Source organism: Carcharodon carcharias, chromosome 15 (genome assembly GCF_017639515.1).
Source record: "Carcharodon carcharias isolate sCarCar2 chromosome 15, sCarCar2.pri, whole genome shotgun sequence".
NCBI classification, from domain to species: domain Eukaryota; kingdom Metazoa; phylum Chordata; class Chondrichthyes; order Lamniformes; family Lamnidae; genus Carcharodon; species Carcharodon carcharias.
Window position 1 is genome coordinate 47,780,047 of NC_054481.1, and position 507,877 is coordinate 48,287,923.

Here is a 507,877-nt window from a genome sequence, read left to right on the forward strand (position 1 = left end):
TTAAATTGAAACACACGAGAAAAAAGGGATTTTTCGTAATTTCTTTTAACAATTGATACAAATAAAATATATCCAATTTCAATTAGAAAAAACTAATTTACACTCCTATGACATAAACAGAAGTCTGTACCTATTTATATCTCGCCGATAGGAGGTTTATCTATACATTAGCCTTTTGAAGTTTAAATAAAGACTACAGGTTTGTGCATTTTACTTCGCATCACCTACTTACCGGGCAATAAAGAGAGGTCAGCAACACTTCCAAGTTTCGTTGGTTTAACAATTATTTACTTGATTCCATTCACTTGTTTAACCCACAAGGACAGAAGCATTGCTGAGCTCAGCCTAAAACCTCACGGTGCAGCATCTCACCACTTCACGACCAATCTAGACATAGGCCGCCAAGGGGAAGACAATTTGAAGTCTCCTCCACCACGCCCGCAGCTCCTAAAACAAAATCCCTTCGTGGCTCCAAAAGGTATATCTCAAGTTTGGAAGCTTCCAGAAGGGTTGCAGATTAAAAAGGCAGCACCCTCCCCTCCCCCACATCTGGAGGGTGCAGCTGCCAATGGAAACAGCCACGTTTCATCCGGTCACTTTTACAAGCCCGGCCGAGTGAGTTTTGGAGCCCACCCCCCAGCCTATGTTAGGCCGACCAATGTGGAGCTTCACCCCGCTCGGTTTAACCACACGAGCCGCCATCAGCAGCTGCCAGTTTATTGGTAGCGCGCCACTAAAGATGCTGAGGCCTTCGCTCCATCTGCCCGAGTGGAGGAAAAAAGCAATACAAGAGCACGGACACTGACCTTTCCCTAATCCCTGTGACTCCGCGCCTCCTTCCCCAAGCCGCCATCTTTACCAGCATCCAGGGAAGGAATTTTTCTCGCTCCCTCCCCCTCCTGCTGCCAGGCGGCCAGGCGCGCGGCCTGCTAGGATTTGTAGTTTCCTTGTTGTGGGAGTCGCTGAGTCCGCGCAAACAGAAAGACTGCAACACCCATAATGCATCGTGCAGATCGGACCTCCAGGCGGCGGGACAGCACCAAACATCCAATCAGAGGCAAGGACACCGCTACGGGTCGCTATTTGTACGTCTTTTGGGGATGGTGTCGCGGTTGAGCTGGACCCTATGTCCGTGCACCAATATCTAGGAGGTGCTTACTCTGGAATTTGATGGAGATAGTGGGTTTTCTATTAGTTGCCTTTGATTTGTTAATGTAGTTGTGCCAATGAACACCGTTGAAAGACTGGGTGAGAATCTGTTTAGGGCCACGATCGAGGGCCATATTGATAGATGCATAAATGAATGATATTATGCTATTTGGGTATTGCTTCCTCTGTCATTAGAACCATAGCAATGTCACCTCATATCAAAGATTGCACCAAGTGAAGGATGGACTCAAACGTGTAATAAATATATTGTGAAGTTTTACTTGTTTTTACTTTACAGAAACACAGAATTGTTACAGTGCAGAAGGAGTGCACCAGCTCTCCAAATGAGCAATTTACTTAATGCCATTCCCCTACCTTCTCCCCATAACCCTGCACATTCTTCTTCTTCAAATAACAAGTCTAATTCCCGTCTGAATGCCTCGGTTGAACCTTCCTCCACTACACTCTCAGGTATTCCAAACCTGAAGCACTCACTGTGCAAAAAAGGTTTTCCTCATCATGTTGGCTTCTTTTGCCAATTACTTTAAATCAATGTTCTCCCATTCTCAACCCTTTCATGAGCGGGAATAGTTTCTCCTTATCTACTTTTCAGTTGGTTGTAATGTCACTTCTGAATCAGAAGGTTGTGTTTAACTCCTAAACCATGGTTTTTAATTGATATATCCACGAAGAGGGTTTCACATTCTCATTCTTCAGCTGATGTTAAACCAAGGTGCAACCTCTGGCTGTTTGAGGATTTAGGTGGATGATAAACAGCCCAAAGGTAGTATTCTAACCTTCATCAACCAATACTGGCAACAACATTGTTGTTGTTGCTGATGTTAAACAGCTACTTGGTTTGTCCAGCATCAATTATTGCATTTCAGAAGTAATTAATCATGTGAAATGCTTTGAGATATTTTAATATGATGTACTACCTAACTGCCAAGTATTATTTCTCAGATGTAGAGTTGGGTGGAAGCCACGGCATAGCAGATTTAATAGAACAAGTGAAGGTCGTTTGACCTATATTTTCTAACATTGCCTTTCAACCCAAAGATTAGGACTTTAAAGAATACCTTTTGTAAACATTATAAACACAGGTATACTGGTGACAGGGTTCATAGTTTTATTATTAATCATGTCAGTTGGCAATTCTTTGGTATACTCTTTACCCTAAAGGGTATGCTGAACAAAAATACGTATGAAATAGGAGCAGAAGTAGGCCAATTGGTCCCTCGAGCCTGTTCTCCCATTCAATAAGATCATGGCTGATCTGTTTATATTTCTAATTCCACATGCCCATCTATTCCTGATAATTGATTCCCTTGTCTAACGAGAATCTATCTACCTCCGCCTTAAAGATATTCAATGACCTCGCCTCCACCGCCTTCTTAGGCAGAGTTCCAAAGTCGCACAACCCTCAGAGAAAAAAATTCTCATTTCTGTCCTAAAAGGGCACCTTTTAAATACAATTTGGTACTGTTGTTTGCTCAAAATATCAGTATAAAGAACATCATTTTCCATCTTACCTTATTTGTTAATAATTTGGGATGTTTGGTAGGGTTCTGGTGGGTAGGTAGGTGACTGCTAAGGTTCTGCAAATAGGACAAAATACTGCAGACGATTGAGTTTTGGGTGAGCTTCTCCCAGAACTTGAAGTGGATATCAAACCTCCTAAATGAGACTTCAGAGTGTCCTTGTAGCTCTCCTTGACCATCATAATAGTGGCACCAGATTAGCTTTCATAAGCGAATGTCAGACATTCTAGTCACATGACAGTTATGATTGTCTTGGAGGTGTGGATGCTTGGCCTGCCAGTTCAGGTAGCACCTCAGTGTCTGGTATTTTGTCATAGAATCTGATCTTCAGAAGTTTCTGAAGGTAGCTCAAGTGAAAGTGATTGAGTTTCTTGCCATGATGCTGGTACAGTCCAAGTCTTGCATGTGTAGAGCAGAATGGGCAGAGCTATTGCTCTGTAAACTCAGTTTAGTAGGCAGACATACTCTTAATTCCCATGCTGATATTCAAAGTTTTCCAAAGGCTATCCTTGCATGTGTCTCAATATGGACAGCTCAAGGAAGTTTGCTACCTAGATAAGTTTCACTGCTGATAGGTTTTGGTCATGGACTGAAATGTCAGGCTTGAGATGGTCTTTTTTGGAGCAGGCTGGTACATTACTTCAGCTTTTTTTCACGCTGATTGTAAGGCTGAAGTTGTCACATGCATTGGAGAACAAGTCCATAATACATTGCATGTCCAGCTCTGAACTGGCAGCTAGTTCCCACAGTCATTGGCAAACAGGAAATCACAAAGTATGTCCTTGGAGACCTTGATCATTGCCTGGAGGCATCTCATGCGTTATCTGATTTTGATGCCAGGATCATCATCGAAGTCATTGGAGAGCATGGTGGAGAAAAACATGAAGAAGAGGATTAGCACTAGCACATAGCCCTGTTTAACTCCAATAGTGACTAGGAATGGATCAGAAACCTCACCGTTCAGGACACGCACAAGCATGCAGTCTGTCAAACCACTGATGACTCTCAGGACAGCTGAATTTCTCCATTACATTCTAAAGGTCCTCACAGCTGACTGATTCAAAGGCCTTGGTCAAGTCAACAAAGGTGGTGTTATGGCCCATATTCCATTCTTGGCATTTCTCCTGCAGCAGTCTAACTGCAAACACCATACCAGTGGTTCCCTTGAACTTTTCTGAAACCGCACTCACTCCGGCAGCAGATTCTGGTCAAGATGTTGCACTAAGAGGTTCAGAAGGTTCTGATTAAATTTTGCCAATGACAGAGAAGAGTGAGATTCCTGTACGATTGTTGAAAGATCGGCGATTTCCTTTCTGCTTATAGGTGGACAATAGATTGCGGGATGGTTCCTTGCTCCCACATAGACTGAAAGAGTTCAGTGAGCTTCTTAATCAGGCATTGATCTCCAGCTTGTATATCTCAGCTGGTATGGCATCAGTTCCTGGAGCTTTGCCACTAGGCAAGTTTGATAACTTTTGTTATTTCTAACAGAGTGGGAGGGCCATCAAAAGAACAGTGGATGACAACGTGTTCATTGATGGGCGAAGGCCGAACGGGGACGTGATTAAAGTGCTTTGCCCATCTTTCTATAATTTGGGCTTTTTCTGTAAGCAGTGCTGACCTGTTGGCACCGAGGATTGGTTATGGACCTGTAGAGGGATTTCAGAGCATCGTAGAATTTCTTTCAGTCTTTGTTGCCTGTGTTTGACTGAAGTTCATCTGCTTTCTGATTCTGCCAAGTGTCTTGCATCTATCTAAGCTTGCATTGGACAGTCCTGTGAATGTTTTGGTAGGTATTGTGTTTGGATAATGATGACTTGTCATTGAGGTAAATTCTGCAGAGGCGATGCTTCTCCTCCAGTAGTTTCTGGATTACCTTATTGTTTCCATCAAATCATTCTTGATGCTTGAGAAGTAGGGCCAAGAGCCTTTGGAGAAGTGGTGCCATCAGCGGGAGTCCCCAAAGTCATACTCAGTGCAGTGTGTGTCCGTTTTCACTGTATACAGGTGACTCGAGTTTTTCTGAGATTTTCCTTCAGGACTGCCTGTTGGGCCTGGAGATATTGAGCTGCTTCTGGATCTTCATTCCCTGGGGTGTCTAGGGAGAATAGATCCTAATGTTTAACTGTGAAATGATACCATGGTGGTGAGTCCAACAATCATTGCCGCAGATGGCTCTCACACACACACACACTCTCTCCCTGTATCACTGCTTGGTGATGACAATTAGTTGCCATGCATAGAACAGGATGCATCCAAGGTTTCCTATTACGATGAGGGAGGCCAAAAACGTTGTTGTTGATTAAGAGCTCATGTTCAGCACACATCTTCAGCAAGAGACTATTGCTGTCATATCTGCCAGCTTCATTTTTTCCAATGACCGATTCCTATGCCTGGTCATCTGCACCAGCTTGTGTTGAAGTCACCAAAAATGATTAGTTTATCTGACTTTGGCAATCAAGGAGTGGCGGTTATCATAGAATTTATCCTTGACTTCATCAGGGTTGGGTAGGAATATACACTAATGAAAGTAGCTGCCTGTTGCTGCGCAGGAGAGTTTGAGCACCATCAGATTATCGTTAATACCCTTTTGAAGGCAAGTCAACTCACCGACGAGATGGTTTATGATGGCAAAGCCTACGCCAGTTTTGTGCTGTTCTTCTTTTCCAAAAGAATGTGTAACCTGCAGATTTCCTTGAGCTGACCCTCCTCAGGTAAACAGGTCTTGTTGAGGGAGGCGACCTGGATGTTGCACATAGTCAGCTCTCTACTGATGAGCAATTCTTCTTTCAGGTCAGCTGTGGCATTGTCCATGAGTGTGTGCACGTTCCATGCGCCAACTGGGTCTGGCATTACGTTTACTTTCTTTTTTGAGATTGACTTACGACCGCATCGATGGGATCCCTGTCAGATGCTGCCGCTGGCAAGGGAGGTGAATCAGACAATGTTTAGAGCACTTTTTCTAGCCTCTCCCTCATACTAGGAAGTTGAGCAGTGTTGTTTTGAAAAGGGCTGCTCAGTTGCTCAGGCTGCCAAGTTCCACTTCTGCTTCCTTCTAATGAAAAAACAACCCTATGGTCTGAGCTGCCTGTGTGCAGGTTCGCAGCTACAGCTCCCAATGAATCCACACCTGCTATGTCATTCATCCATCACCACAGGACTTGATAGATGACAAGTGATATGACTTGCACACGAATTGGATTTTAGTGAGGGAGAGTTGCACTTTGCCAGGCTCACCCTCTTATTCTGACCTATCTTGGTCCAGTGGTAAGATAAGTCAAGATGACTGGAAGTTGATCTGGATGCAGTAGGTGACCAGGATGTCTTCTATGTCTTGTCGAGTTCTAGACATTCCACAACATGGTGCTGACCTGCCTTCAAGACAGTTGGACCTTAGATTGATGTTACCCACCTAGTTCACCAGAATCATTCTTCACATGCCAGGATAGACAAATCCCTAGGTTGCTGGAGGTGGGTGACCTGACGGCTATCCTCACCTGGTTTGCCTGCCAGTTGAAAGGTTTTACTGGTCTGTGACCGCTGTCACACGTTCACAACTACATGGCGCCACAGGTGAGAGTTGGGTGAAGGTGAGGACCAATACAGGATGAGTCATTCCAAAGAGTGTGGTGAACCCACACCTGTGAAAGGTGCTATCCCTCCCTCAAACCCCCACTCTTACCTAGGAACTGGAAGCCATTCAGCCCCTCAGGAGTGCCAACTGCATGCAGATGCAGAAGAAAAAGTGGATAAGGATAAACAAAAGATTACAAGTGGCTCTCTAGCTGCCCTCTCAATTGGTATAGTAAAGAGTACAGTGAGTAAATTGGCTGGACAGTCAGAGGACAATTACATACAAACTGAGCACTGCAACACAAATGAGTTGCAAAAATGTTTTATTAAGGTACACAATGTTTAAATGATTACAAGTGGAAGGCACAACATTTTTCAAGACAATAGTTAAATGGACATACACTTTCAAACAGAAACAGAACATTACACAAATAATAACATAAGAGACAACAACACTGGCATTTCAAAACACCGGTTTTGTGCAAAATTAATAAAAGCAGGAAAGTGCAATTTGTAACATTCAAAAAAATATATATTTCCAGAAACTAGATAAGAATTTAAACATTATAGGTCATATGTCCTGATGGATGAACATTATTGCAATAACATACCAGCCTTGCAAACTGAAATTTTGTCAACAGTGTATTAAAGCAGGGTATTAATGTTTCAGGATCTAACATTTTCTATCTTTGCCTTAAAAAACAAAACAATATTTACAACATCTGAATTGTATTTCACACTCATTGGGATTCCAGCTATCAATGTAATTGCAGGTGTACTCCCTAAACTAAAAATAGTGGGATTAACCTTACTGGCTTTGAAACATCTTTGTGAATTGGATGATTCAGGGAGGCAGTGAGAGTGGAGGGCAGACACTGTGTACAGGGGTGAAATTATCAAAGCATTACCAAAGTGTGGAAGTGTTATTTGGTCACATTTAGGAGCTGTATAAATATATACTATTCAATTGGAGAGCTTTCTTCTAGCTTAATCAGGCTATTAATATTTGTTTTATGTAAATAGAGGGATTTCTTTCTCCCCTAAACAGATGAGTTTTGACTTGTCATAAAAATCCCATTTGACAAAGTGGCGAGCAAAGACATGACAGCTGGAATTTAGAAATTAATGAGAGAGGGCTGTAATCTATGGCTAGTAGTTGTGTTGGACAACTGACAAGAAGGTTCGTTAAGCTTTTGGGTGTGGGGCAAATGCAGCGCAGGTGGAGCGAGCAGCATTACCAAGTAGTGAAAAGAAATGGTGTAAAATGAGAAGAAGCCAGAGGGTTAGTTGTGTGACAGATAAGGATGGAAATAAAAAAAGCAAGCAGCTGGATCAAAAGGTCAATGTATTAAAATCCAAATATCCATTTTAGTGATAACCACATAGTAATTAATCACAAAATCAACAATCCATCTTTATATTTTATGTCCATCAGCAGGTTCTAATGAAAGGCCATCAAACAGAAACATTAACAGCTTCTCTCTCTCCACAGATGCTGCCCGACCTGCTGAGTATTTCCAGCTTTTATTTATTTACAGCACTAATTTTTAAAAAATATAAATTGAAGGAATTAAGGGGTTGGGGGTAAAAGAGCATCCTGTGACTCAGTTCGACACAACATAATTACAGTTTAAAATATAATACATAATTGATAATCTCCTCCAATTGGCACTTAGAAACAATTCAGAAAAACTAAAATAATCAGACTGTTAACTTCTATCCCTGGAAAAAGAAACCATATTAGAAGGTGATTCTTCATGCACACTGATTACCCACTTCATGGAGTTACAGAGGTGTTTATGCCTACATGTAAAGGGATTTCAATCACCTTTGACCAGCTACGTTTACTGGACACACAAGGCAAAATTCAAGGTACTTTCACACTTTGCCACCAATGAAAATATCATGCTTCTGCATGCAATTACTGTATGTGATGGCATGCAGACACATTGCCGAGCTAGCTGAGAAGGTGGAAACTTCTGCATGTTTAAGCCAAAAGTAACTTCCAAGGTAGATTGATGTTGGACCACTTCATACAATGAATCAAAAGTGATTTTAAGGAATTTTTTACAGATCCAGTACTGCCTCAATTTGGGCAGTGTGGGCATCACGTTGTACAGACTTAGGCACAGGGTATTACCACTTTTACATTGTCCAAAATTGTTCTTCTGACTGTCAGCAGACCAAAGGGGATTACCTTATTCCCAAGATTTGCTTGGACAAAAGATCTCCATAAGGGTATTTTTAAAAAAAAAAATCACAAAACTTTGGACTTTTTCTGAACCCCTCTGCCCTGGGCAAGAGCAATGCACTCAAAGACAGCTGCTTCTTTTCAAGCCCAGGTGTGAGCGTTTCCTGTTCTAGGAGGTACTGCTATGTTTCCCTGGCTGCTCCCGCAGGCATTGTCCAAGGAAAATGCAGCAGCAAACTCTCCTGGCACGGCTGCGTCAGTGCAATGGGCCTGCATACACCTAAATGGTCTCTGCTCCTTCTTCCTGAATTTTGTGCCTAGGGAAATGGGCATTTCTGGGGACAAGATGAGCCCCAATACACAATTCAATAAACAAACAATACGTCATATGAAAAAAGTACATTGTAATGATCAGCATTTGGTTTTATCTAACTAAAGTGATTATTGAAGTCAAAAATGAGCATTTTGCATGGTTGCTACATTCAGTTGCTCTGAATTTGGGGACAGGGCAAATCAAGGCAGTCAGTGCAAACAACTATATTCACAGTATATTTGAAAAAAAATAACATTTTTCCTTTTTCAATAAAATACATGGTACACATTTTCTGGCAGGAATTCATTGCATCTTTAAATGTGCTATTCAAAATTATGAATTAACAGTTGTGTATTTTCAGTATCGGGCTGTGCCAATCCATAATTTTGCTAACTTTGAGCTAAGTGCAGCTATCAGCTGTGTTACATCATGTTGGTTAAACATGTATTCAGTGTCTTGTTTAGCAAGATGTTAACTCGCTCAGTGAACAGATGCTTCACATTCACCCATTATACCAGCCATTCAGAGCAAATGGACAATTTACATTATTGCTGTTACCCATCATCTGGAACAGATGCAACATAAACTGGATACAGAACCATCGAATGGATTGGTTGGGCTTTTTAATTTTGATGTGTTTCAAATGAATTAATCAGCACCAAAAAGGCAGAAGTCCAATTAAATCTTGTGAATCTCAGATGGAGGTTTTGAGGGGGCTAGGTTACACTATTACATGATACAGCACAGGCTGCATGGGTCTGCTAGCTCAGATGTAACTTATCAATTCATGACGATTTTTAAAAACTTAATTGGTAAACCAAAATAATAAAAATGAAGAAATAGCACTTGGGGATCCAGCACCAACAGAAGGTTGGAAGGTTTATGAAAATGAAACAAACAAAAGAAGTGTAACTCCAGAACATAAAATAGATTCTCAAACAAAGTACGGTGCCTATTGTTGGCAAATTGTGGGGTTAAGTTTTTTTTAAATTTAATTCTGAAATTTTCATGCCCAATTGGGAGAATTACTAAAATGATACTACTGGCTCCAACATTCCTGGGTTAGAGAGAGATCCTGTTCCCGATTGCTATCCAATGACCCTTGCTGGTAGATGTGCTGAACCAAAGGCGTTCTGGACCAGGCTTGCTCATCATGCCTGCACTACTGAATAACCCATTAATTCTCTCAGAATATGCTCACATATGGCAGAGTTACTACAAGGGCAAAGTTCCAGAAAGCACCTATGGACCTAGCCAAGCACAAATGAGCACCTTCAGGACAGGATGAGGGACAGAGATCAAGTATGGGTTCCATTTCCTTCTTTAAACTACTATTCTAAAAACCACGTGCAAGATGATGTTGTACTATATAGGGTTGGAGTGCACTCCAAATTGCAGAGTGAAATTATAATCTATGAACAATGTTGTAGTTAGGAAAACTGTGGCGCCGTCTGGCCACTATCTTACATAAATTCCTCTAAACAATTACACATCTGCTGTAAATATCCCCCGACTCCTGGAACATTTCTCTCCAGTGAGCTTCTTTTCATGTTTAGAAACAAAGTCAAACCTTTGAAAAGTCAGGTGAATTCTCAACCAGGACTGCAACCAAATCAACTGCATCCTGAAATATAACTAGAAAGAGTGTGTTGAAATATGGATCAATGTAAAAGTGAATACATCTGAATTTTTTTTTTTTAAGAAAAAGGTTTTAGTGCAGAGGTGAGAAAGCAAGTTCAACTTTTATCGAACATTTTCATGTAAGGAAACATTGTGGGTAAAATACATTGAGATTTGAGTATTTTTGGGGTGGGTGAAGGAGAGAAAGGGAAAAGAGAGTGAAAGCATAATTCCATCAAATATTAGGCCAGCTGAAACTGAAGAGAAATTAACCAAGGATTGTTGTTTGCTGGAAAGTACGTGTGAAAATTACAGATGTGGGCCAGATCCGGTTGTGGTGCTGACCTCTCCTCCATGCTGAACATTGCCTAGGGATAAACACAAAGTTTTCTTTGGCAAGGGACTACCAGTGCCTGATATCCCATCAAGTCAGCCGATCAGAGGGGGGCTGGGATAAAGAAAGGAAATAAGGAAAACATTCTCCAGCTTTTCTACAGGAAAATATAGGAGATCCTAACCTGCACCAAAATTCACAAATGTCACCAGAGGGATTTGGCCATTTTTAAGTGTAGTCTTGGATCACTTTTGGTTTTTCTGTTTGTGCTAAACTCAAATGCAATGAGGAGACAGGTCTCCCAAAAAGAATGCTCAACGTTTAACTGCTGCAGATATCAAGTGACACTACCTCAATGCTGAGCAACAAAAATAAAATTATATTAATACAGTGTCCTTTACGAGCTCAGGATGTCTGTGTTCCATAGCCAATTTAGTTTTCTTTTGAAGTGTAGTCACTTGTAGAGAAACAATTAATTTTTGCACAAGGTCCTGCAAACACCAATGAACATATACTCTGTTTTAATGGTGCTGTTTGAAGGATAAATGTTGGCCATGATATCAATACGACCCTCCTCTTTGTTAGATGCTGCCATGAAAACTTTTATATCCAGCTGGGATGGCAGACATGATCGCATAATCATGTCATCCAAAGGACAGCACCTATGCCAGTAAAGCACTCCCTTAGAACTGATCTGAAGGGTAGCTTAGATTAAATGCTCATGTCTTTGGAGTGGGGTTTGAACCAGTGCGACCAAGTCAAGATTAAGAGATAGGTAAGAAGATAAGAAGCTGCTGCAGAAATCAAGCACTTGTCATTTTGAATGCATCATTTCTGAAAATGCGTGGGTGGGGTGAGGAGGTCTGCAAGTGGATTCCAAATGTAATCCTTCCCTTCCTCCTGTGGTTTCTCTCATCATCCAGTTTGAAAAATCCTATTTTGTTCTTGCAGTAAACTCAAATTGTGGAATGTCACAATTAATTAAAAAACCCAGCAATTGAGATGGTTCCTTGACAGATTGCAAGGTCATGGGTTCAATCCCTGGCATGTGCTAAGTTAATCAATCTTAGCTGGGCAGCAGTGACATGAGTACAGTTGGGATTGGCAGGGAGGCAGCCAACCAAGTTTCCTGCTCCCAATTACTATCCAGAGATTTCTACTGGAAAATACACATTGTATGTGAATAGGTTCAGACTTGCTATCATGTTCCCAACATTTGCCTGCCAATACTTATTACTTATGTTCATAAATGAAGAATGGTCATGAGGAGAGGCAAATGAAGGTCGTCAAGCAAGCCCAGAATGACCTGCCTGCCTTTAAGATAGAAAAAGAAATGAAGGTAGAGGGGAAAATAAAGTAAAAACCACAGAATGATTTTCTAAATGGTAGTCGATAAAAATCCTTTGATTGGGATTGCTCATATTTGAGTAGCCAAATGGTATGCAACAACCACCAGACAGCAAAACTGGTATTGTGAAAGTGAAAGGAGATTTTCTATAATTAACAGTATAATAAAAATACTTCCAAAGTTCACAATACACCTGATATTCCAATTAGCTTTCCCATGAACAGAATAAATAAAAATTGGTGCAATAACAATGTTCTATTGATGTTTGGTGCATTATGTTGTATTTAAACACTCAGCTGAAAGACTTCAGGGACAGGTGATAATTAATTACTCAAAGCTATTATTCTTTAAGACTCTGGGAAAGTGAAATGCAATAAGCAGTGAACTTGGTCATCATGGTTAGAAGTTACGGTGCTGGATTTCATTTCACAAAAGCTGAAACTCTTTTCAGGGATGATTTTTGTGCAAGTTTTCATAAAGTGCTAATATTATCTGAGCAACAAGCAAACAAAACAGAATGTGAAAATGCATGACTGGTAAGTAGTCATAATTTTGACATGATCTAAAAGTGCTCTTGAAACACAAAGAACAGATATCCAATTTATTTTTTTCTTTGCTGTTAGGCCTACACAAACAGAAACAAAAGGATTGCCTTACTCCAGGTTGTGGTGCCCAAGCCAGCTTACAGACCCTAATGATACATTAGACTTGGGATTCAGATTGGCCAGTTACACCACCAGCATTACCAGGGTTTACTTCTAGCTTTTTTTTTTCTGGAGTGCAAAATGAAGCAGCATTATTTTTGTTCCCTAATTTTCAGGACCAGCTTTTCTGCACACCATTCCCGACTAAGACGGCAAGCATATTAGTGCACAGCACTCAAGTACAACTGCTTGAAGGTATGGAAGAGCAGACCAGAATGATCCAGTCTAACTTACCCATTTATATCCCTGTATGGAAAAACCTGGCTTGCACTTAGCACTGTCCTCCAATGAACAGAAGAAACAAAGCGCTTCATGAACACTGAAACAGGTCACATCTTGAAATGACACACTATTCTTCCCCAATTAAAATGTTAACTGAAACCACTGACATCCACACAAATGGCTATTTTCCACTTTAAATCCAAATTTTCTGCAAATCTAAAGTAGCGTTTCACTTCCCATAGAAATCAGTCAAAGTGCTGATAGAGGCACAATGGGTATTGCAACACTCAAATCAAGTGATTGGGCAAACTTAGATTACCATGGAAGTGTGTTTATTTTCAGCCTTTCCAATCTACCCGTCATCCCCAGCAGTGGGCCACTAGTAAATAACCATTGGTGAACTAAACTTGGCTAGGTGTTGGCATCGCACATCCAGTATGAGATTTGCATCTATACTGACAGCATGCAGATTACATACAGGTTCAGGCACAATGTAAGCTACTGGAGACAAGATTAGTAGACTTGATCACATTTGTTGTTGACAGGTAACAATCAAAATCATGCATCATGAAAAAGCATCTACTGCCATAATATCTGAGGTATGTAACCTTACCATCATACCCCTATGTCAGACATGGAATCTACCATGTCCTATTAAAAAAGGCTAAATTTGTTTTCTGGACTATAACCATGAGTTACTTTCACATACCATATTTGAGGACAGCAGATGATCTGGTTATAGTGGTACTGCTACAACACAACCTGCCACCCAAACCTTAGCTATAACCTAGACACCCCACTTGCCAGTTTTAGAGCTGCTGATGTTCAGAGTTACAGCTAACATGACAATCAGGGAATTATTCCTGCCCCCCACCCACCTCAAATCTCCTAAATGCAAACTGATAGATACACTGGATAATTGTTCTGAAACTTTAGTCTTAGGGTGATAACTCAAGTCAAAACAGTCAAGGGGCCTCTGACGCAGTGTTATTCAGTTTCCGAGCTCCAGTGTTGTGCTTTCTCGTCATTACAGTTTAGAGACCCTGAGCTGGGTTTCAACTTGTCTGTTGACCATGTCACTCTGTAAATAAACCTCCAGGAACAAAGTCTCAAAACTGAAAGTTTTGTTTCACCCATGGTTCAGGAAACTGCAGCATTCCATTCCCCTCAATGTTTTACATCATCTGAGATTTTCTTCCCCAAGCCTATTACTTTTTAAAAGTGCAACTTAAGTGCACCGAGCTGAAGACACATGAATTTACCAGACCTGTAAATTCTTGATTCATCTCATCACTAAAACATTATCCAATAATCTGTAAATAAGAAATGCTCAACTTTCCTTTACCTGCCTTAGCCAGATTGATGCATTTTCACGGTGCAGGCAACAGTACAGCAATGTAGGAAAACCAACAGAAAAAAGTCATGCTTTTCTGTGAGCAAAGTACAAAATAAAATGTCAGCATTGAATGGAGAATGTTGCAGAACTAGATCTTAAACACACTGCTGGAGGTGTAGTTAAATCGCAGAACCGGATTTAAGCCCTTTGCAGGTTCTTGTAGGTAGTGCATCTTTATCAGCTCTGCAAAGTATTGCACAATTTTGCTATCGTCATTCATTAGGCCCAGGTGGTGCTTTAAAAAATTAACCCTTCGACAGGTGACTGATTCTTCAGTTTCTCTTTCATCAATAGGAAGGTGCAGGTGATGACAGAAAGTGTAGAGAAAAGCCTGGGAGCATAGTTGGGTCAGCATATTGTGGACATGCATGTAATATGTGCTGCCCCTCTTTATTTGAGTCCTGTGGTCTGCCAGTCTGGTGATCAGCAGTCCTTTATATTGCGGGCAACGGAGAGTTTTGTTGTCACAATCTAGAACACTGATGTAGCGACTGTACCGATTCAGCGAGTGCAATATACTGGTACCCAAGGGAGAAGCTATTCTAGAAAGGTCAAAGAAACAAAACATTTACCAATTCATTCACAATAGGATTCTCGTGTACAATGGGAATACATACTTAGTAGTAAAAATGCCCATTTCAAAACTTCCAGTGTGGCCTTTTCAAATTCAGTCTGAATAATAGAACACTTCCAGCTCCAAAATGTCAGTGGATAAGTGAACAATACATGTAAGATGTGGGCTTCAAATCAACAGTCCATTTCACTTTAAGGTTCTTGCATTGCAAAACCCCCGATAGTCATGCCTGCTGCTTGGAGTTCACTATCACAATTAGACCTGGGAAAGGATTCTTCACCCACCCCCACCCCCCCATCACTGGTTAGATTGTTTGACAGAAATGACCACACAGTACAGCTTCAGCTGGCGTTAGAAGCATTGTGACCATGAAGTACAGATGGACCAATTAAAGGACTTCAACAAGATATCCAAAAAGTGCAGCAGAGTTTTAAAAAATCTAAGCAGGATTTTATGGTGATCTAACGCTGTAACATTGACTATTTAATTCATTATATAACAATCTGCTTGGATTGCCTAGGATAGTTACTAGTAAAAGGGGACTTTATGTGTAGCTGTACATAAAAAGGGAAGACTGCGACTAGACTTTTCTCAGATATCAACTGTTTCAAGTATGAAAAGTGGAAGCTATTGATTCCCTCTAACCACACAAACATTTCCTGTTCATTTTACAGAGTTTCAGACACGAGGGAGCATCGCCAATCTCACATTCATATTTCCCTATCTGAACCCAACACATCATTTTTAAGGAACTTTTTAAATAGAAAAGCTGCTGCAATGCTGCTTTAAAGTGAAATGACTGTGGATTCTCAGGGGCAACTTTGTATGACATGTCTTGGGCAGGTACTGTATAATACAATGTACAGTAACAGACCAGAGTTGTGGAAGGTGGTCTATCATTATCCCTCAAATTCAGCTGAGTAACAAAGGAACATACTCAGAGCGCCACTCTTGGCTTCCACTCACCATGATAAGGCAGGTGACAGCAGTGACTTCCATTAAATTAAAATACATTTTCACACCATGTTGTAATGGCACCAGAATATGGCCAGTGTAAAGTCCCAAGTGATGCAAGACTACCAGCTGGAGTTGGTCTTGCTCTCAATGTCTGTATGATCCAAGACTGCATATAAACTGCCAAGTTCAACTATTGATCTTGTGTCAACACTCTTTCCAACCCTCACTGCAATGGGGAAACACCAGTAGGATAGCACCAAGTTGGTGAATCTCAACAACCTTGTTTAGTTGTCAATTTGTACTTGAAGATTAGCATAAAGTAATGGCATTTATGTAAAGAGTGTTCAGTTTATTAAGTCATCAGCTCAGCTTCTTTAGGTAATCAGGAGCAAAAGCTACAGATTGGAGAATAAAAAAGTTTCAGACTGTAATTTGAACAGTTCTAATAAGGAAACTATACAAAAATCTGAATGCATCATGGGGCATTGTTTCAAAAGTAATGAGACAAAGTTACACAGTGTGGCAGGGGCACAGAAACAATTGGGACCTACATGCTTACAGTAGATGTCTTGAGTTTGATCCTGCAATTGACTTTGGATGTACTATTTTTAAAAAAGTGCAAATTATTTGCTGCTAAGAAGGGTATAAATTCACCACAGCGTCTAACCTCATACAACACTAACATTCTTCTTGCTTAGAGTATTAGTCACTGAACAGTGTGAAATACTGCTATACAAAATCCAATGTAAAAGAGGCCGGTAGATGAGGCTCTAGAATTAGACAAGAGATTTTAAAATGATCAAGCATTATTACAAGTGAAAACAAACTTTAAAAAAATTCTCTCAAAAAAATTGCTGGTATTAAGGCACGTTTTACATGTGCGTTTTGGGTGGGTATTTATTGTCCTGCTTGGAGCAGACCTGTCAGACAATAGCTCCAAGTGGGTTTTAAAAAACAATCTCTACTAAACCTGGCTAAAATTTAATTAAGTTCATCTTACTAATGTCATAAATCAATCTTTGCAGAGGAATAAATGTATGTTGATAGAATTTTCAGACAACATCATACAAGGGACCATAAGTTTGAGAATATACCTTAGAGTGGATATTTTTAGGTTACTGAGGTGACAAGATTGTGCTCATACCAAGTGTATTTACAAGCGGTGGAGCAAAAAGGTTTTTCTTTTGCAAATAAGCCGACAGCTTAAGCAGAAACCAACCTTCAAGTCTGATAATAAATCAAAGTATTATGAATAGTCCCAATACACTCACTTTTGAAAGTAACCCACTATTTGATAAAGAGAGAACAAGCAAATTTTGCTAACATCTGGTAAAATAAAATATGGAAATGTTATCAGGAAGAGCTTTGAGAAATGTCTTCCTGGGATCCATATTACTGATAAAAGGCAATATCTACAAGGTGACTAGTTTGGCAATTCTCCTGAACTTACTATTTAATTGATTACAAGTTCACCAATTCTTGCCATTCTGAAATGCAGCGACAGTATTAAGCTTATCTATTGCTCTGATAGTCAGATTTGAATTGATTACTAAGAAAACTGGTCCTTAAACATAGCTATATTGTACCGATATTTAATACGCACCTCTGAAGTCCAATGAGTTTCCAGGTCTGTAAATGGTTGATGTGCAAAGGGAACGTTACCCATTGCTTTATTGAGTCTGAATCTCTGCCATAATTAGGGACAAATGTTGATAAAGCATTGATAAGCTTCTTAACTTTTCCTTCTTGTTCGCCTACTATTACCAATGTCCGGCCGGACAGCAATGAAAAAATTGCCTGTTGTGCAAAAGAATATTGCCTTATAAACCACAATGAATTCTTCCCAGACTGCTTCTTATGCTTTCCAGAGGCCCTTTTTACTGGACAGTTTGGTAAAGCTGGAGATGGAGTCCTGTCAGAACATAATGACGCACTAATATAACTCATGTTGTCCAAATATTCATCTACTGGAAGTTGAGCTGTTTCACCATTACCAGATACATCATTGTACATTTTCTCATAGGTAGATAATGCTTGATCACCAGCAACATATAATCCATTAACCTCATCTTGCTGTGGGAAATCACTGTGGAATATTTGGTCTATGGTTTTACTGCGTTGTGGTGGAACATTGACTACTCCATCATTGTATTCTTCAGTTACAAACGTAGGTACTGATTTAGTAAAATTTGGGCTCTCTTTCCCAATACAACAAGTGGAGTCTATAGGCTCAGATAAAACAGGCAGTGTTATGGTGTTATTTTCAAAATCTGCCTTGCTAAACTCATTACTGTGGTTTAGATTTGCATCGGGCTGCAAGAGACTGGGGCTCAGCTGCTTTTCTTCTTCATTGTTTAAAGTTGGTTCTTCTTCATGTATTGCACTTGGATAGGTGGCCTTAAAGTCTTCAGGTATCAAAGATTCAGTGGTACAGAGGACTTCAATGCTGTCCTCGCTATTTGTCCGCCTGGTGACTACAAATTTCCTCCTCACAATTTCTGGATGCTGGCACTGCAGATTTGCTTGGCTGTCAGATTTAGAAAATATTGGGGCTGGGCAGGATTTTTCTGTACCTAGTACTTCAATGCTTTCACCGCTACTGATACTTCCCTTTTCTTTCCCTTCCAGTTCAAGATGGTCTGAAGCTCCTGGAGGATTTTTACATGGGATAGAATCTGCCACAGTCCCATGGTAACTCTCTATGTTGACTTGCTGATCCAATTTAATAGGCACAGACTCCACACAAGACTTGTATGATTCAAAGCTTGTGGCCTCATTTAATAAACAGGGATGCTCCAAAACCTTAGGGCTGAGAATGTTGAAAACTGGAAGCACTTTGTCACAGCGTTGTTGTTTTTCAGTTTGTTCTTCATCAAAGAGTAATGGGTCTTCAAACAGAAAGGAAGTTAATTGCTGTTGCTGAAGCAGTTCTTTTTCAATTTGGCTTGTAATCAGATAGCATACATCACCTCTGAAGAATTTCTCTACCTGCCTAAGCTGTTCTAGAGTTTGATTAAAAAAGTAGTTATCACAAAGTTCTTCTAGGGTTTTCAACTTTTTTTCAAAACATTTTGCCGGCTTAGCCCTTGTGAACTTGGGTGTATAAGATCTTCTATCGGAAAAGCTATTTTTTTCACATATTTCGTCTGTATTTAGTTGTTCCAACCCGGTTTCGAATTGTTCTTTGCCATATTCCGGCTCATATGAGAAATAGTCCGCGTCTTTAGTTTTTTTGTGTGAATAAGTTCTTATCTGCATTAAAAGATCTTGATGTTCAATTATACACTTTTCCACATTGGCTAACTCGTTAGCTTTTTCAATTGCGACAGAAGAGTAGTATCCCTTATCGTTAGATCTTTTCTGGATTTCTGTTTCATTATGTAACACATTCCGAGTGTATTCAAGGTCCTGGAGTTTCTTTTCCAGTTCAGTGGCAAACGCTTTTCTATTTCCAGTTTTCAAACACTCGGAGGCTTTGGAAAAGTCATCCGATAGCTCCTGGAACTGCTGCATGATCTTGTTTTCATCGGCGGAGATATAAGCCACGCAGAATGGCCTGACGAAACCTCTCGCCTCCAAGTCGTAGAGAGTCAAGTGATGGACGTAGGCGAAAGCCCCTTCCTTGGAGTCCCCCAGCACCACCTTGGAGTCCTCCACAAAGTTGAGCTTGGGATAGTTGGTCCCAGGGGGGTGCCCCACAAAGGAGGCTTGATAATCCACAGACATGATCCTGAGAGAGAAATAGTTGAGATCAAAGTTACCGCGGGCATTGTCTGGGATGGTTAACAAAGGCTGAGGGCCTACCTGCTCGGAAAACTCGGATATCAGAATGAAATCCTTCTCGAATTTAGCTGTGGCCGTCTTGGACCAGGGGTTTTCGGATTGGAATTGGAAAGGGGGCACCGAGTCATCGCTATACTGCTCCCCGTAGTCATCTTCGTGAGTGAGAGCCACAACATCAGGAGCAGTGATCATTTTTCCACCTTCCCAAACCGAACATGTAAATCACAAAGAAAGAATGTCCCCCTTAGCAACGGCTGCGCCTCCTCACAAGCCACCATTTTGTTTCCATCTGACCTGGTGCTTCACCGGAAGTTAGCGTCATGCACCCTTTTTCATCAAACAATCCTTTTCTAAAAAATAATATCCCTTGCGTATGAATTGTTTCAAATAAGCCATTTAAAAGCTGCGGTAGATATTAAAGTTCGATTATTTAATATTTTTTAAAGATGTGGCGTACAGCATTCCGGGAGTTGTAGTACTCCAGTCGCCGTTTAGCCTAAGGGTCAATGAAGATGAGAACTACAACACCCAGAGTGCATCAGGACCGCGAACGGACACCGATAGAGTGTTTACTCAGTGCTATGCTGGCAGAACCCGAGTTACAAATTTTGGCATGAGTCACTGCACAGGGTTTTCTACTTCTAGGATTTTAATGCAACGTGATTTTTAAAAATGCAATAGCTCTTTTTATTATTTTCACAGTGCAATCTGCAAAATGAAGGGAGAATTTCCGTAGTTCGGAAATGTTGAGTAAAATTCCCCATTAATTTGCATCAATTTCCATCTGGAGGTATCAATTAATTGCTCTGATTTATAATTCACCCAACAATCATGTGCATTTATGTTGCACCTTTAACATGAAAAACCTACCAAAATGGTTCAAAGACAAACGTTGATGCTGATCCAAAGCACAAGATATTGAGAGGGATGGCCTAAAATTTGGTCAAAACGCTTTCCAAATTGATGAAAGGTATTATTACACGAACACAAAAGCAAAATACTGTGGATGCTGGCCAACATTTTATGTTTTTATTATAGAAGTGTAAGTTCTTTGCTTTTCTTTAAAAACAAAGTGCACAGTACATGGAGTAGAACGTCAGAAGAGTTGAGGGAGGAAATTTCCAAATTGGGCCATGGATAACTGATGGTATTGCTGTCAATGGTGGGCTGTAGTGAAAGAAGGGGAAGTATATACTTGCAGACAGAATTCAGGGAGAGAAGAGTTGAGGTGTAGTGCAGGAGGAGGTTGGAGAAGTAAGGAGGGATGAGGTTATGGACAGATTTATACTGTAGGATGAGAAAGATCAACTAGAGGTTTTTGGGACAAAAACAAACACAAAAATACCTGGAAAAACTCAGCAGATCTGACAGCATCTGCGGAGAGGAATACAGTTAACGTTTCGAGTCCGACTGACTCTTCATCAGAACTAAGGAAAAATAGAAAAGAGGTGAAATATAGGCTGGTTTAAGGGGGGGAGGGGTGGGACAGGTAGAGCTGGATAGAGGGCCAGTGATTAGTGGAGATTGCCAAAAGATGTCATAGACAAAAGGACAAAGAGGTGTTGACGGTGGTGATATTAGCTAAGAAATGTGCTAATGGTGACATTAAGGGTAGAAAGCAGGACGAGCAAGGTACAGATAGCCCTAGTGGGGTGGTGGTGGTGGTGGTGGTGGTGGGGGGGGGGGGATCGAAATAGGCTAAAAGGTAGAGATAGAACAATGGATGGAAATACATTTAAAAATAAAGGAAAAGAAAAATATATATAAATTATTGGAAAAAGGGGGATTGGAAAGGGGGTGGGGATGGAGGAGAGAGTTCATGATCTAAAGTTGTTGAGCTCAATATTCAGTCCAGAACGCTGTAAAGTGCATAGTCGGAAGATGAGGTGCTGTTCCTCCAGTTTGCGTTGAGCTTCACTGGAACATTGCAGCAGGCCAAGGACTGACATGTGGGCATGAGAGCAGAGTGGTGTGTTGAAATGGCAAGCAACAGGGAGGTCTGGGTCATGCTTGCGGACAGACCGAAGGTGTTCTGCAAAGCGGTCACGCAGTTTGCGTTTGGTCTCTCCAATGTAGAGGAAACCGCATTCGGAGCAGCGAATGCAGTAGACTAAATTGAGGGAAGTACAAGTGAAATGCTGCTTCACTTGAAAGGAGTGTTTGGGCCCTTTGACGGTGAGGAGGAGGGAAGTAAAGGGGCAGGTGTTGCACCTTCTGCGGTTGCATGGGAAGGTGCCATGGGAGGGGGTTGAGGTGTAGGGAGTGATGGAGGAGTGGACCAGGGTGTCCTGGAGGGAATGATTCCTGCGGAATGCCGCCGGGTGGTGAAGGGAAGATGTATTTGGTGGTGGTATCATGCTGGAGTTGGCAGAAATGGCGCAGGATGATCCTTTGAATGCGGAGGCTGGTGGGGTGATAAGTGAGGACAAGGGGAACTCTATCGTGGTTCTGGGAGGGAGAGGAAGGTATGAGGGCGGACACGCGGGAGATGGGCCGGACACGGTTGAGAGCCCTCAAGACATGTCAGAGGAACTGTTTTTGAAAGTGGCATCATCAGAACAGATGCGACGGAGGCGAAGGAACTGAGAGAATGGGATGGAGTCCTTACAGGAAGCGGGGTTGTGACAGGGCCCTCAACTGTGTCCAGCCCATCAACTGCGCATCCGCCCTCACACCTTCCTCTCCCTCCCAGAACCATGATAGGGTCCCCCTTGTCCTCACTATCACCCTACCAGCCTCCGCATTCAAGGGATCATCCTCCGCCATTTCCGCCAACTCCAGCATGATGCCACCACCAAACACATCTTCCCTTCACCCCCCCGGCGGCATTTCGCAGGGATCGTACCCTTTGGCACACCCTGGTCCACTCCTCCATCACCCCCTACACCTCAACCCCCTCTCATGCAACTGCAGAAGGTGCAACACCTGCCCCTTTACTTCCCTCCTCCTCACCGTCCAAACACTCCTTTCAAGTGAAGCAGCATTTCACTTGTGCTTCCCTCAATTTAGTTTATTGCATTTGCTGCTCCCAATGCGGTTTCCTCTTTACTGGAGAGACCAAACGCAGACTGGGTGACCACTTTGCGGAACGCCTTCGGTCTGTCCGCCAGCATGACCCAGACCTCCCTGTCGCTTGCCATTTCAACACACCAACCTGCTCTCATGCCCACATGTCAGTCCTTGGCCTGCTGCAATGTTCCAGTGAAGCTCAACGCAAACTGGAGGAACAGCACCTCATCTTCCGACTAGGCACTTCACAGTCTTCTGGACTGAATATTGAGTTCAACAACTTTGGATCATGAACTCTCTCCTCCATCCCCACCCTCTTTCCAATCACCCTTTTTCCAATAATTTATATATATTTTTCTTTTCCTTTATTTTTTAACGTATTTCCATCCAATGTTTTATCTCTACCTTTTAGCCTATTTCGATCCCATCTCCCGACCCCACCCACACTAGGGCTATCCGTACCTTGCTCGTCCTGCTTTCTACCCTTAATGTCACATTTAGCACATTTCTTAGCTCATATCACCACCGTCAACACCCCTTTGTCCTTTTGTCTATGACATCTTTTGGCAATCTCCACTAATCACTGGCCCTCTATCCAGCTCTACCTGTCCCACCCCCCTCCCTTAAACCAACTTATATTTCACCTCTTTTCTATTTTTCCCTAGTTCTGATGAAGAGTCATTCGGACTCGAAACGTTAACTGTGTTCCTCTCCGCAGATGCTGTCAGACCTGCTGAGTTTTTCCAGGTATTTTTGTTTTTGTTTTGGATTTCCAGCATCCGCAGTTTTTTGCTTTTATCTTAGAGGTTTTTGGGAACTGGGAGGCAATGCAGGTCAACAAAGGACAAAGGGTGATTGATCTATGGGACTAAGTGCAGAATATGATACAAGCAGTTGTTTTGGATGGGTTATCGTTTTACAGAGGATGGGAGGCTCACTGAGAGCATTAGAATAGTTGAACCTGGAGGTGACAAAAGCATAGTGGTAGATGGGCTAAGACGGAGAAGAACCAGTGGTCTTATGGCAGTTGAAGTAGATGAACTTCATGATGGCAAATATATGGGATTGTTATGAAGTGATATTAATGTCTAATATTATTGGAAATTGTTTTAAAATTGGAATTGTAATTGAATCTGTGCCTATTTGTGTGTTAATTTGATTAAAGCTAGCTATTCTGGGTGCTTTGATGCATAGTAATTTGAGATTTTAATTGGGTAAACAAAAAGAAAGTTGAAAATAATCTCCAGATTACTACCTGAGCCATGAGCTAATTGGCACAGGGTCAATAAGACGAAAGAGGTAAATGCGTGGCTCAAAGATTGTGTGGCAGAAGTGGGTTCCAATTCATGGGACATTGGCACCAGTACTGGGGAAAGAGGGAGCTACTCCGTTCGGACAGGCTCCACTTGAATCATGCTGCGACCAATGTCCTGGCGAATTGCATAACTAGGGTCGTAGATAGGGCTTTGAACTAAATAGTCGGGGGGAGGGTTCAGTTGCATGGACGTATAAAAAATCCAAGTTTTAGGAGAGGGTAAGAGTGCAGCTTAGTGATGAGCTGATTGCTATCAAAAAGTGAAAGGAAGGGGCATAGTGTGTGAACGCCATATTGCATCAAAGAATCATATAAGAGTAGGGAAAATTGACAATCGGGCAAACTTAAAGGCTTTGTATCTGAATGCACGTAGCATTTGGAATAAAACTAATGAGTTAACAGTGCAAATAGAGATAAATAGGTATGATTTGGTGGCGATTACTGAGACGTGGTTACAGGGAGAACAGGTTTGGGAATTCAATATCCAAGGGTACTCAGTGTTTCGGAAGGATAGGCAGGAAAGAAAAGGAGGTGGTGTAGCTTTGTTAGTATAGGATGAGATCAATGCTATAGTGTGGAATTATATAGGCACTGCAGAGCAAGACATGGAGTCAGTCTGGGTAGAAATAAGAAATAGACCATAAGACATAGGAGCAGAAATTAGGCCCATCAGCCCATCGAGTCTGCTCTGCCATTCAATCATGGCTGATAAGTTTCTCAACCCCATTCTCGCGCCTTCTCCCCGTAATCTTTGATCCCCTTACCAATCAAGAATCTATCTATCTTGGTCTTAAATACACTCAAAGAGCTGGCCTCCACAGCCTTCTTTGGCAATGAATTCCATAGATTCACCACTTTCTAGCTAAAGAAGTTTCTCATCTCTGTTCTAAAAGGTCTTCCCTTTACTCTGAGGCTGTGCCCTCAGGTCCTAGTCTCTCCTACTAATGGAAACATCTTCCCCACGTTCACTCTATCCAGGCTTTCAGTATTCTGTAAGTTTCAATCAGATCCCCCCTCATCCTTCTAAACTCCATCGAGTATAGACCCAGAGTCCTCAAACGTTCCTCATATGTTAAGCCTTTCATTCCTGGGATCATTCTCGTGACCCTCCTCTGGACCCTCTCCAGGGCCAGCACATCCTTCCTGAGGTACGGGGCCCAAAATTGCTTACAATATTCTAAATGTGGTCTGACCAGAGCTTTATAAAGCCTCAGCAGCACATCCCTGCTTTTATATTTTAGTCCTCTCGAAATAAATGCCAACATTGCATTTGCCTTCCTAAATACCGACTCAACCTGCAAGTTAACCTTAAGAGAATCCTGGACAAGGACTCCCAATTCCCTTTGCACTCCAGACTTCTGAATTCTTTCCCCATTTAGAAAATAGTCCATGCCTCTATTCTTCCTACCAAAGTGCATGAGCTCGCACTTCCCCATGTTGTATTCCATCTGCCACCTTTTTGCCCATTCTCCTAACCTGTCCAAATCCTTCTGCAGCATCCCCACCTCCTCAATACTACCTGTCCCTCCACCTATCTTTGTATCATCTGCAAACTTAGCGAGGATGCCCTCAGTTCCTTCATCTAGATCATTAATATCTAAAGTGAAAAGTTGTGGTCCCAACACTGACCCCTGCGGAACACCACTAGTCACCGGCCGCCATCCTGAGAAGGACCCCCTTATCCCCACTCTCTGCCTCCTGCCAGACAGCCAATCTTCTATCCAGGCTAATACCTTGCATCTAACACCATGGGCTCTTACTGAGCAGCCTTCTGTGCAGCACCTTGTCAAAGGCCTTCTGGAAGTCCAAGTAGATAACATCCATTGGCTCTCCTTTGTCCAACCTACTCGTTACCTCCTCAAAGAATTCTAACAGATTTGTCAGGCATGACCTCCCCTTGATGAAACCATGCTGACTTTGCCCGATTTTACCATGCACTACCAAGTATTCTGAAATCTCATCCTTAATAATGGACCCTAAAATCTTACCAACGACCAGGTCAGGCTAATCGGCCTGTAATTTCTCGTCTTTTGCCTCACTCCCTTCTTAAACAGGGGGGTTACGTTAGCGATTTTCCAGTCCTCTGGGACCCTCCCTGACTTCAGTGATTCCTGAAAGGTCACCAATAACGCCTCCACTATTCTCATCAGCTATCTCCTTCAGAACTCTGGGGTGTAATCCATCTGGTCCAGGTGATTTATCCACCTTCATACCTTTCAGTTTTCCTAGCACCTTCTCCTTGGTAATGGCCACCATACTCACCTCTGCCCCTGACTCTCTTGAACTTTGGGGACGTTACTTGTGTCTTCCACCGTGAAGACTGACGCAAAGTACCTATTCAGTTCCTCCGCCGTTTCTTTGTTCCCCACTACTACTTCTCCAGTGTCATTTTCCAGTGGCCCAATGTCCACTTTTGCCTTTCTCTTACCTTTTATATAACTAAAAAAAACTCTTGCAATGTTCTTTTATATTACTGGCTCGTTTGCCCTCATATTTAATCTTCTCCCTCCTTATTTCTTTTTTAGTTGTCCTCTGTTGGTCTTTGTAGGCTTCTCAATCCCCTGGTTTCCCACTGCTCTTTGCCGCATTGTATGCTTTCTCTTTAGCTTTTATGCTGTCCCTGACTTCCCTTGTCAGCCATGGTTGCTTCGTCCTCCCTTTAGTATGCTTTTTCCAAGGGATGAATTTTTGCTGTGTCTCCCAAATTACTCCCAGAAACTCCTGCCATTGCTGTTCCACTGTCTTTCCTGCTAGGCTCATCTCCCAGTCAATTCTGGCTAGCTCCTCCCTCATGCCTCTGTAGTTGCCTTTATTCAACTGTAATACCGTTACATCTGATTCCAGCTTTTTCCTCTCAAATTGCAGGGTAAATGCTATCATATTATGGTCACTTCCTCCTAAGGGTTCCTTCACCTTAAGCTCCTTAACAAATCTGCCTCATTACACATCACTAAATCTAGAATTGCCTGTGCCCTTAGTGGGCTCCACCACAAGCTGCTCCAAAAAGCCATCTCGTAGACATTCCACAAATTCCTTTTCTTGGGATTCACTACCAACCTGATTTTCCCAGTCTACCTGCATATTGAAATCCCCCATGATCACTGTAACCTTGCCTTTCTTACACACCTTTTCTATCTCCTGGTGTCTCTTGTGCCCCACATCCTGACTACTGTTCGGAGGCCTGTACATAACTCCCATTATGGTTTTTTTACCTTTGCGGTTCCTCAACTCTACCCACACAGATACTACATCATCTGACCCTACATCATTTCTTGCTATCGATTTAATTTGATTTCTTACTAACAAAGCAACCCCACCCCCACCGCCAACCTGCCTATCTTTTCGATAGGATGTATATCCTTGGATATTTAGCTCCCAGTCCTGATCCCCTTGCAGCCATGTCTCCGTAATGCCCACCACATCATACCTGCCAATTTCAATCTGCGCCACAAGCTCATTTACCTTATTTCGTATACTGCGTACATTCAGATACAACACCTTTAGTCCTGTATTTCCCATCCTCTTTCTCATTGTCATCCTTTTATCTGATGTGCTTGAAGTTAGATTCCTAGCCCTTTCCAAACAGTCTGTCCTATTTTGTGTTCAGGAGACTTTAATAGCCTCTCCTGGGCTCTCCTTTCTTTTCAGTTTTTTCATAATTTTCCATGAAGTTGAATCCACCCCCCACATGCTAACATGCTGCTTTGTTTCCCATTAGTCATATTTCTTGGAGTTTTACCCTTTCACTCCCCACCCCCCACTTTCTAGTTTAAAGTCCTGTTGACCACCCTATTTACCCGTTTCGCTAGAACATTGGTCCCAGATTGGTTCAGGTGGAGACCGTCCCAATGGTACAGATCCCTCCTGTTCCAATACTGATGCCAGTGCCGCACGAAATGGAACCCCTCTTTCACGCACCACTCCTTTAGCCACGTGTTTACTTCCCTTGTTTTCGCATCCCTATGCCAATTTGCACGTGGTCGGGTAGTAATCCGGAGATTATAACTCTTGACTTGTTCTTTAATTTAGTTCCTAATTCCTGATAATCCCCAAACAGGTCCTCTTTCCTTGTCTTACCTATGTTATTTGTCCCGACGTGGACCACAACAACTGGATCCCTCTCCAATATCCTTTCAATCCGGTCAGAGATGTCCCTCACCCTGGCACTGGGCAGGCAACATACCATGCGGGTCTCTCAATCCTGCTTACAAAGGAAGCTATCAATTCCCCTAATTATAGAATCCCCTACAACTACCACTTGTCTTTTTGCTCCCCCTCTTGAATGGCCTTCTGTGCCACGGTGCCGTGGTCAGCTGGCTCATCCTCCCTACAGCCCTCTTCCTCATCCACACAGGGAGCAAGTATCTTGTACCTGTTGGACAAGATCAAGAGCTGAGGCTCCTCTGTTCCTGAACACAGGATCCCTCTACCAGCCTCACTTGCAGTCACACCCTGCTGACCCTGATCACTGACCGGACTTGAGGTACTTAATCTACCGGGTGTGACTGCCTCCTGATACAAAGTGTCCAGGTAACTCTCCCCCTCCCGGATGTGCTGCAGCATCCAGAGCTCGGACTCCAGCTCATCAATTCTGAGCCGGAGTTCTTCCAGCAACCAACACTTGCTGCAGATGTGGTCAATGTGGCTCGTAATGGGATCTGTCAGCTCCCACATCATACAGCTACAGCACATCATCTGTCCAGCCATCTCTACTTAGATAATTAATTTATTAATTAGCTTTGCAGTGTTTTGTTTTCAAATTTGGTGCAGATTTCCTACCAACCAATCAGGCCACAGCTTTCCTGTGACATCACTTTTTCAGTTTTGGCTTCAGTTACTCTGTGCCCTGAGGTCACCGCTCTGGTGCTCCTCCCTCTGAGTCTGCTCCCTAGAGACAAGGCCGCAAATCCCCGAGTTAAGCTAGATTTATACACACCGCTCCGGTGCTCCTCCCTCCGAGTCTGCTCCCAGGATTATTCACCAATCAGCTGCTTTTTTTTTAAAATCCACTTTCAGAAGAGTGTCCCTCGCAGGTCAGGTGCACTCCTGAAGGCACTGCCTCTTCCTCTCTCTCTTTTCTTTTAGGTTTGAGGAGGAGGGAGGGATGGAAACACTACATTAGGTAATGTTTGGGGCTATTCCGTTCTTTGACAGTGGGTCCTCCTCGATTCCCTCCTGAGTCATGATGGCTGTGATGACTTCTCCCAGAATGCTTCAGTCACTTCTCAGCAGCGCCCTCTGTTGGATGCCCTTCCTCCTGTTGAGTGCAAGAGTTCTTCTCCTCAGTTCCCTCCTGAGTCTCGGTGGCTATGATGAGTTCTCCCAGAATGCTTCAGTCACTTCTCACCAGCACCCTCTGTTGGATGCCCTTCCTCCTGTTGAGTGCAAGAGTCCTTCTCCTCGGTTCTTTCCTGAGTTGCGGTGGCTGCGATGACTTCTCCCAAAATGCTTCAGTCACTTCTCACCAGTGCCCTCTGTTGGAAATAGCAAGGGAAAGAAGTCCCTGGTGGGAGTAATCTATAGGTCCCCAAACAGTAGTTTAGCAGTAGGGCACAGTATAAACCAGGAAATACTGGGAGCATATAAGAAAGGCATGGCAATAATCATGGGTGATTTTAATATGCATATAGACTGGACTAATCAAATTGGCAACGGTAGCCTTGAGGGAGAGTTCATAGAGTGTATTAGAGATTGTTTCTTGGAGCAATATGTTGTGGAACCAACGAGGTAGCAGGCTATTCTGGATTTGATTTTGTGTAATGAGATGGGATTAATTAATGATCTCATAGTAAAGGATCCTCTAGGGAAGAGTGATCATAGCATGATAGAATTTCAAGTTCAGTTTGAGAGTGAGAAACTTGAGTCCCATACTAGTGTTCTGGAGTTAAACAAAGGTAACTACATAGGTCTGAGGGCAGATTTGGCCCTAGTGGACTGGGCAGGAAGACAACAAGGTAGAACAGTTGATGAACTGTGGCAGATATTTAAGGATATATTCAATTCCTCTCAATTAAAATATATACCAAAGAGGAAGAAAGATGGTAAGGGGGGAAAAAACATCCATGGCTAAGCAAGGAAGTTAAAGATAACATAAAGGCAAAAACTAAGGCATTCCAAATTGCAAAGGTTGGTGGCAGGCTGAAAGATTGGGAAACTTTTAAATATCAACAAAGGGTTACTATAAAAATAATAAAAAGAGCAAAGGTAAATTATGAAAGAAAACTAGTGCAAAATGTAAAAACTGATAGCAAAAGCTTCTACAAATATATAAAAGGAAAGAGAGTAACTAAAGTGAATGTTAGTCCCTTGGAGGACAAGACTGGGGAGTTAATAGTGGGGAACGCAGTTGGAGGCTTGCAGGTGCCTTTTGATCTTACATTGCCTCTGCTTGCACACCTGAAAACTACTGAAGTTATACCTACCAGCCCCATTGAATTTTAATTCTCATTGTATCAACAACCTCTTTGAACTTAACTTTTTAACTATGAATACCAATTTTATGAGTAATATAAATTTTGGCTTGATAGCTGCTAGAAAGGTGTCAATTTTTACCCCACTTCTTGAATGCTCTATTCAAAAATGCAAATGCACACTATCTCTCTTACATATCAAAACTAGTACATGATCAAAGCACTCAGATTATCTGGCTTTAGTCCAATTAAGACATGCTCGCAGACTAAACCTCCATTTTAAACAAAAAAATATTTTTCAAAATATATACACTAATAGTTTCATGACACAGGGAATAGATGGAATAGCTGGAAATTCACAGGAAAAAATTTCTCAGAATAAAAAGGAAGGTACCGAGGGCGGGAGTGACATGTGAAAGTTGACGTGTTTTCATTTTAATAAAGTGGGGCATACGAAGTCAGTAGGAAAATCTGTTGGAATTATTGGGGTGCAGGATAGGTCTGGAAATAGAAGTACTGTGGGTTCTGAGGTTCAGGCACAGGAAAAAACAGTGGTTTGTGTACAGGTAAAACAGGAAGAATCAATGATGGGTAAAGAAGTGGGAATGTGTTCACAATTTACCAAAGAGAATTCTGAGGGGCAAGTTGCAGAAATGTTTCAAAACTTTGTGTGTGTAGGGAAAGTCTTTCCATGAGTGCAGGGTGGAGTAGGTAAAGATGTTAAAATTTTAAGAGACACAGGAACAAGTCAATCCTTAATGTTGTGGGATTGTGACATTTGTTGTTCAGAAGTAGTATTGCTGGAGCAGGTGATAATAAGTGGGGTTCATGGAGATGCTAAACCTGTCCCCTTGTGGAAGATAAATTTAAAGAGCAAATGGAAGACTGGTGAAGTTATTGTTGGAGTGGTGGAAAAATTGCCCATTGCAGGGACTTAGTTTATTCTGGGTAATGATCTAGCTGGATCACAAATGTGGGTGATGCCTGTGGTAGTTGAGCAGCCTGTAGAAGTGGTTTCAACAGAGGTGTTACAGAGACAGCATCCTGAATTGTTTCCAGATTGTGTGGTAACGAGATCACAGGCTCATAGATTGAAACAAGAAAAACAAGAAGGACAGGCAATTCAAAGGCAAGAAGAAGGTGTCGAAATCCAATTAGCTGGCACTGTGGTTGATAAAATTGTTCAGGAAGAAAGACTGCATTACAATTCAGCTGAAGTGTTTAACTCAAAGAGGTTAGTGGAGCAGCGGGTGTGTCATGTAAGTATGCTTTAAAAGTACTTTGACAGACAAAAGGAACAAAAAGAGGTATTAGTGATGGTGGATGATAAGGAAGAGGTAGAAGTGCAGGTCTCTGAAATTGATTTTCCTCTAATCAAATTGGATAATGAGTGGGTGCTTGAAAATTTAAATGAAATATTGACTTACATTCCAAATAAGTGCCAAAGTGATTTGGAAAAGCTATCACAGTCACACAAACCTATTTGTGGGAATAATTTGGGAAAGACAGATTTAGCTATACATGGTGTATCTGTACAGGTGGACTATTGAAAGGTGAATACGGTGACCAAAGCGGATTCATATCCTAAACCACAGTTGGAAGATTGCATCGAGAAAGTGGGGCACTCAAAATTTATCACAAGAATTGACTTACTAAAAGGATATTGGCAGGTACCATTGTTGGAAAGAGCAAAGGAGTTTTCAGCTTTTGTGATGCCAAGTGGACTATATCAGTTTAAAGTCATGCCATTTGGTATGAAGAATGTACCTACAACATTTCAAAGACTGACAAACAAGATAATTGCAGGTCTGAGCAATTGTGCTGTTTGTACTGATGATCTAATAGTTTTCAGTCAGACGTGGGAGGAGCATTTGCAGCATCTGGAAGAATTATTTTCTCGATTACACAAAGCTAATTTGGTGATGAACTTGGCTAAAAGTAAATTTGCAAAAGCGCAAGTTATGTATCTAGGCCATACCATTGGACATGGTAAGGTGGCTCTGAGAGATGCAAAAGTCAAGGCTAATGTGGATTTCCCAGTGCCTACAACAAAATGAGAAGTTTTGAGATTTCTGGGCATGAGTGGGTTTTTCTGGAAATTTGAACCAAATTTTAGCAGGTTGCTCCACTGACTGAACTATTAAAAAAGAACAAAATGTTTCAATGGACACTGGAGTGCCAGAAGTCATTTGACAGTTTGAAAACTGTATTAACTACAACACTAGTTTTGGCAGTACCCAATTATGCCAAGCAATTTAAGTTGGCCGTTGACGCGAGTAATATAGGCATTGGGGCTGTACTGGTACAAGAGGGTGACACTGGAACTGAAAAACTGATAGGGTATTTTTCACAGAAACTGAACGTACAACAGTGAAGATATTCTATGATCGAAAAAGAGACCTTAGGTTTGGTGTTAGCATTGCAACATTTTGAAATTTATGTTGCAAACAATTAATCAGAAACTATTGTTTATACAGAGCACAATCCTTTGAAGTTTTTGGACAAATTTCGAGACAAGTGCAAGACTTTTCAGGTGTAGTCTATTATTACAACCACTTAATCTACGGATTATACATGTTGTTTGTAGAGAAAATCTGTTCGCGGATGCCTTATCAAGAATTTGAAGCTTAAAGGGAAAATTGGACCTTTTAAAAAACATGGACACTGGATTGGAGTGATTTCTATTTATAGCAGGAACTTGCATATATATTATGTTAATGCATGCATCTGGTAGTGTAATAGTGTTATAAGTATAGGAGAGAGTGTGAAATGAGTTATTAAAAAATGAAACCGTCTTTTAAAATGATCATGGTTCATTTTTTGAGGGGGATGTCATGAAGAGTTATTAATGTGTATAATGTTACTGGAAATTATTTTCAAATTGGAATTGTAGTGGGGTCTGTGTCTATGTGTGTGTCTTAATTGAATTAAAGATAGCTAGTCTGGTGTTTTGATGTATAGTAGTTTGAGATGTTAATTGGGTAAACAGTAAGGAAGTTAAAAAGGTTAAGTGTACATTTACATTTGTTGAATAAAGCATTCAAGAGCAGGAGTAAAATCTTGCATTCAAGAGCAGGAGTAAAATCTTGCACCTTGCTGGGAGACGCCAAGCAATGTGTTTATATTACTAATAAAATTAGTGGGATGAAAATATTATTGTTAGAAGGTGTGATGCTAAAAGTCTAGGATACCATGGAAAATTTACATTCAAAGGAAGAGCTAGGTAAACCAGAAAGGAGTTTTGTGTGTGTAAGGCAGAGGCATTTAAGATCTAACCAGCCTGTAAGCCTACAGCGGTATTTGCAAAGGAACCAAATTGCAAGGAACCTCATTTTGAATTTGTAAGGTCAAATGTGCTTTGCCTGGCATCTGTTTAAAGTCCATGGGTTACTGTTGCCTTGGTAAAGATTTAGCTGGGAGTGATTAATTTGGGGATTTGTTTAAAAGTTGTTACTGTAGTAATTTGTAGACATGTGTATGTGTTTAATTTGTTGTTAAATTAATAAATGTTTAATTTAGTTTTATATAAAAAACCTCTTGAGGCTCAGTGGTCTTATTCCCGAATTGAGAGCTGCGTCTCAAACATACCAATTGAAAATATAGGTTATGACAGTTGTTCAAGTTTCCCTCTGGGATTTAAACAACTCAGCCTTTACCAACTGCTGTGTCATAACAGGGATCAACGAGGTTCTCCTGGTTACAAACAGTCTGATTCAACCTGAGATGATTGCTGGAAGGGTGGATCAGTGGGGAAAGTATGGAGTTTGTGATGGAGGCTGCAAATGGTCTCGTAATCAGAACAACTATCCTATAAAAGTGTCTGGGTTCACAAAATTCAAACATGATAAACATAGGACTAGGAAAAGGCAATCAGTCCCTCAAGCTTGTTCCACTATTTAATCAGATCATGGCTGCTCTGTGCCTCAACTTGTTTTACACATATTTGACCCCGATCCCATATAGGTGAAAATAGATTTGAATTGTTTGGGCTTCCTGGACTAGATCTGGAAATGGCTGATGGGTAAGGTGACCAAACGTCAAAGTTTTCTATGCACAGTCCCCAGATAGGGTACTGTGTCCCCGAGCAAACAATGTCCTCAGAAGAGCCCCTGGTTCACAAAACCTGTTCCTGAGTACCTTTACTTTTAATTTCATGAACTGGAATATATCTGATGCATGAGGTACAGCACGCAATATGTAGTATAAGTCATCTTCGATAAATGTCTAACTAATAATAAATGAGTTCGAAAGAAATGTCCAGAACGTTTCTCATACTCTTATTACTAGCTGGAACATAGATGGTACAGCATTTCTGCAGTTGTCATAGCTATGACACTGACTGAATGATGTACGATGTAGAACGCAAGCAAGATTTCAAAGTAGGAGTAAAGTGAAAATGGCGATATCACAAGAGCATAATTGCTGCTTTAACAACCCAATTCAAAAGGGTTTTCCATATTCACAATCAACCAGAAAAGAAATATCCCTATTAAGTTCCATAAGCCAGTCGGTAGTTTCCATTTTGAGCAGAGGGAGGAAATCTTAGCACATCATAACGTGAAGTTATTTTTACGGCATTTTCCAGTTCAACTTTCTGGGGGCTTACCATTGACCAGAAACTGAACTGGTTGAGCCATATAAATGCTGTGGCTGCAAGAGCAGATCAGAGGCTGGGAAATCTGCAGTGAGTAACTCACCTCCTGACTCCCGAAGCTTGTTGACTATCTCCAAAGCACAAATCAGGAGTACTCTCCATTTGCTTGGATGAGTGCAGCTCCAACAACACCCAAGAAGCTGAACACTATCCAGGACAAAGCAGTCTACTTGATTGCACCCCATTCACCACTTTAAACATTCACTCCCTCCACCACCGATGCACAAGGGCAGAAGATACATGGGAACACCACAATCTATAAGTTCCCCTTGAAGGCACACACCATCCTGACTTGGAACTGTAATTGCTGTTCCTTCACTGTCGGGTCAAAATCCTGGAACTCCCTCCCTAATAGCACTGAGGATGTATCTAAACCACATGGACTGCAGCAGTTCAAGAAGACAGCTCAACACCCCTTCTTGAGGGCAATAAATGCTGGCCTAGCCGGCGATGCCCAGAACCCATGAAAGAATCAATAAAAAGAGCTATGTTACTGATTTTATAGGCTGTACATACATGACATATGAAAAACTGATAGCGTTAATTATAAATGGCATTTGAATATGCTTCAATAGTGTGACAGTACATCTGCAGTAATTATATGCACATTTATTTTGCATTTGTAGTGTTAGATTTGCAACTGTTAAAATATAAGCTATTAAATATGCTATATTTTCTATTCTGGCTACTTGCTTCCCCCTGTTTGCCCCTGGAGTCAATTAAGAAAATATAGTCACCCTAGCCATCTTTTGCATCGCCTGGATTTGGATGCTGAACATTTCAGCCTACATTTGTCCCCCTGGATGGATTGAGCACAGGAAACTGCTGGGTTGAGATTTCCTGCCCTGATTCACCCCCACCACCAAGAGCAGGGTCGCTGCGCATGCGTGTCTCATCTGAATGGCGCACGCCAACCAAGCGCGATGCGCTGGGGCCTGTGACAGACCGTACCAATATCCAATAGAAATGTGAGAGGAGCAGAATAAGCCAATCATGTCGCGAAGGGAAGGCGGCTCGAGCTCTGGCTGTCAGGTTCGGTTGACCTGATTCACCACCCTACACCCCCCCCCCCACCCTCACGTGTGTTGAGAGTTTTCCACAGGAACAGTCTGGAGCTGTTAGTTGGAGAGCTGCACCCCAGGGAGTAAAAAAAACTCGCTGCTATATATTTGTGTGGAAAAACGTTTTACAATTGTATTGTACTTATTCTGCACCATGGCTAAAGGGAAGAGAAGTAGATCCGAGCCCCACAAGTTGAAACTCTCCCCAAAAGATGAACAGCTAACCTTTGGGAAACATGATGCACCCAAACCGAAAAGAAAGAGGAGCAGAGCCCAGGTGAGTAGTAGGAGGCCAGCTCCTAACCCTAACCAAGCAAACATGTGGACTCTCATTTTCAGTCACAGTAAATGTGGTTCCGCTTTTCATGAAACTCTGTTGCTCAGTATTAAAGGCAATATTTACAATGCAGTTCTTGGCATCTTAAAATGGATGTGGATTGGCTTTGGGGTGTGGGTGTCACACGTCAGAGGGATTTTACAATTTTGTGTTCATGCATACCCAACATTAGTTTTCATTACCACAGCAACGACCATATAGAAAGTCTCAATTACACTGAGGCTAATTTGTTAATGAATTAGCAGAATCACAAACTTGCTGAATCAGAAATGAATGGTAAATTTCAAACATAATGCTGTAACTATATTGTACAAGATAAACTACCACTATCAAATGTATATAATTATTGTTATCCATATAATTCTATTAGGCTAAGGTGAAATTCAATTTCTTTCCTTTTGGAGGGAGTATCTTATCTATTATATGATCTTAAAAGCTTTCCTTCACTTGCCCATTGTCAAATGTTGCTGAAAAAAACTGCTAGTACTTTGGAGCTGTTATTATTTTGGAATAGATGGTGTAAAGTTGTGATATGCTATAATCGGGTTTGCTCCTGCAGAATCTCAATCACTTTATTAACATGATTTGTACTTTTTAACTTACACCATTTAATTTCTCAGCAGAGTCCTTTTCACCAATTCAAAGGTTAGAAGCACATGATTCACAGTCCATCATTTCCAGTGCCTTTCTCAAAAAAAGAGATCATTCGCCTGATGGCACTCTGTGGCATTCACTTTGTGGATAAGGTTAAATGTTGGTTCATAGGAAGTATAGGTTTCCTACTGAAGCTACTTATGCTTTGAGCTTGAGGAACATGTTATTCAAGAGTCTGAAGTACAGTCACAGCATCTGTGGGATATTTTTCACATCTGTTGTCTGAAATATGGTGGCAATATACTCATGTGTTACTGCTGTGCACTCAGGTTTGGTGGTGCCATGGGCTTTTTACATTGCTGCATCAATGGTATAGACTATTTTCATATCTCATCTGAAAGGCTGCACCTCTGACAATGCAGGTCTCCCTCACTGAGTACCAGGGTAAGTTATGTGCTTAAGTACTTGAGTGAGATTTAATTTTACAACATTGTGATTCTCCACTGAGTTGGAATATTGGAGTCAATTTGATGCTGTGTGGTAGGCTCACTAATCCAATGCATGAGCCAGGCAAGGGTGCCACACTCTCGATGGTTGGCCGGGATTGACCACCATTGCTAATATCTAGAGAAGTATACAATACCATTCAATCTGGGTTGTGTTTGGCTCCAAATAACAATTTAATGGGTGTGGCGATTCTTGCTTGAGAAGCAGTGACCACTTACCAGAACATTCTAAGTTGGTAAACTACCTGGTTATGGTGACTTAAATTCCATCAGCAACCCTGTGCACACATAGGGATCTCCTAAGCTCTAACATTTGACAGCTTGAGCCAATGTTTTCTATGCTTGTGCAAGTAAGTAGGCTATCCTCTTTTAGGGAGAAATTGTGTGTTTCATATTGGACAAATGGCAACTTAATTTACATGGAACAAAAATTGCTGGAAAAACTCAGCAGGTCTGACAGCATCTGTGGAGAGAAAGAGTTAACGTTTCGAGTCCAGATGACTCTTCAGAACAAGAGAAGTAGAAATGTGGTGAAATATACACTGTAAAAGGTGGGGGCTGGGACAGATGAAGCTGGATAGAAGGCCAGTGATAGGTGGAGGCAAAGGAGAGATTGCAAAAGATGTCATAAACAAAAGGTCGAAGGGGTGTTGATGGTGGTGATACTGGCTAAAGGAGATGCTAATGGTGACATTAAGAGTAGAAAGCAGGATGAGCCAGTGACAGTTGGCCGTGGTGGGGGGAGGGGATGGTTTGGGAGCAAGGATCAAAATAGGCTAAAAGGTGGGGATAAAACAATGAATAGAAATAAATTTAAAAAATAATAATAGAAATAGGTGGGGAAAAAATGCATATATAAACTTTTAAAAATAAATATTTGAAAAAGAGGTTCAAAATGGGGTGAGGGTGGAGGAGAAAGTTCATGATCTGAAGTTGTTGAATTCAATGTTAAGTCCGGAAGGCTGTAAAGTGCCTAATCGGAAGATGAGGTGCTGTCCCTCCAGTTTGAGTTGAGCTTCACTGGAACATTGCAGCAGGCCAAGGATGGACATGTGGGCATGAGAGCAGGGTGGGGTGTTGAAATGGCAAGCGACAGGAAGGTCTGGGTCATGCTTGCGAACAGACCCAGACCTTCTTGTCACTTGTCATTTCAACACACCACCCTGCTCTCATGCCCACATGTCCATCCTTGGCCTGCTGCAATGTCCCAGTGAAGCTCAACGCAAACTGGAGGGCCAGCACCTCATCTTCCGATTCGGCACTTTACAGCCTTCTGGACTTAACATTGAGTTCAACAATTTCAGATCATGAACTCTCCCCTCGTTTTGACCCCCTTTTATTCAAATATTTATTTTTAAAATTTTTATATATATACATTTTTTCCCCACCTATTTCTATTATTATTTTAAAAATTTATTTCAATTCATTGTTTGATCCCCAACTTTTAGCCTATTTTGACCCTTGCTCCCACACCATCCCCTCCCCCCACCACACCCCCACCATGGCTATCTGTCACTGGCTCATCCTGCTTTCTACTCAATGTCACCATTAGCACCTCCTTTAGCCAGTATCACCACCATCAACACCCCTTCGACCTTTTGTTTATGACATCTTTTGCAAGCTCTCCTTTGCCTCCACCTATCACTGGCTTTCTATCCAGCTTCATCTGTCCCACCCCCCCTTATACAGTGCATATTTCACCGCATTTCTACTTCTTTTTAGTTCTGAAGAAGAGTCATCTGGACTCGAAACGTTAACTCTTTCTCTCCACAGATGCTGTCAGACCTGCTGAGTTTTTCCAGCAATTTTTGTTTTTGTTTCAGATTTCCAGCATCCATAGTATTTTGCTTTTATCTTAATTTACGTGAGCGTCTGTTTATTTTAAGATTCTAATGCGTGTTGGGTTTCCCCTGCATGTTGAACACTTGTTTAATGCACAAACTAAATATTCTGTGTTACAGTTGACGCTACCTCTTAATAATCTTGAATTTTGCAGTGAGCACAAATAAACTTCTATTTCAAGTCTATGTTTCTTATAAATTGGAAGTTTGACCTTATATGGGTTGGTAAGCCATTGAAGCGAATCTACCATTACACAGCCAGGATATACCCTAATGATCTGTAGCTCCCTCTGATAGACTGACAGATTGTGTAGCTCAGGATATAACTCCCAATTCGATCGTGTGAGAGAAATGTACACAGATACATAAATAAAAACAAAAAAACTGCGGATGCTGGAAATCCAAAACAAAAACAGAATTACCTGGAAAAACTCAGCAGGTCTGGCAGCATCGGCGGAGAAGAAAAGAGTTGACGTTTCGAGTCCTCATGACCCTTCGACAGAACTTGAGTTCGAGTCCAGGAAAGAGCTGAAATATAAGCTGGTTTAAGGTGTGTGTGTGGGGGGCGGAGAGATAGAGAGACAGAGAGGTGGAGGGGGTTGGTGTGGTTGTAGGGACAAACAAGCAGTGATAGAAGCAGATCATCAAAAGATGTCAATGACAATAGTACAATAGAACACATAGGTGTTAAAGTTAAAGTTGGTGATATTATCTAAACGAATGTGCTAATTAAGAATGGATGGTAGGGCACTCAAGGTATAGCTCTAGTGGGTTTTTTTTTATATAATGGAAATAGGTGGGAAAAGGAAAATCTTTATAATTTATTGGAAAAAAAAAGAAGGGGGAAACAGAAAGGGGGTGGGGATGGGGGAGGGAGCTCACGACCTAAAGTTGTTGAATTCAATATTCAGTCCGGAAGGCTGTAAAGTCCCTAGTCGGAAGATGAGGTGTTGTTCCTCCAGTTTGCGTTGGGCTTCACTGGAACAATGCAGCAAGCCAAGGACAGACATGTGGGCAAGAGAGCAGGGTGGAGTGTTCAAATGGCAAGCGACAGGGAGGTTTGGGTCATTCTTGCGGACAGACCGCAGGTGTTCTGCAAAGCGGTCGCCCAGTTTACGTTTGGTCTCTCCAATGTAGAGGAGACCACATGTTGAGCTAGCAAATGAAAATAACAGATACATTACATTCATTGAAGTTGTAGGCCCTTTAATAACATGTTACTCAAGCTGTAAGTAATAGACAAATTCATTAGGAAGTTTCCCATGAATTAATATAAAGATTTCTTTATACTTGAGTCCTTATTTCAGATGAAATGTGCCATATTCTCCCATTCACATGACAGTACCTGGCTGTATGGTTTCCAAGTGATCTGAAACCTCTAGGGCTGCCATATAGATCTAGTCAGCTGAGCAGCATACCCAACACTGAAGAACAAGAAAGACTATTCCTGAATTTAATGTTCGTTTGACCATCTATTCTCAACAATTGTGGAAGTTTTTAATCAATCAGCTTCCAGGTTAAGTGGTTAAACTGCTGGTCTTTCAGTGTTCTAAGGAATTTAGTCTAATGTGGTGATCATGTTGTCACACTGGTAACTCTGTGTATAATTTAACTTCAAATGCCAGAAATTCCAGTTGAAATGATTAAGTAACATAATAACACTAAAAACATGGCTGTTGTCCTTGAGTCTATCATTTACAAGAATCTTTGGGCCCTTCCAACATTTGACAGCTCGAAGAGGACTTGTGTTATAGTTTAATGCCTGACACTCCCAGCCTAAATTGTGGATTTGCTTTACAAAAGGACATAGGCACAAGTTGACAGAAATCAGTTTGAATTTGCTAATTTTGGCATAGTTGACATCTTGTACATCAAGATATAATACTAAAATTTTGATAGAATGGAGATCCTTTTTCCCACAGTAAACCAATCCAAGTGATTGGATCCAGGAAACTCTGGTGAATACAGTTCATGAATGATATATTTGCTCAAGGCACTGTTATTCCTAATGGCCCATACACTTTTCACTCAGATATAGTGATTTTTGCACGGAGATGAATGGATGTGGAGGTCTGAACCACTGAGCAGTGTTTTGGGAACAGTAGCGTAGTAGTTGTGTTACTGAACTAGTAATCCAGAGACATAAATTGAAATCCCACTGTGGCAGCTGAGGAGTTTAAATGCAGTTAATTAAATTAAAATGCTGGTATCAGTAATGGTGCCCCCATGTAACTACCAGATTTTTGTAAAAACCCATCTGATTCCCTGTCCCTTTTGGGTAGCAAATCTGCTGTCCTTATCTGATCTGGTCGATATATGGCTCCAGACCCATAGCAATGTGATTGGCTCTTAACTGCTTTCTGAAAGGGCCTAACTAGACACTCAGTTGTTAAGATGTCTCACCATCACTTTCTCAAGGGCAGTCAGAGATGAGCAATAAATCTTGGCCTTGCCATCAGCACGCACATCCCGTTAACAAATAAAATTTTAAAAATATAGAATGAGAGTTTTTTTGAGAAGAAATTCCAGCGATTTTCCCTCAAAAATCTCTCCGATTCTGTATTTATTTATTTGTTTACAGAATGTGTGTGGGCGAGGCCAGCATTTATTGCCCATAGAGAAGGTGGCGGTGAGGGGAAATTGCTGGAATAGGAAGAATATTAATGGATATGGGGAGCATGAGATTGAGAACAGATTATATGGCTTGTAGAGAGGATAACACAAGGGCAACCTTGATGTTCTTAATGCCGTATGGCCTTTTCTTTTGCAGCAGCACTCTATTCATGTGTAACACTTGTCATATTCACAAAAGGCGGGCTAACCAACACCGCCATTGGCAGACCTCTGGAGTAATTGAAAAAGTACATTTCAGTACCCTGGTTACTCTATGTTGCGATTTGTTCCACAGCATCTGATGAATGGGAGACCCACATGAGGCAGTAAATGTGAAAACTGTATATTCATCAGCGTGTATTGGCTGCTGAGGCAACTATAGAGCCAACTGCAATGGCACAGTTACCATGGTCATACCAACACTTTGCTTCTGCAGCAAACTATATACTCATCCATTTCATGGCAGTTTCACTGAATGTGGTACTTCAATGTTACAGGGAATTTAACACACAGGATTTTAAAACAAAAACTATAAGTTTCTCCTTTTTGTTTCTGTACACATTACCCTTTATTCTTTTTTTGTTTCGACACACATTTTCCTTTAATCCTGATTTCATTCCCTGGTGAATGTAATGAAGCCTTTCTTTCAGCTACTAACCAGTAGTAAATTTCCACTTGGATAAATAAAATGCTAAGTAGAGTATTGTGGGATTTCACATTGCTTATATGTCATTATGTAACTTATGTACAAGAGTGTAAGTTCTGAGTGCTAATGTTCTCTGAAGGCTATCAATGGAATTATATATTATCTTATTTTGTTTTTTAATGTTGTGAAAATTAAATTGGAGACCATGAGCAGCTTGCTTTATTTGGGGAACATCATAATCAGGACTGTGATGGGTGAAATTAGTCTTCTAAAACAGTTGTTGTAACCCCTTGGAGAGTTGCACAAACAGGGTCTGTTGGTCACTTTTGGCTGTACTAGAAGCTAATGAGTTGTCAATCACTTTTAGTTAATATATCTGTGTATTTCTGGCATCTAAACATAATTTCAAAAAAACATGTGGAAATATTGAACAACAGAGGTGTTTGACCATTGCTGGTGATTTTTGATGTGAGCCAATGTTGCTTGTAAAATAGTCAGTGGTGAGATAAGTTACTTGATGTTTTTATAGCTTCAAGTTAATTGGATGCCATTAATGTCTATAGAGCTCAAACTCGGGTTGTAAGGTGAACAGTGTAAATGTGTGAGGAATGGCTGGCTTAAAACATTGGTTTCTCTTGAGATTAAATTGTGTAGATTGCACAACAGTTCATATTGCACATGATCTGTTGGAAGGAGTACGTGTGATGAGTTGGCACCAATTCTTTTTTCATTCCATGCTGTGTTACAAAGTTGCTCGTTGTGGTTCTTCGGGTTGTCAGTAGATGGTGCTGAAAGAACAACTTCCAATAATTTGCCAGTTAATGTACATGAGTGTACAGAGTGAGTTACACATGTGTCCTTTGTTAGCAGATGCCTTAGTATAAAATTTGCACTTTTTGGGGGGATGGAAAGAAACTAATTTTTTTCCTACTGTACACCCTTTTTGGGTTGGCGGGGGTGAAGTGACTGCTCTTGACATCAAGGTAGTATTTAACTAAGTGTAGCATCGTGAAGCCCTAGCAAAATTGAAGCCGGTTGAAATCGGGGTGGGGGTGGAGGGATGAAATCTTCACTGGTTGGAGTCATACTGAGCACAAAGAAAGGTGGCTGTGATTGTTGGAGGCTAATCACCTCAGCCTCAAGACATCGTTGCAGGAGCATCTCGGTACATAAGAACTAAGAGCAGGAGTAGGCAATTCAGCCCTTGAGCCTGCCCCGCTGTTCAATACGATCGTGGCTGATCTCATTTCGGTCTCAACTCCAATTTCCCGCCCTCTGCCCATAAACTTCCAACCTGTCACTAATTAAAAACCTGTCTATCTCCTCCTTAAGTTTATTCAGCGTCCCGGCATCCACTGCACTCTGAGGTAGTGAATTCCACAGATTCACGACCCTTTGAGAAAAGTAATTCCTCCTCATCTCTGATTTAAATCTACCAGCCCTTAGCCTAAAACTATGGCCGCTCGTTCTAGAATGTCCCACAAGGGGAAACGTCTGCTCCACGTCTACTTTGTCTATCCCCTTTAGCATCTTATATACCTCAATTAGATCTCCTCTCATCCTTCTAAACTCTAGCGAGTATAGGCCTAAACTGCTTAATCTTCTCTCATTAGACAAGTCCCGCATCTCTGGAATCAATCTAGTGAACCTCCTTTGAACTGCCTCCAATGCAACTACATCCTTCCTCAAGTAAGGGGACCAAAACTGTGCACAATACTTCAGGTGTGGTCTCACCAATGCCTTGTACAGTTGCAACTACGTTTCCCTATTTTTATGCTCTAGTCATTTAGCAATAAATGCCAAAATTCCATTTGCCTTATTACTTGCTATACCTGTGTACTAGCTTTCAGCGATTCATGCACGAGGACACCCAGATCCCTCTGCACTGGAGCATTCTGAAGTTTCTCTCCATTTAAATAATAAGTTGCCTTTTTATTCTTCTGAAATATCTTCTGAACCATCTTAAGCTGCTTCAAGAGTGACCTTCCATTCATCATGAGTTCAGAAGTGGGGATGTTCTCTGATGATTGCACAATATTGTTCAGTGCCATTTGCAACTCCTCAGATACTGAAGAAGTCCCTGCCTGCATACTGCAAGATCTGGACAGCATAATAAGTGACACTGATAAGTGGCAAATAACATCACAAAACTGCCAGGTGATGACCATCTCCAACAAGAGGGGGTCTAACCATATCCCCATGACATTCAATGACATTACCATCACTGAATCCCCCATTATCAACGTCCTGGTGGTTACCATTGACCAGAGACTGAACTGGACTAGTCATACAAATACTGTGGCTGCAAAAGCAGGCCAGAAATTGGGAATTCTGCTGTGAATAACTCACTGCCTGACTCTCCAAAGCCTGCCCACAATCTACGAGGCACATGTCAGTGAGGGAGACTTCAGCCTGAGTGAGACAAAGACTGAGTGAGTATATTTGGGAATTTGGTTGAAAGTGGGAATTCAGTGATGGGGGAAAGAGCTGCTTTATGTAAGATTTACTGCAAGAAGTAGAATGTGCTGAATGGCGAGTTTGTTAAAGAGTGGGGAGGAGGTGCTTCTTTCTTCTACTCTTTTTCAGCCTCCATTTTTTGATTTCCACTTTGCAGCAGAAGGAGTAGGTAAACCAGTAATTGGTATTAGTAGTTTTATTAGTATTGTAAATACTGTATTGTTTTATCAGTATTGTAAAATTTACTAGCAGTGCCAAAACCTATTGGGAGGTTTATTAATTAATTATTAATTATAATTAATTAGCAACTATTAATTAATTAACACATATTGGAGATGGCAGGGCAGGTGATGTGCTGCAATTGCAGGACGTGGGAGCATCTGGATACTGGTGTGACCCAGGGCAAACACATCTGCAGTAAGTGTTTGCAGCTGCAGGAACTTCGACTCTGAGTTATTGAGCTGGAGGCCAAACTGCAGTCACTGTGGCATATCAGAGAGGGGGAAAGTTACCTGGGCACTTTATTCCAGGAGGCGGTCACACCCCTTAGGATAGTATCTTCTGATTTGGTCATTGGTCAGGGACAGGAGGGTGTGAGTGCAAGCGAGGCAGATAAGGGGACCCAGAAGGGAGGAGTCTTGGCCTTTGCAATTGTCCAACAGGTTTGAGGTTTTTTTAGGTAGTTTGGATGAGAGTGGGATAGATGAGCTCACTGTCCATGGCACCATGGTACAGGAGGCCATTCAAGCAGGGGGAGTTACAAGGAATGTAGTGGTAGTAGGGGACACTATAGTCAGAGGGATTGACACTGTTCTCTGCAACAAAGAGCGTCAGTCCAGATGGCTGTGTTGCCCGCCCGATGCCAGGGTTTGGGAAATCTGCTTGGGGCTGGAGAGGAACTTGCAGTGGGAGGGGAAGGAGCCAGTCATCGTGGGCCGTGTTGGTACCAATGGCTTAGGCAGGACAAAGATGGAGGCTCTCCGCACTTATTATGAGGACCTTGGCACCATATTAAGAAGCAGAACCTCAAAAGTCATAATCTCTGGCTTATTACCTGAGCCGTGTGCAAATTGGCATGGGATAAATCAGATCAGGGAGATGAATGAGAAATGGGCTTCAGTTCATGGGGCACTGGCACCAGTACTGGGGGAAGTGGGATCTTTACTGTTGGGACAGTCTACACCTGAACCGTGCTGGGACCGGTGTTCTTGCAAGCTGCATGATTAGGGAAGTAGAGAGAGTTTTAAATTAAGCAGTGGTGGGAAGGTGTGGTAAATCAAAGAGTAGAGACAAGGCAAAAGAAAAAGGTATTATTATGGGAAATGAAAAACAGACCATGACTGGAAGGGATTGAGAGAACAGATCTAACAGTAAATCCACAGATGATACTAGAAACTATAAAAAGAATAAAAGGATAAAACTAAAGTTTCTGTATCTGAATGTGCAAAGCATTTAAAACAAAACAGATGAACTGAGAGTGCACATAGAAATAAATAAGTATGATCTGATAGCCATTACAGAGACATGGTTGCAGGAGGACATGGATTGGGACCTGAATATCAAAGGGTATTGGACAATTAGGAAGGACAGGAAGGGAGGAAAAGATGGGGGGGTGGCTCAGTTAGTTAATGATGGTATTGGCACAATAGAGAGGGATGACCTAAGTTCAAGAAACCAGGAAACTGTTTGGGTAGAGATGAGAAATGATAAAGGCAAGAAGTCACTCGTGGAAGATATGTACAGGCCCTTTAAAGTGACCACATGGTAGGATGGCGCATAAAGAAAGAAATAATCGGAGCTTGTCAGAAAGGCACAACGATAATCATGGGAGATTTTAATCTACATATAGACTGGAAAAGTCAGATGGGCAAAGGTAGCCTCGATGAGGAGTTCATAGAATGTTTCCAGAATAGTTTCTCAGAACAGCATGTTCTGGAGCTAGCCAGAGAGCAGGCTATATGGAACCTGCAATTGTGCAACGAGATGGGATTAATTAACGATCCCATAGGGAAGGCGTCCCTAGGTAGCAGTGATCAAAGTATGATTGAATTTTACATTCAGTTTGAGGGAGAGAGGAGTGGGTCTGAGGCTATGCCTTTAAACTTAAATAAGGGCAATTATGAGGGCATGAAAGCAGAGTTGGCTAAAGAGAATTGGCAAATTAGGTTGAGGTCAATAGGGATGCAGTAGCAAACATTTAAGGGGATATTTCAGAATGCACAGAATAGATACATTCCAATGAGTAAGGAAAAGCCCAAGAGACAGACACACTTAAAGAAAAATTATATAACTCTGTAAAGATAGGCCAGAATATCAGACAGAATATAAGGAACAGCAAAGGATGACTAAAAGATTAATAAGGAGGAAAAAAATTAGAGTGAGAAAACTAGCTAGAAATATAAAAATGGATAGTAAGAGTTTCTCTAAATATTTGAAGAAGAAACTAGCTAACAAAGTGAGCGTTGGTCTAATAGAAAGTGAGTCTGGGGAATTGGTAATGGAAAACAAAGAGCTGGCAGATGAATTGTACAGATATTCACCATCTGTATCAGTCTTCACTACAGAGGATATAAGTAGTATCCCTGAAGCAGCTATAAATCAGGGAATGGAAGGGAGGGAGGAACTCAGGAAAATTACAATCATCAGAGAAGTGGTACTGAGTAAATTGTTGGAGCTGCAGGCTTACAAGTGCCCGGGTCACGATGGAATTCACCCTAGGGTCTTAAAAGAAGTGCTAAGTGAGATAGTTGATGTGTTGGTTTTAATTTTCCAAAACTACCTCGATTCAGAGAAGGTCCCATTAGATTGAAAGATAGTTTATGTAATTCTATTATTCAAAAAGGGAGAGGGACAGAAAGTGGGAAACTACAGGCCAGTTAGCTTAACATCTGTCATAGGGAAAATGTTAGAAGCTATTATTACAGAAGCTATAGCAGGGCACTTGGATAAGTTCAAAGTAATTATGTAGCGTCAACATGGTTTTGTGAAAGGGCAATCATGTTTGACTAACTTATTGGAGTTCTTTGAGGAAGGAACATGTGCTGTGGATGAAAGGGAACTGGTAGATGTACTGCACTTAGATATCCAAAAGGCATTTGATAAAGTGCCACATCAAAGATTATTGCAGAAAATAAAAGCTCATGGTATGGGGGTAACAAATTGGCATGGATAGAGCTGCCTAACAAGAAGTAGAAAGTAGGCATAAATTGGTCTTTTTCAGATTGGCGAGATGTACCGGGTGGTGTGCAACAGGGATCAGTGCTGGGACCTCAACTGTTTACAATTTATATAAATGACTTAGATGAAGGGATGGATGGGATGGTTGCCAAATTTGCTGATGACACAAAGTTAGGTAGGAAAGTAAGATATGAAGAGGACATAAGGGGGCTACAATAGGATATAACTAGGTTAAGTGAGTGGGTAAAGATCTGCCAAATGGAGTATAATGTGGGAAAATGTGAAATCGTCCATTTTGGCAGGAAGAATAAAAGAGAAGCATATTATCTAAATAGTGAGAGATTCTCTGTGAGAGCTCTGAGATTCAGAGGGATCTGGGTGTCTCAGTGCATGGATCGCAAAAGGCTAGTATGCAGGTACAGCAAGTAATTTGCAAAGCTAACAGAATGTTATAATTTATTGCAAAAGGAATTGAATACAAAAGTAGGGAGGTTATGCTTCAGTTATATAGAGCACTCATGAGACATAGAAACTAGGAGCAGGAGTAGGCAATTCAGCCCTTCGAGCCTGCTCCGCCATTCAATATGATCATGGCTGACCCTCTATCTCAATGCCATATTCCCGCTTTCTCTCCATACCCTTTGATACCCCTAACACAAAAATTTATCCATTTTTTTCTTGAATATACTCAGTGACCTGGCCTCCACAGCCTTCTGTGGTAGAGGATTCCACAAGTTGACCACCCTCTGACTGAAGAAAGTTTTCCTCATCTCAGTCCTAAGTGGCCTGCCCCGTGTCCTGAGACTGTGGCCCCTGGCTCTAGACTCCCCAACCAGGGCAAACATCCTTCCTGCATCCAGTCTGTCTAGCCCTGTTAGAATTTAAACGTTTCAATATTATTCTTCTAAACTCTAGTGAATACAGGCCCAGCCGATCCAATCTCTCCTCATACGACAGTCCTGCTATTCCCGGTATCAGCCTATTGAACCTTCGCTGCACTCCATCCATGGCAAGTATATCCTTTCTCAGGTAGGGAGACCAAAACTGCACACACTGCTCCAGGTGTGGTCTCACCAGGGCCCTGTATAACTGCAGGAGGAGATCCCTACTTCTGAACTCAAATCCTCTTGCAAGGAAGACCAAAATATCATGTGCCTTCCTAATTGCTTGCTGCACCTGCCTATTTACTTTCATCGACTGGTGTACAAGGACACCCAGATCCCTTTGTACATCCATATTTCCCAATATATCACCATTTAAATAATATTCTGCCCTTCTGTTTTTCACATAGAAGCATATAACTTCACATTTATGCACACTATACTGTATCTTCCATGTGTTTGCCCACACGCAACTTGTCTAAATCGCCTTGAAGCCTCTTTGTATCTTCCTCTCAACCGCGTCCAGTTTTGTATTCCCACCCACTGTTTCCGCTGTCAACCAATTCTCAATCCATGCCAGTATATTACCCCCAATCCCATGTGTTTTAATTTTGCCCACTAGCCTCTTTTATATGGGACCTTATCAAAAGCCTCCTTGAAATCCAAGTACACCACATCCACTGGTTCTCTCTTATTTATTCTACTAGTTACATCCTCAAAAAACTCCAGTAGATTAGTTAAGCATGATTTCCCTTTCATAAACCCATGCTGACTTTGTCTAATCCTGTTAATGCTTTCCAAGTGTTCTGTTACCACGTCTTTTATAATAGACGCTAGCATTTTCCCCACTACTGATGTTGGGCTAACTGGTCTGTAATTCTCTGTTTTTCTCTCCCTCCTTTTTTAAATAGTGGGGTTACATTTGCTACCTAATTTGTAGGAACTACTCCAGAGTCTACAGAATTTTGGAAAATGACCACCAATGCATCCAATATATCCAGGGCCACTTCCTTTAGTACCCTGGAATGTAGATTATCAGGCCCTGGGGATTTTTCAGCCTTTAACCCCATTAATTTCTCTAGCACCATTTTTTTTTTACTAATACTGATTTTCTTAAATTCCTCTCTCTCACTAGACCCTTGGTTCCCTAACATTTCAGGGAAATTATTTATGTCCTCTTTTGTGAAGACAGAACCAAAATATGTGTTCAATTCTTCTGCTATTTCTTTGTTCCCCATTATAATTTCACTGGTTTCTGACCGTAAGGGACCTATGTTTGTCTTAGTTAATCTTTTTCTCTTCACATATTAATAGAAGCTTTTACAGTCAGTTTTTATGTTCCTTGCAAATTTACTCTCATACTCCATTTTCCCCTTCTTGATCAATCTTTTTGCCCACTTTTGCTGAATTCTAAACTGCTCCCAATCCTTAGACTTGCTGCTTTTTCTGGCAATTTTATATCCTCCTCTTTGGATCGAATACTATCCCTAATTTCTTTTATAAGCCAGGGTTGAGCCACCTTTCCTGTTTTATTTTTGCGCCAGACAGGAATGAATAATTGTTGTATTCATGCATACGTTCCTTAAATATTAGTCATTGCCAATCCACTGTCAACCCTTTTAGTAAGGTTCCCCAATCCATCATTGCTGATTCGCACCTCATACCTGTGTAGTTCCCTTTTATTTAGATTCAGGACTCTAGCTTTGGATTCAATTTCTTCATTCTCCATCCTAATGAACAATTCTATCATTTTATGGTTGCTCTTCCCCAAGGCACCCCACACAACAAGATTGTTAATTAATCCTTTCACATTGCACAATACCCAGTCTAGGATAGCCTGCTCTCTAGTTGGTTTCTCAATGTATAGGTCCAAAAAAATCACTACGCACACACTCCAGGAAATCCTCCTCCACAGTATTATTGCTAGTTTGGTTTGTCCAATCTAAATGTAGCTTAAAGTCACTCATGACTACAATTGTACCCTTATTGCATGTGTCTCTAATTTCCTGCTCAATGCCTTCCCTTACATCTTCATTACTGTTTGGGAGCCTATAGACAACCCCCACCAATGTTTTCTGCCCCTTTGTGTTTTTTATCTCCACCCAAACAGTTTCCACATGATGATATTCCCAGCCAATATCCTTCCTCACTAATGCGTTGATTTCCTCCTTTACTAGCAATGCTTCCCTACCTCCTTTCCCTGTTTGTCTGTCCTTCCTAAATATTGCATACACCCGAATGTGTAGTTCCCATCCTTGGTCATCCTGCAGCCATGTAATTGCAACTATATCATAACCGTTTCTATATCTATTTGCACTGTTAATTCATCTATCTTATTGCGATTGCTCTGCACATTATAATACAATGCCTTTAGATTTGTCTTTTTAAGCTGGTTAGTGCAAAATAAAGCTAAGATGACTATGACCCCAATTGCTTCTGCCCTTGTTTTTTCCTGCCTTCTACTTTTGCTGCTTACTTTTCTGTCTTTCGTTTCTATCCTTGTTTCCCCCTCCTCTGTATCCCTACTCAGGTTCCCACCCCACTGCCATTCTAGTTTAAACCCTCCCCGACCGCACTAGCAAACATCCTACTGAGGTCCTTGGTCCCGGTCCTGCCCAGATACAACCTATCCTGTTTGTACTGGTCCCACCTTCTCCAGAAACGGCCTCGATGTCCCAGGAATTTGAATCCCTCCCTCCTACACCATTTCTTCAGCCACGTATTCATCTGATATATTCTGTTACTTCTACTCTCACTAGCACGTGGCACTGGTAGTAATAATGAGATCACTACCTTTGAGGTCCTATTTTTAAATTTACATCCTAAGTCCCTATATTCAGCTTGTAGGACCTCATCTGTTTTTTTACCTATGTCGTTGGTACCGATGTGTACCACTATCAGTGACTGTTCACCCTCTCCCTTCAGAATGCCCTGCAGCCTCTCTCAGGCATCCTTGACCCTGGCACCAGGGAGGCAACATACCATCCGAGAGTTTCTTTTGCTGCAGCAAAAACGCCTGCCCGTTCCCCTTACTATTGAATCCCCTATCACTATAGTCCTGCAGTTCTTCTTCCTCCATTCTTGTGCAGCAGAGCCACCCGTGGTGCCATGGACTTGGATCCTGCTACTTTCCCCTGAGAAGTCGTCTCCCCGAACAGTATTCAAAACGACATGTCTGTTAGAGTGGGAGATGGCCACAGGGGACTCCTGTACGACCTGCCTTCCTTTACTCTACCTGGTGGTCACCCATCCCCTTTCTGCCTGTTCAGTCTTTACCTGCGGTGTGACCACCTCACTGAATGTGCTGTCTACGATAGTCTCAGCATCTCGGATGCACCACAGTGAATCCACCCGTGCCCCAACTATGAAATGCGGTTAGCCAGTGGCTGCAGCTGGATACACTTCCTGCACACATGGTCACCAGGGACACTGGAAGTGCCTATGGGCTTCCCACATCATGCAGGAGGAGCATATCATGGGTGCAAGCTCTGCTGACGTGATTTGCCTATAGATTAAGCTCGTTAGTGCTCCCTTTAAAGAATATTAATTACGCCAGGGGCCTCATTCCACTCCAAATGCTCCCTCCTACAGTCCAAAGTCCTCACCTTATTTTGTTTAAGCCAATGGACTGCAGCAGTTTAATTAATAGAAAAAGTAGAAGCAGAATTGTGATGCCCTCGCGCAGTTTTCTGCCCTGAGTCTCCCTGGAACTCTCGCACTGTCCTCGCGCTGCTTTCAGCCCTGCCTCCAGCTCCCACTCTTTCTTTTTAAATCTCTGCTCGCGCTCTTTTTGAATCTCGCTATCTCAGCTCCCGCTCTTTTTGAATCTCCACACTGACTCTCCGCTCCCACTTTTTAAAAATCTTACCAAGGCCACAGCTCCTCTTACACTGCCTCCTGGTCTCGCTCTGGGGGACCACCAGCTGGACCATATCTGAGTACTGTGTACAGTATTGGTCACCTTACTTAAGAAAGGATGTAAATGCGTTGGAAGCAGTTCAGAGAGGTTTACCAGACTAATACTGGAATGGGCAGGTTGTCTTATGAGGAAAGGTTGGACAGGCTAGGTTTGTATCTGCTGGAGTTTAGAAGAGTAAGAGGCGACTTGATTGAAACATATACAATTCTGAGGGGTCTTGACAGGGTGGATGTGGAGAGGATGTTTCCTCTTGTGGAAGAATGTAGAACTCGGTCTCACTGTTTAAAAATAAGGGGTCGCCCGTTTAAAACTGAGATGAGGCGAAATATTTGCTCAAAGGGTCATGAGTCTTTGGAACTCCCTTCCTCAAAAGGCAGTGGAAGCACAGTCTTTGAATATTTTTAAGGTGGCGATGGATAGATCCTGGTTAAGCAAGGGGGTGATAGGTTTTTGGGGGTAGGCGGGATGCAGGTTTGAGGTTACTATCAGATCAGCCATAATATTATTAAATGGTGGAGCAGGCTCAATGGGCCAAATGGCCTACTGCTGCTCATTGTTTTTATGTTTGTAAGTCAGGAGTGTGATGTATGAGCCCAGCCCTAACAACACTCAAGACTCTCAACGCCACCCAAAACAATGCATCCTGCTTGATTATCACCTCATCCATCGCATTAAATCGTCACTTTCTTTGCTACATCTGGCAATTACAAGATGCAATGCAGCAACTTGCTAAGGCTTCTTCAACAGTACCTTACAAATCCATGACCTGAACTCTAGAAGAACAAGGGCAGCAAGTACATGGGAACGCTACCACCTGCAAGTTCCCCTCCAAGCTGTACACTGCCCTGACTTAGATCTATATTGCCATTGCTTCATTGTCGCTGATTCAAAATCCTGGAACTCCCTCTCTACTAGCACTGAGGGTGTAAGTACACCACATGGACTGCAGCAGTTCAAGAACATCACTCACTGGCGCCTTCATTGCTAGCCTAGCCAGCAATGTTCATATCCCATGAACTAAATACAAAGATTTTTTTTTAAAAAGATCCTTCGGTAATGCAAATATTCATCCGTAACATCACAGGATTTTAAGTTAATACTTTAAACTGTATGGAATGTGATGTCTTTATAGTTTTATGTTTTCTTTTGCATTTGACATGTGTAAACTTTCTGCACAGAAGTCGTATACAAACTTGAGTATTGATTGAAGTTTTGACCCTGTCCTTGAGAAACTGCAAGTGCTGTACTGTATTTCTCTCTCCCTCTCCCTCTTCTCCCTGCAGCTTCCCCCATCCCATGTTATGTGTTGTGAATTGAAATGGTCCAGTGTTGGGTGTAACTGTTTCGCAGAAGCACAGGGTTAAAACTTGTACGGTGCAATACACACACGTAAGCACTCACCCTTACTTTGAAGAAATTGATTTGTTTTATGGTGTTTGGTTTGTGAATGGAGCTTTTGAGAAATTGCTTGATTTTCCACAGGTCAGCTCGTGCACATTGGTAAATTTTGATACCTTTGTATTTGTAATTGATGTTTAGCAGCTCAACAGATAAATGGATATTAATTTAAGCAATTAGGACTTTTTGCATTTTGGAGAGGTATGCTATGAGGTAACACCATGTACAAGATTTTAAAATAAATCCATTAATGGAATTAAAACACAAAAGCTCTTGATGGAGTAAATATGAAAAAAGAAACTGTCCCCAGTGGCAGAAGGGGACCAGAGGGAAGTGGGAATAATTCATGCAAAGAGCTGCTACGGGCTGACTAGCTTCCTGTGCTGTGCGGTTGCATCATTCTGTGATCTTGGTAGCTAACTGGGCAAAACCTATCCATGATGGAGAATTAATACGGAAGTCCAGTTCTTATCAGAACTCTGTACAGAGTTACCTTAAAATGTTTATCTTGGCCATCTCCTGTTTTATATGTTGCTAGGAACCAGTGTGGAGGTGCGAAATAATGGTTGTATGCAGTTTGAATGACTCTTCAACCTGCAGAAGCAAATGTTTCATCATTGGACACTGAATTTAGTTTTTAAAAAATTCTTTGGAAATGTCTACATCCCTTCTATTTTATAACGAGGTCAGCTTCTACGATTTGCTACTAATTGTAAATATAAACGTACAGTACCTGTAAATATGATCAATTAACCAGAACAGGCAGTTTACAGCCTGAATGCCCTCTAATGGTTTTTATCAAATGATCTGCAGTGCGAAATCAGATAAAAGTTGTAGTAGTGGAAAAATGCATCTTATCAAAAGCGACTGATCTGTCCTGACAAGCCATCCTGCTTGTCATGAATGTTCGTAAATATGTATTTTATGTATGTATTTATAAAGTACCTAGATCAGATGATTATTTTGGAGATTGATAGTATTTGCACGGATGGCAGTAAACCATCCAGCCTTACGAGTCTGCCGGTAATCTGTTAGTCATTGTAGACCTTCTAGCTCTTAATCAAATTTTTTGCAAACAAAAACACACTGGTTCTCATTTTCCCTTCTCAGTTTCTTCAGTTCTGTCCTAAGGATGAATTTTAATGGAAGATAAAATATATTAGATGGAGAAGTAAGAAATGCATACTAATCCAGTATTGGGACACTCTGATAATCATTTGACACTGAGTAGAAACATGTCATTATAAACATGTAAGTCATTGTTGAAACCATATTTAGAGCGGTTTTATCACCAGGTTTATCAGCATTGGTACTGATGCTTGTACCATGAGACTGTCAACATCACAGTGATTGACCAGCAATCACTGTGACTTAATGTTCTGTTCTGCAGCTCAAAACATTGTCTCCAGATACAACCCACATTTGAAAGGATAACATCTGTAATTGTTCTGGTGTCAGTGGGCACAGGATGAAAATTTCACACACTCATTCTTAGCTCTCACTAAAATTCTAAAAAAAACTCAACACTTATACAGACATTCACGACCTCCTGAAACTTTCTCCAACAATGAAGTGCAGGTATTGTTGCATAAATTCTGGAGACAGAATTTAAAAATCATGTGCCATTTTGGATACTTTGCCTTCAAGGCGACATTGTTGGAGGGCCAGTTAGAACCGTAGATCCATGGAAAAGTTACAGTACAGAAAGAGGCCATTCAGCCTATTGCCAATCCTGGTGCCTGAGGTCGTAAGTCATGAAGAGAAGTGCAAAGTTGGACCTTTTGGTCAGTAGAAAGCATAGAAGAGGGAATTTGTGTTTGTGAAGTTTTGAGAAGCATGGAGAAAGTAGAACTAAAAACAATCCATCTGACAGCAGATGTAGAAGACAAAATTGAGGCTAGGGTTTTAACTGAGGCTCGAGTTTTAAAGAAGTTTTTCCCAGTCTAGTAGATAGGTACAATGGACTTCCAGCAGAAGTAGATTTTATGCTGCAGGCTTAATGTTTCTTAAAATACAAGTGTGAGACAAAAATCTGCTTAAATACAAGGTTAAACGCTATATGATTAATCAGTATAAATATGCAGTGGAATATGCAGTGGCTAACGTGCTGGAACAATGGAAAACCTTTACTACAAGATGAATTATGTAGGTTGAAAGGCTGCACTTATATTCTGGAATCTTCTTCAGTTACCTTTTGAGAAGGATATGGAGAAACTTGGAATAACCTTCTTTTGAGAGATTATTTTGATTTAGATTGGGTGAAATCCATAATTGGTCCGGACGTAAAATGATTCACGGTATTATAAGACAGCATAGAATTGTTACAGCGCAAAAGAAGGCCATTCAACTCATTGTGTCTGTGCTGGCCCACCTAAGGAGCAATTAATGCTCCCACTCCACCGCCTTCTGTCCACAGCCCCTGCGCGTTTCTCCTTTTCAGATATTTAGAAAATATAGAAAAATTTACAGCACAAAAGGAGGCCACTCTGCCCATCGTGTCTGTGCCAGCTGCGAAACGAGCCACTTGGCCTAATCCCATTTCCTAGCACTTGGTCCATGGCCCTGCAGGTAATGGGACTTCAGGTATATATCCAGACATCATCTAAATGAGCTTGAGGATTTCTGCCTCTACCACCCTTCCAGGTAGTGAGTTCCAGACCCCTACCACACTCTGGATGAAAAATGTTTTCCTCATCTCTCCTCTAATCCTTCTACTAATCAATCTAAATCTATGCCCCCTAGTCACTGACTTCTCTGCTAATGAAACAGTTCCTTCCCAATCACTCTATTTAGGCCCCTCACAATCTTGTACACCTCAATCAAATCTTCCTCAGCTTCCTCTGTTCCAAGGAAGACAATCCTAGCCTATCCAATCTTTCCTCATAGCTGTAGTTTTGGAGTCCTAGCAACATCCTCATTAAATTTCCTCTGTACCCTCTCTAGTGCAATTACATTCTTTCTATAATGAGGTGACCAGAACTGCACACAGTACTCAAGTTGTGGTCTAACTAATATTGTGTACAGCTCCTAAAGCAAGTCATATCCGACTGGGGTGAAGGAAAGATAGTTCAAAGAAAATCGAAGAAAGATCAATCCTTGGATTTCGTTGACCCATGTGTGGGAAAATATCCCACATAAAAATCATACATTACAGTGATGTGAGAACCCACAACCTGTATTACTAGGAGATGAATTATTAGGCTATTATTGCCAATGGTGGGTAAACCATCATCATCATCATCATCATCATGCAAAGAATAGGCTCAATGGATGAAATACTGCTGAGGTCGACAATTTTTTTTCTTACTTTTTCTTCCTTTCTTCGGTCAGTGACAGCATTCTTGCCTCTGTGGCTCTTCAAAGATTTGATCACATCATCAAGTCAGTGCAGTACTGAGGGAGTGCTGCACTGTCGGGGCCATTGTCTTACAGATGAGATGTCCAACTGAGACCCCATCTCAGGTGGACGTGAAAGATCCCATAGCACTATTCAAAAGAAAGTAGGGGAGTCCTCCTTGGTGTCCCAGGCAATATTTATCTCTGAATCAGCTTAATTAAAAACAGATGGATTGGCCATTATCTCATTGTTTGCTCTTTGTGGGACCTTGCTGTGCACAAAATTGGCTGCCCTGCTTCCTACACTACAACATAATCCGTTGGCTGTGAAGTGCTTTGGGGCATCTGGATCCAACTGGAGCAGATTGCCCTGTGGTACTTCATTCTTTGCCCATTAGTTGTGTGCGAGCCTTGAGGTGTAGGAACGTCCACAGCACTCTTAGCAGTTCGAAGATTTAGACCCAACAATAGTGAAGGAACAGCGATATAATTCCAAGTCAGGGGGACTTGCAGGTGGTAGTGTTCCCATGCGTTTGCTGCCCTTGTTCGTCAGAAAATGGGATTACTTTCCAGCCTACATGTACCTTTTTACTCTCTGTTCCTTCACTACAACTGAATTATTTCCCTAACTTTTATTCTTACAGGCTAGGAGTCATTCCTGATTAAAGGTAGTTAAGGTTACCAATTTCTTAAAGCTGTACTGGTCATTCTGACAGCTTACATAATTTTTTAAAAGTCATACCCTGATTGTGGATACAGAGATTTCAAAAGTCTATGCTGAAAAACATAGTGTTCCCTTTTCATTCTGTTGCAGTGAAGATTTCAATCTAAGCTGTGTGATAACATGGAGATGCAGTGATCCTAATGTATCACATGGTGCAACAAACAGGTTGCACGCTACCAGCTGCCCCCTTAATGGGCAGATGTGTGTGGCTGCAAGGCAATCTTAAAGAGGACTGCACAATGCAACAAATGGGCTGTGCAAGGCAAAGGAAAATTGGAGGGAGCATTGGTTCAAAATCACACTGCGAGGGATGTCTGAGAAATACACATCTACAATTCTCATTTCCCTTTACAACACCTAGGTCCTTTACAGATGATGTTACAGCTCCATGGAACATTATTCGTCTTCCAATTGCTTGCCTAGTACCATGGGTTAATCTGAATCAATATGTAGACTATATCAGCTACCTGGATTTATCCTTGGACCCCTACAATTTCTCATCTACGTCAGTCTCCACATGTACACTAACAATAGCCAACTCTACTCCACCACCACCTCTCCAAATTGCTATTACTATCTCTGATTTATCATGCTGCTTGTCCAACATCCATAAGAAGAGCAGGAAATTCCTGCAGCTAAATATTAGGAAGACAGATGCCATTGCCTTCTGTCCCCGACATCAACTCTGATCTCTAGCCACTGGCTCTTTCCCCCTTAATGACCACTGATGCTGAACTAGATTATTCACAACCTTGGTGTCCTATTTGATACTGAGGTGAAATTTTGTCCACATGTCTGCTTTCTCACCAAGATCGCTTACTTCCGCCCTCTGGAGCATCACCAGTCTCCATCCCTGCCTTAACTCACCTGCTGCTGAAACCTTCATCCGTGCCTTTGTTACGTCCCGATACGACTATTCTAATTCACTCTTGGCCCGCTTTCCACCCCCCCGTAACTCAATGGTATCTAAATCTCTACTGCCCGTAGCATAACTCACAGCAAGTTCCATTCACCCATCACCCCTGTGCCAACTGACCTAATTTGGCTCCTGGCCTATCAATGCTGCTATTTTAGAATCACTGTAAGCTGTTGTGCCACATTAAAGGTGCTACATAAATGCAGGAGAAACTTGCTTACCCAGAGAGTGGTTAGAATGTGGAACTACAAGGAGTATTTGATGTGAATAGTTTGGATGCATTTAATAGAAAGCTAAACACATGAGGGAGAAAGCAACAGAAGGTTATGTTGATAGGGTTAGGGGAAGAGTGGTTGGGGTAGGCTCATGTAGAGCATAAACATTGGCATGGGCCAGTTAGGCTGAATGGCATGTTTCTATGCTATATATTCTATGTAAAACTTGTTTCTTGATCAGCCTGGTACCATGTATCCACTACAGGATCTGTGACCCTTTAGTCATTTTTCCACAGAAAGGATTTCACCATTGGCTTCTAATGTCTATTCTAAGCAACAGCTGCCTAAAAGGTTTATATTTCAGTTCAGTCCTCTGTATAGTGGCAGGTCCAGTGGTGAGAATGCAAGAAGGAAGGTGTTTCGCACAGATCCCAACAAATGACCAACTTGTTAGCAATATCTGGGCTTTCGCAAAGATATCTAGTGTTGTCATACTAATACCTCTCCTATCTTTGGCCTCGACTACCCTTGAAGAAAGGCTGTTTTTTAAAAAAAAAAATCAGGATGCAAACACCCGAATGTTATTTAAGCCGGCGACAGACTACAGGGTGTGGTGAGGTTGGAGGGGGGACCCTCTGCCCTGGTTAAGAACAGTTCTTACTTTTACATTAAATAAAGGGTTCACCAAAATGGGCTAGTATACACGTGTTTATGTTCACAATGGAAAATAGGAACAGGAGTCCCTCCTGATCTGCCCTTGTGCCAATCAGGGCAGATCTGCATATCAACCCCACTTTTCCACCTTTGCTCCATATCCTTTGATATCTTTGCCTAACAAAAATCTTTCAGTCTTGAAAGCTTGTGTTGTCCTACCGTCATAGTCATTTCGATGAGGGTGTTCCAAGTTTCAGCTACCCTTTTTACTCCTGAATGGTCTGGTTTGTGAACAAAAATAACCCTGATTTTTACCTACTGTCTTTTACCAAACCGTATGGCTTGCCTACTTTGGAATAAATCAGTTTATAAATCAAATGGAATATTGCCCTACTGGGTGCTAACCTGCTCTACCGTTGGCGAGATTGAAGGAGCACGCTTGAGTAAGATCCAATCTGGAATACAAAGGGAATGTCAATGCTACACCCCCCAGAGCTGATGGTGCAGCACTTGTTGTAATGGACCAAAAAGGCAGCCTCACCCAAAATCTGCTCATAAATATTGTTCACAAGGCATTCACAATGCTCCTGGTGGAAACTGGCCAAGTTCTAGATCACCAGTTTGGATAAGACATTGAAAGGGCGAAGCGGGGTGGGAACTGTACATGTGTTATAGTTTTGTTAGTTTGTGTTATTATTTTATAATCCCTGCATAAGATTTCACCAGTTCTTCGAGGAAGGGAATTAGAATGTGTGTGGCATTCATGGTAATGTTATTATATTGTCTCAGTCTCCTTCAAATTGTCTCCAGGGCATTGCCATGATCCTCTAACATGACTAGTTTTAATAAAGCAAGTGGAAAAAGGCTGCACGAGAGGTCCCTCAGGAAATGTAAATCTTGGAGGGGCCAAGGGTCTGCATTTTGCTTTGGTGTTTGGAAAGATATGCGATGATCATTCACATTACAGCTGGTAGGTTTGACCTTCTGACTGGCAAATGTTTCTGAAACTCAGTGCAAGAATAAATAGAAAAAGGGAATGTATTTTTGTGGTGATGTGCATAACTTAGCAAAAATAAAGCATGGGAAGTTGTGTGTCTCACTGCACAATTAATTGTTGAAGTCGCTTCAATTTTACAGTTATCTTACTAACAACACGCAACATTTGGTCTCTATCTTTGGGAAATATTGTGAGAATACAGGCATGTAAATTATACCTCTGGTTTTACAGTGAGAAAGTTTTTATTAATTCTGGCCTCTTGTGCAACCCTAATTTTCTTTGTTACATCATTGGTGACTGTGCCTTTAGCTGGCTGGGCTCTTAAGTCTGAATATTTTTCCCTAAACCTCTCCTCCTCTCTGCCTCTTTCTCAACTTTGAGGTGCACTTTCAACCAAACTTTTGGCCACCTACCCTAATATCTATTTATGTGGCTTGGTGTCAGGTATCTGATAACACTCCTGTGAAGTGCCTTGGGATGTTTTGCTATGTTAAAGACAGTACAGTGAAATCGTGATGAGTCAGACTCAGTTGACACAAAATTCTGGTTATGTCGAAGTCTCAAATATTTCCGCTGGCAGAATAGCAAATTCCATAGAACGATGCCCATGATAAACCAAAATTCCGCACTGGTAACTCCGAATTAGCCAAACTTGTCTAAGCTTGTCATATGACTGCGCCAACCAATCAGAGCGGGGTTAGACCACGTAAGTGCGTGCAATCATGGAGCTCTGAGCAAACCATCATTTGACATCGAAATCTCCCTGAGAAAGGACATGCAAAGCCTGTGAGTATGGCTAAATCTGTGAGAAAGTTAAATGTGTTGTCAATGGGAGAGAAGGTGAAGGCATTTGAATCTGTTGTTTTTGACATAGACTGAGTTTGTAAGCATATCGAGTTGCACAGAGACGCATTCACGTGGGAAAGGGGCCTCCTTGGCTGTTACGAAGCTCCACTTAACGCAAATTTGGAGGTGGATGCCCTGGGATTCAACTCATCAAGATTTTACTATATAAATACAAGTTGTTGAGTTATTTTGTTTATTATATTTCTAACAAAAGTGCTTTTCATCAACAACCTGATGTAAAAATAGCAATTTAAATCCTAATCCTACAACCAGAAAGAAAAAAGTGATGCAACACAAAAGGAAAATATGAAGTAAGACTTCTCTGAATGCTCGATTGGTAAATACAGCCTGGGATATCCAAAAGGATAACGATGACAGAGTAGACAAATTATTAGTTATAAAACTATACAGGGTCTTACTTTGTTAAGATGCCTCATTGCTATGCAACCTTTGAAGCACAGCAATTGTTATGTATGCAGATGTGATAGCTGTGTTGAGTTAGTGATGCCCCAGAAACAGTTATAAGATTAGAATCTCTGCCTTTTTGATCAGTATAGTGGGACATTGGTAAGCACACCTGAACCACTAAATGAAGTTAATAGGACCTCATACGAAATAAGAGCAGAAGTAGGTCATTCGGCCCCTTGAAGCTGCTCTGCTATTCGATAAGAGCGTGGCTGATCTGTTTGTGTTTCAAATTCCACATTTCCACCTACACCCGATAACCTTTGATTCCCTTGCCTAACAAGAATCTATGTATCTCCACCTTAAAAAAAATATTCAATGACCCCGCCTCCATCACCTTCTCAGGCAGAGAGTTCCAAAGTCACTTCCTCTTAACTGCCTCCAATGCATTTACATCCTTCCTTAAATAAGGAGAACAAAACTGCGCACACAATTTGAGATGTGGTCTCACCAATGTCCTGCATAAATGAAGCATAACATCCTTACTTTTATGTTCAATCATCTACAGGGCAGGGCGGGAATGCAGAATTCAGATACAAAGCAGAGATAGGGAGATGAGTCTCAGAAGTGACCAGAGGCAGTGTTGAAAAGGGTTGGTTTTGAGCAGTCCCTTAATGGCGCGAAGAGGGGTTCTGGAAGGCAGCTCCAGTCCGCAGGGCTTTGCCACTGATAGTAGAGCAGAGGGGAGATGTAACAGATTGGAGATCTATCTATCTGATCCCCTTTTAAATATTTATTGATGCGATCTTCTAGATGTTAGCATTGCAACTAGTGTAATCTGGCTACAGTAATTGCATGATGGGCAAAGTTCTCTCAGCTATCTCAGTGAGGGAATGGCACCCTTTGCCTGATCTTGTAATGTCATTTCAGAGGAGGCTATCCTCTGGAGACAGTTTTGGGAGGCTGAGATAATGCAATGGCATTACTGTGAATGGAATATGTATTCTAATCCCCTGCCTGTAGGCACAGTACTTAAGTAAGGTTCTCACGAAACCTCAGTGATTCACGTGTCATAACAAAGAAATGGGAAGATGATGGTTTTTCTTATTGTACAATTAACCATGGAAATATAGATTACAGTTACCATTTTGTTAAAATTCAGTGATTCTCTATCTTTGGAGAGCATTCAGAATGTACACACAAGGGTAAATGATATGCTGGATTTTACAGTAAACTTCTATTGCCAAAGATAGTTCCACATATCACCTCAAGATTTAAATTTGTAATGGTTGTCTCCTCCAGTCACTTCTCCCCAATTTACAAAATTATTCTGTGAGATGCAAATCAAGACAGGTCAAGTGCCTCTCGAATCCATTACTGGTGTACCCAAATTGGTTACTGTGCCGACCAACCCACTGAGAGAGGGTGAAGGAGGTGGTCCGTTTTTATTAAAAATTTATTCTCTGGATGCGGGTATCGCAGGCAAGGTCAGAATTTATGGCCCATCTCCTAGTTACTCTGAGAAGGTAGGTCTTCTTGAACCGCTGGTAGAAGTTTGATACAATTTAGTGGCTGGAAGGTAGTGAGGAGTCAGCTTGTTGGTGTCTGACAGGTCACACTAAGGCCTGGCTGGATAGCAGGTTCCCTTCGCTGTGGGATGAGCTTGGTTTTCATGACAATCTGGCAGATTCCTGATCAATTAGTAAAATTCTCAAACTCACATTCTGCGGAGGGTTAATCTAGCTCTCTGGAATACTAGCCCAGTAACATCAACACCACACTACTGTGTTCTTAAATTCCTGATTTAGTTCATAGGACAGCCAGTTCCTGTGCCTCTGAGCACCTCTCGGTATCAGACTGTAGAACATTGAAGGAGTTTGCTCTGTATTATTTGCTCTGTGAGTTTGCTGCAGTTTGCTTTGTATCAGTGAAGCTCTGCTTCTCAGACTTCAGTTGAATGAGATAGGACTAGTGAAAATATATAACGACTTTAAATTCCTGAACTAACTTTTCCTTGCAGACGCATGTTCCAAGTTATGTGAATAATTAAAGTTTCAAGATGCTTGTTCTTTTGAAACTAGAAGTTGTTTTGAGAAGTCGTGTGCTCTTTTACTGTGATCTAGCAAAGTCTGATGTGTTTATTTGAAAAAGAGTCATATGGACTCGAAACGTTAACTCTGTTTCTCTCTGCACAGGTGCTGCCAGACTTGCTGAGTTTCTCCAGCATTTTTTGTTTTTATATCAGATTTCCAGCATCCGCAGTATTTCATTTTCATCTGTAGTGCTTTTTCTTCTGTTTGGCTTCAATTGTTTGTATGTATGCTGAAATATATTGGCTGTCTTAGTGGGAGAGTTGAGGGCATTTTTGTATTATTTCCAATGAATTTATCGAGAAGAGTAATTGGATCATTGTTCACCCAAGGCATTCTATGTTATTAACTGTTTTGCGCATAAGTGAGGCTTGGGTAAATGGCAGCTTTTTCTCTCTCGATGCAAGAAAGTGCACCAGAAAAAATGCCTGAATTGAACATGGGATGCGTTGCAAGCACAACATGTGCATCTTTAGTGTAGTGAAATTGTCAGTGCGCTTGACAGGAGTGATATTGGATTAAATTTGACTCTGAGCCACAGAAGGTGATATTAGGATAGCTGACCAAGAGGCTGGGTCAAAGAGTTAGGTTTTAAGGAGTGTAGTAAAGGAGGGGAGAGAACTGGAGAGACAGAGAGGTTTAGGCAGGGAATTCCAGAGTTTAAGGCCCAGACACCTGAAGGCAGTGGATGCAAGTAGCCAGAATTAGAGGAGTGCAAAGATCTGTGGTCCAGACTTGTAAGAGCAGTTGGTGTGAGCGGAGGCAAAGGACGAAAGACAGGGTGAGTCCAGGATAAGACTTTTAAAGTTGAGGCATTAATAGATATTGGAGTTGACCAGGCTAAGTGGGGATTATTGTAGCTATCTTGCAGGCAAAACAGCGTGAGCTCAAATCTTTGTGTGATACATGAGCTCACAACATTGTGACTCAGGTGAGGTGCTGCTAACCGAACCAAGCTGAACTTTACTAAATATTTGTTATGGAAAGCTTGTGGGAACGTGGAGAGTTGGACAGAGGTCAGGATGGTTGGATCCTGATATTTGTATTATTTGTATATACGGCATATTATTTTGGCTGTTCTAGGGACATGCTTGGGAGTTGTCTTTCAGTGGTCCTGTTTGGAAAATACAGGCCAACAAATGTGGTTTGCCTCTTAACAAATTTTATTTGGGACCCTGTCTTCCAACTAATGCAACATGGATAACATGAATTCCCCCGCACTTGGCAGCTTGAACTTGGGCCTGCAATGGTAATAATTATTTACTGTTGTGGTAGTTCTTCCCCCACACCATCGCGTGCCCGCCTCGCCGTAACCCCCCCCAGCCGACCCCGGCAACAATGCGTTTGTGGTTGTTTTCTTTACAAAGTGATTGATGGCTCTGGTTTGTTGATCTGCTGGTGGTGTTACGTGTGGACGGCGATAAGCATAATTGAATTTCACCTCCAAATAAACTGACAAATTACATAGCTGCCATCTTCAAATGAAAATTGTGAAAAGTAAATGGAGTGTTTAAAGGGCAGACACGTGTTGTAAAACAAGTTTAAAAAAGCAATTAAAACCAAAATGCATGATTGTTATAATTGCATAATTACAGTATGGTTGCAGTATAATTGTTTTAGCAGCCAGTCAGCTGACCATTGTCCAACTTCAGCTACAGTAACTAAGACAGAAATAATTTGCAAGTGTTGGGGCACAAATCCACTCTGTAATGCCTTGTTTGCAGGTTTGCTGTACACACAACTTTAGAAAGTTAGGTCACTTTCTGAAGGTTGAAAGAAGGAGGTTTTGTGGTTTTAGCCTCTTCTAGACACTTTTTCTTGGAGCAGAATATCAGCTGCTAAGGTCAAGCCCGCTCTTGGTTGCATCAAAGCATAACTTAATCTGGCAGAGAGCATGTCACATGGTGGAGAATAAGCCCGTATACTGCCGAGAAACCCACAATAAACAGCCTGCAATAGCTCTCTCTCACTGATGACCAGATAACAAAATGATGCAACTGCAAAAACACTAAGGAAGTATTAAAAATTTGAAATCCCTTGGGTATGTTTTAAGTCACAATGTCTGATAGATCACAACAGGGTTATGTAGAAGTTGTTGAAATGGATGGCACAGTATTGTATCTAACCCTGGGGGCACAACCTTCACTATGGGTCCCACTCTCTTGTGATCCCAATTTATACCCAGAGGGTGGAAATAATTGTTGAGGAGGGGGTAGCAGCTGTGGGTTGGAGACAATTATCGTAGCAGCCTTATGTTTTCAGAATATAGCCAAGAATGGATCAAGATAGGTCACTACTCATCAGTAGGTGATTTTTATGGCATCTGGCGATCTTGTTCCATCTATTTGAAGATTTGTTGCTGTTTAAAGGGCTTTGAGAACTTGCATTTTAATGTTCACTTTCATCTTAATATGTAAAATCAGGTTTTTCAGATTGGAGATTAGTGGGCCATCTTGTACATTGGTCAGTCCATTTGTATTTGCTCTTTCCCAACCCTTCACTGCCCACCCCCACTTCCCAATTCCCACCACCCCCCCCCCCCCCCCCCCCCCCCCGTGTTCCCAATTCCCTTTACGTATTTTTGGGCTCATGTTGGGGCACAAGTCACCCCTTTTTTGTATCACTCTAGGAGTTGTGTGTATATGAGTTAAGGTGATTTGTTTGTGTAGGATCAAGCCGAAGCTTCCCATCTGGTGTCCGTGCAGGAATACTTTCCTGTAAAGGCCACAGGATGGTAATTAGGAAGTGGGTATTTGGGCTGATTTTTCTCTCCATAGTTTAAGATTGCTGAGGCTAAATGCAGTTTCTGCGCTGCCAAACCAGCTAAGGTGAGCAAATTCATCACTGACCATGCAGCAATTGGGTTTGGGGCTTTCTTTTTGCCAGCATGGATTCAGTGGGCCGAATGGCCTCCCTCAGTGCAGTAAAAGACTCTGACACTTAAGGGCTGGATTTTCCCTTCGGACATGGGAAACAGACGTCAGGATTGTTTTTGGGTCCCAAACCCACCCTGATGGCTGTCGGGGGAACAGTGACTCATTTGGATTTTCACGGACTCACCCTGAGACAGGTTCCCTGTCCAATTAAGGGCAGTGGGTGGGCTCTCTCAGCTGGAGGGCCAATCAGATGTCTTAACAGCTTGAGAGGAGCAGTGGGCTGTAATGGCGGACAGGCAACAGTGGGGAGCTTCGACATGGAGGCACCCTCTCACAAACTTTTGAAATCTTTAATTTAAAAACTGGCTATTGCAGCCAGGCCAGCACTATAGAGATGGGGTGCAGGGAGGGGGAGGGGGTCCCTCCTCCAGAGGGGAGGTGGCTCTGCTTGCACCTTGGCTGAGAGGGAGGGCCCCTAGGCCTGCCTGTCATAGGCACCCTCGCCTGCAGCCAGGTACCTACTTCAAGGTGCCAAAACTGATGTTGTTTAATTGGACTTAACAAGGCTCTTTACAAGCCTAATTGGCTATCTGTGCTGTGGCGTGTATAGCCCCACTGGCCCTAAACCTGCCTTGGCACAAATTACTGCAGCAACTGGCATGCCAGATGGCACTGGTATTTCCAGGTCCAACCCGTATCTGTTGCCGCCCCTAGTGGGGCCTGAACATTCAACTCTATTTTGAGGTGTGTAAGATGATTAAAGGAGTTGATAGGATTGATAAAGAGAAACTATTCCACCATTGGAGGAGTTCAGAGCAAGGGGGCAGAACCTTAAAATTAGACTGAACCTGTCCAGGGCTGATGTCAGGAAACACTGGGCGGAATCGTCTCAGATTTGCACTAAGTGCGGTAGCGGGTGGGTAAAATGGCAGACCTGCCGCATTAATCATGCGATCCCGGGAAACTGGACGTTTCCATGGTAACCGGGCTCTCAGTTGCCCACCATGCCATCACCTCGCCGCTTCATTACGCTGGGCACCACATTTAAAGTGCAGCTCTGAGCACATCTCTGCTTCCAGACCAAGACTGCTGCACAGAAGACATGGCCCCAAAAATCAAGAAGACTGCAGCTCCAGGTTCAATGACATTTCCTCGAGTCCCTTTTGGACGCAGTGGAGGCCAGCTGTAATGTCCTCTACCCCTCCTCTGGCTGCAGGATGGGCAGCAACATCACCAATCGAGCTTGGGAGGTGGTGGCAGTCGTGGTCAGCGCCAACGCCCTGCAAAAGAGCACAGCCACCCAGTGCCGCAAAAGGATGAATGATCTCCTCCGTTCCACCAGGGTAAGTCACTCTCCTCATCACTTTCAACTCACACGCTCAAACCCATCACACATTCCAGAGGGCCCTCACTCACTGCCAGTTCAAGGGACATCACCATTCACTCTCTCTCACACAAACCTTCATTGTCCTCATCCCATCTGTGGGACCACACACCACCCAGGCATACTTATCATCTGGCCTGGCAGGCATCCTGCTTGTACTCTCTCCATTTCTATTCATGCATTCATGGACTTTGAAAACAGAGCCATCCAGCTGGCTGGTGAGGATCAGGACCTTTCCTGTGCTGATGGTGAGGTCGGCGGCGCTCTACCAAGTGAGGATCTAGCAGTACAACATCCATCAGACAACCTTGCTGTGAGTGAAGTGTCCTGTTTCACAGGCCATTGCCATGCACTAATTATCTCCCCTTGCTTTCGCAAGCACATCTGGGAAACAGCCAAGAGAGCCCACGACCCAGGGGCTCCAATAAAGCCCCGAGGGAAGTTTAGAAGATTAATCCGCTGAAACCGTCACAGCGCTCACCCAGGCTCTCCACCAGTGCAGAGATACAACTTCGATGGGACTTAGCTTTAGAGTAGCCTCAGAATCACAACCTGGTGAGCCCGTCACACTTTCTGATCCGCAGCAGGGACTTCCCAGGTGTCCAGCACTTGAAGGACTGCTGGAGGCCAGAAATTTGCTGAGTCCGAGTGAGATGATGAGCTCTGGACTCTGTGAAGTCACAGTTGCTGGTGTTGCAAAGGCAAACTCGGGAACGTCAGGAAGGGATGTCCACTGCGCTCCTCAGATTGCAAGGCATGTTGGAGGAGTCCATCTTCTTTCATTCTGAGGTGATAGCACTGGCTTGCCAACGCACCATTGTCAACACTGGTAGGGTGATGGCCGCCTTAGAGACCTTGGTCCAGAATGTCGCTCCTGCACTTTTGGGCGGGCTGAACTCCATCGCTGACACCATAGTTGGCCTCCACCGTGCATAGGTGAGACAGGCACAGGGCAGCCCGATCTCACTCCAGCTACCCCTTCTCCTCAAGCTGTCAGCCAAGGGCCCTCGGGCACCCATAAGGAGGAGGATTCACGGGTGCACATTCCAGGCCCATCCATCCAGGTGACTCCGAGTGTCCAACTCATCTGACTCCTCTCTTCCTGTGGCCTCAGCAGCTTGAGCTCCACAGGATGAAGGGGGCGCCACTGCCACATAGCAGGACCCCAAAGCAGGCCAGGAGAGGTCTTGCCCGCAGGGCATAGTAGTCAACAGGTTGCCTCCACCCCTCTGTGGATGTCTGGGGAGCACTAAGATGTAGCGGCAGGGTTAGGAAAGTTAAGGAGATGTAACTCTTTTGAGTACAAACACGTTTCCATCTGTTTTTTTCTTCAAATGAAGTTACATTGTTTCATAGTTTGCCATTGTGAGATTTGAACTCTTGATCTTGGGGTTACAAGCCCAGTACCATAACCACTTGGCTATTTAGGCCAAGCCTAAGTTAAGAAGATGTAACTCTTTCGAGTACAAACACGTTTCCATCTGTTTCAAATGAAGTTACATTGTTTCATAGTTTGCCATTGTGAGATTTGAACTCTTGATCTTGGGGTTACAAGCCCAGTACCATAACCACTTGGCTATTTAGGCCAAGCCTAAGTTAAGAAGATGTAACTCTTTCGAGTACAAACACGTTTCCATCTGTTCCTATTCAGATGAAGTTACATTGTTTGCCATTGTGAGATTTGAATTCTTGATCTTGGGGTTACAAGCCCAGTAACTCTTTCGAGTACAAACCCATTTCCATCTGTTTCAGATGAAGTTACATTGTTTCATAGTTTGCCATTGTGAGATTTGAACTCTTGATCTTGGGGTTACAAACCCAGTACCATAACCACTTGGCTATTTAGGCCAAGCTTAAAAGCACTAGGGATTGCTCAACGCTGGCTTAACAGACGATACTGTTTTCGTAACTCTTTCGAGCACAAACATGTTTCAGATCTTGTTCCATAGTTTGCCATAGTGAGATTTGAACTCTTGATAATCTTTTAAATGAAAACCAAATCAACAAAATTGGGATAAATCAGGCACAGCCCCTAATTCAGGTCAGCTGTAAAACCAAGAACAAAGTTTAAAGGAAACTTACAAACTTTAAATCAAAATGTAATTAAAGGGATCAACAAAACACCCCAGTCCCCGCGGTGCCCACCGAGCACGGAAGGCCTCGAGAGTGCCAGCAGACACCGCGTGCTCCTTCTCCAGGGACATCCGGCAGCGAACGTAGCCGCGGAAGAGGGACAAACAATCGGGCGGGACTCCCCCGTCGATCGCCCGCTGCCTGGACCTGTTAATGGCCAACTTGGCCGAGTAAACCTGTTTCCATCTGTTTCAGATGAAGTTACATTGTTTCATAGTTTGCCATTGTGAGATTTGAACTCTTGATCTTGGGGTTACAAACCCAGTACCATAACCACTTGGCTATTTAGGCCAAGCTCAAGCCTACTGCACCTGGTATTCCCAGGCAGTCTCCCATCCAAGTACTAACCAGGCCTGAGTCTGCTTAGCTTCCAAGATCAGACGAGATCGGGTGTTTTCACACTAGTATGGCCGTAGGTTAAATTGTTTTATAGTTTGCCATTGTGAGATTTGAACTCTTGATCTTGGGGTTACAAGCTCAGTACCATAACCACTTGGCTATTTAGGCCAAGCCTAAGTTAAGAAGATGTAATTGCATAGCCTGGGCACAGGTGTTAATCACTTGTACATATTGTTCACTGTTGTAAATAAACTCCCAAGAATGTCTCCCTGCCTGTGGCTCCTTGTTCTGATGAGCAGTGTTCATGTCGCTCAGATGTGAAACCTTTCTGCACAAGATAAATGCAGGTGCCTCAGGTTTCTGTGCTTTGTGCAGCCTTCAGACCAAAGTGATGGTCTGGCCTTACACTCCTTGGACATATTACTGATGCCTGCATCTCAGTGGTGCTCATCATTGCTGCCAGAATGTCGTGGGCAGGCATCGCAGTGTTCCGTCATTCTCTCTGTGTGCTCTCAGCGCCTTTTGAAGTGGGGCTGGCCCCCATCTCTTCAGCATCTGTGACCAGTGATGCTGTGCTTCTGAAGGGGTTAGGTGCTGAGGACGGATCAGATGCTTTAAAAGTGTCATAGCTACGTCTTCATGATATGATCCTGATCACAGAGCGCAAGCGAGCTGCCCTAGGCCATACAGGAGTCAAACATTCTCAGAGGTTATGTGAAGATTTATGGAGTGTTCTCACTGTATGTCATCATCATCCCCCATGTCATCATCATCCCCCTGCAATTGAGTGACTATTCAGGCCTCCACTCCGTCTGAATGACAGGAGCATTATCACTGGTGGTATGTGCGCTACCATAAGTCAGACTGGACTCAAACGTTCACACGTGCAATGTGAGGATCCATGACATCTACTCACTTCATGTCGTCATCACCCTCCACAAATCTAGCAACTTTGAGAGCCTCCCGTGTGCGCCAGCCTCATCTGGCCAGCATGAGGGCCTCACCCCCATCATCTTCACCTTCGTGGACTTCCTCACTCTCATCCCTGTTGATGTCCTCCTCATTAGAGGAGATGTCCAGCTCCTCCATCTCCTCCTCAGCCAACTCCTGTCCCTGTTGCTGCGCCAGGATATAAAGGGTGATGACGATGCGTGACACCTCTGTGTACTATATTGCAGTGCTCTACCACACCAATGCAGGCACTGGAACCTCATTTTCAGCATCCTGATAGTTTGCTCCACCAAGTTGTGCGTTGCAGCATGAGCTTAGTTATAACTTTGCTGTGCTGCAGTCTGAGGCCGCTGCACGGGTGACATCAATCACATCTTCTGTGGGTAGCCCTTGTCTCCTAGGAGCTCACCCTGCAGCCTCTGTGGACCCTAGAAGGTGTCAGGGATCTGCAACCGACTGAGAATCTGGGAGTCGTGGACAGTCTCTGGAAACCATGTGCAGACCTGTAAGATGCATTTGTGGTGGTCGCACACCAGCTGCACATTCAGCAAATGGAAGCACTTGCGGTTGACATAGTCGACCCCTTGTTGCGATGGAGATTTGAACGCCACGTGAGTGCAGTCGATGGCACCCTGCACTTGTGGGAAACCTGAGATGTGGGCAAATCCAATCGCCCTTGCATCCTGGCTCTCTTGGCGCCGGGTGAAATGCACGAAGTCGCATGCCTTTGCGAAGGTGGCATCCGTGACCTTGTGGATGCATTTGTGGGTGGAGGCTTGACAGAGGTCACCTGTGGAGTCCTGAACGGAGTCACTGGTGTAAAAATTGAGTGTCATGGTCACTTTCATGGCCACTGGCAGTGGATGCCCTCCATGTCCCCTTGGCACCAAATCCTGGAATAGCTGGCAGATAAGACCAACTAGTTCCATAGACATGCGTAGTCTTTGGTGACACTGGTTGTCGGCCATCTGCAGGAACGAAAGGCGGCGCCTATAGACCCTGGGTCTAGCTAGGCACCGACCAACAATGGCTCGCTGTGGCTCTTCAGCATGTGCGCCCCTTCTTCCAGAGGGTACAGATCCTCCCTCTGTGCAGCCATCGTCTCTGTCCTCTCTTCCCCATCGTCTCTGCTCTCTGTATGCCACAAGGCATATGGCTAGTTCATCAAGCTCCATGCTCCTGATGTATTTCTGCAGGATGAAAGAGAGAGATGCGTGGGTTAGCTTGGGTATACTACGAGCCCCTCTTGGTTAAGTCTGAAGGCCGCATAATGCATCCCACCTGGATGGCCAGAGTTTAGTGCGCTGCCCGGAACCCCAATCACCCCTGTCCCACTTCACCTGACCGATTGGCAGCAGCTTTGCCCATTTGATTGCATGGTGTGCCCTCAGCTCAGGGACAGACATTCTCCTAGGTCGCACTGCAAGCTTGAACCATGGGGAGACTGGTCCAAATTGGATGATGACATTGCAAGCGGCTGTGAGAGCCTCCACCAGTGACTGCTCCAAGGCCAACTTTAGCAAGGAGATTGTACAATGTGCCCAGTTGTCCAACTGTTCTGTGGTCCACTAAAATGCTCATTAGTTTGCAGTCTGTGCCCGAAGGGCGAAAAGCTCTGGAACAGTTGGTCGTGCTTTCATGCCTCTGTGTTGCTTGAGTGGGCAGATAAGCTAGAGGCCCGACTTCGCACATGTCAATGTGACTGCGTCTGAACTGTCTCAGCTGCAGAGGAATGGTAACTTTAGGCAAGATTTCCCTCATGCGTGGCTAACCACCACCACCAAACCACCACCACCAAACCACCCCCCCCCCCCCAACCCGCCCGTGCCCCCTCCACACACCACTACCTTCAGCTGCTGGTCAGTCCTTGCCCCTACCTCCAAGTCGCCTCAAACATGGGACAGCCCTTGTCCCCATGCCTCAACCTTGAAGTCTAGCAGGTGAGTGCAGCGCAACATTACTGTGTACTCACCTCCACGTTCCCCTCACAATGCAGCTTGCCAAGTGCACGCCTTATATATGTTGTTGTGAAATATGTCAGCATGGGTGGACGATCCAGTGTGAGGGGGATGATCCTGGCAGGCTGGCCTTATAATGACATGCAGATGTATTACAATGAGGTTCCTGACGTCTGACGGCAGGCCGCCTTTCCTGCCATTGACAGGCTGAGTGGACGATCGCAAACTGGTTTCATGATGTTGTGAAACCGATTTTTGGCCTCCTCGCCATATTGTCTGCTTACATCGCTGAGCACGTCCAATGCCAGCAGGCACAGACAATTACGCCCACTATCTCATACAAAGGGTACTGGAAATTGGAACAATATCACGGGACTGAATGGCCTACTCCTGATCCTATACCCCTAATAGCTCAAGTCATTGTGGAACCAATTTTTGTTAATTTCTAGAAGCATTATGTATCCAAACGTGGGTTAGTTGTTGGATGGTGTAGCTCATAATAATGGTCAATGCTATTTTGGGAAAATGTATCCTGGCTGAAAACCATTTGTATTTCACAGAATCATAGAATGGCACAAAGCAGAAGGAAACTATTCAGCCAACTGGGTCTTTGCTGGCTCTTTCAAAGAACATTCCAGTTAGTCCCATACCCCTGAAACCTTTTCCCCTTCAGATATTTATTCAATTCTCTTTTGAAAATTGCTATTCAATCTGTTTCCACCAGCCTGTCAGGCAGTGCATTACAATTCTTAACCATTTGTTGCTTGAACAATAAGGTTCTCTACATGTCACCTCTGGTTCTTTTGCCTGTCACCTTAAAAAAAATACTTCTATCTGAAAGACTGATGGGGAACCAGTCCAGATTTCATCAAATCATTGAGTGTTCCAGTACAAGGTCAGACAGTCCAGCCTACTAAATTTGTGCCAATATTTTCTTCCTGACACCTCAGCTAATTCCACAGTCATGCTTGCTCCTCGTTCTCTCTCTTTCTCAAGCAATTCCCTAAACTCCTTCTGGAAGAACTTGCAAGCAACAATAAGTTATGGCAGAGAATCCTGCATCTTCACCACCCTTTGTGGTTATATTGACCTTTTGATTGATTGCTTTCTGTGAATCAGTGGAAAGAATCTTATCGCTGCCCAAGTCTCACCCAAAAATGAGCTTAGTAAATACAATAAAAGGTCAAATGGATATTGGGCAGAGTGAAGATTGCTGAATATTCAGAAAACTGCTCAGACAATGGCATGTATAGTAGCATTATAATGTAAGCACTATTGCACACTTTTGGGCATGTAGGATTAATATTTTCTTTCAGATAAAGTGATTGACCTGCAGCTGAGCTTTTCAAAATTCACCCAGGTTTTAGTGGAATTTGCAATTTGTGTTCTGTTTGTCTTTTTACATGAATTAGGGTCAAACTAGCAGCAACTGTTTGGACAAGGAGGAATTAACTAATCTCTGGGATCTTAAACATGGGACTTCTTATGAGTACAACAGCAAACACTGCAACCACTATCAAATGACTCTGTGGTATGCAAACACAAAGCATCTTGAATTTTCCGAATCTGTGTTTGATTAACAAATGGCTTGAAAGAGGTCTGCAAACTGGGTTAGAACTGGATGATACTGCAAAGGCTATAGGCCCTGACAGCATTCCAACAATAGTACTGAAGACTTGTGCCCCAGAACTAGCTGCATCCCTAGCCAAGCTGTTGCAGTACAGCCACAACACTGGCATCTACCCGACAATGTGGAAAATAGCACAGGTATGTCCTGTCTACAAAAAGCAGGACAAATCCAACCTGGCCAATTACAACCCCATCAGTCTACTCTTGATCACCAGCGAAGTGATGGAAGGGGTTGTCGTCAGTGCTATCAAGAGGCACTTGCTCAGTAATAACCTGCTCACTGATGCTCAGTTTGGATTTTGCCAGGGCCACTCAGCACATGACTTCATTACAGCTTTGGTGCAGACATGGGTAAAAGAGCTGAATTCAAGAGGTGAGGTGAGAATGACTGCCCTTGACAGTGATGCACCATTTGACAGAGTGTGGCTTAAGGAGCCCTAGCAAAGCTGTAGTCAATGGGAAACAGGGTGAAAGCCCTCTGCTGGTTAGAGTCATCCATAGCACAAAGGAAGATGGTTGTGTTGATGGAGGTCAATCATCTCAGTCCCAAGACATTGCTGCAGGAGTTCCTCAGGGTAGTGTCCTGGGCACAGACATCTTCAGCTGTTTCATCAATGACCTTCTCTCCATCATAAGGTCAGAAGTGAGGATGTTTGCTGATGATTGCACAATGTTAAATAACATTCACGACTCCTCAGATACTGAAGCAGTCTGTGTCCATATGCAGCAGACCTGGGCAATACCCAGGCTTGGGCTGAATGAGTGGCACGTAACATTCGCACCACATAAGTGCCAAGCAATGACCATCTCCAACAAGAGAGAATCTAACCCTCTCTCCATGACATCCAATAACATTACCATTACTGACTCCCCCACTATCAACATCCTGGGGTTACCACTGACCAACTGGACTAGCCATATACATACTACAAGAACAGATCAGAAGCTGGGAATTCTGCAGAGTACACTCACCTCCTGACTCCCCAAAGCCTGTCCACCATCTACAAGGCACAAGTTAGGAGTGTGATGGAATACTCTCCACTTGCCTGGATGAGCGCAGCCCCAACAACACTCAAGATGCTTGACACCATCCAGGACAAAGCAGCCACTTGATTGGCACCCCATCACCGCTTAAACATTTGCTTCCTCCACTTCCTGCACAGTGGCAGCAACAGACCAAGGGTCCTTCGACAGCACCTTTCAAACCAGCGACCTCTACCACCTCAAAGAACAAGGGCAGCAGATGCTTGAGAACACCACCACCTCCAAGTTTCCCTTGAAGCCACACACCATCCTGTCTTGGAACTTTATTACCTTTGCTTCACTGTCATTGGGTCAAAACCCTGGAACTCCCTCCCTAATAGCACTGTGGGTGTTCCGACACCACATGGACTGCAGTCGTTCAAGAAGGCAGCTCACCACTACCTTCTCAATGGGCTGTTAAGGATGGGCAATACATGCTGGCCTAGCCAGCGATGCCCACATCCCATGAACTAAAAAAAAGAAACTGACCTAATGGATTGTAAAATGTGCCTGTGTCTGTCAAACCAAAAGGTGGATATTTCCCTTTTCATCGGTCAAATCTTCAGCGATATGAATGTGATTACTCCTTAGCCTCTGAACCCAGCAATACCCATTACATTCTACAGTGATTTTTTTTAACACCCCAGTGGAGCAGACGAGGTGGGAAAACTGAAGAGGGATGAACAGAATGGAAAATAAGGCTCAAAGGTAATTGGAGATGAGAGAATTTATAGGTTTGGTTCTGAGGGGAAAATCGAGAGTAAGAACAAATAAGAGCTTTTTTAAATAAAAACCTTTATTATCATTAATTGCAACCAAGGATGAAGCTGAAAGAAATACATTGTAGTCTTAGTTGACTCAAATACTCAGCATCATATGCATGGTAGCAATTAGCTTTTGTAAATAGAGGTGTGGAGTATAAAAGTGAAGAGATTATGTTGAAGCTTTAGAAATCACTGGTCAGGCTCAGCTGGAGCACTGTGGTACCAGCATTGAAGAAAGAGTGAGCTATTCCATTGGATGGGCTCCACTTAAATGGGCTGGGATGAATGTCCTGGTGAATTGTATTTCTAGGGCTGTGGATAGTTTTTAACAAGGGGGTTGGTGGGAGGGGTCTGATGAAGGGTGATGTAGAAATCTAAAAAGAAAAGTCCAGACAGCAGTGAATTGTATTGGGTAAAGACGAACAGAGTGGGACAGACAGTTTAACGGTAATAGTGCATCAACAAAGAATAGTAATGGATAAAAAAGTAAAATTAAGAACTCTTCTGAATGTGTGAAGCATTCGTGACAAGGCAGACCAACGAGCAGCACAAATAAAGGTAAATGGTTTAGATCTAATCACCATTGCAGATACATAATTGCAAGATGACCAAGATTGGAAATAAATATTCCAGGGTACACAACATTTTTAAAACGGGCAGAATGGAAAAGGAGGAGAAGTAGCCCTGATAGTAAAGGATGATGTAAAAATGTTAATGAGAAGGGATTTTGGCTCAGACGGTCAGAAAATAAAATCAGTATGGGTGGGCATTAGGAATAGCAAGGGTCAGAAAACACTGGTGGGAATGGTTTACTGGCCCCTAACAGCAGTTATACTATTGAACAGAGTATTAAGCAAGAAATCATTGAACTTGTAACAAAGACATTATAATTACCGTGGACAACTTTAATCTTTATATAGACTGGACAAATCAAATTGACAAAGGTGGTCTGGAAGATGAGTTTTTGGTTTTTTAGTTTCCTGGAATAATACATTGTAGAATCAACTAGGTATAGTATCATTCAATGAGACAGAGCTAATTAGTGATCTCATTGTAAAAGAGTGGAAAGCAGTGCTCATAATACAATTGAATTCATACTAAGTTTGAAAGCAACGTACTCCAGTTCAAAGCAAGAATTTTAAACTTAAACAAAGTCAATTACATTGGTATGAGGGGAGAGCTAGCTAAGGTTGATTGCGTAAATAGACAAATAGGTATGGGAGTAAGTAAACAGTGGGAAATATTTAAAGAAACAATACAGAAGGTTCAACAAAAATACATGAAAAAACAAAAACACACTCAGAAAGATCAATCCTTGACTTGCTAGGAAAGTTAAGGATAGCCTTAGATTAAAAAATAAGAGTGAGGAACTTAATGTAATTAATATCAGTAGACAAAAAGTATTGGAGAAACTTAAGGAACTAAAAGCTGACAAATTCCCAGGACCTGATGGCCTATATTCTAGGGTTCGAAAAGAGATAACTGCGGAGATAGTGGGTGCACTGCTTATGATTTTCCAAAATTCCATAGATTTTAGAATGGTACCAATGGATTGCAAGTTAGTAAATGTAACACCGGCATTCAGGCAAGGAAGGAATGAGAAAACAGGAAACTACAGATCACTTAGCCTGACATTGGTTGTCATGAAAATGCTGGAATCTATTATAAAGAAGAATTAACAATGCACTTATAAATCATTGTCTGATCAGACAAAGTCAACATGGTCTTACGAAGGAAAATCATATTTAACAAATTTACTTAGAGTTTTTTGAGGATGTAACTAGTAGAGTAAATAAATGGGAGAATGCAGATGTAGTTTACCTGGATTTCCAAAAGGCATTCAGTAAGGTGCCACACAAAAGGTTAATATAGGAGATAAGGGTTCATGGAGTTGGGGGGTAATATATTAGCATGGATAGAGAATTGGTTGATGGACAGGAGCAGAAAGTAGGAATAAACGGGGCATTTTCAAGTTGGCAGGCTGATATAGGCAGAGTGCCGCAGGGTTCGGTGCTTTGGCTTCAGCTAGTTCCAATCCATAAGAATGACTTAGATGAAGAGACCAAAAGTAATGTATCCAAGTTTGCTGATGATACAAAGCTAGTTGTACCTGTAAGCTGTGAGAAGGGCATAAAGAAGCTGCAAAGAGATACAGACTGATTAAATGAATGGGCACAAAGGTGGCAGAAGGAGCATAATGTGCGGAAGCGTGAGTTTGTTCACTTGGTGGTAGAAAAGCAGACTTTTTAAAAAGGTGTGAAACTTCTAAATGTTGATAGTCAGAGAGACTTAGGTGTACTTGTACAAGGAATGCAGGGAGTTAGTATACAGGTATAGCATGCAGAACAAAGTTGAGCAGTTAACTGTTCCATGCTGCTTTCTCCATGGCAACACCAACATCTCCACCAGAGTCCACTTGCCAACCGATCAGCACTTACTTCTCATGCAGTATAAATTATTGGTCCCCCGTTATGGTTGGGAAATTATTGTGAGTTATCCAGATGAGTGCAAGACAAAAGCTTTGATAACATGTCTTTTTTTTCAGCAATATTCAGGGTGTTCTTGTGTTGCAGGGGTAATGACCCCTTCATCAGGATTTCAGATTAAGACTGAAATATACTACTTTTCAGCACTGAGGAACCTGCATTTCTAGAGTTTCTTGTTTTATCTCTGAAGACCACTTTGAGTGTGCTGCTGCTTTTTAAGTAAGCCTCAGAGCTTGCTAGGGTGGTGTGGTGGGCGGGGCGGGGGAAGAAGGAGGGGAGAAAGTCATTTTACATTTTGCTATCCAGTTACACAAAGTGGATGTTTCCCACCAGGTTCAATGTTTAAAAGGGGCATAATGCCAAATGCCGGCCGACCATCATTCACCAACCACTTTAGCCAATGTAAAATATTACTGCTGCATTAAGTAGACATTGCTGAAGGATATTGAGGTACCATACTGCCACAGGTTTATCCATGTTGAGGGAATGGAGAACTCTAACATGATATGTTTAGATTCATGGGAATGGTTCAGAGAGTGAGTAAGTCAGTTATGAAGATAGATTGTTGATATTAGGACTGTTTTCCTATAAGAAAAGAAAGTTGAGGGGAGATCGGATAGAGGTATTCAAAATCACGAGGGGTCTGGACAGAGTAGTCAGGGAGAAAATGTTCCTACTTTTGAAAGGATTGGGAACCAGAGGACACAGATTTAAAATAATTGTCAAAAGAAGCAAAAGCAATGTTAGAAAAAAAACATTTTCATGCAGCAAGTGGTTAAGGCCTGGAATGAACTGCCTGAGAGTGTGGTGAAGACAAGTTCAGTTGGACTGTTATCTGAAAAGAAAGAATATGCAGGGTTACATGGAGAAGGGGGAAGAATGGCACTAAGCGAATTGCTCATTTGGAGAGCCATGGCAGACATGATGGACTGAATGGCCTCTTTCTATGCTGCAACAATTCTATGACAAAAATTTATGCCTTGTGAATGTCAAGTTCTAAGAAATTGTCATACCCTCATCAATGCTTTTCACGCGGGACAGTTTCACCAACCCAAAAGTCAAACATTTAACAAATTGCCTTGACAACATGTTGAAAGAACTTTGAGCATCAATTGAGACAGGAGATAGTAAAAAGAACCATGTGACATGATGGTAAAGAGAGAGCACACCAAATGTTGTTGAGTCAGTGAGTTAGCATTTGATTAAATTCTTTATCGAGGACATATTACATAAGTTGTGAGTAAAGTGAGTTTAAAAAAATAATGTGGAAGTATTGTTTTGTTTCGGGATTTTCTTCCAGTATACTTTAAGTATGCCTAACACTGATTGAAGATAGGAACAGGAGTAGGTTATACAGTCTCTTGAGTCTGTTCTGCCATCCAACTACATCATGACTGATTTGTACCTCAACTCCTTATACCTGCCTTTAATCCATATCCCTATATAACTTATGATGGTTTATTCTTTTATGAATTTAGTGACCCCTTGCCCTGTTGCCTCATGTGTTAGATAAATTTTAACTCAAAGCTCAAGATCAGCTTTTAGCGGAGTTCTTCAGGGGTCAGTATTGGGACCCTTGCTCTTAGTGATATATATTAATGACCTAGATTGTGGCGTGCAGGGCATGATTTCAAAATTTGCAGATGATGTGAAGGTTGGGAATGTTGTCAACTGTGATGGGATAGCCTTGAACTTCAAAAGGACATAGATATGTTGGTGGATTGGACAGAGAAGTGGGAGATGAAGTTCAATGCAGAGAAGTGTGAGGTGATTCATTTTGGCAGGAAAGGTATGGTGAGACAGTACAAAATAAAGGAAGAGCCTCTGAAGGAGATGTAGGAACAGAGGGACATTGCTGTATATGTACATACGTCATTGACGATGGCAGGGCATGTTGAAAGAGCAGTTAAAAAAGCATATAGTATCGTAGGCTTTATTAATAAGGGCATTGAGTACAAGCATAAGGAGGTCATGTTGAACTTGTATAAGTAAGAAGTTAGGCCTCATCTGGAGTACTGCATCCAGTTCTGGGCTCCATACCTGAGGAAGGGTGTGAAGGCATTGGAGAGAGTACAGAGGAGTTTCACAAGAATGATTCCCAGGATGAAGAACTGTAGCTATGAGGATAGATTGGAGAGGTTGGGACTGTATTCCTTGGAGAAAAGAAGACTGAGAGGAGACTTGATAGAGGCATTCAAGATCCTGAGGGGTATGGACAGGGTAAATAGTGAGAAACTGTCCCCACTCAAGAGAACATCAAGAACTAGATGGCACAGGTACATAATAATTGGCATAAGGAGTAAATGTGATGTGAGGAAAAATGTTTTTGCCCAGAGAGTGGCTGGAGATTGGAACAAACTTCCTGAAAGGGTGATGGAGGCAGGTTTGATCGAGGTATTCTAAAGAGAATCGGATTGCTACCTGAAAAAAGAGAATGTGCAAGGTTACGGGGATAAGGCAGGGGAATGGGACTAGGTGGGATGCTCTTTCAGAAAGTCAGTGCAGACTCGATGGGCCGAATGGCCTCCTTCTGCACTGGAAAGATTCTGTGATACTGTTGGTACCTGGAACTTGCGATGCTTTTTAATGAATAGGAAAGTCTATTTAACTTTTTTTTGCTGCCTGACAGGCTCCATAACCTGCACCAATGCAGCCCACAAAAGCAAAAAATCGTTCAGCCGATTTAATCCTTGAGTAAATTAGAATAGAAATAATTTTGTTTCTAGAATGACTTTATATTGTCTCATTTTAAATCTTTTAGAAATAGACTTGCAATCACTAATTCTTAGTTCATTTGTCGCTATTAGGTAATTTGGTGTCCAGTTTGATTACTTCAATAACTGTGAGGTCTCAATGGTTTTACATAGCAATGTGATTTTTGTCCTTTTGTGTTAAATCAGCTGTTTTTTGACGACTGACTGCAGGCCACAAAATATTTCACTGATCATGTATCCTGTGATAAACTCTTTCTTTTTTTAAAAATGAGAAAATACTTTGATCTCTACTTCTGGAATTAAACTTACAGTAATCTTTAAAATAGTTAATTTTAAACATCAGTCCACTTTTAACGTGTGTATAGTATATACACATGCACATGTGAAATAGTGTGCTACCCACATGGCTTCAATGGGTAGGACACTCACCTGTGAGCTAGAAGATTGTGATTTCAGGTCCCTCTCCAGAAATTTGAGCACAAGATCTATCCTAACACTTCAGTGCAGTACTGAGGGATGCACTGTTGAGGTGTTACTTTTTAGAGGAATCATTAAATTGAAGTCATTAAAGATCTTGTGGCACTATTTTGAAGAAGAGCAGGGGAGCCCTCCCTGGTGTCTGTGCCAATATTTATCCCTCAGCCAGTCACCAAAAGCAGATTTTCTGGTCATTTTCTAATTTCTCTTTGTGGAAGCTTGTTATATGCAAACTTGCGTGCTCCGTTTCCTACATTACAACAGTGGCTACACTTCAAATGTACCTCGATGGTTGTAAAGTGTGTTGGGATGTCCTGAGGTCATGAAAGACACTATTATAAGTGCAAGTCTCTTCTATTTTAACATGTAGTTTCAGACCATTTACCCAACCTCTGGATTGAATCATTGTGCTCGATGCTACAAAACAGACTCTGCTGACAAGATTCATTTTAAGAATTAAAACAAAAAACTGCGGATGCTGGAAATCCAAAACAACAACAGAATTACCTGGAAAAACTCAGCAGGTCTGGCAGCATCGGCGGAGAAGAAAAGAGTTGACGTTTCGAGTCCTCATGACCCTTCGGCAGAACTGGCAGTTCTGCCGAAGGGTCATGAGGACTCGAAACGTCAACTCTTTTCTTCTCCGCCGATGCTGCCAGACCTGCTGAGTTTTTCCAGGTAATTCTGTTGTTGTTTTTTTATTTTAAGAAGCCTGCTGCACGAGGAGAAACTATGTGTAATTTACTAAAGATCGTTTTGTTTTTAAGATTGTGCTTTTCTTATTGAACACAGATGCTTCAGGTGGTTGGCCATGATTGTGAAGGAAATATCCAAGAAAATGTTTTTTTAACTGTTAACTTAAAGTGTTATCTTTGTTTTTCTTATGCAGTGCACCCCTCGCTTTTGAAATGTTTACCTTTTTAGGTACAGCAACCTGTGTATTGGGATGAATGCTTGTTCCATGTTCATTTTTGAGACAGTGTGATGATTAAAAATGACAAAGAATGATGTGAAAATTTTGGAAAAGAAGTTCAGAACTGTCTCCTCAGGTAACAACACAGAAGATAAATTAACTTTGCCCCAATTTTAACCTAACCCAGTAAGCATGGGGCACCTTGAGGTTGGAGGTTTGGTTCACATCTCATTTCTCTTCCCAATTTTCAGCCCAATTGGAGTCAGTCAAGTATAACAGTAGATGGGGTGTGAATTGGGTGTCTGACCCAAAAGTGTCCTGTTCACACTGGAAGTGTTAAGTGAAAATTGAGGCTGTCATGACTTCTGTTTAACAGTATGCTCACTGAAGCTGGGAATTTTTTCTTAATACATTAAAGATAAAACTGAGAGTGGCCTGGCTGGCCATCTGTGAACCTTTAGCCTAGTTTCTCGTAAGCATGAATTCGCAGCCCGAAAGCTGAGAATCATTGGGATCAAAGTGGAAATTCTGATGAGATATCAGAGTTGCTGTCGTAAGTGATGGCCCATTGTTGTAGAAGTGTGTTTGTGGGAGGTTGCCTTGAACTAATCCCACATTACAGCTGGTGCATTTTGATGCTAATGCTGAACATAAATATATTCCATTCCTCAATAATCTTCAAAAAAATCCTTCAAAGGCTAAGACAGGAAAATATACTCCAAAATTGAAATTGGCACTTTTCACATACTTTTTTTCAACTATGTATTTTTGGTGAGCTCTTACAATCTGACTTTCTGTGAAACAGCTGACATCTCACCTATTCTGAACGGAAAGAATTCAGTGACCTGCTGGGTTGATAGAAACTTAAAATCAGAGGTCTCACAGATGTTTAACACATAGAGTTATAGAAATTCTGGTGTAAAAGTACTATTGTGCTAATACTAGCTCTGTATTGGAGCAATTTAATCTCAGTCCCTTTATTTCTTTTTCAAATGTGTAGTTATTATGATTAACTTTGATTCAATGTCCGCTCATCATACATTCCAAATTCTAGTAACTCGGTGAAAACAATTTTAAATCTCCCCTTCAACCGTTTTAATTCTCATCCTAAATTTATGACCCCTCACTATTGAAGTTGCAGCATCATACGGCGAGATTTCAGTCAGGGAACGCAGCTATTTCATTCCGAAATGAAACTTTAAACTCTTGTCCTCCAATGTTACTCTCAGGATTTTTGCTTTAATTTGAAGTTGGGTTTTCTGTGTGGCAGGTACAGTGGTTGAGAGGATTCTGAAAAGAAACTTTCTGTAACTTCATGGGTTTAGCAACTAGCCTTGTTTACTACAGAATGGCAAGAGACCTACTTATTCCGAAGAGGAACGTCAATAGCACTCGAGTGTATTGAAAACTCTTTGAAAATGGATTATTTGTGTAATTAAGATTGCAGACTTCCCAGGGTGAGGCTTTGCAGCTGGAAAAACATTTATTCTTGCCTGCTCTTCTTTTCCCAGGCAGGAATCTTCCATGTCCCACAGTTGGGTACGTACTGTATTGATGTGCATATAAGCTGCTGTTTGTTTGCTTTTGAATAAAATGCTGACACTAAATTCGGGGTGCAGCCTATAAACGGGTGGTTCTGAGAGGCTTTCTAACTGGCATTGGCACTTGGACAACGTGACTGAACAAGGTCCTTAGTGTAAATATTAAAACAAGTGTCTGGATGTGTTTACTGGGTACATGTAGTAGCATTTCTGGGAAGAAAGGAGAAGTTACAACAGTGACTCTTGAGCGACAAGTTTCAATCAGAACTTTATAACAAATGAAAGCAGTTGGTCTGCAACCCCTGGGCTATCCATGTTGACTTGTCCACCTGTAGTACTGTACACACTAAATTTAAACTGTATACAGGGCCCTGAACTAGGGTCTACCCTCAGAATGTCTTGCTTGTCCTCTGCACAGATGCTGCCTGATCTGCTGGGTTTTTCCAGTATTTGTTTTTGTTTCAGATTTATGGCGTATGCAGTATTACTATACAATGCAACAGGGTGTGTTTGCACACATAGTCTGACTCAAACTGAAATGATTAATTGGTTGGCACTGTAATTTAAAAAAAAATAGAATTACTAGTGAAATTCTGTTGGATCATAATATGAAGATTGGATAAGAATGTCTTGCATTTCATTACCACAGGACATCCTGGAGCATTTTATCACCAGTGAAGCAGTTTTGAAGTGTAGCATTGCTGTAATGTGGGAATTGCACATTGCTGCCCTATTGGTTGGCATGTCTTCAGCTTCCTAGGCCTAGGTTCTGGAATTCCCTCCCTAAGCCCATCTGCCGCTAATTCTATCCCCTCTTGTAAGACATTCTTTAAAACTTACTGCTTTGACCAAGCTTTTGGTCATTTATTCTTATATCTCCTTTCATGGCTCAGTGTCAGATTTTGTCCGATTAACCCTGTTGCGAAGTTCCTTAGAACATCTTACTCCATTTATTGGAGCTAATCAAAACCAAATTATTGTTGCTGGACTTAAAATTGGTAGCCTGGAAAACTCAGCAACAGTTTTACTGTTGTCTGTTTATTGTGTCTGGCTCCACAAAACCATGCTGCTTTAGGGATGTAGCTCAAAAATTGCATGACTTTGTTATTTGCATTGACATTGACATAAGTCAGCTAAGCTTCCAAGTTGTCTCTTTCAGCTTCATCTTAGCTGGAATTAATTCTGAGGAAAGCTTCTTTATTTATTTTTCTTTGTTCTAACCCTTGGATTTCTGCAGTGGCCAAACCTATAAATTCTCTCAGATCTAGATACCAGTTTATTTACTTTAATCCTTATTTCCTGTTCTGCTCATCCCTTTTCCATTTCCCACCTCTTCAGTGATGCCAGCCTGTTTTTTAAAAAGAAATCCCAATGCAGAATGCAATGAATGTTACTGGATTTGGAGGCCGGGGGCTAATTGGGCTCTTGGCAGCAAAGATTTGACTCAAAAGAATATAAGAAATAGGAGCAGGACAGGCCTTCAGCCCTTCAAACCCACTCAGCCATTCATTGAGATCATGCCTGATCTCCTCCTTCATCACTATCTTCCTGCATTATCCCTGTATCCCTTATGTTTTTAATATGTAGAAATCTATTGATCTCAATCTTGAACACACTCAACGATTGAGCCTCCTCAGCCCTCTGGGGCAGAGAATTCTAAAGATTCACCACCATGAAAAGAGAAACATCCACCTTTTTGCTTAACCAGATGCAGTAGATGCCATTAGGCCAATTTTATGCCAACGCCAACCCAGTCTGCACATTTTTTGCAAGCCATTTCTTCATCAAACACAGATTAGGGCGATTTTAATAGAAATTATAGTATTGGAGTTGTGTTCACAGTGGAGCTTATAACTGACCCAGTTATAGGTTAGTGAGAGATATTACATTTTTATTTGAAAAATAAGAATGATACAGGTAACTAAAGCCGTAACAAAAATATCAGGCACATGGACTTATTGCTAGAGAGATAGAGTTGAAAATTAGGCAAGTTATTCTAAACTTGCTTTGAACTTTGGACCATGCTTTGAGTGCTATGTACAGTTCTGGTTGCCATATTATGAAGTGGATATAAAGGCACTGGAGAAGATAAAAAGAAGATTTACAAAGGATTACAAAGAACGGTCAGATTATACCTATTAGGGAAGAGTGAAAAGGCTGGGTTGAGGTGTGACCTTACAGAGATCTTTAAAGTTATGAAAAGTTTTGATAGAATCAGTAAGAGAGACTGTTTCCCTATTGTGGGGAAAAGCAAAGTTAGAGGCCATCAATATAAAATAATCACCGAGAAATCAAACATGGAATTCAGAAGAAGCTTCTTTATCCAGAATGGTGGGAATGTGGAACTCCAAAGCATATGAGGGAGAAGTGAATAGAAGGTTATGCTCTTGAAGTTAGATGAGAAAGGATGGGAGGAGCATAAACACCAGCATAGACTGATTGGGTTGCATGACCTGTGCTGTACATTCTAATTATTTCACAACTGTTGAACATCTACCAGATCAACATCAAAATGGTAAAGCCTTCATTTAGGCATTTATTGTACTGTAATAGAGAGAAATAAGTGTAGAATTGGTGTGAGCACAAGGGTGGGATTTTACCAGCCCCCAGGTACGGTCTAGGAGGTAGGCGGCCAGTAAAATGCCAGAAATGTAACGGGAGGGCCCCTGGATGCAGGCCCGTCGCTGGGCCATTTTACCAGCAGTGGGAACGGCAGTGGCTCAGCCCCCACCAACCAGAAGCGGGTGACCAAGTTAGCCAATGAAAGGCCCAGTTGAAGGCCATTTCCCAGGCCACTATAATTTTGCCAGCAGCAGCAACCACCTTCGGAGACTGCCATAAATGTAGTCTCCCAGCAGCTTCTCAGCTTGGGGTAAGGCCATTGCATCTGGCCTCTCCATGGCCCAAGGAGAGAAACGTTTTTTTCTAACTCCCCTGTGAGGGTGCCTCAAAATGGATGGCTTCCTTTCATTCTCTTTGCAACCTCAGCAGCAGCCACCTCTCTTGATGGCGCTGCTGAGGTTGCCGGCCCTCTGGCTGGGCCGGGAGTGTGGGAAGCCAGCCAGCCTTAATTGGACAGTGGGCTCGGTGGCTGCTAATTAAGAGGCTGCTGCTGTGAAGATTGCCGCCACGGTCTTGTTTGCCTGCCTATGCTGGGCGGAGCACACATATTGTGTCGACGTTGGGACTTATCCCCTCCCGAGAAAGTCCCGGCCCAAGTCTGACTTTTCAGCTGATTTGAGGAACATTTCTGCCACCTGTCAGAATGGAGGCAATGAAAGAGATGACTCACTCCTGAAGCATCATAGTGAATGCACCAATTTGGATAGTTTCGCTGCACTTTATGGGAACACTGTAAATGATGCATGTGTTGTCAATAAGGAAGGAGTATTAATATAGAGTTATTTTACTACTCAGTGTCACTCTTTGCTAGCTTTGCTCTGACAGTAATTTAATATATTGCAATTACACTAATTTGCCGGTATACATTTAGAAGTAGTTGCTAGGCTATGTTCAAAAACAAGCAGGCTGATTTTCTTTTACTTCCTTCCTGTCTCTTACTTTTTCCTCTCTTCCTTGTAAGGAAGCACTTTGCTTCTTCAGAACTGCTTTGCCCTCGCCAAAGTGGGGTAATGGTGAGTGTGGGTCTGTGCTTCAAAGCTGGATGTTTCAGTAAATAATGGCATGCCCGTGTATCCTTATTAAAATCACTATATGCAACATATGATCAATAACAGCCATTTGCATTTATATAGTGCCTTTAACATTGTAAAACTTCCCAAGTCACTTCACATGAGCACTGGCCCAGAATTGCAGTGCCTTGGAAACCCCGATAAATGTGTTCAGCACTTGAGAGAAACATGTTGCTGTTATTGGCCCAGTGATATGAGTCCCCCTGTCTGGCTCTATTGAGCTGCTCTTTCTGACTTTGTTGTTGATGGAAGATTCATATCTGTGTCTAAAATGGAAATGTGCTCCCAGCCTGATTCATGCCAGTTAGACCTCAGACTTGGCAGCAGCTTTTATTTCCAAGCAGTTAATGAGATCAGCACAGTGTATTTAAATAGAGTACTCCATTTATGTTAGTGATAATTCACTTCCTCATTCAGAGCTCTGGTGCCTTCTTATTTACCATAAGGTCATTTAATCAAAGGCAAATAATTCTCTGGAATATCTTCTGGACTCCTGATTGAATTATTGAGTAATCATCTGTTTATTGAACACTTGGTTCTGATCTATATTGATGAACAGCTAGGGGCGAAAAAAAGCAGGACAATTTTTGAAACATGTGAAGGTAGCATAAAGAACAGAATTGCTACTTTTCTCTGCCTGTGTCCCAATCTCTTGTAAATACTTTGACCCAGAGGACAGATTTTTCAGTCATTCGGGGGCCAGCATTGAGTGATGACCTGCAGTGAGGAGCTCAGTGTTAAATTATAAGCATAGGAACTGGCAACCAAGCATAGCAAAGAGGTTATGCAAACACAGCAAGTCAGAGTTACCAACTATGGCATAAGGGATAGGGTTCAACAAAAAAAAAAGACTTGTAGTTATATAACACCTTTCATGACCTCAGAACATCCCAAAGTGCTTTCAATTATTTAATTACTTTTAAAGTAATAATAGTTGTAATGTAGGGAAACAGGACAACCGTTTTGCACATTGCAAGATCCCACAAAAAACAAGAAGATAATGACAAGATATTCTGTTTTAATAATATTGATTGAGGGATGAATATTGATCAGGACACCAGGGAGAAGTCCTCTGGTCCTCTTCGAAATAGTCCACCTGAGAGAGCAGAAGGCACCTTGGTTTAATGTTTCATCTGAAAGACAACAGCTCTTATTTGAGTGTCTTCTCTCACTTACTTATAACAAAGCACGTGAGGCAAGTCTGAAAGTGTGACAGCAACATCCAGTTGTTAACATATTGATGTTGTGCCTGGCTGTAGAGCTACACAATGTATTTCCTTTCACTTCATGAAATGTATCCAGTACAACTGATAACCTTATCATCCATGGTGGGTTTTTGAAGCATATAATAGCTAGAAAACAAATGGTGACAAAACCCAGAACCTCAGCCTCTGCACCATCGGTTCCTGTGCTAATTAAACATGGGAGAGAATGAGTTATCGCTGTTATCATTCTAACAAAAGAGGTGTTTTACCATCATGGCACATTTTTGTAAAAGGCAGCAAGGTACAATTGGCATGACTAAAAAATTTATATTATGTTCTTTAGAATTTATTTCTATCATTGTAGTACTTCATTACTCTCGGTGATAAATAATCTAAACACTGAATCTGCCATATGGCACAAGCGTGAAGCAAAATTTGGGTCAGCCAAAATGTATTTTATTTTCCTTCATATTGAATTCCATAAAGCTGGCTTCCAGGAGGGAAAAGAAAGTGGATATTTATGAAACTGCTAAATTATGACTCTGGCCAGCTTCTGGTGTATAACAGAGACAGAGAGAATGCGTGAACAAAAGAGAGAAAAAGGAAAAAAGAGAAATGACCTTATCCTATTCTGAAGATCTGGATAAGCATTTAAGAGAACAAGTTGCTGTTGTATTAGCAAATATGGGAGCTGGTTGCTGTTTGGGGGGGGGAATCTTGCTGTGTGCAAATAAGTGACCAGAAAGTCTGTCTTCACTGCTGTTGGCTAAGAGAACAGTATTGGTCTGAATACCATGGGAATAAAGCAACTCATTGCTCTTGTCCTCACCCGCAAATTGTGCCATGCAATGAGGGCAAATCTCATCAGAATGATGGTCAGCACAAAACAATCTGCAATTTGTCAACCTGTCCAATCCTGCTCATGGTATCCATAAAAATAGATGACTTGGTAGTTCCATCTTCCACAGGAATGTCATCAGGAAAATACTATGCTATCGGGTAGTTTATTTTGCGGTTGCGAGGGTAGCACTCTTGTCTCTGAGTCAAAAGGTTATGCATTCACTCCAGACTTGAGCACAACATCCAGGCTAACACTCCAGTGCAGCAGACTTGGGGCAGTGGGAGGGTGGGTGTTACTGTCAGAGGTGTCGTCTTTCAGATGAAACATTAAACCAAGGTGCCTTCTGCTCTCTCAGGTGGACTATTTCGAAGAGGACCAGAGGACTTCTCCCTGGTGTCCTGATCAATATTCATCCCTCAATCAATATTATTAAAACAGAATATCTTGTCATTATCTCTTGTGTTTTGTGGGATCTTGCAATGTGCAAAATGGTTGTCCTGTTTCCCTACATTACAACTATTATTACTTTAAAAGTAATTAAATAATCGAAAGCACTTTGGGTGTTCTGAGGTCATGAAAGGTGTTATATAACTACAAGTCTTTTTTTGCCAGCTTTCTATGTTTTAATGTAAAATATGCTGAAATTGAAGAAAATATCTATTTTACCATAATATTTCTTGAGGAAGTATAGAGGAAGAATCACCCAGCAGTTTAAAATGCCACATAGTTTGTACTGAGGCCACCAATATTGTAGACTATTTTGAGTCCATTTAACACGTTATTAGAATTCATAGCACAAATTCAGAGCATTCAGCCCAATTGGTCTAAGCCGGTGCTTTTGTTTCACATGAGCCTCCATTCAACTTCTTTTCATCTGATCAAAATGTTTAAGGTAATAGCAAAAGAACCAAAGTGACATGAGGAATAGATTGTTTTATGCACTGTGTTATTATGACCTGGAATGCACTGCCTGAAAGGGTGGTGGAAGCATTTTCAGTAATAACTTTCAAAAGGAAATTAAATAAATACCTGGAGTATGGGAAGAAAAACAGGACTGAGACACAATGGGCCGAATGGCTTCTATGCATCTATATGCTTGAAATCCTTTCTTCCCTCATTTATGGTGTGACCTATTGTGTACACTTTTTCAAAAATGATTTTTATCATGTTCCCTTTTGTCATAGTTTGGCTTTAAGTTACTGATATGACTTTACATAGTGACAAAAAAGTAGGGTTTGTTGATAATTCAGTTGCACATGTATGTTTTTTTAAAATGGTCATAATCACATTTGTCTCTTTTAAGAGGTCATCAGAAAACATGAATATTAAAAATGCACATTATTTTAAGTAAAAGATGGACAATATATGATATTTTTAAATTATCTTAGTTTAGTTATTTTTCTACTTTAATGGTGCACTTGCTTTTCTTGTATTAACCTGATTAAAATTATTTTATTCCTGTATTGTCATAAAATATATTTTTATTCTTGCGCTATGTCAAGTTTTCTGGTCAAACCTTTGTGTAAACTTTCATTATTGTAAAATGTTACCCCGGTCTTTCCCATTAAATTTGCTATGTCAACGGTCACAATGTAATAGGTTCTACCACCCAGTGGTTCTTTGGAGTGAATTTCTGAAGTAATTCTCCCAATTTCATTGTTACCTTGTAAATAAATAAATTCATACTTATTAGCAAACTGTGGCTAATGTTACAGGCAATTTACCAATTAGTTAAATTCAGAAAGAAGAAAAGCTCAAAATGAAAAGCTTCAGTCAATCCCATGTTTGTCCTTCCTGCACATGCTTCCACACAACACATTTATTCTTATTGTTTTAACTCTAAAACATAAATTGTGCTTTTTGACATTATTGGGATAAAGCAGACAAAGAACCATTTGTTTTTGCTCTTTTAACATCTCTTGGTGTTAATTGAGAAAATTTTAGTTGAGTTCTAGCTTGTGGAATTCTTGATTCTTAAAAATTTGTATATACCTTTGACCTATTTGGTTTGTTGAGAATGCTTGACGGTGCGATTAGGACCAGTACAGTGGCATATAAGTAAAAAGTACTATTTGTACCTAAAATGTAGTTTCACCCCCATCTTGAGGATAAATCATTCAAGATTTATTGTACAAGTTGTTTTGGAACAGCAGGAAATTATCTTGTGTGTTTTGTCATTTGAAGGGAGTAAGAATAGTGTTCTTCCAAACATCTGTCCTAAACTTGCCTTTCACCAACTTTGACATATGCCCCTTTTTTCCAATGGGTTCAGGCTGAGGAAAGGCAGTGCATGTTTTGTGCTTTATGAAAGTCTAAAAAATTGTAAATTGACGGCAGTGTGACTGGACTGTAATTTATTTCAGTATATTTGATAATATTAATGCAAACTCAGTTCATCAATGAACTGTTGTCATTTTTTAAAAAAAGTTGCAAAAATAGCTGTGTTGAAAATGAACTTGGAGCAATAATTTTATCTTCAATTTAAATAAAAAGATGTACACACATTTATGACGTGGATCAACATTAGTCGATTAGACTATCAATGGTATAGTAAACACAAAATACTCTAGATGCTGAAAAACTGAACTGAAAACAGAAAATGCTGGAAAAATTCAGCTGGTCTGGCAGCATCTGTGGAAAGAGAAACAAGAGTTAATGTTTCGAGTCAGTATGACTTCTTCAGAACGTTGTTACCTTTGTTTCTCTCTCCACAGATTATCAATGGTGCCTTTCATATTAGACCTCGGAAGTTATATGGTCTGCAATTTTCTGAAAACAGCACTTGTTAAAATGTCCTCAATGGACACTGAAGGGGGTGAGGATGACCCCAGCATGTTTGCCTCCTATTCCATTGCTTTTTCCAAAAGTAATCAGGATTCATGTAACCTTCTCAATCAGTGAGGCAAATGTTTACTTCCCAAGGAATTGGCAAACCTCTTTGTCCTGAGGTGGAGGAGCCTGTTGGTAGTCTTGTCTGCCACTGAAAACAACAACATTGCATCTTTTTGTTAAAATTATAAGAATTACAAAATCTGCAGATTTTTGATTGCCAGTTCTCTGGAAGGGGACGATTTCTTTCCTTGTTTTTCTAATCCCCAGTTCTCCCAAAACTCAGAGATAGGTATACTAAGATCATGTTGCGAGCTCTCGAGAGGCCTCTTGACTTCACAGCTTTTCATATACATTTCAGTGCAGAAGGTGGTTATTTGAATCATCCTGCCAGTACCCTCTGTTTACCAGGGCTATTGACTCTAATCCTATTTCCTTGCCGTTCGACATTTTTCTTGAAGCTTTTAACAAAGTGCCTCTTAAACGTTATCATCCCTTCAGTGGTCATTTGTAGGAATCCATTAAATAATTCTGTTAACCTTTTATATGAAAATATTTCCTTTAACTTTCCTTTAAGATTCTGGGACTAAGCCTAAATTTGTGTCCTCCCTTGTTACCGATCCACTGACCAGTGGCAATAATCTTTTAACTACAGTTAATCAGGCACCCTTTAGATCCATTGTTCCTCCACCAACTCAGTTATTGTTATAATTTTCAAATTTTATCATCAATACACCTCCTCATCTTTGCTATTGTATTAGTGAATCTATGTTTCACCCTTTTCATGACTATATTATTCTTTTGTATTTTTGGATCCAATTGTCTACCAATATATACCAATTATGGTATAATTAATATCTAGTGAAGATTCAGTACAACCCCTTGCTCTTGTATTCAATCTCTATTCAATGAAAACAAATGCATTCAGAATTCAATTTACCCATATATTTGATCAGGGGCAATCGACCTGATTCATGAACCCTGTTTCTCCACAGATGCTTTCAGAGTTGATAGGTATTTCATAAGAAATAGGAGCAGGAATAGGCCATTTGGCCCATTGAGCCTGCTTTGCCATTAAATACAATCATGGCTGATCTAACTGTAGCCTTAACTCCACTTTCCTGCCTTCCCCCCACCACTCTTGACCCCTTGTAGATCAAAAATCTGTCTAACTGAGCCTTGACCCTGCTTCCAGAGCTCTCTGGGGAAGAGAGTTCCAAAGATGAACAACCCATTGAGAAAAGAAATTCCTCCTGATCTCTGTCTCCAAGAAGTATAGGCCCAACCTGTTCAACCCTTCCTCATAAGACAACCCCTTCAATCTCAGGAATCAACCTAGTAAATCTTCTCAAAACTGCATGTGCTTATTTGAGACTGTACATTAGTAATTACTCATGGCTTAAAGCTCAAATATGTGTTAGTTGGGAAAAGGCTAAAGAGGCTTATTTTGCGCCTCTGTTCCTTGCAGTTTTCACCACTTGCTGTTCTCCCAGGTCAAGAATCTCACATCGGTAAGGAGAAGGGAGTTGGATTACCTGCTCCTCCAATCGTATTGTTCTCAATCTGACTGCCCTGAGGAGTTTTAAGTGCAATATTGTGACAACACTCACTTGGATCTTTTCCTCTATCCCTTCCTTGTAGAAAATGCACTTAATGCTTGTTCCTTTAAGACGCTACTTAACACGTACCTCTATAACCAACCATCTGGCTACCTGTCCTAATGTTTCCTTACTGACCCGGTGTCAAATTTAGTGTGATAATTATCTTGCGAAGAATCTTAATGTTTTACCATGTTAAAGTATTTGTTTATTAGTATTTGTAAGGTTTACTTGGCAAAGTTTATTAGCAGTAGCTAATAACTAAGGTTATTAATAAATAGAGGATCGGCAGGGCTGCTCTGACCTCTAGAGTGCACATCCTGTGCTAAGTGGGAACTCCAGGATGCTTCCCGTGTCCTGGATAACCATTTATGTAGGAAGTGTCATCAGTTGCAGCAGCTTGAACTTCAGGTTTAGAACTTTCTCTGAGGTTGGGAGCTTCATGGATAGCGCGTTTTTACATGTCACCCCACAGCTTAAGAGTATGCAGGGAGAGAGGGAATGGGTAACCACTTGACAGTCAAAAAGGAATAGGCAGGTACTTCAGGAGCCACCTGATGTGTTGCACTCTCCAACCATTATTCAAATCTGAATACTGAGGAGAGAGATGGTTCATCTGGGGAGTGCAGTCAGAACCAGGTCCATGGCACAGCTGTACAGGAAGGTACAAGAAAGACTGGAAGAATATTAGTGAAAGGTGATTCAATAGTTAAGGGAATGGGCTGCAGCTGTCAATCCAGGATAATGTCTTGCCTCCCTGGTGCCAGAGTCAAAGATGCAGCTGAATGGCAGAGCAACCTGGTGTTGGGCTGGGGGGTGGTGGTGGGAGCAGCAGTTGTGGTCCACATTGGTATGAACGACATGGACAGAAAGAGGGATGTGGTCCTGCATTCAGAATTTAGGGAGCTAGGTAGGAAGTTAGAAGCAGGACCTCAAAAGTGGTAATCTCTGAATTAATCCCATTACCACGCACAAGTGAATATAGAGATAGGAGGATGAATGCGTGGCTGGAGAGATGGTGCAGGATGGAGGGCTTTTGACTCTTGGGACATTGGGACTGGCTTTGGGGGTGGTGGGACCTGTACAGGCTGGACAGGTTGCATCTAAATAGAGCAAGTTCAGAGTTCCTTGCTGGACAGTTTGTTAGTTTAAACCTTACATAATAGCACTACCTTGTCAGTGGGAACCAGGAAGTTATATAAGCGAGGAATACTAAGGTGCACAGAACACTGCGAGAGATTGCTAGCACTAAAATAAGGAATAGTAAGTTAATAGTTGGGGTCAGAATAAGAGAGAAAGTAATAAAGTCTAAATCAGGGTGACTGCATGAATGTGAAAACACGGAGCATGGTAAATGAGATTGGAGAGTTATAGGTGCAGATTACCGTGTGGGAATATGATGTGTCTATAACAGAGACCTGGGGCCGGATTTCCTGGTCGGCATGAGGGGGGCGGGACCTGCACTCCGATGCGTAAAATGAAGCGGGATGACATTGGGTGGAACTCCCGACGTCACCCTGCGTCATTTCAATTTTCAGGTCAGCCAAGGGCGCAGCTGAATCAGCTGTGCGCCTGCTGACCTGTCAACAGCCAATTGAGGCCATTTAAAAAGTAATTGCAGTAGTTAAAGGACCTGCCCCTCCAACCTTAAGGTGGGTGGACAGGCCGTGAGCCCTGGCGGGCTTCAGAAAAAGCATGAAATCTTATCCACAGGCAAGATGAGGTTTCATGTAGGTTTTTAAAAATTTTATAAAAGTTTAACTAAAAGTGATGGATATGTCCCAACTCATGTGACAGGGGATATGTCAGGGAAATTTTATTTTTCTATTTTTAACATTTTTGAATTTGGCGCCGATCTCCCTGAGGCAGCACTTAGCCTCAGGGAGATGAGTGCGATCTTTTGTGTGCATGCACAAAAGAGCGCACTCTCGGCTGAGGGAATCCCCCCCCCCCGCCCGCACAGGGAGTGCATAGCACTTCCTGGTGGACGTCATGCTGGGCGGGCTTTAATTGGCCCGCCCACGTAAAATGGCAGCACGCCCCCGATTGGGGTGCTGATCGGAGGCACGCCTGCATGCGCCTGCTCCTGAACTCCACCCCCCCGTGACGAGTGGAAAATTCTGCCCCTGGTTGAATGAGATACAAGACTAGGTGTTAACTATTCTTGGATACCAGTGTACAGGAAAGATAGGAAAGAACGAAAAGAGGAAGGGGTGGTAATATTGATTAAGAAGAACATTGCAGTGCTGGAGAAAGAGGGTCACCCAGAGGGGCTCAAGACAGAATCTATTTGGCTAGAGCTCAGAAACAAAAAGATGTGCAGTTACATTGTTCATTGTAGTTTATAGGTCAACATCTAGTCGGAAGGATGTAGAGAAACGAATTTGCAAGGAAATTACAGAAAGGTATAGGCTAGTTATAATGAGGGACTTTAATTATCCAAATATACGCTGCGATAGTCGTAGTGTAAAGGGCAGAGAGAGGCAAGAGTTCCTCAAGTACAATCAGGAAAATTTTCTACAGCAGTATATTTCCAGTCCAACAAGGAAGGAGGCACTGCTAGAGCTGGTTCTTGGGAATGAGGTGGGCCAAGTGGATTAAGTGTCAGTAAAACATTTACGGGCATCGATCATTGTATCAGAACATTTAAGTTGACTATGGAAAAGGACAAAGAACAACCCAGAGTAAGAATAACTAACGGGAAAAACCAACTTCAGTGGGGTCAGAACAGATCTGGGCGGAATAAATTGGAGTCAAATAGTTAAGACACAATCAAGGTATATTCCCTCAAAAGGGAAAAAGGTAGGGCAAACATATCCAGAGCTCGCTGCATGACGAAAGGAGTAGAAATGAAGATAAAGAAGAAAAAGTATATTTATAATAGGTCAGATATAATAGAAAGTACAATGAGAACCAGGCTGAATTTAGAAGGTTCAGAGGGGAGTGTAAAAGCAAAGAGAGGATGAAAAGAGACTGGCAGCCAACATAAAATGGAATCCCAATGTTGTCTTTAAGTATATAAATTGTAAAAGGGTGGTCAAAGGAGGAGTAGGGTTGGTTAGGGACCGAAAAGGAGATTTACATTTGAGGGCAGAGGGCATAGCTGAGGTACCAAATGAATACTTTACATCTGCCTTTACCAAGGAAGAAGCTACTACCCAGTACACGGTGAAAGAGGAGGTAACTCAGACACTAGAAGCGTTTAAAATTGATGAGGTGGCATTGGATAGGCTGGCTGTGCTTAAAGTTGATAAGGCAGCGGGACTGCATGAGATACATCAAGCAGACTGAGGTAAGTGGGAATGGAAATCGTTGAGGCACTGGCCATAATTTTTCAATCTTCCTTAGACTCAGAGGTGGTGCCAGAAGACTGGAGAATTGCAAATGTCACACCCTAGTTCAAAAAAGGGTGTAAGATAAACCCAGCAACTACAGGCTAGCCAGTTTAACTTTGGTGTTGGGGAAACTTTTAGAAACAGTAATTCGGGACAAAATTAGTAGTCACATGGTTATGCGCATTAATTAAGGAAAGCAGGCTTGAATTTCTTAAGGGAAAGTCATGTTTAGCTAACTTGCTGGAGTGTTTTGATGAGGTAACAGAGGGGGTTGATGAGGGCAATGCTGTTGATATGGTGTGCATGGACTTCCAAAAGGCATTTTATACCATTCCACACAACAGACTTGTGAGCAAAGTTATACCTCAGAATAAAAGGGACAGTAGCAACTTGGATATGAAATTGACTAAGTGACAAGAAACGGAGGATTGTAGTTAATGAATGCTTTTCAGGCAGGTGGAAGATTTGTAGTGGAATTCCCCATGGGTCACTGTTGGGACCCTTGCTTTTCCTGATATATATTAATGACTTAGACCTTGGCATACAGAGCACAATTTCAAACATTTGCAGATGATATGAAACTTGGAAGCATTGTGAACTATGAGGAGGATAGTGTAGAACTTCAAAAGGACATAAACAAATGGAATGAGCATAAAATGGCAGATGAAGTTCAATGCAAAGAAATGTGAAGTGGTTCATTTTGGTAGGAAGAAAATTGAACTACAATATGAAACAAAGGGTACAATTTTAAAGGGTATGCAGGAGCAGAGGGTCCTGGGAGTTTGTGTACAAATCATAGAAAGTGGCAGGGCAGGTTGAGAGAGTGGATAATAAAGCACATAGTAGCCTAGGCTTTATTAATAGGGACATAGAGTACAAGAGCAAGGAGCTTATGTTCAACTTGTATAAGACATTAGTTCAGCCTCATCTGAAGTATTACGTCCAGTTCTGGGAAAGATGTGAAGGCATTAGAGATGGTGCAGAAAAGATTCACAAGAATGGCTCAAGTGATGAGGAACTTGAGTTTTTGAAGATACATCGGAGAAGTTAGGACTGTTTTCCTTGAAGAGAAGACTGAAAAGAGATTTGGTGGAGGTATTCAAAATATGTGAGGTCAGGACAGAGTAGATGGGGAGAAACTGTTCCTACTCATGAAAGGATCAAGAATGAGAGGACACATTTAAAGTAATTGGCAAAAGAAGTAAAAATGACATATATACAGCAAGTGATTAAGGTTTAGAATGCATTGCCCAAGAGTGTGGTTGAGGCAGGTTCATCAAGACATTCAAAAGGGAATTAGACTGTTTTCTGGAAAGGAAGGATGTGCAGGGTTACAGGGAGAAAGCAGGGAATGGTACAAGGTGAATTTGCTCATTCAGAGAGCCAGTGCAGACACGATGGGCTGAATCACCTCTTTCTGTGCTGTAACAATTCTGTGATGCAGCTTTGTATGTTTTAAGACTGCTGCCAAAACTACTTGAACACTGACGGAGACACGTGTAATTATCACGTTTTTCCTTTTCTAAATTAATCATCTGAAAATGTTGATATTCGTGTAATTTGAAAGGTTCAGTTGTTTTGCCACTTGAAAGCATTTTTATATTGTTAAGGAGAAATATGCAGGGGTCTAGGAAAAGAGCGAGGGAGTGGGTCTAATTTAATAATGGTAGGCCTAGTGGATGCCTTCTTTGCCGTGTCATTCTGTGTCACTGGAAGTTACAGTGATGCTTTTTTATGGCTTGCTCTGGCTGTACCTGTGTGTTGCATGTGTATTGTGCGTCACTCATGAATATCTCCAAACATTACACTTTGTAGGCTCACAAAATGTACTGTATCTGCACCTTAGAGAAAACTTGCTGTAAGCCGTAACATAAGGAAAAATTGTCATATTACAAGGATAAAGGATAGGTACCAATGATATTCTATTAATAACATAAGAAATAGGAGTTGGAGAAGACCATTTGGCCCTTTGTGCCATCCAATGAGATCAGGGGTGATCTTCTACCTCAATGCACTTCCTGCACTATTTCAACAGCATTAATCCCTTAGTACAGTGAAATCTATTGAGCTCTGTCTTGAATATATTTAATGACTGAGCATGCATAGCCTTCTGGGTGAAGAAATTTCTCACCTCAGTCCTAAGTGACTGATGCCTTATTCTGACATTATGACCCTGTGTCCTCAATTCCCAAGCTTGGAATTAAGAACACATTTTCTTTTATGATCTTGATATGATTACAAACTTTAAAAAAATATTTTGCAATGCAACCTGCATGGCATCCCCTTTTCATTATATTATCCCTTATGGTAATATTCTGCCTCCAGTTCCCTGTTCAAGCTGTAGTTCTCCCAGTTGCAGCAAGTTGTACATAGCCACAGCTGACAGCTTTAACTGCTCAATGGCTCACTTTCACCTATGCGTCAGAAAGTCATGGTTCAAGTTCCACTCCAGAGACTTGAGTACACAATCCAAAGGAGTGCTGCACTGTCAGAGGTTCAGTCTTTTGGTGGAGATACTAAACTGAATTGCCATCTGCCCTCTCAAGTGGACATTAAAGCCCCCATGGCACTATTTGAATAGAACAGGGGAGTTCTCTCCTGTGTTCTAATCAATATTTGTCCCTTATCCAACTTCACTAAAACCCATGAAAGCTAAAGCAAAAGCTGATGCTGGAAATCTGAAATAAAAACAAAAGAAGCTGGAAACACTCAAGTTAGGCTGCATCTGTTGATGGCGAAACAAAGTTAACATTTTAGGTCGATGACATTTCTTGTCTGTTTTTATTTCTCCAGAAGAAATGATTTGGTCATTTGACACATTGCTGTTTGTGGGAGCTTGCATGATGCAAATAGACTGCTGGGTTTCCTTCATTGTACCAGTGACAACTTCAAATCACTTGCTGTAGAAGCACAGAGGTTGTGAAAGGTGCCATATAAGTTTAATTCCTTTCCTTCTCTCTCTTTATATTTCTCTCCCTCCATGCTTTTTCTCTCTTGTGTTGTCTCCCACTTTCTCCCTTTTGGCCTTTTTTTCCTCTCTGTCTTTCTATCTCTCTTAATTACTCACTCTCTTCTCGAATTTTACAGCCAAACACGTTTTGAACAACCCAATTAGCTTTGACTCTACCCTGCCTGGGAGGTTACTCCAAAATTGAATATTTTCATTCTCCCTAGTATTTGCTATAAATGTTACTTTCAGTAATTTCCATCCATGAACTCCACAGGGCTATTTTGAAGTGATGTTATGTTGGTGTTGCTAGGACTATAGGTTGCTGTTAAACTGGAGCACCTTATCTTGATCACATTTATGTGACTGATGATGCAATGAATTTATCATCTGCACCCAGACATTTTTACTGCCTCCAGGGTTTTCTGTGCCAAGCTGTGATGCCTGGTCAGCACATTTTAAACTTTCAGAAAGCTAAACATACAGTCAAACTTACTTTGTATCTTGGTAATTAATCTGGAATGAACACATTTAAGTTAAAGTAGAATTGTTTTACAAACATTTAGAATTTAATAAAATTTTAGAGTCTTACACTCTTTTTATTTTCCTCCAATTTAGGAAAGGATTTATTTTGTGGACCTTTAATATCTTTATTAAATATAATTATGCTTTTAACTACAAGCCTCAAGTAGTCACATAAACAACTGCTAGTTGATAGTTCCCATATAAGTAAACAGCATGGTGACTGTGACTAATGTAGCAAGAGGTTCCTGCCATCTACATCCCAAACTTGTTTGGCCAACTTCCTCCTTTAGTAATTATTCTGGAGTTGTGCTTAGACAACTAACTTCGAAGTTGACGGCTCTGGAAACTTTGCTTTCACCTCACTGGCCAAATTACAAATCATAACCAAAGAAAGTCAAATGTGATTTGGGCCTCCTCTTAATTACTTGGCTTATAGTGATTTCATCAGCTACGCAAAAGATTCCTCTGCGGTTACAGGAATGTTCCAGTTCAAAGTGTTGTTACAAAGCCGGTAAACTGTGGATACACTTGCTTTCCTTTTCATGTACAGGCGGAGCTTGTCTCGGAATGTTTCCCCAAGAAAGCTGTAAATAATGGGATTCAGACAACTATTAGAAAAAGCAGCCAGGTTAACAATATGACGTGTAAGTGGATAATAGTGTCCCATTGATTCCTTGAGGGAAACTGATGAATCCTTTGTGCCTTGTAGGAGCTGAAGGCTGATGAAAACATTTTCAGGTAACCAACATATGAAGAAAACCAGAACAACCACAACAATCATGCGAAGGGCCTTCTGACGCCTTGGCCAAAGGCGGTTGTGTTTCTGGGCATTTGTGAGAATCCGTACAATCAGCGAGTAGCAGAGTCCAATGATGAAGAATGGCATGACAAACCCAAGAGTGACTTCCAACCATTGGATCTCTGTAACATCTGCAAAGCAAAAGTGAACTTCCCCTGTGTGGTGGGCCTGTACCACAGCAAAAGGCATCATTGCAGCCAGGATGGATGTCAACCAGATCAGGCCACAGCTCCATTTTGCATGCTGCAGAGTCCGGAGTGTGCCGGACTTCATTGATTGTGCCAGGGCAAGGTACCGGTCAAAGCTCATCCATGTGAGAAAGAAGATGCTGCTGTACATGTTGATCTGCAGGAAGAGAGACATGAAGGTGCACAGAATGGCTATGTCATAGTACTTGTCATTGAGGTTGAAGACCTCAATGAGGGAATCTGCTACAAGGATCAGATCAGCTACAGCAAGGTTTACAAAATAGAGATCCGGGATCGTCATTTTCTTATGATCATTCAAGTTTACAACCAGGATTAACCCATTCCCAATGAAGCCTATGGGAAATAGAAAAATTGTGTACAAGCAAGATAGAAAGAGGCTGATGTTATAAAAATGGCTGTCCCTTTGATTTTCAGTGATGTAGCCACAGCTAAAGGTTTCATTACAGTAGCTTGATTCATTCAGTTCACTTTCATTGGAAAATAATAATATTCGTGATACCAGGTGCACTTCCATCATGAAAGGCAGTGATGAATTTTGAAAGATTATGTATTGAATGATTTATAAATAGTGCTTTGGTGTTTTCAGTATTTACATTTGTCTGTATTGATGCATTCAATCAATTTGTCCTAATGTTATCAAAAGTGCATCTGCCATACTTTATAGTAGCGTGCTTTATATGCTATTTGGAGAATCCAGTGGGACACACACTTGGTCCCTGCAGTTGCATTATGGTTCTGGTCAATACATGTAGTTTTACTCATCTCCAGTTCAAAGTGCCTCTCCCTGACCTTCATTCAGATGTGCTTAATGGTTTGTTGATGTATGTTGTGGAAAATTGAGACATTGATATGGGAAAGCCCTGTGTGCCTGTTCGTGCAGTCTATCCTTTGGCCGCTGACCACAGTTCTTAATAGTCAAGACCAAGCATTTGGGCTGCCAAGTCAAAAAGTCAGGCCAGATACATGCATTTGTCTATAATGGTCAGGTTCCAACAGCAGGTATGGGTGTTTGGTTAAGCATTGCGTTGACTACCGTATCTCACTTATTTGGTGATCTCCTGGAAAGAGCTGAAACTTTTCCACTCTTGTGTTTATTGGCCGTCGGTTGAGAGCTGGCTAGAAAATCCAATTGGGACATAGAATCCAAGTGAGCATCCTGCAGTTAATGGAAAAGTGGGGGAGAAAAGTAAATATGAATCAACATATCTTGTACACACAATAGGACAATTCCTCATCTAAGTGAAATACTGTAATACGGAGTTGAAAACCTTTTTCCAATTAATTGAAGATGACGCATTCATCTAGACACTTGGTAAAAACATTCTGTCCAATTGTATTAGCAAACTGTACGAATGATGATGTACCTTTCTTAGTCCTGTACTTTCATGAGAAACAAAATTCAGACACTGTGATATGTATAACAAAGGAATTTCAAGCAAGTCTGAACTTAATACTGAAATACGCTGCTGTGTCTCCAACAAAACCCCATCCATATAACTCGTATTAGATGGGTATCACTTGGAACTTTTATGTAAAGAAAGAAAGTTAATCAATGTTTACTATAAATGTCAATTTGATAGACAGTAACTTTTTTCTGTTTAGCATTTAAGCTGTGGTGTAATCTCTGCATACACAATTTTAACACTAATGCTGTGTTTGTAAGCATCATTGCAGCACAATTATGTTTGTATCTGTCATTTGTGTTAGAGACTCCTCTTAGTTCTGAAGGAGAATATCAGTATAGAGCTGAAAATTAGCTTTTTGAAATTCGGAGTTTTAAGCTAATTACTATCCTGGGTACACTTGCGACACTGCTGCACGTGCTGAGTGCTGTTAGTGTGAAGGGAAAGAATATCATTAGCTTTCTGTCATCATGTCATGCTGCATTGCATTATTTTAGTGTTTTACATTGTGAAAAGTTTTCTCCACGATTTTCCATCTGTTCTATTCCATTAGAAGGAGCAGTTTTTTCTTTCAGACATCGCATGATAGAATTGTGAATTTTCCATAACAGTGTAATTTCTGGTAAATTTCCACAGTAACTTGTTATTCTTGATACAGCGCTATCAATATAGCACAAAGTTTTGACAATGTAACTGATGATGTGCTGCAGGTTTTAACTTAAAGAAGACAAATCATATCTTAACACATCTGAGCTTCCTGTCATAGGCAGTGGAATGTTTAACACTAACTCGAATAGGAAGTAAAAGTGCAGAGTATGTGGGATTGTCTTTTTTTTAACCAAAGTTATTGTACATGCGCATCGTAATTTTGCATCACTTGTAAAAGTGACATGAGGGCCATAGAGGAGTTGCTGCAGGATTTCATATGGCCTGCATCAACTGGAGAATTTGACAACAGTTCTGAGGGCAGGAGGGATTTCCTCAGGATTGCACAGATTGATCGTAATATCACTCTTAAGTTATTCACAACTTTTTATGAAAAAAATTACTGTTTAGTTGTTGGCTGCCCTTGTGCCAATCTAACTGAAAGCTGCAAGTTCTACAAAATTGTTTCTTTTGAGAAATTATTTTGGAGAAGTCTCATTTTTAAAATGTATCCGTGAGTTATAATTAGCAAAAAGTTCAACTTACACTGGTGAGCTTAAGGGGTTTATTTAAAAGATTTTTATTTCTGACTGCCATTAAATGATGTTTTTCTCAGCTTTCCTGCCAAAGTTATTGTTTTATCGCACATTTTTAAATCTTTAGTTATTTTTGGTGCAGGAGCGTTAATTTACCAACTTTATGAAGAGTCACCAAGTGGGTGTTTAGACATTCAATTCCATTACGTGAAATACTCTTGCATTTTTGAAAGTAATACAGTCATGATTTTATAACTGTTGCATTGGACCCCTCCCTACCCCTACAATCTCTTCTAGCCCTATAAACCTCCTGAGATCTCTGTGTTTCTCCAAATCTGGCCTTTTATGCATTCCCACCTTACAGCACCACCACTGGTAGCCACACTTTCAGTTATCTAAGCCTCAAACTCTGGAACTCCTTCTGTAGTCTCCTACCACTCTATTGACCTCTAGAACACTCTGTTAAACCTGTATCTATGCCCAAGCTTTTGGTCACCTGACTTAACGTCTCCTGTCTTTGACTCAAGAGTTTTTAAAATCGACTAAGGCTCCCATGAAGCACCTTGGGTCAGTTAACTATATTAAGGATGCTATATAGGTCAGGTTGTTGTGTTGAAAAGGTGAAAAATTACTGCTTTTCACAATGGTATGTTTTTAAGAATTTTCTTTGTCACTTTTTCAGTACCCAAAGTGCTTTCCAAACAATGATTTATTTTTGAAGTACAGTCACTGTGATGTAACCGACTGATGAAGGAAACCAGAACAGCTACAAAAATCAACCAAAGGGGCTTCTGACACCTGACCCAAAGGCCATTGCGTTTTTGTGTTTTCATGAATCCAGACAATCACTGATTTGCTATGCAACCTGAAAAAAAAGGTAAAAAAAATACAAGACTATAAGAACAGAGCAATGAACTAATTGAATATCGATTTCCAAGAGCCAGCACAGCTACAAAAGGTCAAATGACCTCCATTTGTGCTGTATCACTCCACGATCAAGATGATATTCAATTTATATTTGACTAAGTTTTAAGAGCTGTTCCCTTAGCTCCATTCCACTGCACTTTCAAATTTTTCATATTTATCCACTTCTCTTTTTAAATCTATTGTGGATCCTGCCACCAACATGGTTTCTAGTTTAATCCCAAGCATAGAAAAATTCTTCTGACCTCTCACTTTGTTCCTTTTGGTGATCTTAACTCGATGCACTCCAGTTGTTTAATCACTGATGAAAATTGTTTGATTTATCCTATCAAAGCTCTTCCTAATTTTGAAGACCCCATCAGATCTTAACCCTTTGCTCTACTGAAGCGAGTAGTGAGTTAGAGGAGTGATTCACACCTGTTGACTTGCACTCTGGCCAGGGGGATAAGCCATCATGAAAGCAGGAGTTAAAGGAAAAGAAAATGACCAAAAATGCACGAGGTAAATAGATGACTTTCTTTGGACAATGAGAAGAAGAAAATGGTTGTTTACATCACTGACAAAAGTCTTTGTTGAGCTCAGCAAATGAATCCTAGTCTGTATAAAATAAAAGTGACTTTATGAGGCTCGGGTCACATTTTCACCTGCATATTATTACCAGATGACATCACGAGTCCTGATCAGAATTGAGATAATTGGGTCATATTCCCTTTACTCGCCCGCCAATCATTGCTGTAAGCAACTGGGATTGATTTTTACAAACACTTTGTATTGTTATTATTCTCCACACACTGCATTTGCTGGAGGACTTATCATTTTGTATATGCCCTGCTGCCCTGCCAAGTTATTGGTAGGTACAGTTGTACAACACTGAGTACTTCCAATGAGGTCATTGGACCCAGCACCAAGAACAGGGATTGGTTTGATGAAAATTACAAGGAAATTAAAATTGGCTAGCAATAAAAAGATAAGCTCATCAGGCTCAGCCGGCCCAGTTAGCTAGCCAAGAGGAAAAAAGCAGCCTATTGTCAAGCATGCAGCACCCTTCAACACAAACTAAGGAATATCCAAAATGACTGGTGAATCACATGTGGGAATAACTCAACTGTACGCTGATACTGGTGACATAAGCTTCTATGAAACACTAAAAGCTGTCAATGGACCATCATATCAAATTCAAAACCCACTGAGTGGCACCAATGGCAAGACACTACACATCGACAAGGAGTCGGTCCTGGATTGCTAGTTGGAGCACCTTGAAACACCCTTCAGCACCAAGTGCACAGTGCATGATACTGCCATCAACTGCATCCAACAACAGCCAGTCAAAAAAGAACTAAATGAAAACCCAACTCAGGAGGAAACTGACTGCTGTATGAACATACATACGTATTAGGAGCAGGATAGGCCACTTGGCCCCTTGAACATGCTCCACCATTTAATAAGATCATAGCTGATCTGATTGTAACTTCAACTCCACATTCCCGCCTACCTCTGATAACCTTTCACCCCCTTGCTTATCAAGAATCTATCTAGCTTGGCCTTAATAATATTGAAAGACTCTGCTTCCACTGCCTTTTGAGGGAAAGAGTTCCAAAGACTCCTGACCCTCAGAGAAAAGAAACTCTCCTCACCTCTGTCTTAAATGACTGACCCCTTATTTTTAAAAAGTGACCTGTAGTTCCAGGTTCTCCCACAAGAGGAAACATCCTCTCCGCAATCACCCTGTCGAGACGCCCCAGGGCCTTAAGAATTTCAATCAAGTCGCTTCTTACTCTTCTAAACTCCAATGGATACAAGCCTAGCCTGTCCATCCTTTCCTCATAGTCTAGTAAACCTTCTCTGCACTGCTTCTAACGCATTAACTTCCTTCTTTAAATAAGGAGTCCAGTACTGTACACCAGGCTTGTCCAACCCTTTTGCTTTTGGGGGAGGACCACATTTTCAACTTTTTCTCCCACAAGAGGCCAATGAGCAAATTTTGGAAAGAGGTTTGACACAACTTTAAACTGAATTTTTATAAAAAGTTGATGTGTTAAGAAAATAAACAATTGCTGCGTAAAAATAAAGCAATGTCATAACAATAAATTGTTATTTATACATGCTCCCACTCCCATGCGTACCCCTGCCCCCACAAACACCAGTCAGCCTCTTCCCCCACCTGCCTTGGACCAGAAGCACTGCAGTGTCTTACTCACAGGACACACAGTCCATCTCTCCCCACTGGGGTCCCCACACTCTGCTGCCCTGATCCCTGGATCCCGGCACACTGCTCCCCGCTCTGTGGGTCCCGGCAATCTATTGCCCTGGGCCCTGAACTCTCCGTTGCTGCTGCTCACTGCTCCTCCAATCACAGATTTTTTTCTGTCCCACATTTGCTGCTGATAGGCTCACTAATGAATCACTGAATCACTACGGTGTAGAAGGTGGCCATTTGGTCCATCATGTCTGCACCGGCTCTCTGAGCATTTTAACTTAGTACCAATACTCTGCCTTTTCCCTGTAACCCTGCACATTGTTTCTATTTAGATAATCATCCAATGCTTTCTTGAATGCCTCAATTGAAACTGCCTCCACCACACCCCCAGGCAGTGCATTCCAAACCCTAACCATTGTTGTGTGAAAAGATTTTTCTCTCCTCACATTTTGCTTCTTTTGCAAGGCATTTTAAAACTTCTGTTTAAGAGCAGGAACAGTTTCTCCCTATCTAATCTGTCCAGGCCCCTCATTGTTTTGAAAACTTCTATCAAGTCTCCTCTCAGCCGCCTTCTTTCCAAGGAAAACAGTCCTAACTTCTCCAATCTATCCTCATAGCTGAAGTTTCTCATCCTTGGAACCATCCCCGTAAACCTTTTCTGCATTCATTCCAATGCGTTCACATCCTTTCTATAGTGTGGTGCCCAGAACTGTACACAATACTCCAGCTGAGGTCTAACCAGTATTTTATATAAGTTCATCATAACCTCCCTGCTCTTGTACTCCTATGTTCCTATTAATAAAGCCTAGAATACTGTCTGCAATCAGACCTGCAACATATAACAACATGTTTTTCTGAGATGGTACAACTCTTCAGGCTAAAAATTAGTTTAAAGAAAACTGAAGTCCTGTATCAGCTTGGAGCCCAAGAAGATTATAGACCACCAAGCATTGTTATTGAAGGAACTGAGCTGAATGCCATCCAACAACTTACCTATTTGAAGTGTGCCATCTCTTTTGATGCCACCACAGAGAAGGAAGTGGACTTTTGGCTTTCAGAAGCAAGGTCAGAAGTGGGGATGTTCACTGATGACAATATTCAGCACCATTCATGACTCCTTAGATACTGAAGTAGTCCATGTCCAAGTGCAGCAAATCTGGACAATATCCAGCCTTGAGCTGACAAGTGGCAAGTAACATTTGTGCCACACAAGCGTCAGGCAATGACCATCTCCAACAAGAGAGAATTCAACCATTGCCCCTTGATGTTCAGTGGCATTACCATCACTGAATCCCTCACGTTCAACATCCTGGGGAGGGTTACCATTGACCAGAAACTGAACTGGACTAGCCAAATAAATACTGTGGCTACAAGAGCAGGCCCAGAGGCTAGGAATCCTGCGATGAGTAACTCAAGTCCTGACTCCCCAAAGCCTGTCCATCATCTACAAGGCACAAGTCAGGAGTGTGATGGAATACTCCCCACTTTCCTGGATGAGTGCAGCTCCCACAGCACTCGAGAAGCTTGACACTATCCAGGACAAAGCAGCCCACTGGATTGGCACCACATCCACAAACATTTACTCCTTTCAGCACCGATACATAGTAGAAGCAGCGTGTACCATCTACAAGATACACTGCAGGAATTCACCAACACTTCTTAGACAGCATCTTCCAAACCCACGGCCACTAGCATCTAAAAGGACAAGAGCAGTAGCTAGAGGGGAATATCACCACCTAGAACTTCCCCCCCAAGTCACTCACCATCCTGACTTGGAAATATATTGCCGCTTCTTCACTGTTGCTGGGTCAAAATCCTGGAACTTCCTCCCTAACAGCACTCTGGGTGTACCTACAGCACATGGACTGCAGTGGTTCAAGAAGACAGCTCACCATCACCTTCTCGAGGGCAACTAGGGATAGGTAATAAATGTTGGCCCAATCAATGAAGCCCACATCCCATGAATGAATAAAAACCTAAAATCAGACTCTAATCTGTAACCTGAGGCCTGTGTGCGGAAGCTATTATGGTTCCAGGAAACCAGGAAAATGCTTCCACTTTTGTGAGATCTGGCAACTGCGCATCTTAAATATAGAATAGTCACCAATAAATCCAAAGGCAAATTCAGGAGAATCACCTTTACACAGCAAGAGGTAAGAAAGTTATATGGATCTTAATAGCCATAGTTTTGCTGGCAGATGCAGTGGCCAAATTCTGGTCAATGAGGGCAAGTTAGGGGAGGAAGGTTAATATACTGCATGAAAATTACCTAGTGTTAAAATGTCAAGCTTTACAGTATGATGGTAATTGTAGATGGGCTTAAAAGTGCGACATTGCGATACATTTTTCATCTGCTTTATCCATAAAGTAGTAATCTCTTTCATATCAGAAGACTGCTACCTACTTTACAATACTAAATTCAAATTAAGTAAAAAGAAAGACTTGCACTTTTATAGTGCTTTTCATGACAGTACAAAACTCTTTATAGTCAATTAAGTACTTTCCAAATGTAGTTACTGTTGTAATGTAGGAAATACAGCTGTCAATTTGCACACAGCAAGCTCCACAAACGTCAGTGACCAGATAATCTGTTTTTTGTTGGCTGAGAGATAAATATTGGCCAGGAAAATGGGAGTGCTTTTAAAATGGGACAGGTGTTGGGGCGGGGAGCAATATCATATCACTGTCCACTGTTATCAAACTTCTTTCCAAGTTCCACATTTGAATCAAGATACTCTGATGATTAGAAAATGAAATGGTAACGATAACTATGTATTTCTAGCTGATGTTTTGGTTTGATACGCTTGGTTGGCAGATCCCAATCACTTCAGATGATAGAGACACAAGATTGCGTTATGATTTACAACAGGATGCAACTGTCAATCAGAAGCAGGAGTCTTGGCCATTTCCTTTTAATCCCCTCTCCTCTTCAACCATAGGTGTCAGCCATGACTCAGTGGACAGCTCTGAATTAGAGGCTGTGGATTTAAGCCTTTCAGAGACTTCAGCATGTAATCTAGGCTGTCGTACCAGTGCAGTATTGATGAGAAAACTGCACTGTCTCGGAGGTGCCTCTTTCAGATGGGATGTTAAGCTGAGGCACCATCAGCCTTCTTGAGTGAGCATAAAAGATCTCATGGTACTACATGAAGGAGGGCAGGGGAGTTCTCCCAAGTATCCTGGACAATATTTATCCCCTGACCAACATCACCAAAAACTAAAAAACACATAACCTGGTCATTATCGTGTTGCTGTTTGTGAGAGCTTGCTGTGTATAAATTGACTGGCATGCTTCCTAAATTATAAAAGTACTTTATTGGCTGTAAAGTGCTTTGGGGTCTTCTGAGGCCATAAGTAAATACAAGCTCTTTCTTTCTGGAGCACTCTGGCCAATAGTAGCGCCATTGTCCTGGCTGAGTTTAAGGGTCAGAATCAGACCTGGAATTTTTAAATTCACTCATGGGATTTGTGCATCGCTGGCTAGGCCAGCATTTTTCGCCCACCCCTAATTGCCCTTGCGATGGTGGTGGTGAGCCGCTGCCTTGAACCGCTGCAGTCTATTTGGTGTAGTTATACCCACAGTGCTGTTTGGGAAGATCCTGGAACTCCCTCCCTGTGTATATAGTTACTGGGGAGCTATTCTGGTCCTCTGTAAACCTGATTTTTATCAAACACTTACTGCTGCGTAAACTGTCATACAGTACATCAAATCAATGTGTGCTTGGTCTGAAAATCATCAAATTGCTATTTTTAACAAATTGTTATGGTGCCTTCCTTTCCTGTTTGTAATCCCAGTCCAACATGTATTGTAATGATTTTTTTAAACACTTATAGTCTCTGGTGATTCTAATGCTTATATCAAATTGAAGCATGTCAGTACTGGAGAAATAAAACATTTTTCTTTTTACACTTTGAGTACCCAATCAGTATGGCGTACTCCTAGACCAGGCCTAATTAAATGATTTGATGTTGCATCAATAATGTATCTCAGTCTAGTCGTCTTGAGAGTACCATCTTGCTGTCAAAGGACATTTGTACTGTGGGCTCCAGTCCACAAGACGCTAGTTTGAGTTCTTTCCCAACTCTTTTCATTTTGTATTAAGTAGAAGAACACATTCATCCCATCAATTTAAGTCAATTTTGATACTGGGTCACAAAAGTTAAAAGGACAGGTGGTGCTCTACTCACATTTGCTATACTTTTCTCAAATTTTGATTCTCCGCAGTGACAACTGTTTCGGAAAGAGACTTCTTGTTTATTTAAGTGTCCTCTCGGCTTCTCCCACCCTGCAGCCCAGGGCCGCTGGAGTCAACTGCAGCCTCCTTACTGTCACTCTGGCCGAGAATTACTGAGTCAATGCATATCAGCAATGGTGCCACTGCCCCAGTATCACATCTGTTGCTGTGTGCACACGCACAAATTTTAATTGCTGGAAGTTGGATTGGAAACATATTTCATATAAGATTATAGATAAGATGGTCTGAATGTTGTGGGATGTTTTATTTCCTTAAGTACTACTTTGGTATAATTGGAGAAGTGCAGACTGTGTAACACAGCAAGTTTTTATAAAAATGTAAGTGTTTAATTAAAGAAAGGAACCTTGTTTATTTAATAAGGCTAGATAATTGTTAATCACATTAAGCATACCCAATCAGCAGCCTGGAATTGATGGTGTGGATTGAAAGATTTATATGCCCTTTCAAATCTTAACTATCTACAAATCAATGCAAAGGTGTGCTCCTGTGTAATAAAAGCTAAATACTGCGAATGCTGGAGATCTGAAATAAAAACAAGAAATGTTGAAAAACCTCAGCAGGTCTGGCAGCATCTGTGGAGAGCGAATCAGAGTTAATGTTTTAACTCCAATATGACTTCTTCGGTTGTGCTTCTGTGTATTGTGTGTTACACGTTAAGTAGCAGGATAAATGCCAAACATATAAGCATAGGTGTTTAATGAGACCTTTTCCCACACAGTTGCTATTTACTTTTCTGGAACTAGCATGAAAACTTATGAAATTAAAAAGTATAGAGTTGTGCTATATTTACAAAGTGACAGTGATTACACCTCAAAAGTAATTCATTTGTATGTGAGGTGCTTTGCGATGTGCAAGGTGCTTTTTAAAATACAACTTTTGTTCATTTTATTATTTCTTTGCTTTTCTTGAGCCTTTAGTGGCTTCTGTTGTGAATGGGATCTCTAGGGATCCCACCTCAATTGTTCCTAGAGAATAATTCTAATTTGCAAATGAGCTGCAGATTATCCCTTTTATTTAAAGGTACAATATAAGCATAAATTGTTACTGGGTTCCCTAAAGTTAGTGCCTCAGAGTACTGAAGCAACTTTAAAACGTAGCTAATGTGTCTTATCATTTACCTTTTTCAGAATCCACTGAAGTTTCACTTCAGCTTAAACAGATGATGTGGTCATTATCACGTTGCTGATTGTGGGACCTTGCTGTGAGCAATTTACCTGCTATGTTTCCTACATTACAATAGTGACTACTCTTCAAAAGTCCTTCATTGGCTATCAAGTGCTTTGAGGCATCTTGAGATGATGAAGAGTGCTGTATAAATGCAACTCATTCTTCTAACACCTTGTTTTTGATTGTGGGGTTGTGGAGGAGGTGGTATGGTGCAGGGGAAAATAAGTTGGAGACATATTGAATATCATATGCCAGTGGGAATCTGCCAGTTTGTTTTGCTTCCCTTTCAGAGGAACAGTGATATTATTGGGAAGAACCTACCTATGTTATTTCAAAACAAAAACAGAATTACCTGGAAAAACTCAGCAGGTCTGGCAGCATCGGCGAAGAAGAAAAGAGTTGATGTTTCCAGTCCTCATGACCCTTCGACAGGTCATGAGGAATCGAAACATCAACTCTTTTCTTCTCCGCCGATGCTGCCAGACCTGCTGAGTTTTTCCAGGTAATTCTGTTTTTGTTTTGGATTTCCAGCATCCGCAGTTTTTTGTTTTTATTTCTGTTATTTCAGCCACTTTACCCCTAGCCTCGAACTCCCTCCCTAAACCATAAAAATTACAGTTCTGGAAAATGCCCCTTTTGAGATTTTGACCAAGGTACCTTGTCACGCTTGTGGGGTGAGGGTGAAAGCATCATTGGCATGATCAGTGGCCCAGACAAGGTAGTTTGTATTCATAAACAAAGCTCAAGATCCAATTTGTGAAAGGGAGAATGCAACTCTCAAAAAGTCCTGTTCACCCTGTGCTCACTGACCCACATTGGCTTCCAGGCTGACAAAACCTCGAATTTAAAATTCTCATCCCTGTGTTCATATACCTCCACGGCCTCACCCCAAGCAATCTCTGTACCCTCCTCCAGCCGTACAACTATCCTGAGATCTCTGTTCTCCCCCAATTCTGACCACCCGCGCAACCCCAATTTTAAACTTTCCATCATTGGTGGCCATGCCCTCAGTTGCCTCGACCCTAAGTTCTGTAATTTCCTTGCTACCCCATCTCCCACTCCCTTTTAAGATGCTCCTGAAACCATATTTAACACAGCTTTTGGTCACCGATCCTATTACCTCCTTGTGTGCCTTGGTGTCAGATCTTGTCTGATAGTGCTCCTGTGAAGGGCCTTGGTATATTTTACTGTATCAAAGGTGTTATATAAATGTAAGCTGTTATAAATATATAAATGTAAGTACAAATATCTCTGCTCGTTAAGTACTGCGTTAAGAAGTGAATGGCTGTTACTGATATCGTATTTAGGAATTTTAAAACATTCAACAATGGGCCATTGTTTCCAGTTATATACTGGATGAGGAACGTTATTGGCTGAACGTGCATTCGGACACAGAAACAAAATCAGGAATATAAAGCTAGGCATTTTATAGTACAACCTACATTATGTTTGTGTGACATGGTGTATTTTTTTTTACAAAGTATTTTGTTCTGGCTTCTTGTTGACGATTTGGTTACAAGGTTTCAGCAGCATTTCAGACGGATGTTTATACCATTTATGAAGGATTCCGATTAAATAAATGTGTCGAATTCCAGTACCATAGTGTCATTTGGCTGGCCTCATCTAAACAATTTATTATAATTTTCCATGTAGATGAAACAGATTGCAAAGTACAAAACTGCTGCCGGAGTCCGTAGTTGCACCAAGTTCAATTCACCTCTCATCCTGTGCTCACTAGCCTATGTTGACTGCTGGTTAAGCAACGCCTCAATTTTAAAATTCTTATCCTTGTCTCGCCTGTCCCTGTCTCTATAACCTCCTCCAACCTATAACCCTCTGAGATATCTGCGCTGCTCTAATTCTGACCCCTGGAGAATCTCTGATTTTAATCACTCCACCTTTGATAGCTGTGCCTTCAGCTGCCAAGGCCCTAATCTCTGGAATTCTCTCTTCTCCTCTCTACCTCTCTCCCCTTCTTTTAAGATGCTCCTTAAAATCTATCTCTTGACCAAGCTTTTGGCCACCTGTCCTAACATCACCTCCTGTGACTCCATGTCAAAATTTGTTTGATGATTGCTCCTGTGAAGTGCCTTGAGATGTTTGGAGATGGTAGGAGCTCTGGAATTTCTTCCCGAATCCTCCCCGCCTCTCTCTTCTCCTTTAAGATGAAAATCTACCTGTTTGACAAAAGTTTTATACGTATGAAAATGTGAACTAGCAGCAGGAGTAGGCCACTCGGCCCTCTAGCCTGCTCTGCCATTCAATCAGATCATGGCTGATCTGACTGTAATCTCCCACCTACCCCTGGTAACCTTTTACCCTCCTGCTTATCAAGAATCTATCTACCTCTGGCTTGAAAACATTCAAAGATTCTGCTTCCACTGCCTTTTGAGGAAGGGAGTCCCAAAGACTCACCACTCCCTGAGGAAAAACATTTCTTTTGTCATTTCTGCCTTAAATGGGCAACCCCTAAATTTTAAACAGTGACCCCAAGTTCTAGATTCTCCCACAAGAGGAAACATCCTCTCCACATTGACTCTGTCAAAACCCCTCAGGGTCTTGTATGTTTCAATCAAGTTGCCTCTTCCTCTTCTAAACTTACAAGCCTGTCCAATCTTTCCTCATAAGATAACCTGCCCATTCCTTTTATTAATTTAGTAAACCTCTGAACTACTTCTAATGCATTTACATCCTTCTTTAAATAAGGAAACTAATACTTTACACGGTATTCCAGATGTGGTCTCACCATTGTCCTGTACAACTGAAGCATAACCTTCCCCTCGCAATAAATGATTACATTCTTTTAGCTTTCCTGATTATTTACTGTACCTGCATACTAGCCTTTTGCTTTTCATGCACTAGGACACCTAGATCCCTCTGAACCTCAGCTCTGCAGTTTCTCACCAATTATGCTTCTTTTTTTTATTCTTCTTGCCAAAATGGACAATTTCACATTTGCCCACATTATACTCCACCTCTCCTTATGTCTCCTTGTGTTATCGGTGTCATATTTTGTCTAATATTGGCCCTTCAAAGAATCTTCAGTCATGCTCGGTGAATGCAGCCTTTTACAACATTAAAGGGTCTGTATAAATTCAAATTGTCTTCTGATCATTTAGCTGGAAATATGTTGCCTAGTGTGGCCCTGAGCCATTTCGGCTTTGCAGGCTAATCTTTTTCTCTCCTTCTGTCTTGGAGGTGCTAAATTGTACTGGGAAACAGTCCTGTAGGAACCAGTCTAACTCTGGAACTTCACCCAATGGGCCATCGTTCACATATAAACCAAAATAGAGAGCCCCACCAACTCGCACTCACCGCTTACAATAGTCCAGAGTTTCTGAAGTGAATCATGCCCACCAAGACTGAGATTGGCTAATTTATTGGAATTGCACTGGGGACTATTCCTGGAATACAGGAGCAGGAGTAGGTCATTCAGCACCTCAAGCCTCTTACACTATCCAATTAGATCTTGGCTGATCTGTATCTTAACTTCATTTACCCACAGTGGCTGCTCAAAGAGACTTGGGGTCCAGGTACATGATCATTAAAATCAATTAAAATTCATTAAAATCATGAATAGATACAGAAAATAATTAAAAAGGCTAATGGAATGCTGGCCTTCATGTCTAGAATACAAGAACATAAGAAATAGGAGTCATACTTCAGCTATACAAAGCCCTGGTTAGACCACATCTGAAGTATGTGAGCAGTTTCGGCATCACACCTTAGGAAGAATATATTGGCCTTGGAGGGAGTCCAGAATGATACCTGGCCTCTAAACATTAAATTACAAGATATTATACAAACTAGGGATATATTCCCTGAAATTCAGTTGGTTAAGGAGTAATTTGATTGGAGTTTTCAAGATATTAAGTGGAACTGATAGAGTCGATAGAGGGAAACTGTTTCTGCTGATTGGATGCAGCCTAGGACTGAGGAGCATAGTCTAAAAATTAGAGCTAGACCTTGCAGGAGTTAGATTAGACTCAAAGGGCGGTGGAAGTTTGAAACTGTCTACTGTAAAAAAAAAGAAACTGATGCCGGAACATTTGTTAATTTAAAGTCTGGGATTGATTGATAGATTTTGGTTAACCAAAGATTAAAAGATGTGGACAAAGGTGAGTGTGTGGAGTTAGATCGCAGATCAGTCGTGATCTCATTGAATGGTAGAACGGGTTTCAGGGGCTGAATGGTCATCTACCCTTCTTATGTTCCTCTGAATCTGCATTGCACTCCCTTCCAGGCCAAAATATCCTACGTGAGATGCAGAGGCTGTTTGTATGGGGCAGTAGCACACCATGGGATGCTGATTGATCAGGAGACCCCCGCTTCCCTTCCTCCCACTCCCCTATGTTTTAACAAGAATTCAGAGGTCGGTGAGCATGTCTGAAGACTACAGAGAAAGCTGACTTACCAAGAGATACTAGATGCTGCCCCATCTTTAATCCTGCCCAGAGGGAATGCAGTGGATAGACAGGAATGTGGAGTTCAGGCCATGGTCAGATCAGCCATGATTTTATTGAATGGCAGAGCAGACTCGAGGAGCCATATGGCCTACTCTTGCTCCTAATTTTGTATGTTCGCTCAGCAGGTCAACCAGCACCTGTGGGGAGGGAAATAGATGAGGTTTCCGGTTGGTGACCTCAAAGTTCTGATGAAAAGCCATCAAGTTGAAACTTTAATTTTCTTTCTCTTTCCACAAATGCTGCTGGATTGGCCAAGATGCTTTATTCCAGCATTTTCTGCTTTTATTTGGGATTTCCAGCATCTGCAGCTTTTTGCTATTGTTCAGGTTCCCAGTTATTTTATAGGTATCGCTTAGTACATGTGATTTCCTGGATTGCTTTTAATTGCCTGAGGGAGGGGTGGGTGGGGGGTGGTGATGGGGGTGGTCAGAGTACCAGAGTTTTTTTTTTCCTTTTTGGCCTCGGATTTTTTTCTCCTTTTTGCCTGTAATTATGTGGGAAGTCTGGAGACGAGAGGGAGGGGTTGTGGTTGGGGGGGGTGGTGTCGTGATGCTCCAGCTGTCATAGTGTGGGACAAGCCTGATATACCAGCTGGTCTTTACCTGCCCATCAGTTTTGAATGTTTTGCCATTGTTCCTATTTCCTAGCATCCTAGCAACTGGCTGCAGAGTTCCTTTCTCAATAACCGTGAACTCAAACAATTGTTGAACATCACAAACATTAGTGCTTTTTTTTATGTGAATGGTCTCCCGTTGTGACAGCAAGGGGCCTCAGGTAGAAATTGAATCATTGCAGCTTTTGTCGCTATTTGTGAAGCCATCAAGCCTCCACAGTATTTTAAATGCTGGTGCAATGTCATCACAAGCATGGATCAATTCACTGACAAACCTCCGCACTGAATCATCACAATTTGTCCTGAGAAATCTAGAAGCAAATGAGATTGAATTGAAATAAATTGCTTAAGTGTGTAGCCTCCTCGCCAATACGTTTGTGCATAAATAGGAAGGCAATTTATTGAGCACTCGAATGGATTTCATCTGTTAGGTTTGTTTAACCAATAATCTACCCGTAAACGCAATGGCATTGGCAATGCAGTGTCTACAAAAATCGATATTCGATTTACAATTCAGATGCTGGATGTTAGAAATACAAGCTAGAAATAGAAGCTTTCTTAATTTGAGGTACCCCTACAGCAGGGGAAAAAACAGAAATGTCAATTTATGTTAATTTTTTTTATTGAAAGATGTTGTCACGGTGTTTGCAGAATCACAATCAGGTTTTCACTAGGAAACTATTCGGTGCTGTGAATAAATTCTTCTGGGACATTTTGACTCAATACCTTAAGTCGTCTCATTTGTCTCTGAGTGATTATGCCTCCTAATCTAGTTTTGTGCACAGGAAGTTTGGAGGCAATCTGATACAATAGATATATTTGTAATATACCTAAATATAGTCTGTAGTTCAGTCACAAGCCTATCCTATAACCAGAAAATTACCGTCTTTTTGGTGTTGTAATACTGTCCTGAATAAATTTCCAGAATAATGAATGTTTCTGTTACATTTTGTTATTAATTGTGCTTTGTGATGCTGGTAGATAAAAGGCAACCCTATTTACCAAAAATTGTCAAAATCTGTTTGAACATTTTTGTCATAGGTGCTTACTGGTTGCCAACTATGGTTGGACTTATTGCTGGAGATTTCATCACATGCTTCCACCCTCCAATTTCCTTGTCCAGTCAAACAAACTCTTTTTCCAATCTCCAATATTTCTATAACTAATAAATAAAGGTGTGCAAGAAAAACATTTTAATTGTCCTAATGATTTTCCTACTGGATTTTTCCTTGTAGCAGTACCCTGATATTAATTTTAATTTCTGGGGGCTCCAGGACAATTCTTGAGGTTGTTTGCAACCCTGTATTGATATTTGTTTGTCACATTATTTTTTTCATCTAATTTAGACAATAGTTCACTGAGTTTCTGATGAGGCTATAGATTGAAGGTATAGATTTCCCCTTTCTTGATGTAAGTTTGAATCTGCCACCAAGCCAAGGGGATTTCTAGGCATGCAGTGACTGGTTTCATCAGTGAGAGCAAGCAGCCAATCACAATGACATATCCTCACAAGCAGCAATCCAGGAAGTAAAATGAACTGAGTTTTTTTCACTTTTTTAAATTAAAATTTTATAGAGAGTGAAATAAATGATTGGGATGTACACATGACATTTCAGCTTCTACCGTGATCCTGAAAAACTTTTAAAAAAATTGAAAATGTGATTTTTATTATTTACTTATGATTTTCAGGGCCAGTGAGGCTGTTCAGAAGTAATTATGAACTTACTACACTATTACAAAAGGGAGGTCTTGTGGCGCAATGGGTAGCAGCCCTACCGCTGGGCTAGAAGCTCCGTGTTTGAATTCCACTTCAGGATTTGATGGCCAAAGAAGGTGCATTCCATAACATGGCCAAACAGGTTGATAACAGCCTGTAAATCCTTCCAATCCTCCTGATGGCAGGTGGCAAGAGTGGGAGAGTTTCCTGGTCAGCCATACTGTAGAAGGCAATGGCAAACCACTGCAGTACTTTGCCAGGTATCATCATGGACTAATCCAATGGAAGTCAGTGGTCGCCAATGCCCTCTTAGGTCATGGCACCTGGAGGAGCACACCGTTAAAAGCCAGGTTACACCTCATTTAGCAAGGTGTAACATTTTAAAAGGATTTTACTGCAAAGCTAATGGCATAAAAGGGCAATTTTTCATCAGTTCAGTGATTTATACTTGACTGCGGACAGGGGGACATCAACAGCGCACTCTAAGGGAAGCATAGATTCAATAACAGCAACTTATGGATTTCTGCATTTAATTGCACAGTTGCGGACTCCAGAAGTTGCTGTCAGTTTTAGTGCAGCAATTATGGTGAGCACTGATGGTCTTCGGCATCATTACTAACACAGAACCTGAGTATGATGTTACATTGGTCACATTTTCATAGGAACATAAGTAGTAGGAGCTTGGGTACATGTTCAGCCCTTTGAGCCAGCTGCGCCATTCAAGACTATCATGGTTAATCTTCTATCTCAAGTCTACCTTTCTGCACTATTCCCGCATTCCCTTAGTATCCAAAAATCAAGGTGTTTTTTTCAATATACTCAACGACTGAGTATCTGGAACTCTGAGGTAGAGAATTCCAAAGATTCACAACCCACTTTGAGTGAAGAAATTTCTCTTCATCTCAGACCCCTACATGTCTGATCCCTAGTTCTTGACTCCTAGCCTGGGCAACATCCTCCCAGAGGCTTTAACAAGTCTCTTAAGAATGTTATATGTTTCAGTGAGATCATCTCTCATTCTTCTAAATTCTAGGGAATATAGGCCAATTCTACTCAGTCTGTTCTCACAGGACAATCCCCTCATCTCAGGAACTAATCTAATTAAGCTTTGTTGCACTCCCTCTAAGGCAAGTATATGCTTTCTTAGGAGAGTCAATGAAAACAGTACCCCAGGTGTGGTCTCATCAAGGCCCTATACAATTGCATTAAGCTGCCTTCACTCTTATACTAAAATGCCTTTGGAATAAAGACTAACATAACATTTGCTTTTCTAATTGCTTGCTTGTATCTGCGTGTTGACTTTCATGATTCATATACAAGGACACCCAGGTCCCACTGAAGACCAGCATTTCCCATCCCTCACCATTTAAAAAAAAAAATCTGCTTAAAGTGGTTGACTTCACACTTCTCCCCATTAAATACCACCTGCCATGTTCTTACCCACTCACTTAACCTGTCTACATTCCTTTGCAGCCTGTTATTGCATACAGTCGTGGTGGTCTTGCCCAAGGAAGTATAATACTGCTATTAAGGGAGTGCAATGAAGGTTCACCAGACTGATTCCTGGGATGGTGAGGTTGTCATATGTGAAGTGATTGAGGAGACTGGACCTATATTTCCTAGAGTTTAGAACGATGAGAGGTGATCTCACTGAAACATGCAAAATTCTTCCCCCTGGCTGTGGGGGATCTAGAACCAGGGGACACAGTCTCAGAATAAGAGGCAGGCCATTTAGGACTGAGATGAAGAGAAATTTCATCACTCAGAGGGTGGTGAATCTTTGGAATTCTCTACCCCAGAGCTGTGGAGGCTCAGTTATTGCGTATATTCAAGGCAGAGATCCTTTAGATTTTTAGATAGTCAATACATCAAGGGATATGAGGATAGTGTGGGAAAATGATGTTGAGGCAGAAGCTCAGCCATGATCTCATTTATTGGCAGATCAGGCTTGAGGGGCCGAAGGGCCTTGTCCTCCTGTTTCCTATGTTCCTATATTTTTTACACCCTCCTCACACTGGCTTTCCCAGTTAACTTTGTAGCATCAGCAAACTTGGATGCATTATACTCAGCTCCTTCAACTAAATGATTGATAGAGATTGTAAATAGCTGCAGCTGGAGCTCTGATCCTTGTGGTGCCCCAGTAGTTACAGCCTGGTAACACAAAAATAATCTCGTTATTTTCAAATGAGTGTTCATATAATAGAAGGTTATGGATTCAAGTCCTACTCCCAGACCTGAATGCAAAAATCTAGACTGACTCTTTAGTGCACTACTGAGGAAATACTTCAGTGTTGGAGGAGCCATTTTTCAGATGAAACGTTAAACTGAGGTCTCGTGTGCTCTCAAGTGATTGTAAAAGAGTCCATGGGATCATTTTGAAAAGAGCAGCGGAGTTATCCCAGGTGTTTCACCTAATATTTATCCCTCAACAAAAACAGATTCACTGGCCATTATCACATTGCTGTTTGTGGGAGTTTGTGGTGCACAAATTGTGCAGTATTTCCTTCAACACTGACTATAAACACCGCCCTGATCCTGCCATTGGTTTCCCAACATGCCAATCCATGTAAAGCAACACCTGTCCACACCAACTGAAAAGCAAATAGATTGTTAGTTACACGACTGACTTGCTTTATGACTGTTTGCCAAAGTCTTTTACTTCCCATTTCCTATATTTTCATAACTAATAAACAACAGCATTCAAAGAAAATGAAACAAACACAATCTTTTTAATACGTTGCTTTGATTATCTCCCAGATTGTCTGTAGTAGTGTCCTGGAGGTTCATTAATTCCTCGGGAGTCCAAGATAATCCTGGAGGGTTAGCAACCCTTAAATAGGCAGTATATCCAATAATACTGAAGTCCTCAGACATACCTTAAATGCACACCGACAGTTTCATCCATTTAGTTTCCTTAACTCTTCCAGCCTGACACTTGCTCAGCTGTGAAGATGGATGTGTGGTCTGTTCTTAGCCATTGTCAATGCTTCCTACGTTACAGAGACTAGACTTCAAAGTGCTTTGGTATGTCCTGAGGTTGTGAAAGGTGTGATAGAAATACAAGTTCTTTCTTCCTATCGCTTGTCACTGGCAGATGTTGGGGACAACTCAAATTGACTCCCCTTTAGGATTCCCCCTTTCTTACAGCACCCCACCACCACCACCACCACCACCACCACACACACACACACACACACACACACACACACACACACACACACACACACCCCGCCAACCCCAACCATCCTCCATGTGCAAAAATGCTCCAATGTTGATGTGGCATCTGCCCAGTAGACCCGGTCGAAATCAGGAAGAAGCAGGCCTCAAAACGGTGCTGAACCCTATGCATGTAACTGAGCAGCAGTATGAGTGTTATAGTAATGCCAATGTTATTTTGAAAATAGTTAAGTTATATTTTGGTATTGAAATTCCCCTCAGCACACTCAACAGTTAATGTAGCCCAAGTGAAAGCAATTGCTTAATGTCTTAGATTAACCTTTCATGTCCAGTAGCCCCAAAATTAGAGTAAGTTTTTTGGCTGTAGTATTGTTGGATATGGGCTTTGAATAATTGAGAGACACGGTCATGCCATGCGTTTGTTTGGTGTTGAGCGAGGGGCTTAGGCTGGGTCTGGCCTTGTATGCTGCCTGTTTGCAAATGCGTTCTTTTATTTTGTAATTTACCTTTCATTTGTAATGACCAAAACACTTGGTAATGCTACCTACCCCTTGATTAATAAAAAGGAAAAGAACCCTTTATGGGTGGCATTCAGGTTCTTCGCTGCACCACCTCTAATTTAATGTCTGTGTAATCCATCCAAGGATGTGGAAGGATTAGAAAACATGAGCACTGCGCTTTCGGTAACTGAAAAAAATATCCTACGCTACAAACTGGGGTGCGGGGTTGGTGGGGGGGAGGGGGTGCGTGGAAATGAGGCGATGGAGTAAGGCAAAAGATCTACAAATTCCTGAGCAAAGCTCAATCAACGTTTTGACCTCGATTAACATTAGCTGGTGCACATTTATCCAAAGTACAATGCTAAAAGATGAACAATAAGTGCAGTACAAAACACTACTAATAGTGTTGTCTATTGTATCTTAGCACACATTCCATCAACATCAGTAAGTGAAATCATTGCAGAAATGGGGTACTGCACTAAGTCCCGATTGCAGAGCAGCCCAGCTTTTGCAATAGTACCTGTTGCTTCAGCCTCCAAATTGTAGTTATTCTCCCCAGGAAAGATCGACAATGAAACTGATGGAGCTGTTTCCTTTATCTCCTTTCCGAAGCACCAGCCTGTGTATTAATCTGAGCCCCTGAGATCTGTGCAGAGATCGGGTGTAACTGAAGATTTCTAGACCAAACTGAACGCCACCTGCTGTGCAACAACTGAGATCCAGCCAGCATCCAGGGTATTGGAAAGCAGCAAATCAAATAAGTCTTATGTTAAGTTAAGCACTCCTCCTGTATGGCAGGGGTTAGTTTATCCTGTTATGCTGTATCCTTAGCAACCGAAAGAGAGAGAAAAAAAAGATGCGTCTTTGAGCAGACTACACCAGCCTTTCTTCATGTCTTATCCAAATGTTTGCCTAGTTTCTGTGGACGGGACTAATTTGTTACTAAAACAGCCTGTGGAAAAAATCATGACATTAACTCCCATGTGTACACGATTGGCCCTGAGGACTGACGAGATGTAGTTGTATGTCTGAGGCTGTTAGAAGTAGCCAGTTGTGGCAAAACTTATAAGCAGATTGCCTATAAATAAATTTCCTCAAGCAAGTGATCTTATCAGGAGTCGTTCTACCAAGAGTCAAAATGTAGTCTAGAATTTGATAACTAGCTCCAGCTTTTCATTTTTCCTAACAATCGGGGGCAAACAGACAATATGGGAAATAGGGAGATTTTCCGAGCGCCCCCATGATTGGTTACATAGCATTGTGTTTTTGGTGCTCCTTTTCCCCGTTAAAATCTTGAATCCTTCACCCATTCACAAATGCCAGTCCACTCTTAAAAACTACTACAGCGGAGATGAATTGGTTGGGAGGGATACTGGGAGTATCCGTGTTGCAAAGAAGCAAGCATGATAAAAATGAGAACGAGTTGTACAAAAATTCTGAAGAGAACCTGCTGTGATGGTTTTAGGTTTGTACGGCGGGGGGGACAGCTAGAATATCTTTCCTAGACTTGCAGACAGACATAAATGGGATGAAAAGCAAAGGAAGCACTGAATAGACATTGTCAAGAGTGACTTGTTGCAGAAAGGGATACAGATGACTGAAATGCCCAGGCTAGTTTAGAACTGGCAGTAACGTGAATTTATTCAATCCCATTGTCAATGATAAAGTAACAGACAGGAATTTTGGTATAGTGATATTTTTTAAGCTCCTTACTTTGCTTTTTCTGTCGGAGGGGAATGGGTGGCAAGAGGGAGGGCAATACAGCAAGTTCTGGATTCTTGGCAGTGCCTTTGGAAGGGAGGGGCATAACGGAGAGTGCATGACACGGTGTTGGGAAAGACAGAGGTCAGTCACTAAGGTTTGACCCGTGTCTTGTGAAGAGGAAGGAAAATGTACTGGTGAGTTGCTTCTGCCTGTTCTTGTGCTTCTACTGGTGCCTCAGGTGGAGTGGAGACCTGGTTATTTCTAAGTGGATAGGAAGAAAACTTGGCTTTTATGTTTAGTTCATAAATCCCGGCATAGTTGGATCTGAGAGAGTTCCGCACCTCCAACTGGTTTTGCCCCCTCTCTAGGACCTTACTTTCCTTAGTTAAGGATGGTGGAGAAATTGACTCGATCAGTCACTGCCCGGGTTCTCCCAGCCAATAATTAATCTAGCACCCAGCACACAATATGCCTTTAGGTAACTAAATGGCTCAACAAAAATGACCCTAGGAGAGCAATGATGTTTAAAAATTTGGATTAAAAACAAAGCAATTTGAAGTTTAAATCATCTATAAAACTTCAACTTACAGTTGCATTGTAATTCTAATGTACTAATCTATTCCATCGTATTGTGTAACACTACCACCATGCTAAATGGGATAGATTTTGAACAGTATGATAAAAGAAGGGTCATACGGACTTGAAGCGTTAACTCTGTTTCTCTCTCTACAGATGCTGCTAGACCTGCTGAGTTTTTCCAGCACTTTCTGTTTTTGTTATAGATTTCGAACAGATCTAGCAACTCAAGACTGAGCAACCATGAGGTGCTGTGAGCCATCAGTAGCAGCAAAATTGTACTCAATCACAATCTGTAACCTCATGGCCCGATATACCCCGACCTCCATCATGACCACCAAGCTAGGGGATCAATCCTCTTTCAATGAAGAGTGCAGGAGGGCATGCCAGGGCATACCTAAAAATGAGGTATCAGCCTGGTGAAGCTACAACACAGAACTACTTGCATGTCAAACAACGTAAGCAGCAAGCAATAGACAGAGCTAAGGGATTCCACAACCAATTGATCAGATCTAAACTCTGCAATTCTGCCACATCCCTTCGTGAATGGAGGTGGACGATTAAACAACTCACTGGAGGAGGTGGCTACAAAAATATCCTCATTCTTAATGATGGGGTAGCCTGGCACATGAGTGTAAAAGATCAGGCTGAAGCTAAATGGATGATCCATCTCTACCTCCTCCAGAGGTCCCCAGCATCACAGATGTCAGTCTTCAGCCAATATCACTCCACGTGATATCAAGAAGCAGTTGAAGGAACTGGTACTGCAAAGGCTATGGGCTCAGACAATATTCCGGCAATAGTGCTGAAGACTTATGCTCTAGAGCTAGCTGTGCTGCTAGCCAAGCTGTTCCAGCACAGCTACAACACTGTAGTCTATCCGGCAATGTGGAAAATTGCCCAAGTATGTTATATACACAAAAAGCAGAACAAATCTAACCCAGCTAATTACCGTCCCATCAGTCTATTCTCAAACATCAGTAAAGTAACGAAAGGGGACAACAGCAGTGCTAACAAGTGGCACTTGTTTAGCAATAACCTGCTCACCGACACTCAATTTGGGTTCCGCCAGGGCTACTTGGCTCAAGACCTCATTACAGCCTTGGTTCAAACATGGACATAAGAGCTGAACTCCTGAGGTGAGGTGAGAGTGTCTGGCCTTGACATCAAGGCAGCATTTGACCGACTGTGTCATCAAGGAGCCCTAGCAAAACTGGAGTCAATGGAAATCAGGGAGGGGGAAACTCTCCTCTGGTTGGAGTCATACCTAGCACAAAGGAAGATGGTTGTGGTTGTTGGAGGTCAATCATCACAGTTCAGGACATCACTGCAGGAGTTCCACAGGGTAGTATCCTAGGCTCATTCATTTTCAACTGCTTCATCATTGACTTTCCTTCCATCATAAGGTCAGAAGAGGGGGTGTTGGCCGATGATTGCACAATGTTCAGCACCATTCGCGACTCCTCAGAAATGAAGCAGTCCATGTCCAAATGCAGCAAGTCCTGGACAATATCCAGGCTTAGGCAGACAGATGGCAAGTAACATTTGCACCACACAAGTGCCAGGCAATGACCATATCTAATGAAATGAGAGAGAATCTAACCATCACCCCTTGATATTCAATGGCATTACCATTGCTGAATCCCTCACTGTTAACATCCTGTGGGTTACCATTGACCAGAAACTGAACTGGACTAGCCATATAAATACAGTGGCTATAAGAGGTCAGAGGCTAGAAATCCTGTGGTGAGTAACTCAGCTCCTGACTCCCCAAAACCTGTTGTCCATCTACAAAGAACAAGTCAGGAGTGTGATGGAATGCTCTCCGCTTGCCTGGATGAGTGCAGCTCCATCAACACTCAAGAAGTTTGACACCATTCAAGATAAAGCAGCTGCTTGATTGGCACCCCATCCACAAACTTTCACCGCCTTCACCATTGTCGCAGAGTGGCAACACCAAGGCTCCTTAGACAGCACCTTCCAAACCCATGACCACTATCATCTAGAAAATCAAGGGCAGCAGGCACATAGGAACACCATCACCTGTAAGTTCCCCACCAAGCTGCTCACCATCTTGACTTGGAAATACATTGGCATTCCTTCACTGTCGCTGGGTCAAAATCGTGGAACTCCCCAACAGCACTGTGGGTGTACCTACACCACATGGACTTCAGCTGTTCAAGAAGGCGGCTCACCACCACCTTCTCAAGGGTAATTAAGAATGGGCAATAAATGCTGGCCTAGCCAGTGATGCCCACATTCCATGAATGATTAATAAAAAAAGACTTGCATTCATATAGCACCTTTCACAACCCAAGGATGTTCCAAAGTCTGAAGTGTAGTCACTGTTGTAATGTAAAGAACCATGGCAGCAAATTTGCAGGAAGATCCCACTGATTACATTGCAATAATGACCAGATAATCTCTGCTATTGATATTTGTTGTGGGATTAATAATGGTGAGGACAATGGTAAGAACAACCTTGCTCTTCGAATAATGCCATGAGGGCCGGAATCTTTCAGCCCCTCATGTCAGTGGGATCTTTCAGTCCTGCCGATGTGAATGGAGATTTCAATGGCTCACTGGCCTCTCCAGGGGGAAACCCACCGTGCGGATGCTGGTAAATTCTGGCTGAGATTTTTTACATCTACCTGAGGGGACTGATGGTTTAATGTGTCATTTGAAAGACCGCACCTGCGGCATTGCAGGACACCCTGAGTCCTGCACTGGAGTGTCAGCCTGGATTATGTGCTCAAGTCTCGGGCGTGGGACTTGAGCCCACAACTTTCCCCATCAGGGAAGAGTGCTACCCAGGCCCAGGGCTGACATTTAGGCTGCAGTATGATCTGGATTTTGATAGTGGCCTGTGATAGTGAAGTACCGAACTATTTTCTTGCTTTTTTCCCTTTGAGAAAGCATGTACTCTGCCTCTCACCTGTCTTACTCTTGTGACCCAGTGAAAAGGGTCCCCACATACAAAGCTTCCACTCTTCTGGGTTTGAGAAGTGCCAGGCTTGATGGTATATGAATGAGAATGGAAACTGCTGTGTGGGGAAGCTAAGAATCTAAGCTCTTTTGATATAAAAACAAAAAAATAAAAACAAAAAAACTGCGGATGCTGGAAATCCAAAACAAAAACAGAATTACCTGGAAAAACTCAGCAGGTCTGGCAGCATCGGCGGAGAAGAAAAGAGTTGACGTTTCGAGTCCTCATGACCCTTCGACAGAACTTGCGTTCGAGTCCAAGAAAGAGTTGAAATATAAGCTGGTTTAAGGTGTGTGTGTGGGGGGCGGAGAGATAGAGAGACAAAGAGGTGGAGGTGGGGGGCGGTGGGGGGGTGTGATTGTAGGGACAAACAAGCAGTGATAGAAGCAGATCATCAAAAGATGTCAACGACAATAGTACAATAGAACACATAGGTGTTAAAATTAAAGTTGGTGATATTATCTAAACGAATGTGCTAATTAAGAATGGATGGTAGGGCACTCAAGGTATAGCTCTAGTGGGTTTTTTTTTATATAATGGAAATAGGTGGGAAAAGGAAAATCTTTATAATTTATTGGAAAAAAAAGGGGAAGGGGGAAACAGAAAGGGGGTGGGGATGGGGGAGGGAGCTTATGACCTAAAGTTGTTGAATTCAATATTCAGTCCAGAAGGCTGTAAAGTCCCTAGTCGGAAGATGAGGTGTTGTTCCTCCAGTTTGCGTTGGGCTTCACTGGAACAATGCAGCAAGCCTTCACCAATGCCACCACCAAACACATCTTCCCTTCACCCCCCTTATCGGCATTCCATAGGGATCGCTCCCTCCGGGACACCCTGGTCCACTCCTCCATCACCCCCTACTCCTCAACCCCCTCCTATGGCACCACCCCATGTCCACGCAAAAAATGCAATACCTGCCCCTTCACTTCCTCTCTCCTCACTGTCCAAGGACCCAAACACTCCTTTCAAGTGAAGCAGCATTTCACTTGCATTTCCCCCAACTTAGTCTACTGCATCCGTTGCTCCCAATGTGGTCTCCTCTACATTGGAGAGACCAAACGTAAACTGGGCGACCGCTTTGCAGAACACCTGCGGTCTGTCCGCAAGAATGACCCAAACCTCCCTGTTGCTTGCCAGTTCAACACTCCACCCTGCTCTCTTGCCCACATGTCAGTCCTTGGCTTGCTGCATTGTTCCAGTGAAGCCCAACGCAAACTGGAGGAACAACACCTCATCTTCCGACTAGGGACTTTACAGCCTTCTGGACTGAATATTGAATTCAACAACTTTAGGTCGTAAGCTCCCTCCCCCATCCCCACCCCCTTTCTGTTTCCCCCTTCCCCTTTTTTTTCCAATAAATTATAAAGATTTTCCTTTTCCCACCTATTTCCATTATATAAAAAAAAAACCCACTAGAGCTATACCTTGAGTGCCCTACCATCCATTCTTAATTAGCACATTCGTTTGATAATATCACCAACTTTAATTTTAACACCTATGTGTCCTATTGTACTATTGTCGTTGACATCTTTTGATGATCTGCTTCTATCACTGCTTGTTTGTCCCTACAATCACACCCCCCCACCGCCCCCCCCTCCTCCTCTTTGTCTCTCTATCTCTCCGCCCCCCACACACACACCTTAAACCAGCTTATATTTCAACTCTTTCTTGGACTCGAACGCAAGTTCTGTCGAAGGGTCATGAGGACTCGAAACGTCAACTCTTTTCTTCTCCGCCGATGCTGCCAGACCTGCTGAATCTTTTGATATAACCTGATATAGAAAAATGTAACCACCTGCACTTCAGTGAACAAGGGTGTGGCATTTCCAGATTCAGTGCAGCTTCATTCAAATTGAACATTGTTCACAGGACAGAAGAAGGCTATTTGGCCGATTGGTCTATACCAGTGTTTATGTTCCACACGACGCCCCCCCCATTTCTCCCACCTTACTTCTTCCCATGTTATTAACATATCCTTCTGTTTCTTTCTTCCTATGTATTTATCTAGCTTCCTCTTAAATGCATCTATGTCATTCTCCTCGGAGCTTGAATGCATTCAATTCTAACATTTTAAACTATTGAGTAGGCTTGAAGCAGAAGTTATGAAGTAGTTTCTGATACAGATAACTGATCCAAGATTTTTACATACAAGTGAGAAAATATGTAAGCCCACATCCTGGTAGCTGTGTTCCCAAGGACAGAGTCTGGCAGCCAATGCACTGGTAATCATCACCCATTTATTACCCATATGGGCCCTGTAAACACTTCCATAGCCTCATTAATCAAGCTTTCATCTGGAGCCCTGAATTCAGCAATGCATTAAAGGCAATGCTCCTCAATTAAAAGGAAAAACGTGTGTGCGTAGCGGAGAGGAAAGGCATGTTTGTTAATAGGCAAGTTCAAAAAAGCAAATGGAATGTTGGCTCTTTATCACATGGATTTCAAAGGGAACAGTTGTTCTCTTCAGTTACTTCGGTTACTTCAGTTATATAGAGCCTTCATCAGGGCCCCTAGGAGTATTATGTTCCATACTGGACACCGCACCTCAGGAATAACACTATTGGCCTTGGAGGGGGTGTAGCACAGATTCACCAGAATGATACCGGAACTGAAAGGGTTAAATTAAAAGAACAGATTCCATAAACTTAGCTTGTATTCCCTTGAATATAGAAGGTTGAGGGGTGATCTGATCAAGTTGTTTCAAAAGTTAAATAAATTTGATAGGTTCAATACAGAGAAACCCCATCCTCTTTGATGGGGGAATTGAGAATGAGGGGACATAATATTAAAGTTAGACTTTTAGAAGGGCAAGCAGAAAGCACTTTCTTAAAGAAAGGGTTATAGAAATCGGGATCCTTCACCCCAAAAGGCTGTGGTTGCTGGGACAATTGAGTTTTAAAGAGTGAGATAATACATTTTTGTTAGGCCACGGTATCAAGCGATATGGAGCCAAGGCAGATGGAGTTAAGATACAGAAGAACCATGATCTAACTGAGTAGTGTAGCAGGCACGAGGTACTGAATGGTGTACTCCTATTCCTATCCTGAAGACATGAGAAGTGCCATATAATTGCACCTTGGTTTAGTATGTAAACACAAACAATTAGGAGAAATGGGATCTTTGTTTATTCTGTCATAAAATTCCAATTTGATATCTCATTTTCTAATCTTACCTTAGCTTCTTGCATTGGGTGACAGTGCAGAGCATATTGCATGTTAATGCTTTCTTTAACCTTGGAGGGATTTCTTTCCATATATTGATTTTAACAGAGCATTAAAGGCTACTGTTTGCATTTGTTCTGAATGTTAGTTGAAACTTGTCTCATTTGAAATCTCCGAGAATATATAAAGGAGATTTATTAAATCTACTTGACTCAAAGGCAATTTCTGGAGATGATAATACAAAAATTGAAGTAGTGTTTGGCAAGTTTTCAGAAGGCAGTGTGTAGACTATCAAGTATATAACAAATTACCAAGAATTATATACAATGTCCAGCAAAGGAACATGCCAGTCGGCCCATCTGGTCTATTCCAGTGTTTGTTCTCCATACGATCATCCTCCCACTCCTCTTCCCCCCCGCCATCCCCATCAACATATCCTCTTTCCTTTTCTCCCTTACGTGTTTATATGCTGTCCCTTAACTGCATCTGTGTTAATCATCTCTCCTACACCTTCTGGAAGCAATTCCTGTATTCTAACCAAAGTAAAGAAGTAGATCCTGAATTTTTTATTGGATTTATTAGTGACTACCATATATTTATGGTTCATATATATCATGGATTCATTGGTGACTATGTTTATGACTATTAATAACTATATTTAGTGACTTTATTTGATGTATATCTATGGATTTATTAGTGACTTTCATATATTTATTTTTTCCTGGTTTTGGTCTTAAGTGAAAACATCTTCTCTGCTGCTACCGTTTGGCCGTTCTTCTAGAGAGAGAACCCCAGACTGTCCAGCCTTTCCTAATAAGTATATCTTCTCAGTTTTGATATCATTCTTGTGAATCCACTTTTTGCCCCTTCACCAGTGCCGTTACATCCTATCCACAATAGAGACCAGAGCTGTGCACCGTATCCCAAGTGAGGTATATACAAAACAACACAGAAAATGAATGTACTGTAGACCAACTGGAGTCCAAAAGGGATGCGTTAACACTGCCTCGTTCTGCCCAGTCCAAATTTTGATAAGGCAATATTTGAGAAGACTCAATTTGTGAGATCCGGCACAGGACAAATAAAATTCCTTTCATTTCTTTTTAATCAAGCCATGGAGAGGTGTGAAAAATGGTATCTTATCACCCAAAACACTTGTTCTGTACCAACTTTATTTAATGTTGAGAGATAAAAGAAAAAAAGACTTCAAATACTGGAAGTCTGACAGAAAATGGTCGAAGGCTTTACACCCAAAAAGTTGATCTGTGTTCATTCTGTTTTCAGATGCTGTGCTTTTTTTTTTAGCAGTTTACTATGTTGCTGGTCATGAAAAAGAATATCATAAGCTTCTTGGGAGATATTACTCACTGTGTTCACTTTATCTACATATTCACTAATATAGGTTTAAATTGTGAGCCACAAGAGTAGGTAAAACAAGCCCTTTTGGTGTTAGTTATTTGCTTCCTTATCTCTTTTGTTGCCATGGTTGCAGTATTACCTGTGCCCTGATACCCTTATAAGTGGAATGTATTTGGATTAACCTTTGAGATAAACTCATAATTCAATCTTCTCCTCCATCCCCTTGCTTAGGCAAAAGCTGGATTTGCTTTGACAAAAATTAAATTTTTTTTGTAAATTTAATGTTGGTATTGACTCTTTTAATTTAGTCATGGCACATAAGGTGTTAACTACTGAACTACTTGAAAACATGTCCCAGCCTAACTTAATAATGTTTTGCTCACTATTCTGCTGTCTCCAGGCAGTTTGCTTGAGGGAGAAGTGAAGCCACACAATTCGAACACAAACATGCAATGTGATTTGTTTGATATGTATCTTATTGTCAGCTCCTTTTGCATTTAGTACAGTTATTTAAATTGATTAACGTTCCAGCAATGCATCTGGGCAGGTATGTAGTCAGCAGCAAAGCGATGGAACTCACCACTCTCCTCAAAGAGAGCCGTCCACAAAGACCTATTGTACTGTATGGCGTGGATCTCCCCTTCCCCAACTTTAATTTGAATCTGGTGCCAAGTCAGGGAGATCTCCAGGCATCCAGTAACAATGATGTCATCAAACAGGATAAGCGGCCAATTACACTGAAGCATTCTCACCAACAAGAAACAAGGAAATAAAATGCACTGATTATTCTTCACTATTCATAAATTTTACAGAGAGCATTGGGATGACATTGGGAAGCTAAAATATCATGAACTTACAAAGAAATTAAAAACTGAATTTTTATCATAATGGAAAAACTTGACATTCCACAAATATAAAATTAGTTTTCCATGGGCAAAGAGGATCTTCAGCAGTGGTTATGACTTAGTATACCTTTAAAACCCTATTACATCTTATTAATAAGAGAGAACCTTCTGGAGTTTTTTTAAACAGTGATATTACAGCATAAAAGGGGAATCAGTTCAGTGATTCCTAATTGATAGCAGTCTGTGGGGACTTCAACAGCGCACCCTGTGGAGGAGCAAGGAATTGCTGCCAGCAACTTCTGGATTTCCATGTTTAACTGCGAATGTGGGGACTCTAGAGGTTGTTGTCAGTTTTGCAGGGTAATGACAGATGACAGTTTCACCATCAACAAACTCTGGGCCAAAGGTTCCTCAATGATTTGAAAACAATGAAAGCATGAAATAGAACCAGTAGCTAAAAGCTTCAAATCTTTTTGGAACTTCTGAAAAAGGTTAGTCAAGTAGGTAACTTCTGTAGTTGATGAGAAAATGGAAATAGCTGGTTTATGAATAGTTAGCTTGGTACAGTATTGCATACTATTAATTGCTCAATATTAGGCAATTGACAAGTTTAACTCGTAAAAATATGTTACAATTTTGCCATTTTTACATTTTTTCAGTCACATTTCAATAAATTAAACTAGGATGTTGAGGCCTAAATAAACACTGTAATATATATCATTCTGTCACTTCCCGGAGACGAGAAGGATCCAAGTAAACACCTGGGATAGACTGATTTAAAGAAGAGTTTTCTAATTATTAGACAGGGTACAGTAATAAAGTTGCCTAGATATTGGGGCATGTGTAAAGAGGGTACAGAGAGTGAGGATTCACCTAAAAGAATAGACTAAGACACAGCAACCAAACTTATCTAAAATAATTTAAAAGGATTCAAATCCCTAACATGTTACTGACTATATTTGAAGTGATAGTCCTCTTGGCAACAATGAAGAAAAAAACAGTTAAGAGCAGTTTTTGATGAAAAGGAAGAGTTTAACTTGTTTCTAATGGAGAACTACATGGAATACAAAGTAGAGCACATTACAAACAATTAGTCTGCAGACCAGGGACATGATTCAGTAAGAAGGAATAGTAACGAGATGGGTGCGAAGCTAATATGTGTTTCTTTTTGGTTATACTAGTTGTGGGAGCACTTTTGGCCAGGACTTCAAGCAAACTTCATACTGCACTTTGGATAGTGCTCTAGATTCATTAACACCCACCAAACAGCTAGACTAGGCCATGCCTCAGTGCCTCATCCAAAGGTTGCACCCCTGGTATTACACAGCTCTTTCAGTACAGCTCTGGATTGTGGGCCTAGATTATGAACCAAATTCCTGGTGTAGTGTTTGAACTGCTGTCTGATCCAAAGGCAAAAACCAAGCAGGCACAAGTAGAAACGTGTCACTTTAGTCAAAAAGATGCATTTACTGTGATAGAGTGTCTGTATTTGAGAACATTTGGGTACTATTCATAAATGTAGGAATAATGCTTTGGGATGGAGTTCCGTAACTGGGATTTTATGTGCGACGCTTAAATTTTCCTTTAAATTAACCTACATAAATCAACCTGATTTATTAAAAACAAATTTATTTAAAAAATTGAGTCAAGCAGGACGGCATTGGTTAAAGCCATTAAACTCTTGAATCTCTGGAAAATATCAAGAATAGAATACAATTTGTTGTACGTGTAACTCCTTGATTACACTATTTAAGAAATAAGAGATTCTCAACTGTACTGTCTCAAATATAAGAACTGGAATAGACCATTTAGCCCCCTGAGCCTGTTCTACCATTCAGTTAGATCATGGCTGATCTGTGATCTATCTCCATATACCCACCTTTGCCTTAGTCATATCCCTTAGTCTTTGGCTAACAAAAAATCTGTCAGTATGAAATTTAAAATTAATAGTTGATCCACCATCAATTGCCATTTGTGGGAGAGCTTCAAATTTTTACCACCCTTTGTGTGTAAAAGTGTTTCATCACTTCACTCCTGAAGGATTTGGCTTTAACTTCTAGACTGTGCTCCCTGGCCCTAGACTCCCCAACCAGCAGAAGTAGTTTCTCTCTATTTACCCTATCTGTTAACCTTTAATATCTTGAAAACTTCAATCAAATCTCCCCCTTAACTTATCCTAAATTCCAGGGAATACAACCCCAGTTCACGTAATATCCTCATAATTTAACTCTTGGCATTCTGGTAAACCTACACTCCCTCCAAGGCCAATACATCCTTCCTAAGGTTTGTTGTCCAGAACTGTTCAAAGTACTCGAAGTAGGTCTAATCAGGGCTTTGTATAGTGGAAACATGACTTCCACCCTCTTGTATTTCAGTCCTCGAGATATAAAGACCAGCATTCCATTAGCGTGTTTGATTATTTTCTATACCTGTTCAGGACATTTTATTAACCTATGTACCTGGGTACCCCCACGTTGCTTTGGACCTCTGGCTGGAGCTTGTGGGAGCTTCTAGATGCCATTGAGAACCAGGGCAAACACATCTGCAGTAAATGTTTTTGGCTTGAGGAGCTTAAGCCCAGAGTTATTGAACTTGAGGCAGTCTACAACTGAACCATGCTGGGACCAGTATCCTTGCGAACCGCATAACTAGGGAATTAAAGAGAGTTTTAAACTAAATAGTGGGGGCAAGTGATCAACTGTGGGCAGACATGGTATATCAAAGATTTGAGAAAAGGCAAGTGAGAAAGGCATTAATATGGGAAATGGTAAACAGACCGTGACAGGAAGGGCCAGAGAGTACAAGTCTAAGAGTAAATCAACAGATAAGGCCAAAGGTTACAAAAATAATAGAAAGTCAAAATTTAAGGCTCTGTATCTGAATGAACGTAGCATTCGAAACAAAACAGATGAACTGATTGTGGAAGTGGGGATTAATATGTACAATCTATTAGCCAATGCAGAGACATTGGTGCAGGATGCCAAAAATTGGGACCTGAATATTGGAGGGAATATGACTTTTAGGAAGGATAGGAAGTTAGGAAAAGGTAGAAGGGTGGTTCTGATAACTGAAGACAATATATTAGCATAATAGAGAAGGATGACCTAAGTTCAGGAAACCAAGATATAGAAGCAGTTTGGGTAGACATGAGGAATGATAAAGGCAAGATGTCGCTTGTGTACAGGCCCCCAGTAGTCACATGGTAGGACGAGCATCAAAGAAGAAATAGTGGGACTTTGTCAGAAAGGTGCATGGGGGATTTTAATCTACATATAGACTGGAGTAATCAGATGGGCAAAGGTCGCATAGATGACAAATTCATAGAATGTTTTTGGGATAATTTCTTAGATCACATTTTGGAGCCAACCAGAGAGCAGACTATATTAGACCTGGTAATGTCCAATGAGATAGGATTAATTAATGACCTCATAGTGAAGGCACCCCTAGATAGCAGTGATCATAACATTACAATCAGTTTGAGAGAGAGAAGAATGGGTCGAAGACTAGTAGTTTAAACTTAAATAAGGGCAATTATGAGAGCATGAAAGCAGAGCAAGCGAAAGTGAACTGGCAATTTAGGTTAAGGGATAGGTCAATAGAGATACAGGGGCAAACATTTGAAGGGATATTTCAGAATACACAGAATAGACACATTTCAACGAAGAAAAAAAATTCCAAGGGGAGAGCTCACCATCTGTGGCTAACTTAAAAAGTTAAAGATGGTATCAAACTTAAAGAAAAAGCATATAATTGCGCAAAGAGGGTGGCAGGTCGGAAGATTGGACAGAATATAAAAAACAGCAAAGAATGACTAAAAGACAAATAAGGAGGGAAAAATTAAAAGTATGAGAGAAAGCTAGCTAGAGGTATAAAGACAGATAATAAGAGTTTCTACAGATCTTCAAAAAAAGAGTTAACAAAGTGAGCATTGGTCCTATAGAAAGTGAGTCTAGAGAGTTAATAATAGAAAATAAGGAGATGGCAGATGAATTGAACAGCTATTTTGCATCAGTCTTCATTACAGAGGATACAAATAACATCCCAGAGATGGTTGTAAATCAGGAATTGGAAGGAAGGATGGAACTCGAGACAATTACAATCACTAGGGAAGTGATGGTTAGCAAATTGTTGGAACTTGGGTTGATGAGTCCCTGGGTCCTGATGGATTTCATCCTATGATCTTAAACGAAGTTGATGCATTGGTTTTAATTTTCTAAAATTCATTAGATTCGAGGAAGGTTCTGTTAGATTGCAAAATGGCAAATATAACATCTTTATTCAAAAAGGGAAGGAGACAGAAAGCAGAAAACTATAGACCAGTTAGCTTAACACCTGTCTTAGGGAAAGTGTTAGAAGCTATTATTAAAGACATATAACAAGGTACTTGGATAAATTCAAGGTAATCAGATGGAGTCAGCATGGTTTTGTGAAAGGATAATTATGTTCAACCAATTTATTGGAGTTCCTTGAAGAAGTAACAGATGCTGTGGATAAAAGGTGAATGTACTGTACTCCAATTTCCAGAAGGCATTTGATAAGTTGTCTCATCAAAGATTATTGTGGAAAATTAAAGCTAATGGTGTAGTGGCTAACATATTGGCACGGATAGGGAATGGGCTAACTAACAGAAAGCAGAAAATAGGCATAAATGGGTAATTTTCTGGTTGGCAAGATATGACGAGTGGTGTGCAACAATGATTTGGATGAAGGGACTGATGGTATGGTTGCTAAACTTGTTGATTTCACAACTTGCTTTCCTACCTACTTTTGTATAGAGGACATGAGGCTACAAAAGGATAAAGATAGTTAGGTGGGTGGACAAAGATCTGGCAAATGGAGTGTAATGTTGGAAAATGTGAGGTTGTCCATTTTGGCAGAACAAATAAAGAAGTATATTATTTAAATGGTGAGAGATTGCAGAGCTCTGAGATGCAGGGGGATCTGGATATTCTTATGCATGAATCACAAAAAGTTAGTATGCAGGTGCAGCAAATAATTAGTAAAGCTAAATAGAATGTTATTGTTTATTGCAAGGGGAACTGAATGCAAGAATAGGGAGGTTATGCTTGAGGTACACAAGGCATTGGTGAGACCATGTCTAGAGTACTGTGTGCAGTACAGTATTGGTCTCCTTATTTAAGGAAAGATGTAAATGCATTGGAAGAAGTCCAGAGAAGGTTTGCTGGACTAATACCCGGCTTCAGCAGGTTGCCTTATGAGGAAAAGCTGGATAGGCTAGGCTTTTATCTGCTGGAGTTTAGAAAAGTAAATGGTGACTTGATTGAAATATATACGATCCCGAGGGGATGTGGAGATGATGTTTCCTCTTGTGGGAGTATCTGGAACTTGGGGCCACTGTTTAGAAATAAGGGGACGTCCATTTAAGACAGAGATGAGGAAAAAACTTTCCCCACAGAGACTTTAGAATTCTCTTTCTCAAGATGTGGTTGAGGCAGAGTCTTTGAATATCTTTAACGCAGAAGGAGATAGATTCTTGATAAGCAAGGGTGGGGGGTAGGTGGTGAAAGGTTATTAAGGCTAGGCAGGAATGTGGTTAAAATTAGATCACCATGGTCTTATTGAATGGCAGAGCAGGCTCAAGGGGCCAAGAGGCCTACTCCTGCTGCTGCCCCTAATTCATATGTATGTTCTTATGTTCTGCTGATCCTTTCTTTTCATCAGAACTAAGGGTTCAGAATTACAACAATACAGCATTAACTCTTCAATTCATTGCTGCATCACTAAGTCCAGCTAGACTGTCTCTCAGCTTTCCCTGAGTTAAACTTAATGCAGCCTGTCAGCTTCAGTGAATTTCCAGGGTTATAGGATGTGAGCAGCAAAGTTGGTTCTCCTTAATTTATGAAGCAAAGCGATAAGTTGCAGTTATATTCTTCCTGATCTTCTACCTGGAATCTCAAACTACATCACGTATTGTTGCTAGATGTAGGGTATCTTGGCTGCAGTGTGTACTATCTGCAACAAGCCAACAAGGCAGCACATCCTAAACCTGTGATCTCTACCACTGAGAGGGATAGGGAAGCAGGTTTATGGGAATGTCACCACTTTCAAATGCATCTTTAAGTCACACACCAACTCGAATTCATAGAATTACAGAATCATATAAACACCAAAAGAGGCCATTCCTATGGTGTCTGTGCCAGTTCTTTGAAAGAACTATCCAATTAGTCTCACTCCCTTGCTTTTTCCTCCTAACCTTTTTCTCCAAGCATTTATCCAATCCCTTTTCTGGACTTGGAAATATATTGCCATTTCTTCTTCATCTCTGGCTTGAAATCCTGGAACTCCTTTCCTAATAGCACTTATGAGTGTACTGGCACCACATGCACTGCAGGGATTCAAGAAGGCAGCTCACTACCACCTTCTTGAGGGCAACTGCTGATGTTTAATAAATGCTGCCTTGCCAGTAATGCCCACATCCTCAGAATGAATCCAAAAAAAATCTGTGCGTGATCTTACTTCCTTAAAGGCTAGCGTAGCGCTTTGGCTGTTTTGAAATAATATGCCAGTCAATCTTTGTGTGTGTCGGTATTTAAAATCACCAGTTTCCAGTTTGCTTTGCTCCACATTTCTAATGTAAAGTGAGTTCTTGTTAAAGCTGGTTTTATAACATTGACATGCAACTGGCTCCTGGCATTCAGATCTTCCACTGCCCATAGCAGCACAAGAGAAAACTTATCAAATTCCTCTCAGCCAGCTCGGCAACTGGAAAAGCCACTGATCGGAGCAAGCCTTGCCTCATCTCTTCGGCGTTGCTATTACCTCACGTGTTGGGACCCAGTGCTGCTGACATGAAGTCAAAGCAGCTTTGCCCTGCACATCCTGGCATTATTTGGACAGAAGAGGTGGAAGAGTGGCAGAGAACTGCTTGTCCATCCAATGCCTTCCAGTCACATGTTTAAGGGCATTATTGTGACCCGGTGCATAAATTTGAGCTCAGCGAACTAGAGTTTTATGTTGGGTTCCCCTAGAAACTGCATCCCACTATCAACAGAGACCTCCAATTTCCCAGTGCTGGCAGACCTTGCGTTTTGGGAGGAAAAAGCCCAAGGGAGTGCCAGTCCCCTGCTGACAATAATTACCAGTTACAAAAACCAGGAGTGCAGGTAGTGCAACGGTGGGGCGAATTCAAATTGTGTGTGAGTGCCTCCTGAGGTATCCTTTGGCCTTGAGTACAAGCTTGAGTCAATATTAAGCTTAAACCTCATGCTGTCCACATTAACCGTGTAGTGTAATGCCATTATAGGTATTCTGTTACAGATCTTGGGGAGACTTAATCATACTGCATTGATTTATAGCATGTGTTTAGCTTTGATAAATTGGATCATTCTTGGGGAATTAAGGGTTAATGACCACCAAAGAAAAATTGTTTTCAAAGTCTCAACAGATGTGCTTGCAGTGGTGGAAATATCCAGCTGTTTGCCTTTTGAATCCGAAAGATGGCATCTTATTTTTGGAAAGTAATTCCTGGATTAACATTTTTCTTAACTAGGTTTGCTTTTAAACTAAAAGGAAGAATAAAGAAAGCTAATTGAGAAGGTTTGAGATACTAGTTATTGACCTTGTATGTTCCTAAGTGTATTTTCATGCATTGACTTGCTTGACATTGCCTGAGGATTTTGATTATTTCCCACAACCATTCCCAGATCGTTGTTCCTCAGTTTTCCACTGAATAATCAAGACAACTGCTTTGCTATTGTAATTCTTTTTTTTAAAAATCTTTTCTTAATTGTCAGCTGTGTTATCATACATGCCTCTGAGTCACATGGTTGAAGTTGCAAGTTCCAATCCAAGACTTGAGCGCAAAAATCAAGGATGACACGGCAGTGTAGTACTGAGGTAATGCAGCACTGTCAGAGGTGCCATCTTTCAGCTGAGATGTTAAATTGAAGCCCTATCCACCTGCTCGGGTGGATGCAAAAGATCCCATGGCACTATTCGATGAAGAACAGGGAAATTATCCCAATGCCCTGGCCCATATTTATCCCTCAACCAAAACAGATTATCTGGTCATTGTCATATTGCTGTGTGTGGGAATTCACTGTGTGCAAATTAGCTGCTGCATGTCCAACATTATCATAGCGACTACACTTCAAAAAGTACCTCATTAGCTGTAAAGTGCTGAGGGGGTGAGGCTCCTGGCGTGTTGGAAGGATCTGACGGGGAGGGCCTTTCTCACCACTAACCAAACTACATCTTGGCGTTTGTTGGAAAGTTCTGGCAATGAGGCATTCTGCCAAATGTCTTTGACAGTCTGCTCGGGGAACCATCCCACAGGATCCACCCTCTTTTTTCTGCAGGGCCTCTAAGACGTTACGTGCCGACCACTGCCTGATGGACTTGTGGTCAAATGTGTTTCTCCGCATAAATTTTTTCATGAGGGACAGGTGGTACGGCACGGTCCAACTACTTGGAGCGTTCCGCGGCAGCATGGCCAGACCCATCCTTCGCAACACCGGGGACAGGTAGAACCTCAGCACATAGCGACACTTGGTGTTTGTGTACCGAGGGTCTACGCACAGCTTGATGCAGCCGCACACAAAGGTGGCCATCAGTATGAGGGCGATATTGGGCACGTTTTTCCCTCCTTTATCCAGAGGCTTGTACATCGTGTCCCTGCGGACAGGATCCATTTTTGACCTCCAGATAAAGCGAAAGATGGCTCGGGTGATCGCCATCGCGCAGGAGTTTGGAATGGGCCAGACCTGCACCACGTACAGCAACAGTGAGAGTGTCTCACACCTGATGACCAGGTTCTTACCCACAATGGAGAGGGAGTGTTGCTCCCACATGCCCAGTTTTCTTTTCACCATAGACACTCGCTCCTTTCAGTTTCTAACGCATGCCCCGGTCCCTCCGAACCATATCTTCAGCACCTTCAGGCTGTCAGCCCTGACGGTGAAGGGGACAAGGGATCGGTCTGCCCAGTTCCCAAAGAACATGGCCTTGCTCTTCCCACGATTTACCTTGGCTTCCGAGGCCAGTTTGAACTGGTCACAGATGTGGATCAGTCTGCGCACTGACAGCGGATTCGAGCAGAAGACTGTACAGGGAGGCTTTGACCTGAGTGCCTCCACTGCCTGGGATCATCACTCCTCTTATGCCCGGATCTTTCCTGATGGACTCAACAAAGGGTTCTGTGCAACACACAAACAGGACTGGGGAGAGAAGGCAGCCCTGCCTGACTCCAGATTTAATAGGAAAGCTATCTGATTCCCACCCATTGATTGAGACTGCGCTACTGATGTTACAGTAGAGCAGTTGGATCCCATTGCGAATTCCGTCCCCAAACCCCATTTTGGAGAGCACATCCACCATGTAGGTGTGCGATATTCTGTCAAAGGCCTTCTTCTGATCCAGGCTGATGAGGCAGTTGTCCACATCCCTATCTTGCACATAGGCAATCGTATCCCTGAGCAGCGCGAGGCCTTCAGAGATCTTCCTGCCCGGCATAGTGCACGTCTGGTTAGGGTGGATCATCAATTCCAGACTTGACCTGATTGGCAATGACCTTGTACAGAATCTTATAGTCCACATTCAACAGTGAAATGGGTCGCCAATTTCTAATTTCCTTCCTTTCCCCCTTGTGCTTGTAGATGAGGGTGATGATGCCTTTCCTTGTGGATTCTGACATGCTGCCGGCCAGAAGCATACTCTCGTACACTTCTAGCAGGTCTGGGCCGATCCAGTCCCACACAGCCGAACAGAACTCCGCCGGCAAGCTGTCGCTTCTGGGAGTTTTACTCTTCTCGAAGAACTCAAGGGCCTTAGTAAGTTCGTCAGGAGTTAGCAGTTTGTTCAGGCTTTCCCGTGTACTGTCGTCTAAGACCTCCGTGATTGAGGACAGGAAGGACCTGGAGGCTGGGCTGTCTATGGGCTTCACGTCATGCAATCCGGCATAAAAGGATTTGCTGATCTTCAAAATGTCAGACTGCGATGACTTTACTGAGCTGTCTTCTTCCTTCAGGCTGCTGATCACAGAGCTCTCTCTGTGTACCTTTTGGAAGAAGAAACGTGAGCATGTCTCATCCTGCCCCACGGAGCGGACTCTGGATTGGAAGATGATCTTGGAGGCCTCCGAGGCAAAGAGCGAGGCTTGCTGGCTCTTCACCTCTTGGAGTTCCTCCTTGACATCGACCCCCATCGACTGCAGCTGGAGCAGATTCTGCATGTTTTTCTGGAGTTGTGACATTTCCCTCTGATCCTTTCTAGCTTTCTGGGCGCTTTTGAGGATGAAAAACCTCTTCATGTTTCCCTTGATCACTTCCCACCAGTGTATCAGGGACTCAAAGAGGGGTTTCACGGTTCTCCAACCTTTGTAATCCCTCTTGAGCTCCTCAATGTTCTCTGGGGTCAACAGTTGCACATTTAGCTTCCATGCACCCCTGCCCACCCTCTGGTCTTCCTTTAAGTGACAGTCAGCCAGTAGGAGGCAGTAGTCAGAGAAGAACACCGGCTTGACGTCGGTGGATCTGACTGCGAATGCACGGGACACAAACAGGAAGTCTATCCTGGAACGGATGGACCCGTCTGGCCGTGACCAGGTGTATCTATGCTGCGCTCCGTCTGCAGGGTTGCTGAAGAGGTCGTGCAGCTTGGCATCCTTAACTGTTTCCATCAGGGATTTGGACATAGCGTCCAATCTGCTGTTGGCCCTGCCGGATCTTCCAGCCGCATCGATGATGCAATTGAAGTCACCGCCCAGGATGACCGGCCAGGAGGTCACCAGCAGCAGTGGGAGCTGCTGAAAGACTGCCAGCTGCTCGCCCTTTTGTGTCGGGGTGTACACGTTAATTAACCGGAGTGGAGCATTCTTGTACATTACGTCTGTTACGAGGAGGCTCCCGCCTACCATCTCCTTAACCTCGGAGACGTTGCAGTTGCCTCCCCGCAGCAGAATACCCAGGCCAGAGGAACGAGAGTTGTTTCCTCCCAACCAGATCGATAGCCCATTGGACCACCATCGTGACCATTGCCTGTAGGAGCTGAGGTGCGGTATCGCACACTTCTGCAGAAACAACAGGTCAGCTTTGACCTTGGCAAGGTAGTCCAAGGTTGCAACACATTGCATAGTAGATTTAATGCTACGTACATTTATGGATACAATCTTTGCACCCATTTTAAAGCATTTAGTCTCTTACCCAACCTGTTGTCTTTGAGGGCTTCAGAACTTTGGTCTGCTCCTGCATACCCATAATGTTCACAAATTGCCTCACTTTGGGTGGACTGAAGAAACTGTCCTGAACCATTGGAGATGTTCCGCTCAGGTGGCATCTGGGGGTTTGTGCAAAGAACGGGATTTGAAATGTCCTCTGTTGGAGAAGTCTCTCTGATCCTATCCCCCTCTGGGGCATTGCTGCTCCCGACTTCCCGGAGCTGGGGTGCGCTGAGCGCTTCACTGCTCCCAGATTCCTGGGGCTGGGGTGCGCTGGCCTCTTCGGGTTGTGGGCAAAGTTGAGGTGCGCTGGTCTCCTCATTGTCTCCAATGTTCTGGAGCTTGGGTGTCTCGTCCTCCAACTCCCTAGAGCTTTGCAGCTGTCCTTGTCATCCGTGTTGGATGGGAGACGCCTCTTGCCACTTGTCTGGGAAGTGGCTTGGTCCCTTCTTAGCCCGTTCTTCCTTTTGGCTCTCTTCACCAGCTGCCACTCCCCTTGCTGATTTTCCGTTGCTTCTTCCTCCATTGATTCGCCCTCCTGAGGAGTGGGAGGTTCAGGGGGCAGTGCAGTTGATTGGCTGTGCTGCCTCAATCTTTTCCTCCACCTTGTCTCTCTCTGTGCCCTCCTTTGTCCCGTTGTTCTCCCTGGGGGCCTTGGTAGTTGGAGGGTTGCAAGTGTCCTTGGTAGTAGTGACACGAAGCATTTCATCTGCTTCCCCCTTATTGGCTTTGGCTGCCTGTGCATAAGTGAGGCAGCGTTTGGGGCAGGTCCTGTAGAGGTGGCCTGCCTTGCCACACAGGTTGCAGCACTTAGTCTGTTTGCAGTCCTTTGTCTGGTGCCCTTCCTGTTTGCAGTTCTTGCAGAGGACGGCGCTGCAGTTGGCCGCCACATGACCAGACTTGCAGCATGAGCGACAAAGTTTGGGCTGCTCAGTGTAGACAAGGTAGCTTCCCCCGATAGCGAAGCTAGAAGGAGGATGGAAAATGGCTGCCTTACCATTGGTCTTTAGCGTGACCTTGACCTGGCGTTTGCATGTCCAAATCCCGAAGGCATCTCTAACCTCGGTGCAGCTCCCAACCTTGTCGACGTACCTGGCGAGGAAGGTGAACACGTCGGCGGCAAGGATGCGTGGGTTGTAGAGATACACGGTCCCGTTGCAACGGCAGAGCAAAGAGCGGCTCCACTGTCAGGATCTTCAATCTGGCTGGTCTCTCCTCTCCTCGAACACCTTCAGGAACTTGACGCAAGCTGCCATATGCTTGAAAGTCACGTCGAAAAATCCAGCGCTGGGGAAGTCTTGCTGAGATTAGATCTCCTCCGCTTCAAATCCACACGCCTTCAACAGGATCCGCTTGATGAAGAAGGCCCGATCCATGGGTGTTTCTCCTTCGCTGTCTTTCACCGTCACCCGAACGGCGTTACGTACCCCACAGTTATAGCCATCCCTTCACGACTACACTTGATCTTAGCCAAAAGGCCGAGAAGCCACCGTGGCTGTGGGGACGAGACCGTCGTTCACCTCCTTGTGGATTGTGCCTTTGCAAAGAAGGTCTGGAGAGAGATGCAGTGGCTTCTGTCGAGGTTCATCCTGGGCAGTTCTGTGACACAGGACTCTGTGCTCTTTGGGCTGTTCCCAGGGACACACACTGAGACAAACATTAACTGCAGCTGGAGGATCGTCAACTCGGTGAAAGACGCTCTTTGGTCTGCCCGAAACTTGTTGGTCTTCCAGCGCAAAGAGTTGTCCCCGACCCAGTGTTGCGGACTGGCACATTCCAAAGTCCAGGACTACGTGCCAAGGGATGCACTAAAGCTTAGTGCAGCCGCTGCAAAGCTGCAATGGGGAAAGGACGCTGTCTAAGACCTTTCTGCCATAGTGCACCGAGGGACTGGGAGCTGTTGGGAATCCCTCGGGCTGTACAGCTCAAAATGAATGTCGGCATTGAATACCAATTGTATAATAATTGTATTGAAGCTGTCAGAGTGCAACATGATGTATGTTGATAACTCCAATACCATTGTCTGATTGTCTGCATTGACCATATTGAAATGATTGTAATATTCATTGATTGTATTGATGCACCTTGTGATCCATGTGTAAAAGTTGAATCTGATTGTACTTTTATGATTGTGACTTTGAAATGTTTTGAAACGTTCTTCCAGATATTTTATGAATAAAGTATATTTTTCAAAAAAAAATTAGCTGTGAAGTGCTTTGAAATGCACTTTTGTAGTTGTGAAAAGCACTAGATAATGCAAGTCTTTTTAAAAATAAATCTACTGAAATTTGGATTCTTGAGCCTTATTCAGTTCCATGTATTCTTTCCCAAAAAATGGTAGTTACAAAGTAAGACTTGATGTTATCAATGTTTATTTTCACTGCAACAGCAAATGTAAAGGAATACCTAATCAAGGTTACAAAAATTATGAAAAATTTTGAATGAGTCAACAATGGGAGATTATTTCTGCTGATTTGCAAATCAATACCAAGGGAGCATGGATTTGGGATTAACAGTGGAAAATAAAGGAAGAAGTGAGATTTTCACAGCAAGTTTGCTAAGAAAATGCACTGTTTTGAAAGATGTTCACATGAAATTCAATAACTTTCAAAAGAGAATTGAATAAATACTTTAAGGGAGAAAATTTGCAGGACTATGGGGAAAGGACAAAAAAGTGGTTCTAATTGGTTGGCTCTTTAAAAGAGCCAGCATGGGTAAGATGGACCAAATGACTACGATTCAGTGGTTTGTTTTTCACACAAAGATGGTTATTATGATTTACGACAATCACTGAATCACAGAACCTTTACAATGCAGAAGGAGGATATTCAGCCCAATGAGTCTGTACAGGCTCTCTGAAAGGACATTCTACCTAGCCCCACTCCCCAGCCTTATCCCTGTAACCATACTCTTTCTTTTCAGATAGCAATACAATTCCCTTTTGAATACCTCGTTTGAATCTGCCTCCACCACCCGCTCAGGAAGTTCATTCCAGACTCCAAGCCCCTCTGAGTGAAAATATTTCTCCTCAAATCACTCTTACTCCTTTTGCCAAATTATTTTGAACCTGTGCTCTCTAGTTCTTTTTTTTAATTCATTCACGGGATGTGGGCATCATTGGCTGGGCCACCATTTGTTGCCCAGCCCTAGTTGCCCTTGAGATAGTAGTGTGCTGTCTTTTTGAACCGCTGCAGTCCATGTGGTGTAGGTACACCCACAGTACAGTTAGGAAGGGAGTTCTAGGATTTTGACCCAGTGACAGTGAAGGAACAGCAATATATTTCCAAGTCAGGATGGTGAGTGACTTGGAGGGGAAGTTCCAGGTGGTGGTGTTCCCATCTATCTGCTGCCCTTGTCCGAGATGGTAGTGGTCGTGGGTTTGGAAGATGCTGTTGAAGATCCTTGGTGAATTCCTGCAGTGCATCTTGTAGATGGTACACACTGCTGCTACTGTGCGTTGGTGGTGGAGGGAGTGAATGTTTGTGGATGAGGTGCCAATCAAGCGGGCTGCTTTGTCTTGGATAGTGTCAGGCTTCTTGAGTGTAGTGGACACTGCACTCATCCAGGCAAGTGTGGACTATTCCATCACACTCCTGACCTGTGCCATTTAGATGGTGGACAGGCTTTGAAAAGCCAGGAGGTGAGTTACTCATCACAGAACTCATAGCCTCTGACCTGCTCTTGTAGCCACAGTATTTATATGGCTAGACCAGTTCAGTTTCTGGCCAATGGTAACCCCCAGGATGTTGATAGAGGGGGATCCAGTGATGGTAATGCCATTGAACATCAAGGGGTGATGGTTGGATTCTCTCTTGTTGGAGATGGTCATTACCTGACACTTGTGTGGCACGCATGTTACTTGCCACTTGTCAGCCCAAGCCTGGATATTATCCAGATCTTGCTGCACTTGGACATAGACTGCTTCAGTATCTGAGGATTTGCGAATGCTGAACATTAAACATCCCCACTTCTTACCTTATAATGGAAGGAAGGTCATTGATGAAGCAGCTGAAGATGGTTGGGCCAAGGACACTAGAGTCATAGAGTTATACAGCACAGAAACAGGCCCTTCAGCCCCTTGTGTCCGTGCTGGCCATCAAGCACCTATCTTTTCTAACCTATTCTAATCTAATCTATTCCAGCACTTGGCCTGTAGCCCTCTGTGCTATGGCATTTCAAGTGCTCATCTAAATATTTCTTAAATGTTGTGAGGGTTCCTGCCTCTATCATCTACTCAGGCAGTGTGTTCCAGATTCCAACCACCCTCTGGGTGGAAAAAAAAAATCATCAAATCCCCTCTAAACCTCCTGCCCTGGTCTCTAATGAACCCGTGCCTTCTGTTTTACTCAAATAGTTTAACTTGAGCACTACCCTGAGGAACTCCTGCAGTGATGTCCTGGAGCTGAGATGACTGACCTCTAACAGCCACAACCATCTTCCTTTGTGCTAGGTATGACCCCAATCAGCAGAGAGTTTTCCCCCTGATTCCCACTGACTCCAGTTTTGCTAAGGTTCCTTGATGCCACACTTCATCAAATGCAGCCTTGATGTCAAGGGCAGTCACTCTCGCCTCACCTCAGCTCTTTTGTCAATGTTTGAACCAAGGCTATAATGATGACAGGAGCTGAGTGGCCCTTACAGTACCCAAACTGGGCGTCAGTGAGCACGTTATTGCTAGCAAGTGCCACTTGATAGCACTGTTGATGACCCCTTTCATTACTGATAATGAAGAGTAGACTGGTGGGACGGTAATTGGCCAGATTGGATTTGCCCTGCTTTTTGTGTACATAACATACCTAGGCAATTTTCCACATCAGGCAGATGCCAGTGTTGTAGCTGAACTGGAACAACTTGGCTCAGGGTGTGGCAAGTTCTGGAGCACAAGTCTTCAGGACTATTGCTGGAATATTGTCAGGGCCCATAGCCTTTGCAGTATACAGTGCCTTCAGCCGTTTCTTGATCTGATGTGGAGTGAATCGAATTGGCTGAAGTCTGGCATCTGTGATGTTGGGGACCACTGGAGGAGGCCGAGATGGATCATCCACTCGACATTTCTGGCTGAAGATCGTAGCAAATGCTTCAGCCTTATCTTGATGCTCCCTTGAGTGGGAACAGTTTCCCACCATTTACCCTGTCCATACCCCTCAGAATCTTGAAGACCTTTATCAAGTCTCCTCTCAGCTTTCTTTTCTCCAAGGAAAACCTCTCCAATCCATCCTCATAGCTACAGTACTTCATTCCTGGGAATCATTCTTGTGAATCTCCTCTGTATTCCCTCTAATGCCTTCACATCCTTCCTCAAGTATGGTGTCCAGAACTGGATGCAGTACTCCAGATAAGGCCTAACTAGCGTCCTATACATGACCTTGTCAACATGATCTCCTTACTCTTGTACTTAATGCCCCTATTGATAAAGCCTAAGATACTTTATGCTACATTAACTACTCTCTCAACATGACCTGCCAACTCCAATGACTTATGTACATATACACCACGGTCCCTCTGTTCCTGCACCTCCTTTAGAGTTTCTCCCTTCATTTTATATTGTCTGTCCATATTCTTCCTGCCAGAATGAATCACTGCACATTTCTCTGCATTGACTTTCATCTGACACTTGTCTGCCCAATCCACCAACATGTCTCTGTCCTTTTGAAGTTCAAGACTATCCTCATCACAGTTGACAATGTTTCCAATCTTCGTATCATCTGAAAATTTTGAGATTATGCCTGAACACCACAGTCTAGGCCATTAATATATATCAGAAAGAACAAGGGTCTCAACACTGACACCTGGGGAACTTTAGTACCAACCTTCCTCTGATGTGAAAAACATCCATTGACCAACACTGTTTGTTTCCTGTCACTCAATTTCTTATCCAAGTGCCTACTTTCCTTTTTATTCCATGAGCTAGAATTTTGCTCACAAGTCTGTTGTGTGGCACTATAGCAAATGCCTTTTGAAAGTCCTGTATATCACATCAACAGCATTGCCCTTAGTAACCTTCTCTGTTACCTCCTCAAAAAACTCCATCAAGTTAGTTAAACATGATTTTCCCTTAATGAATCTACACTGGCTTTCCTTAATTATCCTGCACTTGTCTAAGTGACTATTGATTTTATCCTGAACTATGGTTTCCACAAGATTCCCTACCACTGAAGTCAAACTGACTGGTTTGTAGTTGCCAGTTTTATCCTTGCACCGCTTTTTAAACAAGGGTGTAAAATTCGCAATTCTCCAGTCCTCTGGCACCACCCCTGTATCTGAGGAAGACTGGAAGATTATCACTAGTGCCTCTGCAATTTCCACTCTTACTTCCCTCAGTACTCTTGGAAGCATTTCTGGTCCTGGTACCTTATCTATTTTAAGTAAAGATAGCCTTTCTAAAACCACCTCCTTCAAATGGCTTTTGAAGCAGTGGCCACACCATGATATAAAAAAAGATGCCTAGTATTTATACAGGTCCTTCTGTTTCTGAGAAATGCACCTGAATTGCTGTTGAATTGTAATCATTGTTGTTTTGAAGGCAAACTCAACAACTAATTCACGCACAGGGATTTTACTACATATTACAATGGGACAAGTGACCAATTAACCTACTCTCGTTCAGGAAAGAATGCTGGCCTGGATACTTGGAGAATTCCTTGCTCTTCTTGAGAAATGGATGTGGCATTTTATCAGGGTGGGGTAGGTGGCAGGAAGCCTGCCTGCCTTTATGCCAATTGAGGCCATTAAGTAACCAATTAAGGGCCACTTAAAGGCCTCTTCCCAGCCCCACTGTACTTTATCAGCAGCGGGTGGGCATTTTGCCACTTGGGAGTGACTGCCAGATATATAGGGTCCCCCAGGTGGCAAAGGCTGCCCTCATGGAAACACGCCCCTGCCTAATTGGTCCACACTAGCCCGACTCGATTTACCAGGGCCACCTCTATCATTGTCGTTCCAGGCTGACTGTTACCAATAGTGGCAAGCACTCGCAGTGGCGCTGCTGGCCCTTTGATTGGCTGGCAGCTCTTCAGGCTTAGGATTGGAAGCTCTGACTGCAGGCAATTAATTACCTGAGGAGCAAAAATGCAGTCGGTGTTTCCATGACCAGCCAGTGCGAAGTCTGAGATGGTCATTGACCTGACTTTCCACCACTGGATGGGGCCACTGCAACCCTGTAAAATCCTGGCTCATGATTCTGAGGTCAAGATTCAGATTTAGACAGCCTGAAGTTATCTTGAAATGTTTAAAGTTTTTGTATTGCAGAATTTTTATTTATACCCAAGGACCTAGAAGAGAATGGTAAAAGCTGCACAGTGAAACAGTTTCCCCTCTCCCAAATGAATAAAGTGGAGGAAGGGGACTGCTTCTAGGTCAGTACAGAAACAATTTGCATTTATGTAGCACCTTAAACATAATAAAACATCCCAAGGTGCTTCAAACTTAGCTGGTTGACTTCTTAAGGTGCAGGAGAGAGAGGTGGAGACTTCCCATCCTCCTCAGTTGAGCTCCCAAGTTGGACCTGTTCAAAAAACGTTGTTTATGTATTTGTTTATTTTGAGATGCTGGTGGAGAGAGTTATGGGGAAGTGAATCTTCCCTACGTTTAGGCTCACAATCTGCCCCACCATTATGTGTTTCTTGTGCTTCTTTTGAATGTCTACTTGATGAATTTAACAAGGTGACTGTATTTTTGCTGTTCTGCTTATCCTTTTTTACGGATGACACTAGGGCTCGTCGTGATCTAAAGCAATTTGTCTGCTTTGTGTTGTCTCTGAACCTCTCACTTTCTCAGACATGAGGGCTGGTTGTTAGATGAGTGTATCCACTCAGCAATGATCTTGAACTTGGAACCATATAGTCCCACACACATTTCTGTTTGGAAGTGTTGTACATGAGCATACTGAACTTTTAACTCCCAGACTTAGTACAGTAAGTTTTTTAAAAAAATAATAAGCTGCAGGCATTGCGAGCTATCTCTCCAGTCTTTGATCCTGGTTGATTTGAGTATATTATAATAGACATGGTCCAGGTTTCCAGCCTTGACACCGATCAATAAATATTCCAGCCTGTACTATCTACTTAGATAATTTGATGAAAGGCCCTGCAACTGAGCAATGAGATGACCAAGCAGTTGTTCTGCAGAAACTACTGTGACTGTCAGAAGGCATTTTTGCTGACTCGCAGAGCAAGTTCAGCTTGTACGCGAGTGCTGTGGGAAGTTGGCCACCAGCACGTGAACGTTCATTCTCGTTCTAAGGTAGTGCACGCTGCACTTTCTGTTGAGCTTCAATCAGACATCTGGTAGCCCACGTGATGTTGATTGTGTGCAGTCACCATGCAGCTGTGGAGATTGTTCTTTCAGATCTACTGAATTGCACTGTAGCATGGAAACTGGAAAGCAATTACTTAATCACATTTGCGTTCGTATATTTGTACCTCCATTTATTCTGCTTCTAATTATATCCCTTATGCCCCTAACCATCAGCCTGGATGAAGGAACACTCTGGGTTACAAATTCCTTTCATCGAGATCTTGGAGAGCTTTTTCTGTTCCCTATTTGAATTCCCCTTCCCCATCCAAATCATTTGCTTCTAGTCTAATTAATAGCCCATTTGGTGAAAGAACGGGGTTCAAATTACTTTATTGATAAGCTGTTGGGATGTTAATGGAACATTTTTGATTTTCATTTGGCAAGGATATGAAAAGTTATGGAATTAAGGTGTGTTGATAGAGTTAAGATACAGATCAGCCATGACCTAATCATATGATGGAAAGCCTTGAGGGGCTGAATAGCTTCCTTCTGCTCCTATGACTTATTGGCCAGTTATGTTTCCTGAACCGATAGCTCTTTGATGTACCTCACAATAATAACATTTTGGATGGTTAGAATTTATGGGATTTTTGAGGTATCAGCTATTGAATCTCAAAATGTGGCTTTTTAAATGCAAGCTTGAGTTGCTGATTTGGAGGACAAATCTGAACTAGCCAGCAGCATGTTCTGCCTATGTGAAAAAATAGCCAATGATGCATGCTGGCAGATGGTGTGCGATATGGAAGATTAGAGATGATAGCAATTCTCTGACGCATTTTATTGATCAAGGCTGATGAACTTTCATATATTTTTTGCTCTGTATCTCTCATTGCCACATGTTGAGGTCCATTAATTGAGCTGAAAAACAAATTTGGGGATTGATGTCAGGAAATCTTACTTGTGCAAAGAGTGAGCAACATTTGAGATAAATTTGCGGCATAGCAATGGAAGATAAATCCCGAGCATCATTTTATGAGGCTGAGGTTGAATGCAGGGATGGGACTGTATTTTGCTGGATAGATGAGTCAAGACAAACTGAATGGCCTTCCTCATTTGTTTCTGCCTTGCATGCTTTACTGTATTATCAGGTTTTATTTCTCAGCAACGTTTTTAAGCCAGAGTGGAGGAGCCAATGTGCATCATTACAAGGACCCACCCCCCACATCATAAAGAGAAGTAATTTGAGATATTGCCCTCTGCCACTGTTTCGAGCTCATCACTTCCTACTTGCATGTTACATAGAATGGAGAGTGCTGAAACAGAAACAAAAATACCTGGAAAACTTCAGCAGGTCTGCGGAGAGGAACACAGTTAACGTTTTGAGTCCGAATCACCCTTCAACAGAACTGAGTAAAAATAGAAGAGAGGTGAAAAATAAGCTGGTTTAAGGGGGGTGGGACAAGTAGAGCTGGATAAAGGGCGGGTGATAGGTGGAGATAACCAAAAGATATCACAGACAAAAGGACAAAGAGGTGTTGAAGGTGGTGATATTATCTAAGGAATGTGCTAATTAAGGGTAGAAAGCAGGACAAGCAAGGTACAGATAGCCCTAGTGGGGTTAGGGTGGGGTGAAGGAATCAAAAAAGGCTAAAAGGTAGAGATAAAACAATGGATGGAAATACATTTAAAAATAATGGAAGTAGGTGGGAAAAGAAAAATCTATATAAATTATTGGAAAAGAAGGGGGGGGGCGTCGGAAAGGGGGTGGAGATGGAGGAGAGAGTTCATGATCTAAAGTTGTTGAACTCAGTATTCAGTCCGGAAGGCTGTAAAGTACTTAGTCGGAAGATGAGGTGCTGTTCCTCCAGTTTGCGTTGAGCTTCACTGGAACAATGCAGCAGGCCAAGGACGGACATGTGGGCATGAGAGCAGGGTGAAGTGTTTAAATGGCAAGCGACAGGGAGGTCTGGGTAATGCTTGTGGACAGACCGAAGGTGTTCTGCAAAGCGGTCACCCAGTCTGCCTTTGGTCTCTCCAATGTAGAGGAAACTGCATTGGGAGCAACGAATACAGTAGACTAAATTAAGGGAAGTACAAGTGAAATGCTGTTTCACTTGAAAGGAGTGTTTGGGCCCTTGGACGGTGAGGAGAGGGGAAGTAAAGGTCCAGGTGTTGCACCTTCTGCGGTTGCATGAGAAGGTGCGGTGGGAGGGCTTGAGGTGTAGGGGGTGTTGGAGGAGTGGACCAGGGTGTCCCAGAGTGAACGATCCCTGCGGAGAGCCGCCGGGGTGGTGAAGGGAAGATGTGTTTGGTGGTGGCATCATGCTGGAGTTGGCGGAAATGGCGGAGGATGATCCTTTGAATGCGGAGGCTGGTGGGGTGATAAGTGAGGACAAGGGGGACCCTATCATGGTTCTGGGAGGGAGAGGAAGGTGTGAGGGTGGATGCGCGGGAGATGGGCTGGACACGGTTGAGGGCCCTGTCAACCACCATGGGTGGAAAACCTCAGTTAATGAAGAAGGAAGACATGTCAGAGGGACTATTTTTGAAAGTGGCATCATCAGAACAGATGCGACGGAGGCGAAAGAACTGAGAGAATGTGATGGAGTCCTTACAGGAAGCGGGGTGTGAGGAGCTGTAGTCGAGGTAGCTGTGGGAGTCGGTAGGCTTGTAATGGCTAATGGCTGAAACAGGCCATTCAACGCACCTGGTTTATGCTCCACGAGTCTCCTTCAATGCTCTTCATTCAATCCCGTCAATATATCCTTCTGTTAAAATTCTCCTTCCTGTGTTTACTTAGCTTCGCCTTACCTACATCTATTCGTCTCAACCAATCCATGTGGTTTTCCTTAGGTAAACCTGCCTACTGTAATATGAGTGCTTCACTCAGATGTTTAATTGCATCTCCCATACATCAGGCATTAACACTGTTCTGTCATTTCTACTGAGGATTTCATTTTTCTTCAAAACTATGAAAGAACATAATAATTGCTGGAACAATAGCAGATACTAATTGGATGGTAATTATGGTCATTGACTTAAGTGTTCTTGGGAATTAATTGGGTCTATCTAGCCTTTTCCCAGCATAGGATAGGCTCCTCCTATCATTAGAACAAGAATTAATAAGTGAGGACTTAAATTTAGCCCTTTCCTTTGCCTAGTGGCACATGAGGCAGACACATGTTTGTGTCTGTTTCCATGGCTGTTGTTTTTCCTTGGAACAGGTTGCCACTTATCGCCAGAGCCTATAGCTTGAGGAGCGCCACTCCGCATCAAGCATGGCTGACAAGGAGATTCTCCTGCTCTTACCCATCCTTAATAGGTGTATCGATACCCATCCTTAATAGGTGTATTGAAGAGATTTACTGGTTGACAATAGGCCCTAAGCTCTGATATTTTCGCCCTAAATCTCTCCACATCTCCTTCCTCCTTTGAGATACTCCTTAAAATCTACCTCCTATCTTAATATCCCCATACCTGACGCAGTGTCACTTTTTCTTTGATAATACTCTTGTGAAATGCCTTGGAATGCTTTACCTTGTCAAAGGTGCTATGTAAGTGCAGTTGTTGTCATTTTTGAAGCCATAATAAACAGTTTCTCGGGATGCAACTTTCCAATGTCCTCAGCAGCAGATGGCCTGAGTTAGCAGCGGGGCCAGGCAAAGATACAGAGATGGCAGCAGGCAGATTTTGTGATTGAGAAGTCAAATAGTTTGTGACATGTTTGATTCAGCCTGAGGCAGTGACTGTTTCAAGGGCATTCCCTAGTCCCAGACATACCTCCCGTGGCCATTAAGTCCTGGAGTGGTACTCGAACCCAAAGCTTCTGGCTCAGAATTAGGGACGCTACCCACTGCGCCACAAGACCTCCAAATAAGTGATGAGGGGGCACTTTATTTCCAGTCTTATGCCCCCAAACTACTTTGTGTTACAAATAAGATTTTTTCAACTCAGTAGAGATCTGCCGTTTCTCACTCCATGTTTCTCTGTTAACACTAACAATGAATGAGATCAGCTCTTAGTGGGTTCACAGGGATTCCTACCCTCTGAGATAACTGTCATAAAATTGATTCTATCTTCTGATCCTGCAGAGCTGCTGATCAATCATGTGAATGGGATCAGAGCCACATGGTATAAGCTTGATTAGCTTTGATCTTAACCCACAACCATGTAGTTCATGGCTCTGTCTAAAGGTAAATAGAAGCAATCAGCCTTGTACTATACTCTATTTACACAATTCAGTAGATGTGATTTTTTTTCTTGTCGATTCCTCCATCGCCTCTTCCTTAGTTACTGGTTATATTTACACTGTCTTGGCTTCAGTTCTTGTAAAATTGAACAGTGCAACTATATTGTATAATAGTTGATTACAATATCCTGTGCAAAGCTGCAAGATTGTAATGATAGTAACGCATTTAATTTTAATGACAAAGCAATTTGAAGAATTGGAAACACATCTCTCAAAAACAACTCAAAGTGCTTCATGGATAATCACTATGAACTGCAGTAACTGCTTTTATGCAGGCAAGGATGGTGACCATTTTGTACACAGCAAGATCCCACACACAGCTGCATGATGATTTACCAGTCAATCTGGTTTTAGGGTGATGATGGTTGAGAGAGGAATGTTGCCGAGGAGAACTTACTGCTCCTCTTTGAAACAGTGCCATAGGATCTTTAATGTCCTTCTGATTCACAGGAACGGACAGACAAGAGCTCGGCTCAAAATCTGAAAAATGATACTTCTGATAACATAGCGTTCCCTTAGTACTGGACTAGAGTGTTAGCATTGATCATGTACTGTATTCAGGGTCTGGAGTGGTGTTTGAACCTTCTAAGTGAGAACAAGAGTACTACCAACTGAACCAAATTCATGCGTATGTAAGTGTATTGTATAAAAGCCAGGCTAATTACATAGGAAATAGGAACATACAGGACCAGAAAAGGCCATTTTAATCCATCTGATTAAAAAAACAGAATACACAGTTCAGTAACTATATCATTTAATTGATTTTCTTACCAAATGCCTGCCCAACTCCCTGTTCAAGACAGATAACAGCAGTAATTCTCTTTTACTTCCTGGGCAGTACATTCCAAACATTTAGCACCCCCACTGTCTGTACATCAGGTCTATTCATTCACGTGCCCTTTTTTGAGCTCCACCCAATTCCCACCAGTTGTTTTTGGGGGCTTCTCCCTTTAACCCTCTGAGATATCTCCAATTCTGGCCTCCTGGGTATCCCTGATTATATTGCTCCACCATTGGTGGCCATACCTTCAGCTACCTAGGCTCTAAGCTCTGGTATTATCTCCCCAAACCTCGCCACATCTCCCTCCTCCTTTGACATACTCCTTAAAATCTACCTCTTTGACCAAGATTTTGGTCAACTATCTTAATATCCCCATATCTGGCTCAGTGTCAATTTTTCTTTCATAATGTACCTGTGAAATGCCTTGGAATGTTTTACCATGCCAAAGGTGTTATTTAAGTGCAAGTTGTTGGCTTTTTTGATGCTATGATAAATAGTTTCTTGGGACTCAACATGTCAATGTCCTTTAAGAATCTTGAATACTTTAATAGCAGCAAATGGTCTGAGTTAGGGGCAAGGGCAGGCAATGATATAGAGATGGTAGCAGGCAAATTTTGGGATAGAGAAGTCAGATAGGTTGTGACACGTATGATTCAGCCTGAGGCAGTTACTGTTTCAAGAAGTTCCCTGGTCCTGAACACACCTTCCATGGCTATCAAGTCCTGGAGTGGGACTTGAACCCAAAGCTTCTGGCTCAGAGGTAGGGATGCTATTACTGACTTTCAAGAGAGTTCCCTGGCCTTGCTCATGAAGTACAGCACGGAAGAGGAACAGAGTGAACTGTAGAAGATCATGGTTTTCAGAAGACTTTTAAGAGGTTGGTGATGCAGCAAGCATTTAGGGAGGGAGTTCCAGATAGTATGGCCAATCTCCAGATTGAGGGAGGCAAGTACAGAAAGAAAGTTGGTGGAGTGAAGTCCTCATCCTGGAATTTAGGGCTGGATGAAGTTGCCGGTGTGTTGTAGGGTGATGGTCTGAAAAGATTTCTGAACAAGAATTTTGAATTCTGTTTATTGAGTAATGAGTAGCCAGTGAGGAACATGGGTGACTGAGAATTTAGTGCAGGACAACATGCAAGTTGTGAAGGGTCATCATAAAGTGGAGTTCAGGTAAGGTGTTTCTTTGAAGAAATCTAGTCTGGGAGATAAAGAAAGCAAAGATAAGTGTTTCAGCAGAGGCTGAGTTGAGGGAAGAACGGAAACAAACAATATTGTGAAGGTGGAGTAGTCTTTATTGACAAGGAGGCTCGATTTTGTTTGAAATCTAGTTATTTGATGTATACTAGTGGAAAGCTATTTCAAAACTGAATGTAGTGCAATCCTTTCCACTGGGTGGAAGTATAATGACATCTTACATACAACACAATTATGTTAATTGTAGCTTTTGTTTTGAGCCACTGGATTGTGCTGTGTGCCACTTCAGTTCATAACCTTGCTTCTGCATAGAGCCATCAAGTGTCTTGAATTCAGGACAAAATTGTACTGTATTTTATTACTGAGAAATAAAGGTGAAAAGCCTAGGTCCATAATGCATCTAGAAAGGTGGACAGAGTGATGATTAGATGGAGGGAGAGAGACAGTTACAGATGGACAGAAAGCAATGAAACCAGACAGGAAGAAACATGGTGCTGCCAGCAAAATGGAATGGCAACCCTGTCTCTGATTAGTGACAAGATTTGATGGCTTTTTTTTTGCCTTTTTTGCAATAATTTACATCATAATTTAAGCAGGATTCGAAGGTTGAGATTTGTGCAGCTGGGGGTAATATGATTTTGAACATAATTTAGCTTTTTTCTAATTTGATGTAGGATCTATCTAATTAATTATTAGGTGATGCTGGCCTTGGCTTTCAAAAGCTGAAAGATTGTTGGAGAAAGGAAAGTCTCTGGGAACGGGAAGTTGTGTTTCAGCTTAAGAGGATAAAGAGGGGAATGGCTAGAGCAGCACACAGTAACATCAATCAACCAGAGCAAGATTAGAATAGCTGTGACGGACACATGCTGCCGGTTGAAGGCAGGAGATCAAGTTTTGAACCGATCTTTTTTGGTTTAATGTCGAGATGAATGAACTCCTAGTAGAAGAGCCTCATAAGATTAGGGAACAATATTTATGTTTGGGTTGGACCTGGACTTCACACACAGTTAACAGATGTTGAGGCGGGGATGGGATGGGGTGGGGAGATGGGTGTGAGTAAGTGTTCAGCAGAACAGAGCAAATGAAGCTTTTTGTGGCAAGTTTGCTAATGGAGGAAATGTGGAAATTCCGTTTGAAGTCAGAGGCGATAAGAGTGTGAAAGACTAAAGCCTTACTGAGGGACTGATGGTTCTTGGTTGGACTTGAGTGATAAGAAACATGATAATTTCCCTCTCTTCAAACCGCACAATTCACCCCACCCCCACCCAAGACTCCAAGATGCTGAGGTTAATTGCCCAGTAAATTTTGCATGGGTCTGAATATGAATAGAACCTGGGGCCTTTATGGATCAGTTCCTGCCTTCATAACCAGCTCAAGCTGTCAGTCAGTCAGTAACATGAGTATAAAATCGCTCATGACACCTGTTTAAAGACATTCAAATCAGTAGTAGATGGCCCAGTTGGCTACCCGTGACCAGATTTAGTGGAGCAAAAGATAATGTAGCAATACTTCATGGTAACAAGGATTCAATACTGATGCTTCTGTCGTCACAACATTACAGTGGAGTGTTGAGAAAAGCTGCCAATTTTTTTTTAAAAAAGGACTTTTTAGTTTCGTCAACTAAATGAACTGTGCAGAGTCACGACTTCTGCTTTATGTTGATTAAATTAATTTGTTAGAGGAAAAAATAGAATGTTGTTAGCATAGTCATTAGCTAATGCAAAACTAAATCTAAGAAGAATATAATCTGGGGAATGAACATCACTTGTCTTTGCTGTTCGATGGATAGGGTTTTAACTAAAGTGGGAAAGGAAGCAGGAGATAAGTGACTCTCATCTTTAAAAAGTAACATATGCAGGAATCACCAGCACACGCAAATTAAAATTGCCTTATGACAGTGCACATTCTTTACACAGTAATTCAATAATTAATGCAAATAAAATAAGCTTCCTGGGCCATTTGCCAGGCCCGTGTGTGCTGCATATAACCCATAGGCTGTAGCTAGATATTATTGTTTTATTTCCTGCCCTGATTTAACATATGGCAAACAAAAAAAGTACAATATTATCACATCAAATTTGCTGATAAATTTGAGATACAGTATATGAGTAATTTAAGACATGATGTGTAGTAAGTGGTAATGTCACAGGACTAGTAATCCAGGATCCCAGGCTAATGCTCTAGGGACATGGGTTCAAATCCCACCATGGCAGCTGGTGGAGTTTGAATTCACTTAATAATTCTGGCATATAAAGCTATTCTCAGTATGGTGAGCATGAAACTATTGTTGATTGTTACATACATCCATCTCATTCACAAATGTCCTTTAGGGAAGGGAATCTGCAGTCCTTACTCAGCCTGGTTTACATGTAACTCCAGACCCACAGCAATGTGGTGACTCTTAACTGCCCTCTGAAATATTCAGTTTAAGGGCAATATGGGATGGGCAACAACACCACATCCCTTGAAAGAATAAAGAAAAAAAATGCACTGTTCTTGGGAGCTACAGGTAACTTTGGAATGATGGTCCCCAAAGTTCCAAAATTTGAAGTTTTCCTCATGTTATATCTGTGTCTGTTGTACACAGATGGTTGGAGATTTAGAACATTAGAACATATAAATTACCTAGAGGATAGAAGGCAAAGTGGATGAATCTTGTTTTTTTTGTCTAGAAACTCCTATAAGCCTACCTACTTCAAAGATTTTTGAACAGTCTGCATAAGACTTCGTGATATAAGCCAGTTCCCAAAAATTTGTGTAGCCTTTGCACAGCCCACCAGCGTCAAACAATTTAATTTGCTACTTCAAGCACTTCAGGCTGAGCTAAAATGTTTACTACATTCACTTACAATTAAGTAATTTTGCTCCTTTTGAGATAGCACTGAACTGTAGTATCCCTCAGAACATAGATACAGCGGAGAAGATCTATAATCCAAAAAACCTCAGCATTTGGCTTTAAGATCAGAACTAAGATGTTCAAGGAAGGAAGTTTCAATTTTTGCAGGAGCTGGTCTCATCATTTTTATGTATTCAGGCAGTCTTGCAGGAGGTGGTACCATTTTTGCTTTTGTCCTTGGAATTATATGGGCTTTGGAATCATCTCACAATCTGACAGTCACTTGACTGCAGTGTAACCACTATTAACTTCTTATGCTCTTTCTGCATTGATGAGTATTCGTAAGTTTAAAAAGTGTCATCTGTTATCTCTTCACTCGGTAACTTTGCATTCTCCACTGAGTGCTAGATCAATGGGCTTCCACAGCACACTTTATCTGGTTGGACAGCCGTGGTTCTAAAAGGTTAAGCAGGGCTCAAGCCGTAAAAGCAAATTTTTTTCACTGGTGAGGTTGAAAAGTTTTTGGCTAAAGGAGGAGCAGTAGTGCAAACTCTTAACTCCACAGACTGCTTATTCTTAACAAGCAGACTTGGGTGTGAGGCCAGGTTTTGGCAAAATTTCTCACCCAAGCCCATCCTTCCAATCCAACGCGGTTACAGCAACACTCTGCTTCTTGAATAAATTGTGTTACCTTGTCACTTTCTGTACACAGCAAGTATTATTTAACAGCTCATTAATGTTGTTGCTTACGTAATGCCATCAATCAAAATGACTGCTGGTGGCATTTGCAGGGCTTGCTCTGTAGATTTATTGCTGGAATCAAGTGTGGATATTTTCCCCACATGCCTCAGAGCTACTATGTGGTGTGTGTTTTATAACCTTCTTGCTAAATAGGATGTGAAAAGAAGCACCAAATCCTTTTGTTTTTGGAATTGATATTCTGTGGAACTTATAGCTTTGTAACTTATAACTACATTTTGCAGCTTGATCTGGTCAAGCTGTTTAAACATCTTACAGCAGCTTAACCTATTTTGATGTGAAAAACAGCAAATCCAAGTTATGACTTTCTTGTTTTAGTCTGAAGAAAAGAACAATTCTTGCTTTTTCCAAGTGATTTTTTACAAATAGCTCAATACTCTGTGTTGTCCTCTTGCTTATTTCTTGCATTAATCCCCATCCACCCCATTGTTAACACTCAAATGTTCAGGAGTTTCCTGTTCTGCTGATTATGCACATTCAAATTTTCCATCTTCCATCTCTCTACTGGTGAAACACTCCCCAATGGAGTCAAGGCAAGTTGCCCCTAGGCTGCAGTGTTGTTCCTCACTGTAGTTTCTTCCAGAGTGGTGTTGACAGAGGCTTGAGACTGGGAGTAGGTAACCCAAATCTGTCCCTCAAGAGGACTCCTGGATATTCAAGCAAGTCGAAATGGGTGAAACCCATGAAAAAAGACTTGATATTTTTATTTGGGACAGAATGAAGCAGTGGAATTTGTCACAGTGTGGTTTGAGTTGGCTGTTGCAGAACTCTCTCCTTCCTGGGTGTAATGTAGTTTAGTTGAGAGATTCAGAATCTCCATGATTCTCTTTAGTCTCAATATTGGGCCTCGTGACGTTGTGGTTTCTGTTGGCATTCGGCCCTCGGCAGGGCTCAGTGACACGCCTCAGGGTTTCCTTGGCCACATCTTTTTTCATGTTGTGAAAAGCTGCGATGAATACCAAGCACAGGCAGCTCCCGGAAAACATGACCAACTCTCCTATAACAACCTGAGGCTTAGGTTTGGAATGGGCATGATGGTTTCTTACCTCTTGTGATTGGAGGAGAAGCAGAACATTATAAATCAGGCGGCAAATGAAAGTCACCGTGACCAGCGCCAGAAAAACCCGGTGAGGAGTGACAAGTTCCCTGTAGTCTTGCGTGTCCAGCGAATACCGCATGCGCTTGGAATGAATCAGGAAATGCAGGATGAAGCCCAGAATGATGAGCGTCGGTATTAGGAATCCGAAGATAAACTTGACCATACTGTACGCTGCTGGGGCCTCGAGCGGGTCCACGTAGCAATTCACTGACATGCTCAGGACTTGTCCAGCCCCGGTTAGCACTGTGACCAGCGTGGAGAACAAGATGCTTATACCCATTGCAGCCAAGATGGAGAGGAATGATTTATTGAGTGCTCTCCTCACTAGCGCCACGTGGTCATACACCAAGAAGAAGGAAATCATGACATGAGTGTATCCTGTGTAGAAGTAGGAGACATTAAAGAAAAATGACAGGACGGCACAACCAAGAGCAGTAGTATTTACAGCCTCTGGCCTGACAAGATCAGTGAGTGAGAAAAAAATGAGTGTGAGATCTGCCACTGTCAGGGAGAATAAAATGATATCAAGTTGTTCAAATTTCCTTTTCTTTCTGTAGTTTCCAGCATAAATGATGAGGATGAAGATGCCACTTAGGAGTCCGACAAGTCCAAAAATGCTGTAAACATAAACACACCTTGAGATTAAATTTTGTGCCTTCATAAACTCAATGAATGTGTGGTTATCAAAATATGACACAGAGCTTGTGGAAATGCCGTCGTCTGAGGGAGTGTGAGTAAAGTTTAAGTAATCTGAGAGCTGGGTCACATTATGGGGTGTTTCTTGCGAAGTCATTGTAGCTCCTCTCTTCAGTTGTAGATTGTACACCACTGAGTAAGTCAATGTGTGCCGTATAGCAGCCAATTTGTATCCTGAATTGTAATCTATGGCGTTCGATTCAGCAAACTGGGTTGAGGAAAATTGTAAGAGTTCAGCTGTCAACCTGTGAAAGACAAAGAAGATGACTAGTTAATTTCTATTTGCCAAAACATTTCTTTTGTGGAATTGTAACAGAAATAAAGGTAGATTTAGATGTCAATGTTGGCTCAGTGATAGCATTCTCGCCTCAGTGTTAGAAGGTTATGGGTTCAAACTCTATTTGGGATACTTCAGGACATGATCTAAGATGACACTCAAGTACTGAGGGAGTGCTGCACTGTGGGAAGAGCCACCAATTCGGTGTTAAAATGATGCCCTGTCTGCATCCTCAGGTGAATGTAAATGATCTCATGGCACTATTTGAACAGCAGGAGAGTTCTAGTATCTTGACCGATATCTATCCCTCCACCAACATAAGTAACACGGATTATTTGGTCACTTATCTCTGTAGCTTGTGGGACCTTGGTATTCAAATCCGTTGCTGTGCTTCCTATATTGAAACAGTGACCACTTCAGTGGCCGTTGAAACCTTTGGGACATCCAAAGGTTACAAAAAGCACAATATAAATGCAAGTTTGTTCTTTTGTCACAAAGAGCATATATCTGGTACAATTAGAAGTAGTTAGAAACATTGATTTTAAAGCCCTGTTTAGTCTCCTGGTGAGATGATTTTCAAGTCCCAGCCATATAAGCTTATATCAGGGACAATAGGCTCCTGAAGATTTTGCGCCCTGCAATGTGGATTTCTATATTAATTTGGCGTGTGGATTCCTATATTAATTTGGCGTGTGGATTCCTATATTAATTTAGCAATGTGGATTCCTATATTAATTTGGCAATGTGGATTCTTATATTAATTTTTCAGTGTGGTTTTCTATATTTATTTGACAATGTGTATTCCTACATTAAAATTTAGCATCAATCTGGACAGTTGGAATTTTAGTTCTGATGGTCTGAGTGCTTTAGAGTTTAATATCTATGTAATTTGCACCATAGCCTGCCTGATTTTTCAGGCATTGCTCATAAATTAGGATATTACTGGGTACAGGTATCATCTAAGAGAAGGAAGGCACTTGGTTCCATACAATTTGAGTTGGGGTATTTCTGAGTCTTAAATCCTCCTGAATGTTCCATTGATGCAATGTTGGAAGCCAGAGATTTTCCCTTTCTCATTTATTTTTCTCTCTTCCCTACTCTCCTGAAGACGTTGATTGTTATCAGAATTGGTGCAAGGGTTCCATTTGCTCCATGATAATTATTGCATAGAATGTATAGCACAGAAATAGGCCATTCAGCCCAACTGTTCTCTACTGGAATATCCCCCCCATCCTTCCTCATTTAACTCTCTCAGCAAACCCCCTATTTCCTTCTCCTTCATATGCTTATCCAGCTTTCCCGTAAATGCATGTATACTATTAGCTTCAACTACTCTCTGTGGTAGCAAGTTTAGGTAAGCTATTTGTTTGTGGTAGACATTAAGAGCTGAGGCTAGATTCCTTCTTCACAGATTCTCCCAGCTTTATAATAATCAGGAGCAACCCTGGCTGACTTTTCCCCTCTTAACTTGAGGCTGAAAAGACCAATTATATCTCTGTTGAAGGCCTGGCTGAGATGAGCTTCCTCTGTCTAGATCCTAGGACTTTCCTAGTGTTTCTGAGTTTTGACCCAGTATTTTGTGTACATTGATCTGCAATGCCTCCATTTTAAAACACGGATGCTCATTTTCAAATTCCTCCATGACCTTGCCCCTCCCTATTTCTGTACCCTCCTCCAGCCTGACAACCCTGAAATCCCTGCAGTCCTCCAATCCTGGCCTCTTGCACATACTCAATTTTCCTTCACTGGACTATTGGTGGCCGTGCCTTCAGTAGCATGAGCCTATGCTCTGGAATTCCCTCCCTAAATCTCTCCTTGTCTCCTGCTGTCCTTAAAACTCATCTCTCTGGTCAAATTGTTGGTTACCTGTCCTAATGTCTCTTGACATGGATTGACATCAAATTGTATTTGGTAATGCTTTGTGAAGCGTCCTGGGACATTTTACTTTGTCACCAGCACTTTGTAAAGGTGACATGTTGTTGTAAGCATTTATTGTACATGTTGTACACACTTAATGCCATTGCTAACAGGCCCAGGGTGAGCGAGCGGCTGCAGAGGCTCCTAAATAACTCATTTCCATGTGTGTATATTCATCTCCAGAGAACATTGAGTGAGCTATAGACTGAAGTGAAATGTACAATACAGGACGTTCTCTGGAACCTCACAATTGTGTGACGACATGATGTAGCAAGTCAAAGTGTGAAGTTGAACATAAGACTGTACAGGTTTGCTACCACCAATAAGCAGTCAAGAAAGTGCTGATGCAAACTACTAAAGGGTAGTTGCAGAGTTGGTGATTGGAAATGTTTCAGTGTCCCAGAACCAAACCGAAGTATTGCAGAATATTGCAGACAGTTCCACTGAGTTTGTATGTGGCAAGGTGTTTTACAGCAAACTAGTAATGCCAAACTTTAGGACACCTTGTCCCTGACTGAAGCCTCGCCTCCTGGTGATACTTTCACCACCTGTTCTGCTCAAACAACTGGAGTGCTGGTGTGGCTGTCACCAAATCACACTTCTATCTCTACCACCATTCCTCTGCCTCCTTTTCTTTCTTTGTGTACTTCACCTTGTTCCACCCCTCTCATCTCCTTTAAGGTCCTTATTGTCTGCTCCTCCCCAAGCCCCATCCTGAATTTCTGCCTAATATATCTTTTCTCTGTGACTCCTCATCTTTAGGGATTTCAATCTTCATCTCAACTCCCATAGCCCCTTCTCTAAATTCCCTGCCCTCCCTAAAGTGCTCCCTTGATGGGGAACGCAGAAATGGCAGAGATGCTTAATCAATATTTTGCCTCAGTTTTCACAGTTTTCACACTAGTACCACCCCAGTAGTAACAAGTAGTGCAGAGGGTATAGAGAAGGAGGAACTTAGAACAATCACCATCATTAGAGAAAAAGTACTTAGCAAGCTATTGGGATTAAAGGGTGACAAGCCCCCAGGACCTGATGGCCTACATCCCAGGGTCTTAAAGGAAGTGGCAGTGGAGATAATGGATGCATTGGCTATAATATTCCAAAACTCCCTGGGTTCTGGAAAGGTTCCAGTGAATTGGAACAATGCTAATATAACGCCCTTATTCAATAAGGGGGGGAGGCAGAAAGTAGGAAACTATAGACCAGTTAGTTTAATGCCTGTCATTGGGAAATTGTTGGAATCCATTATTATGGAAGTAGTAATGGGGCATTTGGAAAGTCAAAATGCAGTCCATCAGAGTCAGCACGGTTTTATGAAGAGTAAATCATATTTGACTAATTTGCTGGCGTTCTTTGAAAATGTGACAAGCAAAGTGGATAATGGGGATCCTGTAGATTGTAGTATATTTGGACTTCCAGAAGGCCTTTGATAAGATGCCGCACAAAAGATTAATACACAAGATAAGATCACATGGAGTTAGGGGTAATATAGGAGCTTGGACAGAGGATTGGCTAACCAACGGAAAGCAGAGAGTTGGAATAAATGGGTCTTTTTCTGGATGGCAAGCTGTAACTAGTGGGGTGCCACAGGGTTCGGTCCTTGGGTCCCAACTATTTACAATCTATATTAATGACTTGGATTCAGGGATAGAAGGTACTATAGCTAAATTGCAGATGACACCAAAATAGGTGGGAAAGTAAGTTGCAATGAAGAAATAAGAAATTTACAAATGAACATGGACAGGTTAGGTGAATGGGCCAAAATCTGGCAGATGGAATTTAACGTGGATAAGTGTGAGGTTATCCATTTTGGTTGGAAGAATAAAAAGGCAACTTATTACTTAAATGGAGAGAAACTTCAGAATGCTTCAGTGCAGAGGGATCTGGGTGTCCTCGTGCATGAATCGCTGAAGGCTGGTATGCAGGTACAGCAGGTAATAAGGAAGGCAAATGGAATTTTGGCATTTATTGCTAAAGGGATGGAGTATCAAAATAGGGAGGTGTTGCAAGTATACTAGGCATTGGTGAGACCGCACCTGGAGTACTGTGTACAGTGCTGGGCCCCTTACTTGAGGAAAGATGTAGTTGCATTGGAGGTGGTTCAGAGGAGGTTCACTAGATTGATTCCAGAGATGCAGGGCTTGTCTTATCAGGCGAGATTGAGCAGTTTAAGCCTATACTCGCTAGAGTTTAGAGGGATGAGAGGACATCTAATTGAGGTATATAAGATGCTAAAGGGGATAGACAAAGTAGACGTGGAGCGGATCCCCTTGTGGGGCATTCTAGACCGAGAGGCCATAGTTTTAGGCTAAGGGGTGGTAGATTTAAATCAAAGATGAGGAGGAATTTTCTCAAAGGGTCGTGAATCTGTGGAATTCACTACCTCAGAGTGCAGTAGATGCTGGGATGCTGAATGAATTTAAGGAGGCAATAGACAGATTTTTAATTAGTAACAGGTTGAAAGGCTATGGGGAGAGGGCAGGAAATTGGAGTTGAGGCCGAAATGAGATCAGCCATGATCGTATTGAATAGCAGGGCAGGCTCGAGGGGCTGAGTTGCCTACTCCTGCTCCTAGTTCTTATGTTCTTATGTAAGCTCTTTAACGCATATATTCGGGACCACTGCCTCAACCTTGTCACTTCTTCGCTCATGGCCCTCACCTTGGACCAGACCATATTTGACCACTTTTGTGTATCCCTCACCACCAACATCCAGCTCCCACTTGCACCTCACTTCTTTCTACATCTATCCTGGGAAAAAAAAATCTCCTTCAATCAGCTCCAAGTGAACTTTCAAATTCCCAATGCTCAGACTTAGTTGCAGATGCAACGTTGTATATGGAAAGACAGTTGACTTACTTGACCCCTTACTCCTTTGATGTCTTCATCTGCAGCCAAACCTTTACTCTTTGCCAATCTGGTTTCGTCCACCCCCTGCACTGCGCCCCCCCCCCCACCCAACCAGCTCAATCCATGAGCTCTATCTCCCTGAAAAGCAAAGTGCATAGAATTGAATATATCTGCTGCATAACACATTCAGCTGTCTATTCCCAGATCTAGCCCCACCACACCAAGTGCTGTTGGCCCTCATTCTTCTCAGCCAAAACTAGACTTTTGCTTCCAGGCTCTACGTAACCCTGTCATCCAATATCAAGGTCTCTTTAAACTCAACACTTGTGCCTACCCCACCATCACTTCCAACAACAAATGTGAGGAAGTCATGGTTTCAAACTGAATCTATGTGGTTAGCTGCCTTGGCTGCTCCACTCTGCCCCCGCCCACCATCCCAACCAGCCTATCCCTGAGCTCATGTTCTCTCTGTTTCCCTCCCATATCCCCTCATGCCCTCTCCAATGCTATCTTGTTCATTAGACCCAGCCCCTGCTTCACTGACTCCATCCTCTGCCGACCACCCAGCTTCCGTTTCTGACCTCCTGCGCTAGCTGCCATTGTAAATGATTCAGTCACGCTCTCTTTCAAAACTCCTCCTCAAAAACAAATGGATGCTGTGGTGCACAGAAACTATTGCTGGCTGAGTAAGCTATGATGTACTAACTGGACCTCAGTGTCACGATGAATGTACTTGAATGGTTCATCCACAAGGTGTCAGCAATGTGTTTTCTTTGCTAAACTTTTATATAATATAGTACAGCTAGGTATTCTGACCAGTAAACCTGAAACACAATGGCCCAGATTTTGCAGGCAAAATAACAGAGAGTTCTATGGCACTCAGCTTTGCTAGATGATTCACACTTTAGTAACTTGTCATCAGAAAGAGGTTCCCCATCATTTGTGAATCACCAGATGTTTCTGCACCACTCCATGGAAAGTTTCACAAAAACAGCAGCTTGTCCTCAACCAACCTACCCCCACCCCCCAACATTTCATGAAGTTGTTGCATTTGTAGATTAATTGCTAATTAAACTTAGCGCAGAAAGTTAGGGCTGGAACTTAACTATCTTTTCAATGAGGAGATTTATACTCCTGAAATGTATCCAATTATTCCTAATCCCCTGCTTTTTCCCCATAGCCCTGTGAATGTTTCCTTTTCAAGTATATATCTCATTTCCTTTTGACAGTTATCATTGAATCTGCTTCCACCCCCCCTTTCAGGCAGTGCATTCCAAATCAGAACAAAAAAGTCTCATCTGCTCTCTGATTCTTTTGGTAATTACCTTAAACCTATGTCCTCGCTGGCCAACTCTAATGCCAGAGAAGACAGTTTCTCCCTATCTACTTTGTCAAAACCCCTCATCATTTTGAATACCTCTTTTAGCCTTCTCTGCTCTAAGGCAAATGATTTCATTTCTGTAGACTCTCTACCTAGGTGAAGCTCCTCAGCCCCAAGACCATTTTGGTAAATCTGCGCTGCGCCCCCTCCAAGGCCTTGAAGGGCTTCCTGAAGTGTGGCGCCCAGAATTGCGCATGCAACTCCATTTGATACCTAACCTGGTGAAAGTAGCACTTAAGCAGTGACGATGAGACTGTTTTAGTGCTTACATTGGCTAGGATTTTCTGGCCCCGCTTGCTGCTGGGATCTCCAGCCCCGCTGAAAGTCAGTGGACTTTTGGCTGGCCCATCACATCTCCCATGACAGGTCCTGCCATAGCTAGAAAATCCTGGCCATTGAATAAAGTCAAATGGTCATTTTGTTCAATCTTGGCTGACACCAACTTTCACTATCAGGATATTTGAAGCTGTATAAAAATCACGGTGAGGGCATCACCCTAGAGTACTTAACTGAAAAATGCACCACTGTATTTAGCAGAAGTGCCTAAGTACATCAGGAACTTACACACTGACATTTTTGGAATACAGTGATATATTGCCACAAATTGCATTACTGTAACTGGACATTTTGGCAAGAAACTAGTTTTCAAATTGCAGGTTAAATTAGAAAAAAATAATGTTTGAAGTGAAATTAAGCCCAACATGAGTTAACTAGTCTTTTGATCAGGTTCATCTTTTCAGTATTTTCAAAGGCTGCAGTGTGGAAACAACAAGCGCCTTTACTCACAAAAGCAAAATACTGCAGATGCTGGACATCTGAAAAAAAAACTCGAAAATGCTGTAAATACCCAGCAGGTCTGGCAGCATCAGTGGAGAGAGAAACAGAGTTAAGGTTTCAGCTCCATGACCTTTCATCAGAACTGGAAAGCGTTATTGATGTAACTGTTTTAGGCAAGTATACTGCTGGTAAAAGTGGGAAAATGGAGGAAGAATAAAAGGGAAGGTCTGTGATGGGGTGGAAAGCAGGAGAGATTAAATGATAAAAGGAATTATGGCGCATGGTAAAAGGAGATGGTAATGGAACAAGCAAAGAAAATATGATTCTAGAGGAGGTGTAAACCAGAAAGCAGAATCATCAACAGTTGCTCTCTGAAAAAAAATGGGAATAATTGTTATGATCTATGACCTGATATTGCTGAACTTGATGAGACTGGAGGGCTGTAAAGTGCCTAATCAGAAGATTGCTTGTACTTCTGTCAATTTAGTATAGTGCATTTGCTGCTCGCAATGTGGTCTGCTCTACATTGGGGAGAGCAAATGCACCTTGGGTGATTGCTATGCAGAACATCTCCGTTCAGTCTACAAGCATTACCTCGAGCTTCTGGTTGCCTGATGTTTTAATTCTCCACCTTGCGCTCATGCTGACCCCTCTGTCCTTGACCTATTGCAGTGTCTCAGTGAAGTTCAACATAAGGTTAAAGAACAGCACCTAAACTTTCGATTAGTCACTTTAGAGCCTTCTGGACTCAACACTGTGTTCAACAATTTCAGATCATAACTTCTGCCCCCATTTTTTCCAGAGCGCAGCTGTTGGTAATGAATCTGCTTTTGCCATTTACACCTGCTTTAGATCCATCCTTTTGTTTCTTTACTTGTCTCATTACCATCTCCTTTTGCCTTTCACCATCAACTCTTTCTGCCACAATTATTCCTGCCTTCCACTTAATCACAGACGTTCCCCTCCCATTCCCTCTATCCTCGCTTCTGTTCCTGCTTAAAACCTGTTAGATTTCTAACTTTTTTCCAGTTCTGATGAAGGATTATTAAGCATTAACTCTGTTACTTTCTCCAGAGATGTTGCCTCATCTGCTGAGTAATTCCAGCATTTTCTGTTTTCATTTAATCTTAGCCTTGGGTTCCAGCCATCTTAACTGCCAACAGGGAAATGTTGGCAGGGGGTTGGGGTCAATGTTTAATGATAGAATACCATGGGAATACAGAGGCTGGCCCAGATTTGGAAGGAACTGGGTACCTATTAGTGAGATTTTAAAAATTACGAATTGTATCTTTGCCATTCCAATGAATGTAAAGTATCAGAACGTCAGAGTTGCTTGTGGGCGTGGATGGAATTGGATCTGGTCAAGTAAAAACGCAATGGCTCATAAGTATATTTTTCCAAACTCTATAATTAGGACTTTTTTTAAGGTTGGTACAAGTAACCATTACTAATATAGCCATTGAAGGAGTTTGAATATTCCTTTCAGAGAAGTTCAGTTGTCTATCCAAGGGTGGAATATGCTTGATTTACTGGCTTGAACTTATTAGTTCCCAAACCTGAACAGCAATGTCAGCAGAAAGGGATAACATCAGCCCAGGCTGCTAAAAGAACAATATCAGACAAGACAACATTGTCTTTAGATTAAAAAGGTAGTTACTTGTGTGTAAGAAAATGAGGAAGAAGAAAATTTAAGTAGCATTGGTGAGATTATGGGACAATAAGAAAGGATTTCAAGTATCCTCTTATCTTGTCATCTAATTTCATTCTCTCGGACCTCAATTAGTTAAATTTCATTCAAAGACCATTGTGGTACAAATGATCTCCAGGGCTTAAGCCACTTATGCACAGTATTACAAGAAGAGCAGAAATGTGCAATGGAAACCACAAGTTCAGCTCTGCTGGCAGCCACTTTGTGTTTTAACTTGACCAGATCTAAACCCATCTGCTTTTACAAGCCACTCGCACATTCTGATACAATACATTAATCAGAAAATCAAAGGCATTTCTCTTAAGTGAACAACTGTCTGTTCTCATGGGTTTGGTAAATGGTCTGCCAGCCTCCTTCAGCCCAATCCATATTTAGGTTCATATTAAGTTAACGAAACGGTAACTGTCTTCCTCTCCGCAGATGCTGTCAGACCTGCTGAGTTTTTCCAGCTATTTTTGTTTTTGTAAATATAAAAACAAAAAACTGCGGATGCTGGAAATCCAAAACAAAAACAGAATTACCTGGAATTACCTGAATCAACTCTTTTCTTCTCCGCCGATGCTGCCAGACCTGCTGAGCTTTTCCAGGTAATTCTGTTTTTATTTTTGTTTTTGTTTCATGTTAAGTATCCAGTTCCGTTCTCCTTGAACACAGGGCCATAACTCCTTGTTATTCCTAATTGAGTTAGGAATGCATCCCTTTTTTTTTGGAATGTTTATAGAGAGACCTGGTTTTATCATTTTTGCATTGCAGAAATTGCCTTGTATCAAAATGATGGGTCCAGCCTTTGTAGATCACCAACACTGTTTCAGCAAATTGAGGGGCTGAATAATGACAGGCTACAGTGTTTAAAACTATGAAGGATAAATGAAGAGTAAATAAGGAGAAAGTGTTGTCACTAGCAGGAGGGTCAGTAACCAAAGAACATAATGAATATAATTGTCAAGGGGAGAAGAGGGAAAAGAGTGGATTTTTTTTCCACCCGTGGGATTCCAAGATTCACCATGGCAGTTGGATCATTGCCCAAATTTACATATTGGTCCAACTATAGACATGGCAAACATTTGGGTGCTTCCAAGAGGAAGCATACTATGTCAATTCCCTGGGGCAGGCAGCATTGCAAGCCACTACCTGTGTGGTCTATGTCGCATTCTTCAATAATACCAATGACTCATCACTGATGCTGCCTGCCTATGGGGAAACAATGCAAGTCTTCATGGCACCTGAGGCTATGCAAGCAAATCCCACCCCTCCCCTTTCTCTTTTGGCATTTAGGAGGGCAGCAGGAAGGGGCTTCACTGAAGGCGTGGACGTGCTAATTGTAGAGAATTACATTTGGGGACAGTGTGGGAGACGGGGGAAGCAGAGGCAGGAAGTGAGAGTGAGCCAGCAGATATTGGCTTCACAATTAGATGCAGTGCTGACATATTTAGAAATATTTGCTGGGGAAATAGGTAAAAAAAAATGTTAGTAATTTATTTGGACTCTTTAACCTAACCACTGGGTTTAGTGGCAGTGTTCAGTGTTTTGTAGGGTCAAAAATGTCTTTGCATTATCACTAACATGAAGTGTTTCAGCACACACCCTGTTAAAATGCAGTGATCACAGTGTATTCAACAAAGAAGGCAGCTATTTGGCCCATCGTCAGATAGAAAATTTTACATTCTCATTTTTGCTGCATTCTGTTGTTTCTTAAATGATTGAGTTTTCAACTCCATTACTGTACCTGGAAGTCTATTCAAAGTGCTAATTGCACTCTGCATGAAGAAAAACCTGCCTAATATCACTTGTAAAATTACTTTTTAATAGCTTCCAGCTGTATATCCTTGTCCTTCAACTATTATTTCTATCCTGGATTGGTCTTTTCCACGCCATTACCTGTTGTACCTACCTCTGTAAGATCAGGAGCTCAGTTTCCTCCATTCCAGGATGAAAAGCCCAGATCTCTCTAGCATTTCCTCATAACTCCTACCTCGGCATTGCAGGATCAGTCTATTGAGTTATCTTGTCTCTGGGTCCAGCACTTGAATGCCTCCTTGTTTTTCAGTGACCAGAGCTAGACACTAGGGGATGGATTTTATGCTCCCCGACCAACAGGTTTCAAGGCGGGGGCACATAAAATCCAGTTGGTGTGCTTCCTGCTGCAACCCTGTCTGAAGTTTTACTGGGGTTGGGGGAGGCGTTGGCGGCCTACTGAGACCCTAACCGTCCACAAGATCCTCATCCTGCCTCCTCCAGTATTTTACCCATAACAGGGAGAAGCTCATGCCACGTGGGAAGCCCGGCAGCTTTAGCTGCCTGGCCTGGTGTTGGACAAGAGGTAGGGCCCTCCTTTGCAGCCCCTACGGACCTAGCAGAGGCACCACCTCTTCTCTGTCTCTCTCTCCGCGCCCCCCCTCCCCCTCACTTTAACCTTTCCCCGCACCCTTGTTGAGATCTGGACTTAGTAGAGTTCCTTGCTGTGGTGGGAATGCCTGTAGTTCCAGCAGTGGCCCCTGCCTCCAAGTTGCAGCAGCTCTCTAAGATGGGCCTTCCTCACAAGAAAGGGGGGGAAGTCCCATTTTAAAGCAATTAAAGCTACACCTGGCATTAAATTGCTGTAGGGCTGCCATATGGATCATGGGTGTGCTCCCCCTGGCTTTTTAGCAACTCACTGTAAAATCCAGTCCGAGCTGTGGCCTGAGCACACCTCAACTGAGCCCTTCAAGTTATGGGTCAGGGTTTTACGGCCCCTCCTGCTCGGTGGGATATTTCAATCCCGCCGAACTGAATGGAGATTTAAATGGCTTGCTGCATCTGCTGGGGGGGGGGGAGACACGCCGCAGTGGGGCTGTAAAATCCTGGTCATCATCCTAACTGCATTAATTGTTCAGTTACTGGAAATCTGTGGAGCTTCCTAAATAAAACATTCCTGTCTATAAATAATTATCTATTTCACAACCTAGCAATGGAAATAATGAGGAGGTTTTTATTACGATGCTTTGTTTAATAAATGTTTGTTGTGTTCTCTCCACCCTTTGCCATTCTGAAGAAATAATAGCCAAGATGAAATTTGCTGCTGCTCTTTTAATCACAGGAAGACAGTTCCATCTCAATGTAGCTGTAAAAGAGGGTGTTGAGTGGGTGCAAACTAGAAAGACATTGCTTTTTGTTAACACCTCCTTTGACCATGTCAAAGGTAGCTTGAGCTAGAAGCAGGTAACTTGCTGTAATTTGCAGCAGGGAAAAATGTGTTTTGGGAGGGGTTTTAAGGGTTCCAAGAACCTAAGGGCAGGAAGTTAAACTGTTTAAAAAAGAGTTCTTGCGAAAGAAGTAGAGAAAAATGCAGCATTAGTGGAAGGAACATAACCAAATATCAGCAGAACCTACACATTTAACAAGATGATGAATTGTAATGCCAGCAAGTATTATCATAGAGGGAATTGCATACAATGTATGGCACAGAAACAGGCCATTTGACATAACAGGTCCATCCTGGCATTTATGCTCAACATGAGCCTCCTGCTACCCCTATCATCTCACCCTGTGAACTCTAATGAGACCTGTATGGAGTTACAGTGTGTGAGGAGGCAGTGTGTGAGGTGCATTAAAAAGTGATTGAAGTGATGGAACACTTCCTTTGGATATTGAATACATTGAGTTAATGTCCTTTCACCAGATAGTGACAGCAAGCACTGACCACATCCTCCCCCTCCACCTATCTTGTTGATAGCTGTAACCTTGATGCTGAATAATGTTGTATTCTGTAATGTTAGTCAAATACCAGTACGTTGTAGTTTGTACAGAGAACACAATTGTTGTGATAAATGGCGAGATTAAACATCAATGTACACTGATCAAAAGAAGTTTTGGACACTGTTTAACTGATACCACTGGCTTTGTCAAACATTTGTTTGGTAACACTCTTGTGAAGCACATTGGGGCATTTTGCTACTTTAAAGGTGTTATAAAAATGCAAGTTCTTATTTATAACGTTGAATTATGTCTATAATTTCCCTGCCATGGTGCCTAAAAAAATTCAGTATGTCTCAAATGGTGTTTGGATAAAATAAGAGTGAAGAAATTTGGATTTGTTGTGTGTCTCAGCCTGACTGCTTTACATTCTATACATTACTTTGAGATACTTGGTTTCAGTTGTGCAGGCAATGCAGCAATCATTTTGACCACAAGAAGATTTGTACAGGGCAATGAGATGATTTGGTTGCTTGGGCTGTTTGTGGTAATGTTTGTCGAGAACGGGACACTGGAATGCTTCCAGAAAGCTAAACACATGAGGGAGAAAGCAATAGATTATGTTGATAGGGTTAGGGGAAGAGGGGTGAGAGGAGTTTCATGTGGAACATAAACATTGACATGGCTCAGTTGGGCTGAATGGCCTGTTTCTGTGCTATATATTCTATGTAAAGTTTCTTCGAACTTGGCTATGGGATCCATAGGCATCACCACAACAACTAGGCCCTCGTTTCATATCTCACCTAAAATACAGCCCCTCTGATAATGCAGCACACTTTCCCCTGCCCACCAGCTAACACTCCATCCCTAGCACTGCTTTAGAGTGTCAGCCCATGCTCAAATCCTGGAATGAGGATTGATCACACACCTTCCAACTCAGCTGAGAGCCAAATGGATATTACAGAAGTAATTTGGCACAAAGGTTCATTCAAACACATATAAGCAAAAAGCAAGGCTCTGGTCACAAACTGTTGTAGAAACCATGGCAGGTATGTGTGGCTTCACGCTATTATGAATGACCCTTTGTTAAGCCTGACCACTTGCAATAAGGATAGTCAGAGACTGGAATGATATTCCAATTAAAAATAAATCCACAAATGCACCTTTTTGTTATATACTCGTGGTTTCACAAGTGAAGTATTTGGGGAAAGCTGGTCTTTCTGTCCGGGACTTTTATTGGAGGGAGGAAACTGGGGATCAACTTGGCTAATTGTCACTTGTTTCTTTTTTGTTTGTTCATTAAAGGAGAGAGGGAAAGTAATGCTCGCCCAGTCCTTGTCTTTTTTTCGCTGTAAATTTGAGTTTGAAAGCTCAGTCTAATATTTTTGCCTCTTGGCTCTCCAGCTCCAGTAACACACAGCAAGAAAAAAACAAACAAATAATTGGGTTTCTGGGAGATAACCAAAAGTTGATAGACCTAACATGTAATTTGAGATTTTCTAAATTTAAAAATAGAGGAGCACCATCTGTCACAGGATGTGGCGAGAATGAGGAGTTGACAGAACCAATATTTGGAAGGCCTAAGCTTTAACTCATCCTAACCTCTCTCTCTAGCAGTGTGCCCTTTGAGCTACCCACCCACATATTTTTTTACTTTGTGTTCCAGGTTTTGGTTGGTGTGGCCTTTGAGTTTATGTCAGAGGATGGTTATGAACTATGAACTCTGCAGCTTAATGTAAACTATATGCTTTTTAATTACTTTATAAAACGCAATGCAGATGGATCTCATTCTGAACTTAGTCATCCTGTTTGGGAGAATTTCCTCTGAAATGGAAATGGAATTTTTGCCTCAGCTTGAAGTTTATAGTCAGCCTCTCCTCACCTGCCCCCCGCCCCCCACCCATTTCCAGGATGCGTTGTCTAATCCCAAAGCCTCAACAATGGTTGTACCCAGATATTTTTAAGAAAACGTCTGTATTTCAAATGGAGTTTACAAACCTCAACTTAGTGTTTCAAAATCTGTATGGAGCAAACTAAAGTTTAGCCTGTTGAAATTCCACTCACTTGTTTCTAGATATGGAGGGAAGTACGTTCACTCACATTCATTTGCAAAATGGCCAAGTTGGAATTTTATTGCTTTTCTGATAACATATTGAACATCCTAGATTCATTTTAAAATCCCTCTCACTCTTAGCACTGACCTTTGTCATATGTCAGTCTACTTCATGACATTTAGAAACCTCGTCATTAGAATTCTGTTACAATTGCAAACCTCTATTTCTTACTATTCAATGTCTCGTAATGTACCTTCATTATGATAACAAGCCCCCTATTATGTCGCAACTTAAACCAAATGGACTATAATTGTCACCAAGAAGAAGAAAAATTGGTCTTTTCAATGACTGGAACCTTGCCCTTAATTATTTCTTTTTTTCTTTTTATCTGTCACAGTCTGCCCCGAAAATGTTAAAACCATGAATTTTTAATTCTCAGCATTCCCCTGGCTGAAGCCAAGCTCTTCTCTGGACTATGACGTGTATTTCCAATTTAATTAGAGCCTCTCATTTCCAAACATTATTTGTAATGTTTTGCATATTTTTGTATGAGCACTGCAAACCTGACTTGCTCAAGCTGCTCAAAACCTTTTTCTCTTCTATTTGATCTTATTCTTTCCTTCATTATCCTTCTCCCCTCTCCACTTTATACTCTCTCCTATCTGCTGTAAGTCAGTTTTTCAATACCCCTTGCAATTTATTCTTACTGTTTTTCCTCTTCACTCTAGATATTTTTAATTGCTTTCCCCACATGCTGCAAGATTTGGCGCATCCCTGTTTCACCAGGTCAGAACCTTCACTAACATAAAAATAGAAAATGCTGGAATGTTAAGCAGATCAGGCAGCATCTGTGCAGGGAGAAGCAGTGTTAACAGGTGGAATTTTGTCCTTGAAATGTTTTGACCAGTGGTTCTTGACCTGAAATGTTAACTCTGTTTCTCTCTCCACAAATGCTGCCTGACCTGCTGAGTAATTTTCAGCATAGTTGGTTTTTATTTTAGATTCCTGATATCTGCAGTTGGGGTTGCCAGCCCTGATTGGATGTATCCCTGGAGGTCTCATCACGTGATTTCCCTCCTCCAGTTGCCCGCCCAGTTAAACAGCCTTTATTCCCAATCTCCAGTACTTTTACAACTAAGGAATGGAAGTGTTCAAAGTAAATGATAAGAAAAGTTTTATTTTATACACCCCAATGATTTTTTCCCCAGGGCTGTTCTCAGCAGTGTCCAGAAGGTTAATATTCTATTCCTGAAGACTGCAAGGCAATCCTAGACTGCAGGATAAACAAGCATGTGGTTAAAAGGAGGAAACAGAGAAATTTTATGTGGCACGTATGGCCAACAATGAATTGCACATGTCACAGTGCAATGAACATGCTTTTTGTCTCGCATGTCTGAGCTTTCGGTGTAGGCGGTACATTCATAACTGACACCCTCCAGGCAAGAAACAATAGCTTATGTTTATATAGCACCTCTAATGTAATGAAACATCCTAAGGCACTTCCCAGGAGCATTATGAAACAAAGAATAATACCGAGCCACATCAGATGACCAAAAGCCTGGTCAAAGACGTAGGTTTTAAGGAGCATCTTAAAGGAGGAAAACAGGGTAGAGGGGCAGAGAAGCGTAGGGAGGGAATTCCAGCGCTTGGAGCCAAGTCAGTTGAAGGCACGAACACGAATGGTGGTGTGATTATAATTGGGAAAGCAAAAGAGACCCAAGTTGGAGGAGCACAGATATTTTGTAGGGTTGTACAGTGCGGGGAGATTACAGAGATAGGGAGGGGCAAAGCCATGGATGGATGAGAATTTTAAGGTCAAATGTTTGATCAGGAGCTAATCTTGGTCAGCAAGCATAGGAGTGATAATGAATGGGACTTGCTGCGAGTTAAGTGTTATGAATTCAATTAGTTCTCTCCCTGGGTGCTAAATTAGCAGTTTGTGGAGATTGTAATGTTTAAGGTACAGGATGTTCCAATGCTTGTTACATTGGTTTCTGCATAGTAACAGGATGGGACCCTCTGGGAGTGTTTTGATACGTAACCAGAACAGTTCAAAAGTCATTGAACAACTCCCCTTGAGGCGGCCAGTTTCGGGAGAGTCAGGATCAGGGGGAAGAAGCTCCATGTAGCTAAAGTGCATGCTGTTAGCCCTGAGGATCTGAGAAGAGGGCTTAGAGGAAGCCCTGGTAATTGAAGAGAGTTCAGGGAAAGCCCTGGTAATTGAAGAAGGCTAAGCAAAAGCCCTGGTAATTGAAGAGGGCTCAGAGGGAGTCTTGGGAGTCATATATAGCTGGATAGAGCCGGGAGACTTGAATTCAGAGAATCTTGAAGGCAGTGTCTAGCAAAAAGCTGAAATTATGCCAGTAGGTAGAGGCTGAAGTGCAGATTCAGGATTTCTGGGAGGAGGAATCTTGGAAGTTGAGATTGAAACCCTCTGTAGTGGGCCATTATTAAAGCTGTCTGCATGGGAGCGACTTTTGAAGAGAATTCAAAGGAGAGATCTTTGAAGGTGAAGCTGGGAATCCCTCATGAGGCTGAGTTTCAATGAGATTGTTTGACTTAGGGTGGAATTTTATGGTAGTGGGATTTTATGTTCCCGCCGAAGTCAGTGGAGTTTGGAATGGGTCGCCACATTATACGGCCTTGTCCCTGCTGCGATGGGGCTGTAAAATTCTGGCCTTGGTGTTTACTGACTCTGTCTTGGTTGCACCTGTCATTTACTCTGTAGTATGGTATGTTTGACCACAGTTCATCTGTTAATTAATATGTACCTCATACTTACCCTGAATGTTAGCGTATAAGATGCATATTGTAAATCATTTTATCTTTCTGAATTTGTACAGTAAATTTTGCTTTTGTTTGTTCAAAACCCGTGGAATCTTGTGGCTTTGTTCCAACTTTAAACAAACACTATTGGTCCCTAACCAAATCTCCCCATACATCCCGAGGTCTCACCAAGGATCATAACAATGGGCAGCAGAGTTTTGGTTGCCGTCAAGTTTATGGAGGGTAGAATGTGGGAGTCCAGCCAGGAGTGTGTTGGAATAGTCAATTCTAGAGGTAACAAAGGCACGGTTGAGGGTTACAACAGCAGATGAGCTGAGACAGGAAAGTTAGATGTACATTTATATGTTGCCTTTCACAACCTCAGGATGTCCCTAAGTTCTTTACAGCCATTGAAATACATTTTAATTGTAGTCACTGTTGTAATGTAGGAAGCACAACAGCTAATTTGTTGTGCACATCAAGCTCCCAAAAGCAGCAATGGGGTAATGACAAAATAATCTGCTTCAGTGACATTGGTTAGCAGGTTGATCAGGATGCTGGAGAAAAGTCCCCTGCTGTTCTTCTAAATGGTACCATAAAATCTTTTGCACCCACCTGAAACAGCATACTGGATCTTGGTTTACTGCCACATTTGAAAGGCAGCACCTTCGACAGTGCAGTTCTCCCTCAATACTGTCCTGGAGTGTCACCTGGATTTTGTGCAAATTTCTAAGGCAGTACTTGAACCTACAATCTCGGACTGAAAGGCAAGGACGCTATCCACTGAGCCATTACAAGAAGGTTGTTGATTTGGAGTTCATAAACAATGAAAAGGCTTAATTATCTAGTGGTGCCTCTGCATGTTTTTTCAATAAATTGTTTATATTACAAGAAATAGTGAGGTGAGAAGTTTAAGGAGGGGATTCCAGAACTTTAGCAGAACTTTTTCTTTAAGGGTTTCAAAAAATGACACCAAAACAAACCATAAAGATTAGCAATCTGTTAAAGAATTGTGGAAACGGAGCAAGAGGCAGCTAAGGAGTAATCTGTTTAAAATGAATGGATTGAAAAGTGGCTGCAATTTCTCAGCCTTCCTACAGCCCCTGCTCCCCAGAGTGGAAAGGATTCAATGTCCCTTCTGACTGAATCACCTGTGTCACAGGGGGTGAAAGGAGATGAAAAAGACGCAAGAAGACAAATAACACATTTTCTAAAATTGTTGCTTAAGTGTTGAAGTATTTTGATTGTCTTTCCAATTACACTTAACTTCCTAAGTTTTGGGACTTGAGAATTACCAGCATTATGGGCATGATTATAACAGTAAGCTGCTGGGCTCCATTAATTATTTCTCTGTTATGTTACAGGTATGTACAGGTGATATTTATATCTATATTCTTTGAAGAAGGCCCTGTAAGTATTCCACAGTGCATATGAATAATTTCCAGTCGTAATTTGAAATAAAAGTGCTTGTTTCTTTTGTGCCTGTTTAGCTTGAATACCAAATGTTTTGTGACAAAATAGTGCTCTATTTCTTTTGGATGTAATTTGTTAATTTACTATTTCATAATATTAACAGATTTTAATTTGAGGTTCAGGTTTACAAATTGGCTTTGATGTGTGGATTTTCCCAACAAAACATTTGCTCTGGATTTTTGATTTCTGTCTATTTTTGGAAGGAGGACTCGATACCTGGTACCTAATACAAAATTTATCTTAGTCACGAGAGTTTCAATTAACTTCCTCAGTATCTACAACTTCTTGGAAGAGAGACTTCCATGTTTCCACTACTCATGTGAAAACATGCTTGCTAATTTCATTTGCCAATGGCCAAGCTCTTATTTTAAGATTATGTACCCACATTATGAAATAGACTTGCTTGTGTTCAGAACACCTCGCGGTCTGACGCAGGAAAGTTGTCCTCATGATGATTCCATCAACCTTCAAAGCAGTAAAATGGTTTGGTTGTGCTCCAAGATAAATTAAATGTCAGGAGCTAGAAACTTGAACAGGGGGCCATTAACTATAAAAACGACTCAACAAGTGAGTGCGTTACCTCAGATCAATATTCCTAAAGTCTATGCTGTGTGGACTACACACTATCAATTGAACTCAAAAGATTGATTTTAAAATAGGAACAAAATTACTTCTACGCTAAAATAGCAGATGGAATCCTTGGCGACTTGATACCTTAACCATTAAGAATATTTTGATTCAAATAGCTTAAATGACTCAAGTAACCCAATATGTTTTTTTTAATCCATAAATACATTTCAGTTTATAGTACAAATTCATCAATACAATGTAAATAGAGACTGAGGGTGGGATTTTCTGGTCCTGATGCTGGCAGGCATTGTCGTGGGCAGGACACGAAAATTTGGAGCGCCGTTGACTTTTAAAGGCTCTCCAAATTTTCCCGTCCTGCCTGCGATGATGCCTGTTGGTGTCAGTGCTGGAAAATCTTACCTGTAGAGCACAAAAGTACGGAAGTTATGCTAAGTCTTTATAAATCAATGGTTAGACCTCAACTAGAGTATGGTGTCCAATTCTGGGCACCAGACTTCAGAAAGAATGTTAAGGTATTGGAGAAGGTGCAGAGGAGGTTTACTAGAAGGAGGTCAGAAATTACTGACCTTAGTGATGTGGAGCTCGGATTGTTCTTGGGACAAATTAGGTTAAGGGGAGATTCAATAGAGGTGCTCAAAATCCTGAGGGGTTTTGATAGAATAGGTAGAGAGAAACTGTTAGGATTAGCAGGAGAGTCAGTAACCAGTACTCACAGATAATTCGCAAAAATGCTAGGGAGGGGAGAGCATTTTTTCACTGAGTTTTTGAGATCTAGAAAGCACTGCCTGAAAGAGAGTTGGAAGCAGATTCAAGAATATGTTTTGGAAGGGAATTGGATAAAAATTTGAAAAGAAGTTTGCATGGCTGTGAGGAGAGAGCAGAGGAGTAGAATGAATTGGATAGCTCTTTCAAAGAACTGGAACAGGCATGATGGACTAAATGGCTGCCTCTTGCTTTATTTTTCTTGGAGTCATTTTGAAAAAGACATTGTGCCTGAAGACATCTTGGGTTGGGCATCACCCTAACTTGTCCTGCTGAGGTCTAACTTTAAAATAAAAAAGATCAATGCATACTAACTCCACCAGTGATTTCAAAAGCATTGCCATAAAAACCAGTCACATTTAATTCTCAAATTTGGTTTGTATGTACAGCAAGCAGCGCTTGGAAAAGTAATTTGCTCACATTAGCTCTAGAAGCACTTGACTATTTACAGTGCACAGCAGAAGAAGTGTCACTCCATGAGATGTTGCTGTAAACTGCTAACCAGCCCCCCTGCACTTTGGGGTCAACAAATGTTGATGCACAGAAATCACCTCCGAACCACTGAGCATTTGTGTGAAACACAAGCAGTTGGCATTCATGCCATTGATGCACAACAAGAAGACTGACTGACCATTTGAGCAAATCTAAAATTAACTCAAGAGGTACTGTTATGTCTTGTTTCTGTATTCAGAAAGAGTATTTAAATTAAAACTTGGTTCAATTTCCAGTAGAAAATTACAGTATTGGTAAGCATTTTCAGTCATCCTGCCACAGTGCTGGGCCTTTTGTACTGTAATGCACTCAGCAGATATATTCTGGCTTGAAAGCATCAATCCCTTTCAGTGGCTGCACTTTCAGTATTGCACAAACTAAAATAGAACACATGATTGCATAGATAGTAAACGATTTGTTGTAGTATTAAAATATAACAAAGTATTTTACTGAATATATAGGATTTGCTTTTACTCACCCCTTGATTCTACTTTTGATTTCTTGCTAACTGACATAGTAAGGAAGTGACTGAGACTTCCTCTTTGAGGGTGTTGTAAACACATTTCATCAGTTGGTTTCCAAAGTGCAAGCTGCTTTTGAAAGAACTTGATTGTGTCATTTCCTTAAGAGCACATTAGCCTGGCCCAGTTTGTTTGCTCCCCTGTGTTGTGTGTGCGCACAGATTCTGCTGGGAGTGATTGCACTCAGGGATTTTTTTTGTTTTACATTTTTTTGGACTAAAGTTTTACGTATCTTTTGCAATCCTCTTGCTCTCAATGGCTAGGAGCGTCTTTTTCCCTCGAGCAAGCCACTTCTGGAAATATTAAAAGCCTTGTGTTTGGTTGATTCAATGCTATGACTTTTCTCTACCCGGTGACAAAAGTGCAGAATTATATCATGAAAAGCATGTTTCTGAGCCTAGTTTTGCCATTCAAGGGTTACTTTTCAAGAAGGAATGAAGGAAAGATCAAGAAGGCCCTATTTTGAGCTGACATCGCACACATTCTAGCAGTCAGTAACAGGCGAGATTGGGTGTAATTTGCCTTTTTTCCTATTTTAGCCCAAAAAATGTTGCGTGATCAGCAGGATCTAAACAGAGTGAAAAGAACACTTTAAAAGTCTGCACCAGCTGGACATACTTGTGCCATTGTCATTCCCATACACACAGATGAAGGGTGGGTTGTTGTAGTGACTATAATGATATTTGTAATTTATCAACTAACAGCGTGGACTCTACACTACAGCTTTCTTTTGCACCGTGAAAGTGATACCAATGTTTTTCTTAATATTTAGCATCGTATTTTTCTCAAAAGCAGAAAACTCTTTATTGCGACATCAAATTTGCATTTTGTCTCCAATAATCCTTTCGGTTCTTAAGAGTTAAAGGAAGAGGGAGTTTCCTCAATGGGATTGATTCCAAGACCCAGTCTGTATCCTGATTGCAGATTTGGTGTAGGGGAAAGAAAGGTTCTGAGATAGACTCAAAACTTGGGTAAGCATTTGGCATTTAATATTCAAGGCAAAGTTTGAAACTTTGCGAAGAATAACAACCTGCATCTATATGGTGCTTCTAACATCATAAAACACCCCAAAGGCACTCCAAGAGCACAACTGGGCAGCATCTTAACAGAGGAGGGAGAGAGGTCAAGCAATTTGGGAGGGAATTCCAGAGCTTAGGGCCTAGGTGGCTGATGGCACGGGCTCCAATGTTGGAGTGAAGAAAATGAATGATTCACATGAGTTTAAGGGTTAAGAGTTTAAGTTTATGATAGGAGGAGACCATTTAGTTCCTTGAACCATTTAATGAGATCACACTTGATCTGTGACCTAGCTGCACCTACCCATCTTTACCTTGTATCGTTTAATATGTTTGGATTAACAAAAATCTTATCGGTCTCAGTTTTAAAAGCAACAGTTGACCCAGTATTATTTGTCATTTGTAGAAGAGAGTTCCCAACTTCTACCACCCTTTGCATGAAGAAGTGTTTCTTAAGTTCACTCTTAAAATAGCTGACTCTAATGTTTAAACTATGCTGCCTGGTCCCATGTCTACCCTTAACCAGTGGAAATAGTTTCTCTCAATCTACCCTATAAGTTCCCTAAATATCATAAATATCAAGATAAGATTGAAGAATTCGCAACAATCTTCAGCCTCAAGAGTCGAGTGGATGACCTACCTCTGCCTCCATGAGAGGCCCCCATCACAGATCACAAATGCCAGTCTTCAGCCAATTCGATTCATCCCACGCGTTATCAAGAAACAGCTGAAGGCACTGGATACTGCAAAGGCTATGGGCCCTGACAATATTCCGGCAATAGTATTGAAGACTTGTGCTCCAGAATTAGCCGCACATCCCAGTCAAGCTGTCCCAGTACCCGACTATGTGGAAAATTGCCCAGATATGCCCTGTACACAAAAAGTAGGACAAATCCAACCCAACCAATTACCGTTCCATCAGTCTACTCTCCATCATCAGTAAAGTGATGAAAAGAGTCATCAACAGTGCCATCAAGCGACACTTGCTTAGCAGTCACCTGCTCACTGACGCTCAGTTTGGGTTCCCGCCAGGGTCACTCAGCCTCTGACCTTATTGCAGCCTTGGTTCAAACATGGACAAAAGTGCTGCACTGGAGAGGTGAGATGTGAGTGATTGCCCTTGACATCAAGGATCCCTAGCAAAACTGGGGTCAATGGGAATCATGGAGAAAATTCTCCACTGGTCGGAGTCATAACTAGCACAAAGGAAGTTGGTTGTGGTTGTTGGATGTCAATCGCCTCAGTTCCAGGCATCACTGCAGGAATCCCTCAGGGTAGTGTCCTAGACCCGACCATCTTCCTTCAGTTATAAGGTCAGAAGTGGTGATGTTTGCTGAAGGTTGCACAGTGTTCAGCACCATTCGTGATTCCTTAGGTATTGAAGCAGTCTATGTCCAAATGCAGCAAGATCTGGACAATATCCAGTCTTGGGCTGACAAGTGGCAAGTAACATTCGCGCTACACAAGTGCCAGGGAATGACCATCTCCAACAAGAGAGAATCTAACCATCGCCCCTTGACATTCAGTGGCATTGCCATCGCTGAATCCCCCACAACATCCTGGGGGTTACCATTGACCAGAAACTGAACTGGACTAGCCAAATAAATACTGTGGCTACAAGAAGAGGTCAGAGGCTAGGAATCCTGCAGCAAGTAACTTACCTCCTGACTCCCCAAAGCCTATCCGCCATTTACAAGGCACAGGTCAGGAGTGTGATGGAATATTCTCCACTTGCCTGGATGAGTGCAGCTCCAACAACACTTGAGACTCCTGATACTATCCAGGACAAAGCAACCCGCTTGATTGGCACTCCCTCCACCACCGACGCACAGTAGCAGCAGTGTGTATCATCTATACGATGCGCTGCAGAAAGTCACCGAGGCTCCTTCAACAGCACCTTCCAAACCCATGAACGCAACCACCTAGAAGGACAGGGGCAGCAGATAGATGGGAACGCCACCACTTGGAAGTTCCCTCCAAGCTACTCACCATCCTGACTTGGAAATATATCGCTGTTCCTTCACTGTCATGGGTCAAAATCCTGGAAATCCCTCCCCAACAGCACTGTGGGTATATCTACACCACATGGACTGCAGCGGGGGTTCAAGAAGGCAGCTCACCATCACCTTGTCAAGGGTAATTAGGGATGGACAATAAATGCTGGCCTAGCTAGTGATGCCTACATCACATAAATTAATTTTTTAAACAATCATGGAATGGCTGCTAGAATTCTGTGCTAGAAGGAGGCCTTTTGGCCATTCATGTCTGCTCTGGCTCTCTGCCAGTCTAGTCCCATTCCCCTGCCTTTTCCCTGTAATTTTTTCACCTGTCCAATTCTCTTTTGAAAGCCACTACCACACTCTCAGGCAGCGCATTCCGGATCCTAACAATGTAAAAAAAATTGCCCTCATGTTGCCTTTAGTTCTTTTGCCAAATGCCTTAAATCTGTATCCTCACTCTGGTTCTCAGCCTAGTCTTGCAAACTTTGATCAAATCACCCTTTAGCCTTCCAAATTCCAAGGTATAAACACCAGTTTGTGTAATCTTTCCTCATAGCTTAACCCTTGGAGACCAGGTTTCATTCTGCTAAATGCTGTAGTCCCTCCAATGCCAACATATACCCTTCCTAAGGTGTGGTACCCAGAACTAGTCATCGTACTCTAGATGTGATCTGACCAGGGCTCTGTGTTGCTGAACTGTGACTTCTATCTCCTTACATTTCAGTCCTTGTATTCCAGATGGGAAATTACATTAGAACAAGGTACCAATCCCGAGAAGGATTTTATGAGTTGGAATGAACAGCACTTGTTTACGTCATGGTATGAGAAGTAAAGGTGCCAGGTTGACTGAACACAAACTAATTAAACAACAAAACATTGTATACAGACAAGAACAATTAAGTTGTAGATGGAAAGGATGCCAACCTTAGAAACCCATGGACTCCAGCATGGACTCAATTACATTTGGTTTTTAATGTCAAATTGTTAAAGCAATATTACCAACCATTTTCTGCTGGGAAATTTAAAAATATTCCAGTCACTTAGCATAATAAGGAAACTCAACTCTAATGATGAAATTTCAGTGAGGAAATATTCCAAAAGGGCTGCTAGGCATCTATCTGGATCGAGAGAGGGAAATGTCACAGAAATGAGAGATGGTCCTGTGTCCACTAGGGTATCTGTAAGTGTGATAACTAAAAAGTGTCTTGCTTCTGGCTTGAGATAACATTGCATAAATTGCATTGCAATGCTGAAGACCTTCTCTGCTATTCAGTTACAAGTTATCTGTGCAGTTTGCATATGAGCTTTCAGTTCCTTGCTTGAGTTGGCTGGCTATTATGCACAGGATGGGTTTACAGGGTCAGGTTTCCTGACATTGGTATTGCATACTTTTATTAGCTAATCCACCAAGCAAAGTGCTTATTGAAGCTTGAACTAAGTTGTCATTGAATCTTGGGCTCCCTATCTCTATAATCTCCCCTAGCATGATAACCCATTGAGATATCTGTGCTCCTCCGATTCCCTCTTGTGCATTCCCAAGTTTCCTCACTCCATCATTGGCAGTCCTGCCTTCAGCTGCCTAGGCCCTAAGCTCTGGAATTCCTTCCCTAAACTTCTCTGCCTCTCGCCTCTTTAGGAGCATTCTATAAAACTTATCTTATTCATCAAGCTTTTGCATATCTGTCTTCATAACTCATTATGTGGCTCTGCATCAGGTTTTGTCTGATAATGCTCCTATGAAGTATCTTGCTACGTTTGCTACGTTAAAGATGGGATATAAATGCAAGTTGTTGTGTTCAAACACTTTTAGTCACATTCTGTAAGGGCTAAGAGGACTTTTGAGAGACACTTGCACCAAAACTTCTATGGATCGATCACAGTTGTGTATCCCAAGATCAGTCCTGGTTAAGGCAGTGTGACATTTGACATCCGAACAGGGACCCTCAGAGAATGAAAGAGGCATAAAATAGTTTGATATTCGCAAGTAAAAGCGTTCGAAGACCACACTTTATCTCAGAAATAGCCATTGGAACACGAGAAACACTGGGACGTAACCTCTTGCTTCATCCAGAAAGCTGTGTAATAATAGTGTGTAATATGGACTAATTAAAGATAATCTGAGGAAGGAATGTGTTGGACAAAAGAGAAAATGTGATCAGAAGTTCTCTTTGATGCTAATGGGTTTAAGAAATAGGATGTTAGTATTGGATAGCATTCCACCCCATCAAGTGTTGTACAGAAGAACAGTGAATACCCCCATTAGCGTCTGGTTTGCACCTGCAGGCACAACAAAAGTTGAGAAATTGTTTCTTTAAAAAAAAAAGGCAAGATAGGTTTGAGAAATGTCATTCTGACACGATCGAAAATAGGTCAAAGAGAGGAGGAAGGATGGATACTCAGAAGGGTACCAATTGTGCACCAAGAAGCATTTAAGACTTTAGTAATGGACTAGTTGAAACCAAGCTCATGAGATCTGGACCAAATCACAGCATGGAGAATCCAATCCCTTTTTAATGCTTGGAAACACAGTGGCAAAACAGACTTGAGCATGAGTTGGGACTGTCTATCCAACACCAAGCTTGCTTAGACAGCACCTTCCAAACCGACCACTATCATCTAGAAGGACAAGGGCAGCAGACATATGGGAACACCTGCACCTGGAAGTTCTCCTCAAAGCCACTCACCATCCTGACTTGGAAATATTTTACCTTTCTTTCACTGTCGCTGGGTCAAAATCCTGGAGCTCCCTCCCTAACAGCACATGAATTGCAGCGGTTCAAGAAAGCAGCTCACCACCACCTTCGTGAGGGCAATTAGAGACTGGCAATAAATGCTGGCCTAGCCAGCGATGCCCACATTTCATGAATGCATAAAAACAATCTAAGATTGGGATTGCTCAAGCTTCTAAAGCAATAATAAACTGGTTCTTGGTTGTCAACCTTCCAGCATTGCCGTCTCCAAGAGTAGAATATTTACCTTTGAATTTGATATTGTTGAAGAAAAGTCATGGGACATTTTAAAAATGATTTTTTTCCAATTTGTTTGCACACTTTTATTTGTTAGAAAGATGGGGGAAGAGGCTGTTTGACTGAGCGACATAGTAGGAGGGTATAGGTCATGTGCTGAAACATCTAGAAATACGGCAAACCAGAGTTATTAATCCTAAAGAGGATGCCAATAATCTCTTTGGTAGGTAGTTTTTGGGGAAAGGAAGCACTTGCCATGGGAACTACCATTGAACAGAGGGGAAATAGCAGGTGGAAGAACAGCTCCGAGAGAGGCGAATTACTGTCAGCTGAGGCTCAGGAGTATTTTCACCTGAGTCAGAATGTTGTGGATTCAAGTTTCAGTCCAGAGACATGGAACACTAAAATCTAGGCTGATTCTCAAGTGTAGTCCGGAGGGAATGTTGCACTGTTGGTCTTTGGGATGAATAATTAAACTGATGCCTTGTGTGTTCTCTCAGATGGATGTAAGCAATCCCATTGTACTAGTTTGAAATAGCGCCAGGGAGTTGTCTCCAGTGTCCCAGTCAATATTTTTATCCCTCGACCAACTTCACCAAACGGATTATTGCATTGCTGTTTGTGGGACCTTACTATGTGCAAATTGGCTGTCATGCTTCCTGCATTACAACAGTGCCTACACTTCAAAAGTGCTTGGCTGTGAAGCACTTTGGGATGTTCAGAGCCTGTGAAAGGCACTGTAGAAATGCAAGCCTTTCTCTCAAAATTGAATCAACACTGTAAAATGTGTGCTGGATTGTTCCAAATTCAGCTAATTTCTCTGTAAAGGATGCAGCAACCATTAGCAAAGAATTTTCTGATTTCTTGATAGCCTCTGCAAATAGCTTCATGGTGCTTGATTGCTGGCAAGGGATGGGTGGGTCTCTAGAGGAAAAAGTAGCGACACTGGGTGTGTTGTGTGGAAGCATGTTTGTTTGAAACTGATAAAGGAAATGACTCATCTCTCATGTGAAGGAGATGGCAAAAGTGGATTTTCCCTTTTTTTAAAAAAGTTCCTGAGGAAGGAATTTTAGGATGGTACAGGAATGTAAACTGCAGCTAACTGTAGGCGAGTCCTGGCAATGCAGCCCATTAAACCCGGCCAACCCACTACCCGTTCTTGTATTTTGCATTGGCCTGTCCTATTGGATTTGGTGGGTCTTCAAAATGTAACAGGCACCCCATTGATATAGAAAACACAGCAGCCAATTTGCACATGGCAAGCTCCCACAAACAACAATGTGATAAATACCAGATATTTGGTTTATAGTGATATTAGTTGAGGAATAAACATTGGCCAGGATATCACTAAGGACTCCCCTGATCTTATACGAATGATGATGCTATTTTGTGTGCATCTGAGAGAGCAGATGGAGCCACGATTTAATTTCTCATCTAAAAGATGGCACCTCTGACAATGAGCAATGCTTCCTCCGTGCTGCACTGAAGTCAGTATGGATTATGTGCTAAAGCTTCTGGAGTGGGATTTGAATCCACTGTTTTCTGACATTGAGGCTGACTGAATCACGACTGTCAACCCCCTTCCTCCGCATCTGAGAAGATGATTTCCTGACGGGATGTAGCAGTGCAGAAATCCAGAGTTTGGTAGTGTAAATGTTTCTCTCATAGTGAATAAGATTTCTATTGCAACAATACATAGCGAGGTAAAACAAAACTGTTTCATGATGGTCTAATCTCAGTTCAGGTTCCCTATTAGTTTTTGAACAATCTGGCACTTGAATCTGCTTCATCTTGATAAGCACCGACATTGAAGGATCAAAAACCAATGTTGCTATGAATGTTTAACTGCCACAAGCCAGTTATCCTTGTGGTGACTTTTGTGACAATAAGCCATGGATATTTAGAATATAGCACTTATCGATGATTAAGACTTCATAATAATAGACTGTAGAAAGAGGTTCAGTACAGGTAGCAGTAGTCACACAGCTTACTGTATCAGGAATAAGATTTCATACCTTTGTCCTTGTAATACATCCACATCTCCTTACTTTGCCTGGGGCGAGATTATTAGGCCTTCGATCTCTCTAAAGATATGGTCAATGCTTTACTTACACTGGGTAAATTGCCAAGGGAATGAGGAGACCACCCTAGGCAAACCCCCCTCCCACTTCAACTGGCCAAGGGTGAGAACATTAATCAGAGATTTGAACTCACTTTTGCAGTCAGGAATCGAGTAATATGTCAGAGCCCCTCATGTTTTAAATTAATCAGTAGTGCTCTGCCAAACCAAGTATGCAATCTCAAATATCAGCTATTAGCTGAATTTAAGGCATCGTATTTACTGCAAATGGACTTGCTTCAATTACACCATGTTGAAATTCAGACACCGAACATGTTAATGTTTTTTATAATGTGTTGAGGAAATTGTTGCAATGGCATCTGAGAAAATGTTCAACTAAAGCACAATAACAAATCATTAACCATTAACATCACTGCACATATGGTGGAAGACTTGTTAAAACTTTACAAGGTTCGTTGGAGGTACTTAAATTTGTAGTTATTCTGAGCTCGTCTTCAAGGTACAAAGCAACAGCCAAATGATTACAGAGTGCAGGAGGAGATTCCTCTGTATGAGGCTTCATAATAAACGTAAACAATTTCATAATAGATAAGAACTTATTCAAATCCTTTTGACCTGGTTTAAAATGGAGGCCTGGGCTCTTGTGGTAGCTCAGTCAATAGCTACTGTTCATTTTAAAACCTACCTCTTTGACTAAGAGTTTGGTTGCCATTTTTGACACAGTGTCAATCTTTCATCTTATTATGTGCCCATGAAGCTTCTTTCAATGTTTTGTTATGTTATAGGTGCTGTGTCCTTAAACCTCTCTCCCCTGTCTCTTCCACACTCACTTCACCATACCATCTTTCCTGCTGCTCGTAAAATATGGGTCCAACATGGCAACATTCAGGTGAGTGTGCTTCCTCCTGATTTTACAGTAGCTCCCACCCTGGCAATCTTCAACATCCTACCCTGTTCTTTCAGGCCAAATACAAAACAATAGTTTTGGAACAGAGCTGTACAGTCCATGAAGGCTTCAGCTTTGATCCCTAAAGCCCCTCTGGGTTAAGCAGGGGAAAATTCACCCAGGGTTCCTGTGCTTAATTGCTACCTCAGTGACTCTTGATAAAATGTGTGAAGACAGTTTGAGAGTATAGTGGATTAACCTGTGGCATCTCTGATTAATCAGCCTTCCAGTACAGCTTGGAGGACAGCTTGTACTTGTGGAAACTCACTCAGCAGGATGAATCAGAACTGTAGGAGAGGAGCTCTCGTCCTTGTCTTCAATCCCTGTATGGCCTTGCCCTTCCTTATCTTTGTAATTTCCTCCAGCCCTACAACCCTCAAATCTCTGTGCTCCTCCAACTCCAGCCTCTATTGCATCCTTCACTTTTTTTGTCTCACCTTTGGCAGCCATGCTTTCAACTGATAATCTCTGGAATTTTCTCCCAGAATTTCTTTGGCTCTTTATTTCTCTGTCCTATTTCATTTTAAAACCTACCTCTTTGACTAAGAGTTTGGTTGCCATTTTTGACACAGTGTCAATCTTTCATCTTATTATGTGCCCATGAAGCTTCTTTCAATGTTTTGTTATGTTATAGGTGCTGTGTCCTTAAACCTCTCTCCCCTGTCTCTTCCACACTCACTTCACCATACCATCTTTCCTGCTGCTCGTAAAATATGGGTCCAACATGGCAACATTCAGGTGAGTGTGCTTCCTCCTGATTTTACAGTAGCTCCCACCCTGGCAATCTTCAACATCCTACCCTGTTCTTTCAGGCCAAATTCAGCCCATTGTGAATGTGGGTATTCTCTAATTGGGATGATTTTTATGTTTCATTCTTTACAAATGCTATGTTGTGTAAACAATTATTTCTTTGAAAAAAAAGTATCCAAAAAATACTTTTATGGACAGTAAAATTGTTTTTTATTCAAATTTTACTTTTTAAAAAACTTTTTTCTTTGTTTTCCTGAAGGCATTAACCTCCCTCACTAATCGAAGGTTCCATAGACCCTGGATCCCTTCCAGTATCTTACCCCCTATGATGATTATTCATTTGTGACCTTTGACAGGAGTATTGGGAGGCAATCCAATTGTGGGCGACATTACAGCCAAACCCAGTTGTCAACTCATTCCAGCATTCATTCATGCCTGCTTCCAGCTAAGTTTCTGTACAGCGATCAGGAATAAGAACACACGCATACAATAGGTTAAAGGTAAAAGCAAAATACTGCGGATGATGGAAATGTGAAACAAAAATAGAAAATGCTGGAAAAACTCAGCAAGTCTAGCAGCATCTGTGGAGAGAGAAACAGAGTTAACATTTCGAGTCCGTATGACCCTTCTTCAGAAGCCCTGAAGAAGGGTCATATGGACTTGAAACGTTAACTCTGTTTTCTCTCCACAGATGCTGCTAGACCTGCTGAGTTTTTCCAGCATTTTCTGTTTTTGTTTTATATACAATACGTGCATTGCTGTGCATGTCTGTTCAATTTGGAAAGTTAGCTGAACAGACCACAACCTCCCATTTGAAAGGACGCTGCCTTTTTGGTCTGTTGAAGGGTCTGGCAAACTATTTTTCTGCTTTGGCCAAAGACTCCAGCATTGCTTGAGTGAAATGTTTATTTCTATCACCCAGGGGAGTTACAGCCATAGCAACTACCTCAGCAAAGATCAGCTAAGTCAGTGCAAACAAATCTTCTAACACAGAAATAGTCACTTATTTCCAAGGTTCAAACAACTTGTATTTACTTTTAAATGCCAATTGTGTCTCAGTTGTGTCTGAGTCTGAAAGTTTGTGGGTTCAAGTCCCATTCCAGAGATTTAAGCAGAAAATTTAGACTACTGCTCCAATGCATCCTGTGTTGGATGTGCTGTCGAGGCCCTGCCTAGCCTCTCAAGTGGACTTGGATGATTCCATGGCAGAAGAACAGGGAACCTCCCTGGTGTACTGGTCAATCTTTATTCCTTGACCAAATTCACTAAAACAGATTATCTGGTCATTGATCACATTGCTATTTGTGAGAACTTGCTGTGTATAAATTGGATGCCACTTTTTATTTACATCATAACAATTTCTTTTTATTATTTCACAGGATATGGGTTTTGCTATCTAGGCCAGCATTTATTGCCCATCCTTAATTGCCCTTGAGAAGGTGGTGGTGAGCAGTCTTCTTGAACTGCTACAGACCATATGGTTTAGGTGCACCCACAGTGCTGTTAGGAAGGGAGTTCCAGGGCTTTGACCCAGTGACAGTGAAGGAAGGGTGACTACATTTAAAAAAATTAGTATGCTGGAAAGCACTTTTTGACAACCTGAGGTTTTCAAATGTAGTATAGAAATGCAAGTTCTTTCTTGAAAAAAGATTTAAATGAATTTACCAGCTGTTTTTGGTAGACTTACCCTTGTAAATTCAGTGAGAGACTGCAGTTCGAACATATTGTGGATATCCTGAGGAATAACACAAGGCAAGGAAGCAAAGCTAAAGGCAAAATACTGTGGATTCTGGAAATCTGAAACAAAAAGAAAAAGTGCTGGAAAAACTCAGCATCTGTGGAGAGAAAGACAAGTCTGTGTGTCTTTTCTTCAGAAGTAAAGAAAAGTAAAAATATGGTGAAATATATACTGTTTAAGGTGGGGTGGGACAGGTGAAGCTGGATAGAAGGCCAGTGATAGGTGGAGGCAAAGGAGAGATTGCAAAAGATGTCATAAACAAAAGGACAAAGGGATGTTGCTGGTGGTGATACTGGGTAAAGGAGGTGCTAATGGTGACATTAAAAGTAGAAAGCAGAATGAGCAAGTGACAGATGGTCCTAGTGGGTGAGGTGGGGGGAGGGGAAAAAAAGATTGAAATAGTCTAAAATATGAGGATAAAACAATGAATAAAAATGGAAATGAATTTTAAAAATACTAATAAAAGTGGGAAAAAATATATATAAATAAAAATTAAAAAATAAATATTTGAAAAAAAGGGATCAAAAAGGGGTGAGGATGGAGGTTCATGGTCTGAAGTTGTTGAACTCAGTGTTAAGTCTGGAAGACTATAAAGTGCCTAATCGGAAGATGAGGTGCTGTTCCTCCAATTTGCTTTGAGCTTTACTGGAACATTGCAGCAGGCCAAGGATGGACATGTGGGCATGTGAGCAGGGTGGTATGTTGAAATGGCAAACGACAGGAGGGTCTGGGTCATGCTTGCAGATAGACCGAAGATGTTCTGCAAAGCGGTTACCCAGTCTGCGTTTGGTCTCTCTACTGCAGAGGACTCCGCATTGGGAGCAGCAAATGCAGTAGACCAAATTGAGGGAAATGCAAGTGAAGCACTGCTTCACTTGAAAGGATTGTTTAGGCCCTTGAACGGTGAGGAGGGGGGGAAGTAAAGAGGCAGGTGTTGTACCTTCTGCGATCGCATGGGAAGGTGCCATGGGAGGGGGTTGAGGTGTTGGGGGCGATGGAGGAGTGGACCAGGGTGTCCCGGAGGGAACGGTCCCTACGGCATGCCGACCGGGGGGTGAAGGGAAGATGTGTTTGGTGGTGGCATCATGGAAGTAGGAAGCAAAGCACTTTTTTATATAAAAAGGGAAAAAGATAAACACATCAAAATAAACAGTGGCGCATCCGCCTTCACAGTTACATAGAGGAACTGCTTGCAGTGGCTCAATGGAAGTATAACCAAACACAAACCTCATCAACAATGTTGAAATTATGGCCTTCCCAAGCATTTTAAAAATAAGACTTGAGTATTTTTTAAAAAAAAATGCAGGAATGACATCAGCAACAGTTTTAACTCCTTGGCTCAACACTCTCAAACATGAACTATTTAGTTCACTATTATTTTAATGGAAAGAAGTTAACAAAAGTTTTTTATGCATGCATAATTTAAATACCGCACGTGCAGAAATGCAATCGATGTATCTGTCTGTTTTGGCTCTGTGGAGGACAGGGTGGTTTGTGGATTTAAGTGGATTCAGCTTATGTATTTATACAGGAGGCCTCTGCATTTGGTGTGACAGGAGTTGGTCTTGATACTAATGGAGCTTTTGAATGACCCTCCATTGTAACTCTGAGTAATACATGTGGCGTTCAGTGACGTTGGTGTTGTTCTGTTAATTTAGATGGCAAATGAACTTTATTTAAATGAAAAGTAATTAAATCAGTTCTTTTAATTTCTTCTGATTTCTGTTGTTACTTTTTTGACTGAGCTTTGTACCCATTAGTGAAGGGAGATTTTCTCTTCAGACATGCAATATTACCATCAGCAACCTCAAGTACACAGGAAATCAGAATAAAGCATCTGCTATATTCTATTCCAATGTTATGTCTATTCATAAACTCAGAAATCAAAGATCCCCTACTGCACCAGTATAGATTTGATCCACCTCACTGCTATTTTTATGGGTAGGTTATCCAATTTAATCTGTGCTGAATTAGGAACAGTTTGATATTGAGCTCATGGCGATGAGATACAGGAATGTGAGGTTAATGTATAGCACTCTTATATTCAGCAGCAAAAGGAAACCTTCACCCCATCAGATTCAAGCTCTGGCTTCTGGCGGTAGCTCACTGTTACTGTTATGATCCCAGCTGATGTTACTATTGGACAAGCCAGATTGCAGGGTGGCTTGATAGATCCTAACTTTTATTTTTTGTTTCGAAAATGTGGAGGGCGGCTACTGAACAGAGTCACAGGATCAGCTGATAACCATTTTATTCTTTTATTAAAAGTTCATTAAACAAGAAAAGATGAACCATATTACAATACTCCTTCACCTACAACTATATCTTTACAGATACACACAGATTCATAAGGATAACATAAATTGCAAAAGCTATCTCATGCTCTAATGTTCACCTTAAGTACAGTCCATGTAAACCAATAGGTGACCTGTGGTCAGGCACACCACACACTAAAACCAAGTGACAGATGCCACCCCAAACAGATGCAATTGATCTCTCATCAACTCCCCCAAGATGCTTATCACAAGGTGAGCCAAACAGCCTCACTGAACTCTGTCCTTCACACGAGGGTTTCCAATCTCCACTCCTGAAGAACCCACTTTGGAATCTTCTCCAAAACGATGCTTTCTCTTGGACACCCTCCACAAGGTTCCACCTTCAGGGTTTTGAACTCTCCTTCCGATGTTCCTCTACCCTGAATGCCACGTGCATTCAAGCTTCCTTCCACGCACTCTCTCTCAGACTCAGTCATGCCAACAGAACACCACTGCTTCACATGCCCATTGTAAAGAGTTACAGACCTTCGGTTGTCCTCTTGGATATTCTGCCTCCTTGCTAACCTATTTTGCTTTAAGTCTGCATCCTGCAGCTTTCTCCCTTTAAGCTTGGAGCCTTCCTCTGTGCCCTTTACTTTCATTTCCACTGAACAGGATCTTGTTCCAAATTCATGTCCTTGTCCTTTGATTTAACCTAAAGGGCTTCTAGGGGCCTTCCTCTTTTTCCTTTAGAACCTGCTTCTTGCAGTTCCCTGTCCCAATTGACTGCTGACAACTTGGTATCTCCCTTGAAATCCAGATCTCACTTGACATTCGCTGTTACTTTAATTTTAGAGCAACTCATCCAAGACTCTTAGACTTATTTTTCTCAGCAACCTGCTAGTATGTCGGCTGGAAAGGAACTTAAACTGCTTCCTCCACCTAACAGTTGCACTCAGTCCTCTAATTGCTTTCTGGATTAAAGGAGAATCCCCTTTTCCAGTGTTTGCTGAACATTTTTTAAAAATTTGACGTCATTGCGTTGTGTGCCTGTGACCACTTGGAATACATCATGATGCCACTTGCATGTTACAACGATGGTGCACTGCCCTTTTGCCTCTCCAAAGAAGAAAGGATTGCCAATCACTTTCCCCATGAGGTCAAGCTTTTAAGTGATGATGGATTTCAGGTTCTAGAAATTGAATCTTGAGTTTTCAGGTTTTGACTTTTGTGTTCGGATGTAGAAATGCTCGTGTGTAAGCCGCTCCTTAAAAAAAAATTTGATTAATCTTCAATTGAAGCCTTTCATGCAAAGGCATAATTTTAAAATAGGAATGGAGATTTATGTAAGGGGAAATAAAGGCCTTAAGTACCTATTCATCCCAGAGACTGATGCTAATTGCTCGAAAATGGACTCTACCTGATTTATTTAATCTTGTGAGAGAAGTGAATGACCACACGGATTGATGCAAGAAGAGGATGCTGTTATATTCTCCCTAATCAACTAAAGCGATGTTGTATTCTGCCTAGCTGACAAAAGCTTGTATTATGCTAATACATTCATAGTGCCAGGCATGCAGAGATAATATTTTGTAAGATATCAGTGTCTGCAATAACTATTCAGACCTCATCAGGTCTAATATACTATCTCTCCAAAAAAAGTAGTGAAAACTTGGAATCCCCTAACCTTACCCCTGCCAACCCTGCTACCCCACCTCTAAAAGGCTGTGGATGCTAAGAGAAGTGAAATTTTCAAGATTGAGATAGACTTTTGTTAAGTAAAGGTAATGGTAAATAAAGAGCAAAGGTGGATAGATAGAGTTGAGGTATGGATCAGCTGTGTTCTAATTGAATGGCAAAACATCCTCATGGTCTTAAATGGCCTACAGTGTTTCAATGTTCTGGCTTTTTAAGTGAACTAATAGTGTGATTTTGGATTGCTAATGGCCACATCTAATAGCTTGTTGGGAAAAGTGGAGGAATTTGTCCTCTTTTGTAATCTTGCTTCATTTGTAACAATATTCTTGTGCAATTTTGAGATCTGGATATCTAGATTTCAGTAGTTCTGATCCCAGCTGCTGTTCATACTGGACAAGTCAGATCCCAGAGTGAGACTTGAATTGATAGATCCTAATTTTTTTTTAGAAACCATGGAGGAAAGTTACTGAACAAGCTCGCAGGAGTCTGCTGATGACTTTTTAATGCAAAAACTAAAATATTTATTAGAACAAGAAAAGTGAACTATATTAAACCAGCCAAAAAGGTTGGAAAGATCTCAATACAAACACAAGATGATTCAAATTCCCTAAGCCAGCAATATCTTTACAGACACACAAATCAGCGAAGAGCTACTACTAGCTTGACACAAAGGCTTCTTGCTTGGGATTGGCACTGTTGCAAATGGTTTTCTTCCAGTGAATTCCTGAGCATTCACTTGAGGCTTGTCACCCAACTTGTATCTCTCCCTGAGACACCCAAAAAACGCATGCTAAACTCACTGTTTCTTCAGCTGCAGAACAAACAAATTAGTTCCCTAATTCAGTCTTCCAGTAGCATCTCCGCTAAACTGATCACATTACTGAGTCCTATAACTGATTATTCAGTTAACTATTTCCCACTAGCCTTGTATTTTTTCTTCTCATAGGGCTTAAAATCCCTGTCTTCTCTCTCTGACACATACTTAATACCCACTTTCTCAACTCCTGTCTTTTCTGTGTCTGTGTCATTGGATCACTATCACCAGGCAACAGTAAAGCTTTTCTACCTTGTGTTTCTTTCCCAAAATCACTGAACGTTCAACCTCCATCCCTTTAACTTCAGGGGTTGTAAGACCTCATTAAAAGTGTATATGTGCAAACAAACCTAAAAGACCTTTGGTCACAAATCTATCCAGATTCCCAGGCACCAAGGTTTATAAACAAAACCTAAATGAAATGGAAACCATTTTTAGCTTTCTTAACACACACACACACATATATATAAATTCAGCTTAAAATTATACATTGTTCATAATACTATCCATAGAAAAGCAGTAAACTAATTATTTATGAAAATAGTTCTTAAAAACATTCCATCATCTGTAATTCTGAGTACCAATTGCTGTTTCATAGGCCAGCATCTTTAAGTTCTATTTTGGATCATGAACATATGATGCCTCTGTCTTACTGCTTATTACTTTGATTAGTTACTGGACAAAGTTAATTAAGTTCTGGCTTCTCTGTTCATCCTTGTTCGTTATTTTAGAAAAATAGATCAGAGGATAACTTTTTATTTTACACACTTTATTGGGTGACATTTTGTACCAAAATTTAATTTAACATACTTGAGTTCTTTTTTTTAAAAGAAGATTATAACACACAGCTACCCATTCATGCACAATATGGAATATTATTTACGGACTTGAAGAAATTTTGCGAGATTTGGGGTGGTTTGGTCAGTTTGCTTACTCTGTCCAAATCCACTGAGACCTGGTATGGTATTTAGAAACATGAGAAGACCTTTTAGCCCTTCAAACTGGTTCTGTTATTCAATTAGATCATGGCCAATCTGTATCTTAACTCCACCTAACCACCTTGGTCCTACATCTCCTCATACCCTTTCCTAACAAAAATCTATTGATCTCAATTTGTTAGTTCTATTAACTTTTTTCAACATGATGTTACCTTTGTTGTTGGAGGACAAGATTGCCATATTCTATTATTAACTTCAGTGTTTTAAAGGTGTTGATTTATTTTTGAGGTTGGTATTGCAGCTTTTGTGAAAACCGGATGTATGTCTGAGTTATGTGGTTTAAGGTTGTGATGTGCTTTGTCCATTCAGTTGTACCCTTTTCTACTGATATGAATATATAGTGTGTGCCATCAAAACTCTATATAACATGGATGTTTCCCTCTCACCCAAATGTGTGCCATACTTCATGTTGACACAGTGGGAGCTCTCCATCATGAAGTATAATGACATAGAAAAATTCAAGCTATTGTGTAAGATATTGTTTAAAAATGCAGCAAGAGTTCTTGGAATCCAATTCGATCTGCTATCTGTCATTACAAAGTATCTTGTGATTCAGTGTGATGTTGTGCTGTAGTCTTGTGGGACTGAAGGTTGTTCAGTCCTGAGGTGCCAATTAGCGTCAATTGGCAACAGGGGTGGTCAGGGCCTAAGTCTGAAATATGAGGGAAACATCAGAAAAGATCAGAAAGTGTTGTTTGGTTTTAATTTTAGTGCAGGTGAATATTTTATGAATATGCTTTGATCGGTTTCTGACTCACACTCGCTCACTTGGTTGATGTGATGCTGCTTTTAGCAGCTTCCTGTTCACCAATAGAAATAACTGAACCTGTGAAATATTGGTACATATTTTGGAGCAATGTTAACTTACCATACAGCAGCATTTCTGATTTTATTTCACCTAACATGCTCAAATGTGATCAACATCAACAACCCAATTCCAAAAAGGTTAGATACACCATATTGTGTGTGTTCTTTTGTGTTAGTGTGGTGATGAAAGTGGTTATCATGGGGATATCAAAGCTAGGGAATGGATCAGAATATTGCTGTACATTGAGCATGCTGTATTATCGGTTAAAGGCCCAAGCCATTGTCTGTGTCCCCCACCCCAGCTACTGTTTCAGGAAAATCAGACTGTTTTTAACCTCAGCATCCTATTTAACCCTGAGCTGAGCATTTGGTCCTATACCATCTTCAAGACCACCTATTTCCACCACTGTAACATTGTTTGTCTGACTTCCTGCTCAACTTCTCTGCTTTTGAAATCCTCATCCCTGTCTTTGTTACCTCTGGACTTGATTAATCCAAGGCCCTCCTGTCTGGCCTCTCATATTCTACCCTCCATAAACTTGATATCATCCAAAACTGTGCTGCCTGTGATCTTTGTTGTGACAAGTCCTGTCCCCATATCCCCCCCTGTGTTCGCTAACCTACATTGGCTCCTGACCAAGCAATGCCTCAATTTTAAAGTTCTCATCACTGTCTTCAACCCCTCCACAGTTTCAGCACCCTTATTCCACCCCAGCTCCATCTGTAATCTTCTCCATCCCCACAGTTATCTGCACTCGGATAATTCTGGCCTCTTGAGCAGCCCTGATTTTAACTGCTTCAACATTGGCGCCTGTGCCTTCAGCTATCAAGGCCCTATGCTCTGGAATTCTCTCTAAATCTCTCCATCTCTCTAACTCTCTTTCCTCCTATGAGAAGCTCCTTAAAACCTACCGCATCAACCAGTGTCAAATCTTGCTCTATAACACTCCTGTGAAGTGCCTTGGGATGTCTAATTACATTAAAGGTTCTGTATAAATACAAATTGTTATTAATTCTCTCCTCTTTTACAAATCCCCCACTCCCTTTACCCATATTTGGCAGCTGTGTCTGCAGTCATTTTGCTCTGGAATTCTCTCCGTAACCATCTCCAACTCTTTAACTTCCTCTTGGCCTTTAAGACTCTCCTTGAAAACTCTGACCAAGCTTTTAGCTATCACACTTGACACCCCCTTTGGCTCGGTGTCGATTGTTTTCTAATTTTGCTACTGTGCGGTGTTTTCCTATGTTGAAAAGCACCAAATAAATGTAAGTTGTTGTATTATAAACAAAGGAAAACCAAGATGGCACAGTCAAGATAAAGCAAATGGCATATTTGTGTTGAAAGATGCAATTTTTAATCAAAACACTAGAATATAATCTATATGTGGATGTATTCTGCACAAGTTTTATTAAGCTGGTCAATAAGCTGAGGAAAAAGTATCACCGTAGCTGGCTTCTTGCTCTTAGCTGGATCATCAGTTTTAAAGATTTGTTTTTATTTTTCTTGTAAAAAAAGGTTTCCTCCTCTCTATGCTTTTTATGTCTCTTGTGCCATGCTTCATGCCAGGTGGCAGGCAAGTGATTTCGTCCCATGCTTTTTCCAAAGCTACTTCTAAGTTGGGATCAGTAAGGTGATTGAAGATGGGCTAGACAGAGCTGCTATCCTTTAGACTGTCATCTGTGGCTCAGTTGGTAGCACTCTCGTCTCTGACTCATAAGGTTCCCGATTCAAGTCCCACTGCAGGACCTGAGCACAAAAATCAAAGCTGACACTCTGGTACAATACTGAGGGAGTACTGCATTGTCAGAGGTGTCATCTTTCAGAGGAGGTGTTAAAATCCAGATCATATCTGCCTGCTTGTTTTGGGGTTGAAGATCCTGTGGCACTATTTCAAAGAAGAGCAAGGGAGTTATTTCTTGTGTCCTGGCCAATATTTATCACTCGATAAACATCAGAAAAACAGATTATCTGATCTTTATCACATTGTTATGGTCATATTGGCTAGTACTTTAATGGCTGTAAAGCAATTTGAGTCGCCTGGTGGTTATGAATCTCCCACAAGCTCAGCCTTGATTCCTGGAATATTATTGACTCTGTGTTTTGTTCATTGCTGCAGACAGTTGGTTATTGTCAACTTTGATGTGGAATATAGCCTGGATTGTCAACTAATTTGTAAAAGAGGATGTAATCCCTTGCATAGTGCACCTTGCAATAAATGAATATGCATGCCTCGTGTTAACTATTAAATCTCTTTTATTCTTTCATGGGATGTGAGTGGTGCTGGAAAGTCCAGCATTTGTTGCCTGTCCTGATTATCTTGCACTGAGTGGCTTGCTAGGCCACTCAGGGCAGTTAAGAGTCAACCACGTTGTGTGGGTCTGAGGTCACAGGTAGGCTGGACCAGGTAAGGATATCAGATTGAGTCTGCTCTGTAGGCAATGGTACGAAATCTTCCAGCAAAGCCAAACTAGATGGGCAAGTTGTTGAGCCTGGAGGAGCCGGCGTCTTGGCTCACCACTTTGTCGTTAAAACAGCTGACTAGCTGTGAAGCCTAAAGATGCGAAATTAAACTGTCCAAAAGGCCAGAGGTTTGTGTGATGTGACCTTCCTTCACCTCCATGATGTCAAAAGGGATGTTTAACCCGCCCCTCGGATTGGCTTTGATTTCATGGCTGATAATGCCCCAGTCATTAGTTGTTGAAAGAGGAACCATCTATGTCAAGGGTCTGGAATTTGGGAAGCTATTGTTTAGGCAGACCCACTGACTCCGCTAGAAAGGTTGGCTTATCAGATACAAATGACATTCCTGCAGTTCCCTTTGAAATTGGCCTGAATAGTCCCAGGTGTGATATGAATCTGTTAGTAGTTCTCTAGGCATATCCAAGTGTGACATTCCTGAAACTGAGAATAGAATTCTTTTGTCCTTGAAATTCCTGGGGATAGCTCCCAGACAAAGGGCCAATCCTGTGATCAGGTGACTTATAGCAGCCATCTTAATTGTTCAACAGAAATGTTCATTTTTTTAAAAAAAAAATAGCAATATGGATAAAGTTTTGAACATAGGGTTTTGGGTTTTTTTTCATGTCATAGGAACCTGACAATAGGGAGAGCAAATATTTATAAGGATGGAAAGTTTTCACTACAGACTTCATGTGCTGCTAGGACCATGTAAATACATTGGTAAGGATTACAGATTGTAAAGGGTGATCTCTGGAGTATATAAGGTGGGATACATATTCTGGGTTTTTTTTCTTGGTATACCTTATAGATGAAAGCAAAGAGAAAACTTTGCAGAACCATAAGACAAAAAGATTAAATGAATAGGGTGAAATTCATAGTTGAGCAGAAAAAGGGAGAGACACAGCAGGTCACGCATTGCAGAAATCTGTGAACAGGTCACCTGCTTGCCTCCACAGTTAGGAAATAGTACATGATGTAAGGTAGACTCCGTAAGGATAACATAATACCTTGTGCAAATTAACTGCCTCACAATAGTGATTATACTTCAAACATACTTAATTAACTATGAAACCCTATGGGATATTCTGAGGTTGTGAAAGACACTATATAAATACAAGTTTGTTTTTAGATTAGTGAATAAACAGAACATGAATAAAGCAGCTGTTAGATTTATGAATTATTTGACTGTTCCTGGGGTTTTGGCACTATCTTTGTCAGCAGTGATTTCTAGTGATTTAAAAACAGAAAACACTCGGAATACAATGATTGGTCAGCAAGTAAAAGACACATTTGGTGTGATATTGCTTCCCCTTTACTATCCAGAAATTACTGAAAACTCAATGTTTTAAAAAAAAAACCTGGTAATCATTAAATTAGCAAGCCTTCATTTGATCAAATTAATTGCCCCCCTCCCTCTGGGCTAAATTGGGATGTAGGGCAGGGACAGATGTGATAGTGAGCCAGTTTAGTCTTGTGAGTATAGAAAGTGCTGTCATTTAAGATTAATGAAAGTGCCTGTTGTGTGAGGTTTCGGTTCACTGCCTCATGTGATGTACCCGGGGCTTGATTTCCAATGAAAGGTACTAGAGCCAGTAAATTTGTATAGAAGCCCCTGCAACTATCATTTTAAGTTCATGTGCAAAAAATATCTGTAGCCCTTCCAAAATAAATTACCCTTGGCTTGACAGCATTGCAAGAGTCTCCAAAATGCAGTCAAAATTAGAATTGTTCAAGAGTTTGCGACAACATAAGGAGAAAAAGGGAGGCTTATGGCAGATACCGAGGGCTCAAAGCAGCAGAAGCCCTAGAGGAGTATAGAATGTGTAGGGGGGATCTTAAAAAGGAAATTAGGAGAGCAAAAAGGGGGCATGAAAAAACGTTGGCAGGTAAAATAAAGGAAAATCCAAAGTTATTTTACAAGTACATTAAGAGTAAGAGGATAACCAGGGAAAGAGTAGGGCCTATTGAGGACTGTAGTGGTAATTTGTGTGTGGAGCTGGAAGATGTAGGTAGGGTTCTTAATGAATACTTTGTGTCGGTGTTCACAAGTGAGAGGGATGACATGGGTATGGAAATCAGGCAGAAGGACTGTGATATAATTAAAGAAATTAGCATAGAAAGGGAAGAGGTTCTAAGTGGTCTGGTGGGCTTAAAAGTAGATAAATCTCCAGGCCCAGATGAAATGTATCCCAGGCTGTTGAGTGAGGCAAGAAAGGAGAAGGCAGGGGCGCTGGCAATAATTTTCAATACCTCTCTGGCCGCAGGAGCGGTGCCAGAGGATTGGAGGACAGCCAATGTGGTACCATTATTCAAGAATGGAGGAAGGGATAAACCAGGGAACAACAGGTTTTATTAAGGTTTTATCATGGTTTTATTAAGGGGAGGCCATGTCTGACCAATTTCATTGCATTTTTCAAAGAGGTGACCAGGTGTGTAGATGAGGGCAATGCATTTGACTTCAGCAAGGCTTTTGATAAGGTTCCGCATGGGAGACTGATATCAAAGGTAAGAGCCCAAGGGATCCAAGGCAATTTGGCAAATTGGATCCAGAATTGGCTGAGTGGCAGGAAACAGAGGGTGATGGTGGAGGGGTGTTTTTGTGACTGGATGCCTGTGTCCAGTTCCACAGGGATCGGTGTTGGGTCCCTTGCTGTTTGTGGTATATATAAATGATTTAGACTTGAATGTAGGAGGGTTGATCAGTAAGTTCACGGATGACACGAAAATTGGTGGGGTGGTAAATAGTGGGGGGGATAGCCTTAGATTACAGGAGGATGTAGATGGGCTAATCAGATGGGCTGATCAGTGGCAAATGGAATTTAATCCGGATAAGTGTGAGATGATGCACTTGGGCAGGACAAACAAGGCATGGAAATACACGTTGAATGATAGGACCCTGGGAACTACCAAGGATCAGGGGGACCTTGGAGTGCAAGTCCCTTAAGGTAGCGGGACAGGTAGATAAGGTGGTTAAGAAGGCATATGGGATACTTGCCTTTATTAGCCAAGGCATAGAATATAAGAACAGGAAGGTTATGCTGGAACTGTATAAAATGTTGGTTAGGCCACAGCTAGAGTATTGCGCACAGTTCTGGAATCCGCATTATAGGAAAGATGTGATTGCACTAGAGAGAGTGCAGAGGAGATTTACCTAGATGTTGCCTGGGCTGGAGAGTTATAGTTATGAGGAGGGATTGGATAGACTGGGGTTATTTTCCCTGGAGCAGAGGAGATTGAGATGGATAAAATTATGAGTGGCATAGATAGGGTAGACAGGAAGGCACTTTTCCCTTTGGTGGAGGGATCAATAACAAGGGGGCATAGATTTAAGATAAGGGGTAGGAGGTTTAGAGGGGATGTGAGGAAGAATTTTTTCACCCAGAGGGTGGTAGGAATCTGGAACTCACTGCCTGAAAGGCTGGTAGAGGCAGATACCCTCAACACATTTAAGAAGTATTTGGATGTGCACTTGCAATGCAATGGCATACAAGGCTATGGGCCTAGTGCTGGAAAAAGAGATTAGAATAGTTAGGTTCTTGTTTGACCGGTGCAGACTCGATGGGCCGAAGGGCCTTTTTCTGTGCTGTAAAGCTCTATGACTCTTTGACTAACAACAGCCTGCATTTATATAGCGTCTTTAACATAATAATATCTCAGGTGCTTCCCAAGAGCATTATGAAACAAACTATGAGACTGAGCCACATAAGGAAATATTGGGCCAGATGACCAAAAGCTTGGTCAGACAGGTAGGTTTTAAGGAGTGTCTTAAAGAAGATAAGTGGGGTAGAGAGGCAGAGAGGCTTAGGGAGGAAATTCCAGAGCTTGGGGCCTAGACAGCTGAAGGCATGGCCCCTAGTGGTGGAGCAACTATAATTGGGAATGCGCAAGAGGCCAGAATTAGAGGAGTGGAGATATCTCAGAGGGTTGTGGGGCTGGAACAGATCATAGAGCTAGGGAGGGACATGGCCATGGAGGGATTTGAAAATAAGGATGAAAATTTTAAAGTCAAAATGTGACAAAATGTGACACCGAGCCACATAAGGAGATATTGGGCAGATGACCAAAAGCTTGGTCAGACAGGTAGGTTCTGAGAAGCATGTTAAAGGAGGAAAGAGTGGTAGAGAAATTTAGGTAGGGAATTCCAGAGCTTAGGCCCTTAACGACTGAATGTATGACCCCCAACGGTGAAAAGATTAAGATCAGGAATGTTCAGGGAACCAAAAGTCAAAGAGGGCAGATATTCTGGAGAGTTGTGGGGCTGTGATAGGTGGACGGGGCTTGGTACAAGTAAGGACATGGGCAGCAGAGTATTGGATGACCTCAATTTACAGAGGGTAGATTGTGGGAGGTCACCAGGAGAACATTGGAATTGTCAAGTCCAGAGGTAACCAAGACATGATAAGGATTTCAGCAGCAGTTCAAGAAGGCAGCTGCACCACCTTCTCAAGGGCAACTAGGGATGGGCAATAAATGCTGGCCCAGCCAGCGAAGCCCACATCTCATGAATGAATAAAAAAAAGCAAATGAGCTGAGGGAGGGGTGGAGTCAGGGAACATTACTGAGGTAGAAATAAATCATCTTCAAGATGGCACAGATATTGATTGGAAGATCATCTCGGGTCAAATGCGACACCAAAGTTCCATACACAATGGTTCAGTTGCCAGGGAGATAGATGAAGTCAGTGAACCCCAGGAATTAAGTTTAACCTGCCAGCACTTTATAAATGTGAGTTCTTTGTTGTTTTCATTCTCTTCAAATGCGTTCATTTATTGTTTATAAAAAGTATTTGCGATGAGGGAGGAAAGCTGTTAGATCAGGCAAGTGTGATTGGAGGGGAGAAATGAAGTGATGAAACCTCCAGGATTATAACCAACCAGAATGGCTGACACTAGGCTTCTGTGGTTCTGTTCATTGTATTCTGAACTCTGAGTCAGAAGGTTGTGGATTCAAGGCCCACTCCAGGACTTGAGCACATAGTTCAGGCTAACAGTGCGGTGCAGTACTGAAAGAGCGCGGTGCTGTTAGGGGTGCTGTCTTTTGGATGAGGCATTAAACCAAGCCCCTAGCTGTCCCCTCAGCTGGGCATCAAAATAGGGCTGTGGGATCTTTAAAGAGAGGTAGAGTCCAACATCTATTCCTCAGTCAAACACCACAAAAGCAAATAACCTGATCATTATCACATTGTTGTTTGTTGGCTGCTGCATTTCATACGTTACAACAGTGACTACACTTTCGAAGTACTTTATTAACTGTAAATCGCTTTGGGACATCCTGTGGTCATGAAAGGCAATCCAATGTTTTTTTTCTAAGCTGGAGGTAAACTGCCCTAAACATCCCTTAAGAAGCCCTTAAATGCCTGTGCTGCACTGTGGAATCCGCCTAATTCTTTGTCTTCCCATGATGTGTTTGCCAGCTCATTTAACATAGAAATTATTTCACTCTTGAAGTATGTTTCCATCTCCAAAAAGGTCATTCTTTGTTGAAAGTATACAAAGTAATTCCAGCAATGTTTTGCTCTTCTTCCAATGGTACTGTTGCGAAACTCAAATACTTACCTTGGCATTCGGGGACTGCAGTTCCCAGTTGGCCTCGGGACTTCTGCACGTACGCTGGCTGGGAAATAGCCGCACACGAGCAGTTGTTTTCTTTCATATCTTCAGGCCGGGAGCTGGCCCTGCGACATGTTAACGTTTTTAACCTCCTTTGGGCCAGGAGCTGACACTGCTTGCCTGCGCAGGAGAACAGAAGAAAAATAGAGTGAAACAGTGCAAAAAGTGGGTCAGGTGATCTGGAATCGTAGGCCCATTCCAGAGAAGGTGTCCCAGGGAACAGGACACAAGGAAGGAGACTGGGAGAAGGTCCCAAACCAGGAAGAAGGCCCAACCAGGAGGTGGGACAGAAAGAGATCCCAGAGGAATGTCCCAGGTAAGGGACGAAGTAGGGGATCAGAGATAGATCTCATTGAGTCAAGATAACCAACAAGAGCAGAGAAAAAAGGCTTCAAGTTAAAGAAAGAGCTGCAGGGAGCAGACTTGAAACAAAGCGGCTTGAAAGAAGCTCTGAAGATCTGAGGTGAAACCTTACAGTGGAACTTTTAGAGCAGTGGTGTTCTGCTTGGCGGGGCTGAAGATCTGAAAATGTACTTGGGAGGTGAAGCTTGAGTGTATTCAGAGATCCAGGGAAAGGAATCTCAGAGGGCGCGATTGAAACCCTGGAGCTGGATTCTTGTTGAAGCCATCTGTGTGGGAGCAACTTTTGGAGCAAATTCCAAGGCAAGTTCTTCAAATGTGGAGTTTAGATACCCTCATGAGAAAGACAGAGTTTCAGTGAGACTGGTTGGCTCACGGTGTGACAAGCGTCTGGGTTCGGTTGTGAGGAATCCATAGAATCTGCTTGTGTTACATCTGTCATTTACTTTGGAGTGTGACTTTGCTGGCCACACTTCACCTGTTAATTCACACGTACCTCATACTTACCCTGAAAGTTAGAGCTGCAGGGAGCAGCTGTTTTATCTTTCCTAACTTGTATGTGTCTGTAAAGATATAAGTGGGGTGAAGGAATAGTGAATATTTGAGTCATTTTCTTGTGTTTGTATTGAAATCTTTCGAACCGTTTTGTTTGGTATAATATAGTTCATTTTTCTTATCTAATAAATGTTTTATTCTTTGTGTTAAAAGTTCATCAGCAGACTCCTTTGAATTTGTTCAGTAACTTATATCCACGGTGTTTAAAAAAAAAGTTAGGATCTATCAAGCCAGGTTTCACTCTGGGATCTGACACCCAGTATTAACATCAGCTGAGATCATACCTGTGCCATTGCATTTTTTATATCCATCTGAGATGGCAGGTAGGCTGAACATCTCATCCCCAACCTTCAACGATGCAACACTCCTTCATTACCACACTGGAATGTCAGCTGAGATTGTGTGCTCAAGTCGCTGGAGTAGGACTTAAACCATCAACTTCTGACTCAGAGGTAGCGTGCTAGCAGCTGAACCATGGTGACATCACATGGTGTATTTACTCCGCAGTGAGCTATCAGAACAAGGATGCAAGGATTGTGGGGAGACTGTGGCATAGTGGCAATATCACTGGAACAGTAATCCAGAAGCCCAAGATAATGTTCACAGGTTCAAATCTCTGAGGTTGTGAGGAGCCTGGCTGAACCTGAATTAATGTCTGGGGGGTGGGATGAAAGCAGTGATCAGGGCTAAAGTTAAAGGATTGTATTGAAGTGGAGGAATTTTCAACTAATTCAGAACATGGTGTCAGACAGCAGTCTGATAGCACAGAGGTAGAGTTGTTTTTATCCAAAGCACATGTGGAAACTGATGCCGTGTCTTCAGGTGATGTCACCAAGGTTTCTTCCGTGCCCAGTGTTATCAGGGTTTTCTGCATGCTTAAAAAATGTGGAAATTCACAAAAGATTTGGTGAACCAGGGTCAGAATTCAGCTCTTCATATCCATGGTAGAACACCACACTAAATATCTACTTGGCTTCCTAATGGGGGAGGCTCAGCAGTTTAAATCAGCGATTGACAGAGACCTGCAAACCAGGATGGTCTCTAGTTTGATCCACAGTTAGCTGGTCTCAATTTGGAGAAGTGGTAGGAAACTACAGTTGCCTACAGCACTCAAGCCTGAGGAAGCATAAAATTAAACCAGGGTTTAACACTTGTTGTTTGGATACAGTGCCACCTCCTGGACTTGCACACTGACAAGATCAAACGTGGTTGTGGTGTTAGCCACAGTCCAATAGCATTCAAGACTCCCAATCATCAATAATAGTCATTTGAATATTGTACAGAAAGGCAACTGTCACTTGGGGAACTGTCCCCTTACAAGGAGTCAACTTTGAGGGAAGAGGCAAGAATTGGAGGACCCAAAGCTATGCTGTGTGTAAAGGAGCTGGCTTCTCTGTGCCTTTTCAAGTCACTGCTATTCTGTGGTTTAGGTGCTATGCTTATTGTGGGATTAGCTTTTAGGCTCTGGAAGTTTGGCAGGCTTGAAGTTTTCTAAGTACTGTGTTGTGAGCAAGTCCTGTTTTGTTCAGCCTAAAGATAACACTCTGGCACAGATACTTGTGGTAAACCTGATGAAAGGTTAACTGTACTCTAGCACAAAAAGTCACCTACAACATCTGTGGTTTGGACTGAAGCTCTGCAATGGAACTGTCCAAGAATTTAAATTGTTCATAGGCGTCAGAGTGCAGCCTGTCACAGTGCAGCCATTCCTTTTGTGCTTTGGTTTTGTTCGAACCTATTAACCCCTAGGAACCTTCCCACCCCCATTACATCTGTCTGTTAAGGAAGAGCAGGGAGAGGAAAGGAAGTGTTTGTCTAAAGTAATTTTCTGCGTTGCTCATTATTTCTTCCAAGTCTGAATGAAGACTAGACTGGATGTTTTAATAATCTTTGCTTCAGGCTGGGTTCCACTCAGATGTAGAGGTGAGTATCCATTTGATTTTTTCATAGAACAACAACCGATGCTTACCGTGAAAGCTCTTTATTTCCTTGGAATAAATTTTCCCCAGTCTGTCTCTGAGTAAGTGATACTACTCCTCTCTTTGGATCCGAAGTGTTAAATTGAGGTAAGTAAAAGCAAAATACTCCAGATGCTGGAAATCTGAAATAAAAACAGAAAATACAGGAAAAATTCAGCAGGACTGGCAGCATCCGTGGTGGGAGAAACAGAGTTAACGTTTCAAGTCTGTATAACTTTTCAAATTGAGACCTGTCTTCATGTAGAATAGAATATTAAGGGTGATTAACAAAGGTGTTTAGATGGTTAAAGGATGTGGTAAGGTAGATAGAGAAAAAAAATTAGTTCCTCTGGTGGGTGATTTCAGAAAGTAAGTCTTCGTAAAAGGGGGAATGGTTATCTAGTGCACTTCTCAAAAAGCTGCCGAGGCTCAGGGTCAATTGAAAATTTTAAAACTGAGATTGCTGTATTTTTGTCAGGCCAGGATATTAGGGGATATGAAACCAAAGCAGGTAAATAAAATTAAGGTACAGATCTAACTGAATTGCAAACAGGCCTGCGGGCTGAATGGCCCACTTCTGTTCCTGAGTTGATTTATCCAGTGAACAACGCTACCTGTGAACTGAACCACATTTGATCAGTTCCGATTAGAGCTACCCATTTGACACCTTTCATGTGCACTTGTTGAAATTCCCCCATTGGACGAGCAGTGAGTAATATCTGGTGTATCCATCGTCATTCCTCTAAAATAAGTGAAAATATTTCTTAATGAGTTCAGGGTCAATAAAGCTTTATACAATTTACAGATTTTACAATTATTTCCAACGAGCCAAAACTGAGGTTGGGCAATAAAGATGAGTGAAAGACAAGTAGCTATCCACAAGAAACTTGCTATGCATTTCTCACACTCCCTAAAAGGGCACCATTCATCTGTGACCAACAGCTATTTTGTGGCTTTTCATGTCCACCACTAGATGGAGCCTCATAAACTCCTGGCACTACAGATTGCCCATACGTGTACTTCTAGCCTCACAAAAGCAGAGAAAGGAAAATGAAAGATTTGCATTTATATAGTGCATTTCACAATCTAATCTTGAAAATGTGGCTTATGACGCCCCCTCTGTCACCCAAGAACAGAGGGCAGAGCAGCATTATAATAGGAGGAAAAGCAAAAAACTGCAAATGCTGGAAATCCAAAACAAAAATAAAAATACCTGGAAAAACTCAGCAGGTCTGACAGCATCTGCAGAGAGGAATACAGTTAACATTTCGAGTCCCTTTTTATTTTTGTTATAATAGGAGTCATGCCTCCACAACGGCAGTGATAGAGGGGACCAAAGGTCTTCTCAAGATGCACTTCCAATGCCTGGACCGTTCAGGGGGGAATACAACAATACCCCCCAGAGCGGGTGTCATTGATAGTGGTTGCGTGCTGTGCTCTCCATAATCTGGCACCAGCAAGGGGGGACCCACTGGGTGAAGAAGATCTTGACGCAGCTGCAGAGGCCACAGATGATGAGCCCAGTAGTGAGCCAGAAGAGGAGCATGGTGGGGAGAACGCTGAGGGCTTGGAGGCAGACCTCAGTAGCCTTCAGGGAGGCAAGGACACCAGGAACACCTTGGTCCAATGCTCCTTCAGCTAGGCTGCCAAAGATCTGTTTCGACCTCATGCTATGGCTTCTGCCCTCATCCCAGATGTCTGGAATGACCCTTTCATTTGACTCTAAAGTCCACTCAATGCCTGTGCAATAAAGTTTAGAGTCACCCACAGCCAGCATTACATACTAACATACCCTGTCCCAAAGAAATAAAAAGGTGAAGCATACTCAGGCCATTATAGCAACACGAAAATTTATGTCATTTTCACAATCCAAACAAATTATCATAGCCTTCTCTAGACTTCATTCCCAGACCAGGAAACATAAACAAAACATTACAGAACAGAAAATCACCCGTGACCAGTCCCTCTTGTGCTCATGGTGCCTTAAACTTACGTTTAATCTCTTCATTATGTTTTGGTGCCCCCCTCGACCCTCTCCACCTCACTGGCAGTGGCATTGGAGGCAGCGTGCTGACTTTGGCGTCTTGTTGGCCTTGATGACCTTGGCAATCATCTTCTGTCCAATGGAGCCTGTGCTGGTCTCGCCTGGGAGGAAGTGGCCAGTTCCACGGGTGGCATCTCCCAAGTCATCATAGCCTCATCAGATGCCACGGTCACTGGCAGAGGGGTGGAGGAGCTGCTGCCATCACCCAAAGAGTCCTGAGAGGAGCCTGCCGAGACCACAAGCAGCTTGTGCACCTACGTGATGTCGCTCTGGACCTCCCTGCTTGCCATTGATGGATGGGCACCTAGCTGAGGCCTCATCCACCTCTCACACTGGCACTGACCACCTGAGGTAATTGCCTGTGTAAGGGCTTGCAAGTCCGAGCGCAACTCCAGGAACCCCTCATTCTGTCCCTGGACCTGCCTCTCCATGAGAATCACCACTCTCTTATTCGAGAAGGCAGTGCGCTCGGCCATGAGGATCAATGCAGTGCTTGTGCTCCGCATTGACTCCTCCACAACAGAGACCTTGGCACGCATACCCTCGTGGATCTCCAACAGATCCTCCCGCATACCCTGCTGGACACCTAGCATCTGCTGCCTAATGGACGACTCCTGAGGCTCATCATCTGCCTTCGACTTGGCATCGCCCTGGTCTCCAGCAGTCCTCGTTCTGCAGGCGCCTGTTCCTCAAGCAAGTATGAAGTGCCCTCACTGCTGTGATCCGACATTCTAGCCGACGATCTAATGCCCACCAAGGTGCTGGTATCTGCGCTGGTGCCTGGTTTAGAGAGTGAGTTCGACGTAGGTGCAGCTAAAGCTTGGCGGTCCTCTAGCATCAGAGGTGCCTCTTCGGGGCCCTGTGAATGAGAGCGTGTTGGTGAATCTAAGGGAGAACAACGACATGTCATTAGTTTAAGTCATCACACTGTCACTGTGCGTGCCAGGCACCCTAGTGAGACAATGGAGATCCCTTTCATGTTGTCATCATCTTTCAATGATCAATGGGGACTCAAGTTTTGAGGCTCCCATCAATGAAGAGACTACACAAGAGTGTTTGCACCATCCGAAACTCTCACCTCTGTGCACTTCACTCTTACCTTGGTTTTATACCCCAGCCTCTCCGTGACCGGCTGACAGGTGCATGGTGCCTCTCCAGCTCCAAGTCGTCCTGCTCATATCTGGTTAGGATGAGGAGGTTTGGGGGTCCTCTGTCTGCTTGTGACCTCTCAATGTTGTTATGGCTTGTCTTCTCCTGAAAGGATAGAGGAACATTGATTAGTCCACTCTCTACCTGCAGCACCATTGCAGCCTGGCCAACCCCAGCTGAGGAGCACCTTGCAGGGCACATCCGAGTCATGGCCCTCGAGCCACAAGACACTCAGTCCAAGCAGCCAGGGCTCACCCCTTTGGCCAGCTCTGGTGCCTTTGACAGTTGGCACTCAGACTCTAACACCCCTGAGCTCCACAGAGGGACGGCCAGCTCTTAACACTTCACCACATTGATCCATGCCAACATGATACTCACCCTTACCGAGCGCAGCAGGTCATTGAACCTTTTGTGGCACTGCACCCATGTGCGCCACACAGCGTCGTGGCTGCTGACCTTGGCTACCACCTCCTCCCAAGCTTTCTTTATCAGATACAGTGGCCTTCTCATTCCAACCCTGGGGATGAAGGTGTACCTCCTGGCAGCCAACTCCTCCAGGAGGACCGTGAGGGTGGAGGAGGTGGGGTGAGTGCCTACCTGACCTGCCCTCCCGCCTGGCATCTCCAGCTGAAGTTGAGGCCATAGCTTCGGTCTTCAAGCAGGCAGAAGATATGTTCTTCCCTGGCAGCCTTCAAGGAGCTGCCTGTGTCATTTTTAAGCTGCTGGCTGGGTTGCCATTGGACCCGGCGCCCAACAGGCCCCCGCCTGGCCCTTCCTGGCCATTAGGAAGACACACTTAATGCTGAGCGGGCCTTAATTGACCAGCCAGTGCGAGATCACATTCGGGGGCTGATTGCAGGTGGGGGCCATTTCCCGAAGGGTCCCGGGCCTGCCGATCATGCCACCTGCCAAGGGTAAAATTCAGGCCAATGAGAATGTCACGCTCTAATGCAGTTCGTCCCGCTGTAAAAACCCTTGAAAACGTTACACCTTGTTGAATAAGATGTAACTGATGTACCAAGTTCATAATTATTGCTAAACACCCTCACTGGCCTTGAAAAGCTAATTTAATATTTATGGAATGTTGAATTTCTCCACAACGATTAAAAAATTTCACACATCTTTTAAAGTATAAAACTGTTTTTTCTTTTGCAGAACTCTGTTTATCTTTATTTTAGCTATTTTAATATAGTCATGTATTTATTTCATTATCCAAAAATTTAATTGAAAAGTGGAGGATGTTTTGAGTGCTTTTAGCTTACTGGTTTGCTGTGTGCGAATACTTCAGCATGACTGACTCCTTACCAGTGATGGACATCACTGATGCTGCACGCCAAGATATCCCTTCATATAGCACCAGATTTGAACTGCTTTTCGAAAAGGGGAAAACCACGCCACAGAGATCGCTAGATATTTGTGGGCAGCTTTTTGCCAGACCCACAGTGAGCACTTTTACTTTGTCACTGACTGAAAAATCCAGGCCAGTATTTAAAGGATCTACCTTCACCAAAAACTCAACCTGTCCTCATCATGGTAAAGGTTAATCGAGTCATGGTAAACCTTGGCTCAGTTGGTAGCCTTGAGATTGGAGGGTTATGGGTTGCAGCCCTATCCAGGACTTGGGCACCATATCTTTGCCGGTTTCTGGTTTTATTGTCTTGTTTTTCTCTGTTTTTTCCTGTTTTCAAGGCGGCAAACGGCCATTCTTCTGACACCCACACCCCCTTTAGACTCATCTTTTGTTTCTTTACTTGTCCCATTACCACTCCCTGCACCATCAACCATTTTATCATTTGATCTTCTCCACCCTATTACAGAACTCACCTTTTGCCAACCCTCCCATCATTCACTTGTTTAAAACCTATTACACCTCTAACATTTCCCAGTTCTGATGAAAAGTCATGACCTAAAACATTAGTCTATTTGAGACAGGCTGTGTGTGGGACAGTGTGCAGCATTACAGCTTTATGTAAAGAATGGTACAGACACATGATCCTGTTGTATTCACAAATTTGGGTGGTGGTGAAAAGAAACCGTACCTGGTTCGAACTTGCAACATCATGTTCTCAAGAGAAGCACCATGTATGAGTGTTGGATTAATTATACCACCAACATCGACCAACCTATCTGTTATTTCAGCAGGAGAAGAGACCTCAGGAACTTTAGAAACAAAATCTAAAGTCTCGGTTGATGAATTTATATCCCAGCCAGGGTGAAACTGACAACAAGCTTTCATTCATCTGGTAAAAAAGTTTGGGCTTGTCGATTTCCTCCCATTCACTGAATGATTTACCAGACGTCATACCACCTGTGTGGTCTGGCAGCAAGGTAACTGATGGATTCCATTGTTGCCACAACACAGTGTGGTGATTTCCTTTGTTGCAAACCTGTCCACAAACTGAAGAGGCACATGTCTGCCCTCTCCTGTTTCAAGCCGTAGCTGCAGCCCACTGAGAGGGATTTAAACAGTAAGATCTTTCTGTGGAATGGCCAAAGACCAATTGAAAAAGACTAGAATAATACTGATATGTTTATGCCGAACCACAAAATCACAGATGCTAGATTAATTCAGCAATTGGCAAAGTGAGGGGTGAAGCTTAAGCGTTTCATTCAAATCGGCATTACACCCCTCTCCCACCTCACCTCACCGCATCCCCTCTCCTCCGCTCTCCCTCTCCACACCACCTCTCCCCTCAAAATCCCAGCCTTGCTCTCCAACCCTCGCCCTCCGCCCCACCCTCCGACACCCTGCCCTCTGACCCCTCGCCCCCCTCCCCTTGCCCTTCCCCCTCCAACCCCCGCCCTCCAGCCCCCGCCCCTTCGCACTTGCACCCTCGCCCCCCCACACTCGCCCCTAGCCTTGTCTCCTTACCCCCACCCCTTCACCCCTCTACATATGTCTCCCCCCTCCCTCACACTCCTCACTTGAGTTTTTCCCTCAACCCCCCTTTTCCCTCAACCCCCCCTTTCCCTCGAACCCCCTTTCCCTCGCCACCCCTTTCCCTCACCCCCTTTCCCTCGACCACCCCTCCCCTCAACCCCCTCCCCTCGACCCTCCCTTTCCCTCGACCCCCCCTTTCCCTCGACCCCCCCCTTTCCCTCGACCCCCCCTTTCCCTCGACCCCCCCTTTCCCTCGACCCCCCCTTTCCCTCGACCCCCCCTTTCCCTCGACCCCCCTTTCCGTTGACCCCGAATTTCCCTCGACCTCCCCTTTCCCTCGACCGCTTCTCCTCTTCCCCTTCCTCCTCTTCCCCCCTTCTCCCCTGCTGTTTTCTCTTTCCGTCTCCCCCTCCCTTCCTCCCCTCTCTCCCCTCTTCCCGCTCTCCCCCTTCCCCATCTCCATCTCCCCCCTCTTCCCCGTTCCCCCCTCTTATTCCCTCCCCCTTCCTCTCTCCTATTCCTTTCTCTCCCTTCACTCCTCTTACTGCCCCTTTTTTGTCTTTTTTAATCTCTTTTACGAGACTAGCAAGCAAGGAAAGTGCACGAGTTATTTTCAACTGAGTGAAAGTGTTACTGTAAAATCTAATACAATGGGGCAGTCATGCAATTTGTATGAATTTCAAATCTTGTGAGTGTAAATGTATGGCTAAAAGTAGCCATTTCTACATTTTTTACATGACCAGTGCACATGATTTCCTGATGATCCCAGCCTAAATAACTTTTGTGCTTCATGTAATAGATTTTTAATTTTATATGTGTCCTGATATTATACTGAAGGGCAGTTGTGTTTCAAAAGTTATGCTGGCACTTGGTCCCAAAAAGGGGAACAGCTAGTACTTTGTTCTGTAAAGCTTAGTATGAATTTGTTATGTGAAAGTTTTGAAAAATAGGCTACTGTCCTGTATGCAAGCTGAACGATAACTGAAACCATCATATTTAAATAACGACCTTTAAATAAAGAGTGGAAAGACTTGAAGAATTTATGAAACTTGATGTGAGAATCTAGCAGTTCAAGGATCAAACCACGGGCTAAACCCGTGACAGTAAAACGATATTGAACAAATAAAATGACACTTCACTACAGTAATAGCTTTTGTCCCTCACTCTCCATAGCTGCTGCAACCCAAACAATCTTTTAAATGCTCCTTTCGTTTTCACTTTAAGATTTTGAACTTTCTGCTAGAGAGACACCCTGGGCTGGATTTTCCGGCCCCACCAGTGGTGGGCATTGTCATGGGCAGGACGGGGAAATTGGGAGAGCGGTCAAAAGTCCAAATTTTCCTGTCTCGTCCACCACAATGCATGTTCCTAGTGGGACCGGAAAATCCCAGCTCCTGTGTGGACTGAAAGATATTGAGCTAATGAGACTGGACCTAACAGTGAAGGTGCGCATCGGGACCCTGTGGAAGTCCTGACGTGCAGTCCTACGTGGGAATTGCCCTGGAAGTTTTGTGATAGAGGCGGACTTGGGAGAGATCAGCGTGACTTACCTGGATGGCTACCAAGGAAATGTTAGGCAGATTAAAACCTGTTCTAACACCTGGGTGACTCCACAACCGAGCCCTCCAATTACTCACACTTAACCCCCCCGACTAACCCGCCTGACCACCTGACTACTTCCCTGACCCAACCTGACTACACCCGACCACCTGACTAACCCCCAACCCGACTACCAGCTTCCCTCCTGCCACCCCAACCGCCCAGCTCTCCCCTGGCCCAACTCGACTACTCACCTCACTCACCCTGTCCACCTCACCTGCCCTACCCACCTACCAATTAATTTATCAATTAATAAACTTGAAATTATAAAGCTAGTCTCCCCATGAAACTATCATCGATTTTTGTAAAAACACATCTGGTTCACTAATGTCCTTACCTGGTCTGGTCTGCATGTTACTCCAGCCCCACAGCAATGTGGTTACTCTTAACTTCTCTCCTCAAAGGTCCAGCAAGCCACTTAGTTCAAAGGCCCTTCTTCACTCCCCTCCTAATCTCTCCTTCTTTGGTTTAGGGTGTGTATTTTCCTTGTGTGAGACATGTTTTAGAACATTTTTTCCACACAAGTGAGCTACATAATTGATATGTTGTTGCTAAAAGTTGAAACCATGCAGGCCATAAATATCTGCGTGATCCCATCTTTGCTGCTCCTTAACTGATATTTGAGGAGGGAAGAAAGATTATTCATCTAGAGCAATTTTCCTTCATTTTTGCTCTTTTCACTCACTAAACTCAAGTGTCTACTTGGCTCAATTGCCCTGACTTTGGCCTCCATATCAGAATATTGTGGGTTCAAGCCCCAATCCGGAGGATGAGTATATAATCCAGACTAGTGCATTAGTCTGAGGGAATGCTGCATTGTCAACGGTGCCATCATTTGGTTGAGACATCAAATTAAATGCCCGTTCAGACGGGTATAAAAGTTCCCATAGCACTTTTTTTTTTGGAGAAGTGCAAGAAATTTTCCCAGTGTCTTGGCCACGATCCATTCCTCAAGCAACACTAATAAAAACATTAACTGGGCATTCATCTCACTGCTGTTAGTGCAGAAATTGGCTACCACACTTGTCGACAAAACAGCACTGGCTGTACATCAAAAGTAATGCATTGGCTATGAAATGCTTTGGAATATTCTAAGGGCATAAATGGCATTATATGAATGGAAGTTATTTTTCCTTTGAAATGCAATGGTAAATTGAGCTGGTCTGTCTCCATATTAGAAGCCTAGTGCTTTGACATATCTGTTTGTGTATCGAGGTATTATAATGAAGGGCTTTGTTTCAGCTGCATGGGCTGTTGAATATGACTGTTCTAGAGAACTTACCCACTGAAACTAGATCCTGTTGGAGGCCTGAATTCTTTTTTGAGTCTATCCTCGAGGAACTTTGGTAAATTGAAGCTGCTTTTATATTACAAAAGAGCCTCACCCTTCCCTATCTCTGGAACCTCCTCCAGCCCTAAAATCCTCCAAGATTTACATGCCTGGTCTCTTGCACTGCACTAACTACAGTGACTCTAGCAATGGCGGCCGTGTCTTCAGCTGCCAAAGTCCTAAGCTCAGGAATTCTCTTCCTAAACCCCTGTACCTTTCTTCTTTAAGATGCTCCTTAAAGCTTGCCTCTTTGCCCAAGCTTTTGGTCGCCTGTGTTAATATCTCCTTATGTGACTTGGTGTTGAATTTTAGAATAAGAAAAGACTTGTCCCAGCGTGCCCGAAGTGCAAATGAAGTGCTTTTGAAGCTGTTGTATTGTAGGAAACCCTGCAGCAGTTTGTGTACAGGAAGCTCCCTCAAACAGTAATGTGACAATGGGCAGGTGATATGTTTTAGTGTTGTTGATTGAGGGATAAATATTTACCAGGGCACCGGGGACAGCTCCTCTGCTCTTCATCGAAATAGTGTCACGGGATCTTTTCTTCCAACCTGAAAGAACAGAAAAGGCCTTGGTTTAACGTCTTATCTGAAAGACGGCAGCCCCCACATTGCAACACTCCCTCAGTACTGCACTGTAGTATCAGCTTTGGTCTTTGTGCTCAAGTCCAGGAGTGAGACTTGAACTCATAACCTTCTGACACAGAGGCAAGAGTGTCGCCACAGAGCCCTGCTGACACAATTTTTTTTTTCGATAATGCTCCTTTGAAAGTGCCTTGAGATGCTTTACTATGTGAATGGTTCTATATAAATGCAAGTTGTTATTGCTGGCCATGCAAGGCACATGTAGCAAACTTCAGTGACAAAAGCAGCTTTAAGTGACACAGATTATACCTAATGGTATCACTGAATCTTCAGCTAGTTTGTCTGAATGCATGAAATCTTACTGACATTTCTGTTTGGGTGATGGGTTAATTAATATTGCTGAAAAAAGAGACATTCTATCAAAGCTTTTCATCTTGCACTGATTGGGATATGTCACAAGTATTTTCAACTGTAACAAGATCAACAATTTATACTGCATGAGAAAAGTGTGCTGATTGGTTGGCAAGTGGACTCTGATGGAGGTTTGAATTTAAACAAAGCTCGGCCGTTAACTGTTTCATGCTGCATTTTCCGTGGCAATGCCTGCAGCTGTCAGAGTTCACTTGCCAACCAATCGAACTCTCTTCTCATGCAGTATAAATTATTGTTCCCTGTTACGGTTGGAAAATTCTTGTGAGCTATCCTAATGAGTGCAAGACGAAAATCTTGCTGAGTTTTTCCAGCATTTTCTGTTTTTCTCTTGCTACAGTTGTTGTCCCTCTTCTTTAAAACTGCTGTCATCACCTTTTCAAGAAAAACTCATCTGCTGTCCTTACCCTATCTGACCAACATGTGATTCCAGGCCCACAGCAATGTGGTTGACCTCTGAAATGACCTAACAAGCCACTCAGTTCAAGGACATTTAGAGATGGGCAACAAATGCTGGCCCTGCCAGTGACACCCACATCCCATGAAAGATTAAAGGGCAAACAACTGGCCCTGAAGTGCCTTGGGACATTTTATGTTAAAGGCGTTATTTTAAGATAAGTTGTTGTGTTGATATCTCGGGTTGAAGTTATCAAACATCTACAGCCAAAAAAAAACTGGCCAAATACTGAATCATGATCCCCTACAGCTGAGTGTTTTGCTTGTCGGCCAAGAGGAATGAGTACCTTTACATATATCATACAATAGAAATGTAGGCCACGATTTTCTGGGCTGGCTCTGGAAATTCCCACCCAAAATCAACAGACCTTTGGCTGGTCTGCCAAATTTTCCGTCCCCCCGCGATGACTCCTGCCATGGGCGGGACCGGAAAATCCCAACCATAGTAAGTGTTTAAGGAATAAAATCCAAGGCCCATCTAGCTCACCTCCCACCATTATGGTCGGTGCACGATACAGTGATAATACTCTTGATTAATTAAGGCGATCAATCTTTATTAATCAGTCTTTTACAGACCCAGACATGGTGCAGTGAAAACCCTAGTGGTCAAGAACTTTGGGAGACTTCAGCAGTTCCTCCAAAGTATGCTACACTCACCACCTCATGTCTCAAATTACCCATTTATTTGTCCCTTCCTATTTCTCATCTTCAAGCTGCCCCTTGGTGATATCATCCGAAGGCACAGTGTTGGTTTCCACATGTACGCTGATGACACCCAGCTCTATCTCGCCACAGCCTCTCTCGACTCCTCCACTGTTGCTAAATTATCAGACTGCTTATCCGACATCCAGTAATGGATGAGCAGAAATTTCCCCCAATTCAGTATTGGGAAGACTGAAGCCATTGTTTTTGGTCCCTGCTCCAAACTTCATTCCCTAGCTACTAACTCCACCCCTCTCCCTGGCAACAGTCTGAGATCAAATCAGTCTGTTCTCAACCTTGGTGTGTCACATTTGATCCCGAGGTGAGCCCCTGACTCCATATTCATGCCATCACTCAGACTGCCTATTTCCACTTCCATAACTTCGCCCGGTCTCAGCTCATCTGCTGCTGAAACCCGCATTCATGCTTTAGACTCAACTATTCCAATATTTTTAAAAATTTAGTCATGCGATATGGGCATCGCTGGCTAGGCTAGCATTCATTGCCCATCCCTAATTGCCCTTGAGAAGGTGCTGGTGAGTGCCTGGCTTGCTTCCCACAATCTATCCTCCATAACCTTGAGGTCGTCCAAATGTCTATTATCCGTTTCTGAACTCACAGCAAGTCCCATTCCCCTATCATCCCTGTACTCACTGACCTACATTAGCTCCCAGTCAAGCAATGTCTTGATTTTAAAATTCTCAACCTTGTTTTCAAATCCTTCCTCATCTTTGTAGTCTCCAATCCTATAATTCTTCAAATTTCTACGCTCCTCTAATCCTGGCCTCTTTTGCATCCCCAATTTCCTCCACCATTGGTGGTTGCGCCTTCAGTTGCCTAGGCCCTAAGCTCTGGAATACCTTCCCTACACCTCTCCACCTGTCTGTCTCCCTTTTCTCCTATAAAACACTCCAGGAAATCTATATCTTTGACCATGCTTTTGGTCACCTGACCTAATATCTCCTAAAGTGGCTTGGTGTCATACTTTGTTTTATAATGCTCCTGTGAAGCAACTTGGGACATTTCACTACTTTAAAGGCACTATATAAATGTAAGTTATATCATTGAAGTTGGGTTTCCAGTTTAAATTTTGATCCCAACGATCTTGCTGGATGTGTTTTTTGGCATGTTTCATACCTTTTAAAGTTAATTCAACTTTTCACATTCTTCAAAGTCAAAGCATTGTCTTCCTGTTATGAGCTTGGGTTCATTCTCTTCCCCAAAATCAAAATTGTCCTGTTTCAAGTATAAAAATTTCAAAGCAAAAAGTGCACGTTCCAGTCATTTCCTGAGTGTTATTTTGTCTCTGCAGTAACATAAATGTTGTATACTGATATTTTCCATTGCGCTTGGTTAATATGAATTCAAAATAAATCTTTTTCCCAACACCTAGAAAATAGGTTTGATTAGAACCTGAAGTAACTCCCAGAGAGGAAACAAAGCATGTTCAGGAAAATGAAGGGGATAGAAACTGCCCTTAATATTGGTTTGTATGCCCTTTGAAGCTTCAAACTCATGTCAGAAGAAATTTACTCTGACGACATGTCTTGCTATGGTAGAAAGCAATGGAAATATAAGATCCGAGAGCGTTTTAACAGCTCATTGGAGTTCAGTGATATCAAATGTTGGATGAACTGATCATGCATGTATATGGTGGAATAAATCTTAAATTCTGCTTAAGAAAGAAAGAACTTGCATTTCTAGAGTGGCTTTTGCTATTGTGAGATGTCCCAAAATGGACATACAACCACTGAAGTACTTTTGAACTGTTATCAAATTGCAATACAACCCATTCATGCACAGCAAGTTCCCATGCACACAATCAGATACATGACTAGATCATCTGTTTTAATGATGGTTAGTTGAACGATAAATGTTATTCAAGACATCGGCAGAACTCCCCCTGCTCTTCATTGTGTAGTACCAAGGGTAGATCAGGCCTTGATTTAAGACACTCTGTTTTAGGCCTACTCTTCCCCCCTACTCTACCACTGATGCTCGCCTTGAAGTTTAAGAATTACAAAGATGTAGGTGATTGTTGTTGGCTAGTTCAGGTCTTAAGACAAAACTGATAATCTTATGGTTGCTAGAGGCAAGAGAAAGGCACATTGTTGGAACCTGGTCAAACCAACTGAATATTGTAGTTGAATGAGATGATGACCATTGCAGAATTTCCAGCAGTTATAGTTATAATTTATTGTCATAACAGCTTCCAAAATTTTAAGGATTCTGGAATGGTTCCTGCAGATTGGAAGGTATCAAAGGTAACCCTGCTGTTTAAGAAAGGAGGGAGAGGCAAAATGAACTACAGACCTGTTAGCCTGACATTAGGAGTAGGGAAAATGCTAGAATCTACATACAAACATATGAATTTGGAGCAGGAGTAGGGCACTCACCCCCTTGAGCCTGCTCTGTCGTTCAATAAGATTGTGGCTGATCTGATTGAACCTCAATTTCACATTCCTGTTTACCCCTGATAACCTTTCATCCCCTTGCTTATCCAGAATCTATCTATCTCTGCCTTAATAATGTTCAAAGACTCTACTTCCACCACTTTTTGAGGAAGAGATTTTCAAAGATTCACGACCCTCTGAGAGAAAAAATTTCTCCTTATCTCTGTCTTAAGGGGGCGACTCCTTATTTTTAAACAGTGACCCTTAGTTCTGGATCAATTCTATTATAAAGGATGTGATAACTGAACTGAATACACGTTTGACAACCCTGTTGGAGTTTTGTAAGGACGTAACTGGCAGAATAGATACGGGGAAACCAGCAGATGTGGTGTATTTGGATTTTCAGAAGGCTTTTGATAAGGCCCCACACAAGGTTAGTAATCAAAATTAAAGCCCATGGGATTGGGGGAAATGTGCTGGCATGGATTGAAAATTGGTTAATGGACAGAAAACAGAGTAGGAATAAACGGATCATTCTCAGGTTGGCGGGCTATAACTAATGGGGTTCTGCAAGGATCAGTGCTTGGGTCCCATTTATTTACAATATGTTAATGATTTGGATGTGGGGACCAAATGAAATATTTCCAAGTTTGTTGATGACACAAAACTCAGTGGGAATGTGAGTTATGAGGAGGATGCAAAGAGGCTTCAAGGGGATTTAGACAGGCTAAGTGGGTGGACAAGAGCATTGCATTTGGGAGGGAGTTGCCCTGGGAGTTCTCAACATTGACTCTGGATCCCATGAAGCCTCATGGCATCAGGTCAAACATGACCAAGGAAACTTCCTGCTGATTACCACCTACCGTCTCCCATCAGCAGAGGAATCAGCACTCCTCCGTGTTGAAAACATTTCAAGGAAGCACTGAGGGTGCCTAGGGCACAGAATATACTCTGGTGGGAGACTTCAATGGCCATCACCAAGAGTGGCTGAGCTGGCCAAGTCCTAAACGACATAGCTCCTAGACTGGGTCTGCAGCAGGTGTGAGCAATCCAACAATAGGGAAGAACTGGCTTGATCTCATCCTCATCAATCTACCTGTCGCAGATACATCTGTCCATGACCGTATTGGTAGGAGTGACTACTGCACAGTCCTTGTGGAGACGAAGCCCTGTTTTCACATTGAGGGTATCCTCCATTGTGTTGTGTGGCACTACCACTGCGCTAAATGGGAAAGATTTCAAAAAGATCCAGCAACTCAAAACTGGGCATCCATGAGGTGCTGTGGACCATCAGCAGCAGCAGAAGAATTGTCTACAACTAGAACCTGTAACCTCATGGTCCGGCATATCCTCCACTCTACCAATACCATTAAGCCTCAGGATCCATCTGGTTCAATGAAGAGTGTAGGGGGGCCTGCCAGGAGCTGCATCAGGCATATCTAAAAATGAGGTGTTAACTTGGTGAAGCTACATCACAGGACTACTTGCATGCCAAACAACAAATGCAGCATGTGATTGACAGAAATAAGCAATACCACAACCAGTGGATCAGTTTTAAGCTCTGTAGTCCCACCACATCTAGTCGTGAATGGTGGTGGACAATTAAATAACCAACTGGAGGAGGAGGCTTCACAAGTACCCCCAACCTCAATGTTGGGGGGAGCATAGCCCCTCAGTGCAAAAGACAAGGCTAAAGTATTTGCAACAATCTTCAGCCAGAAATGCCAAATGAATGATGCACCTTGGCCTCCTGAGGTCCCCAGCATTCCAGATGCCAGTCTTCAGCCAATTCGATTCACTCCACGTGGTATCAAGAAACAGCTGAAGGCACTGCAAAGGCTATGGGCCCTGACAACCTTCCATGAATAGTACTGAAGATTTGTGCTCCAGAACTACCTGTGCCCTTAGCCAAGCTGTTCCAATACAGCTACAGCACTGGTATCTAGCTGGCAATGTGGAAAACAGCCCAGGTATGTCCTGTCCAGATAAAGCAGGACAAATCCAGCCCGGCCAATTACCGCCACATCAGTGTACTCTCGATCATCAACAAAGTGATGGAAGGGGTCATCAACAGTGCTATTGAGTGGCACTTGCTCAGAAACAACCTGCTCACTGACCCTCAGTTTGGGTTCTGCCAGGGCCACTCAGCTTAGTTCAGACATGGACATAGCCAGGTGCATATTAGTAATGTGATCTGCAATGGCTATTGCTATTTTCATCCATACCCTCAAGTGCACTGCTCCAACGTTTCAATAGGAGGTCTGAAACCATATGGAGTCAAGGTCAAATACCAGTCCTTAAGTTGAATTATTTTCCGAACAGTAGATGAATGTGCAGAGTGACTATTATGATTAAAACTCACTTCACTTAAAATCTCTTGTGATTAGAAAGAATAATAAACAGGCTATGCCAGTGGGCTGACTTCACTCTTTCTAATCTGCTTCCTGATTCTGACTAGTTCTGAATTTAAAAGAACAGTGAATTTCACCTTGTTAGACTAAGCTCTGTCTCATGATGCTTTAGTTACTGCTAACCACAGGAAATGCAACAGCTGTCTCTTTATCTTCCTTCCTCTTGAGTGAATTGGCTGTAGGCCTGTCAATAAACCAGACTGGATTCTCCCTGTGCTAGACCCAAATGAACAGGTCATCCCACCGCTAGGTGCAGATGTTATCTCCGCTCAGGCTTCCTAAAACAAATTCATTATTGTCCCCAAGTTGTTGGGTAGCCACATCTTTGACACCTAACTAATTAACATATAAATCCCCCTTTACCACAGCACATGACTGTTGGGAGATTTTAAAGCTTTTATCAATCCACTTCCATTTCAATGACATGCTGTAATTTAACTCCTTTACAAAGTCTTTCTGTAGAAAAATTATCACAAACATCCCAAAACATAAGACGCTCTATTCTCCCATGGCAGCCTTCTCTTCTGGGATAGCTTGTCTAATGGAAATGCCAAGCAAGTAGCAACTACTGCCCCAGTATTAAAAAGGACTAAATCGGTGGTAAGTTGACCTGAGCTGGCTATGCTGTGACTTTGAGGTATGTAGTTAATGGTAAGGAAATATCATTAACTCTCTTTCCATATGGAAGTTAAAAGTGTGAATTCTGCTTTAAATTAATTGGCAAGGAGTAGGACAAGGAGGCAGAGATTCATAATAGGAAAATATAAGACTGGTATCTGAAAGTATTTCTTCAGGAATTATCAACACTTCAGATCTAGTGGACAGTATCCCCTGGAATCATTGAACAAACAAAAGCTGCAGTGGGGGAAGTGTAGGGTTTTTCTGGATACACAAATTAGGGCTTGTCAAATGACCACTTTAATCTGTAACTACCTTATCTAGTAATTATCACAACTGCAGGGCGATAAAACTGTGAATGCTCCTTATCTTCTATATGTCACTTTTTTAAAACTACCTGTACAGGAATGTTTAAAATTTTTGTTTTATTTCTTTGTTGCTTCTCTAAGATGTGTGCTTGAGTGTAAGTACAGTAATTCCTCAATTAATGTTGTAGTTGGATTCCTGAAAAGTGCAACTTTAAATGAAACAATTTTAAGATTTTCCCATTCCCATCATAACCAATTTGAAAGCTGTAGTTAGGCTTTGTAGGACCTTTCTTGTCAGAAAAATATTAAAATATTATACCTTGTAATTTGAAATATTGTACATTCCTGAAGTCCTATATTTGCAAATGAAATAGCTTTCAAAATAAAATAAATTTTAAAAAATAAAAGAAATATGCTAACTTTCTACTTGCCTCCCACTGGCCAACTCTCTCCCGCTCACCCTTACCCTCTCCTGCTCCCTCCCACTCACCACCTCTCACGCTGGCCGACCCTCCCTTTTGCTGCCTCTTCCATTCGCCGTTTTCCCTCTCCTGAACCCTCGCTGTGAGCAAGATTTTGGGAGAGGGACAGGTAGATGGAAGAAGCAACTGAGAGAGGGAGAGGAGCTAGGAGCAAGAGGGTCAGGAAGGGAAGAGGCAACAGGAGGGCTGGGGAAGGAGGCAGCGAGTGGGAGGGTCGGGGAGGGAGGCAGCGAGCGGGAGGGTCGGGGAGGGAGGCAGCGAGCGGGAGGGTCGGGGAGGGGGGCAGCGAGCGGGAGGGTCGGGGAGGGAGGCAGCGAGCGGGAGGGTCGGGGAGGGAGGCAGCGAGCGGGAGGGTCGGGGAGGGAGGCAGCGAGCGGGAGGGTTCGGGGAGGGAGGCAGCGAGCGGGAGGGTCGGGGAGGGGGGCAGCGAGCGGGAGGGTCGGGGAGGGGGGCAGCGAGCGGGAGGGTCGGGGAGGGGGGCAGCGAGCGGGAGGGTCGGGGAGGGGGGCAGCGAGCGGGAGAGTCGGGGAGAGAGGCAGCGAGCGGGAGGGTCGGGGAAGGAGAAAGCGAGTGGGAGGGTTGGGAAGGGAGGCAGCAAGCGGGAAGGTCGGGGAAGGAGACAGCGAGCGGGGGGGTGGGGGGTGGTCAGGGAAGGAGGCAGCGAGCGGGACGGTCGGGGAGGGAGCAGCGAGCAGCAGTGTCAGGGAGTGGGAGGGAGTCGGTGAGCAGGAAGGACCCCACAAGCAGGAGAAGCCGCTCCAAAATGACGTTGATCGGGTCACGTGATGCTATGTTACTCCAGCATGAAATGGCACTAAAGCTGAAATCCCAATGCTAAGTGCACCTACCAGCCCCATTATATCCGTGTTACTCAAATGGAATCATGCTGAGTGAGTTAACTTAAAATGGGAACTTAATGTATGTAAAATTGCTTTCAGTATTGTGCGAGACTCTCAGTTCATTTCATTGCCAGGCAGACATTTGTGCAGAAGTAGTTTGGGCTCAATATTGAAGTATTATGACTCAGTGACTTGAATCTGAATATAGAACTGATAGTTCCGTGATCTGCTGACAGCCCAAAGTCAACATTTTAGGTCAGTTTAGTTTTAGTTAGTCATGCCCATAATAAGGCCTTTAGGCAAATAGGCACAGTGTTATTTGGTTAACACAGCCAGTTCTTTCCTTCAAGAAAAAGGTTAGATTGTGGTTTCTAGCTAGTGCAAGATAGCAAATTCATGAAGTGGTAACTTAAGCTTTTTAAAATTCTGCTGATTTGAATGTTGTGTGGCACCACCACTGTGCTTAATGGGATAGATTCAGAACAGATTTGGCAACTCAAAACTGGGCATCCTTGAGGTGCTGCAAGCCATCAGCAACAACAAGCTGTAACCTCATGGCCTAGCATATCCCTCACTCTCCCATTATCATCAAGCCATGGAACCATTCCTTAATGAGTGTAGGAAAGCATGCCAGAAACAGCACTAAATATGCCTTAAAATGAGGTGCCAATTTGGTGAAGCTACAAAAAGGGACAACATGAATGTTGAACAGTGGAAGCAGCATGCTATGGACAGAGCTAAGCAATCCCACAATTAATGAATCAGATCAAAACTCTGCAGTCCTGCAACATCCAGTCGTGAACAGTTGTGGACAATTAAGCAAGTAACAAGAGGAAGAGGCTTCATAAACACTCTCATCCTCAACAATGTTGGAGCCATGTACATGAGCGTAAAAGACAAGATTGAAGCATTGATTCAAACAAAAGAGCTGAACTCCAGAAGTGAGATGAGAGTGACTGCCCATGACATCAGGGCCACATTTGACCGAGTGTGACATCAAGCAGCCCTCGCAAAACAGAAGTCAGTGGGAATCAGGGGGAAAACTCTCCGCTGGTTGGAGTCATATCTAGCACAAAGGAAGTTGGTTGTGGTTGTTGGAGGTCAATCATCTCAGTTCCAAGACATCACTGCAGGAGTTCCTCAGGGTAGTGTCCTAGGTCCACCCATCTTCAACTGCTTCATCAATGACCTTCCTTTCGTCATAAGTGGGGATGTTTGCTGATGATCGCACAATGTTCACCATTTGCAACTCCTCAGATACTGAAACAGTCCATGCCCAAATGCAGCAAGACCTGGACAATATTCAGGCTTGGGTTGACAAGTGGCAAGTAACATTTGCATCGCACCAGTGCCAGCTAATGACCATCTCCAACAAGAGAGAATCTAACCATCACCCCTTGATGTTCAATGGCATTACCATTGCTGAACCTGCCACTGTCAACATCCTTGGGGTTAACATTAATCAGAAACTGAACTGGACTAGCCATGTAAATACTGCGGCTATAAGAGCAGGTCAGTGACTAGGAATCATGGGGTGAGTAACTCATCTCCTGACTCCCCAAGCCTGTCAACCATGTATAAGGCATAAGTCAGGAATGTGGTGGCATACTCTCTACTTGGCTGGATGAATGCAGGTCCAACAACACTCAAGAAGCTCAGCATCATCCTGGGCAAAACAGCCCGCTTGCTTGGCACTCCATCCACAAACATTTACTTCCTCCAGCACCGATGCCCAGTGGCAGCAGTGTGTACCATCTACAAGATGCACTGCAGAAACTCACCAAGGCTCCTTAGATAGCACCTTCCAAACCTACGATCGCTACCATTTAGAAGGACAAGGGCAGCAGACCACATGGGAATACCACTACCTTCAAAATGACTTGGAAATATATCTCCATTCCTTCACTGTCGTTGGGTCAAAATCCTGGAACTCCCTCCCTAACAGCACTGTGGGTGTACCTATACCACATGGCCTACAGTGGTTCACAAAGACAGCTCACCACCGCCTTCTCAAGGGCAATTAGGGATGGGCAATAAATGCTGGCCTAGCCAGCGACACTCACATCCCATTAGTTTGCAAGTATCTTCAGTTTATCCTAACAGCTGTTAAGAAGCCTGGTAGTCAGAAATATGAGTATTGTCAATTGTTAATTTTTTTTGAAAATGTCCATTTATATGATACCCATCATGTCTTAAGGTCATCCCAAAATGCATCACAGGAAACTTATTTTTGAAGTTTAGTCACCAGTTTTTGTGGCAAAAACAGCAGCTAATATCTGGACAGCAGGACTGCAAAAGTGACTTTGAGATAAATGACGCTTCTTTTGGACGGTGCAAGTTAAGGGATAAATATTAGCCAAAAAACCCAAAGAATCTCTCTACTCCTCTTCAAAACACCTACTTGAACATGCTGACAGAGCCAAGGTTTAATATCTTCTCTAAAGACAGCAGTACTGCATTGAAATGTCACCATCAATTATTTGATTATGACCTGGAGTGTAGCTTGCACTTAATATCTTCTGACTTGAGGTGTACACGCTACCACTGAGCTACAGTTGACATGTAAAGCAGTAAAATGGCAATAGTATAGAAATTATAAATCTTAATTGTACTGTGAATAAAAAGTAATAACTTGCATTTATATAACGTCTTTAATGTTGTGAAATGTGCCTAGTCATATAATTGACACCCAGCCACATAAGGCAATATTAGGACAGATGACCAAAAGCTCGATCATAGAGGTAGATTTTAAGGAGGATCTTAAAGGAGAAGAGATGTTGAGTGAGGGATTTCCAGAGATTAGGACCCAGGCAGCTAAAGGCTCGTTCACCAAAGGTGAAGCAAAAGGGAGTAGGGGATGCTCAAGAGGCCAAAATTAGCACAGATACCTCAGAATTTGTGCAGATACTTGGGGCTGGAGGAGATTACAGAGATGAGGAGAAGTGAGGCTCTGCAGGAATTTGAAAACAAAGATGACTATTTTAAAGTTGAGGCATTGCCAGAATGGCAGCCAGTTCATGAGCACAAGGCTGATGATTCTTTTTGTATAGACCATGTAAACTAAATTAACAAATTAAGGAACAAATTAAAAAGCAGCCTCTTAAAGGGATACTGCAAAAAGAAAAGCAAAATATTAAAGGAAACTTACGAACATCAAATTAAAATGTGATGAAAAGGGATAGAAAGTGAATGAGCAGTTTTTGATTATGTTTCTCTCGAGGTTTCGAACCGAGGACCTTTCACGTGTTAGGTGAACATGATAACCGCTACAATACTGAAACAGAGCACATAATGTTCAGTACCAACTGTATAAATACTATGCCTGCAAGAACAGGTCAGACGCCAGGACATTAGTGAACCAGATGTGTTTTTAACGACACTCGACAATGGTTTCATGGTCATCACCATCAGACTTTTAATTCCAGATTTTTATTGAATTCAAATTTTACCTGTCTGCCATGATGGGATTCAAGCCCAGGTCCACAGAGCATTACCCTGGGTCTCTGGAATACAAATCAGTGACAATACCACTGTACCACCGTCTCCCCCAAGTCAGGGGTGATGGGTGAACAGAACCAGATATGAGTTAAGATGCTGCTGTTGCTGCTTGTCGCTTCCCCAACCGGGAGATCAGCTGTCATGGTATGTCACACTCGTCTGTCTTGAGCCACCTTCGCACAACCACTGTAGTTCTTATTGCAAATGCTCTGTAACGTCCATCATCCTACATCTAGGTTGACCCCTCTTTCTGCTGCCCTCTGCTTTGCCTCTGGAAGAGACCTGTGTAGCTTTTCAGCTCTGAACAAATAACTGAGAAACTAATATTTTCTTTTCTGGATATCTCTTTTTAGAGTTTTTTTTGCTTTTGCGATTTCAAACACCTCTTCATTGGTCTTTTGGTCTGTATAGGGAATTTTAAACATATGTCTTAACATCCACATGGCCACTATTGTTTTCTGCAGATCCTTATTTATTGTCCAGGTTTCTGAAGCAAACAGGAAAATGGATAGAATGTAGCATCTTATGAGTTTTTTTTCCTTGTTTCAAGCTTGCATTTTCGTGTTGTTAACACATCCTTCATCTTCACGAAGTTACTTCTGGCTATCTCTATCCTTGTTCTGACTTTGGCATTGCATCTACCACCTTCTGTTATCATTTGTCCTAAATAGATGAACTTATCTACTTGTACCAGTGTGACACTGTCCACTTCAATCAATCTTCATTCTGGTTTCTTCTAGTGTATTCCTTTGACTACCATTGCTTTTGTCTTTTTGGTGTTCACCCTCGATCCATATTAGACCATAAGACATAGAAGCAGAAATTAGGCCATTTGGCCCATCTAGTCTGCTCCACCATTCAATCATGGCTGATAAGTTTATCAACCCCATTCTCCCGCCTTCTCCCCATAACATTTGATCCCCTTACCAATCAAGAACCTATCTATCTCGGTCTTAAATACACTCAATGGCCTGGCCTTCACAGCCTTCTGTGGCAATGAATTCCATAGATTCACCACTCTCTGGCTAAAGAAGTTTCTCCTCATCTCTGTTCTAAAGGGTCTTCCCTTTACTCTGAGGCTGTGCCCTCGGGTCCTAATCTCCCCTACTAATGGAAACATCTTCCCCACGTCCACTTTATCCAGGCCTTTTAGTATTCTGTAAGTTTCAATCAGATCCCTTCTCATCCTTCTAAACTCCATTGAGTATAGACCCAGAGTCCTCAAATGTTCCTCATATATTAAGCCTTTCATTCCTGGGATCATTCTCGTGACCCTCCTCTGGACCCTCTCCAGGGCCAGCACATCCTTCCTGAGATACGGGGCCCAAAATGGCTCACGATATTTTAAATGTGGTCTGACCGGAGCCTTATAAAGCCTCAGCAGCACATCCCTGCTTTTATATTCTAGTCCTCTCAAAATAAATGCCAACATTGCATTTGCCTTCCTAACTACCGACTCAACCTGCAAGTTAACCTTAAGAAAATTCTGGACTAGGACTCCCAAGTCCCTTTGCACTCCAGATTTCTGAATTCTCTCCCCATTTAGAAAATAGTCCATGCCTCTATTCTTCCTACCAAAGTGCATGACCTCACACTTCCCCACGTTGTATTCCATCTGCCACTTCTTTGCCCATTCTCCTAATCTGTCTAAGTCTTTCTGCAGCCCCCCTGCCTCCTCAATACTACCTGTCTCACCATCTATCTTTGTATCATCTGCAAACTTAGCGAGGATGCCCTCAGTTCCTTCATCTAGATCATTAATGTATAAAGTGAAAAGTTGTGGTGCCAACACTGACCCCTGTGGAACTCTGCTAATCACCGGCCACCATCCTGAGAAGGACCCCCTTATCCCCACTCTCTGCCTCCTGCCAGACAGCCAACCTTCTATCCCATGCTAGTACCTTGCCTCTAACACCATTGGCTCTTATTTTACTGAGCAGCCTCCTGTACAGCACCTTGTCAAAGGCCTTCTGGGAGTCCAAGTAGATAACATCCATTGGCTCTCCTTTGTCTAACCTGCTCATTACCTCCTCAAAGAATTCTAACAGATTTATCAGGCATGACCTCCCCTTGATGAAACCATGCTGACTTTGCCCAATTTTACCATGCGCTTCCAAGTATTCTGAAATCTCATCCTTAATAATGGAGTCTAAAATCTTAGCAACGACCAAGGTCAGGCTAATTGGCCTGTAATTTCCCGTCTTTTGCCTCACTCCCTTCTTAAACAGGTGGGTTACATTATTCTAAGCTTCTAGATTTTTCTTGATCTACAATATTTTGTAGGATCTCATCTGATTCTGCAAGTAGTGCTGCGTCATCAACACAGATGTTAAGATGCAGGCAGCAGCGTTTTGGACAAGCTCAAGTTTAGAAGGGTGTAAGGTGGGAGAGCAGCCAGGAGAGCATTGGAATCAACACAAAAGCCTGTAAGCTTAGTTATTTGTCTTTCTTTCATTATTTCGTAAATGGAAGTGCTTGTGGATTACCAAGCTTATTGCTGTTACAAACTAATGAAAGGTTTATGTAGAAATATTATTGTGTTGTATCGAGAATTTCTAATTTTGAGAGCCTTGGTTGGCCCTTTTGTTGGCCTGTTAGGAATGTAGGAACATAGGACTTAGGAGCAGGAGTAGTCATTCAGCCCTTTGAGCCTGCTCTGTCATTCGTGAAGATCTAGGCTGATCTGGATGTGGTCTCAACTCCACTTTGCTGTCTTCCCTCCATATTCCTTGACTCCCTTGTCTATTAGAAATCTGATTCAGCCTTGAATAAATTCAATGACTCAGCCTCCACTGCTTCCTGAGAAAGAGAATTCCACATACTAATGGCCCTTTGAGAGAAAAAATTTCTCCTCATCTACGTCTTCACGGTAGACTTCTGATTCTTAAATTGTGTCCCCTAGTTCTAGTCTCTCCTACATTTGGAAATATCCTCCTGCCATCTACCCTGTCAAATCCCCTCAGGATCTTAAATGTTTTAGTAAGATCACCTCTCATTCTTCTAAGCTCCAATGGGTATAGGCCCAACCTGTCCAACCTTTCTTCATAAGATAAGCCCTTCATCCCAGGAATGAGTTGAGTGAACCTTCTCTGAACTGTTTTTAACACAATTATATCTTTTTTCAAATAAGGAGACCAAAACTGTACACATTATTCCAGATGTGGTCTCACCAAGGCCCTGTACAGCTGCAGTAAAAGTTCTGCATGAATAATTGATGTTATCTTTGATCTGAACTGCCTGAGTGGCAATAAAATTTTAATGCACAGCGACAAGAAATTTCAACAAATTACGGTATTTGATGCTTAGATATTTAAGAAAACAAAGCACACTGCATAGGAGGAATTAACACCCTCTTGTCTGGAAGCTTCCACTGGTGAAGAACGTGAACTCAGCTGTAAAACAAAAACAAAAATACCTAGAAAAACTCAGCAGGTCTGGCAGCATCTGCGGAGAGGAACACAGTTAACGTTTCAAGTCAGAATGACCCTTCAAGTAAAAATAGAAGAGAGGTGAAGAATAAGCTGGTTTTGGGGCCGGGGGGGGGTTGCTGGGGGTGCGGGAGGGGTTACAAGTAGAGCTGGATAGAGGGTCAGTGATAAGTGGAGATAACCAAAAGATGTCAACTCAGCTGTGGTTGTTGCAGGTTCCTTGGAGAAATGAATAGCAGGCCCCATTTTTAAGTAGGGTTGCTACTCTGATTGGATTTTCCTTGGAGGCTTCATCATTTGATCTACTGCCTCTTGCCTCCCTGTACCCTCACTCTGACATGTCTATCCTCATTGTGTCTCACCTTCCCACTCCATTTAGAAAACATACAGACACTTAATTTCCTGATTGGATGATTCTCAATGGCCGTTCAAACAGCATCTTTTTCTCATGTCCAAAATTGTTATAGCTATTAAACAAAAATAGTCAAAGAATTTATTCAAAAAAAAAGCACAATCATAACACCTCTATGATTATTTTCTCCCATGGTTGCTCACAATAGTGTCCTGAAGACTTGGCAACCCTGCTTTTAAGGTGAAAATAGGATATTTTAAAGCATGTACTGCAGTGGAACTCTTTAAATTAGCCATTCTGCTGCCGGGGAGAGGCTAGATACTTATTACACAGCTGTCGCAACAATTTAGTTGGTTACTTTGGATATATGGCACCAAAATAGACAATTTGGCCCAACCAGTCCATGCCAGTGTTTTTTTTTAAATTTTATTTATTCATGGGGTGTGGTTTTCACTGGCCAGGCCAGCATTTGTTGCTCATTCCTAACTTCCCTTGAGAAGGTGGTGGTGAGCTGCCATCCTGAACTGCTGCAATCCATGTGGTGTCAGTACACCCACAGTACTGTTAGGAGAAATTTCAACAAGGTTTATGCTCCACTTGAGCCTCCTCCCATCTTCCATCCATATCATCGTAACCTCTATTTCCCTTCTCCCTCATAATGCTTGTCTAGGTTCCCCTTAAATGCATCTATACTATTCACTTCAGCCACTTCCTTTGGAAATGAATTTTGGACAAAATAGTTTCTTCTGAATTTCCGATTAGATTTTTGGTGACTACCTTATATTGATGGCCTCTAGTTATCTTCTTCCCCACAAGAGGAAACATTCTCTCTGAATATACACTATCGAAACCTTTCATAATTTTAAAGATCTCCATTAGGTCATCCCTGAACCTTTTTTTTCGAGAGGGAAGAGACCCTGACTGTTCATCCTCTCCTGATATGAATACCCTTGTATTTCTGGCATCATCCTAGGACATCTTCCCTGAATGGGTCTTCAATCTGTCCATCCATGCCCAATGTTAGATGCAAACCACCAGTTGAGATCATCAGCAGCCTCTTGTTGTTGAAATCCAGCACAGGGAAGTGAAAATTGCAATCTACTTGCACCAAATTGCACTAAATACATAGACCTTTATTCACTGGAGTTTTGAAGGATGAGAGTTGATCTCATTAAAACATATGAAATTCTTAAGGGGCTTGACTGAGTAGGTATTGGGAGGATGTTTCCCCCGGTTGGAGAGTCTAGAGCATGGGTGTCACAGTCGCAGAATAAGGAGTCGGCCATGATGGTCCACAGGGAGGTGGTAGCTTAGTGGTAATATCACTAATCCATAGGTCCAGCCTAATACTCTACGAACATGGATTCAAATCCCACCACAGCAGCTCGTGGAACTTAAATTCAATCAATAAATCTGGAATATAAAGCTAGTCATAGTCATGGTGACCATGACAACTATCATTGATTGTTGTAAAAACCCATCCGGTTCACTAATGTCCTTTAAGAGAGGAAATCTGTCATCCATGCTCAGTCGTTCAGTACATTCATGTTATTGGCCATGATCTTATTGAATGGCAGGGCAGGCTTGAGAGGTTGAATGGCCTACTCCTGCACCTGTTTCTTATGTTCTTATGTTATGTAGATAATAGAATTTCAGATACTAAAGAAATCATGGAATATGGGTTGCGTGCGGGAAGTGTAACTGAGGTAGATCAGTCATGATGGAGTAGGCTTGGGGGGTGGTGGTGGCGAATGAAGTACTCTAACTCCTCTTTCTTATGTCCTTAAAAGGAAGGATTGAGTGAGGTTCATGTGTTGACAGGAGGGACTTTTTCCATTGGATGGAGTTCAAATTGCCAGAAAGTCCATTTCTTTTTAACCTTGCCATCAACACGCCTCCAGTTTGAAACACTTGTGTTCACTTTTATCACAGAATCACAGTTTTCTTTGAATTGTTATAAGTACAGGTTTATTGATTTATAGTAGCTCACTTTTCCATGAATTGCTTGGCTCTTAAAAAAGATAAATCTTTTGTGGACTTGTACAAAGTAATTTGGAACCAAGCCATGTTGATAATCACAAATGTCCGAATGGGTCTATTTGGGCAATTGGCGGTGATGGATTGAGATTTTCACAGAAAAAGCAGATTGTACAACTTTGAGGTACATTGCTGTGCAAACCGTAAAGGCTATTTTACAATACACTAATTGGGGTCTGCTGTAGATACTTGGCTTGGTTTAGTGGCATCTATTGCTTCCTTAAGAGGTTCCTGTGTATTTCTTTGAAGTAAGTTGACTCAACTGTCCTTTATCTGTTTACATGAAGGCTTGTGTGGAGCATAAAAATGTTAGCATAGACCAGTTGGGCCAAATGGCCTGTTGCTTTAACTTCTATTTAATTCTCTGTGTCTTTTTCATTCTATCCAAAGTCAGACTGAATGAAGACTTGGGGAGACGAAGTTCAATACAAACCATTGAACTATTTTATTTAAAATCGGCTGAACATACAAGGGAAACATAAGAACAGTGGTAGGCCCTTCATTCCCTTGTGGCTGTTCTGCCATTCAATTGGACCTTGGCTGGATCATTTACCCCTTTTATTCCATATCCTTTAATACCCTTAGCCAACGAAATTCTTTCAAACTCAGTTTTAATATTTTAAATTGACCCTAGCCTCAAAAGCTGACATTTTAATTTCATTCTTCTAGCCCGATATCATTCTGGCGAATCTGCGCTGCACCCCTTCCAAGGCCAATATATCCTTCGTGAGGACTATTTTCACTAGTTTAATTGAATGCAGCTTGTCTCTGCATAATAACATAAAATAATGATCAGACAATCTGCTTTTGTAATGTTGATAGAGGGATAAACATTGGCCAGACACCAGGGAATTAGTGCCATGGAATCATTTACATCCACCTGAGACAGCAAACTGGGCCTTGATTTAATGCCTCATCCATGTCACGGACGGAGGAGAGATGTGAGATAATTTCTCCTTTATCCTCACCTCTCGACTGACCGCAACAAGATGTATTTTGAGAAGAAATGTTTTAACCCCTTAAAACTTTTAAGAGACACAGAACAGGCTTTCTTGTAAGTTTAAATCAAAAGAAAGGATAAATGTTTATTTTCACAACACCAAGATGTAATCCCAATAAAGACCCACTCCTCATTCACACAAGATGCATGCAAGAAAGGATGATTTATAAAGATGTACCATGCACTGATATTCTTAAAAAGAGTTCAAAAGCCATTATTACACTGATGCTTCAGATTGAAGTTGGAGATATTGTAGGTCTGAGAATTCTGTCTCAGTTCACTGAAGACAATGGAGGTTGGAAGTTTCTGCTGCTTCCTCACAACAGAAAGCTCTTGATTTTGCCCTAGTTGAAACTGTAGATGGGCTCCTGCAGTCTCTGTGCCTATGGTGGATTTTTTGGGCAGAGTTCCCCTCTTTGTTGCATGAGATGTCTTCTCTCTGAGCTTCATATCCCAGGCTGATCTTTCTGGGCCATTCTTATGGATTAATGAAAATATTTCCCAACACAAGTCAGTTTCTGTCACGTGACAGCAGTATCAATGTTTTCCATTGTCCACACAACGGGTTGATGGCTAAGCAATTAGTCACACAATAGAGAATGAATGACAGCACCTTCTTCACACTCCTGTTTGTGGGATTTCAAATTTGCAAACACCAAGTCTGGGGGGACTATTATAATTCAGTTTCTGTGAATATCCAAACAATAGTAGTGGTTAATTCCACAAGTGATTTGTTGCATCTTGATGTTTCTTCAATCGAAGTCATTTATGTTTTAATGATTTTCTGAGACATGTCCAAACATTAGTTAATCTCTGTACAGAAACCACAAAATAAGTCAAATGAGGCCTGGGCTCCATTTTGTCAAGGTAAATTGTCCATATTTTATGCTTCTTTGAAAAGCAAAAATATCTATTGTCTTCACGAATCACAGCATTTGACGCAAGCATAACATCTGAAAGATGGGAACTCTGACAGTTCAGCACTCCCTCAGCACTGCATTGGAGTCTTAGGCTACATTTTTGCACTCAAGACTCCGGAATAGGATTTGAACATACAACCTCCAGACTCAGAGACAAGAAACTTCCAACTGACCACACATAGCTTGTAACCATGACTCCAGGTGCTCCCTAACTTATGCATTTGTAATAATTGCTCTACATACATGCAATCTAGTCCCGTCATTATTTCATAAACCTCAAATCAAATTTCATGATCTACGCTTTTCTAAGGTACACAGGCTCAAAATAGTGTGTCTATGCCTATCTGGATAACTAAGGTGTTTTAAACAAGGTCGTCTCTGCACCCTTTCCAGAGCCTCAATATCCTCCAGTAGACTAAAGTAGGCTCCAGTAGGTTAGCAGTCTAAAACTAACTCTGGTATTCTAACCGAGGACTAACTATGGCCATGTACAAGGACAAAATGCAGTGCTTTTATTTTTAATTGACAGTGTTTTCCGAAGAACAACACAAGACCTCAAAATAGTCCTGCCACTTTACCAATATCAAAGTTATGAATCTACAAAGCAACAGGCCACAGGCTACCCTGTCTGCTGCTAGTTTCATTCCCTAAACAGGCCACAGATTGCCAAAACGCCAACCCACACCCACCAACACTCCAAATCCACCATCACCCTACGCCTTCAGAAGCTGCTGCACTGCCCCTGAGCCCTGCACTTTGATCTCATTAATGGCTCATCAAAAAGATTAGAATGAATGAATAGGAAATCTTGTGGGAGGGGAGGCCGCTTGACCTAGACCCTCAGATATGTGCCATGCACCTCAACCCCCCCACCCCAATCGCACCACCCTCCTGCCACCCCCCATCCTGCCCCATATGTGAAGCTGTGGACCTGGTTAATACATTTATTAAATCTACTTTATCAAGCATAAGACCAGCAGAGGGTCAAGACAGACAAATTGTATTTGGACGAAAAATGATTTAAATGCAGGCAAGGGCGGTCAAGGCTGCTGTGTGCCTGTGTGGCAGACACACTCTGGCCTGTGTTATCTCACTGACTTCAAAGCTTAGAATTAACCACTCAATGTACTGTTTACTAAAATAACGTCTGTGCATGCAGTGATTTTGTAACAAAGCCAAGTAGGATTTTGTGAACTGTGCTGGGCTGCTTTTTTTATTTAAACTTGATATTCACATACATTGAAACCATTTGCATGCTTCTAATGCCCTCCATGTTACTTATGGTATTGAGTAGGAGTGATATAATAATGCATTGGAAATCTAGCCTGTTAGTAAGCATCAACAGATTAGAGCAATATAAGCTGGCAGTATAACTTCATCTGGCATCTCAGCATCATTTTCAGTGCATTTGTGTTTGCACACTCGTTGCGCTCTATAACTGTGGGTTTGCACAATCACCATACTCTGTAACTGCGGGTTTGCACATTTGCCGTACCCTGTATCTGCCGGTTAGCATACTCACCATACCCTGTAAATGTGGGTTTGCACAATTGTTGTGCTCTGTAAATGTGGGTTTGCATGCTCACCGTGCTCTATAACTGTGGGTTTGCACATTCCCTGTGCTCTGTAACTCTGGGTTTGCACTCTTGCCATGCTCTGTAACATTACGTTTGCACACTAGCCATGCTTTGTAACTACGGGTTTGCAAATTTGCTGTGCTCTATAACTGTGGGTTTACACATGCGCTGTACTCTGTAAACATGGGTGTGCATAATCACCATGTGCTGTCACGGCGGGTTTGCACAGGCGCTGTATTCTGCAAATGTGGACTTGCACACTCACCGTGCTCTTTAATTGCGGGTTTGCGCACTCGTCATACTCTGTAACTGCAGGTTTGCACAGTCACCGTGCTCTGTAACTTCAGGTTTTCACACTCACTGTGCTCTGTAACTGCAGATTTGCACACTCACTGTGCTCTGTAACTGCGGGTTTGCGCACACGTCATACTCTGTAACTGTGGGTTTGCACAGGCGCTGTACTCTAAATGCGGACTTGCACACTCATGGTGCTCTTTAATTGCAGGTTTGCACACTCACTGTGCTCTGTAACTGCGGGTTTGCACACACGTCATACTCGGTAACTACAGGTTTGCACACTCACCGTGCTCTGTAACTGCTGGTTTGCGCACAGACCATACTCTGTAACTGCGGGTTTGCACATTCACCGTACTCTATAACTCTGGTTTTGCACACTCGCTATGTTCTATAACACTAGGTTTCCACATTTGCCGTTCTCTGTAACTGCAAGTTTGCATACTTGCAATGCTCTGAAGCTGCGGGTTAGTACACTTGCTGTGGTCTGTAACTGCAGGTTTGCACACTCGCCGTACTCTGTAAATGTGGGTTTGCAAATGCGCTGTACTCTGTAAATGCAGACTTGCACACTCACCATGCTCTGTAGCTGCAGGTTTGCATACTCGCCGTGCTGTAACTGCGGGTTTGCACACATGCCATACTCTGTAACTGCGAATTTACACACTCACCGTGTTTTGTAACTACAGGTTTGCACTCTTACTGTACTCTGTGACTGTGGTTTTGCACACTCACTGTGCTCTAAAACTCTGGGTTAGCACACTCGCCATGCCCTGTAACTGCATGTTTGCACACTTGCCATTCTCTGTAACTGCGGGTCTGCACACTTGTTGTGCTCTAATACTGTGTGTTTGCACACTTGCTGTACTCTGTAACTGCAGGAGTACACACTCACTGTGCTCTTTAACTGTGGGTTTGCACATGCTCTATACTCTGTAAATACAGGTTTGCACACTCACCGTACTCTGTAACTCTGGGTTTGCACACTCACCGTGCTCTGTAACTGTGGGTTTGCACATTCGCTGTGCTCTAACTGAGGGATTGCAAACTTACCATGCTCTGTAACTGCGGGCTGCACGCTTGACATGCTCTGTAACTGTGGGTTTGCACACTCGCCGTGCTTTGTAATTGTGGTTTTGCACACTTGCCAGTCTGTAACTGTGGATTTGTACAGCCACCATGCTCTGTAACTGTGGGTTGCACACTCATGGCGCTCTGCAACTGAGGGTTTGTACACTCGCCGTGCTTTAACTGGGTGTTTGTGTGCTTGCCCTGATTAACGACGAGTTTGTGTGCTTTCCATGCTTGTAAATGTGGGTTTGCACTCTGAGCTTTGTAGAGTCATCACAAAATATAGTAGTGATGACGTTGAAATTATTGATTGGCATAATGACCCTCTAGAGCTGATTCATTGGTTGGGTTCATAGGGATATGACGCCATCTCTGTTGCAGACTGAGAATCTGCTCTGAACTCCTTTTGTATCCTGAGTTACTGTTAAGCTGGGACATGTCACAGGATTGTTGTCAAGAACTCTGATGTCTTAAAGTCTTGTAATGAGGCTCAGATCCTTGAGATCCATCCACTCATATTTTGCATAGCACTTGATTTTAAAAGTATAATCATTTCTAAAGTCCTCGAATGCCAGGGTTTAGGAGTGCAATGTATTCGTCCTTATCCTGTATTTGATCTAGCGGAATGAGAAGTAAAACTGTTTCTTTTGGTTCTTTTGCCAGTTTAACATGTGAAGGAAAGGCTAGCTTTACCAGATTTATCAAAATGAAATTCCCACTGAGGTCTTACTCAGATTTTCTTGTTATAATCAGCAGGGGAGTCGTGTCCAACGTTTAATACAACATGTAGCACAGAAACAGACTATTCGGCCCACTGGTCTATGCCAATGTTTATGCTCCGCAAGAGGCATCCTACTTCAGCTTACCCTATCAGCATATTCCTTTCTGTAACGATTTCAGACTCTTGTTATGGTTTTTAACATTTTTGTTTTCTCTTGAGGAAAGGGAGGTTATGAACTGTAAAATAAGCCCAAATCGCATTTAAAGTGTCATAACTATAATATAAAGAGCATGTTTTGAATAGTTGCTGGCCAGTACAGGGTTTTCCAGCTGACTAGAAGATTATGATGTCCACTTCAATAGAAAATTAACCATGGTGACAGTGATGGGAATGGTTATTAGTACTGACATTTTACAGCTTGCTAAGTATAGCTCTGTCATATTGTCGGTGGACAAATCCATCCTTTATATATGAACCTGGTGAACAGATTGCAATGCAATTGTTTCCCTGGCAACTGTTACAAGGGCTCAGTATTGCATCAGTCAGACAATTGAGGCCATAGATGGGGATTCGGCACCAGCTGAATTAAGGGATCAACTTCTTAATTTATTCGAATAACAGATTTAAAAAGAAATTCCAGACTTAATTACAGAGAGGCTAACTTGCTGGATTTAGCTCAGGAACAACCTGCTTTTAAGCTAACCTGGACTTGAAGATTCCTGATGTCAAATGTCTTGATGAGGTTGTGCCATTCGACTCTCAATGTCACCTCCGCAACCCGATAACCGTCCGAGATCTGTGCTGCTCCAAATCTGCCCTCTATAGCATCCTGAATTCCTTAATTCCACCATTGTCGGCCATGCCTTTTGCACCCTACACCTTAAAAGCTGGAGTTCCCTCCTTAAACCTCATCTCTCTCTCTCCTTTCAAGACACTCCTTTAAAAACCTCCCTCTTTAACTGCACTTTGTTGCTTCTTGAATCAACGCTTCGTGGGCAGCTTAAAGATGAAGAGAATCATTGAAAGGCATCACTAGAAATGAATGCAGGTGGTCAAGCAAGAAAGAAAGTCCAAACTGCTGACAACACACCCCTCAACAAGGATATGTATGTACTTGGTTTGCCCAGCACAGAGCTGAGGGTGTAACTTTATCCAGTCCTGTTATTCAAGCTCAGGCTAAGAAGTTTGCCACCAAATGAATAGAAATATCAGCGTCCCAGTAGTGTTTGGAGCCAGCAAAGGATGGCTAGCAAGGTTCAAGGACTGGTACAGCATTTCACAAGTTACTATGAGAGGAAAACAACGGTCCATGGACAATCCAGTTGCAACATCACTACCCGCTGAATTAAAGAAGATTTTACACGAGGGAGGATACACTGAAGAACAAGCCTACAACTCTGATAAAACAACTGTTGCCCGAGAAGACGCTAGCAACAGGGAACGACACCAACAAACAGTCCGGATCTAAACAGATAAAGACGTAGTTGACTGACCTCCTTTGTTGCAGCAAAACTTGTTTATGCAAGCTGCCTCCACTCGTCAATGGAAAATTCTCCAAACCACCCTGCTTCTATCATCTAAACCTAATATCACTGCTATGTAAGTATTCGAGTAATACCAAAGCCTGGTTGAGTTCATCAATTTTCAAAGACTGGTTCCATCATGAATTCATACCAAACATCAGAGAACATTTCAGACAAAACAAACTACTGAAGAGGGCCATCTTGCTTCTTGAATACTCCCCTACACACCCACCCGTAGAAAACCTGGTAACACAAAGTAGGAACGTCAAATTTGTAAGTCTACTGAAAAACAGCACCTCAAAAATTCAACTCCTTGACAAAGGCATCATACTGACCTTCTATCGTGACTACAGAAGAGAATTGATCTAAAGAATGGTGAACAGTAAGAACGACCTGATAACTTGCCTGAAGAAATTCAACATGTCAGATGGAATCTACATACTTAGCTTTGCCTGGCAAGAAGTGATAATCCACTGCATCAAAACTCCTGGAAGCATATCCTGGGTGCTGCAATTGAGGTGGAAACCAGCAGCAACAACATGGAGGATTTTCAAGGCTTCACCGAAGAAGAAATACTTGAAAGTGAGAAGAGAGTCATGGACTATGATGGATTCAATGCCCACATTCTAAACAAAGCCAGTCGAATTAGATACTGATGCCATGGCTTAATATCACCACTACCAACTAGAAGATGTCAGATGATGAAACATTGACCAGTTAAACAGACCCAAACACCAAAGACATCTAGAGGCTAGAGATAATGGTGCCTATGATGAAGCCGAGACCAAGCCATTGCCATTATTCATATAGTCATCCACTACCTAGAAGAGTTGATTGGAAGCTAATAAAAAAACCAACTGCTGCAAGTGGAACATAAGTTCAGAATATGCTACAACTAGCAAAGATGTGAAGATTACATATGAACATTAAAAAAAATTACTGATTTCTTCAACAAGCATCCATCCTTTCAACAGCAACCGATTGTATATATATATATTCACATTTCTGTTACCAGAAGAAATAAAATTGAATTTATTTGAATTGTTTGGCTTCATCTTCTTTGTTTTATTATTCTGGCTATGGGCTTGGCACTTTTGAAAGAAACTCATTAAAACATGGTCTCACCTGTAACAGGGTCTCGTGATGTGGATCTCGTAGACCGCATTATAGTGGGGCCCCTATGTATAATTGCTCCCAAAGTGTCCAGGATGGAGGGAGAGAAAAGAAAATCAGCTCAGATTCCTTACAGCAGGAATTGTGCACTGAATTGCAAACATGTGAATGGAAGGCGGGTTTGCATTCAACCTGGGCTATGACGGCCCTTTTGTCAAATTAACCGCTGTCTCGAAGGATAGGTGCTTTGATAAGGGATTGGGAGGTTGTGTCAGCTCAGGTCTTTGAAAGGTGGGCAGAAGATGTGACCTACAGTCTGGCTGCCAGAAAACAACTTTGTATCCTGTTCCCTGTCACGTCTCTAACTTTTTCCAGTTCTGACGCAAGGACATTGGCCTGAACCATTGGGCAGAACTTTTTGTCCCATGGGCGGGCATGCACCTGACCCAAACGGGTGTGAAATAGTGCGCGATGATGTTGGCCGATCATCCTGATGCCTTCAAACACTCGTGATGTTTCGGTTGGCGGGCGTGCGTGCAGCTACAATTAAGAGGCCTATTAAGGTCCTTAAGCAGTTAATTAATTTTTATTTTTCACTGCCCGCTCAGCCGTTCAGTTGGCGAATGGGCGAATAGGCCAGGCAGCATTTGCATTTTAACGAAACCTCATCCGTGGGTGGGATGAGATTTTCAATGGTTACTACAAAAAAATAATTTTTAATATCAGGTTTTATATGGCCCTCTGCATGTGACTGAGTCACATGTGAGGACATGTTTATATCATTTGTAAAATGTTTATTTTTGTATTTAAAATTCTTCAGCTCCCTAAGGTAGCTCTGTACCTTTGGGGAGCTTTCAGTGCGTGCTCTCCTGCACATGCACAGACTTTAGTGCTTGCACTCCTCCTGCCCCATCCCGCATCGCTGAGGCTGTTAGCACGCGTTTCATGCTGGCTGGCCAGTAATTGGCCAGCTGGTGTGAAATCGCGTTTGGAGCCCAGTCCGGAGGCGGTTATCTGTCTTGCGGCCGTTCCCAGGCTGCCCGTCATGCCCGCCCAACGAGGGGAAAATCCTGGCCATTAACTCTGGCTCTCTCCCCACAGATGCTTGCCAGACGTGTTGAGTATTCCCAGCTTTAAATTTCCCAGCATTCGCCGTATTTTGCTTTTGCATGCGTTTATATCCATTGTGTTCTGTGAATCAGATCTTTATTTCCAGTCAGTTGAAATTAAGGTCAGTTGAAATTAAGTTGAGTAAATGAAGAAGCAAGCACTTTCATTTACATAACGCTTTGTCACAATGCCTCAGGGTGCCTCATGTCCATTGAATTACTTTTTGATGTGTAGTCAGTGTTGTTATGTACACGACAGCTAATTTGTGCACAGCAAAGTTCTACCAACGGCGCATCCATAAATGACAAAAGAAAAACATCACTTATACTAATTGACCATGATTTGACCTTTCTGCCATTATTGACCAGTCTTTGAAGTGATAACGGTGGGATAAATTTGTTTCTAAACAATGGGTTGTTGTGTAGGGGGTCCACATGAATCAATGAATCCCAAATTAGCATCTTTCAGAAAGCAGGAACAAAAGTGCTGTTAATTAACTGTTCCAGCCCTCACCGCTATAATCCATCGTTCCACCATATTACAAAACTCCATTACTAGGATCCAGCCTCTCTGAATTCAATTCCATTGAAATCTTGTGGGGCAGTCTCTCTGAAAACAAAACTTGCTGTTAGGTGGGGTATTCTGTTAGGTGGGGTATTCTCTTATCAGATTCATAGCACCAGGTGTGTGTATCTTTTAAAATGAATGTTGCATTGACAAAAAAAAATCATACCTGAGCTATTTGGTGAACAAAATCTTTGATTAATGGTTATAACAGAGTACAGTGCTGGCTGAGAAAGCCCCCACTCTTGTGGCAACAGCGTGAAATCTGATTCACAATGTGAGAACGGCATTTATCTCAAATATCAAAGGTCAAGGATTCTAGAAACTATGAGTGATGTTGTATTCGTGTACACTTGTCTGAGTTTGAGATTTAATCAATAGTTCATTTACTGTCAGGATAGATAATTTAGTAATTCTAGTTGACTATGCTGTCACTGGGATTTCAGTGGTGTAACAGCACGTATGAAATGTTTATACCGTGCTCACTTGAACAGTGAAGGGAAGCTAGCGCCAGTCTATGTATGATGCCCTTCCCAACAAGGGCTGTATCGGAGAGAGCATTTTGAGCTGTTTGACATAGAGGAAGGAACTGGTGGCTCTGAGTCTGCCTCTGTTGGCCAAAGCAATCAAGCTCATGAAGAAAGTCTCACATGAATCCTAGAGCACACCTTTAAACCATATTGGCATTAATTTCTCTGTTCTGCTCCTCCTGATAGAATATTGTACAAATGTGTTGACAACATTGCAATTACAGTGATAATACTAACTGAAGCTTGCAAGAACATTTGTAATTTGCTCTTGTGGCTAAGTCTCGCTGTGCTGAAGCAACATTTTCATTGACTTTTGTGTGTGTGTACAATGGAGTTGGGTTTAGTCATTGCGGCAGGGGTCCTGCCAACGGGCCTGAAGGCGGGTGGGGGTTTGACCTCACCTTGGTGGTCTGCGGGATTCGGGACTACATTTTACAGGCAGGACAGCTGTCAGCCAAATGGCCCCAAGAGCTGTCTGCTAATTGGAGGACCGGCAGCCCAGCTATCCCAGCAGTGCCAACTGGAGTGGTGGCCACTGCTCGGATGCACCTGGAAGAAAATGAAGCCTTGGAAGGATATTGCCCTCCCAACCAGGTAAGTGGGGCTGGAGGGGCATCAAGGCAGGTCCCGGTGAGTAAGGGTAGGCCTTGGGGGAAACCATATCCACTGGGGGGCCTTCCATGGGCCATAGATACCCAAATAGGAGGGGGTCTCCTAGAGCTCACTGAGAAGCCACGAGGGTTTACCTGGTGGTCCCCCCACTTGATGAAGGGCCACCACTGATTGCGGTGGGATGAGACCCCTAATCAGACACTTAAGTGACAACAAAAACTGGCCTTGCCAGCAAAGCTGACATCCGATGAAATAATTTATTTTAAAAGCCTCTGGGGAGAAGAGTTATTTGCCACCTTCCCTGCTGCTGACAAGATGGGGTGGCAATGGGCATGCCCCACTTCCCATGCTGTTTTTAGGGCTTCCCTGCCTGCCATCCTCTCTCCAAAAGGCTGGTAAAATCCAACCCATCAGTCTAACATTAATGTTGATAAAAATGGTGAAATTCTTGTGACATTGAGAAAGGAATAATTGGCAATCTAGTTGTGCGAGGCCCCTTGGGGATGAGCGACCACAATATGATAGAATTCTTCATCAAGATGGAGAGTGACGAGAGTGAGTATCACCCCATTAGCCTCCACGTTCAAAGGATCATCCTCCACCATTTCCGCCAACTCCAGCATGATGCCACCACCAAACACATCTTCCCTTCACCCCCCCCCGGCGGCATTCTGTAGGGATCGTTCCCTCTGTGACACCCTGGTCCACTCCTCCATCACCCCCTCCTCCTCAACCCCCACCTACGGCACCTCCCCATGCAAACGCAAAATATGCAACACCTGCCCTTTCACTTCCTCTCTCCTCACTGTCCAAGGGCCCAAACACTCCTTTCAAGTGAAGCAGCATTTCACTTGCATTTCCCTCAACTTAGTCTACTGCATTCGTTGCTCCCAATGCAGTTTCCTCTACATTGGAGAGACCAAACACAGACTGGGTGACTGCTTTGCAGAACACCTTCGGTCTGTCCGCAAGCATGACCCAAACCTCCCTGTTGCTTGCCATTTTAACACTCCACCCTGCTCTCTTGCCCACATGTCTGTCCGTGGCTTGCTGCATTGTTCCAGTGAAGCTCAAAGCAAACTGGAGGAGCAGCACCTCATCTTCCGACTAGGCACTTTACAGCCTTCCGGACTGAATATTGAGTTCAACAACTTTAGATCTTGAACTCTCTCCTCCATCCCCACCCCCTTTTCGTTTCTTCCCCCTCCCTTTTGTTTTTTTCCAATAATTTATATAGATTTTTCTTTTCCCACCTATTTCTGTTATTTTTAAATGTATTCCACCCATGGTTTATTTCACCCCACCCCCACTAGAACTACCTTGCTTGTCCTGTTCTCCACTTTTAACTAGCACATTCTTTTAGATTATATCACCACCTTCAACACCTCTTTGTTCTTTTGTCTGTGACATCTTTTGGTTATCTCCTCCTATCACTGCTTGCTAGTCCCAACAATGCCCCCACCCCGCCCCCCCCGCCAAACCAGTTTATATTTCACCCCTTTCCTATTTCTACTTAGTTCTGTTGAAGGGTCATGAGGACTCGAAACTTTGCTCTTCTCTGCCAATGCTGCCAGACCTGCTGAGTTTTTCCAGGTATTTCGGTTTTTGTTTTGGAGAGTGATGTAGTTGATTCTGAGACTAGGGTCCTGAATCTTAATAAAGGAAACTACGATGGTATGAGGCGTGAGTTGGCTATGATGGATTGGGAAACAAAGGGATGATGGTGGATAGGCAATGGCAAACGTTCAAAGAACGCATGGGTGAACTGCAACAATTTATTCCTGTCAGGCACGAAAGTAAAATAGGAAAGATGGCCAAACCATGGCTTACAAGGGAAATTAGAGATATTATTAGATCCGAGGAAGAGGCGTACAAATTGGCCAGAAAAAACAACAGACCTGAGGATTGGGAACACTTTAGAATTCAGCAAAGGAGGACGAAGGTATTGATTAAGAAGGGGAAAATAGAGCACGGGAGTAAGCTTGTAGGGAACATAAAAATTGACTGTAACAGTTTCTATAGGCATGTGAAGAGAAAAAGATTGGTGAAGACAAATGTAGGTCCCTTACAGTCAGAATCAAGGGAATTTATAATGGGGAACAAAGAAATGGCTGACCAACTAAATACATACTTTGGATCTGTCTTCACAAAGGAGGACACAAATAATATGCCAGAAATGTTGGGGAACACAGGGTTTAGTGAGAGGGAGGAACTGAAATAAATCAGTATTAGTTGGGAAATGGTGTTGGAGAAATTGATGGGATTGAAGGCCAGTAAGTCTCCAGGGCCTGATAATCTACATCCCAGAGTACTTAAGGAAGTGGTCCTAGAAATAGTGGATGCATTGGTGGTCATCTTCCGAGATTCAGAGTCCATTATTAAGGATGCGATTTCAGAGTACTTGGAAGTGCATGGTAAAATTGGGCAAAGTCAGCATGGTTTCATCAAGGGGGGGTCATGCCTGACAAATCTGTTAGAATTCTTTGAGGAGGTAGCGAGTAGGTTAGACAAAGGAGAGCCAATGGTTGTTATCTACTTGGATTTCCAGAAGGCCTTTGACAAGGTGCTGTACAGGAGGCTGCTCAGTAAGATAAGAGCCCATGGTATTAGAGGCAAGGTACTAGCATGGATAGAAGATTGGCTGTCTGGCAGGAGGCAGAGAGTGGGGATAAGGGGGTCCTTCTCAGGATGGCGGCCGGTGACTAGTGGAGTTGCGCAGGGGTCAGTATTGGGACCACAACTTTTTACTTTATACATTAATAATCTAGATGAAGGAACTGAGGGCATCCTCGCTAAGTTTGCAGATAATACAAAGATAGGTAGAGAGACAGGAAGTATTGAGGAGGCGGGGGGGCTGCAGAAGGATTTGGACAGGTTAGGAGAATGCACAAAGAAGTGACAGATGGAATACAACGTGGGGAAGTGTGAGGTCATGCACTTTGGTAGGAAGAATAGAGGCATAGACTATTTTCTAAATGGGGAGAGAATTCAGAAATCTGGAGTGCAAAGGGACTTGGGAGTCCTAGTCCAGGATTCTCTTAAGGTTAACTTGCAGGTTGAGTCGGTAGTTAGGAAGGCAAATGCAATGTTGGCATTTATTTTGAGAGGACTAGAATATAAAAGCAGGGATGTGCTGCTGAGGCTTTATAAGGCTCCGGTCAGACCACATTTAGAATATTGTGAGCAATTTTGGGCCCCGTATCTCAGGAAGGATGTGCTGGCCCTGGAGAGGGTCCAGAGGAGGGTCACGAGAATGATCCCAGGAATGAAAGGTTTAATATATGAGGAATGTTTGAGGACTCTGGGTCTATACTCGAAGGAGTTTAGAAGGATGAGGGGGGATCTGATTGAAACTTACAGAATACTGAAAGGCCTGGATAGAGTGGACGTGGGGAAGATGTTTCCATTAGTAGGAGAGCCTAGGACCCGAGGGCACAGCCTCAGTGTAAAGGGAAGACCTTTTAGAACAGAGATGAGGAGAAACTTCTTTAGCCAGAGAGTGGTGAATCTATGGAATTCATTACCACAAAAGGCTGTGGAGGCCAGGTCATTGAGTGTATTTAAGACCGAGATAGATAGGTTCTTGATTGATAAGGGGATCAAATATTATGGGGAGAAGGTGGGAGAATGGGGTTGAGAAACCTATCAGCCATGATTGAATGGCGGAGCAGACTAGATGGGCTGAATGGCCTAATTTCTGCTCCTATGTCTTATGGTCTTATTCTATAGACTCTGAAACTGTTCCTACAGATTGGAGGATGGCTAATGTAACCTCACTATTTAAAAAGGCAGGTAGAGCGAAAACAGGGAATTATAGACCAGTCAGCTTGACGTCAGTAGTGGGGAAAATTCTCGAGTCCATTATAAAAGATTTAATAGCTGAGCACTTGCAAAACAGTGGCAGAATTGGACAGAATCAGCATGGATTTACGAAAGGGAAATCGTGCTTGACAAATCTACTGGAATTTTTCAAGAATGTAACTAGTAGAGTTGATGATGGGAGCCAGTGAATATGGTTTATTTGGACTTTAAGAAGGCTTTCGACAAAGTCCCACATAAGAGATTAGTGTGTAAAATTAAAACACATGGGTTTGGGGGTAGTGTATTGAGATGGATAGAAAACTGGTTGGCAGACAGGAAACAAAGAGTAGGAATAAACAGGTTTTTTCCCAAATGGCAGACAGTGACTAGTGGGGTACCGTGGGGTCGGTGCTGGGACCCCAGCTATTCACAATATATATTAATGATTTAGATGAGGGAACTAAATGTAATATCTCCAAATTTGCAGATGACACAAAGCTGGGTGGGAGGGTGAGCTGTGAGGAGGATCCAGAAATGCTTCATTGTGATTTGGGCAAGCTGAGTGAGTGGGCAAATGCATGGTGGATGCAGTATAATGTGGATAAATGTGAGGTTATCCAGTTTGGTAGCAAAAACAGGAAGGCAGATTATTATTTGAATGGCTATAAATTGATAGAGGGGAATGTGCAATGAGACCTGGGTGTCCTCGTACACCAGTTGCTGAAGGTAAGTATGCAGGTCCAGCAGGCAGTAAAGAAGGCAAATGGTATGTTGGCTTTCATAGCCAGAGGATTCGAGTACAAGAGCAGGGATGTCTTGCTGCAGTTATACAGGGCCTTGTTGAGACCACACCTGGAATATTGTGTGTAGTTTTGGTCTCTTTATCTGAGGAAGGATGTTCTTGCTATAGAGGGAGTGCTGCGAAGGTTTACCAGACTGATTCTTGGGATGGCGGGACTGACATATGAGGAGAGATTGAGTCGGTTGGGATTATATTCGCTGGAGTTCAGAAGAATGAGGGGGGATCTCATAGAAACCTATAAAATTCTAACAGGACTAGACATGGTAGATGCAGGAAGGATGTTCCCGATAGTGGGGTAGTCCAGAACCAGGGGTCAAAGTCTGACATTATATGGGGTAGACCATTTAGGACTGAGATGAGGAGAAATTTCTTCACCCAGAGAGTGGTGAGCCTTTGGAATTCGCTACCACAGAAAGTACTTGAGGCCAAAACATTGTATGTTTTCAAGAAGGAGTTAGATATAACTCTTGGGGTGAAATGGATCAAAGGACATGGAGAGAAAGCGAGAGCAGGCTATTGAGTTGGATGATCAGCCATGATCATAATGAACGGCAGAGCAGGCTCAAAGGGCCAAATGGCCTACTCCTGCTCCTATTTTCCATGTTTCTATGTGTGGGCTACAGAATGAAATATTTTCCATTTCACATCCCCAGCACCAATGGTCAGTTACACATTGATCAGGTGTAGTTTCATGGTGGCCCTATTTATTTGGACCAGTGTGAAATTTCTAATCCCTCTATCAACCATCTTTGTGTGTGAGGCTGCTAGTGAATCTAAATAATGGACAGTGTTTTATTCATATCAAAAGAGAACTAGGTTAAGGTGGTTTCAAACTTATTTAACTTGGGATCTTTGCAGCACTTTCTTTCTATTGGTAGTGGGTGGCATCAATCCCAGGCCTGGACAATGCTATTACTTGCTGCACCACTCATCATTTGCATTTTTAATGAAAATTCTCATTGCATATTGTAATTGTTTTAAGTGGTGTGTCTATACTACCTCAGATTGTAGTGTTAAGTGTATTCCTGAAACAATCTCAAACTGTTAGCTTTAGGATATAACTCTCTTTATTTACAAAGCAATGACAATAAATAGCATTGGACTATTTTATACTGTTGTGTTTGATCTAGGAACTGTGGAAATAGTTATATATCTACAAAACCCAAAATTATAATTCACAAATTAGTTAATGATGACACCACGCATTGAATAGATGGAATGGCAGCAGTGAGAAATGGTACATTTGTCCATTTGTGAAGCTGATCACAGCCCATTGGGATATTGTCAGTTTTGAGATGTCTGAATAGGCTCAGTTGTGGAGATAATCATTGTAACTTGCTGCCAAAAATGACCAATCCTGTATACATCACAATGGTTGAAGGTTTCCTAGCAGTTTACTAAGACTAAGCCACAGGCCTTGGAACAAGTCCTGTATTGGATGACCTTTGCTGAGACTTTCAGTAAGACGTCCTTCCAAACACAAAAAGAAATCATTCAATTGGTCGGCTTTAGTTGAGTAACATTCAGAATGGTGGGTGGAGTTCACTGGTCACCCCTGTCTGAGTAGCTGATCACAAATGGAAACATTCTTGGCCCCTTATGACTATCATCAGCTGTTCCTGTTACTTTGGGACATGCAAACAGTGGACCCGGATTCAAGGCCTGACCGACAGTCATTTTTGTTTTGTTACTCAGCCAAGCAAAACACTTTAGTTGGTTCTGATGCAGACAAGCCTTGTGAAGGTTTGGTTTCACCATGTGCTAGCTTGCACATTCCACTGACTGTTGACACAGCTTTGGATGCTATGAGATGTTAACAACACCTAAAAATATATTCCATTGCTGGATTGAGTTTAGGGAATTGGTTAACAAAGGCCAGTGTGATGTTGTACCATGAAATGGTTTTGGATCTCTATAGCCTACAGGATTCCCATTACAATGGAATTGTACCCCCTCTGCAATAGCTAATGTCAGTTGGCAGGCGCTGTAGGTCTATTGCTCTTTGGACTAATATATCAGCACTGCAAATTTTTTGTTGCTCCACCTTGATTCGTGAAGATATATAACTTTTGAAGGAACCTTAGCTCAAAAAGACTTGTTGCTGAACCTCTGAGTGTTGGTGAGGACATCCTTCAGTCCGACAATCCAGTTTTCTGACAAGCTGCCTCAGTTTGTTGGTGAAGTTCTTGTGCATGTAAGTGTAGAGCAGCGGTATAACAAAGCTACATGAATAAGCTAGCAGCTTCGATAAGCCCTTAACAAAATAGTAAATTTGGTACTGTGTTATCAAGTCTGATCCTTTAGGGTTAAACGTGATGTGAACTAACAGTGTCATGTAATAAGGGGTCCACAGTATAAACTGAGTACAGACTGTGGCCACCAGCAACTTGTGCGTAGAAGGATCCAGCCTTGAAGAATCTTGATCAAGAGGGGTGGACTGGTTCCGTATTCGGAGAATCAGGATTAAGGCATAGAGCACTGCGATAGCAGGCACAAAGAAGCCAATAAAAACCATGATGGTATCTGCCACCTCTTTATTCTGTATTTTTGAACACTCAATTATCTTGGGAACGTGGCTGCACACGTAGAGTAGAAGAGATGAAAAGCTGGTAAGCACAGCCCCTCCCCAGATGAACCCGCAGACGTGCTTGGTGTTATAGACACTGGACATGTAAGTTCTTGGCAAAGCTTGTTCAATGTAGTAGTCCAAGCTGAGCAAAGTGGTTGAGTACATGGTCACCAGAGCTGAGATGTTAAACAATATGAGCAAGGTGATGTAGACTTCCCTGTTGAAGCTCCACACAGCCCACTGTGGATTGTCTGGGCCCAGCAACTGTATCAGGGCTACGAGACTGAGGATGAGACCTGCGATTGCTATATTGACAAAGTAAACGTCGGGCATGGTCATTGCTGGCTTGTTGTAGAGGTTGACTAGGACTAGCAGGGAGTTGTAGCAGATACTGAAAGGGAAGCAGATAATGAGGTAAACGATGGAGAGGATGGAAAAGACCAGTTCAAGGTCGTAGCAGAACTGATGGTCCACACCGTCCACTGTTCCATTAGAACCTACACAACTCCACATAGTGACTTCACTTGGCCTCTTTCAGCAGATTGCTAGCTTGGCTGTGGAAACAAAAAATGAATTACAGTTAGAAATGGAATCTATCTTTTGGGGTGAGGGGAGCTTTGTAAAATAATAAGAATTCTAAGTTTTAACTAGGTGCATCAATTCGAAGTAGACAAAGTCAATTTGGTGGATTGGTGGTATTGTATGAATCTTGGAGAGATACTGGGATAAATCTTCTGATTTCCCTCACAGTGAGTTACCAGTCTTGGCTAGGTCATGTGAACAGGTACTAGGTGAAGGTGTATACAAAGAACATTGAATATGTCAAAAACACACTGAGGCTTGACATTTATCATGAGGAATGGATCCATATTCCAATCCCACTAATCATTTGTGCTTTTGCAGAATTCTTGTAAAGCAAATAGCCCTTTTTCATTATCGAATACACTGTAAATGTAGCTACTTTTCAACTTTTTTTTAAACATTCAGAAACATACTGTTCATATTCTGCATCCATTATTTGACAATGAACAGAAAGGGGAACGAGTCACCTTTTTTCAGCATGTTCTCTGCTAGCATTTGTTCAGATTCTTTATTTTGAGGATGTGTGTCGACATTCAGACTCCCACTTCCACCCCTAACATATTCTACCCTTTCTGGAAATTGTTGGTTTTGGATCAATGGTTCCCCAAACTCTTTACCACTGGGGTTTTCTTCACCTCATGAATGGATCTGTTGCAGTCTGTTGCAGTCTAACTGATAGAGATTGACTGCTATGATTTATAAGCAGCTCCATTATCATTGTATCATGCACCTGCAAGGGTGGTAAAAGGTGAGCAAGATGGAAATTGCCTTTTTTGTCTTGGAATTCTTCAGTGATAAATAGAAATATATTCCTCCACTGTGAAAATATGACATATGACATAGCTGTAAACTGCATGCTTTCTGGTTAACATGAAAATTGCTTTTCTGTCATTTTGTGTTATCATATTTGTGATTTCATACACTAATTTATCTCTTCATATAACAATTCCTATAATGGGGTATCCACGAAGTGATCCAAGAATGTTTGTATGTTTCATGCAAATACCCTAGCAGTCACTCGTTAACTTTCCAAAGACTAATACAACAATTCTTGAACACAAATGAGTTACAATGTCCTCTTCTGCTTGTTTTCAATTTTTTCTTACTTCCTCTTTTTGTCTCATTCTTCTCTCTCTCTCTCTTAGGCCACCTTCTTTCTTTCTCCCTCCCGTTTCTGTCTTTAATTTGACCCTCGCCATATTTTTTTCTCTGTCAGTCGCTCTGCTTCTTTCATTATCCTTTCCTGTCATTGTTCAGGCAGATGAGCCATTGGGCGTGATATTCCCAGATGCACATTCTACTCTGTAATTGAATCAACATTTCAGGATTTTGCAATGGAAATGTTCGGAGCCATCAATTATAGCTGTCCCATTAATGTCATTTACCATCAAAACTGCCATTACAACAACTTCTGACCTGTAGTATTTTTACCTTAATGCATCAGAAATAGTAAAGGTAAAACCAGCAAAACATTTTACTCACTAGTAGAGCACCCAGCCAATCCAACACATTATGACATAGTCCTATCCATAATTTGATTCCTAATTAGATGAGGCATAACTGATGCTAAGGTGTATTGGCTGATGTGCAGTACTTGAAAATTTTTTAATTTACTACCACAGTACAGTCCAGTACTGTTGCCATTAGTTTAAGAGAGGAACTCATACGTGAAATGGAAGCAGTGACTCAGTTTGATTATGAATTTCACTAACACTGGGTCCTCAGCATTGTTGGGCAGGTCTGCTATTGCTATATTACAAACAAAGTTTCTCTCTCCTTTCTCTCTCCCATCAATATTCCCCAATTAAGAGTACAGCTCACAGATTTCCAGCTCCATGGTAGCACTCCTGTCTCTAATTTAGAAGGTTGTAGGTTCATGTTCCACTCCAGATTGGAGAACAAAATCTGGGTTGACACTCAGTTGGAAGTGTCTTTCAGATCAAACATTAAACTGTAGCTCTGTCTGCCCTTTGAGGTGGATGTAAAAGATCCCATGGTACTATTGGAAGAAGAGCAGGTGAATTCTCCCTGGTGCCCTGGTCAACATTTATTCCTCACCCTCACTAAAACAGCATATCTGGTCATTGTCACATTGCTGTTTGTCAGAGCTTGCTGTGCGCAAATTGGTGACTGTATTTTCTACATCACAACAGTGACGAAACTTCAAAAAGTACTTAATTGGCTGTACAACACTTTGGGATGTCCTGAGGTTGTGAAAGGCGCTATGTGAATGTAGGTCTTGCATCAGAAGGTGTGGGAAAATGGCTACTACTTTATCCTTTTTTTCTGCACCTCTGTTTGTCAACATCCACCTCCCCATCCTGTAACCCCCACCACCAACATTAATTGGGAAAATGGCATCTGGAGAATCTGCATCTTAATTTACAAGGGTCAGATAGGAATAAAGTCTGGAAAACTTTAATTCAGATTAATTGCATTGGTAGAATTTATAATGAGGCTAATGGGCTTGCCTGAGTCCATTCTCATGGTGGCACTCAATGCTACAACACACTGACTCTTATCCCACTCCTACAGATTCTGCCCAAAACACATCAACAGTCTCATGACCTCATGTTGATAAAACCAACCAGAAATGTAGCAACTGGTCACTTGAAAGAGGACCATGTGACTTTTAATCTTTTGCTACAAAGAATTTTCAGGCACTCCTACAGTCAGATTTCACTATCTACTGTATGCAACAAATTAATCCAAACAGATCCATATGAACATGCCAGAATTAAATCAGTAATTGGAAACATTTCATTTGTGCTATCAAAAGTTAAATTGGTGCAGCAGATCACATTCTGTCACATGGTTCTTGTGCAACAAAATGAATTTACCAACCTCTTCAGTTGCTAATATAGCAGAGGGGCACAAATTAAAGCTTTGAACAACAACAACAATCTGCATTTATATAGTGCCTTTACCATAGCAAAGTATCCCAAGGTGCTCCACAAGTGCCTTCTCAGAAAAAAAACTGACACCGAATCACAAGGAGATATTAACTCAGATATGAGGGGGAAAAAAAAACATTTGTTGGGTGATGGGGTAAGAGCAGGTTAATGGGATTAATCGGACAGCTCTTTCAAAGGGCTGGTGCAGTCTCAGTGGGCCAAATGGCCTCCTCCTGTGCTTTGTAATTCTAGATCACTAGATATGCTCGACTGTTACAAATTGCCTGACTGTGTTTTTGAGGTTCTGTATCACAGCTTTGCTCAATTGATAACAGCATTGCTTTAAGATTGGAAGGTTCAAAGCCTATACCGGGACTTGGTGCAGTAGAGAGGGAGTGCTGCATTCATGGAGGCATTGTTTTGACTAGATCATCGGTTCATAATGTCCAAATTCGATGTTTTATCGAATTTCTAGCAATGTTAAATGAACTGTGGTGACTGCCTGCTGGTAAGGTATTCCTCAGACCAATCCTCCAAAGGGAAACAGAATGGACTGGGAGCAGCTACTTTTAGGTAAATCTGCGTCAGAGCAGTTGGACTCATTCAAGAAGGAAATAGGGAGAGTACAGGGCCAACATAATCCAGTAAAGATAAAGGGTGGGACCAACAAATCCAGGGCACCCTGGATGTCGAGAGATATACAGGATTCGAGAGGACTGGAGGACAGCCAATGTGGTACCGTTATTCAAGAAGGGAGGAAGGGATAAACCAGGGAATTACAGGGCAGTCAGTCTAACCTCAGTGGTGGGGAAACTGTTGGAAGCAATTCTGATGGACAGAATTAATCTACACTTGGAGAGGCAGGGATTAATCAAGGACAGTCAGCATGGTTTTGTTAAGGGGAGGTCATGCCTGACCAATTTGATTGAATTTTTCGAAGAGGTGACCAGGTGTATAGATGAGGGCAATGCATCTGACGTAGTCTACTTGGACTTCAGCAAGGCTTTTGATGAGGTCCCGCATGGGAGACTGATAAAGAAGGTAAGAGCCCAAGGGATCCAAGGCAATTTGGCAAATTGGATCCAGGATTGGCTAAGAGGCAGGAAGCAGAGGGTGATGGTCAAGGGGTGTTTTTCTGGCTGGATGCCTGTGTCCAGTGGGATTCCCCAGGGATCGTTGCTGTAACCCTTGCTGTTTGTGGTATATATAAACGACTTAGACTTGAATGTAGGAGGCTGATCAGTAAGTTCGCGGATGACACGAAAATTGGTGGGGTGGTAAATATTGAGGAGGATAGCCTTAGATTACAGGTGCACGTAGACGGGCTAGCCAGATGGAATTTAATCCGGATATGTGTGAGGTGATACCCTTGGGCAGGACAAACAAGGCATGGGAATACACGATGAATGGTAGGACTCTGGGAAATACTGAGGATCAGAGGGACCTTGGTGTGTATGTCCACTGGTCCCTTAAGGTAGCGGGACAGATAGTTAAGGTGGTTAAGAAGGCATATGGGATACTTGCCTTTATTAGCCGAGGCATAGAATATAAGAGCAGGAAGGTTATGCTGGAACTGCATAAAACGCTGGTTAGGCCACAGCTAGAGTATTGTATGCAGTGCTGGAATCCGCATTATAGGAAGGATGTGATTGCACTAGAGAGAGTGCAGAGGAGCTTTACCAGGATGTTGCCTGGGCTGGAGAGTTTTAGGTATGAAGAGAGATTGGATAGACTGGGGATATTTTCCCTGGAGCAGAGGAGATTGTGGGGGGGACATGATTGAGATATATAAAATTATGAGGGGCATAGATAGGGTAGACAGGAAGGAACTTTTCCCCTTGGTGGAGGGATCAATAACCAGGGGCCATGGATTTAAGGTAAGGGGCGGAAGGTTCAGAGGGGATGTGAGGAAGAATTTTTTCATCCAGAGGGTGGTGGGAATCTGGAACTCACTGCCTGAAAGGGTGGCAGAGGCCTAGTGCTGGAAAATGGGACTAGAATAGTTAGGTATTTGTTTGACTGGCGCAGACTCGATGGACCAAAGGACCTTTTTCTGTGCTGTAGACCTCTATGACTCTATGACTCATTCCCACTGATAACTGCTTGTCGGCTTTATTGCCCTGCATCAAAATCAAAATAGTTTGATGCCTTTAACAAATGTCGTTTGGGACACAATTGGTCATATTATCATAGTATCCATATTGTAATCATATTAGTAGATGCCTCTAACTTTTTGTGAAAGTGCATTGTTTGGACAAGTCAAGTTTTATTAATCAAGATATACATTCTGTCATTTTGTATTGGTTTGACTTTGAAAAAGGAAGTAGAAGCTGATAAACCAGCTGTGTGCCTAATGTTCTTTAATTTCTTCCTCATTGTACCACTTCACAGGCTGGAGGCTGGAAATTACTCTTTTTGGAGTTTATTTGGAGCTGATGTAGAGCTTTTCATCAGGAATGAATGGTCTAGAGTTTATGAGGGTATGAGTTACAAGACTCATTCTCTGCTTGTTGTACATTGCTTCCATGTCTCAATAAAAAATGGATTGGTATCTTTGGGCCTGACTTCTACTGTTTGCCAGTGTATTAATTTTGGAGAGTCCGGGCAGCACATGCCATTTCCAGTGTATTTATAAACAGTAAAAGGGTTTTATTGTTGAGTCTAGGTACTCTGCCCCATGGACATGATTTGCATGCGGTCACATTTCAGTTCATAGAATGTGAGGTCTTGCCTGTGCAAACAGCCTTTTGTGGTGAGCATGAACTTAAAAGAAGAGTTGGGAGAGGGTTCAAATTGTTATAACATAAACCGAGATACTGTCTGCTTGTTTCAGTGGTTCTGTCGGATATTAAAAATCCCCATAGGGCTATTTAAATAAAATTAAGGTATTCTCTGACCATCGTGACCTCCGTTGCTCCCCTAGTCAACACCTCTAAAAGCAGTCATCTCATTGCTGTGCTGAAGGACACCAATATCCACTTGCATTTTAGAAGAAATTCATTGTGTGAAATGCTTCAGGATGTTTTGATGTGATAAAGCATCATAAAGGTGCACATTGCTTAGATTGCTGCCAGGAGTCCATTCCATTCTATTCATTCATTGCAATGATTACACTGTGGGAGTCGGAGAGCATAGTGGTTGTGGGACTGGACTAGCAAACCAGAAGAAGCGAGTTCAAATCCCACCACAGCAAGCTATGAATCGAAGTAAATTATGGGCTAGCATGAGAAGAGAATGTGCAAGAAAGCTACTGGATTGTCATAAAAATCTAGCTGGTTCGCTAATGTCCTTTGAGAAAGCTATCCCTGTTGACAATATGGAGACAGTTGTGCTTGAAAAAGGGTGTCCTTAGTGGTCAGGATAATGTCAGAGGCCCATTGCAGAACCCTAAGATTTTACATTTTGGTGTGAGGCTGTTGTTGTTTGTTGTTGACATTGTGAGATGCCCAGCTGCTATGGAATGCTATGTGAAGCCTGTTTGGGAAGGAAGAGGTTTGCCCTGAGTTGTTGTCATGTCCCTCTAGTTTCACAGAGGCACTGGAGGAGGTCCACGATCTGGCCTCCACCTACTATAAGACTACTGGAAAGCAGATGGAGAAAGGAGGAAGAGGCAAAATATAGCGATCTAACTAACAAAAAGAATATAAAATATGTATAAGTGTAAAAGAAAGATTGTCCATACATGACTTTTATGCAAGGAGTTTAAATATTTGAGATAATTGAAATGAAGGCATCTGATTAACTGGTCAGAGAGCATTTATTCCTGGTAGTTGCCTATTTGAGATGATAAAGCAGCATTACATGAATTGTTAAAGGGCTCAGGTCACATGGAAGGCTGAACTGAGAATTTTCAGTTGTACTGTTGGTACTCAAGATCAATTGAAATGTATTCAGCCTGTTAGAGGTTGCCATTTCTACTTTCGTAATTTCCTGTGAAATTCATAAGAATCATTTTTGTCTTTACACAACGCCCACTTCAGTTAACACAAGTCTCTGACCACAGATCTCACTTACACAAATCTGAATCATGAAAGAAAATAACAAATTGCTTCCCACAAGATGTTGATGAACTTTTAATAAAAGCTTGATTGCTCCTACAAGACAGGCAGATATATCAATCAAGGCAATTGCTGCTTAAGTATTCATTTATTTTTAAAAAAAGACAACTTTGTTGACTGTAAGAGCTCGAGGTTCTCAATAACAACTTGCATTTATATAGCACCTTTAATGTAGTAAATCACCCCAAAGCACTTCACAGGAGTGTTACCCGGCAACATTTGACACTGGGCACTTGGAGATGTTAGGACAGGTGTTTGTTAAAGAGGTAGGTTTCAAGGAGTGCCTTAAAGAAAGAAAGAGAGGTGAAGAGATGTAGGGAGGGAAAATATTGATGTGCACAGATTGCCCTCACTGTCAGTCTCAGTCTCTCCTCTTGACTTGTTAAGGTGGTGACCTGCTGGAGTGCTGGACCAAGCAGCCTTTCAGTCAGTCCCTCACCCAAGCAAGTACTTTCCTCAAGGGAACTTTGAATGTGAGTGCTGATGGCCCATTCTGACTGTCTTTATCCTTAGGATTCCAGTTCACTGACTCCCTTTTAGCAGTGGAGCCTTTAATCAGTTTGTAAATGAAGTGATGCAGCAATATGGTGCATAATTGTAGTCAACCCAGACCTAACTTGTTTTTTGATCTTTAGGTGACATTTCTTAAAATTCAATTACTGAACAAATATTCTCTCCTCAGCAATATTGTTAACCACTTGGTGCAGCAAAGTTTTTAAGCAGAACAGTATTTTGTGACCTAAACAAAACTTTGGTATGTGACATATTTAAAATGGCACAAAAGATAAATCCAATGGCTAAACAAGAAGTAGTGGTGGTGAGAGAATGTGGAAGGATCGGCAAGTAATAGTGTGATGGTAAACATAAAGTGTCACTTGTGCACACACACACTCAGAACTGTAGAATGCTGTTTAATGCCTGGAGGAGGCTCGTATTTTTAGATTAGTTGAAAACATGTTAAATGAAGCCAAGATAGCTGTTTTCCTGAAAGCAAATAATAGAAGAAATGTGCACAATTGTTCAGTGCTGATCAGGCGCCACATACAATAAAGATTTCATTTCAATTTCCTGCCTGCTGTCGCTCTGATTTAATTTTGAAGTCAATACTTATTGGTACATCTGTACATTACCACAATAGTCCAACCGGTTAGTTTGTTATTTGCAAATCAGAAATTCGTTTAACTTGTTTCAATGGTCCCTGGGCACCAGTGAATGTTATCATTTGTAATAAATTACTGGTCAAATTAATAAATTGAACCTGCTACGATGTAGGAAAGCAGAAATAACCACAGGAAATCTTAATCTCCCAGTCCTGCTGTATTGTAGTTTAAACAAATGCTTCCACTCCATGTCTAAGCTACCAGCAAATGTAACAGAATGTGGCAAATGTTTATTACCTGTTCAAAAGGTGCATCCAGTTTGATCATTTTAATCCGTCAAAATCTCCAACATGTGTCTCCTCTGTCCGTGCTAATGGTGCCATTGCCTTAAATGCATTGCCATCGACCTTTACTTCTCAATGGTTAACATAGACGACAGTGAACCTGACACTGAACGGAAGCGAGTTGCACTGAAAGCCTTTTTCCTGTCAGTGTTGGTTTTCCATTCTTCACTCTTGTTATCAGCTGGCACAGCATGGTGCGATGCACTTGAGGCTGTGTTTGTGTGTGTGTGTGTATGTGTGTGTGTTTTTTTCCTCTGTTAATGAGTCATAAATATTTTAAGGTTGGCTTGGCAGATTACACACAAACCCTTCCCTCTTTGTGTCAATTATACACAAAACAGTTGAAGGAAATGATTCTGGGATTGAAGTGTACTTTGACTCCATTGGTTCAAAAAGCTGACTTTTCAACAGGAGAAGTTAACTCTTTTGGTGCTGAATGCCTTAGGGCTTTTAAATTAGGCTCACGTTCAAAAAAATAAGCTTGTGTGAATGCCAAATACAGATTTATAAAGTTAGAATTTGGTGTACATTTCTCTTCTATCCCTCGCCATGAGACTAATTACCACCTTCTCAAGGGCAATTAGGGTTGGGCAATAAATGCTGGCCTAGCTAGCAACACCCACGTCCCATGAATTAATTTTTAAAAATCCTGTGCCATATTAAGACCACCTACTTTCAACTCCGCAACAACGCCTGACTCCACCCCTGCCTCAGCTCATCTGCTGAACCCCTGATCCATACCTTTGTTTCCTCTGGACTTGATTATTTTGATGCTTTCCTGGCTGACCTCTCAAATTTGACCCTGCTTAAACTTGAGGTCAACCAAAATTCTGCTTCCTATGTCCTCACTCACACCAAGTCCCATTCACCCATCACCCCATGCCCGGTGACCTATCATGACGCCCAGTTAAGCAATGCCTCAATTTCAGAATTTTCATCCTTATTTACAAATTGCTGCATGGCCTCACCCCTCCCTAACTCTGTAATCTCCTCCAGTCCTTCATTCTCTGAGATATCTGCGCTCCTTCAATTCTGGCATCTTGAGCATCCCCGATTTTAGTCACTCCACCATCGGTGGCCATGCCTCCAGCTGCCTAGGCCCTAAGCTGTGGAATTCCTTTCCTAAATCTCTCTGCCTCTCAAACATTGTTCCCTCTCTTAAGATGCTGCTTAAAATCTATCTCTTTGACTCTGCTTTTGCCCTAATATTGCCTTATGTGGCTTGGTGTCAGATTTTGCTTTATAATGCTCCTGTGAGGGTCCTTGTAAAGTTTTATTACATTAATGGCGCCACATAAATATAAGTTAAAAGCAAAATACTGTGGATGCTGGAAATCTAGAACAAAAACAAAAATACCTGGAAAAATTCAGCAGGTCTGACAGCATCTGCGGAGAGGGATATAGTTGACGTTTTGAGTCCGTATGACCCTTCATCAGAACTAAGACATATAGAAATGAGATGAAATATAAGCTGGTTGGAGGGGGTGGGACAGGAGAGCTTGATAGAGGGTGATAGGTGGAGGCCAAGAAGAGACTGCCAAAGATGTCATAGACAAAAGGACAAAGGGGTGTTGATGGTGGTGATGTTATCTAAAAGATGTGCTAATGGGGATATTAAGGGAAGCAAGCTAGTGGCAGATGGCCCCAGTGCGGGTGGGGTGGGGGGAAGGGATCGAAATGGGCTAAAAGGTGGAGATGAAACAATAGATTGAAATAAATTTAAAAATAGGAGGGAAAAGAAAAAAAAGTGTTAAAAAGTTATATTATTGGAAAAAGGGTGGGGATGGAGGAGAGAGTTCATGATCTGAAATTGTTGAACTCAATATTAAGCCCGGAAGGTTGCAAAGTGCCTTGTCGGAAGATGAGGTGCTGTTCCTCCAGTTTGCGTTGAGCTTCACTGGAACATTGCAGTAGGCCAAGGATGGACATGTGGGCATGAGAGCAGGGTGGTGTGTTGAAATGGCAAGTGACAGGGAGGTCTGGGTCATGCTTGCAGACAGACCGAAGGTGTTCCGCAAAGCGGTCACCCAGTCTGTGTTTGGTCTCTGCAATGTAGAGGAAACTGCAATGGGAGCAGAGAATGCAGTAGACTAAATTGAGGGAAGTGCAATTGAAGTGCTGCTTCACTTGAAAGGAGTGTTTGGGCCCTTGGACAGTGAGGGGGGGGAAGTAAAGGGGCAGGTGTTGCACCTTCTGCAGTTGAATGGGAAGGTGCCATGGGAGGGGGTTGAGGTGTAGGGGTTGATGGAGGAGTGGACCAGGATGTCCCGGAGGGAACGATCCCTGCGGAAAGCCGCCGGGGTTGCGGGGGAGGGGGGAGTGGGGAGGTGAAGGGAAGATGTGTTTGGTGGTGGCATCATGCTGGAGTTGGCGAAAATGGCGGAGGATGGTCCTTTGAATGAGGAGGCTGGTGGGGTGATAACTGAGGACAAGGGGGACCCTATCATGGTTCTGGGAGGGAGAGGAAGGTGGGAGGGCAGATGCATGGGAGATGGGCCAGACACGGTTGAGGGCCCTGTCAACCACCATGGGTGGAAAACCTCGGTTAAGGAAGAAGGAAGGCATGTCAGAGTAACTGTTTTGGAAAGTGGCATCATCAGAACAGATGTGAAGGAGGTGAAGGAACTGAGAGAATGGGATGGAGTCCTTACAGGAAGCGGGGTGTGAGGAGCTGTAGTCGAGGTAGCTGTGGGAGTCGGTAGGCTTTTAATGAATATTAGTGGACAGTCTATCACCAGAAATTGAGACTGAGAGGTCAAGGAAAGGAAGGGAAGTGTCAGTGATGGACCATGTGAAAATGATGGACGGGTGGAAATTGGAAGCAAAATTAATAAATTTTTCCAGATCCAGACGAGAGCATGAAGTGGCACCGAAGCAGTCATCGATGTACCGGAGAAAGAGTTGTGGGAGGGGGCTTGAGTAGGACTGGAAAGTTCCACATACCCCATAAAGAGACAGGCATAACTGGGGTCCATGCGGGTACCCATAGCCACATCTTTTATTTGGAGGAAGTGAGACAAGTTATACAAACAAGTTAACAAATATAAGTTGTTGTTTTTCCTCCATTTTTCCTGCCCTGGCCGGGATTACTGGAACATACCAACTATCATTCAGCTAAATGACACACAGTATGACTCACAACCCACAGAACCAAATTGAAAGCGCAGAGTTTTTAAATATTAATATGCCATTATTTTTTATGAAACATATCAACTATACATGTGCAAGTGTTCTTGTGAAGTTTTGTTCTAACACTCTGAGGCTACATTGACAAGAGCTAATAATAGAGTTCAGAGACTTTCTTCTGTAATTCTTCCTAATTCTAGTCTCTTACATTCTGATTTTAATTGCCCTACCAGTGGCTGTGGTTCTAAGTCCTGAAATTTTCTCCTTAAACCTCTGCCCCTCTCTACATTTCTTTCCTTTAAATCCTACCTCTTTGACCAAGCTTTTGTTCTGTTGAAGGGTCATGAAACGTCAACTTTTTTCTTCTCCACCGATGCTGCCAGACCTGCTGAGTTTTTCCAGGTAATTCTGTTTTGTTTTTGATCTTCAGCCCTGATTCTCCCAGACTGATAGAATTATAGAATGGTTACATCAGCCCGTTGAGTCAATGCCATCTCTGCAAGAGCAAATCAGCTAGTCCTACTTTCCGCCTATTGCATTGTTAAGGTATTGTAACACTAGCATTGAAATGCCAATTGTTTTTTTTTAGTAAAAATTCTTTCTCTTTCCTGGTTTTGTTGTGCCTCTGTTGATCCATTGGGACAGATGACCTAATTCAAAGGCTTCTGACAATGACATTCTATCCAGCCAACTCCTGGAAAGTACACAAGGAGGGTCTAAGGTTACTTATAGTGTGCTTGAGCTTGACATTATGATACTATCTTTCATCATTTGATGCATATCATCAGGTCAGCAAAATTATTCATACAAATAAAAATCCCTGTTATGCGTTTTACACTTATTTCTTTCAGAGCTTAGTCCACGTCACAATAGCTAAACTGCACTTATCTAAAACAAAAACAAAAATATCTGGAAAAACTCAGCAGGTCAGACAGCATCTGCGGAGAGGAATACAGTTAACATTTTGAGTCCATATGACTCTTTATCAGAACTAAGGAAAAATAGAAAAGAGGTGAAATATAAGCTGGTTTAAGGAGCTGGGGGGGTGGGACAAGTAGAGCTGGATAGAGGGCCATTGGTAAGTGGAGATTGCCAAAAGATGTCATAGACAAAAGGACAAAGAGGTGTTGACGGTGGTGTAGCTAAGAAATGTGCTAATGGTGACATTAAGGGTAGAAAGCAGGACGAGCAAGGGACAGATAGCCCTCGTGGGGGAAGGGATTGAAATAGGCTAAAAGGTAGAGATAAAACAATGGATGGAAATACATTTAAAAATAATGGAAATAGGTGGGAAAAGAAAAATATATATAAATTATTGGAATAAGGGGGATCGGAAAGGGGGTGGAGATGGAGGAGAGAGTTCATGATCTAAAGTTGTTGAACTCAATGTTAAGTCCGGAAGGCTGTAACCTACCTAGTTGGAAGATGAGGTGCTGTTCCTCCAGTTTGCGTTGAGCTTCACTTATCTAATGTCCTTTCACCACTTCTGTGTCTACCCTGGTAGATTAAGAGGGAGGAAGTGTAGCCCACTTAGAAGAAACGGTCAGTACGGTAGACCAGTAGGAACTTTGCACTTGTCACATTATTACGATTGCCTTTTTTTGTGCTGCTTATGAATGTCCAGTTTTTTTATGATGTGCAGGGCGTTAGCGGCTGATGATTACTGTGCCTGAGCGAATTAATACCAGCCATTCAACTGAAAAGCTATTTACCCCAGTTATAGAATATTCTAGTTTTAGCCCCAAGCTCCATTAGTTCAAGTAAACTATTAAGAATTTCCTGAGTATAATTCATATTCTGACCTTGTTTACCTGGATGGAATTTTCTCTGGCCTACTCAAGACTAATATAGATTAGAAGGAAAAATGACTTGCATTTCTCTCACACCTTTCACCACATCAGGACCTTCTAAGGCATTTTGCAGCTAATGAAATACTTCTAAAATGTAGTCACTGCTGGTAGTTTAGGAAATTTGTACACAGCAAGCTCCTACAAATAGCAGTGTGATCATGTGATGAGGTAATCTATTTTAGTGATATTGGTTGAAGGATAAATATTGGGTAGGGCATCATGGAGAACTCTCCTGGCTTCCTTTGAATAGTGCAGTGGGATCTTTTACACACGCCTGGGAGCATGGACAGGGCCTGGGTTTAACACCTCATCTGAAAGACGGCACCTCTGACAGTCAGCACTCCTTCAGTGCTGCACGGGTGTGTCCGCAGAGATTACACGTTCAAGTCTCTGATCCCACAACCATCTGGCTCAGAGGTGAGAGTGCTATCGCTGAGCCATGGCTGACACCTGTAGGGAAGTGGACAGGAAATGAGATGATAAAAGCAAAATACTGCAGATGCTGGAAATCTAGAACAAAAATACCTGGAAAAACTCAGCAGGCCTGACAGCGTCTGCGGAGAGCGATACAGTTGACGTTTCGAGTCCGTATGACCCTTCATTAGTTCTGATGAAAGGTCATACGGACTCGAAATGTGAACTGTATCCCTCTCCGCAGGAAAGAAGATGAATTACTTGAGGTGTTGCGATAGAGACCCTATGATGTGAACCAGCAACTCCACAGTTAAAACAAACTCTCATTCTCTGAGAGCGAGTTTATTATAATTTGCAGCCTTCCTGAACAGAGTCCATAGCATTACACTTTTGTAACTCGCATCTAGAGTGTACCCTCCATGGAAAACATGATTGATCCATTGCTGTGTACTTTGCCAGTGTTTGAGTTGCTTTGATTCCCTTTCCCTCCTGAGTCTCTAAAGATATGGATTTACATTATTTTAATCAGCATTAGTATTGTCAGAGGCTCCTCACACCATACACAATCCATGCCGAGAGGGTTACAACTCTTCTGTTCCCAGGCCTCTACCAGCTGTGACCAGCTCCAAGAATGATCCTGTGTTGACTCTAGTTGGCAAGGAATTGAATTCCACCAGCTGTATGCCACAATGACTTGGCCCTTTCTATCAAATTATTTTTGAATCAATTTGTAAGAAAGTATGTTATTTTTCATACTGTATTAAACCAGATTTTTTATTTTAGTGGTCTTGCAATCTGCCTTGTTCTAACAAATTAATTAGCCCTGTTTACTGCAATGGAGTTGCAGTCAGTCCTTGCTGTAATGAACTTTGCCTTGTTCAATACAATGGGTTTACAATTTCTGTCACCAAGCATCTCTCTTCATTTAAATCAGTTTGCAATTTGACTTGACTATTTTTCCCCTGATAAGATATCTGCTGCAACTGTTGCGACCTTCACCAGTGTGGAAAATGAAAACAAAAAAGTTGAAATTTAGTCTTTTAGATTATTCCATTTATGAGACTAAGAGTGAGCAAAGTTCATCAAGTGAATAGTGACCAGATGCTAAACAGCCATTTATTTCCTGTCTGCTGATCTGGCTTTTCTTAGGTTGACACCTGCAGCTAAATATCTATATTATGGTCATTGAGTAGAATGGTGCATTTTTTTTCCAGGAATTAACACTATCTAACACAAACACAACACTCATTAAACTGTTTAGTTTGTTTATGCAACTGTAGTGTTTTTTCAACTCGTTGCACTTTTTAAAGTGTGGGTGTGTGGAAAAAAAATGCACAGCAGGTGAGTTAGTGTTTGGGAGCTAAAGAAAGGTTAATATTCAATTTGGGGATTTTACAGCCAGTTGCAATGAAGGGTCGATCCTGTATGAAACATGAATGTAATTTTCTATACCTGGATTAACTTCAGATTTGTTGCATTCAGTTTTCCTTTATATTTATATTGTTAGTATATACTAAAGGGCACAGTATATGGATAGACCAACAGCTACACCAACGTTTCCTCATTAATCTTCTGATGAAACTCACTTTTAAATCTCAGCTTCAGTGAATTTATATTGAGTTGCATCACATCTATGGCATCAAAAAGGGCATTTAACACAACTCATCTATGCCAGTTCCACACAAGATTCTCCCCACTTCTCTTCATCTAACACTATAAGTATAACCTTCTATATCTTACTCCATATTCTGCATGCGCTTATCAAGCTTCCACTTAAGTACGTCTAAGCCATTTGCCTCATTTACATCTTGTGGTAGTGAGTTCCACATTCTCACTACTCTCAGGGTAAGGGTATTTCTCCTGAATTCTTTGTTGGATTTATTAATAACTTTCTCATATCTATGATTCCAAGTTTTGGACTTCCCCACAAGTGGAAACATTTTCTCTGCATTTAAAGACTTCCATCAGGCCACCCCTCAGCCTCGGAGGGGGTGGAAGGATCATCTGGCTGTAGAGATAGAGTGCTACGCAGATTCACCAGAATGTTGCCAGGACTCCAAAGAATAATTTCGGAGGAGGGATTACATCAAACTAGGCTTGTAGTTCCTCAAAATTAGAATTAAGGGGCGATTTGATGGAAGTTTTCAGGATTTTGAAAGGAATTGATGAGGCAGATGGAGAGAAACCTTTTTCTACAGGTGGGGGAGTCTAAAGCAAAGGGGCATTACCTTAAAATTAGAGCTAGGCCATTCAGGAGCGAAGTTAGGAAAGACTTTGTCACACAGAAGATTGTAGAAATTTGAAAAGCAGTAGATGCTAATTCAATGAATAATTTTTAATCTGGGATTAATGTATATTTTTGCTAGCCAAAGGCATTGAGGAATATGGAACCAAGGCATGTGAATGGAGTGAAAATCTCATCAGATGGTGGGAGAAGCTCAATGGCCTACTCCTGTCCCTATGTTCCCTCAGTGTAAACCTAAGATTTTGTGCTCAGTTCTGGAATAGGGGCTTGGACTCAAGGTTTTAGGACTTTGAGGCAAGAGGGCTATACAGGTTAATACTGTATTCCCATATGATGTTGGGGGTGGGGGGAAGTAATGGAGTTTATTGTTGTGTTAATGGTATTGGCTAATCTCTCAAAACGTGATTAGTGTCACTTCAAATCAGTAGGTTAATGTGAAACAATTGGAGAAAGTTTAATGTTAACCCTACTAACAAGTTGGATTATTAACGGAAAGAAAGAGATTTGATTAGGCTCTAAACTTTTTGCAAAGTAGATGTATCCCCCAACCAGAACGTGTTGAACTAGGCAGTAGATATTTGTTTAAAACCAATTTTGTCTTTCCTCTTTGAAAAAAAATTATAAACTGTTAAAGAATTTTTTAATGTTACAATATTTCTCAGTTGTGTATATGTGTATGTGCGTGCACACATTATCACACCTTGCATTTATGCTGTGCCATTAACATAGTAAAAATGTCCCAAAGCATTTTGAAAAGAGACGACAAACAAAATTTGACAACGAGCCACATAAGGAGATAAAAGGCAGGTGACCAAACTGTTTGGTCTAAGACATAGATTTCCCGGAAGTTTCTGTACTTAACTCTGGAAAGTCCCCAGATTGTTTAACCACAAAACAACTTTCAGTGCTATAGCCAAAGAATTCCTGGGGGCAGGAATTGGGAGGGAACTAATTCTGATTGCTATGTTTCATTATGGTGGAACAATGAGTTATTAGCCACAATATTGGAATGAATTATGTCATTGTTTAGTTCTTTGCCATGGAGATTACACAATTGACTATCCTCAGTATTTTTGGTATGTGAGTACTATTCCTGGGTAATACAAGCTTTCCATAGAAACACAGTTAAATCACTTTGAAGTTACACAGAAAACAAAAGACCATCTCTCATCATTACATTGGATCCATGACTGGTTGGGACACCACCTTTTGTCACGGGTAGAAACTATTTTGCAGTAATTGAATAGAGTGGAATCATAGAATGATTACAGCACAGAAGGAGGCCACTTGGCTGTTCAGGTACATGCTGGCTCTCTGCAAGAGCAACTCAGCTAGTCCTTCAAATCTGCTGTCAACACCTCTCTCTTCATAAAAGCAATGATTGGCCCCAATGTCCTTGCAAACTACTGCCCCATTTCCAACTTCCCTTTCTTCTTCAAAGATCTTGAACATGTTGTTGCCTCCCAAATCTGTTCCCATCTTTTGCGGAACTCCATGTTTGAATCCCTCCATTACAGTACCAAAATGGCTCTTATCAAAGTCACAAATGACATCCTATGTGACTGTGACAAAAATAAACTTTACTTCCTTGTCCTCCCTGACCTGTCTGCAGCCTTTGGCATGGTTGACCACACCATCCTCCTCCAAAACTCCTCCACTGTTGTCCAGCTGGTTGGGACTGCTGTCACGTGGTTCCATTCTTATCTATCTAATCGTAGCCAACAAGTTAATTACAATAGCTTCTCTTCCTGCTCCCACACTGTTACCCCTGGTGTCCCCCCAAAGATCCTTTGGCCTCTCCTATTTCTCTTCCTCAGGCTGCCCCTGGGTGACATCGCCTGAAGGCACAGCACAAGTTTCCGCATGTACACTGATGACACCCAGCTTTACCTCAACGCAACCTCTCTCAACTCCTCCACTGTTGCTGAATGATCAGACTGCTTATCCGACGTCCAGTACTGAGCAGAAATTTCTTCCATTTAAACATTGGGAAGAATGAAGCCATGGTTTTCAGTCCCTGCTCCAAATTCTGTTCCCTGGCTACCGACTCCATCCCTCTCCCTGACAATGGTCTGAGATGAAGCCGTTTGCTGACAATCATGGTGTATCACATTTGATCCTGAGATGAGTTCTGGCCTCTCATTCATGCCATCACAAAGACCACCTATTTCCACCTCAGTAACATCACTCGATTTCACCCCTGTCTCAGCCCATCTTCTGCTGAAACCCTCAATCATGTCTTTGTTACTTCTAAACTCGACTATTCCAAAACACTCCTGACTGGTCTCCCACTCATCCTCCGTAAACATAAAGTCATCAAAACTCTGCTGCCCACGTCTTAACTCACTGTAAGTCCCATTCCCCTATCACCGCTGTGCTTGCTGATCTACATTGGCTCCCAGTAAAGCAATGTCTTGATTTTAAAATTTTCATCCTTCTTTTCAAATCCCTCCATGGCCACGCCCCTCCCTTTCACTGTAATTGCCTCCAGCCCCACAACCCTCTGAGTTATCTGCAATCTTTTTTCTGGCCTCTTTTGCATCCCTGATTATAATTGCTCTACCATTGGTGTCCATGTCTTCAAATGCCTAGGCCCCAAGCTCTGGAATTCCCTCCCTACACCTCACTGCCTCTCTACCTTGCTTTCTCCCTTTAAGACATTCTTTAAAACCTACCTCTTTGACCAAGCTTATGGTCACCTGATCTAATATCTCCTTCAGTGACTCAGTGACAAAGTAAAACATACTTTGTTTTATAATGGTCCTGTGAAGCACGATGAGGCATTTCGTTATGTTAAAAGTGCTATTTAAATATAAGTTATTGTTGTAGTCCCACTCACCCACCTTTTCCATGTAGCCCTGGAAATTTCTTCTCTTCAGATAATTATCCAGTTCTCCACTGAAAGCCATGATTGAGTCTGCCTCCACCACACTTGGTTCTCTGGCACTTTGTCTCAGTTGCCAACTCATGTCTCCCACCAACCCCCATGGTTCCTCATACCCTCCATGCTATCTCCACAGCTATTCACCCAGTATCCACCATGGTCAGATCTCAGGAGCCACGTGGAGAGGAAGAGAAATAAACTTCTAACAATCTAATACAGCTCTTACTCGTATACACTTGATAATGAAAAAACTCCCATTCAAAAATCTACTCAGAGGTTTTAAATATCTTCAACTGGTTAATATCTTAAAAACAAACTTCTATTCAGATGCAACATCAAAGCCAGCTAATCCTTTAATAGACTGTTTAAACTGTCATTAATACTGCGAACTCAGAACCCCTGCTGAGATAATTGTAGCTTTTGAAACTCAGCTAAGCATTCATAATGATACAATAATAATTCTTGTGAAAATGTCTCTTGAAACCGCACAACCAGATGCTTCTGTATTTTTCAAACCTGCAGCAGGTGGTCTGTCAACCAAAGCAGTCCAGCAAAGGGCTTTTTAAAACTCCGAGTGACAGGTGCAGCCTGTTTTTTTTAAGTTTAAAGAGCAGGGGATTAAAAAAATCTTTAGATCATGACAGTTAAACAGACTTTATCTACCCTTCAAAGTGTGTTTACTCCATCAATTTGTGACTCCCACACTGTTGGTTAAGACCTTTGCAACAGCCCAAATTGGGTCTGTTTGAACTCAGCACTGAGTTAAATGGCTCTACTGAGTTTGAATTTCCCTCCTGTGTAAATCATGACCCTTCCCTTTCCGCCTGTCGGTTGAAATTGGATTTTTCGGAAATGGAGAGACAACTTGCACATCTGGGTCCTGCCTGCCATTTTAAAAGATACGCAGAGTCAGGAAGACAGCCCTAAAATCTGGCCCTATGCCTCTATTTACAAAGCTGTTCAAGTTTATTTCTGATTCCCTTTTGCAAATTACTACTGAATCTGCTTTCACCACCCATTCAGGTAGTGCATTGCGAATCCCAACTACCCACTGCTTAAAAACATTTCTCCTTACCTTCCCCTCTGGTTCCTTTTGCCAATGACCTTAAATCTGTGTCCTCTTGTTACTGATCCTCTCTTTATTTAGATTCTCCCTATTTACCCGATCAAAGCCCTTCATGATTCGCTGGAAGTCATTCAGCCTTTCTCTCACTAAGGTGCATGCTACAAGTTTATCGAGTAAAACTAACTTATTCTGAAATGCAGCCAACTCCCAAGTCTATTTAAAGGTGTAAAAACCAGTTAAGAAAGGTATGCTTCATAATGTATAATTAAAATTGCAAGCTAATTAGTTGCAAAAACTAGTCACTGCTAAAAGTAATTTTAGATGATCTGTTTATAGCCATGGAGACTGGAAGGATGATGTTTATAATTGCCCAATTTTGTGCTTTTGATTGCAGGGATAGAATGCAGTTGTAAATACCACCAGTGGTTACAGTTTAGTTTACTTGGCTACTGAAATCTTCAAGCTGTAGCCAAGCTAGCTCTATAAAAGGATCCAGTCACAACCTTAAGTTTACCCAAGCATTATGTAACATGCCCATTTTAAAGTTCAGCATGTCATGTGATCTAGTGAATGATAATTGGACCAAGCTAACAATTACTGCATAGTGTGTGACTCTTCAATTCCCTTCAGTCATTTGAGGAATTACCAAAAGAATTCTAACCTCAGAGGTGAAACTGTTTTCTTCAGCTCAGTAATCATTCACAGTTCCATTATGTTCCGTACGTGCATCTACTAAGATGTGACACAATGTTTGGTATACTATGACTGCATCAGCTTTGTCACAATTGTGACAGATTTCATATTAATTTGGGGATGTGTAAATAATTCCTTTTGATTCTCAGTGGTGTCAGCACTGTGGCGCATTGAGTCAGAGGGTTGCAGATTCGAAACCCACTTTGCAGACCTGAGCACAAAATGTAGGCTGACACAGTGCAGTAACAATGGAGATCTATGTTGCTTGAGGTGCCAGCTTTCAGATAAGACTTTAAACCAAGGCCCAGTCTGCCCCATCAGGTGAATGTGAAAATCCCATGGCATTATTTCAAAAAAGAGCAGGGGAGTTTTTAATTGGTGGCCTGACCAATATTCATCCTCAATCAAGACCTAAAGAGAGGTTATCTGGTCATGATCATATTGCCATTTGTGGGGTCTTGCTGTGTGCAAATTAGTTGCTGCATTTCCCACATTACAACAGTGATTACACTTCAAAAGTACTTCATTGGCTGTAAAATGCTTTGCAACGCTCTGAGATTGTGGAAAGATTCTATAGAAATCCAAGTCTTCAATTTCTTTCACTCTACAATGAAACAATTCAGCTTCTTCCTCTGTGATGTGACCTAGTTGAAGGCTTACATTAAAAGTTTTTGTTTTACTTTGATGTCCTATGGTTTGCAACCATCTCAAAGAGGCTAACTCCCAAATCCTAGAACATCTAACTTCAAAATGTTGTATATAATCAGAAGTAACAATTGGGTTACAGTGATTCATAGACTGTAACAATGTTCCTAGGTTCTGACATCCACAACTGAAGTGTGCCACCTATCCTACCCATAAACCTTTGCCCCTGCTACAAATTCCCATCGTTCCCTGGAGGATCTTCAACCTCAGCCTTTGAATGGTCCAGCTCAGTTACTAGGTTATGAATCTGCTGTATATCTATATTCGTTCTTGGGGTGCAGGTAATGTGACATTTATTGCCCACTCCTAGTTGCCCCAAGAAGATGGTGGTGATGGTTGTGAGTTGCCTTCTTCGACAGATTTTGTAGGTGAATGAGTGGCCAATATTTAGAGGGCATCAGAGTCAACTATGTGGAACTGGAGTCGCACGTGGGCTAGACTGGGGAGGGATGGCAGATTCAATTGACTGAAGGACATTGGTGAGATGGTTTGGTTTTTATGACATGATCTTTTTCTGTACTCATGATCTCTGGGTTGTTAGCTCAGGACCATAATCACTGTTAAACCTTACCATGATTAATCGTAGCCACAAGCACATTTATATTCAGTACATTGTGTATTATTGTTCTGTGATGCCTTCTCATCTTCTATGTATACCACTACAAACTCTCAGCTGCAGTCATATACCTTGGAGTTCAGTAATCCTACAGTACGCTCAGCCAATTATTAGACCTCTCCTGTCCTGCACATTAATAGCCACTTAGCAAGAAGTGCTAGTCTCCTGCATGACTGCCACAATCCAAATTTGCCTTAATGTCGTGAAGCTGTTGTTAGGAAGCATGAAGAAAAGTAAAGTTATATTTTGCGGTAGGCGGCATTAACAGGTGGAACAACTTGCATTTATATCGTGCCCATAATGTAGCAAAAATGTCTTAAGGAGCTTCATAGGCATGTAATCAGACAAAATTTGAGCCTCATAAGGAAATATTGAGATAAGTGACAAAAGCCTGATAAAAGAGCTGTGAACTTTGTGGATGATAAAATCTTGTTTTAATTTTCAATGAGCAAAAACATGACTGTACACCTTAACCTCTCAGCAATCTGGAAAAACTCAGCAGATCTGGCAGCATCGGCGGAGAAGAACAAAGTTGACGTTTCGAGTCCTCATGACCCTTCAACAGAACTTCTGAACAGAGTTCTGTTGAAGGGTCATGAGGACTCGAAACGTCAACTTTGTTCTTCTCCGCTGATGCTGCCAGACCTGCTGAGTTTTTCCAGGTATTTCTGTTTTTGTTTTGGATTTCCTGCATCCTCAGTTTTTTGCTTTTACCTCTCAGCAATCTAATGGAGGTTGACGAAGGAACCACCTAAAGTTTACACTGGCATTGCCAGCTGGAGATCAAACAGCCATGAAATCAATTTCAAATCGTTGTGATCTTGGTACACCAGCATAATTATTGCTGAAGTGTGCATCTTACTCTTTCCAATACTATGGATTTGAAAATGCTGAATAATCCTGTAAAGTATCCAGAAGGGTTGTTAGATTGCAAACAAATCTGCAACATGGTGATGTTACATACCAAGCTTGAACAAACTGTTTTTGCTCTTTTTCCTTCTTGAGCGATATAATTGCAGTTTTCTTCTTACAGTGAACTCTTGGTACTTTTTAAGATATATTTATAGGTGTTTAGCCCCAGCTTAAATTAAACACGCAGTTATGATAAATTGCATGGATCAGTACAATATGCAAAACATCTCGAGTAAAAGAACTCATAAGCTCGAAAGCTGTACTGCCTGTGAATCAAGCTTTGAGAACAATTTATGCATTTCCAAATCACATAGTTGATGTAACCTGCTTTTGCTGCTTGCCTATTTGCAGGGCTGTAAAAAGCTGCATGAGTAGCTATTTTATAGAGCTCTGCAAAACAACTTCTGCTTCTTTTCCCACGTTTAAGATGTCTCTTAAAACTGAACTCCGTGATCAAACTTTTGGTCATCTGCCCCAATATGCCCTTATGTGGTTTGGTGTCAAATTTTGTTTGCTGACACTCCTGTGAAGTGCCTTGGGACTTTTTACTAGATTAAAGAGTCAGTATAAATGCATATTGTTGTTGTTGAGAATCTTGCAGGAACCCTCCCTTTGCAGGTGAGTTGCACATGTTCAGCTTCTGGGTGCTATATGTGGCAACCCAACATTACTTTTGGCACATGCCCTGTGGACATTGATTATATTTTTTCTATTCATTGATGGGATGTGGGCGTCACTGGCTAGGCTAGCATTTATTGTCCATCCCCAATTGCCCTTGAGAAGATGGTGGTGAGCTGTCTTCTTGAACTACTGCAGTCCATGTGGTGTAGGTACACCAACAGTGCCGTCAGGGAGAGAGTTCCAGCATTTTTGACCCAGTGACAGTGAAGGAACAGTGATATATTTCCAAGTCAGGATGGTGTGTGGCTTGAAGAGGAACTTCCAGGTGGTGGTGTTCTCATGTGTCTGCTGCCCTTGTCCTTCTAGGTGGTGGGTTTGAAAGGTGCTGTCTAAGAAACCTATCATCTCAAGGGTTGAGGCAGGGAAAGATACAACTTTCTAGGAACACCCCAGATGTTATCTTGGGACTGCAGCTGTAAAATGGTTAACTGCACAGAATACAGAGCAAAGGCTAAAAGCAAAAAACTGTGGGTGCTGGAAATCTAAACAAAAACAAAAATACCTGGAAAAACTCAGCAGGTCTGGCAGCATCTGCGGAAAGGAGCACAGTTAACGTTTCGAGTCCGTGAAGAGTCACACGGACTTGAAAGGTTAACTGTGCTCCTCTCTGCAGATGCTGCCAGACCTGCTGAGTTTTTCCAGGTATTTTTGTTTTTGTTACAGAGCAAAGGCTCATCAGGATAAAAAGCTGATTGATTCTTCATAGAAACATGATGTGCATTTTGGTGGCCTTATTGGATTTTGCATTGGGCCATTTTGATAAGAGAAAACAAGCCCCCTTTAGTTTTATCTGTCAGATCCAAGGCTGTATTATATTCACAAGTAACAACAAGTTGTATTTAACATAGTAAAAGGTCCCAAAATGCTTTACAAGAATGTTATTAAGCAAAGTCTGACACCGAACCACATAAGGATATCCTAGGGCAGATGAGGTCAAAGAGGTAGCAAGCATAGGGGTGATAGATGAACAGGACTTGGTTTGAGTTAGGACACAGGCAGAGTTTTAGATGGCCTCATCTTCATGAGGGTTTAAAATGGGAGGCCAGCTAGGACTGTGTTGCAACAGTCAAGTCTAGAGGTAACGGTGACATGGATTAAGGTTTCAACGACAGAAGAGCTGAGGCAGAAATGGAGTTGGACGATGTTATGGAGGTGGAAATTGATAATCTTAGTGGTGGCACAGATACGTGGTCAGAAGCTCATCTAGGGGTCAAATGTGAGATCTACTACCGGTCTCGTTCAGCCTCCGATAGTTGTCAGGAAGAGAGGTGGAGTGGGTAGCTTTAGAACAGAGTTTGTGATGGGGACTGAAGACAATGGCTTCAGTCTTCCAAATATTTAATTGGAGGAAATTTCTGCTCATTCATTAGTGGATGTCAGATAAGCAGGCTGACAATTCAGAGACTGTGGAGGGGTCGCAAGAGATGGTGGTGAGGTAAAGCTGGCCGTTGTCAGTGTACATGTGGAAACTGATGCTGTGTTTTTGGATGATGTTGCCAAGCATGTAGATGAGAAATAGGAGTGGTACAAGGATCAATCCTTGGAGGCACCAGAGGTAATGGGAGCAGGAGCATTAGAAACATAAACATTTTCTTTGGAAAAGGGGAGACAGAGGGGTGAAACTGCTAGGGGTCTTCAAGATTATTGAAGGGTTTGCTAGGGTAGTTGTAAAAATGTTTTCACTTGCAGGTGAGACCAGAATTAGGTGCCATGAATATCGGATAGTTACTATTAAATCCCATAAGGAATTCAGGAGAAGCATCTTTACCCAGAGAACAGAACTTGCCTCAATTGCTTTTTGTGATAGCAAGTAGCCTAGATGAATTTAGGGGCAGCTAGCTAAACACATGATGGGGAATGAAATAGAAGGGGGAATGAAATAAAATGAAATGCTGATGAGGTTAACTGAAGGTGGGTGAGAAGATATTGTTTGGAGCATGAAAACTGGCATGGAACAGTTGGACTGAATGGCCTGTTTCTGTATTTAAATGCTTTGTTACTTTGTAAAAGTTTAATAAGTCTTGAAACTCTTTTATTTGAGAATTTGAGAGTCACTCAAAAACATGTCTTTGTGAGAGTTGAATTCTAGCCTAGGCCTTTACATTGCTATGAACCATTTTTTTTAGGGATGGAAGGTCCAGCTTCTGTGTTTAAAATGCCAAAGGTTAGAAGATTGGTTAATTATTAGAGCAAATTTTGAATCTGCCCTTGGTACTAGTAAATGGCTGTTAAGCAAAAAAAAAAACTACTCTTCTTTTCCCTGAGGGCAGGTGGAAGCCCCTAAGTGACCATTCCCTATGTGTCTGCCTGGGCGAGTTGATTGTCCAAGATCCTCTGGAAGCATATTATATCCATGTCAAAGAGTTGCAGCCTGCCAGGATCCTGTCAAAAGTCATCTCTTTTTAATTTGTGAGCATATATAAGATGTTGGCCTTATAGAGAAGGCTGGTCTATTAATGTTAACAAAAGTGCACTTACATTTTGGATCAGTAGATGATGAGTGAGTACCTTGGCTGCTATTTATATTTTCAATTCTTCTGTAGCCTAGGAACATGAAGGCCAATTACACTGCCCCAACCTACCCTCCCTCTCTGCCTCCTTAATATTAATGTCTTAATTTAGATTTGCTAATCTAGCACACGACAAGGAATTAAACTTGGGTCTCGTGTCATTTATCTAGTTAGATGCTAATCTTTGCTGAGTTATCTAGTCTCAGCTGAGATGACAATGGAGACAGTCAAATGAACCTCACTGACTTGGAAAGGGGTAGAGTCATTATTCAGCAATTACCACCGGTAATTAATGTAACGTTTGGGTTGGGTATGACTGTGAGGTCGTGCCTGAAGGAAACATTAAATAAATGTTAACAGAGGGAACCAAGAAACGGAGAGGGTGGAGGGTCTAGGAAGGAGAAATTACTCCATCAACATTTACAAGTAATGAAGCAGGTGAAGCTTCCCAGCTGCTCCATTCACTCTCGGAGAGCCAGACTGCCATGTGCCTGCTAAGCACCATGTCAGAAGGTACAAAGGTGATGACCAAGTACACCAGCTCTGAATAAAGATCCACAAAGTACTGAAAAACACTTTTCACCACAGTGTCAAATTATTTGCTTTTTTAAATTCATTAGAGTGTGGGTGTCACTGGCAAGGCTTACTTGAACTGAGTGGCTTACTAGGCCTTTCATCATTACAGAGGGCAGTTAAGAGTCACCACATGTAGGTCTGGGAGATTTTCTTCCCTAAAAGGCATTAGAGAACCAGTTGGGTTTTTACAATAATCGCTGATAGTTTCACGGTCACAATTACTGAGATTAGCTTTCAATTCCAGACTTTTTATTAATTTAATTTAAATTTCAAAGTTGCTATGGTGGGATTTGAACCTGTTACCCTAGAGCATTAGCCTGGGTCTATGGATAACAGGTCCAATGATATTACCGCTATGCCACTGTCTCTCCCTAATCCTAATGCTCATTGTTTGGATTTGAGCATTGCTGGTGCCCACTTGGGTTTTTACAGCAAAGAAACCAGCCAGTTAGCTCCACTGGTCAATGCTAGTGTTTGTGCTCCACATGAGCCTTCTCCCATCCTATCAGTATAACCTTATATTCCTTTCTCTCTCATGTACTTATCTAGCTTCCTCATAAATGTATCCATGCTATTCATTTCAACTACTCCGTGTGGTAACAAGTTCTACATTCTCACGACTCTCTGGGTAAATAAGTGTCTCCTGCACGCCTTAATTGATTTATTAAAAGCCAACTTAGAGTTGTGGCCCCTCGTTTTGATTCATCCCCACAAGTGGAAACACCTTCTCTGCCTTATTGAACCCCTTTGTAATTCTGATAACCTCCAGTGATTCCTGTGGCTGTTGCAATGTCAGGTGAGACTGGTGGAATACCAGAGGATGCAGAGTGTTTGTAGAAGTAGATTCCAGCATCCATTCCTTCAGAAGAGGATGAGAATTGGGAACAAAACAGAGGGGAGTGGGGAGCAGTTGCATTTAAAGTTTCCTGACGATGTCCATTTCTTAAAGCAGTACAGCTCCTGTAACTAGGCATGTTCAGATAGCAACCAGTTTGGACTCGTCACAGGTGTCTGATGGCTTCCGACAATCTATTACCATTTTGCCAATCTCACTCAGCCAACCCTAAGTAAATTGACAGAGCCACTTTCTATTTCTCATTGACTTCTTTTAATGTAATGCTCTCAGTTTTGTTGAATCTCTAGTTCCACTTGATTTCACCAGGGGGTCTAAGTATTTTGTTTGCTCAGTGATGCTGCTGCCCAAAAATAGATTTTGCTGAAATATTCTTATTTTATTTTGTGCTTGGTATGTTGAGAAACCTTTTTAGTCCTGTCAGTCATGGCTCAGTGATAGGACCCTTGCTCTCTGAACCAGGAGATTATGGGTTGAAGTCCCACTCTAGAGACTTGAACATGTAGTCCATACCGACACTACCCCTGTGCATTGCTGATGAAGTGTTGTGCTGTCAGAGGTGCTGTCTTTCAAATGAAACTTTAAACTGAAACCACGTCAGAAAGACGTAAAAGATCCTAAGGCACTATTTGAAGAAGAGCCGAGGAGATCCACTCCCAGAACCCTCCCGTGTCCTGGCCAATATTTATCCTTTAACCAACATCACTAAAACATTGTGTGGTAATTAACTCATTGCTGCTCATGGGACCTTGCTGTGTGCAAATTGTCTGTTGCCTTTCCTGAATTACAAGAATGACTATATTTAAGAAGTATTTCATTGGTTGTAAAGTGCTTTAGGATGCCTTGAAAGGCATTAATTAATAATCACAAGTTATTTATTGGTGATTTGAAGAACTATTGCCTCAATGGCATCTCATGGCATCAGGTCAAACATGGGCAAGGAAACTCCTGCTGCTACCACATACCACCCTCCCTCAGCTGATGAATCAGTGTTCTTCAATGTTGAACACCACTTGGAGGAAGCACTGAGGGTGGTGAGGGTGGCAAGGGTTCAGAATGTACTCTGCATGGGGGATTTCAATGTCCATCACCAAGAGTGGCTCAGTAGCACCACTACTAACTGAGCTGGCCGAGTCTAAAGGTCATAGCTGCTAGACTGGGTCTGCAACAGGTGGTGAGGGAACCAACAAGAGGGAAAAACATATTTGACCTCATTCTGACCAACCTGCCTGCTACAGATGCATCTGTCCATGACAGTATCAGTAGGAGTGACCAAAGCACAGTCCTTGTGGAGACTAAGTCCCGTCTTCACATTGAGGATACCCTTCATGTTGTATGGCACTACCACCGTGCTAAATGGGATAGATTTTGAACAGATCTAGCAACTCAAGACTGGGCATCCACGAGGTGCTGTGGTGCCATCAGCAGCAGCAGCAGAATTGTACTCGAACACAATCTGTAACCTCATGGTCTGGCATATCCCACACTCTACCACTACCATAAAGCCAGGGGATGAATCCTGGTTCAATGAAGAGTGCTAGGAGCAGCACCAGGACATACCTAAAAATGAGGTGTCAACCTGGTGAGGCTATAACACAGGACTGCTTGCGTGCCAAACAGCGTAAACAGCAAGTGATAGACAGAGCTAAGTGATCCCACAACCAACGGATCAGATCTAAGTTCTGCAGTCCTGCCACATCCAGTTGTGAGTGGTGGTGGACAATTAAACAACTCACTGGAGGAAGAGGCCCCACAAATATCCCCATCCTCAATGGTGGAGGAGCCCAGCACATCAGTGCAAAAGGTAAGATGAAAGCATTTGCTCAAATCTTCAGCCAGAAGTGCTGAGTGGATCATTCATCTCGGCCTCCTCTGGAGGTCCCCAGCATCACGGATGCCAGTCTTCAGCCAATTCAATTCAATTCACTCCAAGTGATTTCAAGAAATGGCTTAAGGCACTGGATAGTGCAAAAGGTATGGGCCCTGATAATATTCCGGCAATAGCACTGAAGACTTGTGCTCCAGAACTTGCCACGCCCCTAACTAAACTGTTCCAGTACAGCTACAACACTGGCATCTACCCTGCTATGTGGAAAATTGCCCAGGAGGGTCCTGTACACAAAAGGCATGGCAAATCCAACCCAGCCATATTGCCCCATCAGTCTACTCTCAATCATCAGTAAAGTAATGGAAGGGGTCATCAACAGTGCTATCAAGTGGCACTTGCTTAGCAATAACCTGCTCACTGACGCCCAGTTTGGTTTCCACCAGGGCCACTCAGCTGCTGACCTCATTACAGCCTTGGTTCAAACATGGACAAAAGAGCTGAACTTCCGAGATGAGTTGAGAGTGACTGTCTTTGACATCAAGGCCGCATTTGACCGAGTGTGGCATCAAGGAGCCCTAGCAAAATGGAGTCAATGGGAATCGGGGGAAGACTCTCCAATGGTTGGAATCATACCTAGCACAAAGGAAGATGGTTGTGGTTGTTAGAGGTCAGGCATCTCAGTTCCTGGACTTCAGTGCAGATGTTCCTCAAGATAGCATCCTCAGCCCAACCATCTTCAGCTGCTTCATCAATGACCTTTCTTCCACCATAAGGTCAGAAGTAGGGTTGTTTGCTGATGATTGCACAAAATTCACCATTTGTGACTCTTCAGATACTGAAGCAGTCCATGTCTAAATGCAGCAAGACCTGGACAATAATCCAGACTTGGGCTGACAAGTGGCAAGTAACATTCACGTCACACAAGTGCCAGGCAATGACCATCGCCAACAAGAGAGAATCTAACCATCACCCCATGACATTCACCGGGCATTACCATCACTGAATTCCCCACGATCAACATCCTGGGGGGGGGGGTTACCATTGACCAGAAACTGAACTGGACTAGCCATATAAATGCTGTGGCTACAAGAGCAGGCCCAGAGGCTAGGAATCCTGCGATGAGTAACTCACGTCCTGACTCCCCAAAGTCTGTCCATTATCTACAAGGCACAAGTCAGGAGTGTGATGGAATACTCTCCACTTGCTTGAATGAATGCAACTCCCACAACGCTCAAGAAGCTTGACACTGTCCAGGACAAAGTAGCCTGTTTGATTGGCACGACATCCCCACCGATGCCCAGTAGCAGCAGTGTGTATCATCTAAAGGATCCACTGCAGGAATTCACCAAGGGTCCTTAGACAGCACCTTCCAAACCCACGACCACTACCATCTAGAAGGACAAGGGCAGCAGATAGATGGGAACACCACACCCGGCAGTTACCCTCCAAATCACTCTCCATCCTGACTTGGAAATATATCACTGTTCCTTCAATGTTGCTGGGCCAAAATCCTGGAACTCCCTTCCTAACAGCATTGTGGGTGTACCTACACCACATGGACTGCAGCGGTTCAAGAAGGCAACTCACCACCACCTTCTCAAAGGCAACAAGGGATAGGCAATAAATGCTGACCCAGCCAGTGAAGCCCATGTCCCGTGAATGAATTGAAAAAAGATGCTTTCTATAATGTTTAAAATGATTGTTGTATATTTATATACAATAATGTGTATTGAGATATATAGTGCATTCCTATAATGTTGATATAATGTTTCAAAACTCCACATGCTACTCCACCTGTAGTGTTACAACTATATAAATTCACCTTGATCATTGTATTTTGTATCCTTTGCCAAAAACACAATATTCCATTAGATTTTATATGTATGGTCTTATCTATATGAGACATTGCTTGGAATGCCTTACGAATGTAAACCCCTGAATCCCTCTGCTGCTCCATATCATTAGGTAGTATAGCTATTAATTTGTATAGCTATTGTTTTGATTTTACTTTTCACTAAAATATACTTTTTGACGTTGACTTACAAATTTTTGCCGATTCCACTGTCTTATCAATATTCCTTTGGTTCTGAGAATTTACTCTCTTTCTTCAGGTGCCATGCACTAAGAAGACGTTGGTGACCATGGATTTCCATATGTTGGTCCATGTGTAAGCTTGGCAAGGTACTGCAGTGGCTTTCTGTTGCCTTCTGCAGGTTCTGGCTGACCAAGAGACTCTCCCGCTCTTTACCGCCTGCCAAAGGTGTATTGGAAGGATTTGCAGGTTGATAATCGACCTATTTAGCTACTTTATGAAAGCACTTTCTGTGGCCATTAAATCCTGGAGTGGGACTCAAACCCGGGGCTTCTGGTTACCACTGCACCACAAGGCACCCTCGAGAATTTACTATGTCTCTTATTTTAATATCATCTGCAGAATACAGCAGTCCTGGGTCTCCTTTCGCACACCACTCCCTAGGACATCATCCTTAAATACTCAGTTTGGCGAGCATTAGACAAATTTATTAATAATTGGAGCAGCAACAATGACTGAACATAGGCCTAGGTTCCCAGCCTGGCAGTTATTTGAGAAACTCAGATAGATGGTCTCTAAGTTGTTGATGGCTTTTCTTGCGTGGATCCTTCCCTTATACTTCTGGATAACTTAAACCTCTATACAATAATGGAACCAATGTTTTAAGGACTAATTTTGCTGCACAGATCTTCCCGAGTTCTGGGAAGGTGCTCCTTGGATCTAATTGTGCCACTAATGCAGCTTTCAGAACCTTTAGTGTTACACAAAGCAACCTTTTTCTTGGCGCATACATAATCAGTAACTGGTCGGGGACAGAACAAGCCAGTGATTCATGATCCACTTGCAAAATTTTGCTTCTAATTAGTGAACATATTAGCATGTGAGTGAAAGTAAGGATGAAGCCAAGCCAGCCAGCATTGTTTAGGAATTACACAATCCACTCCCATTGCCCCCTTGCGTTAGTGTCAGGCCTGTGACTCTGTTGAATCAAGGACTTCCACTCTGCTGAGCCAAGAAATGTCCCTTTTGCAAAAGCTGCTGCCATCTGCTTGATGATGAATTAACATTTTAATGACATGCCCCCACCCTTTGACTGCCAAAAATAAGTCTACTGCTGCTTCATAAACCAAATCTGAACACAAGATAACAGATATAGAGAACTTCATCCAGGTTAGAGTTGCCAATCCTCTGGGATTGTCCTAGAATCTCCAGAAATTAAAGACCTAATGTCTAGGACATTACTGCAAGCGACCCAGGAAAATATCGCATGTTGGGTGACTGTTTGGGGGAGTGTGGGGGCGGATTGGTTGGAGGCAGGCCATGTGATAAATCTCGCAGGAATACGTCCAGTCAAAGTTGACAACCATAAACCAAGATACAATCCCACCCTCAACCCCATCTGCTTCCTCAGCTCAAATCCTGATTACCAAGTAAACTTTTCAAACAACCAAGTGTTAAAGGCAATTGCAGCACTTTGAAAATAAAGTTTGTGTCTGACAAATGAGCTACTGTATTAGGCAAGCGTAGCTCTGACTATAGCCAAACAAGCACAGTAGAGGCTATCATTCCAACATTAACTTAGTCAGCCACTTTGGAGCCAATCATATTTACTATCTGATTCAAAAGTATTTTCCTGTGGGCAGTGTGTGTGTGTTTCCTGCAGTGTTTGCAGTTAAGAGTTCAAATGGTGTTGCACACAGGGCAGAATTCATTTCTGATTGAGCATGTTAATGGATAACAAGGTACTATGGCCTTGTCAAAATACTGGGCCATGTGCACAAAATGTAATTCCTGTGCTTCCGACCCGAGTAAATACTAAATTTGCTTATCCTGATCATTCCCCAGCAGATTTCGATATGTTGGGCTTCTGGTTAGCCGATGTGACTTTGCCAAGTTGACCAAGTGTTGGGTCACCTGATCCAATATCTCCTTATATGGCTCAGTGTCAAATTTTACTTTGATAGCATGCCTCTGAAGCACCTTGAGACATTTTACTACATTAAAGAGGCAAAGGAGCGAATGCACTTTCTGTCAACATTAGCTCTCCAGAGTCGAGTATAATACGAAGAATTGTGAGTGAAGCTCGCTGCACTGCATTGCAGCATCCCCATTGCAGACCATTGGGGAGAAGCTTCTGCTGCATTGGATGATTCTTGTTCAGCAGCCTTACATCTCGCCAGACAATGGTTCGTGCCTTGGTTGTCAATTCTGTGTTAAACATCACCTGGTGTGGCTCAGGAGCCCTACTTTGGCATGCAGTAGACAAAGACACTGGGTTGAGAAGGTGTAGGATTTGCTGGGTCTCTTGCCTCTTTCAATGTCCCTGGAGACAACCAACCTCCAGAAGTCAAGGTTGTCGGCAACCATTACCCAGTGTCTGTGTTGGTGTCCGCCATCTTCACATCTTGCTTGCAGTGGAGGTATGGACATCCAGGAGGTTGTGCTCCAGTGGCCAGTTCACCTTATAGAAGGTCTTTGGGTATACGACTGTCATCCATCTGATGAATGTGGCTGAGCCAGCACAGACATCACTGTAAAAGTCTTCCATGTTGTATTAAAGCTCTCCGGGAAAACTGGAGTGCCCTCTTCAGGGCGTGACCCTGGGGCAAAATTTATGGAGACCCTGGACTGCTGAAACATCAAGATACCCCCGATCGACCTCCCTGGTTGGGTCCGAAGAAATACAGGGCACTACATTTGGCACCATCATAGTTGCAGGAGTTGCTGGAAAGATAACATTTAAACATCAGTCTGCCTTTGGACTCCACTCCAGATTTTTTGTTAGGGTTTACTCCTTTAACCTTCAACTCTCCCAAGGTACTCACAAGGCAACAGAGCTATTTGCCCTTGGCTAGGAGCTTGGTTCCTGAATGCCACGGTGTGTCCACATACCAGCCTAGCTGCAGACTGCATGTCTGAGGGCCAAACTTCCTCTGTGTTCCTCTGAAGCTTTATCTTGGGAATGTGAGGGGCCCAGTTTCTGTGTGTCGCCATGAGGAGGCACAGCTGAGGACTTGGTGATGGAGAGGCTGTGTATTGACAGGAAGAGACTTACACATTTGGCTCTTCTTTTCGCATTGTTGCTAGCCAGCGGTGTAGGCTGTAAACAGGAAGCAAACTAACACACAAAAAAGCTAACTTTCTTCACCCACACACACCAGGCACATGCCTTTGACCTGATGGATGCTGGATTAACGTTAGTGTTCTTCATATGGCCTCACTGATTGAGTGAGCCAATTTGCATGAAATTTTGAGCTGTTTTGTGCTCTATCACTAAGAATTACCTGGCTATTTTGTGTAGGGATGAGTTGTCAACCCTGGTTGAATGTATTCCTGGAGGTTTCAACATATGAGCTCCTCTCTCCAACTGTCCCACACCCAATTACCCCCACTGGTCACCCAACATGTCTGTTCTCACTGCATACCAATTGGTGAGCAAACTCTTCATTATGCGATTGGGTGACTTTTGACTGTCACTGAAATGGCCTTTTCTTTCCCATCTCCAATGTTCTTTTTAAACTAATAAACAAAAAGAAACATGTTATTCTAATGCCATTATGATATGGGCACCTGAGGGAAATAAACTTGCAGGGATAGAGCAGGGGAATAGGACTGACTGGATGTGCTATGGAGAGATGGCATGGACCTGATGGGCCAAATGGTCTCCTTCTGTGCCTTTATGAATCTAGGACCATCCTGGAGGGTTGGCAACTCTATGTAGGGTGCTTACAATCAGCAGAGAGGGTAAGAACCTGGGCTGAATTCATACCCAGATAGCAGAAAGGAAGATGGTCTATTGTCCACTCCCACACAATCTTTTTAAAAAAAAATTATGAGCAGCTGCAGTAGCAAATCTGTGTCACAGAGATTTAAGATTCCTGGCTCCAGCCTGCTGTGTTTGTGAATGAATTATGTGCAAGCACACTACGTTGAAGGGCAAGTTATTAAGTAAAATGATTACATGTTCTGGAATTTCTTTTCCTGTGACAATGTTTTTCTCGGTATATGTTGCAACCGCTTCAACATCAACTGCTTGATTTACAAGAAAAGGAAGGTTTGATTGAGATCAGCACTGGCTACTCATTCAGTGGGTAGCACACTCATCTGAGTCAGAAGACTGTGTGGGTTCAAGTCCTATATCAGAGACTTGAGCACAAAATCAAGGTTGATATACAAAGTGCAATACTGAGGGAGTGCTGCACAGTTGGACGTGCCATTTTTTGATTGAGACGTTAAACCAAAGTCATGCTGTCCTCTCAAATGGACATAAAAGATCATATGACACTATTCCAAAGAAGAGCACCAGGGCATTATCCCTGGTGTCCTGACCATTGTATCTCTCAATCAACGTAACACAAACAGGTTATCTGGTCATTATCACATTGCTTTTTGTGAGTGTTGCTGTGCACAATTGGGACGCTGTGTTTCTACATTACATCATTGACAGCACTTCAAAGGTGCACCATTGGCTGTAAAGCACTTTGGGACATCCTAAGTTTATGAAAGGTGCTATACAAATGCAAGTCTTTTTTTACTTACTAGCTTTAATTTCTGTAGTGCAGGTGGAGGATTTCAGTAACCAAGGCATTTTAACAGGCTCTCGCGACACATTTAAAATTTCCATTGGAATCTTGATGACAGTTTGTTCATCACAGTAACCCATGGTGGTGGCCGGGTGAGAGGGATTGCACAAGCGGTGTACCACCAGCTGTCCTGGTCCCCTAACCTCAAGTGTGTTACTGTAGCTTGGGTGAAGCTATCCCACTCTGTGTTGCAAGCAGACACCTTGCTGGTACCATGGTAATATCTCTTTGCCCACACTGCATACCATTCATAGTGCAGCAGGGATTGGTGCAGCCAGAAAAGCATAGCCTGTATGCTATGTGACCCTTTGAAATTAGAATAAGGGAATCTCTGTAAGGGCAGCATCTGTACTGTATAAAGCCTGCTGTCAAAACTGCACATGGATCATATTTCATATTAACTATAGCTCTGATTTAGTTCCCTGTTGAAATTATAGGGCCTCAATCTCCAGGTTTTGGCCAGAACAAAAACAATTCCAGTCCCACTTGTTTTCAAATCGTAAGAAGCTCAGGGAATTTAAGAAGAGGGAGATGGGGGCAGGGGAACAAACAAAAGTTAAAAAGCTGAAACAGAACAACAGCACAACATCGGAGTGTAGAATGGGGCAAAAAATTTGAGCAGTTCACTCATCAGGTGAGACTGAGTGATTCATTTCACTTTTGTTTTTAACAAATTGTCTTCCACCCTCAGCCACTGCTTCTATTCACCCAGGAAGGGGTGAAGAATCTGAACCATTAACTTCTCATCCATGTTAATAGCATTTTATATTGGATGATGGAAGATTTGTACTGTGAGGCAGAATAGGTCTACGTGACCTAATCCTCCTCCCACTTGGATGCTGTACTTGGAACAGGCCAGAGGGGCTGAATGGCCTCCTACTGTTCCAATGTTGCTACATGATAATCAGGCTGTAATGGTTGAAGCCCATCAACTTCCCCTCTGAGGGAAGCTTGGTTCAGATTCTTAAGGGGTTAGGATGCTGTTGGATTTTTCTTGGTGGGAATCCCTTATGCTATTGCTGGACCATCATCAAAAAGCTACAGAAGAAAGTCTATTCTCATTACAACGTTGCAGATTATAGGCCAATTTAAAGAGTATTTAGAATTATTAAAAGTTGGAGGAAGGTTAGATAGAAGCAGACAGATTTCAGTAATTGAGGGATTAAGAATGAATGATCACAGATACAAAACTGAAAGAGTTACAGACCAGAAGGCAGGAAAAGCTTCCGCATACGGAGAGTTGAGAGGCTAGGTAAGTGATTGAAGCAGAACTTATGTCAAAATTCAAGATTAGATTGGATAGATGGATGAAGGAAAAGGGGTTGAAAAAATATGGGGAGTGGGTCATTATGATGAGAACTATTTACTCATATGGAGAGTAAATGCTGACGTGGACTGTTTGGGCCTAATGCCATTTTCCCATATGTGATAAGACTGTGAAAAGATTTCATCTTTTTTATAAAATATTTTCTTCAAAATGGTTTCTCTTGGCTAAAGGTTCAATTGAATCGAGATTAGGAAGGTTGATTTTCTATATGGTTAGCAAACTTAAAACACTGAGAATAAGGGAGTTAAATATTTTATTTGTGTTTTTTTGATGGTACGATAGTGAAAAATTGCAGGTACACCATAAAACTTGGCGTAACTGGAAAAAAGTAAAAATTAGTGGCAAACAATTTTCTCAACAATGACATGTCCTAGCTCTCAGAAGAATGCCTCTGAAATTAGCAAACATTTCATTCTAGATTTTTCTTGAAGAAAATGGTGATGATTTACTTTCTAACTCTTCTGATTCCAAATTGCATGTGAAATAAGAATGTTGTAATTACAAGTTTGCTGAACTGATTGATTTTCTTTACCTTGTTTCCTTGCGATCAGGGGAGCATGTAGTGGGTGGCTCTAGAATGCATGTTGTGGCAAATGGTCCAACCACTTAACTCATCTGCATTGATGTTACAAGTGGATATATCCTTGTCCAGTCCTAATTTGTTATCAAAATAACAGTAAGGCTAATGGCTCTGGCCATTATTTATGCATAGATGACACAGAAACTTCAGGCGAGAGGCAGATGTACAGTTATACTCAAAATCCAGAGGCTGCTGTTTGAGTTGTGCTGTTCTGCTGTTCTTTGCGTAAATGGTATTTTACTGACAACCTTACCATTGAAATGCATTGAATGGCATGAATCTCCCATGGCAACAGTGGGCCCGTTTAAACTGTTTTTGGATTGGCCAAGGCCTCTGTGCAGCCATCCAACATCAGTGGAGTCACTAAGACCATCCAGGCTGCAGCTGTGGTGCAGTCCAAGCAATGACTCACATTGTCAAGAAGTGTCTGCTGATTAAACTTCAAGGTGGGGGTTTAAAGAACTGACAAGGCTATTGTCTGACTATGACAATGCAGCACTAAATAAATAAATGGCTTAAGTTGCTGTATTTGCATGGTATATACAGATAAAACCTGCCACAGAGAGTTATGTCTTGTCTATTTCAGTCTAAGTAGCCTTTTAAAATTATATGTGTCAATTACTGCCAATCAATATCTCTGGCACTAAAGATTAACTGTTACAATTTTTAATCAGGTTTTACTTGTTAGAAATTTTGAAAATGTTGAACTTGTTACATTGTTTTTACTTTTCCTAGTGCCTCTCTGAATCCAATTTTTCCCTCTCTTTATTTCTCTTTCTGTATCTGATTTGAGATAACGTTCGCCAACTCTGAACCTCATTGTCAGTCCTTGCAATGCTTATTTCACAATCCTTCAATCTGATTAAGGAGATAGGCAGTTCATTGCTCTGTTAAGCCAGGCCCCAGCTGCCCTGTTTCCTTCATGGCTCACACTTTCAGCAACTTGTCACATAAGAATTTTAAAAATCTAAACGTGCAAGGATGGATCTATCTAACAACACATGCCCTACTACTGCAAACTATGACCCACTATCTTTGTGGCAAGAAATTTTTTTGTGCTTCCCCGATAACTGAAGATGTTTTAATCAGGAAGGGCCAGATTTAATCTGTGCTGAATTAGTTGATCCAGGGCAAGACAGAAATAGGAGACATTATAATTGTCGTCAGTGCCCCAACATCAGTGAAAGGAAAATCGCTCAGCAATTTTCCTTTGTGTGTGAGGCTAAGATTGGCCTTGATTATGGTGCCTTCTGCAGATGACACTAACCCTTGAGTGGTTGAATGAGATAAGAGAGTGTCACCAGAAAGGCATCTCAGCTAGAAGTTGGGGCCTTCAGGTGAAGCTTGTCAAGAAAAAGAAGATAATTTTCTCGTTGGATGTTCCCTTCTGCTACCTGATGGTATCAGTTGTCAATGTCAGGCACAAATTCATTGCAAATAGGGTGTTTCTGGCCCAAATGTAGCCTGAGTATAATCATTGAATATCATCACTGAATATTGAGCATTTGCTGATCTTGTTTTAGTGCACCGAATGTGTGGCAATATTTGGGTGCATTTGTTTTCACCTTGAGGATGAAGTGTCTGCTGCCCGCATGGCTGCTGATTAAAACCAGATTTGTGCTTCATGCCTTGAACTTGTAAAGCATTGTATTCAGTTACCCAAGACATTATCACACATGTGTACTCAGTGTTCCCTATTCCGAGGGCTCAAGATGCCTTTACATTCTGGAAAAATATTGTGTTGGGTCATAACCTAGCCAGTGTTGATGTAACAGTACATTATACATTGTGCAGGCTCCACTTTCTAATGAACCCGTTTGTCTTTTCCTTTCATGAAGGCAGGGGTATTTCCATTTAGTTCCCTACAAAACTTGGAACCTTAATATGCATCTTGTATGCTTTCCTTTAACTTTCCCAACCCTGAGAGTTTGCAGACATGCATTTTCCTGGGATATCTCTGTCCATGTGCTTTCATTCAGTGGCTTGTGTCCTAAGTTATGGTGCTACAAATATAGCAACAAACCCTGGGAGCAACTGACATTTGAAGCAGCATCTCTTAATATTGTACAATCTGTTCATCTTGTTGCAGTTTGGACCCTGCTTTCAACACTCTTGATTGGCGCTTGGCACAAAACATAACATTCAAACGCAGGCATATACCAATGGAACCAATGCCTGACTTTGTGGTTGTAGTGATTACAACTACGTGACTCAAGCTTAACACTTCTGCCACTGGGTTGCCACATCAAAAATAGTGCAGAGTGCCCATCAATTGGTCCTCACTTTACCAACAGTTAGAAAAAGCCAGCTGACAGACCATATGCCTCAGGCTAAGTTATTAATGTTAGTGTAGCAGAATGTAAATTTATACAGGAGCAAGATAAATTAGTATCCAGCTAACCCTGATACTTCAAAATTGTTTTCAGAACAAAGTGTTTCACAATTCTTTAAGTCCTTTCTCAGAAGTCATTGTAACTATTTTTAAAATCTGTAACATGGACATTTCTATCTCCATGGAGTTCCATCCCACTGCTGTAGTACAGAGTAAGCACTTGAAAGACTGAACTAGATTATTAGGACTGCTATTCAAATATAACCTTCGTTTCATTTCAAGTGAAGAACACCTATACCTCTCTCAATCAAAGCAATTCTTTTAAGCTAGAGGTATAAATCGAAAGACAACTGTTCTCTCAGCAAAATACGTCTTCAAATGCCAAAGTCTGCTCTAGCTGTCAGATGGAGTACATTACATTCCACCTCTTGCATCAAGACAGAGTAAATTCATTCATAAACTACAGACATAAATATATCCTGGTCCTAGCTTTCAATTCAGACAAAAATTTGGATCTTATCATTTGAATTGGGTGGGATTTCTTTTCTGGCACAAATCCTACTTTCTCCTGCCGATTCCTCACAACTTCAGTAGCATTATGTACTATTTAGGTTCTGGTGCTTTATGGTGGGAAAGTATTACAATTGAGGTAACTCTTGTGTCAGCTGTGATTCAGTGGTAGCACTCTTGCCTCTTGGTTGTAGGTTCAAGTCCACTCTGGGCTGGGTAAAGGAAAAATCACCCAGAGTTCTTGTTCCTTATCCAATGAACTATCTTGTAAAGTGTACACATGGAGAGGAGAGATCCAGACCCTGGTTGTGATGCTCCCTATGCTAAATAGCAAGGTAACACTTGCAGTCCAGACATGGACTTAAGAATGACCAATCAGGTGCCATACTTGAAGGGCTCATGAAACTTAGCCACAGCATGAGCTGGTCTCTTCAGAAGAGGAATGGAGAATATATGGGGGAGCAAAAGTAAGGTCACTTCATACCCTGGCACATTTTGTGGGCAGTTCCACTTTGGTCTAATTCTGATGTAACTGTGTGAAAACTCGACAAAAACATGAAAAAAATGAACCGAATGCTGGGGGCACACCAACCTTTTGTCTTGGAACCCAGGTTTAAACTTATGGGGCAAACTCCTCTTGTCTTTTCTGGTTGTAACAGTTGCTTGAAACTAAACTGTCTCCAACTTTAGCACTCATTCAAAAAGGCAGGAAACACAGTTAGTACATGAAGTGGAAAATATCAATGGTGCGGGAGAGGACATTGAAGAACTATTTTTAGAGCAAAGTAAATAGAGCTTCTTTCTGCCTCTGGGATTGTTGTACTTGAGTTGAAATGCTCGACAACAACATTGGGTGATAGAAATGGGGAAAGATGTTCCATTCTCCAACACTGACAAACCTCACCCAAGTAGGCATACTAATTCACTAATGAATTTTATTGTTTTCTACTTTTTAAAATGCTTTGAGCTGCCAAACAAGGTTGCTCAGGTTGGGTCTAGCACAACAGATGGATAATCAATCCTTCAGTGTTTGCAGACACATGCTCGCGTGCGCACACACACACACATGAGTTTAGTTAGGTTTTAAACTTAATGCAAAATAGAGCTTTTTTCAACTAACCCATGCTTTTATGTTGTCATCTTGAATGATTGCTTTCTGTTGGTTTAAATATGCAGCATCCTTGAAATCAGAGGTTGCCTCTCACAGCAGGAGTATTTGCTTCTTGTGAAAGGTGCTCACCATTAAAATAACTATATATATTTATATAGCACCTGTTGCATAGTTAAATGTTCCATTGTTCTTCATGGCAGTTTATCAAACAAAACATGAGGAGATACTAGGGCAGATGACTATAAGTTTGGTCAAAGAGGTAGATTTGAAAGAGTAGCTTAGAGGAGAGAGAGGTGGCGAAGTCTAGGAAGAAAATACCAGAGCTTAGGGCCTAAGCAGCTGAAGGCCTGGCTGTCAATAGTGAAGCAATTAAAATTGAGAATACGCAGAAGGCCAGTATTGGAGGAGCACAGAGATCTTGAGAGATTGTATTAACCATTTATCAAGTTTGCAGGGCTAGCATTGATTTATAAGGTGCTTTTTAAAGTAAACAATCCAGCCATGGCTCATTTGGTAGCACTTCTGTGTCTGAATCAGAAATCATGGGGACTTGAACACAAACAGTGCAATACTGAGGAAGTGCTGCAGAACTATTAAGGCATTGTGTGAGAATAGCTTTGTGAACTGAGCAAAAGGGACTGTTAAAATCTTGAAGGTTGGCAATGATGTGGCTTGATTTAGCAGTAATGACAGCACTGACTTAACACAATAAGATTGTGTAATTAAATAGCCAAGCCTTATTGAATAGCTTGGTTATTGCTTTGTTTTCACTATGCACAGGATCTGTAATTTGAAGAAACAGGGATATCATTGGTAGGCAGTGTGCAATGTCCTTGGTTGGCAGTTGAGGCATAGAGCCTGAGAAACTAGCACAATGATGTGAAGGTCTGGCTTGGGTGATTTCTTTTTCCAGATGTAGAATTTAAAGGAGAGGGAGGAATTTTTTTTGTTAACTCCAATCCTCATTTTCTGTTTTAAAAAAGCAACCATGCCTAACCTCAAAGCCAAGACTATAGAGTAAGATTTAGTTGCTAATTTGAGGTGGTTTTGCAAATCTGTAGCAGCTTATGTTGGCAGTGTTATGTTGGTATAGTGTCAACAAGACTTTTATACTTCACTGTGAGATTTATTATGTTGCTAATGTGAATAGAATAGAGCAGGAGACCGAGTGCTGTATATACTTGAGTAATTGTCGATCCCGTATAGAAGTTGACCCCCAACTTTTAGCCAAAAAACCCAAACTCTTTGTACTGACCACCTGCTCCCCACTGAAGTCAAACTTGCCTTGGTGCAAACCTACCCATTGATAGAATCATAGAATAGTACACCATAGCTGTTCAGATCCTCATGTCTATGCATGTTAACACATGATGTCAAGACTACCGCCTCACTGATGCGTGCTGATTCCAATCTCTGCTTCTAAGATGATAACATGGGGTTGGATTTTACGACCCCCCACCCCAAGCGTGTATTTGGTGGTCGTAGGGCACGTAAAGTATGAGGGGTGGCTAGCTCACCACCTTCCCACCTACCCACCCCTGAGCTGTCCCCCTAATACAAGGGCACCAAAATTGATAGCCCACTAGCCATATGTAAATAAATAATTAAGGGTCAATTGAGCTTGTTTACAAGCCAACTGACCCCAGTATTATGCTGCCCACGCAATTACATGGTTGGTGTGGGCAGGCAGGTGGGGGTGGGCAGCCCGTTCTTTCAAAAACGTTTTTAAAAGAGTAGGAAGAGGGGTACTATCTTCAGGAGTGGGGTGAGCCCTTTGTGCATCAAGGGCATCCCCTTTGAAGATATTACTCCCTCTCTGCTTGCACTCAAAACAACACCCCCCCCCCCCCCGCCCCTTACCCAAGGACTTGCCTGAGTCCAGGATCCATTGGGGCCTTCATCCTGGGCCTGCTTGCAGTCCCAGCAGGGTCCACTACTGAGCTCTGGCACTGCTGAGAGTGCAAGAGCTTCCAACAAATCTGATTGGCAGGACAGGACTTCCTCCCAGTGAAGGGCAGAAATCCCACACTTTCCTGGTTGTTGCCGGCCACATGTTTTTGCTATGGGGCGGACTATTTCCTTGGTTGTTTTCCAACCAACTTTTTCATTGGGGCGGGGTGAGCATTGTGCCCCCCCGCAACCTCTTGTAATATCCAGCCCATGGTATCATGAAGGAAAGGCAGATAGACAGCGCAGTTCAAACTTAGAGTCATTGAGATTACAGACAGATAACTGTGCAGCAGTTAGAGGGTTCAAGATATCAGAGAAGGACCTTTGAGATTGGAGGAAGCTCGCTACACAGCTTAGGCAGATGCCCAAAAATAAATGTGCAAACAGAGGAAAGCCTCGCAGTTGCAAAATGAAGTTGCAAAATATGTGATTGAAAATTGCCAGAATGGTGTCTCAGTTTCTCAAAGATCTATCTGAATCCTTGCCCTGAAACAAACAAGAAAATTAGGCATTGCAGATTTCAAAGTCAGCCCTGGATGGTGTATCAGCTTTATGAAGAGAAACAATTGCTGCGACAGAAGACCAAGATTTCACAGCAGAACTTGATGACAGGCTTATCGCATTTCAGCGGTTTACAATCAAACATTGACAAAAGAATGGATACAGATTGATATGCATTGGAAACATCGATGATACCCCCATGACTTTTAACATGCCAGCCAGTCAAAGGGCCAGCAAAGTTGGAGGCGAAACAGCGATCATGAAGACAACTGGTCATGAAAAGAGTAGACTCAGAGTTGTGCTGTTGTGTCTGTCCGATGGGATAAAGCTTAAGCCAGTGATGACATTCAAGAGAAAAACCCTCTCAAAACAGCAATTCCCAAAAGGAGTAGTCATCCACATTTAAGATAAAGGATGGGTGGATGAAGGTGGATTGAAAATATGGCTGAGAAAAGTTTAGAGTTTCCAACCAGAGGGATTCCGTAAAGAAAAGTCTTCTCATCTGGGACATGTTCAGATCACACCTTGTTGATGATGTTGTTGTTTCTGAAGTTAGATCGCAAACCAGTGATATTGCACTGATTCTGTATGGTCTAAACAACCTTGTTCAAACATTGGATGTCTCCTAAACAAGCCCTTCAAGAATAGCATGGGTAAAAAGTGGAATGTCTGGTCGGAGGAGCGAAGACATTCACCAAGGGAGGCAGTATACGGGCTCCAACGTTAGCAACCCTGTGTGAATGGGTTGTAGAGGTGTGGGATGAAATCAGGACAGAGATTGTCATCATATCATTTTAAAAAAATGGGATGTCCAATGAACTTGATGGCATAGATGATGATTACTTGTGGAAGGATATGGCTGATGTTATGATTACTGATGAAATGATGATGATGATCTACATGATGATGCCATTCAGATTGGGATGCGTTATTTGGTACTGAAGATGAGTTTGAAGGTGATTTTTATCAATTTTAATACTCGTTCAGTGCATGCTCTGCTAAATGGCATTCTTTACTGTGCTGTGAAAAACACGGAATTAAATTGTACAAATTTGTATATATGGCTTTTGTTTTTGAAGAATTTAGTGTACCCAAATTAATGTCTGTCTCCATGGAGGTTATTATTTATTTATAAATAAAAGTTAAATAATAAAAATACTTTTTGGCTCCTTTTGCACTACTTTAGGGGGGGCGGGGGTTGGCAGGAACAGTCTCCGACCTGGCAACTTTGTGATTGTGAGACATTGGGAGAGGGTGGATTTCAACCCCTTGAAACCAGTACTCGTTTAAAAGCCAACCCCTTACTTTTTGGTTAAAAATGTAATCTTAGAAACTCGACTTTTACACAAGTATATATGTTAGCTCGGGTGAGTCTGAAGTCTTTTGGCCCACCAGTCACCCCTTTCCTCTCACCCACTTTGAATTACTGGGGGTCTTTGAATGGTTGATATTTTATTAGCTATTAGCAGTTTTCAATTTTGCGCCACTCTTGGCTATGGCACACAAACGTTAACGCAACCACAGTCACAAACTTTCAGCCTTAACCTTCACCTAAATTTATTGCTGCAGAGATGGTAGATAAAATGTACACCACAGTAACGGGTGATTCAGCCCTTAATGTTCATGCTGGTGGTTATGCAGCACATGAGCCTTCGCCTGCTCTACTTCATCTAACCTTATCAACATCATCTTCTATTCCTTTCTCCTTTGTATTATCCAGCTTCCCTTTAAAAAAGATCATTTTTACTATCTGCCTTAACTAATCCTTGTGGTCGCAAGTTCCACATTCTTGCCACCCCCTGGGTTTACAAGTTGCTGCTGAATTCCCTATTGGATTTATTGGTGTCCATTTTACGTTTATGGCCCTAATTTTGCTTTGAAACACACGTAGAATTGGCAATGAAATACTGTCACACGTATAAGTTGAGACAGATATTTTATTATCTGCAGATATAACTTCTTCCACAATAGAAGTCCGGTAATCTCTTTGTGCACCACGTCTAAGTCTTCAACTTCTGGCCAGTAAGCATGTCTGTTGAGAACCTGCCAGATAATCTATCTAATATTACAAGCTGTATATAGCATAAAATTATCCCTGTGGTAGATTGCAGGAACCACAGAGAAACAATCCTTCAAGATTGTCCTGGAGTCTCTGGGAATTGAAGATTAGTCTCCAGGACCATGCTGCCAGGACAAAAATCATAGGGGAATTAATCTAAAAATATAATTTTCTTTCAACACTTTAATTATAAAAATGAGAAGGGAAAGACTCTTTGACTGACAGTCAATCAATCAAATGGGCAATGAATAGCTGCTTTTGTCGTTTGATGTAGGAAGGTGTTGAACCCATGTGAATGGATGTGGTGGGCGATCAATGGCGGCAGTATGGGGCAGTTGGAGACAGGAGATCACATGGTGAAATCTCCAAGAATACATCCAGGCAGAGTTGGCAAAGATCTTTATGGTCTTCAAAAGTATTCAGTCAGTATGTGGGTGGCTCCCTCCTCACCATATAGGTTGTGGGAACCTATAAAGACCACTCCTCCGCATTAGACTGTTCACTTGGTTGGCTAGTATAAAAAGATGCTTGTGGTCATGGAAGGAGTGGTATGGACACACGGAATTTGCTCCATCTCCTTTTTGCAGTTAACAGAGTACTCTTAGTTCAGTGGGAATTATAGCCAACTCTGATTCTCTCCTTGCCCACCGTTCGCACACACATGCATTTCCAGCAAGAGTGGGGATCTGGAGCAGATATCAGAGGTTTAGAGCTGGCCAGTGGATCCCATTGTGTTTGTGTTAGCAGTTCAGTGGAGTGATCCAAAACTAATTCCATGGCTTCATTTTCTCGCTGCAGCCTTGCATTTTTCTCTACTTCAAGCATTTATACCAAGAACATAAGTGTGGGGACATCAGTTTCCATAATCTCTTTCATATGAGCACCGTGATCCCCGGTCTAGCCCATATTGCTGTTAAACCATAGCTGTATCTTCGCACTCTTTACTTTGTGTGAAGCAGAGGAAGGAGGCTGATTAACAGTTTGACAGGCCATGATGTGAACACTCCTTCCGTGACCACAAGCATCTTTTTAGACTCTTCACTTTGTTGGCTAGTATAATGTGGAGGAGTGGTCTTTATAGGTTCCCACAACTTATATGATGAGGATGGAGCCACCCGCATGCAATGGACTCAAGTAGCTTGATGGTTAGGCAGGATTCCGAGCAGGTCAGCATTCACTGGAACTCCCTAGAGCAGGATTTTTTACCCTGAACCACTTTGGCCACCACTTAAGCTCCAGCAGCATTGTGTGTTGTCCAGCAATCGCACTCTTTTTAGTAAGATAAAGCATGAGGACTGATATAGTGGGGGATAGCAGAATGCACAATAGCTTTTACAAGAGCAGGAGAGAAATATTTGACAAAGAAGCACTTTAAAGGCTACAGGGCAAAAATAGAGGCAAGGGATTAGGTGGAGATCCCTTTCAGAGAGCCAGCACAGACACAATGGGATGAATTGCCACCTTCTGTGTTGTAAAATTCTATAAGCTTTGATTGAACCCTTGGGCTTTGTAGCTGGCTATTTCTATTGAACAGCACTTTGGTGGTAAAGTAGTTATCTCAGTAAGAAGCAACTTTGAGCTTTAAAAGGCACTGAGTAAATCTGCTGGCCCTTTCTTCCCAGGATGAAATTGTAGCAATACAATTAATATTGGAAGCACGTAACACTGCTCATTGAATTCCAGCAAATGGAAGCTGGTGCCCTCTACTTACTTTGCTAACAGCACACCTAATACTTTTTACAGATATTTCACAAAACAAAGCTTCTGCTCTAAGGAACATTGCAAGCTATCCAGTGTTATGATTCAAGCAGTACAGTATTTTACACAAATATAACGTGTTAGATAGTTTTACCCTGGGAATATTCAAGATTAGATTTGAGGAATGGAACAGAATTATTCGTACTAAATACGGCATAAAATATATATAGGGCAGAAACGCTCTGTTCGGTCCAACTGCTCCTTGCTGGTTTTTTATGCTCCATTTGCAATGCTATTTGATTCAGATGCCATCTTTTCAAATTACTATTTATACCATACATTTATACCCAAGTAATATAAGAACCATGCCCCAGAGATTAGTACTTAGAAAATACCAAGACACCTAATCGTGTCCCTCTCACCCAATCAGTTTGTTGCAGTCACACAGGAATCATACAGCAAGATTTGGATAACAGGCACCACTCTTGGTGTCCCAGCAACACAATGCAACCATTAATTGCCATTCACCTCATTTGCTGTCTGTGGGACCTTACTGTGTGCAAACTGGCTTACATAACATCACTGAAGCCAGTTTCAATAAAAAAATGTACTTCATTAGAAGCACTTTGAAATTCTGTGAGGGATGTGACCAGGCTTCTTCTCAATCTCCAATGCATTGTGAAGGTTACTACAGTAACCTTGTGAAAATTTAATATCTTTAGGCTCCCTCTCTGTCTCTAATTGAAAAGCGCACTGCAGCTATTGCAATGTATACTATGCCAAATTAGATATTTTGTAATTATGAAGGCTGAAATACCTTTAATGGCTTCCGCCATACATTGTGTCAGCAGATATTGTTTACTATAAAACCGTATTATTCCAAGGCGTTGCTATTTCAGAGCTATATCTATGGGCCTTATCATCAACTGTCAATGCTTAAAAAAGTAAATTCAGTCACTTTTATGACAGATGATGGTTATTGTGCAATCAGTTATGACTCACTGTAAGACAAATATTATAAGTAATATAAATGTAAACAATAATTGATTTGGAGACCTCCATTAAGAATATTGTAATTATTGAATACAGATCATGGCAGGTGCAGTGCTTGGCACTCTAACTTTATCACAATGCATTGGAGATTGAGAAGTAGCCTGATCACATCCCTCACAGAATTTCAAAGCGCTTCTAATGAAGTACATTTTTTTATTGGAAGTGGTGTCAGTGATGTTATGTAAGCCAGTTTGCACACAGTAAGGTCCCACAGACAGCAAATGAGTTGAATGGTAATTAATGGTTGCATTGTGTTGCTGGGACACCAAGAGTGGTGCCTGTTCTCCAAATCTTGCTGTATGATTCCTGTGTGACTGCAACAAACTGATTGGGTGGGAGGGACATGATTAGGTGCCTTCGTTTGATTTATCATCTGAAACACAGCACCCACATAATGTTGTATTCTTTCAGTACTGCCCTGAGATGATAACCCATGCACTATGTGCTCAAGTCATAGAGTTGGACTTCACCCCGTAACCTCCTGACTCAGAGATAAGATTGCTATGAAGGGAGCCAAACTATCGAACTAATCTTCAGTCTGTAATAAACCTGAACTGATCAACATCTTTTGTGTATTGAATTAAACTTTACTATCCTTAAAGAACACGTTCTTGTGAGAATTGCATGCTATTTATTCATCCTCATCGCTGGAAAGGCAACTACAATTTCTGAATCTGTCAACCTGGTTGATAAAGTCCAAAAAACAAATGGTCTTAAAACAGCTTAATACCCTGTTCTGCAACACAGTAATACCACAATGGCTGCCTATAGTGAATCCATTATTCCTGGCCAAGATGGATCTAATTGGATAATTCCCCTGTCAATCATGCTAGGTGACAGCATTGTTGTAAATGACTGGGATTGATTTTATGCACATAATTTGAGTTATATAATTTTCCTCCACTCACTGCATTTTGCTGGAGAAATAATTCTGCTTTTATCGGCAGAAGTTGCTATAGTTCTGGTCATGAGTTCTGTTTGTTGCAGTTGGTAGAGTCTCTATGCAAATAGATTTTATTTGCTGTAAGCTCTGTTCCAAGTCCAACTCATTGACTGACACAGCCATGCCAATAGATACTCTGTCCCACAACTGTATTGCTTCCGCATGGACTTGCATTTGTAGTTTCCCATTGGCAGGTTCCATATCTCCACCATGCTTTGGGGAAATGTTGAATGGATGCTGGGTGCTTCTCTCACAATGTGTGAAAGAGACACAATGAAAGGATAAGCTAAAGTGGCTCAGATACTTTTCAACACAGCAGAGTTTCAATCCCTCCATGGCTTTGCTCCTTCCTATCTCTGGAACTCTCTTCCTATCTCTGGAACTCTCTGATATATCTGTGCTCCTCCTATTCTGGTGTCTTCCACATTCCTGATTTGAATTACTGCATTATTGTCTTCAGCTGTCTACGCCCTAAGCTCTGGAATTCTCTCTGTAAACCTCCCTGCCTCTCCTCTTTTAAGACCCTGTTTAAAACCTACCTCTTTGGCCATAGAACCATAGAATAATGTAGCACAGCAGGAGATCATTCAGCCCATTGAGACTGAGCTGGTTCTTTTGAAGAGCAATCTAGTTAATCACACTTCATTGCTCCTTCCCCATATCCCTACATGTTTTTCTCCTTCATGTATTTATGCAACTTCCTTTTGAAGGTTACTACTGAATCTGTATCCTCTAAGGCAGTGCATTCCAAATCCTAACCACTCATTGTGTAAAAAAGATTTTCAGGATTTCCGCCTCTGGTTCTTATGCCAATCATGTTAAATCTGAGCCCTCCAGTCACTCGAGAGTTGGTCATCTGACCTAATATCAAATTATGTGGTTCGGCGTCATTTTTGTTTTTTAACACTCCTGTGAAGCACCTTGGTATTTTTACTATGTTAAAGGCACTATATAAATGCAAGTTGTTCTTCTTGAGTTGAGTTGTCCTAACAGCAACCAGACAAAAGATGCCTAGGAGCAAGGAAATTAAATAATTGAGAACCATTTTGATTCAAATATCATTTCACCAATAATAAAAGTAAAATTAAAGGAAAAACAAATGTTTGACAATTACGTAGAATTTACTGCATAGAATCAGGCCCTTTGGGTCAACTAGTCTACACTATTATTTATGCTTCATACGAGCCTTGATATCAAGGCAGCATTTGACCGACTGTGGCATTAAGGAACCCTAGAAAAATTGGAAGTCAGTGGGAATCAAGGGGAAAACTCTCCACTGATTGGAGTCATACCAGCACAAAGGAAGATGGTGTGCTTGTTGGAGGTCAGTCACCTCAGTTCCAGGACATCACTGCAGGAGTTCCTCAGGGTAGTGTCCTAGATCCAAGCATCTTCAGATGCTTCATTAATGATCTTCGCTCCATCATAAGGTTAGAAGTGGGGATGTTCACTGATGATTGCACAGTGTTCAGTAGTATTCACAACTCCTCAGATACTGCAGTCTGTAGTCTTATAGCAGAAAGACCTGGACAATATCCGGGCTTGGGCTGATAAGTGGCATGTAAGATATGTGTTACACAAGTGCCAGGCAATGATCATCTCCAACAAGACAGAATTTAACCATATCCTCATGACTTTCAATGGCTTTGCTGATGCTGAATTCCCCCCACTATTAACATCCTGGTTACCATTGAGCAGAACCTGAACTGGACTAGCCATGTAAATACTGCAGCTCGAGGAGCAGGTCAGAGACTGGGAATCCTGTGGTGAATGAGTACTTCTCCAACGATGCTCAAAAAGCTCAACACCATCCAGTCTGCTTGATTGGCACCCCGTCCACCAACTTAAACATTCACTCCCTCCACCACCACCGCACAGTGGCAGCAGTGTGTAATAGATAAAAGATGAACTCCAGAAACTCACCAGGCTCGTTCAACGTCACCTTCCAAACCTGCAACCTCTACCACCTAGAAGGACAAAGGCAGCGGATACATGGGAACACCACCACCTGTAAGTTCCCCTCAAAGCCACACACCATCCTAACTTGGAACTATATCACTGTTCCTTCACTGTCACTGGATCAAAATCCTGGAACTCTGATCCTAACAGCACTGTGGGTGTTCCTACATCAGATGACTTGCTGCAGTTCAAGAAGGGCAGCTCACCACCTCCTTAAGGGCACTTGAATGCTTGCTTTGCCAGTTACGCCCACATCCCATGAAAGAATAATAAAAAGGAATATCCTGCTGTTCCATTTTCCTTCTTGTATTTACCTAGGCTTCCCGTAAATGCCTTATTTGATTTATTAGTGGCTGTCTTATACTTATGAACTTTTTTGGGCATCGAATTTCCAAATGGTAATATCAGTTTAATATTAGTTTTAATCCGTCTGCACGACTTAGCTCTGCTTTGCAAACTGAATGTTAAAATGAGTTTTTCAAACCAGGCTTTTTGTGTTTGTGGAACTATTAATGCATAATGAATGTAATGTTCTTTTAGTGCATAAGAAACTAAGAACAGATGTGGGACTAATAGATTTGACTGCTGTGCCAATGGGGGTAAATTAACACTGAATAATTTTCTATTCTGTGTTGTTTTCCCTGGGTTTCTCCAACTCCTTTGGTCTTTGCCTTCTGATTTTATTTAGAAAATGGAGACTATCTAGAAGCCTAATTCTACTCTTTTTATTGCTAATCTTGGGCTGAAAAAGCAGTTAGAGCACTGGAGCAAGAGTGAGTTGTGTTGACATGAAGAATCATATTGTCTTGGCATGGTTGCCATTCTGCAGTGGGATGGCAAGATTAGGAACTTATGGTTAGAGCATTTAGTCCACCATTGTACACTATTTCAGGGCTGCAGGAATCCAAATTTCTTACTCCTCAAAACTGCTGGCTGGCTGAATTTTATGTTTTTTAAAAGGAAGTACGTGACTCAATCTAACTATTTCCAGAAATAAAGGAGGAAGAGAGAATTTCATGCTGCACAGCCATGCACAGCATGGTTTAGATCAACAATCAGGACTGAATTTTATGGAAAGATGTTTCTGTTTAGAATGCTTTGAAAAATGTATCCAACCAAAAAACAAACTGGTAGAGACTGTCTCCTTGTCCCCCTGCCACACCCCATTACCAAAAGTTGTTTTGGAATTGTTAAAAGAAGATTATTGGAACATGTTTCATTTTGACTCACTCTAGGATGTCCTTCTGCACCATCACCTTCTGACCCTTCTGACTGAGCTCAATCACTCTTTCTTTCTGCATCCTAACCACCGATCCCATTTTCTTGGTTAACAGATATTGGTAATGGAGGATGGCAGCACCAAAGCTACAGGGAGTAGAGGGGGTGTGGGCTGGAGCTCTTGGTGGGTTTCCCCCATCAGCCCACGAACAATAGGGTGTTCCACACCTGTTGGATCAATTCACCTTTCTCCATTGCATTCCTGTGCCAAGATATCCTTAGCCCCCTTGCCAGATTTTCCATCTCCCTCCCTGCTATTCTGCTTTAGCCCTTAGTATCTCCTCTAGACCCATCTTTTGTTTCTTTACTTGTCCCATTACCACCTCACTTTCTTTTTGCCATGCATTCTTTTAATCACTCCTGCTCTCCTTTCTCATTTGTTCTCTTATCCCACCCAAATCTCTCTCCTCACCACCACCCCCCCCCACCTCAATTTTACCTGGCTCTGTACCTGCTTTTAAACTGTCACGTTTCTGACATCTTCCAGTTCTGATAGAAGGTAATTGACCTGAAATGTTAACTCTGTTTCTCTGTCAACAGATGGTGCCTAACCTGCTGAGCATTTCCAGCATTCTCTGGTTTTATTTTCTATTTTGTGGTACCCTAAACAAACTGTTTGTGTTCCACTGCATCTGCTCCTTTTGCTATTTTGGTATGTCAGTATGCTGGGCTGCTGAGTGCTGGGTCACTGGTTGAAGCTTATGATTTATCTACACAACCCAAACCTGATCCTGGCAAGTTGAGAGACCTCTGTAGCTCTAGATTATAAAAAAATTCTTACCTGCATACAGGTTAAAGGATCTGCAGTCATGCTCTTCATAATCTCAGGATGATTCAAAGTGCATTGAAACACATTTTTGAATCATACTCATCATCGCCATGTGAGAAATATGGCAGCTAATTTGCACAAAGCAAGCTCCCACAAACAGATGCGATGGGACCAGATAATCTGTCTTAGTGTTGTTGGTTAAATGAGAAATACATATTAACCAGGATGGGGAGAAAACTCTCTGCTCTTCTCCTAAATACTGGCATGGGATCCTTTACGGTTTAATGTCTTCACCGAAAGACAGCACCTCCCACAGTGCAGCACTCACGCTGCACTGGGAGCATTAGGCTTAGAGTCGGTGCTTGAACCTCTGAAGTGGGAGTTGAATCCACAACCTTCTGACTCAAGAGGCTGCCAACTGAGGCACGGCCAACACTAAGGAGGTATTTGCTAGCAATATTACCTACCAAATGAAATATCAGAACTGCCTTACTCACTTAACCTCAGGGTTCTGCTGCCCAAAGCTGGAACTGATCAAGTGAATGAATAAAACATTAGAATCTTGAACTGAGTAATTCACAGATGGTGTAAGCTGGCTGCCGCTCTTAGCTGTTTCAAATTCCTATTTTAGTCAACACCAGGCTGGGCAACTCTCCCGAAAACACATGTTTTGCAAATGAAAATTGTTAACTGAGAAACCTAATCCAAGGATTTCTGAAGAATTCCTTCAGTAAAGTGCCTTGTGTTACATCGAAACAACCTTCTCACCTGCCATATGGCAGGCTATATGCTGTTGGTCACAATAGAAAAACAGAATTACCTGGAAAAACTCAGCAGGTCTGGCAGCATCGGCGGAGAAGAAAAGAGTTGACGTTTCGAGTCCTCATGACCCTTCGACAGAACTTGAGTTCGAGTCCAAGAAAGAGTTGAAATATAAGCTGGTTTAAGGTGTGTGTGTGGGGGGCGGAGAGATAGAGAGAGAGAGAGAGAGGTGGGGGGGGGGGCGGTGTGGTTGTAGGGACAAACAAGCAGTGATAGAAGCAGATCATCAAAAGATGTCAATGACAATAGTACAATAGAACACATAGGTGTTAAAGTTAAAGTTGGTGATATTATCTAAACGAATGTGCTAATTCAGAATGGATGGTAGGGCACTCAAGGTATAGCTCTAGTGGGGGTTTTTTTTTATATAATGGAAATAGGTGGGAAAAGAAAAATCTTGGAAAAAAAAAAGGAAGGGGGAAACAGAAAGGGGGTGGGGATGGGGGAGGGAGCTCACGACCTAAAGTTGTTGAATTCAATATTCAGTCCGGAAGGCTGTAAAGTCCCTAGTCGGAAGATGAGGTGTTGTTCCTCCAGTTTACGTTGGGCTTCACTGGAACAATGCAGCAAGCCAAGGACAGACATGTGGGCAAGAGAGCAGGGTGGAGTGTTAAAATGGCAAGCGACAGGGAGGTTTGGGTCATTCTTGCGGACAGACCGCAGGTGTTCTGCAAAGCGGTCGCCCAGTTTACGTTTGGTCTCTCCAATGTCACAATAGATCCAGTTGCAGATCCAGCTCCAGAGCGGACCTGGAAGATACTATTGCCCATTCTGGCATTCATGTTAATTGTGTATCAATTGTGTTTAATTATATGCACATGGAGTGCATTAATTGGGGCTTGACTTGAACAGATATAAAGGGACAGTTGCCTTAACAGGTCCAGGCTGCGGACAGTTGAGGGGGTACTCTGGCCCGATAGTCTGCCCCTCTTCCCCGGCTGTGTTTATGGCCGGGTGTCCCGGGTGTCCTTGGAGAGGCAACACGCGGTGTCCACTGGTACGCTTGAGGCCTTCCATGACCGGTGTGCATCGCGGGAGCCAGGGTGCACCATCGTCCCCCAAAATGAAATTTAATTTGAGTTCATAAGTTTCCTTTAAGATTTTTGTCTTTTGTTACAGTGCTCCTTTAAGGGCTAGCAATTAATTTTTTAATTTGCCCACATGTTTAATTGATCTTGCTCAAAAGAATGTAAAGGGATACTTGCCATTAACAGGTCCAGGCAGCGGGCGGTCAAGGGGTTGTCTGGCCCAACTATCTGTCCCTCTTCCGCAGCTATGTTCATGGCTGGGTGTCCCTGGAGCAGGAACATGTGATATCCATTGGTACGCATGAGGCCTTCTGTGACCGGTGGACACCACAAGGGCTGCAGCGCATCGTAAGCCCCAGGAATGACATTTTAATTGAGTTATGTAAGTTTCCTTTCAAGTAATTTTTTTAACGTGCCCCATCAGGAACTGTCACTCCTCTTATTAGTTTATTTTTATTGATTTATTGGTTTTCAAGAAGAGCACATAAAGGGACACTTGACATTAACAGGTCCAGGCAGTGGGCGGTTGCGGGGGTTATCCGGCCCAACTGTCTGCTCTTTTTCTATGGCTACGTTCACGGCTGGGTATCCATGGAGAGGGAGCACGCCATGTCCACTGTCAGGCTTGAGGCGTTCCACGACCGATGGGTACTATGGGGGCTGGAATGAATCATTAACCCCCCAAAATGACATTTTAGTTTGATTCGGTAAGGTTCCTTTCAAACTTTGTTTTTATTACAGTGCCCTCTAAGGAGCTTTCAATTGGTTAACTTGTTTTTTCTTAATTGGTTAATTTGTTAAATCAGTTTTACTGGTACTCAAAAGAGTATAAAGGGACACTTAGTGAAACTGTGTGTGGTTGTGTTAGAAGGTATATGCTTGTAATGTTCCACTCTAAATAAGTACAAGACAAGTAAAGATTGGCTCTGGTTTCATCCTTCACCAACTGACATTTTGCACTATAACAATTCATGTAATCTAGTTTTAATTCTGTCCTGTCCTACAAACACAATGTGTTGACTAAATAATCTGTTCTGGTGATGTTGATTGAGGAACAGATATTGGCCAGGGCACCAGGCAGAATTCCTCCCTCTGCTCTTTTTCAGTACAGGGTTGTGGGACATTTCACATCCTTCTGAGAGTTCAACTAACAGTTTAATGTCTTATCTGAAAGAAGGCACCTCAGCACAGCACTGGAGTGACAGCCCAGATTTTAGGCTCAAGCCTCTAGAGTGGGACTTGAAGTCACAACGTTCTGACTCTGAGGCAAGACCTCTACCCGCTGAGCCATGGCTGACACACAGAGAAAAAGCAAAAGAAATTGGGTTAACGAATCGGGGAGCAATGTTTTGGAGCGTGGTAATATGATAATACAGGTTTATTTTGCCCTCATTCTTAGTTTCCAAGTTTGCTATAGGAGGAGTGGGAGAATTGGAGGGCAGATGCCTTCATTGCTGGGGAGTCGGGGAGTCGCACAGAAAAGATCAAGAAAACACAATCTCAATCTTCATTCTTTGTGCTTCCTAGCACCCATCCTGTTTGAGAAGAGATGGGGCTTGGGGTGGAGGGGTTAGGGTTAGGTGGAGGGGGAGGGGTGGTGGAGGGGGCATTTTATGTCCTGAAAACAAACAGGACAGAATTTAATGGGTAACAAAAGAAAACAAAACTATTTGTTTATATGTTAGAAAAAGTTAGAATTTAAGACTGTTGGCTACAAGAAATATCCATACTTCTCTTGAGATTACACAGCCAGGAGAATTTTAGTTTTCTACTCAATTGGACTTGATCATTAATCCAAAAAATAATTTTAGATCTTTGGGAAATCATAACCATATGGATGAGATTTAGTTTGTAATGTGTGTGTTGAGAATGTCTGATTCAAGCTTCAAGAATTTCTGAATGTCCCGATGTTGTTGCTAGCAGCAAGAATACAATATGGTTGTGTCTTATAGGTTTTCTTGCTTCTGATGTTTATCATAATAACAGTACGTTGGTGTGTACGGACCTTTGAGACCGTTCAACACAGAATAAACAGGATAAACTGGGTTTGCCGGCAAACCACATCTGTTGATGGCTTTATAGTGAAATTATCCATCAGGTTCCCGCTTAAGTCATTGGCTATTGAAAGCAAAAGCTGTGTTTATATACTGACCCATGGCCTTTTGCACTCCCGAAATCTTTCTGTCACTTCTTAAATGGAAAGGGGAGAGAAGTTACCACTCGCACATTGCACCCTTTCATCAACAGGGAGGGCCACAGCAAATGTAGTGCAGCTCTTTAGAGAGCCAGATTAGGCTGGAGATGCCAAGCACTTAATTTTGCATCTGCCATGCCAGTGGGGCAATAAATAGAATTTTCTGCATGGGGAAGTTAAGAAAAGTGGCTAAATTGAAATGAGGTATTGAAGAAATTTAAAAATGTGAATGTTGCACTATTAGAATCTTCTTTCAGATGAAACCATTAGCAGATAATTTTTCCCTGTACTAGTATAAAAAAATAGCCTTAGTATGAAATGGGGGTAAACAGCAAAACAAATCAAGTACAAGATAGGCCTTTCACATCCTTTCAAACTCTTCCCCTTAACTGACCCATTTACTTTAAGCAGCTCTATTCTCTTACTAACTCTTTTGTATCATCATTGAATGGAGAAATATAGGCCTCGAGAAAGAAGCATTTTCCTTCTTGTTTCATCGCCATGCCTATTTTCCCAAGTTTCCATATCTGTGCATTTCCCCTGGCTATATTTTCATTCTTTATGGAATGTGGGTGTCACAGGCAAGAGCAGCCTCTAATTGCCCTTGAGAAGGTGGTGGTGAGCTGCCTCTTGAGCCGCTGTAGTCCATGTGGCGTAGGTACACCCACAGTGCAGTCAGGAAGAGAGTTCCAGGATTTTGATCCAGTAACAGTGAAGAGACAGCGATACATTTCCAAGTCAGGATGGTGAGTGGCTTGGAGGGGAACTTCCAGGTGGTGGTGTTCCCATGTGTCTGCTGTCCTTGTTGTTCCAGACAGTAGACCATGAGTTTGGTAAGTGCTGTCAAAGGAACCTTATCGAGTTGCTGCAGTGAAGGGGCATCAACCTGAAATGTTAACTCTGTTTCTCGCCACTGGTGCTGCCTGACCTGAGTATTTCCAGGATTTTCTGTAGATTATTTCTGACTTACTCTTGTAACCACAATGTTTATGTTTCTGGCCAGTGATGACTCCCAGAATATTGATGGTTCAGCGATGGTAATGCTGTTGGAAGTCAAGGGTAGATGGTTAGATTCTCTGTTGTTGAAGATAATCATTCCCTGGTACTTGTGTGGCATGAATGTTACTTGCTACTTATCAGCCCAAGCCTGAATTTTGTCCAGGTTTTATCGCATGTGAGCACAGGCTGCTTCAGTACTTGAGGAGTTATGAATGGTGCTGAACTATGTAATCATCAGTGAACATTCCCAGCTCTGACCTTATGATGGGGGGAAGATCATTGAAGAAGCAGCTGAAGGTGGTTGGACCTTGGACACTACCCTGAAAAACTCCTGCAGCAATGTTCCATGTTATTCCTGTATGCTTTCATTGAATGTATTGTCTCCCTGTGTTTCCATTGATTTCTGTTGATGTGTCCCCTTAATATTTTTGTTCAAAAGTGAATGCTGGCCACGGGTGCCCAAATGTCCCAGATTTGGCTTTCTGTCCCACGTCCCAGATCTGAGCTTCCTGGTCTCAGATTTCTCCTGTGTCCGCATCTTTTGGTTCTGTGCACTGTGCTGCTCTGCATGTGCAGACCTGAGCTCATACTGCCTTGAGGGAACATTGGCAGGCATTCTCCTCTTGAAAGTTGTTTGGCTTCTGCAGGTGGGTGGTTTGGGTAGTGTCCAGCGGGGATGGGGTCCTAGCCGAAGCCAGGTCAGGCTCAAAACTGGGTCTCTCCCCTCACCCCACCACCGCCAACTACTGTCCCGTCAGCATTCCCCTCCCACGGTCTCATCAGCAACCTTCCAGCCCTTGTAGTCCCGCTAGCACCCACCCCAACCCCCACCTCTGTGGTCCCATCAGCACTCTTTCTCCTATGGTCGAAGTATCCCTTTGGGCAGGACTTTTCGCTTGACATGTGGGTATGTGCTCAACACACTCAAGCGTGCAATTTCAGTCAGCACGTGCACACTAAACTCGGAAGTGCACCTGCCAACAATTAAGAGGGCTATTAAGCCATTAACAGCGCAATTAACTGGGATTTTTCGCAGTTAACCCATCCAACGTTATGGTTGGCAGATGGGCAGATCGGCCAGGCAGCCTTTGTATTTTTGAGGAAACCTCATCCAAGGCCGGGATGAGGTTTCCGATATTAATTAAAAAAAAATAACGTTGATGCAGAATTTTCATCATCCATATATTCTGGTGACTAATCCTGATGCGTGGGCATTTTTTCTCAATTTTTAACATCTTTGTTTTTTGCATCTAAATTCTTCAGCTCCCTGAGGCAGCTCTCTGCCTTCAGGGAACTTTCATTCCATGCTCCCCTGCACCCATGCTGACTTCAGCGCTTGCTTCCTCCCGCCCCCTACCCAGGCAGCGCAGATCACATCAACACGCACTTCACGCATTAAGTCATGGTCGGGGGAGGATCGCAGTTGGCGGTCCGTTTCCCGACCACTCCAATCATGTGTGTGTGTATTCAGCTTGCTCAGTGTTTGGCATAGATTCCACTATGTGCCAGTCGCTTTGGCTGCATTCATATTTTATACTTATCGGTAATGGTAATGATGAAACTACCGGAGTGTTCCAAAAACCCATCTGCTTCACTCATGTCTGTCAGAGGAGGAAACCGTCTGTCCTTATCCCATCAGGCCACACACACACATCAATGTGATTGACTCTTAATTCCTCTCTCAAATGGCTAGCAAGCCACTTGGTCAACCACTGCAGAAAGTAGCACTGTGAACGAGGATTGCCAAGGTTCAAGAAAGGTGGCTCACCAACCCCTCAGGAGCAATAAGTGATAACGTTGCCAGTAACACTCAAACGCAGGAGAAAAAATCTTCATAAACGTTTCTTTTGTCTTGCTAGCATAACTTTCGCTCCTTCTGCACTTTGGATGTTCTGCCTCATGAATCATTAACTGGCTCCCAAACCTCCACTGATATTAGTCTGAGAGTAGCTATTGGAGGATGGCAAAATAGTCTGAGAAGCCATTGTCTTGACCTTTATTCTTACTTCTCCTTTCTTGTGGGGAGGTACCTAGCATATAATCAGAAACTGAGTTCACGGGCTGAGATCACAAATACAAATTTGGCTTTTGACCAGTCCCATAAAGCAGCTTATTGGCTTTCTCAACTGCTACACCACTGCAATGTCCAGTCAACATTCTAGCTTTCATATGAAATGCGAATGAATATTCACTGTTTCAGTGACATATATTTAAGTCTGAGGGGGAAAATAGTTGCACTCCTTTAGGGTGAAAAATTCATTGTACCCCTGCTATTATACAAATGCAGAGAGATTCCTTTCCATCATCATTTGTAATTAAGTTCATCATGAAATCCCCACGGATTGTAATTTGCAATACGTGGGATAGAATCCATCCTTTGTTTTGTCCCTAGAAAAAAAATTCTGACTCTGTTGTTGAGTGCACCGTAATTGAAACCAGTCTGAGTTTTTCAATTTTCCACTATGGATGTCTGCAAAACATCTTGCGTGCAAGGTTACAGTGAAAACAGGGTATTCTCTAAAAGCCAGGGGCTGCATAAAAATCACTGTCAGGAAGCAGCAGGGGATTTGCTGGGGGGTGGGGGCCAGTTTTGAACTTATTGAGAGCTCTAACCATCAGTATGAAATTAGCAGTGACCACCATCAAGGTGACCAGAATAGATTGATGCCCTGAAAGTACAGAAGAGTTTGGCACTGGCTACCATCTGCCATTTGATGAGCTAGGACATCATTTACAGGGAAATGGTTGTGCAGTGGTAATGTCACTGGACTAGTAATCCAGAGGCCTGGGCTAATCTGGGGGCACTGGTTCAAGACCCATCACAGCAGCTGGTGAAATTTAAATTTGATTAGCAAAATATGGAATTGAAAGCCAGTCTCAGTAATGGTGACCATGGAGCTACCAGTGATTGTCGTAAAATCCCATCTGGTTCATGGATGCCTTTTAAGGAAGGAATCTGACATCCTTACCTGGTTTGGCCTACATGTGACTCCAGACCTTCAGCAAAGTGGTTGACTCTAAACTGACCTCGGAAATGGCGTAGCAAGCCACTCATTTCAAGGGCAATTAGGGATGGGCAACAAATGCTGGCTTTGCCAGCGATGCCCACATCCCATGAGAGAATAAATTAAAAAATGAGATTCCACATGGTCAAAAGCGTCACTCCCACAAAGTGATAGAGGATGAATTTGGAGGGTGACCAACCTCTTGATTGGCAGCTGTCCAAGAGGTCAGCAGGCTCTCAGATTGGAAAAATGACCAGAGGGGACTTGAAGAGGAAGGGAAAAAGAATTTTAAATAGGGGGAGAAAGAATGCAAAATGTATAAATGTTTTACATATAAATTATTTTATTTACTTTGTAGTATAGATCCGATTGTTGCATTTCACACCTTAGACCACATTATTACCTCTTTCACCTGCACTCAACATGTCTACTGTATAATGACAGCAATGTGAATTAAATCAAATCTTCCTTTCAGAATTAACTGATATATCACCAATAATGAGCTACTGATGGTCAATTTGAGCAAGTATGTTCAGCCTCAGATTCTGCGCCCTTTTATGAAGCACCAAAGTTCAGAACATGGCAGTCCTTAAATCCCTCAACTTTATTGTGACTCTAAATCATTTGTTGCTATGTGTTATACATTTAGCAGTATAGCTAAAAAGATCCCTCGGCACCATGCTGATGGTATCATAAGTATTCTTCCTGGAGTCGTGGCCAGTATTCATCTCTCAGTAGATACCTTGCTGTTTGTGGGAGCTTGCTGTACACAACATGGCTGCTATGTTTCCTACATTACAATAGTGACTACACTTCAGAAGTATTTCATTGGCTGTAATGTGTTTTGGGCCTTCCTAACCTCATGAAAAGCGCAATATAAATCCAAGTTCTTTCAATCCTTGACACAATGAGCGAAGTGTTATGTGCCCCGATGGTTCCCACCAAACCTCGTATTTGTTGGATTGTGACCTTTTGTGTCTGAAACTGACTGTGATCATGGTTGACGAGAAGAAAGCACAGGTTTCTAAGAAGGGCGCCAAGAAAGTACAGAAAAAGTTTGCTGTGAAGGGCGGCAAGAAGAGGAAACGATCCAGGAAAGAAAGTTACTCCATCTACATCTACAAAGTGAGGAAGCAGGTTCACCCCGACACCGGCATCTCATCCAAGGCCACAAGCATCATGAACTCGTTTGTGAACGATATTTTTAAGTGCATCGTGGGTGAGGCTTCCCGCCTGGACCACTACAACAAGCGCAGCACCATCAGCTCCTGGGAGAACCAGACGGCTATGCGTCTGCTGCTGCCCGGGAAACTGGCCAAGCACTGTGTTGGAAGGGACAAAGTGGTGGCCAAGTACACCAACTCCAAGTAAAACTCCGCAATGGACTGAAGAACACATAAATGCTCTTAATCCTTAATAGCCCATTTGGCAGGAAAATTAACTCACTCTATAGAGGGTGATGTGGTTCGAACTTCTGAGATGTGGACCTGGATTTTCACCCTTGAGGCAGGTGGTGGAGTTGGGAAAATTCCCAGCTTGGCCCATCCACCTCGGGAGAAAGTTCCCACAAAGGTGGGATTTTCATTCTGGGTGAGGGGGTGGTGGGGGCTAGAGATGGGCCAGCTAACACAGGAAAACATTTGGAGGCAGCCACAGGGCTGTTTAAAAGGCACACCTCAGTGCTATGTGACTTTGTCTCAGTTATAATGAAAACAGGCCCCCCGGCTTCCTCACCCTCCCCCACACACTCCTCATGCCCCATCTGTGCCACCTCATGTCCCCCACCTACCCACTGGGGACCCTCATTCCCCCCATGTGAAGAAAGGCTCTCCAAACAATCCTTGTGGCCACTCATGCCCCCCATAGTAAGTTATGGCATTTCACGCCCAGTCACCCTATACTCTATAGAAGCAGTGAACCCTCTTATGGCAGTAGGATGTGTGTAAAAAAAAAATGTTTTTGTAAAAGAGTCATTGATCAATAATTTCCCAATTTCTCAAGAAACTCCTTTTTACTATGGGGCAATGAAAATGTCAATCTTTCAGACCTTTTAAAGTTTCAATAGCTGAAACTGCAGGTACTTGAAACTTTTTAACATTGTGTAAATAAATATTGTGCAATTGACAACAGAGATCAGGGAGACAGAGATGTCAATCAAGCAATGTTTTCTCTGGGGCTCAGGTGTTTCAGTACTCTAATGGTTGTCTGGGCTCTTAGTCAAGAATATATAATGAGGCTTGGCTGAGAGTCCAGAAATCTGTTAGCCTATTTTTTATACACATCCTAGTGTCAATATAAGATTCATTACCCATTATACACTGTATAGAAGCAAAGGGGCATGGAAGTGCCATAGTTTGGCATGGGGAATGAGGAGCCATAGGGACTGGAGGGGTGGGGGAGGAGCCTTACCTTGGCATGGGGGGCCTATGGGGCCATATGGGGTGGGTCAGGGGCATATCTTGACATGAGGAGGACCTTTTGAACTTACCTTTTATGCAGGCTGTGAGGGGCTGTGAATCACGACTCATTGACATCTTTGCCCAACTCCTTGAAACTTGCGGAGGACCAAGACATGCCTATCCCTACAATGGAGTCAGGTAGGTTGAGAGTGCAGTGTGCAGGCTTGTGACCCGAATCAGCCCACACCCTTTAAGGTCCTATTGAAATTTGTAAAAGCCAAATATGGGGTGGGGAATCCCAGAATCAGGTCCTTGCTGCCCATTTTAAAGGGTTCCCAAGTCAGCCTGACTCAATGAAAATCCAGGCAGCTGTTTCCTCCTGGGTTTTGTAACACAGCATTTGGTGATGCACATGGTGCACTCCCATTTCCATATGCTGAAGTGACTGATTGTGCAGGTCATAGAATCATACGGCATAGAAGAAGACCACTCACCCATCATATCTGTGTTGGCCCTTTGAAAGAGCTATCTAATTACTCCCACTCCCCATTTTACCAGACTCACAGCATTCCTTTAAATTTTTCATTAAAAAAGAGTAAATAAGCTAAATATCTAGTCATTTGAATTTGAAATCTGCTGTCAAATTAAAATTTAATATTTAGTAATACAGCCCCTCCCCAAGTGCTGTATCAAAATGAGATACAATTGGTAAAATAGGATTTTTGGAGGTAGATTTATTTATGTTCTCCCCTTGATTCATTATTTCTCGAGTGTCACTGCAATGATGGCACATTGCCAATTTTAACAGGGTTGGTATGTAGAAATCTGTTTTAAGCTGTTCAGAAACAGTGGCAATTGCTGCCTCTGGTGTGCTGTTCTGGTTCAGTGTCGCAGACCTTTTGTCTGTCATATCCATGGAAGCAACAAAAAGGATGAGGGACAGTCCTGTGCTTTGGAGTAAGTAGCCCTTCTAACAACAAGCTCTTGGACAGCATTGTCTATGTGCAGCTTCCGGTTCCCATTATGTTTTTTCATTTGTTGAGATGCCAGACAAGATTGTCAAATGTTGGCAACTGCAGCGCAAATTTTGATTTGATGCATGTGGAGACAAAGACATGCGTTACATCATAATTCAGAGAAATAGTAAATTGAGTTGCGATAGTGAGGGGATTATATCAATGTGACCAATTTTCTTTCTTTCACAATAGCATTTTGTGCACAGAAATTTTGTAGCATTTGAAGTTCCCCCTTTTGTAATTGATTCACTTAACAAAATTGCACTCAGAAATTGCATCTTTTTGAAGCTTTCTGCTCCACATTTTCTTAATGGCTCATTAGTTTATAGAGAGAACTGGAATTCAAGATCCCTGATCTCTTATTAGAATTCTTTCTCCTTCCCCCTTAATTTGGACTTTTTGCTCCAGTGTATCACCCTTTCCCTGGAAGGGATGGAATCGAACATACAAACATATGATTTAGGAGCAGGTGTAGGCCACTCGGCCTCTCAAACCTGCCCAGCCATTCAATAAGATCATGGCTGATCTGAATGTAACCTCAGCTCCACATTCCTGCCTACAGCACAATAACAAGTTTTGGGGTAACTCTTTTTGAAGGGGGCGTGAGGTCGAAGCAGTGTTTTTTGCTCTCTTCCTGCGATTATATCTTCCTTTTTCCCATTCTATGCTGACATCCCAGCTTTGACCAGGAACTTGCCACGCAGGATTGCAAACTTCCCCTTTTCTTTGCACTCTGGTGCTGCAGTTGTGGAATGCGACTCTGTACCAAAACAGCTGCTTTGTCAAAGGGATCTAATCCTTTGGAGGGTTGTTTGAATTCTGCTTTGAAATGGGAGCACAAAATGGGTGCTACTGCACTGGCTGCCTGTTATACACCCCCACTCTTTGGTGATAGCAGTGACTTCAAAAGGGTTGAGTTATCGGGCAGGGCGTATGACAGGCAACCAGTGAGGTGCTGCCCCAAAACTAATTTCTACAAAAAAAAGAAACTCTAGCAGGTAACCCATGATAAACTCAAAAAATTATAAATGTTGGATTTCAGAAATAAAAATTAGAAATGGTTAGAAATACACAGTAGGTTGATCATCAAATGAGATAGAAACGCATATAAGCTCATGAGAAATAACAGCTGGAGCTGGCCAGATGTTCCATTGAGCCTGCTACACCATTCAGTAGCTGAACTTCTACATCAACTCTACTTTCCCGCCCTATTTCCATTTCCTATGCTTTGGCAAAGTCTGTCAGAAAAGAGTGCAACACACAATCCTAAACTTTGGGTCGGTCGTAGCTCTGTTGGTAGCGCTCTCACCCCGAGTCAGAAACACGTGGGATCAAGTCCCACTCCAGAGACACAAATGGAAAAATCTAGGGTGGTACAGTATTGAGGGGACACTGCATTGTCAGTGGTGGTGTTTTTCGGCTGAGATGCTAAATCATGAGATGTCTGCCCTCTTCGATGGACGTAAAATATCCCACAATATTATTTTGAAGAAGACCAGTGGAGTTCTTCTCACTGTCTTGCCAATACTTAACCCTCGTTGAAAAAAATTATCAGGTCATTATCATGATTCTGTTTCTGGGAGCTTGCCATGTGAAAATTGGTTGCCACATTACAACAGCCACTTCACTTCAAGAATACTTCATTGGCTGTAAAATACTTTCAACATTCGATGGTTGTGAAAGGTGCTACAAAAATGCAAGTTCTTGCTTTCAAACATGTCTTTCACTTTTGCACAGTGATTGGTTATTGTTTCTTGCACTAGGTGCCCAGCACCTATTCTGCATGCACCTGTAACCGCAAATACTTTTCAGATTTAATTACTATTGAAATGGTGAGTGAAACAGGCAAGATTTCCATGTTGATTATTTCTATACCAAGTCCAGTTCTGCATTCAATGCATAGGAGATAGACATTATCAAGTACATCTTCTTAATGTGAGAACCAATCTTAATTGGCATATTTTTCTTGTGCAAAGTAAACCCACAGTTACATTTTGCGATTGAAGTGCTTCTGCGTGCCAAGATTGAAGTGCTTCTGGGTAGTCTGTACACAGCAATAAATCTGCACGGAGGGTTGTATAAGATTTAATGATTGTGGTTTGTATTGATCTTTGCGCTCATCCAGTTCTGGCTTCTTGCACATCTGCAATTTTCATCACTTCAAAACTGGTGGCCATGTCTTCGGCTACCTCAGCCTCAAATCTCTGGAATTTCCTCCCTAAACCTCTTCCCCTCTCTCTCTCTCTCTCCTCTTTTAAGATGTCCCTTATTGAGCAAGCTTTTGACCTGCTGCAATACCTCCTCATGTGGCTTGATGTCAAATTTTGGTTTGATTGCGCTCCTCTAAAGCGCTGTGGGACAATATATGAATGCAAGTTGTTGAATGGATGCAACAGGCTATAACATGGATCAACACCTAAAAAGCAACTCGGAGAACATCTGAGCAATCGAATCACAACCTTTTCCAGGTATAGCAGTTAGGTTATCTACATTAACACAAGTGAGGTGATGTCTGTATTTATGGTATCGGTGCTGACAGTGTGATCAGTGCTTTGTGTTTCATCTCAATCACATAGCCATTCATGTTGGTACTTGTTGCAAAATTACCCACCTTATTCTGCAATCAGCTCTGTCATTTCTTTTGAAACTTTGAGAAACTGAAATGAAACTGGATTGCCACCAAAAGAAGCCCTGAATAATTTATGACATGATTACCTTTCAAAGTAGTACTTTAAAATTCCCTCAAATCAATATATGTACCTTGACACAAGTTTCTATGCTTCACTCACCTGGGCTGTGGTTTGTACCAACTGTCCAATGTAGCTATGCAGCTTTCACGTGGGTTGCCAACTCTCCAGGATTGCCCTGAAGTCTCCAGAGAATGAAGATTAATCCCCTGGACACTACTGCAAACAAAACCCAGGAGGAAATCAGAGCAACGTTCAAGCAATTAATTTAAAAATATGTTTTGAATGCTTACATTTATTATTTATTAAAAATATTGGATGGAGATGGTGAAAAGGTTATTTGATTGGCAGGAGTTCATGTGATGAAACCTCCAGGAATAATTCCAACCAATGTTGATGACCTATTTTTGATCAGCAGATGCTTCTCTTCCAGTGAAACTGTATGGCCTACATTGGATTACTGGCAAGTGCCTCTCAGCAGAGATGTACAAATAGAGCAGGTTTCTTAAGTTCATTAATAAATGGATCAGTCTCCTGGATTTCCATGGAGTCAATTTATTCCAAGAAAGGATTCCTATTAAATGCTTCGAAGTGAGAAATTGTTGGAATAAATCAAATTCTCGTGGCTGTAAAACAACTTGTGACACCACATTTCCTTTTTTGTAAAGGAACATTCAACAAAAGTGGTTGTGCAATTCTAGTCATGCTCCAAGAATACTACTGTCACCCAGAAATACTTCAATTTTTTATTTATGAAACTCATCATTCACAGAACTCAAAGTAGTGTTTTGGATTTACTTTATCCCATTAAGAATCTAGAAGCAGTGTTGGTGGAGGGTCATAACTGTGCTACCATTTAAAATCTGGCATGGCAAAGCAGCATTGAAGTACAATGTCAAGGCTGTATTGCCCCAGGGGAGATGGTGGTGTAGTGGTAATGTCACAGGACCACTAATCCAGAGGTCCAGGTGAATGCTCTGGGGACATGGGTTCATGGCAGCTGGTGGAATTTAAATCTGGAATTAAACGCTAATCTCATTGATTATGACCACAAAACTATCATCGATTGTCATTAAAAACCCTAACCCTAATGTCCTTTAGGGAAGGAAATCTGTTATCCTTACCCGGTCTGGCCTACATGTAACTCTAGACCTCTGAAGTGGCTGAGCAAGCCACTCAGTTCAAGATGAGCGACAAATGCTGGCCTTGCCAGTGATGAATAAAGGAAAAAAGTAGTATGGGCTTGGATCCTCATGCCCCTCTGTGCATCAATCCTCAGACCCTCATCAATCCTTAGATACCTTTGTATCAATGGACCTTTCATCACAAAGAGGTCTAAAATGAAAATCTCCTCTGTTTATTGACTGTAAGGGTCCTTTATGAAATGGGCTGTCTCAATCCAATTCTTATGAAACTACTGATCCTACTCACAGAATAATGACACTCTTACCTAGAGAAGACACAAGAAGTCCCGTGTAGGAAATGGAAATACATCACACAGATGATGTACAGATGTTGAGGCACATTGTTGGGGCAGAATAGAATAAGCTTACCTGTATGGAACTGGTTGTGCTAGACCTGTCCTGCGAAGGCTTAATAGTACATGCAGCAGAAAAAGTTCCATTTCCCAGACTAATGTCCCTCACCTTAATGAGCATTAATATCTTTGAGAAAAGAACAAAAATTTGTAAGTTCTGGCATATGTTAAACTTGAAGTTAATCCCCCTCTTTAGCCCACACAATGTGTTCTGCCCAAGATAATAAAGAAATGCATCTAAGTAAGCACTTATCACAGTGAAAGATCTCAAAATACTTCACAATTTTTGAAGTATGGCCTATAGCCAGATAGTTTGACATTTAAAAATTGAATTATTCGATAATTTTCAGTAGCACCAATGATATCACAGCAAAGTGGGAATTCTATTTTTTTTAAAAATAAGAACTGAAGAAGCAATTTTAATTAGACAATTTGTAATAAAGGGGAATCAGTTATACCATAAGGTTATAACAACTCTGGTTGGACATATTCCTGGAGGATCCATCATCTTGCCTCTCGCCTTGAAATGCTCCATCCCAGTCAAAGAACCATCTTTTACGTTTCCAATACTGTTATGATGAAGAAGTGAAAGGGTTCAAAGGAAATTGAAAACTCAAAGAATGCACATTTTGAAGATTTTTCTTCTAGTTTGCTCACAGCTGAGTCCAGGAGATTATTCCCCGGGTCCTGGACGTTCCAGGACAATCTGGAGGGTGGCAACCCGAACTGTTGTTGTGCAGGCAGATTGTTTCCTGGGTATCTGCTGCTCTTGGTGTGATCACTAGGGGGCAGGGTGGAGGGAGTGGGGGCGGGGGTGGTTGGTTACAGGTGAAAGATTAAATCCCTTCTGGTTTAATGACTCCTGTTCCTCACTCTGGCCATGAAACTCATGTCCTCCGAATGATACTTTCCCTAAAGACCGTGCTTTCAAAACACTTTCCCTTTGATGAATTGGGGTGTAAACCAACACCACACAGTGTATAAATTTGTTAATGATTGCATTTAACTTCCGAATGAAGAAAAGGCACATACATTGAGAGCACAACAAATGTTGTAAATACCAGCGTTACTTTAATTTTAGTTCAGTAGCTGGGTGACTTTACTTTGAGAAATTGGAATGCATGACTGAAGAAAATCCTGCTTTAATATAGTTATTTCACATGGAATTTTAATAAGCTATTTTGTTTTACCTTACCATATGCAGTTACACAAGGACAGAGGGTAAGTCATACTCCAAAGCCAGTTAAAGGAAGGAAGTAGTCTTGGCTGATACATGGTATAGCAAAGCAGACTGTGTTTTCTGCACAAGAGTGTGTCTGTTTTCATGAACTCTATGGCACAGTGCAATTAACAGTTGTTTTTACACACTATAACCCAACTCTTTCCTCTGATTTATTTTTGTAGCCCAGAGTACATTGCTGATGGAATTTTTCCAAGGAAAATATTCCAGCCTATCCTTGGAGACACATTCCATGCGCTGCGTTTCGAACAGCCAGTTACATACAGTGCTGTTTTCCCAGATTTGCTTGGTAACATTTTATCAGCTGTCATTACCTAAAACTGCACCAGCAAAGAAACAAAACAATCCATTAATTACTGTTAAAGATTTTGTCACAATTAGACTGTGCCCCCATTCTCATCTCATTACCCATTGTCGGCGGGCAAGGCCTGACCATACGGAGCCTGGATTTCTTCGCAGCTGCTGGTTGTTCTGCACCACAGTTAGCAGGTGCATTACTTTGTAAAGCCACAATTTTAAAATTCTCATCCTTGTTTTTAAATCCGTCCATGGCCTTGGTCCTATCTCTATAACCTGCTACAGTCCTCTGAGGTCTCTGTGCTCCTCCAGTTTTGGCCTCTCCTGCATCCCTGTCTTTTATCACTCTGCCATTCGAGCATGTGTCTTCAATGCCTAGACCCATGGCTGTGGAAATCTCTCCTTAAGTCGATCTACCTCTCACTCCTCCTTCAAACCTACTACTTTAAATGAGCCTTTGGCCACCTGTCCTAATGATTCCTTTTGTGACCGGATGTCAAGTTTTGTCTGATAATGCTCCTGTGAAGCACCTTGGGATGTTTTCCTATGTTAAGGATGTGATATAAATACAATGTTGTTGTTGCACTCAACAGGACTGCAAACATTACCATCTCTCTCACCCTTTCTTCCTCACTCAAAAAAACAAACCATGAGTATGTGCACTGTTAATGCAACGTTTTTCCATTTCAATTACAAACCAAAACAATGAAGTTTCATAGAATCGTAGGGATAGATTTTACATGCCCCTACCGGGCATGTTTTCATCGGGGGGGGTGATGGGGGAGGGGTGCATGTAAAATTGGGCAGGTGTCCAGCCTACCTCCCTTTCTGCCCAGCCTGAGCTCACCCCCATGACGCGGTAGATTGGCAGGCATCGAAATCGGCAGCCCAGCCACTATATGTGAATAAATAATTAAGTGTCAATTGAGCTTGTTACCAAGCCAACCGTCCCCAATAATATTCTGCCCACGCCCTAATACAGTTGCCATGGGCAGGCGGGTGGGAATGGGCAGGTTGCCTTGTTTAAAAAAAATTTTAAAGGGTGAAAAGGAAAGGGGGGTACTATCTTTGGGGGGTGCCTTTTGTGCATCGGGGACAGCCCCCTAAGATAATACCCCCCACTTCTTTCCAACCGCCTCTAAACCCACCACTCCCTAAGCTGGCCAAACCCTCCCTGCACAGTACCCCGGACTTACCTCACTCTAGGATCCATAGCGCTGGCTCCTAGGGACTGAGCTCTTGGTTTTGCCCAGGCTGCTGGAGCTGCTGGACAATGGGATTATCTAGTGAGGGGTGGAAGTCCCACTGTGAGCCAATTTAAGTGCTTGTTGCATATTATGGCTGTGGGGCGGCTTGCAGGGAGCAAGTCCGCAACGCCCCCCCTGCCGTAAAATGCAGACCTTAGTATTTCACAGTCCAGGAGGAGGCCCATCATACTTAATCTGACTCACTGACCCACTTTTTCCATTTGCCTGTCAGTATTCCCAAACTATTTTAAATTTTTTTTCTTTAATATATTTCTTCACATCTATTTTAAAAGCAGTTTCTTGGTTTTGCAGTGCCATCATGGTTTCTAGTAGGACGTTCCAGGCCCTAACATTGCACTGCTGAAGACAATGTCTCCTAACCTCTCCTTTTATGTAATTGGTGAAATCTTAGATATTGACCCATTGACCAATGGAAATAGTTTTTTCTTCCTTAAAAGAAAGAACTTGCATTTCTATAGCATCTTTCATGACCTCAGCATGTCTCAAAATACTTATAGTCGATGAAATACTTTTGAAATGTAGTCACTTTTGTACTGAAGGAAGACTATTTATAATTTTGACACCCTATTGAGTTCCCTCTTAACGTTCTGTAATGAAAAGAAGCCCAGTTTCTCCAGAGTCTCTTCATAACTAACGCCTCTTGTGCCTTTTTATTTATTGATGAAATTGTTTACTTCATCAGGTTAAAATACCGGCGCATTTAAAAGTGGCAGTTATCGAAGATTCTAGAGAGATGTTTAATATTGAGTCACCTGGATGAATATGGAAACAGAACTAGGCCATTTGATCCTTACAGCCTATTCTGCCATTCAACTAGATCATGGGCAATCTGTATCTTAGCTTCATCAGTCTCAGCAGCTTCTTGGGGTCTTTTGGGGGAGCATTGGGGTTGGGGGGGGGGTGCAGTGTTGGGTATTATAGATTTCCATTATCCTTTGTGTGAAGAAGTGCTTCCTGACATCATCCCTGAACGGCCTAGCTCTAATTTGAACATATAATTAATATATAATTATAGTTAATTATAATAATACTTATAATAATTAATTAAGAAGGCAAATGGAATTTTGGTGTGTATTGCTAGGGGGATTGGAGTTTAAGAATAGGGAAGTCTTGTTACAACTGTACGGGGTGTTGGTGAGGCCGCACATGGAGTACTCTATATAGTTTTGGTCCCCGTATTTAAGAAAGGATATACTGGCATTGGAGGCAGTTCAAAAGAGGTTCACTAGGCTGATTCCTGGGATAAAGGGGTTGACTTATCAAGAACAGCTAAACAGGTTAGGCCTCTATTCATTAAAGTTTAGAAGAATGAGGGGTGATCTTATTGAAACGTACAAGATTCTGAGGGGACTTGACAGGGTAGATCTTGAGAAGATGTTTCCACCAGTGGGGGTATCTCAAACTAGGGGACATAGTTACAGAATAAGAGGACACTCATTTAAAACTGAGATGCGAAGGAATTTCTTCTCTCAGAGGGTAGTGAATGTCTGGAATTTTCTACCCCAGAGAGTTATGGAAGCTAGATCACTGAAAATATTTAAAGAGGAGTTAGATAGATTTTTGAAATAGCGGGGAATTGAGGGCTATGAAGAGCTGGCATGAAAGAGGAGTTGAGGCCATGATCAGCCATGAACTTATTGAATAGCAAGGCAGGCTTGAGGGGCCGAATGGCCTACTCCTATTTCTTATATATGTTCACTTGTTCTGGACTTGCATCAGAGGAAATCAGGCGGATACAGAGAAACTATCAACTCTTTTGATCATCTTAAATACTTCAATTAAATCGCTCCTTAGTCTTCAGTATTCAAGGGAACACAATCCTAGTCTATGCAACCTGTCCTCACAATTTAACTCTTTGGCCTCAGGGGGATTCTGGGCCCAGATCTGTGCAGCAAGGCTCCATGCACAAAGTGAAAACTCAGTGTTTCCAGTGGCAAGCAAAATATCACTCAAGCTTTTAGCTTGAATCTCCATGATTTCTAAAAATTATAATGGTTTTGCATGGCGTTGCCGGGGGGTGGATTGGGGTTTGGGGAGGGTGACTGGGGAGTGACAGAAAATGCAATCGATCACAAAGGAATGGGCTGAGATAAAGAAATTGATCACTTTTCTTTTTAATATTTACTCCTTCCCTCCTAGAAATCACATGTTTCAAAAGATCCCACAGAAAGATGTCCCTCCATTTCCCCAAAAATGTATCCAGTACAAGCCTCAGATAATCTAAGTTAAGTGGCCTAAAGAATTCTTCTGATGGGTCTATTGTCTCTGCCTGGCCAAAGAGGCTGTAAGCACAGGGAGATAATTTTGCATCAAGTTGTGTTTTCAGTTTCAAGCCAGTAAAGCTAGTTAGTGAAACAGGATAGTTTTCCCTGGTAACCTGTTTTGTGAGTGAGGCTTGAACATGTGACTTCTGACTTTGAGGCCAGAGTGCTATCACTGAGCTGTTACAGCAATCGGGAATCCACGCAGGGTCCCCTGCGATCGGAAGCCTCCACCACCCCCTCAGGTCCCCTGTGATCAGGTGTCCCCCTGGGGTCTGTTGTGATTGGGAGCCCCCACCCCACTCCACCATGTTTGGGAACACTCGGTGATTCTTGGCACATTCCCAACTTCCAGTAACCGGCAGAGGGGTAAATCTTCTTCATGGGATTAAAAGAGGCACCTTTCACAACCTCAGGGTGTCTCAAATCACTTCATAGCCAATGGAGCTTTTTTTAAGTGTGGCAAGGTTCCACAAAGTGATAATGACCAGATAATCTATCTTTACTGTTATTGGATGAGACATAAATATTGGTCAGGACACTGGGGGAACTCCACTGCTCTTCAAATAATGCCATGGGATCTTACATCTCTCCTGAGAGGGCAAACAGCACCTCAATTTAACATTAGGTCCAAAAGATGGTAACTGTGATAGCGCAGCGGTACCTCACTCAGTACTGCGCTGGGAACATCAGTGTGAGTTATGTGCTCAAGTCCTTGGAGTAGGACTTCAACTCACGACCTCCTGTTGCCACTGAGACACAGTGAACAGGTTGGGAGAGCTAACTTTGCATCATTTAGAGCTGCAAAGGGATGAGAACAGGTTGCCATACTCACTGCTTTAACAGGGAATGATGTACTGCTCAGGCTGTATGATTCAGTGCTTAAATTAATATTTTTCTCTGCAAATTACAACCTCTGTGCTCAAGCTTAATTATGTGTAAGGCTTGAAATGGGTCGAACAAGAAATGTTGTTGATTCAGCTTTGTGAAGAAAAACACTTCTTTATATGCTCTTTGTTGACTCAGCGACTTTAATAACATAGCACACATACACATCTGTGCTGCCTTCTCTTTTCATTTGTAATGTATTCTGTTTATCCAGTGGAATCTGACTGTTACAAATATTGTCTCAAAAGCAGATTACTTAACCCTATACTGCCTCTGCAATGCATGCCACATAACTGGCAAAATGCTTCGAGCATAGGGGAGGGTCGGATCGGATTGGATGTTGGGGGAGTGTCACACTTTTGGATCCCAGGCAACCAGCATGACTAAGGCTGTGGGAAGAAAGGTGAGGGTGTGAGGTTTGGGGAGGGATGACTGAGGGTGACAGAAAATGCAATTGATCACAAAGGAATGGGCTGAGATAAAGAAATTGATCCTTTTTTTTAAACATTTAACACTTTCCTCCTTGAAATCAGATATGTTTCAGAAGATCCCACAGAAAAAAATCATGCATCCTCTGTCCCGCCATTTCCCCAACCCCTGTCCCTCCGCTCTCCCCCTCCCCCGCCCCTCCGCTCTCCCCCTCCCCCGCCCCTCCGCTCTCCCCCCTCCCGCCCCTCCGCTCTCCCCCTCCCCCGCCCTTCCGGTCTCCCCCTCCCCCGCCCCTCCGCTCTCCCCCCTCCCGCTCCTCCGCTCTCTCCCCCCCCCACCCCTCCGCTCTCCTCCCCACCCCTCCGCTCTCCCCCTCCCAATGACCGCCCCTCTCCTGCACCCTCGCCCCTCTCCCCCTCCCCCTTCCCTCGACCCCCTTCCCTCGCCCCGCTCCCTCGTCCCCGCCCATCTCCCCTGCCCCTGCCCATCTCCCCCACCCCTCTCCCTCATTCCCTCCCCCTCCCCTCTATTCTCCCCTTCACCTACTCCTTCCCCTCACCCACTCCCTCCGCAATCCCAATGCCCCTCCCCTTGCCCCTCTCCCCCTCTCCCCTCCCTCCCCTCACCGTTGCCGCCTCCCCTCACCCTCACCTCTCCCACCCCTCGCCCCTCCCTCCCCTCACCCTCACCCCTCCCTCTTCTCCCTCGCCCCTCCCTCTTCTTCCTCACCCCTCCCTCTTCTCCCTCACCCCTCCCTCACCCCTCCCTCCCTTCTCTCTCGCCCCTCCCTCCCTTCTCTCTCGCCCCTCCCTCGCCTCCACCCCCTCCCTTGCCGCCAGCCCTCGCCCCTCCTTTCTCCCTCTCACCCACTCCCTCCGCTCTCCCCCTCACTCGCTCCACCCGCCCTCCCCCTCCCTCCTCTGCTCGTCCCCTCCCTCTGCCCTCATCCTCTCCCCCACTGCCTCTCCCACTCCCCCTTCTCTCCCACTCCCCTCCTTTCCACTCGCACCCTCCCCTTTCAACTCCCCCACTCCGCTCTCCCCCTCCCCCACCACGCTCTCCCCATCCCTCTGCTCACCCCTGCCCACCTGCCCCTTCTCCCCTCTCCCCCCGCCCCTTCTCCTCTCTCCCCCCGCCCCTTCTCCTCTCTCCCCCTGCCCCTTCTCCCCTCTCCCCCTGCCCCTACTCCCCTCTCCCCCGCCCTCTCCTGTCCCCCGCTCTCCCCCGCCCCCCCCCCCCACTCTCCCCCTCCCTGCCCCCCCCCCGCCCCCGCGCTCTCCCCCTCCCCATCCCTCTGCTCTCCCCCTCCCCCAACGTTCCACTTCCCCTTCACTCTCTGCTTCGCCCTCCTCTTCGATGCCTAGAAAGGTGTGTCAGTTACCTTGCAATGAGTACATTTCAGTAACATTGACACCAGGTTTTCAGATGAAGTCAGTGGGCAGATGGAAGTTTGTCTCCATCCTGGACCCTGTGTCCCTCTCTCCCACTTACCATGAATTTCAGAGCGGGGATTTAAGCAGTTCCTCTACTAATGAGTGTGGGCGTCATGCATGACATACATTAATGTCAGAAGAAACCATGTATTACATTCCTCTTTAATAGTTTGAACCTAGTTGTTGCAAAACAAAAGTGCCCTGAGCATGCAGCTCCAGATATTTCGAGCAGATATGAGTTTCTTATTTATGTTAGTTCAAGGGGGCCTCCCCTCCCTTGCTTTCCACAGACTTGTTTCGTTCCTGGCAACAGATAAGTTTTTAGTTGTCAGGAGGTAATATCAGAGGTCATACAGTACTGCAGTTAAAGCAAGAACCTCACTGAAAGCCAAAAGATAACTATAAGCAGAATCCTCCTCTGAGTAGTCCAGTAGATTCTTGAATTATGTTTTGTGAATATCCTATCTTTTCATTGACGCATGCATAGTTCACAGATTATACAACTGGTAGAAAGAGTGGAATTTGGAGCACCTTTCACAACCTGAGTACGGCCCAAGATGCTTTACAGCCAATAAAGTACTTTCGAAGTAGCCACTGTTATAATGTGGGAAACATGGCAGACAATCTGTGCACAGCGAACTCCCACAAACAGCAATGTGCTAATGACTGGATTATCTGTTTTAGTGATGTTGGTTGAGAAATTAATATTGGCCAGGGCATCAAGAGAGAACTCCCCAGTCTTCAAAATTGTGTCATGGGAACTTTTACATTCACCTGAGAGGGGTGATAAAGATCCTTGGAGGGTTGTAGCCTGGAGGAAGTCACAGAGATAGGGAGGGGTGATGCCATGGAGGGATTTAAGAACAAGGATGAGAATTTTAAATTTAAGCTTAAAGAAAAGGAAAAATACTCTTGAACCAATTGTTCCATTAAAGCTACAAGTCTAATCATTGGATAGAGCCCTCTGGATGCAGGGAAGGCTGCTCTCGCAAAAGTATGTTCTTGCGCTCTCTCATTGAGTGGGAAGAGACAAGAAAGAAACAGCAGTGTCTCAGGTCTAGTAACATGGTATAGCCTAGGAGGCTGTGATAGGAGGATGATCAACTTATAGAACAGCAGGTTTACAAGGGGCCATCGGTGCAGAGTGCGCAGGTTGAATGATGAAAGCCACTGACTTACACAGTGCAAAACAATTTGTTAAAAGCTTCTGGAGCAATAACAGAAAACATGTTCTCTTAAGCAGGTGAATTCTCTTTGGAGTCCTGGTCAGCATGTAATCCTTAACCAATGTCATTGTGACGATGTCCAGATAACCTGTTTTAAGTGATGTTGCTGTTTGTGGGACCTTGCTGTGCACAAACTGACCGCTGTCTTCCCTACACTAGCTATGAATTGTAATCACTCTTGTACGCATTGGCTGCAAAACACTTTGGGATGTTCTGAGGTTGTGAAAGGCACTAAAGAAATTCAAATCCTTCTTTCTGGCAGCTCAAGTTAAATTCCTCTGTAATTGTGAAGTCAATATGAAGAATGAAATGATGAGCTGATAAAGGTCAAAAGTATGTTTGTAAAAGTTTGCCTTTAGCATCATTGCAGTGAGCAGCAGGAGTGCTGAAAACATTTCCTGTAGGCTACAGTGGCAGTCAGCAGTTAAGAGCATCAGCTACATTTTGACTTACTGCTCAGATACTAGTACACAGGCTTAAAACGTGCTCCATCTCGGTAATTGGGAGTAGCTTAGAGGAATTCACATAGCTTTTGAAATGAATTGTACCAGGCCAAATTCATCTGCTGCACTGGCTGTGATTGTTATTTCTGATTCTAACGCCAGTGTCCCTATCAGATTTCTAGTCCAGGCTTCTAGAGTGTTAATATTTTACAAAGCAGTCAAAGGGGCCAAAAGTATAGGCATCCAGATGTCCTTGCCATATTTTATGAAAGGGCGCAGTAGTCCACTGGTTTATGTCACAGCACTAGCAAGCCAGAAACCATGAACTCAATCCCACCATGGCAAATGTCGAGATTGAATTCATTAAATAAAGTAACTTGCACACTCTAAAAATAAATGAACGTACAAAATCCCCATCTGGCTCACAGTCACCTCTAGCCAGTTTGACCTACCCCCTCACTATGCAGGGTTGCCACCCCTCCAGGATTGTCCTGGAGCTTCTTGGAATTAAGAATTAAACTCCTGGACACTGCTGCCAGCAACTCAGGAGAAAAATCATCAAGGCATTAAAATAAAACTTTTCTTCCCCTTTTCTTTGATCATTTTGTCAATAGCTGGTTATCAAAAAATATGGTAATGGGGGATAAAAGGGCTATTTGACCAGCCCTTGGTTATGGGGCAGTTGGAGGATGGGGATCAGGTGAGGAAAACACCAGGAGTATGTCAAACCAAAGTTGATAATCCTAAGACTTTGCCCATTAATAATAATGGCCAAGCAAGCTGCTCAATAGTCTAAAACCAATGCTTGAAGAAGGCTCGTCACTACCTCAGACTGACTAGCAATGGGCAACAAATGAGTCTTTGCTGGCCTCTTGCATCCCATTATGGAATGAGCAATTATGGTTCATAATAACTGAATAGGTTCCTTTTTACTGCAAAGTTTCAACCAATTTTGGGGGAGATTGCAATATTTAATTAGGATCACTAGTTAAATCTATTTCCTTTTTTAAAATTTGAGTTTTGAGATTTTTTAGCAGTGTTTAGGGGCTGGTTCCCAAATTCCATTCATTTTCCGTAGAAAATCAGAAGCTGATGATTGAAAATGGTATATTAATTTGCTAACCATGCTAGTGGCAGAGCTTCAGTATTGCATCAGCATTTTCCCATTTTATTGATGGGCTTTTGAGTTTGCACAGGATGAATCCTTTCCAGGCTGTCTTATTTTAATAAACAATTCTTCAAATTTTACACGCAGTGAACATCTTATTCATAGAGGGGGGTAGGAGGGAATGATACCCCAGCTTCATTTGCTGATCCCAAGAGAGATCTAACAGTCACTATGACACAGCATTCAATGGAAGCTGGAGCCCATGTCTGTAGTTGCTACTCAGGTGGACAAATACACTTCTCAGATGTTGGCTCAGATTTTGCTGCCAAAATAATGGCAAGTCTAACAGTTCTTGCTGTTATTAATGTGTAAAGCATCCAGCAGTTAGTAGCAAGGAAGAACAAATCCATGAGTTATGAATTGCCACAAATTATTGGATGATTTATTAGCCTTGCAAGAATGGGGGCTCCACTCATCAGTTTTGTGAAATTGCCACATTTGTGGATTAATTTCCCATTGAACTTGCTGCAGAATGTTAGGGCAGGCACTTAGCAGTGTAACAACCTTTTTAATGAGGAGATGTATGTTCCTGCAATGTCAGTCAACCTCCTGAAACCGCTGCAGACCCTGAAACTGATATAGACCCTGAACCTAAAACAGGCCCTTGAACTAGACCAGTGCTCCATTTCAAAAATGTCTAGTTTTGTGACAATTCTGGTTTTCAGACAGCAGGATTTTGGATATTGTACCTGTATATATTACAGCCAAGCCATGTTTTAATACTTCACCATACCTGAACTTCTGCCCAGAACAGGAACAATTCAAATTCCTGCAGATACTCAGCATTGTTAGAGATTTTTTAGATGTTATTTTTTTTTGTTTCTTTTCTTTTAATCCAATCTTTCTTTCCCTCTTTCTTTTTCTGAACCTGATTTGACTCTAATTCACCCTAGTTCCTGCTCTGCCATTCTTCTCTTTTTTCTCATTGGCTGAAGAGATAAACTGTTGGTCTGGTCCTTCACCAAGTCCCAGATGACCCATTGCTCTCTCTGCACTGTTATCAGTTCATACTTACAGCAATTAGCCAATTTATTTGAGTGGAAAGGTAAGGCAAAAGTCTAACTAAGTGGGGTACACTGCATGATACCCCACTCAGCTAACTCTGGGTCATCATGCTGCCACACACCACTGTCTGTTGGATAAGCTGAGAATTGGTGGTTGAGTGTGAAAAAGGTCACATGGGCATCGATTTGAATTTGATAATCTCTCATTTTGCCAGCCTTCTGTAGTTAAAACCTAATCCCAAACCAGCCAATTCTGACCCATTTACCCCGCCCGCCAGACCCTGTTGGTAGTAGAACTCTCAATATATTCTGGCTCCTCTGAACAGTTTGAGTGGGTTAGTGGACAGAAAGTGACTGTCACTTGTTATATTGTTGTCTGTATTTCACTAAGGACTGCAGGGGAGCTGTCAGCACCTGTGATTTATTGTTTGTTTGGGGACAGAAGGTGATAAATAATGAGTGCCTGCTGCCCAGTCAGTGGGTCTGAAACGGAAATGTAAACTGCACATTTCCAGCACAGTGCACTCCTGAGTGTTACAGTCAGCGACTACAACGTATCCCCACAGACTGAGTTAAAAGGTCCAGAAAGCACTTAATCCATGATTAGAGCCCAGTTGGATCTAATTAAGATGCGTGGCTGAAAATTGGTGAAGTGCTGTTTAAAATGCTTAAAAGTTGCTTTAAAGCAGGTGGACAAGAACTATGCTCCAGCGGTTGCCATAGAAACACTCAAGGCAAACAAAATAAAATTCAGTTGCTTTCAAGTTTTAGGTTTAACAAAGAGGTGAGGGGAATCCAGAATCACTTACCTCAGAACAGAGGTTGCATTTGGATTTGCCGCGGAGAAGAAATTCGGGGTTTCTCGTTTAAAAGAAAATGCAGGGCTGACTCTTCCCTCCAAAAAAGGGCTCTTGTATCGTGTCTGAGCCCTGCTTACCAGTGAGCACTGTATCTCAGGATGACTTTACCATGTATGTGGACTGCTGATTGAACTGATTCCATGGCTTGCTCACCACCCTCGTCAGCCGCTGTCCGTCTCAGCCCCTTTCTGGGGAAAGTCCATCCTTTTCTCCGAAGCTCTTCTTTTAAAATGACGATCGGAAGGTCAGAGCACAGCAGCAGAGCAATGCCATCCTCCGGTCTGGCCAATGAACGATGTCAACAGTAAAAGGGAGCGAGATAAAAAGTTCACCAACTGTTGAAGCATTCGGAGGAAGCAGATTGTACCGGCTGAAAATAAGGGGGAAAAATTAACTCAGTGCATCAGAACAGAACCTCCTCTCTGTTTCTCTCTCCCGCTCCCTGACTCAGTGCCCAGTGTTTTTTTTTAATGTATATCAGCAGTGCTTACTGTCGGGAGACTGGCTCTCGGCTGATACACCATGTAATGTGTGCTGCCTGGATTTCATTAAAGCCTGAATGCATTGCGGTCACACCACAGAAGGCTTGTCTGGCAAGCTGCCTATTGCATGGGCATGATTCCCACAGAGGCACGTCAGATCTCAGTTGCTTTTATTAACCCCCCGAAACTCCCTCTCCCCCCCGCCCCCCTCCTAAACTTCAAAAACAAGTCCTGTCAGAATACTTACCTTGTTCAGGATATACAATAGGTTTCTCACTGACGCAGAGAACAAGGCGTGTTTCCTTCCCCAGTCTGTTATGAATCATTCTGTCTCAGCGCACTTCAAAAACCCTTTAAACTCAGCCCAGCGTTCCCCAGCACTCTGGGCCCTTTTATATTATTTTCCAAATCCTCGGTGGGTTTCTTTTTGGAAAATGGACAAAGTTACATCTGAACCCCACAAGTTTAAAACTCAACAAGATATTTTAAACATTTTTCAGGATTTAAAAAACAAATTTTGGCAAGGAAGGGGGGAAATGTGCTGGCATTTTATTTCTATCAGAAACGATAGTGCTTTTGACAGCTAGCAGGGATGGAAAAGGTTATTAATCATTCTTTTTTAAAAGACAAAAACTGGGAAGCAATGGAGGAAGTGAAAGAACGAAGGAACCTTCTGAGTGGCAACAGTGGACAGAACCCAGCATGGTTAAACAAAAATAAACATAAATCTGCTTTTTGTCTCTGAAGTGCCTGTGAGGGGGAGTCGGAGCTGATTAAGAGCTCTTCGTCAAGTGCTTGGCATTTTTATGGCTCTCATTAGTAAAGGATGTAGCAACTTATTTTGAGAAAACTGCAGCTGTAAGATCAGGAGATAGGTTTCAAATCTTCGACATGTGGAGTTGGGGAGGGAAAGGGGTGGATGGATGGTGAGGGGGCGGTGTGTTGGGTGAAGGAGGAGAATTAACTAACACTTGATGCACAACTTCTGAACTCCACCCAATGTTGTGCAAGGGATTGAGAAGTGATTGCAATCATTTCCTGCCCTTCCAACAGTTTGATGGTTTTGGATGGTAAACTGTGGAAAATTACTAGCGGAATATGGCATGGTGTGGTATTTATTTAACAGTTGGATACATGATGCTGCCCTTGCCCCCAAAGAGCTGAAGACTACAGAATAGGCCTGTTGTAAAGCCATTATATTTGTCAATAACTACTTAATGGGGTTTGTAACATGAGGTGAGTGCAGTGGCTGAGAGTGTAACACTCGCCTCTGAGTTAGAAGACTGTGGGTTCAAGTTCCACTCCAGAGATTGGAGCATGAAATCTAGGCTGACACTCCAAGGTAGCACTGAGGGAGTGCTGCACTGCCTGAGGTATTGTTTATTGGGTGAAATATTACACCAAGGTCCTGTTCGCTGTCCCAGGTGACTGTAAAAGATCCCAAAGTATTATTTTAAAAAAGAACTGGGGAGTTCTCCTTGCTGTCATGATGAATGATCACCAACCAGAATCATTAGAAAACAGATTACCTATTTTTGATGTTAGTGGAATTTGCTGTATGCAAATTGGCTGCTGTATTTCCTACATTATAACAGTGACTACACTTCAAAAAGTACTTCATTGCCTGTAAAGTGCTTTGGAGCATGCTGAGGTTGTAAAAGTTGCTAAATAAAGGCAAAACATTTTTTTTAAGCTATAGGTATAGAGTATTCAGTATATTTCTATTTAGTATGTTGCATTTTTATGTATTCATTTAGTATATACCTATTAACGTTCAATTAAGTATATTACAGCTTAGCATACCATAGATCACGGAGTATAAGTCGACATTTGGCACACCCAAAAATCCTTCCAGAAATGGGGGTTGACTTATACACCAAGTATAAAATGTGGGTAGTTGCCATTTTGAAATGTGAGTAAAATAGTCTAACACCAGTAATTCATATTAAATTAATGTAGTACAGTTATTGAATGAATTAATTGTACAAAGATACCTTTAACCACAATCAACGTATTTTAAAACAATAGGCCAAAACAGAGTTCATTGAATTCGGTCTGAGTCACTTTGGCTATGGCATCATCTTAAGGACCCCACTCTGGATCAGATTTGGTGCTTTTGCTTTCAGAATCATCCGTCCACATCAAAACATCTTCCTCTCAATCCATTGAAATGGATAGAGCGCATTTTTTGGTTTATCTGACAACACTTTATGCACTAATAGCATAACACAATTTGATAATGAAACCACCCAAAACATCAAGCAGGGCCGTGAGTGTATTCCACTCTTTGTGAAGGTTTTTTCTCCTTCAACCATCCAACTATTCCATTTGGCACAAGCATGATCCTTGAAATGGCTTGTTGAGGCACGCATCCAAAGGTTGAACCACAGATGTTAGACCCCCTGATATAATTGCAATGTGGGTGTTATTTCTTCCTAGACGCTTCTTGATCTCATTGGTTATATGGGATCTGAATGGGTCCCTCACAAAAAGTTACATTCTTTACATAGACCATTGGGATGTATATTCCATATATTTTCGATCCATAACTTCACTCCATTCTCATCCATCCAGCTGCTGTCATAGACATGCACAAAAGCTCCTGAAGGGAACTTAATGTTCAGCATGGTTTTACATTTGAAAATTACCATAGGCTTTCATTTTGTTCCATTAGCCATGCAGGCTAGTACCACTGTGAATCTTGTCTTCTCATGTCCTGTTGTTTTCACTAGAACTGTTCTCAAACCTTTCCACTCTACAGTTTGGCTGCTGGGAATATCAAAATTAGTTGGTGTTTCATCCATGTTGCCGATGTAATGGGTACTCATGTTTCTGCCACTGTCTGATAATGAATCACTGGGAATTGGTCATTTTGGCATCGAGGTCTTTTGGTAGTCTCTGAGCAACCTTGGTCTTCTGCCACAACATTAGACTCTTTCTTTCCACAAAGCGGCTACACTAACCGACTGTTGGTCTGAAATCTTTGCTGGACTTGGTTTGGTTTGGCTTGCTTAAATGCCTATACATGCATTGCACTTTTGGTGACCATGTAACCATTCTGATGACTTCGAGGACCCATTCCATTACATGCTTCTCAAGATCAGGCCATTGACTGGTCCCTGTTCTGATGGCACATTTGGCTTTGGGCATCTTCTTCAGGGCGGATTCCTCTTCCTCCTCCCATTCTCGCACTGGTTTTTCACTAATGCCGAATTCCCTCTCTGCAGCACAGTTATTTAACGAGTAGCAAATGTTACAGGTTTTAGCTTGAAAGCTGCTCATGACTTTGAGATTGCTCATGGCATGAAATGGTTCCTGCAGCAAAAAGAATGAAGTACAGTCCCAGCCTATGTTGAAGTACTTCTGAAGTGTAAACAGAAAATGTTGGAAATACTCAGCAGCATCTGTGGAGAGAGAAACAGAGTTAATGTTTCAGGTCTGTGCCCTTTCATTAGATTGCTCTGATGAAAGACCATTGACCTGAAACGTTAACTCTGTTTCTCTGTCCACAGATGCTGCTGAGTATTTCTAGCGTTATCTGTTTCTATTTTGGATTTCCAGCATCAACAGTATCTGCTTTTGTACTTTTGAAGTGTGACGTACTGTAGAGAAGCACTGTAGCTAATTCAGGTACAGTAAGGTCCCACAAACATGTACCAGATATTTACACTTGTACTTATTATTTGTTGACCTCCCCTGATTGAACCTTAAGAGTTAGAAAGGGATGTTTAATGTGCTATTGCCTAGTGGGTCGATTCTGTATCAGTAAACCAACATCTGTTAATGTTGGTAATCCAAGGTAATGGGACCATGGATTTAAAAACTTTATTAATTGATGGTAAGCACATAGGTGGCCCATAAAGATAAAAGCCCAAGACACCTGAGGCATTAATGACAAGCAAAGTATAGCTGCCAATAAAGGAAAGGTTGTGTCTGAGATCAGACTTGAGTTCTACCAGTTAAGGAACACCATTGCCATGAAAGACATCCACTTAAGTGGGCATGGCTTGCAAGCTTAAACACAGCCCAAGAAGATACAAAGGAATTAAAATGAGGATAAGATGTACAAAGATCTCCTGCATGCTGAAACCAATGGAAGAGAGAAGGTCAGTACAGACCAGGGACAATAACTTAGAACCTTCCTACTCTGTAACACCCCATGGTTTGCACCTATCTAATTAATCATCAAGAACAACCCCTACTGCTCACTTTTTTACCAAGAGCAAAACACTTGCAGTGAATTATTGGTACTGTAGAGGTAACTTTGCATATTATTAAGAATCATGGAGTGCTGGGAGACTCATCTCAACTAATCAGCTAGTAGAATACTGGTCTTTCCTCCCCTCTGCTCTCCCACCACTGCAAACTGCAGGCCCTTGCCATTGATTCCATCCCCTTCTCAAGTCCGTCCCTCGCCGGAAACAAACAGTTTACAAACTCCGAGCTGAGCTTCAGATCCCATATTCCATTTATCACAAAGAGTGCTTACTTCCACGTCTATCCCAAACTCAGCCTTCTGTAGCTGAAACCCATATGTATCATCACCTAGCTTCAGTATTCCAACTCGCTGCTTGCTGGCCCTTAATTCTCCAAACTTCATAAATTTTGGTGTCTAAAATCCTGGTGCACAAACACAGTCCCAACCTATGTTGAAGTTCTTCACACTGGCTCTCACCAGCCTGAGTTGATTTTCATTCCCCCAACACCTTAAATTTTAAAAATTCTTCTGCTCACCTTTAAATCCCTCCATGGTCTCAACCATTTCTACGTCCATAATCTTCATCCTATTTCCCCTCCCCCATCAGCACATGGGATCAACCAAACAATACAGGATGTTTTGCAAAGAAGATGTGTGGGAGTTTAAGACATGCACATGCACAGCAGACCACTCATGGCATGACATGAAATGGGCCCTCCAGCAAAAAGAATGAAGCTCAGTCCCAACCTATGTTGAAAGGCAGCATCATTAGAAAAGAGATTATCTGTTTTTTGCTGTAGTGGAACTTCAAGTACTCCACTGGCTATAAAAACACTTTTGAAAGTCCCGAGGAGGTGAAAGCTGCTGCAAAAGCAAGAGTTACCTCTTTTTCTTGAAGTAGCCTGGGATTCAAGGGCCGGGGACCACATGTGACCTAGGGGTAGCAGAGGGACAACATCTGGTGGACCCGAAAGAACCCAACTACTTTCAACAAATAGCAAAATACTAAGGAGGCAGGGAAATCTGAAATATATAGACTGGTGAATTGCTGGTCAGACAGAGGAAGGCAGGGTAAAGTATTTCAGCTCATTTGGAGGGCAAGATGGGGGGGAGGCTTGTTTTGACCCTTGCACAAAGCAGGACAGAGTTATACCTTTGGCTTAAGCCTGATGGACCACTTGAGCAAAACACAAGATCAAACTGGCAATCAGAAATTAAAAATACATTTGACGATTACTGAATATGGTTTCTGCGGTTATTTGGCAATCATCATTCAGGTTCCACTTTCCTTGTCCAGAATAATCTCTGATGGCAGATATTTTCTCAACCCACCAGCTTGTGGTTGTGGCTGCCTTTTAAAGCTTTGTTTTGTTATAGTCAATGGTTGGATGTTGTAGAAAATGGGCTGATTATAATGATGTCGATAGTGACGGTGATTAAATCTAGCAGCGGTTATTTCATCCTACTGATGAATGACAGATTTTGGACTAGTTTACAGTAACCAAAGCAGAATCATTTAGGAGCAGAAGGCTTTTGACGGTGCCAAAATTCCATGCATGATTTGCTCTGAGCCACACAGGCCACAACCACCAACTCCAACCCCTGACCTCTGCCAAGTCAATTGATCTCGCACAGAGCCTTGATGGAGGGTTGTGCCCCTGAAAATAATCAGCCTGCTCCAGAATGCTCTTTGGTGCACCCTGCTGGTGGGCTCATGTTTGTGCAGATGTCTGATCTCCTGGCTGTGCAACACTTTAAAAGACTGAAGACAGGCTGTTGTAATACACTTGACTGCTAAGACCTCGACATAGAGAATGCATAGAAGCATCAGGACTCTGCAGACAATCTGAGATTGCGCATATGTGATCTACAGACTTGTTGACACCATAGGATGATCTGGCACAGAAGGAGGCCATTCCGCTCATTGTGCTTGTCTTGGCTCTTTGAAAGAGCTGTCAGTTAGTCCCATTCTGTGCCCTTTTCCCATAGCTCTGTAAGTGTTTGCTCTTCAACTATATATCCAGTTCCCTTTGGAAAGTTATTATTGAATCTGCTTCTGCTGCCCCTTTAGGCATTGCATTCATGTCACAACAACTGGCCACGTAAAAACGAATTCCCTTCATCTCATCTGGTTCTTTTGCCAGTTGTCTTAAATCTCTGTCCTCTAGTTACTGACCCTTCTACACTGAAAACAGGTTCTCTTCATCAACTCTCATCATGTTGAACATATCTATCAAATCTGCCCTTTCTCCGTCCTTCTCCCTTATTATGGGAGGGATTCTCCTCCAGTACCTCGCCAAAGTGGCCAGTTTTCACAGGTGAACCTTAAATGTGAAGAAGTGAAGTTGGTGAAGAAGTGTGTTAGCAGGGCAATTGAACCGCGTGTGGCTTCACAGCCAAATCTGGTCTTGTGATGAGTGCAGAGGTGGTTTCAGCAGAAGTTGTACACCAATCAGGAGTAGAATGCTGGATGACCTTCCCCAAGCACTCAGTCTGGACTACTGCTGGCCTGGTGAACTCCTTCTACTTGTTTAGCCACCTATAAGATCATAAGAAATAGGAGCAGGAGTAGACCATTTGGCCCCTCGGGCCTGCTCACCATTCAATAAGATTATGGCTGATCTGATTGTGACCTTAAATCCATTTTCCTGCTTGCACCCCCAAACCCCCACCTGCGACCCCACCCCCCCATAATCCTTGACTTCTTTGCAGTTCAAAAACCTGCCCAAATCAGCCTTGAAGCTATTCAATGACCCATTCTCCACTGTTCTCTGGGGTAGAGTATTCCAAAGGATCTGGGTGTTCTTGTATATGAATCTCAAAAAGTTGGCATGCAGATACAGCAATCTACCCTTTCAAGCCCTCTCAGAATCTTGTATGCTTCAATTAGCTCCCCTCTTATTCTTCTGAAGTCCAATGAACATAGGCGCAACCAGTTTTCCTCATAAGACAACCCTTCCATCCCAGGAATCAGCCTAATGAATCTTCTCTAAACTACCTCCAATGCAAGTACAGTATATCTCCCCTTTAGTAAAAAGACCAAGACTGTATACAGCATTCCAGGTGTGGTCCTACCAATGCGCTGTATGGTTGCAGCAAGGCTTTGCTACTTTTCTGCTCCATCCCCTTGCAATAAAGGCCAACATTCCACTTGCCTTCCTGATTACTTGCTGTATCTGCATGCCAACTTTTTGTGATTCATGTACAAGGACACCCAGGTCCCTTTGTACCACAGCATTCTGCAGTCTCCTTTTAAATAATGTTCTGCTTTTCTGTTCTTCCTGCCATAGTGGACAACCCCTCATTTTCCCACATTATACTCAAATCCCTGTCAATCTATAAATACGGAAATCATAGAAATGATAGAGCCATAGAAAATTTATGACACAGAAGGAGGCCATTTGGCCCATCATGTTTGTGTCAGTCAATGAAGAGCTACCAATGGTTAATCCCATCTTTCTGCACAAAGTCCGTAGTCCTGTGGGTCACAGCTCTTCAAGTAGGCATCCAAAAGCTTTTTAAGTATAGTGAAAGTTTCTGCCTCTACCACCCTTCCAGACAATGAGTTCCAGCTCTCCTCATCACCTCCCCTCCCCTCCCCAATCTCCAGGTGAAAAATTGGTTCCTCATCTCCCCACCAATTCTTCCACCAATTACTTTAAATCCATACCCCCTGGTTTTTGACCCCTCTGCTAAGGTTGTACCTATTTACTCTTTCTAGGCCTGTCTTAATTTTATACACCCCAATTAAGTGATCCTGAGCCTCCTCTGCTCCATGGAAAACAGCACCTGCACATCCAATCCTGTCAAGTTCTGGTAAATCCCCTGTAAATCTCCTGTACACATTCTTCAGTGCAATCACACCTTTCCTTTAATTTGGTGACTAGAACTGTACGCAGTATTCAAGCTGTGGTCTAACTAGTGATGTATACAGTTCCAGTATAACCCTCCCAACTCTTCTATTCTATAACTCAGCTAATAAAGGAAAATGGCTTTGCCTGACACAGCCCAAACTGCTGGTGACGTCAGAATGGTCTCAATTATAAGTCTATGTCATGCAAAGATAAGTCATTGAACTGCATTTTACATGCCTCCGCTGAACATATTTCGGGTGGGGTGGGGGCATGTAAAATATTGTGGGTGCCCACCCCGCCACCTTCCTACCTATCCCTGAGCTCACCCCCATAATATGGGGGTGTGGGTGGGGACCAAAATTGGCAGCCCGCCCACCGTATTCAAGTCGGTAATCAAAGGTCAATTAGGCTTGTTACCAAGCCAATTGACCGTGATAATACACTGCCCTTGCCATAAAAATATTGGTGAGGGAAGTTGGGCAGAAGCGGATAACCCAATTTTTCACCTACCTACTTCAAAGGGCAGGAAGGGAGGCAGGTTTCAACCTTTGGGGACTGCCCTTTGTGGATTGGGAATGCCTCCCCCTAAACCCCCCACCAAGATCGAAGCCCCCCCCCCTTCCTCCTCGCAGCCTTAAACCCAATACCCTGTCCCCGGCTCCCCTCCCTGACCATCCGAAACCCTCCCTGCCCAAGACCCTGGACTTACTGGTCCCATGGATCCTTGGGCCTTCTTATTCCTCTTATTGCAGCCCCGGCAACTGAGGAGCTGTTGGTGCTACTGGGACTGATGAGGGCAGGACTTCCTCCCCAGTGAAGAGCAGAAGTTCAACACTGACCTTGTTAACCTGGTCTGCAGTGCATAATGGCAGCGTGGGCTAGTGGCCACACCCTCCCCCACCCCCCAGTAAAATCTCTCAGTAACATGTGACATTGATACACCCAACATTCCTTCAATGGTATTCAAAGGTTAATAATGAAAGCCTAAAGGAGAGAAATTAAATGTTGACCAGTATGAAATTGGGGATATATTTCTAAACTTGAAATAACAAAAGTGATGGAAGGTGTTAGTGCCAATGCTATCAACTGGCATGCACTCAACAATAACCTGCTCACTGATGCTCAGTTCTGACTGGGCCACTCAGCTCCAGACCTCATAACAAACTTGGCTCAAACATATGGACAAAAGGGCTGAATTCCAGAGGGGAGGTGAGAGTGGCTGCTCTTGACTTCAAGGCAACATTTGACTGACTGTGGAATTAAAGAACCTTAGTAAAATTAGGAATGGGGTGGGAGAATGGGGAAAGTTGTCCCATCTGGTTGAAGTCATAACTGGCATAAAAAAAGATGTTTTAGCTGTTGAAGGCCAGTTATTTCAGCCCCAGGACATCACTGCAGGAGTTTTTTTTTATTCATTTACTGGATGTGGGCTTCACTGGCTGGGCCAGCATTTATTTTTCATCCTTAGTTGCCCTTAAGAAGGTGGTGGTGAGCTGCCTTCTTGAATCGCTGCAGTCCCTGTGGTGTAGGTACACCCACAGTGCTGTTAGGGAGGGAGTTCCAGGATTTTGACTCAGCGACAATAAAGGAACGGCGATATATTTCCAAGTCTGGAAGGTGAGTGACATGGAGGGGAACTTGCAAGTGGTAGTGTTCCCTTTGATCTGCTGCCCTTGTCCTTCTAGGTGGCAGTGGTTGTGGGTTTGAAAGGTGGGTTTGAAGGAGCCTTGGAGAATTCCTGTAGTGCATCTTGTAGATGGTGCACACTGCTGCTACTGTGCATCGGTGGTGGAGGGAGTGAACATTTGTGGGTGTGGTGCCAATCAAGCAGGCTACTTTATCCTGGATAGGGTCAAGGTTCTTGAGTGTTGTGGGAGTTGCACTCATCCAGGCAGGTGGGGAATATTCCATCACAGTCCTGATTTGTACCTTGAAGATGGTAGACAGGCTTTGGGGAGTCAGGAGTTGAGTTACTCTTCGCAGGATTCCTAGCCTCAGACATGCTCTTGTAGCCACAGTATTTATGTGGCTAGTCCAGTTCAGTTTCTGGTCAATACCAGGATGTTGGTAGTGGGGGATTCAATGATGGTAATGCCATTGAACGTCAAGGGGCAATAGTTAGATTCTCTTTTGTTGGAGATGGTCATTGTCCGGCACTTATGTAGCGCAAATGTTACTTGCAACTTGTCAGCCCAAGCCTGGATATTGTCCAGGTCTTGCTGCATTTGGATACGGGCTGCTTCAGTATCTGAGGAGTCACGAATGTTGCTGAACATTGTGCAATCATCAGTGAACATCCCCACTTCTGGTCGTATGATGGAAGGAAGGTCATTGATGAAGCAGCTGAAGATGTTTGGGCCGAGGACATCACCCTGTGGAACTCTTGCAGTAATGCCCAGGAGCTGAGGTGACTGACTTCCAACAACCACAACCATCTTTCTTTGAACTAGGCATGACTCCAACCAGCAGAGAGTTTTCCCCCGATTCCCATTGACTCCAATTTTGCCAGGGGTCCTTGATGCCACACCTCCAAAACCAATGATTTCTACCACCCATAAGGACATGGGCAGCAGGTGCATGAGAACACCATCACATGTTCTCCTCCATGTCACACACCATCCTGACTTGATACTATATTGTGTTCCTTCACCATTGCTGGGTCAAAATTCTACCGAACTGCACTATGGGAGTACCTTCATGAATAGTGGCAGCGTAAGAAAGCTTCTCAGTGGCAATTCAGGATGGGCAATAATGCTGGTTTTTCTAGCGATGCCCTCATCTCTTGAATGAATTTTTTAAAATGCGGTGTGGAAATTAGGAGTCACAGAATGTTTTGAATTTTTATTTTAAAAAGGATCACTTTTTAAATACTTTTTATACTTCACAATTAATTGAATTTTCATTGCCTTTAAAAAAAAACTCAACTGGTCAGCCACTTACCATTGCTAAATATCAGTCCCAATTTTCTCCCTTCTTCCTTGCCAAAGCACTGGTCCTGGCTTCTTCTCTCTTTCATTTTCTCTTCATTCTGTTCCTATATATACTTCCTTATTTTCCTCATGGCTCTTGTGAAGAATTACTGCACATCGCCTGGAAGCATCCTCAGTGAACTGTTGAATGTTCCCGGGAAGAACATCAAAATTACAACATTAAAATTCAATACAGGAGTAATTTTGTCCACCCCCACCAGCACCCGATGATGTGACGTATTTTTTAATTTACTAAGTGGCATTCGATGGAATTATATCAAATGCTACATTCAAAATTGACCACAAATCTCAGTTGAGAGGCTTTGTTTGAAATTTGCCCTTCTCTGGTTGCACTGTAGGCTTAAGGGTACTATGACCTACTATAACGCTGAGATCTCAGTCACAGCCTGCCTAAATCCTGTGCATATTAATCCAAATACTCAATCTTACCATCAAAGGATCAGCCAGCAATTTATTCTGATTTGCACTCAAATTATGGGGCAATCCATTCTCAAGCAGATTTGCACAGGTGTCTTCTGAGTCCCATATAACTCGTCAATCAGGCACTTACATTTTCTGGTGTCTTGCAATAAAAACTGATAACATTTTTAGAGAAAGTGCTGTCAGCACTTTGCGAGCTGTTTCCCATTCGTTACAGAATCAGTAATTGCAACAGTTGGTGAAATAGGCTCGCATGAAATAAAGACATAATTCTCTATGTTATTTTTTTTCACATTTCTTTAACAAGCACCTTGACTTGCTATGATATCAGTTGAAAAGATTTACCTTATGGAAAGTGTAATGAACTTCATATTGGTTTTGTATCCATTAAATGGGTTAGTCTGTGGAGCTGCAATCTTCAATTAGAATGTGAAAGGCAGGTTATTTAAATGATGGCTGTCATGAGTTTGGTGTGTACAGGCTGTTTTCCATTACCAATGAGTTCTCATCTGCAGTATTCAAGGTTCTTTTACATAATTGTACTAAAAGTAGCAGCTGATAGTCAAAACAATGGAGTAGATAATTGAGATGTGTTTAATAGCTTTTTCTCCAAGTATTTATTCTTGTGATATGGGTGTCACTGGCAAGACCGATATTTATTGTCCATTCCTAGTTGCCCTTGAGAAGGTGGTGAGCCTTTCTCTCAAAGCTCTGCAGTTGATGTATGTAAGCTGCTCCCACAGTACTGTTAAGTAGGGAGTTCTCAGCACTTTGACTCAGTGCCCATAAAGGAACAGCGATGCATGTCCAAGTTGGGTTGGTGTGCAATTGGAGGTGGTGCTGTTCCCATGTGCCTGTTGCCCCTGTCCTTCTAGGTGGTAGAGGTTGTAGGTTTGGGAGCTGCTGTTGAAGGACTGTTGGCACTGATTTGGTAGAATCTGATTCATACATGCAGCCCATAAAATAATTCAGATATTTGCTTGGCAAACCACTTAGTTAAATCTATTGTTGTGTGATCTTCAGGATATTGAGGAAGAAATGATGGAAGTGCCAGTGCACAGGGAAGAGGAGGAACTCACAGCAGAAGAAAAGAGAAAGATTGAAAGGAAACAGAAGAAAGAGCGTAAAAAGAAAGAAAAACTACTGAGAGAAACTGACGTTTTGGTGGAAAAGGTGAAACCTCAGCAATCTTCAGCAAACGATCTTGCATTAGAATATCTGACAAGGTGAGAGATAAAGAGCTCCTTTATTTTGGCAGCCGTTCAATCAGATGAACTTTCTGCCAACTCTACTCAGTCTCGATGGTGTTGCTATTGGCAACGAAGGAGCCCCTTACACACACACACACACACACACACACACACACACACACACACACACACACACACACACACACACACACACACACACACACACACACACACACCCCCCTCCTCCGCATAACCTCTGTTTATTAACTGACATTGCAAAGCAATTCTAACAAAATTTCTTGGGCAGAAAAGAAATCCAAAAAATACACGGTACATTTTTTTTTATTAGTTATATGGTTGAGAAGCAATTATAGTTTGATGTTAAGTTTAACAATCCATTTGACCACAGGGTCAGTAGAAACCCAAGCAGTAAAAACCCACTGGAAAATGGTTTGTTATGTTGGCGATGTTTTACTACCATTATCCTGTGTTCAATAGTGCGATAGGATCAACAGTTCCACAAGTGAAGCCAACAGGGACTAGGAAAGTAATTTGTCAGTGGGCGTTGTTGAGATTTACACCCTACCACAAGTTCCTCAGCCAGGTATTTCTATTCGTCAATGTATGAACCTCAATTGATGTTTCTCTCTTCCTCCATGTGACTTGTGTCCATACAGCACCTTTCATAGCCTCAAGGGATTCGAGCACACTTCACAATCGATAAAGTACTTTTGAAATGTTGTCATTGTTGTAATGTAGGGAAAATACAGCAGTCAGTTTATGCATAGCAAACTTCTGCAAGCAGCAAGGCGATAATTTATTTTGGTTTTTTTGGTGATTTTGGTTGAGGGGGAGTTGGGAATGCTGCCACTCAGCCAAGGCTGACACCAATCAACTGCTTGTAAAGTTTGTGTACACTCCTCTTTTATCAGTGGTTGTATTCACATTTGGGCCTGAATTTTCAGCTTGGCAGGCAGGTGCAATCAGTGAGCAGTCGGGAAACAGACCGCCGACCGCGATCAGCCCCCGACCACAATTTCACGCTAGCTGGCCAATTAATGGCCAGCCAGCGTGAAGCACGCCCTGATACGATCAGCGCTGCCTGGATTGGGGGTGAGAGGAGGGTGTGTGCGGAAGTCAGCGCAAGTACAGGGGAGCGTGGAATGAAAGCTCCCTGAAGACAGAGAGCTGCCTCAAGGAGCTGAAGAATTTAAATACATAAAATAAAGGTTTTAAAAAATGGGAAAAGATGCCCATGCATTGGAAACAGTCACCTGAACATATACAACATGAAAGTTCTGTCCAAACATTTTTATATTCTTTTATTTAATGACAGAAACCTCATCCCACCCTTGAATGAGGTTTCCTGAAAAATGCAAAGGCCGTCTGGCCAATTCGCCCTCCCGTCAACTGTAAAGTTGTACGGGCGGCCAAAAATCCCAGTTAATTGCGCTTAATAGTCCTCTTAATTGTTGGCAGGTGCGTATCTGAGTTTAGCGTGTGCCTGCTGACCAAAATATTGTGCGCTATTTTACACTTGAGCGTGTCGGGCGCTCAACTGCACGCCGAGCGAAAAAATTTGTGCCCTTAGTTTAAGCTGTACCAATGAAGTGGGCTTTTGCTGATTGAATGACCAAATCATACAGCAACTAGCTACTTGTATTCTGCAAGATTTGGTTAGTATCCATGAGCATTTTCCCCAGTGCACTGATCCAAATTGAGTGTGTCCAATTTCATTCCTAAAATACAGTGACCATACTTCAACAAGCCCTTCTTTGGCTGTGAAGTGCTTTGGGAGATCCTGAGGTCAGGGAAAGTTCTTTGGAATGCAAGCCTTTCTCTCTTTCTATACTAACATAAAAGGAGAGAGTGCTGAGCCAAGCACCCACACTCAGAGGGAAAAAAATATGAGAATTCTGTAGAAGGAAACAAAGGATGCACTTTGTAAAAACAAAATCTGGTTTCCAGGCTACAGACAAACAAAAGCTGCAGCGGTTTTAAGTCAGGTTGTTGATTAAATTTATTACAGTCTGCAAATAAATCACCAAAGGCTTTATTTTGCTTTTGAAATATATTTGCTTTCTATAAGCTTGGGAGGTTTGTGACCAAGTTCTTACACAATTCGTTCCCAGAGAAGCTTTATTAATTTCAATACTAACGTCAGGTTGCAGACAGCCTGTTTTACTGGCATTCATTACACAATCATGCTATTGCTTTCTTGTAGCTTGTTAAACTCACTGCTTTTTAATTGGAATGAACCAATGATCATCTGCTCACCATTTTTGTTGGGAGATAAACGTTTGCCTCCACTTTGTATTTTAAGTGCCACAGAAAGGAGGTGTATCCAGATTGACTTCCTCCCTCAACCACCAACAGGTTATCTGGTCATTTGCTATTTGAGGGCCCTTGCCAATGCAAACCATCCACTGAGATTGTCTATGTAACAGCAGTGACTGTACTTCAGAAAGTAAATTATTGACTTTAAAGCTCCATGGGAAAGCCTGAAGATTTGTAAAAATAAAATTATTCCTTCACGGGATGTGGGGGGTATCACTGGCTAGGCCAGCATTTTTATTGCCCATCCCTAATTGCCCTCGAGAAGGTGGTGGTGAGCTGCCTTCCTGAACCACTGCAGTCCATGTGGTGTAGATACACCCATAATGCAGTTGGGAGGGAGTTCCAGGATTTTGACCCAGGATGTGATAAAACATTATGTAAATGCAAGTTAACATTGCCAACAACTTTTTCCACTTTTGCTTCACAAATACTAAACACAGTATAGAAATCAGGAGAGATTGGCATTGACCATGGGCACCACCATCTGTGGCAAAACGGGTGAAGACCAGTTCCAGATCATGTCAGGTATAAATCACACCCCACATAGGTTTTACATGTCTTGTCCTCTTCCCCACCAATAGCAGATGATCTCTGGAGGGAATGTGAGCAGAAAGCACCCTTTGTACATTGGCCTAGCATCCTGCCTTTGAATCTATCCTGGAGATTTGTGTGCCATGACAGGCTGCTTATTTCTGAAAGGTCCAGGTCTACCAGTTGAGGACTGGCTGAGGCAATGCAGCGATGTCCCCTATGAATGAAATTTAAAAAATAGTACTGAAAATACTGAACAGATCAAGCAGCATCTGTGGAAACATTTCAGGTCGATAACCTTTCATCAGAACCCTATGAGTGAATTGCCTGCCAACTCAAGACCACACGAGAAGGCAGCAGAAGAGGCCAGGCACTTAGGAACATAGGAACAGGAGTAAGGCATTTGGCCCTTCGAGCCTGCTACAGTATAAGATCATGACTGTTCTGGTTGTGGTCTCAGCTCCACTTTCCTGTCTGCCTCCCTGTGACCCTTGACTCCCTTGTCTATCAAAAATCTGTCTTATTGAGCCTTGAATGAATTTAAAGACTCAACTTCCACTGCATTCTGGGGAAGAGAATACAACACAACAACATTCCCTTAGGGAGAAAAAAAAAATCTCCTCATCTCTGTCTTAAAAGGAAGACATCTTATTTTTAAACTATGTCCGCTAGTTTTAGTTTCCCCTCACAAGAACAAACATGGTCCAGGTATCCACCCACTCAAGTTCCTCAAGAACTTTTTTTTCAATAAGATCACCTTTCATTCTTCTAAATTCCAATGGGTATAGGCCTAATCTGTGCAACCTTTCTTCATAAGACAGCCCCTTCATCCCAGGAATGAGTCTATTGAACCATCTCCTAACTACTTCTAACGCAATTATATATATTTTTTTAAATAAGGAGGCCAAAACCGCACACAGTACTCCAGATGTGGTCTCACGAAGACCCTGTACAGCTGCAGGAAAACTTCCCTACTTATATATTCCATTCCTTTTGCAATAAAATTGGAACTAGATTCATCAAGTTGTTAATGTACAATGATTTTTGTTTTGCCTAAATGTGCTAATGGGTTATAAATCCAGAGGTGACTTGGACTTGGAATCTGGTATCACAGAACATGTTTTGAACCTGCAAATTGCCCACAAGTTGAATTCCTGATATCAGTCAGGTCAATTTTAAAAATGATCAGCGGGATGTCAGTTGAGTCAAACTGAATGACTCAGTCACACCTCTGAGTCAGTAGACTGGGGGTTCAATTCCCGTCCCAGAGACTTGAACACAAAGTCCAGGTTGACATTCCGGTGCATTAATGAAGAATTGCTGCGCTGTTTGCTCTCTCAGGTGATTGTAAAAGACCCCCATGGGAGTACTTTGAAGAAGAGTAGGGTAATTTTCTCCACTGTTCTGACCAATATTCATCACCCAACCAACACACGTAAACAGATTACCTGGTCATTATCTCATTGCAATTTGTAGGACCTTGCTGTATGCAGTTTGGCTGCCACATTTAAGTTGCAGCAGTGACTACACTTCAAAAAAGATTTAGTTGACTGTACAGCACTTTGGGACCTTCTGAGATTGTGAAAGAGACTCTATAAATGTGAATTTATTCTTTCCTTCAGTCTCTCAGTCGTGGAATTCTACGACTTGGGAGATCTAGAAGAGGGAGGCTAGTCTTGAAAAAGGGCCTTTATAAAGATGTTAACTATGGCAGCTTGACAGATCTAACTTTGCATAATGATTCAGAGATTTTCTAGATGTGAAGTGATTTATATTCTCGAGTTGGTTGTTCTCCTTTATAATGTTAGACAATGTTAGGAACACTCAAGGGGGTTTAGTGGGGGACTGGCAGGACTGTTCACTTAACGGACTGAACATAGATTTATGTTTCTGCCTTTTGTTACATATTCCTCAAAAGTTGTTTTGGCGAATAATTGATGCAGAGTTGAGTGATGAGCTGGTTAAATGGCTTCCCTGAGGTAAGAAAACAGCAATTTCTACTTGCGAGTACAGACCAGTCTAAAAGTAGTGCAACCTCTTAAACATTGTTTAATGTATTGCATCTTATTAGAATATAATTCACTTGGGAAAGTCAGTGTTAGACTTTCTATGACATTGGGGATCAATTGAAAACCTCCAGCCCCCCAAAAAGTGTACATACAGCAACAAATTGCATAAGGAAAGAAAAAGACCAGCTTTTACCATGATCACTAGATCCCAATTTGTACACAACAAGCTTCCACAAATAGCAATGTGATCATATAGCTTTTTAAAAATTTGTTCATGGAATGTGGGTGTCACTGGCTAGGCCAGCATTTATTGTCCATCCCTAACTGCCCTTGTTCAGAGGTCATTTAAGAGTCAAACACATTGCTGTGAGTCCAGAGTCACATGTAGGCCAGGATGGCAAATTTTCTTCCCTAAAGGGCATTAGTGAGCCAGATGGGTTTTTATGACAATCGGCAATGATCTTGTGGTCATCATCAGACTTCTAGTTCCAGATTTTTATTGAATTAAAATTTCACCATCTGCTGTGGTGGGATTCAAACCCAGGTCCCCAGAGCATTATCCTGGGTCTCTGGGATACTAGTCCCGTGACAATACCACTATGCCACCATCTCCCCGCTTAATGTAGCAAAACATCCCATTATCAGACAAAATTTGACACCAGGCCACATCAGTTGTTCAAAGAGTTAGGCTTTACAAAGTAATATAAAAGGAGGAAAGAGAAGCACAGAGGTTTAGGGAGTGAAGTCTAGAGCTTAACGTCGAGACGATTGAAGGCACAGCTGTGAATGGTGTGGCGGGGGAAATTGGGGATGAACAAAAGGCCAGAGTTGGGGGAAACAGAGTTCTCGGAGAGTTATAGGGCTGGAGGAGGTTAAAGGGAAGTTGTGCATGACCATGTCAATGCGACCTCTGTAAAGACCAACATTTAAAATCCAAATTCTGCTATTGTTTGGGAGTTAGATTAGGCACCGTTGTTATTGGTCAAGTTTTTTGGTTAATTAGCTGTTTGGTAGCTTTGAACTGCCCGATTGTCTACCAAAATTAATCCACAAGATTTTTTTTAATGATTGTAGGATTCCTTATAATTGCATGTTAGATTTGTTACTGATACATACAGTTTGATTCATACCCATGCTCCAGCTCTATTCCTGCTACTCTTGGTCTGTGAAGAACAACCTTCTGACTTACATCAGCATTGAGGATATCTTGGTAGCATAACATGTACAGTTGGCAAAAAAATATATTGAAAGGTTCTATTGGGGTGGTGGAGGATGAACAAAGAGGTGATAGAAATGGTAAGTTGTGCGTAAGTGCATCTTTACAAGACCAACAAATGGAAACAAAGGCTGAAGTACTCCGTTGATAATTGGATTGTTCTCCTTTCAAAGCAGCCCCTTTCCTTAAATATACAAATTGATTGATGGAATTGATTCTGTCACATTGTGCGGAATTCTGGCCTGGAAACTAAGACTTGATCTGGGAAGGTTCCTGTGATATCTCACTGGATCCTTACAAAGCTCTTCTGCAATGAATGCTTAACCTTTTGATCAAAATCTAAAAGCAAGAATATTTGTCATTATTACAGTGTTGTTTGTGGGAGCTTGCTGTGCACAAATTAGCTGCTCCATTACTTGCATTACAACAGTGACTACACTTCAAAATAGTACTTCGTTGGCTATAAAGCACTTTGGGACACCCTGAGCTTGTGAAAGACAATCTATAAGTACAGGTCTTTCAGTATTTCTTTCTTTAAAAATAGAACTGGCTGCATTTTTTTATTTTATCTTGCTCACCTTTTAAAGAATGTAACTATTGTTTGAAGGTGGTCCAAAAAACACAAGGAATGGAAATTTCAGAAGACGAGACAGACCTGGCTCCTACAGCACATGTATGATTGTGATAAGGTAAAATGTTAATATTGAGAAAATGTGAATTAAATCCTACTTTGAAATTGTGCCAACCGTAGACTCAAAGTCAACATTGTGCTAACAATCCAGATATCATAGAGCATTAAAATGCACTTACATGCTCAAACTGGATTTAGGCCAAGGTGGCATTTTGGAGAAGTCCTTTATTTGTCTGCCTTGTGACAGCTGTGCTCCCGGCATCCATAAAAGAGTCGTCTGTCTCTGTTTTGATGCTAATGCTATCGGTAAAGAGATTCTCCTGTTCTCCGTAGCTGATGGACGTTGATCTTTTTAATAAAAAACTCTACACACAAAGATCAAAGATAGACCAGCTTAAACCATCAAACAATAGCTAGCTGTATCATTAAAAAGGATTTCTGCCATATTATTAAATGGGATTTGTATGTGTGTGTGCATGTCTGTGTGTGTGTGTGTGCATGTCCATTTCTCTCCTAATCCCTAAAGTATTGAAACTACTCCTCTTGCTGAGGAGAGCTGGATGCTGCAAACACTAGCCACCTTCATGGACACTTTCAGTTCCATTTACTTGATCAGTTTGTATGGAGTATGAGGGGGATAGGGTCATAGAATTATAGAATGGTTAATAGCACAGAAGGAGGCCATATGGCCCATCCTATGCTAGCCCTCCAAAGGAGAGATTCACCGTGCCACTCCCTTGCCTTTTCCCCCTCGTAGCACTCCAAGTTTTACCTTCTCACATAATGACCCAGTTCCCTTTTGAAAACTTCCATTGAACCACACTCAGGCAGTACATTCTAGATCCTAACCACCCACTGCCTGAAAAGGTTTTCCTCATTTCGCTGTTGCTTCTTTTGTCAATTACCTGAATTCTGTGTCCTCTGGTTCTCTATCTTCCCACCCTCAGGAAGTTTATCCCCATTTACTCTGTCCAGACCCCTCATAATTTTGAATACTTCTATCAAGCCTCCTCTCAACCTACTCCTTTCCAAGGAAAACAACCTCAACTTCTCCAATCATTCTATGTATCTGAAACTCCCCATCCCTGGAGCCATTCCCGTGAATCTTTTCTGCACCTTCTCTAATGCCTTCACATCCTCCCTAAACTGTGCTGCCCAGAACTGGACGCAATACTCCAGTTGAGGCTGAACCAGTATTTTATATAGGTCTAACATAACTTCCTTGCCTTTATTGATAAAGCCCAGGATGCCGTAGGCTTTATTAACCACTCTCTTAACCTGTCCTGCCACCTTCATGATTATGCACCTATACACCCAGGTCCCTTTGCTCCTGCACCCCCTTTAGAATTATACCCTTTATCTTATATTGTCTCTCCGTGTTCTTTCTACCAAAATGAATCACTTCACACTTCTCTGCTATTTGTCTGCTCGTTGCACCAATCTGACTATGTCCTTTTGAAATTCAGCATTTTGCTCCTCATGACACGCAATACTTCTATGTTTTGTGTCATTTGCAGATTTTTAAATTATGCCCTTTACACCAAGGTTTAGGTTATTAATATATATCAGGAAGTGCATGGGTCCTAACACAGATCTCTGAGGAACTCCATTACAAACCTTTCTGCAGTCCTGAAAACAATCATTCACCACTACCCTCTGTTTCCTGTCAGTCAGACAGTATTGTATCCACATTGCTACTGGCCCTTTGTTTCCATGAGCTCTAACTTTGCTCAAAGATCTGTTGTGTCACTCTTTATGAAGTGCCCTTTGGAAATCCGTGTACACCACATCAACAGTATTACCTTCATCAACCTGCTCTGTTATCTCATCAAAAAACACCAGCAAGTTAGTTAAACATGATTTTCCCCTTAACAAATCCGTGCAGCCTTTCCTTAATTAACTCGCTTTTGTCAAGCGAGTATTAATTTTGTCCCGAATCATCATTTCTAAAAGCACCCCCAGCACCTAGGTTAAATTGGCTGCCTGTAGCTACTGGGCTTATCTTCATACCCTTTTTGAACAAGAGTGTAACATTTGCAATTCTCCAGTCCTCTTGCACCACCCCTGAATCTAAGAATGGAAAATTATGGCCAGTTCCTCTGTAATTTCTATTTTCACTTCCTTCAGTATCTTTGGATGCACCTCATCTGGTCCTGGTGCCTTATCAACTTTTAAATACAAATAGCCAATGCAATACCTCCTCCTTATCAATTTTAAACCCTTTAAGTTGAATGAACTTATCTTTCAGCATGACCTGGGCAGCATCATCTTCCCTGGTAAAGGCAGATGCAATGCCTGGAAAATTTTCTCCAAATTTTTCTGCCTTTAAAACACTTTATTACCTCTCAGTTAACTCCTTGCGTTTAGTCAAAGAGTAGCTTTTTAAAAATTCATTTACAGGATCTGGGAGTCACTGGCTAGGCCAGCATTTATTGCCCGTTGCTAATTGCTCTTGAGAAAGTGGTGTGAGATGCCTTCTTGAACTGCTGAAGTCCATGTGGCTTAGGTACACCCATAATGTTAGGGAGGGAGTTCCAGGATTTTGACCCAGTGATAGTGAAGGAACAGAAATATATTTCCAAGTCAGGATGGTCAACGGCTTGAAGGGGAACTTCCAGGTGGCAGTGTTCCCATGTATCTTCTGCCCTTGTCCATCAAGATGGTAGCGGTCGTGGGTTTGGAAGGTGCTGCCGAAGGAGCCTGGTGAGTTTCTGCCATGCATCTTATAGATGGTACACGCTGTGGCTACTGTGCATCGGTGGGTGAATGTTTGTGGGTGCAGTGCCAATCAAGCAGGCTGCTTTGTCCTGAATGGTGTCGAGCTTCTTGAGTGTTTTGGAAGCTGCACTCATCCAGGCAAGTGGAGAGTATTCCATCACATTCTTGACTTGTGCCTTGTAGATGGTGGACAGGCTCTGGGGAGTCAAGAAGTGAATTACTCGTGCAGATTTCCTAGCCTCTGACCTGCTCTTTGGCCGCAGTATTTATATGGCTAGTCCGGTTCAGTTTCTGGTCAATAGCAACCCCCAGGATGTCGATAGTGGGGAATTCAGCAATGGTAATGCCATTGAGTATCAAGGGGCAATGGTTAGATGTTGAGCAGAGAATAAAACTTTCATGTATCAGTCTTGGCTGTTGCCTCTCAGCCAAGAGTTTGCTGGTTCAAATCCCACTTGAGAGACTTGAGCACAAAATACAGATACTTTAGTGCATTGCTCAGGGAGCACTGTCAGAGGTGCTCTCTTTCCACTGAGGCATTAAGACAAAGCCCTTGTTTGTGCTCTCAGGTGGACTTAAGATCCCAGGGCATTATTCTGAAGAGGAGCTAATTCGTTCTCCCTAGAGTCCTGGCCAATATTTATCCCTCAACCAATATCACTAAAACAGTTTATATGGTCATTAATGGATGGGAGCTTGCTATGAACAAATTGGCTGCTGTGTTTTCCACATCACAGTAGTGACCACACTTAAACTACCTTGTTAACTGTAAGAGCGCTTTTGGACATCCTGAGGTCATGAAAAGTGTGATAGCAAGTTCTTTTCTGTCTTTTTCTGCTTGTTTTCCGGTGGCTGAAAACTGCATGGGTGAGGTTGTCAAGAGAACCTTGGATTGAACTCAACTGTGATTTTCTTTCCATGTCACGGTTGAATATCCTGTTGATATTCTGCTAAACTGATATGAAGGGCAGGTAATTTGACTGGGGTAACAAAGGGTTGTCACTACCCATGGAAATGTACTACAGAGCAAGATAATGCCTTCAGGGAAGAAGGTGTATGGGGAAAGAGCAGGGGAGTGGGACTAATTAGAAAGCTCTTTCAGAGAGCCAACACAGGCATGATGGACCGAGTGGTCGTCTTCTGTGCTGTTTCAGTCTACAAAAGTGTTTATGCCAGAGATAAAGCTGTGTGTATTTTGCAAGGTTTGTGGGGTGGGATGGAGGAGAGGGGGGTAGGAGGAGCGAGGAGATATTGCGATGTTAATTCTAAAACAGAGAGTGTCAATTTGACTCCCCAACAGAAGTGAAGGAGAAAATAGCACCCACCTGTGATTTATTACTAGAGTGTCAGCAGCAGTGTCTGCATTCTAGAGTCAAGCCCATCACCAGCCAATTTCAAGTTTCTGTTAATGATATCAGAATGGAGGCAGTTTGTGCAGAGCTATTTAAGTAACTAATCTATCTGTAACAAGCTGATGCTGTGTAGATGCTGAGAGGATGTTTCCTCTCATGGGGGACTCTAGAAATAGAGGGCACAGTTTAAAACAAGGGGTCTCCCATTTAAGATGCAGATAAGGAGGAATTCCTTCTCTCCGAGGATCATTAGTCTTTAGAATTCTCTTCCATAAAAAGCTGTGGAGTCTGGGTCATTGAATATATTCAAGGCTGAGTTAGACAGATTTTTAATCGACAAGGGAGTCAAGGGCAGGCAAATGTTGGAGAACTTTTGTTTCGGTGCAATAATTTTGAACTCCATTTTATGGAGAAATCCAAGATGACAAGCCAAGTGGATGAATGCAAGGCACAGCCATGATTCAAAAGTGTAGGAAAGAGTAGGGTTGTTAACCCTTCAGGATTGTCCTGGAGTCTCCATGTAATCAAGATTAATTCAGGACAGTGTTGCAAGAAACACCCAGGAGAAAAAAAATCGCAGCACTGTATAAATGTAATTGTTTTCATTGCACATTTATTCAGTATAAAAATATTGAAGTCGGGGTGATAAAAAGACAGTCAAGAATCAGCTAATCGAGTAACGAACAGTTACATAGAATGAACAGTGCAGAAACAGGCCAGTCACTCCATGCTGGTGTTTATGCTCCACATGAGCCTTCTCCCATCTTTTCTCATCTAACTCTTATCAGCATAACCCTATACTCCCTGCTCCCTCATATGTTTATCTAGATTCCCCTTAAATGCACCTAACTATTGGCCTCAACTACTCAGTGCGATAGTGAGTTTTACATTTTCACCACTCTGGGTAAAGACGTTTCCTCTAAATTCCCTATTTAGTTTCTTGGTGGATATATTATAGTGATGGGCTCTAGCTTTGCTCTTCCCCACACTTTTTGGATGGTACTTTATGCTCTCCTCTGTGGCGAGTTTGGAGGTGGGAAGGACATTTAATCAGGTGGGATGGTAGCAGTGGGGACCCTGCCACTTTCCCACCTTAATCCAGGTTAAGTACAAAGTGGGAAGGCCCGTGGACAGCCTTCCTGTCCTGCCTCCAATTGTGGCCCTTAAGAGGCAATTAATGCCCAATTAAGGGCCTTTTCCCATCTCTGCTGATATTAGCGCAGTGGCAGACAGGCCCTATGGGGCCCACAACAAGCAAATCTGTGTGGGATTGGTTGTGAACTGTTATTATAACCCCCTCCCCACAACTCCAACCCCACAAAACTCTTCCACCCCCGCCCCCACCCAGCTGCCGTCACTGTCCTCTGGCCTAGGTTGCTCCACAGTCCTGAGTGTCGGTTCGGCAGCAACCACCACCACCTCAGTGGCACTGCTGAGCAAAAGAGCTGTCATACTCTGATTGGCTGCCAGCTCTTGGCAGGCGTAACTTCAGACCCCTGGGGTGCTGATCTTGAGGAAGGCCCACCAGTGACCTTTCAAATGCCTGATTGGCACATAATACTAGCAATGTGGGTCTCTTGGCAGTTCTCTGGCCAACAGCTGAGACCCCCGTTGCCTCCATAAAATCCCGTCCCGTTGTGCCTACTCTATTAAAACCATTCATAATTTTAAAGACCTCTTCTAGGTCACTCCTCAGCCTTTTCTTTTCAAGAGAAAATGGACCTAGCCTGTTCATCTTTTCCTGAAAGGTATCAGCTTACAGTTCTGGTATCATCCTTGTAAATTTGCACCTTCTCTGGTGCCTTAATATCCATTTTATAATATGGCAACCACAACTGTGCACAATCCGCCAAGTGCGATCTAACCAAGATTCGATACAAGCTTAGCCTAACTTCCCTACTTTTCACTTCTGGCCCTCTAGAAATAAACCAGAGTGCTTGGTTTCCTTTTTAATGGCCCTATTAACCTGCATAACAGCCTTTAGTGATTTTTGTAATAGTACCCCCTTTGGCCCTCTATCCAATTTAGGGCTGGATTTTCGCTACTGAGGCAGGTAGCCTGACTCGGCAGACCCACCTTAGTTTAAAGGGCCCCGGTACAGCCAGTCTTCACTCTGGGAAGGTGAGAAGGAAAGAGTTGGGCCCACCGACTCTGGAAGCAGATTGTAGGTGGGCAAGTGCTGAGGTGGGTGGTGAGAAGGCCCCCTTGGTTCTCTGGAAGTTTGTCCCAGTTTATTATAAGCAGTTAGGCCCTCTAGCCTTCACCCCTCACACCCCGTCATCCCCCTCCCATTTTCCATGCCCCTTCATAGCTTCCATTTATCTTCCATGGCCTCCATACCCATTCATCCAGTATGCATTATGTACAGAACCAATGAGCCACATGACAATGACAAGTGTTAAAAGCCTGAGGGAAAAAAAACACCCATTCAGAAATCTTCTTTAAAAAAACTGCTGTTCCTACAACCCTGTAAGAGAGTGTTAGCCAGACAGGACAATTATAGTATCAGTAATAGAAGCTTTCACCACTTCACATCTCTTAATCTTATCCAAACATTTGTAGTGAGTACAGGTGGAGAACCCAGATGTCTAGCTATCTGTTTCTACTAAAACAGTTCCCAGATGGCCTCATTATGAATGCTTGGCTGAACTCCAAAACTCTCAACTGCATTAGTTCAGCAGGGGTTCTGTTTTGACAACTGAGTGGAGTATTTACTTTGCTTGATTGATATAGTTATGTTAATTTAATTTATTTTTTTCTGTGATCTCTTTTGTCAATGTCTGAATGTTCATTGGACAAGATTAAGAGGCCATGGAGGTGGCACAGAGGGGAGATGGGGAGATCATGGAGATGACAGGTAGGGTATGGAAGTAGCATAGGGACATTAAGGTGCCATGGGGGGCATGGAAGGGACATAGGGGTCATGGGTAAGACCTTTTGAACTTGCCTTTCAAAGGGTTCCAGAATCCAGACTATGATTCACAACTCCTCTGAGGGGCCATGAAGCTGGCTTGGCTCCATGAAAGTTGTAGGGGGCTATCAGATACCAGTCTCCCGGCCAAGTCGGAAGTGCAGGGTGTGGGCTAGCTACTAGTGCCCTTAACCCACGATGGTGAAAATAGCCAGCACCGGTTATGGGGTTGGGAGTCCCAAAATTGGATCCTGCCTGCCTTTTTTAAATGGCTCCGGATTCAGCTTAACTCTTTGAAAACCCGGTCCTTAGATTCTTATTTTCCAAGTAATAGGTGACCTCCTTTTCTTACCAAAATATGGTACTTCACATTTTTTAATGTTGAATTTCATGAGCCAAATATATGCCCATTTTGCATATTTATTAACATCGTCTTTTAACTTGTCACAGTTCTCCTGAATCCCAGTTTGTTGTTGTCTGCAAATTTAGAAATTGAGTTCCAATGGTGCTTTGATTCCAAGGTCTAACTCATTAATATAAATTATGAGCAACAGTCCCAGCCCTGATTCTTTAGGACCCCATTTTCCACCCTCTGCCACTGTGAATAGCTACCCTTTACCCCTGCTCTCTGCTTTTCATCTTCCAGCCAGATAGCTATTCTACTATTCGTCCCTGACTCTGCATGCTCTGACCTGTTATGTGTTTCCTTATCAAAGGCCTTTGGAAATCAAGGTTTATTACATCTACATTACCCTTGTCTACTCCCGCTTTTACCTGTTCAAAGTACCCAATGAGGTTGGTGAAGAATACTTCATGGTTTAAATCCATCATTTTATCTTTTTGGCTTTACTGACCATTTCCCTGGACATGTTCTACCTTCTTAAACATAGATATAACGTTAACTATCCACCAGTCCTCTTGTGCTTTTCCTTTTCCTAATGAATTATTAAATAGTGCCTCTGCCATCCTTTCCCTAGATTCTTTCAGAATGCATGGTTGCGATCCATCCACGCCAGTGGTCTTATCCCCTTTCAGTTTGATTATTTTGTTTAATATTTCTCATCTTTATTTTAAATGTGGTTTTAGCCTCTCTAATCTCATCTTCCAGTGTCATATCAGCCTAACCCTGGAAACGATCCAGTAGCTTATTGGGCTTCTTAAATACTGGGTTAGAAAGGAGTCATTGTAGGAACTCAATTCCCTCACCTCCTTTACCTACATCTTCTGGCTAATTAATTTTGGGGTATCTGATATCCACCATGATTATAGTTCTGTGTTCATTACTCAATTTCCTAATTTGTTCGCACACTTCTTCCTCCGCCTCCCTTCTACTATGAGGTTGCCTGTGGACTGCCCCTATTAGTGTGATTGATCCTTCATTGGGCGTGATTTTCTGGCCCTGCTCGCCGCTGGGATCATCCAGACCCACCGATAGTCAATGGATTTTTGGCTGGGCCGCTGAATCTCCTGCAGCGGGTCCCACCACGATAGAGCCGGAAAATCCCAGACATTATCTTTTATCCATGTACACATAATGTAAGTTTTAAAAGGGCATTTAATAACTTTAGACTTGTTTAAGTTAGTTGCATGTGGCCTAAAAACTGAATCCCAAATTAACCCTTTAAGCTGTTTTAGTTTGACAGAGATTTAACCACCAGGTAAAGACTTAGACACTGAATTAGCAAATAATATCAAAGCTTATTGAATAAAAAATAAAAAGAACAAAAATATACTTATCAAGAATACACAACAGACTTCACGACTTCAAGTGGATGGCTAATCCAGAAGAAGCAGTAAATGACCTTGAGTCTTTCTGCTGACAGGAATTCTGCCTCTGCCCCTGGGAACAGTGCTCCACTACTGGTTCTAACGATGACAGGAATTCTGCCTTTGCCCCCAAAAACATACAACATAACCAGTTTCCCTTCCTTTGATGTACACAGACAAGATGGTTCCCAAAACCCTATTTTATACCTAATACTGGTATTACCTCACCTTAAATCAAAGTTGTTAACAGCTTATTGGTCAATAATGTTTTAAGGGTTAACTTCATTGGATTGTCCATCTGTGCACATGAAGACAATGGAGATTTCAAGGACAGTCTATGTGATTAGGGGCCCTTGATGGTTCTATGCTTCTCTTCCCACAGGTTTTTCATAGCATGTTCAAAATTTTGATTGTCCCAGATTTAACTCTGATTCGAAAACACAGGAATGTAGCCTTCAATAGCTATTTGAGTATTACCCAGAAGGAAAAGAACAGTAAAAACTGGGAAAGAAGAATACTGATCCGAACTGGTCTTATATACCTTAAAATAGAACACTAGTAAAAACTGGGAAATAAGAGTACTGGTCCAAACTGTTTTTTCCTTCTGGATAATTACTTCTTATTAATTGAAGAGCATCTTCTTCAGTTACAGAGTAACTCTTTCGAGTACGAGCACATTTCCATCTGTTTCAGATGAAGTTAAATTGTTTCATAGTTTGCCATTGTGAGATTTGAACTCTTGATACTCTTTCGAGTACAAACCTGTTTCCATCTGTTTCAGATGAAGTCACATTGTTCCATAGTTTGCCATTGTGAGATTTGAACTCTTGATCTTGGGGTTACAAACCCAGTGCCATAACCACTTGGCTATTTAAGCCAAGCTTTGAACTCTTGATCTTGGGGTTACAAACCCAGTACCATAACCACTTGGCTATTTAAGCTAAGCTCAATTACAGAGTAATTGAGGTTCCTCTTCTAATACAATCATCTGTTGCTGGCTGGTTGCTACTTTAGGATACTAGTGGTTAGTGTACTAAAATTGAGCTATTGTGTTGTGCAGGTGTTTAAATCACAAAATGACATTTTAAATAATGTTTTAGTACAAAATGGCGACCTGACCTTGTTAGCCTACTGCAGGATAAATGTGTTGTAAAAAGCCTCTAAAAATGGTCAAGTCAAGCAAGTTAAATTCTACTAAAATAAAACCTAAAATCTAGGCCTACTTACAGTGGATTCTATTTCTCACTTACTGAGGGATAAATGAAGAGTCCTTTTCCAGGTGGTTGTGGGAAAATGGGGAGCTGTGAGTATGAGTGAGTTGGACAATCAGTTGCATGAATGTGGGGCAGGGCGGTTTGAGGCAGGAGGTCATATGGTAACACCTCTAGGAATACATCCAACAGAGTTAGCGACCCTAAGGAGAAGAAGTGAAATAGCGGGTGTTTTAGAAGCCCATAGCTGCAGAGTTTCACAGCTTTAAAGTGCAGGGAAAGGATGGGTTAAAGATGTGCTGAGATTCTTGACTAACGTAATAAGGCTGCAAGGAGGTGGAACGCCATGTGGAATGATGCCATTTGCCACTTGGAAGTTACGCGAAAGGAAAGTCTGGAGCATCAACATATAAATAATTAAACTTGTGCAAAATTAACTGTTTCAAATCAGGAGAAAGGCTACTTGTTTTGAGCGTGAAAATAGTATTTAGTGAATATATAATTATCTGTTTCTGGCAAAGTCCCACTGCTTAAAGATCACATCAAATCTTCCATTAGAAGAAAGCCAAACATCTACAGAAATTGCTTAGACATAGGACAAGGGTGAACAGGAAATCAACTGCAGGGGCGTTTTTAAAAAAATGAAAATGAGCAGATCATAATGAAGGGACATGGGAGACACAATTTGTTTGATCATTTTAAAAAGTTAAAAGAAAGATTTGCATTTATATAGCATCTTTCATGACCTCAGGGCATCCCAAAGTGCTTTACAGCCCATGAAATATGTTAAAAAAAGTAGTCACTATTGTAAAGTAGGGAAATACAGCAATGAGTTCACACACAGCAAGTTCACACAAACAGCAATGTAATAATGACTGTATGATCTGTTTTGATTTTGATTTTGATTTGAGGGATAAATATTGGCCAGAACACTGAGGATAACTCCCCCCACTCATCTTAGAAATAATACTTTTTTTGTCTGCTGGAAGGACAGATGGGGCCTCAATTTCATGTCTCATCTGGGAGACTGCACCTCTGGCAGCCCTCCCTCAAGGCGGAATCACCCCAGAATTGCACTAAGTGCGGTAGCGTGTGTGAAAACGATGTTTTACCCACCACCACAATGATGGGTTTTTGCACCATATCGTCTGCTTCCCGCCTCATTAACTATGCAGCCGCAGGAAACATTTCTTGCTGGTGGGCGGTCTCACCATTTCCTCACTCTGGGTGCCATATCTAAGCTGCAATCACGCACAAAGTTCTCAATGTTTGCAGCCCAGGACTACTCCAGGGAAAGCATGGCACTGAAAGCCAGGATGAGTTCAGTGACCCGTCACTGGAATGTCTTTTGGAGGCTCACTATGATGTCCTCTACCCTCACTCTAACCACAGGAGGTCCAGCAATCTCACCACTCCGACTTTGGGAGGTGAGGCAGTGGTGGTCAGTGTCAACGCTGCACAGAAAGTGTTGGCCATCCTGTGCAGAAAGAGGATGAATTATCTAATTTGTGCCATCAGGGTAAGGCAACCACCTCATCACTGTAAACTGACACACTTACAAGACCTTCACACATTCACTGGCATCTCACTCACTGCCACCACAAGGGATGTCACCACTGACTCTCTCACACACACCCTCATGTCACCATTTGGCTTCATCTCCTCTGGAGACTGCTTCCTCAGCCCTCATCCTTTCGAGGCCACTTGCACAGTTCAACATGTGCCCCCACACACACCCTGGGATACTCCCCCTTCCCCAGTACACCCCTTGCCCTGCAGTCTTTCCCCATGCCTGAGGCCACTTCTCCCCGTTCCCCAAGCAAGCCATAGCCCTGCACCCATTGAAAAGACACCTCCACATTAGTCTGGTCTGGTTGGTGAAGACCTGCCCATGAACCCCGCTAAAAGTGATGTGATGCTGCCTGTGAAGCTTGGTGCTGATGATCATGAGTGCTGCCTGAAGCAAGGTAAACAAACAAACCTCGGAGTCCCGAACGAAGTGGAGCTCCCCAGGCACACATCGCCAATGTACAGTTGTGAAACACACCGATGTGCCCAGGTGATCCAACATGGGAGGATGATTCCCCCAAGTGCCTCAAATTTAAAATGTTCATATCTGGTCTTACATTCCTTCTCCATTAGTCATTCCTACAGACCCACTCTAAATCTGTTTCCTCTGAGCCTCTTATGCATCACCCCATCAATAGCACCTGTTCTTTCTGCTATATACTCCCAACGCTCTGGAATTCCCTCCACAAACTCCCCTGTCTCTCCCCTTCTTCTTTAAAACCCCCTATAGTGTCTCCACCAGGAGCTCGGCATCAATTTTTCCTCTCGGCTCTGTCAAATGCCTTGGGATTTTTTTACTGCATTAAAGGCAGCATTACTGTTGTATGATTTAGCATAATTCTAGATAACTCTAGAGTGGCCCTCAGGTCACTGCTGGAGATTGTGACCAATGTTAATGAGCATTGTCTATCCAAAGGATAGCTGTTCCTTGTAAAATAGCTGCCACTGATCTAACAGAGAATACTTCTACCTCTGCCTTTCTTTGTTTTAATTGTTTTATAATATGCTGACCTACATCATATTAATTACCATAATTTTAATGGTGTTGTGAACATGATATGCTGTTTTGTTGAGGCTTACTGAGCGGTCAGGATTAATCCCGTGAACTGATTCCAGCCTGTGGCAATGGTACTAGCGCCTTTTACTGTTCATCCTATTGCCAACAGCAAGGGAACAGCAAAACAGCTGCAGCACGCCACATTTAACTAGGGCAGGACAATTGTCAAAGCTGCAATGGCACAACTAAAAATTTGCCAGGCACAGATATAGCAGAACACTAATTGTTTAATATTCTCTTGCAAGTGGATAGAGAAGATGCCATAGCACTATTTGAAGAAGGGGTGTGAAGTTCTCCCCAGAGACCCAGCCAATCTTTATCATTAGCAGTCAACATCCTTCATCAGTAAAAACACATGATCTGGTCATTACCATGTTTCTTATTGTGGGACCTTGCTGTGCACAAATTGGCTAACATGTTTCCTATGTTACAGCAGGAAATGAAGTTCAAAATTACCTCGGCGGAGAAGAAAAGAGTTGACGCTTCGAGTCCTCATGAGGACTCGAAATGTCAACTCTTTTCTTCTCCGCCGATGCTGCCAGACCTGCAGAGTTTTTCCAGGTAATTCTGTTTTTGTTTTTGTTTTTGTTTTGGATTTCCAGCATCTGCAGTTTTTTTGTTTTTATTTCAAAATTACCTCATTGGCTGTTAAAATGCTTTGGGATGTTCCAAGGTCATGCAAGGTGCTATATGAATGTGAGTTCTTTCTGTCTACTTGTTCATTATTACTGATTCTCCAGTTTCAGCAGTTGCTGTCACAGTGGTGCCGGAGTTTATATCTGCTTTTAATAAGCAGCATGTACACATACAGCTTTTGCTCACTGCAAGACTGAGGTCTCCTAAATATGGCCTTGATGATCGTTAGAAAAACAAAGACTGAGTGAAATAGTATTAGGGATTCAACAGAAAAATCATGAGTTCCCACAAGCTAATAAATAGCCTGGCAACAATGCTTGTTGACTCATGAGATTTTCGAAGTGGGACTATTACTTTTTGTAACTTGGTACTTTAAAACCATGATTATCAATCCAATTGTCCAATAAATAATGTCACTTAATAATTTCAAAAAATGTAAATTAGGAGCGTAGCGTTATGAAGGAGTGGCTCTTTTATCACCCATTAGATTTGGGGAAAATTTCAACAGCACATTTCCTTACAGTACTAAATTATTTACCGTGTTCTGCCTCAATGTAGATCTCTGACAAACATTTCACTGTGTTGCTCAAGTATCTGGATGGCCTGAAGGGGAATGCCCGGGAGGTAACCATTCAGAAAGCAGAGGCATTGATAAAGGAATTGGAAACTACAGGTAAATACTTCGCATGATCTACTTTGGACATTAGCCTAGATTTTTACTTACCCGACTCACTAGGAGCAGGTGTGTCAGATGTTGATGAGGATCTCAGAAGTTGGCATTTCCCCCAACACTTATGGAGTTTAGCAAGCTCAGGACATTACCAACCAGAGTTCTCCCCACAACCCCCCACACTTCCCAGCCCCCCCACCCCCCATTAACAGCAATGTGGGTGTACCTCCACCACATAGACTGCAGTGGTTCAAGAAGGTGGCTCAACACCACCTTCTCAAGGGCAATTAGGGATGGACAATAAATGCTGCTCTAGCTGGCAATGCCTGCATCCCGTGAAGGAATACATTTTTTAAAAAGTCAGCCTAAGTGATAGCTAAGTCTGCAGGTGGGAGATAAGGGTGATCATGGAGGGGGAATTGATATCTGAGGGGGACGCAATCCCAGGGAAGGCCTTGGGTGTTGGGATCAGAAGCCTGAGGTGTGGAAGATTGAGGGCATGGGGGAGGTGGAAGGAGGAAGGAGACCTTGGTAGGGGGAGGGACATAGGTGTTTGGAGGTCTCGTGGGGAAGTTTGTGGGGGATGCCGGGGTTCCTCAGGCAGGTACATTGGATGCAGGAGGTAGTGTAAAAGCACATCCCACCTCAATGCACCAAGTCAACACCTGGCTCTAGCTGCAGGGGTCCCCTGCCCAGCTAAAGCTGGAGGAAGGTTTGGGTCATGATTAGATTTTTAAGGCTTTAAACACCTCCACTTCCCCACCACCTGATCCCGAATATACCTGTTGGTTTGGTTAAAATTTCCCACATTCAGTGTGAAACATGATAATCTGGCATTCACATAGTAATGTAAGAAACAGTAAATGAGTCTGATGAAAAGTCATTATTTTGAATTTAGTTTTTTTGCGTTGCATAACATGTCTTTTAATTTTTAAATTATATAAAATAATCAACATATTTTGTGTCATTAACCATAACAGATTGCATGCTAGGTTGCACATTGCATGGGACCCACAGAATTTGCATTAGATTGAGAATCAAACTTCCAAATCTGTTGGAAAGTTTCAGGTGGTCCTTTATAGTTTAGGACCAGAGGGAATTAATAGACAGCAAGCTTGTTATGACTCAACCACAGTAATATGCACTGGCTCATGAAATACAACTGCATTAAGCACAACAGCTTTCATTTGTAAAGAGCCTGCTTGGATACTTTGCTGACAAAAAGCTTGTAACTATAAGCAACCTCACAGTTGATGAAAAGGGCTCTTAACATCTATTTATTACAGATACTTTCAATACAATTACAGCAGTGACAACACTTCAAAAATACTTCAAAACACTGTAAAATAGAGTATCTGGTTATTATCTCATTGCTGTTTCTGAGAGCTGGTCATGTGCACATTGTCTGTTGTGCTTCATACATTACAGCAGTGACAGCACTTCATTGGCTATAAAATGCTTTGTGGCATCCAGAGATTGTCAAAGGAGTTACAGAAATGCACGTCTATCCTTTTTTCCTTCCTTCCTTCTTTCATATTTCTTTATTTCTTCTACTCCAACACACTTAATCCTTTTAATAGGCTAGTTTCCAAGCAGCATACTATGTAGGAGACTATGTACAGATTAAGCAATGCCTTACATGGCAGTGCTCTATGGATTTATAACTGCTCAGACAAGAAAGGGAAAGGGAGCCTCTGTGTTAAAGAATGAAATAATTATCTATTGAGCTCATTAGGTATCAGTTCTTTATGTTAATGTGTACAAAGAAACATAATATTTGCCCATATGTTTTCACTTGAACAGATGATTCCACGGAGGACAGCCCTGCAAAGATTGAACGAATACGTCAAGTCCTTCAGCTTTTGTCCTGAAGCTTTTCAAAGGATTCATGTAATGGTTTCTCTGCTCATAGTGCTGTTGCCCTGCTGCCAGTAGAGAAGTTGTGCACAAATCACACTTTTCCACTTCTGCCATTGATCTTGGTTTGAGTACTCTGCTGGTGACTATTTTGTAAAATTCCATTTGTAATCTCAGTGATTATAATAAAATTTATAGTTCATACCAAAGGCCCTGTGCTTAAAAATAAAACCTAAAGGCTCCAATGCTTCACTGAAATGGTGGACATTTACTGTGAAAAAGTAATAAAAAGCTAGGAGTGTCATAAAAGGGCAGCATAACTATGGTGAAAGAAGCAGGACTCCATTGGGCAGAATTTAATGCTGGTAGGATTTTACAGTCCCGCCGAAGTCAATGGACTTTTGAATGATTGGCCACATTTTACGGCCCTGCCTGGGCTGCAACAGGACCATAAAATTTCACCCACTGTATTTTTATTGTTATCTGTAGCAGATCAAGATGAGTGCAATAAATTTATTCTATTCCTGCTGGATATTTACCAACAGTGGTGAAGGAGCGTAGCCTAAATCAGTGAGAAATTAGGACACCTCGGCAGGAGTTATGTATAATCGAATGAATATCTTGGTAACATACCTGCATACCTTTTTCTGACATTCAATAAAGTCCAAACAAGGAAGTTCCTGTGGTATAATGTGGCAACAGTGGAAGATACAAACCCGAACAACAAAAGTTGCTCGAAACGCTTCGATATTTTCACATTCTTCTCCATTTCTATCAGCGGTGTCCAAACAGCTGCTACATGTTCAGAGGGCTTGACTCTGTCCTTGTTGGTAGAACAGGATGTACCTACACTGTTACTTTATTAGATAAAAAAATTAAAAAGCCTGGTTATTTCATCTCAAACATATTAGTGGGAACGTATAAAAATCCCCTGAAACTTTTTGGTCTCATTTGATCCCATTACACAGTATCAGCTAGATTCATTCAACGGCTGCTGTGGCTCATTAAGCTATCTATTCCTTATAGATATTGTGCCTACTTCATCAACTGATTTTAAAAGGGACGTTTCATGGTCAGACCCTTGTGTGTACTTTTTAATTTAGAAAACAGGAATCATTTGAGCTCCAGCTTAATTATTTTATTATGCATTTCTGTTATTCTGACTTGATCACTCTTCAAGTCCCATTGACATCAGTGAGGACTGACAGCTAAAGAGCTGAAGCAATGGTACAGTTATTATCAAAGAGAACTTTAGCTGTGTGCTTACCTGTGTGTGTGGTAGGTGGTGTATGTGTGTTCATGTATGTATGCATTGATTCTGTTCTCTGCTTCTGTGTGGGGAAAAATATTGCCTAGTTCAAAAACTTGAGTTAATTCGACAAATGAGTGCAATGAACTTGGAACAGGAACATTTTGATAGTTTTTTATTCATTCATGGAACGTAGCCTTCGCTGGCTAGGCCAGCATTTATTGCCCATCCCCAATTGCCCTTGAAAAGGTGGTGATGAGCTGCCTTCTTGAACCGCTGCAGTCTATGTGGTGTAGATACATCCACAGGGCTGTCCGAGTGGGAGTTCCAGGATTTTGACCCAGCGACAGTGAAGGAACGCCGATATATTTCCAAGTCAGGATGGTGAGTGACTCGGGGGGAAACTTCCAGGTGGTGGTCTTGTCCTTGTCCTTCTAGATGGTAGCGGTCGTGGGTTTGGAAGGTGCTGTCAAAGGAGCTTTGGTGAGTTCCTGCAGTCCATCTTGTAGATGGTAGACACTGCTGCCACAGTGTGTTGGTGGTGGAAGGAGCGAATGTTTGTGAATGGGGTGCCAATCAAGTGGGCTGCTTTGTCCTGGATGGCGTCAAGCTTTTTGAGTGTTGTTGGAGCTGCATTCATTCAGGCAAGTGGAGACCATTCCATCACACTCCTGACTTTTGTCTTGTAAATGGCGAACAGGCTATGGGGAGACAGGAGGTGAGTTACTTGCCACAGGACTCCTAGCCTCTGACCTGCTCTTGCAGCCGCAGTGTTTATGGGGCTAGTCCAGTTCAGTTTCTGGTCATTATGAAGATGTTCAGGTATTAGGACCATGCATTCTTAGCTGTAGTCAAGTTTGCTTTGGGGGGGGGGGTGGTGGGGGTGAGGTGGTGGGGGGTGGGCGGGGAGGGCTCTATCATTTGTTCTTTTTTAACCTTGATTTCAGCTGGTAAAAGCTTAACGCCTCGCTTACAATCTGAATAAACAATTGATGAAAGCAGCATATCTTTGTGTCCTGTAGAGGGATGTAAGGGTAAAAACATGAGCTCTCCCGCTCAGGCCCATTCATTATTCATCCTTGTCCCAGCCCTTTTTCTTTGTAACTGACACTAAACATGATTATATTCTGAGACTAAACTCACTGTCAACCCACTATGGCAAGTATGAATTGCACAGAAGTGTGTACATTGTTGCCTGTGGTTCTGTGGCATGCTGGTAGAGTTCTGTTCAGATATTCCAGAAATTTGTATGCTAGTTAACAGCAACAAAATTTCATTTACATAACCGCTTTAAAGTAAAACATTTGATAGGAGTGTTATCAAGCAAAATTTGAGACTGACTCACATCAGGAGATTTTAGGACAGGTGACTAAATATTTGGTCAAAGAGGTAGATTTTAAGGAATGTCTTAAAGTGGCAGGGGTGGAGGTTCATAAAAGGATTTCCAGAGCTTATGGCCCAGGAAGCTGAAGGCACTCCTCCAAAGAACGATTAAAACTGGGAATGCATAATAGGTCACAATTGAAAGAACTCAGAGATTACAGAGATAGGAAAGGATGACACCATGGAGGTGCTTAAAAACAAGAAAGAGATTTTTCAAATCGAGGCAGTGTTGGACTGGGAAAATGGACTCATATTTTCTGTTTGTGTGTCAAAGGTAATGGAATGGTCTGTGTAGAACCAAGGAGTGTCTCTGTAAACTTGGCAGCTGTTTTCGCCTTTCACCACTTTCATTATGAAAACTGAAGTTGAATGCAATTAATTCACCCTCAACATATTGAACACTGTAATATCTCTTTAAATTGGACTTAGGCAATACTGAGAAGTCATGAATGTGGATTTCAAAAATCTCAGCGAATGTTTTTGCTGTATTTCAAGTATTCAGCCTTGGAACAAAAATCTTCAGAAAACATTTAAAGATTTGAGTCTGTTTCTGACAGCTGTTAATGTAAATAACAAACCATCTGGGTGCACAGGGTGGTGATTAAAGTAAATGAGCATTACATCACTGTCCTTCACACCCAGGCCTATCGAATCAGCTCTATTATTGAGTCGCTAAATGTCAACCCAGCTTAGCTCCCTGGCTCAGGTATTTGGAGTTGATATGTGTAAAGTCTCTGTGAAATAATAGAGGGTTACAATAGAAACTGCAAATGGATCTACTATTGACTTGGATTGCAGCAGTTCAAGAAGGCAGCTCGCCACTACCTTCTCAAAGGCAATTAGGGATGGGCAATAAATGCTGGCCTAGCCAGCAACACCCACATCTCTTGAATGAATAAAAAGAACATGGATAATTAGTAACATGTATTTTTAACATGGGGTGAATGTTTATCCACACTGCACATTAAATTCCTTGATGTATAGTTCCGAAGCAGAAGCAGACTAAAAATCCTTAATTTTAGTTTCAGTGCATTTACCATTCAGATAGTAGAAGATCAGTTGATAGCTCTGCTTTCCCCTCTACTTTCAGTCCTCCCAAGTTACTGTTTCATTTGTACTTGAGTCCCAGATCCTAACAATGGTGTTTCCTAGTTCATTGGTGTAACTCATTTCAAAGAATGACTGAGTGCCTCTTCCCTTCAGGGCACCAGTTTGCTTCTTTGGTACTATTTCTTCATCTATCTACACTGCCTCCACCAAACGCACATGCAAATACACCTCATCAACTGGTTCAGGTGGCAGTTGAAGGTTCTGTGGCACCATTTGAGTAAGTATGGGGAGTTCTAGCCAACATTCCTCCCTCAACCAAATTCAGATAAATGTGCCCTTGATTTCCTTGCTGCTACATTTGCTAACAGAATGACAATGACTGTTATCTGAAGCACTTTGAAATGTTTTGGTGTGGTAGAAGACCATATAATACTACATAGTCTACATAATACAACTGTTGTTTCAATGATGAACGTTTATGAGGAAAGTCTGACTTGCAGCTATCTGAGTCCAAAGTAAATTGCACTTTGAGGTTAGGCTTTATTCATTGGGCCCATTTTACTTATTGAATGATCAGGTGTTATTAGGTGCAGAAAGACCCCAGATTATTTTAGGTAACATTATTTTTCATTATTCATAAGAATAAGTTAAATAATCAAAAATAAACTAAACATTAAATCTTCCACCAAAAACAAAGCAGTATCATACAGAGATGGATTGTCAACAATTTTGTTAGTTATTGCTAACAAGAATAAGCTCAATGGATGGAGACCTATGTTCCTAACCACATAGCACTAAACTGGTTATACTTTAAGAAAGATTTACATTTATATAATATCTTTTATGACCTTGGGATTTCCCAGTGCATTACACCCAATTAAGTACAATTAAAATGTAGTCATTATTTTAATGTAATAAACATGATAACCAATTTGCACAACGAAAGTCCCTACAAACAACAAAGTGATTGTGACAGATAACCTGATTTTAAATATAAAAACAGAAAATGTTGGAAATACTAAACAGGCCAGGCAGCATCTGTGTTGAGAAACAGTGTTAACATTTCAGTTGATGACCCTTCATCAGATCAGTCCTGATGAAAGGTTATCGACTTAAAATGTTAATTCTGTTTCTTTGTTCACAGATGCTGCCTGACTTGTTGAATATTTCCAGCATTTTCTGATTTTATTTCAGATTTCCAGCATCTACAACATTTTGCTTTTGTGCCTGTTTTTAGATGTTCATTAAGTGTTAAATATTAGCAAGGACACCACGGATTAATCCCCTGTTCTTCTTAGAAATAGTGCTATGGAATCTTAAGCTCATCTGAGAGGGAAGACTGAGCCTCGATTTAACCTCTCATCCAAAAAAAAGGAACCTCCTACAGTGCAGTACTTCCTCAGTGCTGACTGAAATGTCAGCATGTTCTCAGGTATCTGGAATAGGGTTTGAACCCATGACCTTCTGACTCAGAGGCAAGAGTGCTCCATTTCCAAAAGTGCCTTGTCCACTACTTCCTGACAAATCCAAAGTGCCATTCAACCCTTGCATCATTTATGTGGGGCTATTGAGAGAGCCAGGAATGATCTGAAAGAACTTCAAAAGCAAGCAATTTAATAGCACTGTGACAGAGGATAGCAATTTACACTTGAGGTAATAATTTTATGATGCCTCGAGACCAAGTCTTCCCAGGTAAGTTTTGTCATTACTATTAAAGCTGTATTGATAATTCATTACATTACCTAGAATCTACAGTGCCGAAACAAGCTATTCAGCCCAACTATTTGTGTCATTGTTAGTACTCCATATAAGCCTGCCACTGCTCTTCATATCACTCGATCAGCAAATCATTCTATCATTTCTCCCTCGTTCTTTTCTCACTTCCCCTTAAATGAATCTGTACTATTCAACTCAAGCACTCCATCTAGTAGTGAATCCCACATTCTAACCACTTTCTGTGTAATACACCCTTATTGGGTGTATTTATAAGCTCTTGTTCTGGATTCCCCCACAAGTAAAATATTTTTTCTGTTTACCCTATCAAATCTTATTATAATCTTAAAGATGTCTATCAGGACACCTTTTTCTAAAGAAAAGAGCCCTAGCCTGTTCAGCCTTTCCTGATAAACATATTCTCTCAGTTCTGGTATCATCCTTGTGAATCTTTTTTGCACCTTCACAAGTGCATCCATATCCTTTTTTTAGTATGGGGAGAAGAATTGTGCGGAGTATTGTTTAACCAAGTCTACCATTTTGCTGCTGAGGTATCACAAATCCATCATGGCTGAGGTATTAAATGAATACTTTGTATCTGCCTTTACCAAGGAAGTAGATGCTACCCAGGCCATGGTAACAGACGAGGAAACTCTGCCACTAGAAGGGTTCAAAATTGATAAGGAGGAAGTGTTGAATAGACTGCACTTAAAGTTGACAAGACACCCCAAGATGCATCCAAGGATATTGAAGGAAATGAGAGTAGAAATTGCAGGGGCACTGGCTATAATTTTTCAGTCTTCCCTAGACTCAGGGGATGTGCTAGAGGACAGGAGAATTGCAAACATTACGCTTTTGTTCAAAAAAGGTTGTAAGGATAAGCTCAGCAATTACAGACCAGTCAGTTTAACTTCAGTGGTGGGCAAGATTCTAGAAACAAATATTCAGGATAGAATTAGTAGTCACATGGAGAAGTATGGGTTGATAAGGATGACCCAGCATGGATTTCTAAAGGGGATTTTATGGTTAACTAACTTGCTGGAGTTTTTTGAAAACGTAACAGAAAAGGTCAATGAGGGTAATGCTGTTGATGTAGTGTACATGGTCTTTGAAAAGCATTTGACACAGTACCACACAATAGACTTGTGAGAAAAGCTGTAGCTCATGGAATAAAAGAGACAATAGCAACGTGGATAAAAAATTGGCTGAGCACTGGGAAACAGAGGGTAATTGTCAATAGATATTTTTCAGGCTGGAGGAAGATTTGTAGTGGACTTCCCCAGGGGTTGGTATTGGGACCCTTGCTTTTCCTGATATATATGAATGATCTAGATCTTGGTGTGTAGGGGACAATTTCAAAGTTTGCAGTTGATATGAAACTTGGGAGCATTGTAAACTGTGAGGAGGACAGCATAGAACTTCAAAAAGACATAGAGAAGTTGGTGGAGTGGGCAGATAGGTGAATTTTGAATTGGGTGCAGGAGCAGAAAGACCTGGGTGTATATGTGCATAAAACATTGAAGGTGGCAGGATAGGTGGAGAGAGCAGTTAATAAAGCATATCGTATCCTGGGCTTTAGTAATAAGGGCTTAGAGTACAAGAGCAAGGAGGTTATGCTGAATTTTATATAAGACACTTGTTAGGCCTCAGCTGGAATTGTGTACAGTTCTTAGTCACCACGTTATAGGAAGGATGTGAGCACATTAGAGAGAGTACAGAAGAGGTTTACAAGAATGGTTCCAAGGATGAGAAACTTCAGCTATGAGGATAGATTGGAGAGGTTGGGACTGTTCTCCTTGGAGAGAAGAAGGCTAAGAGGAGAGTTGTTAGAGATGTTCAAAATCATGAGAGGCTGGGCAGAGTAGTTAGGAAGAAGCTGTTCCTGCTCATAAAAGGATCAGGAACGAGAGGGCACAGATTTAATGAATTGCAAAAGAAGCAAATGTGACATAAGAAAAACCTTTTACACACAACGAGTGGTTCTGGTCTGGATTGCACTGCCTGGAAGTGTGGTGGAGGCAGGTTCAATCGAGGCATTCAAGAGGGCATAAGATGATTATTTGAATAGAAACAATGTGTAAGGGTACAGTGAAAAGGCAAAGCAATGGCACTAGGTCATAATGCTCATTTAGAGAGCTGGTGCAGACACGGTGGGCCTAATGGCCTCTTTCTGTGCCGTTAAAATTCTGTGATTCTGTGAATCACTACTTTTAGCAATTTATATCTCTCCATCCCCCAGATGTTTCTCCTCTACCCTGTTTAGACTCATGTTGTCCAAGCTTTGTGGGCTTCCTTATTTTTCCTACCAAATGCACTTCACAATTCATTTGTCAGTTACACAAGGGGTAGAATTTTGCCCTTGGTGGGGGTGCTTGGCAGGTTGGGGTGCTTGGCAGCGGGGGGCAGTCAGGAAGCCCCCCGCGATTGGTACTGGACCACGATTTCACACTGGTGGGCCAATTGAGGCCCACCCAGCGTGAAATGCGACCGGCAGCGCTGCCTGTGTGGGGGCGGGTGGGGGGGGGGCGAGCGGGCCGAGTGTGAACTTCACACACGCGCGAATGAACGCTACATAATCTCCCTGAGGCACAGAGCTGTGACTCTGTCACATGAGCAGGGACATGATATTGATGAAAAATTAAAGTTTTTATTTTATTTTTATTTGCTTTTGGAAACTTCATCCCGTCCGTGGATGAGGTTTCAAAAAAAATGCAAAGGCTGCTTGGCCTTTTCACCTGCCCGTCAACTGTTAGGTTAGACGGGCAGAAAAAATTTTAATTTAATTGATTACTTAATGGCCTTAACGGGCCTTTTAATTCTAATAAGCTATGGTGCGTGCCCGCCAACCGAACTATTGCGCGACTGCGCGTTGACATCGGCATGCTCGGCCAACATCAACCTGCATCATTTCACACTTGAGCAGGTCAGGTGCACGGCCTCCTGCCAAACGAAAATTTCTGCCCAAGCATTCTGAAAGTTCATTAATGTTTTCTTGCATTTTCTTACTATCTTCCTTAGTATTAACTATACCCCTTAATTTGATGTCATCTGCAGATTTTAAAATTGCACTTACGATTCCCCTGTTCAAATTATTAATGTAAATTGTGAACAACAGTTGTCTCAGCAGGTAATTAGCATAGTCCACAAAGGACCATAGGCATTTCTCTCCATTAGAGAGAGAGCCAATTGGTTCTAGACAATCCCTGTGAAATACCACTTCACACCATTTGCTGGTCTGAGTGGTACCCTTAACTCTTACTTTCTGCCTCATAGCCAGCTTGCTATCTATTCTGCTACTTGTCTCCTGACATCACATGCTCTGACCTTAGTCTTCAGTTTACTATGTAGCATATTACAAAGGCCTTTTAGCTGATGTTGTTTGCGATATAATGCAATATCGTCTGTAAATAACTCATAGCCGCATAATATTGTGGGCTGGATGTCACAGGCTGGCTGCGATTTGGTGGGGAGGGCGGGGGTGGCACACTGTTCAGCCAGTCCCGAACAGACTGACTTTTAAAAAGCCTGCCCTGCAGTGAATGGTGGAGGGGGGGTGGGGGGGGGGGGCAGTGCAGATGCTGGTAAGGGTGGCATAAACTCTAGCAGTGCCAGAACTCAGCCGTGGGCACTACTTGGACTGTAAGGAGATCGAAGATGGATTTTGGAACCAGGTAAGTCCCAGGCCTTTGCACTTTGGCCTGACTGCCACTGCCCTGTGTTTTATGGCACCAGAGGCTAATTGAAACCCTTAATTGTCACTGAATGGGGCAGCTACAGGTCTCAAAAGGCCTAAGAGTGGGCAGCCTGGTGGGTACCTTATCCACCCCCCATTATGAGGAATGCGCCGGGGGTGGGCGGGAAGGAATTGGCATATTTTATGTGCCCCTCCTGCTGAAAACACGCCCTAAGGGTGGCTGCAAAATCCAGCAATGTACTGGATGTGAGTGAAACATCACCCCACTATAATTTGAAGAGAATCATTGCATAAGTTCCAAGTTGTAAAAAATTAGAATAACTTCTAGGTCATTTTGCTGAAGAATAAAAAAAATTAAATAGTATATTTTAAAACTGCACTTTGGGCTAATATTTGAAACTTGATTGTCATTGTTTATTGCCATTCATAGAATGAAAGCCAGATGTTTTATCAACCTAGTTAATGGTGCCAACGCAGTTCTTGCCAAGACATCTTTTGCTTTTTAAATTTTGGATCTAAAAGCAAGCACTTGAGCCTACAATGTTATTGGATTTGTTCTTGGCAGATCTCATTCTGTCAAGTCTGGAACTAGTTGGCTAACTTTTTCATCTGCTTTCAAGAATGAATGATCAAACCTAGCAGTTACCAACAAAGATAGATCATACTTATTTTACATGCATTGCTCACAAATCATTGGTGAAGCATGTGCAAGTATTTTTTCAGATCAGAACCAATTGCTTGTGAGGCAAAATGACCAGCATGCAGTATGTTGACATTCTGACAAGACCATCTTTGACTCGAAATGTTTGGTTTGTAATGAAGTAACTCTTGGTTTTTCAGGTACAAGTGAGCTTAATTGTGCTTGGTAGATTTAAGTAAGTGTTCACCCAGTGTCAGCTCAGAGCATGTATCTGGTCTCAAGGTCATTTACTTGGCTGATAGCTGCTCTGACCTGCTGTCATTCACATTGAAGAAAAATACCTACATATTTCCCTGATTGTAGTTTACACGGGAAGTCTATTGTCTGGTAATTTAAATTCATAACAGACCTGAGAATAGTAATCAATTAACTGCCTAAATCTCAAGAGCACAGATGACCATGAATAATACTTACATTTTATGTAATTTCTTACCAGATTGGAATGTTTCAAAAATTATTTCAATTCTTTATGTTTGAAAGTGAAGTGAGCATTGTTAGATAGATAAATATAGCAGTGTGAACCAGCATAAATGTTCCACCAACCGCAATGAGATGGATGATTAGTTGATGTATTATTTGGTATAACTGCTGATTGGAAGCTTGGTTTAACATTGTAGCCAAAAGGAGCCAGCTCCAAAAATGCAGCATCACCTCAGTACTGCACTGTGATGTCTGCCTAAATGGGTGAATTCTGATATAAATTCCTGTAAATGCTGGAAATCTGAACTAAAACTGGAGAACTCAGCAGGTCAGGCAGCATCTGTGGAGAGAGAAACTAACCTTTCGGGTCAATGAACTTTCACCAGAGCTGGAGGACATTAGATGTTTAAGAGATTTTAAAGGCAAGTAGAAGGTTGGAGAAAAGTAGGGGAGGGGAGGAAAAACAAAGGGGAAGATCTGTGAAGCCCATGAGGGATTAAATGCAAAAAGGGATCATGGTGCAAGGCAAAAATGGGGTTGTAATAGGACAAATAAAGGAACAAAAGTTGCATCGCATGGAGGTGTAAATGCTTGCAGCAAATAACAGCGGGGTGGGGGGGTGGGGGGGGGGGGGTGCGGTGTGGGGGAGGCAAGGAAAATCTGTCAAAGTGGAGAAAGGCAGAACCCAGAGACCTTAGGTCTTACAGTCATATTACAAATCCAAACAAGGTGAGGCGGGGTGAGGTCTGACCTGCAGCTCAGCTATTAGAACCAGAATTAAGTGTGCTACTAGCTGAAGAAAGCTCTCAGGAGTTTATATCTAGTGGAGAGGGCATGTGAAAACTAGTTACTAATTGAGAACGTGATCAGGCATCTGGTTTTCACATACCTTCTCCACTATATCAATAAAGAGCAAAAGAGTGAGATAATCATCCTCCCAATGCAGAGAATTGGACTGCATGAGTGTGCAGTGTTAACACATTGGAGGAGAGACTGGTTTAATTGAGGATGTTCATTGAATAAATAATCCCTTGGAGATTTAATCCTCTTTTTATCATTAAGATAAAAGCAAAAAAACTGCAGATGCTGGAAATCCAAAACAAAAACAAAAATATCTGGAAAAACTCAGCAGGTCTGACAGCATCTGTGGAGAGGAACACAGTTAACGTTTTGAGTCCGTATGACTCTTCAACAGAACTAAGGAAAAATAGAACAGAGGTGAAATATATCCCCTTTTTATCATGTTGGCTTCCAAAATGTGTGCTGTCACTGGAATTTTTTTTGTAATTAAGCCTTGTGATGGTATATTTTAAATAGCAGGAATGCGAGTGTAGTGGTTATAGCATTGTCCTAGAGGTCGTAAGTTCAAGCCCCATCATAAACTGTGAAATTGAATTTAATAAATATGGTAATTTAGGGACTAGCACAAGGAAATATTATCATAAAAACTGTCTGATTATTATAGAAACCCAACTGGTTTACTGGTGGCTTTCAAGGAAGGAAAACAGTGCCCTGTTCAGCTTGTGTCTCCAATTCCACAAAATGTGGTTATTTCTTAATGCCCTCTGAAATGGCCTTGTAAACCACGTAAAACAACTGCTGCAAAACTGAATCATAAAGAAATTTCAGAGAGATTTAACAGCATCAATACATTCAGTTAGGATAAGATTTGAGCAATGTCCGTCCACTCAGCCAAGCAAAGGGCTCCCTCCAGACAGCTGAAAACGAGAGTTCATATTATAACAGATATTAGGTAGCATTAATGGGAAGATTTCTACAGTTTTCCATGATTGCCTTATAACTGAAAAAGTTCCAGTAACCACCAAGGGCCACTTTCATATCGCTGTATATAGTAGGCCAGTTCGAAATGGATTGATTCCCAACATCCTTAGGCAGCTAAAGAGCATGCCATTTCAATTCTCCTCCTTGCTCCCACTGTGAACTTTCTGTCGTTGGTCTGTTACATCAGAGGTGTTCAACCTTTTTGTGTGAAGGACCACATTTCAATTTTTTTCTTGGGGCCGGTGAGTAAGTTTTGGAAAGAAAAGGCAATAGAAATTTATCATGCTATTAATCAAAACAACAAAAATGTGAATTCTTATGATCAAGCTTGTTCCGAGGATCTTATTAAATGGCGGAGCAGGCTCGAGACCTGGAATAGCATACCCCTGCACCTAATTCATAGGTTCATGGCTCAACTGATAGTGGTCTCAACTCCACATTTCACCTATCCCAGATAACCTTTGACTCCCTTGCCAGTTAAGAATCTATCTACCTTTGCCTTAAAAATATTCATTGACCCTGCCTCCACCGCTCTCTGGGGAAGCGGGTTCCAAAGGTTTTCTGGCTGGATTTTAAAAATCTGGGACCCTATACAGACAATGGGACTTTAAAAAAAAACTGACCAGGCTGCTGCAAAACATAGAATTTCACGTTCCACCAAGTGGGATGAAAACAGACACTCAACCCTCTGGGAAGGGTGAAAGACCCCATCCCCTTTTGATTCATAGCATCCTGCGATTTTTCTGAACAGTGGTGAGACATCAAAATGTTCTGAATCAATGACTGCAGCAGACGTGGGCTAATAGAATTTCTCTGGAATATACAACCAGCGAGGTACTTCAAGGCACTTTACCAAGCAGGAGAGGGAGAACAAAAAAAAACAATACTGTACTGAACACAGGCAGATTGAAGCTGTGTGCTTGTGCTCTATCTGTCTGTCTGTCTCTCTCTCAGAAGTGAGAAGGAAAACCAACTGCAAATTAAGATCTTTTCAAAAAAACATCGAAATCTGCTCCATACAACTATACCCAGGAGGACAGTTGAACATAGCCATAACGTTGAACCACCACATCGGGACCAGTCGAGGAACAGCTAACTCTACACTCCTTTCATTTATCTTTCACAAACTGCAAAAAAAAAAAATCCTTTAAGCCTATCTCTTACTCCGCCATCTGTACTGGAACGTGTGTGGGGGCCCATACGAATATGTGTAACAGTATGAATGACGGTCGCATTTTACCTAATCATTTTTAGCTTAGAAAATAGTTTCAGTAAACTTATCTTGTTCCTTGTTTAACCTAAGAAAACCAGTCTGAATAATTCTTTACAACCTCAAAGCTTAAATAGTGGGACTCTTACAGAATTGGCGAAGCACTTCCTCTCTCAGTTCTCAAAAGTACCCTGTTGTGGTCAAACCTGGAGTGGGAGAATAGGGGAGTCATTTCACCCCACCTCGCGTGAACATGAGTGAAAGCTGGGGGCTCAGGTCTGGGATAAATCCCACAGGCATCAGAGTGGGGAAGGTAAATTGTTCCCTAGAAGCAATTAAAAAAAAACTTGGTTTTCTTGGGTTTACAATACTAAAGTGCTGAAATCACAGAATCATGGTGCAGAAGAGGCCCTTTGGCCCATCGAGTCTGTACCAACACATTAGAAACCATTTCTCGGAAGTTTAGAAGACCCTAAGGAAGTAATGAGTAGGTCTTCTTTGGTTGTGGCTCCGCAAGCTGACCCAGTGCTATAAAGGTTAGCACAGACCGAAGCTGAAGTAGGGGGAGTCACAGAGTGCTAATATTTTAAAATTGAGATGCTGATGAGAAAGTGGAGACCTCCTCATGGGCCTGTAGTCAAGGAGTGGACACTGATCCACCAGATAGTGGTGCCACTGAGGTACCGAGGGGCAATATCGAGGATAGCCCACAAAATCCTGATGGCTGGACATGTTGGTATACAAGAAACACAAGCCTGATTAAGCCAGCATTTTACTAGCCTCACCTCCACTGCACAATTGTCAGGTAGCAGGGAAATCTCTACTTGCAATTAAACCTATGATTCCTATACCTGCATTTGGAGAACCCTTAAGCAAGGGGCTAGTGGATTGTTTGGGATCCATGCTGAATATATAAGGGAGCTAACAGCATATTCTTACTATTATGGATGTGGCTACCTGATTCCCAGAGGCCATTCCCCTGAGAACTATCTCTGCCAAGGTGGTGGCAGAGGGATTAACGCAATTCTTTACCCGATATGAGCTGCCACCAAGATCCAGTTGACTCAAATTTCATGTCCAAAATATTCCAGGAAGTCATGGGCATAATCAGCTGAAGTCCTCAGCCTACCATCCACAGTCACAAGGGCCTTTAGAATGTACATTTGGACATGCTCATACAGTGTGTCCCAGGCCCAACTATCTACATCTGCTTCATCAATGACTTTCCCTCCATCATTAGGTCAGAATTGGGGATGTTCACTGATAAATGCATAATGTTCAGCATCATTCACGACTCAGATACTGAAGCAGTCCGTGTCCGTATGCAACAAGACCTGGACTACATTCAGGCTTGGGCTGACAAGAGGCAAGTTACATTTGTGCCACCCAAGTGCCAGGGAATGACCATCTTCAACATGAGATAATCCAACCCTCTCCCCTTGACATTCAATGTCATTACCATCTCTGAATCCCGCACTAGCAACTTCCTGGGGGTTACCATTGACCATAAACTGAACTGCACTAGCAATATAAATACTGTGGCTACGAGAGCAAATCAGAGGCTGGGAATTCTGTGGAAAGTAACTCACCTCCTGACTTCCCAAAGCTTGTCCACCACCTACAAGGCACAAGTCAAGAATGTGATGGAGTACTCTCCGTTTGCCTGGATGAGCGCAGCTCCAACAACACTCAAAAAGCTCAATACCATTCAGGACAAAGAAACCCACTTGATTGGCACCTCATCCACCTCTTTAAACATTCACTCCCTCCACCACCGATGCACAGTGGCAGTAGTATGTCCCATATACAAGATGCACTGCAACAACTCATCAAGGCTCCTTCGACAGCACCTTACAAACCCGTGACCTGTACCACCAAGGGGGATGAGGTCAGCAGATGCATGGGAACACTACTACCTTCAAGAGCCCCTCCAAGGTATACACCACTGACTTGGAGCTATATTGCCATTCCTTCACTGTCACTGGGTCAAAATCCTGGAACTCCCTAACAGCACTCTGGGTGTTCATACAACGCATAGACTGCAGTGGTTCAAGAAGGTGGCTTAACACCACCTTCTCAAAGGCAATTAGGGATGAGAAATAAATGTTAGTCTAACCAGCGACACCAGCATCCCATGAACAAACAAATTTTTAAAAATACTGCTTGTTGATAAATTGATTCTTTCCTTGTAGTTTCCCATTCAAGTCTGCCAGATACATGATGTCAACTAGGAATGCCAAGTCATTCAACCACTAAATTATCATCCATGAAGCTTACGTCTTTTTCTTTGTCATGAAGGTTGTATTTCTTCAAGTAATGTTCACATCCGGCTAGCGAGGCCACCCTGCTGAGCCAGTGAGCATGACTGAAGTAAATGACATCATCATGCTATGATCCTACCTCTGTAAGAAAGGCTTGGAACCGGCTGTGATTGAACCCCTTGGACCTTATGAAATTGACTGTAGAAAGAATCTTTTCCATCTCCAATGTCTTTGCACACAGCTGTTCTTGGTGAACGGTGCAGTGATGTGTGATGACTTCATGAGGCACTGATTTGAATATTAAATTAATGAATCCACGGTGCATGCCTGTCATTGCAAGAGCTCCATCAGGAGCATCCTCTTCTGGAAAATTGAATTTCACCAAGACACATTGCACTTTATTGGTCATGGCCTGTTGGCATTGGGCATCATGGCGGGTGGGGGCGGGGGGAATAATCCGATGAGAAGGCCAGAAATCAGTTTTACGCTATTGTGAAACCAATTAGTGATCGCCCACTCCAGCCGTCAATGGCGGGCTGTGTTTCCCACTGCCACACGTCAGAAACGTTATTTTAATACATTTGCATCTAATCATAAGCCCTGCTCGTCAGAATGATGCTCCAACATCAAATTTACCACCCACATTGGTGTGACTTCAGAACAGCATCCTTCATGACTGTCTTTAAAAGGTGTGCCGCTGGCGACCTGAACTTCAAGTGGAACTTGGAGGTGAGTGCACACAACCTGGTGTAGCGCTCATGAGCATCGCCCATAGGACATCAAGGACGAGGCGCTGGGCACTCACGGGGAACACAGACAAGTCGCTTTTTCCCGGCTCGCTTTCAGTACGGTGCAGGGGCAAGGGCTCCAGTGTGGGTCAGACCAGGGGGTGGGGGTCAGAGCAGCACAGGCAGACTGAAAGAAAGACTCAAGCACATGCCGGGGGAAGGTGGATGAGGGAAGCGACCACGCACTTGGAAAGGTTTGTCAAAAGTGATCATTATTCTGCAGCTGGGACCATTCAGCTGCAGCTCCATTGACATGCTTGGAGCCGGGCCTCTGAAGCTTTTCTGCCCACTCAAGCAACGCAAAAACATAAAAGTGCCACCAAATGTTCCAGCCCTTTTCACCCCTAAAGTGTAGACTACAAATTAATGTGAGCTTTAGGGGGCAGCAGAGCAATTTGGCCTACTAGGCAAGTTGTAGAAGCCCCTTGTGAAAGGTGGCCATGGTGTAGTCACTGGTGAAGGTGCTCACAGCCCCTTGCAATGTCTTTATTAAGGTTTGGACCAGTAACCATCATGGTTCAAGCTAACAGTGCAGCCTTGCAGTGTGGGTTAGGAGAATGCCTCTGCCAATCAGTCAAGTGGAGTGGGGCGGAGGTGGATGGGGTTTCGGACAGCCATTGAGTGCACTACACACTGACCATTTAAGTGGTGGCCAGCACTTTCCTGCATGCATGAAGGGGCCTTCAGACTTAACCAAGAGAGGTTCTTAGACATATGCTAACCCATGCATCTCTCTCTCTTTGATCCTGCAGGAGGAGAACATCAGGATCATGGAGCCTGGTGATTTAGTGGGATGCCTCATATCTTACAAACACCAGAGAAGAAGAAGAAGAGAGTGGCGGAAACGCCTGGCTCGGTAAAGGGAGAAGCACCTCCCTCAAGATGAAGGGGCATCAGGGTCTGGTGCCCATGCAGCTGAAGATCTACAGCGAACTGTTGCTCGTAGGCACCTCGCTTGACCCAGAGTCTATAGACGGTGCTTGTCATTCCTGCAGATGACTGAGAACCAGTATCGCCGAAGACTGTGCATGTCGAAGGAACTGTTCAGCCACATGTGCCACCTGCTGCAGGATTTGGCACCATGGGGACAGGGAGGACATCCACTGCCATTGGCCGTGAAAGTGACCGCGGCGCTCAATTTTTATGTCAGTGGCTCCTTCCAGGGCTCCACAGGTGACCTGTGCAGGATCTCACAAGCCTCCACATACAGGTGCATCCAGAAGGTCATGGACGTCGTCTTTGCGAAGGCACAGAGTTTTGTGCATTATGTCCAGGATCATGGAAAGCCAGAAAGCAAGAGCGCAGGGATTTGTGCAGATCTCTGATTTTTCCACAGGTGCAGGGTGTCATCGACTGCACTCAAGTGGCGATTAGATCTCCGTGGCAACAAGTAGTCAACTACAAGGTCTTTCACTCACTGAATGTTCAGCTGGTCTGCGACCACCACAATCGCATCCTACAGGTCTGCGCACGATTCCCAGGGGGCATCCACAACCCCTATACCCTTAGCAGGTCTCAGATCCTTGACATCTTCCAGGATCCACAAAGGCTGCAGGGTTGGCCCCTCGGGTACAAGGGCTACCCCCAGAGGATGTGGCTGATGATGCCCATGCGGTGGTCTCAGACTGCAGCAGAGCGACAGTACAATGAGGCTCATGCCGTGACCCGGACTTTGGTAGAGCAAATGATAAGCATATTGAAAATGTGGTTCCAGTGCCTCGACAAGTCCGGTGGAGCACTGCAATACAGTTTCCTGAGGGCGTCGCGCATCATTGTTGCTTGCAGCGCACTACACAGCCTGGTGCTGCAACGGGGGGAGGACCTGGCAGCACCTATCTTCTGATGAGGAGGACATCAAAGGGGATGATGGTGATGAGGTCCTTGAAGCTGAGGATGCTGGCGATGAGACAGGTGCACTCAGGAGGCTCTCATAGCCGCAGGATTCATGGAGGATGATGCTGAGATGCAGTGAGGACAGTCCTGACATCCTCACCTTGCATCTGTGAATGTTTGACTCCTGTGCAGCTGATGGCAGCTCACATACCCTCAGTGCTCAGGCTGATGTCATGGAGACGCAGCAGAGGCCCTAATACTCACTAGATTCCAGGAGGATGATGATGACGTGCAGTGAGGACATTCCTTAGATCTTCACGTTGCCTCTGTGACTGTCTGATCCTGTGTGGCTGAGGGCAGCTCGCTTGCGCTCTGTGATCAGGGTCATACCGTGGAGATGCAGCTGTGAAACTTTAAAAGCACCTGATCCTTTGTCAGCCTCCTGCACCTGTCCCTTCAGGAGCACAGTGTCACCGGATACAAGTACTGAAGAGATGGGGGCCAGTCCCACCTCAAAGGGTGCTGAGAGTACACAGAGTGAATGATAGAACTTTGTGACACCTGCCCAAGACATTCTGGCAGCAATGACCAGCACCGTCAAGATGCAGGCATCACTAATGTGTCCAGTGAGTGTGGGGCCGGACTATCACTTTGGTCTGAAGGTTACACATGGCACAGGGAAGAAGCCCTGGACTGAGACACCTGCCTTTATCTTGTGCAGGATCCAAGATTTCACATCTGAGTGACAGGAACACTGCTCATCATAACAAGGAGCCATAGGCAAGGAGACATTTTTGGGAGTTTATTGACAATAGTGAACACTAAGTACAAGTGACCAACATCCGCGTCCAGGTTGTGCAACTACATCTTCTTAACCTTCCTAACCCTGCCGCTATGCCTTGCTGCTCCCCCAACATCCACAGTAGTGGTGGGGGCAGCCTCTGGAGGGCCAAGACTCCTTCAGCTGCTTCCCAGACGTGCTTGCAAAAGCAAGGAGAGATAATTTGTGCATGGCAGGGGACTGCGGAACAGGGAACTCACTCACAGCATGATTGTCAGATGGATGCTGCACTGGCGGATCCTTACTTTGTTGAGCACTAACGACCTCACCGTCAGAACAGGAACGGTCCAGATCCTCACCAGCCAGCTGGATGACTCTATCCTCAAAGTCTGTGTGCGCCTTGCAGTCACGCATTCCTCCACTGATCTGTGACCTCTCCCTTTTGTTGTGTGCCAGCTTGTCCTGCATGAATACAGATGGAGAGAATATAAGCAGGACGCCTGCCAGGCCAGATGATATAGATGCATGGCCTGTGTGGGTGGTGAGTGGTGCCATGGACAGAATGAGGACACTGAAGGTGTGTGAGAGTGAATGGTGATGTCCCTTGAACTGGCAGTGAGTGAGATCCCTGTGGATGTGTGATGGATTTGTGAGTGTGTGAGTTGAGAGTGGTGAGAAGAGTGAGGTATCCTAGTGGAACAGAGGAGATCATTCATCCTCTGGCTGTCCTCTTCTTGCAGGGTGTTGGCACTGACCACCACTGCCACCGCCTCCTATGCTGGATTGATGACCTTGCTTGCTGGTCACTCTTCACCCAGAGTGGGGTAGAGGACTTCACGGTGGACCTCCACAGCATCCAGTAGGCGCCCAGGGGAGGCATTGCTAAATTTGGGGGCAGCATGTTTCCTCCCTTTGGCAGCCATGACTTTCCAGCAGCTTTCAATCCCTTGGAGAGTGTTAGCTCTGTGCAGGGGCGCCCTTTAAATAAGGTGCCCAGATTACTGAAGGCCTGTGGTGACAGCGGGGCAGGTGAATCAGAGGCTGCCCCATCAGTGTACCCCGGGAATGCAGTATTAATGAAACAGGACACGCCGGGAATGGGACAATACGGCACGAAAAGCCGCCATTGAAGCCAGCGGATAAAATGTCCTTTTTTCCATCCATTCCTGCACTTTGTGCAGATCTGGGACGACTCTGATGTTTCATTGGACATACGTCGAGCAGTTCCTCAATGACTTCGAAGATTTTGGTGACTCTTTGTACAAAGGTTGCCAGCTGAGCTGTTTAACACACAACTGTGCTGTCATCGAGCACTAAACTGTAAAACGTATGAGCATTGGGTCTTTAGATCGGAGAATTTTGGACGTTTGATTCTCGGCCATCTAGCCTTATAGCAACAGTCTGATATGAAAGACTGGTTTTCTCTGCTATCGACTTTTTATCAGGACATAGATGTAAATATTCCCAAGCAAATCTTTCATAAATTCCCCACCAGACAACTGTTACCCTCTTGTTTCGGCTATCAAAAAGCTGACATGGGTAGCTGCATCAGAACTCTGGTTTCCAACTTTGAAGAAAGATAGTTGCCTGGTAGAGTTTTGTTTCAGCGAGTTCACTTGATTGATTCTCACCTGACCTGTGAGGCTGTCAAATTTGCCATTGTGCTTCCTGGAGAAATGCCGCTTAATGTTGTATTCCTTGAAAACAGCTATCTTCTCTTGACATATCGGACACAATATGCCCCTGTTGTGCTCGATAACAAAAAAGCCATTGTTCCAGAAGCATTTGAAGAATCCACCTTCAGTATCGATTTTCCTTATCTTGCCTATAATCAAGGGAGCCTCCATCTTTGTTTTATTATGGATGATAATTTCCAGTCCTGCAGTAGAAATGTAGTTTAACTCAGTTGGACAGCGCTCCAGCTGAGATTGAAGAAACAGATGGCCAGGCATCACCAGTGGTGTTAGGACCAACCTTTGGTCCTGAGCTCCGAAAATCTTTAAAGGCAGTAAGATTCTGACCAACGTTTTAGAACCACAGTGAGTTCAGTCACAAGTGGGACACAAGTCTGAGCCTAGTTTTAAAGAGCTGCAAATAGATTCACTGTGCATCTCCCCTCTATCCCCTGGAGTTTTTACAAACAGATAGACTCCTCCTTTCGCTGTTAGGTGTGTCTCATAATCATAGTTTCAGAATTGCACCAGCTGACAGCAGTAATATCCTTGTAAACAGCAAATAAACCCCCAAGGATGTGTGAGGAGCTCAGAGTAACCACAAACTTACTGCAAAGCAAAACATCTTTTGTAGTCAAACAAATTTCACGATACGGTAAGAATATTTAGCACAGGAAATTAATCCAGTAACAGAATTTTAAACAAAACCTTAAAAAATTGCTGTTTCACAAATTTAAACTGAAAACCAAACTCTTCCAGCAGTCCGTCCTCAAAAACTGACCCCCGGTTAAAATGACCCACAGAGACTGACTAAAACTTAAATTGCCTGTAGTTAATTTATGACGCAAATCTGCCACCATGTGGCCAGAAGCAACATTACACAGACTTGGAGGTGCTTAAGTCAGGGGGTTAAAAATTCAATAAGGCCCATTATGAGATGTGGGATTGCCAAGTTGAGGTGATGCAGATAGCATGCAAACTTTGTGCTGCCTGCTCATTTAAATGACTGAGGCATGCAGCCCAGTATTCAGCAGGAGACCCAGTATACAAGTCACGGTTAGCCTGCAGGTCTTAAAGAGGAATGCATTCAGGCTGCAGCATCTGATGGAACTGTCTCCAATAGTGTTCCAGAGAAGGAATAAGAGTACCAATGAAACAGCAGGCCAGAGGGAAGGCTCCCAGATTCTTTGATGTACTGCTGGAGGCCTAAGTTCAGGAGGTGGAAGGGAGGAGACAGGTCATGTTTCCACACCGAGGGCTAGGAAGCACTCCAGGCACACATTGTGAAGGGAATAGGATGAGATTGTTGTATAAGTCAATTCAAGGAATCTGACCCCAAGGACCTGGTTACAGTGCCAGAATATACAGGTAGTCAAGGTTAGTGAATGCATCTTCTAAAACCATATCCGCACTTTGGTCTGCCCAAAACTTGTTGGTCTTCCAGTGCAAAGAGTTGTCCCCAACCGAGTGTTTCAGACTGGCACATTCCAAGGTCCAGGACTATGTGCTGAGGGACGCACTAAAGCTTGGGGCAGCCGCCGCAAAGGCGCAATGGGGAAAGGTCACTGTCTAAGACCTTTCTGCCATAGTGCATCGAGGGGCTGGGAAAGGTATAGACCCCTTGGGCTGTACAGCTCACAGTGAATGCATGTAGTGAATACTAATTGTATTATAATCGTATTAAAGCACTTCAGAGTGCAACATGATGTATGTCGATAACTCCAATACTACTGCACTGTCTGATTATCTGTGATGACCGTATTGAAATTACTGTAATATTCATTGATTGTATTGAAGCACCTCGTGATCCATGTGTAAAAGTTGAATCTGATTGTACTTTTTGTGATGGTCATTTAGAAATGTTTTGTAATGTACTTCCAGAAATTTTATGAATAAAGAAATCTTCTAAAACCATATCCTAACCACAGTACCACCAACCTCTTACACTGTTCAATGAAACAAACACACAGCATTCACCAGTCTTGATTTGTGCCTGACATTCAGATGTTCCACCTCACACACTTACCAATGCTGCAAGCTTCACACCCACAGCTCACAGCCTCCTCACACTTCCATCTATTCAGCTGTGACAGGCATGTCACCCAAACACATTGCAACATACCTACTGATGCTGTTACTTCTCTCTTGCGGCACAAGATCACACATAATTGCGGGGAGCAGGGAACTGGTTTGGGACAGGTGTGAATTGATTTGGGACAGGTATGCCTGTCATGGAAGTTTTCTGTTTCAGAGAACTCAGATGAGGACTTTGATGGGGTGGCGCTCAGGAGAACATAAAAACATAAGAAATAGGAGCAGCAGTAGATCATACAATCCCTCTGCTCCCCCATTCCGCCTCAACTCTAATTCCCACCTGTTCCCCATAATCCCTTGCTTCCTTGGGAGATCAAAATTCTGTTTATTCCAGCCTTAAGTACATTCAACAATGATGTATCTACAATCCTTTTTGGTAGTGATTTCCAGAGATTTGCAACTCTTTGAATGAAGAATATTCTCCTCATCTCAGTCCTAAATGATTGTCCCTTTTCTTGAGACTGTGCCCTCTTGTCCTAGATTCCCCAGCCAAGGGAAACAACGTCTCAGCATCTACCCTGTCAAACCCTTTCATAATCTTGGATGTTTCAATGAGATCACCTTTCATTCTTCTCAACTGAAGAGAACATAGACCCAATTTTCTCAGCCTCTCATCATAGGACAACTCTCTCATCCCAGGGACCAGTCTAGTGTACATCACTGTATTGTCTCCAATGCAAGTATATCCATCCTTAGATATGGAGGCCAAAAACACAGTATTCCAGGTATGGTCTCACCAAATCCCTGTACAATTCTAGCATTTCCTTATTCTTGTACTCCAATCCCCTAGTAATGAAGGCCAACATGCCATTTGCCTTCTCAATTGCTTGCTGTACCTGCATGAAAACTTCGTTTGTTCCTTGTATGAACACACCCAAGTGTCTCTGAAAATCAATATTTGGAAGTTTCGTGCCTTTCAAAAAATATTCCACTTTTCTATTCTTATTACCAAAGTGAAAAAGCTCACACTTCCCCACATTATACTGCATCTGCCCCTTTGCTGCACAGTTACGTAACCTGTCTATATCCCTTTGCAGCCTCTTTGTGTCCTCCCCACAGCTTACAGTCACAGCAGCTTCATATCATCAGCAGACATAGGTGCTTATTCAGTTAATGCCCACTTAAGGGCCTCATCTCACTGCAGCTAGTATTAACCCAGTGGTAGGTAGAGCATGGGGGCTTGCCTTGAGGACAGCATGACCTGTAAACCCGTGCAGGATTGTTTGCAGGCCCCCGGGGAGGTTGTGGGGCGGGGGGTACCTTGTTTAAAGGCACTCATTGCCTGATCAAGGAGCCTGGCATTGGGAAGGGGAGTGCCCAGTGACAGCCAATCCCCTGCCCTTGTTGCTGTTCCTCTGTTCAGCGGGGAGTGTTTAAATGTGGGCATTAACAGGACCTGTTCAGCGGGCAGTGTTTAAATGTGGGCATTAACAGGACCTGTTCAGCGGGGAGTGTTTAAGTGTGGGCATTAACAGGACCTGTTCAGCGGAGAGTGTTTAAGTGCGGGCATTGACAGGGTCTGTTCATTGGTGTGTGTTTAAGCGTGGGCATTAACTGAACCTGTTCAATGAGGTGAGTTTAAGCATGGGCATTAACAAGACCTGTTCAGCGGGGAGTGTTTTAAGTGCGGGTATTAACAGGACTTGTTCCTCAGGGTGTGTTTTAGCACGGGCATTAACATGACCTGTTCATCGGGGATTGTTTACGTGTGGGCATTAACATGACCTCTTCATCAGGGTGTGTTTAAGCCTGGGCATTAACATGACCTGTTCAGCGGGGAGTGTTTAAGTGCAGGCATCAACAGGGTCTGTTCATTGGTGTGTGTTTAAGCGTGGGCATTAACTGAACCTGTTCAATGAGGTGAGTTTAAGCATGGGCATTAACAAGACCTGTTCAGCGGGGAGTGTTTTAAGTGCGGGTATTAACAGGACTTGTTCCTCAGGGTGTGTTTTAGCACGGGCATTAACATGACCTGTTCATCGGGGATTGTTTACGTGTGGGCATTAACATGACCTCTTCATCAGGGTGTGTTTAAGCCTGGGCATTAACATGACCTGTTCAGCGGGGAGTGTTTAAGTGCAGGCATCAACAGGACATGTTCACTGGGAAGTGTTTAAGTGCGGGCATTAACAAGACCTGTTCAGCGGTGGGTGTTTAAGCGCGGGCATTAACAGGACCTGTTCAGCAGCGGATGTTTAAGCATGGGCATTAACTGAGCTTGTTGATCGGGGTGTGATTAAACATGGGTATTAACAGGACCTGTTCATCAGGGTGTGTTTAAGCGCGGGTATTAACAGGACCTGTTCATTGGGGAGTGTTTAAGTACGGGCATTAACCTGATCTGTTCATCGGGGTGTGTTTAAGCGCAGGCATTAACAGGACCTGTTCAGTGGGGAGTGTTTAAGCATGGGCATTAAAAGGACGTGTTCAGCGGGGTGTGTTTAAGTGTGGTCATTAACTGGACCTGTTTACTGTGTAGTGTTTATGTGCAGGCATTAACAAGACCTGTTCAGTGGGGCGTGTTTAAGCGCAGGCATTAACAGGACCTATTCAGTGGGGGATGTTTAAGCGTGGGCATTAACCAGTCCTGTTCACCGGGGTGTGTTTAAGTGTGGGCATTAAAAGGAACTGTTCATTGGGGAGTGGTTAAGTGCGGGCATTAACCGGACATGTTCATTGGAATGTGTTTAAGCGCTGGTATTTACAGGATCTGTTCATTGGGGAGTGTTTAATTGCGTGCATTAACTGGACATGTTCATTGGGGAGTGTTTAAGTGCAGGCATTAACCGAACTTGTTCATCGGGGTGTGTTTAAGCGTGGGCATTAACAGGACCTGTTGATCGGGGTGTGTTTAAGCGGAGGCATTAACAGGAGCTGTTCAGTGGGAATGTTTAACTGCAGGCATTAACATGACCTGTTCAGCGGGGAGAGTTTAAGCACGGGCGTTAACAGGACCTGTTCAGAGGGGAGTGTGTAAGCGCGGGCATTAACAGGACCTGTTCAGAGGGGAGTGTGTAAGTGCAGGCATTAACAGGACATGTTCAGAGGGGAATGTGTAAGTGCGGGCATTAACAGGACCTGTTCAGAGGGGAGTGTGTAAGTGCGGGCATTAACAGGACCTGTTCAGAGGGGAGTGTGTAAGTGCGGGCATTAACAGGACCTGTTCAGCGGGGAGAGTTTAAGCACGGGTGTTAACAGGGCCTGTTGATCGGGGTGTGTTTAAGCGTGGGCATTAACAGGAGCTGTTCATCAGGGAGAGTTTAAGTGTGGGCATTAACAGGACTTGTTCAGCAGGGGATGTTTAAGCATGGGCATTAATTGGGCTTGTTGATTGGGGTGTGTTTAAGCACAGGCATTTACAGGATCTCTTCATCGGGGAGTGTTTAAGCGTGCCCATTAACCGGACCTGCTCATCGGGGTGTGTTTAAGCACGGATATTAACAGGACCTCTTCATTGGGGAGTGTTTAAGTGCGGGCATTAAAAGGACGTGTTCAGCGGGGTGTGTTTAAGTGTGATCATTAACTGGACCTGTTTACTGTGTAGTGTTTATGCGTAGGCATTAACAAGACCTGTTCATCGGGGAGAGTTTAAGCGCGGGCATTAACAACACCTGTTCAGCGGGGAGTGTTTAAGCGTGGGCATTAACAAGACCTGTTCATCGGGGCAGGTTTAAGCGCGGGCATTAACTGAACCTGTTCATTGGCGTGTGTTTAATCACAGGCATTAACAGGACATGTTCAGTGGGGGATGTTTAAGTGTGGGCATTAACCAGATCTGTTCATCGGGGTGTGTTTAAGCATGGGTATTAACAGGACCTGTTCATCAGGGTAAAAACAAAAAACTGCGGATGCTGGAAATCCAAAACAAAAACAGAATTACCTGGAAAAACTCACAGGTCTGGCAGCATCGGCGGAGAAGAAAAGAGTTGACATTTCGAGTCCTCATGACCCTTCAACAGAACTGAGTGAATCTTAGGAAAGGGGTGAAATATAAGCTGGTTTAAGGTTGGGTGGGGGAGAGGTGGTGGTGGTGTGGTTGTAGGGACAAGCAATCAGTGATAGGAACAGATAATCAAAAGATGTCACGGACAAAAGAACAAAAGAACACAGAGGTGTTGATGGTGGTGATATTATCTAAACGAATGTGCTAATTAAGAATGGATGGTAGGGCACTCAAGGTACAGCTCTAGTGGGGGTGGGGTGGAAAGGCTAACAGGGCATAAAAGATTTAAAAATAATGGAAATAGGTGGGAAAAGAAAAATCTATATAAATTATTGGAAAAAACAAAAGGAAGGGGGAGGAAACAGAAAAGGGGTGGTGATGGAGGAGGGAGTTCAAGATCTAAAGTTGTTGAATTCAATATTCAGTCTGGAAGGCTGTAAAGTGCCTAGTCGGAAGATGAGGTGCTGTTCCTCCAGTTTGCGTTGGGCTTCACTGGAACAATGCAGCAAGCCAAGGACAGACATGTGGGCACGAGAGCAGGGTGGAGTGTTAAAATGGCAAGCGACAGGGAGGTTTGGGTCATTCTTGCAGACAGACCACAGGTATTTTGCAAAGCGGTCGCCCAGTTTACGTTTGGTCTCTCCAATGTAGAGGAGACCGCATTGGGAGCAACGAATGCAGTAGACTAAGTTGGGGGAAATGCAAGTGAAATGCTGCTTCACTTGAAAGGAGTGTTTGGGCCCTTGGACGGTGAGGAGAGAGGAAGTGAAGGGGCAGGTGTTGCATCTTTTGCGTGGGCATGGGGAGGTGCCATAGGTGGGGAGTGAGGAGTAGGGGGTGATGGAGGAGTGGACCAGGGTGTCCTGGAGGGAACGATCCCTATGGAATGCTGCCAGGATGGGTGAAGGGAAGATGTGTTTGGTGGTGGCATCATGCTGGAGTTGGTGGAAATGGCAGAGGATGATCCTTTGAATGCGGAGACTGCTGGGGTGATAAGTGAGAACAAGGGGGACCCTATCGTGTTTCTGGAAGGGAGGAGAAGTCGTGAGGGCGGATGCGTGGGAGATGGGCTGGACACGGTTGAAGGCCCTGTCAACAACCGTGGGTGGAAAACCTCGGTTAAGGAAGAAGGAGGACATGTCAGAGGAACTGTTTTTGAAGGTAGCATCATCAGAATAGATGTGACGGAGGCGAAGGAACTGAGAGAATGGGATGGAGTCCTTACAGGAAGCGGGGTGTGAGGAGCTGTAGTCGAGGTAGCTGTGGGAGTGGGTAGGCTTGTAATGGATATTGGTGGATAGTCTATCACCAGAGGTTGAGACAGAAAGGTCAAGGAAGGGAAGGGAATTGTCAGAGATAGACCATGTGAAAATGATGGAGGGTTGGAGATTGGAAGCAAAATTAATAAATTTTTCCAAGTCCCAACGAGAGCATGAAGCAGCACCGATATAATTATCAATGTACCGGAGAAAGAGTTGTGGAAGGGGGCCGGAGTAGGACTGGAACAAGGAATGTTCCACATACCCCATAAAGAGACAGGCATAGCTGGGGCCCATGCGGGTACCCATAGCCACACCTTTTATTTGGAGGAAGTGAGAGGAGTTAAAGGAGAAATTGTTCAGTGTGAGAACAAGTTCAGCCAGACGGAGGAGAGTAGTGGTGGATGGGGATTGTTTGGGCCTCTGTTTGAGGAAGAAGCTAAGGGCCCTCAGACCATCCTGGTGGGGGATGGAGGTGTAGAGGGATTGGACGTCCATGGTGAAAAGGATGCTGTTGGGGTCAGGGAACTGGAAATTGTTGATGTGACGTAAGGTGTCAGAGAAAGCACGGATGTAGGTGGGAAGGGACTGGACAAGGGGAGAGAGAAGGGAGTCAAGATAACGAGAAATGAGTTCCATGGGGCAGGAGCAAGCTGACACGATCGGTCTGCTGGGATTGTTCTGTTTGTGGATTTTGGGTAGGAGGTAGAAGCAGGCCGTCTGAGGTTGGGCGATCATCAGGTTGGAAGCTGTGGGAGGAAGATCTCCAGAGGAGATGAGATCAGTGACAGTCCTGGAAACAATGGCTTGATGTTCAGTGGTGTGGTCATGGTCCAGGGAGAGGTAGGAGGAAGTGTCTGCGAGTTGACGCTCAGCCTCCGCGAGGTAGAGGTCAGTGCGCCAGACAACAACAGCACCACCCTTGTCAGTGGGTTTGATGACAATGTTGGGGTTGGACCTGAGAGAATGGAATGCAGTAAGTTTAGAGAGAGACAGATTAGAATGGGTGAGAGGAGCAGAGAAATTGGGACGACTAATGTCACGCCGACAGATCTCAATGAAAAGATCAAGAGAAGGTAAGAATCCAGAGGGAGGGGTCCGGGTGGAGGGAGAATATTGGAGGCGGGTAAAAGGATCCGTTGAACAGGGAGAGGACTCCTGCCCAAAGAAGTGAGCCCGGAGACGAAGATGGCGGAAGAAGAGTTCAGCATCGTGCTGAGCCCAAAATTCATTGAGATGAGGGCGTAAGGGTATGAAACTAAGTCCTTTGCTGAGCACTGAACGTTCAGCATCGGAGAGGGGAAGGTCAGGGGGTATAGTGAATACACGGCTGGGGCTGGGATTGGAAGATGGGGTGGGGATGGAGGGACAGGCAGGGTTGGAGGGTCCTAGATGGGTGTTGGTGTCGATGAGTTGTTGGAGCTTGCGTTCCTTAGCACTTGAGAGAAAGAGAAAAAGTTTCTTGTTGAGGCATCGGATGAGACGAAGAATAAAATGAAACTGGGGGCACGCGCAGCTTTGAAAAAGGGTATGGCGGTGCTGCTGGAGGGAGAGGTCAAGTGTGTTCATATGGCGGCGCATGGCACTGAGTGTGGAACTCAGAATGTGATGGGAACAGCAGTCTGAGAAACGTTTTATGTCCCGGAGATACCTGTAATCCTGGGTGGGTTTGAAACAAGAGGGATGGAATTTCACGTGGGGTAAGTCAGAGATGGAGACAGTCACTGAGAAAGGAGATATGGCTGTGAAAGCAGGTTTTCGTAAACACCTTGTCAAACACCAGAAGAGAAATGGAAAGCAATGAAGGCGAACAAAGCAAAAAAGAGATACGGAAATCTTGTCACAGAGAGGAACAGAACTTCTTCAAGGTAGGCATTCCTTGAAGAGGAGTGAATGTCAATTAAACAAAGAGATAAAAACAAAAAACTGAGGATGCTGGAAATCCAAAACAAAAACAGAATTACCTGGAAAAACTCAGCAGGTCTGGCAGCATCGGTGGAGAAGAAAAGAGTTGACGTTTTGAATCCTCATGACCCTTCAACAGAACTGAGTGAATCTTAGGAAAGGGGTGAAATATAAGCTGGTTTAAGGTTGGGGGTGGAGGGGAGAGAAGTTGGAGGGGGGGGGGGGTACCTGTTCATCGGGGTGTGTTTAAGCGTGGGCATTAAAAGGACCCATTCGTTGGGGAGTGGATAAATGCGGGAATTAACCGGACCTGTTCATTAGGAAGTGTTTAAGTGCAGGCATTAACAGGACCTGTTCATCGGGGAGCGTTTAAGCGCAGGCATTAACATGTCCTGTTGATTGGGGTGTGTTTAAGCGCGGGCGTTAACAGGCCCTGTTGATTGGGGTGTGTTTAAGCGTGGGCATAAACAGTGCCTGTTGATCGGGGTGTGTTTAAGCGCGGGCGTTAACAGGGCCTGTTGATTGGGGTGTGTTTAAGCGCGGGCATTAACAGGACCTGTTCATTGGGGTGTGTTTAAGCATGGGCATTAACAAGACCTGTTCAGTGGGGAGTGTTTAAGCGCAGGCATTAACAGAACTTGTTCATCAGGGATTGTTTAAGTGCAGGCATTAACAGGACCTGTTCATCGGGGAGTGTTTAAGCGCGGGCATTAACAGGACCTCTTCAGTGGGCAGTGCTTAAGCATGGGCATTAACAAGACCCGTTCAGCGGTGAGTGTTTAAGTGTGAGCATTAACAGGACCTGTGCATCGGGAGTGTTTAAGCGCAGGCGTTAACAGGAACTGTTCATTGGGGAGTGCTTAAACACGGGCATTAGCCAGGCCTATTCATCGGTGTGTGTTTAAGCGCAGGCATTAACTGAACTTGTTCAACAGGGTGAGTTTAAGTATAGGCATTAACAGGACCTGTTCAGCAGGGAGTGTTTAAGTGTGGGCATTAACAAGACCTGTACATCGGGGAGTGTTTAAGCATGGGTATTAACAGGAATTGTTCATCAGGGTGTGTTTTAGAGCGGGCATTAACAGGACCTGTTCATCAGGAATTGTTTACGTGCAGGCATTAACATGACCTATTCAGCGGGACGTGTTTAAGCGTGGGCATTAACATGACCATTCATCGGGGTGTGTTTCAGTGCGGGCATTAACAGGACCTTGTCAGCGGGGAGTGTTCAAGTGTGGGCATTAACAGGACTCGTTCAGTGGGGAGTGTTTAAGCGCGGGCATTAACAGGACCTGTTCATCGGGCTGTGTTTAAACCCGGGCATTAAGAGGACCTGTTCACCGGGGATTGTTTAAGCATAGGCATTAACAAGGCCTGTTAATCGGGGTGTGTTTAAGCGCGGGCATTAACAGGACCTGTTCATCGGGCTGTGTTTAAACCCGGGCATTAAAAGGACCTGTTCACCGGGGATTGTTTAAGTATAGGCATTAACAGGACCTGTTCATCGGTGTGTGTTTAAGCGTGCGTATTAACTGAACCTGTTCAGCAGGGCTTGTTTAAGCGCGGGCATTAACAGGACCTGTTCAGCGCGGAGTGTTTAAGCACGGGTAATAACAAGACTTGTTCATCGGGGAGTGTTTAAGCATGGGCATTAACAGGACCCATTCAGTGGGGAGTGTTTAAGCATGGGCATTAACAGGACCCATTCAGTGGGGAGTGTTTAAGCATGGGTATTAACAGGACCCATTCAGTGGGGAGTGTTTAAGCGTGGGTATTAACAGGACCTGTTCAGCGGGGGATGTTTAAGCGCGGGCATAAACAGGGCCTGTTGATCAGCGTGTGTTTAAGCGCGGGCATTAACAGGACCTGTTCATTGGGGAGTGTTTAAATGCGGGCATTAACATGACCTGTTCAGCAGGGAGTGTTTAAGCATGGGCATTAACAGGGCCTGTTGATCGGGGTGTGTTTAAGCGCAGGCATTAACAAGACCTATTCATCAGGGAGTGTTTAAGCATGGGCATTAGCAGGGCCTGTTAATCGGGGTGTGTTTAGGCGCAGGCATTAATAGGACCTGTTCATCGCTGAGTGTTTAAGCGTGGGCGTTAACAGGACCCGTTCAGCGGGGGAGGTTTAAGCGCGGGCATTAACCGAACCTGATCATCGGCGTGTGTTTAAGCGCAGGCATTAAAAGGAACCGTTCATTGGGGAGTGGTTAAGTGCGGGCATTAACTGGACATGTTCATTGGGGAGTGTTTAAGCGCAGGCATTAACAGGACCTATTTAGTGGGGTGTGTTTAAGTGCAGGCATTAACATGACCTGATCTGCGGGGAGTGTTTAATTGCGGGCATTAACTGGACCTGTTTATCGGTGTGCGATTAATTGCACGCATTAACAGAACCTGTTCATCAGGGAATGTTTAAGTGCAGGCAATAAAATGACCCGTTCATTGGGGAGTGTTTAAGTGCGGGCATTAAATGGACATGTTCATCGGGGTGTGTGTAAGTGCAGGCATTAACCGAACCTGTTCATCGGGGATTGTTTAAGCGTGGGCATTAACAGGGCCTGTTGATCGGGGTGTGTTTAAGCGCCAGCATTAACAGGAGCTGTTCAGCGGGGAGTGTTTAAGCCCGGGCATTAACAGGACATATTCATCGGGGATTGTTTAAGCGCGGGCATTAACAGAGCCTGATGATCGGGGTGTGTTTAAGCGCAGGCATTAACAGGAGCTGTTCAACGGGGAGAGTTTAAGCGCGGGCATTAACAGGGGAGTGTTTAAGCGCGGGCAGTAACAAGACCTGTTCAGCGGGGAGTGTTTAAGTACAGGCATTAACATGACCTGTTCAGCAGGGAGAGTTTAAGCGCGTGCATTAACAGGACCTGATCTAGGGGGAGTGTTTCAGCACAGGCATTAACAGGACCTGTTCAGCGGGGGAGCTTTAAGCGCAGGCATTAATCAGACCGGTTGACCGGGGTGTGTTTAAACACGGGTATTAACAGGACATGTTCATCGGGGAGTGTTTATGTGTGGGCATTAACAGAACCTGTTCATCGGGGTGTGTTTAAGCGCGGGCATTAAAAGCACCCGTTCATTGGGGAGTGGTTAAGTGCGGGAATTAACCGGACCTGTTCATCGGGGTGTGTTTAAGCATGGGCATTAACAAGAGCGGTTCAGCAGGGGGTGTTTAAGCGTGGGCATTAACATGACCTGTTCATTGGGGAATGTTTAAGCACGGGCATTAACAGGATCTCTTCATTGGGGAGTGTTTAAGTGCGGGCATTAACCGAACCTGTTCATCGGGGTGTGTTTAAGCACGGGCAATAACAGGACCTATTAATCGGGGATAGTTTAAGCGTGGGCATTAATAGGGCCTATTGATCAGGGTGTGTTTAAGCGCGGGCATTAACAGGACCTGTTCAGCTGGAAGTGTTTAAGCGTGGGCATTAACAGGACCTGTTCACTGGGGATTGTTTAACTGTGGGCATTAACAGGACCTGATCATTGGGGAGTGTTTAAGTGCAGGCACTAACATGACCTGTTCAGCGGGGTGAGTTTAAGCGCGGGCATTAACAGGACCTGTTCAGTGGGGAGTGTTTAAGCACAGCAATAACAGGGCCTGTTGATCAGCGTGTGTTTAAGCGCGGGCATTAACAGGACATGTTCATTGAGGAGTGATAAGAGCTGGCATTAACAGGTCCTGTTGATTGGGGTGTGTTTAAGCGTGGGCATTAGCTGGACCTTTTCAGCGGGGCATGTTTAAGCGCGGGCATTAACAGGACCTGTTCAGGAGGGCGTGTTTAAGCATGGGCACTAACATGATCTGTTCATCGGGGTGTGTTTAAGCGTGGGCATTAATAGGACCTTGTCAGCGGGGAGTGTTCAAGTGTGGGCATTAACAGGACCCATTCAGCGGGGGGAGTTTAAGCATGGGCATTAACAGGACCTGTTCATCGGGGATTGCTGAAGCATGGGCATTAACAGGACCTGTTCAGCAGGGGATGTTAAAGCGCGGGCATAAACAGGGCCAGTTGAGGGTGTGTTGAACCGCGGACATTAACAGGACCTGATCATTGGGAATTGTTTAAGCGCAGGCATTAACAAGATCTGTTCATTGGGGAGTGTTTAAGTGCGGACGTTAACAGGACCTGTTCATTGGTGTGTGCTTAAGCGCGGGTATTAACAGGGCAATTTGACTGGGGTGTGTTTAATCCCGGGCGTAAACAGGATCTGTACATCGAGGAGTGATAAGCGCTGGCATTAACAGAGCCTGTTGATCGGGGAGTGATAAGCGCGGGTATTAACAATGCCTGTTCATCGGGGTGTGTTTAAGCATGGGCATTAACAGGGCCTGTTCATCGGTGTGTGTTTAAGCACGGGCATTAAGAGGGCCATTTAATCAGGGTGTGTTTAAATGCGGGCATTATCAGGACCTGTTCATCGGGGTGTGTTTAAGTGCAGGCATTAACAGGGCCTGTTCATCGGTGTGTGTTTAAACACGGGCATTAAGAGGGCCATTTAATCGGGGATTGTTTAAGTGCGGGCATTATCAGGACCTGTTCATCGGGGTGTGTTTAAGTACGGGCATTAACAGGGCCTGTTCATCGGTGCGTGTTTAAGCACGGGCATTAAGAGGGCCATTTAATCGGGGATTGTTTAAGTGCGGGCATTATCAGGACCTGTTCATCGGGGTGTGTTTAAGTACGGGCATTAACAGGGCCTGTTCATCGGTGCATGTTTAAGCACGGGCATTAAGAGGGCCATTTAATTGGGGATTGTTTAAGTGCGAGCCTTAACAGGACCTGTTCATCGGGGTGTGTTTAAGTGCGGGTATTAACAGGACCTGTTCAGTGGGGAGTGTTTAAGCATGGGCATTAACATGACCTGTTTAGCGGGAGGTGTTTAAGCATGGGCATTAACAAGACCTGATCAGTGGGAGGTGTTTAAGCATGGGCATTAACAGGACCTTGTCAGCGGGGAGTGTTCAAGTGTGGGCATTAACAGGACCCGTTCAGCGGGGTGTGTTTAATCCCGGGCATTAACAGGACCTGTTCATCAAGGAGTGATAAGCGCTGGCATTAACAGGGCCTGTTGATCAGGGTGTGTTTAAACGCGGGCATTAACAAGACCTGTTCAGCGGGGCGTGTTTAAGCATGGGCATTAACAAGACCTGTTCAAAGGTGAATGTTTAAGCATGGGCATTAACAGGACTTTGTCAGCGGGGAGTGTTCAATTGTGGGCATTAACAGGACCCGTTCAGCGGGGAGTGCTTAAGCATGGGCATTAACAGGGCCTATTGATTGGGGCGTGTTTAATCCCGGGCATTAATAGGACCTGTTCAGCGGGGGATGTTTAAGCGTGGGCTTAACAGGGCCTGTTGATTGGGGTGTGTTTAAGCGTGGGCATTAACTGGACCTGTTCATCAGGGTGTGTTTAAGCGCGGGCATTAACAGGACCTGTTCATCAGGTGTGTTTCAGTGCAGGCATTAACAGGACCTTGTCAGTGGGGAGTGTTCAAGTGTGGGCATTAACAGGACCCATTCAGCGAGGAGTGTTTAAGTACGGGCATTAACAGGACCTGTTGATCGGGGATTGTTTAACCACGGGCATTAACAAGACCTGTTGATTGGAGTGTGTTTAAGCCCAGGCATTAACAGGACCTATTGATCGGGGATTGTTTAAGTGCTGGCATTAACAGGACCTGTTCAGTGGGGGATGTTTAAGCGTGTGCATAAGCAGGGCCTGTTGTTTGGGGTGTGTTTAAGTGCGGGCATTAACAGGACCTGATCATTGGGGAGTGTTTAAGTGCAGACATTAACAGGTCCTGTTCATTGGGGAATGTTTAAGTGCGGACATTAACAGGACCTGTTCAGCGGGGAATGTTTAAGTGCGGACATTAACAGGACCTGTTCATCGGGGTGTGTTTAAGTGCGGACATTAACAGGACCTGTTCAGCGGGCAGTGTTTAAGCGCGGGCATTAACAGGACCTGTTCATCGGGGAGTGTTTAAGCGCTGGCATTAACAGAAGCTGTTCATTGGGGGATGTTTAAGCGTGTGCATAAACAGGGCCTGTTGTTTGGGGTGTGTTTAAGCGCGGGCATTAACAGGACCTGATCATTGGGGAGTGTTTAAGTGCAGACATTAACAGGTCCTGTTCATCGGGGAATGTTTAAGTGCGGACATTAACAGGACTTGTTCATCGGGGTGTGTTTAAGTGCGGACATTAACAGGACCTGTTCAGCGGGCAGTGTTTAAGCGCGGGCATTAACAGGACCTGTTGATCGGGGTGTGTTTAAGTGCGGGCATTAACAGCACCTGATCATTGGGGAGTGTTTAAACGTGGGCATTAACAGGGCCTGTTGATCGGTGTGTGTTTAAGCGCGGGCATTAACATGACCTGTTCATCGGGGATTGTTTATGTGCGGGCATTAACATGAGCTGTTCAGCGGGGATTGTTTAAGCGCGGGTATTAACAAGACCTGTTCAGCGGAGGGTGTTTAAGCGCGGGCATTAACAGGACCTGTTCAGCGGGAGGAGTTTAAGCGTGGGCATTAACAAGACCTGTTCATTGGGTTGTGTTTAAGCGTTGGCATTAACCTGACCTGTTCAGCGGGAGGAGTTTAAGCGTGGGCATATAACAAGACCTGATCAGTGGGTCGTGTTTAAGCACAGGCATTAACATGACCTGTTCAGCGGGGTGTGTTTAAGCATGGGCATTAACAGGAACTTGTCAGCGGGGAGTGTTCAAGTGTGGGCATTAACAGGACCCGTTCAGCGGACGTGTTTAAGCGCAGGCATTACCAGGACATTTTCAACGGGGCATGTTTAAGCGCGGGCATTAACAGGACCTGTTCATCGGGGTGTGTTTAAACCCAGGCATTAAGAGGACCTGTTCACCGGGCATTGTTTAAGCGTGGGCATTAACAGGGCCTGTTAATCGGGGTGTGTTTAAGCGCGGGCGTTAACAGGGCCTGTTGATCGGAGTGTGTTTAAGTGCAGACATTAACTGTACCTTTTCATCGGGGTGTGTTTAAGCGTGGGTATTAACAGGACCTGTTCATTGGGGAGTGTTTAACAGCGGGCATTAACAGGACGTGTTCAGCGGGGAGTGTATAAGCACGGGCGTTAACAGGAGCTGTTCAGCGGGGTGTGTTTAACCATGGGCATTAACGGGAGCTGTTCAGTGGGGAGTGTTTAAGTGCGGGCATTAACAGGACCTGTTCATCGGGGAGTGTTTAAGCGCGGGCATTAAGAGGACCTGTTCACTGCGGAGTGTTTCAGTACGGGTATTAACAAGGTCTGTTCAGCAGGGAGTGTTTAAGCACTAACATTAACAGGACCTGTTCACTGGTGAGTGTTTAAGCACGGGCATTAACAGGGCCTGTTCATCGGTGTGTGTTTAAGCGCGGGTATTAACAAGACCTGTTCAGCGGAGGGTGTTTAAGCGCGGGCATTAACAGGAGCTGTTCATTGGGGTGTGTTTAAGTGTGGGCATTAACAGGATCTGTTCAGCGGGGCGTGTTTAAGCGCAGGCATTAACAGGGCCTGTTGATCGGGGTGTGTTTAAGCGCGGGTATTAACAGGACCTGTTCGGCAGGGTGTGTTTAAGCGCAGGCATTAACAGGACCTGTTCGGCAGGGTGTGTTTAAGCCCAGGCCTTAACAGGGCCTGTTGATCGGGGTGTATTTAAGCACGGGTATTAGCAGGACTTGTTCAGTGGGGCGTGTTTAATCATGGGCATTAACTTGACCTGTTCATCAGGGTGTGTTTAAGTGTGGGCATTAACAGGACCTGTTCAGTGGGGCGTGTTTAATCATGGACATTAACTTGACCTGTTCTTTGGGGCGTGTTTAATCATGGGCATTAACATGACCTGTTCATCAGGGAGTGTTTAAGTGCAGGCATTAACAGGACCTTGTCAGTGGGGAGTGTTCAAGTGTGGGCATTAACAGGACCTGTTCAGCGGGGGGTGTTTAAGTGCGGGCATTAACAGGACCTGTTCAGCGGGGAGTGTTTAAGTGCGGGCATTAACAGGACCTTGTCAGCAGGGAGTGTTCAAGTGTGGGCATTAACAGGACCTGTTCAGCGGGGAGTGTTTAAGTGCAGGCATTAACAGGACCTGTTCATGAGGGATTGTTTAAGGGTGAGTATTGACAGGACCTGTTCAGCAGGGGATGTTTAATTGCGGGCATTAACAGGACCTGTTCAGCAGTGAGTGTTTAAGTGCGGGCATTAACAGGAGCTGTTCATTGGGGTGTGTTTAAGTGCGGGCATTAACAGGACCTGTTGATCTGGGTTTGTTTAAGCACTGGCATTAACAGGGCCTCTTCATTGGGGAGTGTTTAAGCGTGGGCATTAGCAGAACCTGTTCATTGATGTGTGTTTAAGCGCGGGCATTAACAGAACCTGTTCATTGATGTGTGTTTAAGCGCGGGCATTAACAGGACCTGTTCATTGATGTGTGTTTAAGCGCGGGCATTAACAGGACCTGTTCAGCCAGGAGTTTTTAAGCACGGGCATTAACAGGACCTGTTTAGTGGGGAGTGTTTAAATGCGGGCATTGACAGGATCTATTCAGTGGGGATTGTTTAAGTGTGGGCATTAACAGGAGCTGTTCATTTTAGGTGTGTTTAAGTGCGGGCATTAACAGGAGCTGTTCATTTTAGGTGTGTTTAAGTGCGGGCATTAACAGGACCTGTTCATTGGGGTGCGTTTAAGCAGGACTTGTGGGGTCAAAATGGTAAGCCGAGCGCCAAATCAGCTTTTGGCACTGATATCACAATCTGCTCACACTTCATGTTTCCAGTGCATGTACTCGGTCCCTTACGAAAAATATACACCATGTGGGCTGTTCAGGAAGTGGCCTGAAGTAGATTGCCGGCCATTTGCAGGGCTCTGGGCTTCCCTATCACCCATTCCAGAGGCAGTTGGGGGCCAAATTTAGTGACCAGGGTGTTCAAGCTTGTTTTCACAGACCTCATAGATACTTATCATATTGAGGTACAGATAAATTTTAAATCTATGTTGCTGTTGATAGGCATGGATCTCAAGTTATTGTTGCTGACAGATTTTGGTGTTCTGATGCAGTCTTGCCAACAGACTTTCCCAAACTTCCAGGCTGGCAAACATTCAAATAGGGAAAAGCGGAAAATATGACACATGAATACCAGTAGGAATGAGTTGCCTGGGTTTTGATGGCGGGACCCAGGAAGGCATACTACCTGTGATGGCCAATTAAGTGGCTGCTGCTTGGGCTGCCCTCCCAGTCAAAGACCTTAGTCCACCCCCAAGAGGTATCAGCCCAGTTGAAGGGCCAACAGCTCAGCAGCGCCACCACTAACAGTGGCCATTGCTGAGGCTGCAACTGCACAGAAAAATAGGGCAGAATTTTCTGCCTAAGATAAAAGCAAAAAACTGCGGATGTTGGAAATCCAAAACAAAAACAAAAATACCTGGAAAAACTCAGCAGGTCTGGCAGTATCTGTAGAGAGGAGCACAGTTAACGTTTCGAGTCCGAATGACCCTTCGACAGAACTAAGTAAAAATAGAAGAGAGGTGAAATATAAGCTGGTTGAAGAGGGGGTGGGACAAGAAGAGCTGGATAGAGGGCCAGTGATAGGAGATAACCAAAAGATGTCATGGACAAAAGGACAAAAATGTGTTGAACGTGGTGATATTATCTGAGGAATGTGCTAATTAGGGGTAGAAAGCAGAACAAGCAAGGTACAGATAGCCCTAGAGGGGGTGGGGTGGGTGAAGGAATCAAAAAAGGCTAAAAGATAGGGATAAAAAAATGGATGGAAGTACATTTAAAAATAATAGAAGTAGGTGGGAAAAGAAAAATCTATATAAATTACTGGACAAAAAGGGGGGGGCGGTGGGGAAATTGGAAAAGGGGTGGGGATGGAGGAGAGAGTTCATGACCTAAAATTGTTGAACTCAATATTCAGTCTGGAAGGCTGTAAAGTGCCTAGTTGGAAGATGAGGTGCTGTTCCTCCAGTTTGCACTGAGCTTCACTGGAACAATGCAGCAAGCCAAGGATGGACATGGGGGCATGAGAGCAGGGTGGTGTGTTGAAATGGCAAGTGACGGAGGTCTGGGTAATGCTTGCGGACAGACCAAAGGTGTATATTTCACCTCTCTTCTATTTTTACTTAGTTCTGTTGAAGGGTCATTCGGACTTGAAATGTTAACTGTATTCCTCTCTGCAGATGCTGCCAGACCTGCTGAGTTTTTCCAGAATTTTCCGCCTGTCGGACAGGCAGGCCTGAGCCAATTGCCAGTGGGCGCTGAGCCAATCACCGCTATCGAAGCGGGCCGCACCGGCATTTTACGTGGGCAGGCCAATTAAGGCCCTCCCAGCGTGATGTCCGCCGGGAAGTGCTATGCGCTCCCTGTGCGGTGGGGGCGGGGGGGTGGTGGGATTCCCTCAGCCGAGAGTGCGCTCTTTCGCACATACACATGAAAGAGCACACTCACCTCCCTGAGGCTAAGTGCTGCCTCAGGGAGATCACTTCGACTTTTAAAACTATTAAAAACAGAGAAAAGAAAAATCCCTTACATGTCCCCTCATGTGACAATGTCACATGAGTTGGGACATGTTCATAATTTACAGAACAACTTTATTACAATTTTTAAAACCCTGCATGAAACCTCATCCCGCCACTGGATGAGGTTTCATGTTTTCTCTATTTGCCGCCGGGGCTCCTGACCTGCCCACCAACCTTAAGGTTGGATGGGCAGGATCTTTAATTGTTTTAATGATCCTGTCAATGGCCTCAATTGGCCATTGACAGGTCAGAGGGCACACAGCTGAATTTGCTGCGCCCCTGCCTTCCTGAAAATTTAAATGGGGCTGGATGACATCAGGGGTCCCGCCCCCTGCTTGCCGACGGCAAAATTCTGCCCATAGAAACTAAGAGCTGGAGTAGACCATTTGGCCTTTCAAGCCTGCTCCCCCATTCAATATGATCAAGGCTGATCCTCTATCTCAAAGCCATGTTCCCCCTTTCTCTCCATACCACTTGGTATATGGATAAGCCACCTCAATGGCCGAGGCACCCTTGAAGAGAGGTAAATAGGGCTGGTGGATTCCGGGGCCAGACAAGCAGACCCTGCTGATCGGGGTCTGGGAGGAGGGGGGTGGCGTGGTGCTGCGGGACAGTCATTAGGCAGAGATGACACTGTTGTCACAGGGATGGCCATTGCTACTTAGGGGGTCCCTCTGTGGCCCATGAAACATTCAAAAATGAGCCTTGTCCCCAACGCCCCCCCCCCCCCCCCCCCCCCCACCCCCCACCCCCACAGTAAGCCTGGGAGGCTATCAGGTTTCACAGGGCAGTCTCCCTATGTGGTGGTGGACCTCCCAACATGGGCAAAATGCCCGCAGGTGTGGGAAGTAGCCCTTCATTGGCCATTTAAGAGGCTCAGTAAGTTCCTGGTGGGCAGCACATTTGCCAACGTTCCTGCTGCTGGCAAAATGGCGGCAGGAAGATGCTGGGCACATGGACACTATCAAACCCTTCCATAATTTTAAAGGCCTCTATTAGGTGATCCCTCAGCCTTCACTTTTCTAAGGAAAAGAGCCCCAGCCTGCTCAGTCTTTCCTGATCATCATAACCTCTCAGTTCTGGTACCCTTGTGAATTTTTTTGCACCTTCCCCAGTGTCTCTATATCAATTTTATAAGATGGAGGTCTGAATTGTACAAAACAGAAAAGCATTAAGTTGGTTTCTAGATCTTTTCTTTAACTTTTTATAGAGAGAAATAAATTTATCCTGTGTCTTTACAAGTTCTGCACAATTGATAAAGTCCAGATACAGCAGTTAAAATGGTTCAATCTGGCAGTTCTTATGCTCACCATGTGGTGGCACCTCAGAGTAATTTAGAAATAAACTTTGCAAAGTCTCAGAACCAATATGATGCCCAGCCCAGAATGTCCAGCACAGATCTGGCTTGACTGGTCCAAGCTGGTCTTTATGCTCCACATGAGCTTCCTTCCACCACCCTGCATCTCACACTATCAATATATCCTGCAAAAACAAAACACTATGAATGCTGGAAATCAGAAATAAAAACAGAAAATGCTGGAAATACTCAGCAGGCCTGACAGCATCAGGTCGTAACCTTTCAACAGAACATATCCTCATGTTCCTTCTTCCGGCATGTGTTTATCCAGCTTTTGCCTAACGCTATCAGCCTAAACTACACCTTGGTACTAAGTCCTACATTTTATCCTGAGTGACCAACTCACTGGGGAAAAAAGTAAAGGACACTTTGACGGGGAGGAGGGGCGGGGTGCTGGTGTAACCTTTGACCATGGGAGCAGAGTTCAGGGGAACAAAGTGCACAGCATCTACAGGGTCAGGGAGATCCAGAAGAGTTGCCCGTAAACAAATCTTTGCTTTTGCAACATTCCACATGCTTTCCTTACAGTCTTTCTCCTTGACCCTGTCGATGCTGTGCGCAGTGCTCTGCACAGTTCCCAAATGCTTCACATTGTTCCCTAACACACACACACCAACACACACATCAACACAAACAGAAACACACACACACACTCGCACACAGAAACACACACCCACACCAACACACACACACACACATACACAGAAACACACTCACCAACCAACAGAAACACACACACAGAAACACACACACACACAGAAACACAGAAACACACACACAGAAACACAGCCCAACTCACCTCCCCAACAGACAAACTCAAAAGCCCTCTCTCTCCAACCCCCTCAGCTGATATCTCAGCAGCCCCTCTAGCCAACCCCCCTTCTCCCACTCACTCAGAGGCCCTAACCCCCAAACCCACTCCCCATGCCCACTCAAAATCTTCTCCTTCCCAAAACTCCTTCTGCCATTAAATCAGCAGACCCTCTACCCCCGACCCTCTGCCCCCAACCCTCACCATTTCATTCTGGACCAGATGGACACCTCTTTGCTTGGCAGCACTCTCCCCCCCACCCCTCCAGCTTGGCAGACCTTACTCCCTCGGGCCTGTGAGACATCCCCCCCCCCCCCCCGACCCCCGGGGCCGGCCAGGACTCTAGATACCACCCTAAGTTAGGTCTGCTGCTGTTGGGACCCTGGACTCCCTCCAAATATCCCCCACATTCCGCCCCACCAGGGGCCCAATGCCCTCACACCTAGCTGCTGAATAATCTTGAGATGAAAACAGAAAATGCTGGAAAAGCTCAGCAGGCCTGGCAGCATCAGTGGAGAGGGAAACAGAGTTAACTTTTTGAGTCCGTATGACTCTCCTTCGGAGCTAAAGATAATTTTAAGTCCTCACTCACTGCTTGGTGCTCAGTCGCTCCACGTGGCTGAATGTGGGCTCTGGCCCGTGCATGAGCAGACATCAAAGATACTGAGGCAGCAGCAAGAGCGGACTCCAGCATTCTCCCCAGTCGCTGCCCGGGGAAATCGGGAGCAAATGGCATCCCGGGCATCCCACGTACAGGTTGTGGGACACAAAGATTCCGTAAGATCTGGGATGGTTGGTCACCCTGTTCTCATCACCCTCTGGGTAAAGAAGTTTCCCCAGATGGTTGTTAGATTTAAATCGTCAGGGGAAATAAGTTAGTGTTAGATTGGCTAAAACTCATTGGCATGTACTGGGTTCACATACAGGAACAATGAAAGCAGGGTTGACCAGCTGGTAACTGCACTGCTCTGTGTCATACCGAGTCACTCAGTCAGAGAGGTGCCAGGTCCTGTTGGTTAGCTGAAATTAGCAGCAGTGGAACAAAGTCACGATTCACTGCAGATGTCCTCAGTTAGAGCAACTTAAACAACCAGGCGCTCACCTCCCAGTTGCTGGCTGCATCACATGAGAATAGAATGAGCCTCAGTTGTCATACTCTGTCCAGGTAGTGAGGTACCGGGCAGTGATCCCAGTTTGAGGGGGGTGCTGTGAGGTACCAGGGAGTGATTCCAGTTTGAGGGGAAGTTGTGAGGTATTGGGGAGTGATTCCAGTTTGAGGGGAGGTTGTGTGGTACTGGGGAGTGATTCCAGTTTGAGGTGGGGGGGGTGGGGGTGCTGTGAAGTACTGGGGAGTGATTCCAGTTTGAGGGGGGAGCTGTGAGGCATTGGGAAAGTGACTGAATCCATCCTTTTATGACCTGGCTCTAATTCTAACATTATACCTTGTTCTTCTGGATTCCTCCATCAGAGGAACTAGTTTTTATTTTTATTCATTCATGGGAAGTGGGATTAAATGGCAAGAGCTGTATTTATTGCCCATCTCTAATTGCCCTTGAGAAGGTGGTGGTTCATTTGATATACATACACCCACAGTGTTGTTAGGGAGGGGTGCATTTCAAGCGGGCTGCTTTGTCCTGGATGGTGTCAAGCTGTTTGAGTGTTGTGGGAGCTGCACTCATCCAGGCATGTGGGGAGTTTTCTATCACACTCCTGACTTGTGCCTTGTAGATGGTAGATGGGCTTTGGGGAATCAGGGGGTGAGTTACTCGTCAAAGGATTCCTAGCCTCTGACCTGCTCTTGTAGCCACATTATTTATATGGCTAATCCAGTTCAGTTTCTGGTCAATGATCATCCCCAGGGTGTTGATAGTGGGGGATTCAGTGATGGTAATGACATTGAATGTTAAGGGGAGATTCTCTCTTGTTGAAGTTTCACTCTATCTAGTCTATTAGATCTTCTTTCATTTTAAACACCTACATTATCTCACCCTTCAAGGGAATGCAACAAGTTTACGCAGCAAAGTCTTGACTGTTGACCATGAGAGGCAGCTGAATAGAATGATGGGATTCTGAGCAAGGAGATACAGTGAGTGAACAGTAATTTCACTGCCCTGTAATAAAAAGATAAAGAGAGGAAAACATTAGGTCAGGCTCACTTGTGATTCAGGGTCAAAGATGATGATCCATCATGTGAGTTGGATTTGCCTGCAACTCCTGTGAGAGGATGATACTGGACCACTTCACTGAATCACTGTTGTTCGTGTTATTCTTCACAGCTGTTTTAATGCAGTTTGCTAGACCATTTCAGAGGGCCATTAACAGTCAACCACATTGGTATGGGTTTTGCAGTCACGTACAGGTCAGACTGGGAAAGGTCTTTGGGTTTGCTTCCTGAAAGGACAATAGTGAATTCCTAATTGACAACTTCCGAGCTTGCTGTGAAGGACAGCAGGCTCCTGATGCTGCTGATCCAGTCTGAGCTGGCAGCTCTGATGCCTTAACAGTGCCACTGAGAGACATGGATGCTGCTGAGGCAGGTAGGACAATGTGAGGCCACCTCAACATGGAAATGCACTCAATTGGATTGGGGGGGGGGGGGGTGGGAAATGTTTGAAATTTAATCTCAGATGGGAGTTAAGGAGGGGAAACACCTCAGGGGAGCTGTCTTTCCTGCCATGATCCCTTCTTTGGGAAATGGAACCTTTGACTCTGATGGCCCCCAATACTGGCACAAGGAGGATCCCTCCATTGAAGTGGTGACCTACTCTCATGCCAGGGCCTGGCCTGTCCCTGGCAAAATGATGGCTTTAATCACTTTGATTGGTTGCTTCCATTCAGCAGGCAGCCGTTCTGATAGAGCTGTCCGCTATTCTCCTGGCTCCCTCCTGTTCACCACCCCTGCTCTGGGAAAAATTCTCCGGCACACTCTCTAGATTTGTTAGTCCAGTAACATAACCACTTTGCTACTGTAGCCACATTGTGTTCTTGAGTTCTGTTTTACAGGGCAGCTAAAAGCCCTGAGCACTTATTAGAGAATGCAAGGATCCTGAGTACAGGGGTGTTATCTAACACGTGGATGACTAGTTGAGCTGAGCAGAGTTACTCATTCATGGATTTAGTAAGGAGTAACAGAATGTGTGAGAAAACAAGCTCCTGATGGCATATAGTACCAGATGGTGCAGTATGGAGCATAAAATTCTGAACCTGGAGAATGATGAGAGTCGGTGACTCACTACCGCAGGGAGTGGTTGAGCTGAATTGAATAGATACATTCAAAGGAAAGCTAGATTTCATTATTTATTCTTTCATGGGATGTGGGCATCGCTGATAAGGGCAGCATTTGTTGCCCGCCCCTAATTGCTCTTGAACTGAATGGCTTGCCAGGCCATTTCAGAGGGCAATTAAGAGTCAACCACACATTATGTAGGCCTGGAGTCACATGTAGGCCAGACCAAGTAAAGACAGCAGATTTCCTTTCCTAAAGGCCATTAGTGAACCAGATGAGGTTTTATGACAATTGATAGTGGTTTCACGGTCACCATTACTGAGACTAGGGGCAGGATTTTGCCCCTGGCGTGTGTGCTCGGTGGAGGCGGTTGGGAAGCCGACTGCTGCCGGCGATTGGCTCTGCACCGCGATTTCACGCTGGTGGGATGATTAAGGCCCACCCAGCATGGAACGCGAGCAGCAGTGCTCAGCTGTGCAGGTGGGGGGAGGAGGGCGAGCGGGCCTAGCACGATTTTCAAGCATGTGTGTAAAAAAGCTCTTCAATCTCCCTGAGGCACGGTGCTGTCTCAGGGAGATGAAGCACTGTTTAAACAAAAAATAAAGGAAATAAAATCGTCATAAAACATGTCCACCCATGTGACTCTGTCACATGAGCTGGGACATATTTTTAATTCAAAAATAAAATTTTTCTTTGATGTTTATTTGCTTTAGGAAACCTCATCTCACCAACCGTTAGGTTGGACGAGCAGCGTAAATTTGAATTGGATTAGTTTCTTCATGGCCTTGATAGGTCTTTTAGTTGTCAGTGGGCACACATCCGACTCTGGTGCATGCCCGCTGAATGAGATATCACGAGACTGCGCAATGACACCTATGGTTTTAATTGCTCCAACACTGGAGACCATACCTTCAGCTGCCTGGGTCCTAATCCCTGCAGTTTCCTCCCTAACCTCTCCCCCTCTGTCTTCCTTTAAGATGCTTGTTAAAATAACCTCTGAGCAGGTTTTTAGCAAGCTGCCTTAATAACTCTTATGAGGCTCGATGTCTAATTTTGTTTGCTAAACTCTTGTGAAGCAACTTGGTATGTATTACTATGTTAATGGTGCTATATGATTGCAATTTGTTGTTTTTGTTGTACTTGTAATGAAACTCCTTATTCCTTACCATGGATGTAATTTCAACCTGTGTCGCAGCAAGGTGGCAGTGAAGGACTTCTTGAGAACTCAGCACTTCCTAATTATGCTTTCTTACTCTAAAGGACACCAGAAAGCGCTGACAGGAAATGGGATCAGGCAGCACGATCTTGACCAGTAATGTTTGAGTATTATTAAAATTTTTAGGTGATAATTTGGGCTTGTTAATGTATTTTTTTCTGGTGAGCTACGAGTGACCTTAGATTTCCAAAATGGCATCTATGGCATACACGTCCACTTGTGTGGCAAAATGCATCAGTCACAGGATGTTACAGCGCATGCAGCACATATCCACCAGAGTTGTGCAAAGCCAGCAGAGCCTGATGTCAGTCAGTGAGGCAGGATCATCTGAAGTCAGGGCTAGCATTCTGGAGCTCAATGCTCCAGCTAATGCCCTCCCTTAACCTCACATATCTGAACACGCGTTCAGCAGCAGTAAGGAACCCCCACCAGCACTATTTAAAGGGTATGTCAACTCCTGAACAGGTCAGCTGCTGATTAACTTCTTCTGGCTATTGCTATGATTCCAGAAGTGTTTGGTGCCTTCTATAGTTATTTCAAGGTAGGCATTCCTTGAAGAATATATATATTTCTTTTATTCCCTTCTATAAAAGCCCACAGGCAGTGGTGTGTGCTAACTTCCAAGCTTCTGCACAAATCAGTCGCATCAATGCATTTAGGCACTAGCAGGCATCCCACATGAAATATAGCATGACTTGGAGAATGAACAGAGGCCACCCAAAGCAGGGTAAGCTGCTGGAAGATAGAGGAGAAGGAGACGGGAGAAGGGCTCTCAGTGGAAGGCCATAAGCACCCAGGTTGTTCAAGGAGCAATTCTCCTAGCTGAACCATAGAGGGGAACAAAGTGTGAGATGCCTGTGCTTTAGAAAGGATGCTCTTACTGAAATCTCACATCAGCTGCAGCTACAACTGCAACTTCAGGGCACGGGCTGCAGGCCTGTGGTTGCCAAGGTGACCATGATGAAAAACTTTTATGCGCCTGGCTCCTGGCTGGAGTAGGAGATGTTTGCAATATCTCCCAGTTTGCCGTCCATCATTGCGTGAGGGAGAGCACTGAGGCTGTCTGCTCAATGAGAGCTAACTACATTTCATTCTCTCTCTCTGGAGAAAAGCAGGCAGAGGGAGCACACAGCCTCGCTAGGATTGCAAGCTTCTCCAGGGTACCATTGACTGCTGTAAATCGCTTTGGGAATGCCGCGTGTCGATTCTGCCTGTACTGGATTGGAGAGGAATCCTACTCCCTCACTATCCAGCTGGTGTGTGCCTTAAACAGAGAATCATACAAGCTAATGTCTGGTATCCTGGCAGTAGTAGTGATGCTCTCGTTCTGTGGCAGTCAGCTGACCCAGCTTCAGTTGAGCTAAACAAAAAGGTTGGACAGTGAAAGATAAGCTGCAGTAGGGAATGTAATAGGGCACTTGGATTGCTCTGCAGGAGTCCTGCAATATTTGATTCATTAAGATTCGTGGTGCTCTGTTGCATAACACACGAACTCACTATCATGAAGGGGCGGCCTTTCCCACCAGCTGTAAGGCAAGCAGTCCAGGAGTAGGAGCATGAGGACAGTGAGGAAGAGGAAGGGAGGAGGCAATTAACACACCCACTTTCTGCCAGAGCTGAATTCATCTGAGTTTAATACCAATAACCCAAGCCCCAATTTTCCATTCACTACAGTCCCACATTCCATATGTTCCCTCTGTCACTGACCATCGCAGCATCCACTTGGCCACAATGCAAAAATAAAACCCACACAAAACCAACATTTCAAATCAAATTTATAAATTAATTCAGGCTAGATTACATAAAAAAGTTAACTAATCACCCTTGTGCCTATCTTGTGTTTGACTTGGCCCAGCCTATTGCTTCTACAGAGCCCTACCCTGGTGGCTGCAGCATGGCTGCTGATTTTCAATGGAGGAGACTGCAGATGGCCTTAGGGGATGACCCTGAGCAGCTCTGGGCCTTGAGAGCCCGGCTATAGACTGCACAATCTTAGCATGGGCAGCAGCAGTCTGGGCTGGCTGGCTGACAGGTGTTCTAAGGAGTCACTGCCACTTTGCCAGGGCAGCTCCTCAGCATTCCAAGTAGTTGGTTGTGACTGCCTGCAAACCTTTTTTGCATTCTGTACTCCACAGCCATGCTGGCAATAGAGTGAGCTTGCATGGCAGCAGTCTGAGCCACTGCTACAGTTTTCAGATGTTGGGAAGTTTCTGCTTGTGCACCAATGGAAGCTGCAACATTGGCAATTGGACTCTGCATCCTGCTCAGACGGAATTGGCCAACACTTTCATGCTGTGAAGAATGGGCTCCAGACTCTATGTAAGTTGCTGCCAGACTCCTCCACTCTCCTTGACATTGACTGTAGCCTTTCTGACATTCATCAAACATTTCATTGTGCATACCCACCTGCATTATTATCTAGGCTGCCCCTTTGCCTCGTCAAAGTGCTCATCTTAATTCTCTATAGCAGAACTTGTGTATGACATTATCCTCCAGAGAGCTGGCACCTGCACTACCCTTGCTCCCTGCCCTGGTTACAGGACATTTCTGCCTGCTGTCTGACCATGTGCTGATTCTTCTTCTAATCTATACGCACAGTGGCATTATCTGACTAATGGTTGCAATTATGAAATCAATTGATGGTGCGGTATCTTTAACATCACTCTCTTGTTGGTGGCCCTCCACTGCCTGGGCTTGGATATCATAGCTTCACCTTTCCCTCACACACTGATATGAGGACTGAGTGATAGAGATTGTTGCTGGTTGAATATTGGGGTTGTGTTGAATTGAGCAGTGACTGAGGCTAGTGGTGCAGTTGGTGGGATGTAACATTTGAAGATGCATTCACTGATCTTGTCCACTCCTGTGAGGTCATTGAGCTTTTCTTGGCACTGCATCAAGGTTCTCGGCTTGTGGAATTGACATCCATGCTATTTGTCCCCCCATTGCCTTTTGAGCATTTGTCCGGAGGGTCTCCTGGCCTCTTGTGGATACCAGACATGCCTATGGCTTTCCATCTCTTTCACCAAGGTGTCCTGTTCTGTGTCAGAAATCCTTGGAGACCACCCTCTTCCTCATTGTTTTCCAGGCCAAATTTCTGCTTGCATGACTGCAAGCACCTGCTCCAGCCACAATACATTGCCCCTTTCACAGGTAAAGGCTAGTTTTAAGCAGTGCAGATTAACTTTCACAAGTGTTCAGAAGTTACAATTTTGCTACCTCCCACCACCCCTTGCCCCCGTTGATGCATGCAGCCAATGAACAGTACAGTTAACGATGGCTGCAAGCAGAAATCATTCAAATAGTCAGGTAATACAAAGTTGATATGCTAACTGCTTCATATTGAATAGGCCTTGACCAACTGCGCACCACGATCCCCATGCCTGTTGTTGGGGATATTCAATTTATTCCCCTTCATTCTTAATCATTTGAAGAATTTAATTTTGGATTTAAAATGCTACAAGGTGTAAAGTTTGAATTATAATAAACTCAAAGGCTCATTGAAGATTACCTGTCACTAGAATTGTTCTGTTGACATCTGTGAGGGACTATTACAGATTGTGATGAAACTAAGCATCAAGCTGATATTCAGGCATTAACTGCACAACAGTGACATTAGGAAGTGTCATTAATGCTCTTTTATGCAGGTATTTAATGCATGCTTCATTACAGCTAGCTTTCTAAAAGGGTTTCTCAGTTGGATTCAGTGTAGCTGATTTGAGTGATATCTTTTCATGAATGAGATGGCAGTGAGGAATGTGGTGGTGAAATGACACTTCAGAATTCCATCAGATTGTTTTGTGAAGAAACCATCGAGCAGAGTAAGAACTGAGACAAGTACTGTATTTTAATTTTTGTGACTTTTCTCACACCCTGGCATTTTAAAAATCTAATATAAATGCAGATATCTGAGATAAAGAATATTATTTCTCAGTTTCATTATAATGCATTATATTGCTAAAGTGGATAATTCTTTAAAGAGTGGTTGGCTTTGATGGATTGGTGTATTTCCAGGCTTCTTCTGCTTGGGCAAGATGAAAGTTGACTCTCTCCTTATCTTAATGAACCATAGAGAAATAACCTGATTAGAAACGTTTCTATTAGTCAGTACTATCCTACCATGATATGGTAATGTAGGACCCAACTATAGACTTAGGTCTCAAAGCACTGGAATCTTTACCCAGGATTAGAATGTGGAACTTGTTACGATCTCTATAGAGTCCAATAATGTTTAAAAGTCACTGAATTTCCAGTGACTGACTAGAAGGATCACGCAGAAAGCTCTCAAGTTTAAGACTTTTACTGTAACAAACAAACTGAAAACAACATGGACTAATCACTGTTTCTGCAGGCAACTTAACTCTAGACTACAGAAAAAATTCCTCCTTTTAACTTTTAAAACAAATGAAAATCCCCCTCCACAGTTATACTTTACATTGTCTCTTAAGTGGACCTTTAATTCTACATAGATCAGTCCAAAGCTATTCTCAGCTCCTGATGGCTTGCTTCCTTTCCCAGCTGGATAAATTCTAATCCCCGAACTGACTTTCACTGTGGGGGTTACCCTGAAGATTCCTTTCTCTATCCAAAGCTAGTTGAATCTTCTAGTTTTGTTTAAATCCTCATGAACTTGGTCTTTTCAATCTGAGCATGAGCTCCCACCTGCATTCTATATGGTGAACAATGTAGAGTCAGCATTTTCTTTGCTTCAGGTGCAGGACTGGCTGCCTCTATCATTCTACTCTTTCTCTCTCTCACTTAGATTCTTGCAGACTGACTTGCCTCTGTGAGTTTCAGGAATATCTTAGAAAAACTCTGTAACCTGATACTGCAATGGCTTGCTATGGACTCTTCTACTCTGAAAGCCCATCCTTCATGACAGCGTGAATCACATGGGTCTTGTATCCAGGTAGAAATGTTAAGTAGCTATCCACTAGACCCCCAACTCATTTCTAGCTTGAAATTAGATAAACAGTTTAAAGTATAACCGTTTACAAACATGACCTTCCAAACACATGACCTCTACCATCTAGAAAGACAAGGGCAGCAGACAGATGGGAATACCACCACCTGGAAGTTCCCCTCCAAGACACACACCATCCTGACTTGGAAATATATATTTACTGTCACTGCGTCAAAATCCTGGAACTCCTTCCCTAACAGCACTGTGGGTGTACCTACATCACATGAACAGCAGTCCAAGTAGACAGATCACCACCACCTTCTCAAGGTCAATTAAAGATGGACAATAAATGCTGGCCTAGCCAACAACGCCCATATCCCATGAATACTTTTTAAAAAACCTGCCTATGAGATTTGGAGACTAGCAGTCTACCTACTGGAATCACAGATGCCCCTGCCATTTCCAATAGTGTTAAAAATCTTGCCTATTCTTCCCAATAAAACAATGTGGGCCCCCCTTTAACCTTTAACAACTAAGCCACCCAGGCTTATTGTAGGGCAGGATTCAGAGCAGGTCACATGGCCCCCTTCATTCCTCTATTTCACCCTAAATTAAAGAGACAGTCCAAATCATAACATTCTTATAAACTTTGTATTTGCAACTGATTTGTTATTACGAAGAATAGTTGAGACAAAGCGCATAGATGCATTTAAAGGGAAGTTAGATGAACACATGATGGAGAAAGGAATAGAACAATATGTAGATATGGAAAGGTAAAGTATTGTGGGAGGAGGCTGGTGTGGAGTTTAAACATGGATAAACCTGTTGGATCGAATGAATGGTTTGTGTGCTGTACATTCTACATAAATAAATGTGCATCAATTCATTCTGGAACTGCTTTCCCTAACACTCCCCCACTAACCTTGCTAGCTCTCTTCCCCACTTCAAAATGTACCTATTTGATGGGGTCTTCAGTTCATTCCTTGAAGTCCTCTTGCAACACTTTGTTCTCCAATCTATTCTTGTGAAGCATCTTGACAAAGTTATTATACAGGCGCAAGTTGAGAATTGGGCAAAAGCTACACCATGCATTAGAAAGAACCCACTGTGAATTAATGTAGTATATTAAACTGGAACAGCTGCAGTCTATGCTATACATATGAGTAATTTAGTGCCTATGGAGAATTCACCCTTTATTTTAACTGTAACACATTTGTGTTTCTTGATAAATAATAAATGTACAAGTTATTAAGTGTGATAACACAGCAGATGCAACAATGAAAAAGCTAGTAGAATTCTGTGTCCAGAAAAAGGAAAGAATACATTTTCATTTATGAAGTATTTTTCATAACCTCAGGATAATCCAAAGTGCTTCTCGGCCAATTAAGGGCTTTTTGAAGTGTAGTCACTGTTATAATGTAGGAAAAACAGCAGCCAATTTTCACACAACAAAGCTCTCTCAAATAGCAACGGGATAATGACCAGATAATCTGTGTTAGTGTTGTTGATTGAAGGATAAATTTTGGTCAGGACTTTAAGGAGAACTTCCCTACCATCCATGAATAGTGCCATAGGATCTTTTATGTCTACTTGCGAATGGCAGACAGGCCTCAGTTTAACATCTCATCTTAAAGAGAGTAACTCGAATAGCGTAGTACTCACTCAGTACTGTGCTGGATACATTGTGCCCAAAGTTTTGGAGTGAGATTTGAACCCATAACTTCTATTACAGAGATAAGAATACAAAGGTAATGTTGAACTTGTAAAATTCTCAGTTGGGTTGTAGCTGGGGTGTTGTTTGCAGTTCATTACAGGGAGGTTGTAAACACAATGGAACTGGTACACTGTCGACTCATTGGAATGTTATCACGGATAAAAAGTTGGAGTAATGAACACATGCTCATGAAGTTAGGGCTTTTTTTGCTGGAGCTGAGAAAGGGAGACCTGCTTAAAAAGAAGTAGGCTTATGATTTAGTAAATGGTGATAAAGTGTTTCCACTGGTTGGTGAGATGATAATGAGAAGGTACAGTCAGAAAAGGAGAAGGGAAGGAAGAGTTGTAAAGATTTCTTTACACGAAAGATGGTTAGAAATGAGGAGTTCTTCATCACAATTGAAGCGGGATCCACACATCCTCTTCCAAGTGAATTTGTTAACTACTTGAAAAAGAGGAATATTAAACAGTTTGGGAGTATGCAGGAGTGGGATTAGACTAGGTGGCTCATGTGGAAAGAAACATTGAACTTTAGATACTGCTGTGTGAAAATGGAACAATGTCCCTCTACGGCTTGAATGAGAAGATAATATTGTCTGCTGTGATTGGGATCTTCAAGGGCACATTTACATTGCCAATTTGGGAGCTCAGACCAATGTGAGATTGTCTCTTGGAGATGTGAGGCATTCACACATTGACAACTTGTATTTATATTTCATATTTAGAATAGTAAAACACTCCAATGTATTTCACAGGAGTGTTACGAAACAAAATTTGACACCTAGCTACATAGGAGGTATTGGGATAGGTGACAGAGGTAGATATTAAGGAGTTTCTTAAAGGAGGAAAGGGAGGTAGTGAGGGTAAGAGGGAATTCCTGAGCCCAGGGCTGAAGGCACAGCCTCCAATGCAATGCAACTTGGGGATGAGCATGAGACCACAATTGAAATACAGGGATCTCAACAGTTTGTTGGGCTGGAGGAGATTACAAAGATAGGGAAGGGCTGATACCATGGAGGGATTTGAAAACACAGATGAGAATGTTAGAATTCTAGAATATAGATATCAGTGCTGGTTTATCTTGTTTTTTTAAAACTCTAGTATACTGCTCCCGAGAAAGCAACATAACCTCAGGATACCACATCAATTTTCCCATGTTAACTGCCCTTATAGTCTGAACTGAACAAAAGACGGTTCACATAAAACCACAATGGATTTCAGAGAGAGAAAAACACGTTGTTCTACTGTCTGCAATGGATACTAATCCCAGGTTTCACATTCATTCAATTCTGTTTAAGCAGTTAGAATCTTTCTGCAGAGAAGGAAGCCATTCAGTCATTGTGTTTGTGCCAGCTCTTGCCGCAGTTGTACTTTCACCCTTACCAACAAACGCTGCGCTCAAAGCATCGCTGTTGCCTCAAGTACTCTTACATGTTCATGCTTTCAAAGTATATGGAATATACCTACCGAGCACCTCCCATGTTAGCTGTTCTGTAGAGTATGAGAAGGAACCAGCATTATGATTTGTGATATGAGGAACATGTAGAATTATGGCAGTGCTAGGGGAGCAGCAAGGTATGAGTCACACCCTTCTTGACTTAAGCAGTTTTACACAAACAGACAGCGAAATAATTTCTTCAGACCTCTGCTCTGCCTGAGCTGGTGATCGCTTCTATTTTTAGAGTAATAAGTTGCTTTAAGTCCACTCTACATGCGCCTGGGAGATTGCCCTCCTGAGCCCTGACTCATACATCACCCGCTGAGAGATTGATCTCTCGTTTCCTTTCCTGATTATTTCAGCAGGTTTGCTTCAAGCAATGTCAATACCCATCCTCAGCTCCTCATTAAAAAACACGGACCAGCTCTAAATACATTCAGCACACGACATTATACAGAAAGATGACCAGGAAGGCTCGTGAACAGAATGGTTTAAATACATGGCTTATTGTACTTTTCCTGAATTGTAAAATTGTATTTTGAGGTCTGAATGCAGAATTTCCTTTCAGTTATCACTAAGGCAGGCAAACTGCCAACCATCAAAAAGAAATAAAGGATTTGTATTTATATAATATCACCCTTCACCTCAGGACATTCGAAAACATTTTTCTGCCAATGAAATACTTTTTGAAGTGCAGTCACTGTTGTAATGTAGGAAATGTGGCAGCCAATTTGTGCACAGCAAGCTCCCACAAAGAGAAATTTGATAATGACCAGATTATGGCCAGAATTTTTCTCTCGCTAGGCGGGCTTGGTGGGAGCCGACTGGAACAGTTGGGAAGCCGGCCACCGCCCACGATCGGCTCCGCATTGCGATTTCACGTGGACGGGCTAATTAAGGCCTTCACTACGTGGATTGCAAGCGGCAGCGCTGAGTGCTACTTGTGCAGATGGGGGGAGGAGGGAGATCGGGTGTGGCGTGCAGTTCACGCATGCGCGCGAAAGAGTGCTTCAATCTCCCAGAGGCACAGGGCTGCCTCAGGGAGATTGAAAAGCTTTTTAAAAAAATTAATAAAGGCAGTAAAAATTTTTTAAAAAGTCCCCTCATGTGACTCTGTCACATGAGATGGGACATGTTTTTAATTCCAAAATAAAGTTTTCATTTAATGTTTGTTTGCTTTAGGAAACTTCATCCCGCTCATGGATGAGGTTTCCTAAAAATTGAAAAGGCTGCTTGAGCTTTTCGCCTGCCTGCCAACTGTAATGTTGGATGGGCAGCATAAATTTGAATTTAATTACCTTGTTAATGGCCTTAATAGGCCTTTCGATTATTGGCGGGTGGCAGCCGACTCTGGTGCGCACCCACCGAATGAAACATTGCCCGAGTGCGCGATGATGTCGGGACGCACGCCCGACATCATCACACGTCATTTTATGCTCGGGTGTGTCAGGTGCGCGCCCGCACACCGAGTGTAAAATTCTGCTCTCTGTGTTTTTTTAATGATGTTGTTTGAAGGATAAATATTGGTCAGGACACTAGGTAGAATTCCCCTGCTCTTCTTTAAAATAGTGCTGCAAGATCTTTTACATCCACCTGAGGGGGTAGATAGAGGTCTGAGTTTAATGTCTTACCTAAAGAACAGCAAGAACAATGCAGCGCTCCCTCAGTGCTGAAGCCTCTGGAGTGGGACTTGAACCCACAGCCTCCTGTCTCAGTTCTACCATCTGGCCCAAGGTTGACACTTTGGCTACACACTAGTCCTGCTACGGAGGTCTCAGATGAGGGCTTTGATGGAGTAGGCTACAGAAGAAGGCTGATGGGTGTACACATTAGGAAACCTGTCAAAAAAGCATCAGCATCAAAGAACATGGACTAGTCGAGCACCAACTTGATACAGGGCTTGCACAGAGCTCAAAGCCCATCTTTTCCAGTGTGGAAATGGTGGCTAAATCCATGACAGCATTTGTGAACCCAACCATGATGGAGCATCTGATAGCTAATTTCTCAGCTTCCATTGCGCGTTAAGCAGCAATCACCCAACATCTGCAGTCTGAGGTTTAAGCTCAGATTGTTGTCAGCATGACTTTGGATGAAAGTGTTCAAAGGAGCATCCAGGCTCTCTGGGCAGTTCAGCAATCTCGTCTCCAACAGATTACTAAGATTGCTGAGGAGTTGCCTCAGGAGAATGGCAGTGGCTCCATGGAGCATGAGCCTAATGCCCTCTGTCAAAATGTCAGCATTTGTGATTACAGCCTTATCATTCCACAGTGCCACTGCTCTTGCTGTCAGTCAGCCAGCCCAGACTGCTGCACCACCAACGCCCAAAACCATGCCGAGACAGTGCAGTACCCAGAATCTCCCAGGTCCAGAGCTGTTTGAGATCATCTTCCAAGACTATCTGCAGCCTTCTCCACTGAAAGTCAGCAACTTTGCACCAGCCATGCTGCAACCACTGCGTTAGAATTGCATTGGAGCACTAGGACATGTGAAGGTATATGGAAGAGGCACTATGGGAATCCACAAGATTGATCGTTTTTTTGGCTTTTCATTTTGGCTACGATAGCCAAGAGGACAATGTGATAGTCAGTGACAGAGAGAAGGTAAGGAATGTGTGGGACTGTTGGTAACCGGGGAACTGATTTCTCTCCTGATTTATTTGTTCACATACAGCCCGAGCAGTGAGAAGCTGTCTAGGTTGATGTCTCCCATCTTCTTCCTCCTCTTCAGTCTTCTCCTCTTCCTCCATCTTCTCCTCATGCTCCTGCTTCTCAGCTTCTCATCGATAGGTATTGGTAAGGGCTGTGTCCGCATAATGCCCAGGTAGTGCAGTGTGTAGCATACCATTAGAAATCTAGGGAGCCTAGATTTCTGGATACTGCAGGGTTCCTCTAGAGCAGTTTAAGTAGCAGAAACATTGTTAGACGATGTCAATGGTCTTCTCTATGAGATTTTTTGGGGCAGCATGGCTTTTATTGTATGCTGGCTGCACATGGGTTGTGGACTTGTGTCATGAACCATGTCATCAACGGACAGCACTTGTAGTGCCCCTTGGTTGTTGTGAAGGTTGAAATATAGCTATCTTGGGTGGACTGCAGTGAAATGAAGTTATCATAACTGCTGCCAGGATACTGGGCATTGACTTGTATAGTGTGCTGTGTATGGTCATATACCAGTTGAGAGAGTGAAATTCCTTGCAGTTCAGTTACATGGCATAATTGACAGGAAATGCATGTAAAGCAATGTGCATGCAGTCAATTGCAGCCTGCACCATGGGGAAACCTGCAATCCTTGCAAATTCTCATGCTTGCTCCATTTACTTCTCTGTGGCAAGAGGGAATAAAGTGAAGTTGTTTCTCCTTGCACGAAGTGTCTCAGCGACCTCCCTTCTGCAGCAGTGCACTGCAAACTGTGAGATATTGCTAATATCTTCAGAGAGGAGGGGCAGATGCATAATAGCTCATAGTCATGGCCATTTGCACAGCCACCAGCCTGCTTTGAGGTTGAAGTTATGGTTGTAGCAGATTTCAATGGAAGTCTCCTTAGGGAAGTGCAGATGTCTCAAACATCGGTTGCCAGCTGAAGCTCCTGTTATTGGAGAAATACAGGAATGACAGGAAGTTCCGTGAAGGTCCTCTCCTGCTATAACTTTGGTCAAGTTGAGAGAGACTACCATTCATACGTATACAGGGGTGGGGCAGCGGGGAGTGGTTCTGTTATGATCGTACAATTGAAGATGCTGTTTTGAAATACTCCCCCAATATATACATTAATCATTAATAAAAAGGGATTGCAGTAATTATGGTTTTACTTATTGTGTAATGTACCTTTAAGAATAATACATGTTAAGGAAGATCACATGATCTGTAGTAACCAATAAGAGAGTAGTGTGGGCTACCTCAGCAGTCAGTGTAGAAATGGAATTGGATTTGAAAGCATGTGTGTAGTTGCTGCTGAGTATATTGTAAATAAACTTAATGTTTCCACTCAAGAAATGTCTGCAGATCAACTCTATTATTAATAGTCGGCCAACTTATAGCAGGAATCATGGTTATAATGTTGACTAAAATTTTTCGCAAATCTGCACCAATCCCTTTAAACATGACACTTTCCCAGAAGCGTCAGAAATCCTCCTCTCTTCAGTCCCAGCATCCAGCAGAGCATGATACAGATTTCAGGCAGTAGAGATTGTCTCTGGAGAGGTTTGACTTTGGGAAACTACAATCATTTTCCAACATTTTGAGGCTATTATATTCTGCTTGCAGTCAGGCTCCGCTCCATTTGGTACCCCTGCCTCATTTCTTTCTCACTGCAGTGATGCTTGTAATCCATTTGAAAGATAAAAAGAGTTTATAATTTCAGATTTAAGAGCTTCATCTTCTGAAATATCTGAAACAGGCAGCTTATATTAAAAAGTAATACCTGTAGAGGAAAGGGGAAACATATCACCATCTCTGATCATAGTTGTTGTATTTTTGCTCAGTGCAGTCACTATGCCCCAGGCTACAGAAGTTTGACAGCTGGAACTCTGCAAGTTCCTTTATTTGGTCAGAACGGCTCTTTTCCAGAGTCTGCCACAGGCTTTCCTCTGTGTGTTTGAAAATGGAATGACTAGAACAGCTTATTAATGTGACTATCTTCTAGACACTAGAGTTGGAAGCTATGAAAGGTAGGTACAAAATACAACTACACAGAAGTGGCAGCACAGATATGGGCCCTTCAGTCCCACTGCTCTGTGTCAGTGTTTAAACTTCATACAAGCCTCCTCCCACTCTATTTATTTCAACTAACGCCATTCTCCATCATCTAGCTTCCCTATAAAGGCATCTATGCCATTCACCTAAATCAGTCTGTGTGGTAGTGAGATCCACATTCTCAGTGAACACTTGCTGCCATTGATCCTTGTTAAGACATTAAGAGCTGCAGCATCCCACTTGCCCTGAGATGTGTATGTAATAGCTAGGTAGGAAATACAGAAAAGAGATTTCTCTTTTAAAAATGTCCTGATGCCATTTGCTATGAACCCATTTAAAGGGGTAGGTTCACATAGCGATACAAAAAAAATACAGACTGCATTTATATAGCAACTTTTATGACCACAACACCCCAAAGTGCCTTACACCAATGAATTTTTTTGAAGTGTGGGCACTGCTGTAATGTGGGAAACATGGCAGCCAATTTGCACACATAAAGGCCCCACAAGCAGCAATGTGACAATGACAAGATAATCTGTTTTTGTGATAGTGTTTGAAGAATAAATATTGGCCAGGACACTAGCCATAACTCCCGCACTCTTCTTTGAAATAATGCCATAAGAGGAGGTGGGCAGGGCCTCAGTTTAACATCTCATTCTAAAGATAGCATCTCCAATAGTGCAGCACTCCCTCAGTACTACATTGCGAATGTCAGCCTAGATTATGTGCTCAAGTGAGGATTTCATTCCACAGCCTTCTGACTCGCTGGAGAGAGTGTTACCCACTGAGCCAAAGCTGACAAGTTAGATACAAGCCCCACACTAATTCCTTCAATGGGATGGTCCTCCCTACTTTTTTCCCTTAGGTTCTGTACTGAGGCTGAATTGTTCTTGGTCACTTCAATTCACAGCTAAACATCATGAGTCTCCTTTTTTTACATTGTTCCACACTCATATCCTCACTCAATGTCACCCTTAACATTATCATAAAAGCATCCAGTGGTTAATCCCATCATTTCACTATTCCTTGAGGTCTCAATCACCAACAGGGTTATCCTGGACCACTTCCATCTCCTTTACTGCCCCTCCCCCCACCCCATCCCCACATTGCCTTATCTCCTAACTCACAACAGGCTAGTTATCACCCAAGACTCTTGCCATTGATCATGTGGGCTAATGAGGTACTGTTAGCTCTGTTGGTAATACGCTTACCTCTCAGATTTTGAGTTCAAGCCCCAATTCAAGATTTGACAACATAATGTAGGCTGACATCCCAGAGCACTACTGAGGGAGTGCTGCACTGTTAGGGTATTGCCCTTCACCTGAACCGTTAAACCAAGGTCCTCGCAGTGGGAATCAAAATATTTTATGAAACCATGGAGAAGAGCAGGGGAGTTCTCGTGGTGTTCCAGTCAGCATTTATCCTTCAACAAATATTAAAACAGATATTTGGTCATTTAACTTTTTGCTGTTTGGTGGATCTTGCTGTGTGCAAGTTCACTGCCACATTTCTCAACATTACGATAGTGACTTCAATGTACTTCATGCTTTAATATGTGAAAGGCATTATAGAAATGCAAGTCTTTCTGTCTGACTGTGGAAAGTGCTTTCTTGTAGCTCCTTTACAAATTCCCTCTTGTGCTATGAACATCTCTCCCTCCAACCAGCACAACATCTCGACCTCTACTGACTTGCAAACCGCTCTTTATGCTCCTCCCTATCTTTACCACTCTTGTTTCTCACAAGTAATTAATTGTCTCTCACCCCTGTCCTTGCCTCCTGGTACAATTCCACATTCATCCTTAGAATCAAAGGGCTGTAATCCTGAGTTACAGATACCATTTGGTCATTCATTGACACTCCACCCTTTGAAGTCAATGGAGAAGAAAATGAAGTGTTGTGTAAATGTGACTGCTGATTCTTTATTCCAACACCATTTCCTAAAAGCAATCTCACTCTCAGAACATCACTATCAACTCATGCCACCAATCTCAGCTTGAGCATAACGTTCTAGTGTCTTTTTTCAGATTGTTTTAGACAATGTACAGGCAGTCCGATGAGTAAATTCACAGGGATGGGTCTGAGCTCCAATCACCCTCCTCATGCACTGACTTCCACTGCTTGATTTATAGAATGAAAAAGAGCACACCTTGCATCGAAGTATAATGTTCTGTTTGATGGTGATAAAGAGTGAAGGACAACCTAATGACCAGAGACGATAAGGATTAGATCATCAAACGGATGGAAGTGTAGATAGTTTAGGCCCCTGGGAATGCAGGGGATGGGCTAGATAAGGTGGAAGGTACAGTATTAATGGAAAATGTCATTCTACAGTTAACTTGAAAAGTCGTCTTTTGAAAAACAAACCTGATTTCTGGTGATTTTGTTTAGCAGATCACTAAGATGTACACCACGCATTAGCTGAAGAACTCATTCTTTACTCAGCTTCTTAACTCTATGCTTGAGGCTGTTGCTGATGCAGTGAAACAGTGAAGTGCTTCTCTGTCTACATCCTCCTCTACACAATGAAGGAAAATATTTTTTGCTGGTGAGATGTATGAAGCGAGGAAGGTTGCATCTAGTTTTTCATTAAGACCAGTGAATGGCAGAAAATGGATCATTACAGTTATCTCCTACTCCTGTCTTTCTCTTTTCTGGTCTATATGTCTGCCTCCCCATTTCTCTCTCCTCCTTTAACACATTTTTTCTGGCCACTGTATGAGGCTGAACCAGACTGTACACAACCTTGGAGCCCAGATTGATCCTGAGTTCATCTTCTGACTCCTTAGCCACCATCTCCCATTTGCATCCACTTCCACCTCAATAACATCATTTGTCTTTGCCCCCATCTCAGCTCATTCATGCCTTTTTTTATCTCTGGTTTTGACTATTCCAATGCACTCCTGGATAGCTTCCTGCCTTGTCCACTCAGAAAACATGAAGTCATTCAAAAATCTGTTGCCTGCACCTGGATTTTACAATCTCCCACCAGTGGGTCTGAAGGCATGGGGGGTCATAAAGTGCAAGTATGGCCTGCCTGTCCATCCACTACCTTTCCGAAGTTTTGCGGAGGGTGGTGGAGGTGTTGGATGGCCCACCCGCCATTGGGCCTATCGAGGTACTAAAGTGGCCAATTAATGGCCACTTAAGTGCCTCATTCCACCTCTGCTGCTATTTTGCCCACAGCATGGGCAGGCCCAGCAGCTTTAGTTGCATGGGCTGGTGCCAGGAAAAGGGGCGGGGTCTTTCTTTGGGGGTTCCCTGTGCCTAATGGAGCAACCGCCCACCACCCCCAGGTCTTACCACCCCCATTTTTAACTCTCCCTCCTGGCCTCTCAAACCTGGCCACCCCCCGCTTCTTGGGGTCTACCAGCCTGGCCCTGGCAATACTCCAGACTTACCTGAAGTCTGGCTTCCATTGACTCCTCTTCTTCAGCAGCTAGCTGTAGCCTCAGCAGTGGCCACTGCTCAAACCTGGCGCTGCTTGGACTACAGAGCTGTCAGCCAATCTGATCGGAGCAAGCATGTGCCTTCACTAGGTTGGCAGGCTTCCTCATGGTACATTGCAAATCTCAGTGACTCTTTTAAAACACAGTGGATGGCAAATTGTGAGATGTGGCAAATATCTTCAGATCCAGCCTGGAAGGAGCTAGATGCCATGGTCACCTTCACAGCCACTGGCAATGTCATCCTCTGAGCTTGGTGTTGTGGCTGGCCCAGATGGGGGGAGTTCAATGAGGACATTCTTACTGCAGCATTAGGAGTCTCACACATTGTTCCTTCTCCTGAGATTCAGGTAGGAGAATTGATCACTGCAAACCCTGGGCAGGTACGGCCCCCTGCTGAAAGCCCTCCTTCATCTCCTCCTACCCCACATCCCTCGTCCCTCTTCCAGCAGCTTGTTCTGCTCTGCATACCCTCTGTTCAAGTCATGCTGAATTCCAAGGGGAATGCTTATGTTTGCAGTCACATCTAAAAGCAATGGATTTTATACAGAAGCCTTGAAGTCAGCAAAAGGTTTTCCAACACCTATCACACCACACCGTGTAGTGTGCAATTTGAAACAAGTGCAGAAAGAACCAGGTTATACCACTCCCACTTTTAATTGTAAAATCATTACAACAGCCAGAAAAAAATCAACCAGTGTCTAACCTGTAGCTGATGGTCCCTTTAGATAGTGCTGGAGAGCTGGGGTGTCCTTGCTGCTTCTAAAAGCATTTTCAGCTGCGTGAGATTGAGTGAGGGCATTAGTGGGAACATTGAGATCCAGAATGGCCCCATTAGTGTCAAATTAACATCATGATCTACCTACTGTGCGTACATCTCCTGAATGGTCGCTGCATGTACCCTCACCAATACATCGTACGGCATGATTCATCCCCCACGCGTGCACACTTGTGATGGACATCACTTTGGACCAATAAGGGTGGTAACATCCTTTGAGGTATCCTGAGGTTGTGAAAGGCTCTATGTAAATGTAAGTCTTCCTTTCTTTCTTAAGGCCTGAGGTCCATTATTGGACCCTCAGCTGCGCCATTCAGGTGCAGGGATTGTAAACATGAGCAAGTCTGAATTTCTAACCAACATATATCACCCAGTAAAGGTTTAGCAATATCTTGCTGGCTAAATAAACAAGCAAAACCATTAACTCAAAAAACTGACTTCCAGGTCAACTATAACAGAATCGTACAGAAATCATTTTTTGGAAAAATTGTAGTAATGTGAAGTATTCCCAGATCCTCAAGGGCCAAAGCTCCACCTGTTGATTATCGTATGATATGGCAGAGTTACAATTGCTAATGTCTGAATGAAGCAGATGTGCACCATCCAGACAAGCTGAAATCTCAGATACAACCAAACAAATGACTACTGGCAGATAGGAAACAGCCTTTTCGTCCCATAAATTGTCATGCATAATTGCAACACCTAGTATATCACAATACATACACTCCCGACTACCCCACCCAAGAACAGTTGATCTCCCAGGAGAGTCATAAAACCAGATAAAACCCCATGCTAATTTGGCAAAGCAAAATCTGCGAACTCCTCTTCGACTCTCGTAGCTGAGCAGTCCAGGAGATCCCTCTCCTATAGATCTCTGTGAGTGAAATCTTCCCAGCCCCCTGGAAGCAGTTTTGGAGCGGCGTCAGAAGAAAATTTTGGAAGTTACACATCAGGTTGGCTCCCCAACCTGTTTCCGCCTTAGTTTATTTTTGCCAGAGGTGGGCTCTAAGTGGCAGTGGCTACCCACCCAGCAGGGTCGGAGAGCCAATTATGGTCAATTAACGGCCCACTTATGGCCAAGTTGCAGATGCCACTGGTATTTTCCAGGGAGGCTAGCAGCAACTGGGAGGCAGCGTCCCAGTGGCAGTTCGGAGGGGCAGCAGTCCCTGATCTCTCTGGTCCTATTATGGAGCCCCATGATTACAAAGGCCACAGCTTGGGTCATGACCATCCCTATGGAAAGGCTTCCCCTCTACATTGATGGCCCTAAGAGCTGTATCTCTTCCTTATATTTAAATCTTTAACCAGCTTCTGAGGGCAGCTCCATATGAACATGCAAAATAGAAGCAGGAGTAGGCCATTCGACTCCTTGAGCCTGCTCCGCCATTCAATAAGATCATGGCTGATCTGCTTGTGTTTCAAGTTCTACATCCCCATCCACCCCCGATAACTTTTGATTCCCTTGCCTAACAAGAATCTAACTACCTCTGCCTTAAAAATATTCAGTGACCCTGCTTCCACTGCCTTCAGAGGCAGTGAGTTCAATAGTTGTACAACCCTCTGAGAGAAAAAAATTCTCCTCATTTCTTTTCTAAAAGGGCAACCCCTAATTTTAAAACAGTGCACCCTGATTCTGGATTCACCCACAAGAAGAAACATGGTTTCCATTTCCACCTTGTTAAGGACGTTCAGGATCTTGTTTACTTCAGTCAAGTCACCCTTCACTCTTCTAAACTCCAGTGGAAACAAGCCCAGTCTATCCAACCTATCCTTGTAAGACAACCCACTCATTCCAGGTATCAATCTAGTAAACCTCCTCTGAACCGCCTCCAACACATTTGCATTCTTCTTTAAATAAGGAGACCAAAACTGCACACAATATTTGAGATGTGGTCTCATCAATGTCCTGTATAACTGAAGCATAACATCCTTACTTTTATGTTCAATTCCTCTTGTAATAAAGGATAGCATTCCATTAGCCTTCCTGATTACATGTTATACCTGCATACTAACTTTTTGTGACTCATGTATGAGAACACCTAGATCCCTCTGCACCTCAGAATTTGCAGTCGTTTTGCATTTCAGTAATACTCTGCTCTTTTAATCTTCCTGACAAACATTTCAACTTCAAATTTAGGTACCATACCTTCGCTCCCGTCACCTAAGTCATTGATGTAAATTGTAAAAAATGTGGCCCCAGCACAGACCACTACGGGACATACTGCCAATTAGACAAAGGTTCATTTATGCATACTCTCTGTTTTCTGCCAGCCGTCCAATCTTCTATCCAGGCTAATATGTTACAACTGTGCCATGAGCTTTTATTTTCCACAATAATCTTTGATGTGGCACCTTATCAAATGCTCTTGAGATTCTCAAACGCAATGACAAAGCTTTTCAGAAGCTCAATATCTTGTGGAATAATTCACACGATGTATAAATATCATCTCAATGTGTTGTTAAAATTTCCTTTCGGAAAAATTATCAGCCTTGAAATTGACCAAAAACCCACATAAATGAAAAGGAACAGTTAAACAGAAGTAGAGAGATGCAGGCAAGGGTCCAGGATATGACAACAGGGCAATAAGTTGCATTTATATAGCACCTTTAGCTAGTAAAATGTCCCAAGGTGCTTTACAGGAATGTAATCAGATAAAAATTGACACTGAGCCATTTAAGGTGATATTAGGACAGATAAAGCTTGGTCAAAGAGATAGGTTTTAAGGAGCATCTAACTGGAGCTGAGAGGTAGCAAGGATAAAATTTAGGGAGTGAATTCCAGAGCTTAGGGTCTAGGCAACTGAAGGCATGTCCATCAATTTTGGAGTGCTGAAGATCCAGGATGGTCAAGGGGCCAGAATTAGAGGAGTACAAAGATCTCAAAGGGCTGTAGGGATATAGGATGTTACAGAGATAGGGAGGGGAAAGAGCATAGAGGGATTTGTTGCCAATGTATGTCATCGAGAGGGGGTTGATTGGTGAACAAGGTTTGGGAATGGATTTTATGGGGCCCTGTGTTCCCCATTTTCTGCTCCCCCACCGCCAGATAAAAAGTTGGTCGGGACCCCACCCGCGATAAAGCCGGCAGCCCCACAGCCATTTAAAATTGGCGATAATTAGCTTAAGGCGTGACTGTGGGTTCAGTCTTCCTAATATTTAATTCAATGAAATTTCTGCTCACCTTGTACTGGATGTTGGACAGGCAGTCTGACAACTTAGAGGCAATGCTGCTCTATTGAAGTCCTCTAGAGCAGAATTCGTATGCAACCTCACTTCTTGTGAACCCCCTGTCCTGGCTGTTGCACACTCATGCCTGATGTCTCACCACATGTAGATCCTGCCTCAGACCTATTCTGTAAGATATGTGCAGGGTGGGTATCTGAGCTGATGGCTTTGAGTGCGAAGTCAAGCCAAATCTCATCATCACTCTCTTGGTGTTCCTCCACTGCCTGGTCGGCTTGCCCCCTCTTGGGCATCTCAATGCAAAAAAGGCACCAGGATAAGGTTGTAGTAAGGGGAGGTCAGGAATGTTTAGACCATGATTAGCTTGTATATCAGAAGAGATTGTGGGATGAGGAGATACAAGAGGGAGAATTAGACATTGAGGATACTGATATCTTCAATGAATTCAGCTCCTTTACTGGCCATGGCCTCAGCAGTGAGTCTCCCAATAATGGCCAGCGCTGTTTCCTCCATGGGGGTTAGAGGGTTAGCCATGCCTGTTCCATGTCAGTTAGTTTCTGCTGTCTCCTGTTGCATGTTAAATTGCTCTGCAAGAGGGAAGGCATAGTGTCAGTGAATTTCTGCATCTGTTTGGCTGACATGGTTGTCATAGTTGAATAGCTGGTAGTGTGCACAGCTTGTGAGATGTGGTTGTGATGCTTACAGCAGTGTTAAGCATGTAAGGGTGTGGTTAAACATATGAACAATAGGCATGGGAATTGATTGATAGGGGTCCTCAGTGGGTGAGTGATGGGGATGTGGTGAATTGAGCATTGGCTGGTGATGCAGTTGGTGGTAAAACATTTTGAAGTTGCATTTACTGACCTTGATCACTCATGTAAGGTCGTTGAACTTCTTGTGGCACTGCATCCAGATCTTTGAGGCTTTGCTGCTGGCATTGACCTTCATGGCTATCTGCTTCTACTGCTTTTCAACTGTCTGAAAGGAAGGCCTCTACACCACTGTGTGTACAGGACATCTCTCCTCCTCCATTTCCTCCAGAAAGACCTCCAGTGCAGCATCTGAAAACCTTGTTACCCACTCTCCCCAATCTTCACTCTTTCCCAGTTCAGATTTTTTCACCATGACTGCTCCAGCCACAATGTATCACACTTTTAGAGGTGTAGGTTTCATTTTAAGCAGTGCAGGCTAGCTTTAAGAGCTGCTTGCTACTCAAGATATCGACCCCTTGCTGATAGCACTGGCTGAACTCATAAGAATATAAGAAGTAGGAGCAGGAGTAGGCCATTCAGCCCCTCAAGTCTGCCCTGCCATTCAATAAGATCATGGCTGATCTGCCCCAGGCCTCAGCTCCTCTTTCATGCCAGTTCCTCATAACCCTCAACTCCCCGGTATTTCAAAAATCTACCTACCTCCTCTTCAAATACTTTCAGTGATCTAGCCTCCACAACTGTCCGGAGTAGAGAATCCAGACATTCACTACCCTCTGAGAGAAGAAATTCCTTTGCATCTCAGTTTTAAATGAGTGCCCCCTTATTCTGTAACTCTGTCCCCTAGTTTGAGATTCCCCACTAGTGGAAAAATCTTCTCAACATCTACACTGTCAAGCCCGCTCAGAAACTTGTACGTTTCAATAAGATCACCCCTCATTCTTCTAAACTCTAATGAATAAAGGCCTAACCTGTTTAGCCTTTCTTGATATGTCAACACCTTCATCCCAGGAATCAGCCTTGTGAATATCTTTTGAACTGCCTCCAATGCCAATATATCCTTTCTTAATTACGGGGACCAAATCTGTACACAGTACTCCAGCTGCGGCCTCACCAACACCCTGTACAGTTGTAACAAGACTTCCCTATTTTCAAACTCCAACCCCCTAGCAATACAGGCCAAATCTCCATTTGATTTCTTAATTACTTGCTGCACCTACATGCTAACTTTTTGTGTTTCATGCACAAGAACACCCAGATCCCTCTGTGCTGCACTTATTTGGAGTCTCTCTCCATTTAAATAATATTCTTCCTTTTCATTCTTCCTACCAAAATGCATGACCTCACCCTTTCCTACATTAAACTTCACCTGCCAAGTTTTTGCCCACTCACTCAACCTATCTATATCCCCTTACAGATTCCTTATGTCTTCATCACAACATACCTTCCCACTTATTTTTGTGTCATCAAAAATTTGGATACATTATACTCTGCCCCCCCTCCAAGTCATTAATATAGATAGTAAATTATTGAGGCCCTAGGACTGATCCTTGTGATCCTTGCAAAATTAAGAAATAATTGTAGGGGAAACATTTTATCAACATCTACTAACAGATATATTAAAAGCCTAAAAGTACCAACCTGAAAAAGACCCAGTAATCCCAAATCTCTATCTTCTGTGTGTTCACCAATCCCCAATCCATGCTAATACATTACAGCCTTGGTTCAAACATGAACAAAAGAACTGAACTCCTCAGGTGAAGTGAGAGTGACTGAGTGTAGCATTTGCTAGGAGCCCTAGCAAAACTGATGTCAATGCGAATCAAGGGGAAAACTCTCCACTAGTTGGATTTATACCTAGCACAAAGGAAGATGGTTGTGGTTGTTGGAGGTCTGTCATCTCAGCTCCAAGACATCACTGCAGGAGTTCCTCAGGGTAGTGTCCTTGGCTCAACCATCTTTAGCTGCTTCATCAATGACCTTCCTTCCATCATAAGGTCAGAAATGAGGATGTTCGCTGTTGATTGCACAATGTTCGGCACCATTCGTGACTCTTCAGATACTGAAGCAGTCCATATCCAAATGCAGCAAGACCTGGACAATGTCCAGGCTTAGGCTGACCAGTGGTAAGTAACATTTGCACCACACAAGTGCCAGGCAATGACCATCTCCAAAAAGAGAGAATCTAACCATTGCCCCTTGACGTTTAATGGCGTTACCATCACTGAATCCCCCACTATCAACATCCTGGGGGTTACCATTGACCAGAAACTGAACTGGACTAGCCTAATAAATACTGTGGTTACAAGAGCAGGTCAGAGGCTAGGAATCATGCAATGAGTAACTCACCTCCTGAGTCCCCAAAGCTGTCCACCATCTACAAGGCACAAGTCAGGAGTGTGATGGAATAGTCTGCACTTGCCTGGATGAGTGCAGCTCCCACAACACTCAAGAAGCTTGACACTGTCCAGGACAAAGCAGCCTGCTTGATTGGCACCACATCCAGAAACATTCACTCCGTCCGCCACCGATGCACAGTAGAAGCAGCGTATACCATCTACAAGATGCACTGCAGGAATTCACCAAGGGTCTTTAAACAGCACCTTCTAAACCCACGACTATTGCCATCTAGAAGGACAAGGGCAGCAGATAGATGGGAACACCACCACCTGGAAGTTCCCCTCCAAGTCATTCACCATCCTGACTTGGAAATATATTGGCGTTCCTTCACTGTCGCTAGGTCAAAATCCTGGAACTGCCTTCCTAACAGCACTGTGGATGTACCTACACCACATGGATTGCAGGGCTTCCAGAAGGCAACTCACCACCACCCTCTCCAGGGGCACTCGGGATGGGCAATAAATGCTGATCCAGCCAGCGAACGCACATCCCGTGAATGAATTAAAAAAAAGAACTCCAGCAAATTTGTCAAACATGATTTGCCTTTCACAAAGCCATGTTGACTCTGTTTGATTGCGTTAAGCTTTTCTAAATGTCCTACTATTTCTTCCTTAATAATGGGTTCTAGCATTTTCCCAATGACAGATATTAGGCTGTTTAGCCTATAGTTTCCTCTTTTTTATTTACCTCCCTTCTTGAACAGGGCGTCACATTAGTAGTTTTTGCAATCTGCTGGGACCCTCCCAGAATCCAGTGAGTTCTGGAATATTTTGACCAATGCCTCCACTATCTCTGCAGCCACTACCTTTAAAACCCTTGGATGTAGGCTATCAGGTCCTGGCGACTTGTCTGCCTTTAGCCCTATTAGTTTGTCAAATACTTTGTTTCTTGTGATGGAGACTGTTACAAGATCTTTCCTCCCATTAGCTCCTTGCTTATCTGATATCTTGAGATGTTTACAGTGTCCTCCACTGTGAAGGCCGATGCAAAATATTGATTTAAATTATCTGCCATTTCCCTGTTCCCCATTATCAATTCTCCAGTCTCATCATCCAAGGGGCCCATGCTCAGTTTGGCCATTCTTTTTCTTTTTATATACCCGTAGAAGCTCTTGCTGTTTGTTTTTATATTTCTTGCCAATTTAATATCAGAATCAATTTTGTCCCTCTTTATTAACTTTTAAGTCATCCACTGCTGGTCCTTAAAAAAAAACTCAAACCCCTGGTCTACCACTATTTTTCGCTGATTTGTATGCCTATGTTCTTGATTGTATACTCCATTTGACCAGCTTTGTTAACCATGCATGGTTCATCCTTCTCATCGAGTCCATCTTTTTGACCAGGATAAATTTTTGCTGAGCGTTATGAAATAGCTTCTTAAAGATCTACCACTGCTCACCTACTGACCTTCCCCTTCGTCTATTTTCCCAGCCAGTTTTAGACAACTCTTTCCTTATACCTCTGTAATTGCCCTTATTTAAGTTGAGGGCACTGGTTTGAGACCCGAATTGCATGCCTTCAAACTGAATTTGAAATTCTACCATGTTGTGATTGCAACCCCCTAAAGGATCCTTAACTTTGATATCCCTTATTAATCCTACCTGATTACGCATTACTAGATCTAAAATAGCCTGTTCCCAGGTAGGTTCTGCAATGTATTGCTCTAAGAAACAGTCCCTGATGTACTCTACAAATTCATCTTCCATGTTACCTCTGCCAATTTGATTTGTCCAGTCAATATGCAGATTAAAATAACCCATGACAATTATAGCACCCTTGTTACATGCCTACATTATTTCCTGCTTTACAGTTTGTCCTACAGTGAGGCAACTCTTCGGGGGCCCAAAGATGACTCCCACCCATGACTTCTTCCCCTTGCTATTCCTTATTTCCACCCAAACTGATTCCACATCACTCTCTAGTATACCTTTTTCACTACTCACCACCGCACTGATATCTTCCTTTATTAACAAAGCTACCCCTCTTCCTTTTCCTTTTTGGCTATTTTTTCGGAACATCGAATACCTTTGAATATTGAGTTCCCAGTCTTGGTCACCCTGCAACCAGGTCTCTGTGATAACTATCAAGTCATATTCATTTATTTCTATTTGTGCCATCAACTCATCTATATTGTTACAAATGCTGCATGCATTCAGATAAAGAGCCTTAAGCTTTGGCTTTTTACCATTATTACTTATTCTGGTTCTAATTTCTGCTGCGCTGTTCTACTTATATTTTCTGCCACTTCCTGTCACACTTTGATTATCGTTCACTTCTTCACTACTCTGCACCTCTGCTCTCTCGTTTCTTATTGATTTCTTAAACTTTCCTACAATTGAACCCTCCCTCCCAAACTAATTCGTTCACAGCCCTATCTATAACCCTAGTTATACGATTCACCAGGACACTGGTCCCATTATGGTTCAGATGAAGCCTGTCCTAATGGAACAGCTCTCTCCTTCCCCAGTACTGGTGTCAGTGCCCCATGAATTGGAACCCATTTCTCCAACACCAAACTTTGAACCATGCAATTACCTCTCTAATCTTATTTACCCTACGCCAATTTGCAGTAATCCGGAGATTATTACTTTTGTGGTTCTGCTTTTTTAATTTAGCCCTGAGCTGCTCATAGTTCTTCAGCAGAACTTCTTGCCTAGAGCAACCTATGTCGTTGATACCTACATGGGCCAAGACACCTGGATCCTTCCCCTCCCACTCCAAGTTCCTCTCCAGAAAATGTGTCCTTAATCTTGGCACCAGGTAGGCAACACAGCCTTCGGGACTCTCGGTCTTTGCTGCAGAGAACAGTATCTATTCCCTAAATATTGCTATCCCCATTACTATTACATTTCTCTTTTCTCCCCCCACTTGAATTGTGCTCTGTACCACAGCGATGTAGTCAGTTCAATCATCCTCCCTGCAGTCTGTGTCCTCATCCACACCGGGAGCAAGAACTTCATACCTATTGGACAAGGTGCACAGGCTGAGGCTCCTCCAAAACTAAATTCTGGATCTCCATATCTGTCTCACTCGCAGTCACATCCTCCTGTCCCTGACCACAGTCCAAATTTGATGTAATTAACCTGTGTGACTGTCCCGTGAATCACAGTGTCAGGTAACTCTGCCCCTCCCTGATGTGTTGCAGTGTCCGCAGCTCAGACTCCAGCTCATCAACTCTGAACCAAAGCACCTTGAGCAGCCAAAACTTGCTGCAGATGTGATTGGCGTCCACCACACCCCAAATACTACAGCTGCAACACATCGCATACCCAGCCATCTCTATTCTATTTAATTAAGTAATATGGATGTTAACTATTTTAAAAGTGAATTTCCGAACTTTACTCATCAGCTTAATAACGTCTCCTGATTTAGACCACTTGGCCAATTAAACGATACACAAATGAGATACCCACCAATCACCTACCTGTTTCCTTTGACGTCCACTTCAATCTTGCCAGGTAGAAACAGGTTGAAGGGTGCCGGTTTTTATCCCCCACCGCCATTGCCCTTTTCATGCAGGTATGCTTCCCATATTCGATCACATGGTTCTCCTTGCAGTTTAAACCGAACACCTGGCTCTCCTTGCTCTATTAAACTGCGACTCTTCGCTCTCTCCTCGTTGTTTTAAATTGATACTCCTGGCTCTCCTCTCGCTGTTTTAAACCGAACGTCCAGCTCTCTCCCCGTTGTTTTATCCGAAACTCCCAGCTCTCTTCTCGCTGTTTTAAACTGAACTCTTGGCTCTCCTCGCTGTTTTAAGCTGAACTACTGGCTCTACTCGCTGTTTAAATTGAACTCGGCTCTCTACTGTTTGTTTTAAACTGAACGACTGGCTCACCTCGCTGTTTTAAACTGAACGCCCGGCTCTCTCCTTGTTGTTTTAAAGTGAACTCCAGGCTCTCTCCTGGCTGTTTCAAACTGAATTCCTAGCTCCCCTCACTGTTTAAACTGAACTCTCGGCTCTCTCCTCATTGTATTAAACTGAATTCCTGGCTCTCCTCACTGTTTTAAACTGAATGCCCGGCTCTCCCCTCACTGTTTTAAGCTGAAGTCCTGGCTCTCCGTGCGGCTTTTAACTGAACTCATGGCTCTCCTCATTGTTTTAAACTGAACTCATGGCTCACCTTGCTGTTTTAAATGGAACACCTGATGCTCTCCTTGCTGTTGTAAACTGAAAATCCTGGCTCTTTCCTCGCTGTTTAAATTGAAATCTCGGTTACCTCTTCGTTGTTTTAAACTGAATACCTGGTTCACCTCGCTGTTTTAAACTGAAAGCCCGGCTCTCTCCTTGTTGTTTTAAAGTGAACTCCAGGCTCTCTCCTTGCCATTTTAAATTGAACTCCCTGTTCTCCTCGCTGTTTGAAACTGAACTCCTGGCTCTTCTTGCTGTTTTGAACTGAACGCCCGGCTCTCTCCTAGCTGTCTTAAATTGAATTCCTAGCTCCCCTCGCTGTTTAAACTGAACTCTCGGCTCTCTCCTCGCTGTATTAAACTGAATTCCTGGCTCTCCTCACTGTTCTAAACTGAAGGCCCGGTTCTCTCCTCGTTGTTTTAAGCTGAATTCCTGGCTCTCCTCACTGTTTTAAAATGAATGCCCGGCTTTCCCCTCGCTGATTTAAAGTGATCTCCAGGCACTCTACTTGCTATTTTAAACAAAACTCCAGGCTCTGCTCGCTGCTTTAAACTGAACTCCTGGCTCTCCTGGCTGTTTTAAACTGAATCCCTAGCTCCCCTCACTGTTTCAAACTGAACTCTCGGCTCTCTCCTAACTGTATTAAACTGAATTCCTGGCTCTCCTCACTGTTTTAAACTGAATGCCCGGATCTCTCCTCACTGTTTGAAGCTGAACGCTGGGCTCTCCTCGGTGCTTTGAACTGAACTCTTGGCTTTCTTCGCTGTTTTAAACTGAACACACGGCTTTCTCCTCGCTGTTTCAAATTGAACACCCGGTTCTTCTTGGTGTTTTAAACTGAACTCCTAACTCTCATGCTGTTTTAAACTGCACTCCTGTCTATCCTCAGTGTTTTAAGCTGAACGCCCAGCTCTCTCCTTGGTGTTTTAAACTGAATGCCTGAATCTCTCCTTGCTGTTTTAAACTGAGCTCCTGGCTCTCCTTGCTGATTTAAACTGAACTCTCGGCTCTCTTCGCTGTTTTAAACTGAACACACGGCTTTCTCCTCTCTGTTTCAAATTGAACACTCGGTTCTTCTTGCTGTTTTAAACGGAGCTCCTGGCTCTCCTTACTGATTTAAATTGAACTCTCCGCTCTCTACTCGCTGTTTTACACTGAACTCTTGGCTCTTCTCTGTGTTTTAAACTAAACTCCTGGCTCTCTCCTTGCTGATTTAAACTGAACTCCTGGCTCTCCTTGCTGTTTTAAACTGAATGCCCAGCTCTCTCCTCACTGTTTTAAACTGAACTCCTGGCTCTCCGTGCTGTTTTAAACTGAACTCATGGCTCTCCTCGTTGTTTTAAACTGAACTAATAGCTCAACTTGCTATTTTAAGCAGAACACCCGATGCTCTCCTTGTTATAAAGTGAACTCCAGGCTCTCTCCTTGCCATTTTAAATTGAACTCGCGGCTCTCCCCGCTGTTTTAAACTGAACTCCTGGCTAGCCTTGCTGTTTTAAAATGAATGCCAGGCTCTCTCCTCGCTGTTTAAATGAACTCCTGGATCTCCTAGCTGTTTGAAACTGAATTCCTAGCTCCCCTCGCAGTTTCCAACTGAATTCCCGGCTCTCTCCCCGCAGTTTTAAGCTGAAGTCCTGGCTTTCTACTCGCAGTTATAAACTGAACACCGTGCTCTCATCACTGTTTTAAACTGAACTCCTGGCTCTCATGCTGGTTTGAACTGAACTCCTGGCTCTCCTCGGTGTTTTAAGCTGAACGCCTGGCTCTTTCCTTGGTATTTTAAACTGAATGCCTGAATGTCTCCTTGCTTTTTTAAACTGAGCTTCTAGCTCTCCTTATTGATTTAAATTGAACTCGCGGCTCTCTCCTCGCTGTTTTACATTGAATTCCTGGCTCACCTCGCTGTTTAAACGGAACTCTCGGCTCTCTCCTGTCTGTATTAATCTAAATCCCTGGCTCTCCTCACTGTTTTAAAGTGAATGCCTGGCTCTCTCCTCACTGTTTTAAGCTGAAGTCCTGGCTCACCGCGCTGCATTAATCTGAACTCATGGCTCTCCTCATTGTTTTAAACTGAACACATGGCTCACCTTGCTGTTTTAACCGGAACACTCGATGCTCTCCTTGCTGTTGTAAACTGAAAATCCTGGCTCTTTCCTCGCTGGTTAAATTGAAGTCTCGGCTGTCTCCTCGCTGTTGTAAACTGAATTCCTGGCTCACCTCGCTGTTTTAAACTGAAAGCCCGGCTCTCTCCTTGTTGTTTTAAAGTGAACTCCAGGCTCTCTCCTTGCCGTTTTAAATTGAACTCACTGCTCTCCTCACTGTTTTAAATTGAACTCCTGGCTCTCCTTGCTGTTTTAAACTGAATACCCGGCTCTCTCCTAGCTGTTTTAAGTTGAATTCCTAGCTTCCCTTGCTGTTTAAACTGAATTCGCGGCTCTCTCCTCGCTGTATTAAACTGAATTCCTGGCTCTCCTCACTGTTCTAAAGTAAATGCCTGGCTCTCTCCTCGCTGTTTTAAGCTGAAGTCCTGGCTCTCCGCGCTGTTTTAAAATGAACGCCCGGCTCTCTCCTCGCTGCTTTAAACGCAACTCCTGGCTCTCCTAGCTGTATTAAACTGAATTCCTGGCTCTCCTCACTGTTCTAAACTGAATGCCCGGCTCTCTCCTCGCTGTTTTAAGCTTAAGTCCTAGCTCACCGCACTGCTTTAATCTGAACTCATGGCTCTCCTCATTGTTTTAAACTGAACACATGGCTCACCTTGCTGTTTTAACCGGAACACCTGATGCTCTCCTTGCTGTTGTAAACTGAAAATCCTGGCTCTTTCCTTGCTGCTTAAATTGAACTCTTGGCTCTCTCCTCACTGTTGTAAACTGAATTCCTGGCTCACCTCGCTGTTTTAAACTGAAAGCCCCACTCTCTCCTTGTTGTTTTAAAGTGAACTCCAGGCTCTCTCCTTGCCGTTTTAAATTGAACTCCCTGCTCTCCTCACTGTTTTAAACTGAACTTCTGGCTCTCCTCGCTGTTTTAAACTGAAAGCCCTGCTCTGTCCATGCTGTTTTACATTGAATTCCTGGCTCAACTCACTGTTTTAAACTGAAAGCCCGGCTCTCTCCTTACTGTTTTAAAGTGAACTCCAGGCTCTCTCCTTGCTATTTTGAAATGAAATCCTTGCTCTCCTCGCTGTTTTAAACTGAACTCCTGGCTTTTCTTGCTGTTTAAAACTGAACGCCCGGCTCTCTCCTCGCTGTTGTGAACCGAATTCCTGGCTCACCTCGCTGTTTTAAACTGAAAGCCAGGCTCTCTCCTAGCTATTTTAAACAGAATTCCTGGCTCTCCTCACTGTTTCAAACTGAGCTCCTGGCTCTCCTTGATGATTTAAATTGAACTCTCGGCTCTCTACTCGCTGTTTTAAAATGAACTCTTGGCTCTTCTCAGTGTTTTAAACTATACTCCTGGCTCTCTCCTTGCTGCTTTAAACTGAACTCCTGGCTCTCCTTGCTGTTTTAAACTGAATGCCTGGCTCTTCCTCACTGTTTTAAGCTGAACTCCTGGCTCTCCGTGCTGTTTTAAACTGAATTCATGTCTCTCCTTCTTGTTATGAAATGAACTAATGCCTCAACTTGCTGTTTTAAACAGAACACCCAAAGATCTCCTTGCTGTTTTAAAGTGAACTCCAGGCTCTCTCCTTGCCATTTTAAATTGAACTCGCGGCTCTCTTTGCTGTTTTAAACTGAACTCCTGGCTCTCCTTGCTGTTTTAAACTGAATGCCCGGCTCTCTCTTCGCTGCTTTAAATGAACTCCTGGATCTCCTGCTGTTTTAAACTGAATTCCTAGCAGCCCTCGCTGTTTCTAACTGAATTCCAGACTGTCACCCCACTGTTTTAAGCTGAAGTCCTGGCTCTCTACTCGCTGATTTAAACTGAACATCGAGCCCTCATCACTGTTTTAAAGTGAACTCCTGGCTCTCCTTGCTGTTCCAAACTGAACACCTGGCTCTCTCCTCGCAATTTTAAAGTGATCTCCAGGCTCTCTGCTTGCCATTTTAAAGTGAACTCCTGACTCTCCTCGCTGTTTTAAACTGAACAGCCGGCTCTCTCCTCAATGGTATAAACTGAAGTCCTAGCTCACGTCGCTCTTTTAAGCTGAACTCTTGGCTCTCTCCTCGCTGTATTAAACTGAATTCCTGGTTCTCCTCACTGTTTTAAACTGAATGCCCAGCTCTCTCCTCATTGTTTTAATCTGAACGCCGGGCTCTCAACTCACTGATTTAAACTGAACTCCTGGCTCACCTAACTGTTTTAAATTGAACTCCCGGCTCTCTCCTTGCTGTTTTAAACTGAAACCATGATTTCTCCTCGCTGTTTTAAACTGAATGCCCGGCTCTCTCCTAGCTGTTTTAAATTGAATTCCTAGCTTCCCCCGCTGTTTAAATGGAACTCTCGGCTCTCTCCTTGCTTTATTAAACTGAATTCCTGGTTCTCCTCACTGTTTTAAACTGAATGCCCGGCTCTCTCCTCATTGTTTTAAGCTGATGTCCAGGCTCACCGCGCTGCTTTAATCTGAACTCATGGCTCTCCTCATTGTTTTAAACTGAACACATGGCTCACCTTGCTGTTTTAACCGGAACACCCGATGCTCTCCTTGCTGTTGTAAACTGAATTCCTGGCTCACCTCGCTGTTTTAAACTGAAAGCCAGGCTCTCTCCTAGCTGTTTTAAACTGAATTCCTGGCTCTCCTCACTGTTCTAAACTGAATGCCCGGATCTCTCCTCGCTGTTTTAAAGTGATCTCCTGGCACTATCCTTGCTGTTTTAAACAAAACTCCAGGCTCTCCTGGCAGTTTCAAACTGAACTCTTGGCTCTCTCCTCGCTGTATTAAACTGAATTCCTGGCTCTCCTCGCTGTTTTAAATTGAATGCCTGGCTCTCTCCTCCCTGTTTTAAGCTGAACGCCGGGCTCTCTACCCACCGTGTTAACCTGAACTCCTGGCTCACCCCACTGTATTAAATTGAACTCCCGGCTCACTCCTTGCGTTTTAAACTGAACCCCTGATCTCTCCTCGTTGTTTTAAACTGAATTCCCGGCTCTCCTTGGTGCTTTAAACTGAACTCTCGGCTCTCTTCGCTATTTTAAACTGAACACACGGCTATCTCATCGCTGTTTGAATTTGAACACCCGGTTCTTCTTGGTGTTTTAAACTGAACTCCTAGCTCTCATGCTGTTTTAAACTGAACTCCTGGCTATCCTCAGTGTTTTAAGCTGAACGCCCAGCTCTCTCCTTTGTGTTTTAAACTGAATGCTGTTTTAAATTGAATTCCGAGCTCCCCTCGCTGTTTAAACGGAACTCTCGGCTCTCTCCTCGCTGTATTAAACTGAATTCCTGGCTCTCCTCACTGTTTCAAACTGAGCTCCTGGCTCTCCTTGCTGATTTAAATTGAACTCTCGGCTCTCTACTCGCTGTTTTAAACTGAACTCTTGGCTCTTCTCTGTGTTTTAAACTATAGTCCTGGCTCTCTCCTTGCTGCTTTAAACTGAACTCCTGGCTCTCCTTGCTGTTTGAAACTGAATGCCCGGCTCTTCCTCACTGTTTTAAGCTGAACTCCTGGCTCTCCGTGCTGTTTTAAACTGAACTCATGGCTCTCCTTCTTGTTTTGAAATGAACTAATGCCTCAACTTGCTGTTTCAAACAGAACACCCGAAGATCTCCTTGCTGTTTTAAAGTGAACTCCAGGCTCTCTCCTTGCCATTTTAAATTGAAAACGCTGCTCTCTTTGCTGTTTTAAGCTGAACTCCTGGCTCTCCTTGCTGTTTTAAACTGAATGCCCGGCTCTCTCTTCGTTGCTTTAAATGAACTCCTGGATCTCCTTGCTGTTTGAAACTGAATTCCTAGCAGCCCTCGCTGTTTCAAACTGAATTCCAGGCTCTCTCCCCACTGTTTTAAGCTGAAGTCCTGGCTCTCTACTCGCTGTTTTAAACTGAACACCGAGCCCTCATCACTGTTTTAAAGTGAACTCCTGGCTCTCCTTGCTGTTTCAAACTGAACACCTGGCTCTCTCCTCGCAATTTTAAAGTGATCTCCAGGCTCTCTGCTTGCCATTTTAAAGTGAACTCCTGACTCTCCTCGCTGTTTTAAACTGAACAGCCGGCTCTCTCCTCAATGTTATAACTGAAGTCCTAGCTCACGTCGCTCTTTTAAGCTGAACTCTTGGCTCTCTCCTCGCTGTATTAAACGGAATTCCTGGTTCGCCTCGCTGTTTTAAACTGAATGCCCAGCTCTCTCCTCATTGTTTTAAGCTGAACGCCGGGCTCTCTACTCACTGTTTTAAACTGAACTCCTGGCTCACCTAACTGTTTTAAATTGAACTCCCGGCTCTCTCCTTGCTGTTTTAAACTGGACCCCTGATCTCTCCTCGCTCTTTTAAACTGAATGCCCGGCTCTCTCCTCACTGTTTTAAGCTGAAGTCCTGGCTCACCGCGCTGCTTTAATCTGAACTCATGGCTCTCCTCATTGTTTTAAACTGAACACATGGCTCACCTTGCTGTTTTAACCGGAACACCCGATGCTCTCCTTGCTGTTGTAAACTGAAAATCCTGGCTCTTTCCTCGCTGTTTAAATTGAACTCTCGGCTCTCTCCTCGCTGTTGTAAACTGAATACTTGGCTCACCTCACTGTTTTAAACAGAAAGCCAGGCTCTCTCCTAGCTGTTTTAAACTGAATTCCTGGCTCTCCTCACTGTTCTAAATGGAATGCCCGGATCTCTCCTCGCTGTTTTAAGCTGAAGTCCTGGCTCTCCGCGCTGTTTTAAAATGAACGCCCGGCTCTCTCCTCACTGTTTTAAAGTGATCTCCTGGCACTCTCCTTGCTGTTTTAAACAAAACTCCAGGCTCTCCTGGCAGTTTCAAACTGAACTCTTGGCTCTCTCCTCGCTGTATTAAACTGAGTTCCTGGCTCTCCTCGCTGTTTTAAACTGAATGCCTGGCTCTCTCCTCCCTGTCTTAAGCTGAACGCTGGGCTCTCTACTCACTGTGTTAACCTGAACTCCTGGCTCACCCCACTGTATTAAATTGAACTCCCGGCTCTCTCCTTGCTGTTTTAAACTGAACCCCTGATCTCTCCTCGCTGTTTTAAACTGAACTCCAGTCTCTCCTTGGTGCTTTAAACTGAACTCTCGGCTCTCTTCGCTGTTTTAAACTGAACACACGGCTATCTCCTCGCTGTTTGAATTTGAACACCCGGTTCTTCTTGGTGTTTTAAACTGAACTCCTGGCTCTCATGCTGTTTTAAAGTGAACTCCTGGCTATCCTCAGTGTTTTAAGCTGAACGCCCAGCTCTCTCTTTGGTGTTTTAAACTGAATGCTGTTTTAGATTGAATTCCTATCTCCCCTCACTGTTTAAACCGAACTCTCGGCTCTCTCCTTGCTGTTTTAAACTGAGTGCCCGGCTCTTCCTCACTCTTTTAAGCTGAACTCCTGGCTCCCCATGCTGTTTTAAACTGAACTCATGGCTCTCCTTCTTGTTTTGAAATGAACTAATGCCTCAACTTGCTGTTTTAAACAGAACACCCGAAGATCTCCTTGCTGTTTTAAAGTGAACTCCAGGCTCTCTCCTTGCTAATTTAAATTGAAAACGCGGCTCTCTTTGCTGTTTTAAACTGAACTCCTGGCTCTCCTTGCTGTTTTTAACTGAATGCCCGGCTCTCTCTTCATTGATTTAAATGAACTCCTGGTTCGCCCAGCTGTTTTAAGCTGAATTCCTAGCACCCCTCGCTGTTTCAAACTGAATTCCAGGCTCTCTCCCCACTGTTTTAAGCTGAAGTCCTGGCTCTCTACTCGCTGTTTTAAACTGAACACCGAGCTCTCATCACTGTTTTAAAGTGAACTCCTGGCTGTCCTTGCTGTTTCAAACTGAACACCTGGCTCTCTCCTCGCAATTTTAAAGTGATCTCCAGGTTCTCTGCTTGCCATTTCAAAGTGAACTCCTGACTCTCCTCGCTGTTTTAAACTGAACAGCCGGCTCTCTCCTCAATGTTTTAAACTGAAGTCCTAGCTCACGTCGCTCTTTTAAGCTGAACTCTCAGCTCTCTCCTCGCTGTATTAAATGGAATTCCTGGTTCTCCTCACTGTTTTAAACTGAATGCCCGGCTCTCTCCTCATTGTTTTAAGCTGAACGCCGGTGTCTCTACTCACTATTTTAAACTGAACTCCTGGCTCACCTAACTGTTTTAAATTGAACTCCCGGCTCTCTCCTTGCTGTTTTAAAATGAACCCCTGATCTCTCCTCGCTGTTTTAAACTGAATGCCCGGCTCTCTCCTAGCTGTTTTAAATTGAATTCCTAGCGCCCCTCGCTGTTTAAATGGAGCACTTGGCTCTCTCCTCGCTTTATTAAACTGAATTTCTGGTTCTCCTCACTGTTTTAAACTGAACACATGGCTCACCTTGCTGTTTTAACCGGAACACCCGATGCTCTCCTTGCTGTTGTAAACTGAATTCCTGGCTCAACTCGCTGTTTTAAACAGAAAGTCAGGCCCTCTCCTAGCTGTTTTAATCTCAATACCTGGCTCTCCTCACTGTTCTAAACTGAATGCCCGGATCTCTCCTCCCTGTTTTAAGCTGAAGTTCTGGCTCTCCGCGCTGTTTTAAAATGAACGCCCGGCTCTCTCCTCACTGTTTTAAAGTGATCTCCTGGCACTCTCCTTGCTGTTTTAAACAAAACTCCAGGCTCTCCTGGCAGTTTCAAACTGAACTCTTGGCTCTCTCTTCGCTGTATTAAACTGAATTCCTGGCTCTCCTCGCTGTTTTAAACTGAATGCCTGGCTCTCTCCTCCCTGTTTTAAGCTGAACGCCGGACTCTCTACTCACTGTGTTAACCTGAACTCCTGGCTCACCCCACTGTATTAAATTGAACTCCCGGCTCTCTCCTTGCAGTTTTAAACTGAACCCCTGATCTCTCCTCGCTGTTTTAAACTGAACTCCCGGCTCTCCTTGGTGCTTTAAACTGAACACACGGCTTTCTCCTCGCTGTTTCAAATTGAACACCCGGTTCTTCTTGGTGTTTTAAACTGAACTCCTAGCTCTCATGCTGTTTTAAACTGAACTCCTGGCTATCCTCAGTGTTTTAAGCTGAACGCCCAGCTCTCTCCTTGGTGTTTTAAACTGAATGCTGTTTTAAATTGAATTCCGAGCTCCCCTCACTGTTTAAACGGAACTCTCGGCTCTCTCCTCGCTGTTTTAAACTGAATTCCTTGCTCTCCTCACTGTTTCAAACTGAACTCCTGGCTCTCCTTGCTGATTTAAATTGATCTCTCCGCTCCCTACTCGCTGTTTTAAACTGAACTCTTGGCTCTTCTCTGTGCTTTAAACTATACTCCTGGCTCTCTCCTTGCTGCTTTAAACTGAACTCCTGGCTCTCCTTGCTGTTTTAAACTGAATGCCCGACTCTTCCTCACTCTTTTAAGCTGAACTCCTGGCTCACCGCGCTGCTTTAATCTGAACGCTTGGCTCTCCTCATTGTTTTGAAATGAACTAATGCCTCAACTTGCTGTTTTAAACAGAACACCCGAAGATTTCCTTGTTGTTTTAAAGTGAACTCCATGCTCTCTCCTTGCCATTATAAATTGAAAACGCTGCTCTCTTTGCTGTTTTAAACTGAACTCCTGGCTCTCCTTGCTGTTTTAAACTGAATGCCCGGCTCTCTCTTCGTTGATTTAAATGAACTCCTGGATCTCCCAGCTGTTTTAAACTGAATTCTTAGCAGCCCTCGCTGTTTCAAACTGAATTCCAGGCTCTCTCCCCACTGTTTTAAGCTGAAGTCCTGGCTCTCTACTCGCTGTTTTAAACTGAACACCGAGCCCTCATCACTGTTTTAAAGTGAACTCCTGGCTCTCCTTGCTGTTTCAAACTGAACACCTGGCTCTCTCCTCGCAATTTGAAAGTGATCTCCAGGCTCTCTGCTTGCCATTTTAAAGTGAACTCCTGACTCTCCTCGCTGTTTTAAACTGAACAGCCGGCTCTCTCCTCAATGTTATAAACTGAAGTCCTAGCTCACGTCGCTCTTTTAAGCTGAACTCTTGGCTCTCTCCTCGCTGTATTAAACTGAATTCCTGGTTCGCCTCGCTGTTTTAAACTGAATGCCCAACTCTCTCCTCATTGTTTTAAGCTGAACGCCGGGCTCTCTACTCACTGTTTTAAACTGAACTCCTGGCTCACCTAACTGTTTTAAATTGAACTCCTGGCTCTCTCCTTGCTGTTTTAAACTGGACCCCTGATCTCTCCTCGCTGTTTTAAACTGAATGCCCGGCTCTCTCCTCGCTGTTTTAAATTGAATTCCTAGCTCCCCTCGCTGTTTAAATGGAACTCTCGGCTCTCTCCTCACTTTATTAAACTGAATTCCTGGTTCTCCTCACTGTTTTAAACTGAATGCCCAGCCCACTCCTCACTGTTTTAAGCTGAAGTACTGGCTCACCGCGCTGTTTTAATCTGAACTCATGGCTCTCCTCATTGTTTTAAACTGAACACATGCCTCACCTTGCTGTTTTAACCGGAACACCCGATGCTCTCCTTGCTGTTGTAAACTGAAAATCCTGGCTCTTTCCTCGCTGTTTAAATTGAACTCTCGGCTCTCTCCTCGCTGTTGTAAACTGAATACTTGGCTCACCTCGCTGTTTTAAACAGAAAGCCAGACTATCTCCTAACTGTTTTAAACTGAATTCTTGGCTCTCCTCACTGTTCTAAACTGAATGCCCGGATGTCTCCTCGCTGTTTTAAGCTGAAGTCCTGGTTTTAGATTGAATTCCTATCTCCCCTCACTGTTTAAACGGAACTCTCGGCTCTCTCCTTGCTGTTTTAAACTGAGTGCCCGGCTCTTCCTCACTGTGTTAAGCTGAACTCCTGGCTCCCCGTGCTGTTTTAAACTGAACTCATGGCTCTCCTTCTCTTTTTGAAATGAACTAATGCCTCAACTTGCTGTTTTAAACAGAACACCCGAAGATCTCCTTGCTGTTTTAAAGTGAACTCCAGGCTGTCTCCTTGCCATTTTAAATTGAAAATGCGGCTCTCTTTGCTGTTTTAAACGGAACTCCTGGCTCTCCTTGCTGTTTTAAACTGAATGCCCGGCTCTCTCTTCGTTGATTTAAATGAACTCCTGGATCTCCCAGCTGTTTTAAGCTGAATTCCTAGCACCCCTCGCTGTTGCAAACTGAATTCCAGACTCTCTCCCCACTGTTTTAAGCTGAAGTCCTGGCTCTCTACTCGCTGTTTTAAACTGAACACCGAGCTCTCATCACTGTTTTAAAGTGAACTCCTGGCTCTCCTTGCTGTTTCAAACTGAACACCTGGCTCTCTCCTCGCAATTTGAAAGTGATCTCCAGGCTCTCTGCTTGCCATTTTAAAGTGAACTCCTGACTCTCCTCGCTGTTTTAAACTGAACAGCCGGCTCTCTCCTCAATGTTTTAAACTGAAGTCCTAGCTCACGTCGTTCTTTTAAGCTGAACTCTCGGCTCTCTCCTCGCTGTATTAAACTGAATTCCTGGTTCTCCTCACTGTTTTAAACTGAATGCCCGGCTCTCTCCTCATTGTTTTAAGCTGAACGCCGGGCTCTCTACTCACTGTTTTAAACTGAACTCCTGGCTCACCTAACTGTTTTAAATTGAACTCCGGGCTCTCTCCTTGCTGTTTTAAAATGAACCCCTGATCACTCCTCGCTGTTTTAAACTGAATGCCCATCTCTCTCCTAGCTGTTTTAAATTGAATTCCTAGCTCCCCTCGCTGTTTAAATGGAGCACTCGGCTCTCTCCTCGCTTTATTAAACTGAATTCCTGGTTCTCCTCACTGTTTTAAACTGAATGCCCGGCTCTCTCCTCACTGTTTTAAGCTGAAGTCCTGGCCCACCGAGCTGCTTTAATTTGAGCTCATGGCTCTCCTCATTGTTTTAAACTGAACACATGGCTCACCTTGCTGTTTTAACCGGAAGCCCCGATGCTCTCCATGCTGTTGTAAACTGAAAATCCCAGCTCTTTCCTCGCTGTTTAAATTGAACTCTCGGCTCTCTCCTCGCTGTTGTAAAGTGAATTCTTGGCTCACCTCGCTGTTTTAAACTGAAAGCCAGTCTCTCTCCTAGCTGTTTTAAACTGAATTCCTGGCTCTCCTCACTGTTCTAAGCTGAATGCCCGGATCTCTCCTCGCTGTTTTAAGCTGAAGTTTTGGCTCTCCGTGCTGTTTTAAAATGAACGCCCGGCTCTCTCCTCACTGTTTTAAAGTGATCTCCTGGCACTCTCCTTGCTGTTTTAAACAAAACTCCAGGCTCTCCTGGCAGTTTCAAACTGAATTCTTGGCTCTCTCCTCGCTGTATGAAACTGAATTCCTGGCTCTCATCGCTGTTTTAAACTGAATGCCTGGCTCTCTCCTTCCTGTTTTAAGCTGAACGCCGGGCTCTCTACTCACTGTGTTAACCTGAACTCCTGGCTCTCCTCACTGTATTAAATTGATCTCCTGGCTCTCTCCTTGCAGTTGTAAACTGAACCCCTGATCTCTCCTCGCTGTTTTAAACTGAACTCCCGACTCACCTTGGTGCTTTAAACTGAACACACGGCTTTCTCCTCACTGATTCAAATTGAACACCCGGTACTTCTTGGTGTTTTAAACTGAACTCCTGGCTCTCATGCTGTTTTAAACTGAACTCCTGGCTATCCTCAGTTGTTTAAGCTGAACGCCCAGCTCTCTCCTTGGTGTTTTAAACTGAATGCTGTTTTAAATTGAATTCCGAGCTCCCCTCACTGTTCTAACGGAACTCTCGGCTCTCTCCTCGCTATTTTAAACTGAATTCCTTGCTCTCCTCACTGTTTCAAACTGAACTCCTGGCTCTCCTTGCTGATTTAAATTGAACTCTCGGCTCCCTACTCGCTTTTTTAAACTGAACTCTTGGCTCTTCTCTGTGTTTTAAACTATACTCCTGGCTCTCTCCTTGCTGCTTTAAACTGAACTCCTGGCTCTCCTTGCTGTTTTAAACTGAATGCCCGGCTCTCTCTTCATTGATTTAAATGAACTCCTGGATCTCCCAGCTGTTTTAAGCTGAATTCCTAGCACCCCTCGCTGTTTCAAACTGAATTCCAGGCTCTCTCCCCACTGTTTTAAGCTGATGTCCTGGCTCTCTACTCGCTGTTTTAAACTGAACACCGAGCTCTCATCACTGTTTTAAAGTGAACTCCTGGCTCTCCTTGCTGTTTCAAACTGAACACCTGGCTCTCTCCTCGCAATTTGAAAGTGATCTCCAGGCTCTCTGCTTGCCATTTTAAAGTGAACTCCTGACTCTCCTCGCTGTTTTAAACTGAACAGCCGGCTCTCTCCTCAATGTTTTAAACTGAAGTCCTAGCTCACGTCGCTCTTTTAAGATGAACTCTCGGCTCTCTCCTCGCTGTATTAAACTGAATTCCTGGTTCTCCTCACTGTTTTAAACTGAATGCCCGCCTATCTCCTCATTGTTTTAAGCTGAACGCCCGGCTCTCTACTCACTGTTTTAAACTGAACTCCTGGCTCACCTAACTGTTTTGAATTGAACTCCCGGCTCTCTCCTTGCTGTTTTAAAATGAACCCCTGATCTCTCCTCGCTGTTTTATACTGAATGCCCGTCTGTCTCCTAGCTGTTTTAAATTGAATTCCTAGCTCCCCTCGCTGTTTAAATGGAGCACTCGGCTCTCTCCTCGCTTTATTAAACTGAATTCCTGGTTCTCCTCAGTGTTTTAAACTGAATGCCCAGCTCTCTCCTCACTGTTTTAAGCTGAAGTCCTGGCTCACCGCGCTGCTTTAATCTGAACGCATGGCTCTCCTCATTGTTTTAAACTGAACACATGGCTCACCTTGCTGTTTTAACCGGAACACCCGATGCTCTCCTTGCTGTTGTAAGCTGAAAATCCCGGCTCTTTACTCGCTGTTTAAATTGAACTCTCGCCTCTCTGCTCGCTGTTGTAAACTGAATTCTTGGCTCACCTCGCTGTTTTAAACTGAAAGCCATGCGCTCTCCTGGCTTTTTAAAACTGAATTCCTGGCTCTCCTCACTGTTCTAAACTGAATGCCCGGATCTCTCCTCGCTGTTTTAAGCTGAAGTCCTGGCTCTCCGCGCTGTTTTAAAATGAACGCCCGGCTCTCTCCTCACTGTTTTAAAGTGATCTCCTGGCACTCTCCTTGCTGTGTTAAACAAAACTCCAGGCTCTCCTGGCAGTTTCAAACTGAACTCTTGGCTCTCTCCTCGCTGTATGAAACTGAATTCCTGGCTCTCATCGCTGTTTTAAACTGAATGCCTGGCTCTCTCCTTCCTGTTTTAAGCTGTACGCCGTGCTCTCTAGTCACCGTGCTAACCTGAACTCCTGGCTCTCCTCACTGTATTAAATTGAACTCCCGGCTCTCTCCTTGCAGTTTTAAACTGAACCCCTGATCTCTCCTCGCTGTTTTAAACTGAACTCCCGACTCTCCTTGGTGCTTTAAACTGAACACACGGCTTTCTCCTCGCTGTTTCAAATTGAACACCCGGTACTTCTTGGTGTTTTAAACTGAAATCCTGGCTCTCATGCTGTTTTAAACTGAACTCCTGGCTATCCTCAGTGTTTTAAGCTGAACGCCCAGCTCTCTCCTTGGTGTTTTAAACTGAATGCTGTTTTAAATTGAATTCCGAGCTCCCCTCACTTTTCTAACGGAACTCTCGGCTCTCTCCTCGCTGTTTTAAACTGAATTCCTTGCTCTCCTCACTGTTTCAAACTGAACTCCTGGCTCTCCTTGCTGATTTAAATTGAACTCTCGGCTCCCTACTCGCTGTTTTAAACTGAACTCTTGGCTCTTCTCTGTGCTTTAAACTATACTCCTGGCTCTCTCCTTGCTGCTTTAAACTGAACTCCTGGCTCTCCTTGCTGTTTTAAACTGAATGCCCGACTCTTCCTCACTCTTTTAAGCTGAACTCCTGGCTCACCGCGCTGCTTTAATCTGAACGCTTGGCTCTCCTCATTGTTTTGAAATGAACTAATGCCTCAACTTGCTGTTTTAAACAGAACACCCGAAGATTTCCTTGTTGTTTTAAAGTGAACTCCATGCTCTCTCCTTGCCATTATAAATTGAAAACGCTGCTCTCTTTGCTGTTTTAAACTGAACTCCTGGCTCTCCTTGCTGTTTTAAACTGAATGCCCGGCTCTCTCTTCGTTGCTTTAAATGAACTCCTGGATCTCCCAGCTGTTTTAAACTGAATTCTTAGCAGCCCTCGCTGTTTCAAACTGAATTCCAGGCTCTCTCCCCACTGTTTTAAGCTGAAGTCCTGGCTCTCTACTCGCTGATTTAAACTGAACACCGAGCCCTCATCACTGTTTTAAAGTGAACTCCTGGCTCTCCTTGCTGTTTCAAACTGAACACCTGGCTCTCTCCTCGCAATTTGAAAGTGATCTCCAGGCTCTCTGCTTGCCATTTTAAAGTGAACTCCTGACTCTCCTCGCTGCTTTAAACTGAACAGCCGGCTCTCTCCTCAATGTTATAAACTGAAGTCCTAGCTCACGTCGCTCTTTTAAGCTGAACTCTTGGCTCTCTCCTCGCTGTATTAAACTGAATTCCTGGTTCGCCTCGCTGTTTTAAACTGAATGCCCAACTCTCTCCCCATTGTTTTAAGCTGAACGCCGGGCTCTCTACTCACTGTTTTAAACTGAACTCCTGGCTCACCTAACTGTTTTAAATTGAACTCCCGGCTCTCTCCTTGCTGTTTTAAACTGGACCCCTGATCTCTCCTCACTGTTTTAAACTGAATGCCCGGCTCTCTCCTCGCTGTTTTAAATTGAATTCCTAGCTCCCCTCGCTGTTTAAATGGAACTCTCGGCTCTCTTCTCACTTTATTAAACTGAATTCCTGGTTCTCCTCGCTGTTTTAAACTGAATGCACGGCTCTCTCCTCACTGTTTTAAGCTGAAGTCCTGGCTCACCGCGCTGCTTTAATCTGAACTCATGGCTCTCCTCATTGTTTTAAACTGAACACATGCCTCACCTTGCTGTTTTAACCGGAACACCCGATGCTCTCCTTGCTGTTGTAAACTGAAAATCCTGGCTCTTTCCTCGCTGTTTAAATTGAACTCTCGGCTCTCTCCTTGCTGTTTTAAACTGAGTGCCCGGCTCTTCCTCACTGTGTTAAGCTGAACTCCTGGCTACCCGTGCTGTTTTAAACTGAACTCATGGCTCTCCTTCTCTTTTTGAAATGAACTAATGCCTCAACTTGCTGTTTTAAACAGAACACCCGAAGATCTCCTTGCTGTTTTAAAGTGAACTCCAGGCTGTCTCCTTGCCATTTTAAATTGAAAATGCGGCTCTCTTTGCTGTTTTAAACGGAACTCCTGGCTCTCCTTGCTGTTTTAAACTGAATGCCCGGCTCTCTCTTCGTTGATTTAAATGAACTCCTGGATCTCCCAGCTGTTTTAAGCTGAATTCCTAGCACCCCTCGCTGTTTCAAACTGAATTCCAGACTCTCTCCCCACTGTTTTAAGCTGAAGTCCTGGCTCTCTACTCGCTGTTTTAAACTGAACACCGAGCTCTCATCACTGTTTTAAAGTGAACTCCTGGCTCTCCTTGCTGTTTTAAACTGAACACCTGGCTCTCTCCTCACAATTTGAAAGTGATCTCCAGGCTCTCTGCTTGCCATTTTAAAGTGAACTCCTGACTCTCCTCGCTGTTTTAAACTGAACAGCCGGCTCTCTCCTCAATGTTTTAAACTGAAGTCCTAGCTCTCCTCGCTCTTTTAAGCTGAACTCTCGGCTCTCTCCTCGCTGTATTAAACTGAATTCCTGGCTCTCCTCGCTGTTTTAAACTGAATGCCCGGCTCTCTCCTCACTGTTTTAAGCTGAACGCCTGGCTCTCTACTCGCTGTTTCAAACTGAACTCCTGGCTCACGTCACTGTTTTAAATTGAACTCCGGGCTCTCTCATTGCTGTTTTAAAATGAACCCCTGATCACTCCTCGCTGTTTTAAACTGAATGCCCATCTCTCTCCTAGCTGTTTTAAATTGAATTCCTAGCTCCCCTCGCTGTTTAAATGGAACTCTCGGCTCTCTCCTCGCTTTATTAAACTGAATTCCTGGCTCTCCTCACTGTTTTAAACTGAATGCCCGGCTCTCTCCTCACTGTTTTAAGCTGAAGTCCTGGCCCACCGAGCTGCTTTAATTTGAGCTCATGGCTCTCCTCATTGTTTTAAACTGAACACATGGCTCACCTTGCTGTTTTAACCGGAAGCCCCGATGCTCTCCATGCTGTTGTAAACTGAAAATCCCAGCTCTTTCCTCGCTGTTTAAATTGAACTCTCGGCTCTCTCCTCGCTGTTGTAAAGTGAATTCTTGGCTCACCTCGCTGTTTTAAACTGAAAGCCAGTCTCTCTCCTAGCTGTTTTAAACTGAATTCCTGGCTCTCCTCACTGTTCTAAGCTGAATGCCCGGATCTCTCCTCGCTGTTTTAAGCTGAAGTTTTGGCTCTCCGTGCTGTTTTAAAATGAACGCCCGGCTCTCTCCTCACTGTTTTAAAGTGATCTCCTGGCACTCTCCTTGCTGTTTTAAACAAAACTCCAGGCTCTCCTGGCAGTTTCAAACTGAATTCTTGGCTCTCTCCTCGCTGTATGAAACTGAATTCCTGGCTCTCATCGCTGTTTTAAACTGAATGCCTGGCTCTCTCCTTCCTGTTTTAAGCTGAACGCCGGGCTCTCTACTCACTGTGTTAACCTGAACTCCTGGCTCTCCTCACTGTATTAAATTGATCTCCTGGCTCTCTCCTTGCAGTTGTAAACTGAACCCCTGATCTCTCCTCGCTGTTTTAAACTGAACTCCCGACTCACCTTGGTGCTTTAAACTGAACACACGGCTTTCTCCTCACTGTTTCAAATTGAACACCCGGTACTTCTTGGTGTTTTAAACTGAACTCCTGGCTCTCATGCTGTTTTAAACTGAACTCCTGGCTATCCTCAGTTGTTTAAGCTGAACGCCCAGCTCTCTCCTTGGTGTTTTAAACTGAATGCTGTTTTAAATTGAATTCCGAGCTCCCCTCACTGTTCTAACGGAACTCTCGGCTCTCTCCTCGCTATTTTAAACTGAATTCCTTGCTCTCCTCACTGTTTCAAACTGAACTCCTGGCTCTCCTTGCTGATTTAAATTGAACTCTCGGCTCCCTACTCGCTTTTTTAAACTGAACTCTTGGCTCTTCTCTGTGTTTTAAACTATACTCCTGGCTCTCTCCTTGCTGCTTTAAACTGAACTCCTGGCTCTCCTTGCTGTTTTAAACTGAATGCCCGGCTCTCTCTTCATTGATTTAAATGAACTCCTGGATCTCCCAGCTGTTTTAAGCTGAATTCCTAGCACCCCTCGCTGTTTCAAACTGTATTCCAGGCTCTCTCCCCACTGTTTTAAGCTGAAGTCCTGGCTCTCTACTCGCTGTTTTAAACTGAACACCGAGCTCTCATCACTGTTTTAAAGTGAACTCCTGACACTCCTTGCTGTTTCAAACTGAGCACCTGGCTCTCTCCTCGCAATTTGAAAGTGATCTCCAGGCTCTCTGCTTGCCATTTTAAAGTGAACATCTGACTCTCCTCGCTGTTTTAAACTGAACAGCCGGCTCTCTTCTCAATGTTTTAAACTGAAGTCCTAGCTCACGTCGCTCTTTTAAGCTGAACTCCCGGCTGTCTCCTCGCTGTATTAAATGGAATTCCTGGTTCTCCTCACTGTTTTAAACTGAATGCCCGGCTCTCTCCTCATTGTTTTAAGCTGAACGCCGGGCTCTCTACTCACTGTTTTAAACTGAACTCCTGGCTCACCTAACTGTTTTAAATTGAACTCCCGGCTTTCTCCTTGCTGTTTTAAAATGAACCCCTGATCTCTCCTCGCTGCTTTAAACTGAATGCCCGGCTCTCTCCTAGCTGTTTTAAATTGAATTCCTAGCTCCCCTCGCTGTTTAAATGGAGCACTCGGCTCTCTCCTCGCTTTATTAAACTGAATTCCTGGTTCTCCTCACTGTTTTAAACTGAATGCCCAGCTCTCTCCTCACTGCTTTAAGCTGAAGTCCTGGCTCACCGCGCTGCTTTAATCTGAACGCATGGCTCTCCTCATTGTTTTAAACTGAACACATGGCTCACCTTGCTGTTTTAACAGGAACACCCGATGCTCTACTTGCTGTTGTCAACTGAATTCCTGGCTCACCTCGCTGTTTTAAACTGAAAGCCAGGCTCTCTCCTAGCTGTTTTAATCTGAATACCTGGCTCTCCTCACTGTTCTAAACTGAATGCCCGGATCTCTACTCCCTGTTTTAAGCTGACGTCCTGGCTCTCTGCGCTGTTTTAAAATGAACGTCCGGCTCTCTCCTCATTGTTTTAAAGTCATCTCCTGGCACTCTCCTTGCTGTTTTAAAAAAAATTACAGGCTCTCTTGGCAGTTTTAAACTGAACTCTCAGCTCTCTCCTCGCTGTATTAAACTGAATTCCTGGCTCTCCTCGCTGTTTTAAACTGAATGCCTGGCTCTCTCCTCCCTGTTTTAAGCTGAACGCCGGGTTCTCTACTTACTGTGTTAACCTGAACTCCTGGCTCACCTCACTGTATTAAATTGAACTCCCGGCTCTCTCCTTGCGTTTTAAACTGAACCCCTGATCTCTCCTCGCTGCTTTAAACTGAACTCCCGTCTCTCCTTGGTGCTTTAAACAAAACTCTAGGCTCTCTTCGCTGTTTTAAACTGAACACACGGCTTTCTCCTCGCTGTTTCAAATTGAACACCCGGTTCTTCTTGGTGTTTTAAACTGAGCTCCTAGCTCTCATGCTGTTTTAAACTGAACTCCTGGCTATCCTCAGTGTTGTAACCTGAACGCCCAGCTCTCTCCTTAGTATTTTAAATTGAATGCTGTTTTAAATTGAATTCCTATCTCCCCTCACTGTTTAAACAGAACTCTCGGCTCTCTCCTTGCTGTTTTAAACTGAGTGCCCGGCTCTTCCTCACTCTTTTAAGCTGAACTCCTGGCTCCCCGTGCTGTTTTAAAATGAACGCCCGGCTCTCTCCTCACTGTTTTAAAGTGATCTCCTGGCACTCTCCTTGCTGTTTTAAACAAAACTCCAGGCTCTCTTGGCAGTTTCAAACTGAACTCTTGGCTCTCTCCTCGCTGTATTAAACTGAATTCCTGGCTCTCCTCGCTGTTTTAAACTGAATGCCTGGCTCTCTCCTCCCTGTTTTAAGCTGAACGCTGGGCTCTCTACTCACTGTGTTAACCTGAACTCCTGGCTCACCCCACTTTATTAAATTGAACTCCTGGCTCTCTCCTTGCTGTTTTAAACTGAACCCCTGATCTCTCCTCGCTGTTTTACACTGAACTCCGGTCTCTCCTTGGTGCTTTAAACTGAACTCTCAGCTCTCTTCGCTGTTTTAAACTGAACACACGGCTTTCTCCTCGCTGTTTCAAGTTGAACACAATGTTCTTCTTGGTGTTTTAAACTGAACTCTTAGCTCTCATGCTGTTTTAAACTGAACTCCTGGCTATCCTCAGTGTTGCAAGCTGAACGCCCAGCTCTCTCCTTGGTGTTTTAAACTGAATGCTGTTTTAAATTGAATTCCTAGCTCCCCTCACTGTTTAAACTGAACTCTCGGCTCTCTCCTTGCTGTTTTAAACTGAGTGCCTGGCTCTTCCTCACTCTTTTAAGCTGAACTCCTGGCTCCCCGTGCTGTTTTAAACTGAATTCATGGCTCTCCTTCTTGTTTTGAAATGAACTAATGCCTCAACTTGCTGTTTCAAACAGAACACCCCAAGATCTCCTTGCTGTTTTAAAGTGAACTCCAGGCTCTCTCCTTGCCATTTTAAATTGAAAACGCGGCTCTCTTTGCTGTTTTAAACTGAACTCCTGGCTCTCCTTGCTGTTTTAAACTGAATGCCCGGCTCCCTCTTCATTGATTTAAATGAACTCCTGGATCTCCCAGCTGTTTTAAGCTGAATTCCTAGCACCCCTCGCTGTTTCAAACTGAATCCCAGGCTCTCTCCCCACTGTTTTAATCTGAAGTCCTGGCTCTCTACTCGCTGTTTTAAACTGAACACCGAGCTCTCATCACTGTTTTAAAGTGAACTCCTGACACTCCTTGCTGTTTCAAACTGAGCACCTGGCTCTCTCCTCGCAATTTTAAAGTGATCTCCATGCTCTCTGCTTGCCATTTTAAAGTGAACATCTGACTCTCCTCGCTGTTTTAAATTGAACAGCCGGCTCTCTCCGCAATGTTTTAAACTGAAGTCCTAGCTCACGTCGCTCTTTTAAGCTGAACTCTCGGCTCTCTCCTCGCTGTATTAAATGGAATTCCTGGTTCTCCTCACTGTTTTAAACTGAATGCCCGGCTCTCTCCTCATTGTTTTAAGCTGATCGTCGGGCTCTCTACTCACTGTTTTAAACTGAACTCCTGGCTCACCTAACTGTTTTAAATTGAACTCCCGGCTCTCTCCTTGCTGTTTTAAAATGAACCCCTGATCTCTCCTCGCTGTTTTAAACTGAATGCCGGGCTCTCTCCTAGCTGTTTTAAGTTGAATTCCTAGCTCCCCTCGTTGTTTAAATGGAGCACTCGGCTCTCTCCTCGCTTTATTAAACTGAATTCCTGGTTCTCCTCACTGTTTTAAACTGAATGCCCGGCTCTCTCCTCACTGTTTTAAGCTGAAGTCCTGGCTCACCGCGCTGCTTTAATCTGAACTCATGGCTCTCCTCATTGTTTTAAACTGAACACATGGCTCACCTTGCTGTTTTAACCGGAACACCCGATGCTCTCCTTGCTGTTGTAAACTGAAAATCCTGGCTCATTCCTCGCTGTTTAACTTGAACTCTCGGCTCTCTCCACGCTGTTGTAAACTGAATACTTGGCTCACCTCGCTGTTTTAAACAGAAAGCCAGGCTCTCTCCTAGCTGTTTTAAACTGAATTCTTGGCTCTCCTCACTGTTCTAAACTGAATGCCCGGATGTCTCCTCGCTGTTTTAAGCTGAAGTCCTGGCTCTCCGCGCTGTTTTAAAATGAACGCCCGGCTCTCTCCTCACTGTTTTAAAGTGATCTCCTGGCACTCTCCTTGCTGTTTTACAAAAAATTCCAGGCTCTCTTGGCAGTTTCAAACTGAACTCTTGGCTCTCTCCTCGCTGTATTAAACTGAATTCCTGGCTCTCCTCGCTGTTTTAAACTGAATGCCTGGCTCTCTCCTCCCTGTTTTAAGCTGAACGCCGGGCTCTCTACTTACTGTGTTAACCTGAACTCCTGGCTCACCTCACTGTATTAAATTGAACTCCCGGCTCTCTCCTTGCGTTTTAAACTGAACCCCTGATCTCTCCTCGCTGTTTTAAACTGAACTCCGGTCTCTCCTTGGTGCTTTAAACTGAACTCTCGGCTCTCTTCGCTGTTTTAAACTGAACACACGGCTTTCTCCTCGCTGTTTCAAATTGAACACCCGGTTCTTCTTGGTGTTTTAAACTGAGCTCCTAGCTCTCATGCTGTTTTAAACTGAAGTCCTGGCTATCCTCAGTGTTGTAACCTGAACGCCCAGCTCTCTCCTTAGTATTTTAAATTGAATGCTGTTTTAAATTGAATTCCTATCTCCCCTCACTGTTTAAACGGAACTCTCGGCTCTCTCCTTGCTGTTTTAAACTGAGTGCCTGGCTCTTCCTCACTCTTTTAAGCTGAACTCCTGGCTCCCCGTGCTGTTTTAAACTGAACTCATGGCTCTCCTTCTTGTTTTGAAATGAACTAATGCCTCAACTTGCTGTTTTAAACAGAACACCCCAAGATCTCCTTGCTGTTTTAAAGTGAACTCCAAGCTCTCTCCTTGCCATTTTAAATTGAAAATGCGGCTCTCTTTGCTGTTTTAAACTGAACTCCTGGCTCTCCTTGCTGTTTTAAACTGAATGCCCGGCTTTCTCTTCATTGATTTAAATGAACTCCTGGATCTCCCAGCTGTTTTAAGCTGAATTCCTAGCACCCCTCGCTGTTGCAAACTGAATTCCAGACTCTCTCCCCACTGTTTTAATCTGAAGTCCTGGCTCTCTACTCACTGTTTTAAACTGAACACCGAGCTCTCATCACTGTTTTAAAGTGAACTCCTGGCTCTCCTTGCTGTTTCAAACTGAACACCTGGCTCTCTCCTCGCAATTTGAAAGTGATCTCCAGGCTCTCTGCTTGCCATTTTAAAGTGAACTCCTGACTCTCCTCGCTGTTTTAAACTGAACAGCCGGCTCTCTCCTCAATGTTTTAAACTGAAGTCCTAGCTCACGTCGCTCTTTTAAGCTGAACTCTCGGCTCTCTCCTCACTGTATTAAATTGAATTCCTGGTTCTCCTCACTGTTTTAAACTGAATGCCCGGCTCTCTCCTCATTGTTTTAAGCTGAACGCCGGGCTCTCTACTCACTGTTTTAAACTGAACTCCTGGCTCACCTAACTGTTTTAAATTGAACTCCGGGCTCTCTCCTTGCTGTTTTAAAATGAACCCCTGATCTCTCCTCGCTGTTTTAAACTGAATGCCCATCTCTCTCCTAGCTGTTTTAAATTGAATTCCTGGCTCCCCTCGCTGTTTAAATGGAGCACTCGGCTCTCTTCTCACTTTATTAAACTGAATTCCTGGTTCTCCTCACTGTTTTAAACTGAATGCCCGGCTCTCTCCTCATTGTTTTAAGCTGAACGCCGGGCTCTCTACTCACTGTTTTAAACTGAACTCCTGGCTCACCTAACTGTTTTAAATTGAACTCCCGGCTCTCTCCTTGCTGTTTTAAAATGAACCCCTGATCTCTCCTCGCTGTTTTAAACTGAATGCCCATCTCTCTCCTAGCTGTTTTAAATTGAATTCCTGGCTCCCCTTGCTGTTTAAATGGAGCACTCGGCTCTCTCATCACTTTATTAAACTGAATTCCTGGTTCTCCTCACTGTTTTAAACTGAATGCCCGGCTCTCTCCTCACTGTTTTAAGCTGAAGTCCTGGCCCACCGTGCTGCTTTAATTTGAACTCATGGCTCTCCTCATTGTTTTAAACTGAACACATGGCTCACCTTGCTGTTTTAACCGGAAGCCCCGATGCTCTCCATGCTGTTGTAAACTGAACATCCCAGCTCTTTCCTCGCTGTTTAAATTGAACTCTCGGCTCTCTGCTCGCTGTTGTAAACTGAATTCTTGGCTCACCTCGCTGTTTTAAACTGAAAGCCAGGCTCTCTCCTAGCTGTTTTAAACTGAATTCTTGGCTCTCCTCACTGTTCTAAGCTGAATGCCCGGCTCTCTCCTCGCTGTTTTAAGCTGAAGTCCTGGCTCTCCGCGCTGTTTTAAAATGAACGCCCGGCTCTCTCCTCACTGTTTTAAAGTGATCTCCTGGCACTCTCCTTGCTGTTTTAAACAAAACTCCAGGCTCTCCTCGCTGTTTCAAACTGAACTCTCGGCTCTCTCCTCGCTGTATTAAACTGAATTCCTGGCTCTCATCGCTGTTTTAAACTGAATGCCTGGCTCTCTCCTTCCTGTTTTAAGCTGAACGCCGGGCTCTCTACTCACTGTGTTAACCTGAACTCCTGGCTCTCCTCACTGTATTAAATTGAACTCCTGGCTCTCTCCTTGCAGTTGTAAACTGAACCCCTGATCTCTCCTCGCTGTTTTAAACTGAACTCCCGACTCTCCTTGGTGCTTTAAACTGAACTCACGGCTCTCTCCTCACTGTTTCAAATTGAACGCTCGGTTCTTCTTGGTCTTTTAAACTGAACTCCGAGCTCTCATGCTGGTTTAAACTGAACTCCTGGCTATCCTCAGTTGTTTAAGCTGAACGCCCAGCTCTCTCCTTGGTGTTTTAAACTGAATGCTGTTTTAAATTGAATTCCGAGCTCCCCTCACTGTTCTAAAGGAACTCTCGGCTCTCTCCTCGCTGTTTTAAACTGAACTCTTGGCTCTCTCCTCGCTGTATTAAACTGAATTCCTGGCTCTCCTCGCTGTTTTAAACTGAATGCCTGGCTCTCTCCTCCCTGTTTTAAGCTGAACGCCGGGTTCTCTACTCACTGTGTTAACCTGAACTCCTGGCTCACCTCACTGTATTAAATTGAACTCCCGGCTCTCTCCTTGCTGTTTTAAACTGAACTCCTGATCTGTCCTCGCTGTTTTAAACTGAACTCCCGGCTCTCCTTGGTGCTTTAAACTGAACTCTCGGCTCTCTTCGCTATTTTAAACTGAACACACGGCTACTATCTCCTCGCTGTTTCAAATTGAACACCCGGTACTTCTTGGTGTTTTAAACTGAACTCCTAGCTCTCATGCTGTTTTAATCTGAACTCCTGGCTATCCTCAATGTTTTAAGCTGAACGCCCAGCTCTCTCCTCAGTGTTTTAAACTGAATGCTGTTTTAAATTGAATTCCTAGCTCCCCTCACTGTTTAAACGGAACTCTCGGCTCTCTCCTCGCTGTATTAAACTGAATGCCAGGCTCTCCTCACTGTTTCAAACTGAGCTCCTGGCTCTCCTTGCTGATTTAAATTGAACTCTCCACTCTCTACTCGCTGTTTTAAACTGAACTCTTGGCTCTTCTCTGTGTTTTAAACTAAACTCCTGGCTCTCTCCTTGCTGCTTTAAACTGAACTCCTGGCTCTCCTTGCTGTTTTAAACTGAATGCCCGGCTCTCTCCTCTCTGTTTTAAGCTGAACTCCTGGCTCTCCGTGCTGTTTTAAACTGAACTCATGGCTCTCCTTATTATTTTAGACTGAACTAATGGCTCAACTTGCTGTTTTAAACAGAACACCCGAAGCTCTCCTTGCTGTTTTAAAGTGAACTCCAGGCTCTCTCCTTGCCATTTTAAATTGAAAACGCTGCTCTCTTTGCTGTTTTAAACTGAACTCCTGGCTCTCCTTGCTGTTTTAACCTGAATGCCCGGCTCTTCCTTACTGTTTTAAGCTGAACGCCTGGCTTTCCGTTCTGTTTTAAACTCAACTCATGGCTCTCCTTCTTGTTTTGAAATGAACTAATGCCTCAACTTGCTGTTTTAAACAGAACACCCGAAGATCTCTTTGCTGTTTTAAAGTGAACTCCAGGCTCTCTCCTTGCCATTTTAAATTGAAAACGCTGCTCTCTTTGCTGTTTTAAACTGAACTCCTGGCTCTCCTTGCTGTTTTAAACTGAATGCCCGGCTCTCTCTTCGTTGCTTTAAATGAACTCCTGGATCTCCCAGCTGTTTTAAACTGAATTCTTAGCAGCCCTCGCTGTTTCAAACTGAATTCCAGGCTCTCTCCCCACTGTTTTAAGCTGAAGTCCTGGCTCTCTACTCGCTGTTTTAAACTGAACACCGAGCCCTCATCACTGTTTTAAAGTGAACTCCTGGCTCTCCTTGCTGTTTCAAACTGAACACCTGGCTCTCTCCTCGCAATTTGAAAGTGATCTCCAGGCTCTCTGCTTGCCATTTTAAATTGAACTGCTGACTCTCCTCGCTGTTTTAAACTGAACAGCCGGCTCTCTCCTCAATGTTTTAAACTGAAGTCCTAGCTCACGTCGCTCTTTTAAGCTGAACTCTCGGCTCTCTCCTCGCTGTATTAAATGGAATTCCTGGTTCTCCTCACTGTTTTAAACTGAATGCCCGGCTCTCTCCTCATTGTTTTAAGCTGAACGCCGGGCTCTCTACTCACTGTTTTAAACTGAACTCCTGGCTCACCTAACTGTTTTAAATTAAACTCCCGGCTTTCTCCTTGCTGTTTTAAAATGAACCCCTGATCTCTCCTCGCTGTTTTAAACTGAAAGCCCGGCTCTCTCCTAGCTGTTTTAAATTGAATTCCTAGCTCCCCTCGCTGTTTAAATGGAGCACTCGGCTCTCTCCTGGCTTTATTAAACTGAATTCCTGGTTCTCCTCACTGTTTTAAACTGAATGCCCGGCTCTCTCCTCACTGCTTTAAGCTGAAGTCCTGGCTCACCGCGCTGCTTTAATCTGAACGCATGGCTCTCCTCATTGTTTTAAACTGAACACATGGCTCACCTTGCTGTTTTAACAGGAACACCCGATGCTCTACTTGCTGTTGTCAACTGAATTCCTGGCCCACCTCGCTGTTTTAAACTGAAAGCCAGGCTCTCTCCTAGTTGTTTTAATCTGAATACCTGGCTCTCCTCACTGTTCTAAACTGAATGCCCGGATCTCTCCTCCCTGTTTTAAGCTGAAGTCCTGGCTCTCCGTGCTGTTTTAAAATGAACGCCCGGCTCTCTCCTCACTGTTTTAAAGTGATCTCCTGGCACTCTCCTTGCTGTTTTACAAAAAATTCCAGGCTCTCTTGGCAGTTTCAAACTGAACTCTTGGCTCTCTCCTCGCTGTATTAAACTGAATTCCTGGCTCTCCTCGCTGTTTTAAACTGAATGCCTGGCTCTCTCCTCCCTGTCTTAAGCTGAACGCTGGGCTCTCTACTCACTGTGTTAACCTGAACTCCTGGCTCACCCCACTGTATTAAATTGAACTCCCGGCTCTCTCCTTGCTGTTTTAAACTGAACCCCTGATCTCTCCTCGCTGTTTTACACTGAACTCCGGTCTCTCCTTGGTGCTTTAAACTGAACTCTCGACTCTCTTCGCTGTTTTAAACTGAACACACGGCTTTCTCCTCGCTGTTTCAAATTGAACACCCGGTTCTTCTTGGTGTTTTAAACTGAACTCTTAGCTCTCATGCTGTTTTAAACTGAACTCCTGGCTATCCTCAGTGTTGTAAGCTGAACGCCCAGCTCTCTCCTTGGTGTTTTAAACTGAATGCTGTTTTAAATTGAATTCCTAGCTCCCCTCACTGTTTAAACCGAACTCTCGGCTCTCTCCTTGCTGTTTTAAACTGAGTGCCTGGCTCTTCCTCACTCTTTTAAGCTGAACTCCTGGCTCCCCGTGCTGTTTTAAACTGAACTCATGGCTCTCCTTCTTGTTTTGAAATGAACTAATGCCTCAACTTGCTGTTTCAAACAGAACACCCGAAGATCTCCTTGCTGTTTTAAAGTGAACTCCAGGCTCTCTCCTTGCCATTTTAAATTGAAAACGCGGCTCTCTTTGCTGTTTTAAACTGAACTCCTGGCTCTCCTTGCTGTTTTAAACTGAATGCCCGGCTCTCTCTTCATTGATTTAAATGAACTCCTGGATCTCCCAGCTGTTTTAAACTGAATTCCTAGCACCCCTCGCTGTTTCAAACTGAATTCCAGGCTCTCTCCCCGCTGTTTTAAGCTGAAGTCCTGGCTCTCTACTCGCCGTTTTAAACTGAACACCGAGCTCTCATCACTGTTTTAAAGTGAACTCCTGGCTCTCCTTGCAGTTTCAAAATGAACTCTTGGCTCTCTCCTCGCTGTATTAAACTGAATTCCTGGCTCTCCTCGCTGTTTTAAACTGAATGCCTGGCTCTCTCCTCCCTGTTTTAAGCTGAACGCCGGGTTCTCTACTCACTGTGTTAACCTGAACTCCTGGCTCACCTCACTGTATTAAATTGAACTCCCGGCTCTCTCCTTGCTGTTTTAAACTGAACTCCTGATCTCTCCTCGCTGCTTTAAACTGAACTCCCGGCTCTCCTTGGTGCTTTAAACTGAACTCTCAGCTCTCTTCGCTATTTTAAACTGAACACACGGCTATCTCCTCGCTGTTTCAAATTGAACACCCGGTTCTTCTTGGTGTTTTAAACTGAACTCCTAGCTCTCATGCTGTTTTAAACTGAACTCCTGGCTATCCTCAGTGTTTTAAGCTGAACGCCCAGCTCTCTCCTTGGTGTTTTAAACTGAATGCTGTTTTAAATTGAATTCCTAGCTCCCCTCACTGTTTAAACGGAACTCTCGGCTCTCTCCTCGCTGCATTAAACTGAATGCCATCCTCTCCTCACTGTTTCAAACTGAGCTCCTGGCTCTCCTTGCTGATTTAAATTGAACTCTCGGCTCTCTACTCGCTGTTTTAAACTGAACTCTTGGCTCTTCTCTGTGTTTTAAACTATACTCCTGGCTCTCTCCTTGCTGCTTTAAACTGAACTCCTGGCTCTCCTTGCTGTTTTAAACTGAATGCCCGGCTCTTCCTTACTGTTTTAAGCTGAACTCCTGGCTTTCCGTTCTGTTTTAAACTCAACTCATGGCTCTCCTTCTTGTTTTGAAATGAACTAATGCCTCAACTTGCTGTTTTAAACAGAACACCCGAAGATCTCCTTGCTGTTTTAAAGTGAACTCCAGGCTCTCTCCTTGCCATTTTAAATTGAAAACGCTGCTCTCTTTGCTGTTTTAAACTGAACTCCTGGCTCTCCTTGCTGTTTTAACCTGAATGCCCGGCTCTTCCTTACTGTTTTAAGCTGAACGCCTGGCTTTCCGTTCTGTTTTAAACTCAACTCATGGCTCTCCTTCTTGTTTTGAAATGAACTAATGCCTCAACTTGCTGTTTTAAACAGAACACCCGAAGATCTCTTTGCTGTTTTAAAGTGAACTCCAGGCTCTCTCCTTGCCATTTTAAATTGAAAACGCTGCTCTCTTTGCTGTTTTAAACTGAACTCCTGGCTCTCCTTGCTGTTTTAAACTGAATGCCCGGCTCTCTCTTCGTTGCTTTAAATGAACTCCTGGATCTCCCAGCTGTTTTAAACTGAATTCCTAGCAGCCCTCGCTGTTTCAAACTGAATTCCAGGCTCTCTCCCCACTGTTTTAAGCTGAAGTCCTGGCTCTCTACTCGCTGTTTTAAACTGAACACCGAGCCCTCATCACTGTTTTAAAGTGAACTCCTGGCTCTCCTTGCTGTTTCAAACTGAACACCTGGCTCTCTCCTCGCAATTTGAAAGTGATCTCCAGGCTCTCTGCTTGCCATTTTAAAGTGAACTCCTGACTCTCCTCGCTGTTTTAAACTGAACAGCCGGCTCTCTCCTCAATGTTATAAACTGAAGTCCTAGCTCACGTCGCTCTTTTAAGCTGAACTCTTGGCTCTCTCCTCGCTGTATTAAACTGAATTCCTGGTTCGCCTCGCTGTTTTAAACTGAATGCCCAACTCTCTCCTCATTGTTTTAAGCTGAACGCCGGGCTCTCTACTCACTGTTTTAAACTGAACTCCTGGCTCACCTAACTGTTTTAAATTGAGCTCCTGGCTCTCTCCTTGCTGTTTTAAACTGGACCCCTGATCTCTCCTCGCTGTTTTAAACTGAACTCTGGTCTCTCCTTGGTGCTTTAAACTGAACTCTCGGCTCTCTTCGCTGTTTTAAACTGAACACACGGCTTTCTCCTCGCTGTTTCAAATTGAACACCCGGTTCTTCTTGGTGTTTTAAACTGAGCTCCTAGCTCTCATGCTGTTTTAAACTGAAGTCCTGGCGATCCTCAGTGTTGTAACCTGAACGCCCAGCTCTCTCCTTAGTATTTTAAATTGAATGCTGTTTTAAATTGAATTCCTATCTCCCCTCACTGTTTAAACGGAACTCTCGGCTCTCTCCTTGCTTTTTTAAACTGAGTGCCCGGCTCTTCCTCACTCTTTTAAGCTGAACTCCTGGCTCCCCGTGCTGTTTTAAACTGAACTCATGGCTCTCCTTCTTGTGTTGAAATGAACTAATGCCTCAACTTGCTGTTTTAAACAGAACACCCGAAGATCTCCTTGCTGTTTTAAAGTGAACTCCAAGCTCTCTCCTTGCCATTTTAAATTGAAAATGCGGCTCTCTTTGCTGTTTTAAACTGAACTCCTGGCTCTCCTTGCTGTTTTAAACTGAATGCCCGGCTTTCTCTTCATTGATTTAAATGAACTCCTGGATCTCCCAGCTGTTTTAAGCTGAATTCCTAGCACACCTCGCTGTTGCAAACTGAATTCCAGACTCTCTCCCCACTGTTTTAATCTGAAGTCCTGGCTCTCTACTCACTGTTTTAAACTGAACACCGAGCTCTCATCACTGTTTTAAAGTGAACTCCTGGCTCTCTTTGCTGTTTCAAACTGAACACCTGGCTCTCTCCTCGCAATTTGAAAGTGATCTCCAGGCTCTCTGCTTGCCATTTTAAAGTGAACTCCTGACTCTCCTCGCTGTTTTAAACTGAACAGCCGGCTCTCTCCTCAATGTTTTAAACTGAAGTCCTAGCTCACGTCGCTCTTTTAAGCTGAACTCTCGGCTCTCTCCTCGCTGTATTAAACTGAATTCCTGGTTCTCCTCACTGTTTTAAACTGAATGCCCGGCTCTCTCCTCATTGTTTTAAGCTGAACGCCGGGCTCTCTACTCACTGTTTTAAACTGAACTCCTGGCTCACCTAACTGTTTTAAATTGAACTCCCGGCTCTCTCCTTGCTGTTTTAAAATGAACCCCTGATCTCTCCTCGCTGTTTTAAACTGAATGCCCATCTCTCTCCTAGCTGTTTTAAATTGAATTCCTGGCTCCCCTCGCTGTTTAAATGGAGCACTCGGCTCTCTCATCACTTTATTAAACTGAATTCCTGGTTCTCCTCACTGTTTTAAACTGAATGCCCGGCTCTCTCCTCACTGTTTTAAGCTGAAGTCCTGGCCCACCGTGCTGCTTTAATTTGAACTCATGGCTCTCCTCATTGTTTTAAACTGAACACATGGCTCACCTTGCTGTTTTAACCGGAAGCCCCGATGCTCTCCATGCTGTTGTAAACTGAACATCCCAGCTCTTTCCTCGCTGTTTAAATTGAACTCTCGGCTCTCTGCTCGCTGTTGTAAACTGAATTCTTGGCTCACCTCGCTGTTTTAAACTGAAAGCCAGTCTCTCTCCTAGCTGTTTTAAACTGAATTCCTGGCTCTCCTCACTGTTCTAAGCTGAATGCCCGGATGTCTCCTCGCTGTTTTAAGCTGAAGTCCTGGCTCTCCGCGCTGTTTTAAAATGAACGCCCGGCTCTCTCCTCACTGTTTTAAAGTGATCTCCTGGCACTCTCCTTGCTGTTTTAAACAAAACTCCAGGCTCTCCTGGCAGTTTCAAACTGAACTCTTGGCTCTCTCCTCGCTGTATGAAACTGAATTCCTGGCTCTCATCGCTGTTTTAAACTGAATGCCTGGCTCTCTCCTTCCTGTTTTAAGCTGAACGCCGGGCTCTCTACTCACTGTGTTAACCTGAACTCCTGGCTCTCCTCACTGTATTAAATTGAACTCCTGGCTCTCTCCTTGCAGTTGTAAACTGAACCCCTGATCTCTCCTCGCTGTTTTAAACTGAACTCCCGACTCTCCTTGGTGCTTTAAACTGAACACACGGCTTTCTCCTCACTGTTTCAAATTGAACACCCGGTACTTCTTGGTGTTTTAAACTGAACTCCTGGCTCTCATGCTGTTTTAAACTGAACTCCTGGCTATCCTCAGTTGTTTAAGCTGAACGCCCAGCTCTCTCCTTGGTGTTTTAAACTGAATGCTGTTTTAAATTGAATTCCGAGCTCCCCTCACTGTTCTAAAGGAACTCTCGGCTCTCTCCTCGCTGTTTTAAACTGAATTCCTTGCTCCCTCACTGTTTCAAACTGAACTCCTGGCTCTCCTTGCTGATTTAAATTGAACTCTCGGCTCCCTACTCACTTTCTTAAACTGAACTCTTGGCTCTTCTCTGTGTTTTAAACTATACTCCTGGCTCTCTCCTTGCTGCTTTAAACTCAACACCTGGCTCTCCTTGCTGTTTTAAACTGAATGCCCGGCTCTCTCTTCGCTGCTTTAAATGAACTCCTGGATCTCCGAGCTGTTTTAAACTGAATTCCTAGCTCCCCTCGCTGTTTCAAACTGTATTCCCGGCTCTCTCCCCGCTGTTTTAAGCTGAAGTCCTGGCTTTCTAGTCGCTGTTTTAAACTGAACACCGAGCTCTCATCACTGTTTTAAAGTGAACTCCTGACACTCCTTGCTGTTTCAAACTGAGCACCTGGCTCTCTCCTCGCAATTTGAAAGTGATCTCCAGGCTCTCTGCTTGCCATTTTAAAGTGAACATCTGACTCTCCTCGCTGTTTTAAACTGAACAGCCGGCTCTCTCCTCAATGTTTTAAACTGAAGTCCTAGCTCACGTCGCTCTTTTAAGCTGAACTCTCGGCTCTCTCCTCGCTGTATTAAATGGAATTCCTGGTTCTCCTCACTGTTTTAAACTGAATGCCCGGCTCTCTCCTCATTGTTTTAAGCTGAACGCCGGGCTCTCTACTCACTGTTTTAAACTGAACTCCTGGCTCACCTAACTGTTTTAAATTAAACTCCCGTCTTTCTCCTTGCTGTTTTAAAATGAACCCCTGATCTCTCCTCGCTGTTTTAAACTGAAAGCCCGGCTCTCTCCTAGCTGTTTTAAATTGAATTCCTAGCTCCCCTCGCTGTTTAAATGGAGCACTCGGCTCTCTCCTGGCTTTATTAAACTGAATTCCTGGTTCTCCTCACTGTTTTAAACTGAATGCCCGGCTCTCTCCTCACTGTTTTAAGCTGAAGTCCTGGCCCACCGTGCTGCTTTAATTTGAACTCATGGCTCTCCTCATTGTTTTAAACTGAACACATGGCTCACCTTGCTGTTTTAACCGGAAGCCCCGATGCTCTCCATGCTGTTGTAAACTGAACATCCCAGCTCTTTCCTCGCTGTTTAAATTGAACTCTCGGCTCTCTGCTCGCTGTTGTAAACTGAATTCCAGGCTCTCTCCCCACTGTTTTAGGCTGAAGTCCTGGCTCTCTACTCGCTGTTTTAAACTGAACACCGAGCCCTCATCACTGTTTTAAAGTGAACTCCTGGCTCTCCTTGCTGTTTCAAACTGAACACCTGGCTCTCTCCTCGCAATTTGAAAGTGATCTCCAGGCTCTCTGCTTGCCATTTTAAAGTGAACTCCTGACTCTCCTCGCTATTTTAAACTGAACAGCCGGCTCTCTCCTCAATGTTATAAACTGAAGTCCTAGCTCACGTCGCTCTTTTAAGCTGAACTCTTGGCTCTCTCCTCGCTGTATTAAACTGAATTCCTGGTTCGCCTCGCTGTTTTAAACTGAATGCCCAACTCTCTCCTCATTGTTTTAAGCTGAACGCCGGGCTCTCTACTCACTGTTTTAAACTGAACTCCTGGCTCACCTAACTGTTTTAAATTGAGCTCCTGGCTCTCTCCTTGCTGTTTTAAACTGGACCCCTGATCTCTCCTCGCTGTTTTAAACTGAACTCCGGTCTCTCCATTGTGCTTTAAACTGAACTCTCGGCTCTCTTCGCTGTTTTAAACTGAACACACGGCTTTCTCCTCGCTGTTTCAAATTGAACACCCGGTTCTTCTTGGTGTTTTAAACTGAGCTCCTAGCTCTCATGCTGTTTTAAACTGAAGTCCTGGCGATCCTCAGTGTTGTAACCTGAACGCCCAGCTCTCTCCTTAGTATTTTAAATTGAATGCTGTTTTAAATTGAATTCCTATCTCCCCTCACTGTTTAAACGGAACTCTCGGCTCTCTCCTTGCTTTTTTAAACTGAGTGCCCGGCTCTTCCTCACTCTTTTAAGCTGAACTCCTGGCTCCCCGTGCTGTTTTAAACTGAACTCATGGCTCTCCTTCTTGTGTTGAAATGAACTAATGCCTCAACTTGCTGTTTTAAACAGAACACCCGAAGATCTCCTTGCTGTTTTAAAGTGAACTCCAAGCTCTCTCCTTGCCATTTTAAATTGAAAATGCGGCTCTCTTTGCTGTTTTAAACTGAACTCCTGGCTCTCCTTGCTGTTTTAAACTGAATGCCCGGCTTTCTCTTCATTGATTTAAATGAACTCCTGGATCTCCCAGCTGTTTTAAGCTGAATTCCTAGCACACCTCGCTGTTGCAAACTGAATTCCAGACTCTCTCCCCACTGTTTTAATCTGAAGTCCTGGCTCTCTACTCACTGTTTTAAACTGAACACCGAGCTCTCATCACTGTTTTAAAGTGAACTCCTGGCTCTCCTTGCTGTTTCAAACTGAACACCTGGCTCTCTCCTCGCAATTTGAAAGTGATCTCCAGGCTCTCTGCTTGCCATTTTAAAGTGAACTCCTGACTCTCCTCGCTGTTTTAAACTGAACAGCCGGCTCTCTCCTCAATGTTTTAAACTGAAGTCCTAGCTCACGTCGCTCTTTTAAGCTGAACTCTCGGCTCTCTCCTCGCTGTATTAAACTGAATTCCTGGTTCTCCTCACTGTTTTAAACTGAATGCCCGGCTCTCTCCTCATTGTTTTAAGCTGAACGCCGGGCTCTCTACTCACTGTTTTAAACTGAACTCCTGGCTCACCTAACTGTTTTAAATTGAACTCCCGGCTCTCTCCTTGCTGTTTTAAAATGAACCCCTGATCTCTCCTCGCTGTTTTAAACTGAATGCCCATCTCTCTCCTAGCTGTTTTAAATTGAATTCCTGGCTCCCCTCGCTGTTTAAATGGAGCACTCGGCTCTCTCATCACTTTATTAAACTGAATTCCTGGTTCTCCTCACTGTTTTAAACTGAATGCCCGGCTCTCTCCTCACTGTTTTAAGCTGAAGTCCTGGCCCACCGTGCTGCTTTAATTTGAACTCATGGCTCTCCTCATTGTTTTAAACTGAACACATGGCTCACCTTGCTGTTTTAACCGGAAGCCCCGATGCTCTCCATGCTGTTGTAAACTGAAAATCCTGGCTCTTTCCTCGCTGTTTAAATTGAGCTCTCGGCTCTCTCCTCGCTGTTGTAAACTGAATTCCTTGCTCACCTCGCTGTTTTAAACTGAAGACCAGGCTCTCTCCTAGCTGTTTTAAACTGAATTCCTGGCTCTCCTCACTGTTCTAAACTGAATGCCCGGCTCTCTCCTCGCTGTTTTAAGCTGAAGTCCTGGCTCTCCGCGCTGTTTGAAAATGAATGCCCGGCTCTCTCTTCGCTGTTTTGAAGTGATCTCCAGGCACTCTCCTTGCTATTTTAAACAAAACTCCAGGCTCTCCTGGCTGTTTCAAACTGAACTCTCGGCTCTCTTCTCGCTGTATTAAACTGAATTCCTGGCTCTCCTCGCTGTTTTAAACTGAATGCCCAGCTCTCTCCTCACTGTTTTAAGCTGAATGCTGGGCTCTCTACTCACTGTGTTAACCTGAACTCCTGGCTCTCCTCACTGTATTAAATTGAACTCCTGGCTCTCTCCTTGCAGTTGTAAACTGAACCCCTGATCTCTCCTCGCTGTTTTAAACTGAACTCCCGACTCTCCTTGGTGCTTTAAACTGAACACACGGCTTTCTCCTCACTGTTTCAAATTGAACACCCGGTACTTCTTGGTGTTTTAAACTGAACTCCTGGCTCTCATGCTGTTTTAAACTGAACTCCTGGCTATCCTCAGTTGTTTAAGCTGAACGCCCAGCTCTCTCCTTGGTGTTTTAAACTGAATGCTGTTTTAAATTGAATTCCGAGCTCCCCTCACTGTTCTAACGGAACTCTCGGCTCTCTCCTCGCTGTTTTAAACTGAATTCCTTGCTCTCCTCACTGTTTCAAACTGAACTCCTGGCTCTCCTTGCTGATTTAAATTGAACTCTCGGCTCCCTACTCACTTTCTTAAACTGAACTCTTGGCTCTTCTCTGTGTTTTAAACTATACTCCTGGCTCTCTCCTTGCTGCTTTAAACTGAACTCCTGGCTCTCCTTGCTGTTTTAAACTGAATGCCCGGCTCTCTCTTCATTGATTTAAATGAACTCCTGGATCTCCCAGCTGTTTTAAGCTGAATTCCTAGCACCCCTCGCTGTTTCAAACTGTATTCCAGGCTCTCTCCCCACTGTTTTAAGCTGAAGTCCTGGCTCTCTACTCGCTGTTTTAAACTGAACACCGAGCTCTCATCACTGTTTTAAAGTGAACTCCTGACACTCCTTGCTGTTTCAAACTGAGCACCTGGCTCTCTCCTCGCAATTTGAAAGTGATCTCCAGGCTCTCTGCTTGCCATTTTAAAGTGAACATCTGACTCTCCTCGCTGTTTTAAACTGAACAGCTGGCTCTCTCCTCAATGTTTTAAACTGAAGTCCTAGCTCACGTCGCTCTTTTAAGCTGAACTCTCGGCTCTCTCCTCGCTGTATTAAATGGAATTCCTGGTTCTCCTCACTGTTTTAAACTGAATGCCCGGCTCTCTCCTCATTGTTTTAAGCTGAACGCCGGGCTCTCTACTCACTGTTTTAAACTGAACTCCTGGCTCACCTAACTGTTTTAAATTAAACTCCCGTCTTTCTCCTTGCTGTTTTAAAATGAACCCCTGATCTCTCCTCGCTGTTTTAAACTGAAAGCCCGGCTCTCTCCTAGCTGTTTTAAATTGAATTCCTAGCTCCCCTCGCTGTTTAAATGGAGCACTCGGCTCTCTCCTGGCTTTATTAAACTGAATTCCTGGTTCTCCTCACTGTTTTAAACTGAATGCCCGGCTCTCTCCTCACTGCTTTAAGCTGAAGTCCTGGCTCACCGCGCTGCTTTAATCTGAACGCATGGCTCTCCTCATTGTTTTAAACTGAACACATGGCTCACCTTGCTGTTTTAACAGGAACACCCGATGCTCTACTTGCTGTTGTCAACTGAATTCCTGGCCCACCTCGCTGTTTTAAACTGAAAGCCAGGCTCTCTCCTAGTTGTTTTAATCTGAATACCTGGCTCTCCTCACTGTTCTAAACTGAATGCCCGGATCTCTCCTCCCTGTTTTAAGCTGAAGTCCTGGCTCTCCGCGCTGTTTTAAAATGAACGCCCGGCTCTCTCCTCACTGTTTTAAAGTGATCTCCTGGCACTCTCCTTGCTGTTTTACAAAAAATTCCAGGCTCTCTTGGCAGTTTCAAACTGAACTCTTGGCTCTCTCCTCGCTGTATTAAACTGAATTCCTGGCTCTCCTCGCTGTTTTAAACTGAATGCCTGGCTCTCTCCTCCCTGTTTTAAGCTGAACGCCGGGTTCTCTACTCACTGTGTTAACCTGAACTCCTGGCTCACCCCACTGTATTAAATTGAACTCCTGGCTCTCTCCTTGCTGTTTTAAACTGAACCCCTGATCTCTCCTCGCTGTTTTAAACTGAACTCCTGACTCTCCTTGGTGCTTTAAACTGAACACACGGCTTTCTCCTCACTGTTTCAAATTGAACACCCGGTACTTCTTGGTGTTTTAAACTGAACTCCTGGCTCTCATGCTGTTTTAAACTGAACTCCTGGCTATCCTCAGTTGTTTAAGCTGAACGCCCAGCTCTCTCCTTGGTGTTTTAAACTGAATGCTGTTTTAAATTGAATTCCGAGCTCCCCTCACTGTTCTAAAGGAACTCTCGGCTCTCTCCTCGCTGTTTTAAACTGAATTCCTTGCTCCCTCACTGTTTCAAACTGAACTCCTGGCTCTCCTTGCTGATTTAAATTGAACTCTCGGCTCCCTACTCACTGATTTAAACTGAACTCTTGGCTCTTCTCTGTGTTTTAAACTATACTCCTGGCTCTCTCCTTGCTGCTTTAAACTGAACTCCTGGCTCTCCTTGCTGTTTTAAACTGAATGCCCGGCTCTCTCCTCATTGATTTAAATGAACTCCTGGATCTCCTAGCTGTTTTAAACTGAATTCCTAGCACCCCTCGCTGTTTCAAACTGAATTCCAGGCTCTCTCCCCACTGTTTTAAGCTGAAGTCCTGGCTCTCTACTCGCTGTTTTAAACTGAACACCGAGCTCTCATCACTGTTTTAAAGTGAACTCCTGACACTCCTTGCTGTTTCAAACTGAGCACCTGGCTCTCTCCTCGCAATTTGAAAGTGATCTCCATGCTCTCTGCTTGCCATTTTAAAGTGAACACCTGACTCTCCTCGCTGTTTTAAACTGAACAGCCGGCTCTCTCCTCAATGTTTTAAACTGAAGTCCTAGCTCACGTCGCTCTTTTAAGCTGAACTCTCGGCTCTCTCCTCGCTGTATTAAATGGAATTCCTGGTTCTCCTCACTGTTTTAAACTGAATGCCCGGCTCTCTCCTCATTGTTTTAAGCTGAACGCCGGGCTCTCTACTCACTGTTTTAAACTGAACTCCTGGCTCACCTAACTGTTTTAAATTAAACTCCCGGCTTTCTCCTTGCTGTTTTAAAATGAACCCCTGATCTCTCCTCGCTGTTTTAAACTGAAAGCCCGGCTCTCTCCTAGCTGTTTTAAATTGAATTCCTAGCTCCCCTCGCTGTTTAAATGGAGCACTCGGCTCTCTCCTGGCTTTATTAAACTGAATTCCTGGTTCTCCTCACTGTTTTAAACTGAATGCCCGGCTCTCTCCTCACTGTTTTAAGCTGAAGTCCTGGCCCACCGTGCTGCTTTAATTTGAACTCATGGCTCTCCTCATTGTTTTAAACTGAACACATGGCTCACCTTGCTGTTTTAACCGGAAGCCCCGATGCTCTCCATGCTGTTGTAAACTGAACATCCCAGCTCTTTCCTCGCTGTTTAAATTGAACTCTCGGCTCTCTGCTCGCTGTTGTAAACTGAATTCTTGGCTCACCTCGCTGTTTTAAACTGAAAGCCAGTCTCTCTCCTAGCTGTTTTAAACTGAATTCCTGGCTCTCCTCACTGTTCTAAGCTGAATGCCCGGATGTCTCCTCGCTGTTTTAAGCTGAAGTCCTGGCTCTCCGCGCTGTTTTAAAATGAACGCCCGGCTCTCTCCTCACTGTTTTAAAGTGATCTCCTGGCACTCTCCTTGCTGTTTTAAACAAAACTCCAGGCTCTCCTGGCAGTTTCAAACTGAACTCTTGGCTCTCTCCTCGCTGTATGAAACTGAATTCCTGGCTCTCATCGCTGTTTTAAACTGAATGCCTGGCTCTCTCCTTCCTGTTTTAAGCTGAACGCCGGGCTCTCTACTCACTGTGTTAACCTGAACTCCTGGCTCTCCTCACTGTATTAAATTGAACTCCTGGCTCTCTCCTTGCAGTTGTAAACTGAACCCCTGATCTCTCCTCGCTGTTTTAAACTGAACTCCCGACTCTCCTTGGTGCTTTAAACTGAACACACGGCTTTCTCCTCACTGTTTCAAATTGAACACCCGGTACTTCTTGGTGTTTTAAACTGAACTCCTGGCTCTCATGCTGTTTTAAACTGAACTCCTGGCTATCCTCAGTTGTTTAAGCTGAACGCCCAGCTCTCTCCTTGGTGTTTTAAACTGAATGCTGTTTTAAATTGAATTCCGAGCTCCCCTCACTGTTCTAAAGGAACTCTCGGCTCTCTCCTCGCTGTTTTAAACTGAATTCCTTGCTCCCTCACTGTTTCAAACTGAACTCCTGGCTCTACTTGCTGATTTAAATTGAACTCTCGGCTCCCTACTCACTTTCTTAAACTGAACTCTTGGCTCTTCTCTGTGTTTTAAACTATACTCCTGGCTCTCTCCTTGCTGCTTTAAACTGAACTCCTGGCTCTCCTTGCTGTTTTAAACTGAATGCCCGGCTCTCTCTTCATTGATTTAAATGAACTCCTGGATCTCCCAGCTGTTTTAAGCTGAATTCCTAGCACCCCTCGCTGTTTCAAACTGTATTCCAGGCTCTCTCCCCACTGTTTTAAGCTGAAGTCCTGGCTCTCTACTCGCTGTTTTAAACTGAACACCGAGCTCTCATCACTGTTTTAAAGTGAACTCCTGACACTCCTTGCTGTTTCAAACTGAGCACCTGGCTCTCTCCTCGCAATTTGAAAGTGATCTCCAGGCTCTCTGCTTGCCATTTTAAAGTGAACATCTGACTCTCCTCGCTGTTTTAAACTGAACAGCCGGCTCTCTCCTCAATGTTTTAAACTGAAGTCCTAGCTCACGTCGCTCTTTTAAGCTGAACTCTCGGCTCTCTCCTCGCTGTATTAAATGGAATTCCTGGTTCTCCTCACTGTTTTAAACTGAATGCCCGGCTCTCTCCTCATTGTTTTAAGCTGAACGCCGGGCTCTCTACTCACTGTTTTAAACTGAACTCCTGGCTCACCTAACTGTTTTAAATTAAACTCCCGGCTTTCTCCTTGCTGTTTTAAAATGAACCCCTGATCTCTCCTCGCTGTTTTAAACTGAATGCCCGGCTCTCTCCTAGCTGTTTTAAATTGAATTCCTAGCGACCCTCGCTGTTTAAATGGAGCACTCGGCTCTCTCCTGGCTTTATTAAACTGAATTCCTGGTTCTCCTCACTGTTTTAAACTGAATGCCCGGCTCTCTCCTCACTGTTTTAAGCTGAAGTCCTGGCTCACCGCGCTGCTTTAATCTGAACGCATGGCTCTCCTCATTGTTTTAAAATGAACACATGGCTCACCTTGCTGTTTTAACAGGAACACCCGATGCTCTACTTGCTGTTGTAAACTGAATTCCTGGCTCACCTCGCTGTTTTAAACTGAAAGCCAGGCTCTCTCCTAGCTGTTTTAATCTGAATACCTGGCTCTCCTCACTGTTCTAAACTGAATGCCCGGATCTCTCCTCCCTGTTTTAAGCTGAAGTCCTGGCTCTCCGCGCTGTTTTAAAATGAACGCCCGGCTCTCTCCTCACTGTTTTAAAGTGATCTCCTGGCACTCTCCTTGCTGTTTTACAAAAAATTCCAGGCTCTCTTGGCAGTTTCAAACTGAACTCTTGGCTCTCTCCTCGCTGTATTAAACTGAATTCCTGGCTCTCCTCGCTGTTTTAAACTGAATGCCTGGCTCTCTCCTCCCTGTTTTAAGCTGAACGCCGGGCTCTCTACTCACTGTGTTAACCTGAACTCCTGGCTCACCCCACTGTATTAAATTGAACTCCTGGCTCTCTCCTTGCTGTTTTAAACTGAACCCCTGATCTCTCCTCGCTGTTTTACACTGAACTCCGGTCTCTCCTTGGTGCTTTAAACTGAACTCTCAGCTCTCTTCGCTGTTTTAAACTGAACACACGGCTTTCTCCTCGCTGTTTCAAGTTGAACACAATGTTCTTCTTGGTGTTTTAAACTGAACTCTTAGCTCTCATGCTGTTTTAAACTGAACTCCTGGCTATCCTCAGTGTTGTAAGCTGAACGCCCAGCTCTCTCCTTGGTGTTTTAAACTGAATGCTGTTTTAAATTGAATTCCTAGCTCCCCTCACTGTTTAAACTGAACTCTCGGCTCTCTCCTTGCTGTTTTAAACTGAGTGCCTGGCTCTTCCTCACTCTTTTAAGCTGAACTCCTGGCTCCCCGTGCTGTTTTAAACTGAATTCATGGCTCTCCTTCTTGTTTTGAAATGAACTAATGCCTCAACTTGCTGTTTCAAACAGAACACCCCAAGATCTCCTTGCTGTTTTAAAGTGAACTCCAGGCTCTCTCCTTGCCATTTTAAATTGAAAACGCGGCTCTCTTTGCTGTTTTAAACTGAACTCCTGGCTCTCCTTGCTGTTTTAAACTGAATGCCCGGCTCCCTCTTCATTGATTTAAATGAACTCCTGGATCTCCCAGCTGTTTTAAGCTGAATTCCTAGCACCCCTCGCTGTTTCAAACTGAATTCCAGGCTCTCTCCCCACTGTTTTAAGCTGAAGTCCTGGCTCTCTACTCGCTGTTTTAAACTGAACACCGAGCTCTCATCACTGTTTTAAAGTGAACTCCTGGCTCTCCTTGCAGTTTCAAAATGAACTCTTGGCTCTCTCCTCGCTGTATTAAACTGAATTCCTGGCTCTCCTCGCTGTTTTAAACTGAATGCCTGGCTCTCTCCTCCCTGTTTTAAGCTGAACGCCGGGTTCTCTACTCACTGTGTTAACCTGAACTCCTGGCTCACCTCACTGTATTAAATTGAACTCCCGGCTCTCTCCTTGCTGTTTTAAACTGAACTCCTGATCTCTCCTCGCTGCTTTAAACTGAACTCCCGGCTCTCCTTGGTGCTTTAAACTGAACTCTCAGCTCTCTTCGCTATTTTAAACTGAACACACGGCTATCTCCTCGCTGTTTCAAATTGAACACCCGGTTCTTCTTGGTGTTTTAAACTGAACTCCTAGCTCTCATGCTGTTTTAAACTGAACTCCTGGCTATCCTCAGTGTTTTAAGCTGAACGCCCAGCTCTCTCCTTGGTGTTTTAAACTGAATGCTGTTTTAAATTGAATTCCTAGCTCCCCTCACTGTTTAAACGGAACTCTCGGCTCTCTCCTCGCTGCATTAAACTGAATGCCATCCTCTCCTCACTGTTTCAAACTGAGCTCCTGGCTCTCCTTGCTGATTTAAATTGAACTCTCGGCTCTCTACTCGCTGTTTTAAACTGAACTCTTGGCTCTCTCCTCGCTGTATTAAACTGAATTCCTGGCTCTCCTCGCTGTTTTAAACTGAATGCCTGGCTCTCTCCTCCCTGTTTTAAGCTGAACGCCGGGTTCTCTACTCACTGTGTTAACCTGAACTCCTGGCTCACCTCACTGTATTAAATTGAACTCCCGGCTCTCTCCTTGCTGTTTTAAACTGAACTCCTGATCTGTCCTCGCTGTTTTAAACTGAACTCCCGGCTCTCCTTGGTGCTTTAAACTGAACTCTCGGCTCTCTTCGCTATTTTAAACTGAACACACGGCTACTATCTCCTCGCTGTTTCAAATTGAACACCCGGTACTTCTTGGTGTTTTAAACTGAACTCCTAGCTCTCATGCTGTTTTAAACTGAACTCCTGGCTATCCTCAGTGTTTTAAGCTGAACGCCCAGCTCTCTCCTTGGTGTTTGAAACTGAATGCTGTTTTAAATTGAATTCCTAGCTCCCCTCACTGTTTAAACGGAACTCTCGGCTCTCTCCTCGCTGCATTAAACTGAATGCCAGGCTCTCCTCACTGTTTCAAACTGAGCTCCTGGCTCTCCTTGCTGATTTAAATTGAACTCTCGGCTCTCTACTCGCTGTTTTAAACTGAACTCTTGGCTCTTCTCTGTGTTTTAAACTATACTCCTGGCTCTCTCCTTGCTGCTTTAAACTGAACTCCTGGCTCTCCTTGCTGTTTTAAACTGAATGCCCGGCTCTTCCTTACTGTTTTAAGCTGAACTCCTGGCTTTCCGTTCTGTTTTAAACTCAACTCATGGCTCTCCTTCTTGTTTTGAAATGAACTAATGCCTCAACTTGCTGTTTTAAACAGAACACCCGAAGATCTCCTTGCTGTTTTAAAGTGAACTCCAGGCTCTCTCCTTGCCATTTTAAATTGAAAACGCTGCTCTCTTTGCTGTTTTAAACTGAACTCCTGGCTCTCCTTGCTGTTTTAACCTGAATGCCCGGCTCTTCCTTACTGTTTTAAGCTGAACGCCTGGCTTTCCGTTCTGTTTTAAACTCAACTCATGGCTCTCCTTCTTGTTTTGAAATGAACTAATGCCTCAACTTGCTGTTTTAAACAGAACACCCGAAGATCTCTTTGCTGTTTTAAAGTGAACTCCAGGCTCTCTCCTTGCCATTTTAAATTGAAAACGCTGCTCTCTTTGCTGTTTTAAACTGAACTCCTGGCTCTCCTTGCTGTTTTAAACTGAATGCCCGGCTCTCTCTTCGTTGCTTTAAATGAACTCCTGGATCTCCCAGCTGTTTTAAACTGAATTCTTAGCAGCCCTCGCTGTTTCAAACTGAATTCCAGGCTCTCTCCCCACTGTTTTAAGCTGAAGTCCTGGCTCTCTACTCGCTGTTTTAAACTGAACACCGAGCCCTCATCACTGTTTTAAAGTGAACTCCTGGCTCTCCTTGCTGTTTCAAACTGAACACCTGGCTCTCTCCTCGCAATTTGAAAGTGATCTCCAGGCTCTCTGCTTGCCATTTTAAAGTGAACTCCTGACTCTCCTCGCTGTTTTAAACTGAACAGCCGGCTCTCTCCTCAATGTTATAAACTGAAGTCCTAGCTCACGTCGCTCTTTTAAGCTGAACTCTTGGCTCTCTCCTCGCTGTATTAAACTGAATTCCTGGTTCGCCTCGCTGTTTTAAACTGAATGCCCAACTCTCTCCTCATTGTTTTAAGCTGAACGCCGGGCTCTCTACTCACTGTTTTAAACTGAACTCCTGGCTCACCTAACTGTTTTAAATTGAGCTCCTGGCTCTCTCCTTGCTGTTTTAAACTGGACCCCTGATCTCTCCTCGCTGTTTTAAACTGAACTCTGGTCTCTCCTTGGTGCTTTAAACTGAACTCTCGGCTCTCTTCGCTGTTTTAAACTGAACACACGGCTTTCTCCTCGCTGTTTCAAATTGAACACCCGGTTCTTCTTGGTGTTTTAAACTGAGCTCCTAGCTCTCATGCTGTTTTAAACTGAAGTCCTGGCTATCCTCAGTGTTGTAACCTGAACGCCCAGCTCTCTCCTTAGTATTTTAAATTGAATGCTGTTTTAAATTGAATTCCTATCTCCCCTCACTGTTTAAACGGAACTCTCGGCTCTCTCCTTGCTTTTTTAAACTGAGTGCCCGGCTCTTCCTCACTCTTTTAAGCTGAACTCCTGGCTCCCCGTGCTGTTTTAAACTGAACTCATGGCTCTCCTTCTTGTGTTGAAATGAACTAATGCCTCAACTTGCTGTTTTAAACAGAACACCCGAAGATCTCCTTGCTGTTTTAAAGTGAACTCCAGGCTCTCTCCTTGCCATTTTAAATTGAAAATGCGGCTCTCTTTGCTGATTTAAACTGAACTCCTGGCTCTCCTTGCTGTTTTAAACTGAATGCCCGGCTTTCTCTTCATTGATTTAAATGAACTCCTGGATCTCCCAGCTGTTTTAAGCTGAATTCCTAGCACCCCTCGCTGTTGCAAACTGAATTCCAGACTCTCTCCCCACTGTTTTAATCTGAAGTCCTGGCTCTCTACTCGCTGTTTTAAACTGAACACCGAGCTCTCATCACTGTTTTAAAGTGAACTCCTGGCTCTCCTTGCTGTTTCAAACTGAACACCTGGCTCTCTCCTCGCAATTTTAAAGTGATCTCCAGGCTCTCTGCTTGCCATTTTAAAGTGAACTCCTGACTCTCCTCGCTGTTTTAAACTGAACAGCCGGCTCTCTCCTCAATGTTTTAAACTGAAGTCCTAGCTCACGTCGCTCTTTTAAGCTGAACTCTCGGCTCTCTCCTCGCTGTATTAAACTGAATTCCTAGTTCTCCTCACTGTTTTAAACTGAATGCCCGGCTCTCTCCTCATTGTTTTAAGCTGAATGCCGGGCTCTCTACTCACTGTTTTAAACTGAACTCCTGGCTCACTTAAATGTTTTAAATTGAACTCCCGGCTCTCTCCTTGCTGTTTTAAACTGGACCCCTGATCTCTCCTCGCTGTTTTAAACTGAATGCCCATCTCTCTCCTAGCTGTTTTAAATTGAATTCCTGGCTCCCCTCGCTGTTTAAATGGAGCACTCGGCTCTCTCCTCGCTTTATTAAACTGAATTCCTGGTTCTCCTCACTGTTTTAAACTGAATGCCCGGCTCTCTCCTCACTGTTTTAAGCTGAAGTCCTGGCCCACCGTGCTGCTTTAATTTGAACTCATGGCTCTCCTCATTGTTTTAAACTGAACACATGGCTCACCTTGCTGTTTTAACCGGAAGCCCCGATGCTCTCCATGCTGTTGTAAACTGAAAATCCCAGCTCGTTCCTCGCTGTTTAAATTGAACTCTCGGCTCTCTGCTCGCTGTTGTAAACTGAATTCTTGGCTCACCTCGCTGTTTTAAACTGAAAGCCAGTCTCTCTCCTAGCTGTTTTAAACTGAATTCCTGGCTCTCCTCACTGTTCTAAGCTGAATGCCCGGATGTCTCCTCGCTGTTTTAAGCTGAAGTCCTGGCTCTCCGCGCTGTTTTAAAATGAACGCCCGGCTCTCTCCTCACTGTTTTAAAGTGATCTCCTGGCACTCTCCTTTAAACAAAACTCCAGGCTCTCCTGGCAGTTTCAAACTGAACTCTTGGCTCTCTCCTCGCTGTATGAAACTGAATTCCTGGCTCTCATCGCTGTTTTAAACTGAATGCCTGGCTCTCTCCTTCCTGTTTTAAGCTGAACGCCGGGCTCTCTACTCACTGTGTTAACCTGAACTCCTGGCTCTCCTCACTGTATTAAATTGAACTCCTGGCTCTCTCCTTGCAGTTGTAAACTGAACCTCTGATCTCTCCTCGCTGTTTTAAACTGAACTCCCGACTCTCCTTGGTGCTTTAAACTGAACACACGGCTTTCTCCTCACTGTTTCAAATTGAACACCCGGTACTTCTTGGTGTTTTAAACTGAACTCCTGGCTCTCATGCTGTTTTAAACTGAACTCCTGGCTATCCTCAGTTGTTTAAGCTGAACGCCCAGCTCTCTCCTTGGTGTTTTAAACTGAATGCTGTTTTAAATTGAATTCCGAGCTCCCCTCACTGTTCTAACGGAACTCTCGGCTCTCTCCTCGCTGTTTTAAACTGAATTCCTTGCTCTCCTCACTGTTTCAAACTGAACTCCTGGCTCTCCTTGCTGATTTAAATTGAACTCTCGGCTCCCTACTCACTTTCTTAAACTGAACTCTTGGCTCTTCTCTGTGTTTTAAACTATACTCCTGGCTCTCTCCTTGCTGCTTTAAACTGAACTCCTGGCTCTCCTTGCTGTTTTAAACTGAATGCCCGGCTCTCTCTTCATTGATTTAAATGAACTCCTGGATCTCCCAGCTGTTTTAAGCTGAATTCCTAGCACCCCTCGCTGTTTCAAACTGTATTCCAGGCTCTCTCCCCACTGTTTTAAGCTGAAGTCCTGGCTCTCTACTCGCTGTTTTAAACTGAACACCGAGCTCTCATCACTGTTTTAAAGTGAACTCCTGACACTCCTTGCTGTTTCAAACTGAGCACCTGGCTCTCTCCTCGCAATTTGAAAGTGATCTCCAGGCTCTCTGCTTGCCATTTTAAAGTGAACATCTGACTCTCCTCGCTGTTTTAAACTGAACAGCCGGCTCTCTCCTCAATGTTTTAAACTGAAGTCCTAGCTCACGTCGCTCTTTTAAGCTGAACTCTCGGCTCTCTCCTCGCTGTATTAAATGGAATTCCTGGTTCTCCTCACTGTTTTAAACTGAATGCCCGGCTCTCTCCTCATTGTTTTAAGCTGAACGCCGGGCTCTCTACTCACTGTTTTAAACTGAACTCCTGGCTCACCTAACTGTTTTAAATTAAACTCCCGGCTTTCTCCTTGCTGTTTTAAAATGAACCCCTGATCTCTCCTCGCTGTTTTAAACTGAAAGCCCGGCTCTCTCCTAGCTGTTTTAAATTGAATTCCTAGCTCCCCTCGCTGTTTAAATGGAGCACTCGGCTCTCTCCTGGCTTTATTAAACTGAATTCCTGGTTCTCCTCACTGTTTTAAACTGAATGCCCGGCTCTCTCCTCACTGCTTTAAGCTGAAGTCCTGGCTCACCGCGCTGCTTTAATCTGAACGCATGGCTCTCCTCATTGTTTTAAACTGAACACATGGCTCACCTTGCTGTTTTAACAGGAACACCCGATGCTCTACTTGCTGTTGTCAACTGAATTCCTGGCCCACCTCGCTGTTTTAAACTGAAAGCCAGGCTCTCTCCTAGTTGTTTTAATCTGAATACCTGGCTCTCCTCACTGTTCTAAACTGAATGCCCGGATCTCTCCTCCCTGTTTTAAGCTGAAGTCCTGGCTCTCCGCGCTGTTTTAAAATGAACGCCCGGCTCTCTCCTCACTGTTTTAAAGTGATCTCCTGGCACACTCCTTGCTGTTTTACAAAAAATTCCAGGCTCTCTTGGCAGTTTCAAACTGAACTCTTGGCTCTCTCCTCGCTGTATTAAACTGAATTCCTGGCTCTCCTCGCTGTTTTAAACTGAATGCCTGGCTCTCTCCTCCCTGTTTTAAGTTGAACGCTGGGCTCTCTACTCACTGTGTTAACCTGAACTCCTGGCTCACCCCACTGTATTAAATTGAACTCCTGGCTCTCTCCTTGCTGTTTTAAACTGAACCCCTGATCTCTCCTCGCTGTTTTACACTGAACTCCGGTCTCTCCTTGGTGCTTTAAACTGAACTCTCAGCTCTCTTCGCTGTTTTAAACTGAACACACGGCTTTCTCCTCGCTGTTTCAAGTTGAACACAATGTTCTTCTTGGTGTTTTAAACTGAACTCTTAGCTCTCAAGCTGTTTTAAACTGAACTCCTGGCTATCCTCAGTGTTGTAAGCTGAACGCCCAGCTCTCTCCTTGGTGTTTTAAACTGAATGCTGTTTTAAATTGAATTCCTAGCTCCCCTCACTGTTTAAACTGAACTCTCGGCTCTCTCCTTGCTGTTTTAAACTGAGTGCCTGGCTCTTCCTCACTCTTTTAAGCTGAACTCCTGGCTCCCCGTGCTGTTTTAAACTGAATTCATGGCTCTCCTTCTTGTTTTGAAATGAACTAATGCCTCAACTTGCTGTTTCAAACAGAACACCCCAAGATCTCCTTGCTGTTTTAAAGTGAACTCCAGGCTCTCTCCTTGCCATTTTAAATTGAAAACGCGGCTCTCTTTGCTGTTTTAAACTGAACTCCTGGCTCTCCTTGCTGTTTTAAACTGAATGCCCGGCTCCCTCTTCATTGATTTAAATGAACTCCTGGATCTCCCAGCTGTTTTAAGCTGAATTTCTAGCACCCCTCGCTGTTTCAAACTGAATTCCAGGCTCTCTCCCCACTGTTTTAAGCTGAAGTCCTGGCTCTCTACTCGCTGTTTTAAACTGAACACCGAGCTCTCATCACTGTTTTAAAGTGAACTCCTGGCTCTCCTTGCAGTTTCAAAATGAACTCTTGGCTCTCTCCTCGCTGTATTAAACTGAATTCCTGGCTCTCCTCGCTGTTTTAAACTGAATGCCTGGCTCTCTCCTCCCTGTTTTAAGCTGAACGCCGGGTTCTCTACTCACTGTGTTAACCTGAACTCCTGGCTCACCTCACTGTATTAAATTGAACTCCCGGCTCTCTCCTTGCTGTTTTAAACTGAACTCCTGATCTCTCCTCGCTGCTTTAAACTGAACTCCAGGCTCTCCTTGGTGCTTTAAACTGAACTCTTTCCTCTCTTCACTGTTTTAAACTGAACACACGGCTTTCTCCTCGCTGTTTCAATTTGAACACCCTGTTCTTCTTCATCTTTCAAACTGAACTCCAAGCTCTCATGTTGTTTTAAACTGAACTCCTGGCTCTCCACAGTCTTTTAAGCTGAACACCAGCTCTCTCTTCGGTGTTTTAAACTGAATGCTGTTTTAAATTGAATTCCTAGCTCCCCTCACTGTTTAAACGGAACTCTCGGCTCTCTCCTCGCTGCATTAAACTGAATGCCATCCTCTCCTCACTGTTTCAAACTGAGCTCCTGGCTCTCCTTGCTGATTTAAATTGAACTCTCGGCTCTCTACTCGCTGTTTTAAACTGAACTCTTGGCTCTCTCCTCGCTGTATTAAACTGAATTCCTGGCTCTCCTCGCTGTTTTAAACTGAATGCCTGGCTCTCTCCTCCCTGTTTTAAGCTGAACGCCGGGTTCTCTACTCACTGTGTTAACCTGAACTCCTGGCTCACCTCACTGTATTAAATTGAACTCCCGGCTCTCTCCTTGCTGTTTTAAACTGAACTCCTGATCTGTCCTCGCTGTTTTAAACTGAACTCCCGGCTCTCCTTGGTGCTTTAAACTGAACTCTCAGCTCTCTTCGCTATTTTAAACTGAACACACGGCTACTATCTCCTCGCTGTTTCAAATTGAACACCCGGTACTTCTTGGTGTTTTAAACTGAACTCCTAGCTCTCATGCTGTTTTAAACTGAACTCCTGGCTATCCTCAGTGTTTTAAGCTGAACGCCCAGCTCTCTCCTTGGTGTTTGAAACTGAATGCTGTTTTAAATTGAATTCCTAGCTCCCCTCACTGTTTAAACGGAACTCTCGGCTCTCTCCTCGCTGCATTAAACTGAATGCCAGGCTCTCCTCACTGTTTCAAACTGAGCTCCTGGCTCTCCTTGCTGATTTAAATTGAACTCTCGGCTCTCTACTCGCTGTTTTAAACTGAACTCTTGGCTCTTCTCTGTGTTTTAAACTATACTCCTGGCTCTCTCCTTGCTGCTTTAAACTGAACTCCTGGCTCTCCTTGCTGTTTTAAACTGAATGCCCGGCTCTTCCTTACTGTTTTAAGCTGAACTCCTGGCTTTCCGTTCTGTTTTAAACTCAACTCATGGCTCTCCTTCTTGTTTTGAAATGAACTAATGCCTCAACTTGCTGTTTTAAACAGAACACCCGAAGATCTCCTTGCTGTTTTAAAGTGAACTCCAGGCTCTCTCCTTGCCATTTTAAATTGAAAACGCTGCTCTCTTTGCTGTTTTAAACTGAACTCCTGGCTCTCCTTGCTGTTTTAACCTGAATGCCCGGCTCTTCCTTACTGTTTTAAGCTGAACGCCTGGCTTTCCGTTCTGTTTTAAACTCAACTCATGGCTCTCCTTCTTGTTTTGAAATGAACTAATGCCTCAACTTGCTGTTTTAAACAGAACACCCGAAGATCTCTTTGCTGTTTTAAAGTGAACTCCAGGCTCTCTCCTTGCCATTTTAAATTGAAAACGCTGCTCTCTTTGCTGTTTTAAACTGAACTCCTGGCTCTCCTTGCTGTTTTAAACTGAATGCCCGGCTCTCTCTTCGTTGCTTTAAATGAACTCCTGGATCTCCCAGCTGTTTTAAACTGAATTCTTAGCAGCCCTCGCTGTTTCAAACTGAATTCCAGGCTCTCTCCCCACTGTTTTAAGCTGAAGTCCTGGCTCTCTACTCGCTGTTTTAAACTGAACACCGAGCCCTCATCACTGTTTTAAAGTGAACTCCTGGCTCTCCTTGCTGTTTCAAACTGAACACCTGGCTCTCTCCTCGCAATTTGAAAGTGATCTCCAGGCTCTCTGCTTGCCATTTTAAAGTGAACTCCTGACTCTCCTCGCTGTTTTAAACTGAACAGCCGGCTCTCTCCTCAATGTTATAAACTGAAGTCCTAGCTCACGTCGCTCTTTTAAGCTGAACTCTTGGCTCTCTCCTCGCTGTATTAAACTGAATTCCTGGTTCGCCTCACTGTTTTAAACTGAATGCCCAACTCTCTCCTCATTGTTTTAAGCTGAACGCCGGGCTCTCTACTCACTGTTTTAAACTGAACTCCTGGCTCACCTAACTGTTTTAAATTGAGCTCCTGGCTCTCTCCTTGCTGTTTTAAACTGGACCCCTGATCTCTCCTCGCTGTTTTAAACTGAACTCTGGTCTCTCCTTGGTGCTTTAAACTGAACTCTCGGCTCTCTTCGCTGTTTTAAACTGAACACACGGCTTTCTCCTCGCTGTTTCAAATTGAACACCCGGTTCTTCTTGGTGTTTTAAACTGAGCTCCTAGCTCTCATGCTGTTTTAAACTGAA

At 43.0% G+C, this 507,877-nt stretch overlaps 6 protein-coding genes and 1 non-coding gene across 15 annotated transcripts in view; 1 reads left to right on the forward strand and 6 right to left on the reverse strand.

Annotated features, from left to right (window-relative positions):
• The window catches only part of tmem11 (transmembrane protein 11), a 27,317-nt gene extending 26,357 nt beyond the window's left edge, over positions 1 to 960 (reverse strand). Inside the window, exon 1 of the mRNA XM_041207158.1 lies at positions 807 to 960. Within this exon, the coding sequence (XP_041063092.1) occupies positions 807 to 865 (59 nt within the window). The 5' untranslated portion in view covers positions 866 to 960. The remainder of the gene's footprint in view (positions 1 to 806) is intronic.
• A 13,270-nt stretch (positions 961 to 14,230) lies between these two features.
• Positions 14,231 to 19,994, reverse strand: smcr8a (Smith-Magenis syndrome chromosome region, candidate 8a). 2 transcript variants are annotated; one of them, XM_041207157.1, is made up of 3 exons: positions 19,727 to 19,994; positions 17,526 to 19,652; positions 14,341 to 14,933 (listed from the first exon to the last, which is right to left on the reverse strand). In XM_041207157.1, exons 2-3 carry the CDS (start codon positions 19,646 to 19,648, stop codon positions 14,480 to 14,482), a joined length of 2,577 nt encoding a protein of 858 aa, XP_041063091.1. In that variant the 5' UTR covers positions 19,649 to 19,652; positions 19,727 to 19,994; the 3' UTR covers positions 14,341 to 14,479. The 2 variants fall into 2 exon arrangements, with proteins under 2 accessions (XP_041063090.1, XP_041063091.1); XM_041207156.1 differs by having other exon boundaries at positions 14,231 to 14,933; positions 17,526 to 19,994.
• Positions 19,995 to 36,174: 16,180 nt separating this feature from the next.
• On the forward strand, positions 36,175 to 381,756 carry LOC121287954 (uncharacterized protein C7orf50). The gene is made up of 5 exons (XM_041206117.1): positions 36,175 to 36,431; positions 358,914 to 359,116; positions 365,781 to 365,862; positions 379,584 to 379,698; positions 381,499 to 381,756. Exons 1-5 carry the CDS (start codon positions 36,309 to 36,311, stop codon positions 381,564 to 381,566), a joined length of 591 nt encoding a protein of 196 aa, XP_041062051.1. The 5' UTR covers positions 36,175 to 36,308; the 3' UTR covers positions 381,567 to 381,756.
• On the reverse strand, positions 71,399 to 71,517 carry LOC121288749. The gene has a single exon (XR_005945430.1). It is a non-coding gene; the product is annotated as a 5S ribosomal RNA (ribosomal RNA).
• Positions 103,134 to 104,711, reverse strand: gper1 (G protein-coupled estrogen receptor 1). Its single transcript, XM_041206107.1, has one exon. The coding sequence runs from the start codon at positions 104,389 to 104,391 to the stop codon at positions 103,315 to 103,317; it is 1,077 nt and encodes a 358-aa protein (XP_041062041.1). The 5' UTR covers positions 104,392 to 104,711; the 3' UTR covers positions 103,134 to 103,314.
• On the reverse strand, positions 164,547 to 188,403 carry LOC121287950. The gene is made up of 2 exons (XM_041206105.1): positions 188,322 to 188,403; positions 164,547 to 167,369 (listed from the first exon to the last, which is right to left on the reverse strand). The coding sequence occupies exon 2, from the start codon at positions 167,219 to 167,221 to the stop codon at positions 166,124 to 166,126; it is 1,098 nt and encodes a 365-aa protein (XP_041062039.1). The 5' UTR covers positions 167,222 to 167,369; positions 188,322 to 188,403; the 3' UTR covers positions 164,547 to 166,123.
• gpr146 (G protein-coupled receptor 146) lies at positions 261,601 to 346,732 on the reverse strand. Of its 8 annotated transcripts, none has more exons than XM_041206110.1 (5): positions 346,676 to 346,732; positions 345,896 to 346,316; positions 333,446 to 333,556; positions 331,995 to 332,111; positions 261,601 to 263,674 (listed from the first exon to the last, which is right to left on the reverse strand). In XM_041206110.1, exon 5 carries the CDS (start codon positions 263,631 to 263,633, stop codon positions 262,632 to 262,634), a length of 1,002 nt encoding a protein of 333 aa, XP_041062044.1. In that variant the 5' UTR covers positions 263,634 to 263,674; positions 331,995 to 332,111; positions 333,446 to 333,556; positions 345,896 to 346,316; positions 346,676 to 346,732; the 3' UTR covers positions 261,601 to 262,631. The 8 variants fall into 8 exon arrangements, with proteins under 8 accessions (XP_041062044.1, XP_041062047.1, XP_041062046.1 ...); XM_041206113.1 differs by lacking the exon at positions 346,676 to 346,732 and adding an exon at positions 346,438 to 346,496; XM_041206112.1 differs by lacking the exon at positions 346,676 to 346,732 and adding an exon at positions 333,888 to 333,998 and having other exon boundaries at positions 345,896 to 346,487.
• Positions 381,757 to 507,877: the final 126,121 nt, after the last annotated feature.

Bases quoted from the DNA above. Each gene is read 5' to 3' on its own strand.
- smcr8a (XM_041207156.1), bottom strand. From the start codon at position 19,897: ATGATCACTGCTCCTGATGTTGTGGCTCTCACTCACGAAGATGACTAC. The intron at 14,934-17,525 runs GTGCGTATTAAA...TGACCTTTCTAG, and splicing joins AAACTCATTGGACTTCAGAG to AATAGCTTCTCCCTTGGGTA.
- LOC121287954 (XM_041206117.1), top strand. From the start codon at position 36,309: ATGGCTAAAGGGAAGAGAAGTAGATCCGAGCCCCACAAGTTGAAACTC. The intron at 36,432-358,913 runs GTGAGTAGTAGG...TGTGATCTTCAG, and splicing joins GAAAGAGGAGCAGAGCCCAG to GATATTGAGGAAGAAATGAT. The intron at 359,117-365,780 runs GTGAGAGATAAA...TATTGTTTGAAG, and splicing joins GCATTAGAATATCTGACAAG to GTGGTCCAAAAAACACAAGG.
- gper1 (XM_041206107.1), bottom strand. From the start codon at position 104,391: ATGATGGAAGTGCACCTGGTATCACGAATATTATTATTTTCCAATGAA.
- LOC121287950 (XM_041206105.1), bottom strand. From the start codon at position 167,221: ATGACTTCGCAAGAAACACCCCATAATGTGACCCAGCTCTCAGATTAC.
- gpr146 (XM_041206110.1), bottom strand. From the start codon at position 263,633: ATGTGGAGTTGTGTAGGTTCTAATGGAACAGTGGACGGTGTGGACCAT.